The sequence below is a fragment of the Bactrocera oleae genome, chromosome 5 (genome assembly GCF_042242935.1).
Source record: "Bactrocera oleae isolate idBacOlea1 chromosome 5, idBacOlea1, whole genome shotgun sequence".
NCBI classification, from domain to species: domain Eukaryota; kingdom Metazoa; phylum Arthropoda; class Insecta; order Diptera; family Tephritidae; genus Bactrocera; species Bactrocera oleae.
This window is the reverse complement of record NC_091539.1, coordinates 57,885,825-58,451,948: the sequence shown is the minus strand read 5'-3', so window position 1 is coordinate 58,451,948 and position 566,124 is coordinate 57,885,825. Positions and strand designations below refer to the sequence as shown.

General features: G+C 34.3%; 15 protein-coding genes and 2 long non-coding RNA genes across 33 annotated transcripts; 8 read left to right on the top strand and 9 right to left on the bottom strand.

Annotated features, from left to right (window-relative positions):
• Positions 1-1,997: 1,997 nt before the first annotated feature.
• Positions 1,998-22,976, top strand: shf (WNT inhibitory factor 1). Of its 6 annotated transcripts, none has more exons than XM_014246403.3 (8): positions 1,998-2,145; positions 16,367-16,646; positions 16,783-17,025; positions 18,461-18,640; positions 20,459-20,659; positions 22,128-22,223; positions 22,288-22,491; positions 22,564-22,976. In XM_014246403.3, exons 2-8 carry the CDS (start codon positions 16,373-16,375, stop codon positions 22,593-22,595), a joined length of 1,230 nt encoding a protein of 409 aa, XP_014101878.2. In that variant the 5' UTR covers positions 1,998-2,145; positions 16,367-16,372; the 3' UTR covers positions 22,596-22,976. The 6 variants fall into 6 exon arrangements, with proteins under 6 accessions (XP_014101878.2, XP_014101884.2, XP_014101871.2 ...); XM_014246409.3 differs by having other exon boundaries at positions 16,765-17,025; positions 18,461-18,604; XM_014246396.3 differs by having other exon boundaries at positions 16,765-17,025.
• Coq7 (ubiquinone biosynthesis protein COQ7, mitochondrial) lies at positions 20,673-24,149 on the bottom strand. Its single transcript, XM_014246426.3, has 4 exons — positions 24,023-24,149; positions 21,213-21,603; positions 21,018-21,136; positions 20,673-20,941 (listed from the first exon to the last, which is right to left on the bottom strand). Exons 2-4 carry the CDS (start codon positions 21,592-21,594, stop codon positions 20,783-20,785), a joined length of 660 nt encoding a protein of 219 aa, XP_014101901.1. The 5' UTR covers positions 21,595-21,603; positions 24,023-24,149; the 3' UTR covers positions 20,673-20,782.
• Positions 22,970-24,145, bottom strand: LOC106626624 (RNA-binding motif protein, X-linked 2). Of its 2 annotated transcripts, none has more exons than XM_070110456.1 (2): positions 24,023-24,145; positions 22,970-23,672 (listed from the first exon to the last, which is right to left on the bottom strand). In XM_070110456.1, the coding sequence occupies exon 2, from the start codon at positions 23,636-23,638 to the stop codon at positions 23,201-23,203; it is 438 nt and encodes a 145-aa protein (XP_069966557.1). In that variant the 5' UTR covers positions 23,639-23,672; positions 24,023-24,145; the 3' UTR covers positions 22,970-23,200. The 2 variants fall into 2 exon arrangements, with proteins under 2 accessions (XP_069966557.1, XP_036232006.1); XM_036376113.2 differs by lacking the exon at positions 24,023-24,145 and adding an exon at positions 23,878-23,953.
• Positions 24,150-24,394: 245 nt separating the features above from the next.
• Positions 24,395-25,120, top strand: LOC106626499 (UPF0184 protein CG14818). The gene is made up of 2 exons (XM_014246314.3): positions 24,395-24,683; positions 24,739-25,120. Exons 1-2 carry the CDS (start codon positions 24,569-24,571, stop codon positions 24,972-24,974), a joined length of 351 nt encoding a protein of 116 aa, XP_014101789.1. The 5' UTR covers positions 24,395-24,568; the 3' UTR covers positions 24,975-25,120.
• On the bottom strand, positions 25,036-26,618 carry LOC106626471 (WD repeat-containing protein 18). Its single transcript, XM_014246290.3, has 2 exons — positions 25,739-26,618; positions 25,036-25,682 (listed from the first exon to the last, which is right to left on the bottom strand). The coding sequence occupies exons 1-2, from the start codon at positions 26,489-26,491 to the stop codon at positions 25,122-25,124; spliced, it is 1,314 nt and encodes a 437-aa protein (XP_014101765.2). The 5' UTR covers positions 26,492-26,618; the 3' UTR covers positions 25,036-25,121.
• A 64-nt stretch (positions 26,619-26,682) lies between these two features.
• On the bottom strand, positions 26,683-28,881 carry Rtca (RNA 3'-terminal phosphate cyclase). The gene is made up of 2 exons (XM_014246298.3): positions 27,681-28,881; positions 26,683-27,621 (listed from the first exon to the last, which is right to left on the bottom strand). Exons 1-2 carry the CDS (start codon positions 28,754-28,756, stop codon positions 27,603-27,605), a joined length of 1,095 nt encoding a protein of 364 aa, XP_014101773.3. The 5' UTR covers positions 28,757-28,881; the 3' UTR covers positions 26,683-27,602.
• Positions 26,710-27,679, top strand: LOC106626491 (tRNA (guanine-N(7)-)-methyltransferase). Its single transcript, XM_014246304.3, has 3 exons — positions 26,710-26,852; positions 26,938-27,445; positions 27,512-27,679. The coding sequence occupies exons 1-3, from the start codon at positions 26,758-26,760 to the stop codon at positions 27,614-27,616; spliced, it is 708 nt and encodes a 235-aa protein (XP_014101779.2). The 5' UTR covers positions 26,710-26,757; the 3' UTR covers positions 27,617-27,679.
• Positions 28,882-29,000: 119 nt separating the features above from the next.
• Positions 29,001-31,098, bottom strand: LOC106625499 (cyclin-L1). The gene is made up of 4 exons (XM_014245325.3): positions 30,454-31,098; positions 29,995-30,385; positions 29,479-29,924; positions 29,001-29,411 (listed from the first exon to the last, which is right to left on the bottom strand). The coding sequence occupies exons 1-4, from the start codon at positions 30,984-30,986 to the stop codon at positions 29,177-29,179; spliced, it is 1,605 nt and encodes a 534-aa protein (XP_014100800.1). The 5' UTR covers positions 30,987-31,098; the 3' UTR covers positions 29,001-29,176.
• Positions 31,099-31,402: 304 nt separating this feature from the next.
• LOC106626708 (delta(3,5)-Delta(2,4)-dienoyl-CoA isomerase, mitochondrial) lies at positions 31,403-32,996 on the top strand. 4 transcript variants are annotated; one of them, XM_070110362.1, is made up of 5 exons: positions 31,482-31,555; positions 31,743-31,787; positions 31,881-32,058; positions 32,114-32,738; positions 32,814-32,996. In XM_070110362.1, the coding sequence occupies exons 2-5, from the start codon at positions 31,745-31,747 to the stop codon at positions 32,907-32,909; spliced, it is 942 nt and encodes a 313-aa protein (XP_069966463.1). In that variant the 5' UTR covers positions 31,482-31,555; positions 31,743-31,744; the 3' UTR covers positions 32,910-32,996. The 4 variants fall into 4 exon arrangements, with proteins under 4 accessions (XP_014102003.2, XP_036232010.2, XP_014102001.2 ...); XM_014246528.3 differs by lacking the exon at positions 31,743-31,787 and having other exon boundaries at positions 31,403-31,555; XM_036376117.2 differs by lacking the exon at positions 31,743-31,787 and having other exon boundaries at positions 31,456-31,595.
• On the bottom strand, positions 32,988-34,241 carry LOC106626699 (transcriptional adapter 1). Its single transcript, XM_014246511.3, has 2 exons — positions 33,208-34,241; positions 32,988-33,146 (listed from the first exon to the last, which is right to left on the bottom strand). Exons 1-2 carry the CDS (start codon positions 34,047-34,049, stop codon positions 33,020-33,022), a joined length of 969 nt encoding a protein of 322 aa, XP_014101986.2. The 5' UTR covers positions 34,050-34,241; the 3' UTR covers positions 32,988-33,019.
• A 104-nt stretch (positions 34,242-34,345) lies between these two features.
• On the top strand, positions 34,346-37,219 carry Dnaaf5 (Dynein axonemal assembly factor 5). The gene is made up of 4 exons (XM_014246475.3): positions 34,346-35,269; positions 35,337-36,691; positions 36,749-36,958; positions 37,031-37,219. The coding sequence occupies exons 1-4, from the start codon at positions 34,473-34,475 to the stop codon at positions 37,156-37,158; spliced, it is 2,490 nt and encodes an 829-aa protein (XP_014101950.2). The 5' UTR covers positions 34,346-34,472; the 3' UTR covers positions 37,159-37,219.
• Positions 37,148-37,811, bottom strand: mRpS14 (mitochondrial ribosomal protein S14). Its single transcript, XM_014246493.3, has 2 exons — positions 37,637-37,811; positions 37,148-37,581 (listed from the first exon to the last, which is right to left on the bottom strand). The coding sequence occupies exons 1-2, from the start codon at positions 37,700-37,702 to the stop codon at positions 37,258-37,260; spliced, it is 390 nt and encodes a 129-aa protein (XP_014101968.1). The 5' UTR covers positions 37,703-37,811; the 3' UTR covers positions 37,148-37,257.
• Positions 37,812-38,073: 262 nt separating this feature from the next.
• Naa15-16 (N-alpha-acetyltransferase 15/16) lies at positions 38,074-42,725 on the top strand. Its single transcript, XM_014246242.3, has 7 exons — positions 38,074-38,365; positions 38,807-39,295; positions 39,371-40,158; positions 40,265-40,628; positions 40,694-40,757; positions 40,823-41,475; positions 42,257-42,725. The coding sequence occupies exons 1-7, from the start codon at positions 38,309-38,311 to the stop codon at positions 42,476-42,478; spliced, it is 2,637 nt and encodes an 878-aa protein (XP_014101717.2). The 5' UTR covers positions 38,074-38,308; the 3' UTR covers positions 42,479-42,725.
• An 81,242-nt stretch (positions 42,726-123,967) lies between these two features.
• On the top strand, positions 123,968-244,763 carry LOC118683464 (uncharacterized). The gene is made up of 3 exons (XR_004979284.2): positions 123,968-124,207; positions 169,695-170,081; positions 244,540-244,763. It is a non-coding gene; the product is annotated as an uncharacterized lncRNA (long non-coding RNA).
• On the bottom strand, positions 180,112-411,304 carry kek5 (kekkon 5). Of its 8 annotated transcripts, none has more exons than XR_011396343.1 (9): positions 410,238-411,304; positions 402,151-402,512; positions 373,296-373,421; positions 342,535-342,570; positions 290,265-290,577; positions 261,621-261,723; positions 191,084-193,380; positions 183,324-184,758; positions 180,112-181,542 (listed from the first exon to the last, which is right to left on the bottom strand). XR_011396343.1 is itself a non-coding variant. In XM_070109466.1 (9 exons), exons 8-9 carry the CDS (start codon positions 192,771-192,773, stop codon positions 183,494-183,496), a joined length of 2,955 nt encoding a protein of 984 aa, XP_069965567.1. In that variant the 5' UTR covers positions 192,774-193,380; positions 261,621-261,723; positions 290,265-290,577; positions 322,255-322,320; positions 342,535-342,570; positions 373,296-373,421; positions 402,151-402,512; positions 410,238-411,304; the 3' UTR covers positions 180,112-183,493. The 8 variants fall into 8 exon arrangements, 6 of the variants coding, with proteins under 6 accessions (XP_069965567.1, XP_069965566.1, XP_069965565.1 ...); XR_011396344.1 differs by having other exon boundaries at positions 183,351-184,758; XM_070109466.1 differs by adding an exon at positions 322,255-322,320 and having other exon boundaries at positions 180,112-184,758.
• Positions 411,305-495,757: 84,453 nt separating this feature from the next.
• LOC118683466 (uncharacterized) lies at positions 495,758-564,523 on the top strand. Its single transcript, XR_011396620.1, has 3 exons — positions 495,758-495,892; positions 558,570-558,758; positions 564,449-564,523. It is a non-coding gene; the product is annotated as an uncharacterized lncRNA (long non-coding RNA).
• iav (transient receptor potential cation channel subfamily V iav) lies at positions 514,443-520,195 on the bottom strand. Its single transcript, XM_036376123.2, has 10 exons — positions 519,335-520,195; positions 519,054-519,279; positions 518,574-518,995; positions 518,361-518,512; positions 518,081-518,297; positions 517,245-517,406; positions 516,990-517,178; positions 516,045-516,929; positions 515,041-515,264; positions 514,443-514,931 (listed from the first exon to the last, which is right to left on the bottom strand). Exons 1-10 carry the CDS (start codon positions 520,163-520,165, stop codon positions 514,757-514,759), a joined length of 3,483 nt encoding a protein of 1,160 aa, XP_036232016.2. The 5' UTR covers positions 520,166-520,195; the 3' UTR covers positions 514,443-514,756.
• Positions 564,524-566,124: the final 1,601 nt, after the last annotated feature.

Genomic DNA, 566,124 nt, shown 5'->3' with positions numbered 1-566,124 from the left:
CGCAGTAAAATCATAGATCGCTTGAATACAGTATACGGTGACCCTTCTTCTTCAATAGCGAGGTCAAACATTGGTTTAACGATTACCAACGAGGTTGCACGTCGGTTTCGGATGAGCCATGGTCAAGATCCACAATCTCATATTTGCAGACCCCGATTGAAGGTGCTCGAGATAACTGCCATAGTAAATATCTCAAAAGAAGAAAACCAAGTTTGCCCATTTCGAACAACAAGCACATCCATGAGACCGATCTAAAGGCTCTTCAGTTGTCGAAACAGTGGCCTTCACCCGACGATTCTGCTTTGAAGAAGTCGGTCCTACCGGCTGGAAAGTTTATGGGCTAACGTTTTCTGTTATTCAAGAGGTGTTATCTACCTATGGGAGCACAAAATGGTCACATTGCTCCAATATGCTGAATTGCTGGATGTATTCGATGTCGAAGTGTGGGAAAAATAGCCCCATGACGGCTAAGACATTGTATTAAAAAAGTCACTTTAAGACATGTATTTTTTAGACGATTTAAAGAGATTTGAACATCGTTGAGTTAAGTGAATCGAGCTAAAAGAAGAAATAAATAACCATTTTTAAAAAAAATTCGTTTTTCCTCTCTAAGCTTGAAGGACCGCCCTAGTACCTATTCCAATGAGCATAACCGTTGATTTTAGTTCACTGAACTGAGTTTAAGTCGTTATATAGATCAGAAAATAAGTCCGGGCCAGGTTTCTAGTTAAGTCTAGTTAAATGTTGCACATTCTTTCTGCTGAACGAGAACATAGCACTGAATTCCCATTCATAACTCTTTCGTAATCTTAATCCCTCCGTTACTGCTACAAAGTTACGAGTTCAATGAACATTTGGTCTAATAATTCATAATTGTGATTCACGTCACAAATATAGTTTCTTTACGAAATGAAAAAAAAACCGCAGTATTGTGTGACTTGAGCAAAATCACTTGTTTTTTTGATGTTTTTGTGAGTGATAACATCTTTTAAATGTCCACCGCGTTCATCGTCTTCGGTGCTCATTTCACTAAAGCTGGCTCTAAAGACGTATTCACATACAACTTTCTTCGCTTTACGTAACAGCTCATACTAAAACAATGAAGCGAAGAAAACAAAGGGTATACCGATATGAACGCTTTGCTTTCAGTGTTTATCTCTAATAAAACTGGCGACTGTTGCTTGACAAATCGTAAAAAGATGAGAGTTGCTCAAATATTTGCTTGGCTTCGCGTTGAAAACTTTTTATGTGAACGTACTGATACAAAAGCTAACTTTTCGGTCAAATTAAATGTCTGACGCAAAGCGAAGCAAAAGCTGTATGTGAATTGGCCATTCGAATAATTATTACTCCTCCAGTTTTTTTTTTATAATAAATTTTTATAATAGGGGGAAGCATCAAAAGCCGAAGTGCGGAACTTTAATCCGCTAAACCTAACCTACTCCCAACCCAAATCTCTCCCACGGAACCACTGGACCAAGTATTACTTCATGGGAGCGAAGAAGATTCTCCTCCATTTATGTTTTGGTATAAGCAGCATTTTATAGTCACAAAATAGTATTTCTTTGTCAAACGAAGTTTTTTTTAAACATTTTTTTTAAATACCAATTTTTTCGTCTCTCATTCTATAACTCTCGTACCAATTGGCATATTCTCCTGATGTGAAGTTTATACACAAGATGGAACGTTATGAACTTTATGTTTTCGATAATAACAGTTATTCATAAAGATATACACTTTTGGCTTGGAGGGTATACATAGAAACCACAACAATTGTGGTATCATCTTCGAACCAACAACAACATCTACCACTTTCGCTCCCACCGCTTCAAACCAACACAAAGCCTACATCGCAATATTGCCGCTTGAACATCATCGATCGTCTGAGATCATCGAAGCAAACTTCCTCCAAACAAATCGAGTTGGATAAAGGAAACAGCGCAACAAGCAACGGCGCAACGACACAACGAACAACCACCAACAGCACCAGTCAGACAGTCGCCGAGTTCGTACACGCGCAACACAGTCAGTATTAACTTGAATGCGATACGGTGTGAACGTGAACGTGACTTGATCGCATCGACGTATCGACCGATAAGCGGCTAAGAAAAGCAAAACAAATTTTCTATACGAAACTTGAAGCGGGTAAATTGAACTTGGTGTTTAGTTGAAATTCTACTTGGAAAGCCAAATGGCAACAACCAAAGGCTCTGCTTAAGGAGCATCATTAGCAAGTAAGGTGTAGCATTGTTGTGTCGCACTGCTGCGACGAGTGGCAGGAGTGTGGCGGTGTCAAGAAGTGGTAGAGTGCGTTGCTGGGTCGACCGATGGCCTGATGTGGCTTTATAACTCTTTTTCTTCGCTTTATTTGTTTTGTTGTTGTGTTGTATGAAGTGTGTGTAAAGTGTCTTCGCTGCCATGGTGTTGGCCATTATTAGCAATTTACTTGCCAATCTGAGAAGGTCTTAAAAATATATGCACATACAATATATATAGATATGTATGTATTGTTATATGCATAAATGCCCGTATGTGCGTATATGTATGCATTTATATGTGGATGTGTGAGCAAACATTGTTGACTTTACCTGTGCGCAGTGTTTGCTGAAATATTTATTTGCTAAAATAATTGAAATGTTATTGGCTAAAATAAAAAAACAAATAGCAGCAACAAATATAATGAATTAACTTGACTAAGCATGGACAATGTTTACAACTTTGTGGCAAATGAGGGGTCATTATATCTATTTATTTATCCAGCATACTGAAGTTGTGAATTCCAACTCGATTTTTTTGTTGTTGTATATTTTGACAGGAAACACAGCAGTTAGTAACTACTAAACCACTAACATCATAAATGCCTTTACTGTAGATATTTATATATGTATGTATGTACATGCAAACATACAAACATACGGTTAAGTGTCATAAAAAACTCGTAAAAATTTGCTGCTACGTTGTTGACAATCACTGTATAAAAAACAAATGTGCAAAAAATTATAAATTCAGTAAAAATTTGCGGCAACAAACCGGCTGAAAAGAGCCACATGCATACCGCTTACATACATATGAACATACAATATGTATGTATGTACGTACACATCTGTTATCTGAGTCAATAAAAAGTTAGGTCGCAACGTGCGTCTGGGCCCATACATATTTGCGTATGTTTATCAATTAACGATGTATATTGATTTTGAATTTGGACTATATCTACGTTTAATAGTTCATTCAAAATACACAAACATACACGCATATGCACATATTTATATACACATCCGGTCAATCAAGTGCGTGTTCCTATGACAAGTTTAAATGGTAATTATACCCTGAACAGGTGTAAAAAGTTTGGCACGAATTTCGTGACGCGCAGAAGGAAACATCAGAGACTCTATAAAATATATATATACGTATATATTATATATTTATGTATATATAAATGATCACCAAGATGAGCTGATTTTGCCGTATTCGTCTGTCTGTATATACGCGAACTAGTCAGTGAGTTTTTGAGATGTCGATCTGAAATTCAAATCAAATATCCTTTTCTGCTGCTCAAGTGTCAGAACCGTCGATATCAGATAATTATAGCATATAGCTGTCTAACAAACAGACCGATTGGCGCAGATCATTATACAAAGCATCGCTATAAACTCCGAAGAAATTATTCAGATCGGACCAGTATAGCATATAGTTGCCATTCAAACTCACCAATCAAAATCAAGTTAAAGATTTTCTTATACGCTTTTATGCTTTTAAAAATGCACATGTAAAAGGTATTATAGCCTCGGGGTAGCCAAAGTCAACTTTTTTTCTTGGATTTTTTTTTATGACTTCATATCGACTTTTTTCTGGGTATTGGACCAAACCAATTTTTTTTCGAAAGATTTAGTAATAAATAAGAAAGAAATTTCGCCGTTTACGAAGTTAGCTTCCAAATCCAAATCTTATATTAATCATAGTATTTAACCTGCAATAAGTAAAAATATGGGCATCATCCACATTTTCTTTTATTTTAATGGTGTAAACCGTTTTTCGTTTCAAGTTTATTTGACAAATGCTATAAGGGGTCAAGATCGGTTCCTCCTTTTTGGGGGCTAATTTCGAAAAATTAAAATAAATATTGTTCTTACTAATAACTCAATTTCTCGAAAAAACCGAGATTTGTACGGCGTAATCAATCAGTTGTTGCAAATAAACATACATAAATGACCCTAAAAGTCAAAATAAATTCCAGGAAATATGAGTAAAAGATTCGCGAAACAATAAAAATTATTTGGAAATATGAGATAAGTTTCTGAAAATTTGCATTTCATAATAGAACTATACTGGATAATTAACATAACAAAAAAAATTTTATTAATAAATTAATTTGGGATTTTATTTTGCATTTTTAATGCAATATTTTTGAGTTAATAAATTGGCAGCCCTGCTGTGAAGTAAGCAATTTCCATTGCTAACTTAAAATTTCTTAAAACAAAAATTTGTGCAGTAGAACTATGTACAAGTCGTTGAATGAGGCCTAGAACATGATATGGAAATTAGTGTGACATTATTCTTAATGCAAGCTTTTCACAGCAAATCTATTAAGCTATCTGATGTACTGGCAGATATTAACGGGACTAAATTAAACGGAAGGATGGAAATCATTATGAGCTATACACTCGAAAGAGACGAGATGGACGAGAGTTGCACTAGCTCTATTGATGCTTACGTAATATTTTTCATAAAATCAAATAAGTTGATAGCATAATATGGAAATTGAGCATGATCCGTTCCAATTTCAAACTGCAATAATAGCACGTCTTGAGGATAATACGTGCCAAACTAAATTTAAGTGTATTCAGCATTCACCCAAGTTAGGGTGGGTAGTACGCTTACTCCAATTTCTGTACGGTTTGTTATGAAAGACCTCAGCACTTATCTATACATTTTTCGCTCTTGGTATCTCAGTTTTAGACATTTGGCACAATTTCGTTACATGGGTGTTGTTATTACACAATTTGGCTATTTTTAGAAGAACAGACGAGCGAGGAGACTGACATCATAATTCAATTTGTTTTTTCGTAATTACATGCTGTAAGAAATTTATACTCGTATACATTGATTTATTTGTATTTACATATATACAATTTTGGGAAATAGGTATTCGAATTTTCGACTCATTGAGTGCCCGCAATTGTGTAGTCTTCCATCAAAAAAGAGTATACTAACGAAATATTTTTGATGAAGAAAACAATTTGTTGTAACAAGCAAACAAACACCTTTAAAAAATTCAGCGAAATATAAAAATATTTTATGAAAAACAGCTGCTGCTCGACGGCTAATTGCGACTCCATAAAACAACTGTTTTCTTTTATAAATTCCGTATGAAAATTTTTTCTAAGCTTTTACGAAAGACCCTATTTCTAAGGAGCTATTATTAATATTGATATTATGTACATTACTCATTCATTGCAACGTAAATTTTCGGTACTCAACAGTACAATTAAAAAAAATCACTGCTAAATGCCTTCATAGTTGGAACTTTGATCTTTGTGCAATTTGTCTCTAGATGGACTTTGGGGTATATCCAATTGTAGATTTAAAAAAAAAAAAACTATTTTTTTATTTGCATATATGTATGTACAACGAATATATATATATATTTGGGAATTTTATCCGAAAAAATTTTGAAGTTGATCCGGCTAATAGTTTTGGAGATAGAGCGTATTTGTAAGAATATGCGAAAATGCGTTTTTTTCGAAATGCCGGTAAGCAAAATTTCTCCAAAACAGCTTGACTGTTCAACATGAAATTTTCACACGACCTTCATAGATTTAATTGTCAGGTGCTGATTGAAGCAATAAGATTTTTGACAATAATTTTAATTTTTTATTCCACACTAAAGTGTCAGATGTTTGTCACAAAAAACGACTTTTTTTTGGGAAGCTGCCATTTATCAAAATACAAAATTTTTCCTAGTCCTTCGATTATTAACTACAATATATTCATCTTTAGTAATAATAATCTTTCTAGTTTTTGGATTTAAGCTAATTTTAAGCGGCAAAATCTTTCCCACCGCCAGACACCTTTTGCGGCTGTCCACTTGGAAAATTTGATGAAGTATTATTTGGGACGGTACACAGACACAGTATTTTTCAAAAAGCTTTTTCAAAGCTCGGAATTTATCAGTTATTTGTAGGTACATATCGGCTTCACTTCATACTGGAAGTTTTTAAAGTATTTAGGAATTAAAAATATGAAAATTAATGCGTTTTGTAGAAACCAAGTTTTAAAATGTAAAATCAGGGAACGATATGATTAAGAAATTTCTTAAAGCAAAACAAAGCAAATTTCTGGTGCTCAGCAGTTAAACCTTAAGTTTGCAAATACAAAGACTGCCTTAATCCTTATAAACGATTAGCTTATCTTCTGCCTAGATTTAGATTGATCTTCGGACATGTTTATCAAACTCCTCCTCTTCTCTGGGTTTATCTATACATTTACATTATATAAACAAATAAAAAATTAATACTACGAATTGATGTGTTCATCATAATGTCCATGTAATATTCTCATAGAATTAAGACACATACTCACATGCAGTATACATATATACATTCACATACACACAAGAAGAGGAAGTGACCATTCCCACGCTCAAATAGATGTTTTATTAACTCATTCTTTGGCCCTTGAAATGCTTTTGTCACATTCTGCTCATTTGTATACATCAGCAACAGCATCAGTCGACACCTTCTTCTCCAGCGGTGATGTACTTGTGCGCCTGTACGCCTGTATGTATACATGTAAGTAAGGGTGTGATTTGTTTTTCTTTTGTTTTATAATGTTGCTGTTGTTGTTTTTTGGTGCAGCATGTGAACACTTTCAGGAGCAAAGAAAAAAGTGAAAAAACTGAGACAGCATACACACAAACGTTCGTAGATGGTCAAGCAAATGAACAGTTGAGACGACCGACAAACAGTTGGACATTGAACGACAATACCTGTAATATCTTTAGAACCAGAAAAAAAAAACAAAAACAAAACACTATAAAAATAATAAGGAAAAGACAGAAGCAACACACTTATAAATCTCACAGACTAACTGGCTAAGCTAAACGGCTTTCGCTTATCGCTTGTTCGGCTAGCTGTGCCGGGTGGACATGCGGCTGTTAGCTGTTGGCAACGGTCATTGCGGCTTGTTGGGCGTCTCACTGCCTCCAGTTAACCGGCTTTTTGACGCTGATCGCATTTTCCGTAATTTATTTGTGCCTCATTTCTTTCATATACATATGGATATATTTAAGCCATACATTGGAGTTGTTGGTTATGTCTAAAGGCAGAGTAGTCCTATTATGTATGTATAGTGATGGAAAATGGGTGAAAGCATAACAGTAAATGTTAGCGATTATGTGGTATTTGACATTGATGTCATGTATAAGAACTATTCCTTTAAGAATCATTCAATTTTTTGATGTATTGCTATCGGTCGTTAATTTCTTGAATTATGTGTTCAGGATCCAGAAACGGCACACACCGAAATTCACACAATTTTTCACAAATGGAATGACGGATTGTCAAAAATCAAAATTTTGACTAGTTCTTCGATCATTACCTGCATTCATCTAGAATAATAATTAAATCTTTTAGTTTGTGGATTTGAAATAATTTTAAGCAGAAAAATCATTCCCACCACAAACATCTGTTTTCGTAGGTCCATCAGGAGATCGGTCACGGGATCAAGAGAATTCAAAATTTTTCAAAATGAATAGTCGTTTATTAAAGTACCTGAAATTCTGTTAAGGCATATTTTTTTATCTACATATTTATTAATAAATTGCTTAAACTGCTTCTCATTAAATTTGACAGTACCAGCCGTTTACTGACGTCACATTAGCGAATGCTTACAACATGCTTAACTCTCTGAATAAAATATGGGACTAGTGGTTTAAATATTATACAAAATGTTTGTTCACTTAACTCCCGAGACAATCTCTTTTACTACAGGGTAAATGAATGAGCATTGCTCGTCTGGAAGTTACCGGTTGGCCACTTTTAGCGGCTGCAGGTGTGCAGACATGGTTGGTGCGGAAATTCGAAGGAAGTTACTATATGGTGATAGCAATCTACAGAAGCTACCCACTAAAACACGTAGAAAAACATAAAAAATATATGAGTTGATATACATATGTATATAGTGGTATATATGTATATACATATGTATATAAAAAGCAGAAGCAATAACAAGATAAAAAACAATCAAATGAACAGCAAAGACGGCAAAAGTCAGTGGCGCGTTAATTTTTTAAGTAGTTAAATACGTGCTCACCTCGCCACACTCTTCAACGTTTAAATTAAGGAGTTATGTTGACTCTGCATTCACATGCATACCCACGTGTATATGTTTGTATGCACATAGGTACATATGTATGTATGTCGGTTATATTTATACCTTGTAGTAGCACCAGCAAGAGCGTTAGTGATGTTGTTGCTGTTTATTGCTCTTTTTGCCGGCCTCTTATGTTGATATTGTTGCGCTGTTTTGATAAGCAGTTTTAGCCGGTTTCTTGCCACAAATTACAGTGTTCAAAATTGGAAGCATAAGCGTTAAAAATTTATTTAGCATATTTGATTCCTCAATCTAAAACCACATTGATAAGTTTCACCTGTTTGTTCCTCCCAGAAACATGGGCGATGACGAACCGAGATGAGAAAGCACTTGGAACATTGAAAAGAACTTTTCACCGCAAGCTCTTCGGAGTCGTCCGTTTGGCCGATGTGTGCCGTAGAAGAGTGCATAAAAATCCAAAGAATGCGCTGATTTGCCATTGTCGTGCGCATGGAAGACGCTGCTCCAGCGAAAAGCTCTTCGACTCGAGACCAATGAGTTAACAATGGCAGCAAGGGTGACTACGCATCCAATGGAAGGACCGAGTCCAACTAGCGAGACCCCGCAAAGTATACCGTCTGTTTTCAGCCCACACCGACCAACGGTTGTAGTTGCAAAGTAGAAGAAGAAGATATACTTGTATGTAAAATCTGAATCCAAAGTTTGTGCAGCGCACACTTGAGATCCAAGGTCCCTAGTTTTGGATGATATTGTCAGTCTGCTTACAAAATATTTTTCAGTACTTCAGTCGCTTTCCCTTTCAATGAAGACGACTCGCTTCCCTTTCGAACTCTCGAAAATTATACTTGGTTGCGCTTATAGCCGATAGGTAGTATCGATGTTTTACCCTTGTATGAACATTACGGTTAGTTATTCGGTTTTCGATATGAAAACAGCCTTGATAAAAACTTGATAGTGAAAATTTCGTAGTAGGGACTGGTTTTTGCTATAATTTATTATTCTCTCCGCTGTGGAAATCTCCAAATAGGGTTACAAGCTCGCGCACCAAACGCTCTAGGAACTCCTTGCTTGAAGCGGAGTTCGTTTTTATCGAGATCTTATAAACTTTGCTTCATTTAGATTATTCGTCAGAGTCTAATCGGTTATAGCTCTTAAAGTATTATCAGAACTTTGTGGTCTTTAAAGACCCATTGTGATAGACCCCTTGGTAACAGCCGACGAATTGTTGAGGGTAGAGAAAATGCAGAAATTCCCAAAATTAAGATAAAATATGATACTTTTAAAATATATTAATATCGATGTAGGATGTTGACAACTTATACAGCCGAAATAGTTAATTGAAATTATTTGAAATATTTAAATAGATATTTATGATCATCAGTCCACTGTGGATCGGTATCATTTGGTGTTTCCACTTATTGTGTCGTGGCCGTCATTCGCGCCTTCGTAGCAATAATAATAGTGATTGTTGCTGTTGTTGGTGATACGTTCTTATAAATCATGTTCATGCCGTCCTCTCTGTTTACGTTGTTGCTGATGATTTCAAGTATTATTTCTTTTGTTATTTTTTGTTTTTGTTAATGGCTTGTCAAACCGTGCACTTATCGTGTTACCTCTTCTTCAACACTTCGTTCACCTGATGAGATCGATAGTCGATGCGGCACAATTCTTGCTACCATCGCTTGATTGTCATATGCAATTTCATAAACTATATATGCACATATATACCAATATATTTATACCCATTACAACACATGCAACAAATGCACATTGATTGTGGAGTGGGTGATGGTTTTTAAGGTGTCGATATCGATCATATCTCCCCGATGTTCAAATACAGTGGCTAACAGCTTGGTGAAAGAATTTAAAGTCAGACAAGGATGCCAATTTTAGGTTTTGTAGCATTATCAAGTCATATACATTTATTTGATTATGGGTATAAGGTATGCGAACTTATTTCTGTATAACTTAGAGTTCTGCTGTTTAACTCTTTTTGTTACTCAATGGCAAACGAGATAGTAGTGGTTGACTACATTGTAGCGGTTTTCAGGTTAGCTTAGATTTAATACATATTTTATCATCCTCATGATGGGATTTTTTCCAGCAGGAAGATATACGTAGATGCTTCATTTTATTTTGCGAGACATTTTTTTTTTAAAACCTTTTTATTTGGTGGGAATTGTGAAGATAGAATTTAAATTGATTTCCGACAACAAGAGAGATTTATATCTGAAGGTTATTCTGGTTTACGAAGCTTGTCGTAAGCTAGCAACGAAGATAATGAATAGGTCCCCATATGAATCGAAGAATTAATATTTTAACTCAATGTGTTACTTTAATATCAATTGGGTCCCAACAATCCCGATATAAAGTATACCAGAAATCCTTAAAATATACTAACCCTAGTTTGAAAGTAGATCCAGTTAACCCCATGGGCAAAACTTCTAACTGCTTAATTCACTTAAGACATGTTGTGTTTCTAACTAACTCTTCATTTTTGTATAACACTCCCTTCGTAAACTTTTGCCGATAAGATGCGCCAAAGATACTCGATTAGATTCAAGTTCGGACTTATTGCTGGCGACTCCAATAAGGGGAGGTCGATTCCAGAAATGACATTGTAAACAAATATCGCCATTAAACTTTTCTGCAAATGGAAAGCAAATTTATGCAAGAAAATCGGTATACATTTGCAAATCCAAGACAGCTAAAAGCTTCCTGTACCAGTAGAGAGCCACCACCATGGTTCCGCTTATAGCAAGACTTTCGGGATTCCTTGGATCACCACAATCCTTTTGATTTCCAACTGGACTATCCACATTAAACTTTTTTAACGTTTTATATAACTTTTTCAAATTCATTCTTCCAAAGCTTGTACTTCTCATAAAAAGTAAGTCGGGTATTTTTATTTCGAGTTAAAAACTTTGGTATAAGCACCTTGGCAACAAATTTACCGCTTTAAAAATATTGCGCAAATATCAATTTTACGGTGCTATTATCCTCAGTCCCAAAGTGCAGAGTAGTTAATCAATTATATTTCGAAAATACTTGTTCCATTAGGAATTTACAAAAACCTGTATATACTAATCCAGTCAGTGGTATAGTCTCGCCCCTTAGCGAATTCTACATTGGAACACCTTGTGCTCATCAACCGAACCTCTACATATTGATTAGTTGCTCCTAAGTGAAATTAACAAAGCTTGCGTCGATCTTTTCTCCTGAAACATTATCTTCTTTTCCAACACAGCGTGTCACTTTCGTTGCTGATGTTGCATGAGACCGATATTATTAGCGCAGTTGCACAACCTTTCTGCTGCTACTTAGTAGATCCCATAAATGTAGACATACCTACATAACATTGCATTAAACCTTGCTAAATATAAGCACACACACACACATATGTATGTATGTAATATGTTGGACCCTTTCAGTTGTCCAGCGCTACCCAGACGTTCATCCGCCGCTTCATACGTTATAAGTTTCTCACTTACACATACCATACATACGCACATACGAGTATATACCAGATGCGTATGAAAGACTTTTTTGCTGCATTTTTTGTTGTTTTGGTTCGTCAATATGTTGTCGGTGTTTCGGTTCGAACTGCCCGCTGTTCGACGCCTTGGTGTTTATTGAGGTGTTTGTCCATTTAAGCGTTGCCTCAATTTGCTCGTTGAGCCTTTTTGTTGACGTTGTTGCCATTTTCTGTCCCGCTGTTGTAACATTGACTTTTTCTTTCTTCTTTTATTCGATTATACTTGCTGTTGTTGCATTGGCTCTCTTGCCACTTGTATTGTTAAAAGTGCAGATCCACTGGTTGCCGTTGTTGTCGTCGACGGCTTGGTCGTATTCTCAACGTCGTCAATCGTCTGTCCGCATTCGCATTGCACAGCAGTCAAGCGTCGGGCAAATGGAGCAGTGAGCTGGCTCACTTAGTAATAAGGTGTGAGAAAGGCAATAATCGTAAAGAGCTAACAAATTGTTTGCTGGAAGTTAGTGTCCGATGATTGTGTCGTTGCCGTTTACGTTGAGCAGATATTGTGCATCTGTTATATTGTGGTGTGAGCGCTGGTTGCATTTGTGCCGCCTACAGGTGTTGATGTCGGAGTGGTTAAGTGATAATTAATGGAATATTGAATGTGCTGGTTCGGGTAGCTGATTACTTACCGGTCATTATGATTACATGTGTAATAAAAATATGTGTTTTTTTTCAATTTAATCTAACGAGTGTGGAATATAAGCTTTTGAGGGTTTGGATAGAAGACACTTAACGAAGTCAAATTGCGAGGCAGTAAAGAAATACCGTTCTCATATATTATTGATTTCTGATAAATGAATACAAAATTAGTGGTTTCTAATATCGCCGCGTATGTCTGTTACAAGTTACTTTAAATATTGGACTTCGAATTTAATAACTTGAAACTGATATTTTGTGAGGAAGTTTTACGGATCCTTTAATTCAAAGTGTATTCATTTGTTTATTGAATGATGCTCATAATGCAGAACTTGAAATTTACATTGTCAAATGGAATGGAAATACCCAAGGAATTGACCAATATTGAATTCGATCTCAAACAAATTCGAAATGGTTATAGATAAAACCGTTATGACCTGATTGGCGAATACCTATGTACATCAACATTAGCGAACTCAGTTTAAAAGGTCAAAATTCAGCCTTATTTATTATTTAGGCATGTCTAGGATTTTCAAAAACTTTTATTTTTAAATAAAATAGCGGAAACAAATGTTTTCGCCGTCCAACTCCCTGTAGTGTCGAAATATTCCTGTCAATCAGCTTCAGCACCTAAAACTTTAGACGCGTTTTTGTCGAATTGCATTAACTCTTTAACTCTTTAATATCATCTTTAAACTAGATTCCTGCGCCAATACGAGCTAACAGAGCTTAATCCAATTTTCCATAAACTCATTATAGGACTCGGCTGGGATGGCCTTCGGTGCCTTAAACGAATTTTGTTTTTTATTTTGGTTTCGTTTTTTTTTTTGGAGCGTCATTCGCTAAATTGTTGAACAGTTTTGAAGTCATATTAACAAACCCACGTCGCGTGACTAGTAGTAATACATTTGATCAATGTAGAATCCTCAGCTAAGCATCTCAAACTACCCAGCTTACGCTTGATGCTTCTCTTTTGCGTTTTCTACTCGACGTCGTTTTTGCGAAAGATCATTTAGTACGATTCTAGCATTGAGTTGAGTTGATTCATAAGAGATAATGAGATTCTTCAACACGACGATTTGCAAGCACTGATTCTTTAACTTTTCGATGTTATTGTCATTAACAGAGATGGATGTACGACTTGCCTGTGGCAAGTTTTCAATGATTTTGCGACTTTCACTTAATGTCTTGTATCAACCAAATACTTGAGTTATTAATAAAGTAGACTCCACAAAACACTTTGCAATATTTGCAACGATTTCGTAGCCGTGATTTCATTGTAAACACACTATTTCAAGCAAACTCGTTGTTCAATTTTTTGCCCATGGCAAAAATCGTCAGATAAACTTTTCGCGTCGTAAATAAACTGCTGCCAAATACACGAACATAAAAAAGTTTATACTAATATAATTTCATCAATTCGATTTGGGCGCCCAGTTTAAATGGACCGGTGTGGGTCAAATTTGCTTAGATTGCATTCCTTTTCCTGCACTAAAACCAACGGCTATGCAAATCAAACCGCTTCATCAAAAGTGGTCTCAAAATATCCAACACTCATATACGCTTTAATAGGCATTCTCGTGATATCAAATTCCATAGATCCTACGAGTAGCACACTTACAAATTAAGTATGCACTTACTTCCGGCGATAACTTCAGTTTAATTACTTCTTAATTACACTTGGCTATTAAAAAGTAAATTAGTCGCTTGTCAACACCCATGCCCATCAATGACCATTGTGATCTTCACAAGTCTACAAAACAATAATCACGTCCAACCCAACTTCACTACACAAGCATAATTAATTTTAATTGCTTGCCGTTCCCAGACTTGTCTCTGTTGGTTTCTTTCATTCAAAGAGAGCACCAATCGCCTTAAGCAGCGTAGACTTCTTTATTACACTTTGAAGATCGCTGCGAGCAGTTATGCTTGTTGCTTTTTAACTTGCTTGAGTATTAATGGGGTATTTTTGTTGTTATTCTTTGCATACTTGCTTGGCTTATCTCCGATTTTCGAATGAATTGGTCTAGATTTTCGGTTTCTTATTGCTGTATTTGTATTTATAAATTCTCATTCGTTAATTTAGCTTTCACTTTCATAATATTGCAATTTTCCATGACATTTATTCTAATATTCACTTCTTTCTGGGCGAGATAGTTTAAAATAATCAGACTAGTTTTTCAGTCACTGAAAGAAATCTTTGTTCGCGTACTTCAAAGCTCTTAAAACAAGGACGAAAACTGACGAGTTGATGAAGTATTTTCATCTCATTCCGCTTGCCGCAATATCTATACACATCTTGGAGTCATTGCCAATAGATCGATTTTGAACTTTTGTTTTGGTTATATGACTACTCTAGTATATGTGATACCGGCCGTTTCGACATATGTGCAACTTCTTGATGAGAAAAGGACAGGTGCAAAATTTCAAATCGATAGCTTAAAAACTGAGTCACTAGTGTGTATATATACAAACAGACGGACATGACTAAATCAACTCAGCTCATCATGCTGATTTTTTATGTACCTATATATTTTATAGGGTCTGCGACGACCCCTTCTAGGGCACTTCGTGGCAAACTTAAAGGGTATATTCAGGGTATAAAAATATATTTTATGAATAATTTTATCTTTATTTTAATCGGTTAGTTTGAATGGCATCTATATGTTATTGTAGCTTTGCCTAGGACCATAATATTAATATTATATTTCATACAAGAACTTAATTTTTATCGGTCAGTTTCGATGACAGCTATAGTGGTCCGATATGTTCGAACTTGTCTCGGACAATAATCCTTGCTAATTTTCGTGAAAACATCTTGGTGGATCAGTGCAGCACCTTGGGGAGAAAAAAACGTGTGCACAATTTCATATCGAAATCTCAAAAATTGAGTTATTAGTTCGCGTATATACAGACAGGCGACAGACATGGCTTAATCGACTCAGCTCGTCAAGCTATTCATTTTTATATATAATATGTTATATATACAAAACTTTATATGGTCTCCGACGATTCCTTCTGGGTTTTACAAATATCGTGGCAAACTTGATATACTCTGTTCAGGGTATAACATAAGAAGGAAACATAAAAAGGCAAAAGAGTGGGTATTTTAACTTAAGAATATTTGTTATGCGACAGAGATGACAATCTGAGCAGGCGTAAAAATTTTTATGTTGCTATATTTGTGTGATAACATCAAGGCGCACACAACAAATGGGAGATGAAGCTCAGCCAACCTTTCGCAGAGTTAAAGGTCTATATTACTTGTATATACTCGTATATTAGTTGACGTAATTCAATTATGAAGACTATACATAGAATTTCTAAGAAAAATATTTGTTTGTTAAATATATTTTTATTATAGACTTATATTAACTTAGAAGATTAAAATTCCATAATACCATATAGAGCAAAGGTGATCATATTATAGAGCACATACGTACTTATCATAACATACAACGCGCATTAAGCAGCTTGGACGGCGCAAACTTCTAATCCCACTGTCCTTCTGCATTTTATAGCAGGCATTCCGGGCTGCCAGTAACGAATTATTCCGCGAAAAGATTCTAAAAAAGTCATTACAGCCACAAGATAAAGTAGTATTTCGCAAGAAAACTACTTCATATATTTATAACAGCACTTGACAATAACAGTTATTGACTGCAACAGTCGTTTCGCCATTTATAGCAAATAGTTTTTTCTATTGCCACAGCATGCATAATGCTCACAGCAACAATGTAACTCTGCCTACATACAATACATACATACATACATATATACGTTAAGTATTTATACTTAGTCGAGTATATGTGATCCAAAGTTGCATACTCATCATATATAGTATTAATGTCATTGCAGAGAAAAATGTTTTACCATACACAGATGTCAGCAATCAAGTGGTTCTATCTAATATCGCTGATGCTGCTATTTTGCTGGAGCAGTTTGATCGAATGCAAAAGGCAGCAAGCGCACGCCAACGATGCCGATCATGAGCTTAGGAGTTTAGAAGATGAAGGCGGTGGTGGAGGTGCCGGAAATCTGGGGAATGGACACCATCAGGGGCATCGCAAAAAGCATCGTCAGCATGACAATAAGCTGTCATTGTGGATCAATGAACAGCAGTTGAATATGCTAAGTGGTAATGTATTGCTATGGGAGAATCTCCGCCACGCTCACCAATCGTAGTATGGCAGGGACTCTTCCAAAAGTGTATTTGTTTCCATAAAAAAAAACCGATCTGATTTTCAAGATTAAAGCACTTTTCTTTCCACAAGGATTCGGTTCGCATGGTCGCATCTATGCCATTGAAAATGGTCACGTGTTTAATTTACCTGAAATCAATATCTATAAATTCTTGATTATACCCGCCGAAGTGAACTATGTGAATTTCACGTGGAAATCGGGCAGCAGAAAATATTTTTATCACTTCGATCGTTTAATTTCCCTGGATCATAATGTTTTGAAGGATCCCAAGCTTTCGATTGCGAAAAAAGGACGCATACCGGCTGAAGAAAAAGGTAATCAGTTATTGTACAAATATTAAATAAAATCAATTTAATTATTCTTAACCCATAATGTTCGTAATAAGGGTTAATTACTATTTTCGCAGTCGGTAAGACCGACCTTATTAATTGGAATATTAGTTCTCGGTTGGAAAAAAAGTTGTCTCTTTAATTTCCGATAGGTGACCCAAAGTTTTTAAAGATATAGATTGGCACTTACTTTTACTATCACTATCTCTATCACTAAGCAAATATCATTATGCTTTAAAGGGTGTTATCCACTCAAAAGCAAAAAAATTCAATTTTTCATACATATTTTTAAGCGATTTTATTTAATAAATAAATAAAAAGATTGCACATTTGCAATATTCAATGCATTGTACTTTAATAATGGGCGATTCATTTTGAAAATTTTTGGATTCCCTTGATCCTGTAGCCGATCTCTAGAGGCACCTCCAAAAAAAAGTGGTCTTGCGGTGACGAAGATGTTTCTGCTAAAATTATCTTAAATCCAGAAACCAAAAAATGTATTATTACTTTAGATGAATACAGCTAATGATCGAAGAACTAGTGAAAAAATTGATTTTTGACAAAAAGTCGTTTTTGTGAAAAACTTAAACCTTAAAGCGGCTTAAAAAATCGAAATTAGTATCAAAAATCTTATACCTTCGATCTTTATCTGACCAGTATATCTTAGAAGAAGAGTAAATCTGGAAGTTTTAAATCAATCAGTCTAGCCGTTTTGGAAAAATTTTTCTCACCGGTTCTGAAAACAAGGTTTCGAGAAAAACACGTTTAAAGTTGTAGAAGCTAATTACACTAGTTAAAAAATCCTTACAAATAAGCTTATATCTTCGAAACTATTTGCTGGAACAATTTAAAAATTTCGGAGAATATTCTCAAATATATCTACATTCAATATATAAGCACAAAAACGTTTTTTTTTTTTATTTATTTACAAATGAATAAAACCCTTAAAATTTACCAAAAATCTTGACGAATTAATTTATATAAGGTGCACTTTGCCATTTTAACGTATTCAAAAAGGAACTGAAATATAATATAATTAAGGATTAGCGTAGCTCCGATACCATAGAAAAATGTCTCTCTAGTGTTTCATTCACAACTTGGAGGTTTTGAGCATAATATTCCGGTTTTATTTAAAAATTATGTTAAAAGAAGCCTTTAAAAGGTGTTCTGTGGGTATATACGAGTATAAAGCTCAGCTTTTTTTTCAATGCTTGCAACCTCTAGGTTGACACTATTGTAACCGATTCATTGTCTTTTTCTGTCTTCTTTATGGTTTCGCCCATTTTAAAGTAAATTAAACCGTTTACAGTTAGGAGCAAGGTATTTTCGAAAATGCACTGTTGTAGTGGTAAATAAGAATATTTTACATAATAAACTTCACATCACCTTCAATCAATCTATATTTTTTTTTTATTTACAGATTTCAGTATTTTCATGCCGTGCGTTCACAATAATTCAGGGACGGCTATGTTCACAATCGGTTTGTCCATACACAATCGTCGAGAGAAGCTGTTGCCTGGCACGCCGATACGTTTGAATTTCAAAAAGGAATGCGCACACAGAGGTAACGCTTCCATCTCTACACTAACATCTTCGCAAGGTAGTGTATAAAAAGAAATGCTTCCTTTACAAAAATACATACATACAAACTATAAAAAAAAACATTGGCTTCTAATATACATACTTTTTTCGAAATTTATTTTCCCGATAACCGCAGTGGGAGTGTTGAAATTATTAGATTATACTTTTACTTCGAATCAAGTTTTTTTTTCATTTTGGCTTAATTTAATATACCTGATGATTAAGATTACACCATTTTCAATAGGACCTCTACGGTTGACGGCAATTCTATGAACTCGTGCTATTTGAAACAAAAAATTGAAATTAGAGAAAAGCTTAGTTCATAAGGTTCCGAACATTAAATACTCGTGTGAACCATAAGCATTTAAGAAGACAAAAATAGATCGATAAGTCTGCAAAACATAACCTCATCGATATTTACTATGTAATGTCAACTGTATGCTCGAAGAGCCTCATTTTGTAACTTTTTTTATTTATGCATCTATAGATAGCTCAAATAAATCATTCTCGTAATTTCATTTTAAGTTTCCCGAATTCGCTTCAGATTATTAGGCTGTCCGCTGCATCCGATCAAATTTGACCCGCACTGACAAAAAAATATATATATTCCCACGTAATTTTAAGTTTACCGTATAGGCTTCGGGTCATTACGTTTCTGTAAAAGCTTCTGGTATCTTGGTACGAGTCATGCATTGACGCACTTCATACCCAAAACATTAACCAAAAAGCTTGAGTCGAACCATAAGAGATTTTAAAGTTGTCTCTCTCAAATATTTGTGTTTGTTATAAAGTAAATGCCCCAAAACCCTTCTACAACATTTTCAACGATTCCGTAGTTATGATTCCATTCGACTCACAATAATTGATATTATATATGGAGAGCAAACTTTACACGTACAAGAAAAAATGTTGTACCAATATAGGAAAAATTTGTTTATCTATTCGGTTTGCGCGCGCCGTTGATGTGGATCAGTCCGAGTCAAATTTGATCAGATGACAGATCTGCAAAAAATTGTTGCATAACCCCGTTCACTGAGGACTACTAGCCCGAGAGTAATTGTCCCGATTTCCCCCTCCTTTTTCCTTTACTGTCAGATAGTATTGGTATGGTAGGTGCATTGCATCTATTAGAGAGCGCCCACCGTTTAAAACATTTATAAACAAACGTTAACAAAAAATTTAATCAACTGTTCCGGGAGTAAAAATTTATAAATAGAAATGTGCACAAATGTAAATCTATGTTGTTGTTGTTGTGTTAGCGTTAGAGTTCTGTCGAGTTTAAAGTCCTTGGCCGTATAAAAATGCAGGCCCGTTCCGGTTACGTAGACCCGACCATCGCGGGTACGAGTTGTTGTTGTAGCGGCAGAATTCTGCCGAGTAAAATGTAAATCACTCAAACTATATTGTTTTGTATTATATTGCTAAATGTCGAAAAGTAGTAACTCACATTCCCACTGCGGTTGAAACACAAACACATCATTGGCTGGCGTTTTTATTGCATTACCCCAACTATTTAACGCTACGCTTATTAATTACTAAATACATATAAACTAATGCCTAAAGCTATCACACATACTATACATATAAACATATGTACATATATGTAAATATACATTAAGAACTGCTTGTCGAGATTTGTAGAGTGCCTGAGATGTCTAAATGCGGCGCTAAACTGCTTTTGTTTATGCAATTTTTTATATATCCGATATTATTGTTGTTGCTTATTTGCCAATGCTTTTAGTAAGCCTACATTTACATATATAAGTACAAACGTACATTTAAGTTGTAGTTTATATTGATATTTTGTGTTTTTACGTTTGAATTGAATAATTTTAAGGTCCGGACCCGGAGTGTAATTTGAAATGTGGTGATAATGGTTTTTGTAATCATAATAAAATTTGCCAATGCAAAGCAGGCTATACGGGTCAATATTGTCAAACGGCCTTTTGTTTTACACAATGTTTAAATGGCGGTAATTGCACAGCACCATCGGTCTGCACCTGTCCCGACGGCTATCAGGGTACATACTGCGAAGGAGGTAAGTCAGTGTATTTGTGCATAATAATTATTTTATTTAAAAAACAACTTTTATACAATACAAATATTTACATACATAAATACATATATGTAAAGAACAAATACTACATTTTTTTTTACATTTTTAAATACGTTTCGAAATAGCAATAGCTGTCTTACAGCCGATTTTGATAACTTCCGTAATTGCTTTATAAAAGGGTGCCTGTTCAGCGCCACAATTAATACCCGTATCATGATGTTCTTGTTCCTCATCACGGAACTTTGTTATTGTATCCAAGAGTTCCTGAAAGTATAGTAAACGTAAGAAAATAGAATACATACACATGAATTTTTTTTTTTGTTTTAATGCGTTCAATCACCTTATCCGGTTTGGGGGATTCCATAATTTGTCGCAATTGTTCATTGTAATGCTCCACGATAACTGTCTCCACAGCAACGGTGCAAGCCATGGCAGCTTTTTCACCCAGCAATGCAGTGCCTAAGGCAATGAAACTCTTAAAATGATTTGTAATCAAAAATAGCAGCAAATTCGCTAATTTCTATGCAGCGCTTACCCGCTCCCAACATAAAGCCGGCTACATTCCAAATCGGCACCATAATGGTGGGTCGCACTCTGTGCTCTTGTATGAGTGTTTCGAATTTTCTGCGATGCTCCTTCTCCTGTTCCCACATGTGCGCAATAGTCTTGCCCATCGGACCTTTACCTAAAACCGCCATTTGACCGGCATAAATACGATCGGCACCCAATTCACCAGCATGATCAACACGTATGATCTCATCTGTCAATTTAGTGGGCCGCTTACGTAGCGTCGTGGTGGATTCTGGATTTTCTTTACTTCCATGCTCAGTTGCGACATTTTGCTGAGACTGTTGCAGTATCGGTCGGCACCGTATGAGGCGCCAACTGTTGTTTGATATGTTCGAGAGGCGCAGCATGCTTGAATACTGAGTGAATGAGAAAGGGAAAAAGAAAGAAAAACAAAAAAAAATAATAATAAATACCACTCAAAAATTTTAAATTATAATAAAATCTTTTTGATTTATGAAATGTCACAAATGAAACCGTTATCTGCTTTAATAACGCGCCTAAAAGATACTATGTAAAGTGAAAGCAACATAAAAGTGGAGTTCAAACTTCTATAAGCGAATTTTGTAATATTTTTACGTTTAAACGTTTTGAAAATCAGTTTTTTGAGTTAGCAATTACCCGATATATAAATCCGGATCTGTTCCAGTTAAATCGACCCGACTATCTAGCTGTTCAGGAATAATAAATTTACCAAAATCTTCAAATTGTGCATATTAAGAATTTAGAGTTTAATTATATACAATTTTTTTTCATTTTACGGAGGTGGCACCAACCTAGATTTTTTTATACCAATCAAATACTTATTACCTATTAAGTTTATATTAATCAAAATATGTAATTCAGCCGCATTTATTTTTAATAAATTATTAATATTTTTCAGGCATCTGCTCTGAAAAATGCTTGAATGGTGGCAAATGCATACAGAAGGATAAATGCCAATGTTCAAAAGGTTACTATGGACTGCACTGCGAATTTTGTAAGTGCACACATATATCTATAACTTTTAATTTTATTTGTATGTTATTCTAAATTTTGTTTAGCTAAATGTGTAATTCCTTGTAAAAATGGCGGTCGTTGCATAGGCACCAATATTTGTCGTTGTCCAAGCGGATTGCTGGGCAACCATTGCGAGATCGAGCGCATACAACGCTCAACCTGTAGGCGTCCTTGCAAGCACGGTGTCTGTACGGCGAATAAAACATGTAAATGTGATCGCGGCTTTTATGGTCGACATTGTAATGCAAGTATGTGGCGTAATTTTCAATGTTAATTTCGATTACAACAAATCATACTGATTCTATTATTTCTCTTTACAGGAATTAAAAAACATCGTAAAATCAATAGATAGGATAGATTATATTTTATATTTTGGACAGATCTCTCTGCTTTAAACTTTACTACTTCGGTTTTAATGGAAATAATAGATTTGTAAAAAGTTTGCTGTTTATTTTTAATATGACTATCGCTAATCGACCTACATATATACATACATACATACATAAATATAAACTTTTATCTTCAAATGTTTTGTGTAAAAAGTATAATTAAAACTACTATATTATTCGTCTGCCCAGTAATGGCACGTTAGAATCATTTATTTCTAGAAACGTTGTGATAAACCATTTTTGTTTAATGTAACAAAATTTTACTTCAAGGAAGTCTGAAAATGTCTAATTTATAATTGGAAGTAAGCATTTTTATAAAAATAAAATAAAATATGAATTTAAAATGTAGACTTTTAATTAAATTTTTATTTTGATATTGTTTTTTGCCATCTAGCAAAAGCAATAATACGAGGTAAGTAATTTTGCGTAGTGACCAATGTTTATATTTAGACATATTTGAGTGCGACAACACGCTACCTACATTATTATATATTTACTATGTTTTATTTAACTGTTATATTCGGTAAATATATTATCTTTAAAAAGATGTGCTGCGGCGTGTAAATCTTTATGTTCGTTCCTGTTTCTGCACCATTGGTTTTGGTGCACAGCCCTCTATATACAATCTAAGTGTCTCCTCGTCCATTTTTTCATTCTCTTTTGGTGGTTTATAATCGGCGACGTGATCCACGCGTATTGTACGCCCAAGTAGTTTAATACCATTTAAATTATCAACTGCCAAGATAGTAGAACGTTGGTCTTCGTAACAAATAAAACAAAAACCTTTTGACTTTCCACTACTTTTATCCCTTATCAAGTTAATATTCACAATTTCGCCATACTGTGAAAATACACAGATTATATCGCCTTCCGTTAGTGTGTATGGTAAACCACCAACAAAGATCCATGCTGAATCCTTATACATATCATGCCATGATTTCTTGCCACCTTTTAAGTCAGTTGCACTGAGTTTAAGAACATTCTTCACATTTGTCATAGTATTCATGTTGATAGTTATAATAGCAAATGTAGGTATATTCCTGCAGAAAGTTTTTGTAGAAATTCTTAGTTTAAAGCAGATATTATATTTTGGTTTTGATAATTTATTAGACGAAGGTTTACACTGTCGTTGGCACATAAAAGTTGTATAAGTATGTATATATTAAATATATACTTTTTTTACTTTTCTTACTAAGTGCTAATGCTAAACATAATCTAAGGAATCCTTATTGGAATCCAACTCACCGAGTTAAGTAGATTCAACTATCTTATGCGGAGTATAAGATCGCTTTATTGCACTACGTAAGTACATATCAAATAAGCAAATAAGCTAATATTTGAGAGATTTATAAAAAAAAAAGTAAGTAGTGCGTATACTGTCCTTACGTACCTGATATTTGTCTTAATTTCTTTCTTTAAATAAAATGCCGACAAAATAAAATTATGTATGAAATTCACAAAACAGCTGGTTGTAAATAAACACACAAAGTTGTACAAATGCCCTCAAAGCGATGCCACATACCAGGAATAAGTAAACATTCACGAGAAGAAATATTTTTTACTATAAATTGTGTTTTGTTTAAATAAATAAATATTTTAATACATAATAATTTTACTTTCCAACTCTATTTACATTCCATATGAAAACTTTAGTTATTGAATTTTACTATTTAGGTTCCAAATCGCATACGTAATGAAATTCTTATTCTATTTATAAACGATAAGAAAAATAAATGTAATATTTTTATTTATCAAAAAAATATAATGAACTCCAAATTAAAACTTTTAAAATAATATTACTCCGGAATTAATTATTAAGCCTTTGTTTGAATGTACCTACCGAACTGACATATTCATTAGTGAAAAGAGAGAAGAAAAAAAACGTCAACAAAGCTAACTGGTGCAAAACAAAGTAGATTAATCATATTGAAAAGGAATGGAGAAGTCAGCTGACCAAAGCAGCAACAAAGTATACAAAATGACTCCTAAAAACATCGACGATCCCGTGGACGCCAATTCCGCTTCAAAAGCAGACGAATCTGATCTGAGAGGTATGGACGGAAATTTTTGAAATGAAATGTTAAAAAACGCTTATTAATTATACAGAGGTTGAGGATGTAAACGAGAGCCTGGATGAACTAACTCGTGCTCTTGATTTTTTTGAGCAGCGCACTGATGATATTATTGCTCAGCTAAGAGTTCTGCTAGACTCTAATCGTGAAATACGTCAACAAATAGCACAGGACAAGGAAAAAGAAACAATTGCGGCTTTGGCAGCAACAAATATCAGTAGCAAAACAGAAAACAACGATGCTGATGAAAATACCAATGTTGGAGATTAAGATGCGCTAAATGGGCACATCGCAACGGAAGGTGTACACAAAAGTATTAGAGGCCGTGAAATTGTCGTTTACATTTGCTTGCTTTTGTTTAATTTATCTTAAATTTATTCGTTTTGACAACAATTATAAGAGTAGTACAAACTAAAGTTATTTTTTTGCTTCCAATAATTGTTTCGCGGAGACTTCAAATAATTGTTTATTAACAAGTTTTAAATGTTGTACTTCGGCCCTTAATCGCTCAATCTCTTTTGCCGCTTCCTCATCTGTCGCCGTAGCAGTAGGGGTGTTATTGGTTGATGCTTTGGAGGTGGACGGCTCATCTTGATCGAAAGGATATTCTGATGTATTCCAATATTCATAATTGGTATCAGCATTTGCTTCAGTGATTAAAACTTCTATGCGTTCTTGTTCATCAGCCTCAGGTGGGTCTAGCATGCGTCGCAGATTGCCACTGAATTTTTTGGGTGGTTTATTTTCTGGTTTAAATATATCTGGGTTGGAAAGTCGTAGTTTTACATTTGTTACAGGTCCTTTATGCTGCATACGCTTTATCAGCTGTCTACTGGTAACGTCCCAAATACATACTTGTTCGTCTTGACCACCAGATACCAGGGTTCGGCCATCAAATGATAAAGCCAAACAAGTAACTGCGGTGCCTTCTTTATGTCCTTTAAAAATATTAGAGTGCTCTTTTTCTACATGTAATTCCTATCGAAAAATCAATTGTTAAATAATGAAGTATTTAATATAACATTTTGTATTACCTTGTTTCCGGCCGCAGCATCAGTATTAAATTGGTAAATATTACCGTCGCCTGTGCCAACGTATACAGCGGTTTCTAAAGTATTTGTAATAACGCTGTGTAATGATTCAGCAAATACGACATTCAAAAGCAAAGCCCCAATTAGCAAATCATAAATTTTGCAGGTGCGATCCAATGACACGGTTATCATATGCGCACGAATACCACCAAATCCTATATGTACATCTGTTACTGGCAGACCGTGATCGGTGAAGGTGTACACTGGTGTTTGATTGTCGTCGTCCCGTGCACACACAGTTGTCAAATTCCATAACATTACACTACCATCTTGACCAGCTGAAGCAAAATGTGAATCTTCATCGAAACGAATGCAGTTAATGGGCTGGAAATGCTTTGAAATTGTGTTTAGCATTTTACCAGATGGTAAATGCCAAATATAAATGTTCTCTTGTATCGCAGCAACAAGATAAAGCATATCGGGTGAAAGCGCCATCGAATTAGCGCGACCAGGTAGCACAAAGCGAACAGAAGTAACTTGTTGTTGTGAGTTAATTGGCCAAACATGGAGAAGAGGTTTAGTACTATTAGCTGCTAGGATGTAATGGAAATCAAGTACGGATATAGCGCGTGGTTGTATCACACCACCTGCTTTGTACACCATCAAGTTAGTCCCCGTTTTGTAGTCCCATGCTGTAATAGACGCTTGTGATTCGTTCGAGTCACTGGTGAAAAGTACTTCCACAAGTTCAGCCATTTAAAATGCACTACAACTACATAAACTTTTGTTTATGTTATTTCTAAATTTTAAGATTTGTTTTAACTTTAATAGTTAAACAGAGAAACGCACTCCTTTGCCACTTTACTCCACACGTGTTTTTGTTTACATTGCCACACGAAATGTCAAAAAGTGACATAAAGTACGGTCTCCGTTGAAACGTGCGTATCTTTTTGTTTATGAAGTGCTTCTTGCACACGGCTATTTGGTTTATGATTTGGAAATAGTCTTGAAACAAACGAAACATGGTTCAGGAAACAGGCAGTATATCACTGCCACAAAAGCGATATTACCGGCAAAGGGCGCACTCAAATCCAATTGCTGATCATTGTTTCGACTAGTAAGTACGCTACACCTACATACATACATATGTATATTTCATTCAAAAAATATTATATTTAATCAACTTTATTATATTATCACAGCCCCGCACATCCGGATAATGTTGATTGGCAAGAGTTGTATCCAAATATAACATCTGACCAAAGTGTCGAATTCGCAGATATTGGCTGCGGGTATGGCGGCTTTCTTGTTACTCTTGGTGAAATATTTCCCGACCGATTTGCAATCGGTCTAGAAATTCGTGTAAAGGTTTCCGATTATGTTATGGATCGCATAAAAGCGCTTCGCACTTTGCATCCAGGAAAATATAACAACATAGCTTGCTTACGTACAAATGCCATGAAGTATCTACCAAATTATTTCCGCAAGTCACAATTAGACAAAATGTTTTTCCTTTATCCTGATCCACATTTCAAGCGCGCTAAGCATAAGTGGCGTATAATAAATCAAGCACTCCTCTCGGAATACGCATATGTATTACGAAAAGGTGGACTTGTTTATACAATGACTGATGTTGAAGATCTTCACAACTGGATTGTGCTTCATATGGAGCAACATCCTCTCTACGAGAGATTACCAAGTGATGAGGAGGTAAGATTAATTTTTTTTCTTCTTTTTCTGTATATGGAACAATAGAGTTGTATTTATTATTTTTAGAAAGCCGATCCAATTACACCAAAACTATATCAGAGTAGCGAAGAGGGTGCAAAGGTTGTGCGTAACAAGGGCGACCATTTCTTGGCAATATTCAGACGAATTTAGAATAGCTAAATTTAAGTAAAGTCTCGTTTTTATAATTTAAAACCAATAAATACATTAGATTTACATTTGTTTGTTTTCATATCCAATGCCTTGGCAAGATAATATGATACGACTATTTGATTCGATTTCTTCAACGTCAAACTTAGCGCCAGTCATTAGATTGGCGACATGCATGGCCGTACGAGTGTGTTGGGTGAGAGGTGTTGTAAGTATTCTTGATATCCCATGAGCAAGAGCCATATATATAATTATCTGGTCCTGCACATGACTGTCTACACAAATTTCACTCTTCAAATATTTCGCTAATTCATCAGCTGCACTTTTTCCCAAAGCATAACCATCAACTTGCCGTTCGCCCAACGCAGATGATCCGATGATACATCCTTCTGTAGTAACCGCTTTCAAAATTACACCAGAACCATTATCACGAGCCATTTCTAAACTTTCTTGGTATGCTTCCAATTGTGGCGTATTTCGACATATTTGTTGCAACTCTCGTTCTGCAGCCTGTTTCATATCTTCCGCTATACGCAATGGTAACCTGCCTGCTACGAAACACCAACCACATACTTCACTCACAACACCGAATTTAACTAAATTCACTGCTTTCAAACTGCGTACAGCCGGAACTAGTACTTTACAATGCCCTCCTCCACGAGGATAATAGCCGCGCTTGAATAAATCAAAATCAAACGATATTCCAAACCATTCCAAATTTGGACGTAAAACTTCTGTCATACTATCCACTTGTGGGGCCATACCCACATTTGTTCCTCCTATTACATCCAATTCTGACTTGCTGGCTCCAAATATCAATACAGGCAGTGCCGCCTGCAACACTAATGCAACGCTCGCAGCTGTTCGTGTATCCACAGTATATCGCCCAGAGGTAATGTCGCCTGGATAAAACTCTACCTCAGTCGATTTAATATGATTGCCCTTAACGCGTGCTCCCGTTATATTTTGCAAAAGATTCAAACCAAATAAATGCTGATTGGAAAGCCCTGGATTAGGACGATTGGCACGTATGTTTGTAACTCTGATAGGCCGGCGAAGAATGCAACTCAAACTAAGTGCATTGCGCAGTATCTGCCCACCACCTTCCAAGTAACTACCATCAATTACAAGAGCTTCTGACATAACTTCGCTGTCTTGATTACTTTAAGTTTAAGCTATGTGTTTTCTTACAAAATATGTTTCAATGGAATACTAACTAGGACGTTTGATGTTTACAAATCTGTTGATATTTTATTCTTTGACAATTGACCATTAGAGTTGCCATGAGAATTAAATTCCGGCGTTTTGTTTTTTACGAAACATACACCCTTTAAGGGAGCAAATAAAGCTTGGATAGTTTCGAAGACCCAGTAAATATACAAGTTGCTTCGCTTTTCAAAAATGAGGTGTTTATTATTGATATCTTGTTACATATAATATTAAGTTCGCCACTATTATTGATTATAATAAAGAGTAAGTGAACAAAAGCGAATTAAACACAATGCATATGCATATATAGGATCGTAGTCACAAATCTACATAGGTACATAGGTGAGAACATTTTTACCTCTTACGATCGCGGGAGCGTTCATGATCGCTTGACCGATGCTTCTGACCACCGCGATGTGATGATCCTCGATTCGAATATCCGTGATGATGTTTACTGGAATAACCATGATGATGCTTGCTGGACTCCTTATACTCCTGATACTTGTCCCGTTCACGATATTTATCACTGCTGCTCATACGCTCCTTATTGGAATAATAATCATTACGATCATGTTCTCTGGATGATTTCCTGAAAGCATGCAACAAAGCGTAGAATAATAAACGCAAGTAATATCATTTTTTTTTTTAAATGTTACCTTTTGCGATGTTTTACGTGTGGTGAGCTCGATAGGGATCGTGAATAATGTCTGGACTTCTTCTTATTCTTATTTGATGGTGGGGAGCGTGAGCGACTACGAGAACGATGCGATTTCTTGTTTCGGCTTTTATAGTCGCCAATACCATTGGAAGCGGAACGTGAGCGACTACGTGAACGTGATGTGAATTTGGGTGAACGCGAACCTCGAGAACGAGATCGGGAACGCGAACGAGAGCGTGAATCCTTATCTGGTGATTTATTTTCTGTTGGCAATGGCAAGGGTATTGCCCGTTGTATGAACCCACCCCAAGCATTATGTGAGCCGTTATTGCGATCTACTGTGGTAACTGCCGGCGGAGTATTTTGCTCCTTGTTTTTATTACGAGATTCCATATACCGTTTTTTTAATTCCTCCACGGCAGCGTCTAGCTTTTCGACATTTGGCTGTAAATATTAGGAATAGGAACTCTATAAATGACTCTATACTGTTTTTTTTTTATTTATTATTTCTCACCTTAGCTCGCATATATAACTCCATTATACGGTAACAAATATCAACTATATGATCTTCGCTTACTCGAAATATTCCAAACCATGGTGGATTATTTGGCAAGGGGATTACGAGTTTTCGTGCACTCAAGTATATGCAAGCACAAGCAATAGTTTCTGGTTGATAACGCATAAATACATCTGTGCGCAGTGAATCGTTCATGAAATTCCACGACATTTGCATAAGTTTCTCATGTTTTTCATACTTCATGACTTGCAAATACATGACAATAAGTTTATGCGGATGTTTGACGTGCACACAAAAACCCAATTCTTTTAGAACTCGTCGTTCCGCTTTTATAACTTGTGTTTTTAGATTTGTATATGTTTGGTCTAAAATCATTGGCGCTATGTCCCTGGGAACAAAAACATATATATTTACATAAAATATATTATGAAATCTTAGGCATGTAAATGTACTTACTTTTGAGCGCGCACTTGTTTAATATGATGGAAAACATTTATAACGTCTCGTATACGGCGTGGGGCTTCTTCAATTTTAGACGCCAAGCAAACGCAACTCATTGCAACAGTTTCCATGTTGTATCGCACAAAACTTTTCGAATAAAAAAAGCGTTGAAAAATAACCTGTCCTGTTGCCATTGCGACTTGAGGCAATTTAAGTAATATTCCTGCCGTTTGTATTAACTCGCAACCCAGTATACGTAAATCTTTCTCCGTCTCTGGATCTAAGCCATCGACATGCGATGGAGTCGCATTGAGCTTTGATTCCGGGATAAGACTGTTTTCCAACGTTAGTACAATTTTATTAAAGAGTCGTGGGTATGCTGGTTTTGCAGTCAATTCGGATTCAGCACCACTTGCGCTTGGGCCTGCAGCAGTGGCAGATCCACCAGATACAGAGGCTGTTGTGTTAGCCACATTGGATGTGCTTGCAGAGCTTGTCATCTTGACTATGCTTGCTTTAGTTTGATGATACACTTCGACAACTACCATTTGAATTTGTTTTTAACATTTGTGCCAAAATAATAAAATATAACTAATTAAAGAAAATGCAAACTGGAGCACAATCACACCACAAAGTTTTACTGCTAAAACATTATGACATTTCTTAGAGGGTGATACATAAATTTCAAAACATAAAAATGTTTTAATTACTAGCTTAAATTTTTATTGTAAATGTTTATTAAAAATTATGTTAAAAAATGTTTACAAATAGCTTCTTGTTTTGAAGTAATTAACAATTTTCCTTTTGGTATTAATTGAAAATGGTTTTTAATTTTTACACTTACAGCAGAGAACGTATATTTTATGTTATAACTTTTCGTGTATCATATATGATGTATGCTATACGCAGAGAATGTAGATTCGTATATTTTACATTCTCTGGCTATACGTTCTCTGCTTACAGGTGCGAACTCATGTGTAGTAAATTGGCAACGCGCTCATAAGCGCTGGTATCAGAGAATGCAGATTATTTTACATTCTCTGCTGGAATTTCCACAATAAATCTTTGCTGTTAACAATTCCTCTATTCTTTCTTCGATCGCGGCGACAAAAGAATGGTAATTTTGCCAAAATTTATTTAAACGGATTCCCAAAAAGGTTAATAGGCACAATCGGCTGATACATTATCGAAGTTTTACTGTACACCAAGTGATAGATTTCTCTCAATACCACACAATAACATTTCATTTTGATTTAGTTCTTTGTTAAATTAATAAAACGTCGCTTATTTAAATTTTACTAAAGGTATGGCATTAAGAGCATTTGGAAATAAATATTTTTCGCCTTTCGGTAGGTATATCCAGATAAGAAGTTCAAAGTCCATACCATAAAACTTTTTTTGTATTGTTTATATTCACAAATATTTGTATGTATATGTTATAGCTTTACGGACTGCTGTTATCACAAAAGTGGAGCGCAACATGAGTAGTACCATTTTGCATAAACATGATGGAGATTTGAAATATCATACACTAAATATCAATACACCAAAACAATTTGTTTACCATGTCGAGCTTAATCGACCAAAACAATTAAATGCTTTCAACAAGGACCTGTTTGTGTAAGTACATAAGTATACATAGTGGTGCTTGTACTTAATTTATTTATGTTCTTAGTGAAATTAAAAAGTGTTTTGAGAGCCTTAGCACCAATCCTGACTGCCGCGTGATTGTTTTATCAGGCTTAGGAAAACACTTTAGTGCAGGACTTGATTTAGTCGATGGTATGAAGTTGAGTCAAGAATTAGGTGCGGTTGATGATGTAGCACGAAAAGCAGCTTTGCTAGAGAACACAATTAAACTCTATCAAGATTCGATATCTTCTTTGGAAATATGCCCCAAGCCTGTTATAACAGCTGTACATTCGGGTTGCATCGGCGCAGGTGTTGACCTTATAACTGCTGCAGATATACGCTATTGTAGTGAAGATGCATTTTTCTGCATTAAAGAAGTTGACATTGGTATGGCCGCAGATGTAGGTGTATTACAACGATTACCAAAAGTCGTGGGGAATGAGTCATTGGCACGGGAACTTGCCTATACTGCGAGACGTTTTGGTGCTGCCGAAGCTCATAGCTTCGGTCTGGTTAGCAAAGTTTATCCATCCAAGGAAGCTTGTGTCGAGGGTGCATTGGAATTGGCTGCAATCATCGCTGAGAAAAGCCCAGTGGCAGTGCAGGCCACAAAAGCAAATATAATTTACTCAAAACCTAGACCAAATCAGGATGGTTTAGATCATATAGTAAGCAAGACACAATTTTCATATACACACTTATGCTATGATAATTGACTTTCGAAAATTTTAATCCTCTTTCAGCGACAAACGAATAAGTTAAACTTGCAATCCGAAGATTTCGCCACTGCAGCTGTAGCAGCATTAACCAAGGAACAACCAACATTTTCAAAATTGTAAAAGCAAAAGTGATTCATTTTTTAAGCATAAAGTTTTTTAAACTAAAATTTAAAATAAATGAATGAAAAAAAATGTATATACTATAAATTATATGTATTTTATTTATAAAATTAGTGTAACATTTGCGTCAGTCGCTCCATATTAATAGAATATACTGAGTGTGATGCAATAACATTGTGATCGTTGAAAGCTCGTTGCGCATCCTTCAATGTTATGATTTCACGCCTTTGTGGCTCACTAAAATTAATTTACAAATAGTTGTTAAATTGTTGCAATGATATTTCACATATGTACTTACATTTCTTCACAAGCGGATAAGAAAACTCCGTCTTCATTTGAACGACGCATAAAATTCGGTGAAGTAATTTCTTTATCAAGTTCTAATGGTCCATCATCAATTTTTTGTCTCGTAACTGTATTCCGCAGAGAAGGGTCTTTTAATGGTGCACCAACATCATAGTAAAACGAACCATCGCAAGTTACTTTATAATGTTTACGATTCATTACAATCGCCGATATAAGATTTTTTAAGAGCACCTGCACTGCCATTGCCACATACTCAGCCACATTGTCTTCGACATTAGTTAATCCCACTTCCCAAGCACCAATAAGAAAACGGCCCAACACAAAACCCGCATCGGGCAGAAACAGCTCTTGTACACAATAACGTTGTGTGGGCAATATTTGTACATTAGCATCGGTTCCCGCCGTGGGCTTAATGCATTCTAAATTGTCTTCAACTATGAAGTCAAGAAAATCATATGGTTCGAAAGTAACACGATCACTGACCGCTCTTGAACTTCTTTTGCGTTTACGACTACGACTGCTGCTACTACCACCACTAGCGGTGCCAGTTGTACTGCCTGCAGGACCGCTATTGTTGTGTGATACGAAAAGTGACGGTGACTGTTCTGGTGTTTGAAATGCGTCGATTTTGTTTAGTATAGTAATCAGAAATTGATTGTGTAAGTGCATTTTATCGGGCGTAAGAAATTTTCTTGATTCACTATCAAATTCTTCTTTGGACCATTTATAACGAAACCACAACTTCATGTTTGCCAAATATTTATGGGCATTTTCACCCAAAGCGCCAAATAACGCCGTTTTCGCCGCAACGACTTTATCGCTTAAATCACTCATTGCACTTCTTTAATTTTGTTAGGTGTTTAATAATGCAATTTGTTTATTGTTTATAAACATGTATGATGTCGCCTATTTGTCACTATTATTATTGTAAACCTGTTTATTATTAATCAGTTTTCGTCGTTATACGATTGCAGGCAGTTGTTGATAAAGGATTTGTTTCAAATTGATCAGCTGATTAAATCAGAGCTGCCAGATTACGCTGTGTCAATTCGGGCATGCACAATTTATTCAATTGAGAATGACTATTTAAACCGATGGCAGTATTTTAATGTGAATATTTTGCAAAAACAAAAACAAAGCAAAACAAACTTGAGAAGGCGGTAACATGTCACCTAGCAACATATTTTTGCTTAAAAATCTAGTAATTTCTGATTATTTATTTTCAATAAATATTTGACAAATTTTGAATAGCACAAGATGTCTTTAAACATGGAGAAAATGTGTAGCAACCTGCAGTCGGATGAACGCCGAACCAAGCTTTCAGCTTTGAATCTCATACAAGATCATTGTGAAAATGAATCTTATGCACAATTGCATTGTATATTCGATGAGATCTACTTACATTTGCTAAAATGTTATTCCGATCGTTTCGAGAGTGTGCGCGAAAAGGCAGTGCTAACGGTAACCGAATTTGTAAATAAATTGCCCCCAAATGACTTCCATTTAATGAATATCATATCAACCTTGGTGGAGCGTATGGGACAACAGGAGACCTTAGAGTCAAGTGAGGAAATACGTTTGCTCTACATACAACAATTGTTAACTCTCATACAAAAGTATACGGGTACGGGAAATAAGCGGTCACTCCAGGAGTGCTATACTGAAATCGTTTCCGTTTTGGCGAAAGCCTTGCGGGATGCTTACCCTGCGGTACAGAGAGAGTCAAGTGCATGTGTGGTAGCGTTAATGAACGCTGCGGACACATTGGCAATACAACCATTTATTGAAAAATTGACAAAACCACTTTATGGCATGTTAAATCATAAACATTCGTTAGCCCGTATATCAGCTGTGGAGGCCATTGGTCGTTTGGCGTTGCATGTAGATCCGAAAAATGACACTTTATCTCACTTGATAATGGAAGTGTCACCGTTGTTGATGGATGGAATGCCACTCGTTCGTCGCGAATGTGGTCAACTGGGCATATTGTTAGCTTTGGAATTAAGAGATCGTTATTCTTTTTTCGACCGCATTATACCTTTTATATTATGTTGGTAAGCAATTTGTCCTTTCATAAAGTTATTTACTGAATAATAATATAATTAATAATTGCATTAACAGTTTAAAAGATGATTCACCGGAAGTGGTAGATTTAATACGTCCGCAATGGATTAAATGTGGCAAGCAGTATTACGATGAAAATGAGGAGGAATTAAGCAAACAAGAAATTGGCGATTTGCCTGTAAAAAACTATCCACCCGGCGTTGAACGCCCTACAATTGGTTGTCGAGCAATAGTGCAACGTTCACTACGCCTACTAAATTTAATCACGCGCGAATCGAACGATTGGAAAGTTAATGTGCGCCTTCATTCTCTTAAGTTGCTCTATCAGTTCGTACTACATGCGGAGGCAGCAATGACTGCAAAATTCTTCGAAATTTATGGCGATGTTGCACGCGCCTGTCGTGATCCTGACACTATTGTGTCTACTGAAGCTATGAAAGTTGCCGATTTAATGGGCCGACTATTCTCTTATGACGATTGGATCGAACATGGATTCGATGGGTTGGCAAAAAATGCCAAAGAGGGATATTTGAAATGTTTTTACCAAATGTTTACTGCTAGCTTAGACAGCAAGATCGAAGATATAATTCGTGTTTCTGAAATGTTAATTAATATAGAGTTTTCACAGACGCTCAAACCAGAAGTCCAATTGTATGTACTGAAATTGATTGAAACTATATTGTCAAAATCAGAGGTAGTCGGAGAGCAGCTCGAATATGATAAACTCGTTTTAAACTCGTATGTAGCGACTATTAAAGTTATGGCACTATCATTTGACTCTGAGCAAACGAATGCTGTAGAACTGCAAGATTTAGGTCAACATATACTGACTAAACTGGCAGAACGCCAAAAAATCACTGTTGACGTTCTACATGAAAACTATTTTGTCAGCGCCTTAAATTATGTAGAAAATCTAGATGCGTCGCTAGATGATTTGACCGAGCCCATTATACTGTTAAATGGTTTGATCAATATAGCTAAATTACGCGCAACATATCTGCAACAATTGCAAGATAAAATAATCTTAGTCTGGAAGAATTGTGATGATTCTGCTAAAGTGAAGATTTTCACTAGCATATCTGTTGTTATGCTACACTGGACTGAAACTATTAATCGACAACTGTGTGAAAGTACAGAACTCTTGCAGACTTTTGTACTATCAGTAATAGAACCACATTTGCTTTGGCATGCCGGGGCAAATGCAGAAGCAATGCGCTCCCTGGCCATGGCTACATTATGCGCTATGTCGCAAGGTGCTGTTGAAGAAGCTCGTTTAGTGTTGCCAGGATGCGTTGGAAAATACATTCCGAGTTTACTAGAAGATCGTTCGGTCGCAACTCGTCACTACTCAGTAAAGTGTCTGTTCAATTTTGGAGAAGTAGATGTGGAACAATTGAAACCAATTGCTTACGGTATGTATTTTAAATTACTTTTTGTAATACAACAAGTTTAATTTATAATTTTTACAGCTACCTTGCAGCGGTTAGATGATCCATCTGCTGGTATACGTGAATTAGCTGCGATGGTCATACCAAAATTAAGTCCTAAATTTAACAAAAGTAAGGACGAGAAAGATGGTTTTGAACACGAAATTTGGGAAACATTCATTAAAAAAGCGTTAGATATGATGTTTTTGCACTACGAAGGACCTGAAGTTCGCTTGCAAAAGTCAATAATAGGTAATTATTGAATATAATAGATATGAAATACATATATACCAGGAAACTAAGACATATTTACTTGTTTAATAGCGTCTATCAACTTGCTTGCGGAAAAATATCCTGAAATATGCAAAGACAGGTATAAGCGTACTGTGGCCATGTCATGTAACAGCTTAAGCCTGCAGGAATTGAAATCAGAACTACCAATTCTAGTATAATTCATTTTAAATAATTGTATTATTTTTTAAATACATATATATATTAAATTTATTTACAAAATATTACTTCATGATAATTGAAAGAAAATCTGCAACAATTTACCACATGGCGCGCTGTACGCCCGACAATTTGTTATAATCAGCCAGGTGTCGCCATACGATACGACTTAGACGATATCTGTGTACAATACCTCGAGAACGTGAAGTAAGTGCGCAACGTTCACGTACACGCACCAAAGACGAATCTCTAGGGAAGGCAGCAATCTCGACGTCAGCTACTTCACGTAATTCTATAGGTAGGATGTCATTTTTGCGTAGAGCATTTACTCGTAGTCGCTCTTTGGCATTTTCAGCCACACATTTACGCCTCTTAACATCGCGTATCATACGCCAATCGGCATATTTGGTGCGCACTTGCTGGAGCTGTTGAAAAGTACTTTCAATTAGTTTATAATGTCAAAATAAACTTTTTACTTACACCACAGCCAGCAATTTGTACACTTTGGCATACAAAAGTGCCAATTTTGTTGGTCAATTGATTCATGCTTCCTTGCAATTATCTCTGGAGTTTATTATTCAATTGGTATGAACAGCTGATGCGAGTTCGCAGATAGATCTGTTCGATATATCTGTGCAGTTACATTTCAGTGGCCGTATAAATTGTGTTTAGATGCCATATTTAGAAAATATGAAAATTCGCTTTTTTGTTTCTATACAGAGTAAAAAAAGCAAAATGAGACTGATTTTGTTATCAACGATTGACAGAATTCAAATTACAGATGAAGCACATTTTCGAAATCAAAGAGCATAAAAGAAAAATTGTTTCAAATAATTAACTTAAATATTGAAGTCTGGCATAAAAAGAACTATAAGTCAATTGCTCGTTTTGACAATTCTACCTTCATATCTAATTGAACTATTTGTGCGTGTGTGTGTCCAATACTGCTCTGTTTGCCTTCTTCTTCTTTTCTGTCGAGCACGGATCGACATCTCAATTTTGCTCGTGGTCAAGCTTCCACGGAACTTTTGTGAAAATTTTCACCGTCCGTGGCGAAAATTTCTGTGAAGGATTGGTGTATTCCGTTTGTATTAACGTAGATAGTGCAAATAGTGTGAAGCTTGTAAGTTTGTTAAAAGTAAAGTGTGCAAGATGCCTTCCAGCGATCCACTGCCGCCCAAAGAGAGTGCGCTCTTCAGGAAGCTGCTGGTAGGTGCAGAAATATATGGAAGTTTCATAGATGTACTATATTTCAAATGCTCATAAATAGCATACAAATAAAAGTTTATCATTAAATGGAATTTTCCGTCTAAAGCGGCATCAAAACTATTTCCATTGACATACATGTTTCTACGAGTCATCCTTGAACCGCGGGTTTTGAAAAAAGTTGTAGTACGTTTTCCTAATATGATTTGGTACTGTATTAACTGTAACGATTTTATTTAATGAATAGGATAAATAAAATTTATAGGAATAAGTTAGGAATATTTGCGTGCAAAATATTGTCAAAACATAACCTCAAATGCGGTTAGCGGGTGAATAATGGGGTGCAGAGCTATTATAATGCGAATTTTTCAAATTTTCTCTTAATAATTGACTAAAAATTTGATATAATACATAATTATTCTATTCAATGATTTTTATTTTTAGAAATGTTACGAAATGAAGCAGTACAAAAATGGTTTGAAACTGGCAAAGCAGATTCTATCAAACCCCAAATATGCAGAACATGGTGAAACGTTGGCGATGAAAGGTTTAACACTTAATGGTCTGGGACGCCGGGAAGAGGCGTACAAATATGTACGCCTAGGACTGCGCAGAGATCTACGTTCCCACGTTTGCTGGCATGTATACGGTTTACTGCAGCGCAGTGATAAAAAGTATGATGAGGCAATTAAATGTTATCGTAATGCATTGAAATGGGAAAAGGATAATCTGCAAATTCTTAAGGATCTGTCCTTGCTACAGATACAAATGCGTGATCTAGAAGGTTATAAGGAAACCCGCCATCATCTATTTACACTGAGACCTTCGCAACATGCTAGTTGGATTGGTTTTGCTATGAGTTATCACTTAATTGGAGATCTGGAAATGGCCAATAGTATTTTGGAAACCTTCAGCCAATCACAGGCATCTATAGTATGTAGATTAATGAATTGATCTTAAATATTACCCCCATTAATTTATTTTGTTATATATATATTTTACTGGTAGGAAACACATGACTATCGCCATTCGGAACTTTTATTGTATCAAAACCAAATCCTCGTAGAAGCCGGTAATCTTCAGCGCGCCCTCGAACATTTAAAACAATACGAGAGCCAAATTGTTGATAAGCTGGCGGTGCAAGAGTCAATTGGCGATCTGTATATTAAACTCGGACAACCCGAATTAGCAGTACCTATTTTTGAGGAGTTGATTCATCGAAATCCCGAGAACACACTATACTATTCGCAATACTTTGCAGCTCGTCAATTCACGGAACCCGCAGATAAGTTAACTGCTTTCAAAAAATTTGAGGAAATTTACCCGCGAGCTATGTGTCCTAAACGTTTGCCATTGGATGTGGCAAGTGGCGATGCATTTAGGTCGGCACTTGATTCTTATCTACGTCGTGGTTTGCGTAAAGGCGTACCGCCATTATTCGTAAATGTTCGTGTATTACATCGTGTGCCAGAAAAGGCATCAATTATCGAACAACTAGCCTTACAATATTATGAAAATTTGACACGTTCGGGGCACTTCTCGAGAGAAGATGCCGATGCAAATCTACCTGTGGAGCCGGCGTCAGCGCTGGTATGGACTGCTTTGTTTTTGGCACAACATTATGACTACAAACGCGACACAGAACATGCCCTAGAATACGTAAACGCGGCTATTGATCATACACCCACGCTCATTGAGTTATTCATGACCAAGGGACGTATCTACAAGCACGCTGGAGATCCCGTGGAAGCCTATATGTGGATGGATGAAGCGCAGAGTATGGACACCGCTGATCGGTGAGTTTGAGTTGATTCAAGTAATTTCAGCTAAAATTAATTTATTTATATGGATTTTATATTTTTATTTCGTTGTAATACAATATTTTTTATTTAATTGCCACAGCTATATCAACTCAAAATGCGCCAAATATATGCTGCGCGCCAATATGGTCAAGGAGGCTGAAGAGATTTGTTCGAAATTCACACGTGAGGGTGTTACTGCCATGGAGAACCTAAATGAAATGCAATGCATGTGGTTCCAAACGGAATGTGCACTGGCTTACCAGCGCATGGGTCGTTGGGGTGATGCACTGAAGAAGTGTCATGAAGTGGACCGTCACTTTTCGGAGATTATAGAAGATCAGTTCGACTTCCATACATACTGTATGCGCAAGATGACGTTACGTGCGTATATCGGACTATTGCGACTAGAAGATGTGTTACGTCGTCATCCCTTCTATTTCAAAGCGGCAAGATGTGCCATAGAGGTGAGTAAAAATGTGAAAAGGACATACTTTGTTCAAATGTATTCATTTCCGAAATTTATTTTTAGGTGTACATACGCTTATACGATAAACCACTTAAATCGGAAGAAACCATTGAAGAAATTGATTCTGGTATGAATTATGTTTACTAAGTATTTAGAATATTTAAGTTAACTTAATTTTATATATACTTGCAGAAAATCTTCCGCCATCGGAACTGAAAAAGTTGCGCAGCAAGCAGCGCAAAGCCAAGAAGAAAGCCGAACTTGAAAACGCACAAGCGGCACAAGCGCAAGTCAAGCGCGAGCAACATCAGAAATCCAAGCAGCAAGCAAACCAAGAAGCCGATCCAGAAGCGCCGCAATTGGATGAGCTTATACCAGAGAAGCTAGAGCGACCGGATGATCCACTCGAAAAGGCTATTGAATTTCTGAAACCGTTACAACAATTGGCCAAAGATCGTATTGAAACGCATTTATTGGCATTCGAGATATACTGCCGCAAAAACAAGCTTCTCTTAATGTTGCAATCCATTAGACGTGCTATGGCAATCGATGCGACGCACTCATCGGTACACGCTTGCATAGCTAGGCTAGCGCAGGCATTGCCCAAGCTGACAGCTAACACCGAGTTGAATGCGAGCATTAAAATTGTTATCGACAAGGCCACCAAAGAACTGATAGGTACAAAGAGTGTACAACAACTTAACGAAGAGTTTGTGGTGCAAAAAGATGCTTCCATGATGCATCTCTACGAAGGCGCACGCATCATGTATGAACTGGAGCCAAGTAAACGGGATACCGCCATCAACTTGATTACCTCATACGACTTAAATAAAGTTAAACTTGAAGTGAGTAGTGTAATAGTGATGTCAATTTGCCAAATATTTGAATAATTATACCCTGAACAGGGTATATAAGTTTGCCACGATGTTTGTAAAGTCGGAGAGTATAAAGCTTATATATACAAATGATCAGCGTGACGAGCTGAGTCGATTTAACCGTGTCCGTCTGTCTGTCTGTCCATATATACAATATATACAGCGTATTAGTCCCTCAGTTATCGATCTGAAATTTTGTACACGCCCTTTTTTCACCAAGAAGCTGTTCAAACTGAACAATCGGAATCAAGTGCTTGCATGGGAATTTTTTTTATTTGACGAGCTATCTTCATATAATTTGGAATGGATCATTGTCCAAGGCAACGGTACAATCTCCGAAGAAACTGTTCAGATCGGATTACTATAGCTTCTGGCTGCCATACAAACTGACCTATCAAAATCAAGATAAATATCTCTTTATACCCTTTTATACTAGAAGAAATGCACCTGTGAAGGGTTTTATAGCTTCGGTGTAGCAGAAGTTAACCTATTTTCTTCGTTATTTTCTTGTTATTTTGTTGTCTTTTTTTCTTGTGGTTTTTTTTTCTTGTTTCTGTTTTCTTTTTTTTGTTTTTTTTTTGTTTTATTTTTTGTGCTTTTTTTTTTGTTTTATTTTTTTTTTGCTTTTTTTTTTGTTTTATTTTTTTTTGCTTTTTTTTTTGTTTTATTTTTTTTGCTTTTTTTTTTTTTTGTTGCTTTTTTTCTTGTGTGTTTTATTAATATACCCTTTTATTTTATTCTTCTTGTAAAGGAAGCCTCAAAAATCTACGAAGCGCTGCATGACGGTGTTTTCGGCGATTGCGATGCGGAATTGAGTCTATACCGTGCTAAATGTCAGCAACGTTTCAAATATGCACGTCTTTTTAAGGACATTGTGGACGCACCAAACGCCGTTACCAATGAGGATAACCATGTGGATGAGAAGACAAAACCGAATGCTATATCTGCTGATGTGAAGACTGCGGATTTGTAATACATAACTGCAATATGCATATGATATGCAAAACAATTTTAAAAAATATTTACAATAACAAAAGGAGCAAGAGCGAAACAATATCCAGCAGCCGTAACACCAATTAAATCAATAGATAATATTCTAGTTACCAACATTAATAAATTCACACGCATACACACATCAATTAAACGCTGAAATTTAAAAGTTTAATCTGAATAAATGTCTTGACTAACAATCTACAAAGTGAAGTAGGGAAAAATGAAAATGCTCGAAAATTGATTATTGCAAAAAACATCCGAGGAAACATTATATCAGCGCTTAACTCATGCGCAAATTAGCAATTACAATAAATACAATTATAAAACAGATTTCACTTATATGCATACATAAATACATACAAGCATGCATAGTTTACTATATGGTACGGTTGTAGTAAAATAACAGTAACTATGCATATATAACTCGAAACATGATGAAGTGGCTCAAGTGTATGTGAGTACGCCACGGGTGCGCAATACAAAACAGTAAAATAATTACAAATTCATAAAATGTCTGCGAATTGTCGAACGCTATCTATTATTTCTCAAACCAAATGCATATTATATTTCTATTAACAATTTTCACATTTTAATTTTTCTACGCTGAAGTTTGAGGCTGACAAAGCGCCAAACTGTGTTACGAAGTTATTAATATTGTTTTATTTCCGCACTAAACTGAACTAATTGTTATCGCCTCTAAGCATTATTTTACAATGGCACGTAAACTTTTGTTTTTATCTTTTTTTATAGTTGGAGAAGCTACAAAATTGAAAAGCATAAAATTAAAAGCAACTTTGAAACGCACTAGCGCTTCTAGTTCAATGAATGAAGGAGCTGCCAGTTAGCTTTTACATTACGCTATTAAAGAAAAATTTGTTAAAAACGCAGTGAAAATGCATTATGATCAGTATTTGTGTGCAAATCAGACAAAAAAATAAAATAAAAAAAATTAATAAAAAGCAAGTTACAAAAAATAAAGCAAAGGGTTGAAAAGACACTAGAGCAGTTAAATCATTGGTCGAGCGCAACAATAAAACTAAAAACAACAACAGAAATATTATTTTTTCCAAACATATTATGCATAGCTCATTCCTATTTTTATGAATATACATACGTTCATATATACGTGCTACGTACGTATTAATGGCTAGGAGTGATTTCTACAGGCGAGCTAATAAAAAATCCTAACAAAAAGTTGTTGCGCTGCACATTTATTACGCAAAATAAATTAACTAATAAATACCGAATATATTAACAAATTTAGTATTTACTAAAATAAAAGCATCGCATTAGAAATCTTTGTTTTAAACTAATTTATAACTACTCAGCGTACATAACCTGCGGGCGCATCGACTATTTTCAGTGTTTCCTTTTTTTATAAAATGCAAAAAACAATTAATTTTTACTTATTTACAGTAGCTCGTGAATAAATAAAATAGTATGGTAGACACAATGAAATATAAATTAAAAACACAACTAACGCCGTGTTTGATTAAAACGCAATTTTGTCTAAATAAAAATCAGGTGAGTTACAGCGAGTAAAGAATTTAGTAAGTTCATTTCGGACGAATTATTTTAAATAAATGAAGAAGTGACATTTGTTTCCGTTTCTCATTTGCTAGCTGTTAAATGCAACGAGTAGCTTAATTGCAGCAAGTAATGGGTGGAATTTAAAAAATTAATGCAATTTAAATCAAGTGCAAATCATTAATTTTAAATAAAATTTTGCTAGTATATTAGTAAAATTTTAGATAATAATTGCCTTAACTAATTTAGTAATCACCTTTTTTTTATTCAAAAATCCATTCGAATAACATTTTGCTAATATATTAATATTTTCCATGCTGACAGTAACCCTACTTCCGTTTCCTAACTGTTCTTTAACATCAACGAGTGAGCCAAACAGCTGAAGTCAGCAACTGCAATTCGTTCTTTATCGCAAGTGAATTTCTTTGATGTGATGTGTTAATGTTAGAATTAAATGAAATAAGTGATAATTTTTGTGATGTGATGTGAAATAATTAAGCTTTTTTCTTCAATTATATATAGTAGTTTGTTTAAAATATTTATTAGTTTTACTTAAGCAGCAAGGCATATGAGTGTCGAAAACATGCGCAATCATTGTGTGACTTCTCTGAAGTTTGTTTTGGTAAACCTTTTCATGGCTACAAGTTCTTGTAATCATGTGCAAAATATGCGTTTAAAGAGAGATACATATGTATATGTTAAGTTTGAAGTGTGCATGCTCGATCGCATTTACACAGGTGATTTGCTCCTCATTCTAATGTGTATGTATGCGTCTATCCATTTGCAAATTGTTGGTAAGTTTTATTTTCCAAAATTATTAACTATTTGAACTAATAAATAGTTTCAACTCTATTTAAGCTAGAATCTCAAAGTATATATTTCGTATATGGTAAAAATTTTAGCTAGATAATAATTTTTTTTTGTTATGAAAAGTATATATCGAGTGCTTATCTATCGATATTTCAAAAAATTATATCTGAATTGGCTAAATTTTGTGGGGTGTAGTTTTTAAATTTAAATATGTTTTTTGAACAACGCTGAATAAAAGTGTTTCCGAAAATATATAAAGATGTGCGAATGATATGAAATTAAGAAAAAATTATAATGAAGCATTTTTTAAAACTATATATTGCATTTAAGTGGTTGCAAGATTGCAGTTATACTTTTTTTTTTACAACTTAAGTTTTAATAAAACTTTAATAACAATAAAAAAATGAAATAACAGAAAATAAAAAATAAATTCTAAATCATTTGAACTTTTTGCTGTTATTGTCACAAAATTGTTCGCTGGCTGGATAAAAAGTTTTTCCAAGTGCCTTTTTAATTGTCTGTGTATAGTTCTGTTCATAATAATAGTGAATTATGTCAATTAAGAATGAGTAAGAATAATATACTTTCTAAGTGTAATACAATTTTAATTCAAAATATTTATGGATTCGTAGTATCCGTATAGTAATTTTATATCCAAATATATTTATAACTTTTTTATGTTCTTTTGAAACGATTTCAAAAGTAAGTCAAAATGTATTTTCATAAAAATAGCAATGAAACAACAAAATGCTTTCAATTTATAAAATTTATTTATAAATTTATTTACAATTTATTTAAAAACAAAAAATTTCGGTTGTTAGCGAAAATAAAAAATTAAACAATCTAACATTTAATGCAACTTTGTTTGAACGTAATTTTTTTGTCAGCTGTTATATATTTTCAGAATTTTTTCTATAAAATCATACCGGATCAAAGCGGACTGACAAAAAAACATTTTCACTTATTTTTATACAAATCTTTATTATTTCCTTCAAAATAGACTCCTAAGTTAATGCATGCCAACGCTTTGATCAATTTTTAATACACTTGTTATAAGCTGCGACTGTGACCTCCTTCAGTGACCTTAGCGAATTTTGGTCTTTTTCCGGTTTCGGCAAATTTTTGGAGCGCCGTTCGTTTGGTTTTTGGATAATTTCGACGTCATACATACATAAACCCACCATTTCGTCACCAGTAATGATGCGTTTGATAAATGTAGGATCCTTAGCTACGTTGCTAAGCCTCTCTTCTGCGACCTCTACCCGACATCTGTCTCACAAACTTGCTATTGCCATAAAGTAGACTCCCTTAAACACTTACGCAACATTTTCATGACACCGTAACCGTGATTCCATTGGAAACACAAAATTTCAAGCAAACTTTTTGTTCAATATTTTCCATTGTACCCACTACTTGACATATGATCAAGCTTCCAACCAGTTATAATGAACAAAAAAATGTTGTATCAACCTAGGAAAAAAAAATATTATTACCAGTCCGAGTCAAATTTGATCACATGATCGTCTTATAAGGGCGAGTGTGGTGCAGTGTAATAATTAAATTGAAAATAACAATGCGAATGAGTAATATTATTTAAACTAAACTAAGCTTATGCAAAAAAAACAAAAAAAAAACCATCACTATTTTGTGTTCAAACGAAAATTTTGGAAATGCATTTAATACCAACAAATAACGTACATAACCGCACAAGAAATAATATTACGCATATCTGTACATTAATCATATTGAAAAATCAACTGTTTGCAAGTGCAGCAAATTGTTCAGTTCAACCGCATTTACCAAGGCAACAACACAGTCCACTCAATACGATAATTTATTGCTGCCACACAATCGGTTGTAGGCTTACGGTCTTTAAATCGCCCATACGCATCCATTTCCACTTCCTAGATACGTACATATGGCATTTACTTCTACTTATATAATATATATATACATATATATGTGTATATGAGTATATCTATAAGTGTGGCGTTCATCGGGTTACTGTTGTAACGTAGCGTGTAATTATTGTAATTATGCATTAATGGCTTAATTGACAATAAAATCTCATTTAATTTAATTATCCTTCTCATTGTACATACAAACATCACAGCTGCATTTAATCTCAGCCAAAGTTGATTAAAAACATATTCACGCTACAAATACATCCCTACCTATCATACTACAATTCATTCTTTACACTCGATTTCATTTTGGGCGAGAAGGTGCAAGGGATCTCTTTTGTTAGCGTTTCAGCTAATTTATGAGTGAACTGTTTCAGTGTAATTCGATCCTTCTGCTATATTCTATTAAAATGAATAAGCTGTATTTGCGTTCGATCGACGATCAACGAAATAATTTCTTAACAAACCAGAAAACATTCTCAACATTAATTAGATTATTAATCAGAAGTAGATTTCATCGTCTCTGTTTCTTTTCTATAATTTTCTAGGATTTTTTTCTAGAATAAAAAATTTATAGAAACTTAGAGAAAATTTTATAAAATTAAATTCTTTATATATTTATGTATATACTATACCATACAATTTTTTAAGAATTTCTTTGAAAAAACTGCAGATATTACCGAGCCCATATAGCAGCTCACAATCAGACTCAGCATTTTGCTTAATTCTGGAAGCCGCAATTTTCATCTAAAATGAAACGAGGTTGGAATTTACTTGTATTATATGTATGTCTCTTTTCCACATGAACTTAAATGCTATAAAAAAATAGACAGCTGAATTTTTTACAGCATTCAAAACATAAACACCTATTTTTAGTCTTATTTTTCGCTTTTTCTTTAATTTCTAATATTTCGGTTTAAGGTTCATATAGTGCGTAGTGTTATGAAGAAAGTAACGGCCAAATTTCAAAATGATTGGTTGAAAACTTTTAAAACCATCGTTTAAGTGAGTTCAAAAATAGTCATTTTGAAAAAATCTCACGTTCAAATATGTATCGATTAATAAAAAGTTTGAATAAAATATTGCATTTTTTATATGAAAAAAAAAAATTGAAAATAGAGCGTTTTTCGCTCAGCGAAACGCATGTAACCGCTTAAGTTAAATTTTTGTAGAATTTCTTCACTAAGTACGACCAAAGAATTATAGTTTTGGGTGCCTAGATTTCAAACGGTTTTAGCCGAATAACTTCAATTCATGTCTCAACCTTTAATGACAACGTCGATTAAATATTCCTCAACTGTATAATTCATTATGCCAACAATTATCGAATCACCGCGTAGACCAAATCATTAATTATTAATTTCTTTACTTTCCTTTGATTAATTGTGTGCTCATGTCATGGAGAAATTTGTGTCAATGGACACACACGCACCGTGCATAATTGAATGTGACAGCAAACGGTTAATAATTCCGTTCCAAGCGCATACCCCTGCACGCCTGCCTATCAAACGTGCCTTTCACATTCATACATATATACTTATATATATATACATCCATATACATTGCATATTAATTTGTTGCGCTACAAAATACCTGCATAATGCTTGCCACTGTTTGTATTAAATACATATTCATTATGTTGTTATGCAGTTAAGCCGCATTTGCCTCACCACTTCGCTGTCGATCGCTTCACAAATAGGAAACGGTTTGAAGTTGGATACTTGGAGGATTTGCAGCACAACCGCTCAATTAACTCAAACACACAAAGGGGAAAACGGAAATCATAAATTGAAGCAAATTCGCTTCCTGTTGTTTCGCTAAGATGCTTTGTGTTTACATTCAAATATACTTGTATGTTTTTCAGTACGCACAAATGTACTTACTCGTAAATGAGCATCGTAATGAATTTGTAACAGAAAACTAGATTTCACATGCAATTAAACATTAATGTTGAAAGAGACATGATACTAAATTGATAAAGACACATTATCATAATGTAATATATATTATTGGATATTGTAGATTTTATATGTATATTGGAAAACTATTGCTTATTAAAATTAAATTGAATTTTGCTGTCTTTAAGGGTGGAAAAAGAATTCGAAAACCGAACTTTTTTATTTCATAAATTTTTAGTAAAACTAAATAAAAATATGTTCCTATGAAACTTCTAACGCATTCTATTATTATAAGCCAGCAAAGTGTGTAGCTCTTCTTCAGTTTTCGAAAGTGAGATATATTTTCAAAACGATTTGTTTTTGAATTTGCGTAAACATTAGTTTGAAAAGTTTTTAACCAATTCTCTAGAAGTTTAACAGTAACATTATTCATAGCATTGTGCTGAATATAAACCAAAAAACGGAAGATCGGAAAGTAAAATTTTTTTTGCAAAAACAGTTGAAAAAATTGTGAAAAATCATACTTTTTGGTTTTGACGTAAAAAAATCGCTTTTAAAATTTTTTGATAGCATTTAGGTTCATATAGATGTGAGACATATAAGAAAAGTATATGCAACCTCGTTAGATTTTAGTTGAATATATGCAAAATGTTGAGTCCCATTGTGACCTTCAATATGGGCTCGCTTATAGCTTCGGTGTTTTTCAAAGAAATTCCACAAACCCAAATATCTGTATAAAATATTGTCAAAGTTTAAATTAATTATAATAATTTTTCCCCTATAAATCTTTATTCTCCTCATATTTAATAGTCAAATACAGATTTGACGACCAATACAAATGATGTATCCTGTATAGGAAAGCCACAAGAGGCAACATTTTTGAATATCGAGCAAGGTTCCACCTCATTTAGCTTGTGATTCGATAGATGAACAGAAGAAAAGAAAATTTAAATTATGCCACCTACAGTATATCGGTCATTACGACGTCATTTCCGGCAGTACCTCGGAGAAAAGGTGCTTCCGCGTTGACAGCAAAATTTTTGACAGGAGCGTCAAAAGTAAAAAAGAAAAAAATACGTGATTGAACGAAGACCATTAACTAGGTATTGGGATGAAAAAAAAAACAAATAAAGTGAAAATTGTATTTTCGGCAGACATTTTTACAAAAACATGCAAATTTTGGTGAAAATTTCTCGACGTTTTTTGTTTTTTAAATAGTTGTAATTAAACAAAACAAATTTGTTTGTAAATTATATCTCAAAGATTTGTGTTGAAAAACATTAAGATCGGTTGAGTAGTTCGTAAGAGATCTTAACAACCGACTCTGAAAATTACACAGTATCGAGAAAAACGCGTTTAAAGTTTTAAGTGACTATACTTGTATAAATATGTGGCTGATCTCGAGCGCGCAACTTTTCAAAGCTGTATCTCCAAAACTATTACTGATATCAACTTGAGAATTTAAGACAATATTCTAGAAATGTTATAGAATTAAAGAAGACAATAAAATTGTTTTTTTTTGAAGGCGTGAAACCCATATAACCACTTAATAGGATTTTAATTACAAAGAAGACTTTTGAGTTTATTTTGGCATATTTCCCAATTAATTATTTACAGCAACCCGAATGTAGAACTTTCAGGTCTGTTATTATAAAAATGATAAAAATCGAAAGTAGACGTCCAATAAAATCTCCAAGTACTTACCTATGTCTCCTTATATTTGGTGGTAAATTTAACACTGTGGATCATATATCCCAATATATTGGATAGTAAAAAACATAGAATGGAGTTTACCTTTTCCATAATTAATTTTAAACTTTTCCTACCACCAAAAAGTTGTTTTTGTAAAACAGGTAGTATTAAAACTATATTCCGAATTTTAAGTCTTTCGTGTGTTTTTATGTTGTGCTAATTAATTCTCTTTTATTGAATAAAAATAGTATACAAATTGGTTATGATTATTTGAGAAATAATAATTTTTTTTTTCAAAAATTTTGTCTCCTGAAATCCATATTACAGTTCTCTGCTTGTTATAGCATATATATATAGAGGAGCAGAAGTAAAAATTAGCTACCGGCATTACGCATTTTGTTTAACTTTCCGAGCTGAATTAGTTCTGAAAGCTTTTCGACAAATTCTTAACTAACTGTCGCTCCTACATACACACACGTAGCATATATCCGAGTAGTAGTTGCTGCAACCTTTGCCTGTTACTTGCAAGAATAATATGATAACTCCGTGTGATAAATCTATTTTATAATTTTACCACCTATATTCTGTATTTGTAAATTACCATGATTTCTTCATAAGACACTTTTTGGTATGTAAGTATCAATCAATATATTGTTTTTTATATTATATTTTCCTTTTTCAATACTTTTATTATTCATGTAGCCAACTAGGCCAGCAAAATTGATTCAATGTCACGTGACAAATTATGAATGAATACATTTTTTACACATTCTTGCATCTTTTTCACCTTAAGTGCTCCATACAATATTCTATAATGCACAATATATTGATAGGTGTATGTACTCGTATGTAGAAACTCGAAAATACACTCTTCTACATCTGCAAACTATTTTTTCGTGCAACTTATTTATTGTAATAATATTGTGATGTGCCCAAAGTGCTAACAGTGTGACACGAGTCATTCAGCGCCACATTTTATATACGGTACCTAGTAATCTTCATTGGTTTCCAATACTTTCAAGCAAAACAAAATGTTACTCATACGCCATAACGTCACAATTTATTTTATATGAAAATTTTACACAAACAAAAAGAGTTAATAAATAAAGACATTATATCATATCAGCACTCACTTATAGTCGATATTTTATTTATTTTCAACGCATGCAAATTTTGCTCGATGTTTTGATGTTTTTTTTCGTGTACTCTTTATTTTGTTGTTCTATAACTTGTGCAAACTTATGCATATGCTTAGGTTACAAGTGAGAGTAATGTTGAGGTATAAATCACTCTGGTGGAAATGCTAGATAAAAATGTGTGTGTGGATCATTGTTGCTTCGCACTTGTTTTCGTAGTATTTACGCATGCAGAAAACGTTGATATTATAAGAAGCTGGTTCACACATTGTAACCATTGATTAATGCTTCCACGTGCCTCTTATAACTTGCCTCATATGCTGGGCTGTTAGATATTATTGTGTATCTGCTTCAAAGCGTAAGCTGTAAAGCGTTTGCAAGTGTTGCAAGAGTGTTCTTGCACTTGCATACAATGTACTCAATGTACTTGATGTTTTCTGTTTTATTTTAATTTTTCGCCTCAGAATTTCGTTTTCTTATATACTAGTGTCGCTTTGAGTAGAAAACATGTAGTGATGCTTCAATATGTTCCTTGTCATCGGTGTTAAGCTTATTTATCAGACTATCAATTGTAGTGGTAATACCATGAAGCTCAACAGAATGCGTGTCTATGCATGCTTGCTTGTTAAGCTATACAAATGTGGAGTGAATTCCACTGAACTGTATGACAAATATTTTTAATATATTTTTATATTATTTTTCGTAGTTCTTATACATGCGGAAGAGCTATTTAGTTATAAATATTTGAAGTATGAGGTTAAGTAATAGGACAGGTGTATTGTATTGGGTTTAGTATTAAAAGAAAATCTTCTTAGCTGCTTCTGGTAGTATATGGAAGCATACAAGACTACTAATCAGCTGTTTATTTGAGTACTGCCATTATTAACAACAGCTTATTTAGTCGTGAAATATAGCGCTTTATTCTTGAACATAGTCTCTTTTAGCTCGACAGATTTAACCCAATAATGCTCCAAGTTCTTTAAGGCATCTGGGGGAGATCTACAATCGGAGATCTACAAAGTTGGCCTCCGTGTAGTGATACTTTCACCAATTTTCGGCTTAGTTTTTTAGTATTGTAGAGTCCTGTCACCGCTTTGGTAGCCTTTCAGGTATTAGATGGAGACTTTGAGAATCTCAAAAAAAAAACATAGAAACGTTTAAACTGTTTTAGCCTTCTCCGCAACACGTTCGCCAGATGAAGTCCATTTTATTTGACTGTTCCTTGGTGCCTGGGGTATAACAGTGAAGCTTTGATTCCATCTTTTGGTCATTATTGTTTCCACTGTGCGATTTCAATACAATAAAATAATAAACGAATTAACATTTTTTAAATTTTTTTTAATTCTAAGGGCACAGCCGCTTCTACATGCGCTCAAACTACGAGTCTGATCTGACGAAAATTTTGACAGTTATTGTCTACGAGAATATATTGTACGAGTATTAAATTTCTCTTGCGTTAGTGGCGCCAATGAGCAGTGAGGCAAAGTACTTATCGACCCATTCTCGTACTGGTTTTTATCAAAAAAATATTTGGAAGAAGTAATTTTTTCATAATATTGTTTTTTTTTAACTTGAATTCTATTCGATCTTTTTGTCCACCTATTCTACAAATATTACTCGTTACGAGTATACTACTACTTTCAAGCCTGTAAGATGTCAATAAGGTTGATTTTTCATTATCATTCTTAAATGTACCAACTAACATGAATTTAAGTAACGCACACAGAGAATACTATAACATTACTAGATATCGGTTTATTTACCTCTTACTTGCATTCATCATTATTTACTGCTTGTACTATATATAATATATATTCTACTTTTATTTGTTGAAAATCCCGTATTTATCACGCAATGAACAACGCTTTGTGGTGAACTCTATAACTTCAACATGCCCAATCATATTTTCTTGTCTTTATTCCACTTCATTTAGGTTTGTTTATGTTCATAAATACTAACAAGAGTCTACATATATTATTGAATGCATATACACACATACATACCAGCCATATATTTATGTAAGTACTTGGCAACGTATCGCATCCTTTGGTGCTGTAACAATAACACACATTATGATTGCTAAAAGAAATCAATTTTTGCTCCAATATTTTAAGCAGTCAATATAAATGCGCATGATTTTGCATTTTTGTGCTGCCGTTGGAAGAATAAGGTTGAAGACTTACATATGTACAAACATGCTGTGGGTATAAATATACCGTTAAACACATATAAACTCATAACTACAATAACGACAAGTTGCTGCTTGCTACTGGTCACTGACATCCGGTGCGCCCGCACGACAATCGCTGGCAATCACCAAGCGTTGATAGTTATTTTATAGTGTTGGCGGTTCGCTTAAGGAATTCTGTACAACGCGCACGGAAATACACAGTAAAAAATTATAACGCTACATTGAGAGAATATGGTTTTGAATGTTTATTGGATGACGATCAATCCATGATCACTGGGTTTATTGTCATTAGTTTTAGCGTTTTTAGTTAAAATTCTCTTTCAAAAGTTAACTGTAAAGGCTTTTGATTAATTATAGCATAAATCTATAGTTCCAGTTTAACCTTTTGCGTTTTCGGTTAACGAGCATATACTTTTGATAAATGTTTTTCCCTGAGACGTGTAATGAGCTGTAAAATGTAAAAGTTCCTGGAAAAGACTAGAGTATCGTGTATAATATGCGTGCAAGATAGGCCGAAAAGGTTGTGTCGCTTTAAGAACATTTTTGGCAAAACTAGATTTTATTATGCAATATATTATATATAGGTGTCATTGAGGGCGATACACCGATTATTGCGATCTTTCAACTTCTCGATACCATACCATTTCTGCTTAACAACTAATGGAAATTTTCCATTGTTTTTCGACACGATGAATTGTCTTAGTAAAATATCGTTTACTTATTTTTTCAAATGTGAGTATTTTTCCACGATTTTTGTCAACTCGGATAACTCCAAATGGAACCCTGAAGTGAAACGACGCAAATATTCGTGTTTAGCATGATTAAACAGCTACAAAATTGCTAAGAATTCTCACTTCATTATTGCTTTTGGTCGATTGTGAGCACTCTCTCTCTCTCTCGGCTCTATTTGCATAAAAATTTCGCATACTCAAATAATATTTGATATATATGAATATCTTTGGAGTGTTAGTTTTTTTTAACAACGTCAATGCTCGTTCAAAGTCATTTTGTTATTTTTTTTTATATTTTTTCAAGATCTGTGGAATCTTTGCCTTAATCAACATTTCGGGGAAGGTTAACGGCTGTCCAAGTCTGCCTTTGGCAACCCTTATTCCTCGATAACGCCTGAGAAGGCCGTTGTTGCTATACTACATGTGATCCAATTTGCGTGCGCAATTTACCATGAATGGATCAGTCCGGGTCAAATTTGATCAGCTGGTATATGTATACGAAAAATCATAATTCTGAATTTTCTCGAAGTGTAAATGAAAATCCAACGTAAAGTGCTCATAAAGTTTGACATAAAAATTTTTTCATTTCCTTGTACATTTGCTAACGCTTCGTATTTTTATAACTTTATTATTGCTATTGCCGCAGCATTTCAATGATGATGGCGATTCGTGTTGCTTCCTGCTTGCAAATTTCGTAGTTTTCGTTTTGGCGAAAAATTTTAAAAAAATATTTCATAACTTTTACAAAAAGAATGAAAATCTTGACGTCCTAAGTCGTAGCTTATTTCTTTTTTATAGACAGCTTTTCTTTATATATGCGCTTAGATGAGCAGTAAGTTGGTATTTTTATGTTTTTAAAGAAGCGTTTTTACAGTTATAGAAGCTTTTTGTGAAGAATTATATCTAATATTTTATGGATTTTAAGAAAAAAAATTTTGTTTGCAAAAAACATAACTTTTTCACTGATATACAAAAACTGTTGAAGAAGCTCTGGCGAAAAAAAAAATACATTCACACGCGCCAGTTTTGCAATCAAAATTGTGAGGAAGCAATATGTAAATTGCATAAAATTTGCTGCACTTTTTAAAAGTGGCGAGAACGGTAAAAAGTGTGGAAAAGTCACTTTTTTGGCATAAGACCAAACTGCCATGAATGTCAAGAAAAAGCGGAAAAATTAAAAACAAACAGAAGAGAAACTGGTCAAGTTCCAGTATAATCGAAATAAACTAAGAAGAAAACGCGTAACGAAAGCGAAACTTTATAACGCGACTATGTGACAGCATTCGTGACTCCCATACAGACACCATGCCTGGGTTGAGCGTGTCTCTCAAATGCCGTTGGCAGGCGAGCAAGCTACGCGGCCGTATTCACCGAATTCACATTTTCCACTTGAACCGATGCGTTGCCGGCAAAGTGGCCAAATAACCGGTGCCAAGAATATATAAAGAATATAAACAGCGAAAAATTCAACTTGAAAGCAAACAACAAAAGCAGCAGAAATAACAAAAGCAGACGAAACAAAAAAAAAAAAAAAAAAAAAGAGACAGCAACAGCAGCAACAAAAAACCAACACAACAATATACAATCAGTAACAATCGTGTACAACAAGTAACAATGGAGAAAAATGTAGTTGAACAACTACAACGAAATGCCACAAAATAAAAGCACTCGTAAATAGGAATCAAAGCAAGTCTAAATCACACAGACTGTTTCTGACAAAAGCAGATAAACGCCGACAAAACCGCCACAAAAAGTATAAGCACTAAAGAGCATAAAGAAAATGCAAGCGAAGAGCTTAGCATTTTGGCAAAGTGTTTCAGAATTTGAAAATTAAATTTTGTACAAGATATTAGTTGCAAATCTGCTTTGCGGTATTTTAAAGCGCATTAAGCTTCCACACGCCAAGTTGGACGCGCGGCTCTTAAAGTGTATAGAACACAAGTATATGAAGCAATAGAAAAAAAAATCCCGTGATTCCGTTGTAATATATTCTTCTAACTTAATACGGTTATTTCTAAAAATAAATAAAGAGCATAAGATAAAAGAGAACAACATGAAATAACACTTTTCTTATGAATTGAAGTAATAATTTTTTGCAAATGCTAAAGGAAATGGCAACAATAAGCTTTTGCGGTCGTAAAAGAATTAGTAAACAAATTTACTGCGCGTTATTGACTCGATTGCCCGTCGAGATCAAAACCAAGTGCGCTCGTTTGAAGAAGAAAAAAAAAACAGCGCTTTTAGACAGGGGTATTGAAGAAAATACGCTATAATACCGCTCGCCGTGTTTGCCCATTTCGACTTCCAGCGACTATTTTCTTTTTCCCTGACTCAAATAACATAGTTGTTCGCTGGAAAAATATTTGACTCGGATGAAGAGTTCAAGGTGGAAACAAACCTGTAGTTCTCGAGGTTTCTCACTATCATCTAGAATCTAGAGTCCATATGGAGGTTATGTCATTCTCTCATTTTTATTTCACGGGCTTTTCAGCCAATAGCAAATAGCCAGTAGCTTCGAATAATTGGCGTTGATAGCTCGTTGATATTATAGAGGCTAATACTAAGAAGCATATTTTTTGAAGATCTCTATAAATTAATATTCCAGGCGAAAGGGCGTTCAAAAGAGATTTGGTTGAGATCATGACTTTTTACTTTCCTAGGGATCGTAAGTTAAAATTTTGATTGCGGAAACTCAAAAATTATGTTTAAACGTTTCTTAATTTCAATACCTTAACTTCAACGTTTTTCTAAAATCACTTTGCGGTTCGTAGACTTCGAATACCTTGTTAAAATGAAGTCTTTTTTTAACTAAACCCTTTTTACATACTGAACAGGGTATATAAAGTTTGCCACAAAGTTTGTAGCACCCCAAAGGCAACGTCGGAGACCATTTAAAATATATATATAATATATGGTAAATGATCAGCGTGACGAGCTGAGTCGATTTAGCCAAGTCTGTCTGTTTGTCTGTTTATATGCGAACTAGTCCCTCAGTTTTTGAGATATATATCTAAAATTCTCAAGAAGTTGTTCATTTATCGTAACCGCTTACATCGGGCTACTATAACATAAAGCTGCCATACAAACTGAACGATATATCTCAAATTCTTGTATGGAAAACTTTTATATTTGATGCAACGGTATAATCTCCGAATGAATTATTCAGATCGGATCACTATAACATATAGCGGCCATACAAACTGATCAATCAAAATCAAGTTAATGCGTGAACACCTTTTTATTTGTGCAGAGTGTTATAGCTTGCAACCGAAATTAACGCCTTTATTGTCTAAATACTTGTATACTCTTGAATAGCTTGATTCTAATTTTATCCAGCTTATTTATTTAGATACCAAAACAAATTATGCAAATTAGGGGAAGCAATATCGAGCTTCGTGAATAGCCTTAAAGGTATATTTTAGTAAAATATTGGTTGGTATATAATCAGTGTAACTCTCGAAAAGAGAGACATTTCAAATAAGTTCTTCACTATTAACACTATGATTTTAATGATAATTAATATGTGCCTGCTATAAACCAAGCAGCTACTTATTTTCGAATAAAGTAATTGTTTTAAAAGTATTTGAGCGCCGATTCTATCATGTAGAATATTTATTTGTTTGAACTTCGAAACTTCGATTTAGCGCCACCTATCTGTTACAATATTTATTCCATGAGATATTAATGGTGGTTAACTTTTGTTTATGAAAACTTTAATTTAGCTCATTTAATAAAAAATATATATCGTTCTGATTTTTCATGTCTCTATGTTTTATTAGTTTTTGATATGTATACATTAGATACTTCGAAGAAATCGTAATCTAAAAAGGATTAACCTTTGATTTTTCTGCATATTTTACTTTTAGATGATTTCCTATTAGCATGCAATGCCCCGAAAAATACCCTACATTAGCCTTATATTATTAAAACCAAAAAGAAAAAAGAAACATGTACAGATAATTCAGTTGTCGTTTTTAATTTGAAAACTGTCAAAACCATTTGTACAACCACAAACAGGGCAATTACAGTTTAACTGAAAATTCATGCTCATAAATGTGTAATATCATGTCCTAGGGCACTCATACGCCCTGGTGACCGTTGAACTACTTATCAAAGCAAAACGGCAAAACGAGAAAAATATTCACAGAAAATTAAACACAACATTAAAGAAACACACGACACGACGAAGCGTCAAAACGAAGCAGAGACAAAATAAAGTTTCTTTCACACACTCCCATTTTGGTCAATAGCTGATAAAACTACCAAAAAAATGGGTTAAACGTTGCTGACAGCTGCTGCTAATTGCCCGACAAATCGCTTACTTCATTTCAACTTTTTCTCCCATTTTCCTTTAGCCTCATCTTCCTTATGTCTTTTGTGTTTATTTGCTTAGCCTGTCTTAATGCTATGAAGCTTTGCTGCGTCTTTTGTTTTGAGGCTCAGTGTAAGTGTGTCAGTGTGTAAGTAGTTTTCTACGGCAGCAATTGCCTCTTTTGTTCAGCACCCAGTGTTTCTTATTATTTGTTTCGTTATTGTTTTGAAACTTTTACATTTTGCTTTAGTCGGCATACATATGTATGTATGTATGTATAGTGGATTTGCTTCCGTTTGCTTCATGCTAATATTAAAAAGGCTATTTGGAGTCATTAAATAGCATTCTGAGAAACCTCATAAAACTGGGATAAACAATCTTCCGCTTATTGCTATTTGTCTGAGCAAAATTATTGCAGGAAGAATGTAGGTATTTATACTGAACTGTGACGTCACGAGTCAGCATTTAGCTTGAGGGATAAATGTCAATATGAATACTAAGCGTTTTATAGGCGTTGAACAGTGTGGAGATCAGTAGTTATGTGAAAGTATATCGATAAGCTTAGACAAGTAGAAAGACAAGGAAATCATTAGAAATACAGCTACATTTCATCTGTAACTGTAAATTTCATAGACAACTATGCGTATTTGGTAGATATTCAGTTCTGAGACAAAATGGTGTAAGACTAGATAATCCATTTAGACGTTATATCGACTTGCAAATCAGAAAAACGCGTTTTTTGTGAATATTTTGAAGATAAATAAATAAAAAAGTGTATATTTACAGAATCCAAACTTAATAATCGAATTTTAAAAGCTTTTGTATTACCTTGATCTGATAGTCGATCTGCAGGAGGACCTCCAAAAAAGGTGTCTGGAACTCAAATCTAAAAACCAAAAAATTTAATTTTATTGTTGATAAATACAGGAAATGATCCCAGAACTAGTCAAAATTTGTTGTTTTGATTAAATGGCGCGTTCCCGAAAAATAGTAGTTTTTTTGTGAAAAAAACTTACACTTTAAAGTGTCATGAAAAATGAAATTATTATCAAATATCTAATTTTTTCGATCTTACTTGACACATATGTCTAAGAAGGTAGGGTGAAAATTTAATGCCGATCGTGACAGCCGTTTCGGAGAACTTTTTCTTACCGACTCTGAAAATAACGTTTGGAGAAAAACGCGATTAGAATTTCGGAAGCCGATTACTGAGTTAAAAAATACCTTAAAATCATATCTCCGAAATATTTGCCGATTGATTCGATATATTGAAAATACACAAAAAAAAACCGACTTTTGGAAATTCAGAAGTAGATATAACCACTTAAAAGGTCAGTGTAGACTCCTTGAAAAAGTCCTCATTTTGACAATTTGTGTTGAGAGTAAGAAAATCGAATATTGGTTTTTTGGCTATATATATGAAATATAAATGTTTTTTTTTTATGTTTTAACACAAAACCTGTGCCAATCTTCAGAAACGACTCTTCTAAGAGGCTTTAACGGTCGGCGGTCATTCAAGGTGCAAAGACTGTAAAGCTACGGCAAAAATCTCAAGCAGATACATATAAGAGTTTCCGAGTATCAACGGCATAACATCTCTAGAATATTGGCCTAAATTCTCAAGTGGAAACCAGTAATAGTTCTGGAGATACGGCTTTGAAAAGTTGCGCGCTCGAGGTCAGCCACATATTTATACAAGTATAGTCACTTAAAACTTTAAACGCGTTTTTCTGGAAAGTCGGTTGTCAAGATTTCTCACAAATTACTCAATCGAGCTTAATGGAATTTAACACAGGTCTTTGAGATATAATTTACCAAAAAATTTTCTGTTAAATTACAACTATTTAAAAAACAAAAAACGTCGAAAAATTTTCAACAAAATTTGCATGTTTTTGTAAAAATGTCTGCCAAAAATACAATTTTCACTTTATTTGTTTTTTCTCATTCCAATACCTAGTTAATGGTCTTAGTTCAAACACGTATTTTTTTCTTTTTGCTTTTGATGATTCTGTCAGAAATTCTGCTGTTAACGCAGAAGCTCGTTTATTCCGAGGAACTGCCGGAAATTACCAAGTTTTTTCTTTGAAAATTTCAAAAATCTTTATCAAATATGTATTTTCGGTATAATAAAAAGTAAATATTTCGTTTTTTTATATGAAAAATTTTTTTTTGAAAATAGGGCGTTTTTTGCTCGACGAAACCCATGTAACCCCTTAAACAAAAAAAAAATATTTTTTGAAAATACCAGATTCGAATTACTCTATTAGAAAATAATCCTCCACATGGTATGCGATACCTTTTCTAATTACGACTTCAACCATTTTACTTTAATAAAAAGTTGAAATAACCATTTTCCATTAGTAAAATGTTTTAAAGAGTAAAAATTCATATGAAAATGAACTTTACATACATACATAAAGGAGCAGGAATAAACGCTTTATGCTTGTGACATTACTTGGTGTGCGCCAACGGCGGCTGAGAATGCATCAGCAACTAAGTGGCACTTCATTGCACTGTCTGCATGACAAGTGGCAAACGCCGAGCATTAAGTGTAATAATCTGCTTACATTATTACGCATAAATATTAATGCGCTTGTAATATGTACATACATTTGTATGTATGATATGAGAGCCAAAAGCGATACATGCATATCCTCTTACAAGTATATATAATACTCATATATGTATGGGTTCGCTTATGTAACGAAGCTAACGCCGTGGGTTACGTATTTTTATTGCGAATTTTTATTGCATACTCTCCAGCTTCACGCAGTTTCCTGCCTTTCGTTGTAAAATTAGCAATTATGTGGTAGTTATGGTTGCCATTTTAGCTGACTTTTCAAACTGCTGGAATAGTTGCAAGGTTTTATTTATGCTACGATACAAAGTATATAAAAAGTGACGTATAATCCTTTCTACTTGATTTTCACAGAGCAGTTTAGGCTTGCCATGTATTCATTAATTTTTTAATTAATTTATTTCATTCATTGTTACAAAATAGTATTGTGATCAAAAAGTAAGGTTAGAATATGTTTGTAAAATGTAAATTCTGAATTTAATCTCCCAAATCAATTTCATCCCCATCAAAGTAATCTACGTCCGATAAAACGTACTTTTGCCAACGCTTTTTCTAGTCCTCGAAACAGTTTGAATATTATTTTTTTATTCTTCTGTTCGATTTTTATCTCCTCAATCGTGTCAAAACGCTACCTCCCATTGGCCTTTTGAGTTTGCTGATAGCGAAAAGTCGCACGGAACCAAATCAGGCAAATATGGTGGTTGTGAAAAAATATGAGTCGTGTTTTGCGCAAAAACGTTGTGAAGAACCAATGTAGTATAAAATAGTGCATTTGAGTGATTTTGGCACCAATCGAGATTTGAGAAAAAAAAAACATTCTTCAAAATGGTTTGGGCTGAGCCTAATGGTATTCCAGCACTATCAGCGAGGTCTAACTGTCAATCGACGATTTTGAAGCACCAAATCTTCCAAAAACCAAATCTTTTTTGGACATGGTCCTCGTCGGTAGAGGTTGATGATCGTCCAGAGCGCATTTCGCCTTTAACCAACCTAGAAAAAATTGGTATCTGCCTTCCTGTTACCCCCTAGTTTTAAATGACAATTTCACCTTACTTGTTGATGACAATAGTATATGTTAACTACTGTGTTTTGATTTGCGATCTGTATTCCAAAATAAATGAACTTTTTTTGATGCCCATGTACATCGTCGGTAATGCGAGTGTGGTTTATTAAACTTGGTATCTATGTTTCTTAAACTAGATGTTGCAATTAATGAACATTCTTAAAGCATTTCATATTTTATAACAAGATAAAATTCTGTGTTACTTGAGTAAGCTGGCTCAATTATTTTAATAAGGAATTGAAGTGACTAAAAGTTATATCCAAAGAGATGTGTTTCGCACCTTTTTGATCCGTCGGCACTTTCTTCAATTTTTTCAAGATTGGAACCAAAGAGATAGTTATCGACATTATCTTGGATTTGTCCGAACAGTTTGTTTCACGCGAAAGTTATATAAATATGTATGTTTGTAGGAGTCAGCCAGTAGTACATGAGCTAAATCCAGAATGTGCGCATTTCATCTATTTCAATAGTTCGTCTTAAACACATTTTCTTTTAGCGCAAGAAAAACCTGGCCATTTTAGAACCAGCATTGCAGACCCATTTAGTAACAAACATTTTTTATACTCCAAAACTGGTTCCAAAGTTTTCTGATAATGTAGCGTCCTTATTATTTTCGATGCCTAAGCTACTTAGTTTCTGGGCAGCCTGCTTGGACTTGGAAAAAAGTAGTATTATCGATGATTCAGCCACATGTGTTAAAAATATGATATCTATTAATCCCTAGATCCTTTTTATATGATTTATTTATGAGTTTTTGAAAAAACCATTCGATCGAAGAGTTTGAATTGAAGCCTTAATTTAGTCTGTATCCTAATATTTAATCAGTTTTTAGTATTAATTGATTGTTTTTCTAACTATTACTCGACCATGGTTCGGAAAAAACTTTCTTATATATGAATAAGAACAATGATTTAATTTCTGAGCTCCACTTTAGTAAACCAATCTATTACTCTTGTTATTTCTAATTAAATTAAAAAAAAAATTAATTTTTTAACCGATTTTTACCGAAGCAATAATGTTTTTAGAAAAACGTCTTAACGTGGTGGCTTATATTTATTTTTTGAGAGAACACAATTTCGTTTGTGGTGATTCGCATCCAAGATTTACCAAGCGATAGTTGCAAGCATGTTTTATATGTACAATATATCTGATTTTCTTATTAACTTATTTAGTTTGAAAAAATTGTCTATAAATTAATATACTCATCTACATAACCTCAAATTCTTATTGTCTAAATAGTGTCCTAAAAATTGTCTATATATAGTATTTAATTTTTTTTCGAAATTTTTTTTTTAATCATCCTAATATATACCCATCTATATAACCTCCAATTCCTATAAATACCGTTATTTTCGATTATTTTTTCTCTTAAGCAACTGCATTTTACTTCATTTTCTATAATACAGCACTGGCGCTCATGAGTATTCACAATTTATGCAAATTTACAATTTGCACTGAAAAATTACAGATGTGGCAACGTTGCATGCTACAATGATTCGTTGTCGCTGTCGCTGTCGCACTGCAAAGTGTTGTCACAATAAACCGCAGGCCGTCATTGACGTTCATAATGTTGTTAATATGACCGGCAATAAGCATAAAGCCAGTCAAACAGTCAGTCAGCCACTCTGCAGCTCGTGAGTGGCAAGACTATGGCGTACGGTATGCGTACACTGCGGTTTTCATCCCAGTTGGGTAGGTGTTAATGTTAGTGGTGTCCATTGGTTTTGTGGTTTGTTTGCTCAGGTGTTTACAGCAAAGGCGAATACGCGAAAGGGTTGTCACGTTGCGTGCAACCAGTTATTGCCGCATTCAGACAAAACAAGCCACCAGCTGAGTGCCTACATATTTGTACGCTTAATGTAAGTTTAATGAGCCTCCAAGGGCTTTAAGCATCCGGCCATCCTGTTGCACCGATGCTGGACTATGCCACAGCCCAGGCGGCTTGGTCGTTTAAAGCTCTGGTGAGTTGCGGAGTGCAAATATTTGATCGTATGTATATGCTGCCTTTTACCTTCTTGTGTACTTGCACTAATGTGTGTGTGTGTATATGTTGTACATTTGAATTTTACGTCTTCGATATTCATATACCCTAAACAGGGTACATTAAGTTTGTATCATGTGGAAGGAAACGTCGGAAACCCTATAAACTTTATAAATGATCAGCGTGACGAGCTGAGTCGATTCGGCCATGTCCGTCTGTCCGACTGTATTTCCGCCTGCTTATACGCGAATACATTCCTTAGTTTTTGAGATATGAATCTGAAATTTTGCACACTTCGTTTTCTCCTCAAGCATCTGCTTATATATCGGAATCCCCGATATGGGTCCACTATAGCATATAGCTGCCATACAAACTGAACGAACAGAATCATGTTCTTGCATGGAAAACTTTTGTATTTGAGAAGATATCTTCACGAAATTTGACATGGACTATTTTCCAAGGTAACGGTGCTATCTGCGAGTCAAAGAGAGGGATCAGATCACTATAGCATATAGCTACCACACAAAGTCACCGTTTAAATTCAAGATAAATATTTTTTAGATCCTTTTATGCTATAAGAAATGCACCTGTAAAAGGTATTCCGGCTTCGGTGCAACCGAAGTTAACGTTTTTTTTTGTTGTTGGACATTACGTTGTTGTTTGATTTTTGACGTTCACCATATTTATCTTTGCCTCGGAAATGCTCTGCCTCACTACTTCACGCATACATACTCACATGTATGTAATGTGCGTGTGTACACGTGGGATTTTGTCATTCTAATGTGAAGCGTGCAACTGCGCAACGTAGGCAATGCGTGCTACAGCGCCACTGATTACAACTGCTGCATTGTTGCAATGAAATGCTCAAAATTTTTGCTGCTACTTTCAGTGCGTTGACTATGCCAGCAAATAGCTTGTGTAATTACTGTTTTTCTTGTTTGTCATTATTGTTGTTGCCTGTTTGGTTGGTTGTTGTTGCAACTGCCTTGATAGCTCTCGGTGGTGAAGTGAATTTGCAAATTGCATGCTTAACGTGGCATCAAATGTGATTTTGCCGTTAGTCGTCGTTGCCACAGTAGTCGAAAGTAGCATGCACGTACACACACACACACATACTCCCATACACATGCAGGCACAATGTTGCCGCGCTAAAATGTGAAATGTAAAATGCAGTCTGCAATTAATTGCGAAAAGAGCGACGTGCTTGCCGGAAAAGTATCGCTTGGTTTCGCGACTCGCATTTTCACCTACAACAAAAGCAACAACACAAATTATTACAACACAACCATACATATCATACACATCTATACATTCACACAAAACCAGCAATATAATAAGTGCACTTTTTGTTGCATGTTTATTGCCTTCTTGTTGCATGAAACAACATGCGTCAGTGCTAACGATGTCAACAGCGAAAATGGCGAAAGTTTTAATTCGAATTTAAATGTACTTTTTAATGTTGCTATAATGTAATAATTGCTTTTTAAATGTATTCGTAAATGTTGCAAACGCTAATTGTTGCTAGAACAGATTTAACGCGCAATAGACACGAGCGGATGGCTCCTCCTCAAAGCGGTAATGTCTTCAAAGTGTGTCTCAACGTTGCGAGGCATTTACAGCATTGAATCTCTTGTGGCACTTTAAGAATATATGTTAAGTATTTTTTGTTTTGTAAAGAGCGTGAGGCGATTTCACGTAATGAGTTGAAAATGAGAGTAAGTTGAATGAAATCGAAACTTAAAAGTCAAATTACAAATGATTGCACACTTAATAAATGTTGTAAGTGAAGTATGATTGAGAGTAGTCGCCTGTAAGACGTTTAAAAGTGTAGCTGCTTTTCGAAAGAAATTAGCAATCTGCACTAATATATTGTTGAATTTGTAAAGTAGGTTTTGTAGAATAAATTTTTTTGACTTGTGACTATAGAAATCTTATAATTTCTTTTCTATGATACCTTTGTACTTTCTCTATTGCTTGTTTCTTGAAGTACCTATAGTTTTATTTAAGTCAAAATAAAATAGAAGTGATTTTTTTGTCGCTCTTGTCACTGTCAATTGTCAATCAGGGTTGCAAATAATGCATTAAAAAATAATTTAATTACAATTTTTTTACTTTGTAATCCCAAATACCGGATTAAAAAATAAAAATAAAATTTTTAATTCCACATACCGTATTAAAAAAAATTTTGCATACCGGATTATAAAATAAAAAAAAAACAATATTGGGATTAAAGAATGAAAATATTATTTTTAAACCCAACGATCGCGATTAAAAAATAAATTGTTCATTTTTAATCCCAAATTTTTGAATTAAAAAATTTGCTATCAATATATTATATTGGAGCATATCAATCAAAAGATTATGAAATGAAAATACTACAAGTAAGTTGAAATATGGATTGTAATCGGCTATGAGAATGACTACACGATAGTAAATTTCTCTTACAATAGTGGCGTTATCGAGTGATCAAGTTAAGTCATTACTAGACTGTCCCCCTAATTTTCATAGTCTCTTAACAAAACCTTCAAAAAGTTTTAATTATAAGCGCTTGGAAAAGTTTATATATTAAGATTTTTATATAGGAATTTGAACTGACTTATTTTGTTTTTTCGACTCTCTGCGGAATCATTCCAATGGATAACACTTGCACCAATTACTCAAATTCGTGTAGCGTTAGTTGTTTTGCATAAAGCAGACTTCGAGATTCTTCAGCATATATTTTATTATTATTGACCTTAATTGATCCTCTAGGTAACCACTGTATTTTTTATATTTATATTATATTGAGTATACTTTATTTTGAAGTTTGCTAGATTATTTACAACCTGTCTTTTCTAAATATGAAAAATATTATTTTCCCCCAAATTAATAAAAGCATTTAAATTTGCAAATTTAATTGTGCAATAAAAATAAAGTATACACTTTTGTCACTCACATGTCCACCTATCATCATCCACATCATCTGTCAACTATTCATATAATATTATATTCACGCGACCTGCTTCTGTTTTATGTGCGCCAATGTACCTAGAAGTCCACGTGGGTGTGTGTGTGTGTGCCCATGTATGAAAGCCCTTTTGGTTTGCGCACCATTGCGAACAGAGGCACTGATTTCTACGCTCCATATATTTAGCACTCTCTCCCCGGTGACTATCACCGTCCGCGCACCCTGTGGATATGTAATTTGCAAACATTTTAATTAAATCGCTTTTCGTAAATTTTCAGTTCAATATGTTGCCATTGGACAATTGTTGTGATTGCGACTCGTTGTTACCCAATATTTAAATGAATATGTATGTATATATTTGTTATTTGAATACGTGGACCATCACTTTCGGTACATAAATTGTAAGGCAATAAATGCAATTCTCACTGCATAAATTCAGCTGAAAACTCATAAAAAATATCCCAGTAGTCTGAAATTATTGGCTCGTTTAGTAGTTATTCAACGCGTTTTATGCTAGTGAACACTAGTCGAGATAGTCGCTTTCCAAGTTGGAATCCACTTAAAGCACTGAGAAATGTTTGTTCCATTTTGCTCTTCGTGTTCTTTCTAAAGATCCAACTCTATATTGCATCCCGTGGAGATGATCTCCGACGGCGTGATTGACAAAATATGTAATCTCGCAGGATTACACATTTCTATTAAGGGGTTAGAACAGATCGGGCTACGCTGCTACTCAAAGAATATTGTGTCGAATCCATGTGAACTTTTAACTGTAGCAATTTACTGCGAATTTAGTTCCGAAATATATTTGTCAAGTTAAAAAACTACGGACTCTACTAGTCTTTTTTAGATTAAAATCGCGTTTTTATACTTTTTCAACATGTTGCTACAAGGTATAACAGTTTTTGGACACCTAACGGTTGTTTGTAACACCTAAAACTAATCGAGATAGATATGGGGTTATGTATATATTAATGATCAGAATGACGAGACGAGTTAAATTCCGAGTGACTGTTTGTCTGTCCGTCTGTGCAAGCGATAGCTTGAGTAAAAAATTAGACATCTTAATGAAACTTGCTACACGTGTTCGTTGGCAAAAAAGTGAGGACGAGTTAGTAGATTATCGCAATCGGACTACAACCACTCCTACTTCCCATATAACACAAATTTAAATTCCAACCGATTTTCTTTCTTTACAGTATACGAATCTAGCAACAATTAATATATCGGGATAAAACTTTGCACGATTTTCCTGAATTACGACGCCCATCGAGGCTCTCATGAAAAATATCATTCCGAAGAGTGACCCAGTAACTGCCATTTTCCTTCAAATTGTCAATATAATATTTTTTTACACTGAAATACATATTTAACAAAACCTGAAAGAAACAAATTAGATATTGATAAGTTTTTCCTTACTCCCATAATATATTATTGTCAAAGTTAGACCCATTTTTGGAGCTCCAGACTTGTCCAACTCTTAAAAACAGTTAATTAATGAGTTTCTGAAAACCTAAAATTTAACTGAAAGAGAAGATAAGAAATAATGATAAGACGAAGTAGTGGCTAAAACAGAAGCTGCGATAAAGAAGAGTATTTTGCGGTTTTGTTGTAACTAGTTATGGGGTAGTTGAAATGTAGTCACTAGTCTTTTATATATTTTCCCAATTCCGTTCAGTTCTCTTAAATACTATTGCTACTGTACACCTACATATATATTTTTGTGTGTAGCAAAATGCCCATACGAGTATAGTATTCATATGTCTGTATATTTACATACATGTATGTATTATCATTGTGTGATATCGACACTTGCTGCAAAAAATGACACCCTGCAATGTGGCAATCGGCGATATGATATCATAAACACACGTGGGAATCGTGCGGCGGAGTCTGGGAATATGCATTCATTGTTTCCTTGGTGCAGTTGAACTGAGAAGGGATGTGCGTATTTGTTTGCAAGTGCAAATTTGGCACGTTGTCGAACAAAAATGCACACAGACAAACATATACATACATATTAAGATGGGACTAAAGGTGAGGGGTACATTTGGTGTTGAAAATGGTAAACAAAATTTTTTAATAATAATTAAATTAATTGGATAAATGGCTGAAGAAAAAATGTTTCAAAAATGGTCTTTATCGGCTTACAACTACTGTAATAACAATTTTTTTTTATATAATTAATATATTTTAAAATATAATTTTTTTTAATATAATTTTATTATGAAATATTCCACATGCTTTTAATTCATACAAATTGTGAGAATACCTAATATTCGTCTGTGTCACTAATTTATTTATTTGATGGATTTGCAATCATCTTATGATGATTTTAAAATTTCAAAGATTTGACCCACCCTAATGTGAATACCATAAGTGGAATCAATAACTGCGAAAAAAACTTTTGTAAAACCAATAATTTTTTCATATATTTTATTCCCTTCATATGGTAAATTGTTCATACATAATATAGTAAATATATATTTTTTATATTTACCGTTATAATTTGAATACTCGAACCCACGGCTTCGATTCGTGTAAGAACACCAATAAGTTTTTATTCAAAAGTTTATATTTGCGAATATCAGCTACAAATATATTATATGCAAATTTATTACCGAAATAGTCGCTGTGGATTACCAGGTGCACACCGGCACAAATTGCACAAGTTTCAGCATTTTTTCACCCTCAAAACTTCATTTCTTTTATAAGAACTAAATGTAAGCAAACACGTTTTTTGTTTATGAGGAAAAAAAAAATTCTGTGTCAATGTGCCGTAAATAGTGGAAATCGGTCATTGGATCGGCGATTCAGTTGGTTTTTTGGCTATTAAATTATCTCCTACTGGTTTTTATGGTATACGAGTACATAGAGCTATGTCAATAAAGAAATTGATGCCGTTTTTTAAGAATTGTGTGAAATTGTTATATTAATATTATTAATGGCACTGAGCAACACTTAAGTTGAGTAAATGCATTTCACACTTATCATTCATGAAATTAGTAGATCAAAAGCAAACTGAGGATGAAGAAGAATTTTCGTTATCTATGGAATAGGTATGGCGAAATTTGTTGTTTATTGTACTTTTTATATCCTGAACAGGGTGTATTACGTTTACCATGAAGTTTCTAACACCCAGAAAAAACCGTCGGAGACCCTTTAAAGTATTTAAGTAAATATTATTGAACATATAGTCGAGCTGAGTCGATTTAGCCATGTTCGTCTCTCTCTAGCATATAGCTGCCATTCAAACTGACGGATTAAAACCAAGATAAATACCTTATTATGACTTTTGATGCTATGTTATAAAATGCACCATGTATATTTATTATAGCTTCGGTGTGGTATTATGACTGATTTTAACTTTCTCGGTCAAATTTGGATTGTTTGAAGAGGCGATGCTAAATTGACATTCGATCTTACACGCTGTGCCGTGTTTGTGTTTCTTTACAACAACATTTCAATGTTTTGGGAAATATGGCATAGTTGATAGCGTTCTTTGGAATATTAGCTCTGGTGTTAGCTAACTCGTCCGGAAACTTCTTAACTCTTGTATCAGCTACATGACAATATGGTTGGCAACACTGTATGAGTTCTAACCGGACTCTATCAAATAGTCATGCATGCAGTTAAGGTTAAATTTCTAATGGACAACCATTGCCGAAGGCGTGGTGGAAAAGAGCTGATTTTTTACCACAACTATGCAGCTTTCGCTAGACTGAGGCTAAATCTTCAAACTTGAGTTATTTAAATTAATCGAATGAAGGTCATGCTCATATCAATTTAGAAAATGTCTGTAGTAGTGATAGTTTTTTTGTGACAAAGTAGTTCTTTGAATGACAAGTAAAATTGACAACATTACCCTTTTTGAGATGGTTTTGCATTTACAGAACGTTAGAGAATCCATTACCCTGCGGTATTAAAGGATGTTAATCTTTTTATATCCTCACACGAAGTTTGTAACACCAATGATGTCGGAGACCCTAGAAAGTATATATAATATATAAAGAACCACAGTGAGTTGCGTTGATTTAGCCATGCCCGCCTGTCTGTCCCTCTGTCGGTCTGTATATACGCGAATTAGTTCCTCACGTTTTGAGATATCAATCTGAAATTTTGCACACGTCCATTTTTCTTCAAGAAGTTGCACATTTATCAGAGCCGCTGTTATCGGATCACTATAGCATATAGCTGCCATACAAACTGACCGATCAAAAGCAAGTTCTTGTAAGAAATCGTTTGTATTTGTGAAGGGTATTAAATACTTCGGTGCAACTGAAGTTAACATTTTTTCTGGTTTTCTACTGAGCTTCCTCTCTATCTCACTTTAACTCCAAGCTCCACTGTCATTGCTAACATCCCTAAGCAAAATTATTAATGAATGCCAAAGAGCTTAAAAAAGAGAACGATCCCTCTCAACTAGGTGTGGCAAGTTTGTTACCAGGCGACAGTACTCCACTTTGCAGTGCAGTATAAAAAAGAAACTGCGTTGACGCTGCTGCCATAAACGGAGGGCCTTGTTACCTTGCGGCAATTACATCTTATCAAAATGGTGCAACAGCAAACGGCATCAAGAACAAAGCATACAGTCGACGGGGCTTGAGTCTCTGATACATAGACTTCTTCCATAATATTATATATATACATGTGTATACGTACCGTTATGCGTGTGTATGGCATGTTGTACATTTGTTGTTATTGTTGTGATTGTTTTTGAAAAATGAATGCCTTCCGTCTTCCGTTATATGCTACGCCGACGCAGGCGGCAGCTGAGGCGGGCGTGTAATAATACTCTCGTATTTGTCGAATGCTTAAGCCGGTGGCTTGGGTTAGCTTGCTGACTGGTTCACTGGCTGGCTGTTTCGTATTGCCATCACTGCTACTTGTCGTCGCTGCAAGTGATCTTGTTACACTCTGCTACACGATATCACTTCATTCGTCTCGTGTCGCCTGTTTAGTTAGTTCTTTGACTTTGTAACAGTCACAACAACAACAATACGTAGACGCCGTCAGTCGAGCATATCAGGCGTGATGGTGTTAGTGCTGACGAGCAGTTGCTGCGGCTCCTGCTGGCTTTTGAACTGATACTGTCATATATTTCTGGTATGTATGGGGAGTAGTGTGCTTTTTGGGGCCAGCGACCGGTAGTGCCTAAGAGTGCGTTCTAATTATGTGAAAATATTGTAGTGGCTGTTACAGTTACTCCAACTAGAATTATGCTTCACAAAATTTTCTTGTTGTTGCTGTTGGAGATGTTCGAGTTGTTTTGTAGTTGTTGTTTTGCTATAACGGTTCATATTAGTGTGCTTGCGGCATTGTTTACAAAACATGTTTGGCAAAGAGTATGACTACACACACATACTGCTACATATATACACAAAAAAACACAGATACACGCTTACAAACACACACACATCCACATATATATGAGATTGCTGTTTGCTTTGAAAGAGTTAAAGAAAGCAGTTATTGTTGTTTGGTACACTTCCTTCTTGTATCTTTATTGTTGTTATTGTTTTTATTTTCTTTTTTGTTTGCTCTCTTTCGGATTTCATGTGCATTGCTGTTGTTTTTCTTCCTATTTCCCATTATCAGCACGAGCAATGTAGCACTAGCGGCAAGATTTCACATCCTATGAAGCTTAATATACACTGCTATCTACATAAATGTATGTATGTATGCGTGTGTTGCAGTTGCCGCCAGGATATCAAAGACAAAGCGATTTGGTCATAAAACTATTGTCCGATTAGAAGCCGTATTTGCAATGAAAGTACGAAAATGGCAAGCAAAAGGAAGATAAGTACAGAGCGTTGCTTGGTCCTTCGGCTACATTTTGCTAATGTATCATATATTTACCGTTAGTGGCACTTATTTGTGAGTGAAATGACAAATTGATGAAGATTGCAATTTTTGCTTGATAAAACAAATATTTAGCAAATAAAGAAAATAAAGCTGTGCACTTACAAAGCAATTAATAAGGAAAATATGCAAAAAACAAAATTGCTTTGCTTTCAAAGCAACTATTGTTTATTATTTGTATGTATGTATATATGTATGTGTTTGTCCGTTTGAATGATATATAAAAATATGTATGCTTTATTTTATATCAACGGATAGTAGCTATAGGACTTAAGGTGGAGAATATTATAATAATTATCAAAAAATAATAAGAATCAATGCGGCTGTCTAGCATTTTTTCAACATTTCCCTTGTGATTTCATATGCTTCAGACTAAATTGCGATTGGCTCTTTTAGCAGACAAAATAATTGGAAAAACCCAAAAGTCGTCACCAAAATATAATATCTATGTCTTGGTTTTATTATATAAAATCAACTCGAAAAAGTTTTGTCTAGTTTATAAGGAAGGACAATCTGTAGTATCGCCATGTAATCTCTTTGTGCATTGCTCTCTTTTTCACAATTTTGAAGTTAAAGTATTTTCTAATCTGATCAGAATTCTTGGTCCAGCTTGGTTTGATGACTAACTGTTAATGCGAAAAGACGGAATGCGTCGTTTATAGCCAAAAAAAAACTCAAATTGCTTAAAAAGACGGACTTTCATAGCATTTAGGGTTAAGTGCCTGGAATCTGTCATCGAATAGAGTATTGTGAACTCTAAGCCAAGGGTTAAAGGCGATGAAAACTCCACCTTTTGAATGAAAAGTCTCTGGCTTATGCAGCTGTCTCAATCAATTTATATACTGTATCCTAGTCTGATCGAATATGCCTCAATGAAACTACTGTAACCATCCAGCAATTTTCAGTTCAATTTGGAAATGGTTCAATGCGAACGATCAGGTCAAAATACTAAGTCTTGGCACTGCTTCAGGGTATATGAGGGGTCCTCTAAATTCCTTGCTCTTAGCAAGATTCATTGCACCGTAATGGTAAACGTTTTGACTAAAGGATCCACCTGTTATCATCTATACTTTTATTCTAACTGTTCAGCGTTAACAAGATTGAGGTTATATTATGTAGACACACTTTCGGCAAACCTGGCGAAGTTACTGATATTAGCCGCCTTAACAAATTTGAAGTAGGCTCAAAGCGGTTCGTGGATCTATCAAGGTCAAGGTCATATCAGTAAGTTTAGTTAATCTTAAAGGACCAGCGCTCACAGCTGTCCATGTAGGATGCTACATTACAATTGGTGCGAGGATCAGTTCTACGACCTAACCTATCGTAGCCTGTTATTCTTATTTTTTCTGTAATTATACGTACTTAATTGTAAAAAATGCAATACATGTATTCTTTGTCAATTCACCCAGAATGAAGAATATAGGTATTAACATAAGCGAATAAACTTTAAGGAAAATTATAAAGAACTTAACATATAAATTTGTATAAAAAAACATGCACACCTAACTATAAATGTTGAAAATTGCATCATCTGCTGTGCCAACAGCGCACTAAAATAGTTATACGCCATTTGCTAGCACACCACGGCGTATGATTATTATCGCTAAATGCCAGCCAGCGCACAGTAACTTTTGAAATCATTCTTGTCAGTTACAACGATTACAAAACATACAAATGCATCAGGCAATTAAATGTATAAAGTAAATATGTGCATAAACGCTGAAATAAACCAAAATAACGGCAGAATAATAGCTTTTGCTCTTCCTATTCGAGTCCCTGGAAGCCGGTGCTTATGGAGCACACTTAGTCGGCTTGAGTTGCCACAAACAAATAAATAAACATTTATATGTATTATGTATGCTATATTGTGGCGCAATAAAATGAAATACATTTGTGTAATTGCGTTGCTTAAAATAATCGCGTCATTGAGAAAAGCGCACCGAAGCAATGAATGAGCAAAACTACTGCCAAACTGTCTTTATTATTCCCATTTTATTCTTGGGAACCCCGCAGGAGTTCATTTCGCTGTAAACGCCGCAGTAAACAATATTTATATGTGCTTGTTTTGGTGGCTATGTGTTTGCATTTATATGGAATCTGCTTTGAAATGAGCGAATAGTTCTAGCTTTAATGTATGTGTGGGTGAGTGTTTGTGGTTGTGCTAGAAAAGCGCACAAAACGCTAAAAGCAATAATAGAAACAATAATAAGTAATAGCTGGAAATATCTGCAACAAACAAGTGTAGTGGCTTTGTCATAAACAAAAGTAGCAGAGTCTCAATAGTCGTCGGAGTGACAGGAATTGTTGAAGAAAGCCACCATGGCATGTAGCGTATGCCGTTATCAGAAGTCAGTGTATTAGTTGATTGTTATTAACAGTTGAGCTGCGGCGAAGTTAGCAACAGTAATGATTGTCGTTGGTACTAGATAAATTAATTTTACTACCCACTGGCGTTTTCGTAGAGTTTTTATTATTACTTGACTTACAGTGGTGCTTATACTACCATATAGGTATACCACATATGTATGTATATATTTATGTATGACATATATATAATACATGGCTTTCAGTTTAAGACTCTCGAGTATATAATTAAACTAATGCTATTTATAAGTTTTATTGTGTGTGTTTTGTTTTATTGGTTTTGCACTTAATTTAGTTGCGTTGAGAAACTTCATACCACGTTTGCGATTAATTTATAAGTAGCTAAGCATATAAATAAACAATCAAAACACTTTAACTTCGGCTGTACCGAAGCTGTAATACCCTTCTCAAATACAAAAGAATCCTTACAGTAACTTTGATCGGCCAGTTTGTATGGCAGCTATATACTATAGTGACTCGATCTGAAAAATTTTTTCGGTTATTGCACCGTTGCTTTGGACGATAACTCACGCCAAATTTGATGAAGATATCTCGTCGAAAGAAAAAGTTTCCATACAATTACTTTATTCCGATCGGTCAGCTTGTATGGCAGCTATATGCTATAGTGGTCCGATATCGGACGTTCCGACAAATGAGCAGCTTCTTGGTGAGAAAACTTCTGATGTAAAATTTCATATCGATATCCCAAAAACTGATGGGCTAGCTCGTATATATAAATACAAACGGACGGGGAGACGGACATTTTTTGTTTGTATACATTTGTAGACATATTTTAAGGTCTCTGACGTTTCCTTTTGGGTGTTACAAACGTCGTAGCAAACTTAATATACCCTATTCAGGGTATAAAAAAGACTAATTGTTTATACTTAGCTATAATTGAAATTAGCACTTGGCAATCGTAAGGCAGAGAGATAGCGAAGAGTTCCAGGAACTAATTCGACTTGTACCATCGATACTAGAGTTAGACGGTGGATCCACTTTGTCTGCCCACTTTTATTATTGCTACTGAACTATCTCTACATCTTTTCACTCCTCCACTTATGCAAAGAAAATCAATTAGTTTAGGACCTTTTACTCATAAGTTAATTAGGATAATTGTCCCGTGGTGAATTGAAAACACGCTTTGCTCTTTTATCTCTCTAAGTTCTAGCACTTTATCAAGCCTCCGAGATGAGTGACTGTTTTCGGCGTATCCCAACATCGAGAAGAAAAAAAAATTAATTTTTATTCTCAAATTTTTTAATTAAAAACTTTGCAGCGATTTTTAAATGATAATTTTAAGACATAGAACTTCTAAAGAGAGAGCTGCTGAATCAGTTCAAATTTGTTTAACTTGTTTTTCAGTATAATTTGGAGAATTTTCAGCTAGCATCTAAATCTATGTTTATAAACCAGCTACGACTTAAATCCATAAAAAAACCTTTCATAATAGACAAACGTCATATCTGTAAAATGAACTTAAAAGAGATTATGGATTGGTAACACCAACCATAAAGGAGTGATTAGTTTAAAATACACATGAGCTGGAAAATCTTTGGCCTGGGAACAGCCGAGAATGCAATTCTTTTGAACTGCTCTTGACTATTCAGCTCCTTTAAGGGTTATTTAAAGCAATGGAGCAACACCTCAGGTCTTGACACACTAGTAAACACAGGACATACCACAAAAGTTCCAAAAAGCGTCTACTCTTAGGTAACTAGGGGAGACTAAGAAAAAATTAGATATTTTATAAAATCCACAGAGTTGCTGAACAGGACTTACTTGGTTACAAACTGGGTGCTCAATAAGCCTTATAAAGGCTTAATTGCGGTTCAACAGTAAAAGAACGGGTTTTGAAGGATTATTAAACTTTTTTTTTTAATCTCCATTTAGAGTAATGCATTTGTGAGGTTAACCAACATATCTAGACTAGAGGCCGCGAAAACAGATGTTTTTCCCATACTATTTTTTCCATAAATATCCTCAAAAATTATATTATCCTAAAAAAAATATATTTGAGTCTGGAAAAGATGAAATGGTTTTCCTGAGCTAAGTTCAGCAAACAAGTACATATTTGGGCCTTGGATATAATGGAGCAAATTTGCCATAATTCAAGCCATTGATTTGTTGCAACAGTGTGCTCTTTCCCAAAAGCAAAAATATTTCATCAAAATATCTAAAAAGGTAGCATTTACTTTTCGAACTGAATTTATTTATCGACGGTGAGTATTAAGTAAATAAAAACCATCAAATAAATTAACACCTCTAATGCAATAAAACACTCAAATGAAAGCGAACTGCCTAAGTGCGGTCAATAAAATCCAATTGCCGGCTAAGTTTTAGTTTGATTAAAACAGTTACGAGAGTATTTAAAATAAATTGGTCAAACTAAATGAGTGTAGCTACATTGCCACACGTAGCAAATGCGCGCGCACACATACACATGTGGAAAAGTAAGTTTATTTACGCACGAGACCGCATGAAATGTTTGTCAATAAAAAAATAATTGGAAATCGTTAAAAATGATAAATGAATGCAGGTGTGTGTGTGTGTGTGTTAGGTGAACTTTAGTGGCATGGGTGTGAATAAAAATGAGGGTCAGAGATTGAATGTGTATCTGTGTGAGTGTTTGTTTTAGTATTTGCCATTATGATTGTGACTCTTCATTGCTCGTTAGGCAACTTGTTGGCTATAAATCATTTTAAGTGGCCAAAACCTCAACTATCAGCCTTGTATTGTTCATTGAAGCCCTCAAGCGGTTGACACACTTACACGCATACATGCACACAGTCCAACACACGCAGGGACACATCAGCAAATAATCAAATAAATATTTATTAGGAGGCGTTTTTGTGGGCCGACACAGGGGCTGTTGCAACTGTCACTGTGCGCTAAAGAGCGGAAGAGGCGGCATTGAAGTCCTGCGAAGAATTCGCAGTACAATGCCTCAACCGCAAAAGTTTCACGCCATCGTTAGGACTTTTGCCGCGTTTGCACTGCATACACGAGCAAACATTGAGTGCTTTGGTTGCAAGTTGATAATTTTTCTTTGCTTTGCCAGTTAGCAACGCAGCTGTCATGTTTTACCATTTGCCATTTTTACACACATACAAACATATATATATTATATATTTATCATACATGTGTGCAAGGTGTTACGTGTGGTAAGCATATGTGGCATATCCACCGCCTTCCATGACATTGCGAAATGTGCACAAAATATGCACATATTTCCCATTCCTTTGCCACAAGCATAAATTTAGAATTCCGCTGGCAAACCGCAAGTGTCGCAAAAGGCAGCGTAAACCGTTAAAACTATTATTAATATAAATGTCACGCCACTAACGGTTAGTTTTAAATCATCAGCGCAAATGTCATGCCACATTTGTGACTGACACTCTTCGATTTTTTGTCGCCGTAGTTCTTAGATCTATTGATTGGTTAGGCGGTTAGTACCATAGTGGGAGGTCTTAAGCTAGTAGTTAAAATGTTAAGATGGTGGTGGGGTGGTGGGGTTTATTGTTTCGTTTTTTATATTATTGTTCTATGAGGCGGATATACGAGATCTTTCAATTATTACAAATATTTATTTCATTTCCTTGCAAAATGTTAGACAAATATTATTTAAACTAAAAAATGCGCTGTTTCTCGATTTTTGTATATAAAAATAGAATAACTTTGGTCACAAAAAATAAACAACAGCCTTTTATGTTTAAGACGATGAATTTGGTACAAATATCTGTCTTGTCCGCGTCAATTTTCCAAAATTAGCTGACGCCCACTTCGCTTTCAAAAAAAACACACACACAAAGTGAGGCGGAGTAAAAACTGTAAATATGGTTACCTAGTCAGTGTCTCCTTTGGCATCAGCCATCAGATGCAAAGGAAATTTTTATTGCCGGAGGATATAAATCTTGTAGGCCATCAAAAGCTTTTTTACTCGTTTCCAGGCAGTAAGTGGGCCAACATGCACGAAGTTTTGTTTTGTTTGAAAAAAAACTAAAAATTGTCTGAACGGTGGGCTCTTTCTCCAATTAACTTTCTATTCACAAAATATGACAATTTCACTTTTTAATAGTGGGTACATGGAGTTTGCTTTTAAATTAAAGTGATTTTATTCAAGCAGGGTTTAGTGAAAGGAAATAAATTATTTTTGTATTCAACTCAAAGTTTTATTTACCATAGTTAGAATGATCTAATTTAGATCAATTGTCTATCGTTATGTTCGATAATCTGTTGCCGTTTTGAAGGTACATATATTCATAATGCCACTTTCGTAGGAACCCGCGTCCCTATTGTCAAACAATTTTGCCGGTCGATTTTCACAACCTAGCGTTGTGCTGACTGTATCTGGGTGGTTATTACCCTTAGATGGTCCAATTGTTGATAGTACAGGTACGAAGTAAGGGTTTGGTCGCCCTAAGCTGCCTATCCCACTAAACACAAAAAACCTTCCTGCTGGTCCATCCTGGTTTGGCCACCGTTTGCGTCGATTCACCGCGATTCGACCGATTTGTTTGACGTTGTCGTGAACGCCCACCTTGTGTCACAAGTAACCACTTGCTTTAGAAATGGATTAATATTTTCCGATTCAGTAATGATTTGTAGGTGGAAATACAACCCAAGAGGTCTTCTTTTCAGTTAACTCGTGGGGCATCCATATATCGAGCTTCGGATCGGTCGATTTGGACAATTTCTATTATCTATATTTTCGACAATTGGCCTTCCAGAAGGTGGGACATATTTGACATCACAATTACCGGAACGGTAATAAAACTAAAATCGCCCATGATTGGACCATAAAGACTTTTCACACCTTCAACCGCCTGTGTTGCGTTTTTTGCCTTTATCGAAGAAAACCCTCAAAATATAGCGTATTTTCTCTTTGCTGGTGTCCACCGGTGACGCGTGCTCAAACAATTTTTAGTCAAGTTAACACAAAACTTTCTGAGAGCAAAGTTATTGGGATGAATTCGCGACAACATTATAGTATATAACCGTAAGTATATACAATAAATCGCATGGCGAATCAAAGAAAGCTATTAAGTAGTAAGTTTATAATGAGTAAAAGTCAAAATTTGTAGATGATATTGTTGGTGTGTTTTCAAGATACATACATTATTTAAAAATGTAAAATTCTGAAAAACTGTTGCATATTTCCCCACATACCTCAATTCGTTTCGAATACTGATTACCCGAATGCTAAGAATGAGTTTTGAATAATGGAATGAAACGGATTGACTTCCGAATGATTGAGGTTGACAACCAAATTTCTTTCTTCCGATCGTGTTACAAAAATTTTAGCAATGCACTTCAATCTCCACGACGCTATAAGGACGTAAGAAACTATTTGAATACTCTGTACCGAGTAGCTTTTAGATCCAAAGCCACCAAAGATTTAATGAAATCTTACACAACATTGTACTAGCTTACACATATAAATTAATTTAAAAAAAATTTCTTTTATAAATATTTATTACTTCTGTCAACGAAATATTTCATTCCCGTTATATTCATACATATTTACGACTAAATTACCCTCGTCAATGAAAAATATGAATATGAAAATATATTTGCAAACAAATTTCACGGCAATCAACGGTCGCATAAACAAAATTTACTCACATGTACGAAATACCACAACAATTTTTCTGCGGCGGCAAGGAACCTTCAACTTTTTACAACTACCCAACACATACACATACAACACATACAAGTATGTGTATAGACTTTTCGACGGTAATAATAACGACTTTGGATGGAATGGAAAATGATAGAGGCGAGCGGTGGTAAAAAATTATTGCCACTATGTCAAGGCAGCATGTCGCCGTCAGTAAAGCCGAAAACAGCACGGTGCCACGTTGAATACAGAGAAAGGCTGGCGGATAGACTGCCTGTCGACCAAGCAACCAGCCAAATGACTAAGAAAGACGAAGTCCTTTGCGGCATAAATGACGACTGAGCGAGTGACTGACTGACTTTTTTACGCTAACTGCCCGATTGTTTCGCCTTGCCTTGCTTCGCCTCATGGCTCGGGGTGCCACCGGCACAGCAGTTAGCTGCCAGCGTCACCTTTCGCATTGAAAAATGTAATTGGCACCACGATGACATGTTGTGCTTGGAGAAATGAGTTACGATTTGGTGACACGTCCAACAGCGTTGCACCAATACAGATGCAAATATACACCTCACATACATACTTATGCATACGCTTGTGTGTGTGCGAGCACTTGTGCAGATTGGCAAGGGCACTTTCGCTTTGAGTTAAACACGGCGGCAAAAATGAAGCAGTGTGCCGGCGTGTCGGAACTGGAGCGGCGCTGTTACGTTAAATGTAATAACCGTTACATACAAGCATACAAAGCCGCTTGCACCGGCGGGCGGTCGCATTGTGTTGTTGTGGTAGCGCGAAATTTCTTAACCATGACGCGTCGTAAAATTTAGTTTTGCGTCAATTTACTCGTCTACTTTTATTTTGGCAAATATTTATAGAGGTGTGTGTGTGTGTGGATATGTGAATATGTTATTTCATGCGGCTACGGCCGCATTGCCGCAACATTGGCGACAAATAAAATTTATGAAATTTTTCAGTCACAGCGAATTTCTTGAAACCCTTGGCTGGCAGCCAGACTGTATGCGGTGAAGCGACGCGGCGTAGTTCCGGGTCAAAACGGACGTAAAGGCATGTAGAAAAGAAAGACAGAGAGAAAGAAAAAAAAAGCGTACGACATATTAGTGTTGTGGCCTGTCGGTGCCTTAGTGCTTCGTTTCCGAATTCTTTAGAAACACACACACATATATTAACGTACATATGTACGTGTTGGTGTTGACTATTTTAGTGTACGCCAGGTCGTATGAGTGATATTTGCTTGTCGACATATTTGTTTTATGCCCACTTTGTATTTTTTATTTTTATATGGCCTACTGATTTTTATGTGCATTCTTGCTTTGTGTTATAGAATATTTTGCATTTTAATGTTTGACGGGAATGTATGACTTTGAAGGTTGTTGGTATTATATGTGTTTACGGGACAACATTTGTGCGCTAGGGATGCGAGCAAAATTCCGATTCTGCTTTGGAAACGAAGAAGATTTTATTTTAAAAATAAGAAAAAACATAAGCTTTAAGCTACAGCTATAGTTTTCCATACAAGACTTGAGTTTGATCGGTAAATTTGTATGGCAGCTATATCCTATAATGGTTCGATATCAGCGGTTACAACAAATGAGCAGCTCTTTAGAAAAAAAAGGACATGCGAAAAATTCTAAATCGATAACTCAAAAACTGGGTGACTATTACGCATATATACAGACAGACGGACATGGCTAAATCGACTCAGCTCGTCACGCTGATAATTTATATTATATATTATATATATATATACATATATCTATCTGGGATCTCCGTTGACCGTTACATTTGAAAAATGAAATTTGAGAGAGTATTTGAGGATTAATTTTCTAGAGAAGTTTACTAGAAATTTTCTCAGATAAATACTTCTTGTTAACTACCAAAAAGTATGTTAAAAACAACAATACCTAGATGTGTAAAGATTTTATCTAAGCAAAGAAAGCCAAGTTTGTATAGGTGCAGGGTTGCAAATAATGCATTAAAAAATCTTTGAGTTATCATTTGAAATACAATACTTTTTTTTTTAATTTTGTAATCCAAAGTATGGGGTTAAAAAGTAAAAAAAAAATTTAATCCCACAAACTGGATGAAATATTTATTTATAATATTATTGTTAATCCCAACTACCTTTTTGAAAAATAAAAAATATAAAAACACATAATAAGAATAAAAAATAGAAACCTTCTCATATTAAAAAATAAAACTTTCATTTTTAAATTTTTGGCCCCAAACATCGTGGAAACATCTAAAATTAGATTTTTAATCCTAACACTGTGTTAATACACTTATATAATATTAAAAAAATAAAATTTTGTTTTAAAAGCAAAATTTTTCAATCAAAAAATTTGCGACCCTGCTCAGGTTTGATAATATTATATTATGTATTTGACGTATTAACCAACTTTTCTAGATATTTGCGAAAAAAAGAATATTCTTTAAAAATATATTATGAGGTAGGCAACGTTCGTCATGCGGTTAGTATAGCTAAGGTTAGTCTATAAATTATTTTCTAGTTAAGAATTGCATTATTTCTGCTAAAAATAGTGTTTTGCGTAGACAGAAAATTACTACAGCTACATTTCATATATCGAGAAAGAGCAATGTATCTATTATGAATTTGCTGAGCCTTTTTTTATACTTGCTTCAAAGTATAATAGTCTTAATTTGGCATAGACGGCATATTCATGAGGGAAGTATTAGAGTGATCTTACCTTGTCTTCTTTAAAACAACTTCCGGTTAAATACTTAAACTTGTCGTTTGGATATTAATTTGGAAATGATTAGTTCCGCTGTTGATCTATCTAACCCGCCTGAGCAGAAAAGACAGAAAAAGTTAGGCAGAAGTTAGTTACGCTGTAGTTTGCAATGTTATACAAGTAGTTGCTTCTTTGCACATTGTTTAAAGGAATCCATCTTTAAATTTGAAAAAATTTAAGCATAGTGCTAATAATGTTTTTGTTTCTGCAAATCTTTCAGAGAAAGTCCGAGTTCTCCGAAACATCCAAATATTATACTAAAATGCACATTATATATATTTTGTTTTTATAAACTTCACATTTTCTATGATTTCCAAAAATTTTTATTTATGGCGCTAGCTATTACTTTTCCTAATCTAATGTCAATAATTATTAGTGCAGCAACATATTGCGTTGGCATGTAAAAATAATAATTACTTTGAAACTACTTTCCATACACATTTTCGTGATTTAAAAGTTGGGCTAAAGAAAAAATTTTGCGAGAATTTTATCTTGAACTTTATGTAATTACGTTATTATGTTGCATCATATTGGTCTTTGCTATCGTTTAACAATCGCCATGGACATCAAAATGCTTAGGTGAGAACATTTCAGATAAATTATCATATGCTCAAACAAAAATACATTTATATCGTTAATAAAACTTTCGAAATTTTATTTAGTTAGCTGATTTTATATAATCAGCGCCATAGTGAAGAAAAATTTTTGCACACATAATTATATTTTTCATTAATATTCTAATATAATATTTATACATTTGTATCTCTTCTAAACAAAAAGTAAAACTCTAAAATATGGTAGTAATACATACTTAAACATTTTTAATATCTACTTCCTGCATCGATATATATATGTATATAATAGACAAAAGCTTAACAAAATCTGCGGATAACAATATTAATATAAAAATATGGTAAAAAATTGTAGTGGAAAGAATGAATTCTTGATTTTGTTATCATATGAGCATCAAATTATCTGTATAATATATCGATTGCTCGAAACATTCGTCCATCACTAACGCACATTCTGCTCTAAAAGTGGTACGCACATTGAAAGATGAATAGCGCCGAGAATAGAGTGTTATACGAGTATTTATTTATGATACTGGCATAAATTTTGCTTTATATTTTTTTTTCTTCACTTTCAACACTGCAATCATATTTTTCACTTCTAAAAATTTGCCTTGGTTCCTTGTTGCGTTCATTTCTTCTTTTTATACAGCAACTAATTTATTTGCAGTTTTTTTGCTTGTCCGCATTTTGATGTAGAATTCTTAAATGCCACTGACATGTGGTCTGTTTTCACATTTCTTTTGCTGTCACTCGATTTGTCTTCGCATCTCCATTCATTCTTGGGATGTTTGTTTATATAGTTATTGTTTTTTTTTTGTTTGTGTTATTCACTGTTACTTCCCGTAAATGTTGTGTTCCATGTCATGCGCCAATTCAGTGTAGTGTTCTGCTGCAAATTCAAGTGCGTTATACCCTGACATATGGACTTGACAAATTTACCTCTATTATATTCAAACTTTTTTAACCACATCTAGTAGTTTTAAGGGGGTATTCTAGTCTAGAGACATGGGTTTTAGGTAATTTTTAAAGTGTCGTAAAAAAAGGCTATCAATGTTTTAAATAGCGATTTTTTTATTAGTTATTTATTAGAGTACAGAAAAAAATTTAAAAAAAGTAAAATATTTAAAAAACTCCCATCTGATGAAGTGGGTGGTCCCAAAAAATTGGCACATGAGCATACCCATGATTTCAACCCTCCTAGTCATCTGAAATTAAAAAAAAAAAAGTTTATCAGTCTGGAATGATGTCGCAATTTTATGAACCAGCAATAAGTAAAAAAAAAAATTGTTTGAAAAAATGGCGACTGTTTAAAAAAAAGCGATTTTTTTGCCATTTTTTTATTTTCCCGTATTTTTATAAATAGTGAAGATTAAAATTTGGGGATGAGGCTCGAGAGAGGTCTATGAGAGAGTCTCTAAAAATTTCAAGTAAATCGGTGGCCTATTGAAAAGGCCTGGTCTGAGAAAAATGCACTTATAGTTTTGCGTAAAGCCTTTTGTTCGATTAGACCCAGCCGAACTAGTATGCAGGCCGGATCAGTTAAGTAAATGTCTATATCTCCGAAAATGATTTAAATTTTCAAAAATCCTCTCGTAGACATATTCTTAAATAGTTAAACATTCTTGACTAAAATACCTCCTTAAACTTTTGACTCTGTCACATTGAAATACTTGTACTAATAAGGGGCACAAGATAGAAATATCAATATCTCAACTTTTATCAAATATATATGAATATTTCAAAACAGCTTGTCACAAAGAACCTATAGATTATGCTGAAAGAGGAGTCGGTGATCGCATAAACTTAAAAAAAAAAAAAAAAAAAAAAAAAGTTCAATTTTCATTTTGATCGGTCAGCTTATATGACAGCTAAAGAGAGAGGCTAGAGTAGTACTATCTGAACAATTTTTCCGGAGATTGTACAGTTGCTTTGCGCATAATCTTTGCCAGATTTCGTGAAAATATGTTGTCAAACAAAAAAGTTCTTCATACAATGACTAGATTTGATTATTCAGTTTATATGACAGCTATATGCTATAGTAGTCCGATATCGGTAGTCTCGACAAATGAACAGTTTCTTGAAAAGTCAGATGGGTCTATTGGAACCCTTGTTACTAACTTCCCTATTCTAAACGACTTTAGTAAATTTTTTGTATGCAACTTTATTTTGCTTAAGTTCAAAATGTCACGCATTTATGCTTCTTCTTTTTCATACACTTGTAAATACTAATATGCATACTTTCGCAAGTGAAAGGGAACACATTTTATGGCTAACAAGTACAAGTAGAAGTGCTAGAAAGAGCTCAAAAAGTAATTTGAATAAAATTAATTGCCAATTTGCTGCTAACTGTAAACACAAACTGCATTCTAAGTAAAAATGCAAATGCAAAAAAATGCAACAACAACCGTATTTTACTTGCACACACATACACGCACATGCATTTATGGGTCCATACACACACACACACATAGACATAAGTAAAACAGCGATAGCACAATTCTTTTCGTTTAACCTAATTTAGTGGGTATGCCTCGTACTGCTGTTGTTGCTTTTGACGCACCATTCCACCGCTGGTTCTCGGCGACAGTGGATAAGAGCCTGCGACAGCCAACAAATGCTTGAAGTTCGTGCCGAAAATCGTTTTGTGGCAGCTCATTAAAATGCAGAATGCAATTATTTGTGATTCGGATGGGACGGCACGGCGGAACTAAAAGTTGGACTAGCGTGCGCTTATATGTGTGGATTTGTGCCAGAGTGTGTGTGATTGAGTGCTTGTAGATATTAAAGCAAAAGAGGACATTTCTCGAAATCAACTGTTGCGTGACTGGCTTAAAAAATGCCGCTCCAGCAACTTGACCAATAACTTACTTGCTTACATACAAGAGAGCGGGAGAGTATGTAGCAGAGATTACATAAGTAAATTCTTAAAGAAACGCCTGTAAATTGTACAAGATTTAATCGGTCTTTGTTTTTTTGGAAGTTTACTTACGTGCGTGCGAGTTATCAAGAGCTACATGAAGTAAGTGCTATATAGTACATACTCGCTTACATATATAATAATTAATATTAAGTTGGTTTAATAGAGATTTAAAAGTGATTTATTTCATAGTTAAAATTTTTATGTGTAATTTCTTCTAAATTTCTAAAATTTAAAATCTCAGTCAGCAATTCTTACTATGTATTTTTTTTGGTCTTGGCATTGTATTTTTATACCCAGACCAGGCTATATTGAGTTTTCCAAGAAGTCAGAGCCCCTATAAGTTTAAATTAGGTTAGGCCGTAGTGTTGATCCAAAATCGATTGATCTCACTTGGACAGATATTTTTCCTTTGGGTTACCCAAAAAATCTTTAAAGTGCATCTTCTTATACAACAACAAACCTTTTTGAGCTTTGACCACAAATTTACTAAAGCGGTTAATATTATTCACAGCCACCTCGCTAGGTTCTGCAAAGGTGTTTGTACCGCTTTTAGCGATTAAAAAATCTGATGAAAATGGGGTAAGGATGACCCCCCTCCCACCTCTAGTAAGCTCATCGGCTTTGCAGTTTTCGGCGACTTACAAGTTTAAAATGGAAAACTTTGAAGCTGTTTCTAATGAGGTCATGCACTCCTCTACTAGTTTTCAGCGCAAAGTCATAGATCTCTAAGTCTGTATGTATGTGTGGATGTATGTGTGTGTGTGTGGATGTATGTAAACCTCTTATAACTTTTAAACGGCTCAACCGATTTGAATAAACTAAACAGCATTCCAAAGGGTTTCTTTGCACTTGAATTTCGTGTAAGTTTGGACCCAATCGGAAAGATTTCGAGAAATCGCAAAAATAAAAATTTTGAAAAATCGAATTTCTTCTAGCTAAACTAATCAGTTCTAAACCTTGAAAAAGCACATCGTTTGCCGCAAACCGGAACGTTAACGTATGAAATTAGCGGGAGTTGCAGGGATGGCCCTTGAGGCCCACCGTTTTCCACATTTTTTTTTCTTGAAAATATTTTTTTTTTAACAAAGAAAAATATTTTCGGTATTAATAATGAAAATTCTAAAAAAACGGATTTTTGGCACACCCTAATACACAATGATCGATCAAAACCAAGGTAAAGATCTGTAAAACGTGTAAATTTTTACAACCGAAGTTAACCTTTTTTCCAAATTTGTTTGTTGTATTGAGTTAAATTTTTGTGGCATTTGTTGTTGCTTTTGGTTTTCTTTTTGTCGTTGTTGTACATGTTGTTTAACATAGTTGCATTTGATTTTCTTTTTTGTTGCATTTGTTGTTTGTTTCAATTGTATATATTTTTGGTTTTGGCATATTTTTGTTGTTGTTGTATTTGATTTTGTAGCAATTGTTTATTTTTTTGTTTCAATTGGTTTTGTTCTGGCATCTGGCTTGGTGTTGCATTTTTGTTGGTTTTGTTTTTGCAGGCGTAGTACAACAATCATAACGAATACAACATCAAATCATCAACCGAACTATCAACTAAGTTCCAATTCCAACTATCAGATTTCGGTCATTCCTCTTCATATCTAATATCACTAGCGTCATGCGGCCTCACTTCGATTTCTGCACTTTATCCATGAATTTAGTTACGGCTATTACTTCCAGGAATTGTTTTCTTAGCTCAAAATACGGCGAAAATGTAGGTTGCTACTCTACTTTTATTTTTACTACCACACTTTTCACACATCTTCCTTTAGACTTCTTTCCGCGGCAATTTATTTCCATCCATTGTGTAATTTGCCGGCCGTTGACACATTTTAATTAACAAGGAAATTAGTATAAATCCAAGCACGAACCATAAAAATTAAAATTTTACGTTAATGCCCCGTTATTTCGCGTTGACGAGCTTTCACATTCATCGTGACATTTACTCACTAAATCAGCTTACCGAGTGCTGTAACTGGCGTTGGCTGTATTTACATAATGGCTACGACATGAAAAGGATTCATAACTCGTTTTTGCTATTGTTTTAATGGCAACAACATTCGCTGTCAACCAGCTGTGACCATGGTGGAAGTGTGATTGCAGCAGGCATATCACTCATTGGGTAGGTCATTGTTAGCATTATGTTATATACATGGAGAAGCGTGCTATGTATGGGTGTATGCACCCGAGTAAATAGTTGATGTTGGAAATGTTGTATTTTGGCTGAAAGTGAGAGTAGAAAGTGAATGCACAATATGTGTAATGAACTAATAAATCGAGAAATGCAAACATTCAGTAATGCAATGAAACATTTTTTTTTTTGGAAAATATAGCATAATAAGAAAGGTTTCGTTGATTTAATGAATTTCTCTATTTATTAGTTTATTATATATTCTCATTTTCAGCCGAAAGGTTAAAATTTGAAGATTAAAAAAATCTTAAGTTTAGGGTTTTTTTGTTTAATAATATAAAAAAATTAGTTATTTTTCAATGCAAAAAATTATAAATTAGAAAGTAAACGAAATTGTATACAAGGGATTAAATTCGGTCGCTAACATTATTATATACTTAGCATGTGATCAAATTTGATCCAGACTCGTTGTTCAGTTTATTTTTTCGATGGTAAAAATCGCAAAAAAATTTTTCTTTCGCGTTGAAAACACAGTGCCGAACACAGATGAAAATAAAATATGGAAAAAATACCAATCCGTGTCAATTTTGATCAAGGGGTAAGCAATTTGTAAGAATTAAAGATGTGTGCAAATTTGGGAGATCTTTTGAAACTTTTATATGAAAAGCGTTGCCAATGAGTTTAGTATTTGAAATTTTGAACCTATAAACATATAGATCACAAATTTTCGGCATAGTCTTATATTAAACGCCAACTGGGGAATAAAAAATATTATTGGCTTTTTAGCAACTAGGAGGAGCTACAGGCCTATTTCATATAATTTTGGCACTACCGCACCCAAAAAATGTTCTAACTTAATTTTTTTTAAATATGTTGTCTAGTTGTTGATATTTCACTATAAAGTCGACCGGAAGGTCAGAAATGCTTATATTGTTTATAGAGAGGCTTGAGAGAAGTCTGGATGGACCTTATGCAGTTATGGCTTCCTATTTCATTATGCCTTAAGAGTTTTATTAATATACCACACATATTTATCATTATTTCCAGTTTGGAAGGCATAAAAGGTCCATACCGAACCGATTGTTGCCGCATATGATTCAGAGTTGTATATAAAGTGCAAAAGATATGCTATTTTTGTTGTTCTACCCTCATTAATGCTCGAAATATATACTTCGAAGTAAAGAAATCTAATAGGATTCATAAGGTTGTTCTATAAAAAGATGATGGAACTCTATTTTAAACTCTGCAAACAGGACATATTGAAAATGTGATAAACCAACTTGTTTTTGGTTTATTATCATGCAAGATGATAATAAATTTAATAAAAAGTGGGCAGGACTAACAGTCCAATTTTTGCATCGATATCTGTAGACAAATTTGACTTTATGCAGTAATATGCAGTAAAGTATACTTTAGGACACACTTAATAATAAACACAAAAACTGCATGAAAAGTAAGAGTGAGTTTCCACGCATCTTACTAATTTATAATGTTATTAACTGGAAATGAAATAAACAAAAATAACTGTTATTTTAATGACATAATAATGACGCATAAAATAATATTAAAACCCTTCCGGCGTGGCCTGTTTTGCACAGCCAATTATCAAAAACCAGAAAAAAGGGGAAAAAAGAAAACATAATAAAAAGACACGCACAACCTTATTACACGGGATTTCCTCCCGCACGGTATAAGGGGGAACGGTTGCTAATGACGCGAGGCAGCGCGATTTATGAGTTTTATTGCAACAAAAGCATTTGTAAGCAAATAAACAACAGCGTTACGCTTTCTATTTAATACCAACAACCATAAACGTAAAAGTTTACTCCTCCATTTGTTTGCTGCAATTGGCGATCGACTGCTTTGTGGAATATAGTAAAAGAAAATGTTGAGAAGGAACGATGAAAGAAAAAGGGTGAAATCTAATGCCTCTTTAACGGAACGAAATTAGTAGCAAACACGCCAATGTCAAACAACCCGTAGGATAGACCGACTTTCTTTAAGAACTTCTTACTTGAAGAAAATATACAAATGTTTGATAGTCAAAACGTAAGCTGTATATATGTATTATGTTTTAGGCCGCAAAAATTAACTAACTGGCGAATTTCATATAATATGCCGGCTATTATAAATTATATATAAGTCATGTTTTTTTTCCACCCTTTCATTGAATTTTATATACATCAGATTAATTTGGAATCGTGCAGTCCTTCAGAGTAACCCAAAAATTCAGTTATCTCCGATGTGATGTATATAAATGTCGGTGTATTGTATTTGCGTAGACGCTCTGAATCACCCTGTGTTTTACAAGTCTCATAATCCCTTTTTCAAACTTAACTATTGTATTAAAATATTATATATGGTATATATCACCTTAATGTAGTACGTAAATATGCTTTTGCTTACCAGGAAAATTTTCAATGCCACCAGGTTATTAGCTGATAATGCCGAACATTTAAGCAGGAAATTGCTAAAGAAGACATTTGATTGTTTTATTTGTATTACTGATATTTATTGCGTTTATTATTATTAATAGTTCGAAAAACTGGAACTCTTTAGATGGTTGTTTTTAAGCCTTTCTCAATTTTTTTTTATGCTATAGATAATGAAAAGCACAAACGTGTAGGGTTATGACGGAAATAACTGTAAATTCATTTATTGAATATTTAATAGTCGTTATAAAAAAAAAAATTACATAATATAAGCACATTGCGGCATCGAATGAAGTCTATAAAAGAGGTTAGATGTTTAGACCGAAATCGATTAAAAGTTCTTTTCCGCATTCAGAATTCAAAGCTAGCCTACCCTAACGACATTAAAGACTGCCAATTTTTCTCCTTAACTTCATGTTTCACATTAGCTTGAAAGTAAAGGACACGATAGAATTGTTTTATCATGATTTCTTTTCTACCAAAGAATACCGCCTGCACTTGTTTTTAAAGCGAAGGCACGAAATGTAACAGCCAGAAGGAAACGTTAACATCATATAAAGTATATATATAATATATACATATATAACTGATTAGCGTGACGATCTAATTTTATTTAGCTATGCCCGCCTGTCTGTATATTCGCGAACGAACGATCGAAATCAAGTTCTTGAATGGATTTTTTTTTTCATTTTACGAGATATCTTCAAATAAATTGTGAAGATCGGATCTCTATTGCATATATAAAACTACATGCTGCTAATATTTGATATTCTAAATTCCTCAAAAAATTTTTCTTTTCATGATCCAGTTTGCCACCACTTTTGCCAAATTTGGTCAAATTGCTCAATGTCCATATTTTATGATAAGAAGTCTAACATTTTGGAGATGCTTGAAACCAATGTCTGAACCAAACAAAATTTTTGTATAAAATTACAAAAATGCAAATTTAAAATCAATTTGAGATTGCATAAAAGCTAGCGCTTTCTAAATTCTACAACAGTTCTATGATATATCTCACTGACAAATATATACATATTATTATTGTATTGTTTGCATATACACCGTATACACATGCAAATGTTAAGCAAACAAATATATTTATTTAGTTGGTTATGCTAAAATATTTGTAATTTGCATACCAATACGACTACATTGGCATAACTTTAAAAACATTTACCTAAATATTGCTATTCAAAATTCCTGGCTGACTTTTGATTGCCAACTTCATCTGCTCTTATACGCTATAAGAAATTTTGTATTTTTGTAAATAACAGTTAACAAAACTTAATGCCATACAGCAGGAATTTGAGACTGTGAGAATGAAATGGAGAAATAAATAGATTGGCAAAAGTGGGTTAACAAATTTATAATTCATAAGCACTTGCAGTGCGCTCATAAATGGGTTACTGAGCGTATGAGTAACCTTAGATGCCGGTATGCATACAAGTAACATTTATGTATATTACCCATATTTGTATATATAGTATATAACAATGTATATATATGCATATAAATGTGTAATTTGGCTATACTTTTACATCAACAAGCAATTTGTGCAACATCTGAGTAAGCTGTTTGCTGCCGTTGTGCAAACAAAGTGAGCATTATGCAAATTGACGTGAAATCAATAACACAGCACATACATATCTTTATATACATATGTATATATAGTATTGCATTCCAAAAGTGCTGAGGCAAACAAATAGCGTGCATATATACATATACAAGAGTGGTTACTGTATTAATGTTGTTGTTGCTGGTTTTGTGCATATTTTATGCTCCTCAGTTATTTGCTATATCTATATACTTCCAAATCACTTAACTTATATCTACATACATACATATGGTTATGTTGTTGTATTAACTGCGCTTTGGCAGCTGATGCTTTAGTTTTGTTGCAATACAATTTCCTGTTTTCATCAGTTAAACGAATGTTTACCTTAGATTTGGCATACTTCATTCGCTACATGTACACAATAACACATACCTACACAAATATTCATATTCAATTTTAGCTGGCTTGGTACATTTTTTACTAATTTTTTTGCAACCCATTTTCAACTGAAAGTGAGCGTTCGTTATGCTTCCGTCGTTATTAGAAGATTATCAATTGAGTTTTCTACTCCTAAAGGTAAATGCAAATGCAGGAAATTGAAGTAATTACATTATGGATGAAATAAAAAAATGAATTTGGCCAAATGAAAATGCGAAAACAGAGAAGTGGGCAAACACTTGAGTGCGAGAGCCTAGGCAAAGTTAGTTTTGTTGAGGGAGTTTCTTAGAAGACGCATAATGCAAATGGAAAAGGTAAAATATTTGCAAGCCTTTTTTCGCGTATGGAAAGAATTGTGAAATCTTCAGCGGCAGAATTTTTTAAGTGTAAAAAGAAAATATGTGCTGCTTAGTAAGATAAACGAAAAGCAAATGTGTGTAGGTGAAAAGCCTTTTAGCAAGAATTCTGCGTTAAGATTCTTTTTAAAACATTTCAAGTGCAGCCCACACACATTTTGAATTTCGAGTGGGTATGAAAAGAAAATTGAATTTAAAGCATATTTGAATAGAATCGTAAGAGTTCGTAGAAATTGATATTCTCATACATTCGGTTTAATTTTACTCAATATTACTTTTTCATGGAGTAAAGTTGGGACAATACATTCAAGCAAAGTATAGGCTAGTATGAGGTAGTGATTAGAAATGCATATTTCCTCCCGTAAGACTTAGGCTTCGTCATAATCTCAGACTAACGTGGGAGTAGTGTCTTACTACCAATGAATAGCTTTATGACATTTTAGGGTCTATATGCTAGTTGGGGATGGGAGAACTTCCGATAAGATATATTTGGTGGCAAATTTCCGCCAATTTTTCCCATCAATGACCTTTAATCTCACTCGTTTTCATTTATAACGAGTTTTGTTGATTGTCTGATTAAATTTTTAAAAAATTCACTGACAGAGTTACTACCCTATTCTATTCGGGTTCATCAATTATAGTTCCACAGTTATAAGCAGTAGTGTCTGTCGGTAACCCCACATGAACCGAACTTATATGCTCAATCAGATTACCTTATAGTATATACCTAGATCATCAGAAGCAAGTTCTTGTATGAAAACTTAACGTTCTTTGTCGACAAATTTTTTCCATGGAGCATTTCTTGGAGTTCTGAGACAGAAATAAAATCGCTCAGAGCAAGATCTAGAGAATACAATGGATGTGGAAGGAAAACGAAGTCATATTTCCATTATGACATGAACTCGCGCAGAGTTACAGAGATTTTGCAACAATACGTCTAACATCTTATTTTGATATTTCGAGAGTGGTAGCTCTCTCAATCAACCTCATCTTACACTGATCCAAAATTATTTCGGCGATTTTATTGATGATGTTGTTATCTAAAGATATTCCTAATACCAATTTTAGTACTTCAAACTTTATTAACATACTCTGACAGATTAAAGTCCAAGATCTTGGATAAAATCTATATTTTTTGATGGTAAAAAATATACTATGAAAATTATATTTTTATTTGGCAAGCATTTCATTCTATTATAAATATGTTAAATGTACCATATATTAGAAGTCCACAATAAAATAAATGATTATTTATTGCATTGTCAATAATTGAAATAAGGATTAAATATATTTTTTTATTTAAAATTTAAGCGATTTTTTTTTTTATTTTTGTTTCAGATCTTTCTAATACTGGAGGTTCAAAGGAAAATATACTTAAAACGAAGGTTAGTAATTTTTATTTTGTACAACACATCTAATAGTATATAAAATTACTTAACAGGAACTATTTCTAATTTATATTACTAATGAATTTAATTATATTCATGATACATGACATATTTTTTTACATATGCTATAAATAAATATAGAAATTCGTATAAGAAATATATAATATTTATTGTATTGTCAATAATTGAAATATGGTTAATATTAACCGTAATATAGCCACAGTTACTAACAATTTCTACTACTCTACTACTACTTTATTTGGCGCACATAAACTTTCATCGTATTTCTCTCCGCTCTCGAATATGTAATTACTGAAGTTCACATTTTCACCGAAATTTCCCAGACAAAATTAATACATTAACGTGCAAATAATTGACATTCGCTTTTATTGCACTGAGTAGCATTTCAGCGCTCTTACCTCCACTTCCCTTCCACTCACTTCAGGTGCCTAAAGTGCACTTTCACTCGCTAGAGGCACTTGACTGCAGCAGCACTCCTGCACTTAGCTGCGCACGTACTGCATCAAGCACATAATTTACACTGAAGTTTATATGCTAATGAAGAAAATACCACGTTTGTTTAACCGTTTTATTTCGCTATGTTGCATGCAACTTACGCCAGATTGGAGATGAGCATGCTCAAAATGCATGCTGAGCAAATTACGAATGAACTACTACGGGTTTAGCGGTTATGCGGTGTGGGGTGCTTATAAGCATGTAACTAACTGCTTGGAATTTAAAGGATTCAGGTGAGAAACAACTGTGTTGTGTAGGTGCTGCGCGTAGTTTGGGATTACATTTAGATAATTCAATCAGTTTACAATTACAAATACTGCCACGAGCTAAATAACATTTATTAATGAATTTTCGCACATTATTAGGGAGTAATGTCAGGAATTGTGAGTTTGATGGTGATGATGATTCAGATTACTTATGTGTTGGATTATTATTTACTTTAGTTATGTCGAAATATTTAGGATTCATAAATTTTGGCGCTTATGTTAAAGCCTTACGGAAAGTGGGTTGAATAAAGAGAAATGCTGTATCTGTTTCATAACCCTCTCTTAGCCGGAGTGAATATATACTAGTAGTAGTTGACTATTTATTCACTGAGCTTCACAGAAGCCGATTATGTGCCAGATATGGCAGCCAATTTTTAGGCTTTACCTGAAACAGACAATATACGAAAAGTAGAATTAAGTAACATTAAGACGACCCCATGGAACCATTATGTGACTCGGATCACTTTTTTAAATACCTGAAAGCAAGAACTTACAGGTTCAGCTTGATAGATCTGAGCAGTATCTTAAACTCTATCAAGATTAAAAAAAATCTCTATGAGCATATACCGATTTATCTGGAATCCATTTTACAATTCTTATATCTAATTTTTTAAAATTGACTGGCAGCACTGAAAAACAGCTGTCTTAATTTTGCATAAAGTATTATGAGGTCTCAAACCAGAAAAAACAGAGCGAGATAAAATTTAAGTTAAATTCGAAGTCCAAAGTTTATTGTCATCAGCGAGCTTTCACTTATATCTATTGAGATTTAAATTTCACATTCGGCATTGTTAACAATACTCTTCTTTTATTATCGATTGGCAATATTAATACGAAAAAAATAGTTTATTAATTTAAGGAAATGTTAATACAATTAAATAGTGAAAGCTTAAAAACTAAATAAGAAGCTTGGCAAGTAACTTTGTATGAGGAAATCTGTACGAAAACCGTTTAAGTGAAATTTTAATGTTAAATATTTCACTATTTAAGAAAACTTTTACCGTTTAAAAAAGCTTTTGTTGTTTAAAAGAGCTTTCAATGTTTTAAAGAGCTTTCACTGTTCAAAAAGACTTTCACTATTAAAGAAAACTTTCTTTGTTTTAAGAAGCTTTCACTGCTTAAAAAGCTTTCATCGGTGAAAATTAAACTTTTTCTAGAAGTCGCTTGAAAACATGTATGCTCAAAATTTACACTTTTCGAATAACTGGTTTTACGAAATTCTTTTGACAATCGACGTCCAACTTTAACCATATTAGCTGATGGGTCCACGGTTTTTACAAGTGGCATCGGTGTTATTGTTGCATTTAAGCCGTTGCCAAAAGCCAGGCAAAAAATAAAAGCAAGAAAAACATGCCATGCACCTACATACATACATTGTTTGACAGTTGATTTGCCTTTGAAAAAATATATATATGTATATGTACTCGTATGTACATACGTATATATACACACATGTTCATAGGGAACGGCATAGCTATGGTTCTTCTTTCAACAGGCATTTAGTGGGAATTTTACTTTTGTTAAAGTTTTTGAAAATGTGAACGTGCTGTCGCCACCAGTCATTGACACACTTTTCGGCGGGTGTGCAAATTGTGAACAAAAAGCGCAATTTTCAAAGTGGAAGGCTGGCTGCCGCATATGCATTCACAGACTTTTTGCAAATGTGTGCATATTTTTGTGTATTTTGTTGCGTAGGAACTGCACATTTCAGCGAAATGTCAGCAGCGCTTGCCGAGGGATTCCGCTTGGCCACAACTAAAGCTTCATCTTACCCATCTGCCACCATTCAAGCCAGTCAAGTTTGTTGCTGCACGCAGATTACAAAAGTTTTCACATTCGTTCATTGAAATATTATCAGTTTGATGTGTGGAATTGTATTATTTTCTCTCTTACTTTGTTGTCGTTTATTGTGCTTTTGTTTATTGAAAACATACTAAGTGACAGTTTACTGTTATTTTGGTTTTAGATATATTGTAGATAAGAGTAAATTATTTTTATTTCGTTCAGAAACTGTAGTATTAAAAGTAATACATGTTTACTTAGTGTGGGTTGAGTATGTGATTACTATACCTAAGATTGTGAATTCCTCAGCTTTGTTTTTAGCTGAATAAATTCTAAAAATATAGATCAAATTATCTTTGAGATCTTGTTAAGCAAAGAAAAACTTCGACTGCATTTCACCATTCGTAGTCGACTACACCTATTTGAGTGAAAACTTCAAGCCACCTACAAAATAACAGAAGAGAACCTTGTTTTATATCTAAAAAATAGTTTAAAGATCAAGTATCCTACAAGCTTATTATATAATACTTTATACATAAACATTATCTACAACCCATTCCTTGATATCTTGTATCAGCTCCACTCCTCTAAGCTCTTCTTACAGTCATTTAAAGTCCTTTCGTGATTTTTATGCTGTTTTCATTCGAATTAATCTCTTTTGGACGTCTACTGCAGCTCTAGTACGTTATGATACTTCTACGATACTCTTTACGGGTCAACATGTAATTATCTCGTTTCAGCTTCAGGAAGAAGTTCCCTGAACGGGCGTTTCAAGATTCGTGTAATTTTTTGTGATATATTTTTTCTGATCTTGACACAACCAATGAGTAATTTTCTGGAAGTGATGTGAACTTTGTGTTTATGTTTCACTAACCATTGCCGCTTTTTATACCCTGATTAGGGTATATTAAGTTTGCCACGATGCTTGTAACAGCCAGAAGAAAACGTCGGAGATTCTATAAAGTATTTAGGTAAATGATCAGCGTGACGAACTGAGTCAATTTAGCCATGCCTGTCTGTTTGTATATGCGGGGAACTAGTCCTTCAGTTTTTGAGATATCGATCGTTTGTTGGCACCGCCGATATCGGATCACCATAACATATAGCTGCCGTACAAACTGAACGAGCGGAATCAAGTCCTTGTATGGAGAAATTTTTTATTTCACTAGATATCTTCACGAAGCAAGGCTTACTGCAATTTCCGAAGAAATTATTCAGATCGGATCAATATAGCATGTATCTCTCCTACAAACTAAACATTCAGAATCAAGTTCGTGCAAGAAATCTATTGTATTTGGGTAATGGTATATAGCTTCGGTGCAACGGTGGATAACGTTTTTTCTGGTTTTTACTGAGATCCTAAAGAACTCAGTAATTTCTTGCACTTTGTGTTCCTATCTTTTCCGATAAATAAACATAGTTAGAGTTATCAACGACAACTGTAGTTTAAAATTTAATCAATTTGGGTTTCAGAACCGTTTTAAATTTGAAAATAGTATTGCCGATGAGATAATGGTATCGCTTTTTGAAAGAAAGCACTTCACTGTTCCAAGGCATTTTTTGGAATATTGCTGAATTATTGAAAAATATTAATTTGTTGTAATGTAGGCTCATATAACCTGTATTTATGAATTTAGTCTTTAGTTCAAAATGAGACAATCTATCAAACCTGAAAGACAGTAGGTTTAAAAAAGGATGTGATGGAAGTCATATTCATGAGGTATAACTCACACATGAACGAAGAAAAGGAATTTTTCTGCGATAATTAAGAACAATGCGTTGTTCTCTACTATGAAGTGACTGCTTATTAGCAAATCTCAGAGAGCAGTAAGCACTGATATGCCTTTCGACTAGCAAGAGCAGTTAATGTTCTAAGGCAGTGAGAGTCAGTTATTTTTCAACTGTTTTCCCTTATTGCCTCTTTTTGGTCTTTCATCAGGTGTAGCTTTTTTAAAAACTTGTTTCCTTAGTCCTTATTAAGGTCGAAAGTCAATATACGACCTTTCCTAAAACTAAGAAATAACAATAGTTCGCTATTAACTACTTTAGTAAAGATAATTTGCGTGTCAGCCAATTCAATAGACGAATAAGTTTGACGTATAGTTAATACAATTTTCCCGTGAATTCCAAGTACGTGTAGAAATAGTTACGCCTTTGTTGCCAAATGTTTTACAACTCGGTATTTATTTGTTTTCTCATTGCTAACAATAAAAGTTTACATTGTGTGCTGCGAAGAAAAGCGATAAAATGTGAAATCTATAACAACAATGACGACAGGCAACAATGTTTACGAGGCACCTCTTTCCTGCGACTTGTTGGGAACATGTTTCCTAAAAGTATGAAATTTATTTCGTTTGTAAATATTTAGTAGGTACTTTAATAGACCATACAAATTATATATTTGCATATGTTTAGGTATAGAGGCGTGTTTCATGAGAGAGCTCCGGAATAATTGCATATAATCGTAAATACTTTTATTAATAGAAGAAGTACCATACCGTTCCAAAAAGTCAAAATATACTCATATACAAGCAATGTTTTAAAGAGATTTTTAAATGCGGTCAGCTTGCAATAAATCAATGCACATATTTTCTTATATAAATGCAAAACCAATATTATTTAATGTGTTTTATGAATAACATTTTTGCTAGAAGGCCTTATATTTTAAAGGCCTTTTCGAGTGGAAAGCAATTAAATTGATAATGTATCTTGGGCTTAGACTAAAAAAGTGCTAAGTTCAAAGTGCCGAAGAAGAGCAAAATAAGTTCCCTTTAAGGTGTTTTTCTATTCTAGAAGCCCGAACTTCGAGTGCTTTTTGGCTATTGATATTCTGGCCATCCATTTTTTATGATTTGTTTATTCATACAATAATTCAAGAAAATATAAAAACACAAAAAAAATATTGTTCATAAAATGCCTGCTCAAAATATTCAAAAATAAATGCATATTTTTCCATGAATTTGTTTTTAATTCTACCGAATTTTTAAAAATATTACACATTAGAAATTTTCAGTTTCGTAGATTCATACGCTAAAGAGATATCTAAAAAATCACGTCACTAAAACGACTGTAACTTTAAAAATAATTTGATTTTCAAAGGATTCTGTAGGAGAGATATTTGTGAATATCTAAACCATCGAAATGTAAAAAAATTTGTAGATATAATTTTTTTTTTTAAATTTCTTGACTTGAATTAAGTCTTAAAACAAGGAATGTGTGTATTTTGCTTTACTTTCTTCTCTGAGCGAGTAACATTTTCTGAACAAAGTAAATAATAAAACTTTTATTGCCACGCCCATAATAAACATCAAGATCGTGTTTTAGTTTTTGTATTTTTGAATTTCTGCCTAACTGAAAGCTTTTATTTTTGAATTGACAAAATTGCAAAGAAATTAATAAAACGTCAAAATCCTTCGATATCAATACAATACCTCAAGTTTACAAAATATTCTAATATTTGATTTTTAGATTCTATTAAAATCCCATCAAATACTGTATTATTCTTACTAGTACTATGGTAGCCGCCTTTAAGACAATCCTTACTGTATAGTCTTCTTTAAAATATTGTTTGATATTGGGTTTTACTTTATTACTGCAGTCCTATTACTATAAACCTCTGTTGTATTGTATTTGTAAAATTGTTTGTAAAATAAAAAGTCACAATGCTGCTTCAAAGTATTTACGACTGTAAAATAATTTTATGGAATGGGTCTGGTATGCATCAGGTTATCTTCGCCATTTAAACTAAAGCTCTGTTCTGTCAATTTTTATAGTAGTGTAGTAGTAGTAAAAAGCAGGCAGTAAAAATTCGACAATAATTCAAGGCAATCAAAGTGATAAAAATAAGCTTTTGCTTTTCGAAACTAATACAGTTGGGCTTACGGGTTAAATATTTACCATATATATACGTACAAACATATCGTTTGATAAAATTTGTCTCAGATTGTTAAAAAGAATATGCTATTTTACTTTGAATACAAATTTTTATTATCGCCACTTTAAAAATACACTTGTTTCAATTCAAAATAAACATTTTGATTTTTATTTCAATTTATCACACACTTGTTATAATGCTCGAGCTTGCCTCTCAGTTGCTTCAAGTAATTTTTTTTTGTATGGCCTCAATTTTGCGATGATCATCCCTGAAGAAGAAGATTGATTTTCGTAAAGAGGTAAGGGTCTCTTTTCATCAAGATCGCCGAAGGTGTTGTTTAAGCACCTCTTTAGCGACTCTTGGCTTGACGTTAAATTTTTTAAAAAGTGGTCAATCGGCAGATGTATCTAGCGAAAATTACTCTTCATATAAATACATGTCAATGTGCATAATAGTATTCATAACCACAACTATAAACTTTAATTTTTAATAGAACTTCAGCAGCAGGAAAAGTTAGCTATGCCATGGCGTATACGCAATAAAACTACTTTCTTTAGATTAAATTAAAAAATACAATCATTTGTGTGTAAGTTTATATGTACTTATTTACTTTTATACGCGCAGATTTTATGATTTCCTGCTATTACCCAGACTATTGTCAACCTTTTAGCACTAAATAAGCCCTAAGGAGCCATTTAATGTTTCAAACTATTTCGTGATTTCAGCATAATTGCGGTGAGTTCACCTACCTATAAACATAGCAAATCTTGCATAAGTGTGTATTTTACTTCATAGCGAACTGCTTTTAATATTTTAAACAAGGAAATGGTTGCAGCGAATTCCCACTCCACACGAAGTTTCGTAAGAAAATGTCCGAAAATATATTTCGTTTAAGTTGTTTTTTTTTGTTTAAGAAATGAAACGAATACTGCTTTCGTTGCTTGAAAGTGCTTTTGTGTGTGTTTAAGTGTGCGCGCGTAAATATGTGTGTGTATATGTATATATCTACGTTTAAAAGTTCATGTGTTTTGTCCATTTTACATTTATTGCTCTTCAGAGTTGGCAATTTTGATTTCCCTGAGGTTTATTTTGTATTTTATTTACTTGTGAGTAGGCTGTTGCTACTGTAGAAAATCGAAGACTGTATATGTGATTTTGAAGTATGAAAAATCAGAAAATTAAAACTTTAAAAAGAAAATGTGCTTTATTGAAGAAAACTTAGTAGTGATCCTGGAAGTTGGCTAAAGAAGGGCATGAAATGATTGCATCTTTTTATTGAAAAAAAGTTCATATTTGCGACAGCTATATCCACCTTGTTTTTATTATTCGAATTTTTGTTTATTCTAAAAATCACTGGTTTTTCAAACTCGATAAGAAGCAAAACAAACCGTTTCAAGAAAATCAGTTTCACCAAAAGTATGGACAACAAGTAGGATTGTCAATCTGCTAATTTTCCACTTACGTAAACTTCTGCTAAAAGCCAGGTGAAGCGTACACATGAAGAGCTGGAAAACTGGTTCATTAGCAGACGGCAAAAATTGATTGCAGAATTAAGCAAAAAGTTTAAATGCAATTGAAGTCGGTAAGTCTAAGAAAAGAGTCTGTGATGCTCATACACATAACCCTACTTCCATAAAATATGGTTCTAAGTGGCAAACTAGTGCACTCACTCCGTTATTTGGCTCATTATGAATTTTGTCGAGAGCATGTTGATATGAAACATTCATATGCATGTATTAGTGCGTTGTTAAAATATGAGAGGAGCAACTTTGAAGTGGTTATGCGTATAAGCATAAAAAAGGGATATGCTTGCAAAGAAAGCATGTCTGGAAAGTGAGGTGAAATAGAAAATCAACTTATTATATTACATGTGAATATGCACATATACAGTGGTGATCTTTTAAATAAAAAAACTAGTTAAGTCGAAGGACAAGCAGAAAGGTGTTAGGTGGTATTTATGGAAGTTTTGTCATAGCAGAACTTCACTTCGAAGGTAATCTTTACCTTTATAGCAAATATAACCTTCAAAAAAACTTTTGGTTTTGTGGATATTAGTAAACTCTATTATTGAATACAGGTTCTGTAAAATGCTAGCTGTGTGTGACACTTCTAATCACTATTTCATGGTGGTCGCTTCAAAGTACAAACAACTTTTAAACAAATTCATTGAGGCATGACTATTCCTATTTAAATTTCCTTTAGTTACACTTTAATATTTTTAGGGTCGAAAAAAAACTTCAAATAGCAAATTACCTATGTGTAACATTTTAAAGACTATACAGTATTTTCTATTTTTTTTGGGGGGGTTTTCACACATTGAAAGAACCACCTTCGTGTTTCATACGCCAACCTTTTTGACCACATAATTATTCATATTTTCACTGAAAAATAAAGAAAACTATATTTTTTCAGGAATTTTGAAAAACTTTTCCATATCCTTATTATGGCGATCAACACTGTAGGACAAATCTTTGTTAAGTTTACAACTATTGCAAGATTGCAGGGGAAAGCGACATTGTAGAGAATAACAAAAGCAAATATGAATCTTAAATTTTATTTCAAAACAATTAATCAACAGTATACCACCGGTACTTGAACATTCATGAGTAATTTCACATTACTGGCGAAATTTGACATTTTCTTCGCAATCACTCAAAGAAAAAGTTTTTTTAGATACTTTATGTTCTCTTAAAGAGTGTTTAATGATATTCAAAGGAGACCTGATCAACTTTTAACATATTCGCCAAAAACGTCAAAAAATTTATTATTAATAATTCATCAGAGAAGATCAGAGTAAATTAGGAGGATTACGTGATTTAGCTTGTTCCAAAGGGGAGAAAGAAATAGCATTATTGATACTGGAAGAAATTATTTTTTTGCACAAGTTGTAACAAAAGATAGATAGCTACTATTTTCCTCGGCCGATAAACTTTCAATTGTAGAAGGTTAGGTAAATAGACGAATTCTCATGGTAATTCAAATCGTTTTATATTCGTATAAAGATTTAATATAAGAAAAATTTCTTCAGATCATACTTAATCGACATGAAAACTTTTAAAACTGAATAAAGTGTAGAGGTAACTTAATTTTAAAATCCTTAATATCTAAGGCGTGAGAACCCTCAAAAAATACCGAACTTTGAAAATTTATTCTGAGAGAAGAATAATGAAATCAAATTCCTCTCATGTGCCAATCTTCAGAATCATCTTTTTTCTAGGAATACAGGTACAGGCAACGGTGAACACTAGAAACTCCTGTTATGTGAACCAAAATAAAAAAGGAATCTTTAAAAAAGTTTGTGTAACCAAAAAAAGCGCACGTAGTTTACAAAATAAATGTTACTGTGAATCTACAACTAAAATTTCAAAAGGCACTTTTAGAAAGCATTTTAGGACTGTTATGTATATTTTAAGCGGAAAAACTAATTTTTTTTTAAGACTTAGACTTGTCTAACTCTCTCTCTCTTAAAATGTCCAACCTCAATATTTGCTTTTAAGCCCAACTGAGCTGATAACAAACTGTTTCGTTGCGTATTTGGCAAGCTTTCTTTCTTACTTGTTTTTTAGGAAGTTGTTTCCATATAAGTAATGTACTTAAAGTACTACGTGTTAGTTTCATATCCGCTCGCCTACAGCAGTCAAAAAATTCAAGTTTGATACTCAATTGCAATTGTGGTTTGTACTATTATTTATTTTATGGTTGTGCAATTATTTTTATTAAAAGTATGAATTTTGTTTTCGAGACTTTTTTACAACAAAAACTCTTTACCAGTTGAAGTTTTGCAGCACTAAACTTTCAGTCCAATTAGATGTTGGTATTTTTTTAAACCCGTGCTCACATCCGCCGGTATACTATACAGATAGATAGATATAAACAGCCGAGGCGTTGGATAGATAGCTTTAGTATCATTGCTGCCCGCCGGCGTGTGTTAGCTGCAATTTTTTTCAATTAGGCCAAAAGTGCAAGAAGTGAATGAAGCAACCGGATTCCGGCGGGATTACTCCTACGTAAGCGCCCCAGCTTCACACTACCGCTCCTGCTTCACACTGTGGTTGAGAAGCTGGCGCTGCGGCTGTGAGTCTATGTGAGCAGACATTATTCCCTAACGCTGCGTTGTTTTCATTTATTTTCGCCGGCGAGTGAGCAAACTGCTTTTTCACTGCAGTGCACTTCTGGTGCAAGGTTACGTATACGAACGGTTGAGCTTCGCTTTTCTACATGCAAGTGCGCGTGAATGGTTGCTTTAAAATATTTTCGCGCATATATTTGATTGGAATCACTTTTCTCAACCCACTCAACTCCAGCAGGAATGCTGGTGTACTTGGGCGCTGTTTTTGTTGCGCCGCCATTTGCTTTCATATTGCTGCCTCCTTCCATCAGTGCCATTTTCCATTTTATGCCGAAACCAACGGTCCATCGCCGACCGTTGCGTGCACCTCGTCCAGCAGCGGCCTTTGCGGTGACTGCAGTGGCCTCTCAGCCGCATGCCGTCGGGTTGCGCGCAACCAGTTTCTTACGCGTTGCATTTTTGTACGTTGGCCTTGCTGTAGAATGCGTCGTCCATTGGCTTTTTGCCGTTCCGGTTCGTTGTATTGGTGGTGGTTATGGCGCGCCTGTGGTCCAGGTGCGGTTACCGGGCGTCGAAAGTATGGTGCTGCTTGCAAATTGTTGCGATTCCAATGGTAGGTGAGCATTAGGAGTCCGTGTGCCAGGACCCGCGTGTAGTCGGAATACGCGCTCATGTCGTTGTCGCGACTGTCGGGCTCACCGAACTTAATGGGGCATGGAATGTGCATTTTTGCAGCGCTGAACGAACTGTCAACGGCAACGAAGCCCGTTTATCCTTGATTTTTGCGCGAACTAATGGCGCGACGTTTTGTGTTTGTTTTTGTTTTTGCTTGAAGGCGAGAAATAGAAATTTTATGTAGAAATTTTGAAGAAGAAAATATTTTGCTTATATATGATTTTGATTCAGAAATGTGAATGATTACTTTGATTGCTTGTTTTTTAGTTGCCTACTTAGTTAAAAAAAGTTGGTATGTTGACAAGAGTGTTTCTTAGTTTTACTGTAAGTTAGGCGGTTGGTATAGGTTAGGTTGAAGCGATAACGAAATGTCACTGTGAATATGGATTAAAAACGATGACAAAGACATTTCTGGTCTAAGAGTACTCTAGAATAAAGAATTTTCTTCTCAGGTGTTGGGTCAAAGGCCGATCAAGCCCACAACTAAGTTGAAAACGAGGAAGGGATTCTCTTTCTGTCACATTTTTTAATATTTAAAGCAGTATTGTAATTTTTTGCAAGTTTGCGGAAGAATGAACTAATTCTTTGACTACAAGTGCAAATGATAGTTCCAACTCTGCGGTTATTTCTCTCACCGAAAATGGTATATGTTGTATGGCTTAGTTAGGACTTCGAATTGTTGTCATGTAGGGCATATGTGTATAAGAATAAATAAAAGAAACTACTAGTTGCTTTAGGCCTATGATGAAGTCTAGTGTATCTGTAGATCTGTAAGTGGTAGTTTTAGGTAGTTTTGACAAAGCTAATCGGGACCCTGCATGTTATTAAGTTCAAAGTTGGAGTCCAAGTAGTTTAGGGATAGGTTAAATGTGTCCACTTGCGATTAATCGTTATTTTGGCCGCTTCTTTCAACCAACTAAACTGTGCCTCGATGAAACTTAATCCATCAATACAACGGTAACAAAGAATTTGGAATGGTCTATACGTAACATTTAATAATAACGTAATGAAGTTTTCGTTAGGGCTAGGCAGTAGATCTGAGTCTCTCTGGTACGATGTTTTATTAGAACGTATAATAAGTGGTTAAAGGGTCTCTGATTTTCATCGAACTTAAAAAACTAAAAAAGTAAGCAAGGACTAAGTTCGAATGTAATCGAACATTTTATACTCTCGCAAGGTAAAGTGTTAAACGGGATTTATGTCTATAACAGACACAGGCAAGTACAATAGATACACTATTATTAGAAAGATATTCTTTCGGAATTTAATTAAGATTTCTTACATATTGAGCGATAGATGCGGTACAAAGACAACCGTAAGTTCGAAAATACATATATTAAAGTAGTTATTAAGATATAGAATTTCACTTCATTTTTCACTGTTCACACTCATTTTCATTTTTTTCACCGTATCTTCTAAAACTTAACAATACCATCTTTGTTGTGAAATTAATTGCTTGTGGCGTATTTATATTTGGAGTTATCGCACTCTTAGCAGTTTTCCAACATAACCGCTATATATGGGGAGTAGGCGTGGTTATAATCTGATTTACCTATTTTCACAGTATATGAAGAAGTGCTAAAATAACTTCCTTTAAGCAAGTTTGGTTAATTTAACCTTAGCGGTTTGGGAGAAACGTACATTAAACCATTTAGGGGTATATGTTATAAACATTTTTTAGCTGGCAGGTGGTCCTCTTTACTGCGTTTCCCTGTAACAAACTACAGTTTCCTGTTTTACAGTTTCCTGTGCTTAGTTATGGCACTTTATACGTTTACGTTTAATGGCGCTTTTGTGGACGTGGCAGTGAGCCGATTACGCCCAGCTGCAATACCAAGCTCTCTTGTGTGTCTATAAATGTCATACCTAAGATAATTTTTCGAACAAAATTGTTATAAATACTTTTTTATATGATTTTGAGTTCTACCAAAAGCCTTTACATCCTCATAGTCCTTAAATTTTTAATCACATTATGGCAGTAATTTAAATAAAAAACAAAAATACTTCAGATCCACTCAAAACAAAAAGGGGGAAAAAATGAATTTAAATACCTGTTATTTTTAGAAAATTATTTCAGCTCAAATTTCTGTGCAGCGCATACTAGAAACTCTAGAAATGCCCACTCGAATTTGAGCAAAACTTAAAATGTAAAAAAAGTCATGTATTTCAACTGTGTGTATACTTATGCATATACTTAATTATTTAGATATTTCTAAACATGCATGTGTGTACATAAGTAAACAAGTTTGAAGCATTACCAATTTCGAGCAACACAGACGCGGAGATCTTAGAACTTTCGGCATTTGCTTTGCCTTGCCTGTAGCATGATTATTGTTGGCGTTGTTGTTGTTGCCGTAAAAATATTTGGTAACTGCAGCCAAATTGAAAATGTTGCATTAACTTTTGCACTCTTGTAACTGGTGAGCCACCGACATAAAAGTGGCGCCACTCACGCGCACACAAAAGTGATAAAAAATATATAGAAATGTGAAGAAAAAACAAGAAAAACAAACAACCAACGTAAGGTTGCGCATTCATTTTATTTTATCAAACATTTGTAGTGGCCGTGCTGCAGTTATATGTACTGTTATGTGTATATACATATACATATGTGTGTACATCGTGGCATATCAGCAAAATTACTGTGTTGCATGCAGCATGCATTGTCCGATAGCAAGTGTGCTGGCAGTGAAAGAGTGTCGGTGGCAAGTGCGTGTTGCACACATACATTCGCACATGTTTGCTTGTTTGCCTGCTAGCGTTTCGTTGGCTGCTTGCAACATGCGCTGGAGTGTGTGTAACACTTGTATATTTATATATGTTTGTGTGTGAAACTTTTATGTGTGTGTACATGTAAATTTTTTTATGTGTGTGTGTTAACTATTTATGTGTATGTGTGTGTGTGTGAAGTGACGTCGACCGCATGCTGATGCCAATCATTTTTCTTCCATCGCAACAAAATACAGTAAATACCCTTTCACATGTAACTTGTTTTTGTTTTCTTCCATGTTAACTCACACTCACACACTTACACATGTGCAAACAAATGCATGGTACAGTTCGTAAAACTGCCTGCCTGCTGGCTTGCTGCCTGGCTGTTGTCCCTCTTGGCTACGCACAGTTGGAGATTTTGCCATATTTTACTTTCGATATATTTTTTCTATATGTAAATGGTGTTTCTCACATTTTTTGTTGTTGTTGTTACTATTCTTTTATTCTTGTGGTGACATGAATCAAAGCGTATATGTTATACACATGTAAAATTAATTTGTAGCAGAATGTCTGCAAAAAGGCATGTATTTATTTACTGCTGCGCCTTTATATACTAACACATATATATTTACTCTCGCATGCACATATAAATACATATATTTAACTCGTTTATTCAAATTTTTTATCTTGCAACTTCCACAGCTTTGCTATTCATGCTCTGCTCTCTCTTTCTTTCTCGCCCTCCTCTCAGTGTGTAAATACTTGCTTACATCTGCATTTGTTGCAAAAGTGCAAAAGTTCTTGAGAACTTGCAATATGATTATTGTTGAAATTTTTATGCTTCTGTGCTTTCGCAAAAGTGCATTCCCAACACACTCGACATTGCTCAAGTGTGGCTAATCCAAGTTTCTTCAGCTTCTATTTACTGCTTTCAAGCAGTAGCGCTATGTGCTGGCAATGCTCAAGTATTGCGAACTTGGTTGCAATTAATTTTTGACAAAATGTCTACTGACTTTAATGAAATAAAATGAAACTTTCATTTCTTGCCTTAACTACTACATACCGTTACTTGTTTTATATAAATATTTTAGAAAGTTTAATGTGGTAAAATGTACGCTTTAATTATTCAATGTTAAGACGAGAATTTAAATAAAGAGTCGGCCAATTGTGCTGGTATGTTCTAAGCTTCACTTTTGTTGTGTGTAGAACTTTTGTTAGGTTAGAATTTCACAATATTTCGTACGTACATGATTGGCTGTAAGGCAAAAATAATTGTATATTCGTATAGTGGTAAAATAGTTACACATATTGACTTAAAAGTGAGCGAGTGCATACGCACTTCCTAAAATTTGAAGAATTTTCGAGTACATTTTTTTAAATTGGCTGCAGTTGTAACTCTAAGACAAATCATCCGATCGCTTTGATGTTTTTCTGCTTATTTTGTATCTGATTCTCTGTACAATTACTCTGACTTAGTTTTACGTTTGAATGAAAAATAAAATTTTTGCGCGCCAAAAATCATCTAATTTTTTGACAAAATTTTGTGCTGGTTTTAGCCTGCCATTTCGTTAATTTTCTTTTTTATACTTTTGCAACATATTGCTAAGTGTAATAGTTTTGTTCACTTAATGGCTGTTTGTATCACCTTAAACTCATCGAGGCATATATAAATGATCAGGATGGCGAGACAAATTGAAATCCAGGTGACTGTCTTTCCGTGCGTCTGCCCGTGCAAGCTGTAACTTGAGTAAAAATTGAGATATCGTAATGAAACTTTGTACAGGTATTCCTTGGCAAAAAATATAGGGTTAAGTCGAATTATAATCCCAGAAACTCCCCCATATAACTGTTATGATGAAAACTGCTAAAAGTGCGATAATTCAATAAATAAAAGCGTTGGAGACACTAAATTTTGCACTCGAGATGATAAAACAAGCTTAATAGGAGCTCGTTTCAAAATTGGGTTATGGGCATGACACTGCCCATATTTAGGTGAAAACCGATATCTCGGCACCTGCTCGACCAATACCAACCAAATTTGGAATATAACATTATTTTCACTTTTCTAAATCACAGTACGTAAATGGGTGATATCGGATAACAACCATGAAACTTCCCATATAAGAAAATTTTAGATTCCATCTGATTCTTTCCCTATCGAGTATACACATCAAATACCAATGAATACATCGAGATAAAACTTTGCACGAGTAGTGCCTTTAAGATATGCCACCTGCTGACTGAATTTTGTCAAAATCGGATCACAATTATTCAAGCCCCCAGATACCGAATATGTGGACCCCAGTTCCTATTACGAGCTTTTTATCGAAAATATGGGTAAGTCTATGAGATTAAAATTCACCGAAAATCTTGTGCTGATAATACTATACCCATCTGTCAAATATGGGTACAATCGAATCTATACTTCCCTTAGCGCCTTTTAGTGTTAACATAAAGTTATGCCAATGCCTGAAAGTAAGTCCTTGGCTTTCAGCCCTGCAATTTGCAAGAGTATAAAATATGCGGTTACACCCGAATTTAGACCCTCCTTACTTTTTTTTTACCAATCGGAAGCAGTTTACGACCTCTTTAGTAACTTGGAGAATAGCAAATAACTAACATATATTTTCATTAATTATTTATAAATATATTTTAAAGATTTTAGTTTTCTATAAAAATATTTCCCAAATATCACTTTTTGAGGCGATCACACTAGGTGTGCCCCTTAAAATAATTGCACGTTAACGGTAATTGGAAAAAAGTAAAAAAAAAAACCCTTGTAGGTTGAAACCTATTGGGAAAGGAAGATAAAATGACAAAAATGAATGGTAAGGAATTTTATGGGAGATCTGCGGTCAGGAAGAGGAAGGGGTGTAATTAAAATTTTAAGCGTTAAAAACGGTTTATCTCGATTCCCGGCAAAATAACAAGTTCTATCGAAATAAGTTATAAGATATAGTTGTAGGTAATGAAAAAATCTACAACTTTTGTATACAATTTTTTTTTTTCACATAATCTCAAAAACCTCGTTTTTAGGGTTTTAATTTTTATCTTGTACAAAAAATGTTTTTCATTCATGAAATTTGGTGTAAACTTATTTTTTTATGTCCCATTTTTTTATTTAAAATATTTATTTTTTCTTCTTATTATGACTTAATTACGAAAAGATATTCCCAACAACGCATAGCTGCGCGCTTAAATGTAGGCAACAAATTCAATAATAATGAATATTTCTATTTTCATATGCTTTGTCGATTTTTTTAGCTCTAATAGTTAAATGTACAAGCAAAAATAATGAAGTAATTTATTTTAATTTTTCTGAATTGAAAATTATACCAGTAATAAGTAAGTATTTACGAAATAATTTATTTTTTTTTAATTTCAGCACGTAACTTCTTTTACTACGCTGTATAATAAACATTTTCTTTTATTTATTTCTTGCGGATTTGCAAACATTTTCCCTCAATAAAGGAGCAATCTGCTATTCTAACACTTAATTTATGCGCCTAACGATTTTATACGCAAATTACGGCCTTCAAATCACACATAGGCGCTCAGCTATACAAACATATACATATGTAATTATATTCATACTATATACATATACACATGAGTGGTGTGTACAATATATGCCAACAGATTAAGTATGAATAATTGTACACCTTTCACTGATTTTATTATTCCACGAATTGCTGCATTCAAATTTGATTATCGCAAGCACTTTTTGCCGTGACGAAGCACATTTGGGCTGCGCCATTTTGTATGAAATGCTTTTTATTTCGTTCTCATTTTGTTTTTCTTTTCATTTCACCGCACGCTTGGTTAATTTGCAAAAATATCAATGTGGTTTTTACAAAATGCTCTGCGCTTTCCATTTACACATATTCATTTATAACTGTATTTTTGTGAAAATGAAATATAAAATAATATCTGGCAGCGCTACTTTGTACCACTCACTTAACGGTGCAGACAAAAGTAGCGTGGCAAACAAATAAAGCAGCGTAGAGCCTATTGTAGGCACCGCAAGTCGAAGCGACAATAAATTTTGCCATTTTTACTCAACAATTTCGCTGCCAAAGGCGAGCGCTTGCATATGGTGCATGGGAGAGAGTGTGTAGGGAATATATTCAAATGTATACAATTTATATTTGCGCTTGTGTGCCAATGCTGGCGGCAAGACCGTGTCTGTGTGTTGATGTTGACTTTGCATGCGCAGCCCTCATAATTTAGTATAACACGACTACCTCTTGCCACAAGGCGATGCATTCTACAATAAATCTAATGCGTTTATTGCTGCTTTCTTTGGCTTTCTTTGACTTGTGCATGGATTTGCTTATGTTCTCCGCTTTCTTTGGGTTTTCTAAATTGTGTTGCGGCGCTGTGCTCGTCGGTTTGTTCTTTCGCAAGTGTATGTGTATATATATATGTATATATATATTCTCTTAACCACAAACAATTTGCATAATATTCAATTCGCTTAAAATGCATTATTTTGGTATTCACAGACACACATGTATATATTTGCTTGTATGCGTGCTTGTACATATATATATAACTTGTTTTTGTAATAACACGCCTACATATAACCGTTAAAGTGTTACCCGGACATTTTCTTTTGGCAGCAACTTAAACACATTTCCGGTTTTTTGGTATTTTATTTTTAGTTAGACACACTCACATACATATAAATTTACTTTAAGGCATAGAAGAAGCAAAAGAAAAACTTTTGACTTTTTCCATTACAGAAATGTTTCCGAAATTTTTTCTATAAGTAATTAGAAGTTGAATTTGTACGCAGCCTTGAAATACATTTTAGGAATATATGAATAAAAACTTAATATTTCTTGGTTCGGCTACGTTTTGGTGTTATCTTAATATATTTAAAATATATAGCCTTATCTAGCTTCATAATTGAAATTGAACTTTAGAAAATATTCTAGAAAAATGTGAAAATCTGTGATCTCTTCTAGACGCTAAATTATTTATATAATTCTTAAAATTTAAATTCTTTAATTAAAATTACAATTGATGCGCAAATACGGGACAATGCATAACTGCGCGCCTAAATGTAGGCAACAAACTAAAAAATAATTGATCTTCTTATTTTCGTATTTTCTGACAGTTAAATTTATAGTTAAATTTATAAGCAAAAATATTTTAGAGAATATATTCGCATATTTGCTATAATTCGATCACTGTGGCCTCAAGTATTAAGGTTCGGCATTCGCAATGTCGACTAACATCAGGTTATTCCTGTTAGAAGTTATAAACCTTCGTTTGTAGCTAGCAATAAAATCGCTCACCCTAATGTCATTGACCTTCTATTCGGAGAATAATTTCAAGACGCAAACAACAAATTTGAGGCTAAGTTTCTAGTATAAATAGTAAGCGCCAATTATATACGAGTATACGTTACTTTTAGGTTATATTGGGGTTAGGCATACATTTTAATACGTTTTGGTACTGAATTTATTTATGAAGTCTGACATTCAGGATCCACAAAAGTCGCAACAACGTCGTCCTCAGCATTTGGCCCTCAGTGGAACTATTTTGTGGTTAATTTTTTAAGCTAACTCAAATAAGTTTTTATACAAAGTGTTTCCGTTGCAGGAATACGTTCAAAATGTTGCTGTGTGGGCAACGCTGAACCCGATAGTCACCTAAATATACAGATTTGACTATTCCTAACTTGCTTTAGTGGAATTATTTGAAAAGTAGAGTGTACTAAAGCAGCCTGTGACTCATTGACGAGCTCAAGTCAAACATTGATTTCGAAATTCACGTTTTACTGGTGAATAGAATATGAAAAACATGTAAAAAAAATTCAATAATTATAAAATTGTTCAAAGTTATTTATTAATGATGACCTCTCCTGTATTTTTTCTTCTTAACTCTTTATATAACATATTATATATGCTCATACTTATTTCCAGTTGCTTGGAATTAAAAAAAAAAACAAGAATAAATAAAAGTATTTATTAACATTATATATTTATTTTAATTCCGGTTTCGGCAACTAAAGCGATTCTCGTGTTTTTTTATGCAAAAACCAAACATTTAATAATAATGTGAAATTTGCTGCGGCTTCTCCATACTTATCCAAGGTATAAGGCCTAGTTTCATGTTGATTATTTTTTTAATTTTTCGCTGAATTGCCATTTACTAAAATTACGTGTTTTGTGTTTTTGCTAAAAATAGGTCGGAAATTTTAAGAGAACTCAAAAACATCATTTATGAATTCTGAAGTCTACCGCTAGGAAGACTTCGAATAGTTAGCTAAACAATATATACGGGAGGGAGCAGTACCAAAAAGCGAACTTAGTGTTTATTCGCTTAAATGTACTAACCTAGTTATTAAGGTCAACTCCTTTAAAAATAAAAGAACAACTTAAAGTTCTAAAACTCTTACTCGTATAATTTAACATTAAGAAATGTGATGTGGTTTTTTATACCGGTAACGACAGATATACTTCGGTTATACGGTTACTTGCGTTCTTTATAGTTTTACTACACCTCACACCTCAGCTGTGTCTAACAATTAGCTCTTAACTAATTGCAGCTTAGCCCCCAAGCACCTGAGCAATACATCAACGACGACACCAGCCAACCACAGGAGCAGACAATCGGTAGAGGAAGTGAAAAAAAACACAGAAGCGCAACCAAGTTTTTATGTACGGGTACATCTGTGTACTCGTACAATCATTCCGCTTGTAATGAAGATGTAAAGCACACGTGAGATTTTGTGGGAAAAGGAGCTCCAAGTATTCATTGCTATGCTAACAGATGGTGGTGACAATAGTGGAATAAAGTTTTTACACGAAATGTGAGCTTTGTGTGGTATTTGTTGGTGTTTTTGCAGATTTATTTGTTGATACCATATCAAGGAATGGAAGCGTTTAGTTTCCCTTTCTCACTTTATAATTCTCTGAAGCGGCGATGTTAGTTAAATAAAATTTATTAACTACTGAAGCAATGTAGAGAAAAGGAAGTGCTGTTTATTTACATTCAGTGAAATAATTTCAATTGCACATAAGAGAAAGATCAACCTTTCTTGTGAAAGCTTTTTGAAAAGTTTAATTTAAAAATTGAAGGGCTAGTCAAAAATCTTCACATAAGCTTTTGAAAGATATTACATTAAAAATTTGTTAATGTGGTTGAAGTCTTAACAAGGAGGGAAAGTTCACTCTCTCCTTTCAATATTCTCTGAATCAGCGATTTTGGTTATATATAATTTATAAATTGCTGAATTTATATAGGGATCAGTAGGGCTATTTTCGTACTTTCAGTTAATAGTTAAACTTTACTCTCCCATAAGTGAAAGCTCAACATTTTTAGTGAAAGCTTTTTGAAAAATTGAACTCAAAACTTGAAAGGCTAGTCAAAAATCTTCACATAAGCTTTTGAAACATATTATATTCAACATTTATTTAGTCATTGGTGCCATGACAAGAAATGAAAGCTTACTCTCCCTATTTTTGAATCGGCGATGTGGGTTCTAATTTATTATTTGCTCAAACAATGTAGAGACCAAGAAGAGTAGTTTCTCAAAATTCGATGAAATAATCAATTTTTAAACGTCCACGAGTGAAAGCTCAACTTTTTAGTGAAAAATTTTCATAAAATTCAACTCGAAATATGTTATAGTCGGCAGAAATCTTCACATAAGCATTTGAAAATATATTTAAAATTAATTTCCTCCCACCCAAAATGTGCTTTTATTTTTACGTGTGGGAGGAATGCCAAAAGACACTGCTGACGGCGACCGAGGTGTCCAAATACCCAGACAGGCATCCAATTGGCCAGACAAGTCAAAGTTTAATGGAATGCAGACCATGTCGCCCTAACTGCACCAACAACTATGTTATAAGTAACAATACTCCGTAATGTATGTAGCAATTTTTTTTAGGAATCAGTAACAGACAACGAGAAAGTCCTGGCTATGAAAGTAGAGACAAGTTTTTGGCGTCGTGCATTGCTGCCAACACATAAATCACAATAAAGATGAAAAAATGTGTCTTGAAATCAGACAGACGTGACTGGCAAACGAGGAATACATGAGGCGAGAGACAGCAGTTATGGCTCAAAGGGTAAACGGAATACAATTAAGATATACGATTATATAGGGTTCTTAAATGTGGTGGCGACGAAATTCGCTGACTGGTAGAGTTCGTTTTGAACGATGTAGAATCTCAAAATGTAGCGGTTTTCTTCTAGTTGAACTTTGTCGCTTGGGGGCTTCCGGAACTGGTGTGAAACAGAATTTTATCGACATCACTCAACTGAGTCTATTATAAAAGGCGGGTTTTGCGAAAGTTTGAAATTTGAATCTATATGTACTAATAATTTCAAAGTTGTACTAATAATTCTAATAAACGCGCCAAGGACTTTGAATTTACAGAACGAACTATTGAAATAGTCTCAAAAAGCTATGATTCTGCACCCGCTACGGACCGATGGCATCAATCTTGATATTTTTCGACATCGATGAGATAGATAACTGAGGTTACGGGGAGCAGAACCATTGAAAAAATTTAAAGTTGCGACTTCAACTTCGAAATAACGGATTGTAGAAGTTTGACGTTAGAATTACCTCTCATTGAACTTTGTATTATGGGGCATCCAGAAGTGATAAGAAACAGAACTCTATCGACATCACTCAGCTGAGCTAATTATAAAACGCGTTCTTTGGAAAAATTAGCAAAACAGAGCCCATATAAAAGTCTTTGTTAATATAATTCTACGTTGATTAGTCCTCATTGGAAAACCCTTTACAATCGACTGAATATTTGAGTGCACCTTGAAAGATACAGCACATTAAAGTAAGTGCTTTGATGCAAGTAAACAACTATTGAATCATATAGCCTTAGGAGTAATGCCAAAATATAGCCAGTTAAGTTCACATACATAAAAACCAATGCACAAGAACCTGATAAAATGCTAAGAAAAACCTAAAAAAAGAAGAATAAGAACAATAAAAAGCATAAACGCGTGCGAGTTAAGACGCTTGGAGCCAACAGCTCAAGGGGTAAGCCCAATAGACCGGAACTTGTAAGGTAAGCTTTCAAGGTTTAGGTTGTCCATGAATGTCAAGCAGCCAGTCGCCATAACAAAGCGCGAGTGTTACGTTCTACGCCGCGGCAAAGTCAGTGGAAATAGCAATGAGCAAAACCAGCGCCGTTTCAAAAAAAGAAAAAACAAAAAAAAAAAAGAGTAGAAGATAAAGTGTGAGAATGTAACTAATGATGCTATAGCGTCTGACTTCATTTTTCATTTTCTTTGCCAGCTTTATACGGTTGCAGTGTTACACTCTTTTGATATTTTTTGCGCTACCCCATTCATTTACCTTGGCTTATCTGCCGGCATTGGAGCTGCATTGCGCCCACTGCTAATTGTAATTGAACTTTAATTCATTGCATTCAGATACCTCTAGCTCTACATACTATACATATATGCACATAAAGCTTTCTAGTTTACTATCGCCGTTTCGCTAACGATTGCACAAAAGAGTGCGACCGCCTGCGCTAGCGAACGCTAGTGTCGGAAGTGCAGCATTAATTTCTCTCCAGCAGCTACAATTAATCAGCAGTAGTTTAATTGATTATCACAATAGAAATCAATATGCTCTTCTCTCTCGTTCTACATTTGTCAGTCTTTATTTTACTTTCCAGTCAAGTTGGCACAGCATTCAAGTCATTAAGTGTAAGTGTTGTAAGACAAAGTAGTTTTAATTAAGAGTTGAGTGTCTTTAATTGTGCTTCCGGCAGCAATTGATAGTTTTTTGTAAATGATTTATTGACGAAATTTCACCTCGATTGCAAATTGAGTGTAAAAGAGCGTTTGTTTTTTATATATCATATGCAAATGCATTTAGTGACTCATAAAAGTGAATATCAACTATTTTTTTGAATGCCTAATAAAACTATGACAAAAGAAAAAGAAACGTCTGAATTAAAATTTTCAATTTTTTAAAATATATTATATAATATAATAATATTTTTAAAGGTGTAAAAAAATGACACAAAAATACAATACCTCAGATCGCATGCGCTGCGAGTACTATTGATTATATAACAAAATAATATACTACGGCTTTGCAGGTCATATAATTATCTACAAAAAATGTCGCGGAAGCGTATATCTAACTGTTATAGTTACATTCCAATAACCAATTCCAATAATAAATTCTTTTATTAAAAAATAATAATTAAAATGCCGCCTCTATAAAAGCTCTTTATTTTTACCTTGATATTAATTCGTTTCAAAATTAATTTCTTCTGATACTTTTATATAACTTTTCGAATTATTCGGTTCGAACATGCTATTCGAAAGATATCACGAATTTAAAAATACATTTATTAGAAAAAAGTCGCGAAGTGACCGGCGACCCGCTGGGCTTTGACCGCTGAGGTTGACTTTAAACCTTATATTATATAATGGTCAATATGTGAAGGTATATTAATGAAACTCAGAGGGAATTTTTGGCTACTCGTAAATACTTGTATTCATATTGAAGGCTAAATTGCGTGGTAGCAAACTGTTATGAATAAGAATACAAAGTATGTCGTCCAAGCATGAGCGTCGTCGTCCCCTCGTCAACCGTTTGGGCGACAAAAGTCTTCGTGTGTGTACCGACACTTTGACGCATTCACTATTCAAGTAGTTAGCTTTTTGTACAATACTTTGAAATATGTGGAGTTACAATGATTGCAATAAAGTTTTAAAACAAATATTTGGCGAAACCAAGCAAATTTCACAGTGTAATTAGCGAAAAAGTTTAACGCTTCAACTTTACGAAACTAAAAATCAACTTACCAATCCTCACAGCTCGTCTCTGCAGTTAGATATGCATGTTGACAACGCTGGTCGCCATGTCTAATCCCACCATTCGACATAGTCTCATTTTTGTTTGTTACACTTGATTTAGTAATCCTTCAAATTTTTTTATCCGTCTAAAAAATACGCATCTTTAAGTTTTATTTTATTTATAGGATTCTCTTTGATTTAACTTCTTTCTAAAAATAATCAATTCATCGTTTGATCTTTCTAAATTGATTGATTTTTCTCCGAGCGCTTCCACACGCGGTCAAAATAAGTCCCATTTGACTATTACACGATAGTAAACTTCTCTTGCGAAAATGCGCCATCGGTCGTCAGCTTAAATCTGATAAAAGGTAAAGTCGGTATCCTTATAATAAATGGAATAAAACTCTTTATACCCTGAATAAGGTGTATTAAGTTTTCCACGAATTTTGTAACACACAGCAGGAAACGTCGGAGACTCTTTAAAATATATATATAACTGACCAGCGGGACGAGCTAAGCCGATTTAGCCATTAGTCGAGTTAGTATCTCAGTTTTTGAGATATCGATCTGAAATTTTGCACACGTTCTTTTCTTTCCAAAGAACTGCTCATTTTTCAGAATCGCCAATATCGGACCACACAACACACAAACATCAAAATTAAGTTTTTGTATGGAAAAGTTCTCTATTTGACAAGATATCCTTCCGAAATTTGGCAGAGATTATTGTCCAAAGCAGCGCTATAATCTCCGAAGAAATTGTTCCGACCGGACCGCTTTAGAATATAAGCTGTCATACAAACTGACTGGTCAAATCAAGTTTTGTGTAGAAAGTTTTTTAATTGTGTAGGGTCTTAGTCAAATCGAAATTTTATTAGATATTACACATATTATATTATACTTATATTTTATACAAAAATTATATTAAATCGGTCCGAAACTTCTCCACTCCTCTACTTATTCGTTATTAATAATTATGTTCTCATAATTATGTTCTCATAAAATTCGAAACTCGCTTCTGTCCGTACATAGTTATTTTGCATAGCATATTTAAATCGTTAGATGAAGTTTTACTTTTTTGAAATTAATAAATTTATTGAAGAATATCATTAATGCTTTCGCGTAAGCTCTTTACTATTAAAATGTTTAATTAAAAAATGTCTAAGGTCTTTAAACCTCACATATTTGAGAACTGTAATCAAATAATTTTCCATGGAATGAAAAAAATATATTAATTTCTGCCATGGTTATGAGTTCGTAAGTTAGCAGCAGTAAAACATAACTCAATTACGCCTGCCTGCATGTTTGTGTTTAATTAATGCAACCCTGCCGACGCTGACGACGATGTTAACAACAACAGCGAGAAAATTTATGCAATACTTATGGACTTGAAGAATTGCTTTTCCAGCTGTAAAAAAAAAGAATATAAAATAAAAATTGAAAACTTAGAAGCGAACAAATACAAATAGCACAGAACCATTACTAAAAATGATTGTTACACACATGCACACACGCGCAAATAAGCACAAAATGCAGAATTCTAACTGTGTTGCGCAGCGCAGCGCCTTCACTACACTCCATCAACATTTAGTACAAATCATGTTGCATTCTAATTTGCATTTTTGCACTTTCGACTGGCAGTGACAACGGCAACAAAAACGGCAAAAATTACAACAACAATAGCAACAAACAATTTCATTGCGTGCAAGCGACAGTAAACGCCCAAAAACTGCCAGCCACTGCTCGGGAGAATGCGAGCAATAAAAACTGAAAGTTAACATTTAAAAAGCAACAACAACAACAATGCGCAATGATATGGCGACAAAAATGGCGCTATAAAAATGGAAAATAATTAAAAAAAGCAACGCACTCGCAGCACTCACCGCCTAACTACCGTTGCATGCAAATTTCCAATTCCCACACACACTTGCGTATACACGCGTATGTACTCTTCGTTGTTATACATATATTGTATGTGTGTCTGTATATGCGGCCGTCGTTGCGTGCCTATCATGACGCCCATTCCATCTCTCTTCCCGCCCAACTCACTCCACTCGTGTGCGTTTTGTTCATATGTTTGCTGTGTATGTATGCATGTGTGTATAGCTGGGAAACTTTATAATAAAAAACTGTTAGTATGACTAAGACAAATATGCAAATGATATAATACTGACTGCTGCTTGCAAAATTATCACCACAAATAATATTTCGCCTTCAACCGCACCACCAGGCATTGACGTAATTGTTTTTAACTCGCTGTAATATTTGAAGGACTTTGAATTTCGCATTCTGCTAGTTTTGAGTTTAGATTTTAATGTTAGATTATCATTTTAATTGGTGATATGATTCGTAATTTTCTCTTTTGCCTTAAAAATAAAATAAAATAAAATTTTAATGTTGATTCTAATGCAGTATGAGTTGGCAAATTGGTAAGGTAACAAGTGAAAATTGAGTAATGTGCAATGTCCTAACATAGGATATTGTGAAGAAATCCAATAAAATTTTGTTGAAGGCTTATAACTGAAAGCTGGTAAAATAATAGACGTTGTAGGTTCCTCAAAATGTAATTGACCAATATAAATGATATAATGTCAAATGGAAGGTCGTGGCAAACCAAATGATTTTAGAGTAAGAAAAAACTTCAACTTCGGCTGCATCGTAGCTATAATACCCTTCACAAGTACGTTTCTTATAGCATAAAAGGTTGTGCCCTTTATCTTGATTTTGATTCGTTACTTTGAACGGCAGATACATACATATGTGCTATAGTGGTCCGATTTAAACAATTTGTTTGGAGATTGTAGCATTGCCTTCGATAATATTCCATGCTGAATTTCGTGAAGTTATCTTGTAAAATAAAAAAGTTTTCCATATTAGAACTTAATTTAAATTGGTAAGTTTGTATAGCAGCTATATCCTATAGTGGTCCGATATTGGCGGTTCAGAAAAATAAGCATATTTGGGAAGAATAGAACGTGTGTAAAATTTTAGATCGATATCTGAAAAACTAAGGGGCTAGTTCGCGTATAGACGGATAGATAGACTTAGATGGCCATATCGATTCAGCTTAACGCTGATCATTTGCGTACTATACTGGGTCTCCGATGTTTCCTTCTGGGTATAAGATATTGAGATTTCGCGGTAAGCTTAATATACTTTGTTTGGGGTATAAAAATATATTCGGCTTCGAATCGGCCTAATAGTATGGCATAGTAGAGCCCGGTGAAGGTCTTGGTCTTCTGCAGGTATTCGATGTAGATTTTGCCTATAGAATTCCAGTAAAAGTTGGTCATTACGTTTCTGGCTGATAAGACAGTCTTTGTCTTGTTGGGACGCGTTCGCCGACGGTCACAAAACAGACGAAAACAGCGATCTTTGAATGATGCTTAAAGAGCTTGAAATACTGCTGTGAATTGTTCTCGTGATCTGTCTATAAGATCGTAGACTTTCGCCATCCATGGCAGTCGTTTTCGGGGTATATCGGCTGCTTTATCAAAAACCGACGATCTTATGTATTTCAATGCTCGACTTTCCTTTTAAAAACTAGAATTGTATCACTGATCGATATTACACTTTTTCCACTTTTCTAAAATAGGTAGAGATGGCGTTGTCCCACGCGGTCGAAACAAAAATTTGGATTCGAATTGGATTTTGACAAGAGCTACCTAACAGAATGTACCTTACGTTAGAACCTGAGACTTTTTGAAAGCATTGTGCCCATTACGTACGAACGGTGTAATGAGACGACATAGTCCAGCTGGGAAAAGTAAAGCTTCTTCTAACTTAGAAAGGCAAAGATAAGAACAGATTGTACCTAGTCGGAGTATTTACTTGAGGTAAGTTTAATGCTGCGAAGAAAGAGCAAGGGACATAACCCTCCTAAAATGTTTTATGTGTAAAGTAAACAAAAAAAAAAATTAAATCTGAGAAGAAGGAGAAGAATAGAAATTGGATGAGAAATTAGAAGTGAGAAAGGTTCACTGCGGAGAAATATATTATAAAAAGAGATGTAAAAGAGTTAGTAAAAGGGAATCGGAAGTAGAACAAGACTGAAAGATGAAATCAAACATAAATACGAAACGTAAGAAGAATTGGCAGAAAGATGAACAAATAAAAAGAGACAATAAAAGGCAGACAAATGAAGAGAGTATAGAAAGCAAATCAGAATGAGTGACAATAAGAGAATGAAAAATGTATTATGAGAAAAGGGAAACAGAACAAAGTAAGCCCAGCAAATTTCTTCTACATTATTTAGATATAAATATATTTTGCTTTAAATTTCTGATTCTATACTTTTATGAAAACATAAATATATCTGCTAAGTGCATACCTTAGCTCTCAGGTATTCTCTCTATGCCAGCATTTCATTTCTGATTCCAAGCTTGCTGGCTAAAAACGAATTGGAGTAATTGAAGAGCGCATGTAACCACAATACCCTTACCAATTTGGCAAACAACATTTGTGAGCATTTTTTATGATTACCACAAACTTTTTCACAATGCTGACTTTCACCATTGTGTGCTCAGATAAAATATATGTGGAGTGTGTGTGCAGAAGTGTACGCAACTAGTTTGGCCAGGGCAATTCGACCATATTTAAAATGAAGTGTGTGGTAAAATAAATTGTCAAGCATTTCATTGCAGCCAAGGTGTATACAACTGCATACCTGCGGGTAAATATGCCAAATTAAATGCAACTATGCTAATTCACGCACACTTACATAACTATACACACACACACACACAGAGAGAGACAGTGTTATGAATGTGTGCGTGAAGATAAATGAATACAATGTGTGTTTGTATAAGAAAAATAGTGGAATGACCATGTGGGCATTTTATTGTTGTTCGCTGTTGGTTATTGCCTCGACTCCTTTGCTGATTGCCGCTGTTATGTTTTAATGCAAATTTCGTTGCAACTCAACCACTCACGTGATTAAGAATGCAAAAGTACATTTTCAGTGAACAGATATGAGTGAGTTGTTTCATACACAACCCTTACAAACACGAACGAATTTTATATGCATATATGCTTCTTGATGTACAAGTCAGTGGCAGTTGGCTTTTGGGCAAGGCGCTTGCAACCATGCAACCTGTTCTCTGTATATACATATATGACATATTCAAGTGGTTTGTTGGAATTTTCGCTTTTGAGAATCATAAATGCAAATTTTGACCGTTATCTTCATACCACATGTACAGATATATATCTGTTTATGTATATTATACTCATACGATCGGCTTTCTGCATACTAAGAGGAGTATCTGTTAAACTGCAATATCCTACAATCACGGTTTGTGGCTTGTGGCATGCTGCTTGCTTATTGTTCAGTTTAAAAACCAGCTGCACATTAAATAATTAATTTGATAAGCCAAACAATATATGAATATGTATATTTAACAAGGTGTTATTTCCTTTAAATATTTTTGAGTGCTTGTACCGTAATTTTAATATAGGTATATTTCTCATATAAGTATTTCTGTGTACTGATTATGAAAAAGTTTCGAAAATATTTCTTATTGCTTTTTAGTATCAAACAGAACCACAAAATTCAAAAAGAAAAATTTTTTTAAAGTTAATTCAATACGAAATTAGAGGTGTCCACTAAGAGGAAATTTTCTAGGCTTTTTTTGTACGATGTAGCTCAAAACATTGTCAAGTATTTGTTTAAAAAGTTTGTACTCTGCAACATAATCTGTAGGATTATGAAAACGGGTGATACAGTTTTCGATCAGTATAAGAATGAGTTAAAAACATGTACCTGATTTATGCAGAATATGCTTGGTTTTATATTAGAGTAAACGAGATATATAAAAAAATATGTAGGTTGTGGGTCTTTTGATTTCTAATTGGGGATAATTAAATGTATAAATTTCTAAAATTCTAATTAGAAGAACTGAGAGTTGCTTAAAGGGACTACAAATTATCCCACCTTGGAATTTTTCTCTTCTCTTTTCCTACTCATACTTTTCTGCCCCTGAAAAAACGCGTTAAACTCACTTGAAGCCGTTGTTGTCATTTGTTCACAAAAAACCTTAATAATCTATCCCGGCTCATAGGAAAAGCCCTTTATATCTGGGCGAAAGATCACGGTCTCACTGTTTGACGAAGAAAACAAAAATAAATTGAACAAGAGAGACAAAAATCTCATAATTCAATCCCCCATCTGTAAGGAGTATAACTATTGGACTCCCGAACACTGTCAAATATCTCGGGGGTTATTATAGATAAGAAAAAATTAAGCTGGGGAGAAGCTTAAGCGCTATGGAATCTACCTCAATAAAGGCGCTATAGGTCGTACGCGATATCCGGCCAATTAATATTAAAGTGAAGCATGATGCAGGGTTTACGGCCAGCGGATTCAAACTTCTGTGCCATTAGAGCCAGACTCAGCATCACTGCGGCATGAAATTATATTCGATCTTGTTACAGAAGTCAGGCTAGATTGGCAATGTGGCTAGGAAAAGCAAATCCATGTAAAAGTAAAAACAACATTTTAGTTCCACAGTAGAGTGTAATGTATAAAAGAGAATGATGAGCAGACTTCTTCTATAGCAATCCAAACACAGAAGGCAGTTTCAAACTAAATGGCTGCCATTCAGTCTCTCAGGCTGAAATTTTTTGAATAACAGAAGGCGTCTAGTGGGCTTCTGCTATAACTAGCAAGTCCATCAACTATCTAGTAAATAGCCAAGTGGCAATAACTGCTATTCACAGCGCTAATACAAGCATTTCACTGCGTAAGGTTATAACGTATGCGCTCCGTTGTGGTGCCATTGGGATATATCATACTACAATATGTGCTGGTATGGTTGCGACAAAATTCAGCAGACCCTTGCAGATTTGCAGATTTTCATTTCTTTGCATAAAATACTTTTAGTTCATTCTAAACCCGAAGGACTCTGATACAAGGAAAAAATTCTTTATTAACTTAAAATGCGCTTGTTTTGTTGGAGAAACATAAAAGTTTCACTGGTAAGATGGATAGATTTTGATAATTTGGAGACTTTATTGCTTTTGGTAAGGACGACAATATGCAAGATATACAGTTGTATAAAAATCAAAACAGCTAATATTTGGGGTTCAAGAGCTTCTCGCAGCCTTATTTTGACATTTCTTTATTTTTTGGAATAATTTAGTTATTTGGTACCACATACTTGCATTGTGACATTGCTTGGTTAATTTAGTTAGAGAATTGACTTCACAATTCCATTTGCCATTTGCCCACTTGACAGTGACCTCTTATAATATTGTCTTATAATAGTATATAATTCATTTTGTCAATGCAACAACATTTTGGTAAATTTTTTATACTTTTTAATAAACACCAAATTATGAAATATATTAAAATACAGAGCATACCTTGAAACTTTTCCTTAGCACTTAAGATAGTTCTTATGAAACAGCAAAGCAACAAAAAACTTCTCTGCACAACTTCACCATAAATTATTGACACCTGCAAACTTTTAAATGACGTTCGTGTATTTTACTTGCCAGAGATTCAACAACCAAAAGTAAAAACAAAAAACTAAGAAAATTGTCACTTCGCCACTGACATATAACCACAAACTTTCGCGCATCCTTTTGCAATTTTCCCAATTTTCAGTGCCACATTTGAACTTTTATCAAACTTTTTACCAACACACAAGTGCTTGCGTACCAAGCTTATATACAATATATATATGTATATAAATGTGTGTGTGTAGACATGTATCAATACACCACATCTACTTGGCTTGATGGCAATGCAAATCAATGTCTACACCTGTGTATTAGTGCTTACAAATTTACTCAATAATCAGTAGGCTCTTGTTGTTGTAAATATATTCCTCGTTGTTGGAGTGTTGCCACTTTCGCATTGGCTTTTGCCTGCCATCGCAAAAGTTGTGACGCTAAGTAGCATGTAAACACTGTCAATATCTCAAACAAGTTAGCAAGTGACGAGCACATGTCAAGCAGCAAATTGATGGCAACTGCATTACACTGAGTACTTTTGTGCATACATAAAAAATAAAATATACTGAAAATATACTGTGGCTAGAATTCAAAGTTTTTGTAGTTATGAGCGGATGTTTTGTTTTAAAAGCCAATATAGAAGTTGGAGGTTATACTTGTAAGCGATTGGTAGTGGTGTTTTGAAGTAGTAGTAGTAGTAAAGGGGTTAAATTGGTGGTAAATTAAAATATATATATTTATAATAATATAAATATTTATGCATGTATATATTTTGTACAGTTTTCGTACCTTGAGCAATGCTCAGCGTTCTTCATTACAATGCATCATTCTTATTATTCTTTTTTATTTAGCTCCTTTACTTTGATTTGTTATCGCCATCCATGTTCCGGACTTGCAGTAGCAATAATACCTGCGTGTGCTCGTAGAAAACTTGATTGCCCAATGTTTTTGTATTTTTATTTAACTCGGGAATAATCACTAAACTTAATGGAATCCCATTGTCTCTGTACCAATCATTATCTTTGTCTTTGTCCTACAGACGTTCTTTTCTTTTCCAAAATTATATACCAAAGCTTTTCTTTGGCCTACCAACATACATATAAAATAATATTATTTATTCAGATATGACATGATAGGTTTTATACTGATATTATGATACCTGATAAGAACCGCAAGCAGTGCGTTTTATTTGCCAACGCGTCAATTCACGTTTAATTGTTATGTATTGTAGAATGGGGCGTATGTGCAACATTAGCACAACATTTGGCTGGTTATTGGACTAGAGCAATTTTTTTCAACAGATTAATAATAATTTCTCCTTTTTTTGTGAAAAAGATAGTAAATTATCTTTATATTGATTTAATCAGCAAGTTTGTATGGCAGCTATATGATATAGTAGTCCGATCTGAACAATTTCTACAGGCAGTGTAGCAATGTCTTCAAAAATGATCTTTGCAAAATTTCGTGACGATACCTTCTCAAATAAAAACGTTTTCACCACAAAGACATGATTATCATCATTCAGTTTGTATGACAGCTATATGTTATAGTAGCTGGATATCGGCGATTCAGAGAAATGAGCAGCTTCTCGGCGAGAAAAGGTCATGTACAGGATTTCAGATCAATAACTACTTTGAGTGCATACAGGTTTTATTAGGGTGTGTTTGTTGTCATTTGATTGCTCTATAAATATGTATAATATTCAATATTCGTTTCTCTCCTTTTTCCATAATCACACTGTATCATAATGAATATGCATGAAATTAATTTCACATCGATCAACTAGTTTGATTTAAAATTTCACCAGAAATGGGGCGATGTTACGCCCCTTGCTTTGAACTGATCAATTTTTTTTTTGTATCATCCCCGAAAAGTCTCTGATGTAATTTTGTGCAGTTTTGAAGATATCCGTTATATGAATTATAGTCGTTAGTATTAATGTATTAAATCGTAAAATCGTGCCTAATGGAGGGTGACACTACGATCCCTTTACAAATGTACATTAGGGTGGGTAAAAAAAAATCGTTTATCTTCTTGTTTCTACACTGAAAAATTGGTTGATAGACAATTTTATGAAAGTGTCTCTTGAAGTATAAGCTCTTAATTGTAACGGTAAGGTCCTTCACCTAACGGTTTTCTATTTTTTTCTTATTATCAGAATTCATATCTCGCTTCCAACTACTCTAAAACATATTTCGTGTTGTGAATTGATTGCTCTACGAAATGGTCTTTTACGGGTTTTTCGTAAACCTAACCATTTAAAAGATATTAATGGTTGAAGTTTGACTATTTTAAGGCAAATTTGTTTCTTCATTTAAGTTTTATAACTCAATTCATACAGACAATTTTTGTAGGCCAGGAAGTTTACTACAAGACCAGGAGCTTTGCAATTTAAAATTATGTATTTTTCATTGAGTTATAAAATTCGAATGAAATAAACAAATTTGTCTTAAAATAGTCAAACTTCAACTTCAAGCAAAAACATTAATTTTTTTTTTGACCCACCCTAATGTACATGTTCCTCCCAAATGTGACCGATTGTATCAAAGTTTTCGTACTGATTAATGAGTTCGAGATTAACAGTATATGTTTTTGCGTTGAATTGGAATGCGAAGGCCTTGGTAAATTTAATTATTCAAAATAATTTTAAATACTCTCCTAATTGTACATACGCGATTAATTCAAGATTTTCATCTTGCTCGCTAGCTCTACAACTCAACAAAAAGTAAACAAAAATTTGCAAAATTGTCGCACGGCTAAAATGAAGGTGTCACTGCTTTTTTGTGCACCTTTGCTGAAGTTCATGCAAAATACACGTTCATGAAGAATTCTGTGGTAAGAGAAGAATGCAGTGCTTTTATTTTGTTTTTTTGTAGTTGCTGTGTTAATGCAGCAACAGCTGTTGTGGTATGTGGCAACGCCACTACACTTTCCAGCAAATGCCGCAACACTTAAGCGCTTTTATCCGTGGCTTTCATTGCCGGTGACATAATTACATTAGAAGATGCGGCGTTGTATATGCGTGTGTATGTTAATGTAACGGTAGACTCATTAAGTGTGCGAAAGAGAAGAACCGCCGAAAATGTATATGAAACGCGTGGAGGTGAAGCAAAGACATTTTTAGTGACGAAAAGATGGAAAATTGTGTGAATAAAAATGAGAAAAATTTGGGATTCATGAAAAACAGCGAAATAAATAAAAATAGAAATAAGGGGGAGGGGGGGGGGTATGAATTGTTCATACATAAATTCGAAATTTAGCATATTAGAGGTATGACTCTTATATGTGTTGTTATACTCTACATACGGTATTTTAAGTTGCCAGAAAAGTTTATGACATCCAGAAGGATACGATATTTATATATGGTCGGTGTGATGGAATGAGTTGATTTAGCCATGTCGGCTGTATATACGCGAAATAGTCCCTCAGTTTTTGAGATACTTATCTGAAATTTTGCATACATCCTTTTATCCCCACGAAGCTTCTAATTTCTCGAAGCCGCCGATATCGGACAACTATAGTATGTAGGTTAAGTTAAACTCGCTGGCTGCCACGCCATACAGAGACCTACTGGTCCTTAGAGTATATAGTTCCCATACTAACTTATGAGTCCTTATATGGAAAACTTTTTCATTTGACGACATATCTTCACCAAATTGGCATAGATTATTATAATATGCAACGGAACAATCTTCGATTGTTTTGATCGGACCACTATAGCATATTGCTCCCTAATGAACTAGCCGATCAAGGTTAAGATAAAAATCTCCATAAAAGCAATTTCTGAGTTATGAATTTTCAAAATTTCAACGCTCGAAGAAAGTACTTTCAAATATTTGTGTATACGAAGAAAAGTATTTTATTATAAAAATAACTAGCCGGCCTAATGTCTACGAGTTTTTTCCAGCTTTTCTATCAGATATACGTCAAATTTATTTGACTTTTTTTTATAAACAAATACATTTTTTTTTCAATTTGGAACTATTTTTATTCAGTTTTTTTTGTTTAATGAAAAATGTACATTTAAGTGGAATGACCCATATCTACATACATAAGTTGGAAAACATGAGCAGAAGCTCAGATAAGCATACCATAAGCGATGCAGCTCAGAAAAAGCGAACTCTACGATACCTTAGCTAAATAGATTTTTGAAAATTTTATAGAAATGGTGCTATAAAAGAGTAACTCAGAACCTAATGAACGCATATTATAGAAGATACCTAACAATCAGCACTTCATTTAATTTCAGTGTACCTTTAACGGATACTCCAATTTGAAAAACCCTCACTACAATAGGTGAGGGCTCTCCTTAAGAACCAGATAATCAGAACTGTCGGATTTGTCTTCACTTAGATAGCGAGACATACTAATAAAATCTTTGAAATTTTATTATAAGCAGATACATAAATATTTCCTTATTTCCGTTAGCAGTACAAGTTGGAAAACGTTAATCTTTTTTGAACTCCTAAGATTCTATATTTATTTCCGTTGATAGAGAAATAAATAAGATTGTCGTCTAAATTTAGATATAAAATATTATATGAACTTTGAAAGTAGTAATCATTTGTTCTTATCGAACAAAAATGTTTAAGAATTATAACCCAAATTTCATATGATTTTCAAACTACAGAGGATTGCGAGATAATTATATCTAGAAGCAACTGTTGTTGTTATTCTGTTGACAAAATACATTTCTCAAATTATTTAGAAGAATGCTATCGAGTTGATAGTTCATTTTCGATACATAGACCCTACTGTGTTGGGAAGAGTGGAAGGACTTCTTCTGATGGTTGTTGTCCATAATAAAGCACACTCAGCTCCTTGGTATATATTATCTAAGCCTTATTTGGTAATTCACTAGACTTAAAAAAGCGTAGTATTATAGCTAAATTTCTTGCATCACCACTTCTCCACTTTTCTTTTATCTTCTAGTTAGATATAACCCAAACAATAAGTCGATTGGTTCCACCTTTATACAGTATGACTCATTTGAACTCAACAGTGATGCCTTTTAACCGTCATACCGCTTCTACTTAATATACATATACACTCATATAGAGTCATTAAATGGCGCTCAGGTGTGCATTTGCTACATCGTGTAAGTGCTGTGCGCACACGCTAAAAACCGCGACATTTCACGCGTGGCAAGCATGAAAATTCACATGCAACTATGTTGCAGGCGTAAAGTTCATGTTTGTTATTTTTACGCAAAAACACTTTGAAGACTAGCGCCAGTGAAAGAGCTAGCTGAAAAATGCAATGAATTTGCCAAAAAAGGAGACAAAAACCAAAGCAAAAATCTAAAAAAAAAGTTCTTAAGTGCAGCACTGTGGTAACATAAACTATTGACATAATAAAGTGACACGCCACATTAAAGTAACTCGACATGCATTAGTGCAGCAGACAAAGAAAAGGCAACACACACACGAACATACATCTATATGTATATTCACTTATATTTTAGTATGGGTGAGCATGTGACATCTCCGTGTAGTTATGCTTTGTGGCATCATGGTGAGTGAGTAAAAGAATACAGCAGCACGCAGTAATAAAATTAAAAGCAATAAAGAATGTTGCGGCAACATGTGGCAGAGAGTGAGAAATAAAATAAAAAAAAAAAATCAAAAAAAAATAATATGAAAAATGAAACGTAAATAAACGCAAAAAGCCAACATGTGGCGCTTTGGCATATGCATGAAATTTTCCATTTTCCCCGTAGTGCCAAAAAGATAAAAAATATATAAAAGGTGTAGGAAGAGAGCGGCGGCGTGCGGAGGAGTAAATTAAAAAAGCATCTTCATCGACGCGCTTGCTTGGAATTTAATTTATCAGAAAAGCGCAGGTAAATCGCGATAGAAACACCTACAATAACAGCAAAAACAACAGCAACTGCAATATAAGTAGCGAACAACGAACGCATACACCCCGCTCGCTTCGCGCTGCCGGCTGCTCCACTTTTCGTTCTTTATTCTCAAAGCTTGCGGCGCAAAATATCATTAAGCATTGAAATGAAATCAGTGTGACAAAAAGCGCAACGGCAGTCAGTCAGAGAAAAACACTACAACGACAAAAACAAAAAAAAAAAATAAATGAACCGACGGAGACGCGACTTGCAAATGTGGGTGTGAAAGAGGGCTTCCAACGCTTTTATAAATATAAAAATTTACAAGCTGCTGTGAATGTGTGTGCGTATTGGTGTTGCCGCGTTCTTGTGCCCGAAGCGTTCGACTGCAGTGGTTGTGACTGGCAGCACCGGTAGCTAACATCATTAACCCATATTCCAAGTTTAGTTGCTGTTGATGTTGCTGTTGCTCAATTCACAGTTACCTGTCGCTGCTGACAAAAGAGTGTAACGCGCATCCAGCATCAGATTGCGCACGAAGTAATAATTTAATGTCAATGGATGTAGCGTGTAATATAACTTTGATATAGCTTTAAAAAGTTATATAATCCGAGGTATGATTGCGGATTTTAAAATGTCTGACTTTTTTTATTATACTCTGACTTCGAGTAACCTTGCTGTTGAGTCCTAAATATCTACCTTAAAAATAGGCTTACACCACCGCCGAGAGACGTGAAAAGCTGCAGCGGGCCCTGGGGTATGCATTTCTGATGACTTTCAGCCGAAATTGATCAAACGTGCGCTCTCTTCTCATTTTCTTTTCACTTGTAATGTTCTCCACTGTAGTGTGCCACTTTTGTAAAATAACACTAATTTACAATAATTTTGCAATTGTTATATTACAGCATGTTTCTTGTTAATTTTTGGTTGCTCAAATCGATTTAGGGGTCAAAACACCACCATTTAATAAAATGACAAAAATAGCTGTACGTGATGGAAAATTTGGAACTCAAATTCGTAATGTCCTTGAGATTTGTTGAGTATGTTATCCGACTAATTCCCTTCTCATCGACCTGCCACATTTATTTTTGTTAGATATGGCAACCACATAATGTATATGGTTGAACTAAAAAAAGCACGTGACTTGGTCTTCATCGAGCGTTACTTGAGCACTTCCATTATGAGTTAAGCGATTCACTCCAATCGTTGTTTTTTCGTCTTCCAAGATGACGCCAAATAATAATACTAAGCAGAATAAAGACTTTATGTATGTAGTCCATCCATTAAAGGCGAGTTCTCCTTATTTACTTTTGGTTCCACTAGTAGATAACAGGTTATACGTCGTTCGTAGAGCTTTTCATAAGTTTCTAAAAGTGGTCGTAGCCCCGACCTCTAATAGGTTAAAGTATACATATCTCCTAAACCTCCAAAGCTATAAAAACCAAATTCGCTTAGGACAAATTCTTTAAAATCCCTACCGACAGTGTGAAAATAGAAGAAATCGGATTATAACCCCGCCTTTTCCCCATATAACGGTTTTGTTAAAAACTACTAAAAACGCGTTAGATTAATAATTAAAAGCGCCAGATACATTAAATTTTACACCCAGAATGGTACAAGAGAGCTTTATAGGAGCCGCGGTCAAAATTGGACAATGAGCGAAGCATCGCCCACATTTAGGTGAAATCACATATCTCCGGTCCTACTATCCCAAATTCAGTACATAATATTTTCCTCATGTTTTTATGTTACATTGTGAAAATGAGCGCAACCGAACTATTGTACAATCCCGCCTACTTCCCATATGGCATATGTTTTAATTCCAAATGATTATTTCTCTATTCAGTACACAGCACCAATCATTATATCCAGATAAAACTTTTCACAAATAGTGCCTTTGAGATATGCAATCTCAAGTCAAAAAATTTTGAAAATCGGACCATAACTGTAAAAGCCCCCACATACTAAATATATGGACCCCAGTGCGTATGGCTGACTTTTTACCGAAAATAGCAGTCATTCTGGGGGATATATTATTGATTAATGTTTCTTTGTTAAGAAAATGTGTCAAAAATGGATTGAATCGGTTCAATACTTCCCTTAGCACCCATATACCTAATATAAAGATTTTCGAGCTTCCAGCTGACTTTATACTACATATATCGGTCAATGTGCTAGTTGAAATTGAGAGTACGTGTTTTCTAATAACAGGGTATCTTTGTGTCTGAAATCAGTAAAATCAGGCGAAAAAAATCTTGCCTTGCTATATAACTGATATTCAGAATTTTGAAATCGTGTTGTATATGTTTCTATTTATAGAATTGAAAATGAGTTTTGAAGTATACCTTAATGCAATAAGCATAGCCTTTTCTCTGTCCCCATAACTTAATTTTTGAAGAAAAAATTAAATAATTTTCGAAAATAAAATTCGTTAAAACCTTAAAAATATATTCTCCTTGGACGATTTTTTCCCTGCAACGATCTACGGGCAAAAAACTTAAAGCCATTGAAGCTCACTGCTCGTCAAATAAAGTATAATGATAAGTTGATATTATATCTTACGTTGCCTTGGATAGGCTATTTTTGGAAATTTTAATTGGAAACGGTAGTGCGAGTGTACATATTGTGTGGCTGTAAATACACGCAATACGGTTTTAACTTTTACAATCCACTTTAAAGTACTTTTCCATTTCAACTGTTGCTCGCAATATTCAGCTTTTGCCACAGCCTTGCAATTAAAGTCGCCAAAGTGACTGGGCAAGCCAAACGCACAGCTGAATTCCCATTCATTCACTTGCTTTTGTTACAGTGATGTACAAACTGTCACACACAAACATACACTTTTATGTAAGGCATACAAATTCTGGGCGCCAGCACGACGTGCAAACTCGTTAAGCTATTTCGCTTTTCATTAAAAACTTAAAGAATTATAATAAAATAAAATCTGAAGAAGAACAAGCAGCGGAATAAAAGAAGTGTGTTAAGCAGAAATTGGTAGCCGCAACAGTTTGAGCAACATTGACAGCAACATGAAATGTGATGAATTGAAATGAAATGGAAAAAAAGAGATAAAGGCGAATAGTTACAAAAGGCAAAAGAAAAGCAAAAGAACCGTAAGACAAGCTTATGAAAACCTGCTGACATATGTCGTTGTAGCTCAAGGCTTTTGTCGTTGCCTCGCCATGGTGTCAATGCGTTAATTGCAGGGAGTCAATGACGAACATTGCCTGCATTATACAACGTGCATACGTAACAGACAGTCAAGACATGATAAAAGCAACTTGCATTTAACGCGCACAGGATTTTTTCTTCGCTACGTGAATTGGGCGGAGTATGTATATATATGTATGTGGTAAATGTTAATGTGTATTGGTGTGATGTTGTAATATTCTGAATGCGTAATTTGAAGCAACTTAAAAGTAAATTTTTAAGGTATAGCAAAAAAAAAAATTAATCACTTAACTTTTCCAAGTTTTAGAATATAACCTACAATCTACAATCAATAATCAATAATCCGTAATCTATAATCTATGATCTATAATCTATAAACTATAATCTATAATCTATAATCTATAATCTATAATCTATAATCTATAATCTATAATATATAATCTAAAATCTATAATCTATAATCTATAATATATAATCTATAATTTATAATTTATAATTTATAATCTATAATCTATAATCTATAATCTATAATCTATAATCTATAATCTATAATCTGTAATCTATAATCTATAGTCTATAATCTATAATCTATAATCTATAATCTATAATCTATAATCTATGATCTATAATCTATAATCTATAATCTATAATCTATAATCTAAAATCTATAATCTATAATCTATAATCTATAGTCTATAATCTATAATCAATAATCTATAATCTGAAATGTATAATCTAAAATCTAAAATCTATAATCTATAATCTGTAATCTATAATCTATATTCTATAGTCTATAATCAATAATCTATAATCTATAATCTATAATCTATAATCTATAATCTATAATCTATAATCTATAATCTATAATCTATAATCTATAATCTATAATCTATAATCTATAATCTATAATCTATAATCTATAATCATCATCATCAACATCAATACCAAACCACATGTATTTTTTTTACAGACGTACGCTACTATTTATCTAAGCCCTGCGTCACTGACAAAAAGGGGTTTTCCATGTTTCAATACATATAGCGTTGCGTGCCTTTTTAATGCCCTCACGCTTTCTGTAGAAACTTTTTCATTTTTACTTTAAAATCTTTTCTTCTGTTTCCAACCTTTCAAATTAATTTTTATTGAATTAAACCTCCATTATTTTCCCTTTAAGCATTAACTAAGCGATCATCTTTAAGAAACATGCCACATACATAAATTACACAGCAAATCCATTATAAAATACCTAAGCATAAATACCTCATAGATTATTGTGCAGATTATTCACCCGCATTTCTTTGCATTGAATGATTTTCAATGTGACTACTTACATATTCTGATAACTTACATTTTCTTTCATGTTATCAGCTTGTTGCATAAGCTCATTAATTTATTTGCATATCCAACTCTCTCCTTATTATATATATAGTATATTCGTAAAAAGGTAAATCACTCGAGCGTAAGGTTTTACTTTATTTTATCTGGTTTTTTGGCTAAGTTCGATTGATATTTTAAGCACCGTTGAGTGTATTGCCATTATAAGAGTTCTGGATTGGCTTACAATTTTTTTTATTTTTTATTGCGGTAAGCGTTAGTGTAGTGAGGCGGATAAATATTTACTCAGGTGAAACGATGACGAAGTTCGATATCATTTTTATATTGAAAACTACTAAGAAGACTTAGAACCTTAAGGAGCGTTTTGTTAAATTAAAAAAATCTTATCTTATAAGAAAGGATTATCTTTTCGGCTATGCCCGGAAATGTTATAGGAAATACAGTGAAAAGTGTGCATGGACAAAAAGGACATACTCTTAAATGCCTAAATGAATTGTAAAGGTGTAATAAAAATATCTCAAAAAAAAAAAAGATGGTTATACTCTTAGAAGTTATTCAATGATTACTTATGACCAGTGACGCATCTTATATTTTAAGCCAATTCTTTTCAATATTACTTGGGTTGAGTGCTATTTAACGGGCATCTCATTGTGAAGAAAGTTTGTTTGCCATTTCATCATCATGTATATGCCTATAACCAGGAAACTAAACAATGGATATCAAAAAGATGTCTATAGCACTTTTGTTTGATAGCGATGGTTATAACAAGGAAGAGCATATTTAATTCAAAATGTTTCGAAACAGAAGCGTCTCACCACCTCAAAGTAGGTTTAATGTAAATATTTCAGAAGCTACTAAGTCTGTGAATGAATTTTCTCTTTTGAACTTCCTGTTGTGTGTGAAAATCACTTATAAAATAATAACCACTCCGACTCCCATGCAAAAGTTAATTTAGAAACTACAAACAGTGCATTAACTAGCTAAATGGTGCATTAACTAAAAAATGGTCACAATTGGGCCATAACTTTTCAAGCACCCAGATTAATCGTAGCACTTCATTTCGAAAATATCGGTCAATTTGATAAATTTTAATATTTTCTTAATATTAGTTTTAAAATTAATAAATTATATCTAGTCCTTTTCTAGTCTCTCTATAACATATGTACCTAACATATGGACTTTTGCTTAACACCTTATTTATCGGCAAAAAAAAGTCCCAATATACCCCATACATTATTATTTCCTCATATATGTCAATGTGTGCTATATTTTAATGAAATTAAATGGATATGTTTTCGTAATTATAATCCGATCTATTGTTGACTATGAATAAAATTAGTCTAGATCTTAGTTTAAACCCTGTAATTGATTATTTCCTCATTGATCCAATATATTATATTTCGTTCCTTTGGTTGAAAATGCTCTTACTTACTCTTAATTTAACTCTTTTATTATAACTCAGTTTATTTATAGCTTCAACAGGGTATATTAGGTTTTTCACTAAGTTGCTCATTTGTCGGAATCGCCGATATCGGACCACTATAACATATATTTGCCGTACAAACTGAACGATCGCATTAAAGTTCTTGTGAGAAATCTTTTGTATTTGTGAAGGTTATTATAGTTTCGGTGCAGCCGAATTTAGCATATTTTCTTATTGTCAATACAAATGGCATATGTAAGGTATGTTTTAACAACCACTTGCTTTTCGCTAAATCACATTGAATCCTTAATATATGAGTATGTATCGTGCATACCACATAGGCCGTGTTCAGTGTCTGTTAATGGTCATTTTCCAAATTTAATTTGCGAAGTGCGAAAATGGGCGAAATCGGGCAGTAACCACGCCTACTTTCCATATAACACAATTTTATTCCTACTATTTTTTTCACTATTTATTTTATATTTATAAAATTGCTTGTAAATAAGTTCTCAAGTATTCTGGAGTAATGTAATAAACTCGTGCAATCAGCCATTTCAATGCCCCCAATGATTTTAGTATAATTTTCACTGACGGGAAGTAAACTATAGTAACAAAACCAAGTGAGTCTATTACCTTCAAAATAAGTTAATATGATACCAAATTTGATTTGATTCCATTTGCTATTTCTTCGAACAATGAAGTTGAACCTTTTCGCTACATATCTTAATATAATATTCAATTTTGTCAACACTTGAAGGTATTTCCCCGGCTTTGATCATTGCAAGATGCAAAAATATGAAATATTCGTTTACACGCGAACTTAGCTCTTGCTTACTTGTCCTATTACGTATTATTTTTTTCCTGATTTGTTAAATCTTGAATATTTTTCATGACATCTATATATCTATAGCGTGAATATTGGTAATACGGTAAAGGTAATTGAGATGTGGAAACTTAAAAGGTATAAAATATATTATTTAACATTTTTCTTACCATTTCTGCTATAAATACCGACTCTCTCAAACAAAATATCATTTTTTCTACTCAAATTAAAAATACTGAATTTGTTGTTTTATGTTACATGCTCAACTTCAGCGCTTTAAAAATTCACTTGATATTTGATAACCTAATGCCACTATGACAGTCAAAAGTTTTTTTTCTTTTAGGTAGCATTTTGCGTTACCTAATTTAAGCCCTCGATAACGCTGTGCATTTTTAGTGCACTAAAAATGTTTTTTACGCAAAAATATTGCTGTAACTACTCGTATATTTAGAATATATGTCTATCATCGATGTTGTTGAAAGTCCTGCCGCTATGATGTGTATAGATTTTACAAAAACTCCTGATATCAAAAGGTTAAAAGGCTCGACCTTGTGCAGCAGCGGCAGCTTTATTGCGCAATTCTGGCCTTTTATTTGTGCCGTTATAAGCTATATAACGTGCAGGTAACTGTGTACTTGTTGGTACACACCAACGAAAAGCTAACCAAAATGGTGCCGTGCTGGTCAAAAGCTAGCGGCCATTCGTTATGGCAAACAAAAACAAGTTTGAGTACATTTTTCTATTTGTTTGTTGAAAAATGTTCGTGAAATTCCAATGTACAATTTTTACTCTAACTCAAACAGATTAAAAGCATATTTTTTGATTACGAAAACTACCGATTGCGGTATCTAACTCGGAAGCTGTGCCACACTTTTTCATTTTTAATTTTTTTCCATTACCAGTACAGTGGCAAAATGTAAAATGTTTTGTCGAAAATGTGTTGAGTGCGCTTTTTGTGCTCCAAGACTGATGAAAATGTATGGTGGATGCGTAAAAATCGAAATAAATGTGTTTTTGTGGCACACATACATACATAAATGAAATTATGAGCTTTTACGCATACCGTTAAATTTTGAAAATACCGCTATATGCAAGTACAAGCATTTAAAAAGCCCTTAACTGCCGTAATATGAAGTCTACACCACGTATACGTAACATTCATTATAATTTGTGCATGGGAGAAATTTGTTGCGTATACGCCATGTATATCCATCGGCACACACGTGCTAACACAGTTTAATGCCAATCAATTTTCGAATGGATATTTATGTTTCTCATGCAAGTAAACGTTTAAGCTTAACGCTTACGAGCTCAGCGCACTCATTACACGGCCTACTTGAGTATGTATAAGTGTGAACATACATTCACTCACACATATACACACACTCATGTACACTCATATGAATGACAGCTCTTACTGCTGTTGCCACTGCAATCGCCGTTGTTTCGTGCAAAAAAAACTGTATGTAATCATATTACATCAGCTTAATGCCTTCATCATTATCGGCATCAGCATGATAATTTTATGTAATTGGCAATATCGGCTGCAAATGTTCCAGCCACGGCGCCCATTCATAAAATTCGAAATTGTAGATGCTATTATATTTGATGATTTCACTGTTGTTTAATACCCGCACAGGCATTTAACTCAGTGCAGGTATGTTTATTGCTGCATTAGGTAAATATTTTGTGCATGTAAGTGTATGTACATATGTGGCATAAGCTGGGTACATTTGGTCTAATGTTGACAACTCTTACTATGATTTCGTTGTAACGTTTTTAGCGTTCTTTGCAGTTTTCGGTAAATTTTTCGAATGAAAGCTGCTTAGTTGTGACATTCATTCGAGCCATTTCCGAATATAGAACTACTCGTAAACTTAAACTTCAACTGACACTAATATAACAAAATTTGTGATTTTTAGTTTCCAAAATGTGAGGTTACTTGTAAGAGAGGGCAGAACTACATATGTATATGTTTTCGTCACTAAAACCTTTTTAAATATCATTTTCTGAAGACAGGAAAATAGCAGAAAATGGTTTTTATTGGTCTTCAGAATATTCAAAATTCTTCATGGCGGTTTAACGCTCCAAACATTTGAAAAAAATATCAATCGAAATATTATCATATATATTATTTTCCATAGAACTTCGGCCATAAAAATTAGAAATACATTGTATGTACTGTAACTCGCATAATATATATTATATTATATGATATCATTGCCATATGTTACATAAACTGCTGATATTGCAATAATTTTAGCCTCATTAAATATTTTTAAAATATTTGTCATTTATTAAAAACATTGTGATTCATTTTACAATCAATTTTATGTTTTCTTTAATCAAGTTTCTTGAATTATTATTTTTTTTAAGGTCGAAAGAAGGTCTTAAAAGCTTATCCGACAGCAATATCTCCAAAAGCTATTTGGCAACCTTCAGACACAACTGAAAGTATTTTAAAATTATTTTATTTTCGCCTAGAAATAATTCCCCCATCACATATTTTTTGTAATTTTAAAAACATGTGGCAACTTTGTTGAACGAAAAGGTCGTTAAAAACTTTCGCCAACCTCATCAGGTTTGTAATCACTACAATATTTTTCATCATGTTACTTTTTTTAACTCAAAAATTTTAAACAGGTGGCAACTTTACCATTTTTTTAATAAATCGTGAACATTCCTAATATATAAGTATATTCTAATGCATTTTTCGTGCAGTGGGATGGCGCGTTAAGTCCTCAAACGTGACGTATTTTCGTGGCGCAGCACAATTTCGTTGCAGTACGCTTCAAGTGTTGAAATCTTCCCTATGAAACTCTAAAATAGTTTTTCTACTAAAAAATCATTTTGTTTATACTATCTCTTGTATGTACCTACGTACATACATATGTATGATTGTATTAGTCTTCTTCCATACAAGGTTATGACTTGTCATCTCAATGTCAAAAGAGCGACGCGCCAATGTCCATTATATGTTAAATCAATAGATACGAGCATTAAATACATGTGTATATGGTAAAAATCATTAAAATCAGTTCAATAAGAGTATTTATGTAATTGCTCAAAACAGAATGTGAAATGTAACAGTTTTGTCTCGTAAAAAGTCTACAAAGTAAGCAAATAAATAATATACTTAGCAAAAAGGGTCTACTAAAAATAAGCACTTGACTGTTACTTACATCTATATTTCTATACATTCTTGTAGTATTTATGTGTGTAAAAAAATTTTGTATGCGTACATTACAATTCGCTGCTGCAAATGGCATGCTGATGACAACAGTAGATAAGTGTGTTATATTATTTCTCTTTTATTATTCGCTCTTTTGAATTAACGATTGTTGACGATGAGAGCGTAATTAATTCAATCGCGTCTTAATTGGTGGCTTATAACTTTTTTTTTTATCAGAGAAGTAAAGAACAATATTTTTAGAATTTCTACTTTAAAAATTCAAGGTTACATTATTTTTCTGAGTTGAAGTACTCTGGCTTTAAATAATAAAAAAATTTCTCAAAAGTGCTATTAAAATGATGTATTTGTCGGCAGTTTTCTTCCTTGGGTTGAATTTTCTTTTATTTGTTCATGGAGAATTTTTCTATCGAAACAAACAAATACAATATATACGAATGAAAACGTATCTATACGATGTATCAATTGCTTGGTGATTGATAAATGCTTTTTAAAAAGGAACTTTAAAACGTGGGATCAGGTGCTGCCTAATGGAAAATGTTTGTTTACTTGGAGGGAGAATGAATTTAAATTTAAATTATTGAAACTTTTCCATCAAAAAACTATGATGGAACCAATCCACGCCACTACTTTTGTTTTAGTTCAGAAATTTTAATATATTTCGCGCGCCTATTCCAAACAGCTTTCAACTAGTTTTAAGGAACTGCATCCACATAGACGTCTTTCAAGTTTCCGAAATTGAGTCTACGGTACACCTTAGTTCTTAATCGACAAACTCTGAACTGTTGCCTATATTTAGTACTATGTATATGTGCATATAAGCTTTTAGATACTACAATACATATGATGGAATTTAATGGTGGCTTTAAGGTGGCTAATCTAGTTGAAAAAATTTTCTAAAGCTATACTATATATATTTATTATACCTTCCATATCTTTTACGTAACTCTTTTCTTAGCCTCATATATATTTTACTGATTTTTCCATCACGCTTAACAATAGACAACATATTTCAGTTAGTATCAGTTAGGTAGTTACCGTGGTGTGGTGGTTATGAAACCGTACTATTACTATAAAAAGCTGGATCGAATGCTATATATTCTGATTTTAATCAAAATATATTTTTCTAACAGGCCGGTAAATCACAGAGCATATTTTTACACAAATACAAAGTGATGGCAAGATAGTAATTTTATATGAAGGTTATATCAAATTTCAAAAATTTATTTTTTCGCATATATATCGAATGTACATAGACTGAGAATATTATCCGGCAAATAGTTTTGGAGATATGAGCGTATTGTAAGAATTTTTTAACTCCGCTCCTCGTTTTTGTTTGAAAAGCTATTTACAGACAAGACAAAAAACGACTTTATGTTTTGGGAAAACATCATTTTCTAAAAAATCAAAATTTTGACTTGTTCCTCGATCGTTGTTATACATTTTTTTATATTGAATATCACATAATATCAGGTAAACAAATTTTTTTCACCGCTAGGTACCTTATTTTGGTGGTTAAAGTATTTTAAATTTAGTGAAAATTTCTTTTATTTATCAATTTAAATAAATTCCTTAAATATTTATTAATAAAATAATTAAATAAAAACTAATTCTACATAAGCGTAAGTTTATTGCCCGTTAATGATATTGAATTAAAGTAAATTAATTAATTTTCATCCCACATACAACCATTAATGTCACACCACGGATATTTTAATGCATATCACACCATTTTCCAAAGTAGTTAAACTTGAATAACAAAAACAAAATAACGTTAGCTTCGGTTGCACCAAAGCTATAATAACCTTCACAAATGCGAAAAATTCCATATAAGAACTTCACTTCGATCGTTCAGTTTATATGGCAGTTATAGGCTATAGTTATCTGATGTGATTCTTCAGAAATTGTAGCATTGTTTAACGCGATAACTCATGCCAAATTTCGTGACGATATCTCGTCAATTAAAAATTTTTCCATATAAGCACTCGATTCCAATCGTTCAGTTTGTATGGCAGATATATGCCATAGTCGTTCGATATTCACGGTTCCGACAAATGAAATCAACTAAAAGAACTCAGCTCGTCATGCTGTTTATTTACATATACATTTTATAAGATCTCCGACTTTTTCTTTTGCTATAAAAAATTCTTGGCTAACTTAATATACACTGTTCAGGGTATAAAAATAAATAAAAGAAAAATGGTTTTTACCGACAATTATGTTAGTTGCTGGTTTTTATTAAAACTGTTTGCGTGAAAACGCAACAAATAAGCAACATTTTTATAATTGTAGGCTTTCATAACAACTTCTGTTTAATTTTCATATGCAACAACAAATTGCACTGAACAAGCAATTATTTATAAATTGAAACAATACGTTTGACAACAATGCGTTAACGGTGCTTTTTTCGTTAAATAAAGTAAAACGTGTGTAGTGAAAATGAATATTAAAGGGGCGGAAAACATAATGAAACATGGAAAATGCATAGCCTGACGTGATTTCCAGTGTACTTGTAGAGTGCATAACTATTATTTTGAGTCGTTTTAAAACCACATTGATATTGAAAGCAATTGAGAGTGAATTTGCTGCAGTGAAATGTTGAACTTTGCCCAGAATTTGTATATGTAAATGTGAAATCATGCTGCGAACCAGCTTTTTCAATTAAAGCAACTCGTTAATATGTAGCTGGTGGCTTTGAAAGTGAAACATGCAACTAAAGTGTTATTGCACAAATTAAAGCATACATTCGGGCGTAATTTTACTTGTGTTTGAAAAATATTCGAACCGAAAGTGAGTTTAATACATACAATCATAATTGCACTTAATTTAATCCTTAAAAGGAAATGTTCACCGACGGCATATGTGGATTTCCATGATAGTTGTTTACGAGGAAATTCGGAAAAGCAGTTAGCCTACGAAACGAAACTGAGAACAAAAAAAAGGTTAACTTCAGCTGCACCGAAGTTTTAATACTCTTCACAAATAATAAAGTTCACATATAAAATTTGAGCTTGATCGGTCAGTTTGTATGGCTGCTATATCCTATAGTGGTCCATATAAGCGGTTCCGACAAATAAGCAACTTATTAGAAAGAAAAGGACGTTTACAAAATTTCAGATCGATATCTCCAAAATTGAGGGACTAGTAGGCGTACGGACAGACAGACGGGCAGACGGACATGGTTAAATCGACTCTGCTCAGCACGCTGATCATTTACATGTACACTTTAAAGGGTCTGCGACATTTCCATTTGGGCGTTACGAACTTCGTGGCAAACTTTATGAACTTGACCCATTGATGCTCCAACATCTTTCATCCGTCTGAAAAAGGCTTTGGCAGCGATCTTCATTCGACTGAAATTTCTGCGTGGAATGTGACCTTTTCAAGTTTGGGAACAAAAAGAAGCCACGCGGAACCAAGTCTAGAGAATATTGTTGTACCTACACACAACGGACTTTTGATATGCTTTTTGTCTCAAATATTTCCCGAACCTTTAATTAATGCTCTGCCAATAAGAGACTGTGGGCTTTTATAATGTTATTCTGCATGGTAGCCATTTAGGATGCACTTGGGAGTAGTGCAAAAAAACCAACATGTGCCCCAAACTCTTACAACAAATTTCTTATAGTTGGCATCGAAGGATAATATTTTATTCTTTGATTTTTTATATAAAAAACCAAAATGGAATTATCGACCGATATTGCTCATTTTCCATTTATCTTAATAAGGCCGGTTGGAAATTCCGGAAAATATAATCGCAGGAATCGGCATAATTACTGGGCTTACTTGACTGCTGTTCTGATTAATTTTGAAATTAAAGAAAAACTCGCCAATATAGAGTGGTTTTCATCATCCATATTCACATATTATATTTGAGCTATAGATAAGCTTTTGAGAGGAAGCGTGAATAAACCTTATGCGAAATATGTTTATCAACTCATTCCAAGGTGTTAGCTCATGGCAAAGATAAATTTATAGTGGCAAACCTTGGGCATATTCATTGATAAGTTGAAAGCGTCTGTAATAGCGAGAGATAATGTAATAAAAGGGCGGTACCATTGTGCGCCAATGACAACTGACATTGGTGGCATCTAATGTGATAGCTCTTGAGATGTTAAAGGAAAAATCTTTGCGAAATAATAAGTAAAATAAGTATATTATACCGAGAACTATAATTCAAGGAATCAAAGTAGCGACTCTCCAACTCTGCAACTAGTCCATATTCTCCCAACAGATGGTGCTAGAAGAAGAGGTGGTCTTCTAAGCATTAAAAAACCCAAGTGGAGATGATTTTTATTTTATATGAGAAAAAAAGAAACTATTGACTGGGTAGACGCGATCAAAACTAAACAAACTGCTTCTCATTCGGCTATGTAAAATCACTAACTTTGGAACAGGTTGCTGATTAGTCAGTATAAAAAGTTCTCCAGATAAGTGGTGCTTATATTCAAATCTGCATATCAAATATTGCATAACTCCTCCAAAAACCAAATCCACACTTTTGTTTTTTTCTATTGGTAAAATGAAACCGTTATTTCAACTATTACGCGAAAACTTTATTTGTTTTGTGCTTTGAAATCGTAAATAGTGTCGGCAGCTTAGACGCTCTCGCCGCATAAACTACAGCATTTCGCAGTTTTGTAAACATGCTTTTGGCAACGTAATCGTTACACCGCCCCGCACCCCGCCCATTTGCTAATCAAGCGGTACACTTTCGGCTGTTGCACATCATTGCATATAATTGTTAATGTTTTTGGCAGTATCGTAGCTAGCTATTGTTGTTGTTGTTGTTTAGCTTTGCTAGTTTCACGCTGCTCAATGCTCGCCACTCGCTTTCTGCTGCGCTGGGTGCTAGCTGCTGGCTGTTGGCCAGTGTGTGATTCTTGCTGCCTTCTGCAATTTTAAAGTGCCCTTTACTTCTTACTGTTATTCTTTTGTTATTTGCTTTTCACAACATTGTTAGTGCTTTATTTGCAGTTGCAACTGCCACTTTTTCTTTTTTTTGTGTATTGTTGTTTGTGTTTTTATTTCTATGTTTTATGTGGCACAACGGCAGTTTTGCTTGCATTTTGATAACATTTGTTGCAGTCATTTTTATTGTGCCAACTCGTGTCAAGGTAGTTTACAATATACGACACACATATGTATGTATGTGTGTGTATGCTGTGTTGTTGCTGTTGTTGTACTGCAGCTGTGCAAGTGTCCATGCGTATGACTACAAGTAGGTACATATGCGCTGGCTTGTTTTCGCATTTTTTCACTCGTTCGCTTTTATTTTTTATGTTTTCCCTTTTGTTGTTTTTTTGTTGTTGCTTGCTGCAATTTTTCGCGCTCACTAAAATTGTGCTTTCATCTATGCAACATGTGCGAACAATCGAATAAAATGAATGCTTGCCATATAGATTCAGACATTCATTCGTACAAGTGAATATTCATAAAAATTCATGTGCATTGTATACAGGGTGATTGTAAAGGTCGGTGAGACTCACAAATACATAAGTCTGTATATACAGGAATTTAACTATTTATAAAATTGTTATGGCCAAACCGAGTTGGGTTCTAAACTATTTTAGGGGGTTATACCCACTTGCAAATCAGAAATAAACGCGGGACTTTGTGATTCCTTTTTTTTAAGAGTCATTTTATTTGTTTAATAAATAATTTATTTTTAAAATATTATTTATAAATATTATTTACTAAATAAATTACTTTAATATTTACTTAAGAAATTAGTGATTCTTTTTCAAAAATTTTGGATTCCCTTGATCCCGTAGCCGATCTCCAGGAGGAGCTCCGAAAAAAGCTCTCTGGTAGTGAGAAAAATTTACCAGCTTAGATAATCTAATTCAAAAAAAAAATTTTTTTTTTGTTGATACTATAGATGAATTCTAGTAATAATTAAAGGTTTAACCTTTCCAGAATAGTAGTTTTTTGTAACAAAATTTGCTGAAAAATTTAAAATAATAACGAATTATTCGTTCAATCGTTACCTGACCAATAAATATAGAATGTTGTGTATAAATTTCAAGTCGATTGGTTCAGCGTTTTCGGAAAAAATTTCGTCACCGACTTTGGAAATAATCTTTCGAGTAAAACGCGTTAAAAATTAAATTTTGGCAGCGGATTACATTAAGTTAAAATGTGTTTACAAATACGCTCATATTTTCCTAAGTTTTTTCCCGGATCAACTTAAAATTTTGGAAAACTATTTGCATATATAAATATGTATGTTCGATATATGCAAATAAAATAATCGAATTTTTTTTAAATCCACAATTTGGTACCTTAGGTAGTTAAGGTAAAATAATCTAATATCAACTTTATTTTCCCGGCAAGACAAGAAAAAAGTTATAGTATTGTTCAGAGCACTTTGTTTTCTAAATATTGTAATATTATATTTATTTTTTCTGAGATTTAAAACGAATATGTGGCCGGCCATTAATGCCGCTTCCCCGGATTGAAAACAATTTTTGCTCAATATTTGGCCATCACGAGATCAGAAAATTTAAACGATTTAACTGAGCTCAGTAAAAAAGGTAAAACTACCCAACCTAAATAATTTTTAACTGAATATGAGGCCGAACGTTGTTATGATGGAAAACTATTGCCTCGTGTCTGGTCGCAAACTCTAGACAGTTTTCAGTAATCGCTCGCTTGAATTTGATGCGTTGTTATCGGCATCATTCCTCATTAATAATTTCACACAGTTTTAGAAGCGGATATGACTTCACACAATGTAGAGCATTCATTTCTTTGGTCTCATATATATTCGTCTTTGCCGTTGATTTGACTGATTTCATATATGATTACCAATATACCTACATATATATGTACTTACTATACTACCAGAGGTAATATTTATAACCTTTTCTTTATCTTATGAAAAAGTATAAATTTGTTTTAATTAATAAAAATATAAATCTTCATTGTTCAGCCAATTTGTATACATTCGTACGCACACCCTGTATCGCAATTACAATTTTCTATGCAGCGGCCATAAAATCGAGCGAAATACGACAAGATAAATGAGTGCTGTCATCAAGGATATGCCTCTACGACTATGTCAATATATGCTGTTGTTGTTGTTGTTCACTTACTCGTTGCCTCCACACTCATACAAATACATAGGATGTAAGCGTGGAACTAACATTGTCTTTTAATGGCGCAAAAATCTTGTCGAGCAATAGGAATAGTGTTAAAAATTGCCAAATTGATTTTTTAGAAGTTCGAAATTGCTTTAGCGCTCACGCCCAATTGAATGTTGGAAACCATTGAAACATGTAAAAGAAAAAAAAGAAAAATAATACATAAAATCACAGATTCTCTTGTACGCAGACATTGAGTGGAAAAAAAGTAATCAACATTTTATGCGCTGCCATTTGGACTGTGATTTTATGCTCCAAAATAGAATTAAATACGAAGTGGTGGTGTGAAATGCTTGTAAGCTTTCGCTGGCGGTCGTAATTTATAGACACCCATCATGCTCTCTCTAATACCAGTATACAATGCGATCAGTGTCAAACATGAGCTTTATTACATTCCTTACGCTCAAGCTACTCGCCGCCGGTGTTGTACGCGTAAATTCACTGGTTTGCGGTTTGCTTCGAAAATATTCTTTAGATACTTTTTTATATTTATTTCAGCCTTTTTTCTTCTTTTACGCTGACAACAAATGTTATGTTTCCCACCATCGCTGTGACCTTCGGCGCTTAACTTCACTTTTTTGTTGGTCTGTATCTAGCTCCAATGTTGAAAAGGTTCTACGCCCAGCAGCGGTTTCCAATGTTTCAGCTACCGCGCGGCTCCAGGCTACATTTCAACGCCTGACCAATATTGGTCAACGGTTGTTGCTACACTTTTTTATTTCCATCCAGCAGTTTTTCTTTATTTTTGTTTTTTTTTTACTTTTGTTCTTGCTGTTTTCATTGCTGTTAGGTAATAAAGCACGCAAACAGACAACTTGTTCAGAAAGTTGCCGCTGGTTGCACTTCCACCGATTGCCTTGGCCAATTTTGTCGTGGATTTTTATTGCTGACGCTCCAGTGGCGCGTTTGCAACGCTGTGTCACACCTGACCACAACTTTTATTGTTCATCTAACTAAATTCCTTTTATCCAAATTTTGTCAATTTTCTTGACGGTTTCTCTTCTTATGTAAGTGCGGTGTAGTGCTGTGGGCAATTTGTTATTTTGTGTTGTTGTTATGCTGGTTTCTTATAGCTTATTTTGCATAAACTTAAGATGTTATTTGCAGATAAAAAGATTTGCAAATATTCTTGTGCAATTGTTTCTTTAAATATTTATACATATTTAATGTGTATGTAAGTAAAATAAAAATTTGACTCAAAGATTTAGTAAAAAAATTTCTAAGGATTTAATTGACGTCGCTATGTTCGATATACATATAATTAAATTCTTTACTTTCCTCTATACTACCCATTTACATATTGGTACCAAATGGCTTGCTAATGAAAAACAATCATATTTAATATAACGAGTATTTCAAATAAAGGTAATTTTTTCAATAGCCCCTTCTTCTTCTCTTCTTTTGAAGATTACGCGTGAGTCGTGTCAAGCTGTTATGTTATTTTTTTTTCAATATTGTTTGGCATTTTATCATGGAAAGACTTACGCCTGAACAATGTTTACAAATTGTTTTACTTTATTTCGAAAATTTACGTAAAGAATGTATCACGCGCGCTTCGTTCAACTTACGGTCAACATAATTGGCCTACTGAACGTACTATTCGCAATCACCCATCTTGAGATCCAGCATTCATTATTCGATAACATTCGACTGAATAGACCACGTCCAGCACGCAGTGAAGAAAATATAGCGGCCGTAGCTGAGAGTGTACAGAAAAACCCTGGAGAGTCGATTCGGCGCCGTTCATAACAGTCTGAAAGATCTTAGATTGAAAGCGTACAAACTACAGCTTGTGCAAAAACAGAAGCCGCTCGATATTCCCAATGGACATCGCTTCACTCTATGGGCTCTTGAAAACTTCCAAGAATATCCGACGTTTTCGAGCCAAATTTTGTTTAATGATGAGGCTCATTTCTGGCTCAATGAACCTGAAGGGAACGGTTTGGTGTGGTTTGAGGGCCAGTGGAATCATCGGTCCATATTTCTTTAAAAATGAGGCCGGTGAGAACGTAACCGTCAGTGTGGACCGTTTGCGCTCCATTATAACCATCTATTTGATGCTTGAAATTGACGCTCGTGATCTCGGCGACATTTGGTTTCCACATGTCTCATAATTTCACGTTTTGGATCGGTCGATTGGCAACCAAGATCGTGTGATATCACACCGTTAGACTTTTTCCCGCTCCAATTCAGGCTTTGGAGCAAAACATCACGCGTGTCATTCGCCAATTAAAAGTCGAAATGCTCGAATGAGTCATTAAAAATTAAACTCAACGGATGGACCAACTGAAACGTAGTCGCGGCCAACATTTGAAAGAAATAATCTTCAAAAAATAAATGCCAAAGAATGTTCTTTCACACGCTCATAAACAATCCCCATTAAATTAGAGTTTTCTGTTTTTTTTTCTTTAAAAAAGTGGGGAACCTCGAAATAGATCACCCTATATAAATGTGGTATAAATATTAGGGTGAGTCAAAAAAAAATTATAATGAAATCGAATTTACGGGTTAAAATGAACCCACAGAGAAAAAACTATACCTGAAAAACAAAATGTTTTGTTTAATTTAAAAAGGTGCCGTGAGTATTAAAAGCTTTTGTTTATAATTAATATAACACGTAAAAAATGGGTCTTCAATAAAAAATACTATAATTTTTAACCCGTTTAGGAAAATTAATTTTCCATCCCGTATTCTTGTAGAGTATAAAATTTCCTAAAAAAATATATCTATAGGGGTTTTTCACTATAATAAAAAAGTTCAATTTATCCATAATTCGATATTAGTTGTTTTTAGCTTGCCTGTAAAAATATATGATGGTATACTGAAAAAGTGGACTAAAAAGTATTTGGCCTAACAATGAGTGAACATTTTTTTTTAATGAAAATTTTTTAGTGCTACAAAAAGCAGCATGAGCCGGAGTGGTTTTGGTGAAAGAGCAAAACAGACCGTTTAAGCGCAATTTTATTTCTTATTTATACAAAATCGTGAATGATGTGCACTGCTTTGAGATGCGAGTGATGTTAACTAACTTACTTAAATCAATTTTTTTATTAACCAAATAACTTTCACGAGCATTCGAGTTATTTTCTGCATTCACTGCCTTTTGTGGTCTCTTTGGGTATGATTCATGTTAGGATGAAAATGAAAAACCAGTACTAGACCATTGATTATGTTGAGGCAAACTTTGCATAACACTTATCTGGAACTCATTTTGTATCAACAGTGTTGTCTAATCAGAAAACAATAAAACGTTGCAACGAAATTCTCTTTCCTTTTTCCATTGTGAACATGAAATAGCTAAGTGAAAGTGTCATTTGGAGACCAATAACTTGAAAATTATTAGATGAAATGTCATTAAACTATGTATGACATTATTCTAGCTAGGGTTTGCATTCTACAAGTATGACAAGGATAGATATATTTTGTTTGTTTAGCAATCTCTCGATCAGACCAAAAACTTTTCAGAATTGCAGTAAAATGCATCGGAAAAGTGAGAAATTATTATAATGAATATGTAGGGACTTAACTCTAATCTAAACTTGAAACCTATGCTTAAGAAATTGTAATAAGATGTCTCATATATTCCATATATGCTGCATGAAGTATACTGAAAGGATGTTGATGGTCAAATTCGTTCAATGAGGGTTAAGTAAGAGTATACACATAGATCGAGGGAAAACCATTTTGGAATAGAGTTGACATTTATATAAGGCGGTATAGTGCGAAACTGCACATTTGCGATTTATGACATTAAGTGCAACAATACAAATTAAAAGAATTTGAAGGCGGAACCTTGCCCGTTTTTCAAACATTTTAGAACAGTTTAATATTCTTGGCGGGGATATGTACCAAATTTAAAATTTTTATTCTATTGTTTATGTAATGCAAGCTTTTTTTTTGGTTATGTGGTATCAGGATCCATATATACTCGTACAAGGTCTAGTAGGGATAAATCCATTATTTGTTCATCATGTCCATCTTTGACGCGTGCTCAAACAATACTGAGTCTAAAGAAGAAAATTAGGATGAAATCTTATCTGCCTAACGCCATAGAGCGCCCACAACGTGTGCTAAAAATGATTAGAGCCATCTATTGGAAAATTATCTTAATGAAACTTGTAACATGTGTTCCGTGGTAAAAAAAGTGAGGAAGAGTTCGTAGATGGGCGAAATCGGACCACTGCCACGTCCGTATTTTATACTCAGGATGATACAAGAGGACTTTATAGGAGCCCAAAATTGGACGATTGGCACCGCTCACATTTAGGTGAGATCACATATCTTCGGACCAACTCCTCTAATTTCAACCAAATTCGGTATATAACATCCTATGTGATCCTACGTCATATTGTGAAAAGCTTGCAATAGGTCTAAAAGCACAACTACTTCCATAAAGAACAATTTTCAACTCCATATTCTTCTTTCACTTTGCAGTACACAAATCAAGCAACAAAAATATTCGGATAATATTTTGCACAAATAACGCTTTGGTGGTATGCCATCTCGAGTTTGTTTTTAATTGTTCAAGCCCCCACATACCGAATATGTGAACCTCAGTGAATATCGTTTAATCTATGAGATATATTATTGAAATTCGGGGAAAACCTTTATTTGATAATAATATATTCCTGTATCAAAAATAGGTTGAATCGGGTCAATACTTCCCTTAGTCCCCATATACCTAATATAAAGATTTTCGAACTTTAGTTGACTTTATACCACATACATGTAATATTTATTGAAAATTTTATATTTTAGTGTTTGTTTATAAACTTAAGACTTAAAATTGTAAATTATTTGTGTAAGTTTATCAGTAGGAAAATTCAACTCTAGGACTGCTCCCCGACGCTTCACTTTTTCATCTCTCTTCTTGATCATTCTTTTCAACTTCTTCTTGCTCGATCACTCTTACCAATTGTCCTGCAGTTGCCTGCAGCGTTGCCACATGTACCATCACTGTTTACATACATACGAGTATATAGTATCGACCAATGTGGGAGTTATTTTAATGAAATTAAGAGAGCGTATTTTAATAATAATAGTGTATCTCTGTGCCTAAAATGAATAAAATCAGGCGAAAACTTGCATATAACGGATATTCAGGATTTTAGAAGACCCGGCTGATTTTGCTCCATATATATTTATTTACAAAATTGCTTGAAAATAAGTCCTCAAGTATGCCTGAGCATTGTAAAAAATCATGCAATCAGCCCTTTTATTTCTCAGCCCCCAATAAACCTTATATAATGATGATTAAATAGGTAAGCGCATACCATGGTGAAGTTTTGATGTGGCACTTACACTCGCGGTTAATGTGACAAATGAAAAGCAGATTTCTTTCTGATCCGAAATAAGTGGTAATTTATTCATTGTTAACGATATTTAATTGATTTATTATATGTTAATTTATTAATTAAATATATTATTATATTTATATTTAAGTAATTTATTTATCGAACGAAATGATGGCAGTTGACGGTTACAGGATTGAAGCGAATTATAGCGCACTTCATCGATTTCGTATTGATGTGACGAACCAAAAAACGAATGTGTTGTTTACGCGGCGCAGTGTCGTCGAAAGTAGATTTTGCGATGATCCCGTCCTTTTTGTTAGGTGTCTTCGTGCATGTTGTTCTCAGAGGCAGAGTGTGGTGGTGAAATTGCTTGAGGGTTCACAGGTGTGGTGTGTTTCATTAGGGTGTGTCAGTTTTTCCCGAGTAGAGTGGTGCACTTGAAGGAGGGAGTTTAAACTCATTTAAACATCCTGGGCCCCCTAGGCGAATATTTTGCCTAGTATAACAAATATGGGCTGTATTATGCATTTCGGCGTGCTATTGATGAAGTAGCGAGGGCGAGAATATTAGCTGTAAGAAGCAATTTTGGTTTTAAAGTTGGCAATACAATAAGTAGTGTTTGTATTTACGATTTTTTCTTTTATCAATTTTTTATGCGGGTTGTTTATGATTTGCCTTTTCTGTATTATCAGCAATTATTTGCAATCTCTTTATTATCGGCTTATGAGGATAGCGACTCCACGCCTGGCTCAGATATGGCCAGAATGGGTGCTCCTTTCAAACCTTTGAAGAGGGATCTTGCGAGAGTGAGATTTAAGATTTTCGCCCACTTTTTAAAGTGAGGTTTACAACTTTTACAAGTGTTTCCCATAAACTACCCGTTTGATGAGCGCTTAGATATTTGGGATAAGTGCGACCTTTGCTTTTTGTAAATCTAGGTGCGTCACTGTTTCACATTGGGAGTATGGTGCTCCCTTAACTTGATTTTTGAATTATTTATAATTATGAAAATTGAGGCAACTATGAGCCACTATAGTAAGATAGGTGTCGATATTTCGACTTTCTAGGACAACTATACTGCGAACGATATTATGTATGGGCGTGGGCGATTGCGGCCAAGAATCGGGAGATTCGAATATCGTTTAGATTATTTGAGAATTGTGATTAGGATTTTCGCTTGTATCATAATTGGCGAAAGCCATCCTGCGGGGTCGAAATTATTATTGCGAATAATGCGGATATTGACTCAGTACGATATGAAAACTAGTCAGATATTGCATTCTAGTGGATCCCCTGTATTTTTATATTGTTGGAAATTATTTTCTTTTGGTATATTTAGTTATATATTTGGATGATTTAGTTGTTTTATAAATATTTGTGTTGTTAACACTAGGGGTGTCAGAAGAAGCTCTGACTTGGTTTCTTGTGCCAATTTTTGGAGTGTTGGAAAGTTGTGGCTTTAGTGGTAGTCGTACGACGTACCGGCCATTATTTGATCGAGTAGTTGTGGCTTTGTGGAAGTCTTCACAATACTGATCTTCTGGGGTTGTAATTGATATGAGGTGGCATTTTTCTAACTCCCAAAATTTTTTCAATTGTGAATTGAGGTATTCGTTTGAGATTTCCTCAAAAACTAGTCCACTTAGGATCCACCCAAAAATAGTGTTTTGTGCCAGAAGTGTATTTGAAATTTTCTCAATACCTTCGAGTATTATCTGTGGTATGAGATCGCTGCCTAATAGAAGGTCTATTTGAGCGGGAGTGTTGCAGTTGGGATCTGCTAGCTTTAGGTGTGAAACCTTTTGCCAATGCTTGCTATTTATGTGATAGCTTGGAAGCATATTTGTAAGTTGCGGTAAGACTATAGCTTCTGCTTGTATGTGCTTATCCGCTTGGGGGGAAATTAAGGTAATGGGGCAGATTTTATTAGAGTTTTGAACTACTCTTCCGCCCATTCCTGTAATTTCAAAGTTGGCTTGTTTTGTTGGCAGTTGTAGCCTATTTTGAGCCCTAGACGCTATGAAAGATCGTTGTGATCCTTGGTCTATTAAGGCCCTAAGTTTAAACAATTCTCCTCAGTGTTCGATGGAGATGACTGCTGTGGGTAGTAATACCCTATTTTGTATTTCGCTGTGTAGCGTTTGAGTTTTTTGTGCCTTTGAGCAACATGGTGTCTTTTGGCAATTTTTGGGATTTCGGTTTTTGGGAGTTGTTGTTACCACTAAACCTGTGGTTCTTTTTGTATAAGCGCTTCTTTGGGGTGATATGGGAAATTTGCTGTAATGAAGCATTGAGTGGTGTCTTTTGTGACAATATAGGCAATTGAATTTGCTTTTGCAATTTTTATATGTATGCGCATGTGACAAGCAATTTGTACATAATTTTTTTGATCTCACGAAATAGTTTCTTTCTATAATTTTTAATTTTTTGAATTTCTCGCAAGATTGTAGTTTATGCCCTCTCGTGCATAGTTCGCATGACGTATGATTATTTTGTTCGGATGTGAACGATTGAGATTTGTAAAAGCTTCTGTTTAATTTATTTTTGCTACTAGCTTGGGGTCTATTGAAGCTTCTTTTTTGGTCGTGTTGTACATTTTTTGTTTTAATTAGCTTTTTGTCTACCCTTTCAGCGATTTCGTACTGGGTAGTAAGAAAGTCTTTCATTTGTTGCCACGTGGGGCATTTCTTTCGTGATGAGAGCGATTGCTCCCATAAAAGTAAAGATTTTTTTGGTAATGCGGCGGTGCATATGTTTACCAGTATAGGGTCCCAGCTGTCTGTGGGAATATTTTGTGTCGATAAAACCGACAAACAGTTTGAAACAGTGGATTGTAGTCTTATAAACTCTTCACTGGTTTCTTTTTGAATTTTTGGCAAGTTTATTAGTGTCGTTACTTGGTTATCGACCAATATTCTTTCATTTTCATATCTTGCTTTTAGAGCTTCCCAAGCCAAATTGAAATTGTCGTCATTTAGTGCGAACTGTTTTACTATTGCGCCTGCTTGACCTTTAGTTTTGTATCGGAGGTGATACAATTTTTGCGCTTTTGATAATTTTGGATGGTTGATGTATACGGCAGTGAACATGTCCCGGAAGGACGGCCATTCTTCATAACCGCCATAAAATATTTCTGTGTCACATGCGGGCACCTCGAGATGGATGCCCGAACTTGCCTCTTGACTTTGAACTTGTGGCAGCTCTACTCGCTGTTGTGGAGTAGGTGCAATTGCTTTTATTAGCTTTAGTTGATCGGAGATCATAGCTTTTGTAGCTTCGTACTGGTCTAAGCAGTTTTCGTATAGTGCGTAAGCCGATGATTTAAAATCGTGTGGTAGATCTGAATTGTCATAATCTACTATGGCGTCATGAGCCGTTTGGAGACGAGTCCAAAAATTGTCAATATTTTGTTTTTTTATTTCCAATAACGATTCAGAAATGTCTTGAATAGGTGAAAATGAAAATCGAGTGCAGTATCGTGTTAATCTGTCACTCTCGGAAATGAATTTGGCAACACAAATATTTTTGCTTTTTATGTGCTTTGTGGTAACCTGTCTTGCGCGTGTAGCTTCTGCAGGTGTAATTTGATTTTTATCGTCAATTACCATTTTTGTTTTGTTATTTATTACTATATGTGTCAAAGTTAATTAAAATTTTCTCAGTGTAAACTGATTTAAATGCAGCAATAAATGATAATTAATACCGAATACTATTTTACGTATATACGATTTTTTTCGGACTAGATAAATATTTACTTGCGAAATAATTTTTTAATTTGTATTTTATTTTAAATATATATTTGTGAGCGTAATATAAATTTTCTTAATTTAGTTATTAAGAATGGCACTTTTAATTTAATAATACTTATTATGTCCTTATGTTGATGTATTTAGGTACACCCTAATACACGGACTTGTTAGTATATATTTATGTGCTCGTGAAATTGAGAGCTCGTTGAAGAGATCAATACACTTTGTACATAAGTATGCACGGTTTGTTTGAGCGTATGTATGTATATTCTCTAATGCAATTGAGAGCTCGTTGAAGAGATCAATGTGCTTTTAGTTTTTTATGTACGCAATCCTGCTTGTTTGTTACAAGGGGTATTGCGGGATGTATGCCAATGTGGACTTTGAAAATATGTTTATTTTTGTTTTTAATAAATTATTTATTATTTTAAAATTTTTAATATCTACAAGCAATTGTAGTAGTGTTAATTTTACCACGTTTATTGTTTTATTTTTTATGTAATTTTACAACTTTTTAAATTGTAAATTTTCAATATGTAATTGACCCAATTTATATAGGGTATATAAGCATATGCATAGATTATATGCCGTATGTATAAATATGTATGTTCAAGGAGAGCGCGAAAGCTAAGTGAATAATGTGCAGGTATGTACCCGTATGCACTTTGTATTTATGTACAATTATGTTTTGGTATGTAAATATGTATATCAAAAATATATATAGGTATAAGATGTAAGCAAATATGCATATGCTTTTGTTTGTTTTCTTCTTTTTGTTTTTTATATTAGAATTTTGATTTATACTTGTGCCTTTGCTTACTTAGCTTATGCAATCCTGCTTATTGTTAATAAGGGGTATTGCGGGAGAAATGTGCAAGTATATACTTGAATTTGTGTTTTGTGTTTGTTAATTTGTGTGTTTGAATACACAAAGGTAAGCTTGTAGTTAGGCAATAAGGTAATATTAATTTTTGTTTTTGTTTTAATATATAAGTATGTTTTGTGAAATATATGTCATACCAGACTGTGTTCGGTTTTTCCCGCAAAAAAAACTCGAAACTAAGACAGTTTGGTAACCGTTTTTTTTTTTTTTTTTTTTTTTTTTTTTTTTTTTTTTTGGCAAACGTATTTGTTATTACAGGTTCTATATATATAAAACTGTAATTTTTACATACATATATGCACGATAAAATAAAATAATAGGAAACGATACGACTCACTTTATGCTCCCTCAAGGGTTTTTTGAGGGGATAATATAAGTATATGTATGTACGTGTGTGTATTCCTTTGTTGTCAATTCCTTTTTCTCCGCTTCCAGTTGAGCTTGGTTTTAGTGATTGTTGTTTTTGTTTATTATCGTTTGTTTTAAATTCGCGCCCGTTTAAGTTGTTTTTATTTATGTTGTTGTATTTAGGTGCTTTAGTATTTCGCGCCCGTTTGTGTGAACTTTTGTTTGTTTAAATCCTTTTGTATTTGTTATTGTCTTTATGTTTTGGGCTACACGCACTTTTTCTTTATATAATATGTATATATACGAGAATGGATATTTTTCCAGCACTGCACTGCGCTTTGGTTATTTATATATATATATATATTTTTTTTTTTTTTGAGTCACTCTTCCTAAGTAGTTGTGTAAATGTTTTTGTATATTATTTTGTTTTCCACTACACTTCACTTCACTGTATCTTTGGTAGGTTTGTGTTTAAACTTTTTGTTTTTTGTCACCAAATTTTGTGTCTTGGACGTAAATTATAGTGCCTTTCGTTTAGGCTCGAAGGACCATGATTAAATAGGTAAGCGCATACCATGGAAAAGTTTTGATGTGGCACTTACACTCGCGGTTAATGTGACAAATGAAAAGCAGATTTCTTTCTGATCCGAAATAAGTAGTAATTTATTCATTGTTAACGATATTTAATTGATTTATTATATGTTAATTTATTAATTAAATATATTATTATATTTATATTTAAGTAATTTATTTATCGAACGAAATGATGGCAGTTGACGGTTACAGGATTGAAGCGAATTATAGCGCACTTCATCGATTTCGTATTGATGTGACGAACCAAAAAACGAATGTGTTGTTTACGCGGCGCAGTGTCGTCGAAAGTAGATTTTGCGATGATCCCGTCCTTTTTGTTAGGTGTCTTCGTGCATGTTGTTCTCAGAGGCAGAGTGTGGTGGTGAAATTGCTTGAGGGTTCACAGTTTAAACTCATTTAAACAAATGATTTTCGACTTTCCACCTAGTTTTAATGAAATTAAGTGGACACGTTTTCTTAGAAGTTATAAAACTATATTAATAGTTTGACGCTCAGTATAAATGAAATTTGTCTTGGTCTAAATCTTTTAACCCTAATATATTGAATTTCGCTCCTTTGGTTGTCGTTTTTCACATCAACCCTCATGTATTAAATTTAGCCTCATCGGTTGAGTTTATATCACATTAATTTTATTTGAGGATGATTTAAGAATAATTTTCGCTGACTCTCGAAATTCCAGCAGTTAACGATTTAAAATGTAAATGTAATATTGCGCAATAAAATATGCCAACTTATGATGAGAATATTTTCGCAGAAAAACCAATTATTTTGATAGCTATTCGCTTTATATATTTATTTTCAAAGTAATTGTAGTGATAAGGAAGTATTTTCCGTTTAATTTTCGTTATGACAACCGATGTTAGTTGTGGTCGAAGTGTGTTTTACCACCGAAGGCTGACAGTGGTGCCGAAAATAGAAGCAATTTCTGTGATACCTCAAGTTTATGACCAGCAAATAAAGTGCAGTGATGGAGACTTTGCTAGGAGAAATTTAGCGGAATGCGTAAGCGTGCACGCGGTAGGCAAATTTTGCGGCAATCATTAATGATTTTAAGTGTCGCACGAGCAAAAATGTCGGAGAGCGACTACGAGCACTTTGAAGTTCCTATTGATAGCCGAAATACGCTGCCGCTAGTGACAAAAGTCGACATATTTAATCCCTCGCGGGTGTTGAATATTGTTGCGTATATTTACCCTCTGGCATCATGAAAATGCCAAACGAAATGAAATGATAACATAAATAAATCGTGAATGTGTCAAGTGGTCACTGAACGCTCTTAGCGTTGGAAAATTAAATCGTTCAAAATTGCATGTGGCATGCCACGAGCCGCAGCTGGCAAAAAGCAGACAGCTTATAAATTGTTACGGTTAATAAGTGGCGGCCGAACCAGCATATTTGACAAGCCGCGCGCTCACTGACTGAGCGAGTGAGTGTGTGCGTGAGTGAGTGAGTTGGTACGGGTTTGTGGGCGTAAGCGAATCAATGGCGGACTAATGACTGACTCACTGATAGACTGATAAACTGACACGACTGTCTGACCGACTCACAGACTCACAGACTGATACCTACAAATATCGCCCGTTCGTCCACTTTGGCTGTGATTCGAGTACAAAATGCTCTGATATATGACCGCGGTTTGGCTGGTCTCACTTTTATCATGCTTATCTTCAAGCCATAACTAAAATTACGATAATGACATCGATGTTTGCTGGTGAACGTAATCAATTTATGAGCCAGCCGCTAACCATTGCCATTGCCAATGCGGTTGCTGCTTCAGTGCCCCATTAAAAATACCGACACAAATTTACAAAATTACCACAGAACTTTATAGACACACACACACACCCTTGTATACACTTAAATATTCTTAATAGTCAAAACAATTTGGCACTCACTTTGAGTAGACGTTTTTAAATGAGAGAGAGTGAGAGTGGGAACTATTTGAAAGTATTTATTATTCATAACATAGTTGTGCGCTTTAAAGAGGCTTGTAAGTGTGTACTTAAGTGGCTATCGCTATTTGTTATGCCAATGCAGATAAGTGTTCAACAAATTTGTGATGTCATTTCCGTGCCTCCAGTAAGTACTCGATAATTTCGAAATTTTTGGCATTTTGAGTATTTTCACTGATTTGTTAGAATATTTCACAGGCGCTTTGCAGACAGTATTTGGGATATCGTTGATAATAAATATTTTTAGTTCAAATATTGACATTTATTTTTATTCGTGAATTTAATAACTGTAGGTCAATAAACATTGTCTTTTTGTATAGCATATTATTTGTAATGAAAAGGGGTCGCAACTATTAGATAAGGAAAAGAATTACAAGTACTATCTTTGAATACCTTGTGTTATTTATGAGGATGGAAAGTTAGAGCTGATGACAATATTATGGAATAGGGAGGAAGCGAATAGCTTGCATTTGAAATATTATTTAGTCTTGCCATAAATTCTGTTACAAAGTTTACAATCCGTATGGCAAGGACACATTTGCAGAAAGGTGACGTTATATATTATTATAATTTGTATGCAGTGTCCTTTTATATATAAAAATCAGTTCAGCTGTTGTTGTTGTAGCGGCAAAAAGCATTCTTGAAATACATTTGAAGAATGCTGCAGAGTTGACAGCCCTTGGCCGGATAAAAATCCGTGTCTTTTCCGATTATGTAGACCCGACTGTCGTGGAAACGGCCGTAAGTTAACATATGGGAACTAATCAGTCCAGTTGCTTTCGCTAATTAGCAATAGTGTGGAAAGCTAAAGAAAATCGTATTGCGTTTAATGCCTTACATAAATAAGGAAAAAGCGCAAGAGAAATTTATGAGCTTCTCAAAAAACTGAACGTTTTTCCCAAACGTCTACAATTGATGAAAGAGAGAGAAGTAGCCATTCTCGTGTGGTTTAAAGTAATTCAGTCATAGATACTGTTCGCGAACGCATTCGCAGAAATCCCTTTAGAAAAATTTGTCAAGAGAAATAAATATGTATCAACCAGATCATTCTCAAGACTTATTCGAGATAATTTCCACATCAAAGCCTACCGTCATCTGCTGACCACGTGTTTAAAGCAAATTAGACTCAACAGATGCAAAAGGCTTCTTAAGTTGCATGCATTTAACGGCCATGAAAGTATCCTATTTACAGAAAAAATATTTTTACTGCTGAAGATGGTTTTAATAGGCAAGCTGACAAAATCTACGCAAAAAATTCGAAAGACACAAAAAGTGTTTCTAGGGATTCAGCATAGTCACCATCCAGCTGTTGTAATGGTTTGATGGGAAATCTTCTGTAAGCATGTTACACCTCTTCACTTCTACGAAAAAGGGATTAAAATTGGGACGAAAGTTTACCATCAATATTCTTGGTTTCATAGCTTTGATCAATTCGTCTACACTTTGTGATCAAAGTCAGAGAATATGGTTTATCGAATACCGCACAGAAATTTTAGAGTCTCAAAAAATCTTTGGTTCGAGCGGCGTCGTCAATATGAGCAGAAATTGTGCGTGCGGCTATTGATAAATGGTTGAATCATTTGAGGGCTTGTGTAAAAGCAAAAAGTGACAATTTCGAACAAAGTTTTGAACATCGCTCACTTAATATAAATAATATGCATTATTAAATAAAATGAACTTTATTAAGAAAAGAGTTTAATTTTTTTAACGATTTGAACTTGTAACAGAACTTAAGAAGACTAAGTAAATACATATATGCGAGTTACAATTAACATTGACCGCTATTCAGATATTTCGACAAATTTCGCACTCCAATTATTAATGATGTAGTAGATATAATAATTTATAAATTTTTTGGAAAATCAATAAGTGAGTGAATGCTTATAGGTATATGGTAGATTACGGTTAAACCGGAATACACTTACTAAAATATAATTTCCAAATTTTCCTCTCGCCAAAGCACTGGTAATAGTTCTGGCTGCAAAGCAATATCAAAGCTACCAACGGCGATGACGCAAGTGGCAGCGCAAAGTTTGTATTTGGAAAAAAACTAGCAAATTTGCTTAGCCTGCGAATTCATAGAAGCGAGCGACTAAAGCAAAGCTATTTTGACGGCAGTAAATTTAGTCTGGCACTGCAGATAGCGATGGTGCGAACGGGCGCTTGCCAGCGCGTTTAGTGAAAACTTTTTCATGTCAGCTTAAGGCGCAAAGGCGTGCGCTGCAGTGTGCGTGAGCGCGCGAGTTGCAATCTAGCGAATGTTGCCACTTCAATGCGACAATAAAAGTTGTTTGCTGCAAGAATTCTGCACACATTTAGCTTTTTCTGCCTTCTTTTCTGTTCTTTTTTTAAATTTTTTTTATTTTATTATTATTTTTTAATTCGTTTTTTTTCTTTTGTACTCGTAGCAAGACATAACAAACTTGCAACTTACCGTGCAACGAAATTAGCTAACCAACTGCAACAGTGGTATTGCAGAAAAAATGTACTTCAAACATATATGAATAGTTCTGCGTGCTGGTGGAAGCCAGAAAACCGAAGGGTCGTGCAAACTTTAATAATCGAGAGCGCAAAAGTATGGCAAACGCTTGATATAAATCGAGTATTTTAATGCATTTTACTTTTAATTTCAGTTTCCACTTTTCTTTTTTGGCTTCCACAACTTTTTTGCGTGCTGAGCCAACGACTGAATTAGCTGCGTCTAGCTAAAGTTGCAGCCAAGCTATTGGAAAAAGAGTTGATTGCCATAAACTTGTGCTCAACAACTAGTCCAAGTATGAAACAAATAGCAATATACCGAGAAAGTGTCATGGTGTAGTAAAAAATAAGGCGGAAAAATTGAAAAAGTATACGTGCAGAGTTGGAACGAGTTTCGCCAGCGCAGAAAAAATGTCACAAATGCAGCGGAGCTTTCACGCGCGCATAACTTTGCTCGCAAACGCTTAGAAGTATTTGCTTAGTAGGCATACACGAGCACGCACATGCATACATACATGAGTACAGAAATGGTAATTTGTGCAATCGCCTATTCGTTTTGAAATTTCCTTGAAAATGTTTTTTAATGTTACTTTCTTTTGAGTTTATCGGTTTACATGGCGTATACGCAACATTAATTTCAATTATCAAGTCGTGTTGTCTAAAACTGCCTTTTACCTGCTAAATCGAGTGCGTTTGGTGGCAAAAATGATGACAATTTGGTGGCAGTAACCAATGCTAACAATTGCTTATACGTATAGTTTTTTTGGCAACAAAATTTCCTTCGATGAGCACATTTAGTGTGATAGCCTAAAAGGCGATTTTTGAGAATTCAAAATAAAAATATACTGCGTCAATTGTAATATTTGAAGGATATATTTATACATATTTTCAGAATGCCCAGTAAAATTTTTGAATAAAAATCATAAATAGTCCGGCTTAACTGCTTAAGTACTAAATATTTAAAAATACCTATAATCAAAATTTCTACAAACAATGGATTTATTTGATTTAAGCTTGCCAATTTTAATTAAATTTCTTTTATTTGATAAATGGACAGCTTTTCTTATGCAAACATAATGCCTACTGAAACCCCCTGATGCTAACTAGAGCTTGCGTTGTTAAACACTTGATTGCTCTTCACTCTTTGGAACCACTCTCTAAAGTAAACCCGACTACTAAATCCCCTCTTTTCAGTTAAATTCTTGCAACACACATTTTCCAGCAGAAATCCACCGCAAAACTTATAAGCCAACACACTAATTACTGTTGCGTTTCTACCTCTTCGACTCAGTCGCTCGCTGGCACGAGTATTTGCATGCAATGCAATGCGTAAATTTCTGCTCGAATTGCTGCAAAGCATGCAAATTCGAAATTAAACGTGCAAAAGCCATTAAAACAATTAAATTGTGGAAAGTGTTAATTACAAAAGTTGTAACATTGGCTCTGGCAGCAACTAAAGAAAATAATAATCGCAAGCAAATAGTTATTTAAAATATATATATGGGTGTATAAATGTATGTATTAATGTATGTATGTGAGGCATAACATTATGAAGCTATACTATATAATATACATTGCCGTGTATATTTATATTTACGTAAGTGTTCATCGTTAATTACTATTCCTGACTAGAAGTGATTGTAAGTGATGGCAAGTAAATGCGGATAGCTCTACAACATACTTACTCGGATTGCATGCATTTTAGAAGGAAATGCAATTAAAATCTGTACTGTAATACTTTTGTAGTTCTTTCCTTTGATTTTAAGTAGTTTTATTATATTATTCTCAGAGGCAATATAGTATAATATTAGGAATAACTACCGCTATGAAAATGTTTTGTATGTAGGAGAGTATATGCTCATAAAATCTTTTGTAAAAGTGGAACAATAAATAATGTTAAGATTTTTAAATATTTATGGCACCGTTTCCATGCCATCTTTTTTACTGGCCAATGAGCTCATTTTGTTCTAAGAAAAAATTTTTAAAATAGCAATTTTGCCAAAACATTTGCTCTACAAGTGGCGAGGAAGCGTTAAAATCCGGTTTTGGTCACGTTTAGATTCGTACATAATATTTTTATATTCTGTCGGCTTGTAATCCGCGTGATTGAGGTTCAGCTTCGCAGCTGCACTTTCTCTTTATTGTGGGTGCCCTCGGTTCGATCTCTGTCGAACGCTGCCTTTTTTAAACGAAGTGCTCCTCTAAGTGATTCGCAAACGCTGGATTTGAAGGACTGCACCAATTACGTGTGGCGAAATGTGAGCGGCCATTTTTCACCTGCTTGTATCGCGATTTGTCAGGAGAGCGCAAACGCTTTTCTTCTTTCTCTTCATTAAAGCTCACCGCGCTTTCATGTTTCGAGTCTTCATCTAATGTGGCTTCCGTGCGCTGTAGAGCTGCCTTGGCAGTAGTACTACAACTACAGCTATCTGTTCTCGTTGCTGTGGAGGTGTGGCCGCTAGCTTGTCATCGACATCGCTGTGGCCGCCGGTGGTAGCAGCCTCGTATCTCACCAACTTTTGGGCTGATGTCCCAGCCTGTTTCATCTCTTCGTTGGAGACTTGTGGGGCTTTCTCTAATATAATTTATGAAATCTCCCGTATATTATATGTTTGTACATATATCTAAAGTTATGATTTTCTGCCTTATTTTCATATAATCGATTAAAAATTTCGTCTAATTTCGAGTGTTGAACTCAGGTGCTACATTTTTCATTTCGATGTCTTGTTGATATTTGAAAACAATTTCACGACTTTGATGTTTAAAAATTGCAGAACAATATAGTATCATGTACGTCTGCACTAAACATAGAACTTTCTTACTTATTTCTTCTACTTACAGTCTCAACAAAATTTTCCTGACCCCCAACCAATCTTTGATTGGCCGACACCTCTGATCCTTCACGTATTCCATAAAAGCACGATTCTCGTGATTATTTATCAATCTATGACCTTCGAAAGCCATTGTCAGTAAACGATACGCTTATCTCAAAACAGTTCGGTTTTTAAATGCTTTGTAGGCTATCATCGACGAAAAGTTGGCGTGTCTGAGGTTTGGAATTCGGGATAAGCACTTTATCGCTTCCGTTCAACAGAATTAAATAGAGAAGAATCATAGCTACCGGCTTCTTTGTAAGTTTACCAAGATGTGCAAGTTTTCCCAGATTTGCAAGTTGACTTGCTTTACTCAGCATGTTGTTGGCAACTGATTATGCTCTTCCTTTATATTTGATTATCCTAGCCGGATAAAAATTGGTTTCCTTGCAGTTTTAAAAATTTGACTGCAGCAGAAAACTCAATCTCGTGGGTTTTGCCTATTACTCGGATATTTTACTCTGAAATCTTTGCAGGAATAAGATAAACTGTAGTTACTTTCAGTCAAAAGGCAAAACGTGAGTCTAATTATTAGAAATGTATATTGGACATGCCAAATCTGATTTTTGAAAATTCAGGGAATTTATTTCGTATTAAAATACTTTAAAATTTGCTCTACTTGCTCATAACTATTAACTTCCTGTCATCGCGCTCATTTTCTCGAATAAATTAACTCAAATAATGTACTTGTTAATTTCATGAAAGCAAAAGTAGAGCAATTTACATAGTTATTAGTTAATATTTTTTATATTTTTATAATTTTTTCAGCACTTGCACATTATCAGCGCCAACAAATTGCATGTTTTGCGATAGTGAAATTTGTGTGCTTTTCCGCATTAAAAAAAACTCGCAGCGATTCAGCTATTCCTTCAGCATGGCGGGTCCTTTGAATTTCTTCGCCACTTTCTTGGCTGTCTGGCTGGCGCAAGTGGGTCAAGCGCTGCATAAATGAGTAAACACATACGTACACACTCGCATGCATACATCGGACGAGCGAAAATAAAAGTCAAACAGCGAGAAAGCACTTGAAGCCGGCGGTGTTACACACATAAAACTACTGCCACATCGTTTACTATCGTGTTTGCGGCACACAAAGGCAAGTCATGCATTAATATAACAGCGGTGAGGGTGTGGTAGTAACAACGCGGAATGTCGGTGAGTACTTTTAGACTTCATATACATTTACTTTCATGTTTTGTGATTCCTTATCTGAACAGAGAAATACATTTAACAAAATGCATTTTCGTGTTTCATGCCACTGTCCCACCTTCCGTTTCACACATGCAACACATAAACATTTGTGTCTGTGTGTTTGTGTATTTTAACGTTGCTGAATTTCCAGTACATAACATTTTGAGTGCTAAACAAACTGCGAAAAGTAGGTGAACGCTGCAAAATAGAGTGTAACGTGCATGTGTGCGTATATATCTATGTGTGTGTGTGCGCGTTACGAGCATTGGTGTAAACGTGCCTGCGTACTTTTGTATAAGTACATACGAATATGCGGAAATGCATAATAAAATATAAACGCCAGTGATAACGAACTTGCGAAACAGATTTCTACCACGCTTTTTGGTAAGAAGTGGAGACCTCGCAGCGCGTTGAGTTGTAGAAATCACTGCTGAACAGCAGAAAATTATTTGAATATGTTTTTCGCACGTCCCTACTTAGTGAATACAGCAAAGCGTTTGCGTATGTGGTTCTTAAACTCGTGTTTACCAGCGTGCCTGCGTTTTGACGTTCTTGCAAAGTTATATTCGAAATTGAAAAAACAAAAAACGGTATAACAAAAATTTGTTTTATGTAAATTTTTGCAGTTTTCGAAAATCTAGTCTCTCATTAATAGCAAATAATTTTATTTAGTGCGCTCTCTAGTATTAGGGCATACTACTACCATGCCATTTGACGAGATATCTTCACGATATTTGTTACTTGTTATTGTCTAAAGCTTTGATGTAATCTTCGAAGAAATTGTTCAGATCGGTTTACTATAGCATATAATATATAAATTTAACGATCGGAATCAAGTTCTTGTAAGGAACCTTTTGTATTCGTGAAGGGTGCAATCGAAGTTAACATATTTTCTTGTTTTTGTTTTTAAATATTTCAAGTATCTTTCATATTTCCGAACATTCTTAAGTAACGAAAATAATTATATCATTAACTTAATGCTATTCTTTCTAACTGATCAGCCTGCAGCTTTTACCATATCTTTGTAGTTCAAGTATTCAAAAAACGATATATGTATTTACATGCAAACATATTTTGTCGTTGTTGTTTTTGAGAACGTTTGTGCCGTTACGTTGTTGACATGCAACCAATAGCAAACGGTGAACTTCAAACAACCAAACAACCCCGCCAGCAATGTGAGCGGGGTAGTGAGTGAATGAAGCAACAGCAAACAGCAAACATTGAAAGCAATTTAAAGCGTAAAATCAAGAAAAAAAGTTGCAATGGCTTGTTCAGCAGTAAGTATAAGCTCTAAAAAGCTGAAGAGATTCATTTAGTGCGCTTGCCGGAAGCGAGTGTAAAGATGCACACGCTCACACGCTCTCGCATATTCGCATACTCGCATGTGCACTCTTGCATGCTTAGTAGTGAAATGCTAAAAAAATTAGAAGAAGTGTCTGACAACGCATACATGCAATGGTTTGTGTGTTAATATGCCGTACAACAACAATAAATTTAAATTAAAAAATTTTTAAAATTTTAGAACATTTAGTTTCTCGCTGCTGTGAGCGTAAATTCGTGTAACTTTTGCCAAAATATTTTTGTCGGTAAATAAAATATTTATTAAATATAATGGAGAGTTTCTACTTTGTAAAATATTTATATGAAAAAATTTATTTTAGAAAAGAGAAATGGTTTTTAGTTGAAATTTTTCATAAAATCAATGTATACTGGTCATATGTTTTTATTTTTTTTTGTATTTCGATTAAAAACCATTATAAAAAAGTGTAGCCGCTCAGTTCAATCAGTTTATTTTTAAACAGCGCAAACACATTTTTAATATTTTTTTGTGTATGTACTGTATTTAGTTCTTCATATTCCATACAATGGCCTACCAGTTTTTTGATCTGATTAAGAATTGGATTTTGATGCATGAATATTTTGGGTAACATTGAACATTTTAAAAACACCATTTCTCTTTTAGATTTTTTATTACCGATAATATCTTTTAGAGAAATTTTTTTTAGGTTTCAACCACGAAGAAGGCCGGGATCTCTGCAGCATGTGGAGGACCTTGTTTTAGCGCAGTAGGAGATCGCGCGAAAAATATTTAATTTTTGTCTTCAAACACTTTGTTGTAGCCGCTCAGTTCAAATAGGTTAATTTTAAACAGCGCAAAATATTACCATCACTTTAAAATTTTTTCTGTATGTACTGTATATAGTTCTTCATATTCCATACAATGGCCTACCAGTTTTTTGATCTGATTAAGAATTGGATTTTGATGCATGAATATTTTGGGTAACATTGAACATTTTAAAAACACCATTTCTCTTTTAGATTTTTTATTACCGATAATATCTTTTAGAGAAAATTTTTTTAGGTTTCAACCACGTAGAAGGCCGGGATCTCTGCAGCATGTGGAGGACCTTGTTTTAGCGCAGTAGGAGATCGCGCGAAAAATATTTAATTTTTGTCTTCAAACACTTTGTTGTCTATCTTTAAAATATGTATAAATATAAACTTAATTTTAAAGGAACGGAGTTTTCTTTTAAATTCCAAGGTCATCTTTTTAGGCTGTCATATTAAGTATGTCCCGATTAGGGTTAAGTTCGCAGCGATAACTATAATTTTAAAACTTGTTTTCGGGGGAGGTATGTGACACAAGCGGGTTACTAAAAAACTCTGTTGTAAGGAACCATGATCCATACGGTTCACGTTCTTCCAGTTTTACTCCTTTAGAAACATGACAGTTATAATGTTGTCTACATTGTGCTATTTCTCTCTGTTTGCCAGCTTATGTATTAAAAAAACATGTGCTCAGCGTCATGCTCGATGGCATCATTGTATACACAAGGGGGCTCTTATGCTTTTCTCATTATTTGATATATATAGATATTTCGTACAATTTCCGTGTCCGGCTAACATCTGTGTAATAAAAAATCTACCTCACCATGTTTCCTGTTGCACCACTCTTTTCGATTTCTGATTAGCTACCTGGTCTCAACGAGTTTGCCATTGTTTCAAGGTATTTTTCTTCATTTACTCTTTTGTAGTGCTGGCATTTGTTACTTGTCTTCAGTGTCCACACTTTCTTTCTTTTAAACGCTAATAAGTCGATGGGCGTGCTTCCGCTTCGCCTGCAACTGTGCGATATGTCGATACTACCCTTAGAGCAGTTGTCCGTTATAATTTTTCTAGTGCTTTACGTCGGTTATTTTTACTCAATGAGTCTGCCCATATTTGAACACTTCTTGATTGTTTCATGGTCGAAGGCGAAACATAGATTTTACGCCCATTATATTATATTTTGTGTTCTGTATCCAAAGTATATTTTTAGATTTTTATTTTGGTTACAAAATCTCGAGGTCTAGGTTAGAAAAATCTTATATCAAGTTTTATGAAAATAATTAATTTTTAGGCCCTTAAAGTATATTCTTTATTTAAACCAAAACTTAATTATACCATGAACAGGGTATATTAAGTTTGCCACGTGCCACGAACACTCTACAAGATATATAAATATTCAGCGGTACGAGCTAAGTCGATTTAGCCATGTCTGTCTGTCTGTTTGTCTATCTATATATACGCGAACTAGTTCCGCAGTCTTTGAGATATTGATATGAAATATTGCGCATATAGCTGTCATACAAACTGAACGATCGGAATCAAGTTTATGTATGGAAAACTTTTTCATTTGAGAAGATATCTTCACGAAATTTGGCATGTGTTATTTTTCTAAATAACAACGTAATTTCTGAAGAAATTTTTCAGAGCAGATCACTATAGCATATACCTGCAATAGGAAAGGTACAATCTCTGCAAAAATTGTTTAGATCGGATCACTATAGCATCTAGCTGCCATACAAACTGACCCATCAAAATCAAGTTCTTGTAAGGAATCTTTTATATATGTGAAGGGTATAATAGTTTTGGTGCAACGTTTTTTCTTATTTCTTATTTAAACTAAATATTGTACTTTCTGATCTAATACATTTAGTGGAAATTATTAAATTTTTTTTGAATTTCTCCTGATCAGAACCCAGACTTTGATTACAGTGAGCAGCCGGACCTAGCCGAGAATGTAGCTAACTCGCTGGCAACAATATCTACAACAGATTGAGATGTCTTTATAGTTATTTTCTCAGATATAAGCTGTTCACATAACGAAGCTTTCTTCTGACCTTTTAACACATCAACAACTTGGTCGGCAGTCTTTTTTATATTTATGTATTTATTTTTAGTCAGCTACTACCATTTTTCCGCCTATTTACGTTTACTCCTATTTTCAATAATAAATGACTTTGTAGAATTTTTAAGATTTTACCCACCAAAAATATATAATATCTTCTTCCAATATATAATACTTACCTGTAACAGATGGTTTCTATATGTATATAAATATATGTTACATATTTATTAAGCATTTATATTTGTTGGCTTTTATTTATTTTGGCATTGTGCGCAGTTGGTTCGTTTACTTCTGCATTAGATTTATTGTTAATACAATTGCTGTTGCTGTTTGTTGTGCTTTCGCTTTGACCAGAATCACTTCCATTTCCGTTTCCGTTTGACAGCAAAATAACGTCAGCGTCAAGCAGTGACTGTAACAAAAAAAGTTGTGGCACTGAATGGCTGCCAAAACTATTTAGTAATTCAAATGCTTCCTTGCTTTCAAGCTTTCTCGCTTCGTTTGTTGAGCAGCCAAAAAAGTCACTTTCCTCCCACGCCACTTTTACTTGCGTTTGTGCACTTACTTCTGACGTTTGAGTTTCAATTTTATTTTTGTTACAATTTTTTCTGTCGCTTTATTTCATTGTTGATTTTCCGCTCTGAGTGCTTTTTTGGCATTGAAAATCATTAAAATATCATTAAAAGTATCTAAACAGCTATTTCCCTTTTTCATTATAGTCATGCACTTTTTATTTTCAAAAAATTAAATTAAACTTTTTATTTTTCACGTATTTTTTTAAATTATATTGTATATTATTGTACTAACTTTTTTCCAATTTTCTTTAGAAGTTTTAAATTCAATTTTTTATATTAAATTTTTCCTATTTTTCTTAATATCATTTTTTTACATAAAGTTTTTCATAATTTATATATTTAATTTTATTTTATTTTTAAATACAATTTTTTTATTTTCCCCCCCAATATTTTGTAATTTCATATTTTATTTTAAATTTTTTCATAATTTTTTTTCCAGTATTTTATTTTAAATTAAAATTTTTATTAGTATTTCCAAATAAATAAGTTTTAAATAAATTTTTTATTTTTTTATCAAATTTTTTTAATTTCATAACTTATTTTTAAATTTTTTTCCGTTTTAAATTTTAAATTTAGTTTTTTCGTAATTTTTATTTCCAAATTTCTTTTGTAATTGTCAATTAATTTTTTTTTTATTTCTTTTTATTTTTTTTATTTCTTTTTATTTCTTATATTTTTAAATTTCATATATTTTATTTTAATTTTTTTATAATTTTTATTTACAGTTTTTCATTTTAATTTTAAAATAAATTTTTTATTTTGTTTGCCAAATAATTAAATTTTAAATTACATTTTTTCTTGTTCTCTCTACTTTTTTAAATTTTATATTTAAGTCTTAATTTTTTTAAATTATTTTTTTCAGATTTTAAATTAAATTTTGTATCTTTATTTTCTTCCTTTATGTAATTTTTTTTTTAATTAATTCATATTTTTCTTTTAAAATTTTAAATAAAATTTTGTATTTTTTAATTTTTTTTTATTTAATATATATTAAAATTTTTGAATAATTTTTATTTAAAACTTTATTTTGTTTTCCTATTTTTTTAATGTTATGTTTTTATATATTTTTTATCTAAATTTTTACATAATTTTTATTTTAAAATTATTTTATAATGTAATTATATAAATGTATATATTTTTATAATGTAACATTATATATGTTTTTTTTTTTTAATTTTTTTTTTAAATTTAAATTTTATTTCGAACTTTTTTCGTATTTTTTTAATAGTAAAATGTTGAATTTATTTTATTTCAATTGTCTTTATAATTTTGTGTTTTTTAATATATATAGTCAATTTTATATTTTATTTTAATTTCTTTCCCCAGTTTTTAATTTTGAATATTAATTTTGTCATAAATTTTATTTCCTTTGATTTTAGTTAAACATTTTAAATTTACCTAACTTTTTACTTAAATGTTTTTCCTATATACATTACTTCCAATAAAATTTATAGATTCTTATGTTTTTCATATTTTTTATTTTAAACTTTTATTTTTAATTTCCAAATTTTCAATTTTCTTTTTAAATTTTAAAATTAGTTTCTAATTTTTATCTGTTTTCCCAATGTTTCTTAACAAATTTTAAATTATAATATTATATTTCCTTTTTTCATTTATTATTTCAATATTAATTTGTTATAATAATTATATCCATTTGTTTTTATATTTCATTTAAAATTTTTAATTTTTATATAAATTTTCTGTTTACAATTTATACACATATACATTTTTACTCCTAATTATTTTTATTCAATAATAATAATTCCATTAAATGCATTCATTCCCACTCACGCACGCCGCTCATTAAAAATACTCACTCGCACTCACAGCAACCACGCGGCGGCGTCACAGAAAAAAGCCACATTTCAAATAGTCACATTTATACCAGGTGGCTGGAGAAATATTTTTGTGGCCGCCAGTGCGCCCTGTTAAGTTACGCCTGCGCATATACTAGATTTGCTGCATTACTCTGCTACATCCGGCAAACCGCCGCTGTAGGAAGCGCCAGTGCACCCTGTACCGTGGTCCCTGCGCATATGCTACGTTTTCTTACCTTTTATCCTTCGTGTTTGCCAAATGAGAAGTCAGTCATGTTTTTTGTTTAATTATTTATAAAAAAAAATTATATTTAATACTCATAATATTAATAATACATTGTATTTGCAATTGTAATTCTATATTTATATCTATATATATAATTTATATTATTTTATTACTATGCAAGTATGTAACTTCTTGTATATATGTATATGTTTATGTGTGTGTGTATGTGTTTGTATAGCTATAAATTTAATACATACAATTTGCAGACACAGATGTATGAGACCGTTAACGGTGCTAATTTACTTCGACCACAATTTGTTTGTTTATTTCGCTTTGTTTTGTTTTCGGTTTATTGATTCATTGATCATTTCCGCTTATTTGCTAGCTACAAATATAAATGTTTCAATTTACATATGTATGTATGCGTGTGTGGATAAAGTTCGCGGGTGTATTTTTTGTTACACTTATCATATTGTTGTTTGTTTGTATGTGTGTGTGTTGTGCGGTTTAATTTAAGGAGAACAAAAAATTACACACAATTTCATTTAATGCGATAAAGTGTATTTTTTGTTTTGAAATTATAAATATGTATATAATTATGTACATATGCATGTATGTGTGTGTATGAAAATAATAACAAATTATAATTGTTATGGTGATAGAATTGTATGCGTGCAGCAATTGTCATGTTACGTAACGGAAAACAACTCATACACTTAATTGATTGTGGTGAAATCAATGCTTAATTTATAGGAATTAATAAAAAGTGATTTCTTACTTTAGTGCGTAGCTAAAAAATACAAATTAAATACGAAGTAGAATAATTTATGCGTTTAAAACGCTTGGCTTACAAATGCTAGAGTCGGTTGCCTTCGTGTAAAAAACTAATGAGCTTACAAAAAATATACATTATACGTCAAATTATTGTAATTATTGAAAAAAAAAATTAATATTTATATATATGTATGTATTTTCCTTAATTGAAATGGCTGAACCAAACGAGTGAGAGCTTTAGTACCAAAACATTACCTTATTTAACCTAAAAAAATGCTATACAAATAAACTTAAAAATTATAAAAATATGATATACCTATACAAACTCGCTTACATTATAGTTACAATAAATTTATACAAAAATTTATTAATAGAAAACTTTATAATTAAATTTTGTCTAATTTTGTGAGCGTCATAAATATGCGAAATTTTTGCGAAATAAAATACTATGCGTTAGCAAATGCTGCCAAAAATTCTTTGAGTACGCAAAATTTGCGTTTTTGTTTTACTAAATGCATACACCATTGACAATATTGGAATAGAACATAAGAACAACAGGCACAATTTGTTTTGATTTTGTATATAAAATTTGTACATTGTTTTCGAAAATGCAACAAATTTTGTAAAAATAATTTAAGTTAATTTTAGTGCGCGCAGATTACATAAAATATTTATTAAATTGTTAGCATAATAAACGTTTAGTCAGCTATTGGCCCTAATAATGCCAAAAAATCGTAAAGAAAGCAGCACCAGACACATGTTGCACAATATGATGTTGATTGGTATTAAGGTTTTAAAGCACATTGCTGCTAAATGTTGCATTTCTCAATTGCTGTAGGCAATAACTTAATTTTAGTTTTGAACATTTTAGCATGAACATGACATAATTTTCAAATGTTTCTGGCATGTTGCGCAACATCGTTGCTAAGTGTTGTTGTAGGCAATAATTTAATTTTAGATTTGCGCTAGCATAAGAACGGCATAATTATAAAATGTTGCTAGCAACATGTTGCATATAAAAATGTTGCAAAACAAAATTTTGCCGATATTTTTGCACAGTGTATGAAAATCGAAAAAATTTCAAACAATCTTTCAGTTATGTTGCTTTCTTGCTGCAAAAATTTAGAAATTTAGAATGTTAAAGGAAAAATATTAGCTTCAAAAATTATAAGGTTGTTCAGAAAAATATGTACTTAAAAAATAAGTTAATTCAAACAACTTTTTAGAAAATTTATCTACAACTTTTTAACAATTTTGACATTTTTTAAAGTTTTGCCAACCACACCTACCATGCTGAGCACTGCCGCCAGGCAAATTTTCTCAATTTATGCAAATTGTTAACTACCTCTTTTGATTTTAACTTTTCGCAAGCAAATTAAATGCATTGTAGCTAATTTATTGGTTTTATAGGTAAGTCATAGTAATTAATTAAAAAAAAGAAGAGAAAAATTCAATGACCCAACCGGAAATTGTACGCTAGAGCCAAAAAATTTAGCGACCTATCAGTTGACCCAGTCAGTTGCTATTAAACTATTTTTTAATTGAGTTAAGTTTTCGCGTTTAAGCCGAAGCAACAATTGCTTTTACGTTTTCGAGTTGAATGCGATGATCGTGGGATCTTTAGGTTAGGTAGAATTTGCATGATTTTAAGCAAATTTTTTTAAGGATTAGCAAAAGAAGTTTACGTAATTGTTCAAAAATTTATACAGCCAATAATTTTGCAAAAGAATTCTCAATAATTCCTTTTCTTTATGAAAAAACTCCCGTTTTCTGGCATTCTATACATTGGCTTTCGAGTCAGAGCCAAAAATTATATGGGATTTTATGAAAAAATATTTTTTTAATATTGTTAGAAATTTTCAAAAAATTTCCAGATTTAAAATTTCAAATGAGATCGCTTTTGTGTCGCAATTTTTCAAATAATTTTTTAAATTTGTATAACAGTATTTTTAATTTAAGAAATTTAATTGTGTATTAAAATTTTTTTAGTTAAGAAATTTAAGTTAAATAGAACAAAAATAAAATATATTTAATTAAAAATTGTGAGTAATTAATTTTTCAGATATTTTTGTAAAGAAAAAAAATTAATTGAATAGGAATAAATATTAAATATAATATATTATATATTCAAAAATTGTGAGTAATTAGTTATACGGTTTTTTTTCAAACAAAAAAAAAAAGTTAAATAGGAAAAACAAATAAAAATTGTGAATAAAAAAAATTATTGGCTAAAAAAAAACATAAACAAAAAAAAAATAATAAAAAAAATTTTATAAAAAATTTTCCGGTTTTTAAAAAAAAAAAATAATAATAATAATAGCACACTACCGTGATTATTTCCAGTTGGGTTGCTACTTGTTTTACCGTTGTTTTTTTATAGTCTGCATTTAAGCTTTTTCTGTATGAATATGTTTTTGTATGTATGTATGTGTGTATGTATGTGTGTGCTTGTTATATACAATTTCAATTAATTTTTTTCCGATTTTTTTATATCTCTATGTTATATGTATGCTTGCTTGTTTTTTGTATACATTTTTAATAAATTACAATTTTAATTCAAATTAGCTGCAGGATTTCGGCATGATTGTGCTATTTGTTTTTGTAGCCGGTAATTGCTGTTCCTTATTTTTACATAATAAAAATTTTACACATATAATTTGCATTATTCAACACCAGCAATACCTGTTGTACAGCTGCATATGCACTTATCAGCTATAAATTGCACCAACACATGCAATCTAAACTATTTACAGTTATTTTCGCGCTTGTTCACTGTGTATATATATGTATGCTTTTCAATTATGATATCCCAAAAAAAAAAAACATTTTTTTTGCACTGTCTATATGTATGAGTTTTTCAATTATGACGGAAAAAAAATTTTTAAAATAATATTAATTCACATTTTTAAAAACTTTCTGTAGTTATGTTATTATTTTTTTTTTATCATGCATATATTTGAAAATGCTTTTCTGTTTATTATACATCGCTTTATTGTTGTAATATTTACGCATGAATAATTACATACAATTAGCGGCATATAATATATAATAGAAATATATATAACATTTATATATATAATGCATAATATGTATGTATATATGTTACATATTGAAATCGGTTAGCATAAAATCATTTTGCTTAAATATTGTACAATTCCTCCAACTACGCAATCGAGAGCTCGCTTTACGGCTCTTTCATTACTCTAATTCATTACAAGTATTTGCTTAATTACTTCAATTACATACATGCCTATGTACTAATACTAAAACATTTTTGCTTAGTATATCACTTACAACTACTATATATATATATATATATATATAGCTATACTATTGTATATCATACTATTCTTCAGTTTTACACATTTCGTCTATAATTTGAAAGTTTCGCTTAAAATATAAAGTTAAACTTTACTAATTTAGTTAGCTCGTTTTCATTACCACTTATTTTTTCTTTTCGTTTTATGTTTTTTGTTTTTTATCCTTTTTACAAATGTATAACTAGCTAAGAATGTACATATCGCTACTGTACTTACAATTAAATAGTAAAAAAATATGTAAAAAAAATTGCAGCTTTTTTTAAGAGTAGAAATTTTGTTGTTTTTTTTTTTGGAGTATGGTAAAATATACGCGAAAGTGGTTAGAAGCGCCTTTCCGTTTGGCAAATATCGGCGTTATAAAGCTTAGCCAAAGTTCAATGCACCAAATTTCAGCTGCAATATCATTTTTCGCCGACAGCATATTCTGCTTACCGTTTTTACAGCTACAAAGCTTTTTCTGCGCTTCCGCTCGTTTTTGCTCTTTATTCCTTCGCTTACTGTGCAAAGTGCGCCCATTTTAAGTGTTTCCTTCATTTCTTTCTCTATTTCATTGTTGCCCAATCAAAAATGTTTGTTGTAGTTAAAATTGGAAATAGCAAAAGAAATAACAACAACGTAAAAAAGGCGAAGCAAAAAAGTTGTACTAATTTGTTCTTTGAAATTGTGCACTACTACTTTTTAAGTATGAAAGTCCTTTTAGTTGCATTTGCTTCATTCTTCTTCTTCCTCTCGAATTTCCATTATTGCATTTTCATGTTTTCTAAAAGTGTTGTTCTCTGTTTTTTCGTTTTTCGTTTTTTGTTCTTTGTTTTGTTATTTGTAATTTGCTGTGTAATTTACTAAACTCTACATCAGTCGTTTGGCACACAAGTCGTCACGCGATTAGCCACACTTCTTTGTGCGAGGTGGTGAATTCGAGTGGTGTGTTGCAGTGAGGGTAGTATTATACAAGTATTTACCGTTAAGGCTGTTTAAATAATGGTGTTGGCGGTATTCACGAAACACAGAGCGGTTTGAGCGACAGCTAAGCTATAGGAGGTGTGTAATGAATTTAAAGCTACTTTGCTGTTGAAAAAGTGAACCGTAGAATTATATTTCTCTCAAAAATATGTAGGCAAATAAGCAGGTGTTGACCAAAAATAGCCAAAGTCTTAAATAAAGTTGTTTTGGAGCTTCAATTTAAATGTTTAAAATTCAATAAGAGCATTCTTTATGGCAAGGAATTTTAATATATATTTTTCACTACATTATTTTGAATATTTCACCACACGCATAGTGGTAGCATAATAATGCAAACACCAAACGGTGAATTTATTATCTGAGATGGAGATCTTGCGAAGTTTAATAGCTCAAGCTTAAGCTGTTACGAATTTTTCACCACATAATTTGGAATATTTTACTAAACGCATGGTGCTAGTAATTTTAATCTAATTTTTTCACCACACTATTTTAAATAATTCACCACAGTGAATGAAACGGTGAATTTATTATCTGGAGATGTTGAGAAGTTTAATAGCTTCAACTCAGACTAACATAAATTTTTCACCACAATATTTTGTGTATTTCAACACACCTTCTATCAGAATACTGCACCTTCCAAACAAAAAGTTATGAGTTTGTTTTGTTAAAGATTACAAGAAATAGCTTAAGCTGAATCTAATATGTGGTTCTCAGCTTGATAATTGTTAACTCAAATATTTTAGTCTAAGCTTATCATAAATATAATCTCCATCTGTTTATGGTCTTCATTTAGGCTTTAGTGAGCATGAATTGTATCAAATCTCTAGTGTGGACTATCAATAAGGTAGTCAGTATACCCATAGATGAACTTTAAAGCTTATGCGCTTTGAGCTTATGCGTTTCCACGGCTATGGGGCCTACTTAACCGGAGGGTATCCAGATTTTTCTTCGGCCAAGAACTATTAACGCCGTAGCGTTTTCCAAAATTATTTGTGGAATATTTTCTGCAGCTACAACAGCAACAATAATATGAGATTTAAATTGGAAGGATATAGTAATTTTTTCCATGCCAACCACACGTTCGCTTTTTTGACAGTTATGCACATAACAAGTCTGCCTTCACATATTCACTCTCAAGCAACTATCACCGTGGCTGCAACACATGGCTAAAAGTGGGATTATGGCATGCCACTAACATATACATCTCAACACACTCCCACCATCCGAATTCAACACCTCATCCGGAGGTGCCAGCGAACCGCGTACCTTTCTTTAGTTGATTTCCAATTATTTTCCAACTAACTATTGCATGCATACCTATCTATACATATACGAGCACGTACGTACGTACTTACTTACATACCTATACACTAAACTTTCGCACATTTACCATACATTTACGTTGCCGCTTCACGCTGTCACTGCATATGGTTTATTATTATGAGCTGCCATTTTTTCTGCAAACTTTTAGGTGGCGTCGTCGCTGTTGGGGTTGCTGTTGCTATTGCTGTCGCCGCCATTGTTGTCGTGCAACTAAACTTCAGTGCCGTCCTCACCCTCGTCGTCGAACAGTTGGCTGGTGCTGCCTTGGCCGCCGCGTGTTGCCGTCACCGACATCTTCTTCTTCGGTTTTGGTGGTGGGCGTGGCGGTATTTTCGTCACTTTCGTTGGCTCACTCGTCGACGCGTTGGTGCTGGTGGAAGTGTTCAATGCGCTGCTGCCGCTGATACTCGGCACAATGGTGAGACCGTTGTGATGTCGCGCGGTGCCATAAAGTGGCTCCGTATCGGAGGTCGTTGTCATATGATGATTATGCATCAGCTCCTGTATGGGTTCGTAGATTTTCGCAGCAGTCACAGCGGCCGCTGATGTGCTCGCGACACTTTTGTTTTGCTTTGTTGGCGTGTGTTGTTGTAGCTGCTGTAGCTGCTGCTGCTGCTGCGCTTGCTGTGTATGCTGTAGCTGCGGCTGTTGCATGGCTGCCGATGCGCTCGATGACGCCACCGATGTAAGGCTCGGCGTTGCCGGTAACGGCCGGTCGCGCATTGTGTAACGCGTCGACGAAGTAGCGCCGCTACTCGCCTCCGAATGTGCTTTGTGCAAGTTTAACGTCGAATTGCCAGCGGCTGTTGTGCGCAGTCCGAGATTGTCGTACACGGGCTCCGCTTGCAGTTCGGCTGTGGTGGCGGTGCCAGTTTCGCTGGGATTTGGCGATGTCGGCGATTGGAATTCGCTTAATTGTGTGGCATTTGTGGTGGATGTGGAGGGCGCCCAGCTGGGTACGCGCGGTTTGCGCGGTATCGTCATGTAGCCTTGCTTCATCACCACCGCTGTGGTGGGTGAGTACATAACGGGCGCTGGCAAGAACGGTGATTGTTGTTGGTGTGCGCCATGCTGTGGCGGCAGGTGGGCGTGTACATGTTGCTGTTGCAGCTGTTGACGATTGTTAGCCGCTGCGATGAGCGCCAAGTTGCGCGATTTTGGATGTTGTAGTGTCATGAAACCGTTCGGTGTGGCGGCGGCAATGGTTGTGGTGCCGTAGATGCCATGCGGTGTCATGTGCGCGTACACAGGACTGGTGAGCGGTGGTGAGCGTATGCCGTAGATGATTTGTTCGGGTATATTGCTGTGTGACGATTGCATGGAGGGTGAGGTGGGCGGTACGCGTGCCGGGAAGGCGAGCAGATCGGGCGGCAGGCTGGTGCCGTAGGTGTCGTCGATGTAAGTGTGGCGTACGCGTGGTGCGGTGGCATCCGATAGAGCGACTGAGTGGGTTTCATCGTCGCGCGGGTGATTGCCTAGAAAAAGCGGGCAGAAAAATGGAGCGTGTGAGTACAAATATAAGTTAAGCGCAATAAATGATACACACTAATAAACTGACTAATTGAAAAATATGTGCAATTGTTTGCGAGATTTTTGTGCGCTTTGTTTGTGAAAATTCTTTTATTGCATGCTACTGTTAGTGCCACCAATAAAAACCAACAATGTTATCAAAAAAAGAAAAAATAAAGTTTTAAAACAATTAGACTGCATTGATTGCAGCGTAAAACTTTTCGGCGCGCCAAACGCGCCCAGCTTTGTTCTCAATTAAAATAAAAAATAATAAAAATTGCACTAGAAAAACTCTATGTACTAGCAAATTCCTAACTGATGTAGAGAATTGAAAAATTTTCAGCATAAACGGTTTATTTGGCGCGCGGCGAAGCCAACCGCTTGCGCAGCAAAAGCAATTAATCTTTTAGTTCCGCGCCACCGCCAACAACGCTGATTTTTCGAAACCGAATTCCCTATTATATATGTAACTACATATGTATGGTATATACGGGTATGTGGTTGCTTGCAGCTACAGCGCGGATATGTCAGTTGTCCAAAATACCAACTGACAGGCCGTATAAAAATGAAGCGTCAATTTGTTACAACATTTTAGCTTTGCTGTAGTCCTATATTGAGCTTTGTATAGACTGTGAATTGAAAAATGTTATTTGAGTTAAGAAATTCCAGTTATGCACTGATTGCGTAAGCAATTGTGCCAATATTCATATAAATGCAACATTTAAAATTTTAATTTTTAAATTAAAAGATTCGGAATTTTTGGTAAGCATATAAAATTGAAAAGCCTAAGTATTATAAAAAAAACTTAGTTGAGTAACACCGAGACCAAGAAGAAGAAAAGACGAATCGTAATTGAGTAAAGGGCTCAAATTCAGGTTAGCCAATAAAAATTCGAAAAATATAATAGTATGCGAATACCTCATTGAAGTGGTGTAACAACTATCTTTAATGCCGTAAAGTTTTATTTTGCATACTTTAGCTCAGTTTTACTATTGTGAATAGCTCAAATGACAAAGCAAAATACTTTTATTCTTTAATTTTAAAAACTTGAGACTTTTATTATAATAGTTTATAGAAAAAAATACGTGGTAACGAAAACTTATTTTGACTTGGAAAAACGAATTTCTCTACCAAGAAAGAATCGCAGCACAATTGCATATTCGTCAGACGGCATGCTAGCGCAGGATTGCACCACGAGTGCTGCCTGTTTGTTTAGCATCTCATATAGTTTGTTCGATTGACTACTTTCCAACGCTTTGTGACTCAAAGACAGCTGATATTTATATGAGATATTCTCGAATCACTTTGAATTGAAGTTTGAAGTTTGAAAAATCTGAAGTACAATTTTTTTTTTAATTATTATACTAATCTGAACGGCACCATACATATATCAAGATGAAAACTGCAGTTAACCAAAGTGTGCTATATTTCTCGTCCATATAACGAGCTCTCGTAAAGTTATAACTTATAACTTATCTATTTTAATGGTATTTCTGAGTACCATATTGAATCATGCATTGCTGAAAGTCTTCAAAAAGACGAATCTCTATCAAATATGCTGTAAGAACTTTTCTTTAATCCTAAAGCTAATTATTATTAATTCTTAAAAAATATTATCAGTTTGAGTTAATACAAGCTAGAAGACCCGATTTTCCATTGCATGACGTATGAATTGTATTTCTTCTGGGGTAGATTCTGGTACTATCAACAGGTGAGAAACGTATAGAAACGATGTCTAACTAAAAACTTTTGTTCTTTACCATCTATCTATATAGGCCCAGGTCGATCAAGGTCAACAAGCAAAATATATTCAGTTGATCCGTAAGGAATGTTAAGATCCTTAATAATATTAAATGAACAACTTTACCTTTGTTATCGTGGTTAACGAAGCATGGCTGAGCCAATGAGTTCTTTCCTTACCATTGATTAACTTTTACGAAATCATAAGAACTTCAAACTCTCTTTAATTGCCATACCTCATTTAAGTATCACCTGAATGCAAAACATTGTTAACCTCTAAACAAATCAAATCATCAGAGGATTTTTAAAATAATGCAAAATCAGAAAACAAAAACGAAATTACGTACGAATTAACACAACTTTCAAAGATGCACTACGAGTTGGTATGCCCAGTAAATCTTGAATTCAAGTCAATTTGTCAGCACCGAGTTTCCATTTTTATGGTTGGTTAGACGGTTAGGTCAAAAATTGGCGAATATATTCGAAATCAACGGAGATCTCAATAATAAGCTTTTTGCCCTTTCCTCCACTATCTGTACTACTCCAAAGTAATTATGAGGACGACCCTGTATTGGTAGTGTACCAAGACTTCAGGTGTTCCTCTATAACCCATTGTTTCAATCCTTTGACGGAGCTGTACGCTCTGGGAACCGCGTTCGATTTTATATTTCCTCAGCTACTTTCTATGAACGAAATTCAAGCTGAAAATTTTGTTTCCAAATATATTATGCGCACAGCTATTTTGCCCAAAAATATACTTGTTCAAATGTATTGTTATATACATATACACATAATACGGTACAAAATTTGATAACTCTAACCTCTATCATGTCATGAATACCTGATAAAATAATTGCTATGCCAACACGAAATTGCTGCAGGTGTCCAGCAAATAGACAAAGGCATAAGTACATTTGGGTATCCGTTATTTTCCCAGTTGCTTTTGTTTTATGGCAGACGGTACAACATGTCGTATGAGCAACAGAATATATAAGGCACTTCAGTAAATGCTTAAAGCATTAGATGAATAACTTTAACTGCGCATAACTTTTCAAGGAATGGTTTTATGTGAAAAATTACAAAGCCCTTTTTTGTAGAACGTTAAATTTTGTATTACAATTTCTTTCTTTTAAAGTTGTAGGTTTACTTGCTTAAAGCAAAATGTCAAAAAATCCCATGTTATATACAGGGCAAAATTAATCTGATTTAGGCACGGTTTAAATTCAAAATGAACAGCTTGTTTATGTTGGATGATTTTTTTTAGGCAAAAACTAAAACTTCAGTGGGTATTTGCAAAAGCAAAAAAATAACTTGGAAAATAACGGGTACCCTTATGTAGATATGTAGCTTATGTAGCTTATATAGCAGATATATATCTTATAGAACAAATTGGCTATAACATCAACTATTTCAACAACTAAAGCCTGTTATCATACATGCATACATACAAAGCAAACATACATACATACATATAAATATATATACCTATATATTCATACGAAATTACCACCCACTTATTATCATCGTATTCTCATCTCGTAGATGCAAAAACGAATAATTTCTAATTAGTTGTATTAGAGCCTTGGTCTGAAACAAATAATAATTACCAAAAACACAATAGACTTCTTGCTATAATAACAGTTAGATAGAATGCAAATATGTTTACCACGCAAATATCTACGTATTTATCTATGCATATTTGTATATATGTATGCATGCATGTAGGTATGTGCATAACTTAATACCATATTTCGCAATATTTTATAATTAGGTGGAGCAACAGCCATAAATGAGTAGTCTTACCGCATACCAAATATCCAAACAAGAATCGCAAAGAAAAGATATTCAAAATATATTCAACAAAGTATTAATATTTCTCTCCATTATGGGCATACACTGTGTTACATGAGATGCCTAGAAGTCAAGTTGCATAACTCTATGTGTGATTGCGTTTGTTGCATGCCACAATGGGCAGTTGAACAGTCATATCAAGAAGTCAAAGGGAGACAACTGATAATTGCATGTTGCAAATTGCAACTGATTGCAAGCAAACACCAGCAAATACACACATACGCATGCATATGCATGTACATTTTGAGTGGCACGGCAAAGGTTAGTAACTAAGTGCTGTTATATTATTAGTATCTCAAGTTTAGTTAGCACACAAACGAGTATATACGATATATTGTATGTATGTGGTAAATAAATATATCTACATATGTGTATATGTACATACATATGGGTCTGTATGTATATATGTAGGTTTGCCATTACAAATATGCCAACTAAAGTTCCATTGAAATTTACAGTTGAAATTTCGCAGGACATTGATTGGACTTAATTTTAATTAGGCGCACAGTTCAATGGTGCAAAGTTACGAACATCTACGTAATTCAGGCGATAATACATGACAGCAATGCTAATAACACAGATAAGCAGTCGATAATGTTGACACACATTGTATGTATTTAGAAAGCAGATACCGGTAATGACAATAGTCTGCTGAAAGCTGCTCAGTAGGTGGTGCTTAAAGGCATAACCTTTATATAATCAATTTTAACGATTTACTATTTAGTGCTTATGATTACGGTCTGTTCGAGCAAAATTTCAGGAAAAATGTTCGGGATGCAATTAAACCTAGATTAATTCTACGGAAATTTTTTTAGTAGTCTTTTTCAGTAGATTTGGGTGCTTATTTTAATTAATTGTTCTGCGAAATGTGAAAGACCCTATAAAATATATATGCATATAAATGATCAGCATGACGAGCTGAATTGATTTAGCCATGTCTGTATGTCGGATCGGACTGCTAAAGCATATAGCTGTAATACAAACTGAACGATCAAAATCACGCCTTTGTATAAAAAACTTTTTTTCTTTTTAATAAGGTATGTTCACGAACCTGTAAAAGGTATGATGACTACAGTGCAGCCGAAGTTAACGTGTTTTCTTGTTAAATTTTCCAAAAAACTTTTATCACAGATTTTTTAACTTTTTCAATTTTAATCAGAATTTAATTTTTTTCTTGCTCCATACGATAGAGCCATGTTGAAAGAAACCCCATGCAAAATTTCAAGTAAATCGACTGCTTAGGACTTAAAATATTTTACCGAACGCACCGAAAGAAGTAGTTTAAAGTTTTATATTAAGTCTAAACCGAACCGAACCGACTTTGAAAATAATTTGATTTGTTGAAAACCATTTTAAGTAGATATTTTTGAATATTCAAACTATGGAAGAATAAAAAAAATTGTTTCTATTTTTCAAAATTCTAAACTAGAATACTCTCATAAGTTAACCTTTTAAGCAAAATGGCAACCCCAGTTCGAATATTGGAGTATTTTCGGTGAACAAATTAAAAAAATATGTTCTTCAATGTACCAATTCTTCAAAAACTCTCGAACAATTATCAAATACAAATTATATAATAAAGAAATAAATTTTCATACTTCATTCATCATTATGTATTATGAGCTTAAATTATTTATGTTTGGTCTCTAGGCATTTTAAACTAGAAATTAAATTTTAACTGATTTTAAATAAAGAGAAAGAAAATTTGTTTTTACTACTTCTCGCTCTCTTAAAAATTATAGGGAAAATTATTAATGGAACTTATGACTCTTTATTCTAAAAATTTATTGTAAATATATATAAAATTTACTGTTAATAAATAAATATATACATATATATATATATATATATATATATATGAAGAATGCGTTCTGAAGTATATATATATATATGAAGATATATATATGTATATATATACGTAATATCACACTAAAATCGTGTGAAAAATTTTGGACTTTCGTAAGACCATGCTTTAATCTATAATTAAGCACAAAAATGGGGCGAATTTTCAAGAGTGAGGCGAATGCAGCACAAAGTAATAGATTGAGTAAAGAGCACTAAATAGAAGCTTTTAAACTTTTTACTAAACCAATAAACAGTTTTTTAAAATATTTCTACCTTCAATTATACATATTTCTTTAATATTTTTTAGATTTGCTCGACATTTCTTGAAACAAAAAGAGAAATAAGTAATTTTTTCTACTTATTTTGGATATACCTAACCTTACAAGAGACATAAGTTTGAACACAAATCTAATGTCTCACTCTATCAGTCGCTCTACACTTTATGACGACATTTATGCAATCAATTTATAAGATTGACTCATCCGAATACTCAGCACTCCACTACACGCCTCATCAGCTTAGTTAGGCAATGCAGAGATAAGTGGCTTTATTAAGCACTGCATGTTGATGATAGAAACGTCAAGCATTTCAGTTAGGGACCTTTAAGATGCGATTACAAGTAGCATGTGTCAACAATCAAAAGCCTGGCAAGTGCTTATTACTGTGAGTGAATACGAGCTATGAAGATGCACGAGACACACACAAAAGTAGGATAACTGTTTGCCAAGCATGTCAACGTGCAATTGACGCATTTAAATTACTTTTGTAGGTATTGTAATTTCATTAGGTGAACTTGTAATTGGCTTGCATATATCCAAAATTATGTATATTTAAGGCACACAAATATTTACTCACCGAATTGTGATTCATCCAGTAGTGTCTTCTTGATTTCATGCCCCTCATCGCTGCCATCGACATTCTCCAGTTCGGTGCGACGCGGCGGTTTCTCAACCGGATTCACCTCGGTGAGCAGACTCTTCTGCATTTCCATTATTACCGAACCCTCCAACATCGAACTATTGGTCTTGTCCATTTTCGTTGATATCAAACCATTCTCACTCATCATGGTCGCATCCTTTTGATAAGAGCGTGCACGTCGACAATACCAACAGGCAATGAGCAGTACGCACATGACTATCAACAGCACGGTAATGACAATCAAACAGATGACAAGTAGGAAATTCGATTGTGTGTCTGTGGTGGAAGCGCCCATGCCGACGCCAATACCTTCGAGCGCGCCAAAGAAGTCACCATCGACGATCAATTGAAATTCAGCCTCTGCTTTGCCACCACGATTCTCCGCTATGCAAGTGTAGACGCCCTTATCGCTGGCGCGCACATTGAATATGCGCAATTCAGAGGTGACCGACTCGAGCGGATCGGAGCTGATGACCGGCTGTTGTTCAAGCGAGTTGAGCACACGAAAACGTTGATCATTCGGATTGATGGCACGTCGATTGTAGATCCAGGTGATATTTGGGCGCGGCGTACCTTCGACACGACACGGCAGTGTTATATTATCCGATTGCACTTCGACAAACGAGCGCACCGAGCCGAGTATGTGTGGCTGACAGGCGAAATTCTCCGATGGTACATCGGTCCAAAGCCTGCCACGCAACGCTGGCGGTTGTGCGCAGTCTGTGGGCGGTGTGTACAGACGATTGGCGAGCGCGAAATCACGTAAGGCTTGCAGTTCGCATGTGCAGTTCCAGGGATTCTGCGCCAATGAGAGATGCGTCAATTTCGGTATGCGTGTGAATGTCTCTTTGCGTAGCACATACAATGCATTAGCTTCCAGGTATATGGCCGACAACATCGGCTGCTGACCGAAGGCATGCACTTCGACTTGCTTCAATCGATTATTTTTGAATTCGACACGCGATAGAAATGGTAAGTCGACAAAGAGATAATTTTCCAGCACCTCGATTTCATTGTGATTCATAACGAGCGTGCGCAACTTCTCAAGGCCACTGAATGTGCCAACGTGCAGCTCGCGTATGAAATTATGCGACATATCCAGCTCGATGAGTATGGGTAGACCTTTGAGCGCATCACGGTTCACCTCTTGTATCGTGCAATTACGCAGGAAGATCTTATGTAGATTCTGTAAATTCGCATCGGCGAACTCTTCACGCCTCAACTCGGGTATCAGATTATTCGAGAAGTCCACAACCTGCATTTCATTGCTCAGATCGTCGGGTATGGTGGTGAGCGAGCGCGCCTTGCAATCGGCTGTCTTCTTACCCGAATTCCAGTTGCAATGGCACATGCTGCAATGTTGCATCCAATCGGGGTTGCCATCCGTGGGCGCTATGCTTACGAGCAGCAACAGCAAGAATAGCGTTTGTGTGAGTAGCACGAGCGACATGGTAGAACGTGCGCTATTATGACGTTGTTGTGGCGCAGAGTTAATGTGTTTTATTGTTGTATTGTTGTTGCTACTGCTGCCTGCGCAACTCGCTGAATGGCGCTGTTGATTACGCATATTGCTGTTGTTGCTACTGCTACAACAACTTGCCACACTCTTATCAATGTGGCTTAACATGTCGTGTGTGTGTGTGTGCGTGTACTGCTGCTTCGTGTTGCACGCGTTTACCTTTGTGGCGCGTGCAACTCTGCCTTTCCGGTTGCTACAGCTTCTCAACTGTCTGCTATTATCGATAATTGCCTGCTGCGCTTACAGTGCTGGTGTCCGCCACAGGCGTATTATTAACTCTATGCTGTTGCGCCGCAATGTGGCAATGCCTGACCGTTAGCTATCCGTTGCCTTTTGGTTTCTGTCAGCTTGCTCTAGCCAATCTCTGATATCAAGCTAAGCTTTCGGCGTTGCAGGGTCGGCGGTTGTTTTGGGCGTGTTGCTGATTGCTTTGTTTGTCGAGTGTGCGTGTATATGTATGTATGTAGTAGTGTTGCTGTGGCAAGTTCGTTTTCTGCACAAGCTTCTGATTAATTAACGTCCTTGCAGTAAATCCTTTACGTTGGCAGTTTGTTTGTGCGTCCGTTATTTGTTGGTTTGCTTTTTGATTATTTTGTCGCCTTTGGGAGTTAACGGTTATTTACCGCTTTGTGTTGGTTCTTATTTTGCTATAATACCAGTGTAATTTAGCAACAGTGTTGTGTCACTTTGTAATTAGCATAACACTGACGGTTGTCTGAAATTGTGGAAAAGAGGAAAATTGTAATTAAAAAATTAAACAAATAGTAGAGAAATAAAAAATATATAAAAATATAGATCATATATATTTTATCGTATGTAATGGACTACTTTTTAGTTAAAATATAATTATATACAAATATAATCAGTATCTGGCTCTTTATATGGTAATCGCCGAACAAAACAAGAAAAAACGTTGGTTGCACCGAAGGTATAATACTCAAATACCAAATACAAAGAACTTGATTCCGATCGTTCAATTTGTAGGTCAGCTATATAATATAGTGATCTCATCTGAACAATTTCTTCAAAGAATAGGCGTTTAATTTCTATTCTCACCAGTTCGATGGGGTATCTGAATGTGTGAGCTTTGCTGTGTCTAAGCTTTAATCTCGCAAACGCGGGACAATATCCAACAATTAGGGAGAGGCTAGCCATACTGAGAGCAAAGAGCTCACTGGATCTCTTACGATCGATCTGGGGCCAAAACGATTTTACGACACCGCATGAACCGATAGTAATTGAGCGCTGGTCAAGTTCCCGCGAGGCCCAGCTATCCAGTAGTAGAGCACACGAGGAGAGGGGAGTACCTACCCGTTACTATTCGACTTATAGTGGGGCTAGGGCACTCATTCTTGCCAGCTCATCAGCTTTACAGTTGGCCTGGCATCTTTATTAGTCTTATCACAAAGTAACTCGAAGCTCTTGATAATGAGTAATAGTATCGCCGCCCTGCTATCAGAGTGGGTAGTCACTTCTCTGAAGACTTCGGAGCAGTAAATATACCGCTACCTTAATGGCAGCAAGCTCGGCATGAACAAAAAAAAAACATATATAGTTTATACGAAAACATATAATTTATACTAATATGATTTTGTATTTGTGTTTGTTTTTTTGACACTATATATCTTGAAGTTATCAGTTATTTGTAGTATATTTAATTACAAACGGAAATATTTATCAACTTTCATCATATTTTTTCTCAGTAGGCCCGTTTTTTTTTTTTTTTTTACAAATCAATCCAACCACCTTTATTTTATTAATATTTTCCCAATAAGTCCTAAAATTTTTATGTAATGGTTTAATATGCTGACGATAACCGGCAGTATTAGCAGCAACTGTATTAACTTTAGGGCTTTTATAGCAATGCATGGTCTAGTTCCAAGTCGGATGCTCGATGGTTCGTTGTTGTGAATAAGCCGAAATATGCATTTAGACAAAAATGCAAAGAAATGCTCAAAAAAACTTAGAGAGCCTAGATATGGCATTCAAACTTAAATTTTGATAAATATGTAAGGAAAATTAGAAACAATTTTAAATGGCTACTGATCTAAACTCATAAAAACAAAAAAATATTTTATTTTATGCTTAGATTCGGATATTTGATGCATTTCTTTTCACCTTTACTTGAGCCAAGTAGAGCTTGATTTCAAAAAATTAAGTATATACCTTAAAGAAATGGTCTAACTGCTTGCTTTTCCTTGCTTAACTGCGTTAATATATTTGACTTATACCAGTTGTGTTGTCGATTCGCTATTCACCAAGTTAGTAAGCAAATCAAAACTAACTTTTAATATAGTTAGATGCATATCGAACACATACAGCGTTCTGATTAATGAGTTCACGTTGCAAAAAAGACATTTTGGAGTTTATAAATTTCTTGTGGTTTTTGGTATTTGCATTTTGAGTACATTTTCTCGCCACTTTCAAACATTTACCACTGCATAGGAATAAATGTAATTTAAACTAGCAAAAACTACAATAGAAACAACATTTTGATTTATTAGCATTTTACACCGTGTTATTTCGAAATCATTCCAAAACTTTCACTGCCCAGCATTGTTCGACTGCCGCAACTGATTGCTGATATTAAGTCAACATTGTTGCAAGACGCAGTCAAGCGGATGGGTTTTGTTTGGTAGTTTTTATGCTGCCTGCAGTTGGTTTTTTTGTGGCTTTTTTTGTACTATTTCATTTTCTTGCTGTCGTGCTAATTACTTGATGCTTCTTTTTACTGCTGCTGCCTCCCACTTTTTGCTTGCCTCGCAGTAGTGAAACTAATTTTTCCATTTATTTTGAGAAATGAGCTAAGAAAAACTTTGACAAATGGCCTGGATTAGTGGCAAATTATTGTGCACTTTGGCTATACATATATACATACATAGTTAGCAGAGCAGCGGCAGCAGTAGTGCGGTAGAGGGCGAAAAATGCCGGACGCAGAGCAAAAAACGAAAATTAAAGGCAATGCGAGCGCTAACAGCTCAATTTCAGTGTAAGAAAGGCAAACATAAAATATATACATATGTACCATATATACCATATATACATACATACATACCGTTATATGCAAAAATGTAAATAAATTCAGCAAAAAATAACAACACGATTTCCACTAACAGCACTACATTTATTTTGCTCTCAACGTATTAGACTGACAAGCAACAGCTGTATTGTTGTCGAACGTGCGCTTGTGTATAAAAATGTTGCGCAACAATGTTGCACGTAGCATGTACTAACAAAAAAATTAAACAAACAGACACAAAACAAGGAACTATATTAATACCGGCAGAGCAGATGGTAAACTAAGAAATACATAAAAGCATACAAAAGCTAGTGTGATGAGCTACTAAGAACAAGCATTCCCCTTGCGACGCTCTTCGCAGCGCACGAAATCATCTCGTAACTGTTGCACATTTTCATTACCGTCATTACGTCTTAAGGCATTTCGCTGACTTAAGGTACTTTAAGTGATTTTCTCTTTGCTGCTTAGTTCTCGTTTAATAGTCAGAGGAAGGCTAGGATTTGCAAGTTTTATACCAGTAAGTTTCACCTTGTGTTTTATGCTATTTTTTATTGCTATTAGTGTCGTGTTAACTTTGTAAACTGTAAATTGCAGTTTTTAACGCGATACTAACTAGATCGCAGTTGTGTGGTATACTTGAAAACAAACAGTAAGCATGACTGACCAGGGCAACATTTCGTTATGCGGGAATGCTCTGAGAATATCTTAGATGGTCGTAATATCAAAAAGTTTAGCTTAAATGCAAGGAATCTGATGTATCGTATTATTATACCTTGAACAGGTAACATTAGTTTGCCACGAGTATTTGGGTATTTTTACTTTAAGTACAGTTAGTTAGTTAGTTATTTAATTAAATGTTCATTAAAATTGGTACCAACTACTGAACCAACTTATGTAATAAAAATTTCTCAATTATCGAAATCTCTTAATAACTACAACGCGTGCTTAGACACAAGTCAAGTCAATTTATTTCATTCTTCCTTTGGCTATCAATTCTCAACGTACTTACAAATATGTTTCAAAATATAGTGAGAATTTTCAAACTGAGCAAATTGCCATATCTCGTAAGAAACACTGGACAATACTAAGAAAATTTCAATCCAATTTTTCTGTAGACATCGATGGCACCTCTACTGAAGCGAATATTTACGGTTCGAAAATATAGAGAAAGTTTCAGTAATATACTTAATAGTTAGACGTACTTTTGATAAAAGCCTAGCGGCAGAATATTTATATCGACCATAAGAAATAATTGAAATATAATATATTATATGTTTTAGATGCCTAAAAAGCTCTGAGGCTCTCTATTATTCCTTAATAGTATTCTACTATCTTCTAATACTATAAAACCGTTGCCGGATACAAATATTTTCCATTCATAAATAACAAAGAGGGCTATAAAGCCTATCAAACATTTATTCTGAGTGATTTTCAGTGAAATAATATTATATATAGTACATATGTACATATATACAATGGATGGTGAGGCTTAATTTTTCGACAAATATTTTAAAGTATTATGTGGACTTGACAGAAAGTAATTATCAATTATAGTAAAGTCTGTACATTCCACATGTTATACTTCTAAACTGGCTAACCCCAAGCATCATCTCAATATATTCCTAGATATTCAATACTTTATTTTGTGAAAAAATTTATTATGAATCCTGAACCGCTACACTTCTGAATATTAAGTATAACCTTGAATAATGACTTTGAGCATAATTTGAATATTATTTGACTATCATAAAAATAGAGCAATTCAAATAAATGTAAGTTACCTGCCCAGAATCCATCTTTTCTGAACTGCAAGTATTTTTTATTATTTTCTCAACTTTTCTTTATTTCGCTAGAAGACTTTTCTTTAATTGCCAAAGTTAAAAAAACTATTTCTAACACAAATTTTTCAGAACTAAGTTTCAGAATGCGATTTAAATTGCTGCCTTAAACCAACACCGCGCATTCTTCTCTCTCACTCAATTGTTAAACTTTTTCATTGTCACTATGGAAATTCATGCGCAAAATCACAGCTGCTTATGTTTCAAAGGTAATGATTAATGCGCCTTTAAGCAGTAAAGTAGTCGCTGAACGCAAGTTGGCGCAGAGTTGTTGCAAAGAATGCTGGCCTTGAATAAATACTTTTCAATGCAAGCGAAAAAAAGTGAGAGAAGAGAGCGAAGACAAGAATCATTTTCATTGCAAATTGCTCTGCGGCTATTCATTAGCGCCACAATGAAAACTGGCAGCAATCCACACGTATATTTGTATGTGTGTATGGATTTGAGTTCAAGACAATTGAAGAGACAGTGGACTGATGACTGCAACAATGCTGATGAGCGAAGAAAGACACAAGATGCAAATAAATGTAAATATGTATGTATGAAATAGTGCAAAAATGAAATGTGATGAATGCGTTAACTGGCTAAGTGAGCGGGGCACGGGGTGAGGGCGCGGCAATTGCTGGAAAATTCGCCTTTACTGTGAGACAACTACAAGGCAACAAAAATTGTAAAGAATTAACTGGAAAATATAAAATACAAGAGAATACAGAATGAGAAATGTGAAACAATAAAATTAGTGGAAATTGTTTGTGGTGATAGCAAGGCAGAGCGGGTGGTAAGGAGTATGCACAGAATTGCAAAATAATTGAAATAAGACACTTTTTTCGCCTCTAATTGTCAACGCACACTATAGTAGTGGCATTGCAGCATAATTGCGGGGGCAACAACGGTGACAGCCGCAGGCAACTCTTGAACGCATTTGAATAACGGTTTTATGAATATCACGCTTTAATGTTTTATAAAGGTTTTTTATATTTTACAATAGTATTTGTAGAAAGCAAATAATAGAGTTGCAGTTTTTATTGTTGTTTAATCGTGGAGTAGAAGAGTGAGATAGAGTAAGAGAGTGCAAGAGAGAGTGATTTAAGCATGAATGTGGAGTTTTGAAACTTCCGGGGTTAAAATAGTCAGTTCCGGCAGCAAGGACTAAAGCAGAAATAAAAAAAAGAAATAGAAGGATTCGCATATATTTTAGCGAAAATAATTGTACGGTAGTGCGCATAGTTCTAAGCTCACAACAATTAAACAAAATATAATAGGTGGTAATAAAAATGATGAGATAAATAAATTGTATTTAAATCTAAAAGGGCCTGCTTTGAGTCACACTTCAAATGCACTTGATGAACTGTCATACCTAGTATGACATTATTTCCCTTTGGCATCACCAACCCGCCTGTCCATGTGCAGTGCCAAGGTTTAGAAGCCAAAGCACACCAGAGCTAAACAATAATAGTCAAGCATAATGACAGCTAGCAAATGTCATTAAAAGCTATTATAACTTGTGAAATAATAAAATGTCTCGCGGGACGGTTGTAGGGCATGGGGAAAGACAGCTTGAAATGAGCAGGAAATGCATTGAAATTCATTAAATGTGGTTAGGGAACATATGAGAGCATAGAACCGCAAAATATGTAGATATGAACGGTATAGTAATTCTGAGAGGTTGGTGCATACATGTTAAAGTGCCTATAAATTAAAAACAAGAAAAAAAATATATATACGTACTATCTTAATAATTTGTAGGATCTTTAACTTTAAATGAAATTATATATATAATTATAAAATTTAAAATAAGGTAGCTATAGGTATATTTTAGTGTAACTTATGTTCTTTAGAAAGCTTTGCTGCGAGTCTTTTAAATTTTTTTAAGTTCATTTTAGGAAAGAGGACTTAAGCCATTAGAGTAAAAGGATAGTTTTGCAAAGAGACTTATGCTTATACTAGCTTAAAAAACTGTCTTTAATTGATTTAGTCTATAACTGTATTCATAAAATATTTTACTGAATATATTCTGTTTTATTGAATAGGCATTGAAAATGTTGAAAAAGGTCACAAATGTTGATCGAAAATAATATTTAACTACTTTGAGGTAAAGGGTTAGTTCAGCGGCAAAGCGTTCATCTGAGACCTTCCCAGCTAAATATTTCTGTAAAAAATTTAAAATATACTTTCATGCTTATGACTCCGAATCAATACCGATCCCTTTTTCTTGCAAACTACATTTAAGCAAAAATTTTGTCATATGAATATACATGCCCTTAAGATCAAACTGGATGGTGGATATATGACAGAAAGAAAATACATATAGTATTATATATACTCGTACTTCGCTCAAATGACTTGGACTTATGACAAAATTTACCTCTATTTGTAAATAGGTCATACTGACCCAAAAGTTATATGTTCTTATGAATTATTTTAAATGCAATAAAAGGAAATTGAATACATTTCTTCAGAACTACAAGAAATAGTACTGAAACAACAAATACAATCTACCAAATCAGATAGATGAAAAAACTGGTTATCAAATTTATTATTGAAAAGTAGAAAATTTTCCATATGTAACAGTTGCTTCGCTAAGTTTCAGAGCTTCTTCGATAAATTCGAAAATAAAATTCTGGTGGTAACCCTAGTAAAAAAGTAATATCTATGAATTGAGTATAAAAATTCTTATTTCTAGGTTGTGGTACAGATTTAACTGACTATATAGGTATGTACATATGTATATTATTGTACTGTGAATTTAAGTTTTGAAGTCAGAGGCACCTAGCAGCAACCTAACACAGCATTTATGAGTACTTGCCACAACAATTAATACAAAAACATTTTTTATGCATATACTTATATTCTTATCTAAGTGTTGCCTACTCTACGAGCATGTATATGGCTTCACTTGCCACCACAATTAAAATACATAAAGCGCTCATATATTTGTAGCAAATTACCATGCTTGCACGCGTAGTTGGAATGGTGACGGGCTTAGATGTTGCAAGCGCTACAAGCTGCAGAAAGGAAAAAATTAAAAAAAAGCAAATTAAAAGCAATAAAAGCGCAGCACAAAAATGCAAATAAATTCAAGTGTGCTTAAAGTTTATTAACGCGTCTGCAAATGAAAGGTAAATAAACAAAAGAATGTAAAACGAAGTAAAAGGGGAATGGACTGACTGCGAAATAATAAAGAGGGAATGGGTGAAGGAAATGAAAATGCGGCAAGAAAAAAGCGATTTATAAAGCATATGCAAGTGTAGGAGAAAAATATGTAATCAATTACACTTACTTTACGGCATTCCGCGAAGAAAAGGGGGATTTACAAACGATTAATTAGTAAAGCGTAAACATTAGGGGAAAATTAGTTGTTTGCGACCTTTTACATCTTTGATAGTGTTTCGGATTAATATTTGTACGCTGAGTAGGCTTTATTAAGTTTGCCATGAAGTTTGTAACACTCAGAAGTAAATGGCGAATTCCTTATAAAGTGTATATGTATATACCTAAACGATCAGCGTACGTTTAGCCATATTCGTCTGTCTGTCTATATTTACGCGAACTAGTCTCTCAGTCTTTGGGATATTGATATGAAATTTTGCAAACATTTTTTTCTCCTAAAGAAACTGCTTATTGTCAGAACGGCCGATAGCGGACCGTTATAGCATATAGCTGCCATAAAAACTGAACAATCAATTTCATGCCTATGTATGGAAAACTTTTTTATTGGAGGAGATATCTTCACGAAATTTAGCATAAATTATTATTGAAGCCAGTACTATAAACTGCGAACAAATTGTTTAAATCGAAGCACTTTAGCAAATAGCTGATATATAAAGTGAACAATCACAATAAAGTTCTACATATGGACAATGTTTTGTTTAATAAAAAATCTTCACGAATTTTGACATGGATTATTGTTCAAGGTAGCGCAACAATATCCGCAAAATTTGTTGAGATCGGACCGCTATATCATACGGCTGCCATACATACTGACCGATCAAAATTGAGCTTATTATTTTATACACTTTTATGCTATGAATAACAGTTGCTATGAATAATGGACCGGTGAGGTGTATTATAGTACGCTATGTAACTGTATTTTCCTGTTTTCTATCCATATCTGTTCTGCTTCCATTGTTGATAGTAATTTTTTATTTTTAATGCTGGAAAAACTCGGATGGTCTTAATTAAGTCAATTAAAAAATTGTCTATATATGCTGGAATATGTCTAGAGAAAAACTGCTGACTTAGTTTTTTAGGAGCTAACTGATAGCCCTAATATAATAAATTATATCGATTCGGTGTGTCTTAATTTCAACCTATAAGACAACCAAATAATTTTTATAAAACGTTTTTTTTATGTGAAGTTTTAATTCTTATGTACCCACTCATGATAATAATAATAAACCCAACGATTACCCTCCTCCCGCCCAACCGACGCGAGGGGCGCAATCCGCATACGTGCGGAATTAGCCGAGTCAGAAAAGGCAAGAGAGTTTTTTAAGTGTTGAGATCTAAAACTGCTCAGCTACAGAAACAAAAATTTCAACAGCTAAGATCTAAAGTTACAATATAATAAATTGTTACATTTTCATTTATTAAGAGAAAACAATAAAGTCTTTTTAATTTTGAAAAGTGAGTCAGATAAGTCAAATGTGCTGGAATGAGAATTAAAATCATGACATATACGGCGGAATGGCTCGTTTAGTTCAAAATTTGATCTACAGGATTTTAGCAGTAAAGGTCTAAACTGCCTCGAAAGGCGAACCGGGATATTAAATTTAATTTCAGACAGGAGAAAAGAACTGCAAACAGTTCCATTCAAAAGTTTCACTAAGAATATTATGCCAAGCATTTCCCTACGACTAGAAAGTGTAGGTAGATTAATAAGTTTTAAACGACTTGTGTATGGAGGTAGACTAAATGATAGAACAATCATTTTACTGCTTACAGTACCTTTACAACAATTTATAGAAATACACAAATCTATGAGTATTTAAGCCACTCGAATAAGGATTAAGCACTTAGGGCTGAAATTTCCTCCAAATATTAAAAAAAAAATAAAAATAAAACGCAGCTTCTTTTAGGAATTGAGCGCATTATGCAATAAAGCACAATGAAATTGCATTAAACAAAACTAGAAAACAAAATAAAAGCTACCAATACAAAAGCTGATAACGGGAAATTCGAGATGAAAATTCGAATTGAATACAATGCAAACTTAAAACACTAGAACAAGGACACCAATTGCTGCATTCAATACGCAGCAGTTATTATTAAATCTCAATGACTTCGATACGCCTGCCATTCGAGTGTGCTTTACCGTATTATCGACAGCTTGAAACCGAATGCCTGCTTGCCTACTTGAGCGCTCGCATTGTGGCGGCGTGAATGTAGTCACCAGTCACCGCTGGCAATGCCAACAAGTAACCACAACGCTGTGGCACAACGACGACGACGACACACAACGCCATGAAACAGTTTGGCACAATGCAAGTTGACAATTGTAAATGCTTATTGCATTATGCAGCGCTCAGTTGGCATCGAATTTTCCAATCAGCAGGCACCAACACCACAAATACGAATATATGTACTAGTAGAGCGGAATGAACCGCAATGGCAAAGGCAACGCCTTCAATAGAGTTGGTTAGAGGTGCCGCCCTCAACGTGGCAGCTGGCATCCACAGCGTAGCACGTTGAGTTAAGTATATGCATTAGGGTGAGCCAATAAAGTTTGCAACGGAAACCGAAAAACCAAATGCGTTTAAACCAAGAGAGAGAGAGATTTAGAAAGAGAGAAATGAGACTGGAAGTAGTAATCCTCTAATTTTACGATATACTTAGCCTCAGAAACCAACAGCAAAAAACAATTTTATTTTTATACCTTGAATATGGTATAATAAGTTTGCGACGAAGTTTGTAACAACCAGAAGGAAACATCACAGATCCGTATGTTTGTATCTACGCGAACAAGTCCCACAGTTTTTGAGATATCGATCTGAAACTTCATACACATCCTTTTCTCCCCAAGAAGCTTCTCATTTAGCAGAAACGCCGATATCGGACCACTATAGCATTTAGTTGTCATACAAACTGACCTATCACAATCGAGTTAAAGAACTTATTTATACAATTTTAGCCATCAAAAATGCAACTGTGAAGGAAGCTTCGGTGCAGCCGAAGTTAAACTCTTTTCTTGTGTTTCTTTAAAATACTCAAAATAGTTTTCAAAACCATTTTTCTGATAAGTGCAGAGTGCCATCTGCCTAAAATTATCATAACCCGAACAGCCGAAAACTAACCATCCTAATTTATATACTTGTATAATATATGCAAATATATATAAGTTTGTGTGGGCACCCAGAGACACCGATTGTGGCACACCGACGCAGCGCTGAACTGCAATTGCAAATTTTCAAATTATGTGGTATCAATTTGTTGCCAACAGCCACAGCCGCCTCCAATGGATATGAACTGCAGTCATTGGCAATTGTCGCTCGTCGGTAAGGTGATACCAAGTGCAAATGCCATTTAATTTAGTTGCATAAAAAGTGGAGCAATTGAATACTTATTACTGTAATGTAATAGAAGAGAAGCAATGGAGAAAAAAAAAATTATAATAATGCAAAATTTATGATATTGATTTCACTTAATTTTCAATAAAAAGCGAGCTTATTTTTTGCGTGCCACATGCACTGTAAAGTATGCGTGAACTACATTTGTGGCGATGCAGCTTAGTCTTTATCATGAATATCAGGTTGCTTTTGATCCAATTTTCAATTAATTTGCAATTATAGTGGCGGAAATTTTAATTATTTACTTAGATCTTTTACAAATTTTGTGAAAAACTTTAATATTTGAAAAAGTATCGGGTGATGTTCGAAAGATTGAATATAGAAATTTTCGCAGCATTTACTGTTTCTGTTTACACCAATATTGATGACACGAAATTGTAGAAATGATAACGACCGCTTTATGTTAGTAATGACATGAGAATAAAGTCATATTACCTATTGTATGGAAATGTTGAATCTGATGGATCAGGAGTGTACTAGTTCGGTTATATTAGTATGACGCAAATTCTGCTTGCTTCAAGCGTAGTTCTTTGTTATGAAAAAGTGTCTAAATTGTTATTGTATAAACGCGGCTAGGAACACTATCTTATATATGTACAGAAGTTATATGAAAAGCGAAAAAATATTTATACTTAGTCATATCATTTAATCCGTTCATATAAACTGCGCGAAAACTGCTTGTATGGCGCGAAAAGTTTGTCTGGCGATTTTTACCATCGAATAAAAAAAATATAAACACGTTTGATGGAAATTTTGAGTTTCCATGGAATCGAGGCCATGGAATAATTGAAATTGTTGCAGAAGTTTTTTGTGAGTCTTCTTTATTACGAGCACAACTATTTGGCATAAAGTATTCATTGAAGGTCATGAAGTCAACGAAAACGTAAAAAACAACCAACGCTGTTAGTGACGATAAGATAGATAGCAGAGGTTCTCAACTTCTCTTATGGATCAATCGACATATTTTGGTTAATGCTGTCGGTATGAAGCGTATTATCAAAAGACCTGCACATATTGCAAAAACAACTTTAAGTAGAGGTGCTTGACAACGTAGCTGAGGACTATACATTCATGAAACGTATCATTGCTGGTGGCAAGACGTGGGTTGATGAATATGTCGTCGAAATTGTTCAAAAATCTAGCGAATTGCACACAAACTATGAGCCAAAACATAAAAAAAGAAAAAAAGAAAAAAAACCTGCAGTCACCGAAGGCTATCATAGCCGCGACCAAAAACCTAATAACAAATGTGTAGAAAAATGGTTTAAGAGGTGGCATGCTTGTACTGGCTCAGTGCTCTATTTTAAAAGCGATAATAAATATTTGTTTTACAAATCAATTGTTCAGATGGTATATTTAATAATCAGGGGTGTTGTGGAATCCAAGACAGATTTGCGTTGTCAGAACTGCAAACCATTTCTGATTTTCAATGGTGTCACTGAATCTGATTGAATCTAATAATAGTTTATTATTATAATTACATTTACTAGAATATATTGAAAAAGAAAACGGATCTTCCAACTCTGAGTCTCAGTTCCCATAACATCAACGAGTTTTTGTTGATCGAAGAGGCACAAGCGATTTACAATTGTAAGCGTAAGGACTGGGAAAGAAGGCTGTTTCCAGATTTGCAAATAATGTATTAAAAAAATAATTGAACTAAAAAAAAAACAAAATTAATCTCAACTACCGGACTGTAAAATAAAAAGGAAACATTTCAATCTTAAGCATATAATTAAGAATTAAAAAAATATTTTGTGATAGAATTATTATTTTTTCGAGTTCATTTAAATCAAAAAGTAATATTTACAATTTTTAATCCCAAACATCTTGGATTAAGAATTAAATTTTTATTCCCAACATCGAGACTGAAAATGGAAAATACAACTCTTAATCCCAACTTCGGGTTTTTGAATTAAAAAAATCGAAGTTCTGGCTATTTCTTTATAATTTTTTGCTTCAAGATTTCCAGCCCGTTTATGTTGCGATATTAGTTCGAGTTTAAGACTTTGTGTTTAAAAAGAGCAATGGTGTTAAGACAATGTTCAGTGTAATCTTGAAATTTTAGTTTTGTATTTACAAAACATGACTCCATAAACACTAAACAAAAAATTGTGTTTAAGGCGAGTTAAATGAAAATGAGTTGAAGGCATAACTCTGTGCTTCTTCGTATTTAATGCTCAAACCTGAATGGGTCATTAAACTCGTTTTTGCGGTACAATCAAAACAAAACGTCGGTAATATCAAATTATATAAAGTATGATTAAGATAAAATATTAGGAACTAAGATAAAAAGTATAATATTATTGAGGCGAGTTGAATATTTTATATAAAGAGAAGGTTTATAAAGTAAGAACCCCAAGCACAAAAGTCTAAGGCGTTATTAAATAAATTAAAATAAATAAATTCTGTTTAAAATTGAAATATATAGTTTATAAGAGTTAATTTTTATAAACATGAAAATCCTTTAACCCAGCAGGCACACTAAAATGTGCAGCTGTAATTATTGAAGGCGAGAAATGTGTTCTGTCCCACAATATCAATAAAAATAATAATATAATTAGGGCAAAGCACTCATTATTACAAGTAAATGACGGTATTTACATTTTTACAATGTAGAATATGAACTACATACATTTATTGCTACACATATGTTACACACATACATTTACAAATATATGTGCATATTTCGACCGTTTTGGAACATGAAAATGGTGCCTGCGATTAATACACCGTCGAGTAATTTCTTTATTACAAGTTTTATTGTTAGCGCACTCTGATAGTCGATAAAGCATAAATTAAATGATAATAATTGATATGTAGTACAAACGATGAAGAAAAGGGAAAGCCAAACATTAGCCTGTGATGTGAGAAGGATATGAAATAATTATATCGTGGGTACAAGCATGACATGAGGAAAATACAATTCTTATTGGAAATAAGTACACATAGTAAATATGCGTAGGTAAAAATGTTTACTAATTATGACTTATTTATTAGTGGTTGCTGAGAACGATTTGGGCCACATTTAACCCACATAAGCATTTGCATATGATTATGTGTGTTAGTGTTTGTGCACCCGCACCTGTCAATTCTTCATTGCATTTGTGTTTATTTCTAACTGTAATTGCGTGTGCATAGATCTCAACGATATATTTAACTAATTAAATATCAATTTGCTCTGGTAAAGTAATATCGATTTTACGTTTAAACGTACCTATATTTGAATTAAGTATATACTTATATACGAGGGTTGCCTTTTATATTTTGGGATTAGAGAACAAAAAAAAAAATGTTAATCTTCGAAATCCAACGTGATCAAATTTTTTTTAGAGTCATATGTTCATGTCTTATTGAATGTGCGCTAGTCCCACTAATGCCTATAGTTGTCTCAATCTCACGATAGGTCACATGACGACCTTGCAATATCAGTTTATTATCAATAGTTTCCGGCACAACGACTGATTTTGGACGACCTACACGAAATTCGTCTTAGAGTTATCTACGACTTCGATTGAATTCACTACACCCTCGATAAACCGCGATATGGAGCTTCATCGTAAAAAATTGAATTAAATACATCGATGCACTGTTGCTGGGTTAATCTACGTCGAAAGTTGTAAAAAATAATCGTGCGACAATGTTCGCGATATAATTATATTTTTTGGCCGAGGTATACATATATATTTTAAGTTACTGTAAAGACCACAAATGACGCTCGTGTGTCAAAACGTTCTGAGTGCGTAGAACATCAAAAATTTCAAACTTTACGATAAAGTTGGGAGCTGCCAGATTGTAACACTAGGGTTGCCAAATCCCGAAATATAAAAGATAACCTAAGTATTTACATAAATGTAAATGTATATATAAGCATATTTGACGGGAAAAAATGTCTAATCGTTTCACTTCATAGGCTCACTCGAATAAGAAATTAAATGCGGTGAATAACAAACAAATCGATTGTTTACAGTAATTAAATGCGAATGTTGAACACAGAAGTGATAAATATGAAGTAATTTATTTGAAAAATAGTTAAAGAAAGGTTGATATTTGAGTAAAAAATATGTAAGCATGGTATAGAACACAGCGTAAATTTCATCACTAAAAACTAATTAGAAGTAACTTTTCACAATTTTTATATACTTTTTATCATCAGGAAAAATATTTAATAATATAAAAAGATTATTCTTGGTTTTTTGATGTAACAAGAAGTGTAGTCAAAGTGTCCAATAAGACAGCGTAGAGCATGTTGTTGGAAGAATTGGTCTAAAGATAAGTATATGGTGAAGTTAAGCTCAAAGAGTTTAGGAAACTAAAAAAAAAAAACACGTTAACTTCAGTTGTACCGTAGCTTAATAAATAAATAATTAAAAAAATAAATAGAAAATTCTAGAAGCAAGAACGTGTGTTTGACCGGTTAGTTTGAATACATGGATGCTCAATATATTGGCAAATTGTAGCGTTAGCTTAGGCAATAATAAATGCCAAATTTCGTGAAGATATCTTATCAAATACAAAAGAATCTATACAAGAACTTTCTTTTGATCGATCAGGTTGTATGGCAACTATATGCTATAGGGGTCCGATATGGACGGTTTTCACAAATTAGCTCGAGAATATACGGAGAGACGGCCATTTATATAAAGCGTCTATCGTGCTTATCTGCGTAGACAAGCGTATAATCTTGAAGGCCACGCCGCGAAAAGTTTCTTTAAATAAATTGGTCGTCCACATCAACAGCTCAGGCACGAAAAGTCGATCATTAATTATGACTCTATAGCATTTCCGATTGACTATAACATTATGGTCTGCTTCATTGAAGAAATAGGGGGCAATGATTCGCTCTGTTCATAGGGTACAACAAACAGTGACTTTTTGAGCATGTAACGGCGTCTCAACAATAGCTTTTGGATTATCACCACTCCAAATGCATCAGTTTCGTTTATCAACGTACCGATTGAACCAAAAGTAAGCTTCTTCGCTGAAGAAAATTTTCTTGTGAAAATCGGGACCGGTGGCCATATCGTTAAGAGCCCATTCACCGAACTTGCGACGTGCTTGATGGTCGTTCCGATTCAATTCTTGCACGAGTTAGATTTTGTAAGCCGGAGAACCAAGATCTTTTCGCAAAATATTTCATAAAGTCGACGGGCACATCTCCAATTGTTACCCGCGATTTCGGATGGACTCATTCGAGCGCTCTTCGATACTCTGCTCCAAGCCATGCAAATAAATTATTATAATAGGTGCGCTTCATCGGGCAACGAACAATCAATATATACATATATACATATATATACAATATATACAAACATCCATACAGTACAAAATCGCTGCCAAAAAGTAATACCATAGAGTCTACTCCAACTGCTTGCGGCTGCGACCTCATCGTGCAACCGACAGGTAAACATTTAATAGAAAAGTAAATAAAAGCAAACACAACAACTAAAATAATGGAATAATATAACAACAGTGACAACAAAGAGCAACCCACATGTAATCGACTGGTGAATGTTCACCAAATAATGGACAACGAATGCGTGGCAAAGCCGCCACAATCATTTATGTGGTACATTTGTGCAACAGTTGCGACAAACGAGGCACAAACCAGACGATTGCAATGAAAAATATAACATTCTTTTTGTAACACTGTTTTTTACTTACAGAAATTTGTTTAACGCATTTGCAAGTTCAATGCGCTGGCAGACAAGCGACTGCAGCCACGTGTGTGATTCGAAAAATTAAAAAAAGAATAAAAGCAACCAAAAACAGATACGAAAATTTGAAATGATCATGCAGCATGTTGCGACTGCCGACGACCACTAGAATTCTAATTGGAATGCAATTCGATTTGAATGCCGCTGCCAATTATCGATTGTTTGGCCAAACAAGCGGATTTGCGAACAAATGATAATACGCATACATGAGCACGATGAAACAATATGTGTGTGTTAGTTAGTGTGTGGCTGGCATAAGCGCTATGCAATTCTACACTACTAAGATGTGTACATATGTTAAAAGGTATATACATATGTTTATACTACTAGTATGATATATGTATATAATTCCCTCGATATGAGACTCATGTCGCGCCGCTGCCACATGATAATAATGCTGGCCTGCAAATAACAGTTATAGTCACTGGTGACTGCCTGCTGTTTGGCTGGGCGTGCGAATTGGTCGCCATTCTAAACAAATGCTGCTGCTGCGAATGCAATCGATTGAAAAACACTACCAAATACAGTTATTCGCACACACACTCACACACACACACATTTGCAATTGGAGCCACAAATGTGCAATATTGGGAAAACTGCCAAGTGACGGCATGTACCGTTATTTCGCTGCCATTTACGTATTTGTGTGTGAAAAGGCTAAGCGTTTGCCATTGTTTGGCTTCCGTTTTTTTACTGCCAAAACTGTTTTTTGTTTATAATTTTCAACTCTTTTGCTGCAAATCGCAAATTTGTGTGTGCGCAAAACATGTAAACGGCACTAATCCACAGCGAGCGCTGCTTGTTGTGGCGGCAATAAAACTGCCAAATAAGCTGGTGTTTCGGTTTAAAGTTCAACAATTTATCAACAAAGTTCATGTTTACAGTACGAAAGTTCATTTTAATTGTGTTTGGAATTTAAATATTTCGCTGCCATTATTGTATTCTTGATTTGCATGCACTTCAACTTTCAACACAACACCGAACACCAAACACCGAATTAATTAAAGTGCTTTCAAATGCATTTTTGTGGTTTCAGTGAAATTTCAAAATTTTGCTAAACGCAATTTGAATCGTTTTAATAACAATTACTAATTTAAGGACAATTATTTTAATTATGCAAAGTTTATATGAAAATTACCAATTATATAATATTATATTTCGTCTATTTGTGGCTACAGACTGGCTTTACAACATAAATCATGTCAATGTTGAAAGCAGTTATTAAAAAAATAATAATACCTCAAGCTATGAGCTAAAATTTAAGGCATACAAGCCTACTTTAAGGCATCCTGACATTTATTTTATCATTACTTTTATTACTACTCTCCAGACTGAGGTTATAAGAATATTATGAGGCGAAGGCAAAACATTAAGAGTGTCAGATGTACAAATTCAGGAAAAGTATATATTCTTTAATATATATATACATATATATTTTGATATCTGAAGACCTTCCCAACTGAATTGTTGCTTAGAACCACGTAACGCTCTACTTTGCGCCATTCAGTTTTGATTATAGTCTTTGAAATTGAGTGCTTTTATTTAATATTATCGAAGAGAATTTTTAAACTCGAATGCTTTAATAATAACTTGACCCAGTTATTGTACTAAATTAGCTGGTAACTGAAAGTATTTATCGAGCATGGAGAAGGTGGTCAGCATTGAGTGAAACGAACCCCCAATAATATTAAAAAATTTTCTTTTTGTGTGGCTAAAATGCAAATGTAAATAATTTTACGAAAACAAAAAAAAAAAAACATAACATCGGCTACACCGAAGCTATTATATCCTCCACCAGTGCATTTTTATAAAATAAAACGATATAAAAAAACCTTTATCTTGATTTTAACCGGTCAGTTGGTAAGGTTTGATTTGTTGTAATAGTTTGATCCGAACAATACATCTGTGCCAAATTTCGTGAAGATAACTCGTCAAATAAAAAAGTACAAATACAAGCACTTGATTTGGATCAGTCAGATTGTATGCCAGCTATGTAGATGCTATAATGGTCCGATAGCGGTTCGATTCCGACAATTGAGCAGCTTCTCAGGGAGAGAAGAACATGTGCAAAATGCCAAATCCATTTCTCAAAAACTGAATGACTAGTCGCGTATATACAGGCAGATAGACGTACTGAAAGACGGGCATGGCTAAATCTACTTAAATCATCGTGCTGATCATTTATTTGTATATATTTGATAGGGTCTCCGACGTTTCCTTCTAGGTGTTACAAACTTCGTGGCAAACGTAATATGCAGTTTTATGCAAATATTTATAAGTAGGTTATAATACCGATCATAAGTGACTATGGTTTTAGAAGATTTTTCTTTAGCTATTGTATATTCAAAGGACAGTATGGATCAATATAGAACAATATTAAAACACTAATTATGTGAAATTTTAGATGAAATCTTCTGCTTTTAAAATGGATATTCTCTTGACCGTCATTTATAACGAAATTTAAGCTAACTTTATTAGTAAAGCGGAAGAAAGAGTTGGTAAGAAAGGCTAAGCGGAATATGAATTTCATTGGCACTTCGACTTAAACGTCAAAAGCTCATAAACTCTACTGGAGTTTATTGTACTGTACAGCAGTAATACAAGCAATGACTAGATATTGTTATGTAACTCCAGAGAAGAGTTTAGCTAAGCAACAGTGGACAATATACATACATATAATTGAAGAAGTAACGAAACCTTTACTTCAAGAAAAAATGATGCTTAAAAATCCATAATATTTTAAAACAAATTTTTTACTGTAAAGTTTAACCATAACCCGAATATTAAGTCTTATTAAAGATAAACAAAAAAACAAAACATCAGTAATACATAATTAACCAATTCTGTTTACTATAAAGGAAATTGCGACTTCCGATTGCAAGCTTGGCTATGACTTGTGAATTATTAAGTCAAGCCAAAAGTCAGCAACAGTTACTGGAAGAGCGATGGCAAAATTAATATAGCAATATTTTCGCGTTTCTCATTAGTTTTTTTGTTTTTTGCATTAGTCACATCGGAAATGATGTAAAATAAACTTCCTTTCGCTTGTAAGTCATTGCCGATATTGTTAATGTGGTTGCTGCTGTTGTTGCAACAAACCAAAACTAATGATGTCTAGACGCCGGTAAAAGGCCAAACCAACCGAAAATAAATATGTTCACAGCAATATGTAAAGGAAAAGTGCGCTGTCAGCAGCAGCTGGCAATAACAATAACAACAACAATACAAAAAATTAAACAACTGCCATTTTTACATGCACTTAGTGGCGCCCCTTTTGACTGTTGCACACATTTTTCCGCCTTTTTGGCGAAATAATTCTGAGGGGGAATGAATTGGCAAACTCATGCTACAATGTGGTATTGTGGATGAGGCTTTATTGTGGTTTCTGAGAGGGGCGATGATATTACGTGTTAAATGAGACACAGCATTGGTTCCCTATGAATTCACTTAGAAATTTTGTGGGTTAGTTTTTTGATTGAAATTTTGTAAATATCATATACGATAGAAGTGATGATCAGGAAAGTTGTAACATAGTTTTTTGTATAACCAGTTAATTAAGTTCGACATTATATCTAAAAGTGATCAATAAACTCGTGTTTAAGAGGCAATCTGAATAGAGACTATGTCAATATAGGGTTTAATAAATATTCATTAAAAAATACTATTTTCGGAGAAAAATTTTACGGTTTTTTGCTCATGATTTTTTCCGAAATAGTGTTGCATTTTCAAAAACTGGTGTTTAACTGGAGTTAAAGAACAGTAAAGTCCGTGTTAGTAAGTATAAATTACTGCAAAATGGGTTAGACCAGTCTAGGGTTTTTAAATAATCTAAAGTTTTTGGCTTATAGCGCACTTTAGGGTCTTAAACTATTATTAAATTGGTAGAATAGTGAAACAAAGTTTCTCTCTACAAACCGCTGTGGTATCGAAGCGTTCGAGTTAGTCAGCTTCAACAAAAAACTAAAAGTATTTTGGATGAAAAGAATTATTGTCGCCTGTTAAAATCTTATTGGAAAACGCTAATGCCGAATTGGAAAAAGGTTGAGCCTGTAGCCACCATTTTGTGTCAAATGCCAATATAAAAGTTTTTTTATATTTTATTCAAATATATGTTTAATAAAGCCAAAAAGAGACAAATGCGATTTATTTTTTCTTACTTCCAGAATAAATTGTCAAAGTTACAGATTTATTAACAGCTAATCACTTAAACAGAAATAATCTTAGACCTTCTTCTCTATTTTTTTAAATTCATAAAGAAGCTGGATGTAAAAAAAATATACCCAAATCAAAGTTTCCAATTTTATATATTTTCGGGTATAGAACCGAAATTAAAAAAAAAAAAATACTATGGATATATAAGAAAAAACTTACTAAAACAAAAATAAAGTCTTCCTTATATTATTGCACATAAATATATAAGATCTTAAATACAAAAAGTGTGTTTAAAGAGCATTCAAGCTTCATAAGAATGGAAAAAATAATGCGTGAGAGCAAAAGCACATATTCCTATCAATACATCATATCCCAAATACAAAAAGTACCTTTATTCATAAATATGTAATTACATAAGCAAACAAAGAATGTGGAAAATATGCACAAATTGAATGTCTACAACCAACAAGACTAATAACACAAAATCACAAAAAATTACCCAACGCAACAACACACACGCAAGCGCACTCAGGAAAGCCATAGACGGCATAAAGGACTGAAAGGTTAAAAAATATGAAAAATAATGTAACAAATGACATAGTATGTACATATTTGTTTGCTTTTTTCTATGTCTGATTGGAAATAAATGGAAACATTTTTCCAAATTGGCAGAAGCGAAGGAGTGGCAAAGCCACACAGGTCGCGCCGACCGCAAAACCAATAGGGAAAGACAAGACGGCAGCAGCCGAAGTGAAAGTAAACAGAGGACAAGGCACATGCATAAAACATACGACAAATGCTATAATATTGGCAATATGTTTGGGCACACCAACACACGCACACATATACCGACTATGTGTGTGTGTTTGTTTGTTTGCTATTTGTATGCGGTGAACGGCTTGGCCCACGAGACAAATAGATCTTTTGAGAGCAATAAATTACGAGAAAAATCAAGCAAAGGCACACAAACATACACACCTACACATATACATACATATACCCACCTTGGGTCAGCGTATTAGCTGTAGTTGGCACAGAGCGCGGCAAAGTGGCCAGGACTCGTGTGGACACACAGTAAAAAGCATTAAAAAAAAACACAGGCAAGCGTGTAAATAAATTTTGAGGCGCACACAAAAAGTGGAAAAATAAACTTTTTGCCAACAACAGCAATCAAAATAAAAATAACGGAAAACAAAATAGCTAAGGATATGAGAGTAAGCAGGCGGCAATGCGAAAAATTTGGCTTGACATTGATTGCATTTTGGGGGAGCAACCACAGACGATACAGACGCAAACAGCGAAAGCAGGAGTGTCTTAGCTAAAATCAGTGAGCAGAAAGAAAAGTTGAGAGAGAGGGAGGGTGTATGTATAAAAGCGAAGGTGAGAGTTATACAACTCAATTTCACAATTCGCTACTTTATGCAAATTTGTTTGATTTTTTATGGCGCACAAGTTCGATATTGCAGTCGAATCGGATTGTTTCGAAATCAAAAAGCTGCGCAAGTACTCTGCTTTTTATGTTTCAAGAACATAATCAAACAGATGTTGCCTTAGTCAAATAGGGTCACATGCATTCGCTAAATCTATGCATACAAAAACATATACGCATACTAATATCTATTGTAGATATGTACAATAGTACTAGATATAAATATGTATGAATATGAAAAGCGTAACAAATGTTTTTGTATGGAGTTAAAAACAAAAAAACCTTATTGAGTAATATTTATTTAAAGAAGAGAGACTGAAGAGAAATTCCATTTTTTATAGAATTTCTAGTTATATACATATCTATACCTTTAAAGGTTATTGACGCATTTTTGAATCAATGCAGAGTTATATATTTTTATCTCAAATGTAGATTTTGTTTTTTGTTAAAAAAAGAAATATTTTATTTAAGATAAAACACACAGTTTCAGTTATGATGGCTTACTTCCAATATTAAAATTTGAAATTTTTTTTATTTCAAGTAGAAATGTTTAAAAAAGAAGCACTGACAATCAGTATTTGTCAACATATACGTGCCTTTATGCTGCCTTTGATTCGCCAAGCGTTAGAGAGTAGTAAATCGAACAAGCTATAACAGTTGTTTAAACAAACTGGCGGTAACTCTTACCTACCATGTCTGCTTACGCATGCAGAAATTGTGTGGGAACTCATTTATTTAATGGAGAAATTCTTTTTTTCGCAACAAAAAATATTTTAGTAACCTCTTAATTTACAGCCTAACGTATTCTATAAAAAAACTATAATTTATATAATTTCGGTTTTATGTGAAAAAACTATAATTTATATAATTCCAGTTTCAAAAATAAGTAAAAAAAAACTTGGTATTTTTTTTTGGTGAGTAAATTGTCATAAGAGCCATTCACAATAGTAGAACTGCTTTAAAATATGAAAAAATTGATAGCATTGAAGATAGCGATTATATCGATTTAATGCATACTCTATTGTATCGACTCAACTAGAAAACTTTTTTGTTGCTTTCGCATGTAAATTTTTTTGGCAGAGAGCAGCGAGCAAAGAGAGGGAGCAGAGAATTGACGAATCGAAGACACGTATGTAGCATTGCAGTAGAACGTATTTGCTGAATACATACATACATCATCATAATATCAGAGTTGTGAAATTTGCATTAGAAAATTATATAAAAACACTTGCGTTTATTAAGTATAGAAAATTTTACTAATGAAGTTCATCTTTGCAAATATATAAAGTTATTTAAACAAGATCTGTAGTTTGTCTGATCTATAATATTAAAAAAAAGGTTCTTTTGAACTTTTTTGGTAATTACCAGAGGTGCTATTAGTAAGTTTTCATATGAGACTGCTTTTTTTCGATATTCCAGCTTTTCTCGTACAACAAACGTTTTCTGATTCTAAACGTTAAATAAAAAATACAACTTCGACGGTTTTTCGAAATTCGAAAAATTTCGAGAGTTTTAAAAACCTTTTTACATGATTTTGGAAAATATTTATTTTCTCTCAACAGACCGAACCGATTTCGCTTATATTCAGTGGAATTATTATTATATGTATATCAAATGATTCACAGAACGTCATAAATGAACTAATTTTCGAAAATTCAACCATCTTTTTGTTGCTGTAGTGGAAAACGAATCAGTGTTAGATCTCCGAAATAACAGCCCTTAGCCGATAAAATCTGAACTGGCTGTTAATTTGCTTGTGGTCGCTTAAATAACGGTGTTCTATTCGTTAATATCAGGAGGTATAGTAAACAGAATTTCACGATTCTATCAGTGATTTGGGTTGTTGTTTCCACTATTTATAGGAAAACAAAGTTCAAATATGGCGAGCAGTGGAGTGACGAATCGAATATGACAAATATATGTGATTCTTGCACCAGCAAATATTCAGGCCCTGGATGGATACTGCAAAGACATGACAATAATGCTAGGTATCGTTGAAAGTTCCTTATTTTTCACTACAAAAAGTGGTGATCTGTTGGCGGCAAACATGACGACCGGATTTGGGTGTTTGAAACTCTTCTGTCTGTCAAAAATAGAAGTAGATGTTGTTTTTTCCATTGTTGATGGAGTTAAGACCGAGTTTAGGAACTAGAGAGTATGGGTAGGGGAGAAAATGGCCACATAAATACATTGTATGTTAATTATGGCGGATTTAAAATTTGTTGTGTAAAAAATATTTCTGTAACGGAAATAAATTATTTACAAATTTTTAGCTCTTCTGACTTTCTAATTGAGTTTCGCTTGAGTGTAGTTAAAATGTTGTAAAAAAAATCCTTCCTATCTACGAACACTTTGTAAATTACCATGGTTATATTTATAGACGTGTTTATATAATATTTCGCCATGCTTTCCACAGACGCAGCGTGTGCTAAATTTCTACATAAATTTCCGATAAACTAACGCACAGACAGACTTGCAACTTCACTGGCGTCTAACGGCTAGATTGCGCGGCGTTGCAGCATATTTTCTGAAGCCTCCTCTACATACATACATACATATTTTATTTTATACTTATTTCCAGAAAGATTTCAACAAGCAAACGCCATAAAATCTTTAGAAAAAGTATAAATTTCGCAAACTCCATAACAAAGCGGCAGATAAAAAGCGACCAAATAGGAAAGAAACGCTAACCGAAAAATTGCGCACAGGAAATTGCGTTTGCAAAAGAAGCGACAACAAAAATAAAGCAAAAAACTAAAAGAGAAAAAATAAAAATGAAGCTGAGGAGGAAAAATTATCGCAAAACATTGTCTGTCGAAGATGTTGAGATACAAAAGTTGGTGGATAATAAAACGATGCATAGCAACAACAACAGGCCACAACAAACAGCATAAACAACAAGAATTACAGCAAATAGTAAATTAGTTTTATGTTTAAAGTGGCGGCACTTAAAAACAAGACGGCGCAGAAAGCAACCCTGCAATGCTAAGAAGCAAGCATATGAGCTCTTGTTGGTTCGTGCGTATGTGTGTGTGCGCATATGTTGCGCCTAGCATGTTACAGGAAATCTAAGCGACGCAGTCAATGGGCTAAAACTTAACAGCAACGAACTGCAACAACACTTTTTATTGCAACATAAATTGGGCCAAAAGTTGGACTTTTTTGCTGCTGGCGATATGCTGTTCTTATTATTGTTGCGTGTGTTGTTTGAGTGCAGGCATTAACTGTACTGCACTGCAGCGGCAACGGCAGCAGCAGGAAATGCACGCCAAAAAGCACTTGAGCAACTTCAAAAGCTGAAACCGACGCCAACAAACAAGTTGGTGGCCCACCAAGGAAAGCAGAAGCAGCAAAAGAAAAGGAAGATGAAGCTGAAGCATAACTAAACCCACTTAGAAACAGGAAGGCTACATAGCATAGAGGCGATTTAAAAGAGGGAGTGGCGGCGCATTTGGTAAGCAACGCCAACGGGTGAGGCAAGAAGCTAGCCAATAAAGCAGCGGCGCAAGTACTTTGAACTTTTTACAACTACTTCCACGCTTCGGAAGAATAGTATGTATGTAGCTGATGGTGATGCTCTTGTTCATGCTGATCGCTACATGGCAACACCATTTAAGACTTTGGCCTGTGTGTGGCTTGCACTCAATTCTGCTTTACGGCATTGTTGTTGTTAGTATTTTTGTATGTTTTATACCCTGAACGGGGTATATTAAGTTTGCCACGAAGTTTCTTACACGCAGCAGGAATGCTTCCGTTGTAGACTTTATAAAATGTATATACATATGTATAAACGATTAGCGTGACGAACTGAGTTGATATGCCAATATCGGTCTCTCCGTATGCCTGTATATACGCGAATTATGTCCTCAATTTTTGAGATATCGCTGTGAAATTTTGCTCACGTTCATATAGCTGCTCTACAAACTGATTGACAAAAATCCAATTCTTGTATGGAAACTTTTTTATTTTATAAGTTATCGTCACGAAATCCGGTATGAATTGTTGAAAAAGGTAATGATATAATATCCGAAGAAATGGTTCAGATCGTACTTCTATAGCATATAGCTGCCATACAAACTAACCGATTCAAACCAAGTTCTTGCATGGGAAACTATTTGTGAAGGGTATTCTAGCTTCAAGGTAACCGAAGTTAACATTGTTTTTTTTTTGTGATTTTTTGTTGTTAGTTTCATGCTAACAAAGTCAATTTTCCGCGGCATGACCTGTCTGGAAGGTGGCGGCACAAAGCGCTTGCAGTGTGGCAAAACTCGTGAGGCAGAAGCTAATCAAATGAGGAGAGGTGAAAAGTACAACGAAGTTGGAAATGTGAATGAGAAGAAACAGACACCCGGTTGACTTGCAACAATTGTAAGAAAAACAATAAAGTAGGCGCAACAAAAAACTTACAGCTTCCATTTAAATATACACAATGAAGCAGCGTTGCAATACAACAAACAAAAAACGCAACAATAATAAAAACTAAATTGTAGCTAAAGCGAAGAACTCATCTGCATAATGGGCGCTTTGATGGCAGCCAATTAGACTCAATAAAATCAATAAAGTCTATGATACTGGTGCTGGTGTGGCGCGTTCACCACTTTGTTGCACGCGTGACGCAATGACTCAATAGAAAGTAACGCATAAGTAAGGCAAACGAAAGAAAGAAAAAAAATCCAAAGCAAATCATAAAACAGTTCACTCAACCCATTCGATTAAGTGGCTGTGCTATAACTGCACTCGCGCACGAACTGCTCAACCGCGTCGAACAATCGTACAGTCGGCCAGTCGTCCAGATTGTCTGTCATTGGCTCATCTAACCATCTGGCTATTAGCATTTAGCATTTTGTTCTCTCCACCTCAGCTGCGTTGAAAGTTGGCAATCAGCTGTGAGCTGTGAAACAACCGAAATCACTCAACGCATCAACGGCATGTGGCATGTGTGGCGTGTGTGGCAGGTACAAAATACTTAATGTCGACAGAAATATACACCAATACATACATACATACGCACATGTTAGCAAGCACTCTTTTGCGCACTGACAGCTTTGAATTGCCTTCTGACAGCATTTTCTGTCTGTGTATTGTACCATATATGTCCGTTATATGTAGATGTGTGTGTGTGTGTTTATATGTAAGTGTGTGTGTGTGGGTGCGTGTGTGGCCGCAATCAACAATCGAGCATCGAAGTGCAGCAGTCAGCGCCAATGATGCATTAAATGCCACTAGTGGAGCGAGTAAATGTGTAATGCATAGAAGACCATTGCCTCATGCTCATGTTCATGCCCAGGTAAATACATATATGCGTGTTTAAGCTCACATATGCAATGCGCTTGCTGATAAAAAGCTATGGCTTGGCATTGTTTATTGCATACGATGTTTCTCCACATCGCCTGTTGGTGGGTTATTAGCTGTTGTTGTTGCTTTTTTGTTGCATACATATACCTATACATGTACACACCTGCAATTCATGTATGCATTGTTTGTAAATTTCCTAGAAATTTTTGCTTTGTTCTGCAATTTTTGGGGTCCGCTCTGGCATCCATTTGATGGAGGTTTTGGAATTTCATAAAAAATCGAAACTGTAAAAAGCTACCAAAAATATAAATTTGAGTTCATCAGGATCTGAATTGATCAGTTTTTAATTGACAAAGTATTCATCTAGAGCCTTAGAAGCCAATTTTCTTAATAACTTTCCATTATGTCATAACTGTACTACTTTGGGAACACAGGAATTATGTCTCAATAGGTAATATGAGAATATCAGATTTCAAAAATTCAAGAGAAATTTTTAAGGAATCTTTACAAATATTGAGTATAATAGGTTTTGGCATTCAAAATCATACAGAATTTGCTTATAGCAAGCTCAATAAATATTTTATATAGATGTAACAAGTATATTCCTTTCCGACTCACATGCTCACCAATGCTTCTAAGACAAGACTTTGTGAGCGAAGTTTTTTGAGTAATGTTCCATAAATATGAGCTCTTTCATTAAAACTAGAGGATCACAAATATTACTCTCCTTATGAGCTATCTCCGCTGTTTTTTTTTTTTCAATTTCCATACATGATTTACGATTTGTATAAATAAAATTGTTTTGTAACCAGTAAATACGATGTTTCTCTCTCATGCGTCTTCTTCAATATAATGTTGGGAAAATTGATGCGCTAATCGCTAATCTGAACCGCATTGGCACTGCCTACTCTAAAAGTACAAAGCTACTGAGGTACGCAGATTAACAGCAGAGCCGCTAGCACAGCCTTTTCCAGCCTAGAAAACGAAGCGATAGATGTTGGTCTTATAGTTAGCGATAGCCAGACAAAGCTACTGGAGGCCACACACAAAGTTTCTTCGCGTCTTGGAATCTATGTAACTGTTGACAGCTAAAGTTAACGCAAGACTTAAAAAAATGACTCTATTTACTTTATTTCATTATTCCTGTAATAATTGTATATTTAGAATAAAATAATATTTTTAGAAATAAGAAAGACGAAAGATAAAAAACACTCATTAGCTTTCCATGCCCTTATTCTCAATAACAGCGCATTCCAGCGAATCATTATAAATAAAATTCCAAGCGCAAAATTCAACGTAATTAAGTACATGTAAAAATTAGATTGCTTTCAAATGGAAATAAAAACCTTATACTCATTTGAAAAAGAAAAAAATATATGAAAAGAAAACAAAACAAAGTGTAAAGAACAAAAGTTATTTAAATTGCTGACTCACGCAAAATTGAGCGGCAAATCATGAATGAACGATGACAAAAAATGAACGCCAGTAAAAAAAAAAAAACCTAATGGCTGTTAACTGCTAAAACAATAATGGCAATCGACTGTGAAGCGCATTCGTCCACCCTAAGCGATGACGGATGTGTGGTGGCAAGCCAGGGTTCCATTTTTTTTACTTCCTTTTGCATTTCAATTGTTTGTGTTTCACGTTTGCATAGAAAAATCGTCAATGGAAAGGCGAAAACTGCTGCTGGGACACACAGCGCGCCTGGGGAAGTGGAGGCAAGCATTTGCGCTCACACACATACAAAAAAAAGAAAAAGAAGGACTTCTATGCATGCGACAAGTGTGTGCGCGTGTGTTACTGTGCTGGAGTTATGCTTGGCGCCATAAATTATGCAATGCAATACCGAATAGCTGTCATCAACAATAACACAGGATGCAAATCTGCTCGGCGGAGAACAATGCGAATAGCGTATATTGTGCACGAAGTGCGGCAGAGCGGAGGACTTCCGTGCAGCGGTGGCAAATAATGTTTAAACAAATGAAATGCGCGCACACACACACATGTACATATTTCGGTTGAAAGGAATAGTTAAAAATTTTGCAACTGGATTAGATATGGTAAATTTAGCGCGCGGAGATTTGAGTTGAAAGTGACTACTTTTTTCGTTTATTTTTCATTTATAAATGCATGTCGCTTTGTCGAATTTATAAAATAATTTAAAATTGGTAAATTAAAGCTAAGTTGGTATGCAAAAAATGTTTTAAATATAAACTCCTAAAATTGGAAAAGTTCACTGATAAAATGTTTGGTATTTTTTGCTAAATGAGAAAATATTAAAATTGTAGTATGACGGAGTTATATACATATATATATATATATTTATATTATAAATTGCACAAAACGCCATGCATAACTCCGTCATGCTTTAATCTTTGTATTGTGGAATTGAATAGTGGCACCAAAACTTTTATCTAGAGCATGTATGTATGCATATCTATATACAAGAAGCTTTCATGGAATTATCCTGGCGAATCGAATATTTTTTAGTGATTTTATTGTGCTGGCGAGAATTTTACGATATTTTAAATCTCTGAGCACTATTTAAGGCAAACCATAAACACTTTTAAAACTTTTGATTCTCCTTGAACTCGATCGAATTTGGGCTTTAGAGGAACTTTAGCTGTAGAGGTCTCATGATACTAATTAATTATTTTATGCATCCGTCGTAAAAGAAAAGTCTTTTTTATATTTTAACCTCATACTCAACATTCGAGACATCAACATAGGCTGCCTTTATCTTCTGGCTGAAGCTATACTCGTTTTAAGAATGAATAAATAAATAAAAGAACAAATGAAAGCATCGAATTAACTCAATCAGATCTTTTATGGCAAATTTTGTTATAAAAAAATTTACGTTCGATCGATCAGGTCTGATTTCACTCCAACTGACAAAACAAGAACAATTTTAAGTATTTTAATGCTAATCGTTACCAACTTCAATAAAGTCTCCAGAGCCAGTACAAGCCTGTCAAAGCTTAATCAAGTTTTCCATAGACTTGTTATAAGCTTACGCTGGGATGAACGGCAGTGCCTTCAGCGAGTTTTTGTTTATTCGGTTTCAGTCTCTTTGTGAAGCGTCATTCGCTACGGATGTAGGGTCCTCATATACGTTGTCAAGTATTTTTTTGTGAAATCTACTTGAAGTCGTTTTTATAAAAGTTGAAGGTTTTTTTTTAGAAGACTAGCATTGACAAGCTTCATGCAGTAACCACAAACTAATATGTGTTCAGCCGATCCATAAGAGATGTTGAGATCCTCTGCTATCTCTCTGATGCCAACACGACGATTTCCAAGTACTGTTTCTTTAATTTTTTCGATGTTATTGTCATTAATAGAGATAGATGCACGACTCGTATAAGGCAATTTTTCATGATTGTATAACAACCTGCACCGAATGCTTTTTCCCACTCAAATACTTGTTTTCGTGATAAAGTAGACCCTTCAAAACACTTCTGCAGTATTTTAAGGCGAATGACCGCCAAATTTTTGGATGAATTTAATATTTTACTAATCTCTCGACGAAAATGGGCTAGCAATATTACAAGTATTATATATTAGAGAAATATGATGGAAAAATTTGGCACTTGTTTTGATAATTCGAAAAAATGAAAGTTATTTCCAAAAACTGTAAAGTCTTGAGCTATGCATTTTTGATTGTACTCGCTACTATGCAATGTCGAGTGATTTTATGGTATCAGATGGTATGAAACTTATTTGCAGAGGTTTGCCATACGCGATCTTGTGCTGATTACAAATATGATAATTTCTAATAGAAAAATAAATTTTATATTGATCTAAGCAAGGCTTCGGAATACAGGAAATATTTTGTAAATGTTACGGAAATGAAAATAAGATATGATGAAGGCATAGATTTCGGAGCTTGGCACAGAAGGCATCACATAGGTGAATGGTGGTAGCCTTTCAAAATAATATTTATATTTATGTATATATTTATGATATATTTTTATATATTTATTATATATTTAATATATATTTATATATTTTTTTTTAGATTTATCTTATGGCACAATTTCTCTATACAAACACTTTTATAGTATAATGCACGTTGTGTACTTCTACTCAAAAAATAATACCACAATAAAAAGTGAGCGCACTAAAATTCTACAGAACTACAGTTAAAAATTCTTAAAAGTTGTTATTGAAAGGACCTGCTCTCCGTCGATCACCACGCTCGGTTGCTGTGCGAAATGATAACGGTAATAATCCACCAATTGCAATCGCATGGCGATGGCAATAAAATATGGTATCGCATTACTCTGGCATAAGTGCAACATGGGAAATTGCATGCAACATTACACTTCAACTTTGTATACATCAGCAGCTGTTGATGGGATGCTTATGCAACTGAAGCATATGCTAGTCATGCCATAAGCCACGACATGCATTTGTGAACGTGTGAATGTGTGTGTGTGGATTTATGTACATGAAATGGAGAGCATTAAATGGTATGAATGAACATTTCAGCAAATGCGAAATATAACTGTATGTAAGTGTAGGTGCAATTCATAGACGATTGCGCAATTGTACACCTACACACACATACACACATACGTACATATGTTGGGCGCTGCGTAAATCATGCATAAAATCCCAAAAGTACGCATGTTTCGCGTGCAACAGCATCGAAGAGGCGAAATGCTTCTTAATAACTGCATCGAGATATGGGTGCTAAGGGCAGCTGTACGCTCTCGCTCGCTTTGTATGCACATGTGTAAGCTGTCATTTATTACGGTCGTGTGCGCATGTGTATTGGTAATCACACTTTTACTACAATACAATACTCAGATGCAGTAAAATGAATTGAAATTGCAATGCAACATTTTCTGCACACACACACACACACACACATGCTTACGTGTATTCACGCGGCAAAGAATTCATCGTACAAGCGAGGGTAATATTGCACACATACAAATGCATAAGAACTTCAGCACATATGCGTTTCAAAGTGTGTTCCATGTGTGATTGCTGCCCATTGTATAGAACCATTGAATAGTTGGCAATATTCCGAGAGCAATTGCATAGCGAGCGCTTGAGCGCACACACACACACACGCACACATTCAATGCCCTAAGGCCATAATAATAGTGTGACATTCGACAACCCTCGGACCAATTGCGCTTATGCTCGTTTTTATCGCCATCAGTAGGGGCGCCGAGCACTCTGTTGCGTTGCGTTGCATGTCAGAAAAATTTTTTACATGTGTTACATATACATACCGACATACGCTTTTGAAGCATATTTACTGCGATTTTTTGCTAGCTTTTGCTTCGCATTTTATGCGTTTTTTCAGTTCTACTATGTCCTTGTGGCACATGTTCGTTTAGTTGCATCTTTACATAACTGTTAGCTGACTTTGCGCTGAGCTGACGTTCATTGCTTGCACGTTTTTACACCTGGTGACGAGCGTGTTGTACAAAGCATGTCCAAATGTTTCGCAATTACTCACATATGTATGTATGTAGGCATGTGTGTAAATTAGCAAGTATGTATGCACGGTTACGCCTTGAATTTTTCTATAGAGTTGAAATTTTTGCTTCTATTTCATACCTAGTAGTATACGTATGTATGTGTATATACATACATACATACATCTATGCAAATTTCTAATCTATAGGTTTATCTAAGGACTTATTGAAAGACTTACGCGATATTTTAGTTTATCATTGTGTTAAAATTTTAGTTCAATGGCGAAAGAAGTGTTAAGCCGTTTAAGCTAATTTGAAAAATATTCAATATTGAGTTGAATTGTAAAAATAATCTGTATAATTTACATTTATAAATTATTTGACATAATCAAGAATTTAGGAAATTATACCAAAATTCCGAAGAATAGTAGCCTCAGCTTTAAGCATGCGCTGCGGTTTTTAGTTTCGACAAATTAACAAAAACAATAAAAAAAAACTTTAACTTCGGCTGCACCGAAGCCTTGTTAAATAAAAAAGTTTCCCATACAAGAGCTTTAGTTGCATCGGTCAGCTTGTATGGCAGCTATACGCTATAGTGGTTGGATCGGAGCAATTTCTTCAATGATTGTACCGTTGTCAGAGGCAACAACTCATACCAAATTTCGTGAAGATATCTCGTCAAATGGAAAAGTTTTCCATAAAAGGACTTGATACCGATCGTTCAGTTTGTATGGTAGCTATATGTTATAGGAGTCCGATATCAGCGGTTCCGACAAATGAGCAGTTTCTTGGAAAGGAAAGGACGTGTGCAAAACTTAAATTCTATATCTCAAAAACTGAGGGACTAGCGTATATACAGACAGACGAACAGAAAGTGTAATATCCGAGATATAAAAATATTATTTTAAAAAAATAATTCCCAGAACGGTTTGCCACAAACTTGCTTTCTAAAAATTTAAAATTTTCAAAATATTTAAAAAATTTATATTTTTTTGCAATTAAAAATTATTTCGTTTTAATTAATTGAGGTTATTTCTCTATTTTTTTTGAGCTTTCAATATAAAATTTAATTAATTTATTTGTTTTAAAAAAATTTAAAAAAGTTTTTTTTTGAAAATTGAAAATTTTGATATACAAATATATATTATGTAGGTATGTATGTGAATTTGTTATACAAAAATATATATTAGCTTTTAAATATATTAAATTTTTGAAATAATTTTAAATTTTAATTTCAGAAAACTTATTTTTCAAAAATATGTACTTTAAATATTTAATGAACTCAATATATTTCGAACTTAAAAAATTCTTAAATTTATCTTTAAGATACACTTTATAAACCCTTAAAGTCAATTTTGCTAAAATTGTAGTATTATATTTCAACACCACTACAAGTATTACTTACCTACATATCATCTAATAGCTAGTCCAAACAGCATGAGACTTACCTGAAAAAAAAACAAGAAGGAAAATTAAAATATAAGAAATACTTGGAATTACTACGAAACAATTCATTGGAAAACTGTTATTGACAGAAATAAATTATAATAACTATAAAACAATTTTTCATTACATACAATAAATATATAAAAACGGTCCACAAGAATAACCTTCATATTGATAAAAATGCACATACACACTTGTATATAAAAGTATTCACGCAGACTACTCAATATAATAGTACCCATTCAGTTTGTTGACCCACTTATAGGTAAGATCTTCACACACTTCACTTCAACACAGAAAAAAAACTATTTTCGCAGCAAACAGCTAATGAACTCACGGCGCGACTCTCACCTTTGCGCTCTGAAAACGAACTTCAACACGGAGATCGCACATGAATGCCTGCAACAAGGTAGCGCACACTTTGTTGGTGAGCCTGAGAGAGTCCTATATGCTATACTGGAGAGAGAGTAGAGTGATGCTATTGCAGTGTAAAAGAGAGACTGACTGGAAATGTTCTATACTGACGCTGACAGTCTGCCATATGGGGTTTTCCCAAGCAAATACAGTGACACACGAATATGATCTGTAATAGCGAATGCCAGAATTTCGTAGTAATGATTTTTAATTTTTTGAGGAAACACAATTTGGGGACTTCTTCATAAAATAAATTATTTAAAAAATACAGATTATTTATATACCACATATTTATTTTATAGTGTCACACAAACTGACCGATCAAAATTAAGATTAAGATATTTGTATACCCCTTTAGGTTATTATTCACCAGTGAAGGCTGTTATAGTTTTCGTTCGGCAAGCTGAAATCACTTTTTATTGTTAAAATATATTTTATTCGAAACTTAAAAGCAATAACTTTTATTAAAAAAAAAATGTTAAGCATAAGCCATGAATGCTGAATATCCTTGAACTTCTAAAGCATTACTTCCGAAACACTCCTTCATCTTGTTAAGCTCCCTCAAAGCTCTCTCTAAGTAACTGTAAATGAGTTTAAAAAGAGGATGAAAATAGGAAACTTTAACTCAACTAACAAGTGACCGAATTCGAAGTTGAAGCTGTGTCACTTACACGACAGCTGCACGCACACATACCAACACCATCACACACTTATACAAGCATAGATAACCATAACCATGTGGATCAGAGTCAGAGCGCCATCACCTGAGTTTAGCCGATGTTGTTGAGCTAATTTTTGTTTCTAAATATTTGTATATGCATTTTCAGTTATATAATTTGTAACAGTATCAACAAACGCTAACAATGTAAAAACGGAACTATGCAACGGTACCGAAGAAACGTCGCCTGTCTGTAAGATCTAATAGGGGCAAATTTGGAGGGTAAGAGGCGGCTGGGCATAGCAAAGGTATTAAATGGAGGAACTTGTTAAGTCTCTGACATGTAATCCGTCAACAAGCTAACGAACTAAGTTTACGAAATGTAACAAGCAACAACAACAAAAGGAGCGGTGGAAGCCAATAGTATACAAGGATATCACGTTATGGCGACAAAGGTGGATTTAGTCAAACAAGCAGTGAAGAAGCAAGGCAGCAAAAGAAGTAGCAAAAAAAACCAAATCTATTAACCGAAGTTCTAATACCCTTCACAGGTGCAATTTTTTATAGCCTGATAGGGTATAAAAAGAACTTCATCTTAATATCTTTCGCTCAGTTTGTATGGTAGCTATATGCTACAGTTGTCTAATCTTAGCAATTTGTTCGGAGAGTGTAACGTTGTCTTAGGCTATAATCTGAGCAAAATTTCGTGAACATATCTCGGCAACTGAAAAAGTTTTCCATACAAGAACTTGGTTTTGATCGGTTAGTTTATATGGCAGCTATATGTTATAGTGCTTCGACATGAGCGGTTCCGACATATGAGCAGCTCCTTGGAGAAAAATGGAAGTGTGCAAAATTTTAGAGCGATATCTCATAAACTGAGGGAGTAGTACCCGTATTTACACACTGACAATCGACTCAGCTCGTCATGCTGATCATTTATATTATATATACACTTTATGGGGTCTCCGAAATTTGTGGGTGTTATATATGCGCTGAACAGGGTATATAAATGCTGGTAAGTTTATGTGTATATATGTGTGTGTATATATATGTGTCTAAAGTTGCGGCTGATTTAAGACGAAGTAAACTTCGTTGCGCAGCTTCATTTGCATATAAATGCTTGGGTGCCACAAACTATTTACAGCAACTGAGTGGACCAGAGGGGCGCGCAGACAGCAGTAAGCTGTTTCACACACACACATATATATGTTTAGGTATACACACATACATATGTATATACACATTTTAGTAAACTCGCTTGTGTTGCAGTCGCACCTTTATGGCGGAGTTTGTCGCTGACAGATGAGCTGCACTACAAATGTTGATGATGTTGTTATAACTAAAAGTTGTTGTTATTCTTGTTGTTATTGTCATGGTCGTTGAATTATTTTCGTCACCACTGCGCAGCTGTTGTTGCTGCACAACTTGTGGCAAGCGTCTTAGCGGCAATGGCAATTCCCAGCAACAAGTAGCGGATTTGGCATAGCGCTTGGCTACAAGCATAAATAATACATACATATGTACATACACTGAGGTGAGTGCGCAGCTTGTATGCGTCTAAGCATGCGAGGGTGTGTGTGTGTGTTGTTGTAATGGAGTTGCTGACAAATATCGCATTATCTCATGCGTCGCCGCTGCCGCTGAAGATGCGGTTGCTTGAGTTTTTCCTTGAATTTTGGCTCTCAGCCAAATTGTGTGGGTGCTCCAGTTCTACACACATACACACATATACGTATATGTAAATATTTATAGCCTTGTTGCTGTTGCTGACAGTCATGACACTCTGGTGGCACTGGCAATGACAGTGGCACTGAGAATGCGTTCCGCGGCAAATGGGTACACACACACATAAACACATCTAAATATGCACTTGCATACAATTGCTTACTTAAGTAATAAGCATCCACACATCTATAAACGTGTTCGTTTGTATGCATGTGCATATAGCGGTAAATTGTATATGCAAATGTTAATCAGGTGTGGAGTGCAATTGAAATGCGGAAAGTAAATAGGAATTGCAGATGACCTCGAGGGTAGGACCCCACATTTGAGCATGTGTGAGGGCGTTACGTTTCAAGGGGTTCACACACACACACACGACCGACAGTTAATAATACTGTTATAATATGCTTTTACACATACAAAGAAGCGCATTATGCATTGCATAAATATTTTAGCAAACTGCTTTTAAATTCTAGTATTGTTAATATAATCAGGTAAGTGCTGCTTTTGAGACAGCACAAGATTAGTTGAAAGTTAACAGAATCTTTAACTAATTAAAATGGAGAATTTACTATTTAATATAATGGCGTATGTAGGTATAAAGAGAAAAATGCAACAAAAATTTTGTAATTTAAGGGGGTAAATAAAAAAAAAAAATAATAATATATATAAAAAATAATGTTTTTTTATGTATCTAAAATTTACATACTATAATGTGAAAAAATAATTTTTCGAGTTTGCTGCAATGATTACTCAGCGGCAAATGATCCGTTTACTATTAAAATTTTTTATGCATACTGTATAAGTTCTATTACAAGTTCAGCCAGTTATTTAAATGAAATTATAATAATTTTTTTTTATAAAATTAATTTTTTTTAATAATGCATACACTAAATGTGCGATGTATTGTACAAAATTGTATTCATAATGATCAACTTTTGCTTTAACAGAAGCCCCCAAACGATTTTGTCATTGATCAATAGCAGCACGTTCAGTTTCAGTTGATATTGACGACGCTGCTCGAACCAAAAATCTGACCACAAACTGTAGTCTAATGAATTTAAATCTCGACTACTAGACGGCCATTCATCTGCAGATATAAAAATTTCTTTTAAGCCACTGATGGCTGGTTTTTTACCTTGTGTGCTGTGCCGATGCAGAATCTTGCTGGAAAATGCAATGTTCTCCATCGAAGATATTACTTAAGTGCTTTACAATGCCTTCAAAAGCATCCTGAATCCTGCTGGTATACTTTTTCCCCAGGTTCAACCCCCTTTCTACGAAAGTGAAGAGGTGTAACGCCTTACATATAGTGGACTCCCCATCAAACCATTACATCAGCTGAATGGTGACTATGTTGAGTCCCTGGTAAAATACTTTTTGTGTATTTCGAAATTTTTGCGTAGGTTTGGTCGTTTTGCCTATTAAAATTATCTTCAACAGTGAAAAATTTTGCGCCTGTATACTTTCATTGCCATTGACCGCGTGCCACCGAAGAAGACGCTTGCATTTCTTGAGTTTAATTTGTTTCAAGTGTGTTGTCAGGTAATGATCAGTTGATCGACGGTAGACCTTAGAAGTGTCATCTCGAATAAGTCTTGGTATTGATCTGGTGGACATATCCATTACCCTTGACTTAATTTTCTGTTATCTAAAGGGACTTCTGCGAATGCGTTCGTGAACACTTTCTATGGCTGATTTGCTTCGAACCACACGGCGACTTCTCGTTCTTACTTTTTTCGACTATACGTCATTGTACGGATACCGCTATCGCTGCAGCAGTGATGACTTTATCCTAGCACCTTCAGAGATCGCGTTTAACTCGAATAATATATAATTTTATTCTGCAAAAGTTTTACAGCGTATTCCTAAAGTGTAAAAAATACCTTTGAAACTGTAAAAGAAACGATGTAGTAGTTTTATTTTTTTTAATTCTAAAAAATTGCCTGTTTTAGGCTCTCACATGAGGCGTACTCCTTAGGGTATAATAAAAATTGATTTTTATTCCAAAAAATCGCCTGTTTTAGACTGTCGCACTAATGGATATAAAGATCGATTTTTATCAAATCTCTCAATTTTTTTTACAAATATTTTAGAAAATAATATTGTATTATAGCAATTAACCTTACCAATTAAATGACTAGTAAAATAATTTAAATGTTTTCTTTTTGACCATTGCTTCAATAATTAAGCTTCTTATAATATTTTGATCCTCTTCTTCGCATTTTCAAACATTATTATATAAACATATTACATTTATATTGAAAATTTGTATATGTATACATATAGATTAGGGTTGAGCTAAAAAAAAAATGCTTTTTTTGCTTAGCCTAAGGGTAAAATCTGTAGATTATAAAAAAAAAGAAAATTTTTGAACAAAAAAAAATTTTTTTTTAACATCTAATCTACAAATTTTACCCTCAGGCTAAGCAAAAAATAATAATTTTTTTCTTTCGCTCCACCTTAATATACATATCGTATATATATTAATATATTATATATTTAATATATTATAATAATGTAATTGAATATACATATATAAATATGTATGTAAACGTACTTATACAGAAATAATATTGAAAAATGTGCAACTAAGTATATTCATACAAATATATCTATGTATGTATGTTACTATGTATTCAAATGACAAAAAGTCTTAAAAACGTATTTGGCACGAGTTTTCTTTCTATACCGAAATAAAGTGGACTACATTTTTTCAAATATAATCTTAAATAGTTGCCGATTTATTTAAATACGTTTGCATACATACAAATATATCCCTTAGCACACCTTTCAACGCATCTTAGGCAACTATTATATTTGTATTTGTAGTTGTGTATGCCTTTACCCAAAATTGGATACAAATACTTTTAGTTAGTTTCTTAGTTTTGCTACCGAAAAAGCCAGTGTGCTTACTCACTTTCGCATATACACACACATACAATTGTGTATCCCCGGGGGTGCAATAGCGCATGTAAATGTGTGATTTATGATGGCACACTTAAGGATAATTTGCCTACTAATGCGTATTTTATTCGTGTTATGTTGGCACTGTTCGACACCAGCAACACACTGCTTCTTTTTATACTCTTGCAACATACTGCTACAGAGTATGATAGTTTTGTTCACCTAACAGTTGTTTGTATCATCCAAAACTAATTGAGATAGGTATAGAGTTATACCTATATATGGGTTATATATGAATTATTCCTGTGCACTAAAAATTTTTTAAAAGTGGGCGTTACTTCGCCAGTTTTCCAATATACAGCAGCTTGAGGTATTTCGTTTACGCCCAAAAATTTTCAAAATCGGGCCACAACCTTTGAAGTATTCAGACGCCAAAAACGTGGAACCCAGTGCGTATAGCTGACTTTTTACCGAAAATATCGGTCAATCTGTGAAATTTAAAAGACTTTGTTTCCATTTTTTTTCTTAAATATTGATTGAGTAATTTTATTCGGACCCTTTGTACATTATTGAGCATATTTTCGACAATGTAAAGTAATTTTTTCAGGCAGGAATATTGAAGCATAAGCCGGTAGCAGAGCTGCCCGCAGAACGTCTTGAGAAAAAAACAATTTGCGGTATTTACCAACTTTTCGAAATTAAAAACCCATACCCCCCTTTAACCCTTTTATTACCAACACCTGAAGGTATTTAGCCGGCTTTGAGCCTTGCAAGTTGCAAAAGTATGGAATATTCGGTTACACCCGAACTTAGCCCTCCTTACTTGTTTGTTGTTGTTTTTGTTGGTGACCATTTGGAGTCCAAATTTCGTTTGTCTGGCTGCCTAAAAACAGCTTATTTTTCTACACAAGTACCGCACGCACACACAGATAAAGACATACATAGCATGTGCACGAATCCTGATGACAGGAGTAAATGTTGCATGAAATGCGGAGAAACTGGACACTATGCGAAGGACTGTCGTAAAGAGCCACTCTGTGTCTTGTGTAAAAGCAAAGGAAGAGCGAGTGCAAACCATCAAATTGGGAGCCGGAGATGTCCCATTTTCTTAGAAGCCTGCCAAAAGAAAAGGAAATGAAAATATTACAGATCAACCTAAACCACTGCGAAGCCGCACAAGAACTGTTGACGCAAACCGTGTACGAAAGGAACGTCGATGTTGTAATGATATGTGAGCAATACAAAAACCTGAGCTCTGATACGTGGGTTTCTGATAGCACCAAAAAAGCAGCAATCTGGACCTGCGGTGATAAAATGATGCAGGACAAACCACTGACACAAAAATCCTTCTACACGAGAGTAAAAATCGGCGGAATACACTTTTACAGTTGTTACTTGCCACCAAGCCTTCCACAGTCGGTCTTCGAAAAGGTTCTCGATGAGTTGGTTGGGGATGCCCACGCAACCAAACCAAACATAATAGCAGGAGACTTCAATGCATGGGCCTTAGAATGGGGAAGCAGAAGCACAAACCAGCGAGGACATGCGTTACTGAAAGCCTTCGGGCTACTTGATATTGTCCTGTTAAACACAGGCTTTAGGAACACATTCGAAAAAAATGGTCGTGGTTCCATTATCGACATAACGTTTGCAAGTAAATCTCTGGCACGAACGGCAGAGTGGCAGGTGTGTGACACGTACACGCACAGTGACCATTTCGCAATTATAATAGATGTAAGCAACTGCTCCTTAAGACAAAGAAGAGGTGCGCGTGAAAAAAAGGTACAAGCTAAAGGGTGGAAGGAAAACACAATCGATGAGGATTTATTCAAACTCGTATTGAGTGAAGACATACCCGAATCAGAAGACACCAACCAACAGGCTAAGTTGCTTGTTCAACATATTTGGAGAGCCTGTGACGCCGCCATGATTCGAAGGAAACAACACCCCAAACGAAAGCCAGCATACTGGTGGAATAATGATATCCAACAATTGCGAGCTGATTGTAATAAAGCGAGGCGACAGTACCAGAGAAGTACAGGCACGGCAGGTCAAGATGGTTTACGTGAAAACTTCAAGGCCAAACGCAAGCAACTGAAAAAAGCTATTAAAAATAGCAAAGCTGTGTGTTTCAAAGAGCTTTGTAACAAACTCGATGAAAATCCCTGGGGCGGTGCGTACAAGCTGGTCATGTCTAAAGTTCGAGGTCCTAAAGGAAAAGCGCCAACCTGCCCAGCCCTTCTGAAAAGTGTTGTGGAAACACTCTTTCCAACACAGCCCACGCGAGAAGAAGAGCGGTTTCTCCCCGAGGAATCAGAACGCATAGCTATACCAGTAGTTACCGATATGGAGGTTATAAATGCTGCTACACGTTTCGGCAATGCTAAAGCACCGGGGCTGGATGGCATCCCAAATCGTGCTCTGAAGATTGCACTAAAGCAAAACCTAAAATGCTTCACACAGCTATATACGAAGTGCTTAACGGATGGTATTTTCCCAAAAATATGGAAAAAACAACGTTTGGTCTTATTACAGAAGCCAAACAAAACAGTTGGGGATCCTAGTGCATATCGACCACTGTGCATGATAGACACAATAGGGAAAATTCTGGAGCGGTTGATCTGTGAACGTCTTGAAGCACACCTGGAAGAAGTTGAAGATGGCTTATCTAGCAACCAATACGGGTTTCGCAGGAAGCGCTCAACTATCGACGCAATCAAGAAGCTGACCGGAATAGCAGATAAAGCAATTGAAGGTACTAGGTGGATGCATGGCACAAAAGAATACTGCGCAATCATCACTTTCGACGTGAAAAATGCGTTTAATTCAGCATACTGGCCACACATAATACGAGCCTTAGAGAACCTCAATATTCCGGTATATTTATTGCGGATTATAAGATGTTACTTGTCCGACAGGCTTATACGACACTGAGGAGGGGGTGAAAAGTTATGCAGTAACTGGTGGAGTTCCGCAAGGCTCTGTTTTGGGCCCAATGTTATGGAATATTTTATACGATGGAATATTGCGTCTCCCTCTACCAAAAGAAGCGAAAATAATTGGATATGCGGATGACATTGCTGTGGCAATAGTAGCAAAAGAGCTGCACCAAATCCAAAGCGTTTGTGTAGCTACGTCTCAGAAAATTAAAAACTGGCTCGACGCGTCAAAACTTCAGCTAGCGGGGCAGAAGACAGAAGCAGTCCTGATCTCGAGCAGAAAAAAACTAGAGACCATTACTCTGAACATTGACGGGCATGAAATTAGAACCCAGCCATCTCTAAAGTACCTGGGTGTCATAATCGATGCGAGACTCAACTACAAGATGCATATTGAAAAAACCTGCGAAAAAGCTGCCCGAGTGATTTCGGCACTAGCGCGAATTATGGCTAACATAGGTGGACCAAATCAAGCGAGAAGGTTACTTTTAGCAAAAGCCAGCCAATCAGTTATGTTGTATGCGGCACCTGTATGGGCACAAGCACTGACCCATAAAATATATGCCAAAATGGTGATTTCAATGTTCAGACTAAGCGCCATCAGAGTAGCCAGTGCATTCCGCACAGTATCGCAAGAAGCTGTTAGCATTATATCCGGTATAATGCCACCAGATATAATGGCACTTGAGCTCAAACGAATATACGATACCAGCAAAATACTCGGCAGGTCATTGACAATAGAGGAACAAAAAGAAGAAAGACAAAAGAGTTTAAACGAGTGGCAAAACCGCTGGGACGAAACAACCAAAGGGCGGTGGACACACCGGCTTATCAAAAATGTTAAAACCTGGGTGGAAAGAAAGCACGGACAAACGGACTTTTATATGACGCAATTATTAACTGGCCATGGCTGCTTTAGAGAGTACCTGTACAAGTATGGCCATGATAAGGGAGTGACGTGTTCCTTTTGTGGTAATAGTAATGAGAATGCTCTACACATTTTCTTCTATTGCCCGCGATATAATGTGGAAAGGACATTGCTAGAACAACAGATAGCAGAACCCGTATCACCGGATAACTTAGTACCACATATGCTGCGGTCTGAGCAGGTGTGGCTCGCCGTAAAAGACCTGGCCGCAAAAGTTCTAATAGAGCTGAGACGAGCAGAACGGCTGCGAAAGAGAGAAATAAGAGCAATAGATAGAGTATAAGTACACTGAGATGGAAGAGCCCATAGGCTAAGCTAACCTTGCGAAGAAATACTTTACGGTAGTCCCGCAAGGTACATACAAAGCTGACGAAGTTAAGGGTTTAGCACGTAGGCGTACCGCTGCGCGAGTTCGGCATATTAAAAAAAAATATGGACCGGGCGTGGTCCCGAAAGAGGTGCACTTAGCGCACGGTATGAATCGTGCATGCTGTCACTTGTGGCAGTATCTTTCAGAAGATTCCCCCTTCGGATACAAAAAAAAAAAAAAAAAAAAAAAAAAAAAAACATACATAGCATGCTTATTGTTGTATTTAAGCTGTGTAATGTTGCTGTAAAATAGGCACAAATGATTTATGCGTTTCAGAGCATTTGTGTATATTTTGGTTGGTCTTTTTGTAACATTGGAAGCACAAAATGCCCGAAGCCATTCCAGACGGTGAAACAAGCACACACACACCTCTGTTTAGACTCGCCGGAAAGCTTGCGCACTCGCTGTTAAAACACACACAAATGCATATACAAGTATGTATACATATTTCAATAGCAAATTCCATTGGGAATAATTTTCGGCGCATTTTGTTGTTCGTTTCAAACGATCAGACAAAGAAATTTATGTGGCTGTACCTTACATAGATTAGTACATACGTAAACAAATAATATGTACATATGTATGTATATATGTTTGAAATCGTGTAGTGATGCTTGTCTTTGTAAAAGCGTAATTTGTTATTATGTTATTTTTTTGCGGCGTGCATGTTGCCAGATGTTTGTTTTATTTTTGTTATTGCTCATAATTCAAAGCTTTTTTGTGCGCGTGGTATCTTCGCCCCCAGTGTGGAAAAAAATTAATAATAAACGAACTAACAAATAAAATATGTGTCTTTCTCTGATTGTGCGCGTCGACAGAGCACGTAAATAAATTGCTTGTAATTTTGTCATATTAATTTTTTTCGACTTTTATTTGCTTTCATTAGCACCTCGGCAGATAAAGAGACACGAAGAAATGCAATAAAAATTAATACAATTGCTTTCACCGTGCAAGAGACACAATTTAAATGTCATAAATTTTATGGAGCCATGGTTGTAGAGAGGTGTTACTTTTTAGGTACTAAAAATAAAATATCTTTAACTTTGTAAAATTTCAATGAGCTTGTATACAAACTCAGTTTGTGCTATAATATTAAAATATTCTCTTTACTAAAAATAAATTTTTCAAACGACCTTCATATGCAAACATTTTTCGATTTTGAGTCAAAATTTCTAAGCTTGAGTACATGGATTGTAAGTAATTAAAATTACAATTAAAAAATTGACTAGAAAAATAACTTTAATCAATATAAAACTTTTGATAAAATTTGGATAAATATTGCCTGTACTAAAAACACTAAAATTGAGATTTTTAGTGAAAATTTTATACTAAAAAACAATAAATATAAATTACATTTCAATCTAACGATTTGGTCTCCGAAAATTTTCGGTGTACTAAAAATCGAAAAATTTTTTTGTGCTAAAATGATATTGCTTTGCACATTATATGGTACTAATAATATGTTTGCTACTTGTAACTACCATATCTAAAGTATTTTATTACAGATATATATATATGCATAAGATAGCTATTGGGGTTTAAAATGTACCAAACTCGAAGTTCTAAAAACGCAAAAAACAAAAAAAAAAATGTGGAAAACGGTTGGCCTCAAGGGCCATCCCTGCAACTTCCCGCTAATTTCATACGCTAACGTTCAAATTTCGCTTTTTTCACTGCTTTTGAGCTCTTCGAAATTTTTCGTTTTCGATATCTAGCAAGTAAATCAACCGATTTCGACCCGGTTTGCGGCAAACGATGTGTTTCTTCAAGGTTTAGAACTGATTAGTTTTTGGTGTCGATCGGTCAAGTCGTTTGGAATTTTTATTTTTGAGATTTCTCGAAATCTACTGGTCCGATTGGGTCCAAACTTACACGAAATTCAAGTGCAATGAAACCCTTTGGAATGACGTTTAGTTTATTCAAATCGGTTGTGCAGTTTAATAGTTATAAGCGGGTCACATACATCCACACACACACACATACATCCACACATACATACAGACATACGGACATCATCGTAGAAATGTTCGGGGAAGCTTCCTCGACCCTCAGAACGTCGAGATCTGTTGAGAACTCGATTTTTGCAAAATGGGGTGAAACCAATATCTTCCCGATTTTTAGAAAATTTTCCATTTTCTTAGCGGGAAGTTAAAAAAACGTTTACTGTGATGGCACCGACTCTATTATAGAGTCCTTCACAAATATGAAAAAGTTTCTATTTAAGAACTTGATTTTGAGCGATCAGATTTTATGGAAGTTATAAGCTATAGTGTAACGATCTGAATAATTTGTTCGGAGATTAAAACGTTACCTCTGACAATAAGCCATACCTTGCCAAATTTCGTGAAGATTTCTCGTCAAATACCTACTTAAATTTTACTTGTTTTCAGCAAAAATTATTTTATTTATTAAAGTCAACCGGAAGTCCGAAAATCTTTCCATAAGTGATATGGCGGCTAAGTTAATTATTGATGCGATTCAAATCATTTTGACACACAGACATACTATTATCAGAAAAGGAATCTCTCAGAATTTCTCTAATATATCTCACAGATTTGCCGGTATTTTCTATAAAAAGTTCGTAACAGAAGCTGGGTTCCCAATATTGGGTATGTGGGGGCTTGAATATTTGTAGAACGACTTTGACAATTTTTGGTCATGAAGAAGTCTGGAGGTCTTAAGGGCACTATTTGTGCAAAGTTTTATCCGGAATGATTCGTTCTTTATTTGTATACTGAAAATTGAAAGCTTAAGATGGAATTTAAAACTGTGTTATATGGAAAGTGGGCGTGGTTTTTGTTTGATTTCGCTGGTTTTCATACTGTAACGTAGGATAATATTACCAGTCATTTGGTTATTATAGCTTTAGTGGTTTAGGATAGACGTACTTACATTAAACCTCATCATCATAAATCAACCTGATCTTTTATGTATACCTATATGTACATATAACTTCATATCCACATACGTCGATTAGTTTTAAGTTATACAAACAAGCGTTAGGTGAACGAAACTATTATACTCTGTAGTAACTAATATAATAATAAAACAGAGAAAAATGTTAAATTATGGTAAATAAGGACCCGATATGTAGTATTGTATTTAGTTTATAAAAAGTAAACACCTCAAAGAAGTACTCAAAAAAAAAAAAAACATTTATTACTCTATACTACATAAAAACTACTAAAAAGGTCTAATTTGTGCGACTGTCAGGAAGAAGTAAGCGAACATTTTATTTTGGTCTAAACAATAGTTCAATAAAAAATTCCACAATATTTTGTTTTAAAACCACAATGTTTTGTTTTTATAAGAGCAAAATATACGTGAGCAGAGCAACTCGATTATGGATTTCGGTGACACCAAATATTTAAATGAAAATTAATTGTGTACTCAAGTTTTCACATTTGCATACATATATTGTTAGTTCTAAAAAAAAGTACTAAAAAGCAAAAACTTTATACGAGACTTTTTTCACTTAGAAATCAAACTTGAATCACCATTAATTTTCTACCACCTCCGCTCAAGCTTGTTTCTTGCCAGACTTTGATTGATTAAGTTTTGTAGTTGTAAGTTTTTTAAGTGTCATTTGTGTAGGCAAAATGTGTAAATTGGTTTTACTGAATATGTGTGTGTTTATATAAATACTTATATATAGAAATGGAGAAAATAAAAATGTATTTGAATACTTGTAGAGTAAATAATGGATTTTATTGCCTACGCTTAATTAAATGACACATAGATGTATGTATATATGTATGGGCTCAAATCAGAAAAGCTTTAGCGAAAAGATTAATATGTAAGAATTCCAAACAAAAAAACAAACAAAAAATTATATATAAGATGTACGAAACCCAGGGTTGCAAATACTGCTTTAAAAATATATTTGACTTAAAATTTAATAATTTTTTGTCTTTAAGCCGAAAGTCGGGACTACAAATCATTTTAAATTCGAACGACCGTACTTATTTTAAATTATTAAGTTTTACATTTTTAATACTAAAATTGGAATGTTTTGTTTAAAAAATTCGCAACTCTGATCAGACCAAAGTAACAGTAGTACATATATGCGTATGTGTTGATGTAATTGCTTTACAGCTATTATATACATATGTATTTCGTATAGGAATATGTGAATATTAAACTCCAGTTTAATAAATATTTTCTCAAAAGTAAACTCGAGTTTATTGTTAATTGTTTTATTTTAAACACTACTCTGAAATACTGAGTTTAGTATTAAAGAAAGGTTATTGTGTTTTATAAACTCAAAAGCTTAAACTCGAGTTTCATGTGTAATATTAAATTTTAAACACTACACTTAAACACCAAATTTGTGATAAGTGAAAATTGATACATTTGCAAAAACTTAAAAGATTAAACTCGAGTTTAATACATATTTTAATAACTCTAAACTCGAGTTTAATGTTGTATACTATATTTTATGTATAACACTTTAACACTGATTTTACCAAATAAGACAATTAACACAGTTTTCAAAAATCAGAAGCTTAAACTCGAGTTTAATAATTATATTTTTACTATAATTTCGACTTAAATGTAGCATATTATATTTTAAACATTACTCTTAAACCGCGAGCTTACCAGAAAGGAAACAAAAAATTTTCTCGAGTTTACCACAAGAAGAGAATTTAGTTTTGTTCCAACAGTAATTTTCAAATGTTTCGCACAAAAATTACACTTGCGTTTTTTGCACACCCGTAAATAATTGTATATCTTATCTTTAGGTGATACTATCGGATGTTTGTTCTAAAAATAATTTCTTAATTAAATATGTATTCAAGTAATTATATTATGCATTTAAAGACAACATACATAGAGAACTCTATTCGTACATATGAGATGTACTACATTTCAACGCACAGATAATAAGTGTAAATAAGATGCCATATCAGCGAAAAAATCTTGGCTTTATCATTGTGTTTGTTTTGTGCATCTATGTCAATACCAAAAAAAAAAACAATAAATAATAATAATTAATTTTTGTAAGTGACAATACAATCTTTTTGTATTGGTTATATAAAAATATATTTTTTTTTTGATCATGAACGTAGAGATGGTTCATGAGGCAGGTAAGAAGCAAAAAAAATCTAAGGAAAAAAGTCGCTCATTCATATATTTAAATACATATGTACCATATAGAGTAAATATGTGAAAATGTGATTAACTGAAATCACAAATGGTGTTATTATAACCTTCAGTTAGCTACAACTACAACACATTTCGCACATTCTCCATTGATATATTTTTCAGCGTTACAATCTATCTGCATATAAATATAATATTTTATATACATCCATATTTATAAAGGAGTATACCGCTATGTATGATATAATATTTATATAAATATTTTTTGTTGCAAATTTATTTTCGTTTTTGCCTGAAGGCACGTGCTCGCCACATTTCAGCTGTCATTTGCAACCGAGCGGCGCTGATCTGATGATGTCTGGCAGACATATACGCACACATGCAAGCAAATTGAATTGGCCTGTATACGTACCAAAAAAAAAAAACACACACACATAAAACGTAGCAAAAAGGAATTGAAATTACAATTGCATATGCAACAAATTCTCTAGCACATAGAGTAGGGCCCGTGGACGTCGTCGTAGACCAAACGTCACTTGATTGATTTATACCAAAATAGAATGGTAAATGGTTTTAAATTTGTGCGAACGTGATGGTGAATAAGTGGAAATAATTTTGCGCTTAGAAAAATTGAATATAATACAATATTTGTAGGGAGATTATAAATACCATATGCATATGTGTATTTGTATACCATATTCATATATTGTATATCATATACATTTATGCGTAAATATTCAGTGCATATTTTTGCACTTTTGCTTTAGGGATTTTTCAAAAATACTAAAGGACTTACACATTTATGAATGGATTTAAATTATAGGCAACTAATCTTGAATAAAATTATATGGTTGCCACACTTTTATTTTATATTTTTATACTCTCGCAACCTGTTGCTACAGAGTATAATATTTTTGTTCACCTAACGGTTGTTTGTATCATCTAAAATTAATCGAGTTAGATATAGTGTTATATATAATATGTATATATAAATGATCAGGATGAAGAGACGAGTTGAAATCCGGGTGACTGTCTGTCCGTCCGTCCGTCCGTGCAAGCTCTAACTTGAGTAAAAATTGAGATATCTTTATGAAACTTGGTAGACATGTTTCTTGGTACCGTGAGACGGTTGGTATTGCAGATGGGCGTAATCGGACCACTGCCACGCCCACAAAACGCCATTAATCAAAAACAAATCAATTGCCATAACTAAGCTCCGCAATAAGATACAAGACCGTTATTTGGTGCAGAGGATCACATTAGGGAGAGGCATCTGCAGTTAAAATTTTTTTTAAAAAGTGGGCGTGGTCCCGCCTTCTAATAGGTTTAGCAAAATTCACTGGAAGCAAATTTTTTTAGCACCTCTACCTTCAGTGTGAAGATGGGTTAAAAAATACTAAAAGCGCGATAAACCAAGCACTAAACACGCCAGAGACATTAAATTTTATCTCAAGGATGATATGAGATGATTTTATAGGAACTGCGTTCTAAACTAGTCAGCGGGCGTGGCACCGCCCACTTTTAGGTGAAAACCCATATCTTGGGATCTGCTTAACCGATTTCAACCAAATTCGGTACATAACATACTTTTCATATTTCTATGTTATAGTGCGAAAATGGGCGAGCACGCCTATTTCCTATATAAATGAATAAAAAATTGTCTAAATGGAACGAAAACTGTTCAAGCCCCTAGGTACTGAATATATGGACCCCATTGCCTATAGTTGACTTTTTACCGGAAATATCGGCCAATGTGTAAGATATATAATTGAAATTCATATAATAAAATAAATAAATAAAACTCTCGATAAAAGTATGTCTTTGTGTCAAAAATGGGTTGAATCATTCCGTACTTCCTTTAATATAAAATTTTTTTCAGATGTACATAAATATCTTTAACACCTTTAAAATCGCTTTTTTTTAATTCTTTATTCAGCTGGCTATTGTCAATTGCATTTGTAAGCACCGGACAATTGTTCTGCGGATTTGTCGCGGATTTTCGCGGCTTATCAGACGTTTCAAGTGCTTTCGAATAAAATGGAAGTGAAGAGAAAACACACAAAGGGACAAAGGCAGACACTAACAGAACTTAAAGCTTGTTAAGAGTGAATTTACCGGTCGTAAGTATCAGCGAGCGCAAAGAACAAGGGGGAGCTACAATAACATAATAATAACAAGTGCTTAAAATTTGTTAAAATTACTAGTGAAGTAGTAAAAAAAGGGATATTAAAAAAAAACTCTTTGATATGTATGAAGAAGAAGAATTGTGAAATATTATCGAATACAAGAATATAAAATTTCCATATAAAAGTAACGCGTCTCAACAAGTAATAGTTATTTGAAACTACTTCTCAGGTTTAGTGCCAGAGCCATTACCATAATAGGACATTTGTTATCGTGATAAAATCATTTGAGAAATGGTGTTTTTGCAAGCTTATAACAAATATTACTATGCGGACAGAAAAACGATAATGCGATAAACAAGTCTTACAACCAACGCATGCAATATATTTGTCATCCAGCGATTATTTACTCTTTTCCATACTCAAAAAATGGATGACTAGAAAAAAACTTATTTCACAAAGAATGGATCAAAAAGGCAACAACCGGCTCATGCGAAGACCTAGAGACTTCTCGTTTTCGGTATAGAAATGTTGAAGAACCATTACAGCAAATACAAGTACATTACTCTAGATAGAGATTATGTCAAAGAAGAATGCCATAATTATATTTACATAAGTTTAGTAGATCATATTATTTGAAATTCATTGAAATTAAACACAAACAAAAATTAGAGGGATATGGAAAGAATATATAAGTTGTATTCACACGAATGTGTTTTTGCATCAAAGGAATTGAATTCAGTCTCCATAGGTAATATTGCCTCTGATAAGTGTATCGTGATAGCTACTATCGCCTGCGTTTACCGCTCTTAGATATTTCTTCATCCAGCGACTTTTCATCTCTCCCATAGTGAAATAGTGGCACTTTAAAAAAACATCAGATGAAGTAAAAACGGGAACAAATAGTTATTATGAATACCTTGAAGCTTCATTTTACGTTGTCCGAATGATTTCTTATAATTTTTGGCTTCAAATTCATATTAAAGGTTTTCCGAAGCAGGACATTTCCGCTATATACAGACGAACTAAATTGACTCAGCTCGTTACGCTGATCACTTATATATATATGTAAGTATATACCATAATATAGGTTATCCGACGTTCATGACTTCGTGACCCCATTCAGGTTATAAAAATTAGAGCAGTATAGCGTTCAAGTAATTTATTTTAAGTAATTGCTTGTAAGTTAAAAAACTTGTTGATTTATCCATTTAGCCTTGTATTTTACGTAATAAATGAGAATAAGGGCAATCAAATTTGTATATGCAGTTTGTAAATATTACATTTCTTAAAACTTTTAATACTAATGAAAGCTTAAGCTACATAAGAAATTAAATACAAAATATTTCAATAACAAAAATGTATATTAAACTGATTGTTATTGATACACAACAAATCCACTTTCAATTAAGTGAATGTGAAATATTAAAATTTCAACAGAATACTAATAAAATCACGTGCACAAATATACATACATACAATTTTATAGAATGAGCAAACAATTAATCTAACACATATTCTACATATGTATTTGAGTAGATACGAAAGAATAATATTAACTGCAGCAATTTGTATTATATTAAAGTGTTTTGATTTTGTGTAAAACAAATAAATAAATAAATGAAATTAAATCATCCAAAAGCATTTGAAAATGAATTAATAATTTTCAGAAAGAAATTTTATTTTGACATTTTCTTTCTCTTAATGGAAATATATGTCTTTTGCTGGCATTTAAAATGAATTACGCCAAAAAATTGCCAATAAATAATAATAGATGCTGGCAAGCAGCTTACCACACTTGCAGTAAGTATTTCATTACAGCTCACAATACTTGAAGTAATACTCTATTTAACCACAAATCCAAAAGCTTACCACAGAGTAAAATAATTCGCAGAAGGACAACAGGAATTGGAAGTAAGGAACAGATTAGTGACGTGAAGTGAACCAAAGGGAGGTAGTATGGTAGTGTTGCACGCTTGCTGGATTCTTGGCCACTACCGACCACAACTGTCTGCGGTGAAGTGGTTTAGTTGCTCAATAAAATTCAATTCCTGCCATTCAAAAGCTTAGAGAAAAAGCGGAAAGGGAGTAAAGGAAGCTACACAGTTAGTAATGGCCAATGCGGCCAATGCTCAGACAACCCAATAACGTTTGAAGTGCTGTTTGCAACTAGAATTTCGACATGACTGCCACTTACATACATACATACATACATACCTGCCGAACGCCCAGTAATCGGACATGAAGGAGAATAAGCCAAATCTCAATTGCAAAAGGAAATTACGTAATTCAAGTGACTGCAAGCAGATTTCCAAATGCCAGCATAATTCTACGCATAGCCTTTATAACAGTAAAAAGGCAGTTATATGCAAGCTCATGTGAATTAGAAGATTTTGGAAGAGTTAAAACTAAAATTTTGGAATCCCAAGAAATACACCCACACACAAATACATACTTATATGTAAGCTTTATAATTTTCAGAATTTGCACTCAGGCATACAAAAAAGACAATGCAAAACGCACAAGCATAATAAAATCTGTAGATGTGTGGCTGTTGTTGCTTTAGCAAAATCATTAAAAACAACCAATACCAGCAATTATTTTCCTTCTGCCACTCAGATTTGCATGCAGTTCTCTGCCAACCGCCTGTGTCGATTTGAGTATACACACACACATACATACATATGTACATACATATATGATGATGCTGATCGCAGGCGCACATTATTGTTGTTGTTTTTTCTTGTATTTGATTGCGAAATGCCACAAATAAATTCACAATAAATGCAAAATTTTACTTTTGCAGCAAGAGAGCTGCAGCTGGTTGCAACTGTTTCCTTGCTGTCATTGATTGCTATGGTTGAGTTGCTGTGTCGTTGTTGCTGCTGGCATTGTGTATGTGCATTGCTATTGTGCGCAACAAGAGGTTGCCGCAAAACTTTTATTACTTGAAATTGACGAGTCTAAAAATTGGTATGGAAATGGAAAAATACTTGAGCAAATGTAAGAGCACTCTCACTCCCACATATAAACATATACATATATACATACATGCTCTTACATATATATATTTATATATGGTATAAAAAAGGTTTTACGACTGCTTGTTTATGTAGATATGTGTTTTGCTATTGTATGCGGTTCTCTTTTCTGTGGTTCGTGAATTTTTGGAGAGCGTTCCTATAGGAATACTGCACTGAAAACGGAATATACGTGATTAGACCACTCGGAAGGCTAGCTTTGATTTCTCTTTTTATATTCTGGAGTGTTAAGCAGTGCTAACTAGGCTAACTTTTCCCAAAAGATCTTTCAAACTGATTGTGATGTCATCGACACCTTGGCTGACTGCATCATTAATTTCTTAAAGAAATCTCTGATAGTTTCCTACTAGTTTTCCCTCCGGACTCAAAACAGTTCGGAGTTCTTTTTATAGGCATCAACGAACTAGACGCTCGAATAAACCGAATGAGAGCGAGAGAGAGGGTTGTCCAGAATTCGCAAGAGTCGCATCGTGACATATGTATTATGTCTGAGAATTGAACTATACAAATTCTGATGTCAAAATAAGTTACATTCACTGGCCGTCCGATCCTTTGGATTGAATTTCATCTGAATTCTTTTTGTAAGCTTATTTGGAAATTGGTAAATCAATGGATCTTAAGGCAAACATTCTTTTCGTAATTATTGCTTTACACAAGGGAGGCTTAAAGAGGTAAGATATCGCACTAAAAAGAACACTCAAAAAAAAAAAATTAATGGCCTCTTAAACTTCTGCATTTATAAAAAAAAAATGTAAGATTTAACGAATTTTAAAAATTTCGCAGCTTTTTAAATTTTTGTCTTTGAATTATTTTACCCTAGGGGTCTAGGTTCATTACGCATCTCTTAAAGTTTCACTGAACAAAAGTCCACCCTACTTTCTCGCGGTGGCTGTCGCCTGTTATCATTGAAGAGGCTCTGGCATCGAAACGTATAAAACGCGGAAATTGCAGCTGCACTATCGATTTATATTATTTTGGATTAATCACCCACTACGATGAAGTTCAACTCATTCAAGTATCTACAAGAAGTAACAAAAGAAGGAACCACTTGATTGTACATAGGTGAAAATTTATTGAATTTTTCCTATAGGCTCATTTCATCCATAACCTGTTCCTTTGATATTGCACTTGAGAATCAATTTCAGCAACTCCTTTTCATGCCACAGAGAGTACTGTGGCTGGACCAATACGCAGGAGTTACATGCCAAAATATTTAGTACACCATACCACACCACCGAGCGACAGAGAGTGTAGGAGCGCAGGATGGAGGAAGTAATGGAGCGATGTTGGCAACTGTGTTGCAAGTTGTGAACAATCATATTGCACTAAGAAATGAAATGAAATTCGATTGCCTCGAATGTTGGCACGTAAATCGCATAAAAGCAGGAAGTTGTTGCATTCAAAGCAACAAAATGTGGCACATAGCATAAATAATAACGTAACTGCGCTAACTGAGTATATGCATATAAACACATACACATGTATACAAACATATGAATTTATATATATATGCATGTAGCCGCCGGAAATGGCAATAGTAAAATGAAAAGTTCTTTATGATTCATAAATATTTGCCAAAAAATCATGTATATATTTCACCCATTGAGGCCCCCTTGGAGGTTTTGCGGAAATTGAGTATGAGAGCAATTAACTTGATTATTAGTAGACAACGAGAGTGAAAGTAGTGTTCGATAAATTGAGCAATAATTATTGTTTATATCTTAAGGGATCAAATCATTCATTGAATATTTGAAAATATTACAAAGCAGTGCAGTTTTTTCCTAGCTGCGTTAATTTATAAGCAATGTTCAGTGCTTTTGGAGGGATTAAGATTTGAAAGTAATCCCGGAGAGAAAAAAAATCCTCGATTTTCAAGCAAGGCAATAAAAAAAAATGAAGAATAATGGGCAATAGGGAGCGCAATAAAAAGTGAGCTAGCGAGATAACACAATAATTTCTATATTTTAGGCAATGAAGTTTAAGAAAAAAAACTTTGAAGATAAAACAAAGACACCTTTTACTAGTTGCACGACTAGTAAAGGGAGAAAGAGTATACTGGTTGGGTGATTAGGTCATTTTTAATAGTTTGATGTCATTTTCTAAGCAAAAATTTTTATATACCAAAACTAAGCTTTTATTGTAAAATTAAAAAATTTTAAAGAATTAAAAAAAAATTGCTTTAATTAAAAAAATTAAAAATCAATATTTTGATAGAATGAAATAAAAATGTTAAGGGCACACCTAAAGTGAAATTTAGAAAAAACTGATTTTTTTTCATTTTTCTTTAGGTTATACCTTTCAAAAATAACATACTAAAATTTCAAATCAATATCTCAAATAGTTTTTGAGTTATAGCTATTTAAAGTGTAGCCGCCCAGTTCAATCAGCTCCATCAGTTTAACTTTAAACGCGTATTTCCAGAATAGCATTTTTCAAATTTACTGAAGTGATAAATCAAAGACAAATGATCCGATCATCATGACATTTTTTTTGTATATAATTCTACCTATCGGTTTTTTGATCTGATCAGGTTCAGGCAAGTTCAATTTTTAACTTGACAGGCTAAAAACGAGCATAATTTAGGGTAAAATTCAATTTTTTTAAACGCCGCCATTTTGTCAATTTTTGCTTTTTTTCTGATCGGGTTAGATTTGTACGTAGATAATTAAGTTAACGAAAATTTTTTATTTCTAGGTTTCATCCACGGAGAAGGCCGGAATCATTGCAGCAGTGGATAATCTTTTTTAGGAACTTTTCGTAGGACTCGTTTAACTAAAAAAAATTTTTTTTTCCAAAAATTTCACTGTGTATTATATTTGAAACATGTATAAATATACCCTCAAAATTTCAAAACATTCGATGAAGTAGTTTTTTTAATTCCTAAAATCAACGTTTTTATAGGCTCAATTGATCCTAGAAAAAACTCTCATATAACCAATTGTCTAGTGGTCCTTTGGTAATTCAGTTTTTTTTTTGGGATATGAAGAAAAATTAGAAAGCTGTAACAATAATAGTAATAACAAAAATACCGAAAATTTTAATTTTATGAAAATGTACCGCATTTTAGCTATGACAGAACTAGCTATTTTCCACCTTATTCATACACATACAAATAAAAACTTAAAAGTGGTTTAGTAATAATTCTGAAATCATGTAAATATCTAATTATTCTGTTTAGGGATTGTTTGTAACTGGTTCAGGACCAGTTAAAGTTATATGTAGCTTTTAATTGGCAATAGAATTCCTAAGATTTTTAATATAAAATCAGTATTTTCTAATTAAAAAAAAAAAAAAATTATTAAAAAAAATAATTCTTAAAAACGATCGTTGTCATTATGGAAATAGTACACCTCACAGTGTTTCTTAAGGCCCATTCACATGCAACTTTCCTTGCTTTGTGTGACAGTTCATACTGAAACAACGAAGCGAAAAAAAGGGTATACCACAATGAACGCTTTGCTTTCAGTATTTGTCTCTAATAAAACTGGCGACTGTTGTACAAGTATGTGTAGAAAAAGCTCTATGTGAATTGGCCATTACAGCTCTGTCAGCTGTTTGACCGAACTTCTGCCGCTTGTGGTCTGCTGTCAACGGAGCCAACGTTACTTAATGTTACCTCTAAAATTAAATAAATTTTATGAAACTTTTGACGACACTCAGCACTCTAAAACGACTATCCAATAAAGATAGCAGGCACAAAAAAAAAATTAACTAAGTGATGAATAAAAAATTTTAAAAAATTGATTGCCAATTATTATAAAACACACAATGCACGTTTTTTCTTTTACTTGATTGAATAAAATGCCTCTTTAAAAAAATACTCAAAAAAGCGTTTTTGCCCTGTAAGCTCATTAGTATTGTTGGAATATTAGGCTCCTAATCATTAAAAATTCTCCAATAAAAGAGAAACGGAACCAAATACAAGTAGTCAAAATCAAATACTTTCAAATTAGTTGGAAATTAGAATAAGCTCCATGTAAAGAGGCATCATTTTGAACTATATCGAATTAGAAAGAACTGTTTTATTTTATATTACTATGTTTTGTATTAGTCATTATATGCCTAAAATTGTACCCTTGTGCACGTACCGCCATAAGCAACCAAAAAAAGTAGGCAGAAAGAGTTCAAAGTCAATACGCCGCTCTCAATAATTTAATGAATATTACAGTCACGTACTTGACTAAGTATGGGTACCGCATGCTTAACACACACACATGCACAAACAAAGCTATTGATTGACATTAAAAGAACATCGGAAATGAATGGTATCAGTAATAGATTATTTGGTAAATTACCAAAAGTAAGAACAAAAAATTTTTGTGTACGACTCGTAATCTCAACTCTCCCCTACAGCAATTTTCTATACTTTAAATTGACTGCTAATGGGTTTTCGTATTTTTCGTGCGAAATTATTTGGAATAATTCGTAAATTGTCACTCAAAGCAATCAAAGTGTCTTCACACATATGTACACACACAATCACACCTACAGGCATTACCCATATGAATTATGTAATTGAAAGCAAATTGGTGCTGACACAATTTTTAATGTGCTTTCAATGGCAATTGAAACTTATTTGTCTTAAAAATGGCAGGCAGGTAGTTAAATGATTGAATGGCACGTAATGAAAAGTTATATTCCATATACTTGTATGGTGCATACATTAACTATATACTCGTATATGTGTGTGCGCTTGCATATCGCTCAATCCATCACAAGCAACCATTTGAAGACGAATTTGCAAAGCACTACGTTTAGAAAATTTGAATAGAGTTTTGGTCTTATGAAGGAATTTGATTGAAAGCCGTAAGTAAATTAGTTTGCCTTTTCACTTTTTCGAAAGTGCTAAGTGCTCGCACAAATCTGGCCGAAAGAGATATGGCGCTTTGTCTTTTCTTTAGCTTCAGAATACCAATGAGAGCTTCGGCATTGAAATTGGAAATTTGAAAAGAAAGCATTTTACAAAGAAGAATGTGCGTTGGCAATTTAATTGGTAGAAACTTTACCAATAGAGCAGAATTAAATTATTTGACGCTTTACTAAGTCGGCTTAATATTATCAATGGGAACAAAAGCTTGCCAATAGTGATAAATTTAAGCAAAAATATACTTTACTAAATCGGCTGAAAATTACTAATAAAATTACAAGTTTGTTCGTAATGTTAATGTTTTAAGCAAAAATTCTTTTGTCAAAGAGGAAAAAGTTATTTCCTGTGCTTTTGTGTCAGTTTTTGATTTTTTTGTCAAAAAACTTAAATAAATAGCTGGTATCGGATAATGAGTGATATTAATGATAATTAATATGTATAATGTACAAGAAGACAATTTAGGAAAAAATGTCTGAAACCAACAGAACAGGCACCGGAAAAATTTTAATTATAATTCGCAAACCAAAATGGACTTTTTTGGGATAAAATTCAGCAGTATTAAGGCTTTCAGGTTGTTGTAGCGTCTGCAAGAAGTTTCAAGGTGCTAAATGGGTCTGACAGCATTAAAAAATATAAATTTATCTGGTATTATTAATATTTAAAGCATCTCTATAATATGGTTCTATGTTTTCAAGTTGATCCGCGTAACGGATATATAGCGTTGAGTTTGGCACGCCAGCTTTATTGTTACTAAAAACTTTAAGCACGTTATTCTCTGTATTCTATTTCCAAAGACGGTAGTCATGATTTCTTCAAGACTACTTTAAGGATATTGATGATATATTACACAAATCTTCTACATACATTTCAGGAGGACTTAGACGAAGGATTTTGATTTTGGTTACAACTATTAAAAATATACTTAATTTATATTTTTTTGTAAAAAGTTTCGGTAAAAATCAAAATTTCTTTTTTTTCCTTCGCTTAAGTTCTAATTCATGGTTTTAATTAAAATACGTATTTTTTTCAGTTCGGCTGATCTGACAAAACCGTAAGGAGTTTTGTTGTTCATATTGTCCTTTTATTCCAGAGTTCGACGAAATTGACCTCACAATTTCAGAGTGTTGTTTTTATGGATAATACTTTGTCCAATGTGTATCTTCTAGAAAGCAAAAAGTTTGAGTTTTATTTTTTATGTGAAAAATGAATTATGGAAAATAAGCCGATTACCGAATTTTACTAAAGAACATTGAAGTTCAAAAATTGCGATTAACTCTTAAACGAACTACCAAGTGTGACTTTGTAGACAAGATAGTGGCTCGTAAAAGCAAAAAAAAAAAATTCTGATTTTATATCTCTTTCATATTGTGAAGACTTTGTAATTTTAAATATATCTAGCTCTATGAATTAAAAAAAAAAATAGTATTAATATAAAAATAATAATAATAATATAAAACATGAAAATATTAAGAAGAAGAATTGATATTGATTTTGGTCAAATACATCTCTCAGCCACATAAACTTATATCAATTATAGCGGCAGCTATTCGTTCACTAATTAGCAAAGGATTAATTTGATACAAAGCAACCTTTTGAAGTACCAAATATATGTATGTACATCATGCCATAAGGAACTAAATTAGTGAACATAACTGTATATATACATAAGTAAGTATTTAAATTGAGCTGAATGTGATGTTTTGTATGATGATTTGTATTAAGATCTGTAACATATATGTATAAAGTGCTATTATACACTCCGACGGTGATTATTGGGTATCTTTTAAAGATTCTACACAACCCTATGACATATCTTTTCAGATGGGTAAAGTATTAACTGACATTGTGAGAAATCGAATGGGTCAATAATGGTCGGAATTGACAATATCAAAATTGCGGTTAATTGATTGTTCAAGTATCAGGATCATAAACACTATTCACATTTTCAGCCGCCTGGAGGAGGCTTTCGCCTTAATCGAAGAAAAACTGTAAAAAATTACGTATTTTCTCTTTACTGGTGACCAGCTTTGACGTGTGCTCAAACAATACTGAGTCAAGCAATCACAAAACAATCTAAAAATTATTTTTAGCACAATATCTTATCTTGCTAACGCCATAGAGCATAACCTGATCGCACATATATAATAACGCAGGATACAGATTGCTAAAATAATGGATTTATATTTACTAGACCTTATACCTACAAAAAAAGTTTAATATGGCATAGAATATTCTGATATATGATTTTGCTTTAGATTAATATATGTAAAAGTCAAAGCTATTTAAACTAACTGCTTCTCTCTGTAGTTTCTACTACACTAAGTAAGTTTAATTAATCTTACAAAATTTGTTTGAGGCATTAAGGCACTACAAAGCACTTCAAATTGCTCACCAGCTCCTCAGTTTAATAGAGTACAGTATGACTCCTTTGAGCCTTCGCATTAAAAAAGCCTAATGAATATTCGCGCAACTAACAACGACGCATTATGCAAGTTCAGTTATACAAAAACTTTTTACATAACTATAAAAACAACAACAACTCCATGTCTTTAGCAAACATTTCACTTTCGCGTGCGGAAACCCAAAAGTTCATTTAACTCCGGCGGCAGTTACATTGTTGTTGCCATTCGCTGGCGACCGAGTAAACTGCCAAGTAAAAGAGCTTGCAAGCAAAGTGAAAAACAAACTAATTTCCCGCATTTAAAAAGGCAATAAAAGCGAACACGCGAGCAAAAGCGGCGCAACGTGCACCAAAACTTTTATGCCTGACCTAGTACGCGCGTAGTCGGCGCGTGGTAAATAGGCGATGAGGAATAATGCGAGTACACTAAAGAAACAACAAAAAGTAAAACCAAAATTACAACAAAAACTATAATAAAAACAACAGCAACAACAAGCAAAGTCAAACAACGCCTCACCAAGCCGGCCGCACCCCACTCATAATGAGCTGCGCCAGCGCAAAAACTCAAACAAACACACATACATGAAGCGCGCTCGTAAAAGCGCAATATTTACAAGGAAGTGTTGTAGCATAATAATTTAGCATAGAAAGACACTGAAAGTGCAGTTGCTTGATGGCTGAAGTTTGCATATTTCTTAAGAGTTGAAGAGCTGTAAAAAGTGATATAGTGTGGGGCATGACTGCACGCCCACCCAACTAGACGATCGCCGACTACATAAAAATTGGATATACATGTTGCTTTCATAGTTTAGTTGTTATGCAGAGGGCGCAGAGTGCCACGCTTTATTTACTATACACCTATGTATGTGTGTATATGAGTATGCTGATATGTGTGAAAGCAAGAAAAATTGCAGCATTTTGCATGGCATTAAAAGTAATGCGTTGTTCTTAGCGCTGTTAAGTCAAAAATGCTTGACTACACCCACAGTTATACAAACATACACACTTCTTTATAAAGATGTGTGTGTGTGTGCGTGCATGGCATAGATATGCAACTAAGAAAGAATGCGCGGTGTAAAGATGTGCCACGCTCGCTGCGGAAAATTGCACTTATTATTATTGTTGTTGTTGTTGTTGACTCCAAGCGTGCACTGCTTGCGTGTTCATTGTAAGCGTGTAAACTGGAGCGCGCTTACACGCCTGAGCGAAGCTGAAAGTGCAAGAAGAAAGCGTGTTCATAAACAACAGTCACCAACAGGCGCTGCGCATCAACCGCTGCCCTCCTTCTCCTTTCCAAAGCTCTTTTCTCCTTGTGAACTCTTCATTTTTGCTGTAACTCTCTTCTGACATGCTTGCGCTGTTTCCTTTCTGCGCTTGAGTTACGTGAAAAATGAAAATCAGAACAGGCGGAAATGACTGAAATGCGTGTAAGCGTCGAAGTAAGGGAGTCGGTGGCTTCGGCTTATTCTACTACATAATTAATTAGTACTATAAATATCTTTTAATCTAGATTCAGGTCTTTTGATACGAGTCTAGTAGTATTGACACTCTTCATACCCAAAACATTAACCAAATGTATTGAGTCGATCCATAAGAGATCTTGAGATTTTCTGCTATCTCTCTGATATTAACACAACGGTTTTCGAGCACTGTCTCTTTAACTTTTTCGGTGTTATTGTTATTAATTACGGTGGATGAACGAATCTTTAAACAGTTTAAGTGGATCAGGGGTCAAATTTGTTTAATCGATATCAGCAAAAAGAAACATAATTCTAAAACACCCTATATCCAATGTGGCCAATTTTTGTTTGGTCTTTCCAGAATCCCATTGATCTTTAAAGACTTGGAAATATTCTGGTGTTACTTTTGGATGATACTATTGTAATTCTTTGAGATTACCATTCCAACTTTATATTAAAGTGAGAAAACTAGAAAGCGAGAGAGACATATTTATTTATCTCTCCTTAGAGTAGAATATAGAACAGAGTGAATGTTAGTCGGTGTAATCTTTTTTAAGGAACATACAGGATGATTCTTAACCAGAAATCTCAAAAGACTACCATCGAGTAGCAGTACACTTGGCTATCATTTAAAATATCGATAAAGAACTCAAGTATTTTTTGTAGTGAAACTGTTCCAGTCATTGGTTGGCAGCAAGAAAAGGGATGAAAATATAGACCAAATAACAGATTGTGGTGATGTACTCGACACTGCTTGACTAAAGGATGTAGCTAGCATTTTCTCTTCGGCTGCATCCTCGGTTATCGAAATAAAAGAAATTGTCTAGTAGAACCGAAGTGATAGATTTACTGGAGAGTTTTCAATAATTGAAGAAACATATTTTAGGTGTTTACGAAACTTGAGAGCATTTATGCCCAATCTCCAACACGGCATTGAGATTAAGTAGAGTATAATAAAAGTACATAAACATATTCAACAAATTCAAACAACAAATTTACGGAACTTTGTGTATGAAAACCTATGCGAGAGGTACAGAGTCTCTATTGCATTGAAGCTAGTTTTTTTTTTAGAATTTAAAATTGTATAAGAAAACATTTGTAGACATAGTTAGGAAGATAGTTATGTATTATCTAATTTTCATGAGTCTTAAAATATATTTTCTGAAAAATAACTCACTCAAAGCTATATTAGAAATTTTTTGGATATTTATTACTCTGTCAACTTTATTTATAACTTTAACGCTTAATTTGACAGCAGAAACTTGCAGCAAACAATAGTCTAACGGAAGATTTAGCAGCTTAATTCTGCAAATTACATACAAAGAACATAAAATATGAACAAGAACAAGCAGAAGAAAAAGAAAAAAATAATAATAATAAGCAAGAAGAAAATTAATAAACAAAAGGTAACAGTAACGCAGCGATTGCTGCGCGCTTTATTGGTATGTTGCATGTTGCAAGAGCGCTGCAACAACCGAGAAGTATCTACCACGCATAAATTTAAACATTTGCAATTAAAGTTGAAGGCGCGGAGAGAAAGTGTTGCCAGTAGCAGTTTAAATTGGCGCTTGAGATGAAAGGCAAAGGAGAGTTTGAATTAATATGCAACAACATCTATTATATATATTGTATGCTTCATCAAGCACACGAAGCTAGGACGATTAAAACTTTGCATTGTAATTCCTTATTAATTGCATAATGGAAATAAATTTCGCAAAAGCTTGCGAAACAAATGAGTAAATGATGCAGATTAGAGATTTGAGATTACTTTGTTGTTCAGATTGTTTTCTAATACTTAAAACTATCATTAAACATAACTGTATATCCATATATGTATACTATAAACATACATACGAGTACATTTGAACAAATGCATAAATGATTCTTTAGAAATCATGCGTCTTTTGTTAACGAGTTCATAATTGCAAATTTAGAAAATCGCCAAGTAGAATTGGTAAATAATTGGGCAAATAAGATTCAAGTTTTCATTGTTTGGAAATTTGATATATTTTCAAATGCAGAGAATTAAAAATTTATTTATTGGGTCATAAGAAGAAAAAGCAATATGCGTCCATATATGAAAGAAAAGCTGCCCGAATGGTTTAGAAAACATATAAGCGTACTTTTTTTAAATACACAAAATCCTACTAAGTATTTGGTAAAGTAGAGCAACATTAGTTTGAAAAATTATTTTTTGAAGAGTTGCCAGCAAGTATGAAATATTATTTTTAATAAAAATAATGCAAACTTTGACGCGAGCAGAAAATATTAAAAAATCGTTCGTATTAGATCTGGTACAATTTTTAATAGTGTTGCCACCTAATTTGAGTGAATAAATAGCAACTTGAATTATGCGATTTTTAGGATAAACTTTAAAACCCTTATAGTAATATTTTAACTACAGGCGCAATTATTTTATTTGAGCGAATAAAATTTGCAATAGAGTTGCCAATTATTTTTTATATTCTTACTCAAAAAATACTTAAAATATTGTACTGAAGCCATGTATACTAATTATTTTTTTTGAAAAAACAATTAAACAAATATCTCTGACAGAGTTGCCATATGTTTTGAATTAAAAAAGTATTAAATGGAAAAAACATATTGAGTAGCGCTGCCATATTTTTCACATTAAACAATTTCCAACAAAATAAAATAATTTCTTCTTATATACAATAGTAGTTCTTTCATACAAAAGTAGCAGAACCAGATAACTGTTAAATAGGGATGCCTCCTAATAAAATTAATCTGTGAAATAACATTCAGAGGACGTTAAACAGTTGTAAACATAGAAAAGTTAAAAAATAAATAAACGTCACAAATTTGAAAAATAAAAACTTGAAAATATTAATGATTTATTTTACTATTTAAGTAGTCTTTTATTATCCCGTTATATTATAGGGTGCTGAAACTTGGACAATGCCGAGACGATATGAGAAAGCACTTGGAGCATACAAGAGCATTGTTGTGCGCAAGGTCTTTGTAGCCGTCTGCGTGAGCGATGAGAGTCGAAGAAGATGGAACCATGAACTGTATGAGGTGAAGTGAATAAAAATCCAACTAATGCGCTGTTAGGCCATATCACGCGCATGAAAGATGACGTTCCAGCGAAAATCTCCCTCGACTCGACAGCCTTGGGTGTACAACGGAAGCAATGACGACCACGAATCTAATGGAAAAACCAAGTGCATAGGGACATGACTGCACTTGGGTTGTACAACTGGCGTTACCTCGCATAGGATAGAGACAACGGACGAAGTTTTGTGTTCTCGGCCCAGACCGAACCACGGTTGCGGTGCCAAAGAAGAAGAAGGAAAACAGTAAGTAGCTACTTTCAAGACGGTTTACTAGGAACCGTCAGTACCGATTATTAAGATATTTTTAGCATAACTGACGAATTGAAAAATATACTTAAATATTTAATTTAATTAAATAAAGTCATTGTAAGCAACTAAAATCTCATCAAAAAGTTAAATTAGTGAAACCCACACAAGAAAATCAGTTTTTTAAACTTTCTTGTACACATAGACACAGATTCAATTCTTCCGAAGGCCATGTTGCCACTATATGCAAAAAATTAATTTTAACGTCGGAAATTATTAAAACTTTAAGCGAGAAATTAAACTTGCATGAACTGTCTGTCTGCTGCCTAAAAGCGATAATTTTTTTCTCTCTGCCTTTACGCTGGAGCGGATGTGGGAGCATACGAAAAACAAACTTGTATGCGAAATGAGCAGAGGAAATAGGAAGGTGCTGTTGACTGCCAAGCGGTTGGAAAACTAAATTCGTGCGGTGAGCTGCAGCGGAGTCGAAGAGCTTTTGGTAATTCAATGGCTTGTGCCTGATAGGGTTATTGTGGCCATTCGGCTTTAGTCGCGCCACTTGTCTACAACGCAGTTGCACAGCCTAATCGGACATGACAGGCCTAAAGTTGGTAGTTTGAGTCAATGAGTATGTACGGAGGTCTTTGTAGAACTTTGTAGAACCCAAGCGCTCAGCGGCAAGCCTGAAGGAACCAGCCGAACATGCAACAACAAAACTTTTTAGCCAATGATTTATGAGTGTGTGCATATGCAAGTGTGTTTGTGCGTCTGATCTAAAAGATTGCCGCCGTAAGATAGGCTAACCCAAACATGTAGACCAGCAAAAGTTCTCAACACAAAGGTGCGCATGTTGCTGTGTGTTGTTGTTGGTATTAGTCGCTTTAGTTTGGCATTGCCTAGCTGCAGCCGAACTGTCAAACTGTCAGCTGCTTGTGCTTGTTTCGGTTCGAAGAGAGTTAATGAAAAATTAAAACGACCCCACCAACTAGCCAGCTTAGCAGGCAACTATACCAACAACCAGCGTAAACTAATGGAAATCAAATCGAGAAATGAAATTGCTTTAATTTGCGAAAATTACTCGAGTATGACGGAAATATCGATATAATAGGCAAATAAAAATTCCGCAGAGAAATCAGCATTATGGATGGCTGGAGCTTGCTAGCAGCAAGGCGTTGTTGTTTCTGTTGTTGTAGTCAATTAATTATTGCATTGACATACATTAATGCGTCGGCTGGCAATAATACCGAAATCCCTTGTGGTTGCTGAGGGTAGAGCGTACTGACATCTACACCTATTTATATTATATATATATATATATATATATATGTGTGTGTAAAGATTTTTTTGCTGTTGCTTTTACTGTGCAGCTTCCGTGGTGGTAGCTTGGTGTATTCGTGGCAAAAAACAGCTGTTTTACATACATATTTATATATAAGCAGCGTGTACTTCAAATGGCCCGTTGCTGCTGTGGGCCATTAATCAATTGATTGAGGTCAAAACGAGTGCTACTTTACCACACTACTGCGCACACAAACAAACATATACAAATACAATATATACATATGTATGCTCTTTAACACTTGAGTCTGCCTTCTCTCCCTACATGTATGTTAGTAAGCGCGCTTTTACGCCAGATTAAGCACTTGCCCGCGCATACTCAAGTAAAAACTTACACACACAGAAGCGTACATACATACATACATACATCACACATACACTGCTTCGCAACGAGGGCTTTTATTTGCGTAATCAAACATCAATTAAAAATGCTCTCTTCACTGATCCACTTAATATTTACTCACTTGTAATTGTTGTATAGCTATTTTGCTGGTGTTTCTTTTGTTGTTGCTTTAGTATTTATTGTATTTTTGTTGCCTTGTTTCGCTTGCTTTGACTTTTGTAAATCTGCAAGTATAATAATAATGTGTTCAAATTAGTGAAACGCAATAAATGTAGCAATTAAATTAGATATTCATAAATGGAAGCGCAAAATTGAAACGGAATAATTTCAAAAATTTAATTGATGAATCAGTAATTTTGTGGAAATTATTAAGCGTAATAAATTTCAATATAGGTATGTTGCAAGTATATTTAAAGAGTATAAGTTGTTGTTCAGGAATTTGTATCTTAATAGGATTTATTTTAGAATTTATGAGAAATTCAAATGAAATTTAAAATTGACTGCAAAATAATAGCGATGTAATGATTTTCATTTACGAGCAATAAAATATGTTCAGTTAGTATATTGAAAAAAAAAAAAATATTTTAAATTCAATAGAAATTTAAAAAACGTAAAATTGTTTGTTGATAAAAAGAAAAAAAAACATATGCTGATCTTAAAATCGAAAAATGTGAGTAAAAATATTCAGTTGCAAGACATGTGATATTGAGTTGAAAAAATTAAGGTTTTCAAAATACTTTTTTAGCATATATAATATTTAGGAACCTAAAAAGCTTTGACTTAAATAACAAAAAATATATTTTACTAAAAAAATATAAATATATAAAAAACATAATAATATAAAAATAAAATTATTTTTATTTATTTTAAAAATTTATTTCCAGCTCGTATTGAAAAATAAAAAATAAAATTTCAGATTAATATCTCAAAAGCTCAGGGGTTAGTTCGCGATTTTAAATATCAACAGACGGATAGACTGACGGACATGGTTGATTCAGCTCATCGCACTGATCATTTATATATACACGTTTTATGGTCTCCGACGTTTCCTTCTGGGTGTTGCAAGCTGCATAGCACATTTATTATACCCTGTTTAGGGTACACATATTTTTTTTTTTTATGTTTAAAAATGTTTAAAAGTAATTTTAAAAATAAAATAGCCAAAAATATAGATCAAATAAATTATAGGTATATGATATATTTTATAACCATTAACTATATATACATAATAACCTTATATACCTTTTCTTAATAGAAAGAAGAAGAAGACAAAATATTACTCTAAATTATTTTATTCATTATATCAGCTTGCACTAATTTCTGAATATTTTCCGTAACATAAACAATAAAACTAATTTCCTCCTAAGCATCTTAGTTTTCCCACTGAGTATTCGCAAAAAACCATATAAAGCCTCACTCTCTCATTTGCAAATTTTATTCGCATACCAAAGTAATATTCCCCTTTCTCTTTCTCTTATATGCAAACCCAGCATCACAATATTTATCACCAAAACAAACCCATTTCTCCATACGGGAAGTGAATTCTCTCGAAAAGTAAAGTAACAAGAAAATAGCCAAAAAAGAGACAGCACAATTCGCTACACACCCACAAATCGCATTCGGCAAATCATCAAATTTCCGGCTGTGAGGCCATTACCAACGCCATCTGCCACATGACCTGTCAGTCATGTCCTTTCGCCTTTCATTTCCGTTCGACAACAAATGAAGCAGCAAATCACTCTGTGCTAGATTCGAGAGCGCGCTCAACAGAGACTTAACTTTTTTAATGGATGCAGCTAGAACTGGCTACTAAATCAGGGAATACTGAATAAGTGCTGGGTTACTGTACAAGGTGGCGATGGAAGACAGAGGGGCACGTGTTGTTACTGTCAATGTAGGTGCAAGGCTTTTCGAGTAGAACGCACATGGCTTCATTGGAATTGTGAGTGTTCACACAGCGGAAATAAACTTTTTTAATTTTTTGTTGACTTTCTCGGAATTTAACATTTTTATCTGGGTCAATTTATATGTCAAGGCAAAACGATTTTTTTGAAATAATTTCCACTTAATTCTCATTTTATTATTTAGCGCAGTAGGTCATCTCACGTAGTTTTAAAGTAAAGAGCCAGCGGAATTTTATCTCCCACCAGCAATTGTTGTAAGCGTGTGTGTGGTTGTTTCAACACTTAAGGCTGTTGAATTAACAGAAGATAGCTGCGCTTCTTCCAGCTGTGCTTGTTGCCGCCCGCTATGCTGTGAGCATTTTGTTGAGTGTCTTCTTCCCTGCGCTGATAAAGATTTGTTGTGATCTTTTATTAAAAATAATTTATAAAGAAATAAAAAAAAATTAAATTATATAAGAGATAAAAAAGGGATACGGCAGGGTTTATGAGTATTAGTTCAAAAATTGGGCTATATGCGATTATGGAGACTTTAGGGAACATCTGTAAGATCTTGTCGGGCCTGGGAGAGTCGGTAAGGAAGAGTGAGAGCAGAGGAAAGATCGTGAGTAGCAGTGACAACAAGCGAAGTAAGTGTCAGTAAAAGCCGAAGAGAGCATGTGAGAAAGATTGAGAAATGGTGAGAGACGGTAGAAGTCAGTGAGAGCCAACGAAAGTCAGGTTTGAGGGTCAGTAACAACCGTTTAAAGGCAAGGAGAAAACTCAGGAGAGCCCGTAAGATTTAGTGAGAGCCAATGAAATTCACTGATAACCATTTTTTATGTTTACCAGATGTAAAAAAATTTGGAATTTAAAAAAATCAAAATATAACCAGATCTGATATTTTATAAAAATATATTTAAAGCGACCCCAAAATTTCCTACTAAGCCGCTGCTATTATCCTTCCGCTTTGTGAGTATGTCTTCGCATGACTTTCTTTGTGAACTGTTTAAATATTTTACGCTTCAAGTGACAGAAACAGCCCCAAAGTCTGCGACGCCTGCTTGTACTGCTGCCTGGAATTTCAATTAGCGCCATGATGCTTTAACTTCTGCTGCACTGAGGCAGGTCAACAATGCCACCTACGCGCACAGCACCGGGGCACTGGCTACATTAGGGCTTCGTAACATGGCCAATTCGGTTGCAGATGCAGTGGCGCGCGTGTTTGCCGCAGCAGTGTGACATAAATACAAACAAAAGAATACAGCCTCGAGTTGGGCTTCTCGTTTAAACGAGCAAGTAAGTAAGTAAGTAAGTGAGTGTGTGCCTTTGTGCGCTCCCCTGCTATTTACACTCAATGCTGCTGATGCTTGCCACCGGCGGAATCAGATAAAGCTGGCAAAATGCTAGGTAAGCAACGTTTATACCTCGCCGTCACCTCGTTCGGCTTGGATATCACTCATTTGTGCGCCTCTACCAGTTTCCTGCTATCTACCATCTGTGTTACGTTGCAAGCAAGCGCATTTGGTTTCACATGTTGGTTGCGCATGCTACTTGCAACACGTTTGTCGGTTTGCCAGTTGAGGCTTCTGTAGGTTTATTGTCTCATGACTAACGTGTTCTTGTCCCACAGGAGCATATCATTGCTGACCCCAACGTCCTCACTAGTTAGACACCGTCACGTTCGCCATTCAAGCCGGTCTCTGTTGCTTTAATATCCTGTGCGTCAGCGCTGTCGTGTCACTTCGGTGTTTGCTTGATCTTACACATACATACATGCATAAATGTGTGCTCCGGCATTCAATGAGTCTATTTGGCACAGGTACTGACTTTCATCGTCACCGCAAGTGAGCTCAGCTCAGCTTTGCTCAGCGTCGAAGTCAACCAAGCCCTGCTGATGCTGTCCAGCCGTGCAAATACTCACGCATACCGCAAGCTACCAACGCTGTTATGTTTATTTAACGAAAATTTATGTCTATTTATACTCGTGTCGGAGCGCTGTGTCGACTGTCTATTTATTTCAGTATTCATGTAGCCACACAACGACCTAACGGTCTATTTACCTTAGCCCTCAAACACTCGCACACACTCCTTACTTTTGGATGCGTAAGAACTCTTCCCGGTTAGGCGGGCATGTTGCTGTCACTCAAACGTGTGATTACGATTGTCTGTATGCGTTTTTGCTGTCATTTCGTGAGCCCCCTTACGGCGCGCGTGCAATCACTTTCAATGGCAACCGCAAAACAGTTCGCTTATGCAAATTAGTTGGTGCGCACTGTAATACACAATGGGAACGAACTTGCGCTTGGTTGCGTGGATTTGAGGTGCGGTCGGTGGAGGTCGGTAGGAGTTGCTCGGTTAGAGATTATCTGCTGTTTTACTGCATTTTCAAATGTAAATAGTTAGTATTTTTTTGCGCTACTGTTGCTAGTTTACGAGCGTGTTTCGAGTCATACAAAATTTAAGTGCAGCTAAGACTGTGAAGCTGGCGTGAGCATTTTTAGCGGTTAAAATTTTTAACGAATTGTATTTAAGTCGTAGATTAAAAAACGCGATAAGTAGCATGGAAGCTTTCAACGGATTGTAGGAGAGTGTTTGCAAGCGTAAAACATCGCTATGATATTAAGTGCTTTAATTTTGAAATATCATTTCATAAATAATAAAAATATAAATATATTTAAACACAAAAACATGTTAACTGCGGTTGTACCAAAGCTAGAAAGCCTTTCACAAATAAAAAAGTTTGCCAAACAAGAACTTAATTTTGATCGATCACTTTGTATGGCAGCTATATGCTATAGTAATACTATCTAAAAAAAATTCGGATATTTTAGCGTTGTCCTGGAAAATAATCCAGGCAAAATTTCATAAAGATATCTCGTCAACTAAAAAAGATTTCCATACGTTCAGTTTGTATGCCAACTATATGTTATAGCGGTTCCGACAAATGAACAGCTTCTTGGCGAGAAAAGAACGTGTGCGAAATTTCAGAGCGATATCTCAAAAACTAAGGGACTGGTTCGCGTATATACAGATAAGACGGACAGACAGCACAGACATGCCAAAATCAACTCAGCTTGTCACGCTGATCATTTATATATATATATACTTTAAAGGGTCTCCGACGTTTCCTTTTGGATCTAACAAACTTCGTGTACAACCTAATATACCCGGTTCAGGACATACAACTTTTGTTTTTGTGCATAGCTTTTCGAAAATTTCGTTTTATAATGCGCTGTAGAGCTTAATAACCAGGTTATGAGAGAAACATTTTTCCTATCCTAAAATTAATTTTTCATATAATATACAAATGTAAGATATTGGTATATGCATTTTTTTACAATTTTTAAAATTTTTTAAGAAACGTTACAGGCAATCAATGGTATAAGATTTATTGCATAAACTGATTTTACAGTTTTTCTTCGATAAAGGCGAAAACACAAGTCAGGAGGTTGAAAGTTTGAATGATGTTTACGTTCCTGATATTGTGACAGCCATTTATGTATGTGACAATTTCTCTTTCGTCGATTCCATTCCGAATATTTTGAGTTCAAAGAAACAACACGGTCTGGAAGAACAGTGAAAATTTTATTTTTCGATCGTTTCGAATTTTCTTCCAAGCCTCTCGTCCTAATTCGATCATCTACATATAGGACTGCTAAATTGACTATGAATTATTTGTGTTAAGTTACAAAATGGTTAAAAAGATATGATTCTTATACTTGTGTTTAAGTATTTTTGATTTCACATTGATGCCATAATTTTGCGTGAATTTCTCATTTCATGATTTTGATTGAATGAAATTTGATATACCATTTAGTTAGAGGGCAAGTGCTCTATTCTCAAAAAAAATATAGTCATTAAGCTCTAAATAAAGAATATCTATACATATACCTGTGAGAACCACTTGACTATTGTAATGACTGAGCTATAAAATTACATCATTAATTAATTCGTAGCAGCAATAGTACTGTGTGAAAATTGCATATACATACATAGTTATGCAATTCACTATTATGACGACTTATAAAATTTAATGACTACTTTGACGAGTATTTTACGCTGTGAAACTCATGAAAAACAATCGCATTAATATTTAAAAGCAGCGACAACGATCTCAATAATTGTGCATAACGAAGCGTAAAAAGTTTTGCCACAACTTCGCTGGTTGTTCGTCAAAATCATACTCTGTCAGCCATAAAATTGTGAATATGCAACGCTATATGCTATATGCTATGCACATATATACAAATATATACATATATATATATTATATTATACACCCACATAAACATAAATAAAATAATTTTAACGCATCTGCTCGCGAACGTTAATTTACGCTGCGAGAAAAAATGTTGCAACCGAAAAACAATAGATTTATATTTTATAACAAAAAAAAAAAGCAAAAAAAAAAACAAGCATGAACGCGTAAATTGCAAGTAGCAACTTGCCGTTGCCGCATTGCCACACTTATGAAATCGCACTCTGACCGACACTCGGAAAATCGCATGAAAAATGTTGCAAGCGCAAAATAGCATGCAACAAGCGGCCGGGTGGGGGGTGGTAGCTACGAACGAATTAAGCTAATGTCAATGGTAGTTGTTGGTCTAATGCGATTTTTATATATATATATGCATGCGTGCGTGAGTAAAGGTTTATGTGTGTGTATGTGTGCGTTCCGCATTGTTATTCATACAGTTGCCAAAGTGGGTAACTGGGGCGTTATGGGCCATGGTTATTTGCTAAATTGGCTAAATTGTGGGTTGGCTGTTGAATGCCTCGCTTGTTGTTATTGTTGTCTGTTCGGTTGGTTGGCAAGTTGTTGGTTGGCGTTGGCCGCAACAATATATGGGTCACGTTCATTTTCACTCAGAAATTAATTTTGCAACCATGATTGCTGCCGTGGTTGCAAATATTACGCGCACTCACATATATATATGTATATATAATGAAAGGAATTTGTGCAATAAATTGCATATATAGAATACTTTAATAATATGAAACATGTTAAGAATAATGACACTCAATTTGCAGTTGCGGTGTGGGAAGGCAATTTTATAATTTTAAAGAATTTATTGCATATTATGAGTATAATAATATTGGTAAAACATTATTTATAAGTAGATTATTTATTTATTATATATTTTATAGAAAAAATATTTATAAAGATAAATCTAACTAAGAGTGCCTGTTTAGTTTTCAATTGGATATTATAAGTTAAACATTTTATTTTAATTATTGTTTTTCTAGTCTTTATATGAAGAATGAATGAATGAAGTGAATTAAAAAAAAAGAAGCATTTCTTGGTTTTTTAACTATCGGAATTTCAAAAAATCGGTTTTTATTTTTACTCAAAATAAGGTCTTTGATAATAATTTAATTTTGTTAAGGCACTTTGAAATGTAATTGTTTTTACAAAAAGTGACTTTTTTTGGGAAGCCGCCATATTGTCAAAAATCAAAATTTTGACTAGTCTTCCGACAATTAACTGTATTTATCTATGGGAATAAGATTTTTTTTAGTTTGTGGATTGGATTGGACTTTGGAGATAATTTTATACAGAAAAAGCTTTCACACCTTTTTCGGAGGTCCTTCTGAAGGTTGGCTGCGAGATCAACGCAATCGAAATTTTTTAAAAATGTATTACTGGTTATTATAGCTCATTAAATTTTTTGAATAATCATAATTTTTAATTAATTATTATTAAATAGAAAGCCTCGTCAAAAAAGAATTACAAGCAAACGTATTTATTTGACTTGCAAGTAGATATAAACCCGTTTAGAGGGTGGTCATAAAAATGTTCTTTAGGTTCTTAAAAAAATTATACAAATGTTGTAATGTTAAAAAACGTTTTGTCCAATCCAAAGCACAAACAATTTTAAATGGATTTTCTAGAAACTGCATTTTTCAAATCGGTCGACCATTGTAGTCGCAGACTACACCGCATCCACTTGAAATTTCAACTATAGCTTTACAGTAACATTATATTCATTCATGCGGCTACATGCAAGCAACTCTATTCATATTAAATATAATTATAGTATCTTTCATAAATGAAGAATAATTCATGTTATATATTTGTTATATTTTTATATAAAATTTCCATATTTAAAAAAATTGTTGCCTACAATTAGGCGTCAACACATATTAGCGAAGTCACACACCAAATGCGATTTCTGTTATTTTTACACTCAGCTGAAGTAGAAGTTCGAAAAGTTTTGTAAAAGATGTCAAATTTTCGTTTCTTAAATTCTAAATTTTCCATAACTCGTATATCCACTTATCAAAGGGTTATTCAACACTGCTGGCAACCACCCTTCTCGTCATTCAATTTACTGCACTTTCGTTGTAATTCATTTATTTTTCGCAAGCAGTGCGCCCTTTTGATATGCTTGCCATGACGCAATGAGGCTGTCACATGTAATGAGGCATAAAATGCAACCAATGCCAAGTTGCCGCCGCATTAATTTTCGCATGCCACAAAATATCGCACAGTCGAGCACGCCAAAGTACTTAGCATTCAAGTTTCGAAGTTGCAACATTGCAACTGAAATTTCAAGAAATATAATGCGTTTTTTTTGTGCGCATTAATAAGCAACAAATTAAAAACAAAAACAAATAAAAGCCACACAAAAAATAGCAAAACTGAGTATGTGCGGCAACCCACTTCAGCAGCAGCTGCAATAATTGTAATTGCAGCAACTCTTTGCGCATTTTTTTGTTCGCGAACTAAATGTGTTTACGTAAGTAGCGCGAAGCGTGATTTTGTGCAACATGAAATGTTTTTCGCATATACCTGTGTGTATGTGTGTTGGTGTATTAACACACGCGCTTGCAACACGACCCTTTCGCGCAGTCGTAAAATAATTTGCTAATTAAAGTGCGAAACCACTTGGGTCACTGACTCGATAACTGCATAACTGCGCTACTTGACGACGCCGTTTTGACTGATTGACTTACGCCAGACGCAGTGAGGGTTGTGCGCGTGATTGTGCAAAGGTTGCAAATTTGTTTTAACGTTTGCGAGACTGAAGTGTGGCATAAAAGTGGGTTTGTAATGCGAGTAAGTTTAGGTAAATCTGTAAATATAGATAAATTTGAAATTTCGAAAGTGCTGAAATTGTATTTAGGGGATTAGAACTAGACTGGTCGGTGAGTTCAGAACTTCCCCTTATATTTAGCATAATATATTGCACCGAAAATAGAATACCCTCATGAGTGCATATTTTATAGTATAAGATTATCTTTATTCTGACTTTGATAGGTCGGTTTATACGGCAACTTAGGTTACAGTAGCAGCTAAAAGCTAGAGTCGCCCGATATCGGCGGTTCGAACAGATGTGCAATTTCTAGAGGAAAGAAGGACGCGTTCAAAGTTTCAAATCGATATTTCAAAAAGTGTTTTATATCCATAAGGCACTAGAGGGAGATAGCATGTGTGGGTGATAACATTTCTTTTGAAGCCCTTCGAAAACTTACGGCATGGACTGAAAAGTCTTTGGTTCTACAATGAAGAAACACTTTTTGACTGAAAATTGCCTTAATTCTTTAAGATAATCTAGAATGATGTACTATTTTACAACGGTATAACAAAATTTCTGCCCTGTGAACCCTCGAGACTCTCAAAAGTACTTTTGTCTTCATCTTGACATTCTCATTTTAGTGAGATCTTTTTCCAGTGAGCAACTTTTTGTGGCTGGAAGAAAGGAAGTAGTCGCTGTTAGCTAAGTCCAGCAAATACAGAGGATAGAAATTCGTAATCCGTGGAATTTATCGGTTGTTTCACAAGCTGAGAGAAGCTGACATAATCTCTCAGTCAGACCAAAAACTTTTAAGTCCATGTAGGGTAGGGCAGCAAGAGTATTGGTTTCTGTTCCGTTCCACAAAGCTGGATGTACATATGTATATAAAATGAGAAACCCTACTTTTTCTCGGATGCTACTAATCGTGACGACGTGATATTTATCAACTAAATTTAGGTCGTGTAAAACCTATCAAAAGTAGAAGCTGTATCACTCATGGGATCTAATAGACCTCTACTCAATTAATTTCGTTATAGACCCAAACGTACAGCAAGATTGTAGTTCAGACTTTTGGTTGCTGTTATTCGACCGAAGTTGGCCTCACACAACCCTCAAGACTTGTCAAAAACTATGGGCTATATTTAAACTATACCTGCTAATCTTTTATAAAGGGATCTGGTGCAAAAATTCGGTTGCTGAGTACAATTTTTTTTGGAGCAACTTAGAATCGAGGATGCTAAAGGGATAGGAACACAATAGAGCTTTTATATTATAATTCCAAAGGATGTACATTTATTAGTTTTTAGTTTATAGTTTTGAAATGAGGGTCGAGAATTTCTAGAGATTAGTTACAACCATCTGGAACTACTATTAAACAATTTTCACTGTCAATCTAACCTCTTTGGTTAACATAACATACCTGCTAATGATGCTCCATCTCAATAATGATTCTCAAGCTCGATAGCGATTTTTGCTGTATCTATAGAGTAATAAAGACTGGGGATAGTTTCACGCTACGGAAGTTTCTTTATCACGCGGACATATCACTACATCTAACTGATCCTGAAAGTGGGAGGAGTCTGAATCTCAACTACAGTCATTTCATTTAACTTTCGAAATACCCAAAGTAGACACAAACTTTTAATAACTTTATGTAAAATCATTCTCAAAATGAATCGTGTAATTATAGTGATTAATTAAAGCTCGTCTAAAAGCCTCACCGAAAAAAATGTTACTTCTACGCTTTACATTAATATACTTTTTGACACTTAAGAATGTAACGAAAGCGCAAAAAACTCAACTTTCCTCACACCTCAAAGAACCATAAGTACAAAACTTAACATTTAACCCGCACCCACACAGAAGGGCGTGCAATTTTGACTGCGCTGTCATAGCATCAAAAACAAACGAGTTTGTCTAGTCTGTTGTGACAACAGCAACCACGGCGCTGGGCGGATGCCAAGCATGCCAAGAAGCAGCAGACACTTTAACGTCACTTTTTCCCACAAACATTTTCTAATAAAAATGAAAATGCCAACGAGCGCCAACAATTTTGTGGCAAGTGTCTGTCTGGCGTAAAAAAAATGACAGCGTCGTAACCAAAGAGCAGAAGAAGGCAGACAGACGACGCAGCATGGAAGCGGTGAGCGTCTGCTGTTGAAAACAAGCGCAAAGTTGGGGGAGTGTCTGTGTGAACTGTGAGGATAGGAAACGGAAGCGCGGTTATCTACTGTTAGTGTCCAAGTAGATATGAAAATATAGATAAATTAAAATGCGCGAAAACCAGCAGCGCAGCGAAGAGAGTAGAGCGGGGGGAGATATAAAGAATGAAGCTCAAGCATTAAAATTGAAAATAAATATTGCTGCAACAATAATGACAGGCCGCTGCTGAAATTATATTTTATTACACATTCAACACAACAACCAATGAACTCGAACGCGTGAAGATTGTCATCTGTAGCGCTGCGGGCGATTTGACGCTCGCAAAGTGGCGGATGCAAGGCAGAGGCAAAAGAAAAAACATGCTTTTAACTCCAAAACACAGCAGCCACAAAGCGTTGGTGTGTATGTGAGTAATCCTCAACAGTGGAAGCCTCACATCAGCCGTCACACCAGCCTAGCTTGCAACTTGTGGCGCGCACACGACCCGCCCACTTTTATTTTTTATATCACACACAAAAAGGTCATTAACTTGCTGGGCTACGTCTTTGCGACAATAGTGCGTTGTCGTCATGGTTATGCCGCCGCACCGTTATACAGCACAAACGTCATCACCAAAGCGACCACAGTGGCGCGCGAATGCGTTTCTTCGCCCCTTCAAAGGGAAATGTATTCCGAATTTGATGCGCCGCCCGAGCATGCAGCCTTATTGGCCGCAAGGCAGTGCATCGGATTCACGCTCGCTTGTGATTGTTAAAGCAAATACCTATGTTCCCGCCACAATGAGTGTGTGGCATGCCCTGCCGGCATTGTTCACTTTGCTCAATTATTACCTTACATGGCGCCGCGACAGCCAGCATCTTGCGTTTCCGCTCGCTTTTCACAGTGGGGCTTTTGTGGTCTGGGTGTTTGACTCATGCGTCCGCTTGCCATCCTGTGGCGGGCATGAAAATCTGAGCGGTTTTATGGCATGTTGTCTGTTGCTAGCGACTGGTTATAAAGTTGCTGTGAATACAATAAATGTTATTTTAGTACTTCCTATGGTCGGGGTATGCATGTGGGTGTTGCAGCAATGAAGGAATGGATTAAAAGCCTGATAAATTCATTCCACATCCTATGTCGTATATAAAGCTAAAGTGACTAGTCGTGAACTAGTTGGTTTTATTAACTAGTTTTATTAGAAACTAGTTGGGGATTAGATGTTTATAAACTGCTCAAAATTTTTTTTAGTTTTGTTTCTGTGTGACATATATGGTGACGTCAAGGAGTATCAGGAGCGGTTACTACTGAGTTTGCATGGCATATATTATATTTGACAAAAATGATATCAAAGCTTATTCATACCGATAACGTTTGGGTCAGTAAAAACCTTCTCAAACAAAGGATCCATTTATCGACATTTTTTGTATAAATATAGAATGTACATATATTTGAGAATATTCTCCGAATATTTGAAGATGATCTGGCAAATAGTTTTGTAGATATGAGTGTTTTATGTAGTTTAGTGTAATCGGTTTCCAAAACCAAAAACGTGTTTTTCTCGAAACGTTGTTTTCAGAGACGGTGAGGAAAACTTCTCCGAAATGACTGGAACGCACGAGTTTCTTAGATATATTTGATAGATACTGATCGAAAGACTAAGGTTTTTGACAATAATATCGATTTTTTAACCCACTCTGAAGTGCAAACTTTTTCACAAGAAAAAACACATTTTTCACCATTTTCTCAAAAATCACAATTTTACTAGTACCTCGATCACTATCTGTTCTTATCTATGGTAACAAAACATTTTCTTGATTTTTAGATTTGATATAAATTTCAGCGAACAACTTCCCCTCCACGGTAGATACCTTTTGGTGGGTCAAGAGGATTCAAAATTTTTTAAAATTAATCAAACGTTTATTAAAATGAACATTTTTTAACACATAGAATAAAAGGCTATTTCGAAAAAAAGTTTAAGGAAAAGGCTTTTCCTAACTTGCAAGTGGACATAACTCCTTAACTGAATTAGTTTACTAGTAACAAATCGAAACTAATAACATTTACATTTATCCACTGGGTTCTTGTGTGCTCTCACACTGCTCCATACACTTTTACATACTCCCCTTTAAATATATACATATCACGGGTATTAACGGCGGATATTCCCGTGACTGGCAACTTTGAACCTGAAAATAGCAAAATTGCAGGGCAGCAAAAAATCGCGTAATACCATATAATGAAATGTTGAAAGATGAACTGTGGCAAGTTTAGTGGCAACTCAACAAAGTTCGAGCACAGCATGACTGCGCTGAGCAGCTGCAGTCTGGACCGCTACCAACAAATACAAATAACATCACATACTAACTGCGAGCACATGGTTTAGGTTTATGATATCGAAAATAGTAAAACAAAACTTTTACGTTCTCAGTAAGGCAGACAGCCAATGTAAAGGCAAATAAGCGAGTTTCGCAAACAAAAAAGATGAAAAGTAAAAAAATTGAAGGAACACAAATTAAAACGAATAATTTCGCTGAAAATGCAACAGACACTGCAACGGCGGCATTTTGACGTTGCCCATAAATCGTCAGGTTGACTTTTTGGTTAGCACCATATTCCTGCCTCCTTCCACTTCCCTGCCTTGTGCTCTCTCTGCATTATACGAAATTGCCTGCTGCCTGCTGCTTAAGCATTTGCCATCGCTGTCGTTGTCGTCGTCTTTGCTGTCATCGTCTGCAATGACAATCATATTTCCCTTTCCCGCTACTTCACTCTCTCAACCTTTGCATTGCTTTGTGGCTAATATTTTGTGGCCACAAAGTCATCCGGAATGTGTAATGTTCTACAGAAAATGTTTGCAATAAGGCAAAAGTCAAGTTAGCTACATTGCAACCGACTAATTTCAGCGACAATGCATTCCTGCTAACAGCGCTACCAAAAAAGGGCACACCGCCGTTGCTTTAGCCGGTCTCTACGCGGAGTGCAAATGTAGAGCTAAATTGCATGTGCCTGACGAAAATGTTGCGAATGTGTCGGAAATAATGCTGGCAAAGGCCGACAGCAAGTATTGTATGACAACTTAACAGACACAGTAGGAAATGTGATGCTGATGCTTGTAAAGAGATCAAGCAAGACGTGTAAGTTGCTACTGCTAACTCAATAATTTGTATGAAATAATAAGAGATCCAACTTTCACCTAACTTTGTTTCAGTTTTATAAATACAGCTGACATAAGAACTGAGAGTATTGGAAATATCTCAAAAATGCGCTCTTCACACACTCTGAAAAAAATTTTTTTAGAATGAGCGAAAAAATGTAAGATAAAACTATTGATAAGTTGTTGTAAAATCAATGATGATTTTAGAACATCGAAGAGAAGACGAAAAAAATATATTTTTAATAAAAAATCTGAGCAAAATATTTTAGTTATGATATAAAAGTGAAATTATGAAGGAAACTCTCAAAGCTGAAATTGCTCCAAAATGGCTAAGAAATAGGAGCTCTGTGTGTTTTTTGAGCGTAACTGTCATTAGCTAATGTGACGTCACCACAGGTGCCTTTAGAGCCAAAGATAGGTGAGAGCAGACACCGTTAATATCGGCTCACAGCTACTGCTGCACATTTAATTCTCTCATTTCTATAACATTTTCCAAACTTTCTTACTAGGACAGTCCACATCAACGCTCTTTTAAGCCTTAACGGGCACATGTGCCAGCTCTATATATTGACTTAAGCAAGTACTTTCTTGTGTGCCTGCGTTGTCATACGCATTCCACGAAATGCATAATGTTTACTGTTTATTTTTCACAAGTTTTATTTATTTTCTCTTCAGGTTGTCACTGCAATACAATTGGCATTGCATTCTTACAAGAATGTTGATTTTTTATTTCATTTCAGTTTTGTGTACATATGAAAATTTAATGAGCTGTTTGAAATTTCACATTTTTTATGTGTATGTATATATTTTGGAGTTCTTGAGAAATGTTGAAATTCCTTTAAGCGTCTGAGAACTGTACGCTTGCTTAGTGAAAAGAGGAAGAGCAGTAAAAAATGTTCACAGATTTTTTTGAAGAATGTAGAATGTATTTGACCAATGTATGAATTTTAGCTGTCTTTTAAGATGACATGAGTTGCTTAATCATTTTAACTCCAGCATCAGCTAGCGATTCGAAGTTTTCTAATTTAGAAAATTTTGATATTAAATAATAATAATTTCAAGAATTAAAATTTTTAAATCAGCTAGAACTATATGCAAAGACAATCTCTAAATTTTTTTTATTCTTGTTTCAGAATTTTGACTCCTAAACCTTAGCAATTTTGTGGGAATTCTGCTTCTTTTCCAACAAAAAAAAAATAGTTACTTTCGTTCATGCTTTAAGCTGCTGAAGAATATATGGATTTAGTACTTAATAAGTGGAGCACATCAAGCCTTCGCGGTCGAAAAAAACTGCTCTTAGTCCTAAAAAGAGTTCATCCATTTGCAATAGCTTTATTTTCAGTTCTTATTTTCATATAGCTTTACACCAAAGAAAATATTTCGGTAACTGAGTGGGGTAGAGAGAGGTCAAAACGAAGTGCTTTCAGTGGTAGGATTGAAAGAACAGTTTTTCTTAAACAATTAATTTTGTTCACTTAAGGAGACTTAGATGAGAGATAGATAGAAGGAGAAAATGATAGAAATACAGCGGGCGAAAGAAATATATAGTTATAGAGACAGCGAGAGAGAGAAATAAAGATATTTACGAAGGGAAAAGGAGTTATAGAGGGAGGGAGAAGTATCGCATCTAGTATATTCTAGTCGAATTTTTATGGTATAAGAAAGTATAGAGAACGATATGGATAGATAGAAAAAAATAAATATCTCAAATATAAGTATAGAGACAGAGAGAGCGAGTGAATTCAATGGAGATTAGGGAATCTAGTATATTCTAGTAGTATTTTTAAAGTAAAATACTCATCTTGACTTTTATTGTACACTTTCGCTTAATTGCCAAAATATGACACAAAATCACTGTACCTAGAAACTAAAACATCCTTCAATTTAATTAAAATCATATCACACTCGACATTTGTGCTCCGAATTCAAACGTGCGTGATGACGGGCCGTTGAATAATTCACCTTTAATTTATGCTGCCTCAAATTAAAGACGAAACTCGAAAAAACAAAATACAAATTTCCAAAAAAAAAAGAAATGCGAGTACGTGCAAGTAAAAAAGGAAGTTAATATAAATAAATAAAACTGGCTGAAGTTAATATGAAGTCATGTCTGTATGTATGCGTGTATACATACTTTTAACTGCACAAATCAAGTTCGTGCGCCAGATCCATCCAGCACGTCACCGAAAATCCAACGAAAAGCCACTGCTTGCCACTAAAGCAACGAATAAATTGTTAATAAGCACAACTTGCTACTGCCAGTGCTTGGTGGCAAGCAGAAGCGACAAGCTGCCAGTAACAAGCCGGCCAGGACTTAGTTGCTTAGTGGGTAGTGTTTTGAAAAGCACAAACAAAAAGCACTGCTTGACAGTTGGCCAACGGCAGGTAAACAATGGCACAATGAATATAAATATATATATGTAGATGTATATATACATATATATACCATAAATGTATGTGCAAGTGTGTACTCGTATGTGTGTAGCCTTTTATTAAGTTGTATGCTGTGTAGTCCTGTGGGCCAATTGTTAAGAACAAACGTGATTTATTGCCGGTTCAAGGGCATGTGAACGTGTGTTATGCTTATAAAATTTTATTTTATTGTGAACTACTGTAATTTGGTCGCTGTTTTTTTTTTTCTTTATTTGTTGTATTGTGTTTTCATTTTAACTGCACTGCTTTAATTCTTAATGTTTTCATGGAATTACTTAATTCACAATTTGGTTGTTTAAGCGAGCGCTGGCTTGCTTGGTAAAACTTATATATATTTATACATACATACTATATGTATATGTATGTAAATATGTAGGTGTGTAAGTAATATGTAACCACCTATTTAGGCAACATAAGCAAATTAGCATTTTTAACCATTTTACAAGGCAGTAGATTAAAGTCGTTAAACCGACCGAGTGCCCGCACATTTTATATGCACATGGAGGCACATGAACACATATGTACATATGTATATCTGTCTAAAAGTACATACATGTAGTGCCGCCTTTTTGCCTTCAAGCGAACGTGCGACATGCATAATTTACACGTCACATTGTGTAAGACGAGAAGCGCAAGAAAAGCAAGCAAGGGTAAGTAGCAGAAATGAAAAATAAAAGAAAATTATAGCGCTGTATTGCCGGATATGCCGGTGCATAAATTTGACATCCAAATAAAAAGCGCAGTTCGTTTTTATTTAACAAAATAAATTGAGATTTTGAAAAACATTTCCGTTTCGGATTTAGTTGAGATTTTTGAGAGATGATCGCATGCTTTCGATTGTTACTGACTTCAGTTTTTAGAAAAATTGTGTTTATAATTTTAAATCAAGTTTTCATTCACATTGATGTAGTTTGAGAAGTTAAGAGGTCTTCTAAGTATATTCCTCGAAAGAAAAGACATATATACAAAACTGTATATTAGCAATCAATCTTCATGGAAGAAAGAGAAAAATTTAAATTGAAGCTGATCTTCATATTAGAATGATTCAACTTCGCATATCTCTCGAAATGATGCTAACAGTCTTTGATTCGCCACTTCACTACTCTCACGATTTTTTTTTTTCAAAAGCATGTACATATGAAAGCAATAACAACGTTGTCCAATTGGCTCCTCAAAAAGAGAGAGTACATACCTCTTTATGGTGGTCTAGCCATTTGCTCTTCTATCTCTGATTGATTATGTTAGTGAACAGCTTTTATACAAGTTGTTTATGCGATTCACCCCTCTCCTAGATTTAGCGAATTGCAAATAAGTACTAAAATTTTCAACACTGGAGCTTTTGAAAGTGGAGGGGGAGGGTTTTACTCTTAACATTTTGAAATAATCTCTATTATTGTAAAGTGTTGAACAAAATAGTCTCACTAGGTAGTACATTGGCATATAAATTATAATTTTTCACAAGCAATAATATTTGGATTTCAGACCACAAAATAAATATGACCTTGTTGGTGGAATATTTTGATTCATTATTAGCAAATATTTGACAAAAATTATATTTAAGAATAAATGAAATAAGAAGAACGCTTACTTCGGTTTCACCGGACCTAAAATAACGTACAAATAAAAAAGTCTCTATACCAGAACTTGATTTCGATCGGTCAATTTGTATGGCAGCTATATGTTACGTTGGTTCGATCTAAATAATAATTTGTTGGAAGATTGTGCCGTTGACTTATACAATAAACCGCGCAAAGTTTCGTGAAGATATTTTGTTAAACAAAAAGTACGAGAGATCGATTTTGATCGTTCTTTTTCTATGGCAGCTGTATGCTATAGTGCTCCCATATCGGCGCTGCCGACTAATGATCAGCTTCTGAAGGCAAAAAAAACGTGTGTAAAATTTCAGATCGATATCTCGCAAACAGAGGGACTAATTGGCGTGTGGCGTTGGGTCTCCGGCGTTTTCTTCAGGGCGTTACAAACTTCTTCGAAAATTTAATATATCCTGGTTATATTGTAGCGCAATTGCTAACTATGACGACAAAAGCTCACGCATACAAACATCGGCACACATACATACTTGTATGACTTTACAAAATATATTTTGTAAAAGAAAAACAATCAATAAAGAACTTATTACGACAATCGTTGACCGCTTAGTATCGACACCCAAATAATGAAACGGTGTAATTATCCATATAAATAAATAAGTAAGTAATTTCATACAATAAATACAATGTGTGCGATTTTGAAGAAAAAATGTACGTATACGCCATGGCGCACATGAAGCATTTGGCCACAAAGGCAAAATCATACCGAAATAATGGCATTAGATTGGTAAATGGCCTGCAAGTAGGCGTGTCGCACAAGGACATGTGTCAGACATTAATATTTAAATTAAACAATTTGTATGTGTGTATGTCTGTATGAGAGTTCACGCGTTGGTATCGAGGTATCGAATGACTAACCACATGCAGGCATGTAGTATGCATGAGCAGCCGCATTCGAAACGCTAAAGGCGACTAATTGCACACAACTTATAATTACTATGCTCGAGTTGAGTGAATGAAATGAAATTAACAACACCGTAGCAAGCGTATTGAAGCGTGTATAATTACATGCCGGAAGAAGTTGATGATTAAGTGTTAACCCTTTGCATTGTAATTGCATATGTGCCGACACACATACATATTTGGGTGATTATGCAGGTTTCATTAGAAAGGCGATCTAAGTTCTGTGTGTGTTTGTTTTTAAGCTCATATGGAATTCCATAAAAATTACACGCTCATTAGCGCTAAGTAAAAGGCATAGAATGGGAAATTAGTGCATGAAAAATATATTAATATTTTTAGTTGAGAAAAGTTAATAAGTAAATAATTATATTATTTCCCAATAAAATCGAAAAGGCTTTTGCCGGTAAAAGAATACACGGGATTGTACTTGAGCTTTAATTATGTTATTATTGTTACAAATATATTTGTCAATGGAAAAAAAATGAATTTGTCATTAAGCATTTTACTCAGAATTATAAAAAAAATCAATTTTTTTTTTAAGTTTAAACACTTGCTTTGGTTTAGAAATATAATTTTTATTTATGACTCGTTTTAGCTAAGCTATCTTTTAAGTTGGTTCAAACTGAATACAGTGTGCTAAATTTTACAAAAAGCCGTTCAGTAGTTTAGCAGTTTACCCCGGACGAAACGTGACATGTTATAAATATATGTATATGGATTTTAACTGAATTATCTACGAAATGGAAGAAAACACCCATAAAAATATATTCATTTACTGTTTTCAAAAAAGTGCATCCGAAGACATTATCTTTATTCTAAACAAATTTAATGTTCCTCTGTGCATAGCCTCACCATTTTATTCTTAAGATTTTTCAATAAAGTCTATTCATTAGCAATTTATAAAATAAGAGTGATTTGCGTCAATGAAAAACATTGTGGAAAAAATTATAGAGTTGACAGTTAGCAGATACTACCGCTCACGAAAAAACGAATAAAAAGATATTGAAAATTTAGGAACAAAACTTTTCCAAGGAAACAACCGATTTAAAATTTATTTGCAGAACTACAATACATTCAAATGAATCACTGACGTAACCTGAGTTATAGGTAAGGGTTGTGTCTCATAAAAGAAGAAGAAGAGTAAGATAATATGAAAAATGGATTTCGGAGATGGACATGGCTAAATTGACTCAGCTCGTCATGCTGATCATTTATATATATACATATATATACTTAATAGGTTTTCCGACGTTTCTTTCTGTGTGTTAAAAACTTCGTGGCAAACTTAATATACCTTGTTCATAGTATTATAATCACGGTAGAAAGAGTCCATACATTTTTAAAACGATTTGACTCCTTTGCAGTCTGAAAGGCATAAAAGTATTCAATAAGTATCTTCAAAGGTTTCGAGCATGGCCATGGAACAAAAGTTAACAGTTCATTCCATATCAAAATAACAAAAGTAGCATTAGTCACATATTCTCATGAACATATGTTATACCCGAATTTATCTCGAGATTTTTGAATTTTCACAACAATGTTTTTGAATTTTTACGTATTTGAAGCCACTAATTCTTTTAATACAGGTAAATAATTTTATCATGTTCACCCTGTGTGAAAACACAAAAATCCAATCAATGTCGCATAGTTAACAGAGAGTACTAACATAAATTTTTCAGGTGGACATCGTGGACAGTGAAATTATATGTAGATTTTACGAGCTTTTCTCAACGATGCGTAGGTCATAGTTCGCAGTGAAAGTAGCTGTTTAAGAATTTCGGTTAAATGTTTGGAGTTACGGATATGTGCGCGTTCGTTGCACTGCCGGAGAAGCTGATTTTTATTATTTGCAGAAGACTACAATTGTTTTAGAAACCAATTAAGAAATTAATATGATAATAAAAGTATGGCATTATTAATAAGGCTACTCGGCTACAAAAGCGGTATAGGTTGTGAGAATTATACAGTCGAGTAATATTTGCTACATATAATATTCTTTACATTTTTTCGCACAATTTATAATGCTCACAAAGCTGGAAAATATTTTAATGACGATTTTAATTAAAAAAAAAAATAATGAATACATTCATTTATTCACAAAATTAAAGCGAAAGCTACACTGGGTGACATTGCGAGTAGAAAGAGACATTTTTATACAATTTTCACTACAACTTTTTGCTCTTTCTAGGCACATTAGCGTTCACTGTTGTAATTATGCTCCGAAAGTGCAACGAAAATCAGTGAGCGCGCTTTCTGCCGCTGGCTTACATTAGTAACAAACGGTAAATGAGTCTAAAGTACGGTGACAGCACGAGAGAAAGTAAGTTAAAATATGTTGCAGAACTTCGTGAATATTGAAATTTACAATTTGCGCGCTGCGGCATAACGGGAAAAAGCGTGCTGCGATAATGAAATTTATGAGTGATCAGGTAGGTAGACTGCGGTAAGGGCGTGCAGGGAATTAGCGTAAATTTTATCCAAGCAAACAATGAATACAACAAATACCAGGTAAGCAACAACAACAACAGCAAGCAAAATGCAACGGAAGTGGCGGCGAGAGTTTTGCTTTTAACGCAAAGTGCTGTCGCTCGCTGTTAAGCGTGAGAAGGTCGCACGAGAATGGAGAGGTGGGGGAACGAAAGCATGCATTCGCATATGAAAATGTATAAGTAAATGTGCGCTAAAAAATTGGGTGGCAACTCGGTGTGCGAGTCGTATGGCAATATGTGCAAACATTTATGTTGAATATTCAGTGAAAAATACTTTCGTTTTATTTGCGCTGTGGCATACAATTTAGAATACTTTTTTCATGACTCACTTCAGTACTACCATATATATATACATATATATATACGCACATAAGTGGCGCTGCAGCCTTACTTGCATCCCTTACATGCGATACGATTTGAATATCTAATGTTGCACTTGCAACATGCATATGCATACATGCAACGCTGCTGCGGGCGGCGCTAAGCGTCTGAAAAAGTTCAAGGTGCACCAAAGGAAGGTCGTGCTTTTCAAAGTGGGGGAATAAATAAACTTTTTATGCACAAACACATGAGACACGACTGCAAAAGTGGTGCGCTGCTGCTGAAATGTAAACTCTAGTTTGTGCTTGTTAGTCAGCGGAGTGCGGGGTTGTATGTGTGTGGGTTGTTATTTGCTAGGCATTGACTGAAGTGCACACGTGCCGTAGGCAACGGAAACCACTGAAAGATTAAAGTAATCAGCGTTGTTTATGTTGTAGCTTTTTGCATCTTAATTTCGAGTGTGCTTTTAGCATGATTTTTGCTTTTATATTTCATAAATAAAATTCTGCTTGCTCGCTGGTGCTGGATATATCCTTTTTCCAAGCCTATATGGTGCAACCAAAATGAAATATTGACTAAGCTACCTAAATAAATGGCTATGTGATTGGAAAAAATTTAATTATCGTTTAAATTGACAAAACATAGCCATAGGCACAGTGGAGCAAATATAGTAAAATTAAAATATTTAAAATATTTTTAAAATTAATTTAAAATATTAAGATGGACAAAGCGATAATCTATAAAGTTAGTACAAAATTTTATTTCAATTCAATTTTTTTCAAAAACAGAGTTGCCAACTAATTAGAATTTCATTTTGATTTCGAATTTCGAAGTCAAAATTAAACAACAGTTTTAAGAGTATAAAGTAAAGTTAGCTTAATTAAAAAGATTCAGAAAAATTATATAACAATAAAGTAGTAAATATACTCAAAAATCAGGTATAATTCGAGGGGAAGTTGAGAACGCCTAAACCTGCAACTAAATTTGTCTGTTTTTGCCAACTATAGCAACTTTGTAAACACATATGTGGTAACTCAAATAATGAACACTGAATCGAAAACCTATTGCTCGAACAGGGTTGCCATATAGAAAGAGGTGTTACAAGACACATTGCTATGATAAATAAATGTCGAAATATATATTTCTGTACAAAAATTAACAAATCAGAATTTTTGTAAGCCAGTCTTTGATACATAGTATTTTTACAGTTAAACTTATGTATGAATTATTACAAATTCAAAAGTTTTTGAGAACAAAATATATTAAAAGTATGCAAAGCAAAACAAAAACACGTTAGCTTTAGTTGCAAGGAAGCTATGATACGCTTTACAAATACTTTTGTTCGGTAAGTTTGTATAGCAGCTTTATGCTTTAGTGATCCGATCTCAACAATTTCTATGGAGATTGTACCATTGTTTTAACAATAATTCATGCAAAATTTCTTCAATATTTCTCAACGAAAAGTTCTTAAAATATATTTTAATATTATTTAATTTTTTTGGCATACCTATCCACCATGCAAAAGCTTTTAACAGAAGTTTTTATATTGGCGCCAGTAGAGCTAATCAAAATTATTGTGTAAAAAATATTTACAAAGTGTAAAGTCTGCAAAGCACTCTTCCCATTATTTATAGCATACTTGTATTGCCTTATAACAATTTACATGCCACTTTGTGCTAACTCAACAATGAAAAATGAAAAACAAAAAGCGAAATCACTTTGAGTAGGCCAGGCAAATGCGCGATGGAAGCATGAAATTGAAAACAAATTTTGGCAAAAGAAATGCTGGCTGAAATATACAGGGAATTTAAAAATTATTACACATTTCATATTAGCCCTTTTTCTGAGAGATTGCTGTATGTGTGTGGATGGGTGTGCCGCCTTAGTCATGCAAATGCAATTTAAACATGACCGCCATATAGGAGACTACGCTGAGAGCACAGCTTCCGGCTTAACAGACTTTCCACTTACAATCGTACGTATGTGTATATGCAACAACATAAAAAGTTTTATAACTTTAATGAAAAAGCCAGCAGTAGGAGTCACGCGCAACGAAAGAGAGTGAAACAAGCAAAGTTCAAAGTGGGTTAGTCATAAATTTCAGCCACAATTTCACTTTCTGTACATACACACACATACGGGCACTCACATGTACGTACAAGCACACACACACACACACGTACACTCGCGCTCGAGCGTGCGTCTTTAAAGTCACATAAATTTTCAGCATTTTATCTTGTCGCTACTCTTTTGACTGTCTCTCTCGTTTGGGTCCCTTCATTTTTGCTTGCCTGCTCATATTTCTTTAGCTTTCAGCCTTTGTTAGTTGGGTCCTTAAGGCTCTTAAATAATAATAAGATTTGGCCAAATATTAAGCAAAATGAATGTGGCCTCTTGTGAGCGCATATGTAGAACGGTATTTTTTTTTATATCCGAGGTATATATATGTACATATAGTACTTGTATGCGCATTTCATATAATATCTTTAATATATACATATATATATAATATGTTCCACAAGTGTAATTTAAAATTAGTGCCGCCTGGTTTGACCTTTTCCCCACTCAAACTCACGTAACTTGCTGTCATAATTTTTCATTTTGTTCGTTTATGTATATATACATATATGATATATATACGTATACAGTTATTTGTAATAATATGCACATTTATGTGACATGTGAAAGTGGTGAATAACACAAAAAAGCTCACCTTCATTTTTTTGTATTTGTTATTTGGTGACTAATAAAATACTGTTCCTAGATTAAGAGATATTGCTTTCTTATGAGGCCAAGGTGATTCCAACTTTTGATGTTTTCGGAATTTCAAACCTTATTAGTTATAAATTATTTCAACTTAAGCAAAACTAATGGCTGATAGTAAATAAACTTTTTTTTTTAATATTTCTTTCCCAAGAAAGACTTTGATCGGACAGTTTTTATGGCGGCTATACGCTATAGTATTCCGATATCAGCAATTTCTACGAAGATCTTGTCAAATAAAACAGTTTTACATACAAGAACTTGAATTTGACTGATCAGTTAATATGGCGACTATATGCTAGAGTCGTCCGATGTTTGCGGTTCCATTAAATAAGCAGCTTCTTCTAGAGCAAAATACGTGCGCGAAATCAGACCGATATCTCAAAAACTGAGGGACTGCTTCGGTTATGTACAAACAGGCGGTTATAGCTAAATTCATTCAGCTTGTCACGCCAAACATTTAAGCGTGCACCTCATAAAGTCTCCGAGGTTTCCTTCTGGGTAACCCAATTTTAGAGTAACCCTGTTTAGAGTATAAAAGGTTATCGAAAAACCTATTATCTTTAATAAGAAAAGTTTTTATACCAATGAATTTTTTGAACTTTTCCCAACCCTCTCGTGAAGGCTACTGGAATGCTTGTCTATAGTCACACAAAAAAAATTTCGTGATTGGTTAGCATATATCAACTCAAAAGGAAGTATCAAATTACCATTCTATATTTTATATTCTTATATAAAAACTTCATCTCACATACATACATCTGTCAGTATCCTTTCGCCGCTTTTCTCTTTTCTTCCCTATGGTCTCTGCTCTCTTGTCGAATCAATTTTTTTAAAAGTCACAACACGAGTTCAACGCTTTTTTATTGGTATAATTATAATATATGTTAGGTGTTTTTACTTATGAGAGTTGGTTGTACGATTCGCCTCTGATTTAGAAAACGATTAAGAATAAACACAATTTAAGCCTGTAACCTTTTTATATAGCAATTGTGAAGATCTCTGACAATTTAGGTACGAGAATAGCCTTAGAATGTCTTAGACATCTAAGTGAATTAGTAGTAGGCACCTCCGTACAACCAGAAAAGTAAACAATTGACAACGAAGAAGAAAAATGTAAATTTAGAAGAAGTAGTCTGCATTTTGAATAAATAATAGTCACGAATCGAATTCTACAGCATACGTATATGTATCAGCAAAAGTACACTTTTCATGTAGTAAACTATATACAAACTTCTAGTTTGGCTATATATTACATATACGAGTATATAAGAACATATAACTATGTAAATGTATAACTTTTTTTACGGAATTAAAGAAATCGTTGCCTACTTGAATACATTTCAGTTCATAACAGTTACAATGCTCTTACGAATATTTGATTTAGAAAGCATTTAAAGTCACTTCGAATATTTTTTGTTTTGCAAAAAATGGGCGAGTAACCATACAACAAATATGCCAGCAATAACAGGTCATTATAATGATGTCTTCTACAGACCAGACGTTCTGGGTATTTAAAAATAAATTGTTATCGAACAACCTAATATCAAAATAAAACAACATCACAAATCACGCCTCAAGGAGGAAGAGAATATGAAGAAGAATTACGAGAGACTACCATTTTTAAGGTAGTGAGATATATTTCAATCACTTCTGATTGATGCTATTTAGTACTTTCATATACGGACATGCATATTAGTTTCCAAATATGTAGGTCAAGCAACAGTTTCTAAACGACATGAAAGTACGTATATACATAAATAAGAAATCGAATTTGAAGCATTGCCGTTTTTAAAATGCTCACTTTATCATCATCACTGTCATATGAGTGATGAGTACATTGAATGGCCGTCAATAACATCTCTATTGGGGATTAATTCACAGCATTGATTGAACTGAAATTATTTAAGTGCATTTGAGGTTTTTCGGATTTCAATTTTGCTGCTAGAGCTGTCACGAAGGATATACAGATACTTGTATGAATGTAGGTAAAGGTCGAAATAAAAATAAAAACTTTTTTATTTTTTCGTTGAATATAAAGAGAGCTGTATTTATTATCACTAGAATCGACTCACTAATGTTTAATTTTTAACACTCTTGGATAATCGATTGATACTGATCATCTTTCTAAGTATTTTAAGATGAATGAGATTCAGTATAGCAGCGATATTACAAGTCAGTTGATTTATCTGTGGTGGCTTAATGTGGTTTCGTTTAGTCTTTGACAGCAGTAATTGAAATAAATACACATTCAGCTGAACGTAAATGTTTGAAAACATAATTAGAATTCGAGATTAACTTGAGACCATATTGAATATTACGGTAATTAAGTGGCGCACCTGGTGTGACATTTTGTAAAAATCAAAAATTTTATCCTGACATATATCGCTTGTCTATCTATAACTTTAACTATATCGTGCTAAAATTTTAGTAGAATATTTCAAATTTTTTTTTGAGTTGCAGCCTTGTAACCAACCGCTCAATTTTCTTGGACCTGATAAAAACCGAATTTTGGCAGGTCAAAAACGACCAAATTTTTTAGTAAAATTAATTTTTTTAACGCTGCCAATAGTCAATTTTTGATTAATCGTTGGTCATTGTATGGATACTATCTTTACGTCGATAACGGTTATAAACAGAATATAGTAAGTTTGCCACGAAGCTTGTTATACCCCAAAGGAAACATCGGAGACACTATAAAATATATATATGTGTTGATTTAGCCATTTCCGTCTGTCCGTCTATATATGCGCGAACTATTTTCTCATCTTTTTGAGATATTGATATGATGATATGGGACCAATGTGGCATATAGCTACAAAAATTGGTCAAATCCCATTACTTGTATGGAAAACTTTTGTATTTGATGAGATATTTTTCTGAAATTTGACATGGATTATTGCCTATGACAGCAGTACAATCTCCGAATTAAGTAAATAGCTGCCATACAATCTGATCCATCAAAACCCCTTAAATGGAAACTTTTTTATTTGACGTGAAATCTTCACGAAATCCGGCAAAGGATTATTGTCTAAAACAACGGTACGATCTCCAAAGAAATTATTCAGATCAGAATATTATAGTATACAGCTGGCTTGCAAACTGACCGAGCAAAATTAAGATAATTTTTTATACATTTTAATGCTATAAGAAATGCACTTTTGAAGTGTGTATTATAATTTGAAGCTTATAGTATGCTTGTCTTAAATATTTCAAGTCGAAAAGCTGGAGAAAAGATGCCACAAATGCATACTTATTTACATAAACGCTTACATGAGTCTTCAAATTTATTTATGCGCGGATTTCAATAATAAATTAACAACAACAATTAAAATGCAACGAAAAATTGTTGCAGGCGTAATTGCGAATTTTTAACGGTTTACCGGAACACTTCCTGTCGGTATGTACTTGTATAAATTCACGTGTGTAAAATTATTGTACCTGCTGGCTGCAGTAAATATGTGAATATGTACATATGTATATGAAATGCCAGCAAATGATTTCGGGTTGATTTGGTTGTTGCAGAGCAGCTGTCGCCAGCAGCAAACGCTCTTCATGAATTTCATATTTCGCATTTGTTGATTTAATGCACTCATCGAGCTTACGCAAACAAATTCACATGATGACATAGTGCGACCACTACCCCCCATCTCCCTCTTTCCGCTTGATCCGTTGGTAAATAAACAAATTTTTGTTGCAATACTGTGAGCCAACTGATGTAGAGAGGCAGAGATGGAGGGCAGTGATTCACAGCGACAGTCGAAGTATGATGCTGGTGCATGTGTGTGTGTGTGTATGTATGTGTGTAAGTGAGTGAAAAAATCAAACCGAAATTGCAAAAGAGAAATCGCACAGTTTTTTCTTGTCAAAAATGTGAAAAGAAGCAATTTATTCCACACGCACACATGCGCGCACACTCAAACCGAAACAGAAAAGTAAACAGTTTGCATATGTTTAAGCGTTATTGTTGTTACTATATGTGTTGTTGCTGTTACCATATGTTGTTGTTGTATATACATATATCTGTCAACTCAAATTGCGTACTTACCTCAAAATGTGATTTCCTGCTTTTATACTTTGCTGTGTGCTGTTATTGCTGGCTGCTGGTGGTTGTTGTTGTTGCCGTGACAGTTGTTTCGCTGTTGACATTGGCTTTTACATATTTGCGGATAATGTTGCACATTTGTGTGCATTTATTGCGCCATTCATGTATATGTATGCGTATTTGTGTGTGTATATGTGTCGCTTGGAGCAACAGCTGCTTTGATCCGCCAGCGCAAAACTACTCCCGTTACAATCGAATACCGCTTGTGAGATCAAATAGCATACATCTGTGAGTATTAAGGAAATACTAAAAATATCTGCAATAAAAGAGAAGAAGAAGAAATGTGTTTAAGGTTAACGTAATATCAAAGACTAATGCAATTGGCAACGTTGTGACATTTATTGGCAATAAGAAATAGATAAAATATGATGATGTTGGTGGCCGGAAATGGCAAAAAATTGTAGGCAAATCAAGAGTAACAGGATTATTTTGGAATCTAATATGAAAATTACATAAAACTAGACTAAATCAGTTTAATATGATTTAAATAAATTTTGTACTACATATTATTTCAGTGGTTAGGTCAGCATTGAGCTATAAAAAAGCCTAATTATATTTTGAATCACAAGGTATACTTTAAGTCTAAAAATTTCGATTTTTTTCTTAATTTTAGACTGATCTAACTTCTTAATTGAAATAGCTACAAAACTTCTACATAAATATGTTCCCACTTGGACAGTTGAGTACGCCAGTCCGTTATGTCCATAACCTTAAACTATGCTTGAGGGCGAGCTCTTGCAGACAACTTCACCTCCAAAGACCTCATTTAGTATACGACCGTTTCTCAAAAAAATTAAAGCGTTCAGAAGCCATCTTAGAAAACCTGCGCCAACTATGAGACTATCAAGTGTCACCGAGGAATAAAAATAATATTCTATACTGTAGAACGATCTCTTCTCAAACCAAAGATTAAAATGTAAATGTTATTCAAACCATTATGAACTTAAAATCAGATAATGAGACAAAATGGACATTAATTTAGAGAAATTCAAAAATAATATCTCCATGGAACAATTTGTACATAAATCGGTCTTTTTGTACTTTTTCAAAAGGCCGCACAGAAACATACATTGAAGGTCTTAAGAGGTTTAAAATGTTCCAAAAAATTATGGTTTATAAACTTTCAAAATCAGTCTTATTAAGAAAACCCATGATGCTATAATATATCTAGTTTCTCTGGAACAAAAACGGGGATTCCAAAATAAAGAAATAAAAAAATGCAACGGAGTTAGAAATTATCAACTCCACTTATAAAAAAAATTTTAAAACACTGAAACAGCAGCAACACTAGCAACAATAATGGAAAAGCGCTAGGTGGATATTAGCAACCATTAGATTACCTTAGAATCTAATCTAATCTTCCTAGTGAGTATTAGAAGTGTGAGAAATTTGGAACAACAATCAGTAACATGAATTTATATATCAATTTTATAATACAGACACTACTCAGACATAGCTTCTGCGAAATGCTTACACCTAGAAGTGATGTAGTTTTTAGAGTCCTTACTATATGAGTTGATGTAGGAAGTACCTTTACGTTGGAAAGTAAGAAGGGGGTTCACTCTTTTTGACAGTTTCAATTTGGAAGGCATTATTTTGAGGCATACAAAGGACGGATTTCTTATCTACATATAAGGTAAATAAAAGAGGACTGTAATACACCACTTTGAAACCTGTTTGAACTTCGCTACAAATTCGTGGCAAATTATTCAATATGATCCGACATTGAAGCATTCGGTAACCAAAATATTAATTTAATATCAAATCAATACGTGTTTGTGTGTAGATTTTGAAACCTCGAATACTTTGTTATTATCATACAATTATCATACAATCATCATTTCGGTCACTACAAATTTCTTATGTAAATCATTGTTTTCCTTTTACCATGAAAATAGTTCCGCCTTCTAACATGACTTAGGCAATTTTCACCTCAGCCTACATATCTACATAATATAATACTTATGCTCGTATTATATACCAGCGAGTAATAACAAAGCCTTTCTACACATTTTTGCTCAAATTCCAATCTACATTGCCTCTAAGCGTTTTTGAGGTTAGCATTTTAACTGCGTATTAACGTAAAGGTGAAGTGTAGCAATATATATAGATATGTACATTAAATTGTTAATTTGTTTCTGCTTTACAGCGAACACATACATTCATACAAACAAAAACAAAGGCATGTTTGCTCGAATGTTATTAAAAATGCTTTATTCGCCTTGAAGTATTTACATTCTTGCATATAATTTCTTCTTCTGCAACAACAATTACAAAACAAAGGAGCTTCTTCGGATCGGAGTTTGGCGTATGGCCACAAAACCTTTTGAAATATGTCGATTGTGTTAAGTGGGTGTGAACGACCGTAGCCCTCGGCACGGCATTCAATTATTTAGCGTACAAGAGAAAAGTGCCACAAAAGCAATAATAATACAACACACAACAATCAAAAATGGATATGAAATGCAAAATTTATGTATGTATGTATATACAGCTTGACCATAACAAATGAGGTCATAATGGTCGGCCGCTGTAATTAAAGACGGCTGCGAAGTTTGTAGGCGCCAGTTAGAGAAAATCACTTAATGGAGGCAAAATCGTAAAGGGAAAGAACGTGCTTCATAATAGCAAGTAAACTACAGATTTTAAAATAAGAAACTGTAATATAAAATAAAACTTATTAAAAAATTAGATTTTTGTGTACTTAAACATCTACTCCGATTTTTTGGTCAATTGAATTTTTGATTAAAGGCTGCCAAGAAATAAAACACAAAATTATGTTGAATGCGCCAAATTGTAGACAATAATTTTTTGCTTACGTAATGTCGCTTACTTTCAGATAGTGATATATAAAAATAGAAATTCTCAAGCGGCTGGAGGTTCCACTGATAAATGTATTATTTTTTCTAAAAATATATAGAACAATGATAGCTATAAAGCAAGAGCTTATAATGAGAACTCGGCACCATTTTATTTAAAACTACATTACTCATAAATCTTAATTAAGAATTTCTCGATTTATACTCATTATAAGCTTCTGCTTTATTGTAATCACTGTTCTATTTTAAATACATTTGAGTTATGGTGTGACATAAAAAAAGGCGATAAAATTATTGCAAATGCCCCTAATTGTAGGCAATAACTTCTCATATATCTTTTGATACGCGAAATTTGTTTACTTTTAGGATAGTGATATATAGAATAGACGATAAATTTATTGTAATGAGCCTAATATTAGTTAATTATTACTCATACCATATATCATTTGATATCCGAACGTTGTCTATTTTGAGGATAATAGCGTATAACATATAGAAACATAAATTTTCAAAAGGCTGGAGCATAACCTAATAAATATATTAAATTTCTCTAAAGAGAATGTAAAAGAATTAAGTCAATGAAATACATGAAAAGGAGCATATGATTTGAGATTTCAAAATGATTTAGTCGCAAGTATAATATTTTGGAGTTCTTGAGTTTACTTGCCATATTTTATTTCTTATTCCATATAAAAACATTTGGTAAGATACACGTAGGTTGCTTTTAGGGAAGTGACGAACAGAAAGATATATTCGCAAAAACCTGGAGAATTAACTGATAAATATATAAATTTTTCTGAGGATATTTTAAAAGAATGGGGTCTAAGGAAATAAAACTAATGCGTTAAAAGATGCATATGATTTGAGATTTTGAAATAATTGAGTTTCGAATATGATCCAAATTTTTCAGATCTATTCATTATAAACTCTTGCTATAATATATTTTCTTTATTACTATATTTGAAAAGTTTTGATTAGTGACTGCCATAATAACAGAAGATAAAATTTTCATAAATGCGCCTAATAGTAGGCAATACTTTATGTCATAATATAATAAGAATTTAAATAATAATAATTTAATAAAACTGAAACATTTAAATATATGCTGTTTTAAATATCATTAGAATAAACGATAAAATTATCGTTAATTCGCCTAAATGTAGGCAACATTTTTACCTGTAACTTCTAATACGCGTCAGTTTCCTTCTTCTAGGATAGTGATATGTGAAAAAAAAAACCTCTAAGGTCACCAAATACAAATATTAAATAAACGTAAACTGTGAAAGACGATATTAGAAATCAAGAAGTCATAAGTAAAAACAAAATGCAATACATACAAAATTTTATGAAATTTAAAAATAATTGAGTTTCAAATTAACTAATTTTCTAATCATAAGTTTGACAAAGACGTCAGAACTTTTTTGAAAGTTCCATATAAGTAAAATATTTCAACGCGCATCCAAAAAAATTGCTTACATTTCTTTATTTACATATGTATTTTACTATTTTCATCATCAGTGTTCTTCCAGTCTTTTCACTACAGTTGCGTAGTTAGTGAGGCTTTCTCGTCAATTTTACTTCATTTCACAATTTCACTTGGCAAATTATTTCAATTTAAACTTAATCAAAGTAGCCATTCAAAAACCATCTAGTAGCAATGGAAAAAAAGCTAAACAACAACAACAATGCAAACTTCAGTTCAGCAACAAAATTAACTTCAATTCAAGGCAATTGAGGACAGTCGTTGGAATTTTAAAATAATTTCCAAGCGCTGTAATATGGGAGTGTGACACCCAGGCACAGCAGAGACCCCACAATTGTCTAAAAAAAATAGCTGTAACAACAACAATAAGTAAAAAACGAGAGATTAAGCAGTTCAATTTGCATTTTAAACTGACAATATGACAATAAGCAAGTGCCGTAAACAAATGTTGTCCAGAACGCCAAACGGTTCGGGGCAGCAGGGTTGCCGATCTACAACAAAAGTTAAATTGCAAATCAACTTTAGAATGTGGAGTACAATGCGCGTAACGCTCCACAAGAATAGTGAATAGCGCGTGCCTAGTACGAGAGCGAATACGAGTGCGAATACGTGTAGTACCGTTAACTGTTGGCGCTCAAGTAGACGCGGTGCGCCTTGAACGCCAACGCAATATAAAGCGGGCAAGTAGCAAAGTTGCAACTGAAAAAGCTGTATTTATGTATGTTGGTGTGTGCGCTTAAGTAGCAGAGAAAATTGACATTGAGTAATTAGTGCCAATTGACTCTTGGAAAATTGCTAGCGCGTTCGACATTAAAGGCAATTTATCGCAGCGCTACGCATTTATTGTATTTTACTTACACTCCACTACTCTTATATATATATATATATATATTGGATACATTTTAAAATCTATTACTATAGCACATGATTGCACTTAAGATGTGCTTTTTATTCAATGCCTGCTTGAGTTCTTAGTCTGAGTGGATATTCGTAAAGGTCGTGAGCTTTTCATGTCAAGTAATTTTGATTAATTTGTTTTGAGAACGAGTTATTGCTTATTGTGCTTGTGACAATTTGCATTATTTAATCTAAATAGCTATTTTATTTTTCAGTGCTTAAAGAATAACCCATGCCCAAGTTCTTGAAGATATCCATACAAGCACTTGATCTGCTAGTTTGTATGGCAGCTATATGCTATAGTGATCCGTTCTAAAAAATTTCTTCGGAGATTGCATCAAAGCCTTAAACAATAATTTATGGAAATTTTCCTGAAGATATCTCGTCTAATGAAAAATTCTTCCATATAAGCACTTGATTTCGATCGTTCAGTTTGTATGGCATGCTATAGTCATACGATCTAAACAATTTCTCCGGAGATGTCACCGCTGCTTTAGGTGATAAACTGTTCCAAATTTCATGAATATATCCCATCAAATAAAAAAATTTTCCATACAAGGCAAATGTCATATATGCTATAGTGGTCCGATATCCGACGAATGAGAAGATTTTTGGAAAGAAAAGTAGAGTATTTAATATAAAGTCAAAAAAGTAATAAACTTTCATATAAATATTATATGTTTATGTGCATATGTACATACTTTATAGAGTCTCCGACATTTTCTTCTGGATATTAAAACCTTCGTGACAAACTTTATATAGCCTGTTTAGGGTATAATAATATATACATACAACTTAAAAAAATGCCTGTTGAAGACTAAAGCATAAACCTTAAAGAGAAATGTGCTTCAACTGAAATAAACCAACAAATTGAACCTAAAAATGATCTCCTTGTCCCGCTTGGCTTTAATATCGACATTAAAGAGCATTAATGTCTCAATTCCGGTCTTCCCAACGCTACTTTGTATGCAAAACTCAGTGATTATTGACAATCAAGTGACTAATTTAGAGTTTTGCCTTTGCTGACGCTTCATTAGAAACGACAGAATAACAAAAACATAAAAAAAGAATCAAAATACCAAAAAAAATGTAATTTACTATGCGCTAAATCGCCTTTGCATTTTTATAGCCCATAAATGAATTAAAACAAGATTGCCAGAATACGGCTCATAAATCGCGCGATTGCAGCGCTATCGATTAGGCGCTGGTCACATATGACTGGTGTCACAGTGGCATAGTTAATGAAGCGTGAGTTATATAAAGGCACAGTAGGAAAATTTGAGTGATTTTTTGAAATTATAAAACTTTCAATTTCCTTATTTATAAGAAGAAATGTGCATAAAAGTAAGTGTCAAAGTAAAATTTTTTATTTTTTATTTTTTATACAAAAATCAAAGTTTTTAATTTTTTATGTTATATAAAATATAAATTAACTGAGTAATTTTAGTTCTAATTTTTTTTTTTAATTATCGATTTTCGATAAGTTGCCATATTTTAAAGTGAATAATTTTGTTTAGTCAGTACATTATAAAATCTTGTATTTAACCTTTTGTTTTCTCTGTAAAATTAAAAAAAAAATTTAAGTTTAGTAATGTTTTCTCAGACTTTTTATTGCCTAAAAGTAAAAAGTATCTGTGAAGTAATTTTCTGTATCAAAATTTAGACCTTTTTTTGTGTTCAGACCAAGAAAGTGTTTTAATTTTGAGGGTTAATAATTCGCAGGAAAATATTTTTAAAAAATTCTTCTACTTTTTTATATAATTTTTTTTTATAAACATTTTTTTAAAAAACCATTTTTTTATAAAACTTGTCTTTTATAAATTTTTTATTTTATTTTTACTTTTTTTTGATAAAAAAATTGACTTCTTACAAAGTTTTTTCTTACAGGGCATGCTAAGCAACATTAGCTCGTATTAAAACACATTTATACATAGGCACACATACATATATACGCTACTTTATGTTAAGTAGAGGGCAACCAGCATCGTTTTTGGAGCGTGGGTACCGTTTTGCGGACTTGTACCTTTTTCGGCCGGCCTGTGAGTCAGCTGATAAGCCGCTTATCGTCATTTAACGCCAAGCTAGACGAAATTAGACCGAGACTTTATTTATATTCTATTTTACTTTATTTTATTTTATTTCGTTTCAACACGTTTTTCTTGTTGTTGTTGTGGCAAACTTTTTGAATTTGAGGCATGCAAATGCGGTCAATATAAATGCGGTGCGTTGTTGTAAAACTTAAAATTTATGATTTCCTTAAACAGTATTTACATTAGGCGTAGAAAAAAAAATTATCAGAGATTTCATTGTAAGCCGATTAGAGGTAAAAGAGAATAAAGGAAAATAAAATAAATATAATTGTCGAAGTCGCTGAATGCTGCGGGGCAGCTGCGAGACACTCCAGATTGTACACAACAAATCGAATTTATAATATTATTTGTACCTCACTTGTGTGTTGTTGTTTTTATTGTTGCGCTGTTTATTGGCCATTTGTTGGTTGAATGATTCAAAATGAAAATATCAATAATAAATGCGCACGAAAACAATAGAAAGTGATAGGTTGAGCAACGAAAAGTAAACATAACAATAACAACAAAAACAAATATAACAACAACAACAAAATATAACAACAGCAAGTATAAATTAGTGGATGTAGTATGAAAAAATAAAGCAAAAAACAAAAAGGTAAACATATTGTGAAAAATCAATTGCATGTAATGCTGCGCCGCTGCTCCCCCATCCTCTCTGCCTGCTTTGCTTTTACATTCGTTTATTGTTTAATCAAAATTAGATGCGCTGTTGCAGTTAATAAAGCGATTTGTTTGCTAGCGCTTCTCACGCCACTTCTCACTGTCACTTTGTGAACTGAACAACAACAACAAACACAACCAATATAACCAGCATAAGAAAATGTGTTGTCGAGATTTTTTCCTTACCGTTTATTCATTTATTACACTTCATTGCATTTATTTGTTTTCGAAAATTTTCTCCACACTTTTACGCTCGTGTGCAGCGAAACTTCATTAAAACGGCAAACGCAAACAAACAAAAAAAAAGCTTTAAAATGTGTAAAAATATGGAAAAAAAAAGAAACAAAGCTCGCAACAATATCAATAACAACAACAACAGGCAATATCTGCTCTATGGCAAACTAATGGCTCCATGCTTCTTTCCCTTGTCTTGATTTTAATGTATGTAACACTGTAGTGTTGTCGCCTGCTCATCTCCGATTTCATTTGCCACCCGCCAGTCTGTCACCTGAACTTCTATCTATTCACTCTGTGATTTTATAACGCCCATAAGTAAATATCTTTAGGTATGTACATACATATGTACAAGCGTGCTTGACGTAGAAGAGAAAATCTTCAAGAAATTAAAGTACAACTTGTGGTTCTAATAAAAATAATAAACAGAAATATATATATATATTTATATACAATACAAACTATATACATACAAATATATGCACATACTTATACACGAAGTCATAAATGTGGCAGCTGGATAGACTGTTTGAGGGCTGGCACTCGTAATGAGATACATTGCATTCTGCATAGTAAAAAATGAAAAACAAAACAGCTGCACCGAAGCTTTAATATATCTAACTTTAACTTTAACTTGATTTTGTTTCAATTAATATTTTTCCGATCTGAAAAATTTGTACCGAAATTGATTTTGAACGCACAGTTTGTATGAAAGCTATAAGCTATAATGGTCCGATATCGGCGATTCCGGTGATCGGTGAGAAAAGAGCGTTTGCAAAATTTAAGAACGATATTTCAAAAATTAAGGGCCCTCTTCGGGCAGAGTTTAAGTTATAAATTATAGTAAAAAAAAACTTGATAAGTGAAATCAAGCCAATAGTATGTTCTTAACTAATAAAAAAATGTGGAAAACGGTTGGCCTCAAGGGCCATCCCTGCAACTTTCCTCTAATTTCATACGCTAACGTTCAAATTTCGCTTTTTTCACTGCTTTTGAGCTCTTCGAAATTTTTCGTTTTCGATATCTCGCAAGTAAATCAACCGATTTCGACCCGGTTTGCGGCAAACGATGTGTTTCTTCAAGGTTTAGAACTGATTAGTTTTTGGTGTCGATCGGTCAAGTCGTTTGGAAAAAATTCGATTTTTCAAAATTTTTATTTTTGAGATTTCTCGAAATCTACTGGTCCGATTGGGTCCAAACTTACACGAAATTCAAGTGCAATGAAACCCTTTGGAATGCCGTTTAGTTTATTCAAATCGGTTGAGCAGTTTAATAGTTATAAGAGGATCACATACATCCACACACACACACATACATCCACACATACGGACATCATCGTAGAAATGTTCGGGGAAGCTTCCTCGACCCTCAGAACGTCGAAATCTGTTGAGAACTCGATTTTTGCAAAATGGGGTGAAACCAATATCTTCCCGATTTTTAGAAAATTTTCCATTTTCTTAGCGGGAAGTTAAAAATTACTACACTTACTCCAATCTTTCCGAAAGAAACTGAACCTTGTTTTTTTTCTTAAGTTCCTCTATTCTGGTGCTTTACAACGACGAAAATTCGGAATTTAGTATTTCAAAGAGCTACGAGTTCGGTTCAACACATTATAAAGAAGTTAGAACACAACTTAAATCGCTCTTTCAATAACTCTAGGCAACAACTTAGTCACTTGCTCGAGTTTATGACGAGTTAAAAAAGCACTGATATTGAATTTCATATTTTTTGTGTTTTTTAGTGTAAACATTTCCAAAATGGATGGTGTTTAATGCGAGTTTATGACAAACTACGTGATAGTGAGTAATAATTAGGCAATAACCAGAAGTTTGTGCTACATCATGAATGTCTTAAAAGTTGGTATAATAAATATAAATAAAGCATTACGCGAGGATTTCAAGTTGGGTGATGTCAGACTGCTATTGATGTAATAAGTCAAGTTTAGTTGGACACGTTTATATTTGTTCACTCTTCGTCTGCTTTCTCGCGAAAATAATTTTTTATTTACATTTATGAAGATATATTTTATAATTATTTTATGGTGAACGGGTTTAACTTTATATCCAAACAAAAACAGCAAATGGCTCGTTTGCATAGACTTTCAACTACTTTCAGGAGAACCATATACATAGGTTAGTATAGGTTAGGTTAGATGGCTAATCATCCAAGATGTCGGTGGTGTTACACTTGGACTGACAGCTCTTTGCGAAGAAAGATAAGAAAGCCTGTAATTGGATATTAACTATCGAAAAAATGCCTTGAACCTATCACAAATGTTTTTAGATACTTTATTTCTATTTACGATATTTAACCTGGATGTCTGAAAATGTGAGATCAGAGGTATTTCAGCCTTGATCTGGCAAAGGCACATGCGATGCAGTTGAGTGTAGCGATGATTATATCTCATCTACTTCCAAGCAGTTGATGCAACTGGACCCTGGTAAAATTTTTAAACTTATCGCCTGAATCCCGCTCAGGCAGTATCGCAAGGGTGAGTTAATGTCTTGAAATTGACAGATTGGATAAAAAATTTATTTTTGTCAGATTTTTGAAAGGAACGACTAAATGCTGATATCAATATAGCCAGAGCTAAACTCTAAAATTTACTTCAAATTAACTTGAAGCCTCGTAAGCTTTAACAAAAAAGTAATAAACAAAAAAAAAAGAATTATAAAAAAATATATATAAAATAAATAATAAAAAAAAAATCGATAGAACTCGATATATTTTTAATAAATTTTTAGAAAATATTCTAAATAAAAAATAATAAATTCAGCTTAACCAGGGAACATGAAAGGAAACGTCAAATAGCAGGGTCTAGTCCAAAAACATTTTAAAAGTAATTACAATCCGAAAAAAATTTTCTAAAAATTTTATATTAATATTAATAAAAATAGTTTTGCACACCACTGTGCCGCTCTCGCGAATAATGAGATATCAAAGCTTGTCATCAAAACAAATGAAACGTTCGTTGTTGGTGGCAATCAAGTGGGGGCGCTATGAGACAGGCAGACAAACAGACTGGCAACAGGCGCTAGACGCAACTACACAATGCCACACACACATGCGCTTCTATAAGTTTGTATGTGTACATAATTATGCAAAATAATGTGTGTATGTACATATGTATATGAGCGAGAAATTTGAAACGTATACTAGTTGACATAGCGCATATTTAAAAAATAGTGTGCGACGACAGGCAAGCGAGCCAGAAGACAAGCAAGAGCTTTGTAATTTTATGCGGGACACACACCACACATGCCACACGCATATAAACAAACAAATAAACGTATAAATATATGTACATATGTATAGTTTCATATAATAGAAAAGCACACATATGTAATTGTATGTGTATATGTGTTTAAGTATCTGTTATAGAATCTAAGCATGACTAACAGCCGACAAACTGGAGCCAGTCAGCAGCATCGTTAACTTTGCGACAACTGTCGCGACGCATCTTGCTTGTGCCCTCCTCCCCGCACAAGCATATGTGTATGCCGCTAAGGCTCACCTTACTCTCAGATAATCTTCATCAGTATCAATGTGAACCACGCCCCTAACCTCTGGTCTGGCGGAAGGTGCAGCGTGCTTCCATAAACATATTATTATTTATCACATGTCTGTCGCTCTATTCGTATCCAGTGATTGCATTACTGGCACACGGTGTTCACACACACACACACACACACACACACATACGCACTCAGCTGTTTTTATTGCTTTGGCTCATCTGCTCCAGCTGTTTTGATCAATGTGACTTTGGCACGCGTTCGCTTTCATTTATTATATTCATATTTGTGCAATAAATTAATGTGTTTTTATGCGCTCTAGTCTTTGAGTTATCGGCTTGTGCCTTTTCAATGTTCTGTTTTTAGCTTTTATTGTTTTTCGCTACAACGGTTTTTTTTCGCATTCAGTGGAATTTCAGTGTGTTTGCGATAATTTAGTTAAATCGCACTTCGGCACAAATGTGACTCACTAATCTTATAAATAATACACTTTTTTGTATTTTACCGTTGTCATATATAGGGTGCTACCTTGGGTGTAGTGCTTTTCATTAATACGCCTTTTTGAGCATACCTGACTGCTTTAAAATACAGTATTCGGAAATATGAATGGCTATGTTGAAAGCAAATGGTACATTTAAGGTTAGCAACCCCTCTAGGTCCTTCAGCAGTCCTATGTCTCCCGAAGCGTAAACATTTTGTCGAGATTTGGCAGCCGTGACATCACTGGTTTTCTAATTTTCGGAGAATTCTGCTTGAAATACCATCACTCTTCACGCTTATAATAAAAAATATTGAGGGCTTTGTTGCGGAGTGTAACTAATCGTTTTAAGGATCGAAAATTTTCTGCGTGATCATCTATATTTTCTTTGGTTGCGATTTTAAGACCCTGGCAGCACTGGCCCTCTAATTATTTAAAATTTCTTTGTAAAACGTCATCTAGTAGCTGCTATAGAGCCGATAATATGTAAACAACTTTTTGAGACCGGAAAGTGAAGACAAGGGTTTTTATCATCCATGGATTCAACAAGATTCTACAGTGTACGTTTTTTGGGAACGCACACCTAGTTTGAAATTAAAAAAAAAGAACCGTGTGTTTTCATATTTCGATAGTTTAACCCTTTAAAAATAACATACTAAAATTTTAAATGGATATTTCAATTATGTCCCATAGTTTCCATGAGTTTATCTTAAAACGCGTTTTTCTCGAAACAGCATTTTTTGAATTTGTTGCGGTGATTACACGCAGACAAATAATCCGATGTTTCTGTATATAATTACCAACTAGTTTTTAGATCTGATTAACAATCGAATTTTGGCAGACCAAAAAATATCAAAATTTTGGGTAAAATCCAACTTTTTTTTAAAAGAAGGCCGCCATTTTCCAATTTTAGCTTTTTAAGACAGTAACTCATGTACGGACATTTTTTTTCAGAAGAGAGTTTTTTTGAGTTTTATCCGGCAGAAGTAGGTCGTTGTCGGAGATTTCGAGTAATTTGTTAGAAAAATATGTATACAATTTTTTTCTTCAAAAAATTTACTGTGGGTTCTTAGAATTTGTATAAATATAAACTTAAAATATTGAAAAAAAAAAATTTATATTGCCAAAACTTGTTTATTCAGGCTTTCACACTAGGTATGCCCTTAAGATATAACCAAAAACAAGTATCAAAAGTGCAATGACCGGATGCTTTACTTCGAACACAACCAGTATTTATAGCTACTAGATGCTTTATGCTAAAAAAAAAATAAATATTTTTTTATATAAAAAAAAAATAACACACATATGGACTAACCTGTACGCACATTTCCATACTGTTAACTTTCTATAATTTCTAAATATCGATTTAATTTAGTGCGCCGGTTAGAATTTTTTATTATTTAACAATGATACCAATTTATCAATTATTTACGCTCTTGTAGGGTAATTTTTACAAAATAATTTTAGACGCATTATTTTTGTGGCCAAATTAAATTTTTTAGCTTGCAGCCAGCATATCATTTTTTAATTTTTGGCAAATTTTTTCATGCGACTATTCGTTATATTTCCCGCTTAGTCAATATCCCTAAACAAAACACTCAACTTCACACATTTAAAGCACAACAAATGAACTGCCCGGCTAATGCCGCCAATTTAGGCAATTCCGCATGCATTTATTTTCAGTTATTTAAAATTTTTTTGGTGTCAATTTAATTGCGCAAATATTTATTTATTTATTAAACGTCGCTGCCAGGTTGTAGGTTATTGATTGGTTTCGTGTCTTTCAAATCTGTTTGAGCACTGTCTGGCTGAGTGGCTGATAAGCTCACCTATAAGCACTGGCACACACAACCACACTTGCATACATACATACATACATACATAGATACATATATATACATGTGTGCAATGTATTTACAGAAATTAAATATGTGAACTTTAAACACAGCCAACTATGTAAATATTGTAACTTTGAATTTTGATTGCTTAATCAGCTCACTGAACTGTGTAAGCAAGTGTTAGATTAATTAGAAATTATAATTTATGTTAATTGTAAAGTGATGGATTATTATCAGCATATGTAAGACAAAATTTATTAAAGCGTTGAATATGCAAGCAGCAATTTTAAATGCTTTAAAAGGCTTTTACAGATGTTAAAAGTAGTGGATTTATAGGTATTTTCTAGAGAGAAAGCGGTTGAACAAAATTTCAAAGTAAATAAATATGGTTAACGTGTATGTTCGGTATACTATGGTAAATTACACTGGAAAGTTGTATTTTTAAAAATCGTGGAAATTCTATTACAATACTGTTCCAGAGCACTTAACCTTAATCAACGATTAGGTTAACGAATATCTTATAAATATATTAAATATTAGAAATAAATAAACAAAGGCTAAGTATTCGCAGTTTTTTTACTGGTTGAATATTTTTTCATATTCGGGGGTCCATGTTTGAGGTTCCTCTCCTAAACGTCAACTAACATAAAAATTGTTTTCAGAGTTCTCAAAAATGAGATTTTATAGGAAAGAGCCTAACACTCTTATTAGTTGTATTGGGCTTCATGACTTTGTATTTGTTTTCAAATATTTCCAATCTAAATCGGCTAATTACTCATTTCCAGTATCTCCTACTGGAGCCTAGGTGCTCAAATTCGGAAAATATAGTGTCTAGTAAAAAAGATCCATTATTTTTCTAATAGACGGCTTTATTAATCTGTATTTCGGGTTATATGCATGTGTCCGATAATGCTACTCTTAATGGAGTTATAAACATAAGATTTCGTACTACAAATCACTCTCAGACAGTTTTGTGATTATTTGACTCATTATAATTTGAGCACGAGTCAAAGATGGACACCAGCAAAGAGACACAACGTCATATTTTACAGCTTTTTTTTGAAAATTACGGAAACGTAGCCAGATGGTTGAACATGTGAGTGATATTTATAGTCCTGATACTGTAACAATCAATCAAGAGCAATTTCGGTTTCATCGATTCCTTACCGGTAATTTTGAGGTTAAAAAGAAGCACCACCCGTTTCGGAAGTTCAATTGATGAAAATAGCGATAAAATAATGGAAATCGTCGAGTCCGACCGTCATGCAAGCACTGTTTCGATAGCCCAGGAGATACCCAATGCACCAAGTAACAGTTAAAGAGGGCTTTCGTATCCAATCTGAAGCTTTTGCATCCAGTTCAGAAGCTCGATGTATGGATGCCACACAAGTTAACGCAAAATTCTTATGGACAGAATTTCCATCCGTAAATCGCTGCTGGATCGCAATAAAATCAATCAATTTCTAAATCGTATCGTTGATGGTAATGAAAAGTGGGCCACTTACGACAACGTCAAGCAGAAAAGTCGCAGTTGAATCGGCGTGAGCCTGCGCAAACGACGTCCAACACTTCATTGACGGCAGGAAGATTTTGTTATATATTTAGTCGGATTGGTAGGATATCATCTACTATGAGCTGCTCGACTACGATAAAACTCTAAATTCAGACCTTTTTTGTGAAGAATTTGATTTCTCGAAACAAACAATCGCCCAGAAGTGGTCAGTTTGGACAATGGAAGAAAGATTGTGTTCCTATGAGCGTGGCATTAAGAAATTACTTTCAAAATGGCAACAAGTTATCGAACAAAACTGTGCATATTTGTCCCAAATCGAATGATTCTAATTATGCTAGATAAAATCTTTAGTTGGATGTAGAAATAATCTATAAAATGCTTGGAACTCTATAATCATAAGATAATCTTACAAAAGTAGCACATTTATTCTAAGCTTAATTACATTGTTTCTACAATAGATTTTTTATATAAGGTATGTACCAGGTGTCTTCGTAAAATGCTGATGTTAAAACCACAGTATTCGTAAATATTAAGGCAAAACTGCTGCATTTGAGAAAAGTACCGGTTTAGGTGCTTCAGCAGACCTATGCCGCTCGGAAAGTTGTAATTTTTTAGAGAGTTTGAAGTCGAGACATCATCATCTTCTAATTTTTAGAAAATTCTACTTGGAATCACTCTTGCTCACTTATATTGCCAAATATTGCTGTTTTGTTGCCGTCTGGAACTTTCGGCTTCGTGAATAAGAAATCCTCTGTTGGTTGGAATTTTAAAACCCTTCTCAATTCTTGTGCCTGTTTGCTAATAATAGCTTCTACAAACCAACAAAAAACACTGAGCTTTGACGTTCTGAATTTTGCTACCGAAATTATATCAAAATTGTCTGCCTTGAAAAACGAAATTAATTAGATATAATTATTTTAATCTTTAATTAGTCTTAATAGTTTTTTAAATAACCGAGAACTGTAATTGCTGCAGACATTTCTGCTAATTACCTAAAAAATAATCACGTCAAAGATATACAAGATTTAAAAATCGTTTCTCAGTAAATTGTAGTTCGACAAACTGGCGTCTTCATATAATTACGAAGATTTGTAAATTGCCACTTCAAAGAGGAGGAAGATCAGGGAAAAAGGAAAACAAAGAAGTGCGTACATTAAGCGACACAAATAATGCGGCTGTTTTCGTTGACCATTTAGCAATTCTGGCAACTATTAAATTTAATTTTAATGACCCAACCAGCCCAACAAGAAGCCGCCGAAACTGAGACAAATGAAAACGGAGGCAGCGGCTGACAGACTTGACATGCCAATGACGGGCTACCGTGATAACAACGGCTAACGACTTTCAGCCAAGAAAATCACATTAAGCCAAAATCACAGGCAGGCGAGACAGCGGGCGAGCGGGTGGCAAGCTTAGTTGAGAGCAAAAATGGTTTGTAGGCAGCATTTAACGAAAATGTACGAAAGCTACAAGCGAATTAAAAAGAAAAAAACTTAAGTATAATTTTCATGGCTACTTTGTTGTTATATGTCAATGTCGTCTGCTTCCGTCAGGTCTGACAAATGCGAGATGAAGTTGAGCTGCGGCTAAGCGAGGCTCATTCTCATGTGCTTTCTTCTTTTACTTTTAATTTGTGCTTAAACTTCATGCCTACAATTTTGACTCACGGTAATGAGTAAAGCAAATTAGTGTGTAATTATGAAGAAAAAAGAAAATTGTGAAAAACAAAAAGAAAACTAGAACAAATGGCGTAAGAAGGAAGGCAATAAAAATTTAGCAAAATTCTTAAGTGCCACACGGCTTGTCCTTCATTTGAAATTTTTTTTGTGAAATCACAGTGTTCCTTACCGGTAGATCACGTATGCACGCGTGCGTGATACCACTTCTTCATGCTGCAACAATGCTTCGCAATTAATTTTGCTACATTTTCGAAGCGGAGCGCTGGCTATTCATTTAGCTTGCTTCAATTTATGTGTACTCACTTAGGTATAAGAAAAAGTTCGCTAGTAGTGACAGCAGGAAAAACAGAGGGTACAAACCAAAGTAACCAAAACCTAAATATGTAGCTTCTACCACCAAAGCAATCAAAGAAGAGATACAGCTCAAAAAGAGGAAGAAATCTCAAAATCAATTGAGTAAAAGCCGCTATGAGAGGGCAGTCTTTGTACTCAGCAAGATAACCAAGGATTTGACTGTTGGAATCTCAGTTGACATAGAGGAAATCAAGCGCCAAATACAGGCTGTGGAGGAAAAGGGATCGCTCGCACAACAAAACGTTAGAAATTTTGGCCAAAAAACTTAAGAAGCAGGGAGGAGACGAGCTAAACAGCACAATAACAGCTAAACAGTTTTGTGATGTGGCCAGAGACTGACTGCAAGTGTCTATAATACACGGAAACTCTCACCTCACCTAACTCAACTAAAACCATTCAGGAGAGATTGGTTAATGATGACGTCAGACTGCCGTGTCTAGTGTTAACTACGTTCTCGATAATCCAACGAGTTTCCATCCGGAGTTTAACTCTTCGGAAACCAGTAGAAGCCACAGAGCTATTAAGTAAGCCATTAAGTGCGCGTATCACTCCTCTTAGGATTTCCTGACAGGTTGCTTAAATACGCGATGCCTTTGAAGGAATCAAACTGAGACTCATATACGTCCAAATATTACAAAGAGACCTCATGCTTGCATTTCCATGCCCGCAGCATATAGTTTCTGAATCCAAACTCGAGTTTATAGATGAAAATATACTTACTATATATATATTCTTACAAAAATAGCTTTGCATGATATTAGTTGTTCGATCGGAGGATGGTGTGCTATACAATTGAATAGTGTTTTATAAACACAAAACCTTAAACTCCAGTTTAATTCGAGTTGGGACATACATAAATACACATACTATGCAAGCTTTTAAAATTAGTTTTAAAGGATATTGTTAGGGTGATCTAATGGTTGTATGTTATGAAACTGTATTGTTTCATATAAACAATAATACTTAAACTCGAGTTTATTTCGTGTTTAGATGAATATACTATACAAACCATCAAAATAAGCTTTCTTTGTTATCATTGGCTTGGTTTAATAGTGGTGTGCTGAATACATTTGTATAAACACAAAATCTTAAAATCGAGTTTATTTCGAGCTTGGGCATGAATATATATTACTATAAAAACTAGTATCGGAGAATATTGTTAAGGTGACTTTTGGTCAAATATAGATTTAAATAGCTAACGGTAATATAAACTAGACTGATTTGGTATTCTGTCCTACTTCTTTTGTCACAACTCACTTAACTCTACTTTAGATCATATTATCCATAAAACTTCAGTGGATTTATTTTATTTGGATTATCAATTTTTATATATACTCGTATAGACACATATTATTAACTCAAATCCACCAAACACGTAACATTGTAGCCACATGCACACCCACGTATACATAGCCGTATATATGAGATGAATTAATACAACGATTATCACTGCAGTTGCATGGCAGTTGGCGTGTTGTGCGTCATTTGTTACATACTACGTGACAATTGTTTGACGTGCTGAAAATTATGCAGACACGGTGCAATGAGCACATATGTATCTACATATATATGACTGTATGCGTACACTTGTTGCCACAAATTCACGTTACATTAACGCATTGCACGCACTCGTCGGCGAATTACAGCGAGCAATAATAATTACAACCAAAATATATGTATGCACTCATGTTAAATATTAATGTATATGTAGATAAATTATATATTACATAAGTAAAGATATATTAAAGAGGTTGCGGATAACAAAGGTGGGACGGTGAAATTAATAATAACAGCTATGGCATGACGAAATGACATTTGAATGGCGAGCAAAGTGAAAAAATAGTATGTAAATGCACGCACACGTACACACACATACACACTTACAAATACTTGTATTTGCTGTTTTAGGCTACGTTCGTTTCGCGGCAAAACCTCGAAAGCGCTTTTAGCTTGTCTGGCCTGCAATTAAAACTTCATAGACAAAGTCCATTTGAGCGCTACTACACACACACACACACAAGTAAGAGTATGTATGTGTGTGTGTGGGTTGCTGGCCCACCCACTGTTCGAGCGGCAACTCCTACTTTGCCTTTTGTCGCAACAACTTGCTTTTCCACCAAGCGCTCCCATGCTTCACCGCGCGTCACACACTTGCGCACCCTCACATCACTCCTCGACGCTTCACCCACCACCGACCATCGATTGGTACTCCTTTTGCTTGCTACACCAACTAGTTGTATAACGATTTTACATATCAAAGTGTTAGGAATTAGATAAAATATTCATAAATTTTATGCTGTAATATTATGCCGCCCACCTCTCTGCTTCGCCGCTGCTAACTGTCGCATACTTGGTAAGCGCGCAGTGCACTTCGTGTTCGTTGTTAACTGCTTTTAGCAGCGTTGCTATTGTTGTATGCAATGTTTAATCAGAAAAACACTTTGCATACGCTGCACGTTTCGGTGCGGTGGCGCTGCGGCGCGGCGTGCATTTACAGCTGGCGGCGCTGCTTGACGCGCATTTGCATTTCACACTTCGCTTTTATTACTTTTTGTTGTAGAAAATCTATATAGAGTATGCGTATAGTCTCGAGCAAAGAAAAAAAAGCACGTTTTGCACTCGCAGTGAAGCTTCTTCCCAACTGTTGTGATCGCGAAATGCACAAAATACCTAAGTGTTAATGAAAATCGTTCAAGCATTTGTGTTAAGGGTTTTACGCAAGTCTTCCTGGCGGCGCTTGCATGCTTTTTGAAGAATGAATTTTAGTTTTACTTGGGTTTTAATAGCAAATACTGCTCAGGAGTGCTGTAAAAGGTTTATCATAAAAATTAATTTTCCAGAAGTAATGCATCTACTTCGATTTACAGTTTCAGTATATTCACTCTGGTGCATGACTTCGATAGAATATTTCCAGAAGCGCCTAAATATAGGCAACGTATATCATGTCGTCTTCGGACGCGTTCTAACTAATAGAATTTTCAGTTATAATTTCTGCATTATACAGTTTAATAGAAAGCGAAATTCTAGTAGTTCTTCAATGTAGTAGGTGCTTCACTTCAATGAAATAATTCCATAAGCGCTTAAATGTAGGCAACGCTATTCATTGCATTCATTTAATCAGTATAATAGTATATTTGTAACTGCATTTAAGATGCATATACATTTGAAATTAGGTTTTGTGCCTCAATACTTCGATTTCGGTTTCGATGGATGCTCCATGATCGGATTTTGTGTAACAGTTTACAATTTTTCGGTTCAAGAAACTCAATTGTAACATTTCCAATATACTGTCAGCATGATAGGTGCTTGACTTAAATGAACTATTTAACTAGACGCCTAATTGTAGGTAACATTAATTAATTTTATTCAGAACTTATTGTCTAAAATTCAATAATAAAAGTTTAGATTTGAGATCTATAGAGGAAATTTTGTTGGTTTATTTCTTTATATTGATCTGATTTTAAGTGACAGAATACGGTTTTGAAAATTTATAAAACCAAGTTTTGACATATTCAAAATTAATATCCATTAAAAAAGCGAAAAAAAAATTTGTCTATAAAAATTAGGTCATCAAGAGTAGGAGATAAACTCAGAGAACTTAATGTGTAAATGAAATAAACTTGAAGACCTATTTGCACGAAGAATTTCATAAAATCGACTATACTTGCACATGGGACGGAATATGTTTTGAAAATCAATCATCTCTACAGCATCTATTTAGAATCAAAATACAGGCAATTTAAACATTAAATAGAAAAAATCAACTAGATAGAAAATATTCTTAATATAGTGGATCAAAAATATTGTATTCGGTATAACCAAACATCTTAAATGTCGAATGTGAAAAAATGTCGTTCTCGGCAGCAAGCGATTGTTAGGAATCGTACGAACTCAAGAGAGGACTAAGGTATGCGATGTCAATAGAATGAAACAACACTTTTCTTCTGGTGCGGGTGAATACAGTTTGTGAAAACTCGCAAGCAGCCAAGAACCGATGAGAGTGATAAGAATCAACTGTTCAAAGGTTGGTACAACATGGCCCAAGTTCAGAATAGATATTTACAGAAATCCAGGCCATATTTTAAGACATGTGTGAGATGTGACAATCAAGAAAATGTTTGCACTTACGAGCACTGTATTGCAAAACATTAAAAAAAAATGTTTAATTAAAGTTTGAATTAAGTAGTGCTTACAGAGGGTGTTTCTAATGAATGAAAAAATATATATATGTAAGACAACAGAAGCATATCACACAATTAAAAACTCCAAAGTACATAACGAACTTCATATTTACTTTGAAAATTTATTTCAACTGCAGTCAAACTTACGCTTGGGTGCTATCAATCATAACCCATGGAGCTTTGCGATAACAACGCTTGTATAGTTATTAGTACTACAACGAATGTTTTTTTTTTTTTTAAGCCTCAAAAGAATAAAAAGTACGGAAAACAGAAAACACTTCCATAATTTTACGCCGCCTTAATTACTCACAAGAGGGTGACAAACACACCGACTGGCGGCGAACGCGCAAATGACGGCAAAGAGGAATTAATTACACGTGTTGTACGTGCCTTTTCGCCAGTTGCACGTGTAATAACCGAAACGGTAGCACAACCGGAATGGCAGTAAGTGAAATGCGAGACGCCGGCAAGCGTTGGCAATGCGAACAGTAGTGCAGACGTGCTGCAGGCCAACAACAAAAGCAATAAAATAAGCCACTATTACGCGAATGTCCGTGTGTTCTTCCAGCAGGTAGTCGGGTGTATTCATGTGAGTGCAATTAATTACATGAGTGCAAATGTGCATGTGTATGTGAAGTCTAATAGAATGGGTGGCCAAGCCTTTATAACTTTGCTATTTAGAGGAAAGCAGGTGTTTTTCTATTGCGTGTTGAATTGCCTTAACGTTTTCGTAGTAAACTTCTTTGAAACTATAAGAGAGCTGACGTTCTGGACATGAATTCACAATTGATAGTCTACATTCTATCATGTTGTCATAGCCATACAGCCAAACTCTTTTTGAAAGTAGTAAGAAATTGTTTAAAGAGATTAAATCCATTTTTAAAATTCACTGAAGTCCTGAGTAAATAAATTAAAATGCAATAAATTTTTGGAAGGAATCAAATATGGAGACTTATTTTAATTGATTTTTTTTCTAAGCAGAACTAATTTTGTGAAAATAATATATATATCCTTCATTCGATTTTTGAAAGATATTCATATATTGTTTCGGGTATCGGGTCTTCTTAGGCACTATGGGAACACAAATATGATACTCGCTACATTAGTTTATAACATAACCTGTAAACAGTATGTTAAAAATATCCTACGAAACTCGTTTATCGGAAAAAATCTCCGAAAGTAGGTTGCTGGATAGGTTAATTGAGAGTATATGCTACAGCAATATAAAATATAAAGCCAATATATTTCTATATCACCTCACTACCAGAAGTGGAAACCTCTTTTTCAATAAGTTTCGGAAAATTCGTGTGATTAAACCTAAAAAGAAAAGTTGAAATTTTTTCAGATGATGATGGTTTGATACATAGATGTAAGGGGCCGCCCGCTTCTTCTTAAAACTCTTAACTAGGAAATCCAAAATAAACTACAGAAAATGTACTTCTAACACATAACCTCAAAAGATGTTAGTTCTAAAGTTTTAAACTAAGTCCTTCTACAACAATGAACCGAATAATTTCAGTACTACAAGTACTATCTAGTACAATAATATTCGGACTCTAAAGAGTATATTATAAGGATCTGGTGATACATTTTTTAGAAGTTTTGGTTATTATAAATGACTAACTTTTACAGCTGTTTAAGTGAGACCCATCACTAACTTAAGCGCAAGGATCAATCCTACGACCTGACCTAATTTAAGGAGTATACTCTAGTTTATGGGGTTTCTAAAAGTAATACTAATAAATAATCTGAAAGGCTTTGGTAATCCCTTTACGATTTATCACTCTTTCAAGAGCTTTTTATAAATTCATGAGCAATAGTTTAAAGCACTGCAGAAGTGAAAATTTGTTTTTCAAAAACACGTCAAAGTCAAAAAGAGCCGAATAAATATTACAAGTAAATACGGAAACTTGCTATTCGGGTTCAAATTTAAGTCATTATTATGGAAGTGAAAAGCCAGCAATGACGTGAAATGGGTACAGTGGAGCCGCACTAAGATCTTCAAACTAGAGAATAATAGTTTTTAAATTTATTATTATAAAAAACTAAATAAAAAAAATATATATATATATTATATACCTACGCATATATTATGTAATACAATAAGCGACAATGCATTTCAGAGCGAAACATTGCAATTTTTCTAACATATAACGGCGATTCGACTTCCGCAGCCAACATGACTCCGTCGCAGTCGCTTCCGACGCTTCTGGATCAAAACATTTTCCGTAATTTGTAACGCATACTATGGTTTTTTTTTCAAAGTATTTATCTCTATACAAGTAGGAAATGATTTTTTTTCCACAACATACCTCAACGTCCACCCTATGGCATACATGCATACGGACACACAAGCGCACAAAAAAGTTATTTATTTCTGTAGTGGATTTTCTGCTTCAAATCGCATTGGCTATTGAAAAATATTTCCTTTTACAAGAGTTCTTCGCATGCGCTGCCACAAAGGCGGTGTATTTTATTTAAAAAAAAAAATATATATTTACAGAAATAAATATCTACACATACTCGTACATACAATTGTAGACACCAACAGTGGGTGGGTGGCATTAGTGGTGTTGTACCGGTTGGCTTTGAATTCCTTCCGGCTGTCTTGCGCCTGGCATTTTTCACACTGACATTAAGACACGATAAGACGACAATAACAGCGGCAATCCGGCAACAACAACAACAAAACAATTCTTTCGTCTTAACTTGACTTTCATGTAGGTATGTCCAGCGCTTCGAAGGAGACGGCATGTGCTCGCCTTGTAGAATTGTAGCGAAGCATTCCTGTGGCTGCTTGGCCGGCTTCATCGGTCACGTACGTGAAATGTGTGTTTCCGATTGTCAAGTAAACACGTCGCACTCAAATGATTTGCCCATAACATAGAGCAATACAGCTATGTGAGAGTGTGTGTGTGTGTTTAGTAGGGCCATGAGCAGTGCTAGTAACACGCATACATTTACATTAGAGAATCTTGCGCTGCGCATTTTAAAAACGTAAATATATATTTTATAAATGAGTAAGTGTTGCCATTTTCTATTGCAGGCGAAGTTAGTGAGCTCTTGGAGGGCTGGGAATCGATCGGCTGCCAAGAAGAAACCGCATTGAATTCAAAATTGGAACTTCGCCATGCTGACAATATCGTCTCTGTTGGACCTTCTCTGATTTTTTTGTGCTTGTAGTAGGTGTTTCATGTACAAACACATGTATATTTATATATATATATAGATATATACACACACATCCATAGGTGCACATACAACAAAGCACAGCGGAGTTTGAGCACTTCATTCCATACCTTTGGCTTTTTCGCTTCATTCGTTCCTTTCACGTGCTACTCGTCCGTCCATCCGTCCGTCCACCTAGTCAAACTCCTGCTATCATCATACAACAATCTTATAACATCCACATCACAAACATAGCTGACACGGATGACTTGCATGCATGCCCGTGCGCTGTACGACATTAGCAAATCATTGCTTCAACATAAGGCGTACAAGTTGCATTAAACCAGCAACGAAAACTAACAAAAACGTACAAAAAAAAAAAACCCAAAAACAAGAAAAAATGTTAAGTTTGACTGCAACGAAGCTATAATACCCTTCACAGCTGCATTTCTTATAGCATAACGGCATAAAAATATCTTTTTCTAGACTTTGATCGGCCAGTTTCTATGACAGCTATATGTTATAGTAGTACGATCCAACCAATATATTTCAAGATTTTAGCGTTGGCTTAGACAATAATCTATGCCGAATTTCGTGAAGTTATTTCGTCAAATAAAAAAAAGTTCAATACACGAACTTGATTTTATCGGTAATTTTATATTACAGTTATATGCTATAGTGGTCCGATCTGAAAAACTTGTCTGCAAATTGTGGCGTTTTCTTTGAAAATAATCTGTTCTGAATTTGGGGAAGATATCTTGTTAAATTATCGTAAAAATATTTCCATATAAAGGCTTGATTTTGATCGGTCAGTTTGTTTGACAGCTATATGTTATAGTTAGAGACTAGTTCGCATATGGCGGACGGACAGGCTGATCATTTACCAATGTTTTTTTCTGGGTGTTAAAAACTTCGTGGCTAACTTAATATACCCTGTTCAGGGTATAGAAAAATGTATGCAACAAACGCACGACAAGGCAAAGCTGTGGCTGTCGGTGGCACTTATCGCTAAAACAGAGACGCTTAAAAGCTAACGGCTTGAGAAGCAAAAACACAACAACATAAAACAATAAAAATAAAACGTCACTAACTGCTTACAACAACAACAAAATAATAATATGTTGTACGGGCAAGCAATGTTGCATAGCTCCTCTATCAAGATGAGGTCAAATGCTCAGCCACTTGGCTGGCTAACGCGCTCGGCTATGCGCTTGTGGGTTGAGTCGATGACTGAGTCGTGCGAGTGAGTAGATTTCGTAAGTGCATAAGTGCAAAAAGCAACAGCAACAAAAACAAAACCAAAATAAAAAAAATAAAAAAAATTAAAAACAAAAGAAAATGCTGTTAAATAGCAAAAAAGAAATATTACGATGAAAAGCAACAAGAAAAATCGCAAAGAAGGGAAATCTGCAACGCGACAGACATCAGCGCCAAGCCAAGATTGCACTTTTCTTGCAAAAGTCGTCGATTTTCTTGTTTACTTTGCCAGTTTTTTCGCCTAGTTTATGGTGGAAATTGCAAAGTTGGCAGCCAAACACCGTGCCTGTGCATGTGTGTATGTGTAAGTCGAGCTGTAGCCGCAAAGCTGATGCTGGAAAACTGATAGTTAAAATTAAATGAAACACGCGCATGCTTGGCGGCGCAAACGTGCTGGCGGTATGCTGCGGAAATTTAGCGAAAGAGTTTACTTAAGTGCAGGATGTGAGCGGAGATGCTGATAATTCTCAAGCAGTGTAATTAAAGATTTTAACATAAGACGATAATTTTTTGCATTCTTACAGCAAATTTTTTGGAGAAGAAATTCGCAAAGTCAGCGCGGAAAAAGATTTTGGAACAAAAAGATTGACAAGAGTTATTGCTGAAGTATATATATGCTTTTGGGCAGTTTATGCGAGATAAGGAACCGACTGTGAACTCTTTGACATTTTGATGAGGCTGAGACGTCACAACAATACTGTTCCCTCCGAGTCATCAGATATTTAGCAACAAATTGTGGAGGACGCTGTGGTGAGAGCTCGTACTGTTGATACAATTATTATTAAGGCAAAATTGCAGCGCTTAGAATAGGGACGCGCAGTCAAAGATTTGAACGTAGTGCCGAGTTCAAAGCAGCTTAAACGATGCTACTTTATGATATGCATCTAAGTTAAACTGGAGAGAGAGCTACCTTATACTCTCTTTCCGATAAGATTCACCCAAAGGCTTATCCAGCTTTAACACTTGTAACACTGTCTATTCCGAAAAAAATTCTCTAACTATGCTAAGCATGCTAGAACGTTAGTTAGTGTTTATGCGACCACGAAGAGTCTACTGTTGGTTTAAGTTTGGTTCGTAACATGCCCACTCATTCGCATTGTTTTCTTGTAACTAATAGTATATTTTATTCTAAGTCAGCTGATCTCTTTAACACTTATCTCGTGTCTCCAGCATGAGGTTAGATTAGGTTAGGTTAGGTCGTAGGATTTTAATTTGACCGACTTCCAGATGTTGGTATTTCTGAATTGTTTGGTATAATTTATGAGTTTATCTAACCTTAATCTGAATGAAAGCCTTGGTACTGAGCATTGGTACAAGGTCCGACCATCTAACAATAAGCAAATGGCTGTTATTTGGTGACTAAAAGATATTTAGTAAGAGTTAAAATAGTATGATATCCATGACACAAGCTGAATGTGATAACTATACGAAAAAAATAACTCAATGCCAGAGGGTTCCAACATAGTTTCTCTGCTTCACTGATTGCCACCAAACAACTCTTTCTTAGATCTCTTCGCAATTCAACCGCAAAATCCCTACAGCAGACCAACAATTTCGAAGAAAGTATAAAAATTTTGAAAATTACTACTCGCTACCACTTCACAACCCCAAAGGCACCAAACAAAATTATTCCACTGAGTTGCAGTGGTCACGTTTTCCCAGTGTTCGGAACTTGAATTATTTCTCAGTTTCTTAAGATTTTAGATTCGGTTCGCATTGTTTTTTGCAGACCTCATTGAACTTTCAAATTTTATACGGCATTTGACTGTCACTACACGAATTTAGTAACTGTAAATTTGTGTCGCAACACAATATGCAACGTGTGTGTGTGTGTGTTAGTTTGGGTGGGTGTGGCACCAAATAGCTGACCAACTGATAGCGAATGCCAGTGTGGGATTTAACTAATGGCCATTGTTATTTCGATTAGTTTGTGAGCGAAGCGCCATCGGGCAGTCACGAAGTGAGCAGAGCCAAGCAAAAACGTAAGATATAATAATAATGAATATAAGAAACAAAAACCGAGAAGGCAGGAGGTTGAGTGGTCGAGAAATATAATCAAAAAAAAAAAAACCATTAACAAAGCGCTTTGATTGTTGTAATTGGTAAGAGAAATTTTTTTTTCTTTCAAAAAAAAAGCGAATAAAATTTATTAGAAATCGAAGCGGGCGGTTGTTGTGGCGTGGAGATGAGGGCGCAAGGTGTATGCTAGGAATTGTTGCATGCGCCAACTTGATTGCTGTGGCACGTTTTCGAATTCATTTCCGAACAAATATTTTTATTTTGAAACTTTTCGTTCTGTGTGAGCGGGGAACAAACAAGAGACGAGGAAAGCAGCAATCTCGGCTCTAAACTGTGGGTAAAGCAAAAATTCAGTAGCCCTTTGTCGGAACGTGCGTTTTTGAAGCTGGTGTTATGGCAACAAGCGCAAATATTTTACTAGTGTTCATGCAACAACAACAACAGGAATTACAATAAAGTGTAGGAAGTGATTTCCAAAACTAAACAAACAAAAATTTGTAACAAATTTGCTGCCACTTTTGCTTGCCACACACATTTTCTGGTGCCTGCGCAGCATTGCCATACACCCATACACACACACACACGTGCGCGTACTTTGGTGGTAAGTGAACTCTGCGCGCTGCACGTTCCTTAGCCATTTTGGAAAGTGTCAGCCAGAAGTCAAACTGTTTGGCCAACTATTGGACAAGACAAACCAATGCGCCTGTTTTGTTGTTGCTTTTTTTTCTAATTTTTTGCTTCCCAAGCGCTGTAGGCTGACAGAAGACGCAGAGTTAGGCTGTTAAGTTTTGGACCGGCCAGAAGTTTACAAAGACACTGGTCGAATAGGGGCTACACACTGGTAGTGTTACCATGTAAAGTGTTTGTTGTTGCCGGCGGCCGGCAAGGCAGTAAATTGTGTGCGAAGTAGCAAAAGTTCAAATTTGATTTGCGAGACTTTCAAGTTGTGCGCCAAGTTGCACGATGAGTTGAGTAGCTTGAAGTTTGGACGTGCGTGCCTATTGTATTTATGGCAATAAGTATGTGTAATGGTTTATTTGAATGTGTTTAGCAGGTGACCCTGCAGGAAATTACTAGCCAAAGAGAATATGGAAAACTTCAACAAGGCATTATGTTTTTTGATGCTGGAGAAAATGGGACAGAAAGAGAGTGAGCGATATAGAGAAAAAGTGTGAGGGAGAATAAGTGAGAGAGACAGAGAATAGATAGAAAAAAAAACGAAGAAATAAATAGATGTAAGGAAAAAAAAGAAAGAAATGCAGAAAGAGTAGAAGGAAAACCGAGAAAAAGATAGAAAGACAAACAGAAAGGATGTAAAAGAAAAAGTGCAAGAGAGGAGAGAAAGGTGTAAGTTAGTGAGCGAGAGATAAAAAAAATGATTGAGTGGAAGAGAAAAATCAGTGAGTTAGAGATATAAAGAGAGAGAGAAAGAGAGAGCGAGAGAGTGAGTCACAAAAAAATTTCAAAATTTCAAGAAAATTAGTTGCTCTCAGGCTATTTATAATTAAATCAAGCACTATTTATAGATCAATGCTGACATGTATCAGCGACTGTATATCTTGGTGAAGAAAAGAATGGGGCTGAAAGGCACAAATAATGCATTCTTTGCTCCAGTTTAACGGTCATTTATTACCAAAGTCTATACATAAATATGAATATATGAAACTCACCCCATGTCAAAAGACACAGATTAAGTATTTTCATAATATTTTTTTGTTTACCACTGTTCGATGAAATAATAATTTTTGGTCGAATGTTGTTGCTGTAATAATCGAAAACATCTTTCAAATCATTTGGGGAATACTACCAAGTTGACATTCCTTAGCCTAATATAAATTCAGGGTAAATAAGTTTTTTTTTTTTGGTGGAAACAATGATCTGCGATGCCAATTTTTATCTTGGCTGATTATAAACACATACATTGTGACATAATAGTACGAGTATAAGAATTAGAAATCGTTACATATGTTTAGCGTTTACAAAACTTGACTGAAATTTTTTTATATTTCGATTATATTTAATACATGGACAGTACAGCATTAATATTTATCACGCTAATTTTTAGTATATTATGTAACATATTATACAATAAGTCAACTATAGAAATGTGCAATACATTTATTAAAAGCATATATTTTAGCTCAAAAATTTCTAAAATTTTCTAAACAAAAATATCTTTAAATCAAATTAACACCGTTATATATAAACGATATTTATTTTCGAATTTCCTAGTAGGCATTCATTGTATTGTGTAGGCATAGCGGAGCTTTTCCATGGTATTAGCGTGGCATAAACTAACTAACGAGGCGCGAATTCTAGCAAGTTTGGCTTTATTTTACTCTGTCAGGCAGTCAAAAGTGCAGGACAACTAAAACTAATAATAAGGCAAACAAACAATTTTTGTAACGTGCATGGCACATAACCACACACACACACACCGATACATACACATATAAAGTGACTGTATGAAGTATAAGAACCCTAGAGAAGTCCAAACCATAACCACATGACAGCTTGAAAATTGCTTTATGGCACTACACGTCGCTTGACTCGAGGAGCTGCCCACTTTACTGTCGTCATCGCTGCTGTTACTGTTTTTCTAAACAGTTGTTGCAATAAACTAAACTTTTGCACGTAAGTAACTGTTTGCCGCTGGTAGTTGTTGTTGTTTTTTTTATTTTACTCCTCTGCTTTTGCGATTGTTGTTTGCTTGTTTTCGCCTTTGGCAAATCACAAAGTTTTCGATAATGAAATCGAATTGTGTTTAGCCCCGGTTTGTTTTGGCTCTCAACTCTTTGGGCGTTTTACTATTTTGTATGCATTGAATGTGTGTATATATGTGTGTGTGTGTGTTTTCAAAGGATTTTTCCTTCGTTTTATTGCTGTTTTTTCCACTGCAACACCCCAAGACTGTTTATATAATTTATCGCTGTTTTGCATGCGATTATGTCAAATAAATCAGTGGCAGTCAAGCTTTACGCCCCGTTGTGCACCTTTTTGATATATTATTGCGAAAATTTAATATTTCTTTTATCTGCATAATTTGCTTGGCGGCGTTTGCAAAGTAGCACAGGCGCACGGAGGCGAAAAAAACATTATATTGCACTTAAATTATGAAATTCACAAATTAGAAAATTTAGAAAATTTGCATTTAATATATATTGGGGCAACCTCCAGCGATTTTTGGTATTTATAGAGGTACGATAACATATTTAACACCAACTGTTGAGATGAGATGTCGTAGAACACTTAAAATATGGCCAAACTGAATTTAATTCATGAGATTATAAACCTACACTTTACTTTATAAACTCGAGTTTATGGCACATTTTGTTGTTTAGTGTTAAACACTACTAAAAAATTCTGTGTGCAATTGCAAAAATTTGCAAATAATAATCAACTCACAATTTTACCCTAAACTCGAGTTTATTGGTTACTCTGGCGATTAAGGTTAAGGACTAGTCACAAATTTGGAGTACCATAGCAAAAGTTTGCAAATAATAATCAACTCACAATTTTACCCTAAACCAAACCCGACCAATAAACTCGTATTCTTGGTTTCAGCGTTTAACGCTGCCGACAAACTCGCAGCTTATCGTAAAGTATTTCCTCAACTCGTTTCTTGTTGGTGCTTTTGGCTACAAAACTACCAAATATATATTGTTAAACTAAATTTTGCTCTAAAAGTCACAGTTCTTTCTGTGACTCTATACCAGACTTTTAAAATTTAAATGGAGATATTCATACATACCGAAGTTGGTGGTCGATTGTAGTTATTGTATGAAAAGACTCGATTCAAGTGTTCGTTATTGCTTACCTGAAAGAAAAAGAAAGAAGTTATAAAAATTATTGTGGCTGATTCAATTTTGAACGAGCAATAATCATTATATTATAGTATGAAAATAATAATAGTTTTCATATTTCTATTAGGTTTTTCAATTAATATAAAAACCCTTAAGATAAGCTTAATAACTTTACACTGAACTTTAGCAACAAAAGTCCGCAAAATATTACAAACAAGTCGACCATTTTTACTCCATCAAGGAATACATTTCTTCGAATACATGTAGGTTAGAACGTAAAATCGTATATGCGGGAAATGTTCTACGAATAATGCTCAAAAACTTTGCCTAAGACAATATGGTTCTAAAGCCGGTTTCGAGCCAGCAAATTTTTAGAAGTTTAATTTTTCGAAATCCTAAAAATTTCTTCGTCAGTTTATGACGAACAATATAGGAAAGAAAATTAATCGAAAAAAGAGAGTTAAGTATATACTGATTAATGCCTATTGAGTGGTCTCCAATACGTGCAGCGTGAGCGTTACGGATTTCGTGGCCAACTGAATATACAATGTTTAGGGTATAAATATATGAAATTCAAAATCAAAGAATTGTTTTTGTGCATTTACCGTAAGATATTTGAAAGGCACATTTTCGTTTATTTTATAGTAAGCCTAAAAGTCTTTCGTGTTTAAGCAGTAATAATAACTGTACCTTAAATTAAAGCGACTTTAATTTACTGGCATAACCATCCATAATAATCAATAAATTTCAAAATAAATAATATTTCAGAGCAAATATTTTTTAAAATTAAATTTTAGCAGCACATACGCCTTCATACAAAATGCCATTTGCGCTAACAAACGCCGTCGCTTCCATATCCGGTTGTGAATCAAGCAATTTCTTTTCATGCGAATGTGTAGCGTTGCTGCAAAGCATTTCCTTCGGCTTAAGAAAACCGCTAACCAAACACGTTGCAACAACAGGTTTTATGCTTTCTCGCTTCTCGCTTAATGACCGCAGCAAACTTTGCACTGTAAATATTGCGCCACAAGAATTTCCACAATTCAACGGCGGCGATATCCTTAAAAGTCCGCACAAAGTATCTTTTTTTTTTTGTTTTTTCTTTTATTTGAGATATTTTCTACCTCTTTGTTGTTGTACTGAGTGTATTTTGTTTGGGTCCGTAATGTTCACAGCTTTACACGTTTCCAGCTGGCGGCTTTCGCTGGATCGAGGTGGTGGTGGTCAAAAGGCCATCACGGTGTGCTCGCACACACACTCACATACACATACCAACACATTGGCTTTAGCGGCCAAACGAAAAACAATAAATATGTAGGTAAATTGTATATATGCATGTATGTACAATTATGTGCGCAAAAAAAATTAGGAAAATAAGAGAAGCATGAAATAACACAGCACAGCACAGCAGAGCAGAGCAAAGCTAACGATTAAATATCTTCTGTAGCGCTGGCAGACAACAATCTTTCACAAATGCTGGCCTTTGTGGCACTTTGCCGCTTCTTGTCGGTGGGTCATCGCGTCGGTCAGCTAAAGAGGAGTGGAAGAGGAAGTGAAAAACATAAGGAAAGTGAGCTTAAATATATGCTGGCTAAACACACACACATACATATAACCATATATGCCAGTTAGCTCGCGGGTGCAGGCGTATAAAAAGTCTCTCTACCAAAATCGCCGTTGACGCTGGCGCTGAGTGTTGGCGTCGGTGTGGCCTGTTGAATGCTGGTGCTATTATTTAGCTGTCGTTTGTCAGCGTAAATGCCAAATTTTCTTTAATAGCATTAGGGTTTTAAGAATACCGCTTATTTATTTTGTATTTTTTCTCGCTTTTGTGTTGAGATTGCTGGTTCATGCTGACGCCTGATGGAGATTAGTTTGGGCTAAGCACATTTTTATTTTTTAATTAAAGTAAATAGTATGTGCGCTTTTGCGTGAGGGAACTTTCGTTAATTGAAAGGTTTTTTTTTGTCATTTTGGAACGATTTTTCGGTTCATATGGGGTTGTGTCTTTATGAAAAAATAGCTTTGGTGAACCGCAGCCAATGAGCGGAACTCGAGTTATTAGGAAAAACTTTTTCCGTCTTGACTATGTATCTCACCTTAGTCAACATCTTGAATTTTGAAACTATAGCCCACCATACATAGAAAGTACAAAAATTTTACCTAATTTTTAGTTGTAGTCAAAATAACAAGCTCAGTTAGAGAGAACTTGAGAAATGAACAAACTGTCACAGAATTAATTTCAGGTCTGGAACCCAGTATATATGCAGCTGATTTCAGGCAGCCACTATATCTACTGCATTCCTGCTTTGAAGGACATTCTCATATTTTTTATTCGTCTGTGTAGACGTAGTAAGTCCGCTGTCGAGTCACATGCTTCTGCGCCATCCACTCTTTTTTAGTGTTACTACTTGAAACCTTCTCTCCCAAATAAATCGTGAGGGTATTTTGTCTATTTTATACACGTAACCTTTCTAGTGCAGCCGTGGAGTGGCTCTCAGCGCTCCCATTATGCGTGTCTTAGATTTTTGTACTAGTTAGAAAGAAGAGATTTCTAAACTAAAATGTAGATTCTTAGACTGGTTGCAATATAGTGAGTATACACATTAGATACTATTTTATAACTACAAAGCAGAAAGTAGCCTTTCATAAAAGTGGTTAAACAGCTATCTATTCTATCTGCTATTCTCTGCTCTTTATATTTGAGACTTATTCTCTTGTTAAACAATTTACTTGCTATTCCACCTAAATTGAATTGTACCAGTTTTTTTTTCATTTACACCAATGAACTGAATGGAAGTCAGATTTAATTTTATTTTCAGAATTGGCACAAAGACTTGAAGTATTTTGATTTTGTTTTTCACTATACAAAATATACGATATTTTAAATTGAATAAAATTCCACTGAGGTAAATTTTTCAGAAAATTTTTAGCTCTACAAGAATTTGCAATGTAAAAAAATGTATCGAAAACTTTTCAAAATTTATGGTGTTTTTATTGAAAATAATTTTTTACGTTTTATTTAAATGTCCAACTTTGAATGCTCCCCGACACCTTTCTAAATTAAGATAAAAATCCTGCTTTGCAGCGATATATTTTTCGCCGTATATAGGTGCATTCTAACCCTGCAATTTCATATTAGTTTTGTTTTAGCTCGCCCTAGTATACCAACAAACATACATATCCAGTCTAGGACGACCGCCATTTTTTTCCTCAAAACTTAACTAATCCTCACTACCGACACATATTTTATTACTAAATTCAGCGGCTTTCACAGTGCTAAAACAAACGTTCTTTGCTGCCATCTCAGAGAGACCAGTTTTCTTCACCACCTATGATATCGATTTTTTTTTATTTCATGCAGGGTCTTAAAACGAGTTTTTTTTTACAAATTTCTTATTATAACATTTATATTATCAAATGCAAAAAATTTCAAAATTCCAACAATTCCTAATCTATTTGAGGTTTTCCAAATGAAGCAAAAGTATTGATAACTAATTTCCTTAGAAATCTTAAAAAATTCCTATTAATTTAAGTGTTTTGCTAATTTAATCTTAAATGTTTTTATTTGTTTTATCTTGTACGAAAATAGCATCGATTTTAACTGAATCAAGCACAGTAAATTTTCATAAAAATCGTTTTCACCGTAAGCTATGAAACCGGAAACTATACCATATTTATTTTAAATATTCATAGTGTGGTTTTTAATCGCGTTGCCTACATTTAGGCTAATGTTGATAACGGATAACAGAGAAGGAGAATTAAAAGTTAAAATTTAACTGAATTTCTGGTTCGAAATGCTAAAACAAAATAATAATTTTAATTAGTTGTTAAAATACTGCATTTTTTTATACTATTTCGTCTCATCATCTCATTAAATCCGTAACACAGAGCATACTTTAACGAAATACAAAAGTCAAATGAACTAAAATTAGCAAAAATTATTATGCTCATTAAATCAATTAATTACTATCTGAACTGACACAAAACAAGCACATCTCCAAATCTATAATTTTACGTATGGTGAACATGATGCGCGACTTTACCACATCTGCCACTAATTTCACACGACCGCATTTACATATTACTAAACTAATTAATTTGGCATTACGAATGCGAAGAACCGCAATTGATTTGAACTCTGAAACCTTTGCCCTGCGCACGCTGCAAAAACTCTTCTCTTTCCGCCCACCCCGCGCTACCGTTCACACACGGTTGAAATATGCCGCATTGGCATAAAATTTCGCATAGAGCTGTTGCGGTTCCTTATTGAACATGGGAAAATTGAAGAGAAAATTGGTTAATTTTGTTAATCACTTTAAAATGTCCAATTTGTGTATTTTATAATGAATTTATGATAATTATGCTTGTTTTTGTATTACGCTGTGTGGCATGCAACTACTTACATTAATTTATTGTTGTTTGTGTATAGTTTTTGAAAAACAAACAAACAAGGCTTTATGTGGGAAAGCAGACATTGTGAATAAATGATATGTAGACTAGTGTCTATATATGTATGATATAAGTAGATATATGCAAATATAAAAAAGTGCAAATAGATTTTTTGTTGTTGTTTATGAGTTAATATTCTGCGTTTTGCAAATATTTTCATTTTTGTAGTCTATTATGTAAATTGCTGCCACGAATAAACTGTAAAGTTTCTGAACTATTTCATTTTGACCATCAAACAATGAGAGTTCTTAAACAAATTTGCATATGTGTATTCACACAAACATACATACATATCAAATTTCATATATTAATACATTGTTTACTTGTTTGTACGCACTTGTTGTTGTGACAATAACAAGTACAATAACTACTATCATTATATCAAATTAAGTGGAGTTTGGAAAATTGATTGTTTAAAAAGTCTTTTCATGACAAAATGAGCCACCGAATAGCCACCACTCTTATCCACAAACACACATAAATACATATATACATACACATATGCATATATACATATACACTTATGTACGTTATATACATGTAAATAGTATTTGTTTGCCTATAATGTGGGTGGACTCATTATAAAATATTTGCATGATGATGGGAATGGAATGCGTTGGAAATAATCGTGTTGATGTCTTTTGTAATGTATAGAACCAACTAACCGTACATTAATGACCGCTGCTGCGTGTTTTAGGCGTTGGGAAGAATGACAGCACTTGATTTTCACAACAGTAAGTGACGATTGTAGAAAAAGAGGGAGAACAGATTACTGCTTTAAGTGTTTTCGAATATAAATAAAGCTTCAAAAGAAAGCTATCAAAAACTATCAAAAATAGTTTATAACAACAATTGCTAAGTAATTTATATTCGAAAGTTGAAATATTTTTAAAAATAAAAAGTAAAATAATTTTTAAAAGAACATATTTTAATATGAAAAACACACACATATACATCAGAAGCTAGACATTTCTACAAAATTCACACACTTTTTTTTCTAGTTTTCTATGGTTAAAAGTTTTCTAAAATCAGCTTAAACTGATTTTAGTCAAAAATTATAAACTCTACAAAAGGTCTCCAATTCTTTTTTAATGTAACTATTTATTAACAATGCTTACATACGAGTACGTACCTAAAAATACATATGGTACACTAGTAAATATAATTATTTTCAAAACTTAAATGCTCTACAAAACCTTTAAACTCTACATAAAGTCTTCAATTCTATAATTCAACTAATTATTTTATATTCTACTATATATCAAGAATTTATTTATTTTAAAAATTTATCACACATATGTACATAAATATAATAGTTTTAAAAATTTAAAGCAATACAAAATATTTGCAATTTGGTTTTATTTATGTATAGCTGTAGTGTTAATTCAAACAAGTTTTTTCATAATCACAAAATGATAATATATTCCTACTTAATACTAGATATCCGCTTGAATTTCAGGGTAATACGCTCATAACTTCGACAGGCTATTAAAATCGACTTGACTTTTTCCTGAAAAAAACCTGGATTTTATTTTTGAGATTATAAATATTGAAAGTTTGCTTTGGCGAGCTAGCCATTATCTATATATTCAAAAATTAGCTTCTAGTGAAGTCATACTGAAACGCTTTCTACAACTTTGAGTACTATTTACCTAGCTTGCTGACTTTTTTCAGAGTATCTACAGTATTATTTGGAAGAACAATTATTTAAATGCCGTTAATGGCATTAAGGAAAAAGTTGCTGTCAATTTTGGATTCTTTAGAACTTTTTACTTACCCTACAAATATAAATTTTTGTGTTTACATATGTATTAGTCATCATGTAATTTCTAATGTTCACTTGTGATATATAATGATATAATACTTGTGTTTTTTTCTGGTAACAGTTTTTAAAAATGTAGTTTTTAAAAAGAAACTAATTTTAAAAAATATATTATCTCAGGCTAATTGAAGTCCAAAGCTTTATTCTTATATTTTTAATCTCCTATTTCTGGTGAATGAGTAATTTTTGTGTTTACATTGACAGATTTATGACCAAAACAAACGGACATAATGAACTCGTAAGCGAGACACTAATAAACTACTGGTTTAATTTCAAAAACCATACAACAAAAATAAATGAAAAGCACTCAAACTCATATGCTGAAATCGGTATTTATATATATATGGCAGTATATAAAATCTGACGTACAGTGCACTTCCGCCATAAAAATCTGAGATATATTGTCTACTTCACATGAACTGCAATTTGCCGGCAGATGAGCAAGTCAAGCAAGAAAAAAAACAATAAACATAATTTGAGCGACAACTAGTAGCCGAAACCAACAGAGATTAATGTTCATGTTCAAAGTTGAATAACATTTCTGCTATGTATGTCTCAAAGGAAGTAGTGGATTTTCGCATTAATTCGGTTAAAGTGTTTTATGTCTGTCTACTCGCTGGATGAAGGCAACAGGTGAGCAGTGCTGAGATGAGAGTGGCATGTGAAGTGTTGGGTATTTAAGGTTTTGTATACTTAGCTGTAGAATATATAATGAGATTAGAGGGGAAATTGACAAAAGGCTACAAGAGAAGGCACAAATGTGGAGAGAAAGATGGATTTGTATGAGGAGTAAGTTTGGAGTTTTAAGCAGCAATTAACAATGCTTAGCATGTTTATGTATTTATTAAATAATTTAGTTTCATATAAAAAATCGGGAAAAGCTTCAAAATATTAAGTCTACAAAAATTTCTCCAAAATTTAGCTGTCGTTTTTTAGCGTAACTTAATAAATGACATGAAAATTGATATTCTTCTAAATTACGAACAAGAAAGAATTACTACAAGAAAGTCTCCAATATGTAAAAATATATATTTTTTTAATCCTACGTTAATATTGATTATATATTTATATGGATAAATATATATTTTATTACTTGCAGGTCTACAAAAATCAATGCTGTAGATCAGAGGGACATTCGTATCGCAAGTTCTAGGGCTGCAGAAGTCGCACTTTCCCAAAAATTCCAGGTATCTGCTAACCCTTTTATAAATATGTCCTAAACATACACGAATTGGCATTATTTATATAGTCCCTTCTGTATATTCAATTTTTTTAATAAGCAATTTGTTTTTACTTGATGCATGCTTAGCTGCTGGATTGCCCGCTTGAGTGCCAACTAATGAATACATTAGGAGGTGATAATTAAACACGTTTGTAGGCTTTCATATAATTTTTAGAATAATGGAAAAACTTGAATGAAATATGGAGGTTTGAAAAAACAACAGCAAAAGTCAAACAAAAATAGAAGCATGTGGTTCATCATTTTTTTTTTTTTTTTCATTAACACCCAACTCTGACAGCAAATAAACTGCGACACTGACATTGCACCACTTAATACCTCAGTGTTGTATAGCATGTTTGATATACTACGCTAGAAGACACTTCCGTGTCAAAAAATGTGAAGTAACAAAAAATAAATAATAACAAATGACAGGCAAAGAATGCGAGTGATCCATTCTCATCAATTTCCACACACTTAAAAATTTCTCTACACAAAATTTGTGGAGGCAACTTTGTTTTAATGAAGATGCTGTGCAACAATTTTAACGAAGTGAAGCGCGATGCATGAAACAATATGTATGTACATATGTAGATACATATTATACTTCAATCAATCGAAGATTCTCCCGTACAACAAGAATAATACATTAATCATATTCTGTGTGCTGCCGTCATTTATTTGTGTTTCTCGCTGTTTGTCATTATAAGTGCTTGGGATTTTACGAAAAGAAGAGTATTTTTCTTTCATTATGTATACATGTACATACACAAATATAAATGTTTCAACTCCCTGCTTTCTCGTTTTCTCCTAATTAAGTTCATAAATGTGTTTTTTTTTTTTTAGTTTTTGAATGTCTCAAACAGGCAACAGGGAGCATACATATATATTATTTCGAAATAGAAAACATTAGGGTCATGGGATTCTCCTTCAAATGTGGCATGAATATGTATTTAAAAAACATTTGTGAAAAAATTCTTATGCATAAGAGGACCATATGTGCTCCATCAATTATTCATTTGTCAAATGAAAAGTGAAGTAATTGAAAGGTTTCCCGCCGTTCCCCACACAGCTCTTCCCACCACCTGCTCCTTTGACATAATCAATAAGTGATTCATTTGTTTTAATCAAAATAAAATTTTTAAGCCATAGTAACATACTCAAAAAAATTATATTAATCAAAATAAAATAAAACTCATTACAAAGCATTTCTTGAGTAAAAATAAAATTCAAAAATTTAATTACTGCCACTCTATCCTTATTAAAGTCACTTCCAACTAATCGTAATACATTCAACGCCTTAATTCCAGTTAATATTAGTATTATTTCTCTCTGACAAGTGACATACGTACGTGTATACATACTTAAGCATTTGTTTACACTTTTACTCAACTCTGGGTTGTTAGTCAGTCTCATTCAAACCGCCTTGCATAATTAATTTGTATTTTTGCCGACTTGTTTAATTTATTAAACTTGCAGAAAGCACTTTTATCCATGTTCCGGAGCAATAAATATAACAAAGTATATTTGTGTTATATAAAGACACAAAGTGCACAGCAGCGAGTATTGAGAAAGTATGAGGGTAGCTAAGAAATTGAATAAGAAACATGAACGCGTAAATGTGAAATTGACTTTTTTCGATTGCAATTGAATAAATTAAATTTTATTTACTTAATTTGAAGTGAAAGCTACTTTTCCAAAAAGTCTCCAAAAATTTTCAAAGTCTACATAATTTTTTAAAATCTCGAGAAAGTTTAAAAGTATCAAAATACATATTCCCTAAATGCGTCATAGGAACTTAAAATCAAATTTTTCAAAATCTACAAAAAGTATGAAAGTCTCCGAAAATTTAATTTTTTTATTTCTATTTTAATAGGTCACAGCAAAAGAAAATATTGGTTTTGTGAAAACGTTTATCGAGCCATGAAAATAATATTATTTAATTTTTCGAATCGGTCACCAGGTTTTTGAAGACGACAGTGGTGGCCTTATAATTAGAAACGACATGCTAAAAAAAATCAAATAGCTGTATACTTTTAGGTACTGACTTGTACTGTAAATTATAAATACCGTTATTCATAATGTAGGCGATGAACGATGTTGCTAAACAAACACGTGCTATTTGCTGATTAGTTATTTAAAAAAAAAATTAAATGTGCTGGCCTCGTTATAAAAAACGCGGAGTTTTTTCCTTATTTTCTCTGAATTTTATTGGATTAAGCGATAAAGTGAATATACTTCGAAAAACGATAGTTAGCTGGCAATAAATAAATACGTTTAAATCTTTGGAATGGGCAAAAACAAAAGTACTGTACTTCATAAATGAGGGTGTTAATTATGAGGTGCTATCAACAGAGAAAATTGTCGATCATATTTGTAGCTACTCATTTGTATACAAAAACAAAGAAGTCTGAAACTGCTACCATATAACAAACAAAGCAAAAACAACTCCTTCATGACTTCGTGTGGAATAAATCAATTATGCATATTCAAGGGATGATGGACCAACATCAATATAAAAGCATTCTGGAAAATGAAATAGAACTAAGGCTAGTGAAGAGTTGGCTTTCCTATAAAAATATTGATGTTTTGGACTGGCCTCCGCAAAGTCCTGATCTCAACCCAACTGAGTAGTTATGGGCAATTATGAAATGAGATCTTAAGAACAAAAAAACCGCGAAATAATGAAGAGTTGTATCAAATGGTAGCAACATTTAAGTTTACCGGCAAGACTGGATATTATTAAAAACAAAGGTAATCCAACAAAATATTAAACATTTAATACATTTTGTTCAATTTATTATAGATATTTTTAAATTGTTACTATTGCTTCTAATCATATGACCAAACTGAATTTGTTGTCTCTTTGTGTATAGCTCATTTTCTTAAAAATGGAATTAATATTGATATGTTTTTTTTTTTGTGTAAAACTCAACTAAAATGGGTTTCAATTTAATCCCAATTCATAGTTTCAATGTAGCAATATACATTTTTAAAATAAATTAGGAAAATTATATGCAAAGTGGTGTCAAATTATAAGACCACCACATATATATATACATACACGTATATAAATTGTATATATTGTAGATTACTTACAGGTTATTTTCCGGATATATGTCTATACAATATTTATATATATGCCTATACAATATTTATATATTGTATATACTGTATGCGTATTTTATCAAACAAAAGCTTTGTTTATGGTCAAATAAATAGCGGATGATTAATTACAATGTTTAAAAAACCACTGGTCTCTACTCAAATTTTCTAAGTTTTTTAGGCAATTTTGGTGTTTTATTTAAGAACAACGTTTATTAATAAAACAATGCTAATAACTCAGGGATTACAGTATAGGTACAGTTTTTCGAAAATGTTTTAAAGTCTCCAGTTAAAGGAAATTATAAATGCATTAAACATGTAATATTTTCAAAAATTATCAATACTTAAACGCAATACATAGGTTTTTGGAAAAGTCTCCAAAATTTTCGAAGTCTACAAAACTTTAAAATGACTTCATGAACGGAGTAGAAAAAATTGTCGTTAAAGTGTATAGCGGACTGAGAGCTGCATATGTATAAGTCTGTTTGTATATGCTATTAATAAATTGAAGTCATGGTTTTGTTTACCTATGAACATATTTCTTTATGAATAAAACAGACGAAAGTTATTTTCAAAGCGAAGAGCTTTCTATCTATATACATACATAACTACAAACCTGTATACGAATGTGTGTGTAATTGTGTAGAGATTTAATTAAAAATCCAATGATTTATATATTTTGTTAGCATAATTTTAATTTGTTTTTATCCATATCCATATGTCTACTTCATCATTCATTTTTCACACACAGATTTATGTTTATGTATGTGTAAATATGTTTTATTTGAACAACCAAACTCGCGTGAGTTGTCAATGTGTGTTTGTATTTATGTGCGAGCGTTTCGTGAGTTATTGTCGGTTGAGAAGTAATTCGTGCTTATTCAACAAAAATCTACATATGTTTGCATAGTCATTTGAAATTTATGTGTATAAACCAGTTGATCTCACAACTACCTCTTTGCTCAAAATGTAATATGTATTTATTTTATTTATACTTTTTCTAAAAGGCAATTGAAATATTATTATTATTATTCTGTGTGCACATATTTTTAATATGAAGAGTGGCTTTTTAAAAGTGCTTCACTACCACGTTGTACGTTGGTTAACACTTAAATTGTTGAAGAATGCCCTTGAGGTGACTTAACGTAAATAATAATAATAATATTCATGGAAATAATATGACGAAATAATTTAAGGTTTGGTTGATTAAAGCTGATATTTTTGTTATTGTTGTGGATTGTTTATATATTTTTAAATCATATACAATTATTTTTGTTAATATAGTAAGTAAATGAAAAGTAATTTAAAGACATAAGCTTGTTTAACTTTTTAGTATTTGTTTATTGTAAGCTAATTTTAAAACACCACATTTAAAAAAAAAGTCTCCACATATTTTTAAAAATCTCCAAAAAGATTGAAAGTCTCCAATACTTGAAAACGCACATAGTTTCAGCAGAAAATATTTCAGCGCAATTTACCTTACTAAAAGGCTATAAAAACTTGAATTTACATATGTATGTGTAAAAATATATTTGTAGATTCAAAACGGATACAAACATCTCTTCATACTTAAAAATTGTGGCATACCGCTTGACTGGAGTGCAGGAAGACTAGAGAGCAGGGTAAATATTGTCTATATATTGTCAACTTGGCCTATTTCATTTAAACACATGCACAAGAATGCATGTAAAAATAGAAAAAAAATAGCATGTCATTTATGTACATACATATGTTATAATATATTTGTACGCAATTTGTATATTTGTATTTGTTGTAGCGGGTCAAGGGTTATGCTAAGAGTTTTCCAATTCACTCGCTGTGTTTACAATGTGTGGTTATTGGCTATACATTGGTTTTTTTTTGTTTTTTGTTTGCTTGTATGCTGCCTCAGTTATTATTGTTGCTTTTGTATTCGATACTATGCTTTTTTGTTGCCATTGTCTCGGTGGGACCTTTGTTTGCGTTCATATTCTAAAAATTCTCTTCGATGCTGTCAACATTTCGCAATGACAAGCAAATTCGTGAGATGACAGCAACTATGTGTGAGCCCCAATGCGACCAGGCACAACAAAAACACATTATTGTTGTTGTAAGCTAATACAAAGTTAACAATAAAATGAACAAAATAACAATAGTGTTAAAAAGTATATATCGTGGCACAAACGGAAAAGGCAAGACAGTTCACCTCCCAGCTGGCCATAACATAGTGGAGAGAAAAGCCGAAGGCAATCACCAAAAATTTTAGGGTTGCGTGCGTGAGGTCAATTCATCAGAAACGAGCGTGCATAATCATGTACTCGTGCATATGTATGTTTGGATATACAACTTTAATAATTGGAGAAACCAAAGTTTTGAGCTGAAGGTTTTTTTTTGTACCCACTGCTTTTGTATAATTATAGGTTAATAATTAAATTAAAGAAATTAATAATTTTCATAATTTAATAATAACTATAATTGCCTTCGAAAGATCGCTTTCAGAAATATGTAAACTTTTAGTTGTACATAATTGGTCTCACTGACCCTTTTTGCTTTTAAATTCACTGACAATTTCTTTGCGAAAATTTCCTATAGGTCCACATTTAAAATATAGGCGATTGTACCTTAATATGGTGGGACAAATGTAAAAGCTTCGAGTGAGGACTTTTAATTTTTAACTATAAAAATCTTCTTGAATACCTGGGGGAATTGCATATGAGCCTTAACATTCTGTTTTTTAGTAAAATATAATTGATGAACCAAAGAAGTTGGAAAGACGTGTTAAAGCATACGACAAATGGATCAAAGCTTGCAAATATAACACGAAGCAAATTGAGAAGATCTGAATGTCCAAAAAGAAGAAGGGAGATGATTTAATACCTAATTTAATCGGAGATAAGGATGAAGAAAGTCTTTTCCGATGTATCCGAGAACAGATTTTAGTAGTTGAAGCACAAAAGTTTCCTGAAAAGTCGCTCTACGGGTCTTGTCCAGAAAGTAGTTAATAGTTTTATTTCTCTCATCTTTCTAAGTTTCTGGATATGACACTGTAAACTTGTAAGACTTTTGATCAAAATACTTCCATAAATCCCAGATAGGTATGGAAAATCGGGACTGAGGCTGGAAATAGACCAGTACGGAGGATCTTTTCATCCATCTTTGAGACTCAACTCAGCCCCTCGGCACCGAAAATGACTATATATTCTCTGAACTTAGACTTGAATTGAATGACGGCTTAGTTATCATTTTGCCAAAAAAAAATGATGTATTATTAATCGCAAGGCTATCAGATTGTCAATTGTGTTATCCTGTTTTTAACTTTATTGAATTTCGTAAATTGATATTTAAGAAAATATTTCTGAAGCGCTGAGAAAAATGTTTTTCCACAATAATTTATTAGCTGGGTTTATGAAGAAAATCAAAATATTTGTAAACCCATTCATGATTAAAACATAAAATTTAAAAAAAAATATACTGCTTCTGAAGAAGTTTGTAGACAAGATGAAGAATTCTTCTTTATAATGGACCACAATCTTAATGTCTAAAATGTAAAAATATTGCTTAAATGTTGGGTACAATCGAGAAGACGCAAGAAGAAGTGAAGTAAGAAATCTCTCTCGAAATTTATCAGTTGAGTAACTTTCTACACAAGCAGATATTTTTCAGTAAATATGTTACTGAAGTCACTTGATAATGAAAATATTTATCTCCATACCCACATACATACAGACAATGCCTGACGAGGGGAATATTTTCGATATGCATTTTTTACACAAGAGTAGCTATCTATGCCATGTCATGCCTTTGCCTTGACTTGTGATCTCATAACCCATAATTTTGTTCCAGGCGATATCTTTTCAATACAACCGAATATACTACAAGCTGTTGTAAGTATGTCAACATAAAGTTATTGCTGTTATCGGTAACGTTATAGCGGTTGCATGCATATCAAGCCAAGCTAATTTTCACACAACACGCCCGAGAAAGGACGCTGGGTCGCTATTAACCTTTTGTCGGTACTTTTTTCAACACTTGCCAACTAACTGCAAAACAAATACAGAGCTGACTCATCAAATATGTATGTAAGTATGTATTTATGTTGTTGCTGTGGCACACACCCAACTACTTCCTTTTATTTGCACACAACTTCGCAGCGATTAGACACTCTCGTCGTTGTGCTGTACGCATTGTCGTTGGCTAATAAAGTGGGCGCGTCCATAAAGGCGATGAAAAAATGACACCACATAAAAGGATACGCCAGCAAGTAAGAATATCCCTTTTTAACGATACTGAGTGCTTGTAGGAGCTGTGAGGGGCGAAAGGTTCTGTAAATATTGTGAAGGACAAAATGTCGTAATGTTGGCGCAAATACTTTGAGTCAACTTTGGGTAGGTCACTTCGCGCTACGTGCATTGACAGCGACCGGCTTGAGTTAAAGGGCTGCAAGCAATTTAAGGACTGCTCGATAAAATGATACAAGCGGCACGTTGACAGCAAGACAGATATTGTTTTTTCTTATTTTAACATTTTTTTTATTTCTTTTGAAGGCAACAGTATGTGGACATCTTGACAGCTTTTGTAAAGCATAAATGTCAGAATGTTTGGTCATTAATATGCAGTTGCTTAGAGAAGTTGCTGTGACTTGGAAACACTTTTTCTGACTGAAGTTGATATGACGCGAAATATTTGGGAAATTTTTCTAATTTGGTAGTACACTGATAATTGAAAAAAGGGTGTAAAGTGTAATTAAATTATTTATTTGCCATAAATTAGGCTGGCTATTAAAATTTAACGAAACATGAAATTTACTGAATTATGGACGTAAGTGTGATGGAATTTTTAATTTAAAAATAATATTATTTATTAAATTAAATCTATTGAGAACTAAGTATTATAAGGGTTGCAAATACTGCAAGAAAATAATAATTGAATTAACATTTGAAATAAAATATTTTTTTTATTTTGTAATTCTAAATATCGAATTAAAAATTAAAAAAAAATGTTTTATCCCACATAGCGGATAAAAAATTGAAGTTTAACCTGAAAAGCTAGAATTTTGAATTAAAAAATTCGCATTCCTGAATTACATATATTTATGTAAAAAATTTGGACTTAAACTTACATATTAATTTTTTAATCTTACTACTAAAAATCAGATATTCATGCTTCCATCCCGATGTTGGGATAAAAATTAAATTTTCATTTTTTAATCCAAGATGTTTGGGATTTTTAGTCTCAACTATCGGAATAAAAAATAAAAATTTCAATCTCAAGCATATAATTATGTATTAAAAAAAGAATTTGCTTTGGAATCAACATTTTTTCGCGTTTTTGTACTTCATTAAATCGCAAACAACTTGGATTAAAAAATTTAAGTTTAATTTTTAGTTCCAAAATTTATACATAAGTATATGTATATACTTGGGTACATGTAATTATATGTTGGAATTAATAATCAGAAATTATTTCAACATAACAATACTTAGGTGATTACTTACATAATTAATGTCTTTAATTGGCTTACTAATTAAATTGTGTTGCTTGTGAGTTACTGTATAACACTAAACTTTATGACTGATGGCTTAAGTTCGCACTAATGCATATTGAATGTCAGTAATCTGATATATGAAGAGGAGTGAAAAACAAAGATTGTGAAAAAACTTCAATAAATTTGATTATAAATTGATGATTAAATAATTATTTCTGTCAGCTCGTTCAATTAAATTAAATATTAAACATAGAACCTAATAAACTATTTGATCAAAAGTTGACATGAGTGGTGTAATAAATTGAATGTGGCCGGAACCTAGAAGGGAAATTTATCACTTTAAGACTACTTTTGAGATAAAGCCATATCATAGTTTTGAGATAAAGCCATATCATAGACACGCAACCCTAACCTGTAAGTATTGTTGAGCTTAAGGCGCACTTCTAGTGTAACAGCCAAAAACAGCAGATTTACAAAAACGAAAAGTACTGTACCCAGTTTACGTTATATCTTCACTAAAAGAAGGTCCTCCCTTGCTGTAGTAAATTCGCGGATGAAACCTAAACAAAAAATTCTCTACTTGGTTGCTGAGGTGAGATTCGAAGACTTCTAACATAAGTTTTCTAATGATGAAAATATCTTTTTTAAACTATTTCTAATTTTATAGAAATTAAGAAAGATTTGTATGTAAGTTCTTTCAAAACAAAAAAAAAAACAACTTACTTCCCATTCGATTATGAGATTCTCGTTAATAAAATAGATTCCAAAACAATGAGAGGTTTTACTCTAGAACTATTTTGGGTTTAGTAAAACAAAAAATTCATTTCATCGTTGTATCCTCAATATTTTTTTTAAACATGTAAAGAAAAAATTATTTAAGCAAATAAACTGATATCAATTAATATGATTTTTTAAGCAAACACAGCATTTTTAAATGTTCTAAGCCGATTAAGGTGGATAAAAATTTTTTTTTTTGTAATTGAAAACAATTTAAATTATTTCGTTTATTTTATTAAAAAAATATATTTATTTCTAATTGAAAATAATTTAAATTATTTCAGCGCTTTGGATATTAAAACAAAAACAAATACAGAAAATAAATAAAAATTCCACATAGTTGGCATAGTTAGCTTGTCAATTTATTTTTATTACAGAAATGGAGTCGGAAGGAAATTTGATCTAAAATAGCTTCACATATAACGTCAGTGCAAAATTTGCACGAGCACTTAATGCCATGCTTGAAATAAAATTCTGTGAATTTAAAATTCGATAGCAAATAAATGTAGCAAAAAAAGCAGAAACAACAGTAAGCCCTTTTTGCTTTTATGTCTTCATGCCACAAATAGCAATTTTCGCTCGCCAATTTATTGCATGAAAACTGCTTCACGCTTGACTGCGCTGTCACAAGCCAATAAACAAACTTATTTATGAATAAAGTCAATATAAAACAGTTATAAAAGAGTGTACTGAAATATTTACACAAACAAAGAGGCATGTTGCACATACTTATAGACACATACATACTCGGACAAACATATATTAAAGAAATTCAGTAAGCCAGCAGTGCATGCAAAAATTTGTAAAAAAAAAAACAAAAACTATTGTGTAATTCCAATAAAATTGTACTTGCAATGCTATGTGGCATACAACACATAACTTTGATACATATTTCGTTAGAAGCAATTGTAAGGCAAAAATAGAAAAATAGAGTAGACAAAACAAAAACTCGTTAGTCCATTTCGGGCAACAATTGGCAGACGTCTGGTACAAGGTTTCCATTACAGAAACTTTTCACGTCAAAGTGCGGCGCCACAAATCTAAAAAGTAAATACGTGTACTTACTTAATATGCATAGTAATTATTGAATGCAAAATACCGAGAAAAGACCAAACAAACTTTTGACTAAATTCGTTGTGGCGCGTTTGATATTCATGCCGCATGAAGCGGAATTGGGGCAAAACACGATATTATATGTACTATATGAACTGAATTATTTGGATTTACGCAAGAGCATTAATTCGAGCATGTAAATGTGGGGTTACCAGTAAATACATATACGTTTGTAAGCGCTCTTATTTAGCAGTCACACACATGCATTCACATATTTGATTGCAGGTAAGTTGTGCCACCGTTTGTGGCAGACTGTTTCGACACTTCATGAGTAATGGGTATTTAATTTTTAAGTTCATTTTAAAATGTTTTAATAACAACAAACGGTGCAGACACAATGGCAGCAGCCATGGAGACAGGCCATAACCTATAATTGGAAGCATAAATCACGGCGAACGATGTCAATTATGGGATTACTACATGGCACGCCCAAAGGTGAAGTGGTGATATGTAAACAAATTATAAATAAATATTAAGATGGAAGGTATAATTGAGGATGTGCAGGAAAAGTCGCAATGGTGACTATTCTCGTGAATATAAACTGGAAATTCAGTTGCTGTTAAGGAGTTAAAGGCCTGTAGGAACTAAATTAAAGAAGGTCGTGACAAACTCTGTCGTAATCTACGTTTTATATGCCTCATATATCATTATATATTCAAAATCATTCTAATTGGTGTCTGACCCAGCTAAATTTTTTAAACTTGGCTCCTAAATGTAGGCAACGTTTTTATTTCATTAATGCACTGCAAATATATATAACACTTGGAGGAAAGTTCATCAATAAATTTTAAAATCAGCATGATATTACTCTAAAGTATGCTCAAAATTTGCCTCTTCTTAAAGGGCTACATGGGTTTCACGGCTTAAAAAATCAACAATTTTGCTGTCTTATTTTATTCTATAACATCTCTTGGATACTGCCCTAAATGCTCCAGTTAATCATTGTAATAGTTTTGTAGATGTACATATGTAATCTTGAAAAGGTGCGCCCTCGTGGTCATCTCTATAATCACTGAAAGTCGAAACAGCGTTGATAAAGTCGGTTGTTAAGATTTCACGCGAACTACTTAACGAAGTCTTAATCAAATTTTACACAGATTTTTGAGATATAATTTACAAGGTCTTGAATAATGGTTTTTGTTTTAATTACAATCATTTGAAAAAAATTAAAGAGGTTCCGACGACGTCAACTAAAAACCTATTAAGCTTGACTTCGGGCGAGGTCACTTAAAACCCTGCTTGACTGATCATTTTTAATTTATACCTAACGCTACCTTAACTGCAAATAATAATGGGTAGCATTAGGGTAGAAAACCAAAGTAAAAGACAAAAGGGGAGTCATATAATTAAGAGAATTTTTATTGCTCCATAAACTTTTAAGGCACCTTTTTTTCTTTGGCAGCTAACAGTCAGTGCAATATTTTATAGGTGAATGCTCTTTCTTGGTTTATTTTTTTTTTTTTCAACAACAACTTCGATATTGCGGCAAAGAGTAAGTCACACGAAAAATTCGATGCGCCACTCATAATTTGTTTATGAGTATCGTAAAAAATTAAAGAAGAAAGCGCATAAATAAAAACGGAAAATGGGAGGGCAGTTTTTTCTCAGAAACAAAAAAAATTAAGGAATTATTATGGTAATACGATGCCATGCGTTGAGCGCAAGTGGAGGAGAAGTGAGCAGCATGAGACTTTATAGTGTGTTTGTGTTTGCGTTTGTATGAACTTAACCGTCCTACAGTGTTCAATAACAGCCGAGAGCAGGTTCAGGCGCACTGACGCCTATCAGACGGTATATGAGTAGTATCGAAGTGTGTGTGTGTATGCCAGTGTGTAATAAGACACCAAGGAAACGGCCAAGCATTAAAATTATGATTCTTTTACTTGAACAATCTTTAAATATGCATTTTGGGTGATTATATGAGTAAGTATGTAAGTAATATGCATCAAAGAAATGGAGAGAGCAAGAACAATGAATTCATATGCCAGAGGACAAGAGGAGATATAGCAAAAGCGAGTCCAACGGTGACAAAGAGATTTTCGTTAATTAACGGTGTACTTTACAAAAAGGTTGCAGTAACGAGAAAAAGGAAGATGTTTACTAGGGTTTCGTAATATTAAAGATGGGCAATATTTAACTAGATTTAGGGATTTCACCTTGTAGAACTGTTATACGTTATGTTATTTTCCGATGTTGAACAACTTTAGTTTTTAATTTTTTGGATTTTTTTCCACTAAATGAAAATTGCGTAGCCAGCTAATTTTTAAAATACATACCTCAGCAATATTGTTATTGTTGTAAAAATTCTGGATCTGTAATAAAAAAAATGCATTATTAGGGAATATTTATTTAAAATTAAAAGTTAGGTTAAGTATACTAAATTCTAATATAAAAGCCTATATTTTGTCTAAAAATTTGGAAAATTCCGATTTCGACTTAGAGAACGATAAAAATACGTACAACTATGTTATGAAGATATTTTAATACATTTTAACTGAAAATTGTTGCTCAAAACATGAGCCTCAAATTATTTTGTAATTTTGAGAAGTTTTCTTTTTTTATTGTTCCTGAGGAAAAACTAAATTTCATAATTTTTTGTTCGAGAAATAGAATTTTGACAAGTGACAACTGACAATTGACAATTCCACTTTGCTTCCGTTAACGGCTTTTCTCAGCAACAGCTAGTAGATTTCGAAAATATATATTCTTTTTAATGGTATGTATAAAGCTCCCTTAAAAAAAACCTCTTGGCCTTGCTCTAAGCCTCGAGAATTGCTATCTTTACGTACAAAGTTGCCACACAACAATAAAAGATCGAAATATGTGGCAAACGCAAGGAGTTAAAATAATAAAAACTCTGATTAGTTCAAATCCAAATATTCAAAGAATTTTACATTTCGACATATTACGGAATAGAGTTGCCACATTTCCGTAATTGTAAAATCAGCAAAATATTTAAAAATGTATTTATACTAAACGGAAAGAAATTAAAGAACATGCCGGAAGTCTTCAATGTAAAATTGTTTTAGAATAGAGTTGCCAACATCTCATAAAAATAACCAAAATGTTACAAAACGTTTGCACGTTACAGTGAAGTTAAATACATACTAAATATGCTAGAAGTATTGAATATTTTTGAAATAGAGTTGCCACCTATTGTTAACAGTAAATCTTAGCATATTTATTCGAAAATTTTATCAAACACAGTGGTTGTAGTTTGGTTTCGAGTATTTCAGAATTTAACAATTTTATAAAGCCATTTTCTACTGGTATCATTTTCTAGTCAATCAAATTGGTCGCTAATGAAGACAAGATATTGACACAATATTTAAATTTGAAAATGTAAGAGTATAGTAAACTGTCCGAAAAAAAGCGAGAGAATTATACAGCTCAGTAGGTATTTTTTTTTTAGATCTGCCTCAGGACTAAAGCAGTCTTGTTGACAGAGAAATGCAATTTCAAATTACGTCAAGAATATATTAAAATGACACAGAAAAGCTAGTTAATTTAACTTTTAAAAATAAAAGCAAAAATACAACTGAGAGCAAGAGTGCGACATATTAAATTCTCTTTAAGAACACAAGCACATAATAACTAATTAAACTAACGATTTCCCCTCAAAAAAGGAACAATGTTAATGTCATAAGATATAAGCATGAATGTGAGCGCAATAAACGTAATTTCCTATGCTCACACCCATTGGCCACTTGTAAGCCATCACTCAAGGCAGAGTTGCCCGCCCAAACAGGAAAAAAAAATGTTACGCAAAAACAAGTACAACAGACAAAGTTTCAGCATTACAATAATTAACTGAATATAAACAATGAGAACTTTATGGCGCTGACATTACAGTGAAATGCGTTTGGGAAATGACACGAGCTCTTTTCAAGGGCTACAAAATGGGGCAAGGACTATTGTGTTGCAAGCCAAAACCCAAACAAACATGCACACATACTTTTGTCATCTTTTATTTTTATGACTTTGACTTACATGAGGCAGGAAAATGTGAGCACAAAGAAAGACTGTAATATGGCTTGAGGATATAGCAAGTACAAAAATAATGCGTTGGAAAATTACAAACACTGCCACAGAAATGTTTTTATGCTGAGGTCTCAAATTTATTTAATTTTTTTTTTTTTTTCATTTTAAATACATATTTGTATGTATATATTTATGCATATAAAATGCTACGTCTCCAGTTACTTTCACTATTTTATTAATTTTTTTTATTTTCACTACTTTTGTCCGCTAAGTGAGCGTTGAAAATTGAAATTACGCCCATATTTGAGTTTTGTATATATATATATATATGTATGTTGGCAGCATTTGGGGCTGCACGCGTCAGCTAACAGTCGCCAATTGTCTGTGACTAGAAGAGCGAAAATTTTATTGTGCGCAACGTGAATGGTGAATGGTGAGCGCAGTGCGGTGTGCGGCATGCGGCACCACATCAAACGAGTGACCAAATTGTGGTTAAGGACGAACACAGGTTTCAAGATAGCTGTGTGTTTAGCAAATACGTGACATATTCAAATTAGCGGAGCAGAAAATCGTGTGTACATAAATATATAATTTGGTGTATGGAAATAAGTACATATGTACAGTCGTATGTGGACAAATGTTTTTTTACATTTTGAGTTTATTAGCGGTACTATTTTCCAGTTGAGAAAGCAAAGATTTAATGTAGAACCCAAAAGAATACATACTTACATAAAATTGTTTAACAAAAAAAAAAAAAAATTGCAACAACGCTAAAGTTTAGCATTTCATTTGTGTGTCATAAACACGGAGTTTACCATATAAAGCCACTTTTTCGGTGTTGAGAGAGATGAGACTATTTTTGCTACAAAACTAGGCCGAACAATTAAAGGAAGTGTAAAGGCTTTACAGGATTTTACAGGAGCCTTCTCATGTTGAACCTTGAACAAACATTTTTTGTGTCTTGGAAAGTTTGAGGGTAGATTGTGCCTTTCGTTTATTAAAAACTTCTTGACTCAATCAAAGTTAAGCTGCACTTTAAGAATTTTCAACATAATTTCATAATTAAGTTCGTCCTCTTTAACGTGTTAATTTCTCGCATATTTCTTCAGCTGTCAAAGAAATCTTATAATCGCCTGTTAAATTTGTAAATAGCATACACGCAACGGCTTTTAGCAGTAATTTTTCGTTGAGATGTATGCGCCACAATCTCACTTGAAGACTGCAATACATTTCTAACAGCATTTCGATCAAAATAAGTGCCATACTCAATCAACTAATGGCAATATGCCCAAAACATTACACAACTCATAATGCGCATATCTACATGCTTGACTTTATGATTGTGAAATATATAGAGATTTATGTGTTAGTTGAAGGAGAATTCAAGGGTTGAGGTACCCAGCGATAAAGGCAATGAGTTATGAGCTGTTTTACTACTAGTTATGTACCAAAAGCGCAACTAGTCAGCATGATGGCTGTCTTTCTTCCTCAAATACAGATTTATATTGCACGTGTATTTAAGGTTCACGCAAAGGCAATTGATGTTTCTTATATGGTACATATGTACGTTAAAGTCTTCCAGTTATTGATTTTCAAAATAAAAGTTTAATATATACAAGAATTTGTTTGTTCAGTTAACGAAAAATTTTATACACAATTTAAGTAGCCGAAAAAAGTAGATTCCCTACAAATTTAGTATGTATTTATGCGCTGAATATGTGACATACGAAAGGCTTGCTTCCATCTGAACAGTTGTCAGATTGTGTGAAAAAATACTCGTTCATTACTCGTACATACATTAGATATGCATACATACGAGTACAAAAAACAAAATTTTTCGGCAACTCAAATCAAACTCCTTCCACTAAGTTCAAAGCTTGTTATGAAGGAAAGCACATTAGCATTTATATGATATTTGCGGGCATAAAAGTTGGTATTTTTACACACATATATACATAAATATAGGTATAACATATATGTACATATGTATGCACATGCATATATACAAATAGGTTATTTAGTCCTCGCTTCAATCAGTGAATTTGTCAAGGGATTCGCTATGCTGCTCAAGCCACGTAACTTTAGTGTTTTTGTAGGCACATTGATATGTATTAGGGTAGGCCAAAAAAAGTTTTAATAATTTTCTTATTTTGTTTGAATGTTTAATGAAAATGAACAAATTATTGTATAGTGAAAATGAAAACTTATTCTTGTAGGGAATTGAACAATCTTAAAAAACAGGTCAAGCATGATTTTTTGCTAAGTCGACTTGTTCAAAAAATATTCAAGGTAAAAGCCCATTATAAATTGTAAAATATAATTTTTAATCAAATTTAAAAGATTTTTAGTAAAATATCATTTTTAAATTCTTTTAAAAGATTTTTAGTAAAATATAATTTTTAAATTCTTTTAAATAATTTTACAAAATAATAACGCAAAATCAAAAAATATATATTTTTTATTTATTATTTACGTTGTTTTAGTGCGATAAATTCATGAAATAAAAATGTTGTATCATCACGCACGTTTGAAAAGAAAATAACATTTTGGCACACCCTAACATGTATATGTTTGGTGGCTGTCTGGATTTTTTCGCCATGCTCTTAACATTCTACTCAGCTTTTGTTACCGAAATCATTCAACATCTAGATCTGCAAATGGCGTGTTAAGTGCCTTGATTGTGTCGCCGCTGAAGGCTTAAAAGATGACACGGCGGAAGCTGTAATATTTCAAAATTCATAGAATGCAAGTAATATACTTGGTGGTACGTGTATGTGTGAAGACAACATAATTCTAAAACGAACATGACAATAAGAAATGTGAAAAATGCTTTAAGAAATTTTCAACTTCAATTTAAAACTATGTATATATGTATACGATATGTACTATGTATGTGAAAGTTTAATAGATATGTGTAAGTATGCAGCAAATTTTCACAAATTTTATGATAACTTAATTTTTCAAGCGTGTGCATCTAACACATACGAGTGTATTAGTAAAAACAAGCAAATTTAATATTTATTGGATTAGTTGAGTGATTTTGATATTTGTAAGCTGTGAAAAAGTGTGTCGCAATCTGTTCACACACGCATAAAGGGATGTGGTAGCATATATGTAAACGCACATATGTATACACATACATACATACATGCGTATAGGTAAATTTGTGCGAATACTTTCAACCTTTGACCCGCATTTCAAAAATCAGCGCAACATTCGAGCGTTCAGTCGTCACGTGTTTAACACACATAAATACGCATTCGTGCATATATTGGTGCCGCTTAATTGACAAATTGTCGGTAGGCTTTGTCAACAGTTAACCGCCTCAGCAAATGCACAGCTGCCGCAGGGATTAATGCTTTTTTAATTGAAGATTTGGTGAGTTGATTGGCTGCAGCGCCGCTTGGGTGAATACCGGCGCACACAAACACACACAAACTCATATACAAGCCTGCAAACACCACCACATACATGTATGTATGCTCGCTAATGCATTCATGCGACACGGCTGCTCAACGGTGGCAACTTTTGGTGACGCAACACGCGTCTGCCGCGCCGCAATTTGCATAAAATTTCAATAAATAAAACACAACAAATAAACTCGTGTTTTGACTTTTGTTAGGTTTAGTTCGCTATCATACACATATATGCATATACAAACACACACACACATACATAGAAATCATTGCACGTGTGCATTTGCCATGCCGTTGTTTGTTGTTTTGCGTTTTAGTGTGGTTTTGTTGCTTTGTTAATCCCGCAATAAATTTTGGTTTATTTTCATTTTAATGAACTACGACTGCTTTTATTGCCTGTTGTATTTATTGGATATAAATTATTAACACTTGAAACTGTCAAATGTTGTGTGTGATTAATAGAAATGTGTCATTTATCAAATTTTCATTTAATTCCGGTTGTAAATTAATGATTTACATATGCGCCAAATTAACATAAAATTTTAATTTTTAATGCTCAATTTTGTTTATTTCGGCAGTGAAATGGTGGTGTTAGTGGCGTAGCAGCGGTTAATCTGATCTAATAAAAGCTTAGTTAGTGTGTTAGTTGCTCATTAGTAATATTAGTTGAAAACCTAATCGGCTTAAGCTGGATGCATTTCGGCTTCAATTACATTGAGAAGTTATAGTAAAAAGGAAAAAGTAATAAAGTATATTTAAACGTACGTCGGTTGTCACAATAAATTCAGAGAATTGCGAAAATGATGGGTTTTCGTTTCTATTTTTCGAAGGCTCACTTAAAATTTCTTCAAATAAAATATTGATGAAAATTCTAAGTCATTATATGCTTCGATATTTCCGCTAAAATAATAGTTATATCCTAATTATGATATATCTAGTTGCCCACAAAGATTGTAATACTCAGAAGGAAACTCCAGAGACTTTATATAAAAAAAATATATATATATATATATAAATAATCAGCATGACGAGCTGAGTCGATTGAACCATTTCCGTCCGTCTGCATATACGCGAACTACTCCCTTAGTTTTTGAGATATCGAACTGAAATTTCGCACGTGTTCTTTTCTCTACAAAAAGCTGCTCATTTGTCGCAATCGTCGATATCGGACTACCATAGCATAAAGCTGTCATAGGAACTGATCGGTAAAAATGAAGTTCTTGTATGAAAAGCATATTAATTTGGCAATATATGTATCTTCTCGAAATTCGGTTAGATTATTGTTCAAGGCAACAGAACAAATTTCAAACAAATTTTCTGGATCGGACCACTATAGCATATAGCTGCCATTCCAACTGACCGCTTAAAATTAAGAGAAGGATATTTTTATACCATTTTATGCTATAAGAAAAGCAACTGTGACGGGTATTCTAGCTTTAGTGCAATCGAAGTCAACGGTCTTTTTTGTTTTCATGCACTTTGAGGTTATGTTTGTGGGTAAAATATGCTTTGAAACAAAATACGACGCACATTTTTCACTGTTTTTAAGTTATGATGGTTGGAAAAGTATCTTGAAAATGGATCTAACATCTGTGGGTAAAATTTGAGCATCATAACCTCATCAGAAAGCATTTTTTTGGAAATTTCAAAGCAATTTTGAGGTGAGGTTTATAGCAGATGTGCTTCTAAGCAGTCTCTTCACGTTCTTTTTTGAATTTCAACTACAGTAACGTTACAAATATATCGGCAACACTGCGGGGATCTATCTAAAGAAGCTTTGGTGTTTTTGAGGTTAGCTTTGTATGGATGAAATATTTAAAACCATTTTTTGTTTTGATACATCCAAAGTAGATTACATCACTCTATGATACCTGCAAAAAATCTGCTATAAAAATTATCTTTTTGCGGATCTAAAGCAGAAGAGATACTCGATACCAATTTAAAAAATATTTTTCAGAGGTAAAGTGTTATTTGACTTTTCACCGTAGAAACGAACAGGACAGCATAAGTAAGCTTTTTATGGAAATTTCAAAACAGTTTTGAGGTTAGGTATATAAGAAAGGTATGCTTCTAAGCGGATCGTTCACTTTTATGGAATTTCATTTATGTTGACATTATATATATACAGACAAAACTTCGGTTCTATCTACAGAACTTTTTATGTTTTTAATGTTAGATATGTATGAACGAGGAAAACAAGGTTCTAAGGGTCACAAGAACAATATCAAGACTATATGACCGAGCTATATCTTTCCTAACTAATGATCAAAACTTTCCGAGAGAACACAATAACTCAACACAATTACTTCATATGAAGCTTGCCGAATTTTCAAAAATTAGTAGAAAATAAAGAATAATAATTAAAGAGTATTTATTTATGGATGCAAAATATTTTTCCAACAACAAAGAAGTTTCACAAAGTTTAAGATATAACTTATTTTATGCCACTGTTTCAATTTATTACGCTGAAAATCACCATATTCTTCTTTAAATCGCATGTTAGAGAGTTGCCACCATTTAGACAAAGTAAGTAAACAAAATATTGTTAAATTACAACAGTGTTGCACTATCAACTAATATTTTTATTTCAAATATAACTACTTTATACCGTTATATAATACATTGTTTATATTTATCTACCTAAAATTCACAAGCACAATTTACACCTTTCCGAAGAGGTATGTAATCATTTTTTATCAACAAATAGATCAAACAACGTAAACAGCTATTAATTAGTGATATATGTGGTAAATTTTTGTTTACATGCTACCCTGATAGCACTATACTACTAATTAAATGCAGTTTTCACTCAAATATTTGTCACTCAACTCGTGTATTCTTGTTTGAGTTATAATTAATAGCAATGTAAGTATGTGTGATAATAAATAAAGAGATATGTGCATGTGAATGTTGGATTGTGACATTTCTGCTGACCTTGCAGCGTATTTAGTTAGACAACTGTCAGGTCGATCGTTGGACAACTGGGCAGTGGGCGTTAATAGCAGTCAGACGAATAACTAGACCAAACTGGCAACTGACAACAACAGCTCAACCCTCAAACGGTGGGAAGAGGTGACGAAATGGTCAGAGAGACGTGCAGACTGACAGTTAGATCGCAAGTAGCGGCTTAACTTATATAGTCGCGGGTGATTCGCAACGGACCAATAAAATAATTGACAATAAAATATGGAATGCACGCGACCGTCAACATATTTCGCATACCAGATACAAGTATAGGTGTATACACATAGATACGTATGTATGTGTGTATGAAGTGTAAGTTCATTTAAAAACAGTTTCTTTAAAGCTTTCGGAAGTTAAAGAGTGGAAAGTATTAAAAATTTACAGTAACGAGGCGTGGAATTTCAAAAGTAATACACACGTACTTGTAAAAACGAGCAAACATACACATAATGTTCGCATAGACGTAACTTGAATAGAAAATTATACAGGTTACATATGCATAATAGGGTGGTTCTTAGAAACGAAAGTTAACTTTTTAATCAGATCTTATAGAATTTTTAACAGAAAGGGGGGAAAATATATATAAAAAAGAAAAATTAAAATAAATATAATACACCGTTTACTTTTGATGAGAAATGTTAAGGCGTGTCTATCAAGAGATGAAGATTAGATAAACCGCCAAAAAACACTGACAAAATTTATAAAACACATTTGGACTAGAGTAGCGTCGATTTTGAGCATAAAAATTACGCGGCTATGTACAAAGCGCATAATTTGAAAGGTCTTGACATAACCTACAAAACGACGCTATGCATGATTAGTTTGGATATTGCGTTCAACAGTTATAGACGTGTAAACATGGAGTTCACTAACGCCGAAATTCGCGCTATTTTAAAGTTTTCCTTCGTTAAAGGCAAATCCGGTAGAGAAACGTTCCGTGAGATTAATGGTGTTTTGGGGGATGGTACTCTATCACTTCGAACCGCGGAGGAATGGTTTCGACGATTCAGAGCTGGTGAAAACGACACCATGGATAAGCCAGCCGGCGGAAGACCTGTGACGACAAATACCGATCAAATCATGGAATACATCGAGTTAGACCGGCATATGGCATCTCGTGACATCGCCCAGGAGATGGGAGTTAGTCACCAAACCATTTTGAACCATCTGCAGAAGGCCGGATACAAAAAAAAGTTTGATGTTTGGGTGCCGCATAATTTGACGCAAAAAAAACCTTCTGGACCGAATCAACGCCTGCGATATGCTGCTGAAACGGAACGAACTCGTCCCATTCTTGAAGCGGATGGTGACTGGCGACGAAAAATGGATCACATACGACAGTATCAAGCGAAAACGGTCGTGTTCGAAGGCCGGTGAATCGTTCCAAACAGTGGCCAAGCCGGGATTTACGGCCAGAAAGGTTTTGCTGTGTGTTTGGTGGGACTGGAAGGTAATCATCCACTGTGTGCTGCTCCCATATGGCCAGACGCTTAATTCTACCATCTACTGCGAACAACTGGACTGCTTGAAGCAGGCGATCGACCAGAAGCGTCCAGAATTGGCCAACAGGAAGGGTGTAGTGTTCTACCAGGACAACGCCAGACCACACACTTCGTTGATGACTCGTCAGAAGCTACGGGAGCTCGGACGGGAGGTTTTATCGCATCCACCATATAGCTGGACGTAGCGCCAAGTGATTACCACCTGTTCCTGTCCATGGCGAATGCCCTTGGTGGTGTGAAGTTGAACTCAAAAGAGGCTTGTGAAAAGTGGCTGTCCGAATTCTTCGCAAATAAGGAGGGGGGCTTCTACGAGAAGGGTATTACGAAGTTGCCGTCTAGATGGAAACAGATCATCGAACAAAACGGCGCATATTTTAACTAAATCCGATCACTCTAACACTTTTTATAAAGCATTGAATGAAGAGCAAAAAAGCGGAAGGGAGATACCTTCCAACCTTATATTTTTATATTCAGCCGCAGTTGGAAAAATCCAATGTACAAATAATTTTCTAAAACTTTAGCATTACCCTAACAATTATTTATATATAAAGCTAAGCGCCTACAAGTTTACTTTGTCGGTTGTCTATTAGCTGCTCATAAATAAATGAATACCTCAAACGCATGCTTACCATTTGTCAAGCTTATTTTCGCAGGCACATTCTCATATTTCCATATACCAACTTAGACACAAACACACACACATATAATATACAGAAAACTAAAGACGCCCGTCTGCTTTGGTTATTAGCTGTATGTGGCTTCTTTCTTCGCTGTGCGCACTTTAGGTTTCATATTTTTAATTCTCATTCTCAGTTTCATTTAGATTTTCCTGCGCAAGTAACAGTTACAACACACATGCATACGTACACATATCGTATTTCGCCAGCGTCGAACGCAGCGTGAAGGCCAAAGTCACACAAGAGCCATAGCAATGCCGTTAAGACGACAAGCAAATATCTAAACACGTAAAAATTTAACACGCACATATGCGCAAGTGTGTGCGAATGGACTTGCCACACGTGCAACATATTGTGGCACCGTTATTAGGTGAGTTTATGAATATGCGGCTCGTGTCGGCGGCAGACTGTTGAAAATTATTATAGCTACGCACGTAAGGCGTGTACCACTGGCAAATTGTTTCTAAATAAATATATTTATCGTATATATTATATATATACAGTCACTAGCGATTGTTGTTAGTCGATTGATGTTTGCTGCCTGCTGTTTGGCGCTGGCGCCGCGATTATGTGACTTCGTCGCCCACAACACCGTTTTTAATGGTACATATACTTTAATAATTTTGTATGTCAGTATGTAAATATGTGTGTAAGTATAAAAAACCTCTTTACACCCACTTATTCTAAAGTTTATAACACCCAGAGGGAAACGTCGGAAACCCTGTAAAATATATATTTAAATGATCAGCGTAACTACTCTCTCAGTAAACTAGCTCCGCAGTTTTGGAGATGTCGAGCTGAAATCTTGCACACGTCTTTTTCACCACAAGAAAATGTTCACTTGTCGGCAACGCACATATCGAACCACTATAGTTTATAGCTGCCTTACAAACTGACCGATAAAAATCAAGTGCTTGTATCGACAAATTTTTTCATTATTCGAATTATCTTCATGAAATTTGAAATAGATTATTATTCGTGACTTCGCTTAAGTCTCCGAAGAAATTATTCAGATCGTACAATTATAGTGTATAGCTGTCATACAAAAGACCGATCCAACTCAAGTTTTTGTTTGGAAATAGATTATTGTTGGAATATCTCCAAACAAATTGTGCAGATCAGACTACTATAGCATATAGCTGCTTTACAAACTGACCGATAAAAATCAACTTTTTTATATGTAAAGGGTATTATAGCTTCGGTGCAGCTGAAGTTAACCGTTCTTTGTATACGCACATACATAGCCACGCATACTTCATAAATACCAACTTGCCGCACGCAATTTTTCGCGCCACACCATTGCAATTCAATCGATTTCCCTCCTTTTTTTTTGTTTGTGCACACACACACAATTATAGACACATGTATTTGTCATCGCGTTCATATTAATGCAAAAAAAAAATGGATTTGTTGTAGCAGTAATTATTGTATTTTCTACTTCTATTTATGCAAGTAGTTGCAATTTGTTTGTTGATATTTTTGGCATTCGCTGATATTTCCGAGTTTTTTCTCTTTTATTTTTTCCTCCTATTTGGCCAGGACAAGTCACGTTATTTATTTTCGCATTTTTTCATTCTTTATTTACTGTTGTTGGCATGCGTCGTGCAACCAAATGCGTCTAATTGCCGGAGGTGCGCATAAATTACAGCTAAGTTATTGCACTATGCCACTTTAGTATTTATACTTAGTTGGCGAATTCCGTTGGCCAAATGCGCTTAATAGCTGGCGCCAAAAAGGTACTTAACCGATAACATGGCATTTACACAAACTTGTTTATATACAGATTGGTTGGTGAGTTGATTGTTTTTAGATTTTTTATGCCAAATGTGGGGAAAATAATATTGGTATTGGTATTCGACATAATTGGCGTTGATTTTATGAGTGGATTAGGCAAAAACTAATAAGATAAATATTTAATTAATTAAAAAAATAAATACGTCGATTTTTTCTAATTCGTATGGCAACTTTTGTCAGTATTAATTTCAATTTAATTACAAAATTCGATATTAAATTTATTGCAACGTATTTAAGTCTTGAAACGTTTACCTGTACATTTGAAATTTCAATACACATGGCAGCCCTACCAAGCCAAAAATTATATTACAAATGTGATTAAAAAAATTTTCATACAATTTAATACTAACAGTACATTTGTATTTTACATATATATGGCAACCCTAACAAACAAAAAATAATAAGTTTTATTATAAAAAGAACAACAATTATAGAAGTACATGTGGTACTACGGAAGAAATAAAAAACTCTCTGATTCTATAGATTATATTATTATTATAAGCCGAACACAGCCACTGTTCATATTCAAAAACAATAATATAATAAGAAAAATATAACATATGGCAACTCTATTAAGTATAATACAAATTTATGGCAGACAAATTTTAATACACTTAATAAAAACATTTAAAAAAATTACTAATATTTAAAATTATTTAAGTTTTTTATTTTTAAGTGGCAACTCTGCTCAAAACATATTTTATTTAACTGCAAAAAAAACTTTTTAAATACGACGCTCTATATGACACAACTGTAAATATTTGAAAAGTTTTTTAAAAATGTATGACAAAGATACATGGCAACCTTACTAAAATAAAAATTTTTATAAATTTTTTTTTTTCAAGTTTTTTAAAGTGTGGTACTTTCGAATTACTCATAAATTTATAAATATTAATTAAAAAGTAAGATCTATGGCAGAAATTTTTAGTTACACATTTTTTTTCAGTCTAATGGCAACTCTATGTTACCTGTATTATTGGAACTTATTAGTAAACGAGCAAAAATATATATAGCTTCCTAAAACAACCAAATCATTTATGTATACTATTTATATATGTTTTCGTTTACAAATCTGGCAACTCTAAGAGGTTTTTTGTTGTTTTATTTAAACTGTCTTGACTAATATTTTACGTTGTTTGTATTTAACTTTTTTCTATTTAATAAAAAAAATGGGTAATCTTTAAAATTATTGAATTTTTTCTTTTATATGGCAACCCTGTCGACAAAAATTTTATTTTTAATCACAAAAACCTTTTATAATATAAACATGCATTTCATATACAAATATATATTTTAAATGATTTTAGATATTTATGTTACACATGGCAACCTTATTAAAAATAAAGGTGAAAATAAAATAATTGAATTTCTTTTACATTTATTTTTGTTAAATTTATTCAAAGTTTTTGTTTATTTACATTAAAACCTTACTAAAACCAAGAAATAAATACAATTATGGATTTCTTTTCAATTTTTAAATAAATTTGTTTTTGTTAAAATTATGCAAACTTTTTGGCCCAAAATTTTAAACAATTTGATTATAAATTAAATTTTTTTTTTATATTTCACTAGAAATCTTCTAAAAAATAAATTGTTTTTATGTGCTATCATATAGAAAAAAAAATTAAATAATCATACACATATCTTAAAAATGACTAATTTAACCAGAAAAATACTAATATACTTTAGTCTTTAAGTTCCAAATGGCGTTAGAATTTATTCTATTTGTATAACCACTCTTTTATTAGTCCCAAACACCATACACACTCTTGCCACTTACAGATAATTGAGCGCTCTCTCCACTCACCCTACATTAATTTCAATCAATTCTTTACTCCTTCTACCATTCCTTTCAAGCATCTAACACTCTAACCCTTAACTGAAGTTGCTTTCAGAAAATCGATGGGGTTGATGATAAGCATTATTAACACAATTTGTCAAAGGAAAACCACACAAAAGCAGTGAAAGTGAAATTTCTTGTTATTGTTAACAGTATACGTATATATAATATGTAAGTTTGCGCAACAACGTAATGCAAGTGTACAGAATAAAATGCCATGTGTATTTTAGCATGATTTAAGTGATTTCCCATTAATTTGACGCACACTTCCGTAAACGGGTTATTATTTTGGTACATTATATATAGAAAAGTATATGAAGTAATAATTTATTTACTACATAAGTAAGCAAAATCACCTGGGCACGTGGCCCGAACCGTCTGCTGTCATTGATTGACGTGAATTTCTCAGATGTACTACTTTGATAAACAAAACATAAAGGCATTGTTTTTGTACTCATCAGCACCTGATGATGACGTAGACTGGCGCAACGTAGATTGCCGCACGTGTCGGCATTTCGATTATGTTAAAAGTTAAAACTTATCTATCATTTTCACCAAACGGTACTTGCAGCTAAATACAGTGTTTCAGCAGATATGGGGCGCTTGTGACAGAGCAAGGCGAAACTACATATATTTTGTTGGAAAAAGGTTGCCACATAGTGCCCCGCATTCCAGAAGGCAGCTATATAACTAAAGCATTTTTTTGTTGTTGTTCTTTTACTTTATCTCTCGTTGAAAACGTCCAAGTATTTGCTTGGCGCGAATCTTATTAATTCAATAAATACTTTGCTATAGTCGTCGGCCAGGTTACGTATACGCCGTGTTGGTACACATTCTAACTAACGCGGAGTTGGTAGTAAAGTAACTAGCGACACTGGCACTAGCTACTCGTATTCTTATACTAAAACACGAGCACAAAATTTTAGCTCTCTACACAAACACACACACATACACACATACAAATAATTCCAGGCTCTTCTTCGGACAAAGTAGCTAAAGCATAAAATCCTAAGCGCATACAGTCTAAATATTATTGCAGTAATGTAATGCTGCAACGCAAGAATCTAATGCGACAAAAATAAATAGAGTAAAATGTTTTATTGTATGACGCCCAAGTGAAAATTGTTTGCTTTAAGTGTAATAAACAAAAAGCGCGCAAGTAGTGGTAACTATAAAGGAGTGTGTGTGTGTGCGTGCTTGAGGGCGCGTGGCAAGTGTGAGCAGTGAGAATTCTTACTTACATGTTTTCTCACTTTACTGCACAAAAGCAAATGTTGACTTAACAACTCAGGCATTCTCATGCATACATATATACACACCGACGCACTTACACTTGCAGTCATAAGAGTACACACGCATACATGAACTCGCTATATTCGCACATAAATAATGGAGATGAATGGCTGCGTAAATGTTTGTGGTCTTTTGGTAGTAACTGTATGCACTATATGCCGATGTATATGTGTGAGCATGTGTGCAGAAAGCGCCGTTGCGACGCTGCAAATTATGTACGTGTCTGCAACACCTGTGCAAAAGCGAAAAGTAAAGTTAACATACTGGCTTACTGATTTCCACTTTTGGTAGCATAAAGTAATAAAAAGTTTTATTATGTGTGCTATTTAGCGGTTGAAACTCATTTGCTATGGTTTTTGTCGTATCCTTTTTGTAGCAGAAGAAAGTTTTGTTTGAAATGCCTTAAGAAGTATGCGTTACGAAGCCGAAAAGGCAGTGTTAAAATAATGAAGTTTTAGCTGAGCTGTTAGGCGCATTTAGAATAGGTAACCAGGTATAACGATCGTTTGGAAGAACTAAACTGAACTAAGTTGGAACACTTCGAAAGAACTTAGCTTTAAGATCGATTATATGCACAAATGTTTCAGTGTTGGAGGTAAGTAACAGTATTTAATCAACTTAAATATGAGTTCTTCAAGTGTTAAAAGCTCATATTAGAATATTCTACTGAGTATCTTACAAAATGATATCGAATACACGGAGAATGGAATCTTATATCACTTAGAGCTGCACCCAACTCGGATTAATCAGCAACAAATTGAATTGAATGCCACTACTATTAGAAAAAATATTAGTTTTACGGCCAACTCAAGAGAACAGCTGGGTTTAATACTCGTAATCCTATTAACATTGTTCCGCTCGCTGCATTTTTGCAAGTTACACGTAAAACAAAGTTAGTGAATAAGTCGAATTCGATGCAAGATAATATGCGCATCCCTCAACAAAGTTATACCACCGTTTCTTCAATGTTACCAAAGATTCTTTTGGCGATTTTATACAAGTTTTTCTATGGTGAATAGATCACATGGCAAATAACGGTCAATATTATATAAAAATTTAATTATGTAAATGAACCAAATATACGCAAAATTTCGACTGTAATCTCACTGTGAAGGCAGTGTGTTTGAACAGCTGGTATAATGGGTTCGATTCGCCACTCGCTTATGCTTGGTGAATGGAACATAGCTAATATGAAGAAGTATTTGGTACAAATTTAATTAGTTGAAAATTGATTTAGAAGACAACCTTTATGCGTAAATACTAGAATAACTTTAAACATTAACATTAAAATATTTTTGAAAAAGAGAAGTTATTTATGTACTGTACTTCTGGTGTACAATGATCAGCCGTGTTTAATATATTGCTCCGCCGAGAACATACATACTACTTATATTATCACGTTGTATGGAGTTTTTTGCTTAAAATCTTTTTATAAAAATATCAGCTGAAATTCTTTAACCTTGTGCAATACATATCAATGTTGTTATTATTAACAAACTTTAAGTTGAGTAATAAAAGCAACACACCTTTTGAAAAAACCAGAAAAGATAGACAGATGTACCCATATATATATATATATACGTATTACATATATACATACATACATATATGTAAATGTACAATATATAAAAAATTGGATATCATATCCAGGAATTAATAACAACAACTCGACCCAAAGCCGTCACGACTGATTATTACTACAATTACAAATCAGTGAAAAGTTTGTTTATCCACTTATGCGTTATGTAATTTTTATATTTACAATATAAGGTAATCAATTTTGGTTTCGTTTGTTACCAAAAGTGCCACGCTGCCAACAAGAAAATTGTTGTTTTGATTAATTATGCATTTATGTATATATAAGTATTAATGTATGTAAATGTATGCAGTGTATTGAGGGTCAATAAAAATAATGATGGGAATTAATATAAAAGTAAATAAAACCAGATAATATTCATAAGCGTACAACCAAAAAGCTTACGTGGGAGCGTTTGCTATAGAGATAACCAAGTTTCCAACTGTGCTATAAATAATAAATGCAAAATATGCACGAATGTTACGAAAACATACAAATTTTAATGTTTATTGCAACAAGGTAAACAAACTACTGTTGTGTATTAATGTGTGGGTGGTACTCAAGGGATTGGAGATGTATATAATACAATTAGTAAGCGTTCAAAGTTTTCGTAATAATTTTCGAAAATTTTATATTTTTTATTGTGAACAGCCATTGCCAGCATTGAATCAACAGTGTTACATATGAAATAAAAAAACTTTAATTGTGGGGACTTTTTTTCATTTTGAAAGTGTAGTAATTTCAGAATCAAAGTTGAGATTATTTATCATATTTTATTTTTTTAACAAAACGCTACTAAAAATCCATTACTGCGGCTTATTTTTTGTATTTAATTGTGCCTCGTCTTTCTTAGTGCTGAACTCCATAAAACTTGTCCTTTACCTGCTTAAGTAGAGATAACAATATCTTTACATCTTAGTCTTGTGTGAAATTAGAGATCAGGTGGTAATTAGAGCTCAGTTAAAACCAAAGCGACTTCAGCAAAATTTTTCAGAGGTTAATTTAAAATTTTAGACATATTATTTGTATCAAATTGAGATATATAATTTCTCAAGCGTAGAAGAAATTATTTTCTTAAACTTTTTTTGGTGAACTCTCTTGATTAAATCGGTATAAAAATGAGCTCCAAATGCGAGATCTTTATTCAACCATATTTCTGCTAAAAAAAAGGCAGTATGTATCTGTCTTTTCTAAAAATAACCCACACACTTGAGGTTATATTTTAACAATATTAACATGTTTAATTTAACTCTTAAGTTTCGAAACTTTTTACCAATTTTTTATTGATGATTAATATATTCTAGCCGCACATTTAAATTTTTTCGCCATTATAGCGCGTGGTAAAATTAACAAAAAATTATAAATAAATAAAAAAAAAAATTTTCCAAAATATTAATTAAACAAAATTAAATTAAAAACAAAAAATTACAAATATTTCAAAAATATTAATTTGTTTTCTATAAAATATATATTTTTTTTACCATAAAACCAATCTCGAATTTTTCTTTTAAATAAATGTTTTCCGATATATGTATACGCTTTTCTCCGTAAAGAATATTTTTACAAAATATTTTATAATAATAACTTTTTTTTTTTAAATTTTAGTAGAAAGCAAACATTTTATTAAAGAATATTTTTGAAGTATAAAATAGTTTTTGCGTTTACTATAAAATATTTTTAAAGCACTAACTTTTTCAGAAATTTATAATAAAAAAAAATTGTATTGGAATAAATTTTTTTGGTATAAAATACTTTTTCCGTTTGCTTTAAAATATTTTATTTTTTTGCTATAAAATATTTTTATTTTTTTGCTATAAAATATTTTTTTTCTAGTACTTTTTATATAAAATTTTTTTTATGATTGGCTTTTTTTCAGAAATTTTTTACTACAAAATATTTTTTGTTATAAATGTTTTTATATTTAACTTGTTTCTAAGAATGGTGTTTTGTTCTATAAATTATTATTTTTCTTTATATTGTTATTTTTTGGAAATTTTTGGTGCACTTACACTCGAAAATCATATCTACAAGTTTTTTTTAGTCAAATATATAAAAAACCGCTTGTCAATATATCTACGGTACGTTGTTATATTAAGGCATGGTTTGGAAAGTTTTACCGAAATATCTTTTTTTTTTCCTCTTTGTTTTATTGTAAGCGTGCATTGTTTTCATAAAAGTGGGAGAAATCAGTAGCGCTTAATAATGCAATGAAAATTTTGTGCTTAATATTTTTTTTTATATTTTTCAATAAAGCAATTACAGTAACATAACGGTGAACAGCTTTTTCCACCACCAATTGTTTCCGGTAATAAATATATATTTGTACATATGTAAGTAAGCATATTTATAAGTATCACTACCTGCAACCCCTTAATTGTGTTTTTATCTCGCTGCTCATCTCAAGTTAATGAGCCTATGATTACTTAAATGGTTACAAATGTCATTAGTGCAGCGCTATACGTATATGTACGTACATATGTATGAATGTGTGTAAAAGTTCCGCTTAGAAAACCATAAAAATATTATATAAATATTTTAATAATAAAAAATATATAAAAAAAACCAAAAAGTGAAAAAAAAACATACAAAAAATTATGAAAAAATTAATTTAAAAAAAAAGTAAAATTTAAAAGACAATAAAAATTTAAAAAAAAAAAACAATACAAAAGATTATAAAAACCCATCTGAAATCAGCGTCAACCACATTTTCACTATTGAGTTTATTATGCATTTGTATACATGTGTGTGTGTGTGTGTACACAATCAAACTTTCCGCAGCTTTTGTTACACAACTTCCAAATTAGTTCTGGTGCACAAAGCGCTTCGGCTTATCTCCACGGTAGGCATCATAAACATGAGCTAAGCACAAAACAACCGAAAAAATACCTTCATTTAGTTTTTCAATTGAGCTGCACATGAGCATAGTGCGGCTGTTGAATAGCTTTTACACAACAAATACAAATGCAACAACAAAAAGAACGCGGAAGAGTGAAAAAGCAAAGCCATGCCGCTGTGCAACAGCGGAATTGCAGGCAGCGCTGAGAAGGCTATGCCAGAGCAAAACTATTAAAAATGCTCTTCCAGTGTCTGGCGGCCACTCAAGTGCGGCGTGCAAATGGAAATATAAAGTAATAACAACAAAAAAAATTGTAATCAACAAAAATGAAAACAAATGAAAGCCATTCGTTCGTTAAAGCTGTAATTAACCCAATTTAAGTTTGGGGAATAAACAATGAGCGCAACAAAAACAACGTATACAAAGGCACACATAATGCAAAAGGGAAGCGCTAATGGCAACGAAAAGCTAAACAACGGTGAGAAGTAGCGAAATAAAATATTGAAAAGCAAATAATGGAGAAATAACGAACGAATAACTGAGAAATGCACTTGGCAACAACAACAAAAACTACAACGAGCAAACAAACAGGCAAAGTGCGCTGGCCCGTTAGTCGAAACGAAAATAGAAACATTTTAACAAAACACAAAGTGGAAAAATACACACACACGCATACATAGACAATATAAAATAACGTCAGCGACTAAGCTAAGCAGTCACCATAGCGAAAACAACAACAAACAACAGTGCTAAACAAAAACTTATTAAAATAAACAACTGCAGCGCGCGTTGCAGGTCAAATAAATGGACAACAACAAGCGCAGTGGCGGCCAGCGAAAAAAAATTGACGCTGAATTACAACAAAAACAAAAGTGTTAACTTCGGCTGCGCCAAAGCTACAATACCCTTCACAGGTGCATTTCTTTTAGTAGAAAAGTCAGTTTAAATGATCCTTCGATCTTGATTTTGACCGTTCACTTTGTATGGCAGCCATATGCTTTAGCGGTGCGATCTGAACAATTTATTCAGAAATTATACCGCTTTTTAAGACAATAATCCATACCAAGTTTCGTGAAGATATCTTGTCTAATTAAGAAAATTTCCATACAAGAATTTGATTTTGTTCGATCAGTTTGTATGGCAGCTATACGCTATAATGATCCGGTATCGCCAGTTTCGACAAATAATTATTTTCTTGAGCAGAAAGATCTGTGTGCAAACTTTCAAAACAATATCTCAAAAACTGAGGGATTATTTCGCCTATATACAGACAGGCAGACGGAGCTGGCTTAAACGATTCAGCTCGTCACGCTAATAATTTATAGAGTATATACCATATATTATCTCCAACTTTTCTTGATAAGTGTTACAAACAGCCAGCCGACTGAAACTCGGTGGCTCAGCCTCAAATCCGTGAGTTGCACACCGCTAACCGCTGTTGTGGAATGAGCGCTGGCATATTGTGACAACGCATTTTAAACTTTTACCGTTCTCTTTTATTTTTATTATTATTGCTGCTTTTTCTCAACTCTTATGGTGTTGCCAAAAGGTAGCGTTACTAAATTGCTGTGTCTGCTCGTTAGTTGTTGCTTTTTATTCGCTTTTATTAAGGTTATGGCCTTTGTTACCACCTTTGACCTCAACTTGCAACATTGTTGCTGATAATTGTTTTTGCTGGTGTCTTCTCCGTTATGCTGCTGCTGCTTCTTACACTTGAGTCATGCACTTAGTTAGGCAAATAAATATGCAGTGAGGCAGTGCATGAGTGCCACTTAATTTCTTTTGGTTGTCAATGTGGTGTGGAAGAGGCGAAAAGTGGCGGAATGAATGTGAAGAAAATAGAAGAAAAATACTTGAAATGCAAGCATAGCGCGAAATTTTTTGAGTATGAGTTGGCAAAAAAGAAGTGTAAGTATTACGGTGAGACACTCGAAAAGATGGTTCTTTCTTTTCTCGCTCGTCGAGTAAAATACGAGCAGAAAAATAGAAGTTGATCAAAAACGATTTAAAATTTTATTTACTTTTAACGCTAGGGATTTTCCTTTTACACTTGAGCAGCCTTTCGCTTGTAACTGGATAGATGATCTGTTAATTTCTGGTTTCGTCTAAGTTTAAGAATGAAAAACTTTGACTTTTCGAACGATATACGATTTATATTTGAGCAAAAGCAATGTCGCTTATTCGTGATTTTTAGACCAAATAGAAAACCGTCATCATGACTCAAATACCGTATTCAACACATTTGGCTTGCTGCGACTGTTTCCTATTTCCAAAACTGAAGAAACCAATAAAAGGAAAGCGTTTTGCCACAGTTGATAAGATCAAGTCAGAAGCGAAGAAAGAGCTGATGGCCTTACCGAAAAGCGCATTTCAGAAGTGCTTCGAGGATTGGAAAAAGCATTGGCACAAGTGTATTATATCCGAAGGGGACTACTTTGATGGACACAAAATAGATATTGATGAATAAATAAGTACTTTTCAAAAAATAATTTAAATTCACCTTCCCTTCGAACACAACTCGTATATAGCATTAGCGATTGGTTTCTTTCGAAAAACAGATTACTTAATTTTTTTTATGATTTCCACTATTTTATGAAGGTGTGATGCTAAAACGGGGTTTTTTCAAAATTATTAAAACTGTTTTTTTTTTAATAATTGAGAAATTTTATATTAAAGTGCTATAATTTTATTTCACTAAAATTTCTAACAAACCTAAAAAAATTCTTTCAAAAGATTGAGTCAAAAGTAGTTTCTCTTTTTTTGAAGTTATCCTCCGGGATCGAAATAACTGTCTTTGAAGTTCAAAATTTGGGTTTTTGAAAAACATTATTATTAATTATATAATTATAGCAAGTAGACACCAAAAAACTAAAAATAAAACTTTTATTCTAATTTCAACAATCACTTCTATGGGTCATAACAGTTTTCAATCAAATCTACATACAACAATTAATATTGTTTTCAATAACCTCAGTTTCGAACAATGCAATATTACGATTTTTCAGGCTAACTTTGAAATGCGGATAAATTACTTTTTTTTATGTTTATGACTTAATGATCAAGGTTTATGGTTAAATACATATTTGCGCAATCCCATGGAAAATCACAACGATGCCATTAGAAAGGATGTGCTCAGTTATCAACACTGGCATATATCATAGATTAATCACACTGATACAAATATTTTAAATATTTTTTTGAATAATTCTAACACAGATAATCATGTTGACAACATTGAGCATTGACTACGTTATTAATAGCGATAACCAATACGAATGCGAACTCATTAGCATTTATGCAGTTATTTATATTTTGGATTTTCTAACATTCCGCGTGCAAATAGTGAAGAAAAATTTATAACTTTGCAAATTTGCGTTTTTAATTAATATATTTATGATTAATATTTTTTTTTAGAGAAATTAAATTCTTTTCGGACATTGTATGTAAATAGGATATGTCTTTCAGAGACATTCCATTTTTTAGGAAAGATATCAAATGAACTGTCAAAATTTACATATTTGTTTGACATTTATGTTGAGTATGCTACGGCGAAATATCATGCAACGATTTACTTGGAAACAATGTTAAAATTTTTTTCGCCAAAACTTGCTGTCTGTGCTCTGACACACGCCAGTTATGAGGTACGTATGTAAATAAGCAAAACTATCGAATAAACCTGTATAAAATAAATGTTCAAAGCTTCCATGCGTTCTGAAAGAGGATGCCAGTGGTATTATTGGTCCATACTTCTTTGAATTGAAGCAGCAATCAATTTCGAATATTTTGTGAGAATTTTGCAACTTATTAGGCCAAAACTGTCTGATAACGCGATGAAAAATTTAATCCACGGAAATGAAATGCATTTCAGACTCTAAGATACATGACAATCTATGAATTTTCGGCGTTACAAATTCTACAACTTTAAAAGAACACCCTTTATATGCAAGAATTTCTTCAAAAGTCCGCTTACTACCCTATGACAAGCTTATACAAACGTGCTGCCATATTAATTCTCTTAATTTTCTATCCGATATCTGCCACACACTTCCAATACTTATCAAAAAACCACACCCTGTCTCTATATTTCAACTAAATCCCATCAAAAACTATCTCACCCTCTACTACTTTACCCCAAACTATGCTACCATGCTTTGCAATTAAATCTTGTGCCCAAAAAATTAATGAAATAGCGATAGTTGCATATACCATATTATAAAAAATTTCAGTTTTTTAAATTCGCTGAACCAAAAATTACAAAAAAAAAAGTATGGATAAAAACCACACAGTACGCTCTCAGCAATTTTCCAGTTCAACGGCTTCCCGGCAAAGCACCCCAACTAATTTTTTCCCCATTCGGTTGGTTTCGCAATGTATTGCAACATGCCACATGCCACATGTGGTACTCGTAACATGTCAGCTTAAAATGGCAACAACAAAACACGATACTGATTGTCCAGCAAAAGCATAAAAATAACAGCGTATGACAATCATTGCCCCGTGGCTCTGCTGTTCTACACACATACACACGGATGTATGTGCAAGCATGTAAAAATGTTGCAAGCAAGCATGATGAAAAGCGGCAGCAGGCGAAAATCTGTGTGTTTTATAAGTTTTGCGCAAACAGCAAAATGAACGAGAGAAAACAACCAAATTACTCAGCTGATGAGAGTTTTGATGTAGCATATACCACGAAAAACCAACAGCAGCACAAACACACACATGCTTACATGAATGCCTGAATGCTGCAATGCATGTATGCATAACTGAGTGCTTGCTTAGCTAATATAGATGATAGCTGAGCTGTTGTTGTTGTTGTTGCTTTTTGCTTGGCTGCGCTGGCTATTCCCACCTTTGCTGTGTCGCCTATCTTCAGCGACAACTTCCACGTGATTCATCAACTCAAGCAGTGATGCATGCAACACAACACGATTGCTTACAAACTTTTACTGGCAACAACAACAAGCGCTGCAGCAACAACATAGTAACACACAATTCGCCTGGTGACTTTGGTGACTATTAGCTTTTTAGTGTTTGCAACACACACAAATACATGCAAAACAAAAAATAAACAAACCATAATTTGGGCAGCACCGAAGCTATTATACCCTTCACAGGTGCATTTCTTATAACATAATAGGGTATAAAAATATATTTTTCTTAATTTCTAACGATCAGTTTGTATGGCAGCTATATGTTGTAGTAGTCCGATCTCAATAATTTCTTCGGTGATTGTACCGTTAGTTTAGGCAATAATCCATATCAAACTTCGTGCAGATATATTGTCTAATACAAACGTTTTCTACACAAGGATTTGATTTTGAGCGATCAGTTTGTATGACAGCTATATGCTATAGTGGTTTCACAACAGTGGTTTCGACAAATCCACAGTTTCTTGTTGAGAAAATGATGTGTGCAAAATTTCAGAACGATGCTTTAAAAACTGAGGAACTAGTTCGCGTATATACAGACTTTAAGCGGTCTCCGACATTTCCCTCTGGCTAACCTGTTAGTTGTTGATGCACTAGCAACCTCCTTTGGTATGTGTGTTTTTTACACACTCTTATCGGAATAACGGTGAGTTTGTAAATTTACGCTCATGCCAACGCTTATGACAGCTACAGCAACCACAACAACAACATTCAGCTGACAGGGCGCCGTGTTGCAGGAACTCCCACAACAACATTGTACAAGCGCATTTTTATTACCCACCTTACTTGTACCCACAAGTGGTAGTTGTTGTTGGCGTGCTTGTGTCGCCAAAGTGCAATATTTTCGTACTTCAGCTGTTGGAAGCATTTATGTCAGCCGCGTTGCCACCTGAGCTGCCGCCCAAAGCTATTGGTTTTTTTTTTTTTTGTGCGCACTCTTCTGTTGATTCGCTTGCTTGTCAACTTTGATGGCGCTACAGCGCGTCCCGTAGCATGAGTGCGTGTGTGTTTGTCAGCGAGAGTGAATTAATGTTGCAAACAAACGCAATATAATTTTACTTGTAAGTTGGTGCAACATACTGGTGAAGTTGTAGGAAGCACAGAATTTGTATGCAAAGCAATTTGCAATTAAAAAATGCTGTTTAATAAAACAAAAAAATCTGGCATTACTGGCAAACACTTAGAGCTGAATGTTAATTAAATTTTTTTTAGCCGCACCTACGCTTATTAAGCAGTTTTTAGGTGTACGAAAATTAGCTAATTTGGAAACATAGAAAATTATTAGGGATGTTCTAAATTTTATATGTTTAATTTTTTAAAAAATTCAAAAAAAAAATTTAAATTAATTAACCAAATAAAATACGTGTCAAACTACATATATGGTAATACTATATGGTAAAAAATATTAAAAATAATTTGGCAAAAAATATCTGAATACCAAAACTTTGAATGAACACTATAATGCAATTAGGTAACTAGTTCTTTTTTACGGAAAAAAAATAGTTTCCCTTTTATCGACAATGCAATATATATGAACGAACATACATACAAACATATTGCTTATCCAGCTGAAAATTGAGAACAACCCTAATAAAAAAAATTTTCTCATTAAGCATATTTTAAATGTTTTTAGTTTATGTTAGGTTCGACTTAGATAGAAATTATTATCTTTAAAGAATATGCCGAAAATAATTAGAGTACCGCTATAATGATAAATATCAGAGAAAAGATAAAGTATGAGCGAGCAAATTGGATTAGAGCCTAATAACGGTAACTGCTTTAATAAAACATATACCATACATAAACAAGAGCAGCAAAGAATGAGAAAGAGAGGGAGACGAAACATTTAAATAAAGCAGAAATTTGGAATTATAAATCTGCAGTTTCTTTGAACTGCTCAAGTGTGGCTGTACCCACAGAAGCCGAACGGTTGATCCAGAACTGAAACGCTGTACCTAACGGTGCTGTGCTTAGATCAAGAAGTACCCGCAAGCCCAGCTCAACTATTTTTGCCGAAGCAGGCTAACGGTACCTGTTTTATTAAAACATGTAAAAAAAGAGCGACAAAGAATTAGAGAGAGAGAGGGAAACGTCAAAGTTAAATTAACCAGAAATTGGGAATGATAAATCTACCAAACTAGTCGAACTGCATAAATGCGAATGTACCCCAATAAAAGTCGATGAGATATTTCTGAACTGAAAAGCTATAAAAAAAGGCTTACATGGTTAATTCCAGAAGTAAGAGCAGTCTCTTTTAAACTGTCGTTACAAGGTAAGATTTTTATCTACTTTTCTTTATAAAAAGATAAATAGTTCAAAAAAATATTTTAATGATCGTTGTTTTATGTATTATCTTTCCTAAAAGTTTTACAGCATCAAATTTTTTTTCTTTCAATATAGCATGACTTTCGAAATTATGCCAAAGGCAGTGTGTAGTTTAATTGAACGAGAGATGACATCTTGGAAGATCTTATGAGATGACGCATCGTAAGGCAACATAAAATCTGTGTCACTGCAATCAGCTGTCGACCGTACTTAATGCTGTATCAAATGATCGAAAGGTGTAGTAAAATTGCTGGTTATTGATCTGATTGAAATACCTAAAGGCCCACAACCGTATTTGATGTAGCTGTGGCGCTGTAGGATTCGCTTGGCAAACTTTAGAAAAGCTTGAAAGCAACCGCACATACAATTGCCAACAAGTTATTGGCCTTCTAGCGGACATTTCATGTACTTTTCCTGATATAAGACCGAGTCTTTTTAGGTTACGTAACAGAAAATAGAAGTAAATGTCGAAAAAACGGAAAAAATTAAGTTTTCCGAAGGCAGTAATGTTGCGCCCAAGAGAAAAAAATAACTCCAAGATAAGACACAATAAATCAGCAGTTGTCGCTGCAAAACAATACCAATCGCGCAAATTAACAATAAAAAGCTAACATGCATCCGCCGCAAAGTACCGAGAACAAAGCTAGCTTGAGTTCGTTGCAAACCATGACAGCAGAAAATTTTAATGCCGAAAGCATATTTTTACTCTTTTTGGGCTAAATACACATCTCCAACCACTCCCGCGCATAAATCTGTTGGGCTCAGCAGGTGTCAGGATGCGTGTCAAGCGGCCATGAAATAAGCACAGAGCGACAGCTGCAGGTGGTAAACCTGCTGCCGGCACTGATTACAACGACAATTATTAAGCTGTATGCGCAGTGTCGCTCGCTTTTGCTGTTGCTGTTGTTGGCGACTGGATAATGACGGTGTTGGCATCAGTAAAATGTGTGCAAAACATGCACAGCTGCCAAGTAGCATGTGTATGTGTATGTGTGTGTATGGCGAGCGCACGGAAAGGATATCAAGGCAAATGTACGCGCATGTCTTCTCATGTGTGTGAGTGTGTATCTGTGCGCATTGTGCGTGATTTTTTCGCCACGTTTGCGAAAATTAATGAGAAAATGCGAGCAAATAACAAAAGTCATGCGGTGGCGGCGCTTCCTGCTCTCCTCGCGCACAAACCTGAGCAGATGTAAACACACAAGCACACACATAAAAAAGACGATGCACACATACATATGAAATGTGCAAATAAGCCAACAATATTGTGCTTATAAATAATATATAGATCTACATATAAATGTATAATGTGTTCCGCTGTGCGCTTGCTGGCCTTCATTTGTGAATTCTTGGTACGCAGCTGCCGCGGCGGCCGCAACAATTGCCAGCTCGTTCAAAAAGTGGCAATAACATAAATGGGTGCGCGCTGAAAAAAGGCGAAAACTGCACAATAAATGCATAAAAAATTAAAAGTGAAAACGGAGATAAAAAAACAAACCGACGCCACGTTGACAATGGCAGGACGCGGCAAGGCGCAAGCGCACGCAAAATGAAATGATTGTGCGCTGCGGCTGCAAAACAAAATACAATAAAATAAAAAAAAATATATATATATAAATAAAATGAAAGAGTAAAGAAAAAAGAAAAGAATATAGCGCGTAAGTAAAACGCAGAAAATGAAGTGTGGCAGCAAATAAAATGGCAACAAGCGCAATTATTGTAATGTGGCGAGTGCGAATTGCTCGCAAATGCGCGGCGGCTTATTTAAATGCGTGCATGCGAGCCCAGCTGTATGTACATATAATATATTGTACACCCACACATTGATGAGAATTACGTGCATATTTAAATAAATTGTAATGACTACCGTTGCTGCTACATGCGCCAGTAACAACGCCGCTTTTTCCATTGATATCCACAATGCGATGTTTTTTTTTTTGTTTTTTAAAGGGATTGTTCGTCGTTTATGAGTCTGTTTATGAGTTGTGTGGTCAAACCGAAAGCGCTTTATACACTTGTAATACAACATTTTTTTTTACTTAAGCTCAATAAATGAGCGTACAGTTACAATAAAAAATGTGAAATATAGCAAAGCATTTTTTTTTTAATTTTTTACTGTTAACCTTGAGTTTGAAAACAAAAAGTATTATCTGCTGAATATAAAGCTACGCAGTCGTAAATTCATGCAGATGTGTGTACAGTTTACTGCTTAGCTTTTAATCTGTCGTACATGCCGACAGGATATTTGCATTCGCTTTTAAAAATGTTTCAAAAATATTATATGGCATTGCAAAGGAGCGGCACGAGGACGAATAATTGTTAGTATTGAACATAAATTTGAAAAAAAATATACATACATATATATTTTCTTTATGCGGAAACACTGTTATTGAATTTGACTCAAATAAAATTGTATATGAGAATTTGCTTTGTTTTTTTTTAGCAGTCAATAAAAGTCCTTTCTCGCAAAATGTAGAAAAGGTGTGTATAATTATTCAATCACTAGCAAATTAGTTTAAAGCAGCGACAGTAGTTTGCTTTACAAACTAAACATATAAGAAGTCATGCGTCACACATTTGAACAAAGCCCAAATCATGATACAAGGTTCGTAGCAATAACTAACTGGAGCAACAGCTTTCATACTTCTGAAATTGCTTATTTAAGATTCCACTTATAACTTTATCCCTTAATTGACAGAGTGCAGCTTGATTTTTTCAACAAATCAAACATGATTTTGATGAGTTCAAAAATTTTGGACCAAATATAAATTTTTTTGTAATCACGTTATTGAGAATTTTTTAAGGTTGCAAATTTTTTGATTCTAAAATTTTGGACTAAAATTTTTTTTTTTATTAATTCGATGTGCAGGATTAAAATTATTTGATTTTAGTTTTAAATATCGGGGTTGGGATTTCAAAATAAAAAGAAAACTTTAATTTAAAAGTTAATTCAATTATATACCGAAAAAACCAAAATTCGCCTAAGACACCCAAGTTCATATGATGAACTTTTTTGTATTAAGCACCAAATGTAAAAGCAAACTTTAAGATCTAAAAATATAAAACTTCAATGCTTTTCAATGAATCAGAATTTGAGCATGAAAACAAAAACCCAAAAAAAAAATATTTTTTCTTTGTTTACCGCTGTTAATTGTAATGTTACCACTTTAGTATCAAAGTAAAATTTCATTCTAAACAGAACAGGTACCCATAAAATCGAATATTTCTTGAACTTTATATTCCAAAAAATTTTCATTGAACTCATTTGAAATTTTTCAACAGAAAAGCGGAATTTTAGACTAGTGCAAAAGCCTTTGAAAATTATAAAAAAAAGAATTAAATTCATAGTAGGTTGACAGCCATCGGAAACTAAAGATAAAATGTGAAAAAAAAAATTTACCAATCTGAGCTCGGGAAAAGGAAATAAAATGGCGCCGTTGAATTTTTAGGGGTTAAAAACGATTAACTCGATTTTCAGCAAAACTTCCGAGTTCCATAGAAAAAAGTTATATGGTAATATTGTAGGTAATGAATAGGTCTATAAAACTTGTATACAAACTTTTTACACATAACCTCAAAATTTATGTGAAAAATTCAAATAACTAATTTTTATATATTTATCTTGTACAAAATATTTTTTGTTACACGAAATTTGGAGTAAACTTATATTCTTTTATGTCGCTCAAACACTGTATTTTTATTAATTTAAAATATTTATTTTTTTTACTTATATTGACCTTACATCGAAAAAGCATCTAATTTTCTATCAAAAATTCTCAAGTCAAAATATCAAATTTTTTGAAAAATTTGGTAAGCTTTCTGTTTTTTGAGATATCTACTTTCTGATGGTATACTCGTATATTCCGAACTTTTATAAAACTATAAAATTACTTTCTCAATCTTACCAAATACTGCTATTGTAGTGTCCAGATCAGTTATAATGCAATCAAATAGAAATATATAATACAATTTACTGCTTGTTATAAACTCTTTCAGGATGCAGAGATCAGTTTGTTCTTGGATAATTTGCTCTGAAAATAAACAAAAAAAATGTTTAAATATTTAAAAAAAAACATTTTTTTTTAATATTTGGGAATATCACAAAAGGGACTGAATATGTTATCAGTTTAGAATGGCATTACGATGAAAGATGTACTCAACAAATTTTGTTAATACACATTGTCTTCTTATTCTAAACAAAGTAGTATTCTTGTTTACAGTCATAAAGTTGAAAATTCGCCGAATTTCAAGGGCAGCTGCATTAGTAGGGTATAATATATTTACATACAATATGTTTGTATACTACATACATATATACGTAAAATTCGCTAACAGCGAAGACTTTTAAGAATGAGGGCTATAGGTATAAACAAAACTAAAGACGCTTAAATGGCATACGCAGAGTCCCAGAGTTGCTGTACCTCTTAGGTAACTCCCGAACTCGAAGCAGTGCGAGCAGATGTTTAAGATATTTATTTATGTAGATATATGTACGAAGGGGGTATCAACAGCACATAAGCAGCTACACACATGTGAGTATACTTATATTTATCAGTTTCCCACTCAAGTCCTCCAAAGGCCAAAAAATTACCCAAATTATATGAAGGAGGGTGTATACCAAGTAATTACAGTTCTTACTACGGACGCTCGATATTTCTGGTAATTTTCATGTTTTTAAACTTCACATGTGTTTGTTTATGCTTTTTGTGGTTGTTGTTGTCATTTGCTATCTTCTCTCCTGCTGCTTTGAGCAGCTGTCGTTTGACACTCGAATTTCATGGCGCGGAACTCAAGTGGAAAAGTTGCGACCGACGTCAGCGAACAAGCGACAAACTCAAAATTATAAGCAAACAAGCAGAAAAGCAACAACACTAAACCGGAGAACTCTACGAAGTTGTCTGTCGAAAAGTGTCCTGTTGCAACAAATTTCATACACTAATTGTTATATTGGTGTACATAGCGAGTGTTACAGTTGTTGTTGTTGTTGTTGCCATGCCACGCTTGTTGATCGCCTTTGTGGTGTTTTCTTTGATTCTCGATCGTTGTTTGTCGGCGGTTAGCAGTCGATTGCTGGTGGTTGTTTATTTGTTTATTTTTGGTGAAGAGCCAGTGACATTGGCGGGGGTGTGAAGGCACACACTTACACATACACACAACATATATACCGATATGTATACTTACAAGTGTATATTTGATGGTGGAAACGTGTGAAAGTATACATATGGACGCAAGAGCATTGTGTTTACTGCATCAAAGTCAAACACACATACACACTCACACTATCATACACACTTACACTTAGAGATATATGTTCATACGTGTGTTTGTATTTATTTTACTGTTATGTTTATTTTCATTGTTATAGCCATGCAATTATGCACACACAATAATGAGTACAACTACGAAGCATAAAACAATAATCCAGTCCAACAACAACAACAGAAGCAAATTTAAAAGATTCTCAGCAAAAACGTTTACTTTACTGTATCACGCATGCGGTCGCATAAATTATTCAGCTTGTGAGCAGGATATGCACGCGACCAAAAGAACACGCGTGCAACTTATACGCTGATAAATTCAAGGTCTCAGTGAGAGTGAGCAGACGTAGAAACTTTTCTTTGTGAATTTTCTCGCATGAAAGTGACGAGAGACCAGCTTTGGGCCACATGTGACTCAGGATTATCTCATGCGGCAGAAGTTTTATTATACATACATACATAGTAGAAACAAATCGATATTAGGACCATACAGGATTCTAGTGAATCTCAGTTCAGGCTTATTTGTACTTAACGAGAGAAAAAGGCTGCAGCGAAACTAAAATATTGTTCATAGTTGCATTCCTTTTAGCCAAAAAGGGTATGGAAAGATTTTTTATCTTGATTTTGATCATTCAGTTTGTATGACAGCTATATGATAGAGTGGGCCGATATCGTTGGTTCCGACTTCTTTCGTATAAAGTACGTGCTCAAAAGTGCAAAGCAATATCATTAAAGCTGTGCGATTAGCTAGCATATATACAGACGGACAGACAGCAGGACATTGCTAAATCGACTCAGCCCGTCAAGCTGATAATTTATTTATATGTATATGTAAATACTTTATAGGACCACCGATGTCAGCCTTCTGATTGTTAAAAACATTGTGGCAAGCTTAATTTACCCCTCTGTTCAGGAATATATGAAAAAATCACAGTTAAAGAGGTCCTTAATTCCATTAAGACCAGAGCCTGTTTGTAAACCCTCAAATGACATTTTTCTTTCAGAAGTCGTCAAACACTCTGCATTTTCTGTATAATAAGATGACTCCAAGTCTCAGCAACGATTTCTAAAACAATCTTAAGGATCCCTGCGATAATTCCACAATCAAGCCCTTTTAAACATTACCAAGAAATAAAAAAAGTTATACATTTTCTGTTCGTTTGCCCGAAAAAAATGATCCAAAATTTCAGCCTCCACAGTTTCGCCTATTAAAATGCCATCCTATTCTCTTTAAATGCTAACGAATATTATATCCTGAACAGGGTATATTAAGTTTGCCAGGACCCTATAAAATATATATCTTTCGAGCTGAGTCCATTTAGCCATGTCCATCTGTCCGTATATGCGATAACTAGTCCCTTAGTTTATAAGATATCGATTTGAAATTATACGCATGAATTTTTATCACCGAAAAGCTGCTCATTTGTTGAAACCACCGATATCGGGTCACTATAGCATTTAAGAAGAGCTTGTAAGCAAACCATTTTTATTCGACGCGATATCTTAAAGAAATTTGGCATGGATAATTGTCTAAGCAATGGGGCAATTTTTTAGGAAATGCCATAAAGACTGACCGATCAAAATGTAGTTATTGTAAGGAAAATTTTGTATTTGTGATGGTATTATAGCTTCGATGCAGCCGAAATTAACGTTTTTTCTTATTTTTATAACATTAATTGTATTTACTGATTGTATTTACTGAATTTTCTCTATCTATTTAACCTTTCAAAAAGTATTGCATAACTTGTATATGAATCCATCCTATGTCAAGGGAAGTAAACAGATAAATATGTGAGGGTCGCGAAAAACTTACCGAGTTTGAAATGAAAAGCTTTACAACTGAAGGAAGAAAAGCTTAAGTTAGAATGAACATCATATGTGAAGAAACGTTATTGTGTTGTAAATTCGCCTAGCGTTCCACAAGTTCAACTTAACTCCAAAAAGTATATTTACCCGCTGCTAATGACACCATTTGCACGGTTTAGTGTCGCCTAAGCGCATGTGAATTAACAAAAAGTCGGCATATGTACTTATATATTAATGACTATAATACATATGGTATGTATATATGTATAGATAGATACGTGTGCCCCCACATAGGTGTGCTCGCTGGGAGTTTAATGGCGTACATTTAGCGTTACGGGCTTAAGTCACAGCTGTTTGTGGCGCTAAGTGCCAAAACGTTACTCGTCTTTGTTCGGTTAACCAGCGGTGCTCGAAAGCATTTATTTAAAGGAATGGCTTTACAAATGCCAACCTAGACATTTTGGAAATGTGAAAATAATTTACTTTTGGCTAAGTGTCGCGGTATGTTTGTCTGACTCTCATAAATGTTGTTTCTCTTTGGGTAGTGCACAATAATATATAAATGCTTGTATGTAAACGATAGGCCCCTAAAATAGAACAAACGAAGTTAGGGTTAGTCTCCGTAGAGATAAATTGTATGCGAAAGCTTTTAAAGGCATTTATGTATAATCCATAATTAAACACAAGTGTTTAAGATAAATTCTTTGGAGGGTATTCTAGAAGTCAATAATAACACACCGCTTCCATGTTAGACATATTAAACTAATGGATTAAGTGCTGAACTATGCTTTTAGCAAATACAGAGGTTTTTTTTTATTCAATTGTTTAAGTGGCGAGTGAAAAGGGATCATATTGTTTTTTAGGAGTTTTTGTTATTAATCAGATTATGGAGGCCAGACTAGTCAAAAGAATAATAGAAACAGGATTTCGGCATTGTGATATCTCTATAATTCTTGAACTAGTCCGATATTGGCATATGTTTTATAAATATATTATATTATTTCATTAACCGGTTGAGAAGTTAAAATTCTCGCTGTTAGTCGAACGAAATGAAATCATAAATTCTAGAGACTTTTCTGTAACAGAATTTAATTTTTGCTGGGAACGCCTCTAATACAATTTTCAGAAGTACATATCTATGTAATTTAGAAAATTTCAAATAATTTACGTACCTACGTGTGGGTAAAATTTAGTAATTTTAAATATTCAACGAAAATAGTGATGAGATTATGATTTACAAGAGAGCATGTATGTAGGTACTCATTAAGCTGGTATAACCTCCTGCTACTCTATTCAAATATGCTAGTCTTTATCGTCGCATATATTGATTTATTTGTTCGATTCGGCACACTTTGAAGTCTGCTAAATCAAAGATTTTTAATTTTAATGAGGACTGCTTTCGGTTGCTGCTGTGAATAAAAATTGCTTTACCTTTCCAAATTCCAAATTTCCGAACCGGCAGTACAGATCGACTTGAATTGAATTCTCCTAGCCCTCTTAGATACATAAATATGTAAGTATGTATGTCAGGTAAACATCGAAAAAATAATATTTTTGATAATAGTTTCAATTTTTAAGCCATTTAAAAGGTTTACCCTTTTGCAAAAAAATTGAATTACTTGTGGAGAACTCAAAAATTAAAATTTTGACTAGTCCCTATAACGTTCCCTGATACCAAATATACAATTTCAAGAAAAACGCGTTTAAAGTATCAGTTCAGACCGAACCAGTTTGGATGCCATTTCAGCAAAATACCTACAAATATCTCCGAAAATAATTTGAATTTTGAAAAATTAATCCTGTAGATATATTTTTGAATAGTTAAACTTTGAAAATATAAAATAAAATCGTAAATGAACATTTTCAAAACAAATCATTAATTAGTCATTAAATTCTGTAAATGTAAAATATCTTCAAATAACACATTATTTCTGCCTTGCAAGTGGATACAACCCCTTAATGCTTCAAATCTAAATTTTTATTTTTAGTTTGGCAATAAAAATGTTATGCGATACAATAGCAGCAGCACAGTAAATTACATGGCCTAAAGGGGTGTGCCGCGTGAAATTGAAATGTTAACATATACTCGCCGCCGCCGCCAGTGGCAACAAATAAACCCATATGCTACAAAACAATTACTTGCATTAACCCCTAAACTCCCTAATATTGATTCACGTAATTTTTTATCACTCACTTCATTTCAGCCCAAAGTACACGCAGCACAAAGGAGTTAATCATTTGTTTACCACACACAACAACAACAATAAAAGTGTACAAAAAATTGAAATAAAAACAACCCACTCAATCCAATATATTTCGAAACTTAAATAAGAAATTTATCTTCGGCGACCACGCCCTGCGCTCCAACGAGCTGTGCTAATGTGCGAGAGCGTCGCAAAAGCGCGTCATGAAAAAATAGACATTATAGCCACATACAGACATACACACACATATACATATGAACTCATTTACATTAGGGTGGAGCGAAAAAAAAATTTTTTGAGGGTAAAATTTGTAGATTACAAAAAAAGAAAATTTTTGGACAAAACAAAAACATCTTCACTCAGTTTTAAAGTAAATTTTCGAGTTGCAATTTTTATTTCGTAAAAAATGTTTGATTAGTGTTCTAGAAGCTGTAGAGAGTCCTCTTTCTGGCCAATTAAAAGTTATCAACTTAAAAAAAAATTTGTGGTCATTATAGGAGTTTTAAAAATAGTCTTAAACGACATCATGCTTTCCTTAAGCGTTAAAATAAAATTTAAGTCAAAAACCGTCACACTCGGTAATTTTTATATAAATGTAAAGAGTTTAAACCAAAAATAATTTTTTCTTGTCCAAAAAAAATTTTAACTCGAAATTTATTTTAAAACTGAGTTTTTAAATCTACAGATTTTACCCTCAGGCTAAGCAAAAAAAAAATTAATTTTTTCTTCGCTCCCCTCTAATGTACATGGTCTCGACATCCACACGACCCTTTATGGCTGCTGCGATTTGCTTTCTTTAGATTGCTTGGCTTTAAACTGGAAAGGAAACTATAAATTTTGCCAAGTACTGGCTTCATGCAACATGCATAAACTTGTATATAAGTATGTGCGTCTGTGAGACCTAGTGAGTTAGTGTGTGTGTATTTATTCATAATATGCACGATCTTGCGTTAGATTTATTGCGCTCATAAAAATTGCAACGTGGAAAAGCACACAAATCCTTACAAAACACAGAGCACACACACACGCAAACACATATTCGCCTAGGCTGACGCGAATCCAAACAATGAACTGTATAGATTGGATATAAGAAGAATACGATATTTGTAGTCAAAACTCAAGTAACTGCGGTGCGAGTGGTGGTGGCACGGGGTTCTTAAACACAATAGCAGGAGATGTGTAGCTGATAAGGTAGAAGAGTCTTTAACTTGTTGGTTTTGTGTAGTGATGGCAGTAACGGTACATGCTCTAACCACACACTTTGACTGAAAATGCCATTCAAAAGTAAACGCGGACTACTTCGAGCAATATCTAACGTAATGTGTAACAATTTGGTTTTATTGTTGATTTTATGTGTCTGTATTTGTTTGTGTGTGTATGTGTGTGGGATGCTATTTTCTACCACATTTACCGTTCGCTAAACCAACGTGCCGAAAAGTTGATGTGAGCGGAGTTTCGATAGAAAATCAAAGTAAATAAAATGTATTGGAGTAGAAATGCCGTTACCGGGAAATAATTTTCCAACAGAGGTACTTACTTACAAACGAACATATATTTCGATTGTGGATATACTACAGACATTTGTACATACCAAGGTACGTCTAAAACTCCTTCTTTGTTCATTTATAAAAAGTTATATTTGCGAAAGACCATTAATGATCCGTTTTAGGTCACATAAGCACCATTTTGTATGGCTCTCGTCTCCATTAGCAAAAAACTGCGACAGTCGATTTTCACAACCTTCTTTTGAGTCGAATTTTTCACCAGCAAAATCATTCCTTATAGACAAGAACGGGTAGTACCCCCTTGGTACCAGATCCGAACTGAGCCAACGTGACCAAAACTGAGCGTGATTGCTACTACAGTTTCAGCATCATAAATACTGTATATGCCTAGCATATTCGCCTTCTGTCGAAGAAAAACTGCAAAATATGACGTAACATCTCTTTGGCGGTGTCTGTATTTGACGCGCGCTTACACAAAACTGAGTCCAAAATTATCTGAAAAGCTTTTTAGAACGAGTCTTATCTTTCCAGCTTTAGACAACGGGAGATTCAAGCTACAAAGCCTATATTTTTTAACACTCACTTTATTTGCCACACAGCCCTAAGTATACGCAGCACAAAGGAGAAAATCACTTGTTTACCAGAAAAAGCAACAGTTGGAAAATTATCTTACTAGATCTTATATTTAGTGTTCAAAGAAAGAACATAGAAATCAATAATATATAAGCTTGTTCTTTTACTTGTAATTCCTACTCAGTCAAATCCATGGAGTCCGCTAGATGGCGCCTTATATTAGTCTTGCATTCCTTTATCTCTATGTTCTCAGCTTTCTGCCGTATCTGTTCATCTTAGCTAAATCAGCTGAGGAGTTGATTCCACATAGTATACTTCGATTACTTGATATACTAAAATTTTTTAGTAGACCATTTAGACCAAAGATGGTAAGAAGAAATTTAAATATAAGCAATGATCTTGAAGGCCTAGAATCGAAACCAATTTTTACAAGCATGCTTAACTTCAAAAAACGTTATATACACGAGTTCCTATGAATCTATGAATTTCAACAAAAATTCTTATAATTTATACGGCAGACACAAGACAAATTTGATGTCATGAAGTATACAAGGATAAGACAAAAAATGCGCAGAAAAACTTGAAATTTGTTAAGCTAGTTAAGAAAAATATTGCAGACATTTTTTGAGAATAAGCAGACTTCCATGTTTTATGGAACACAATTTTATAAACTCGGTTTTTAAATCTTTTCTTTATTTGGTCTGTTTCCTAAGCAAATACCAACACCGGGCTCTCAGCCAGTCGGTGCATTGTCGAGAAGCATGTCGAGTAACCTGATTGCTCATGAGTCATGACAAGGTTATGGCCGACGAAAAACAACATGGTATTGAATAAGGCCGCGAATCAGGTTTTATTGAACACATTCCGGGTATAAAATGATTGGTCGGGGTTATGATAGAAAAATAGCAGAAAAAGGGGGTATTTTAACAATTTATTAATGTTGAGACACTACTCAAAGTAAGAGCCAGTGCGAACTTATAGCTGCTATATGACAACTGCATACCATTTTCTGACCATATGGCGATTTATTCTAGCATTTTCAGCTTTATAGTGGAATCTAATTAAGGATTCTTAACAATTACGGTACAGTTAAGTATACATATATTTTGTAGAATGAAATATTTCTATGGTATCAATACTTGGTGGGTGGAAATTCAATACTTATGAGGAAAATTATTTCCTCCTCTGTCAGACTGCACCACAGAAAAGGTCTTGACCATTCTGGAAAGTACATGATATGCGTACGAAACTCACAATTTGATGAAAGAAAGTCTTGTTTTTGTAACCATATACACATTGCCTGAATTATGATTTCCTACTTCGCATTTATTTCCTTGCAACCACCCCAAATTGGAAGCGCATCTATCACAATGCATAATGCGAGGCGAGTTAATTTCATGTTTCAATAGCCCATCATTTGTGAGGGTGGAAATTTCCATACAAAATTATGCAGTTGGCATGGGAAATGAAACGAAATGTAATGAAATCGAAGTGGGTAACAGAATAAATGTGAGAGGTGGGGCAGTAACAAGTGCATGCGGCAGTGGGCCACCACCAACCACCACACGCAACATAACGGGGCTGAAAGCACACAGCACAAGCAAAAGTTTTTGTTAGTAAGGGATACTTGTTCACTCGTTGCTCTTGTGCTCATTGTTGTGTCATGCCATTTTGGCCTTTCGCCAAACGCATGAGAACGCTTCAGCTCCAGCAATTTGTTGTCAGTGCAGGCATTGCAAGTGCGCGTTGCTGCTGCTGCTGCTGACAGTCAAAGTGGTGACAGGCAATGCTATCAACTGTGTTAGGGGTGAGTGGACGTCGTGTTGGTGATGGTGGGGGTGGTGCTGTGTGGTTGATGGTTGAGTTGAGGTGCTCTTAATATGCATTTGTTGTGTTTGATGGTCGTCGCGACGGCGCGCTGACGGCTTATCTGCCACATATGCCGCATTTATTACAACAATTATTGCTGGGTTGCTTTTTGCATTACCTCTATGTATTTGTTGTTGTTATTTTTCTGCGTACAGGCACTTCAACTGTTTTCAGCTGTGATGTGTTGGCTTTCCAAACTGATGCTTTTCAGCTGCTAGCCGCCGCGTAAATTCCGTCAAACCAGCGCTCTGTGATGCCCGCGCGCGCTCCCTTCCTCTCTCCCGCCTCCTTTTCAACTTCAGACATTTTAATGGTTTCATGCTGCACAGCATGTTGTTTATTAATCTCAAAATCGTTAACTCTATAGACACAGAAACCTTTTATGAAAAATGGCATATCGAAAGAAATAATGAAAAGCAGAAAATCCAATTCAAGTGCGCAGATTTCATTATTTGTTGTGCTTCACTCTTTTTCTGATGAATGGAAACGACTCATACGCATTTGCGCGTGCCAACGCAGAAATTCATTTCGACACAAAAAAAAAAAAGCAAAAGCAGAGCGCTAATAATGGAAATTGAAATCTTATAAAGAAATCTCCAGATAAAAATTGAAATGGCGCGTCGCAGAATTTATAACGCAAACAACAGCAACAACAAACGAGCATTCAAACAGCACCTCCAGTGCAGGCCCGCTGGCTGTGTGCGGTCTTTATGCATGTATGTATGTATACATATGTGTGTATATGGCTTTATTCTCCATTTAAAAGCTGCACATCCGAACGCCATCAAAATACACTTCATTCGAGTGCGAAGCTACAGAAAAATACAAAATGCGCTAAATTCGCATTTATTCAAATAAACATTTGAAAAAGTCAAACGAAATGACAAGCGACACAGCGCCTTGGGTGCATGTTCGCTTTCGGCAAGTTGGCGCGCACGCTTAGTGGCGCTGCGGTGGTAGCGCTCGAATGGAGTGTCTTGACAAATTCACTCATACATACGTACACATATTTTTTGACTTTGCGCTACGTCAATTTGCACGCTGTCAAAGCTCTTGAGTCTAGACTTGTGTCATTTTTGCTTTCATAATTGTGGGTATAATTTTTTGTGTGAGTTTAAAGCTATTTGTTTGCACTCTAGCAAAGTGTCAACTTAAGCCTTTATCCGTGCAGGCATTCAGGATTTTTTTTGTTTAGTTTTTTTAAGTACCATTATTTAGCAATCTCCTGCAGGAACGGAACAAATTTAAATTATTTTCGAGAGCTGAGTGGCGCAGATCGAATTTCTCACGCCAATAATATGATAAGATGCGGCAAGGAGTATATCTCTGCTTTAATCATCTGTACAAATTTTTGTAACTAGCTCAAATGTAACTACTTCGACAACTACTTCTTAATTATATAGTCTATATTTGAAACAACAATGGAATTGGATTGTATAGACTTAAGCAGTTATAATTACTTGTGAATTTCAAGAAATCGGCTTTTACATCATTACATTACATGTGCATGTATATCGAAGGTACATATATTTGAGAATTTTCTCCGAAAATTTGAATTGTTTATCCGATAAATATTTTCGGAGATATAAGCGTTAGAGCGGAGAAAATAAACTTTTTTCAAAGATTTAATTATTTTTTCTACAGAAAATGTGAGAACGAAAAAAAAACGGCAAAAGTCTTTAACAATTCAGTACGTTTTTCTAGCAACGGATTTCTTCAAACAGAAATAAAGAAGCTACTTCTGATGCATTTTTTGACAAAATAATTTCAAACCTTTCACTTTGTAATCAACTGGTTTTAAAGCAACTAGTTCGTAACTAGACTTGTGAGGTTATATCAACTTACGAATTTCGAATAATCGATTTTTATTATCATATATATCGAATCTGCAAATATTTGAGAATATTCTCCAAAAATTTAAAGTCGATCCAACAAATAGTTTCGGAGATATGAGTGTATTTGTAAGGATTGTTTAATGTTTTTCTCGAATTGCTTGTTGTCAGACTGAGTAAATTTATTCAAAACGGCTAAGCCGATTGGATGGAAATTTTCGCTCGACTTTCTTAGATATATGTATTTTCCATCTATCGACTGAAAGAATAAGCTTTTGGATAGTAACTTCGATTTTTAAGTCACTCTGAAGAGTAAGTTAAAAAAAGAGATTTTTTCTTTGCGAAACCGCCATTTTGTCAATAATCAAAATTTTGACTAGTTAGTCCTTCGATATTTACGTGTATTCATCTATTGTCATAATTGATTTTTGTCGTTATTGGATCTGGAATAATTTTTGAGCAGAAAATTCTTCCTCACCGCCGGACAATTTTTTTTTGGACGTCCTCCAGGAGATTGGCTACTGGATCAAGAGAATTCAAAATGAATCGCCTATTATTAAAGTACAATAAATTCTGTAAATGTATGCTATTTTCATTTATTTGTATTATTTTAATTTACAAAAAAGCGCATTTCTTCTGACATGCGAGTGATAAAACCCCTTAAAAGTTAATTATATTAAAGTCATGAAAACGAAAAGTATCACTTTATTATTGAAACTGCTTAGAGTTTAGAGCTTAGTTAAAACTCGTCCAAAACTAACCTGTTGTATCGTAGTCCAATAATAACTGGTCTTAAACTAGGTCAAGTTTAACTAGTTTTTATACAAAATTAAAACTGAACCAAATTAAAAATAAATTAGTAGAAGAACTTTTACTATAAATTGCATATTTCTAAGAGCGATCAGTTAAAATATAGTGTGATTAATTCAGCTAAATACATTAGATATTTTTTTAACTTAGTGAAGCTGATATTTAATTTTTATGATAAAAATATTTGATTGAGCTTTACGCTAATTTGAAAATGTTTTTCGTTAATTTTATTGTGTTTTCTTTGGATAAAAAATATTGACTTAAAGCTTCACAAGTGTCAATGACTTCACTTTATAATTCTTAATAACTCTCATTTACCTTTAAGTCAAATATTAGTTCAACAATCTGCTAGAATCCTATAAAACCATTCTACAGGCATAATATAACTCATCAACTTTTTCAATACGCCACAGCACACTTAATAAAATTTAAACATTCAGCGTTGTTTAATTAGTTATTTTATTGATTGCATTGCCATTCATTTTCCAGCCTTTTCAGAGTCTTTTATTTGCACTTTTTGTGCTTTTGAGCGTTACCATATTATTTACTACATTTTTTACCATATTTTGTTTTTTTCGCCATAAAATATTGTTTTTGCATAAAGCGCTCCCTTGGCTTCGAAAAACGATTTATGTTTATTTAATAGCAATTTAATTAAATCTCTTTAAATTGTATTGGCTTTGTTTTTTGACTACAAGCTGCTATATTGGAAATATGATTACTTTGTTAAAATCGCGGTTAATGTATTGTAAATTTAACAAACAAAAGTTCGCTTTATTTACAGGAAGTAATTAGTGCGGCGTCAAAGTTTTTTTTTTTACCATAAATGTAGATTTTAATTCAAATATACGGCTGAAAGCCAATTAAACTTAACTCTCCATACCAACCTTGATTTCAGTACGTATCGGCACGTAGCTCTAGATTTAGACTAATTTTAAAAATTGTTGAAAGTAACTTATGTACAAAAAATAACTAGTATGTCATTAGTTGAAGGGTAATTAGCTTTGAACTAGTCTTATAATAATTAGTACTTAATTAGACACAAATTTTCAAATGATCATGCATGTGAACAGTTTGTATCATTTGAATAACTTTAAGAGCATTTTGGGACTTTTTGGCGGCTAGTGAAAATTTTGTATTTTGCGCTTTTTATATACTTATATACTGTTTATGAAATTTCAACAAAAATTTTGAAGATAATGAAATTAAATTTTGAAACATTTTTTTTTTCTAATAAAAAATACAACAAACAAACGGAGGATCTACTCGTTCGCCATGAAGGATACAATCCACATTATGTGAGGAATTCACGGAGTCATGAAAGGCAAGAGAGTTTATTAAGCGTCTGAAGCAAACACCGATATTACGTATCTATACTATCTCGAGTATAGTTGCCGTTTGGTACCTTGGCGTATAATACAAGTGACTGTCGCAGGCAACTTAGTCGGCAGTCGTCATATTGTCTATATTATCGATTTCATCTCTACTCTATATACCATATATGGTAGTATGCAAATATGTCAAAATCAGCAAACTGATCTTGAACAGCTTTTGGAGCCCGAATACTTTGATTAACTTTAACATTACCTTTTTATTTTTTACACACGATACCGAATAATTTCCAAAAATGTATGTTAAAATAATAATAATTTAGCAAAATTAATCTCTAAAGAGATGCTTGCAGTTTACTCTCTATAAATTTTCCAAAAAATCTAAACTCAAGGTCAAGTATGCAGAAAACCGATCTTGAACAGTTTGCCTACACTAATTTGCTATTTGGGAGCTTGAATAATTTGAGTACAATCTTTGAAAAAATTATAATATATTACAAATTATATCATATTTAAGAACGCTTCTAACTCAATAATTTACAAAAAAATTAGCTTCCAAAAAATCTTTAACCTTAACTCTCTATGAGATTATTTATTTATAGTCTAAACTCAGGGTTGGTATAAGCGTTTTAAGGTGTACAGACTGACAGTAGCCATCCACAAAGCAAAATACTAGTATCTAACTCAAATATACCGGTAACTATAATCCAGCAGCATTCCGCAATGCAGGTGTAAAACTGCTAAAAAAATTGGGAATGTTCAACACAAATTATTTAATATACGAAACTCTAAAGTTTTGACATCTTCATATATATTATATTAAGTAGCACAGGAAATTATAAAAACAATTTAAAAAATATATAATTTTCTCAGACTATAATTCTTTATTACGTAAGAAGGCGATCTTCGTGAATTCCAAAAAACGTCTAAGTTTATGATATTTTTCAATATGAAACATAGAAAGTATCGAAGTTTTTTGATGATTCTAGTTAACTCTATGCCTTCTTAGCTTACACTATAATAGTCAAAGAAATCAATCGAATTATGCTCAAGATAGCACAAAGATAAGCTAAGAACACAACACAGCGCCATGCAAGTCGGTTTCTTTCAACTGCCTACAGCTTTATGTTCTCTAAGAGCTTTTTGTGCGCAAGCTGGAAATTTAATTTATGAAGAGTAAAAAAAAATGGAATTAAAAAAATTAACAATAGCTTTGCCTGAAACCAGCATACTGGGCAATCTCTAATGCGATTACATCAATTAAAATATTATGAAATTGGTTTCGGTTACCTTTCAATGGCGGTTAATGATGTTCATCTAAGTTTATTCTATTATGGAGGTACCCTTACAACGAAACAACAAAAGAAACACGCTTCAAGAAAATTGTATGAAGTAAAGTAATTAAAGTTCATTGTTCGGCACTCAAAAGGTATTTTTCGGCTTTGAGTCCAACGTGTGTGTTTTGGACAGCAATTATAGGAAAATTTGCGAGCAAATGTTTGGGAAAAAAATGGGCTGCCTCAAAACGATCTACGAAATAAAATGTACAGCGTAAATAAACTAGCAACAACAACAACAATAATGTCAAAAAAAGCAACGGCCGAGAAGCGAATCGGGCGAACACCACAACTGAAGAGCCAACACGAAATGGCCGAATTGAGTGAACTTAAGCGCGGAAACGGCCAAACAAAGATTGTCACAGGCAGATAAACACACACACACACATATCAACATACGCTTTAATGGCGACACAATAGCGCAGCTGTTAGTAAAATTTTGTTTGGCACTGACGTTGTTGTTATTGGTATGAGCTGCATTTCGGACAGGAAAGAGCCGCAGATAAGTGAAATTCTGCGCCGTCGTGCACATTTCAAGGCAACAACAAGAACAACAATTATGCGCATATGTGATGATATCTATGCATGCATGCAAGCATGTGTGTGTGTGTTTGTCTGTGTCTCCGCTACTATTGCACAATTTCGTAGCAGAGAGCGGAAGGTAAAAACAGTCAGGAAGACAGTTTGTGAAAGTAAGAGTATGTGTGTGCGTGTGACCACACTTCCCGACCAGGTAGCTGCTGGCACGACTGGCCTTTAACAGCGATGCTCTCCGCCGATAATGGCTTGCTGTGAATTTGGAACAATTGTATCGCTGCCGTCGCCAATGCATCACAATGCAGCGCACCTAATGTATTTACACGCGTTTTGTTGTTGTATATTTGTGTATGAATTATGTATGCGTGCATGTGTGTGTCTGTGCGCTCAAATTTGGGCAGCCAAAACATTTATTTTCATGAAAGCTAGTAAATTATGCCATTCCGAAATTTCGACTATGGTAATAATTCAAATTCAGGTCATAGACCTGCAACCATACCTATTGCCACACACACATACATACTTAAACAAGTATATGGTATACATAGCTACACATAAGCATGGCTTTAGAATGTCAGGCGGGTACACAAAAATGCATTTGATTATGAAACAGCGCGTTTGAACGAGAATGTTAGTATTTTTGCATATGTTAGTAGTTGCACTATTGGAAAAAATAATAGAAATAACATGCACTCCTGTACTTAAAACCAAATTGTTAATTATGTATGAAATCTATAAACATAAAACCGATAGCACATAGAGCGCTGATAACGATACTTTATTGTGTTTTCCTTTTTTAGTTTATTTCGCTTTTTATATTTACATATATATTATATATTGCAAACTTATGAGCGAACACATGTCTAAGCCGGAAAAAAATAATAGAAACAAGCTACAATTTCACGAATATTAAATATACAGTAAAAAGAAGTCGAAACAGGAATTACGTACTTTAGTCCAATGAAACTAATATTAATTTGTTCGGTTCTTAAGGAGAAATACAGGTAAGACGGCAAAAAAATAATACCTTCGATCCTAAACACACCATAAAAATTGTCAAACAAGACTGCCAAACTGTCATGCTATTGGAATGCTTTTCCGCTTGACGAGTTCGTCCGATATTCTGGATAAAAGAAAAAATGTGTGCTCCAGTCTACGTTAATATACTGCAGTGGGTGATGCTACCATATGCCGAAGAAGAAATGACCCTAAAATGGGAGTTCATGCAGCATTAAGGACTCCAAACATTCCTCAAAATTTGTTAAGAAAAGGTTCCAAAAAATGAATGTAATGAAGTGGCTTGCCTAATCCCTGAACTAAATCCGATAGAAAACTTGTGTAGGATATTAAAAAAAAATAATTGGAGGTTTTAAACCAAGCAATAACTAAGTACTTTGGTTAAAAGTTAAAATACGAGTGGTGTGCCAATGCTGCTCCAACTTGCGCCAATCTGGTTAATTCGATCCCACGTCGGTGCTCTCCAGTTTAAAAAAAGGCTGTACCATTAAATATTAATTTAATATGTATTTTAATAAGAATATTTAAAAAAGTTCAGTGTTGTTTTAAGCGTTTTGTATCTAATAACTTTTTCAAGCAGAAAAATTTAATTTATTTTCTTTTTGTTCACAGAAATTTAAAAAAAAAATTCAAAATCCCTTTTTGCTTTCTAGTAAAGTATACTTATATCTTGTGCAAAAAAAAAAAACTAAAATTAAATAACTATTACTTTAGCACTTTACGAAATATTTGAAGACAAGGAATGCTACCAGCTTGTTTCTATTATTTTTTTCAACACTGTATGTATGCATTTATGTCAAATAGACTCTGCTGCTTCCGTGAAAAATGTCATATTTTCCATATAATCAAAATTTATTAAATAATATGCATTGTGCTGCAGTTTCGTTGAGCTGGAGTGCTTTTTGGTCAAAATCGAATGTTCGGCATACACCAGGGATACGCTGCTCACACATACATACATATGTATGTAAGTATGTACATCCATGAAAAAATATGCACGAAATTTTAATATTCAAAGCTGATGCATTGTAGAAGCCGGAAAATGAAGCAGATTTAGGGCGTTTTATCAGAATTTAATTTGGGTTTATTAGTTGCAAGAGTTTTGGGATGCAGAAATAAATCAATTCGATTTTGCTTTTAGAATTTTGGTATGTAAGTATGTATTACCTTCTTATAACGTATGTGTGTATTTATATTTCTATTATTGTTTGCTAAAATATTATCAACTATGATTAAGTTGATAAATTTTTAACTCAAAAGCCTATTCATTTTGAGATTTTACTGTAGGAAGGAGTTATGCAACTATTTAGTAGTATTGTAAACAAAGTATTTCTGTTAGTATTTCAGTAATATAATACCAATTATTTGTACTAATAATTAATAGAGTTACCAGTACGTAACATATATATATATATATATATATATAATAAATAAATCATTAAACTCAATTACACCTGAGCGTAAAACATTGCTATAGCCATATTATAGTTTTATTCAGCTAAGAATTGTGAAAAAACCTACAAGAGAGCATTAAAACAATTAGGAAATCTCTTGTATGACAAAACAGCTTTGATGACATACTTTGCGTATTTGTAATATGCTCAATAGTGCTTCAATAGTCACTTGGTTTACCAAGCAACACACAGCGAGACCAAAGTGTTATCAATTACACTGTATGTTACAACACTCGACGATCTGACTTTGTGGCCGCTTGTAATATCTATCATACATACATATGTATAAAACTGACAGAAAAATACATAATATACCCCAATGTTATAAGAAAAAAAGGTGTACATATTCTTGCATTTTGGAACTAAAATACTATTATTAAAAATAATGCTTAAAATATGCTAAATTTCGAATTTTGAAGGCAAGTATTTCTATTTTGGCGGCTAACTTCGGAAAACGCAACAAACACCTTTTTACTTATGACCTCTAAGAATCTCTTGAAAAATTTGATCAAATATTCAAAACAAAGTGTTATTTATATTATTATAAATTCTATTAGCTGTAATAGAATGATTATTTTCGAATATATGTATGAAATTAGTTTTTTGTATTCAAAATATCTTAAAATTTATCAAAATTTTTGAAAGCTTTATTTTATTCGATTTCATGGAAATAATTAAGGGATACTAACTAAGAATTCGGATTGCTGCCATATTAGAACAAATATATACAGAACAGTAAAAAATTTATAAAATATTTGTATAAGCAAATTTAAGTTAAATTTAGTGAAGAGTTAAATTATTTAAATATATTTTTAATTTATTACTAAAACGAGCCATCTGGCAACTATAGAATCAACATAGAATCAACCGCAGAGAACTTACTAAACTACATGTCTCACTGGAGCACAACACATTTTTTGAAATTTTTTTTTGACATTTCAGTGACAGACAGCAGGTGGCAACTCTTGGAAATGTTTTTTTGTTGTGTGATTGGAAAAAAAGTGTCAGTTTTTTCAGTTTGGTAGTTTTATGCTTACTCATATGCCGTGTACAAAAATCAGACAACAAAAATTATTGTAATTAGCAACAACAAAAACTAAAAGCTTAAATTGCTTAAAATAAAAGTGAAAGTTGATGATATTAACTAAATGCTTTTTTTATTGGCATAATATCGCATATAAAACATGGGTTGCACATTACAAATTAATAATCTAATAATCTTACAAATATTATTACATTAAAGTAATTTTGTAAGCCAATTTTCCAAAGCTCAGCGCTTATTGAATGCATTATTGGTTTTTACATTCCTTTAGCAACATAATTATGAAAACAAATTGTAAGTTTATGCATATGTGTACATTAAGGTGGTTAAAAAAACTAATTTTTGTGTTCGATTTGTACTCGGAAAAATTTATTGAAAGACAGCTTTAAGAAAAGATCGCCAAGTATGAGCACTTAATTGTAGCTCCTCCGACTAATGTTTTTCTTATTATCAGAGAGAAAAATTCATATCTCGCTTTCAACTACTTAAAGAAATATCTCGTTTTTGTAGGAAATTGAATGCGCTACAAAAAGGTCTCTTACGGTTTTTTCGTAAACCTAACTGTTCAAAATATTTTAACGGTTGAAGTTTGACTATCTTACGGCAAACTTGTTTTTTCTTTTGAATTTTATAACTCAGTGAAAAAGAATCATTTTAGAATGCAAAGCTCTTAGTTTTATAAGAAATTTTCTACTAATAAGTAAAAATTAGAAAACTGTTAGTCAAAGGAACTTCCCGTTACAATTAAGAGCTCATACTTGGAGAACCTTTCTTAGAGGTGTTTACCAAACAATTTTTTCGAGTACAAAGAGCAAAAACAGACATTCGGTTTTTTGACCCACCCTAGTGTACATATATATGTTTGTACATATATAGCTAATATCAACATTGTAGCGCTTTGTCGACTCTAAGTAAGCATAAAAGTATACTTTTTTTTATCAATTTTGCCGCTCAATTACGGTTGCTGGCGACCGTTACACAAATGCCTGCAATTTGTTATTAACGAGTGTGCTGAATTACAACAAGAAAATATAAATTACAACAACAATAAGAAATGGCAGTTATGAAAAATCAAAAGAAAACTTATGTACATATACCTATTTATAATAAATAAACAAACAATAACAACAGCAAAGTTCATCGCACAACAAAAAAGGGCGTAAAGCAAAATTGAAAATCAATAAATTAACTTGGCAGGCCAGGGCGATTGGAAATAAATAAATTTATGAGCATTATGACACTTGATAATGCAACATGCGCTGAAGTACTTATGTATGCATGTATGCATAAGTATGTGTGCGTAAAATTTCGGTAAGCTGATATGCCCTAACAAATGCACACGATTCAAAATAACTGTAGGAAAAAATGTACATATGTATGTATGTATGTACTTATGTGTGAGTGTGCGCATAATGGCAGCAGTAATTGACTGAAATTATCAATTACAAGGCGCACAAGTGAGGCATTAACAATTTGCTGCTGTAGCGCATTTTTTATTGCTCATTTTTGGACAGTCTTTGCTGCTACAATTGCCGTTGCAGCATATTTTTCAATATTTTCTTCAATTTTATACCCTGCACAACGTATATCAAATTTGTCACGATCTTTTCAATACCCAGATGGAAACGTCGGTGGCAATATAAAGTATATGCCAACATACTTAAATGAATAACGTGATAACCAGAGACGATTAAGCCACGTCCTTTATGTGGGAACCGCCGATATTGGACAACTATAACATATATGTAGCTGCCATACAAACTGATCGATCCACATCTGGTCTTTGTATTGAAAACTTTCTTAGTTGACAAGATATCTGTACGAAATTAAGCGTGGATTATTTTCTAGAGCAACGATATAAGCTCCGAACAAATAGTTAAGATCGGACTACTATAACATATGGCTGCCATACAAACTGATCGGTCCAAATCAAGTTCTTGTATGGAAAACTTGTTTATTTGACAAAATGCAGCTGTGGAGGGTATTGTAGTATCGGTGCAATCGAAGTTAGGATTTTTTCTTGTTTTCAATATGTTTAAAAGTTTTATTTCACTTTTTCCTGGCTCTGTTGCAAGACATTTATCGTATATTGACACTGGGGACAAATTCCAATGTTCACACTGTTTGTCCATCATTACAGTTATTTATAAGTGCACATATATCTATTCACATGTCATGTCATATTTATTTATACATGTAAATATAAAAATGCATATATGTATCTGTGTGTGTGTGATGTGGTTGCACAGCCGACAGATACGCATTGATCGTAAGGCAGCATTCTTGCGGCAGATAAGAGCTAAAGCTATAGGCGCATAGACATTAAGCGATACAAAAATATGCGCTATACAGATATACATACATACTTACAGTTATATACAATATATGAGAATATAATATACATATATATAAGTATATATATAAATATGTGTAAGAAAATACGTAAAAAGAACAGCAGCCACGCACTGTCTCCTCCCCACCGCTGCATATATCTTATTAATGTTGTCTTGAGTCTCCCCTCACAAGCGTAAGTGGGAACTGCATTACCACTGAAAAAAAAACAACAACAACAAGTGCCAAGTGACATGCAGTCAATATTTTCTTTGGAATTCACTAAGTGTCATTTTGCTGCCTGTCATCGTTAAATTGATTTTGTCCGTCCCACATCACCCCAGCACACCGCCATATGCGTACAGTAAGAAGATAGTCTTACCGCAAGCGCTTAGTGACTGCTACTACCAAGCGCCGCGCACACATGCCATTAAAATTTGTTGTTGTGATAAACCTTAAGTACATTTTGGGGTGTAACTCCAACTAGATACCAAGTGTAGACTGCTCATATCAAGCGGTTATATAAAAGAGCACTCGATAAAAAATGTGTATCGAAACAATGCGCGCCAAACATACATACATATGTAAGTGTTTTGGTTTTTCTTCAATTCTCAAGCGTGTTTTCGATTTCTTGATTTTCCCATCGCAAAGGTGAAATGTTATTTTATTATTATTTTTTAAAGTTTTTATTCGTTCGTGCCATTTAAGCGCGCATTCTTCTCACTTGGGTCACAAAAACTCTCATTTTATACATTTTTTATTTGATTAGATTTTCATTGTGTGAAATTTTTTCAAGCTACATCTTCGCATTTTCGTTTTTTTCATATTTTTTATTTTAGTATTATTTTTTCGTTTCCTGGCAGCTTTCAAACTTACGCCATTTTCTAACACCTTCTCAAGTATTTTTGCAATTTTTGCTACTGTCACGTCTTTGTGCTCACCTTTGCAACAGTTTCTCTTTACCTCACGCTTTCTTCGACAATTCGCATTAACTTTTTCTATAAGCTTCTTTAATGTGTTTGACGCTTCTCAGTGTGTTCTTTCTCAATTTTTTAATGTGTTAAAATGTAAGAAATTTTTTTAACTATAATGAAAATAAAAGTTATATTTTCTGCTTTAATTAACGGGGAACTAGACATTTTAGTTAAAGTTTTGAGTTTCGACGTGAGAAAAGTGGAATATAAAGAAAAAATAATAATAAAATAAATTAATAAAGTAATGAATAATATAACTGAAGGTGCCGTTTTTATATATGTATATGTATATATGTATATATTTCTTTTGGAAAAATATGTATTATTACAATATCAATAAAATTAAAAAAAAACTTTAATAATTCCAAACAATAATAAGTATTTTGTGGAATACAAAAAACAAAACTAAAAAAATTAATTTCAACATAAATTATGCGAGAGATTAACTGGCAACACCAACCTAGAGCTTAAAATACAAAGGATGAGAAAAGAATTTTATACCTGCATTGCAAGGAAATATGTAATGAGAAAATAACAGGTATAGTGTATATAGTTTGCTTAATTTTAAAATTATGGCCGCTAGATGTCGTTAGCTTCAAAATAATACAAAATTTTCAAGCTCTGAATATTACCACATGCAACCGCCAGGTGGCGCTTGTACCAAGATATTAGAAAATTTCAAACTCGGAAAGATTTAGTACTACCTTACTGTATTCAGTATTTAAGTAACTCAAACAACTAACCCTGAAGAACAATAAATTTCAACTTTTTTTATAAATTTCTTATTCCGAAAATTTAGAATAACTAAAATTTTATTTTATCTTTGGTTCATCAATCGTTTCGATCTTTTTCATCCAAAATATTTTTATATTTATAGCACTGTTACAGAAAGAGTATATAGCGGTTGTTAAACGGATTTTTCAGAATATATTGTAGTTTATTTAACTTAAGAACTATGTATCGTAGAAGTTTGCAGGACCTTTTCATAGGCATCCTTGAATAATATCTATTTATAAAGGTCTTCAACCAGAGGCAAGGAAAAGAGTTAAGTGGTTAGGGGTAGTTAGAATTTTCAAAAAATCAATTTTTCTTTTTTTGCATTTTCGTTAATAATATTTTCGACAAATAATAAAGAGCGCTCGGGTACTCTAGTGTGAAACTTTAAATTTCGATTTTTTAAGATCAATTAACTGTTGATTTTTTCTAAATATCTAGAAAAAAAATTTCTTGAGGCCGCGATTTTGTTAATTTTTGAAAAAAAGGGATTATCTATTTATAAATTTTTTTTTTATCCGATTGGTTTTAGATAAATACAGTAACTGTTTTTTCGATGTCAATTCAGGCTAACTGCAATACCATATACAGTGGTTCACAGCCTACTTCGACGAACACCTATCAAAAACTTTCTTAGCCTATAAAAGCTGAGCAAAACAGGTTTTCAAAAAAATTCAAACGTGCTACACATATTTAGTGTTTAAAATTATTATTTATTTATTTACAGTATTTTTTAAATATTTTATTATTGGACAATAACGAAAAATATATAAAAATAGCTAAGTAACATTTTATTAATATTTGATATGTCCGCCTTTGTACTCAATAACCATTTTAAGCTTTTTTGGCATTTAATCGACTCATTTTTGGGTGCATGCTGCGTCAATTTTCAACCACTCCTAAACTCTTTAAGATCAGATTGTATTGGTTGGATTTTTGATAGATGCTGGTCGCAATAAGCTGCGAGCCACTGTATAATGAAGTTGTATGCGCTTAAGCATAGTCAATTAAGACATTCAAATGAAATGGGCTATATAATCTATCTGGAAAATTTCAAGTTAAAGTCTTCAATAAAAAATTAGATCACATTCATATAAATATTTTAGAAAAAAGTTATTATTATATTTTAAAATTAAATTTTCGATTGTTTTATATAAATAAATGTAATATATGTTTATGTATATTTCGTACATTATACGTAACCAGACATAAGTAGTATGAAGGCACAAGTAATAAATCATTGGCGAAACGTTTTTGAAACAGAGAGTACTAAAAGTTTTAAGTCAACTTCGATAAGCTAATGGATTATTTGTGCGAAGCCTTTTCATAGCAGAAATACGTACTAGGAGGATTGACATTATTTACTACATATTTGCAGAGTGATCATACGTAGCTCTAGTCACGGCTCCCATTCGAAAGTGTATTTTCTGTTTTAAATTTCTTTTGTAAAATAAATTTTTTCAATTCACAACACTGTGTATTTTTTCTCAATGAAACAATAACCCAAATAATCACATACCGTCAGACGACGGGCACCCGCATAGATTTGTACAGACATCAGCTTTCAGCCGAAATTCCGCGCTGAAAACGCAAAATGTAGCGCCCACACATCGCTTTATTAGTATATATGTATATATGTTCTTATGTATAAATTATATACATAGATAGGTTTCTATATTGTATGTATTTCTAAGTAGCTCGCAGCAATCAATTTTTAGTTTTTTTTTCGAACCACCATCACAAATAGTATTTTCGCTGATAACACGAAATAAAATCAATAGCGGCAAGTGAGAAAAAGTGCAGCACAAACAAGAAAAGCAAAGAGCAATGCGAGCAGAAAAAAAATAAAGAATAAAAAGAGAATTAAATTGGTTGAAAAAGACGTCCTCGCATGCGGGCGGTAAACGAATCGGGCCAAAGATTGATAACGCCAGCACAAGTTTCAAACAAAAATAAAAAAACAGAAAAAAGAATTGAACTGAGAAGCGTGTTTGTTTGCACGCTATGTGCTGGTTGTTTGCACTAATATATGTATGTAGGTATGTATATAAGTATAAGTTTGTATGCATGTATTCTACACCTTCATTGCTGTTTCGTGTGTTCAACTTGCGATTCAATGTACTTAGAGATACCTACAAAAATACATATCTACAAAAGTCTATCGCTTAGATACTCATGCTGACGGGCGTGATAAGACGCTATACGGGCAAAGGCACCGGCTTGCTTTGCTGTTGTTGTTGGCTTCTTATTCAGCATTCACGAGCCTCGCGGCAAAAAAAGGTGCGGAGGATATTTAATGTAAAGTTGATAACCGATAATAAAAGAAAATACGCCAGAACGAATGAACCAACAAATGAGCAAATCATGACGGCAAAACGCTCTGGCTGCCAAGCCATGCCATTCCGTGCCGTTACTCAAGTACAAGTTAAATAAAAAGTGAATGTGCGAGCAAATATTAAATTATTATATGTACACCTGCAACATTGTTGTTGCTGACTTAGTTAGACTTGGTATTTGTGTGCTCAAAAAGGGGATTGCACGCCTTACCTTGGCGGTTAACTTCGCGCAGTAATGGCTTTGGCAACCATAAAATATTAAAAGGAAATATTTCGATTGCAGTTTATTTTTATTGAGAAATTCTATGCTCGATTACGGTATACTCGTACATAATATATATTTATATGTGGTACATATGTACATTTGTTTTTATGAAGATATCACGTACATATATTTATGTGGGAATCATATTTTATATGCCCACACATATACGCACACAAAGAAATTCATTGACATAAATCAAAATAATTTTCTTTATAAAAGCAACACCTTAAGTAAAGATACCATATAACAATAATTTCATCCCTTTTACATTAGGGTGATTAAAAAAAATTACATTTTTTTCTCTGGATAGACACATAGAGTAAAAAAATTTTCAAAAACGATAACATATAGAAGGAAATAGAATTTCGATTCATAACTTTGCGATGGAAATTCTATTAACATACAAAATATGCAAAAACACTTGATCACTTTGATTTGGTCGAATGGAAAATAATAGTAGGAGCCTAAACAAAAATATAAAACCACCTTCTTATAATTAATTCTAATTTAAAAGTGGAAAACAAAAATCTTGTAAACGCATATACATACATATGTATGTACTCGTAGATCTAATTAAGGGATCTACCAATATGGCAAAACATTTTTCAGACCAATTTTAATCAAATCAAACATAAGCTTTCATCGATTTGCTTAACTTTGAAGCACGTCGAAATGAAAAAAAGTGGTATAACTTACAAAAACTGGCATAAAAAATAGATAAAGAGTAGAAAGCAAGTATATCCAAAACCCTTGAATAACTTTGAAATAAAAAACTAGTATATATAAGATATAATTGCGAGAGGTTATATTCACAAAAAAATTAAGTGCGACGAAACGAACAACAACTGATATTATTCACACAAACTGGTATAACTCACATTAAATAGTATATTCAAATAGAAATTGAAATGCAATGAGTTACATCCTCTAGATAGAATGAAAAGAGGCTATGGCCAAAAAATTGTTGAAGAGCGGCGAAACGAGCAGAAACTAGTATAACTCATATAAACTGGTGTAACTTGCATAGACTGATATAATTAAATATATATTGAATTCGGTTATACAACTTGAATGAGTTATCCATAAACGCGCTCGTGAATTTTTTTTAACCAGAGAATATTTTTGTGGGTAGTGAACAGGCGAACGTGTAAAATTTTCTTGAATTGTAATTATAAGATTATAGCACCGTTGCTACATGCCAGTATAACTGTTACAAAAAATATTCAAAATCTATTCAAAAATTATGCGAGTACAACTGTCATCAAATATAAGAATAGCTTAAGTCAATAAAAATATTAGATACTGTTGTGGAAGGCCCACTTTAACGTATCACAATATCGTAAGTGTCTAGGAAAAATGCTGTATTTCCAAATAGACACAATCCACAAGAACTGAATATTTAGATTTATAGTTTTTTTTTGTACAAACATATAAATATACCAAAATTAAGTAAATTGGACTAGACTAATATAAAAAGTTTGTTTGAAAATTGTATTTGAAATTAAGCTAGACTTATATTATTCAGAAAACATATACATATTCACAGCAAAAATCTTTAAAAAAATGGCTTACCCTAATAAAAGCTTGTCTATAAGAAGCCAACATAATTTGCTCTTCAAGACTGAAGGTTGTAATCGGTTAATTTGCTATTTTAATTGGCAAAGTTACTCCTTCTTCCAGGTATGAAACATATACATGAACCCATAAATATGGACATACATACATACATACATATAATGAATGTATACATACGTATGTATATAATAATGCACTCATATTCAGAAATAAGCTTTTTTTCAAAGAATTGTGTTCATTTCCACATTTTACGACCACTGCATTCATACACCTACGGGAAACGCCGTGGGACACATTATTTATTATACTGCACTTTATAATTATTTTTTTTTTTTTGGCGTATAGATAATCACCCTTTTTCATTTGCTGTGTCAATAATAAATATTTAACATTTGCAGTGATAAAAATCGTGTTAAGTAAATATTAATGGCCGATGGACGGATGTGAAATGTGATTTTTGTTGATAGTCGGTTTCAATTGATAACTGGTTAACTGGATATGAAAAGCTTAACTTTTTTCAAATACTAAAATTCATTGCGTGGTTTTGACATTACGGGTGCGCAGTGATGACTATTTAGTAGAAAAGAAAAAAATTTAATAATTTCAATCATTTTGAAGCTTCGAATCTAACTTGAGTGGAAAAAGTTCGTAAATAATTTGTTGTGAAGGGTGATAAATCTGTCCAAATGTTATTTATCAGTTACATATACATGTACATTCATGTTTTTTTGTGCTGATATGAAATCAAATATATAGCTACAAATATAAATACATACCTATAAACGGCTGCATGATATGTATAATGACTTGGGAGTAGTTACGGAAGTAGTTTCACTTTGATACTCCATGGAGTGATACGATGATATGAAGAGTTGTCGTTATTAATTTGATATATATTGAAAAAGTTCAGAAAAGTTAAGGAAAACACTAAAAGAGGATAGCATTTAAGTGGAGTTTGTGTGCCTCGGCGATTAATTTTAATAACTAACCTAATTGAATGGCTGATGGAGTGGGTGCCATGATCTATTGTGCGGAGGTAGATCTCAGGCGACCCTTTAAGCTACCGGAATACTGCAGTGTTCCAGGCAGAAGATTTTCCAGTCACGAGAGCTGCTGAGATAGCTAATTTCGCAGGAAACGACATAAATAATATCAATATACATATGTATACGTCGATAGCCAAGCATTGCGTTAGAGAATGTCCTTAGAAGCAGGGGGGGTAGTAGATAAGGCGAAAAGCGGCTGCATATAGACTGGGTTTCAGGCCTCAAGTGCGTTCCAGGCAATGAAATAGCTTGGTCTCGAAAAGACTGGAGGATGGTTGTTGACCTAGTCACAGATCACAACTTATTGACATCACATGCTAGCCATATAGGCGCTATTAACGATGACAAATGTAGAAAGTGCAGGGAAGTAGACGCTGGAACACCTCCTCTGCTTATATCCGGCCTAATCTAGAACTCGGCTTAGATATCTACGAGCTTCGCAGTTTCAGGGGCTGGATGAAGTATCAGAATAAGATACCAAGTCATGTACGATGTAGACTACAGTTCGTATTAATAATGAACCTCTATCTGGCATTACAAAGGCCCTGTAATTGAAATTGGGTGGATTCAACTGTATTTAATGGTATATTCACACGCAATGAAATTTTGATATAGCTTTAGAATTAAGCCCGATGCTTCGTGCATGCTAAATTAGAAATTAAATAAGATTCTCGCAGAAAAAAAATTTTAATAATCAGTAGTTTTGTAAAAAAAACAAGTTGTTAGGTTATACAAAAATAAGTTTTACCAAAAAAAAGTATATACACAAATAAAAAACTTAACTTTTTTCGCTTCTTAAATAAGATTAATATTTGTATAATTTTTATAAATTAAATTTCAATAAAGAGTTTCATAAAAACTAACAAAAATCACTTCTAACTCACCACAAGCAAATAACCTGTTGTCTGGCTGTACATTCACATGTATATATGTATGTTTGTGTGTGTATATATTCTGCAAGCCACAATTTAACGAATTTATTTTCCAACGAATTTTAAACTTTGCTTAAATCCACAAAAATGCAATCGATGGCAAGTAAGTGTTGGTTTAACCTTAAGCACAAAAGCACCAGTATACACCATATATATGTGTATGTGGGTATTTATATATTCACACCGCTTAAATAACACGTTTTTGTAAGCACTTTACGGAGAATTCTTTGTTTTTGCCTTCTGTTGCAATAAAGACGAATTGCGCGCTCAGCAAGACAATTGTAGAGATTTCGCATTAAACGTGTTAAAAATTGCTGGAAAAAAGTTGGGAATGGAAAAAAATTAATTAACACCTGGTGGAGTGGTGGTATTTTTAATTTTATTTGTTGCTTAAGGTTATAACGTAAGGTATTTAGATAAGTTTATACATACTTGTATATATGGAGAGTAATATTATATTATTCAAAGTCAGAGAGTAAGAGAAATCATTCAAGATTTGCAGAAAAAAAAAACATTACCTGCGGTTGCATCGAAGCAAGAATACTCATCACAAATAAAGAGGCTTCCAACCAAGAACTTAATTTTGATTGTTCAGTTTTTATGGCAGCTATATGCTATAGTAGTCCGATATTCATGGTTTCGACAAATGAGCAGCTTCTTGAAGAGAAAAGGACGTGTGCAAAATTTCAAATCGATATCTTAAAAACTGAGAGGCTAATTCGCGTACAGACGGCCATGGCTAAATCAACTACGCTCGTCTCGTTAATCATTTATATGTACATACTTATGTATATACTTTTTATTAGGCCAGCGACGTTTCCCTCTGGGTGTTACGAACTTCATAGCAAGCATAATATACGCTGTTCAGGGTATAAAAATTAAAATGAGAATTCAAAAACAGAAACCAAAAAGGAATTGCATTCAACAGATGAGTCCACGACTGCAGCAACAGCTTTGAAAAGCAAGACAAATTTGGTCATACAATTCTTCAATGTGTCACAGGCCACGGATTGGAGTGATTGACCAGCCGAAAAAGGAAACGGCATAACGCTAACGAGGAATGCACAGAAGAGCCAAGCAAAGCAAAAACATAGCGAGACAGAACAACAAAGAAGCATGGGTACATGATATAAACATACGTGCGTGTGTGTGTGTGAAGACAATCTAACTGGATGATGGTAAACAATTTCGAGATTGCAGGAGTAGACGTCGAAGAAACAACGATCGTTAAAGAGGCAAGAAGAAATAGTGACGGCAAAGAAGCTGCAGCAATATTATGGGTACAGCAACCACCAAAGTATCCAACACTAACAACAAGAACAACACCAAAAACACCAACCACTAACATTGAAACGGCAGTAGTAGAAGAAGAAGCAGCAGGAGTTTATGGGCACAAAGGCACAAGACACAAGAAGAAGATGCAATCAAATGGTGGTGTTTATGTGTATGTAGAAGTGTATGTGTGTGTGTGTGTGTATGTTTACAACCGAAAGAAGTAGTTGAAGAAACAGCAGAGTGGTTGAAATAAAATGCACAAAGCAAGAAATACATTAAGAACACTACAAAAAAAGTAGTAGTAAAAATTAAAGAGAATCCTAAAAAGGTGAACGAGAAAAAACAACAGCAGCAACAACAAAGTGCTGTGTTTGGGTGAAAACGCGCGGGTGCAGGCAACTGCGGCGCATAAATAATGACAGCAGATGAGTGTGGTTTTTGTTGTTATTATTGTTGTTGTTGGTTTTGTACACATACATTTAAAATGCATGAAGTTAGGCCAGCGGACAAAGCGAGTAGCGAGTGCCAGTCAGCCTGCCACGCAGCAAGAGGTAAAGCAGCAGCAACAACAATCGCAAATCCGCAAAACCAAGCAGGCAAAGCAACTACTTACATTCAATGACAACACTTGGAAAGGCTACATATGAAGAATGACAGCAGCAGAGCGTCGCTAAGAGAAGAAAAGGAAGAAGCAGAAAAGCACCATCATCAACAACAACAACACAAAAGCATGGTAGCGGCAAGCGCGAAGGTAGTTGAAAGCAGAGACAGACAAGAACTGAAGTTGTTTGCTACTGCTTTTTAGAATAACAATAAAAAATACTACAATAAAATATAAAAGAAAAAAATAACAAACACATAAAATAAATAAATAAAAAAAATTAAGAAAAACAGAAAACAAAAAAAAATAATTAAAATACAAAAATGGAGTAAAAATTTTAAAATAAAAAATAGAAGAAGAACATAAAAGGCGAAAAAGAAATGAAATGCAGCAGAAGAAATACAACATAAATCAACAAAGCGAGTATGAGATAAAAGCAATAAATAGCAGAAAAATCACTGACAATGACAACAACAAGATAAAAAGTTAACTACGGCTGCACCGAAGCAACCATACCCTTCACAGGTGCGTTTATTATGGCATAAAAGGGCATGAAAAGATGTTTATTTTGATTTTGATTGAATATTTTGTATCGCAGCTATATGTTATAGTAGTCCGATCTGAAAAAAATATGCTGAGATTGTAGTGATTTTTTACGAAATTTGGCAAATAAAATAGTTTTCCATACAAAAATTTGAGTTTGATTGGTCAGTTTGTATGGCAGCTATTTGCTATAGTGGATCGACCTGAACAATATGTTTCGAGATGGTAGCGTTGCTTTATACCATAATTTATGCAAATTTCGTATTTATATCTTGTCAAATGAAAACGTTTTCCATAAAAGGACTTGAGTTTGATCGACCAATTTATATGGCGGCGATATCTAATAATGATCTGATCTGAATAATAAGTTCGGTCTCGTTACCTTGAGCAATAATCTGTGTCAAATTTCATTAAGTTATCTTGTCGAAAAAGTTTTTTATACAAGGGTTGGATTTGGAGAGGTAGATTTATTTAGCAGCTATATCCTACAATGGTCCGAGATCGACGGTTCCGACAAATGAGCTGATTTTTGGGGAGGAAAGCATGTGCGCAAAATTTCCGAGCGATATCTCAAAAACTGAGGGGCTAGTTCGCGTATATACAGTTGGACGGACGGACAGAAGGACATGGCTAAATAGACTCAGATCGATGCGCTGATCATTTATACATATATATATGTATATATCTTAGGGTCGTCTCTGATGTTTCCTTCTGTGTGTTAAAATTTTAATATATCCTGTGCAGGGTATAAAAATATTAGAAATTACAAGTACACCCTCATATACATACATAAAGGCATAAATAAAAGTACTGATGAAAACAAACACATAGAGGAGACACAAAAACAAATAAAAGAACACAACAACAACAACAGTAGCAAAATCATAATAAGCAGGAAAGCAGCGTCCATGCTTCTATAATCATATATATGTATGTATGTACAAATGTGTGTGTGCACAATGTTTTCAAAAACAAGTTTTGGCGGCGGCGCTTTGTTGTTTATTTTATTTTATGGATATTTTAACTCGTTGCTTGCGTTTTTATTGCAGTGCCGCTTTGCTTTTGTTTTGCACAGCACCAACGTTTTTGGCAGCATTTTGACGTCATTGTTGTTGTTGTACTTGTTTGCAAGCTGGAAAGTCTTTTTTTTTTTTTTTGCGTAGCCGCCCGTTTGAGATTTCGTAGATTTGGCGATTTTTTGTGTTTTGTTTTTCTTCTGTTTTTGTCTTTGGCTTTATTTTTGTTTTGGTTGCCCCAATGAGGCGTCGCTTAAATCTTTTGCGAATTGGATTGTGTGTGCTGGCTGCTGATGACGCTTCAAAACTGGTTTGCGCGTATTTGCCAATAACTCACCCAACAAGCAGGCGTGCGAGTGATTGAACGAAGGGGGAGCGCGGAAGGCGCACGGAATAAGACTGTAACGGATAATCGGTTAAGTGGCGTGTGGTAGTGAGCAAAGGTAAGCGCGTGGGCTGGAATCCAGGCACATTTTCCTATGCGTATTTCGTGGGAAGTGTGGTTTACTTTTTAAATGTTGAAGTAATTTCTCATTTTTTTGCATTTACAGCAGTTCGGTAATGAATTTTTATAGTGGATTCGTCAGAAAGTTTGTCATTATGAGTCATGACTTCATGAATTGAAGCTTTGATTTTAGAATTTTTTATGAGCAGAACTCTTAAATTTGTATGTGATTTGTAATTTCTTTAATGTAAATTATTTATTTTTAGTTAGAATTATTTCATTCGATATATGTATATGTATGTATACTAGGGTGGAGCGAAAAAAAAAATTTTGTTGCTTAGCCTGAAGGTAAAATCTATAGATTATAAAAAAACAAAATTTTTGGACAAAAAAATTTTTTTTAACATCTAGAGGCGGCGCACTCAGTTTTAATGCAAATTTCGAATTATGGTTTTACTTTTCAAGTATCGAAAATATCGATAAAACTGTATATTATTGAAATTTAGAGAGAATCTTTTCCTGATAAATGTGTGAACTTGTGGCACAATTGGGTTAAATAGCGTCAATACTTACTTTAGCCCCCCTTACACTTAATATAAAGATTTTCGAACTTCTGCTTGACTTTAAACTGTATATACCGGTCAACAAGTGAGAAAGCTTTAAGAAATTCAGAGAGCGTCTCTCTGTAATAATATTGTGTTCTTGTACTTAAAATAGATAAAAATCGGGTCAATACTACGCCTAGCCCCTATATATGGTACCTAATATGAGAATTTCAGTTGAATTTATGTACATATATTTTATTATTTATATAAATATTTTATATATTTTTTTTTTATATTTTATCTTATATTTGTTTACCCATATTATTTCAATTTTAACCATTTAATTCGTTCATTTTTTTATTTACAATAACTTTTATTCACTTTGGTGACAAAGTTTTATGAATGGCAGTAATTCATAAAGCACAAAAAAATTTTATTTACATACAATTAACGGTAAAAATATTCTGCATGTAATATTTGATCAATTTTTTATACCATAACCTTTTTTCAACTGTTTCTAGGCATTTGAATATTTTCTTTGCTTCGCCTTAATCAAGCGCATAATTCCGCCAGTCACAAGTGTATATTAATAGTAGCAACAAAAACATCTGGTATAAATAGAAATACAAGTAATTGCTGCTGCTGTTGTATTTCTTGCCAAGCAAAGCATAACGGAGTGGGCAAACAAAAACTAGAATAATGCAATAATAAATTAAAATAAATAAATACTCGAAGTAGTGCACTCAACTAAAGCAGTTGAGAAAACAAAGCGCGCGCTAGCGAAGTCAAGTGGTGGCGTGCAAAGGGGGGAGCAGTGCAAATATTTCAGATTGAGTGAACGTTGGAAATTATTATTTCGACGATGGACTGGATATGCTGGACACAGCAGCCCACCAAGTACATTAGGAAAAACACGTTATATGCAATGGAAAAAAAATAGGAATATATAATTGGCATTTTGCAATGACGTAAATGTTCAAGTACACTCTCTCATATATGTATATATACATATGTACATACATATATAGACAAACGATAGACATTTTTTTTTTTCCATATAAATATATGAATATATCTACCATATATACATATGTATTTATATAAATGCACTTTTGTATGAAAATCCACGCTGGCTTGCGCTGCAGCCTTTACTTCGCTACAAAGCTGCAACAAAGCGCTTGCAACTGCCCCAAATGAAGCTGCTCGATGTTGCACGCTATGTTGTCTGTGTCTTTTGCTGGTTATTACTTTGGTTTTCTGGCTGACTAACTGACATTTGACTGGTTGACTGCATGCGCCTCCGACTGGTTGTGGTCGCAGACATTTCAATATTTGTTCAGACACACACACACACATACATACATGCGGTTGTGTAAAAAATTATGTGTGTGTATTTGTAAACCGGTTGATCCAGTCGGTTCAACGCTGGTCACGACACGAATGTGGTGGCATATGGGATGAGGTGCTGGGGATGCCGCAGCGTACGGGTTTGCCATGCTGCTTTAGTCACTGCATCCATATGCACTTAAAAGGCAATCGTTTCGAATGGCTCAGACAATTCTATTTTAATTATTATTTAAATTGTAGACAATAAACGTTTACCTCAACCATTAAAATATTCATTTATTTTAATAGATGCAGGTGAGAATTTAGTTTTTCTGTGGAAGGTTAAGATGAGCTGATTTGTTCATATAAGTATATATCGTATATATACACAACTATGTTTGTATGTAGCTTGGTGCATTTTAAAAAAATGTATTTTGTTGCTTTTTTTTCTCAAGAAAGGTCATATTCCTAGCAATTTGACCTTTTGTTTATTATTACTTTTTGGTAGCTATAAAATATGTGGTAATATATACTTTCGTCTAAATTTGAGGTTGTAGCTTTTGCTGTTGTTTTATTGTGATTTTTTGTTAGCAAAATTTTCTCAGGATAATAATATAACTAATAAAATTTTCAAAAGTGTCTTCAATGTAGCTATTTTAAGGGCTAAAGCCAGCTTAAGATTATGCAAATTAAAAAATGCATTCGATTTATGGTTTTTATAAATCGGTTAAATGAAGTAATAACCTCAATCTCAACTTGTTTTATTAAAATTCCGTTTATTGTAGCACTTGTTGCTTTCAAAAATGCCTCCAAAAATTTAACGGTAAATCAACACTATGCCAACTAAAGTACTGAAACATTACATACTCGTATGTATGTATTTCTTAAAAATAAATATCAAAGCAATAGTTTTGACAACAAGATGTAAGAAATACTGATTTGAAGCCTAAAGGATTGATATTTCTTTAAAGGATATTATTACTGTTAAGCAGAATTCATAGAAAACTAGTTTGACAATGATCAGCGTGACGAACCAAGACGATTAAGTCCGTATATCTGTATATGTATGTATATGGTATATCCGAAACCATTTTTGAGATATCGACCTGCAGTTTTGCACACACCCTTTTTTCTCCAAGGAGCTTCGCGTTTGGCGGAAACGCCGATACCCGGCCACTATAGCATATAACTACCATACAAACTGAACGATCAAAATCAAGTTCTTGAATGAAAAACTAATTTTTTTGGCAAAATATCTTCATGAAGTTTGGCGTGAATTATTTTCAAAGATAACGCTAAAATCTCCGAATAAATTGTTTGGATTGAATAACTATATGTTATAGCAGTCATACCAACTGAACGATCAAATTGAAGTCCTTATGTGGAAACCTCTTTTACTTGACAAGATTTCTTCTTAAAATTGGGCACATATTATTGCCCAAACCAGAGTTACAAATTGTTGAGATCGGAGTACTATAACATATAGTTTCCATACAAACTGATCGAACCAAATCAAGTTCTTTTATGTAAAACTCTTTTATTTGACGAGATATCCTCACGTAATTTGATATTGTTTATTTCTTCAGATAGTGCTACAATATCCGAACAAATTGTTCAGATCGGACTACTATAGCATATAGCTGCCATACAAACTGACCGATCAAATTGAAGATACGATGTTTTCATACCCTTTTATGCTATCAAAAAAAAAACCTGCCAAGCATAGCTTGTTCCAGTCAGGTGTTATATTTTTTTTTTTTTTTTTGAATTTAAGTTTTATTTATTTTTATCTTTTAGGTTAGGCTATTTAATTGATTTAAGTATACCTTTATGTATTTATTTTTTAAAATTAAATTTACAGTTAATTATTTTGTTGCTCTTTTATATTTTTGAAAAAAAATTTTAAATACAATTTTTTGTATATTCGTGCTTCTCAATGAAGATGTACTTAATACTAAGTGGCTCTCGAGTGGGAATTCGAAAACGGAAAGGCTATACCTACATATATACTAGTTACAATATGCTGCAATAGTAAAATGTAATTATACCAAATAAGCTTCATTATAAAATTTCGATCTCAGTTTGCTGACGTTATTTATATTGACTTAGATATACATATATTTATTATTATTTTGTTTTTTGAATTATTTGTCATTAAATAATTATGCCTTCAATGTCAAATATACACGCTACTTCACTGCTTGTTTAATTAAATGAATAAAGCTATATACTAAATGTTTGTACATACATACATATGTATGCATATTTATACAAAAACATTTATTTACCTTTTTTGTTTGAATATTAGTTGGCACGTTTTCATTAGCACTAACACAAGCTGGCTTTTGCTAATAGTATTCCACTTGTTTATTCAGTTAATTATTATAACTTTTTTTTCAATTATTTCTTTGCACTTTGTTTAAATATTTTTTTCACTTTGTTTCAATTACACTTTCCGCTCACATTAATTTCACTTGATTTATAGCAATTTTTAATGTATTCTTTACACACACTTCGCATACGTATTTGCTACGCTTTTGTTTTTGTTATATTCTTTTTTTTTGTTTTACAATTTTTTTCACCTCAATTGTTGAGTACTCCAATTAAATTAATTTGTAACAATTGCAAAGCGCATCACTGTACTCATTCGCGTTGCTTGAATAACAACACTTGTGCATATGTGTATGTATGTATGTATGTATTTACTCCAATTGCATTTGCACTGCTCCTCCACATTTCTACATTTTCGACATTTGCTTTGCTTGTCTTCTTCTTACTCTTCGCTTTTGCTACCCAAACACATTAGTTTCGTGTTACTTTCTTTCACTTCACTTCACTCACTGCCTTTGCTTATTCTTTTGCCTCGGCATCGTCACTTTTTTTGTCGTTAAATATGTAGGTACTTCACTTTAATTTCGTTTGTTGCTTTTCATTACATCGTTTTAGCTTTGTATTATTCACCTTTCACAGCGTTAAATTCTTTTTTTTCTGGCCTCCACGTAAATGTAAACAAAAATGCAGGCAATTGTAAATTTTTTCCGCTTTACTTGTTTAATTCTTCATGCGCTTTAGATTTAGCGCCAATTATTTTTTTGGGATACCTTCTCGCATAAGTAAGCCAAATTTACTTCGCTGCACTTTTAGTATTTCTACCAAATAACTTCGTAAATCGAAAAAATTCGTATGCACTTCACTTCGATAATGTGTTGTTGTTATTATTGTTGGTAGCGAGCACCAATAAATAAAAATTCGCACATCGAACGCGCACTAACCGACTCTTCACAACAGCTTCGACCGGCTTTTAAGAAACAACTGAAGTGTCAGGCAGCTGGCACGGCCGCAGCAGAAACAACAGCGGTGAAGCCGAATCAACGGCGTACGAATGACGAAGGTAGCAGCGGTGTATACGATGCGGTCGCTGTTGCAGCAGCAGCGCCAGTCTAGTTTTCAGCCAGCTGCTAGGGCACATGGTGAGTTGTAGTTGTTGTTTTATTTTAGTAGAGTGCTAGTAAGTGGCGACGACGAAGTTGTTTGCAGCTGGCAATGCCAATCGGTGCATTTAGCAGTGAGCAAATGTGCTCTCTTTCTCGTGCAATTCAGCTGCTGGATTGCGTGTCTCTCTTTTGTGTGTGTGTTTTGCAGCAGCGAAGTTGTTGTGTGCGGCGAAGAGTGGCCGAAATGTTGTCTCTGAACAGCTGTTCTGGCTACTCAGTGCATGGGGGAGTTTGCCTAAAAGTATGCCACAGTTATGAGGCGAATTTGATGTATGACTCGTGGGCTGCTTAGCGAAGAGTGTTGCCTACGTTAGTAAAGGGGAAATATATTTTTTGGGTGAAAAATGCAGCGTATTTTTGTAGTGTTTGATGGCTTTTGAGTTTGAAAAAGTATTATTTTCACGTACATAAATAAAATGATATTGAACTGAATTGCAGAAATGCAAAGCAGAAAAATAAATATTAAAAATTAAAGTACACAGCCCGTTTTTGCATCGAAACTGAGAAAATTATAGATGAATGGTATCACTTAAGAATAAACGTTTTAAATTTTGTGGGTGATGTGCTGGGAGGCTTAATTTTAGTCTTCATGTTAATACTATGGTTTTGAAAGCTTAAGGTGCTCCTAGTTTTGTTAAATGAAGGTTATAAAAATTTAAAGAACTGTTTGATATCAAAACTATTTTTTGTGTCTTGAACAGTGCATCTACGCAAGAAGCTGCTTATTTGTCAGATCCGCTGACAGCGTACCACTATCGGACCACCGAAGTCTAAGTTCTTGTATGGAAAACTTTTTTATATGACAATATATTTATCTTCCCAACCTTTGGCATGAATTATTATACAAAAAATTTAAGAAGTTTAAATCTGAGCAGTTTTATAATTTCACGCTTTAAAACCCACTTGGCTTTCACGACTCGGCTAATTCCGCAACTATGAGCGTTGTGTGCGGGAGGAGGTTAATCGTTGGTTTATTATTGAAAAGGCTGAAATTTCACTTCAATTTATTTTCGCTTCCTCATGTCATCGCTTAAGTGATTTATAATGACATTATTCGCGTTCATTAGTCAAATTTTATTTTAAACACTGATTCTGAATTCATTAAAAGGAATTTTGGTTTAATTTGCAAAGTCAAACCTTTATTTGAGTTAGGTCTGTTTCACTATATTTATGACAAATGCAATTTTTTTTATTGTGACAACTGTCAGCAAAATACAATCCTGCATCCTAGAGTAATATATGTTCGTAAAATGTTGATAATCAAACGGAAATAACAATTCACTTCAAATGCTTACCGAAAGTTCGTTAGATAGTATTATATATTTATCGGTAAATTTTTATTGCAGCTGTCTGCTATGGTGGTCCAACACTTTGATCAGAGATTTTAGCGTTACCTTAGAAAATGATCTGTGCCAAATTTTATAAAGACATTTTGCCAAATAATAAGACTTTCCATACAAGAACTTGATGATGATCAGTCAGTTTAAAAGACAGCAATATTTCATAGTGATCCGATACCGGCGGTTCCGATTACAGCACGATGTCTCAAAAATTTAGGGACTACTTCGCGTATATACAGACGGGCGCACACACAGACACGGCTAAATCGTCTCCGATGTTTCCTTCGAGAAATGGTAAGGAATGGGAGAAAAATTTCTTGCTCAAATCGTAAGAATGTAAGGAATACGAAATATTTTGAGATGCCTGTGAACATTATTGGAAATTTTGTTTCTAAAAGTAGTATTTTTTTTTAATACCGGCGGAGTGGCAACAGAAATCTTTATTTTTGAGACGGAAAGGCATCTATCGATTTGGTCTATTTTCAGAACTGAATCACAGTATTCTAAGCGCTAAGTCCTCATAATAACTACAATATATTAAGAAATCTCATATTTTGATGAATAGAAAACAGAGATAACAAACCTCATATTCGGAAAATTTTACAAAAAATAATCGCTGTTTACCGATAAACCGAGGCTATTGCTGTCAAAGATGCTGAAGGTTTTGGTACTTAATACGTCATAACGCCAAATCCTTACTCCCAAACCTTGGATCACAATGCATTATAGTATGTTATTCGATATTCTTTAATCAAACGCACAACAACAGCTTAATAAAATCCACAGATAAATAAATTTCTTCAATTAATTAACAAAATTCCAATATTTGTTAGCACCACTGCAACACACATACATACAAGTACATACAAATGGTGAGCATTTTCACACAAGCAATTAGCGGAACTGAATGCCTAGAATGAAAATTGTCTCTCAATTGCGAGCAATAAAATATTAACTGAGAATATCTTCATTGCGTTAGCGTCAATTAGATGCCAATAAGATTTGAAAAATGTGCAATGCGCCACTAATTAGTTTTCGAACAATAAAATACGCACTAACGAAGGGTGGCGTAGTATGGGCGGTATGGTAAGACGAATGGCAGAGCGGAGCAGTGATGTGGAGAGAAGGAAATACAAGGCAATTTATTACAGCTCATTGATAGCCAGCAAGCGGCCATGTGGGAGAGTACAAAGGGGTGAATACTTATACAGGGGGTTAGAATAAGGTAGTGTCGATGTTAATTATAAGGTTTTGGGGGTTATTATGAAAATTTTCATTTGATTTTTTTTTTTAACTTTTTAACAAATTTACGACATAGCTTTAGATACTACAATGTGACTTATATATTCCCTTTTAGAAAGATCCGTTTTCTACCGCGCTTGAAAACTCTTCAAGAAAAAGTGCACGAACATATTGATGGATTGAATTATATCTTAAGGAGACATTCGGACTTATAATTTTTCGATTCCGAACTTATTTTGCGGAATTCCAAATCCAATTCTGGAAATGTTCAAACTGCTGCCGACGGCGTCATAGAATATGAGTACTGACCATATTTATATATGTATGTATATTTATAGCACCTGAATTGTATTGACGTGATTCCACAACCTATTGACTTAGGCGGTGCTCCAAAAATATCTTTTCACTAAAGATTTGCAAAGGTCGTTCAGACACGAAAAAGCCATTAATCATGACTCTCTGGTGTTCCCTATTGTCCGTAACTTTAGGGCCAGCTTCATTAAGAAATATGGAACAATGATTACCTCTGCCCGTAGAGCACACCAAACAGTAACTTTTTGATACAGTAACAGCATCTCAACAATGGCTTGTTTATCCCATCACTCCATCGCAAGTTACCAGAGTCATCTATAGGAGCCAAAAGAGTAGAGAGAGTCAAAAGCTTATCACTATAGCAGCAGCGGTGGCTAACCTAACTCAGAGAACGGTGGACCTACAGACTTATACCGGACATCCACCCGTGGATAGACAGACGATATGGGGATCCTGGGTTTCCATCTTATCCAAATACTAAGTGGACATGACTGCTTAAGATACTAACTACCTGTACAGATTCCTTCATGATTTTAGTCTGAACTGTCCAATGTGTACAGAGTGCATAGAAGACCCTGAGCATGTTTTTTTTTATCGCCCTCGCTTTTCGAGTACAAGGGAAAAACTTAAAACTTTACTCGGCGGTAGTTTTATGATGGAAAACTTGACGACACTTAGGTGTCAGTGCAGTTAGAATTAGGAAAGCTATCAGCAAAGCGGCGGCCTCAATCATGACAAAACTAAGACATATGGAACAGATTAGGCGTCCGTCAGTCCGTACCATAGAGGAGACTTAAATGTCTTATCACTCCCGCGTAGTAATACTTAATCAAGTTAACGTACCCATTCAACCGATTGAGAGCTTCACGCTGAACACAATTTTCTTGTAAATTTGTATTTTTTTTTTGGTAATAAATTTGCACGATTTGCAAACGTTGTTCCGTAGTAAATCTGTTTATTATGAAATGACAAAATAAATGGAGTGTAAATCAAGTAAACGCTGTCACACAGATCATCTCCGAAAAAAAAATAGTCTCATTGAAAACCACACGTCTAAAAAACACCGTTATACACAGAGATTCTCTTGCCTCTTCGTCAAACCTTTCTCGAAAAGAGTTTCAGTCCGACATCTCGGCTGCTGTAATATTTCGCTAAGATAGATAAAAAAAATTCTAACGGGACGAGATTGGGGGTCTCTTAATATTTTTTTTTTTTGTGATACTGATTATGAAAATATATACATAGTGCATGCTGTGTTGCTCTTATGTAATTTCCTCCGTTAGTTTGAACTCGATGTTTAAGAGTGTGGAAGATAATAAACCTCCTTGAGGCCTTCGTCTCTAAGATAACGGTGGTTTGAGTTTTGAAGAACTTATGTAAGCCATTAATATTTATGAACGGCGAAAAGTCACGCTTTTCAAGCGTTGACTTACTGCTTAGCGCTGCCAATGTATTGTAGACCAATCCCTTTTGAGAACCCTGTATATTCATAAATAAATAAACGTATGCAACTGCAGGGCGCTTGGTTGTAGTATTGATAATAATCAAACCAATATATTTTCAGCACCTACGACATGCACGAGACCGCCATATAAAGTTGCATGCACTCACACACACACACATACATACATTTGTATGCGTATGCCGCAGTCAATATGGGGTTGCATTAGAGTTATGGCTTCGCCAAGCAACAATATGTAAGCAATATTTGGTAATGCGCGCACATGTGAGGAATTTGTTTTTATTTTTATTAAATTTACACGCTGGCCGCCGTTTGCAACAAAAGCAAATTTGTATGCCACAGCGGAAGCCCGATGCAAGGGCAGAGAGAGGAGAGAAAAGGTAGAAAAAGTGAGCACACAGCTTCTTGGCGGGCAATAAGTGTCCGTGTTGAGAGCAGAGTCAGGCGGCGGCGCAGATTGAGTTGCGGCACGTGCAACAAAGCGCACGCGGTTGCACGCCCGCTTGTCCATTCAATTCATATGCCAACGAAGCGATGGACGTTTCGCGCTTACGCATATTAGTATTGGTGTACGTGAGTCTATGGGCGTGTGTGTGTGCGCACGCTGCATATGGCAAGCAATATATTGGATTACACCGCTATTGAAGTGGGCTTAACGCAGCAGTAAAACCAACAGGAGTTGCTGACTCCGCAACGGTGCTGATGCTGCTGTTGCAGATACTTGTCGATTGCTGCCTTCCCCACACCACAAAGCTGATGCGGGCGAACGCGTAAAGCAAATTTACCTAGTGACAGCAATAGCATAGCGCGCGCGGCAAACCTTGTACGTATGTATGTGTGTTTGTGTGCAGCGGTGGTTGTGTTGCATGCCACACGTTCGATTTTTCATTTTCGGCTATACGTTTGTACACCAAACATTAATGGCGTATTGTGGTTGCCGGAGCACATAAAAATATGCACACACCATTACATAGAAAGACATAGTTGCACGTACAGTTGGAGCACATGCTCCCTCACAGTTACCTCAAATTACTTGACTTACGCCGGCGTTGCGCCACGTCAGTAGCCGCGTTGCATGTTAATAACAGCGTATTTTCGGTGCTTTAATTGTGTAGAAGTGTGTGTGTGTTCCACAAATTGGTGAAAGTCAAACATTAAACGCCCTTGCCATTTTTCCAGCACACACACTTCCCTAATCCTCCGCTGTTGCATGTGGCATGTAATATATGTTCTTTTACTTTCATTCCATGATATAATATTTCACTACCACACACACACACACATTTACGCTTGCTTGGCGCTTACTCGTTCATGCAACGTGCCGCATCAGTTGCAGCACAGCACGGCGGCAATCGAATGTTACAACAAAATGCCATTATCTATTATTGGTTATCAGTTTGTCTTTTCACAGAACAATATGTCTGTATTAAGTGCGCATGTATGCGTGTTGTAGTCTCTGTGTGTGTATGTATGTGTGTACAAATCTCTTAGGCTAAGTGAGACATGCGGCGTTGAAATTTTCACGTATCTCTGTAATAAGCTCGTAGGATCTCATAGACATATACTCATACAGTGTGCGGCGTATGCTTAACCAGAATCAAAGAAGCTAGAAAAACTATTTTACACTGAGTGCCAAATGAGTTGAGTTCTTTAAAAATTTGGTATGAAGCTCGAAAAAATAAGAAAATATCAATATGTAAAAATAAAAACCTTTCCTCCTTGAGTTTTGTTATCATAAACTCTTCTCTTATATATATTTTGACGATTAGGTTGAGATACTCTTATGCAGTATTAATCTTTTGTGATTTTACTCTCATTCGTATACTCAGCACAAAAAGTTTGATATTTAGCTTGACATTGTTTCTAATGTTTTTCTAGTCACCTGATATGACAAATGGTATACAACTTCATAATTATGACTATCAACCGTGTCATGTGAACTAACCCTCAAGCCTAATCGAAAATTTACTGGCGAGATTGACGATAGTAAAGGTTCCCCAATTATACCGGAGGCAGAAATGCTGCCGGATTTACAATTTTTGGTCAGATATATTATTCCAGAGCCCTATCGGTGTCATGAATCCGACAGTTGTGAGAATGGTTAATTCGCCTTCGTTTGATAGACCCAAGACTCAATCCGTTTCTGAATTTAATTTTGAGCATAAACTTAAAAGTTCCGTCGGCAAATTAAGATCAATTATTAGTTAACAGATCTCTATGCTGATTTAGCTCTTGATTTTGCTTGATTAAATCTAACAAATCCGTAAAATTTTTATCAATTTTAAATTTTTTTGTTTCCAAAGAAATATTATAAGATGCATTCAGTTCAGTTAGCTTGTCCGTCCCACATGTTTTCATCCAACTTAAAGTAACAGCAGGTCCCTGACCTTCGAATAGAGTTCGATTTAATCTCTAATGAATGACTATGAGTGTAGCCAGTCACCAAAAGGATTTACCCGTAACCAAAGGTCTAGACCACAGTCATGTATTCTCAATTTTTATTTTTAGTGTAGAAATTTTCCCCGCTATAACCTTTTGTGAGCATACATTTTAGTACATTTTTATGGTGCTTTTTGATTGTAGAAAAATATATTTACACTTGCTCATTATGGTGTTAAAACTACCGAGATCGACACTGGTTTCGTTATGGCGGCAGCGTTTTAAATCGGACCTAAGCACTAATAATTCTTTAACGATTCATTGTTTTTTAAAAGTCCAAAGGATAGATAGATAGTGATTGAGGTATGCACCGCGACCTATGGTCTATTGTGCCCTCCCCTAAGTCACAGCGACTCATCTAGCCCTAGCGTATTGATGAAAGTCCAAAGGAACGTGGGAGAAATTTTAGAGATTTTCAAAAATTATAATGGTGAGGATCCAACTTAGTTTTTCCACAATAAAAAATTTAATCAAATGATAGGCTGATTTTCATTAGATTATACGATAGAAAGCACGAATATGTCGAAGCGTAGAGTAAAAACAAAGACTTAATTGAAAGTTGATAAATATAGAATTATTTTAACTTCGAACAAAATATAAACAAAGAGATATATGTATATAAATAAACTGACCAATACAATGGGAAAGTGCCATAGAGAAAAAACAGGGAAACAAGAAAAAAAAGTAAGAAAATATTGCACTACAGAATAAAAGAGGTTAAGAAAATTTCGCGCATTGTATATTTTAATACAATAAGTATATACATATAATATATGTTTAGATACCACACATGCGAGTTATTTAAGTTTGTATTCTGTCCATTGTTTTTCGCTCCATTTTTAGAAGTTAGATAATTCGGCTGAGAGCACGTAAGCGACAAATAGAATCAATATTCTAGTCGCCCTATACAATGTCACCATTTTCTAATCAGGTTTCAATCGGTTGATGCATTCTTTGTTCTTAAAACAATACTTCACGTTTCACATGAAATGGCTAAGCGTTAAAAGCCATTAGGCTGGTCAATAGTCGTAAAATAGCCACGTGCCACATCATATCAATATCAAAATATCTTCTGTATAAATTTGTTGTGGCGAATTTAAAGAGATGTTGTTGTTAACTAAAGCTAGTTTTATATAATATTAAAAAAAATATTTGTTCACAGAAAACTTGTGTAAGGTTTTGATAATGCGGCATATATGCAATATCCAAAGCGCGTTATAAAAATTTTGGTATTTGCCAAAGTAGGTAATTCTCTTAATTTGATCTTAGATAAATGTCTTCGGGTTTTTAGTTAGATACACATTTCTTTTTTGTTGTATCCGAGGGAGGAGGGAGTAGTTCAGTCAGTCTTTTTAATATTTGTATTGAAAAGAGCTGTTTTGTAAACTTATTTGTGGAGCTCGGGTAAACTTAATTGGTTCAAAAAAGATGTCCATATGGAAGTCTAGAACATGTTGCTTGTTTCACCGATATAATATAGATTTGTGAAGTAGTTATGGTTTTGAGACGAATGAAGGCTGGTTTTAATTGGTTTCTACAAATTTTTTGGATAGATGTGATCCTTTTTTTTGATCAACTTGAGACTCTTCTGTTCGTTGTTAATAATATTAGACAGCATCCAGCAGTGGTAAGGTTGAGAGGAGTTTAGGAATTCTAAAGGTTTCTGTGAATCAAATTTGGATGACATGGTTTACTACAGAGCAACTTTAGGTTTTGAATGTTGAAAGCATAGTACGATACACGTGTTTTCGTCGATTAACTTCGAGAACTTCGTTACGTCTGCGAAGCCCGTTGTTTATTGCTGATGTGAGGAAAGAACTGTCGAATACTAAACGGTAATAGGAACTTTAAAAACATTCTACTCTCGCTCCATATCCAATAATTTTGAACAAGGAAACTGTTGACTTGTGTCATGAGGTATCTTAGGTGTTCGTGGAGTATAAAGTGGTTTTATCATAAGGAGATAAGAGAGATTCCTGCTGGAAATGAACTGGAAGCTGGAAACGAACTTGACTCTGTTCTGAACTTGGTTAAGATTGCTCTTACAATAATTGTGGGAGTCTGAACTTGACGTTTCCCAGATTGGTAAAGTTATATATTCCGAGAAGTATGTTCTCTACTTAACTATATAAGAACTATATAAGTACATGTCTACATATATACACTTTGCAAGAAAAAAATATATAAATCTATGGAAAACTAATTAACAACGAGTAGAGTGAAGTTTTGTGTTTACTTTGGAATCGTTGAAAATGTTGCAGAGGTATTTTAGAGGGTCTACTTTATCACGAACACAAATATTATAGTGTCTTAACCATCTTCCTCTATGATATATATGATAAGATCGAAAAAGTTAAAGAACAGTACTTGACAATCGTCGTGTTGGCATCAGTGAACTAGCAGAGGATCTCAACGTCTGTTATCGGTCGAATCAACACATTTTGGTTAATGTTTTGGGTTTTAAGCGTCAATGCTAGACCAAAAGACCTGAATATTTTGCAAAAACTAAGTCGAGTAGAGGTCACAAAAGCGATGCTTGACAACGTAGCTAAGAACTCAATATTCATAAAAGATATCATTACTGTTCACGAAACGTGGATTTATGAATATGACGTCGAATATGTCCAATCTAGCGAATGGCATTCCAAAATTGAGACGAAACCGAAAAAACCAAAATTTGATGCAGACACTGAAGGCCATCTGATCCGAGGCTTCGAACAAGTGTATTAAAAATTGGATGAAGCATTGGTATACTTGTACTGGCTCAAAACTATCCCATTTTGAAGGCGATAATAAGTATTTGTATTGAACAAAAATGTATTTTTTTTATTTTCAGTCCGGATCAAATTTGATACTTGACTTTCTCAAGTCTAATCCTTCTTCTGAATCAAAAGATTGTATTATGGGCGAGACCGACCGTTTAAGTAGACTTCGGACACTTTAAGTGGTTCGTTAGCTATATTTACGTCATATGCCTTAGTATTTGTGTCTCGGTGCATATGTATACATAGTTTTACATGTGTTTTTTTTTTTTTTTTTTTTTATGGATACGCCAAAGGTGGGTGTAAATCTTCGAAAGATATTGATGGCCCATACCATCAATTATGCCCGATTCACTGTACAATATAAAGTGTACAGCGCATACGTGCTAAATCACCCCCTTGCTCTCAGACCTGTACTTCCCTGCGGAACTACCGTTAGGCTTTCCTTCGCAGGGCAGGTATTATACACAGTAATGCTTCTTTATTTCTATTTCCTTATGGGGTCGTCTTAGTTTTGTAATGCATCTCGGGACTGCACCCTCGGTCTTTCAGCTACTTCGTCTTCGCGGGCCTTTTGCATGATATACGATATTATACCGCTTACTGTATCCCAGCCATTTTGGGAGGATAGCATATGACGCACCACATCAGTGGAACATATTGGTAGGGATTTCCCTAATTTATCGGATAGTATTCGTCTTTCATTTTGGAAACGGACACATTTTACCACGAGGTGATCTGCCGTTTCAGTGTAGTTTTCGCAGTATGTACAGTATGGTGTTTCAACGTGCTTGAATTTATATAGATATGCTCTGAAGCAGCCGTGGCCAGATAAAAACTGTGTGAGGTAATAGTTCACCTCGCCGTGTTCGCGCATAGTCCACTCTTGGATATTGGGTATCAAGGAGTGGGTCCACCTTCCCTTACTTGACGTATTCCACCTTTTCTGCCATTGAGTGAGGCACTTCTCTTCGATTTTTCCAAGTTCTTGAGCATACTGGTTGGATGTTTTAACGTGTCGAATATCACGCACTAATGAGCAACGCAAAGCTGCAATGTCTATGGGTAGTCTACCTGATATAACACTTATTGCATCATCTGATACCGTTCTAAACGCACAGCACGTTCTTAGTGATGCTAGTCTGTGTGTTGAGACCAATCCTCTCATATAGGAACTATATTTGGTTGCTGGTAGCCAAATTGGTGCCGCATACAGAATTATTGAGTTACTGACACATGTCAGTAGCTTTCTCACCTGCTGTCTGGGGCCCCGCGTATTGGGCATTATCCTAGCGATTGCCGATACAGACCGCGCCGCTTTGTTATGGGTGGCGATTAGGTGCTGTTTGAATGAGAGTCTGTGGTCCAGGATCACTCCCAAATATTTGAGGTAAGGGCTCGATTTTATGGTATGCCCATCAATGCTGATCTCAATGGTTTCAACTTTCTTTCGACTACTCATTAGCACCACCTCAGTTTTGTGTGTTGCTAGTTCTAAACCGGCGTTCTCCAGCCAGTTTTTAATATGGCTTATGGCTTCACTACAGTTATTCTTCGCCTCATTTAGAGTTTTCGCTACGACTACGACCGCAATATCGTCCGCGTATCCTACTATTTTTACTGTGTTCGGCACCGCTACTCTTAGAACTCCGTCATACATTATGTTCCACAAGACAGGACCAAGAACTGACCCCTGTGGGACACCGCCAGTAACTTTGTATGCTTCGGGACCGTGTTCGGTATCGTAAACCAGAACTCTATTTTCGAAATAGCTCGTAACCATTCGACAAAGGTAATCCGGTACCTTTAGCTCTTTCAGGGCCCTTATAATTAGCGTCCATTTGGCCGAGTTGAAGGCGTTCTTTATGTCGAGGGTAATGACAACGCAGTATTGCTTATCACCCCACCGCCATCTACTCCCTTCCAGTGCTTTTTTTGCTAGTTTTGTCACAGTGTCTATGGCATCCACGGTGCTTCGTCCTTTCCGGAAGCCAAACTGCATTGGGTTCAATCCACAGTCTCCTTCGGTGTATTTTTCAAGCCGTTTACGTATTATGGTTTCCAGAACCTTTCCTGCCGTATTGAGCATGCAGAGAGGGCGATATGATGAGGGTTCTCCCGGAGGTTTGTCACCCTTTGGGAGAAGAACTAGCCGTTGCCGCTTCCAGTCTTGGGGAAAAATCCCTTCCCTCAAACAACTTGTATACGCTTGACGAAACAGTTCGGGTTTTCTTTTTGAGACGTACTTGATAACGAAATTGGGTATTCCGTCCAGGCCAGGTGCTTTTCCTACCTTTATTCTTGTCACAGCATGTTTCAATTCCTCATGGGACACTTCCGGGATTTCATCCGTGTTTATACGAAAAACTGGCACTCGCATGGGTTCACATCTTGGAAACAGGGCACTAACTATCTCGCGCAGGATGATGGGCGATATAGGGGGTCTTCTTGATCTTCCCAGTTTCCTCATCACTATCTGGTAAGCTTTTCCCCAGGGGTCATTTTCTACTTGTGACAGGAGCAGATTGAAAGCGTTTTTCTTATTCTTCACTATTGCTTTATGTAGTTCTTTCCGCTTTTTTCGGAAGTTGATAAGGAGTTCTCCAAAGTCATGTCTTCCTCTCGCCCGTTGTTGCCTACGTCTAAACCTGAAGCATTCAGTTCTCAGATTAGCGATTTCTTCGGACCACCAGTACGAGGGTGCTTTGTTTACCCTGTTTTTCTTTCGTGGCATTGCGGCATTGCAGACCATTGTAAGGGATTTCGTTATGTTCTGCGTTTGGCTCTGCGCATCACCTCGTGTGTCTTCATTGATTTGGCCAGTGGCATATTCAAGCATTTCCAGATCGCAAGCTTTTATCTTCCAACGTTTTGTCATATTTTTGGGCATCGTACTACTGGGGCTTTGCCTATGTCGCGGATTTATATCGAACGTTATGGCTTGGTGGTCACTATGAGTATATACTTCGGAGACTTGCCATGATATCTGTGAAACTATGGATGAACTTACAAAGGTAAGGTCAATGTAAGACGACGCCCTGCCTTTAATAAAAGTTGGTTTGCGTCCATTGTTAAGAAGTACTAAGTCGAGATTTGCGAATGATGATAGTAGGGCTGTACCCCTCGCATTTGTAAAGCTACTTCCCCATTCGACCGCCCACGCATTAAAATCGCCGGCTACCACTAGCGGTACCTTACCCCTCGCGTGCGTTGTGAGCTTGAAGAGCATGTCCTGAAATTGCGTAAGTGATAGGCTGGGAGCAGCGTAGCAGCTATAAAAATGTATGCCTTTTATCCTTGCATATACAAAGCCATTATCTTGACTTTTGGGTGCTTCTTCAAACGGTATATTGCTAAAAACCCATATCGCGGATTTTGAGCTTTTATCTTCGGTCCAATTACTGTCACTACCTGGGGTTTTGTACTGTTCGCTGAGTAGTAGTACGTCTGTGTTGAGATCTGATGCAGTTTTTGTCAGTAGTGCTTGAGCTGCTGAGCAGTGATTCAGGTTTAGTTGGAGGCACCTAATCATTTGCCTGAGGTTTTCCAACAGCCTTTTTGTATGCTGGGCAGGTGCAACAACCAGTCGGGTGCTTATTTCCACCTTGTGGGCATAGCACACACAAAGGGTCTTTAATACAACCTTTTGCGGTGTGACCTTTCTCTCCGCATCGGAAACACGAGCCTGTAAGATCTCTAGTGCTTTTACAATTGCGTAGTGTATGTCCAAACTCGAGACATTTGAAGCAGCGGACTGGTCTGGCGACTTCTCGGATTCTACAATTGACCCAGCCTATCCTTATTTTGTTTGCGCTAAGGAGTTTATTCGAGACTGTTACAGGAAGACTAATAAGTGCTACTTGTGTTTCGTCTTTGAGGCGAGTTTTACATGTGTATGAGTATGTGTGTGTGTGTGTGTGTGTGTATAGGTTCAATAGTTAACTTTATTTACAGCATGGCAAAAGTAAAACTCATAAAACAGCAGATTTTCTGTGCCACAACAACTGCAACAATTACTTTGGTCGGTTAGTTGGTGGCGTTAAGAATGAAAGAAACAGAAATTACAAAACCGGAAGCGGAACAAAACGCTGAAGGGAGGCGAAAAAAGCAACAAAAACAAACATCGTGTAAAACAAAGCAGAAGATGAAAAAAGCAAGCGTGGGAATGCACTGGCAGCAGAGCAGTGGTTAACAATAAAGCTAAAGAAAAAATACAGAAAAAAAAACGAAAACAACAACAAAACTAACAAAAAGAAACAGCAACAATTTTAAAGAACCGCCAACAATAACAACAACTGCTGAAAACCCCAACAATAAACGTTATTGCATTGAACAGCAACGAGTAGCGGCAAGCACAGCAGCATACAGCTACAACAACCACACCAACAACAATAATACATATATGCATGCAAAAAACAATAACAATGGCCAGCAGCGCACTTTTAGTGACGGCAACTAAAATGCAAACAACTGCAATAATATGCACATACACACACACGTACACATGTAAAAATACATATACACATACAGACACCCACACATACAACTTTACCTTCCAACAGTACAGCGAATTGTTACATTCAATCGAACAACAATAAAAATAACAGCCATCAACGAAGCTTAACGGTATACACAATGACAATGCATGCTGGAGTAGTACGCTTTGTTGTTGTAAAAACACATACATACAAATATACACGTGTGCACTTATATATTAACTTCCCAGCGCGCTTGCATTACCGCTATGCAACCGCCGCTGTAGTTGCTGTTTTTGTTGTTGCTGTTGTCTGTACGGCCAATTGAGTGCAATCGCCATGTTGCCCACAAACGCCACAGCAACAATACTAATTGCAACTAATTGAAATATTCAGGCCAATGGACCATCAAAATGCGAATGCGAATGTGAAATCAAACAAACCAACAACAACACCAAACAACCAACCAACTGGCCGTTCAACCAACGCAGCAACCGCACCGAATCAACCGGAGACAAAAACAACAACAGGAGTGTAACAACAAAAATAAGTTAGCAGTTGTGGGCGCAATGCAACAAAGCATCCATCGAAGTAACGCTCGCTCCCTAGCTCCCGCCTCCACTAAACCACATAATTATTCAGCGGTGGCGCTGTGTTGGTGGGTGTTCGGTTTGTTGGTCACTTAATGACAACAAATCAATGAAATTTAATATAGTCCAACAATATACAGTTTGGTGAAATCGTCAAAAATTCATTGCTCACTTTGGTGGCAACGGCAGCATTTGTGTGACACAAACCGCAATAATAAATAATCAATTGAATGAAAGACAAAATAAAACCCAAAAACCAACAATAACAAGGACAACAAGTGAGCAAAATGACACAAACATAATATTATATATTTTTTTGCAAATAAATTGCAGCCGATGAATGATGAATCTTGCTGACGATGAATGTGGGACAGTGTGTCGCGATTAGGTGTTTTTGTAATAAAAACAGGCTAAAAAGTTATTTTCGTATGCACCGAAGCTGTAATATCTTTCAGAAAACATTCCATACCAAAACTTGATTTTGATTGTTTAGTTTGTATGACAACTATAAGCTATAGTGCTGCGATATAGATGGTTCCGACAACTTAGCAGCTTCTTGGTGCGAAAAGGACGTCTGCAAAATTCGAAAATATCGATATCTCAAAAATTGAGGGACGGACCGACATGGCTAAATCAACTCAGCTCGTCACGCTAATCATTTATATATATATAATATATATATGTATATACACTTTAAAGGGTCTCCGACGCTGGGTGTTACAAACTTCGTGGGCAAACTTAATATATCCTGTTCAGGATTTAAAAATAATCGGAATATAGCAAGATTTTTGATACTAACTTCAGTGGTCAATTAATGAACCACTCGTTTGGAAATTATTATGGTTTAAAATGTTGCTGGGTTTTATTGCTAGTAGGTATGCTTTTATTTTCATCTCTCAAAATGAGTAGCCGAAATCGAAATCGAAAAAGATTGGATTGTTTTTCCTATAAAAACAGCTGAATTTTTCTTCAAAAAAGTTGCCCCTAAAAATATGCAACACTAAATATTGGTACGATCATTTTGACCTATTGTAGTTTCAAAGCAGTGTTGCCAGAATATTTTTCCAGGGAATTGTTGACGCTGAAACCAGAAAAATAGCACTAGCACTATTAACAAGCTAAGCTAAGGAATTTAAATAATTAACAAGTAAGGAAGGGCTAAGTTCGGATGTAACCGAACATTCTATACTCTCGCAAAGTTAAATATTAAAATAGCACTAGCACTATTAACAAGCTAAGCTAAGGAATTTAAATAATTAACAAGGAAGGAAGGGCTAAGTTCGGATGTAACCGAACATTCTATACTCTCGCAAAGTTAAATGGTATACTTGTTTGAGATTTCTTTGTGGATTGGCTGATATTTTCGGTAGAAGGTTAACTATAGACACTGGGGTTCACATATTTAGACAATTTTTGGTCACAAGGTGGCATACATGAAACGTATTATTCACGCAAAGTTTTACCCCGATATAATCATTGTTGCTTGATATGCATAGTGGAAAGTGAAAGAATTAGATGGAATTGAAAATGGTGTTATATGGGAAATATGCGTGGTTGTAGTCCGATTTAGCCCATTTTCGCAATATAACATAGAAATTTGAAAGAACGTTATTCACTGAATTTGGTTGAAATCGGTTAAGCAGATCCCAAGATATGGGTTTTCACCTAAAAGTGGGCTGTGCCACGCCCACTGTCTAATTTTGAACGCGGTTCCTATAAACTCATCTCATACCTTGATTTATCGCGCTTTTAGTAGTTTTTAACAGTACCGTTATATGGGGAGTGGGCGGAGTTGCCACCCGATTTCAACTATTTTCCTGTAGGTAGAGGTTCTAAAAACATTTGCTTCCAGTGAATTTTGTTATTATAGCATTAGCGGTTCAGGAGATATGCACATTAAACCTATTAGAGGCGGGACCACGCCCACTTTAAAAAAAAAAATTTTAACTGCAGATGCGCTCCCTAATGTGATCCTGTGTACCAAATAACAGTCTTGTGTCTTATTGCGGAGCTTAGTTATGGCAATTTATTTGTTTTTGATTAATGGCGTTTTGTGGGCGTGGCAGTGGTCCGATTACGCCCAACTGCAATACCAACCGTCTCACGGTACCAAGAAACATGTCTACCAAGTTTCATAGAGATATCTCAATTTTTACTCAAGTTACAGCTTGCACGGACGGACAGACGGACGGACGGACAGACAGTCACCCGGATTTCAACTCGTCTCTTCATCCTGATCATTTATATATATATAACTCTATATCTAACTCGATTAGTTTTAGGTGATACAAACAACCGTTAGGTGAACAAAACTATTATACTCTGTAGCAACAGGTTGCGAGAGTATAAAAAGAGGAGGAAAGGAGAGTAACAATCTTGAAATTATTTTAAATAAAGAATTATTTATAGTCACAAAGCATTTTAAAAGTGTAAATGATAACAAATAATATAATAATATAAAAAATAACGTTTAACTATTAAACTAATAACATAAATTGCTTTGTAAATTTATAATTTTTTTAATTAGTGACTGAAAACGTTTTCTTCTTCCGAAAGATAGACTAAACAATTTTTGGCCCACGAAAGGGAAAGTAAAATCACTAAAGTTATTGGCAAAATTTCTACTTTGCGTCCCCGAAATGCTTTTAACTGAGAGCTATATCAACCTTGAATAGAAAACGAATTGGCTAAAATTTATCATTTTGCAATGGTTTGCGTTTAACGAGTTAAAAACTGTCACCTGTCAAATTTTAACACTGTCAAATTTGTAACAAAAAATCGCCACAAATAGATTTACGAAGCGCTATGTTTGTATACTTAAACGTACGTCATAGCGTTGACTCATAAAAATATTTTCCGAGAGATGACTTCGATTGGTCCTGAAAGTCGATTTGTGCTGCCTTTAAAGGATGACATAAAATACATACATATATGTGGATATAAAAAAAATGTTGGACAAAAGCTTTAAAGCTATGGTTATTAAAGAGAGCTTGGGTATATTAACTTCGAACAGTTCGAATGATTATTAATTCGGATCTGAAATTAGTTGAAGAAATCTGTTTTCATCAAATGTCAAATAACGATTAAAGTATTCGCTTTCATCATACTGCTCAGAAACATCAATTTGTGTTTGTTTATCCCCGATTGGGTGCTTGCTTAGCACGATCGCCCCAAAAAATATGCAACACCAGAAAAGTGGTATGATCGTTTTTCCTTCTATCAGTGTGATCGCAAATAATCGATTGAGGCCTCGCCAAATGAAAATCCTCTCTGTATTCCAAAAATGCTTTTGATCATTGTATAAATATTTAATGCTTTTGACGGGCATCTAAGTCAGGTCTGTGATCTCGATTACTTGAATTGTATTTTTGAAGTGATCCTTCGAAATTAGACTTTCAAGTGCTAACACAACTTTCATTTAGAGTATTAATATTAAAATATTATGCAGAAATGGATAAAATGCGGTTGGCACCAACATTCGGTTGTTAAGTTTCTGTAAACATTAAAACCAATTTATTGTCATTTTGTGCCACGGTGTACTTAATGTAACGGTAGATAATAAAATTTGATACTAAAATTTGCCATACTCGTATTATATTTTTTACAAATGTATTTTGAACATGGATTCTACAATAATATTGTTCGTAAAGTTATTGCGAAAAACACATTGTAAAAAATGCATCACACCTACGTAATATAACTATGTTACATCAATAACAACGCTGCGGAGAGAAGCGCTTCCTGCTAATCGTTCTAATTATAGAACAATTCGCAGTATTTCTAAGCCAGAGTCATAATTTTTTCTATGTACTTGTATAAGCAACTGATGACTGTATTTTATCAGAAAACAAGAAATAAAATGTATACTAAAGTCAGCAATAGCAGTATAAGTCTGAACTAGTCTAAAAGTAGGTAGTTGATGAAAGGAAATGAAGGTGTCGATTAGTCATGCCTCTTTAATAATTGCTCGTTACGCATATTTTTAAATCTGTATAACTTAAGAACAATATTAATATATTATATTAGTATTATTTTAATAAAATAATAAATTTAAAAAGACGGCAACACTTCCAAAAATTGTAAACTGTAATTTTTCTCTCAAGATTCATTTCCGTATTGAAATAGTATTTCTTTTTTCATGTACATTATTATACTTAAATTTTTTTTTTTGAAAAGGCGGAAACCCTTAATTTTTGAAACGGTAGTAAATTACTGACAACAACGAAATTCTTGAAAGAAAATTTCAGTTACGCTAGCAGTCGACAGAGCAAATGGATAAATTTTCGTTAGCCAAATTGAATATTTTTGAAAAAAATTCAAATGTTGCCACCTATTTGACAGTTCCAACTAAAGTAATCGTTAAGACAATGATATACTAAGGACTGTCGAGCTTAAGAAAGCTTGTGGTGCAAGATGTATTTCTAAGAGGGATGCCACCTTGGAAAAAAAATTGTATCTTCAAAATTGGTACGAAAAAGGTATCATTCATGGGTAGTGAACTAAAAATTACAAATAGTTGTGAAGTAAAATAATTTTGTATAATACTTCTGTTAAGCTACTTCTTTATTGCAAGAACAGAGACTATTTACTGTATCCATAATATCAGTATTGGAGTCGGCACTCTACTGCTGGGTTCTTTAAGCGACGCTAACTAGGTTGTTTTAACTAATTCTTGTATTAGACAATTGCTGTAAATAGAAATGTTCGATACAGAAACAAGTGTATATTTTATTGTTGTTGTGCATGTGGCGATGTAGATTTGCGCTACAAATTATTACAAAAATTATTAGCGCATCACACATACACATATATGTACTAGCGCTGATACAAATTTGTATGGCTGAGTAAGCCACCGCAGGCTTTCCGAGTTAATTTCCGGTGCACAATTGAATATCACGATTCATATCAATGTACGTATATACTTGTATAGTAGGTATATTTTTCAGCTGAAATGCACGGTATTAATTTTTATTGAATATGCAAATGCACAAATTGCATAGATCGGCTTTCAGTGTGGATTTATATTCGCAGCGCAAATGTATTTCGGATTTAAATATTGTATATAATGAGCATGGCAATATGTCGATGTCAAATCAACCATATCAGCAGTTTGACATCCGTCGTGGTGGGATAAAAATATGTTTACACTCGGGCATACTCTTCTTTATGTTGCACACTCTGGCAAAATATTGCAGAGAGTATAATAGCTTTGTTAATTTAACGGGTTTTGTAATACCTAAAACTAATTGAGTAATACCGAAAACTAATTGAAGCAATAATTTTCCTCACAGGTGAATCTTTATAGCATAAAAGGATATAAAAAGATCTTTATCTCGAATATGATCGGTCAGTTTGACTGACAGCTATATGCTAGAGTGATCCGAAATCGGTGGTTCCGACAAATTAGCAGCTTCTTGGGAAGAAAAGGATGTGTGCCAAATTTCAGATCGATATCTCAAAAACTACGAGGTTTCCATCTGGGGGTTACAAACTTCGTGGCAAACTTAATATACCCTATATCAATTACTTACAAATTTTAAGCGTATATAAGCGTAAAAAATAAAAAATTTTGTATTTTTGAATTAACACGCGATCTCGAACGGCTCTAAAAAGGAACCTCCTTTGCTGCATAGATTGCAACTTTGTCATAATGGCGGCATTTATACCCAATTTTTTTAATTTTGTGCCGTTTTTGGCCTTCCAAAATTCGATTTCGACCCAGCGGTTGACTTTGTACACTATATATCGGCCTGAGTGCGTGATATTTCAACAAAATTAACCGATTTCGCTTAATACCAAAAATTAGTAATATCGTTCCTTTGAGTAATTGATCGGTCCATACCTTACCCCATCACATCTATACCAAGTTCTACCACCAATCAACTAAGTTTACTTTATAGTTTAAACTTTGAATTTCAAGCAAGATATCTTATTGAAACTACCAAGCGTATTGATTACTCGGCTGCGTATAAAGTTAGTCCTTCCTTACTTCTTTGATTTTAGTTTAAAAGGAAAATTAATGTTTATTGTTGTCTGGATTTGCTTATTATGTTTAGGTTGACTAAATACTTTATTATTATGATATACATACGAATATGAGCAGATATTCAATTAATTAAAGACTGTTATTAATTAACTAATGAATTGGATCGAATAAAACGTGTTTTCATGAATTGAATTAATATTCAAACCTAATACAATAACAACATTATTTTCAGCAAATTTGCATTGACAGCATAAGCCAACATTGAAGCATTAATAGTTCATAATTAGCTAATTTATTTGGAGATTAATGACAAAATATCAAAGGCTTAATTTGAGGTGAAAGTACGATTATAAAAGACTTTTAAAATGAACAGCACAATTTCACAAAACCATTGATATTTATTTTTCTTGGGTCTAGCAATTATACTGTAATCTCTTGTATAAGAAATCTAAGGTAGGCCAGGGGTTTCGTGGTTTCGACACCTATTTATAATATAGGTATTTTAACACTTTTAACAATAAAATAAGTGGCTACAAGTCGTCATCTTATACAAAAATTAGCACAAAAACTCGTTCCGCTTTATGATGAAGTGTCGCCGATTACATCTTTTAAGGGGTTACATGCCTCTACTTGAAAACGAAAATTGTCTTTAGCTTTAAACATAAAAAAACGTACGCCTGTGTGCTGTCCAGAAATTCGTGTGAAACCATATAAAAATTTGTAAAAAAGTTTGTTTGAAAGGCCCATTGGGGCATTGTATTGAAAAAATAACGGAAATCGTTGAGCTCGACCGTCATTAAATACTGTTTCGATTACCCAGGAGCTAAAAATATTACAGAAAAGAGCTTATGAAACATTTTATTGAGGCTGGTTACAGAAAAAAGCTCGATGTATAAGTCCTGGACCGATCTACAAATCACTAATCAATGGCAACAAAATCGATCAATTTCTGAAATGGTTGGTTACTGGTGATGAATAGTGGGTTACTTATGCTGATATTAAACGAAAGCGGTTGTGGTCCAATCGTCGTAAGTCAGCGCAAACGTTGGCGAATTCAAGATTGATGGTCAGGAAGGCTTTGCTATGCGTTTGGTGGGATTAGCTGAGAATCTCATAGGTCGGACCAGTAACCCAACAATTGGACCGTCTGAAGAAAGCAAACGCCCAACAGCGGCGAACTTTGGAGGAATTATGTTCTATCAGGTCAACGACTGGCCACACAAATTAATAGTGAGTTCCCACAAGCTGAACAAACTTGCTTGGGGGTTCTTATGCATCTACTTTATAATGCAGACCCTGCACCAAGTGATTACTACCTATTCTATATAGTCTATAGGGAAAGCGCATATTTGCATTTTATTTAAATTAGATCATTCTAACTGTCCTAAATAAAAACATCAATTCAATGCAAAAATAGTGGATTTATTTTTACTAGAACTTATATTGTGAACTAGAGAAGAGTAAATGTAGAAGTTCGAAAAGTCTTAAGCTTTTAATTTTACGATTAAGATTTTACTGAACGTAACCGCTAGAGCGCCTTGCCGCAAAAACTCTGGGTTTTACTTTTTATCATACCTCACAACTTTATTTCCAACAGAAATATAGTCTATCGATTTTTCTGGTGAAAACAGAGTTCCCAATAATATTGTTTGTCTAACTTACGTCGGTTTTCGAACAGTCATTAGAAGTTACCTTTAAATACCAATGTTGTGATATACAAGTATTTATATGATCTAATAGGTTAGGTTAGGTTAGATGGTTGACCCCTCAGCATTGCGGGACGATCACACTTATGATGCCAAACGAATGCTTTTGTGGTTGGATATCAGATATCGGCAAAAACGCCCTGAACCTATCATAAATCTGCTTAGGTGTTTCATTTCTATTTCCACTATTTCACCTGGATGTCTAAAAGCATGAGATCCGAGATGTGTTTACTTTGATGTGACAAAAGGTTAACATACAAGGAGGAAGTGTTGAGATGATTCTATCTCATCTTCTTCCAAACAGCTGATGCAGCTGGTATGAGGTAAATTATTCAATCTTACTGCATGGACCTCGATCGAATAGTGTTCAGTCAGAGCTCCTACAACCATTGAAAAGTGGACTTTGCTGAGAGCAAAGATTTCCCTGAACGTCTTACGATTTGCCCTGAGCCAGAATGAGCTTGCGACTGAACAGTTGTTGGTAGTCGACCAGCGTTTGCCGATTTGGTCCCAACAGTTTCGTAATGAACCACAAGAAGCCAGCCAACTGAGCTCTTATACCATTCCCTTCCGCAGTTATTGAGACTATAGTAACTACTATAGTCCAGCAAGCTTATTAGTCTTATAGTTTGTGGCACGCAACACAGTCAAATCAGAAATGAGTATCTTATAATACGATCAGATCTGCTAAGTAGTCTTCAAATACTTTATGCGCAGTAAACGAAAATATATGTATATTTATAAAAGTTTGCATTTTATAACAAAAGCTTAAAATATTAAAGTTATTAAGATATAAAAGCAAAGTAGTAAATGATAAGTAAGTTAAAATTAATAAAATTTTTAAATTGAAGCAGTTCAAAGCTTTAACGTTAACCAGCGAAATCTCTTATCAGATTACAATTTCTTTTTATAGTCTTAGCAATTTAGTCTGGCTAAAAGACGATGAAAATTAAATAATTACTAATTGACGATATTGTTTGTGGCAAGGTCGGCTCTGCTTATGCTCTCTCTCGCTCTCTAAATATAATATATATATAACTACTTGTATTACTCTACCGCAGCATCTGTATTTTGCAAGTTATGCCTTTTTAGCTTATTCGCCAAGGTATTTTGCTTAAGCCACTTTACAAATATGACGATGCTAATAATTAGCTGTGCTTATCGTTGCTTTAACAAGTGGCATATTTCTGCTGCCGTTATCTAAGCACCCATAAGACTTTTGTAGCTTGGCTGTCTGTGACAGTTACGGTTAAAGCATGCCTGTAATTATAATCTTCATTAAAGCGCGGTAAGCAAAAAATTGTCGCTCATCAACGCCGACACTGGGAATCGTTGGGAAGATGTCACATCGCTTAGCAGTCATTAGCTGTGGCATGCGATAGAGAAGTGTAAGGTGCAAAGATTTTTCACTTAGTCAACTGGCCGAACTGGTGAGATGAATAAATTCCCTTTTGAATTAAATGTTGGTTAAAGCTTTTGATTTCTTCCTTCAAACAGGTGTGTCATGTTGCCAGCTGATTTTAATCGCACGCTATTGAATCAGCACTTTTTGTTTGTGTCTTTGTAGGCAAATTAGTTTTGGTGAATGCTGTTCTCTGCATAACTGATAGTAATTAGCTGAAAGTAAAAAGTTTAACTAGCTAATTTCAAAACATTTGACGTGAATTCATTCGTTAATTATATGCGGGGGAGGAGAGATAGTGATGAGAGTGCTGCCATAAACTGAATATTCCACTAGGGAGAGCACGGAGAGCACTATTACTAATTTGTGTTAATCTGCGCCAGCCAACAGTTGACAACATTTAAGGGGCTTATTAATTTCAAATGATGGAAATATTTCGTAGACTATCAAGGGACTAAATAAATATTAAATTCCATACTTCCCTACAAAAACTTGATTTCGAGACAATAATTGATCTCAAAATTAGTGAAGATATCTTGAAAAATTAAAAAGTTTTCCATATAAGAACTTGACATTGATGGTTCGGTTTGGTTCGGGTAAATGGAATCAGCTTATCACGTTGATCATTTGTATAAATACTTTACAGGATCTCTGAAGTTTGCTTCTGTGTTCAGGGTATAAAAAAGTCAGAGATATTTTTTTCGGTTTTGGTTATATTGTTTACTATTTGAAAATTATACCATCCTAATCCGAATATCTGTATACCAGATCCGGCTTTAAGATATATGTATAATGAGTGGATCACGCGTTACCTAGGCTGGAGTGATATACCTATCCGCCTTTAGGGTTGTACTCCAACCAGGCATTCTTCCCTCTTACAACTCGTTGATCGGTTTATATAGAATTTCCCTGATTTTATACCACCAACTTAATCGTACTTTTCTACAACATTAAGTCTTATAGCGGTACTAAGCATAACCATCTAGTTTAGTTGCGTTGGGAACCTTGTGTCAGTACTACAAGTAGTACTGATAATCAGTAAGTGTGATACTTACTAATTAGCTATTATTCAGTTCACTGTAGTTCTGCTTGTGCTAATACAGGAAAGCCTAGTTAGCTGGGGCACTATATAATATGTCTAAGTTTTAATTAGACCGACTTAATTGACAAACGATACTAAGTGGTATTTATTTAGTCATCTATAGCGAAAAGGCTGCTTCATCTATCTTTCAGCTTCTCTTAAGGAAGTACTAGAAATAATTTTTGGAGGAATTGTGACAATTATTTATATGTACTCTCAGGGATTGTCATCTTTGAGTTTTCCAGCATTTTTATAGTTAAAGCCACGAAATACTTTAACTATAAAAGGCTGCTGCAAACTTTTCTAAAAATTGCAATAATATTAAGAGGCATTTTTAAGAAGGCTATATTAAAAACTATATAAAGAAGTGCTTTGAAATCTTGAAACTCTATCATTACTTAAATTGTCTGCATTTTATACTCAAAGACGACCGAAAAGGCATAATCTTAAGATTAATACAGTTGATGACGTCACTTCGCCGAGATAGTGAATTTCTCACCTCAAGTGAAGGAAATATCACCGACAAAGTGGTCTCTACCACTAACACCCGTTACCACTTAGTAACGCATATTATGCGGGTAATTATCATGAAGATTGAATTACCACATTATTCTGCGTCAAGTGCCAGTCAAACATGTGCGCTCGCTCTTCTTTTATTTGCACAAAAAATAATATTATTATGGCAACCATGGTGAACTCTTGTTAAACATTGACGTTCTAAAAGACAACTATTACGCTTTAATTGAGAGACGTATAACAAAATTTTATGCGATACCAGTTGACAGCTTGTTAGGGACCATCAAAGTGAAATATACATAAGAGCAACTGAAGATGTGAAAACAAGTAGAGAAATAAATGCGGAATGGCGTGCTCAGAGATGAGGGCTGCTGGAGACATAATGCATGCTGAAAACTGCAAAGAAAACCGAATATAAAATTGGAAAAATCGTAATAAAACGCAGGCGAAAAAGTTTTCAATGCAAAAATAAAAAACAACAAAAATGGGATTTCAACACATTGTGACAAAGGAATAGTAAGCGTGTACATTTTCGAAACTTACTGGTAATGAGCAGCTACATCAGCAAATGGAAGGCAACAATGTGGCAAAAACAGCGAATGTCAAGTGATTTAAAAATGTCAACCGTTACCCTGTAGGAAAAATGGTTTTTTAAAGTGTTACAAATCTTATATAAACTTGATGCCAATCGCTCCTTTCTTGAATACGAAAACGACGCTATCTTTCGGAATAGCAAATATTCGAGGCTAATATGGATGAATCATCAAACTCAATCTCCAACCAGTAGTTCTCAGAAATGAAAGAATAGTATTATTACGCTTACGGATGTATGTTACAAGAGTTTTATCTGTTCCTAGTATATCAAAGAAGGGGGTCCATTGTGAAGCCACCGGTACTAAATTCCCCTCACTCTATAATTTCAACTCTAAACCACTCTGTGCTTTTGATGAAGTTCATCAATTGAAAAGGTGCAAAAAGTGTATGTGCAACTTCCGAGAAGTCACCAAGAAAGCCGCGACCGATAGTTGCGATTCTTTTTATACAAAGCCTGCTCTAGATATTTTATAGTCTCTTCTTCTTTTACCTCTTGGCAGCTTCTATAGTATTCTTTGCATATTATTCCTAATCTGCTGGCATGTATACCAATAAGACAGTGACAGGCTAACAGGCACTTCTCCAAGAGTTCGTAAGTCATTCCTTTTATATTTCAATAGTTTGCGTATGCGGCCCATATTCCCTTCATGCTACGTTTGTCTACATGTTGAACAAGTTCCTCTTTATAGGGGTCTAATTGTAGGTTGACTGTTCTGGCTAGTTCATCTGCTTCACAATAGCCTGCACGTATTTTTATCCCCGAGAATCGCCGATATCGGACGACTATAGTATATAGCTGCCTTAAAAACTGAACGATCGGTATCACATATGAATATATGAAGACACATCTTAATAACTTATGAAGCTAGACCTATCTCGGCTGTTTCGTATAAATCTTTCCAAAAAGAGAATTATGAGGACAATGACAAAATGTCAGCGCTTTTAGTACAAATAGTCTTAAAGTAGCTGTCACCAATGCGAAATTTTTCCTACGTGGCACATACTAAAATGCGTTACAAATGTATCTTCATCCCCTCTTATATGAGCATACTTACGTTGGCTCTTATCATAATTTGTATATCTTTATCTTTATATCTTAGTGCTGACAACTGTTTCGCAACGTTTATCTTATTGCTTCATTCAGAAATTTTGAGTTGTCATCTTGACCCTTTGACATTTGGCTGATGCATCCATTAAGCTTTTCATTCCCTCCCTTCCTACATTGCCGTTTCTTTCTAGCAGGTTGCACTGCTGTTATGTATGTACTAAAATTTTAATAAGCCACAAAGTTATTGCGAAAATTGTCAATTGCCAACAAATGGCCAGGAAAGATGAATAATAAGTATTAAAGAGGGGAGCGAGGCATGAATGCGCCAAGTCAGAAATTAACGTGTAATTGGCGGCCAAGTTTTCGGGTCATGACACTTACCAGCACCAGTTGCTGTCAGTGCCTTCAGGTCCAGAGGCCATTTAAAGCGTCATTATTTGCTTGGCGGACGAACAGGCGTGTTAGTGACGGCGCTTATTATGCCTGTGGGGGCGCATGAGGCTACTGGCCCGGTATATAAATGTATAAGCGTGAATGCGGTCGACTTGACCTAGTATGTAAATTGACAATGTCTGTTGGATGCCTTCTATTATTAAATTTGTTTGCGTTTTGACTAAAATGAGCTGAAATTGCAAATTGTTTGCGAAAGTGATGAACTTTTCAGTTTCTCTAAGAGGAATTGAGTTAATGAAATTTAGCTACAAATTCAGAGTCTTGAAAATTGCTGACACAATCGCAGGAATGATTAAAAGATAATTTTTTTTATATATGTATGAAAATTCACGTTCTGTAAAGAATGTGTTACGCTCAACTTATGGTCAACATAATCGGCCTACTGAGCATACTATTCGCAACACCGTCACCCATCTTGAGACCCAGCTTCGATTCAAGCCTTGGAGCAAAACATCATGCGTATCATTCGCCAGTTATCAGTCGAAATGTTCGAACGAGTCATCGAAAATTGGACTCAACGAAGGGGCCATCTTAGACGTAGCCGCGAACAACATTTGAAAGTGATAATAAAAATTCAAAAAGTAAATGCCAAAGAATGTTCTTTCGAATGATAATAAACAGTCTCCAATAAATTTGAAGTTTGCGGGTTTTTTTCTTTAAAAAACAAGGGAAACTCAAAATGGATCACCCTATTCACAGACTTTAATAAACACATATTCTGAGGTTAGAAGATTCGTGTCCGTAGATTAATTTTCTTTGCAAGCTTTCATATCTCAGCAGAAGTAGATTTTAAGTAAATTTAATTTGCTATTTTTAATATATTATGTATAGAGAAAGAATTTTCGGAACCAGTAATTACTCAGTCTCACTTCATAACAACAGTGAACGTTATATTAAATACGCTGTAATGCATATTACAGCTCAGTCCTTACCATTTTATTTTTTTCCTAGCCCAGCTTGTATTTGCTGCACGTTAAAAATCGACCACTTTCTTCTCTAACCACTAAAATATCAATTCAACGCTAGAAATGTTTTTGCAAGCAAAGACGAAAGCTATTACACTAGAAAATTTCCTTGCTGCATTTGTTGGGGTTGCGGAAGCTCGCTTCCTGCTATGCAAACTTCTTTAAGTATATAACGTGAATGCAACCCTGCCAAGCAGAGCTAAAGCAGTTAAAGCATATTCTTTGTAGGGTGTGGGGATATCAGTCAATCGAAATGGTTGCATTAATGCGGCAAAACTGAAATACGCCAGCAAAGCAGCTTAGAAATAGAAATAGTGTTGCGGTGACTGTTGGGAGTAATTTACTTAATGCAAAATAGTCGCATACAAAAGGATTAGCAATTCTAATTGAATGGAATTAGCAAAGATAAAGTAAAATAATAATTATGCGGCTTTAGGATTGATGTTAATGTTGCTGTGGTTATTTTGTCTCTTTGTTATTATGAATGTGAAATTTCTGAAGGGTACACAAGGAGTGAGGAGCAAAAATATTTTTGTAAATGTGTGTAATACGAGTATATCTATATGTAATTTCGCGAGACCTTTCATGGGAAATATGTCTAAGATCGGGAGGAGCTGAACAAAATATAGAGTTCATATGACTCTCATACAATCAGTGAGCTCTAGTGTGAAGCAGGGAGTGTCCGAGAGAAAGTCATGCAGATCAGGGAGCAAGAATGAGACCCAGAGTGAGCCAAGTCAAGTGAGTGAGAGCTAATGATGGTCTGAGAGATACGGTGGGAACACAAAATCATTGAAGGCCCATGAGAGCTGGTAAGGAAATCAGTTAGAGGTTGGGAGAGCGATAACTGATGTCCAGAGAGAGAGAGAGTGCCGGGCGTTGGGTGCCAATGAGAGAGACGTATAGAGTGTGAGTGCCCAAATAGTCACCGACATTCTTCCCTTCTTTACTTACCGCCCGTATCAAACCAAAGTTATGCCCGTAGTTGTAACGCAGAAATCAGTTGTTGATAATAATGAGTTGTTCTCTTATGTTTCCATTTCACCAATGTTGCCATTGTTCTATTTGTATACACAAATTTTCACACATTTAGTTTTTTAGTTATTATTTTTCTTACTGTAAAAACTTAAAACTAAAATCCAACTATTAAAAATAGTTTACTTATTTATTTATAATAGTATGCGACTGTGATTTGGAGCTATTTTAAGAATATTTTAAATATATTCAAGTTTATTTTTACTAATACTAGAAAATATCGAGGCTGGCAATCCTGCGTTGCAAGAGATTGCTCTCTCACTCTCAGCTCACTCGTTTCTACGGAAAAAATCAAATTTTCGCGGATATCCTATCGTACGGTCTGTTGAAGCGGTGGTGACTGTTCGTTTACATTGCGCTCTCATAAGATAGGTCGTATTAGCTGTTTCGGTCTACGGTTTTGCGTCGGTGACTGTTTGTGCCATTTGTGGGGTGCTACTTGGATTCTAACTCGCTCTTAGTTAAGGGCAAAATCATCTCATCCCTCATTCATTGCTTTCGAATAAAAGCAAGCAACTCATTATTATCATTCTTTGTGTAGATAAAAATAAATTAATTGTTGAGGGAGATAATCCTGCAAAGCAAGTTAAATACATTTGTCTGTGTGAACAAAAACTCCTCGTATAAGAAGACTTTCGAGACTTGCTTACTAGGATAATAATATTGAAGCTTGAGTATTAAGTTTCTGAAGCTAATATCGAATTTCAATATCGAAAAAAATATATTTTTTTAAAATTAAAAACCTGTTAATACTTCTTTTAAAGGTTAAAGCAATGCTAAAAAAAAATGTAAATTTTCATGTTTTGTAAATATGTAGACTTTGTGCGCGCATATAGAAAAGTTGGCATAAAATATGAGATTAACTCAAACCACTTACCCAAAGAGTTATTGTCAGCGTTTTTGAATCCAAATTTGTCACGTCGATTCAGTATGAAATTAGTCAAACTGTGGCATGTCACGCAGCAACGCAACAGCGATTCGTCAGTGTCAGCGATAGCAAGAGATAGGCATAAATACACATGTATGTAAGTTTGTTCATATGCGCAACGCATGTAGAAGCCACATGTGCTCGACTCATATGTACTTACGTGTCTAGATTTCATGTGCGTCATGTGATATGTCGATAGCCCTTCCGGGAAGCGGAAATCCAACACGTACGCCACACATATATTTCTATAAAAGGAGGATAAAAGAAAAATATTATGTAAATGCTGGCAATATGTTGGTATATCACAAATGTCAACCATTTCCTGCTGTTATCCCATTTATTCGCGCGCTATGGTAACCACAACGCGCTTGATATAAATCACGCTTAAGAATGCTAAACGCAGCGTTTAGTTATTACTGTGAAAATGGCCTTAAAAATTAAGAATATTAGATATTCCATAAAAGCATTTATTCGGTAATTTTTCTTTCAAACTTAAAAGCCAACAGAATTTGGTTTAGTCACGCTATGCAAATTAGACAACAATGCTTTGACCACATAACACACTAATATGCTACGCTATTTTAGCACTATTCTCTATTCTATATATATTACATTTGAGCGAAATTTTGAAAATTTTCGCTGTTGTTGTTTTTATGATGTATTGTTCGGCGTTTGTTTTTATTGCGTATACGCCCTGCCGTACACAGCGGGAATGCTTTTAGTATTTAGCATAAATGAGGCTGAATATTTATTTTTTAAGCGTAAAAGGTTGAAGGAATATAAGCAACTAAAATCAGAGTGAATAAATAGCACTTAAGGGAAATAAATGAACTTTTGAAGCATAAACAATAATTATATAATATATATGAATTTCCATTTTATAACCAAAAGCTTACGAATTTATTAACTACCACGCAACAATTTAAAAATTAATGCATTTTTCTATAGTAAAGCTTATGCTTTGTGCATTAAAAAGCGAAAAAAATCGACTTCCTGCTTCTTTTCATCGCGCATAGCTAAAATTTCCGCCAAATTATTGCGCGGTATATCTTCAGCAAAAAGTGAAAAGGTAAACCGAAAAATGACTGCTATAAACATAAATAGAGATAATGCAGGAAGTTACTTATGAATGCTTTGGCAGGTGAAAAAGGACGGCAATAAGCGAAAGGATGCAGCCAATTATTATGAAGCTAACAAAAAAGAAGGCAACAAAAACGCTGAAAAGTCAAAGTAAACAAAAATTTGTTGCGGCATTTAAATGTTTATATAAGTAAGTAGCTGATTTGAAAATATTTGATCTTTATTTAGTCATTTTATTCATGGTTAAAGACGAAATCTTAACATAAAGTTTTGGTATTTCAAAAACTAATAGAACAGCTTTCTCGGTAATCCATTCTGATAGTCCACTCGCTGGAAAAGACATAATTTGCTTTCGGAAGGCTTTTTACTAACACATTTGACAGGATTTAAGATCTAGGGCAGTGTTAGAAGTAGGAAATAAGAGTTGATAATTAACCAAGTAATTGTTTAATAAGTACGATTCCTATGAAAGATTTGTAAAACATGAGCAAAGATTGGTATTAAGAATTAGGTGCAGAAAGAAACTTTGCTTTAAAAATTGTAGTACAACCTTCCGATGCTATATCGAGCGCCAGATATCCGGTTCATAAATATCCGTGTTTTTTCTACTTGCATCTAAATTTGGTAATTGGAGATTAAGTATATTATTCCAGTAATTTTTTTTTCGAGGCTGCTTTTCCAAATCTTTCTATTTCAAAAGGCTCTCTGTAATAGTTTTTTGAAGGCTCTTAAATTAAAATTCATGTCCGACTTAATTGCATTTGAATATGCCTTGAGAAAAGTTGAAATGGCTTATAACAACTTTTCAGGGCCATATTTGAATGGCTCAACCAATAGTCCGTCGGCAGCTGAAGCTTCACCTGTGTTTTCAGATAAACTGGTGGCATTAAATTTTTTCAGAATTATAGAGCTTAAAATCATTCTGTTCTCTTAGAGATTCGAAGTCTTCACATTCATTACGCCGGTGGTTCCATCAGTTTGTATAAGTTCTGTCTCGAAAGTTATGTATTTTCTAGTAGTAATTTGCAAACGCATTTTCGTCATTGATGCAGGAATTGGTCCTAATATCAAAAAATTCTTTATGTTGTGATGCCTTGTGGTAAAAATTTCGAATACAGGTAGTTTCTTCAGCTCTTTTATGCTCTTTCACAAGCTCCTCAAATCATGCGACTATCAACAATGAAACGAAGGAACGCAGCACAGCAGTATTTACTTTGTCCTACGAAGTAACCTTTTGAACTAATTTTAGATGGCAGTTTTCAGATACTCGAATATTGCGCATAGAATGTATATAGTTATATGTATAGCTTCGTATACAGGGTATTTTTAGATGTGTCGTTTTCAATGAGGCAATATTTTTTCCTAGTTAGTCTTTCTAACAGCTGTTACTTGATTTATATTCAGTTTGTTTTGTCATCTCATAATAAATAAATTTTCACCGGTACAACGTTTGCAAATCGTGCAAATTTATGACCAAAAGAATGGTTCGGAAAAAAAACTTAATAGAGAAAATTTTTGCATTTCAAGTGATGATAATTTACAAGCCATCATTGAGTAGGCGTTACATCCTCAAAAGTCCTTGTTTGTGAAGGGAATCAATCAATCCACATTCTTTCAACAAATGAGGATGGCCATAATGTTACAGTCAATGGGAAACGCTATAGTGCCATGATTAATGATTTTTTCGTGCCTAAATTTGAGGATGTGGACGACCTTTGATGTGAACAAGGCGGCGCTGCATACTTTACAACCAACCAAAAAATTAATTAATTGTAAGAAACTTTTGGTGAGAGCATTATCACGCGTCGTTAACCTGTAGCGTGGCCTGGAGTTATGTGAAGTCGCTCAACTTGCTGCAAAACGTGGTCCGCTGAAATTTATTTGAGCCAGCTGGGGTGCTCACTTGTCTGAAATCATTTCAAAAACATAATGACAAACCCTTATATTTAATATACTTATATAAATACTTGGCCATAACTTTAAATTATATGCGTTTTATTTCTTCTTGAAAACCACTTGTCTAAAAGAACACCCTTTACAACCACTACGATTTATTTAACCACCGGCCTAGCTCCTTTGAGAGTTTTGCCAGTTTTGATTGTTTAAGTATATCAAAATAGCTATATCAAGGCAATGTTAAAGAACTTTGGCAGTACTCAAATGATTGTACATTACTCGTAAGTATTATAAGGAAACCTTAGATTATGCCAACGTTTTTTTTTTTTTTTGTTTTAATAATTTGCAAGTAAAATTAGTTTGCGAAGACACTAACAAATATATAAGTCACTATTTACTGTAATTAATTTCTTAGTGCAACTTCAGCATCAATTCCTGGTAGTTGATATTGCTCAACTGTTGCTGCTTATGCTCTTATTGCTCTCTCAACTTTACTATAACTTTTTATTAGAAGCATAAGCGCTTAATATTGGCATGGTACTTGTTCCGCACAGCTGCGCGTGCACACAGGACGTAAAACTTAATGTTTCTAGACTGCTTTTGATGAGCATAAAATTAATGTAAATATTAAGATGGGCATTGTTGCTGCCGCACTTGCTTTATTTGCCAATAATTTACAAGCTTAAAATTAAATGCCATACCTACACATAGCAAGCCAAGAGAAAGCGCAGAGAAAGCCAAGTATGTGCCATTTTGTATACCTCAACTGGCAAGGCAATAAATTGTAGATAATCATTTTATTTGGCTCATGTTGATGGCAGTTTTATTTCAAATGCACGCCAAATAAACTTATACATACATACATACATATATACAAATTGTGCTCATTTCGTTTCGTAAGCGTTATTCTAAAGACATTTTGAAAAGCGCGTTGGCATTTGTATTTGTGTTTGTGTTGTTGGTGTGCGCTCGTAGGTTGTTTTGGGAAGGCACTCGCTTGACTGACAGTTTGCGCTGACTTTGCTTGTTCTCAGTTACCATGTGACATAAATCAGCTGCATATGCAAATTTTATGTGTCTCCTTAGTTCATTATTGTATTTATACTTAAGTAATTGTGTCAGTGTGTGTGTGAGTGTGCGTGCATTCTACACTTAAATGTCAGTAATTTGCCATTTAATGGGTGTGTCTCAATTAAGTTTTATTGCCGAACATATCGTCATTTAATGCATAGATATTTATGTAAATATGTGTCTGTGTGTGTGCGTGTATATGAAGAAGGTTTATTAAAAGGCGCCTAGTGTAGACAAAGTTAAAGTTTAGTGTTTAATAAAAGAAGCCATGAATTTGTATCGCTGTAAAATTTGTATTTGTGTAATAAAGTTAACGCTGGAGTTTGCAGGCAAATATTTGGGCTCTGCGCTCAAAATGCCATAAATAATTGCTAAATGTATTTGTACAACAAACACCTAAATGTTTACGAAGCGTAAAAATCCATTGCGATATTTCATCGTCTACTGTCACCTGCTTTGGTGGCTAAATTTTAGTAAAGTGTAAGGGTTTTACAATGCGTGCGGGTTTAAAGAATTGTTTGATAAAATTTATTATAATTCATTTTTAATTTTATTATTTTCTACGTTACAGTTAAGTTATGTTATGCTGTGTTATGTTAAGTTATACTATGATGTGTGCGGTTATAATTTTTTGTTAGAATTTATGAAATTTTTTAAACTTTTTAATTTTATATATTATATTTAGTATGTTATGTTATGCTGTGTTATGTTATGCTATGTTATGTTATACTATGCTATGTTAGATTACAATTTTTTATTACAATTGTTACTGTTGATTTGAAAATTTACAATTGACATGCTATATTCAGTATATTCTTTTATGCTATGTTTGTTGTGTTATGTTATGCTATTTGATGCTAATGTATCTTTTTTTGCTATTATGTTAGTCTGGCAATATTTATTTATTTAAACTGTTATGTTTAAATATACCATATTTCTGCTATGCAGTCTTACTTCACAGTATACCATCTGATCAAATTTGACCCGGACTGCCAAAAAAAATAAATTTGCACCTACTTTAATACAAGTCTTTACTCGTATTATCGCCTTTTAATGGCTTCAAATCCTGTGATGACCCTTAGTATCTTCTGCGTCATTAAATTTTTTCGGTATCGGCTTATGTTTAGAGCGCTATTCGCTAGATTATTGTATAGTTTCGTCGTCATATTCATAAACCCAAGTCCCGTCCCAGTAAATATGCATAAGAAATGTTTAAATCCTCTGCTATCTGTCTGATGCCAACATGACGCTTTTCAGGCATACCTAGTATGACAGCCTAAAAAAACATCGATTTTTGGAAATTTAATTAAAAAAAAACACTATATAGATGGTTATGAAATTTTCTGGGTATATTTAAACATGTTTCAAAAATATATACAGTGAAAATTTCGAAAAAACATAATTTTTAGTTTTTTGAATTATACCAGATTTCCGACGGCGCCGAAAAAAAGGTACTGAAGTGAACTTCATATTTCGTTTATAGTATATAATATTTTTATGGTATACTCTTGCAACAAATTGCTACAGAGTATAATATTGTAGCTTTGTTTACCTAACGAATGTTTGTATCACCTCAAACTAATCGAGATAGATATAGGGTTATATATTATATATATAAATATATAAATAATCAGGATGATGAGCCGAGTTGACATCCGGGTGACCGGTGACTATCCGTTTGTTCGTCCGTCCTTCTGTTCGTGCAAGCTGTAACTTGAGTAAGAATAATATAACTTAGTGATGATGCCATAAAAAGTTTGGTATTGGATATGGGTTTGATGGAACCACTCATAAAATACTATAACTAAGCACTTAATTAAGTTATAAATCTGTAATTAGGTGCAGGGAATTTCATTGGGGAGGGGCATCTACGGCGTGGGCATGGCCGCGGCTCCTAAAAAGTTTGAAGTATATATCTCCCAAACCATTCGAGCTATATGATCAACTTTACACAGAATAAGATGCCAATACTTCCCTTAGCCCTCATATAGCTTATCGAAATATTGAATTTTTGAGCTTCCAGTTTACTTCATACCGCATATATCAGCCAATATGTGAGCTATCCTAATACAATTAGATGGATGTATTTTTCTTAAAATGGTGCATGTTTGTGCCTGGAGTGAGTAAAATCGGGTGACAACTTGCCCTAGCCTCCATATAAACTAATCACAGAATTTTCAAACGTTCGGTTAATTTTACTCCATGTATGTTGCTGATGGTATGTGAGTTACTTTAATGAAACTCTGGGAGCATTTTATTCTGTTAATAGTATGTTGTATTGTCAAAAATAGTCAAACTTGATTCAATACTACCCCTATCTCTTATACAATTAATATAAGATTTTGGAACTTCCGGTTAGCCTTTTACCATATATCGTATATCAGTCGATATGTAAGATATCTTAGCAAAGTTAACTGAACGTATAATATTGGATATACTATAGTTTATATATATCAAGTATATGACTTATAATATAACTCAATAAAATACAAATTTGATTGTAATCCATTTACGATTTCATCGAATAATGCATGTTGAATTGTTTCGCAACAATTTTTAATTTAAAAGTTTTCCGAACACCTGAAGGTATTTTCCCTGCTTTCATCCTTGCATGTTGCAGGCGTATAAAATGTTCAGTTACACCCGAACTTAGCCCTTTCTTACTTGTTCTAATCAGATATATATATTATTTTTCAAATAACAATCACACTGCATCACCCTGTTTCGCTATCATTATGCCCGTCTGAATGTCTAGAAGGCGTTAATGGTGTGATGCAATTACTTTGCTCTATACATAGTAATGTCAAAACTTTTAAGAGAAATAATTAAATTGTTCCGCTTGGTTGGGCTGCAGTCGACCAAACGACCAGTCGCGATTGTGCAATCGTCCGTCTAAACGAATGCGGGTAGTTTCAAATTTGAAGTGCATGTACAAAACGATACACAAAGTATGTATTTATATGTACCTTGAGGTTGCCTTTAATTACTGTAATGACTGCTTGTGGGCCAAATATCGTCGAACAAGACGGACTGCGGACTGCAGCAAAGGTAATGACATTTGGCTCGTTGGCCAAACGCAGATAAACATAACATGCGACCGAACCAATTATTTGTAGTTTTGGTTTTGTTATGTTTTAACCTTTTTTATATATTGTAGTTTGAAAATGTTAAGCGAGAGAGTCGGTTGTTGTAAGGGCAACTTTTGAGTAGTAAGGGAGATTGGGAGTAGGAGGTAAAAGAAGGAACATTTATGCGACATTATCTCACAGATATTTGAAGAAGTCTTTGCTTGCAATATAAAATAATCAAATATTAACGCATAAACAATTTGGGAAAAGAAATAAAAACTTTTGGGCTGTCTGATACCTGTCTGCTAAAAGTTCGGACAAATCAATATCTTAACCTTATGCAATCGTTGATATTAGATATATATTACTATGTGATTATATTGCCATAGGAAGAAACGGTTTATTTTGTTATTTACCATGATGTTTAATTCTTTTTAAATATACGACCACAGTTTTTGTTCGATCTATCCTAGAAACATTAGTCTTAGCTTGGGCGGACCGCGTCCGGCAAGCAGAACCTATAGAAACTTCAGGAACACAAATTGGGATATGTAGTACACAAAGCTTCGATCAGCTTTTCTAACAGCACCCTATGTGGACTGCATCCTATCCACAGGCTCGGATGGTTATGCCGAGCCTTTTAGCTCTGCTTGTAGGATAACTCTTGAAAGCGCCTGTCCTCTGAAAACTCAGAAAGGCAAGGAGACACCGCTTTGGTGGACATCGGAGCGACGTGAGTTCAGATCTTCGAGTAGAAGATCTTACTCCACTGCGGTATCCAAGAAATGCTGATGGTGGATGGACCGTGAGGAGAGAGTATTAGTTAAAGCTACTCCTGGATACTCCCTTTCTGTTGAACCACTTCGCTGAAGAAGTGACTCTTAGGAAGCTTAGGGAGGGCTGTACAGCCTTCTTGGTTCTGGGCGAACGTCACCATATCTAGGCGTTGAATTCATTCATGGCTGTTAAGTCCTCGGGCGCTGTTTGCATCTTACCGGCATAACTGCAGTGGATGGTCAAGGTGTCATGCAGTTGGCTGGCTTCCATATACCTGAATTGTGTTAGATTAGGCCATAAGGCTTGGAGCTTTCACATCGTTGCTAAGCATTTTAGGCTCAGTAAACTATCCTCGTTATTATTGAAAACGTCGGAGAGATTTATAGACTTGTACATTAGGAGTAGAATACCGAGGGATTGTTAAGGGTTCAGCATGCCTACAGCAAAGGCAGATCGGTTGATACAGCTCTGCACGCTGTAGCGTCATGACTAGGTACCTATCTCGACATCGAGGAGGCTTAAATGGCAATGCTTTCTCCTCGTATAAGAGTAAGAAATTTTTTTTTTCTTTTTTTAATGTTCATATACATACCATATACACTTCCAATCAAATAAATTTTTGACCCATTCACCAATTTTATATAACATCTGGTTTTCTCATACGTAGGAATCAAATTAGCGTAGAGGTCAAATATAAGAAAACGTGAGTATTTGTGTGATTATAAGAAAATCATCTTATAAATGGGCATATATTACGTAAATATTTGTAATAATACGCCATGGTTTCCATGTACACTATATGCTACTCACGTCCATCGTACACAAATTCGACCACATTACTTAGCCATCAAATAATGCTTTTCGCTTTTGTATTTCTATTTAGTGTTTCTTTTTACTGTATATGGCTCTTAATATTGTGGGAGTACTAATATGAATGCAATTGGGGTAAGTCATATTTTTTTCTACGGAAATTTGTTTTCTTCGGAAATACTTCGTGAATTAGACAATATTTGTAGACCGCAGTAGAAGAATAAAAAGCTCACTAGTGTCTAGAATATTGATGGAACTAACTTAGTAAAACTACAAAAAATTTATTATGCCAAAAAAATTATTCATAAGCCTTTTTGACAAATCGGTGAATGCTTATTAATTGTCTTAGCTTCCAAATAAAAATTCTGAATTTTTTTATGAAAATTTATATATTTTTTCGGAATCTAATTCTGGACTTCATCAACAGTAATACTATAAGGAAAGTGATCAAACAAAACTTGGAGCAGAGCAGCTTTATAAGGTAAAAAAAGATCACAGTAATGAAATAGGCTGAAAATAAATAATTTCCTAAAAATGTATTAAAAACACATAAAGCTTAAATATCGGTGCAACAATCATGAACATTTTAAATATTTGACCTAGTCAAAGCGAAAAATGGCCTAGATATCACCACATTTAGGCGTAAAGTAGGTATATTTACGTACTTATATATGTAAACCACATAGATACATATGGGTTTATAGGTAACTGTAGAAAAATGTTGCCGTTTATGCTCTCTACTTTTCTTTTTGCAATTTCACACGCTCACTTAATAGGAAACTGATGCATAGCATAAGACAGCGACAGTGATAGCCAATATTGCCCAATATGTGCATATGGGAGTGTGTATTTGTGTACGAGTATGTATTGGTTAGTAAGACTATCGACTATGGACCATGACATTAAAATTTTTGTCACGTTTACTTTTACTTTCACACGAAAAAGTAACGTTATTTCAATGCAGCTTATGGAGCCTGATAAACAGTCAATCTAGCCACATGCACACACACTCACATCTTAATAAACACACAGCTACAACCAAGTGTGTACACACGCATGGAAACATGCATGGAACTGAAAGATGTCTATTGGACAGGCAATTTGATCAAACTATTAGGACACATACTCGTAAAACTGGCGCTTTCGTAATGGCTGTAACGAAGGCGTGAGCCATAGTCATCGAAATAACGGTTAAATAATAGTAGAGGCGTTCATTGAAAGAGTGTGTCAAGAGATGAACATGAATGTAACGGTTAACCCACACACATGCAAACTATCTCTGCAACAATAGCTGTTCGTATGTGCTGCGTATGAGAATTCGTAGCCTTATACATATAGGTATGTGTGTATATTTGTATATAAGTGTATGTGTGTGAGAATGTAGATGTATTTGTTTTTCCTGTGAGTTATCGCCCATCTTACGGTAAGACCGAGACATGATAAGAAATTGCCGTCGGATGCGTCGTGCTGGTAGGTAATAAACAACAATGACACATTGAACACATTGACTGACGGACAGTGAAAGAGAACCGTTGTTGTTGATCAAGCAATTAATGGACGCACAGAGCAATGAAAGTCTAAAAATCAATATGCTGAAGATAGCAGGATTTTTTTAGTTTTTAAGTAAATATTTTGTATATCAAGAAGACGAGTATTTTTATCTTTAACAAAAAGCGAAGATTCTTCCATAGATTTTCCAAGTACCACACTTATGTTTAGAAGTACAATGGATAGACCCTTCGATTACATGATTAACATTACTATTTGAAGACCAGGTAATGGTAGATCTCAGTGTCATGTCATCCATTAACCAACCTATTTATCTGTTCTCTATATTTGGGCACCACTTTATTCCTAAGCAAGTGACATTTGAAAGCAACAATCTAGCTATTGTGTTGATTTTCATACCAGAGAGTACCACATTTCTTCAAGAAAATTTAATTTTGTGTTTACATATTTTAAACTTCAAATGGCAAGCGGTGTTAAAATATGTTAGTAAAAAGTTTTACCGCAAGTTTATTTGACGAGTTGGTAGAGCTTATTTGATTCATTTTGAAAAATATTTAGCTTAAGGGGGTATTCTAGTCTAGAGACATGAATTTTAGGTAATTTTTAAAGTGTCGTAAAAAAAAGCAGTCAATATTTTTACCATCTATTTTTTTATCAGTTATTTATTAATGTTACAAGAGTACAGAAAATAATTTAAAAAAAAATTTAAAAGTTAATAAACTGAAAGCTGTTGAAGTTGTGGGTCTTAAAAAGTTGGCACATGAGCATATCCATGATTTCAACCCGCCTAGTCATCTAAAATTAAAAAAAAAAGTTTATCAGTCTGGAATGATGTCGCAATTGTATGAACTAGCAATAAGTAAAAAAAAAAAAAATTTTGACAAAATGGCGACTGTTTAAAAAAAAAAACCAATTTATTTTACAATTTTTTTAATTTTCTCGTATTTTTTAACAAAAATAAGAAAAATTTAAATTTGAGGATGAGACTAGTTCATACTCGAGAGCGGTCTATATAGAATATTCTCTAAAAATTTCAAAAAAATCGGTCGAGTAAAACTCTGAAAATCGTTTTCAAAAAGTTTAGCGTAAAGTCTTTTGTTGTATTAGACCCAGTCGAACCAGTTTATATCTCCTAAAATAATTTAAATTTTCCAAAAGCCTTTTGTAGACATATTCCTAAATAGTTAAACTTTGAAACTTTTGTTTTCAATTCTACACTAGAATATCCCCTTAAGTAGGTAAGTCCTTCCAGTAAAGTATAGTTATATAGTTTAAAATTAAAGTACAACAGTTTATATAACTTTGATCTAATGAAGATTGACTTGTTGAGCCATATTATTTAAATCCGATGTCTATCCTACTGATTTCATTCACCTTTTTAGCTCACTGAATAAAGCTCATAATGCAAATTTTGTTTTAGAATGTTGTTAAAATATAAATAAGAGTTACCTAGACTTCATGACATTGGGAAGGTCTTAAAATTTTATGATACCTGGAGTTATAGCAAAAATTTGTCCATATGACCGCTTCGACTGCTCCTTATTAAGACTATGCTCTCGATCTTAATTTTTAGTAACCTCAAAAAAATAAGTCTAACGAAATCGAACCATATGCACAAGGTGACTAATTTAGAAGCCTAGTTCTTGATATGATCCAATCCTTAAAAGTTCTTCCATAGTTATTCCACCATCCTGGGCAAACCCCTAACCATTTGATTAAATTTTACCCGGACTGCTCCATTTACACAGTGCGAGCAAACCGAATGGATAATTTTTTTTCCTAAGTTGGCACAACCTTTCTTATGTTCGTGTGAATTGCGGTTTCCATATGTCAATGCTGGAACCACTTACCGTTTGATCAAATTTGACCAGGACTGGTGAATGCAACTAAAGGTCCGAGCATTTTTTATTTTTTCTAGATCCATGATCTATTCCAAGCATCTTATACTACCAGCAACCTCGTATACAAACTATTTGCTCCATAGATACAACCACCATATGATTATTTGCCGCAAATGTCAGTGATAACCGTGAATTTTCACGCTTTGTTGCACCAAAAATAAATTGTTAAAAAAATAGCTGAAGCTGAAAGTGTAAAACTAAAGCAACGCTGTCGGTTAAAGCAAAACAACTTGTTACATCAACACACTCAAGTACGCTTAAATACATGTGGATATGCATGTTTGTGCGTGTGAGTGTAATGTGCCTCCATGTTAAAGTCATAACGCGCTTTAACGAGCAGCAAATGCTCGCCATAACGATTAGAGGCGGTGAGCAGAGTAAAAACAAATGTATTTAGGTGCATGTGTGTATGTATATGTACGAGTATGTGCATCTGTATATGCCTGTGCTAAAACGGCAATAATTGCAGTGGCGAGGGCAATAGCAATCGTCCGCAAATTCCCTCACAAATTTAATTGTGTGCGACGAAGCCGCACAGTGAGTCCAATCGGGATATTGAGATGCGTCACAGCATATTTGTTTAATAAAAGCAGCTGTCAATGTATGCTAGCTATAAATGCGTGTATATGTGTGTGTATGTATTTGTGGGTGTTTCTATGTAAGTGCGTGCCGTAGAGTTTGCTTGTGTTTAAGAAGTTCATGATGCGAAACGCTGAGCAGTGAATGAAACTAAAGCCATGGGTTAAATACAAAAACATTTGTATATATTGATGTGTATGTGTGTGCGTGTGTGTGCAGCAACTACAGCGAGGATTTTGTGAAAACTGTTATTGAAGCCGCATGGCCAAAACACTGACAATGTTGCTAGCCAACTGGTTGAGCAAACAAACGGCAATCAATTCAAATACATATACATATACATATATACACATATATACACTTACTACATACTTACTGCACTCAGCTAAGTCCGTAGCTGTTAATATAGACTTGCAGCTATTAGCTGATAAGCGCGCAATAACCAAATTTCAGTGTTGAATGCCGGCAATTGTAGCGGTTTTCATAAAATTCCAGCGACATGTTGCTATTTCGGAAGCAATCAAGAATTTGAGCAGATTCGGGTGATCCTTAAGAAATTCAGTAAACGATTTTCTCTAACTTGCAATTCAAATGGTAATACGGAGTTTAGGAGTATTTGTTGGGAAACGATTAATGCTTATAAGAATAAGGTTAACCGGTAATGGGGTAAGGAAATAAAAAACCAAAAGACAAAAAAAAATTTTTCTTTGGCTGCACCCGAGCTATAATACCCTTCACAGTTGCATTTCTTATAGCATAAAAGGGTATAAAATAATCTCTATCTTGATTTTGATAAGTCAGTTTTTATGGCAGCTATATGCTATAGTCGTCCGATCTGGAGAATATATTTGAAGATTCTAGCAAAGCCTTGGAAAATAATTTGTATTAAATTTCGTAAAGACGAACAGACGCACCTGGCAAAATCGACTAAGCTCATCACGCTGATTTTATATCTATACACATAGCGCAAAAAGCTCAATAGATCTTTCGCGATCAATCTTGTGCCATAGGATCTTGATCATGAACTGATGGTAGCCCAATGTTGGCCAAGCTCCCGCGAAGCACAGCTATCTGATAGAAGAATACACGAGGGGAGTGAGGGGAGCCGCTATAAAGTCAAAGCGTGTGAGAATTTCCCAATGTTCAGAAATGTGTTCCAGAAATTCTCTGGATCTGATAGCAACTTTCGCGGCCATACATACACCTTCCGTCGGTACCTATGGACACTATATGCACAAGGGCATTAAGTGCCATGGTTGCAGTAGACCTTAGTGCACCGCACATGCTAAGAAGCGTTGCTCGTTGAACGCTCTCGAGTTTCCTTGCAAGTGTGGTCTTTTCCAGGGCTCTCCGCCACACAAAGACTCTATAGAACATAATGAGCTTGACTATAGTGTCTTAGAACAAAAGGACATCTTTTGGTTAGAGACCACACCTTTTGCCAATGACTCTTCTGCAGCAGTATAAGGCAATCAATATCTTCTTCGAACCCGATTGGAACCAAAATTTATATACACATAATATATTATATGTATTATATATATTATATCGAACAATTTTAATATCAATATAGAATTTGACTTAAAAATTCTGTTGGAAACATTTTTCTAACCACATGTATGATAAGTACCATCCTAATGTATATTTTTATTTAAGCCGTTATATGGTCACATACAGTGAAGCGCTAGTTATACAAATTAAGCGCTGCCAGCAGCGATTTTCGTGCGACCACAAATGCCTATCAGTGTGAAAATTTCACACTTGCCCAAGTGTTCACATGCGAATTGAAGGCCGAAAACACTATCAGTTCCATATTTAGCTGATTTTATCACAGAGTTGCGGCAATGGGCACCCATGTCATCAATCCCAATAATTTGCATCTCCTATTAGCCCACTCCCATGTGGATGAGTACATGCATATTGAACTCTCAATTGGAAAATTGCGAAAAATATTTATTGCTTTGAATGCGAAAATTTTGAAGCAAAAAAATATATGTGTAATTTTGCCAAATAAAAATATTTTTTTAGTTACTAAAATTTTGCCTTTTCCATCGCTTGAGTGAGTTTGTTTGAGATATCAGTCACACTTGTCTTAAGAAATTAAGTGCCCGATTTTGAAAGCACTGTACATTTCAAAAACAAATATTTCTTGCGAATTCGAACTATTAAGTATTTTTATGTATATACAATACTATTTTCACTCTTTATTTAATCGCTGCTGTATTTTTCACAGGATTGCATTTAAGTCTAGTTCTGGAAGAGTAGTCATCCGATTGCTTCCTCATCTAAATATTTAAATAAGCACCCAGCACACACGCCGTAGTTTACTAGGCTGAGTTTGGCTCACAACAACATCACTTACAACAAACACAGCATTTTTTAAGTGCAATGCAAAAAAATGCAAGCAAACGACTTCCACTGGCGCCGTCTGGCTCACTCGAAACTATCGGGGTAAAAGTCATTGCCTTCTTGTGAGTTTACAAGAAATAGAGTTGTGAGCCTGAGTTCTTCTTGTTTTTCCGAGAACTAAGTTGTTGTAATTTTCATTGATATTTTTGTCGTGTGGCTCTGGAACTAAATTTTCGGGACAACCTCTTATTAGTATAGCACAGACCCCTCAGACGAAGGCCACAGACCTTTCTTACTTGTTTGAGTAAAATATATTATATAAGAATAAATGCTTAAGTATATAGAAAATAATATTATATTACCCTCCATTCGTCCGATAAATCTTCACCTTCGAAAACCACTGAACACCCATTGTTGTTGCAAGAGTAAGTTTTAAATTTTTTGAGGACAAAAAAGTAAAAATCTGTTTGCAGTTGTATTATCCTCACGGCCACACATTCACAAATTGCGTACAGTTAGTGAAAGCCAAGGTCCAAAGGTATGTTGAGCCTTTAAAGCTTATACATTCCTCTGACTTAGCTAAAAATATATAATAATACACATAGAGTGATTGTGGATTTATGTCAAATATTTTATTTAAATTATATATCTACACACATAATGCGCCCAAATATTTGCTTAGCTTTTGATCTAATAAATGTAGGTCAACATGTCGATTTCATAAATTCAAATTATGCAAATCCGTTCATCCCTTTCCAACAACAATGTCACACAGTTCAACATCATCGCTGACACGTGTGCACTTTGATGTAGGTGTCGATTAAAAAATGTCTATGACGTCATAATTCTGGAAAGAATTTTCAAAATATTTGCAGCGAATAAATTTTATAATTGTATTCTCTAGAGTGGGTGCACAAGTTCATGATTGTTACTTGATACGCCATTGTTTGGTGTAAAACTTATAGGATTTAGGTGCAATTTTCAAGGGTATTGTAAAATTTGCAGGTTATGGTGAGTATCAAACTTAAAAAAACTTTAAAACTTTAAGGATTTATAAATGAATATATCAGTCGTTTTTCAGCATCAATTGGCAGCGTGGAACTCCCCGGAGGTCCGTGTGACAAGAGCAAGTTGAAGTGAACTTGAAGTGATCCTGCTCCCCGTGGTACCAGAATTAAGTCTCCAGTCAGACTTAATAGTCGAAACTACTACCAATTGAACTTCCATACTGCTCTGAACTACCGGTTGGACCCCATACGTACATTACACGCACACACCATTCACACTGATGAATGATTCTCCGGTAAACACCTTAGCCGTCTCAACAATTCACGCGCAAATATACTAAACGACCGTAACTGTGCGGCATACCGACTAGTGGATCACACCGCTTACATATAATCGTTCGTCAGTCCAGTTAATCCCCTTATTATCGAGATGTCCAATGACTGACTCAGACAGCATCTTAAATCTGGGCTGCCCTCTACAAACGTAACAAGATATACAAATTTAATGGTTGAAAGGTATCGACGAACCGAAAAGAGCACCTTGATAAATGCCTTCTGCCTTTTTCCTTGAATTTAAAACATTTCCCATACATCTATGTGGTCTATGTGGGTTACTAGTGCAAATGCTTTGAGGAGTTACGTTATTTAATACAATTACCATATTCCCATTCTTCCAATTATTCTTTCCATATTTTACTTTCCTCACTTCAATTACCGTTGTCGTTTGTTTTATCGCAATTTATTTGAAATGTGAAGCTTGGGTTTGCGTGCAATTAATGATTGAAACCAGAGTCTGTCCTTATTTCTAATTTATGGCGTACCGCAAATCAATGTCAATCGAAACTCGTAAATGCATAGCTATGAAATCGATTGTGCTTTTCACTGTAATAAATCAGACTGAGAATAGAAAAAGGAAAAAGCGGAAAAAGAGGACCGCATGTGCACCTGTGTAAAACTGGCATAATAAAAATTTTGAAATTAAAAATATATTGCGCAAGAATTGAAAAAAAAAAGTTATGAAGTTGGAAATGAGTGAAATATGGTGTTCAATAACTTTTAAATTGCTTTTCTAAAGAATCATATAGTGAATAAGAATCGTCGAGAAATCGTATTTATAAACTTCTTAGAAGAAACATTAAATTAATTCAAGAAATACTAATTATACTTTTCTGTTTTAAGGGCTTACCATATATCCAGTTAGAAGCCTCAAAAAATGCGTCTTTTGTGAATTTTTTTCGAAGAGGCGTTTTTTTTTTTAATATATACGAAAAAATAATGAATGTATATTTATCAAAATTAATGTGCTTTAATAGTCAGTGGTTCATTTTGAAAACTTCCTTCGATCCTATAGCCCATCTCCAGAATGGCTTACGCAAAAAAATATGTCTGGTGGTGAAAAAGATTGTTTTGCTTGAAAATTATCTCAAATCCGAAAACTAAGAATTTTTTATTACTACAGATGAAAACAGCTAATAATATTGAAGTCAAAATTTTAATTTTTGACAAAATGGCTGCTTGCCAAAAAAATATGATGAAAAAATGAAATTAACAGGGTGACTAAAAAAATCGAAATTATTATCTGACATTTGTATTCTTTCGAATTTCGACAAATATTTTTAAGGAGGTCGCGTAAAAATGTCCGCGGACCTAGCGTGATTGAGAGAGTTTTGTTAGCAAAACATTATTATTTCAATGAAGAATACGGTGGTTTTGCAAATATACAATTTAAAACTGTTTTGTACTAGTTTGAAACTACTACATTTCCGCCCAAAATCTAGCAATTGATAACTTGAATAAGATCATCAAGTAAGAAATGTCAATTGCATCTAGGGAAAATATAAAATCGGCAAGTTTACTATGAGCTTATGTTTACTATATTGTACGTAAATATATGTGCATGTTTCGCTGTATGCAAGTACTTTCTATTCATATCTTTAGCTTTATGTGCCATACGTAAAAGTGACAACAAGCTGTCAAAGTCTAGATAAATGAAAATAATATGAAAAATACTTGCGGCTTATTCGCATATCCCAACATACACTTATATAATATGTGAGCGCATGTTGTCCCAGAAGGACATTTGCCAATATTACAAGGCAAACTGCTACGAGAAAGCTTTTTGCATATTGTTGTTTCTTAAGCTCTAACTGACTGTAGTACATGCACACACATACTGTATTGTATTTCGACAGCTGTGAGTTTGCTAGCAAATCAGTATGAATTATCAAAGCAAACAAAACGGGCAGGGAAGGACTAAGTTCGGGTGCAGTCAAATCAAAGGCAGTAAAATACTTCCAGGTGTCAGAACAAAACAGAATCGATTATAAGCAACTAGAAGGCCGGAAATCATTACATTGGATATATGTGGGTTAAGGGAATATATGTATATGGACACGCCTTAATTATTTCTAAGGTTATATGCTCAGTTAATGTGAATAAAATATCTCCCACATATTGAGTGTTATTTTTGGTAGAAAGTTAACTGGAAGGATAACTATTTATTTTGGATATAGTGCGGCTAGTGGAAGTTCTAGACTAGTTTCATTCAGCTTTATTAGTAAACAAAAATATGCTTCGCAAATATTTTCACTAAATTTTATTTAGATAACTCACATAGTGACTGGTATACATTAGGGTGGAGCGAAACATTTTTTTTGGCTTAGCCTGGCGGTAAAATTTGTATATTATAAAAAAATAAAATTTTGGACAAAAAAAAAATTTTTTTTAAACACCTAGTGGCGGCGTACTCAGTTTTAAAGTAAATTTCGAGCTAAAATGATTTTTGGACAAAAAAAAATGATTTTTGGTTTAAACTCTTCACATTTATATAAAATATAATATACCGAGTTTGACGGGTTTTGACTCGAAATTTATTTTAACGCTTAAAGAAAGCATGTCATTTAAGACTTTTTTTTAAAACTCCAATAAGACCACAAAAAATTTTTTTAGGTTGATAAATTTTAATTGCCCAGAAAGAGGACTCTCCACAGCTTTAAGAACAATTATCAAAAATTTTTTACGAAATAAAAATTTTAGCTCGAAAATTTACTTTAAAACTTCCGCCTCTAGGTTTTAAAAAAAATTATTTTTTGGCCAAAAATTTGCTTTTTTTAAATCTACAGATTTTACCTAAGGCTAAGCCAAAAAAAAATTTCGCTCCACCCTAGTATACATATTCGGCATAAAGCCTGTAATAACGAAAATCGTTATATTGGATAAATGGAGGATATAATGGTTATCTGAATAACGAAAATTGTTTTATTAAGTTCATAAGGGCTAGGAAAAGTATAGAACCATTTTTTCAAAAAATGATAGTGGCCAATACGATATCCAAAATTAAATGATATTTTCAGTATAAACTCAGCCAAACTCACTGTGTTTCTCATATGCGGTATATGGTACTTGAAGAGGGTTGGCTTGCTTGTTCACGCATGATCCCTAACTTGATTTCCATTATATACTAATCTTGAATATTTTTTGTATTAAAAACAACCATTAGTTGAACAAAACCGTTATACTCTGTGTAACTGGTTATGGGTGTATAAAAATATATTTTTATTATGCATAAATAAAATAAAGCTTGCAAAACTATATATTTACGCAAAATAACAGCTAAGACTATTTTTAGTAATTCAAAAATATTTGTGAAGTGTCTGGCTTTTTAACACACACACATATATATATATATATGACATTTGCGATTTATATTTAAGATTAGAGCTGCCAACTAAACAAAACATTTAAGTCCTTAGACAATCTAAAGTGAAATTCTTAGATAAAAAGCAATAAAACATAATAAGTTTATGCCATAGAACTAATTTAATTAAAAGTCAGTCTTTTAGATGTCACTTTTGTGGATAAATAAAAAATTTGTGAATTTATAACGCAGACTTCCATATTTATTTGTATAAAGATATGTGTTTGAGTGGAAATATTGAAGTATATTATATGTAGGTGTAGTATATCATATTTGTAGATATTTAGTAGATACACGGTGTTTTAATGAAACAAAAATTTTATATTGCAATTAATGTATATATAATTTCAAAATGTTCTTCCAATTAAGCAGAAACACTGAAAGAAATATAGGCATCCTTATTTTCCCTCTTCTTCTTACTTTCTCTCTCAATAATTTCCCAGAAACTCTGCCAGTACTATTTAGCTGAGACATCTACTCGATCTAAAACCATGCAGAAAAGTTATAAAGGGACATTTTTTAGACATGTGGTTTACAGGAAGTTTATTTTTAAAATAAAGATAAGTATTTGCCATTATATTTTAAAAATAATTTCGGCAAAGTGACTGCTGCGGCTGGGTCAAATAAATTCTAGCGAACCACTTTGTGCAGCAATTGGAGCCGTATGTCAGCAATAACGCGACTATTAAACACTTCTAAGGCGTCAATCGTCTCGAACTTGTTTGTGTGGACAAGCGACATCACATAACCTTAAAAAAAATAGGCCATCGGTGTTAAACCGCACGATCTTGGAGGCCATCCGACAGGCCCATGACGCGATATAATGCGCTCACCAAAAGAGTCCTTCAATAAATTGATTGTTTCGTTGGCTGTCTGGTATGTAACGCCTTCTTGTTAGAACGAAAGGTCAGCCACATCAACATACTATCATTCAGACACGAAAAAGTAATTAATCATGGCGCTGTAGCCACTCCCCATTCACTGTAACATTATGAACGGCTTCGTTTTTGAAGAAATATGGCCCAATGATTCCTTCTGCCCATAGAACACACCAAACAGTGAGTTTATGTGGATATAACGACATGTGGATTATCAGCACCTTAACTGAGACAACTTTGTTTAGTAACGTATCCATTCAACCAAAGTGGGCTTCATCGCTAAACAAACTTTTCTTGTGTAAATCGGGATCTGTGGTCATCTTATTTTTGGCGCATTAGTTGACAATCGTTTGTTTAGCATAATATTAATCGGAATCAAACCCCTGATCAGTGCATACCGTCTGATAGCCCCTTATAACGAATATACTACTATGGGCCTGGTCTGTCTGTTTGAGTAGTAGTGAGTGCCTCGAATATCTAGAATATTGATCTCATATGCCATATTTACAATAAACTTCGCATACATCACGGTAGACTTTTGAAATTTGCGAAACTACACCATTATCTTCTAAACTAGGACTCAACGCTTGCCTACTTGTATTGTTGGTGTCAGATAGTGGATCTTGACTGTTACCTTTATATTCTGCGTGGTATGGTCCTTTAATAGAGCTTTTATTATCGTGTTTATCTTTATATCAAGCTCGTTTGCTTTTGTTTGATAAATTATTGTCGAGTTGTGGTAATATGACGTTACCTCCTCCGCTTCCTCCTTTGTATGTAAGATCCATGAATCGTTAATGCTAACATATTTTGGTGCATTTCGAATGAGGCCACAAGCCCTTATGGTACATTTTGCTTTAGGGTTTTAATCCTTCTGAGGCACTTGCATCATTCTCGTATCGGTTATTTCATTATTAATTGCGGTTATTAAGTTAGTATTTATAATTATACGAGTACATTATGAATCGAAGCACCAGCAAAATCGAGGCTGATCTCACATAGACATATTGTCTCTTTCTCGGTAGTAGACATTCACTTGGAACATTCTCATGAGTCTTCATTGAGACTTATACATATTTAAATTGATAAATTCTCGCATGTCTCGCATGAGGAATTTTACCAGATTGATAGAGCTTTTAGCCTTATTGGACTACAATGGTAAATCAGTGCATACTTTGACAAGTACTTAAATTATATAGTAACTTTACGCACATATATTTTCGCACTATGCCACTAAAAACATCTCTCTTGATTTATTACATTCTCTTATTTTATGTCATATTTCATACACATAAGTCATCAGTCATAGCTCAAAGTCACAAGCTCTGCACAACAACAACTCACAAATTTCGCTTGTAAGTATTATAGCACGAAGAAAGCAAAACTACCTGCGCCAACACACTCGTCAATAATTTATGAGTATTATACATATACACACTTTGGATCTCAGTCCCCATTCTCAGTGCCTCATATAATATTATTAAGCATTTATGCCGCAGTCGTGAGAGCATTGACTTTCGTTGATATTGGTTTGTCTAGTCGTAACTTAAGCTTCTCGCCTTAGCACTGATTGTGCGCCATTCGGGCGGTGGGAGTTTTCTTTGTTGTAGCTTTGTTTGCGTTTTTCTGTTTAATGATCCTTAAATAATTTCGCTTTATACGCTTTGGAGCGAGTGGCGGTGCTTAGCTAGTGACATGCTTGCTTATTGGTTGTTAACAGTAAACATTTGCTCGTTGTGGCAGTGCAATGTTTGCAACTTGCTTTTCTACTATGTACCATATTGTTGTTTTATATAAATATTTTCTTTATTTATTGAGCATTAACAATAAAAAGTATGCGATTTTAATGAGGTGAAAGCAATTGAGATTTGATGTATTTAGTTAAAAAATAACTATGTGCGGCTTATAAAATTGTCAGACGTTCAGCTTCTAGGAAATAATTCCAATATAATCAGCAGTTATTTTTTATGTTTTAATCCGAGAAGCGTTTATCTTATTATTAAGCCATGTCGATGTAGCCAAAAGTAGTCAGCATTATCGGTTGTGGGTATTTAGATCACGTAGTTGCTTTGTCTCGCTAGAAAGCTGTCTGAAGTGATGGATCGGACATTGATGTTGCGTAAGTGTGTGTTTAAAATTATATCGCGGTTCAACCGCCACTAGACAGTGAATGATATAACTAATGTTTTTGCGCTTGGTGTGGTGTCGAAGAATATGAGGTTGATTCAGCGCTTTGCTCATTTCGTTAGACTAGATTCCCGCTCTAGGAGGTTTGTTATCGAAATAGCCAACGGTTTCGTTTTCTATGGATCTTGGATCCATACCGTAAACTCGAAATGCTTTACCGAACACCTAGAGGGCAAGGAGTCGTATGGAGATGTCAGGTCAGTCAGTGGGACAAGCTCTAAAAACTAATGCTTTATTAACACGGATATGAAGGCGGTGGAATTAATTTCGAAGAGCGTAACGAATCACAATTTTCAGCATCCATAAAAGGTGTCTGTCTGCCGTCTATCTGTCTATGTATAGGCGAACAAGTCCCTCAGTTTATGGGGTATCTACCTGAAACTTTGCATACGTCATTATCTCCCCATGTAGCTGCTTACGTGATTGAAATTCAGTGAGTAAATAACTCAAACAAAAAAAACGCCGAATCTTTCCAATGTATCCTTGAAGTGTTGGCATAAATATAAACGTAATTTTAGCTGTAAAATATTTTAATCATTCTCTGCACCTTCTCGTGTAAAAGTTAAGTAAAAGAGATTTAATTTCTGCCGATTACCATTTTAATTTTCTTCTTTTGTACTTCGTTTTTTCATTCGATATTTATTTAAGCAGCTATCTGCTCTATATACATACAACATATACATATTTATATAGTATATGTATGTAAATATATAAATTTCCATTTATTTCTGATCGGCTTGAGTCATTCATTGTTCCACGCTTGCTTTTTATCTGTCAGCTTTTGCGTAATGAAAATCTTCGCAATTACGAAATTCGAGTATGCGGAAATTACGCGCAGATTTGTGGCTTTTCTTTACAACTACTGGCTTTTCTCTTGCTCTTCTTTGTAAGTGGCGTTACGCAGGAGCAGAATGAAGAGTGAATGTGTGCAGCAAATGAAGAAGCTTGATATTATAAGTAAATACACTTTTGCACTTATTCAATTCATGAAAAACTGCAGCCATCGCGGTTACGAAAACATAATTCAATGCGAAATGAAAGTATAAGTAGCAGTAGGTAAATAATGGAGCTGATACGATACATGGATATGAAAATCAACCAACAATATCAGAGTCGACCTGTCGGAAAAAAAAATGTCATTCAGTCCACGCATTGAAGTGGCATGTGGTCGATTTATTTTAGTGAGGACTACTTCTCTCCGGAGTTGTTGTACACATATATTCGTACGTCATTGTTATTTAAGCTTTTTCGTTGTCATTTCTTTGTGGTTGTAATTAAAAAGTAAGATTAATTTCTCTCGCTCTTTAAAAATATTATAATATAGATGTTTAAAGACGCTTAAATTTAAAGGCTGGCTTCTAAGTGGATGACTTTACGAATATACATTATAAAATATAGTATTCAGAGTTTTGAAACCCTAAAAATTTTATTTAACCAAAACAAAATACTAAGATATCCTCAAAGCCGATAATGGAAATACAGAAAAATCTAACGGTTTTTTACACTTTTACTGACGTATCAAACCTACAGATCGCTGGTACACCCCTCGAAGGAGTCGAAGAGTTTTGCTATTTAGGCAGTGTTATCACAAAAAATTTGCCAGTCAGCAGCTGATAATTGTAATCGGATATCCAAATGTTGCGCTGCATCGTTGGATAACATTTGGAGATTATTAACAAGTCTAACCTCTTAACCGCCACCTAAATGGATATGAATCGACCATACCTATCGAAAACCAGACGATGATATTACCAGAACAGAGTTAGACTGGAATCCTCAAGGAAGTCAAAGACGTGGCAGACCAGCTTACACATGGAGGCGGGAAGTCGGAGCAGAAGCGCATATAAGCGGTCATTCTTGGAGAGAAATTTAATTTCTGGTTTTAAAAAAATCTGATTATAATTTGTCTTTGTGGCCTTATGTTCCATTTAGCTGCTTTGGGAAACTATATCAATATAAAAGTAACTATTTGGTAAAACGTAAACAGTAATCGGTTCTATAAAACTGGTCATTTTCATATTCACTAAGTAATACACAAATGGTTAAGCTTTAATGTTGAAGGAAGTATCTTGAAAGTCATATAAATTTTATTTCAAATAAGACTTCACTTGCCCAATTATGTGGTAAAAGACAAAGTAGAATCATTTCAACACTTCTCTTCGCGCAAATCAAAGCAGAAACGCCTTAGATCTCACGTCCAGGTGAAATAGCGGGTACAAAAATAAAAGACTTTATCAGATTATGACTATAGAATTTCTTTCGAGTTCTCAAAGCAGCAGTCCAAGTGTGATCTCAGAGATTTGTCATAAAACATGATTTAACCTGATTTATTCCGAACAGTTGATTGTAGATAGATAATTTGTAGTTAATCATATAGAATATTATAGATATATTGATTGAGGTTAGTTTCAAATACAACCTTCATAAGGACAAGCAACATCGAATATATCGCAATAAAAATGGTAGACTATACACATGACAAGAAATAATATTCTTCCAAGAATGGTAAAATATGTCACAATTTTATCCCTCTTCCTTTTCTGGAATATATATGTGTCTATACTTGGTCATCTTCTTGTTATTTATAATATAATATGGCTCGGGCAATAAGTGAAAAGTCTGAAGTTTGCTTATTAAGTGGATGATTTCACTCGTGTAGTTTTTTGCTTAAAATTTCTTAAAAGTAATCAAAATTTCGATCTACTATGTTTTGATTGAAAATTCTCATTATTTTAACTAAATGTTTAGACAAAAAGGAATATAGCAAAATTTCGAAAATAACAGCCCCTTAATTCTATAAAAAACTGTACAAAAAAGTATATAAATTAAAATTTTAAGCTCACCTTTAGCAATATAAACGACAAAACTTAATACACTTTCACTGCAACAAGAATCACTTACACGTCAACAACAACAACAACAGCAACAGCAACCTATTTGTAGACAAAAAGTGACATGACAAAAGCAGTAACTGTCTTTCACCTACTTTAACATGCACTTCTATGCCAGCGAGTCACCTAAATTCTGGCGTTCAACAAAATCGCAACAAAAATGGAACAGTGCGTATGAGTAACATCCAAGCGCACGACAGATGAATGCCAAGCGCTGCATATAGCAGTAGAATGCAACATTTGACACAGACATTTGAATGCAATTTGTAAGTTTATTTCTTACACACTTTTACACCCATTCATCAAGCGAAACATTTTGTTTGCCTTCACATGAATGAGGCTGTGTGTGTGTATGATGCTGAACATATGTAGGTCCGAGGTAACACAACAACTTATTGTTGTGCAAATAACTACCAAAGCAATTTAGCCTATCCTCATATGAAGATGTAAAAGTGTGTGTGCAGACTATGAGCGGTTGTGGAGAATACCGTTGACATATTGACATGCGAAATTTAGGCCGCCAATGTTGATGATGTGCAGTGACGCGCAGCTGTTGGCATCACTTTGGTTGCGGCTTCATGTCAAGCGTTGAACTACGAGTATGTATAGTTGCATACTTGTATATTTATATATATATATAGTAAGTGAGATAGTTGTATTGTTGCATCGATGCTTCATCATTCAATCCATTTGTGGTGTGGCATTTGTGGTCGACAAATGCCTGTTTTGCTGTTTTCAATGTGAAGAATGATTTGGAGCAATTTTAAGTGTTAGTGTTGAGTTGAAAAAAAATTAGATGGATGTAATCAGTAAACTGAAGACCAATATTTGAGCACACGATTAGCAACTTGAATGTTATAGCAATACGTCCAGAGATAGGTACCCTGATAGATTGGAAAATGTCAAATTAATTGATGCGTTCATCACATGAGCACAATTCTACAACTTTGGATTTGCTTAAATATTTCTCTTACATTCGAATTTTTCATTGAAATTGTGTCTCCCTTTTCACAGCGGAGTATATTAATTAACGATAAATAATTAAGTACGTGTCAATTATCAGTTCTCTTGGGTAACCAAATTCAAGCCGATCCAAATTTAATATATCCAAGAAATTTTCTTATCCTAATCCTATCTGTAAATCCTCGCATGCTAACAATTTTAATAATAATATTATATTAATAGAAACTGCCCTTATCGGACAACTATATCATATAGCTACCATACAAACTGAACCATCAAAATGAGGTCCTTGGAAGGAAATTATTTTTATTGATATATCTTCACAAATTTGGTTTGCATTATTGTTAAAAAGACGATATATTATCTGAACAAATTTTCAGATCGAACCACCATAGCACATAGCTGCCATATAATTTAATCGGTCATGTCCTTGTAAGGAAAACTTTTTTATTTGACGATTGAACCTTACAAAATTTAGCATAAAATATAACAATTTTAACATAATGTATAATATAATAAATTAAGATATTTCAGTAATGATCGAAAATTCGGTATAGACCGATTTTATCAATTTTTGGAATATGCTAACCGTAGTTCAGTGGTAGTTTATGCGCGAGGTCGCGTTTATATGATGAAAGAAATATGGTCATGATATTTAAAAATGGAATTCAAATTGTATTAGGTGGACATCACAAGTAGAATTTTTTCATATTGATATCGAGTTAAGAGATAAGACGTGTGGTTAAATAAACTGAACGAGTTTAAATTTAACTAGAGCTTTTCTTTACCAAGGCTAAGCGTGCGAGCTCGTAAGCTCTTACCTATTTATTCAATTTCTAAAATACATGGGTTTGGTTAAGAAAAACTTGAACTTGCAAGACCAACACGCATTCACGAAAAGAGAAGTGGAGCTTTGCCGTTTGGCTTCAATGCAGAGTCCATAAAAGCTGAATTATATGTGAGTACAACCTCAAGAAGTAAGATGTACTTTTATTGCTCTTCTGCGATCTCACTGCTCAACATCTCCTTACGGAGTGTGTCGGTTGCACATTGCTTTCAGCATCCACTGACTTGAAAGAACTTAAAGAAATAAATAAAGCACAATCTCTAGAGCTTTGCAAGATTATTTAGCGAAACATTTAGCGGTCTCGTAAAGTTCTTCCCAAAGTGAGACATTTAATGAGTACGAAATTTGGTGTAACTTTAGTGATCTGCAGGTAAATTTTACAAATTGTAAGAACTATTGACTGATTTACGAGAACGGAAACCATATTGATTATGAGTCTAAAATATTGGGATTGAATATTTTTACTATTTACATACCGAATAGGGTAAGGTATATACGAAGTTTGCAGCATATATAAATGCTAGCATTTCATTTATATATATAAAATTTAAAATCTATAAATTACAATATTATCTATAACGATAGTCGGTCGAAGGTTATTTCAAGTTCTTTTTATTGGTTTCTTTTTGTTTTTGTAATTTTTTTTTCTACCCATGCCAATGAAAATGTAATGTTGACTGTGACGACATTGTTGCACACAAAATATTTTCACTTTTTTCATTTTCCATAAACTCGCATGTTGGCCACCGCATAGCGTGCCTATTGTTGATACGGCAGCACTGCACTTGTTTACCCACTACACCCACACCGCTGTTTGTTCGCTAACAAGCTCGACAGTAAGTTGTCATAAAATGTCCTAATTTTCTAGTTCTTTGACTGTCACATTGGTGTGAGTATGTTTGTATGTGTGCATGTTTAAATCGTTGCCACAACATAGTTGCCACCGAATTGTATATGTATGTATCACAATTCATAAGCTTTTTGTTGAATGCCACAAATGTGTATGTAAGTGTAAGTATTTGTGTGTATATGTGTGTGTGTATTTATGTTAGCATCCGTAATTTCATTTGTCGCTTTCCATTGTTTTGTTTATTTCGTGTTTGCGATTATTTCATGTTGTTTGTTTCTTTTGTGGCAAGGTCATTGCGGTTTTTTAACTTTCTATGCATGTGTGTGTGTGAGAGTCTTGTGTATTTTAGTTGAACATTTAATTTTAAAGTATCTTCATAGTACAGACATACTTGTATATGTGTGGCTGCTTACTTTTCTATGTGCGTGTATATTAGTTTACTGTTGTTGCATGCACCTTGACATAATTTTGCTTTGTCAATGCTTTCTCGTTTTTGGCCCGAAAGTTTTAACAGTAAAAAGCAAGAAGTGCTTTGTACTATATTTTCTTGTAAGCTTTAACATTTTGGTTTTGAATAGTACCGTTGGCTTTTGGTTAATTTTGGAAAATTTACTTTTCGCTGAAAGTAAGCAAAGAACTCTTACAATTTGTTTTTAACAAAACTGATGATTTTTTTTAGTGTTAGTTAAGGATATTAGGAAAATAATTGAAACAGAATCGAGTTACATAACAAAATTTGACACGTAGTTTTCCAAGCGCTTCTTTGTTAACTCGTGAGTTTGCCGAAATTTCTATGTAAATTTTAAGTACACGAAATTAGGAAAGGTTAAATTGGAGATCTGTGAATTAAAAGAAAAGTTTCCGTTATGTCTAGGAAAGCTAGACCACTTAAATTTCATTAAAATTTGTGTAACATTGTGTGATATACAAAAGTAGACGATATAAAATCAAGCCGAAGGTCGAAAATTGTAATGTATATTGGGGCTCGATTCATTCATTCATATTTAGAATTAAGCTAAAAGTATGCTTTTTTTTTAATAAGATTTGTGAAATATCGTAATCGAAATAATGAATAAAATATATTTGTTTTCAAATAAATTTATAGTAAAATAATAATAACAATTTAATAATAACACTGTGCAACACTCGGCTGGGTATTTATCTTATAAAATCAATGATTTTTCCACAGCTTGAGTCCTAAGTGAAGATGTGATATCTCCATTTTTCGAAGTTAAACTCAGAAATCGAATTCTACTCACATTTGTCATCTTGGCCTGGACTGATGGACCTCACGTGTGCTTAACAGGCGTTGGTTGACGACCAGCCTCTGGGCGACTTCTGGCCTCGATTAGAACGTAGGAGATTTACTGAACTCCATCTTGCCGCAATCGTAGAAGTTTTTACTGAACATTTTCAAATAGGCATTCATGCTATAAGCTAAAAATTCAGTCCGACCCAAATTGTAAAAGGGGCATGTAAGAAGGTCAGGTGAAAACATCCTGGCATTTTCTCTCCATTGTCCAGCTTTTGCAAGATTGAGGTTAAAACATTTTGACAGCCATAACCTTGGCGAAACTGACTTTAGTCGTCTCAAGAAATTTCTGATCGACTCAAAGCGCGTTGTCGAATTGTGAGAGTTAATGATCAATTTTATAGGAGTACCACAATGAGCCAGCGTTATAAGCTGCCCAAGTAAGATCCCTACTAAGATCGACTATTTAAACTAACCTAAGATTGAGTTGAATTTTTAATCACTATAAGATCAGTAAAACATTTGAGATACAAATTAACTCAGCAAGTGACTAATTTTAAGCTTTTCACACAAAGGTCGACCATACCTAGTCTAGATCGCTGTTGAGACCTGGTTTCAAGAGTTTTAGTCAAACATAGTGCTAGAATTGAGAAAAACACGGAATTATGCTTGAATCATGGAGAGACAAGCTGAGGTACCCAATAGAACGGTATGAAAAATAAAAAAAGATACCTCTATCCTTTACTAATAGAGGTTAGTGCAACGAAAAGCCTTTAGTGCGGTTAATTTAAACTTTATTCGAATATTACAAATATTTTGGAGTATCTTTATTATCTTTATCTGCTATATACATCAGATAATCGTTTAAAAGAATTACAGAATTTTTAATGTTTCAATTTTATCTTGCTTCGAATCTATAAAATCAGCGTGAATATTAAACATTATTTGAGGTTTACCGAGTTGGTGTATTCTTTTCTGTTGCTCTCTTCAGTAAGAACTATAGTGGTATGTATTACTTAAAATAATGGGTCTTGAAGTCTATAACAGCCACCGTTGATATGAGCAGCTTTGTCATGAATACTATTGGACTGCAGTATCTCTATAGTTTTAGGTCTTCTTTTATTCACAATTCGAAAACATGAGCGTTACGAGGGCATGATGTTACTTTCATTGAAAATACGCATATAAAATATGTCAGCAGCGCTTAAACAGCTGTTATTTGACAGAAGCAGCATTGCATTTGGGAAGAAAAACTGAGTCAAATCAACCGCGAGCAACTGAGTCACATAAGCCTAGCACTGGTATCATACGTGGTGAGTACGCGTCACAGACATGTGAGCGGAAAAGTGATGAATATTCACTAAAATTTACAACACTTGAAATGCTCATGGCATTGACATCACAGCAGCTTCACACCACATTCAAACAAGTCAAAGAGTGTGTTTGTATGGGTGCATCCTAAAATGTCGCCATCAACGCCTTATGCGCCCATCAATCAGTAATTCAACAGCACCAACTGCGTACGCTCGCGTTCGATGACATTACAAAATGATGTTATGACAACATTATCAGCGCTGCAAGCACCCATACAAATAAACAAAATAAGTGGCGAAATAAAAAACTACCATGAAAATAAGGAAAAACATGAAAAGGCGAAATGCTCTTGAATGCAAATGCAACTGCGGTGACCTCAAACAGCGCTCGGTGGTTGGAATGCCTTGTCGACACGCACACACACACTCATACATGCGACGCTTGTGTATATAGGTATTGGTGGTTGAAATGTGCGCATGTGTCGATGTTTCCTGTCAGCAAATGCATATCAAATAGACATTTGTGAAATCGGAATTATTTAAATAACATCAAAGACATTTGCTGAAAATGTTGTCACGACATTTGTTCGTATGTTTGTATGTATGTGTGATGTCTGCTAATGTGTGTGTAAATGCAGCAAGTGAAATCATTTGTAAAATATTTAAAACATGTGTGAGCAGAATTTTATTGCGGTGTAAATTGACATGCTTTTTATCGCATGAAATTTTTATTATCTCTAAAAATTCATAAAATGGGGAAATTTTTATTTGAAAAATACTTTTAAATTTTTGGCTTTTCCAAATTGCTTCAAAAACATATCTTTATACAAATGTACATAACAAATTCTGACCACTAATATTTCCAGGAGATGGCGCTGGTGTTAAAATATCTCTTAAACCCTATACAATATGTCGTATAATAAAATGTAGTATGAACGTTTATTAATAATTTATGACACTCTGCGATAGAACTACGTGCTAAAGCCCGCCCGATTTCCGTTATGTCAAACTCAATGACACTAAATTGACACTAGTAATAATTAAAATGACAAGCAGGTAGCTATCAATTGAGATGACAAATAAAAGAGTTTTTAGATAAGAACTTCATTTGGTCGATCGGTTTGTATGACAGTCATGCAGTAAGCAGTCATACTATGTTTCAAGGTTTCAAGATAGCCAACTACCAACATTCGAAGTTTATTCGTCAATGCCAATGCCTAAATCTTTTCACGAACATCCCTCCTTAACCCCTCCAGCTTCTTTAATGCTTGGAAGACTTACATATATAAGGTACTACACGTAACGAGATATTTCTGTTTGTCAACTTCCCTACGAAATCTGTCGGGTTCACTTCTTTATCAAATCTAGAAAAAGCTTGATCTGAGTGGTTGAGTTGTGCTACTCGAACCGTTAATTTTTTTGGATTTCCAGAAATCCCAAGAACAATCTGAAACCTATTGTGGCATGACACATCCAGAACATTTTTACCTAAAGTCGACACAATCTTAAACCTTCTGAGTTTTAGATTTTCTCATAAATATTTCAAATATATCGCAGTTACTCTGTTGGTTGCACTTTAATTGAATAACGTTTACGGTGTGCAAAATAACACTCCAATTATCATATATAATTATATAGCAAATATCGCTAAACAATAGGGTTAGGCAAAGATGAGTGAATCTGTTGGATGGCTGTTGAGGGCGCAGTTTTTTATATCTAGCAAGCTGGTTTAAATCATGTTAGGATATAGTTTTGATACATGCAGGGGTGATTGAATTCTTATTCCTTTACTGAATGTTTTTTCTTGAGGACTAAATTTTTCGGTTCTTACCTCCGGCTTTGGCATCGTCAAGCACGATTAAAATTTTTCTGAGATTGATATCGCAACTTAATTTTGGGTGACGACGATGAGCAACCGCGTGCTGTCAATTTACTGAGTACCTCACTAAACTTCTCACTAACGTAAACAACAATTAGACAAGCTTTATAAGCTACTTGTATATCATAACAATAAATTACTTTACTAAACCACCAAATTACTCGCACCCTCAAAGAGTGTTATCCGATTTAAATTACTTTCGACCACAGTGCACTTATATACATACATATGGAACTTTTTTTTATTTAAGAAAATGGTAAGTTTGTATGCTTGTCTACTTAATATACTTTGTAACAATTGCTCTCGCATTGGATCCGAAAATGCTTAAACTCATTGTGGGTTCTCAGCATGGGTTTGTTGATCCAAAGAAAATTGTTTACATTAAAAACTTTTCATTAAGTGAATGCGTACACAGAATTTATTGGGGTTAAGTTGGTCGGAGCAAGTTGGTCAAGTCGCTGGCAAGGTTTATCGGCAAAATGTTGTAATACTTTGGAAAATAATGGGTGTAGCAAAAGGGCTAAAGCATAATAAAGGGGAAAAGTATAAAATAATTTTATCTAGAAATACTACTATTCTTTGAGCTTATACTCTATTCACAGAGATGAGAGCGGAGAGCTTTTTTGGAGCTTACACACATAGTACAAAGCTAATACTTGAAGCTTTATTCTTCCAAAATTTTCCCAGTCAAAGTAATGATATATGAAATAATGCGAGAGACTGTTCTTAATCTCAGCAAACATTTTAGATATCCGATAAGTACTCGTATACAAGTGCAAATATAATTCAAAACAACAGCTTTTTTAAGCTTAAGTACCTGCTAAAGCACCCATTACAGTTATTCACTCGTATTACAAAAGATTTTTATATAGGTTTATATGTGAGTGCATATACCGTAACTCGACTCAGCTCGGTTTACTTTGCAGATCGATAAAATGCTTCATTGAACTGTGTAACGCAACCAATGTGAAGGTATTGAAAGTGTTGGAATGCGCCACTAAAGCAACAATGCACGCCAGTGAAAGAGTTTATGAGACAAAAGCGAGCGAAGGCGCTTGCACTCGTTTTGTTTGCTTTGTAATATCCGTGAGTTCACCCGTCTTTCGTGCAGAACAAGTAAGACAAGTGAGTTCTGACCAATGTACTTTGCTGTTTATCTTTCAGGCACTTGTGGATTTTAGTGCTGTTGACTATATACTGAGCGTCAAATTGTTATGTAAGGTGATAAACTCAATTGGTTGGTATTTGTTTAAAGTTTTCTTGGGTTGAATTGAGGCATTGACCCTGGAATTTATATAATTTTTTAGTATCCTTTAAGTTACTTGTTTTAAGTAGAGTTTTGGAAATAAAATTAAGCGCTTGGCCTTAGGTAAAATCTGTCTCGAGTTTGTTCTGAACTTTACTGTACATTTTTAGGTATACTATTTTTGCTCGCGGTCTTTGAGCACTGATTAAAACATAATTACAAGCTTTAGCGAAGCTTTCAGTTTCACGCCTGATCCTAAAACGATGTTATTATTTTCTTAAAGAGTCAGATCATCGGCCATTCATTCTGAAACCGCTCTTTTAATACAAGCTTGTTGTGTTTGTTATATTACAGTAGTTTTGGACACGACTCTTAAAAACTTCAAATACTCCATCTTCGCACATTACTTACACATAAAACATAAAATGGATAAGAAAGGAATTATTTATAAGGACTAGTTCGTTGAAATATAAAATAGTCTTTATAATCAACATCCACTGAATTGGTTGGCACTGGTTGCATATCTGAGAGAGTCCGTTTGATTTGTATCTGATATATATAAGATCCTTCGCATTCCTCCTTTATTTTTGGAAGGCCGAAGCACGCATGACAGTTTTTGTTTGAGAGACTTTCAATAGCTAACCTATCAAGGGGTTAGTGCTACGCGCATTTCTCTGTGAGTCTATATAAACTACTTCTTGTCTAACTACGAAGATTTTCTAATTCATCCACTTACAATTTTTAGTGTAGTTCATTACCGATTATTCTGGAAAGAAAGTTTATCGTCTTTACTTTGAGCTGATGTAACGACTTAGCCAAGGGTTAAATTTCAGTTAGTGGCAGTTGAATAAGAACGTTCTGTAGCGCAGCAAAATACCAATAAATTGATCGATTTTTTCTTTAAGTTGGACTATATCTACAAGCTTCCTCTTTTCAACTACTAATATTAAGGCTCTCTCTTACGAATATCGAAATCGAGAGCACATTAATTGTTTCTCCTGAAGAAGATGAAGAAGCAATCTTTTTTGATTTGTAATTTAACATTTTTTGAAGAAAAGTAAACAGTTTAAGCTGAAAATGTGTTATAATAAATTAAAATGCGTCTTTTTTTTCGGAAGTCCATAATGGACTTATTTGCTTCACTTATATTCTTTTATGTTATTTTGCATGAAAAATCACCGAGTTCCTTCAACTTTGGCTGACACTTATCCATCTTCAGCGCCGGCTTTGTTGCATTGTTTGTCGCTTTCCTTCACTTTACTTCGCTTTAACGTTGACTGTGAGAGAGAGAGGGGATGAGAGGACCGATATTCAGATGCGTAGCGAAACAGATAGGCGTAATTTTGGACAAACAGCTCATAAGCAACGCCAGCCGAATATATACCGAGTATGTACAAAAATTTGTATATAACGTATGTTGGCTAAGTGAATAAAACTAACAGAGAGGAGCAGAGCAGCAGCAAATATGCTGGAACTTAGCTGCAAACAAGCAACACTTTCCGTCAGTTTGTCATCTGTGTTTCCTCTTTATGACGCAGCTTCGTACAAATATGTGTACACTCCTTCGCATATGCGCGTCGCCTTAAGCTCTTATCTGACTTATGGAAATTTGTATCAGCAACATATTGTCGTTTGCCGGAAAAAGGCCGCCTTCCGCCACTTCATATTTTCCTGTTGCTTGCACGTCGGCACTCGCGATTATGTTGAGCTATATGCGTGTGTATATATCTTACGGCCTTTACCATACTTAGTCAACTCAATTCGTAGCAGTTTGTTTGATTTACCTTAACTCAACTTCGCTCAGCACAGTTTCACTTGGCTTGGCGCAGTTCAATTCGATTTCATTGCATTGCGCGCGGTCCAACCCAGTTTATTCCAACCGATTCGTTTGAGTTGCTCATTTCGTTGTTTGCTTGTTGCTGATAGGCATCTAAGCTGCCAGCTGTTTACCCAAATATTGTTGTTGTAGTTGTTATAACTGTCTCTTTGCTTTTCACTTTCGGTTCGCAATCGCATACTTATCATACATATCTACATATATAGTGCACTTTCATTTATAGGCGCATGTCACATTCTTGCGCTCCACTTTGAATCCTGATCGCTTTGACATTTTCTCATTTACTCGCACTCCGATTCGTATGCGTTAAGTGCGTCGAATTCTGCTTTGTTAGTAACTGCCGCTGATTGCAGTGACAGGAAGTTGAATGAAAGGATCAAACTGTTAGGTACAAATAATAATAAGGCTGTGCGGACAGTTCCTTAACTGGACTGGACTTTAAGAAACTAAATTTACTATACTTTTTATAGCTTTGTTTGGTGATTTTATGAGACTTTCCGATATAAAAAGATATTAAGAAAGTAATCTTCCAATCCATCTTATAGCGTAGTCTAAGCTATCTCGAGGACTGACTGTCCAGGAAATGACTCTCTCTTCGAAATGCTGAAGTCAACCTCGCTGTTCTGTAAACATGGTCTACATGGATTAACGAAGGTTTCATTACTTTGCGGGGATTGGCTCTAAAACAGTTTTCATTGGCTTATGCTACACCTACCCCCCCAATGGATCTGTGATATCTACAGTAGAGTAGTTCTTTTGAAGACTTTATTGCCTTGAGAAGGAGAAGGATCAAAGCCAGTCATTCGAAATAGGGAGAGATATTAGCTAGGAGAAGAGACAAGTTCGTAGTTTAGGGTTGCGTGGGCATTGCAAAAATCGTTCTTTATTTGGATAGCATGCGGTGATTTACCTGTTATAGTTTCGAGGTCAAATTATAAATTTTCAAATCTGGTTAGATTTTCACTTCCATCTAGAATTTCCCACTTTTGCTTCCTCGAGACTTAGTATCCAACTACGGAAATTTGTATCTAATTTCACAAAGGACTGTCATAAACAGTCCAAGTGTGATCTCCTCTTTTGGATGCAGCCATAGAACCTACCCTAACTTAAGCTAAGCATTCCAGCTTCGGTATATTATGAGGTTTTAATATATGTCTCATAGTAAAATGTCTCGTCCGCAAAAAAAACCCGGTAAAACCCTGAGTCATTAGAAGATATAAAAGTATGGGCGACTTATTCACAAGCCATTATAGTAGAGTGGGTTCAAGTCCTGAGCGTGCCGTCCCAAACCCTACAACTTTAATGAGTTTTAATTAGTCCCAAAAAATAATAAATATGGCGAGGTTTGAACAAATATTCGAAACTTATTTGTTAAAAAGGTAGATATTCAAAATTCTAAAATTTAACCTTTCATTCAGACTATAACTTTCTCTTACTCTACTAAGACGAAATTTGGAATATCTCGCCGCATCACTAGTTACTATTTGATCCCTCATACAAAAAATTTCTGAAATAACTGTTATCGAAAATTTCATTTACTCATTTACTCATTTCTTGACGGGATGGCAGCTACTCGTATATATGTATGTAATGCAATCAGACATAACCATAGGCTCGCTCTGTTCCGTCTCTTGAAATGAAATCACATTATCCGATTATGTTGCTGACTTTGCCGCATTGAATATGTTTGCTTTTTATTAAAGCCATTATGACATACACACACTCTTTCACTCGCTTCGACATTTACATACTCAGAAGCAACTTTTGCGTTATCTTTCATTCTGCTAACAACCGACTTAGACTTGTCGTAGAGCATATTGGAACTAATGTGAAAAATATGCACGCACGCACTGCATAAATATTTATTTTATCAGCCGATATTGCCAGCTTAGATTATTTTTTGGAAATCATTGCATCGTTGTATCCTTTAATCATTTCCATACGACTTGTATTTGCTGTACTTCTTTCTTGGTTTTGTATATTTTTTCTTCATAAATATGCCGCTTTACTGTAACGAGCTTTCTAGGTATTCGATTCTCTATTACTGAGTAAATTTCTTTGCCATTGGCGTTAATGCATATTAGGTTTCTGTTGATATGGAAATGATTAGATTGGTTTTATGGCCCGTATGGTTCACTGATTCGCTTTAAAAATGCACTTGTGACCAGGAAATTAAGGACATTTATATACGTATTAAGCAGAATGGGCTGGGTTTCAGCGCAGAGTCTAACATTAATCGGTTAAGTTCTAATTTAAAGTGGGGTTACTTTAAGTTCTTAGAGAACTTAAAATAATTTCAATCTATGCAAGAAATACGGAATTGACTCGAAGAACCATATTCGGCTAGGCAAGTAATCCAGAACCTCACATGGTTCGAAGAGGATTCAGAAGAAAAAAAGAAATGTCAAAAAATGGAGAACAGCTTTTAAATTGAGTATTGATTCCTCAAAGGTTTAAAATGTGTGTTTTTCCCTATAAGGAAATATAGAAGGCTTTCATCGCAAATTGAAAGTTTTATGCATCGATGAAGATCACACCAAAAATACAGCATAGACCTCAGTTTAGAAAAGGTGGAAACCGCAATTGCAATTATTAGTAAGAATCTCTGACGGTCCAGATAATAGATATTTCGATTGGCTGGCGAACTCAGTGCCAAGGTGAAAATTCTGGCAGGCTGCTCTCTGTAAAGAGCAGTAATCGTCCTGATTGGTTATAAATTTACAACTTGACGAAGTATAGCAACTGAGAAATATAACTAATTCGGAGAGTAAACTACTTAGTTACCCAAGTTCCCCAGCGACAATCTTCAGAATCATTATCTTCACAATTGTGGTTGCTTTTTTTATCTCTTAGAATAAAACTGTCAGGAGAGAGGTAGAAAAGAGAGAGAGCGAGGTAGTAAGATGAGAAGGAGTAATAATCTGTAAGCAGGTCAACTACGTAGGACAATTCTGACAAATCCATGACCAAGATTTTGACCAAATTGAGAGGACCAATAAAAATATTAATAGACTCAGCTAGCACAGAAGGTTTGTTTTGTTTAGAACTTAGCCTTAGAACTTCCTGTATCCTCCATTGTGGGTTGTTTATTATTTATCTCTAAGAATTAAAATGTCAGAAGAGAGGTAGATAGGTAGAGCAAGAGAGAGAGAGAGAGACAGAGGGAGGTAGTATGCTGAGAAGGAACAAAAATTTTTGAGAAGGTCAAATACGTAGAATAATAATAAAGTGGACAAAAAAAGATATTAATAGAGCACGCAAGGTTTGTTTTGTTTAGTTCAGCCTTAGAAGTTTCTGTACCCTCCACTTGTCGATATGAGTCCATACTTGCTATTCAGTAGCTACTTTTACTACCTTATTGTATCGTTATTTTTAAGGCCATCGGTGCTTTAAAGAGATTCCATCTATAATAAGATAATAGCCCAAGAAAAATATATTTATGTCAAAAGAATATTTTAGAATTCACTGACAATTCACAATAATTCCAAAAACTGTACTTCAGGCATACGTTTCAGGTGAGAGCAAACCTAGTATCTACTGAAACACTCTAAATATTTGAAATTTGACAAAAACTTCATAGTGAGTAAGTTTTAAACTCATCATCTTTCAACTACCTGAAAACCTAGAGACCGGCTTTTGTTCGAATGCGAAAGTTTCAAACTGAATTAGTTAGACATTAGTGATCCTTAGAATAATAAGACGTTTATAAAATAATAATTTATTACTACCAAGGTGACCTTCAACTCAATCTCAAGGGAATTTTGAAATTATAATTCTTTTACACAGTCAACCAGTTGCCGCACAAGCTTTTTATATGCTCATACAATGAATGATATAGAATTGTGTCAATAAATATGCAGAAAATTAAGGTCAGTGAGCCAGTTGCAGCGACAACAAGCCATGAATACCAACGGTTGTTTACCACAAACATTTATTTGACTGTTTTTTTTTTCTACGTATATCAATTTCCATTTCCATTTTTCCATTGCGTCGCTTTCGCGGTTTCAGAAGCTTTCATTTTATTCGCAGCAGCGTGATACATCAAATTCTCAAAAGCTGACGCAGCCACAACGAACTCCCGATAGACGTCTAAGAGATTAGAGCAAGGTAGGTGAATTCGTTTTGCTTACCAATACACTCTACTATTCGTTTCCTTAAGTGCATACGAGCATACACACATTTAGACTCGCATTTACTTTGCTCTCCATTCAATATCTCGTCAATTCGTTGACTTGTCGTGGAGAATTGACAAACGAAATGAAAAGCGATCACGTGCTGCTTCCGCCTTATTCGGCTTTCATTCCGACTGAGTGATAAGATTTTACCTATTACTTTTTCTCAGCTGCTCTCTTACTATTTAACGGTGTTTTTGTTTCACGTGACTACAGTCTGTTTGCGTAGCGTGAATTTGGTGTGTTCCGGACATGTCCCATTCGTCTGAAGTGAAATGTTTTTATCCTCTAAGCTTAGTGACATGGAAAGACACTTTGCGCTGACGTTGCTTTTGAAAAGATTTGCTCAGCGTTAGTGTTTAGTTGTACGTATGTATAGGTTTATTTATGTATGTTTGGTTACATTTTCCATCCCGAATTCTTTTCAGCATAAGCGTGAGAGAAACCTGGTTCGTCTTTATTATCTTATTTGTTGACACAAAGCAAAGAGATAAGGTGAAATTTAAATCAGACGAAGCAATCCTTTTAATACTGTTTCGTATACATAGTACATATGAACACATATCATAATAATAGGAATGGTGAAGTATTTGGGTAAATATTCGTTTTTTCTATACTCCAAACAAGGTGGACGGTCGGTTGGCAATATATTTTGTGTTAATTACAGTTTATACGGTGACAAAGTCAAATATCTTTTCAAAACCTTGGGAAGTGACTTTACAATGTGCTTGGAAGTGTCTCGTGCGCGAACAACTTTTGTTAGATTGGTCTCATCCCATCGACTGCTGTTTACTTTCGGGCTCATACGCGTAAATCAACGATTTATCACCTGTTACGATGTCGTGGACATGTTTCAAAGCACCACTATCGTATTTTTTCAACATTTTTCTAGACCAATCGACACGAACCTTATTTTCGGCGATTGAAAAATTGTGTGGGACAAATTTCCAACGTGAACAAATTTATTTTTACAATCAAATGTTCATGCAATATGGATTGTATGCTGGTCCCATCAATGTCTATAGTTGTCTAGATTTCACCATAGATCACTTGACAATTTTGCAATATCCGTTACAACTAATTTGGACGACCTTTACGCAACCCGTCTTGAAGCGATATATGACCTCGATTGAATTCACCATACCATTGATTAACACTGGCCATTGATGACGCTTCATCGCTAAGATCGATACATTGTTGTTGAGTCAATCCACGTCGAAAGTTTTAAAAAATAATGGCGCTAAAATAGCGATTTAATTCTATTTTTTGGACGAGACGAATATTTTGAGTTACTGTAAACAATATAATTATTGCTTTTATCTCAAAACGTTCCGAGTATGTATATGGTATTAAAAATGTCAAACTTTACGTTAAAGTTGTGAGTTGCCAGATTGCAACACTAGGGTTGCCAAATCTCGAAAAGGATCTAGCGCAAACCTTGCAGGCGTTGGTCAACAACCACATATGTGCGGTGACTGGAGCAGAGATTGAACGGAACTGGTCTACTGTATTACTTGCTCTTAGCAAGGTTCTTCTCTTTGCAACTTTAGAAGGATACATCTAAACACTTTCTTCATAACTGTCCAGCTTTCACTAAACTGAGGTTAAAACATCTCATCTGGATCTTGTTGTTCGATAATTAAAAGCTACTGGCATCACAAAGAACTGGCATACTTTGCTATCCAAGTGGGATTCTGCGAGATTCTTATTAAAAGGATCAGCTGATAACGAACCTGAACCCTTTTTCAAACTAGTGGATGAGCATGATTCATAAGTTTTATGAGCGGATTTTAGAAATTTCGTATATATAACCAAATTTTTTCTTAGCAAAATATTTAAAATAATAATTGGCTCAATAGATTTATATAGCATTACCACTTTTCTTAAGCTAAGCCTATTTGATTGGTCCTTCTTCATTAGTACCTATATCGGTTACCTTATCAAATTGCAAAGTTCGTTTGTTAAAGAGTATGATATACACATGTATTATTCTGTTATTTTATGTATATATCGGTTTCAATTTAATGACTCTCAATTACGTAAATTACGCACAACAATTTCCGCAACGTATTTCCTTCAACAAAACAAAATAAATTAATAATCGATTGCTTTGTTAATATTGACCCCAAAGAAACGTGTGCGAGTTGAGTGTGCAACAGTGGACGCTTAGATGTACCATAATAAATTGAAACATATACACATATGTGAACATGTGTGTGTGTTGTGGACGGTGCAATCTCTGTGTATATATATATAGGTATATATATTTATGAAGCACACACATATATTTTCATATTATATATAAGGAGATACATGCATGAGCATATTTTCCAGGTCACTTAAAGTGAATTTTCAAACGAATTTTGAGCAAGTATACCATACTTATACATATGTGTGTATGTCAGTAAATAAATTTTGTAAATCTAATGCAAATAAGTATGAGTAATTTACTGCCATATTAACTCCTACATACATATTATATTTGCACGAACATAAATGAGCTGGGATGTCTGTGTTTAAAGACGAGCGAATTTTCATGAATGAATTTGCTTTGCCTGTCTCTCATGATAATATTTAATATACCCATATGTACAAGTATATTTGTAAATTTATCTTGTTGGCAGTTTTAAAATACAAACATATATAGATATGATTAATTCTTCACTGGGACTACAAAGCTTGGTGTGAGTAATTGTTAGCAAACGCATGCATTGACTATGAAAATGACTACATATATTCATACATACAACATATATACTATATATAAGATATATATATGTAGTTATACATGTATATAACTTGAGTATGTTATATGAAAACTTCCTCAACAAAATACCAGAGATTTTCAAATCGCTTAAAGAGAGTCTTCAAATACATACATCCATATATTTATACAAAGTTGTGCGTAAGGTTGTACAGTATGTGGCAAGAAAACGCAATTAGTTTGCTATTAACACTTTTTGTTGATTTTTAATTTGGGGCAAACAAATTAGAGGTAGAGAAAATGCAATTAAATTGAAGTGAATGAAGTGCACATGATGAGGAATGTCAAGCAACAATGTCAATAACTTTGGGTGCTAAAACACACAAGGTTGCAGGGAACATACATATGTAAATATATTGGTATATCTGTGTACATACTCGCCCGCAGGTTGTTCCAATCATTTTTTTAGAAGTAACGAAAAAATAATTAGTAAATAGTTTTAGATAAGAATATCAAGCTGACCTTGAGATAGTAATGCAGAGTGCATAAATAATTAAAATGTACGGAAATTCCATTGAAGCTAATAATTTTAAGGAAAGTGTGTACAGCTTTCATATTACATAACCTATTAAAATGCATAAAATTTGGTTCAAAGACCGAAAAAACACTTATGAAATTTTACTCCAAAGACACGAAATAAAATCAGTTTTGCATAGAATTGTCACTGACGTTGAAAAATGGATTTATTTTAAAAATACTAAACGGAGAAAATCATGGGTTAATTCGGGATAACCATCAACATCGACAGCAAAAACAGATCGATTCGGTAAGAAGGCAATGCTCTGTGTTTGGCGGGATCAGAAGGATGTGGTATATCGTGAGCTTATAAAATCTGATGAAACTGATTATACTAATCGCTACAGACAGCAAATGATCAATTTGAAGCATGCATTGATCGAAAAACGACAGAAAACAACCCAAAGTAATTTTGTTATACGACAATGCACCTGCACACAAAGTAAAATCGGTTCAATATACAAACAAAGTGCTTGGCTGAAAGCTGCTATCCCACCCGCCGTATTCACCAGACTTGGTACCTTCCGATTAACATTTGTTTTCATCGATGGGACACGCATTGGCTGAGCAGCAATTCGATTCCTACGCAGAAGTCGAAAATTGGGTGTCCGATTGGTTTGCTTCAAAAGACGAACATTTCTATTGGCATGGTATCCAAAGTATTGTCCCTATGAAGCAATAACATTTTCTCATCTCTCTGGAAATTCGTAAATTTGATCCTAAAAGGACTGCGTCGGCTTGGTGGCTTAGAATTGTTTGTCATAAGAATAGAAAATTATTGTCTCGTCTCTAGTCCCGAATTCTAGGCGTTTTTCGACAACCGCCCGCTTTAATTTAACTAGTTTGTGTTGGTAGCGTTCCCCATTACTCGGTTTCACTGGCTTTTAGCATACAGCATACTTTTCTGAACGCGCTATATACTGAGCATAATCTTCTCGTCATGGATATTCAGCCTTGCAGGTTTTACATATGATTTTTTACATTTTAGATTGTTGTAATGGATCCAATTTTCAACGCCAATCACAGTCCGATGCAAAGACGAATTATTTTAGTAGCGTTGAAGCAGTGTTTGTGACATGCAAATTGTCTTTTAATGTATCCTCTCTTCAATTCATATAGCAACCAATTTCCTTGCTTTTGTAAATATCCGATAGTTTTTAAGCTTTTTGAAATAGCGCCTTGGGTGATGTCTCAAGATTCTGCGGGCTATTCTTGTGTTCGGAAAAAAAGCGAGTAATGCATCGAGTTCTTCATCTTCAAACTTTTTTAGTCCCCTAGCATGTTCTTCATCTTCCAAGCCAAATCACCACTTTTAAATCGTGCAAACCACTTTTATCACTTTCGCTTAGCTAGAATATGTTTACCATAAACTTCCACCAATATACGATGACTTTCGGTTAAGTTTTTCTTCATATTAAATTAATGAAGAAGAACGCCTCGAAATACAATTATTTCACAGTGAATTATGGATTTGTGTCTATGTTGAGATATTTCTTATAGTCATTCCATATACAATAAAGCAATGCTCCAGCGATTGAGACATTAAGACTTAGAGAACTCAAATCATTATCAATCTTATAGGTTGTATGCAAAAGCTTTAAAACAATCTGAGTGGCCAGGCGTTGTATTATACAGAAATATTAGAAAAACAGATATAATGATTTAATGAATATTGAAAAAGAGAGTGAGAAGAACTAGTGACACTAAAAAAAACAGTTAGAAATGTCAAATACACTCCACATAAACTGTAGAGGATGCTCTTCTTCAGATGAATGAGCTTAAAGAGCTGTACATTGCACAAGAAAGCTTTTATAATCAAAAAACGTATCGACAGTTTATAGGTCGATACAATACATATACGCAAAAGCTTGCTGAGAAGAAACGTAACTTAATGAAAATGAACCGGAAGGGTAATTTCACAATTGAGGCACTAAAATTTGATGGAACTTTCACAAATTTTGTTTAATATACCATTCCTAAAGCAGTTAAGAGTCTCCCAAAAAATTAAGAATACATTGCGAGATTGCGGTTGTTGCCAGACAATGCCAACACTCGAGGTCACTTAACGTCTAACTAATTACAGCCGACTGAAATTTTTAAAAAATGGTTATTATAATCACTACCTCTAGTCAATACCCTTAAACCAAGCAAAAAAAAAATATTGAATATCAAATAAAATAGATGTAGGCCACTTAGAGTCTCAACAACAAAATACTAGCCACTTCTTGCATATAGTGGTTCAAGTGAGTCTAAGCGCGACTCTGAACATATTATTTGAACAGCAATAATTTACATTAAAGCTCATTAACTCACTAAAGTAGGGCAGTAGCTAAGCATATTATTATGGCGAACACGCCCACAGACGGGTCCGCAACATTACATTACAGAGTAGCCGCTCCAACAATTAAGCATGCTTAGACACCACATTTACGTCAACAACCTCAATGGCGAGCAAGCGCACGAGCACGCCGACCGACAGGTCTGGCTGGCACTTAGTAACTAATTAACCGCGTACACTTGTAGCTGTCAAGGATATTATTGCCACTGCCAACGAACGGTGCAAGTTGAGATGCAAAAGTAAAAACAAAGTACTAGCTAAATAGGGTAGAGAAGTGATGGACTTCTAGCATGAAGAGCGCTCATATTGCCTGGGCTTCAACTGGTGCTGCTGAGAAGACGGACATTGCTCACCAGTTGCTGTTTGCTTTCAATGTTGCTGCTGCTGCTGCTGCTATGCTCTGTCGCCGTAGTTGCTACTAATTGGATTCTTCATTAAAAAACGCAAAGAGTATAAAAACGATATTTTCTACCCTATGCAGCGTAGCAATAAAGCGGAAATCTAGCATAACGATAAGGTCAAAGGGCGAAAGCTTTCAGCAGCGAGTGCGTAGAGAGGATGGGAGATGTCCTTGCGCTCGCACATACATAGCGACGCAAAGCTAAAAGATTTCATTGTTGCTGTAAAAAGTGTCAAAGACGCTGGCGTTTATTGCTCCGTTGGTGTTGAAGAATTTCAAATTTCATTATAACTTTTCGAAGGAAGCCTTGCAATCATTTATGACTTGTTTGTTGATGCCATTCTCTGCAATTGCTGTTGCTCCACCATTTATTGTTTCAACTTCGCTGCTTTTACTCATTATTTTCATTGGTAACTTTTACTCTGTCCTTTAGTGTGCTAAATGCTAGTCAAATATTTGGTTGAAGCGCACGCGCGGCAATCCGTTTGTCATTGGCAATAATAAAATTACGTACAATAATCGCTGTGTGGCACGAAAGTGAATTTACTGTCACCATAAAATTGAGATTGTCGCAATAAAATTGAATTTCTCGCTGCTTATGGCACACATGGGACGGTGGCGGTTGGTTATTACCACAACTCTACACAGTACACATAGATATATACTCCGCACAGTGGAGACTAAAAATAAATATTAGCTTAGGTGACACCGAGCCAATGACAAATTGTTTGAGTGAAATGTGGCAACAATAAATAAGCCTAAATGTTGATAAACACGCAATTCAAATAGCGATTACCATGAAAAATCTGTCAATTTATGGCAACAGCTCTATAATAGTGCTTAGACTAAGCACACAAGACTGTGTTTTTGTTCTATACATTTAAGAAGCACGGAAATGAAGGAAGTGAAAATGTATGTATGTATGTATATTAAAGCGAATTGCTACTTTTTCTTTTAATATAAATTTCCGCTTAGTTTATTTTTCGTCGCATTTTTACATGAACGTAGCTGAAAGTACCAAGTTGAGATTTGCCGTCTTCCATTTTCCTTTGCTCTGCTCGTTATGTTCGAGCACTGCTGTAACTTTTTCAAACTATACGTGCAACAATTTATGGCAGCTCATTAATATTTATACTTGTAAGAAAATTTCATAAGAAAGCAATAACAAAATTAACTAGTTGAAGTCAATGCAAGAGAGTGTGTGAATGCCTCATTAATCAGTTATAACCTGTTCCAGTTATATTTCTACCAGCTTATACCAGATCTTTATCATTTATATCAGTTGTTGTTCGAATCACCACTCTGCTATGATTGACAATCCCAATAGAACAACTGTAATTTAAATCAATTAAGCTTTTATTGAATTTCAGAAGTATTAACTTATTCTTCATTAAAATCTTTTTCCTAATAATATTATTTATTTTTCTTTAAAAATCTCTCGAAGTGATTCCAAAAACGACTTTTTTGTTCTTTAGAGATTTATTACTTGTAAAAAAAGCAAGAAAAATGTTAACTTCGGCTGAAGCGAAGCTTTAATGTCTTTCACAAATCCGAAAAATTCCTAACAAGAACTGAATTTTGATCGATTAGTCATCAGCTCATCATATGCTGATCATTTATGTATATGTTTCCTTCTAGGTATTACAAACTTCATGACCAACTTAATATACCCAGTTCATTTATAAAAATTGGTTTCCCTATGGAGTATTTGTACAGTTCACGATTCGCTTACATAGATCGAATGCATAAAAATGAGGTGAAACTCTGAATTTCTTTAATACCCGAATGGGAAGAAGTTAAACTCATAAATGCGTAAACACAAATAGAAAACATAATTTGAAAATTTGTAGGTCTTTAAGACATTTCAACACAAAGAAAATTGCAACCTTCCTCACCAATCATCAAATTGTTTGCATTTGGATGCCATGAACTAGCCATGGTAACTGCAGGATTTTCTCCAAGCTCTTGCTTATCTATCATCTTATACGATATGCTGACGGCTAATGTGGGTAAAGCCATTGTCGAACTCGCCCTCTCACGCGTAAAAATACCAAGTGTTACTACATGAGATCTTTCATTGTCAGAGGAATTTCATTCTGTTGAACCTATTTGAGTAATATTCTATCGACAACCGTAGATAGCAAGAGACTACGGCCGATAGCCTTGCCGCTCCAATACGAGTTGCTATTTACCCTCGCAGCCGCTATTTATAATGCCTTTCTATTCTTTGCAAGTCCTGTTACGTCCATTTTATGAAACCGTTATGGGAAGTGTTCTGTAATTAGAAGAGATACTAAATATGTACATATAATGCTGCCTGGAAATGTGTGAAGTAAAACTCACAGTGATTTTTGATAAAACTTTAACCCTCTTGAGTACAAGATTTAACTTTTTACCTGATCAAACCAACGTTGGTGGAATCGTCAACCATACTGTAAATCAATTTTAGAAATATCCAATTCTAAACCTATAAATTTTCTTTATAAATAAGATGCACTTTTGAGAGTAAGTTCAAAAGAATAAACAAATCTTTGTTTATGAGAAAACACTATAAATTAACCATGTAGAACTTTATCCAATAAAACTTTCTCAGTGATACGAGTTTTGCCATTATTTTTCACTTATTTAATAACAACATTGCTGAAGTTCCCCAAAAATAATTTAGTATTTTTAAGTCTAAATAATCCAATCGATGAGATACTTTTGCTCCCTGAAAATTTTCAAAGTAGGTTTTAGAACTCGCAAAATCATTCAGATGGTTTTTGAAAACATTTGAGTTATTCCAACTAACAATATTTTTTTAACGCTTAACAACAACTCAACAATGTCGTTTCGACATTTCAATCATTCATGTTAGTCGAAATTCTGAACTTTGAATTATAAAGCGATTTCTCTTATATTAAATAATTTCTTATTGTTATTAAGTACATATTATTCCAATCAAAATGTTCAACGAACTACGTAGTATGAAAGGTGTTGAGAAAAAAATTGCACGAAAATTCTAACAACCGCAGTCAGAAATTGCGTGCTCGTTAATAAAAGCCTTCACGGAGAAAAAGGTGGGCGTTTAATGACAGCTCAGGAGACACATAAAATCGGCTCATAAACAGGTCAATCACACTTGATGAAATAGAATGGAGTGGCTAAGTCTAGATAACAGTATTAATTTACGCACCCATGCGGATCTATTTGCAATCAAAGCGGTTGTGGTAATCGAGCAAAAACGTGTGAAATATTCGCGTTGCCACGTGTGACATTGTGGCGCACACAAAAATTGCCAATTTCAAGCGAATTTCATACAGACAGGTTAATGTACCTTTAATACATTAATTTATGTAGGTAGATATGTTATTGTAGATATACTAACACATACCATAGATAAGCAGTTAGAAGGCAATAAGTTCGTCAATATATTGAATATGATATATATTTGGGTTAATGTTACTGCTATTATGTCTACACATCGCAATTTCGAAATGACAGTTATATGGATAGCGGACCTGCAAAATTTATTACCTATCACACTTCCTTCCGGCGGTCCGCGGTCGCATGCGGTATCATTGCTCTGTTTATGTTGATTCAATGCGATGGTCTTATTAATATATGGAATGGTTGAAGTTTCTTTTTTTTTTTTAAGGTTTTACCACATTTTATTGCATGATTATTTTGGAAATTTCAGATTTTATTCCGATACATTTTAAATATGAGCATGAATGCTAATTTGCTGGCATTTTTGGACACTTTCATTTAAATAAACTGAATATTTAAATATGTACAGAAAAACGATTAATGTATAGATAGTTCATATAAGCTGCCATTTGTGAAGATCGATATGACCTACAAACTGGGTTCCATTGGGTTTATTCACTGTTAGATTAGGTAAGGCTCAAAGTGTCTTGTCGACAAGTAAGGTAAGTAAATTGCCGGCGCCAAAAATATTATATGTTAATTGACAAACAGCACATGGTTTTTGTGACGGCTTAGTTGCAAAGTGGTGTATACGAAAGATGCTGTCCACTCATTTATGCATACATTAAAGCTGCCCAAAAACATCCGCTATCTCCTCTTGAATAAATTGTCAACTTAGTGAATTTTCGGAGATCACTGGAGCTCCTTAAGAGTTTCTTGTAAGCTTAAATCTCATATATTGATCCTAAGATTGCAGGGTGCGCTAATAACGGTAGGCGACTTCTCCAATAAATGTCTAATCTACTAGGATTACTCGCTAAGTTTTTACTGTTTTCGTACCCTTAGAAAGAGAAGCTTTTATTTGATATCTAAGAAATGATATATTGTCGCAAGAACTTCAAAACAAGAAGCTACTGAATTTTTACCTAATACAGTAAGATGTTGAAAAATAAATAATCCGCTTTATTAGCCAAATAAAGCATTAATCCGAAATTCGTTTAACCATCACCTTATTCAAGCTGCTTACTATCAGGAAGTCATAAAGTTGAAATAATTATTCAGATTTTCAACATTCATTAAGATAATTTCATGCGGCTCGAAAAAAGTGTGTGAGCGAAGCGAAAAGAAAACAAAATATGCCAACAACACAGAAAGGTTGCATATACTTGTCATTAATCAAACAAAGGGTTAGGCATTAGCCACTACCGTTAAAGCTACTTTTCAACTGAGCGCACAAAATTAGGCACTGCACACAAATACACATACATGTTTATGTAGAGATTGCTAAAAACGACAAGCCACTAGATTCGACCCCAAATTTGTTAAAACAGTAGACACCAACAATCAGCCACCACCACAAAACCAGCACAGCAATCATGTGCAGAAGATTTCAGTTATTCAAAGACGAAACATGCATTTGGTGTAACCGCAATGGTGATGCGACGACAAACAAACGTAATGATGACGCAACGGAGTAGCGTTATGCCAACGGCAGTTGTAATCGCACCAGCGACAAGGACTTTGGCGCTAGTGTCAGTGCGTCAAGGATATATGTACATAGTTGTGTGTGTGCGTGTGTGTGCAGCCTTCCGTAATTGTTTCATCCGCCAGCTTTTGTAATGTCACTACTCTCTTCTTTTTCAGTTCTTCAAATTTTCCGACAATTACAGCGACCTTTTTCTTAATTTCGCAACTTTTTTTTTTGTTTTACATGACATTTCTTTTATCCCTCTTTCATGGTTAACCAGTTGGTGTTCTTTCATTTTCTGGCAAGCCACTAATTTCTCACAAATGTTCTGCGGTCATGTTTACTTAGAATGTCACTTGCTCTGCGATTTGTGTATGCAAAATATAAATCAGAAAGCTTTTCTGACCAAACACATTCATAAAAGAGAGTGGCAGTCGACATAGAGTGATTCATTAAAAGTGTCAAGGGAAGGTAAATATATTTTAGGTCGGAAAATATTTGTTTTCATAAACAGTTGTAAGAACTTATTTATGTTACTATATTATCTATTATAAAGTCTCTACAATATATCTCCAAGGACTGTTGTGATCCTGAGCCTTACTCTCTTTGACTGCTTAAGATCAGCGAAAGTCCTTGAAAATCAGTGACTATCAATAATTGGCCAATTAGGAAGGGTTGGTATCCAACAATAGCCGAGGAGAGTCAAGTAAAGTTCATAAAAGCAGTTGAACGAAAGTGAGAGACGGAGAAAGAGATGAAAGTATCGGAAAGAGCCAATGAGCCTGTGGAGCAGTAACAATCAAATAAAAGTAGCGAGATCCAGTAAGACAGTAAAGAAAAGTAATATTGTAGGTATCATGACCTTTAAAATCCCACCTTCAGAAAATTGGAAAAATGGTTTCGACGGAATGCAGACCAACGCGAAGGATGATGAGATCTGGATTTCAGCCGACTGCGGCAGTATATCTTCCACGGCTCCTAATACTCCAACTTAAGAGACATTAAGCAGCTAGGGTGAAAAATATATGTTTTTTTTTCTGGATAAGGCTTAATTTGGTTAATACTCGGAAGCACAATGGGCTTAATGATGACCTAAGTGCGGCCGTCTGTGGACGGACGCTTCTGCGCCTCTCTTTTCAACCAACCAACCAAGTAAGAGTCCGTGAGAGGCATTGATAGTCGATTAGATATAATGGGAATTAATCAGAGATAACAAGAGCCAGTGACAGTCAGTGGAACCTGGTGAGAGTCGCATTGAAACTGAAACATGCCAGTGAGAGTAAACGTATCGCTAAGGACCAGTGAGAGTTGTTAGAGACCCTTAGAATAAGTGACTGCCACTTAAGTCGTTAAGAAACATATCCATTGAAGAGTCGCCCATTGCCTTTGAGGTAAGGCTGGGTAGTGTGCCGCTGTTTACTGATGAGAGGCAGTGAGAGCCATTGAGAATGAGTGAAAGCTAGCAAACACCAGTCTGTGAGAACTGCTGAGAAAAAGTCAAAGCCGGTGTGAGACAGTCACAATCATTCAGAGCTAACAAGCGCCAGTGTGAGTCGGTGTAAACTAGCTAGACACAGAGAGAGTCGTTGATAGGAATTGGGCGCCGTTATTAACCGGTAAAGATAAGTCAGTGGTAAGGAAAATATGTGGGAGTCGCTGAGAGATTATGAGCCAATGAAATCGCCTGAAGGATGGTAAGAGCTGATGAAAGTGAGATTCATTGCGAACCAATGAGGGCTGCTGAGGATCAATGAGGGCCGTTAGGAAGTTACTTAATAGTTAGATAGTTACTTGAAGTTGGTTACAAAGTTAGACAGACGGACATCCGGATTTCAACTCGTCTCGTCATCATGATCACTTATATATGCATAACCCTATAACTAGCTCGATTAACAACAAAACTATTATACTCTGTAGCAACATGTTGCAAGAGTATAAAAATGGTGTACCCATTTATATATAGTTGTATTCGACTATTTCAAATATATTCAAGTTTAGTTTATTTTTTAATTACTACAAAATATCGAGACTCCGTTGTAAGAGGACAATCAGCTTTTTCTTCGAATAATTCATTTCCGCTTTTCAATTATTTTTACAATACCATATATAATATTTGGTATATATATATATTTTGAACTCTCTTTGATTTGAAATAATTTCCAATTGGTTTCTTTACTCAGCTTCACTTTACTTTTTCAATATTTCCAACACTTTACAACGCTACTTGATGACATTCTTCCATTATTACATACACTTACAAACCATTACATATTTATTATACTAGCGATCAAACCAAACCGAACCGAAGAACGAATTATGGAGCTTTATTTAGTTGGTGACCTGAAAAAAAGAGCAATGCATTTTATGTGGCATTTTAAAATGTATAGAACTTAATACTAAAATTTAGTTTAAATTACTTTATTCGAGGATAAAAGAAAAGGGTATAGACCTATGTCGACAGTATTGGAAGCTACTCTCTCTCTATAAGTCTTTTTTCAAAGGCAACACAATTTGCACACAATCACAATTACGCTAAGCAAAACAACATCGCTTTTTCTCTCGATGTCTCGCTTTATAACCTTAAAATATAATATATCGGTATCTCTAGCCTTTTGATTTGAATAATCGCCGACATTGAGCGAGGTGTATATGTAAACGTGTATATGCTGGAAAGTGAACGTTTTACCATAAAGCGTTTTCCAGTTCATCTATTAACGTTGCAATTTGTGATGCCGGTATAGATGCGACTTCAACGTACACGCGTTCTTATAGACAGGATACCAAAGCAAGTCAGTCGTAATTGAGTCAGAACCATATAACCAGTTTGTCTTCAATATTTACTATATAGTTTGCACTCGTGCTTACCCAGCAACTGGAACTCATTTGCATTGTAACTTCTTTGGCAATAATGTGGCAACTTTTCGCATTTACAAACATAACAAACAAAACAAAAAAATAAAAAATAAAATAGAAACACGACTCTGCACTTGTTTCTTCGCAAGTTTTATTGAAAGTAAAATTTGGTTTTGTTGTCACTGTTTGTGTTGTTGCCAATAAACTTTTTACCCTTCAATTCTTTCTTCGAATAGCAACGAAAATAATTGTCAATACAAATCAAAGCGTGTGAGGTTTTAACAAAGTTACGAGTACACAAGAAGGGGTAAGTGTTGAAGCAAAAAGAGATATATACGAGTATGCAGTTCAATATATACAAATATCCTACGTGCTCCTAAGAGATACAAATACCAGAGCAAGAATAAAATTACACATGCAATCAGAGCAGTTTGAGAGTTCAATACAATAGTATATAGTCGCTTACAACACTTTGTGCCACCGAAAAATCAAAATAGAATTCGAGTGCCAGAATCTTTCATTGCTTCTTGACACTATTGTTACGTAATCCTTTTAGAGCGTTTCTCATCTCTTTGCTGCGTCGAGAAATGTCACCAAGTGGCTCTCAAGACAAGCATTCAAAGCTGCAGTACAGTGACAAATTGCTTTGACCCAACAACCCTGGCCGCAATCGATTGACAATGATTGTCAGAAGGCAAATGACTTTCTTGCTTTCTGTTGCTGACAAATGTATACTGATATTGGTATCCTCATATGCATATGTGGGTGTAAAGGTGTTATAAAGAAATGCAAATACACAGTATGTGGTAAATGCGATCAATATGAAGAGTATACAGGGTGCTTTTGTGTGTTATTAACCCATTTTTTTGTTACCTGAGATCTGAGCCAGGCAAAGCAGGCATTCGTTAGCAGCTTGCTAAATTCCGGACAAACTGAAAAACGAAGACATCTATAATAAGTTTTTATTGGCGAAAACATCAAATAACAAAACAAAGCAGTTTTGAATGACTGATGATGATAATTCAGGAAGAAAGGTGACACTTTATAGATATCAAAGGACCGTTTTAGAAATATCGTCTAAAATCAAGACAATGAATCCTTTCAAAAATCAAACGAATGCACATTTGCACGATTTGCAGCCACCATATTCCCCGGATGTGGCACTATACTTAGACCTTAATAGCAGCTCATCTGAAAAAAAAGAGAGTAAAGCTAATAAAGACTAAATATCGTTTAAAATATAAAAAAAAAGAGGACAAACTATATCTTCGGCTGCACCGAAGCTATAATACCCTTCATAACACAGGTGAATTTCTTATAACACCAAAGAGTACAAAATATATTTATCTTGATTTTGATCGTTCCATTTGTATAGTAGCTATATGCTACAGTAGTCCAATATCGGCGATTTCGACAAATGAGCAGCTCTTGAGGAGAAAAATAGTTTTATAAAACTTCAGATCGACATCTTAAAAACTGAGGGACTTCAAAGCTAAGTCAACACAGCTCGTTAGGCATTTGTATACATATACTTCTTAGAGTTTCCGACGTTACTTTCTTGGTGGTAGGGTATATCCCTGTTCAGGGTACTATTGTAAACCTTATTCTCTTTCTCTCTCACCCTCTTGCGCGCTTTATCTCGCTTTCCCTTAGTTATCGTCCTAACTTATGAGTATGAGTTATTCTCTTCCTATCGCTCTCATTACCTATATCTCCCTCTTGCACGCTTTCTCTCGCTCTCCCTTTTAATGCTCCCGTCCTAAATTTAGGCAACGATAATACTAATTTTAGTTGTTGAGAAACTCTCTTCTGGGTATAAGTATGAGTCCTATTCTCTTTCCATTACTCTCTTTTTCTTGCGTACTTTCTCTCACCCTCCCATTCCAGAATGTTCCCATCCTAAATGTAGGCAAAGATAATACTAATTTTAATTATTATCAAACTTATATCATTTGCGTATAAAGCAAAGTTTTTAAATGTCTGAAAACATGCAATTTTATACCTTTATATTTTTCCAAGGTCCAATAATAAAACTCATATTGTCAAACCAAATATATTTAAATATTTGCTAAAATAATAATTTTTAGAGGTGTTTTAAAATGAGTGAACTTGAATTACGAACCTTTCATCAGTCTCCAGTATAAACAAAATGAGACGTATTGACTATTTGCAAGATCTCTGGTTGCAATTTGAAGTAATTTATGTTTTTCAACAAAAAAAGTTTGGAGCATATCCTACCATAAAACGTATAATAGCCTTAGGGAAAGCTTTTGGATACTTAACGTAACCATTCCGCAGAAATCTTAGAACACATTCGGTTTTTTTTCACTGTCGCATAAACCTCGAAAAGGATTATTGAGTTATCCTTAAATTCGTAGAAATTCATGCAAAGCTTTTTTGGTATCAATCTTTATCGGTTCTTACTATATGATTCTTACTCGATATCATCCATTTAAGTCTATAACCTATCAAACTATTTTTTCTCTAATAGAAGGCAATTATAGTTTTTAGTAAATATCACGAAAACCTTAAGAATTCTATAATATTATAGTGAAGATTTCCTACCCATTTCACAGAAGTACGATCCACATCTTCGCTATCATTTTACATATAGCTCAGATGAAATGCTTATACCTATATAAAGTTTTTATTTCCCTTCTTTGTATTTCTTTATCTGATATTGACACCAATTATTTATTGTAAATTTAACATCTCCGTATAGTAAACCATATCACCGTGCCACAACTATCGTTGATCCGTTTATTTGAATACATAGCTCGAGGAAAGTTTGTTAGTTAAGCTATTAACGGAAATGTGGCTTATATAATATTGGCCAGCTCTGCTAATGACAGTACATGCAACACAACTTTTGCGCTTCACTTTGAACTTTTCCCGTTTTAAACGATTTGCCGTTAAGTTGTCGACTAAGTATTGACTTGCATTTGATGTGGCGAAGTTTGATAAGCAAATACTTATGTTGGAGAGCTGATTGGGAATTGGAAAGTTTCAGTATGTAAGCAAGATGACAGACGTTTCGTTTGATGTTGTTTAAGGAAGTTCATTAAGTGTATATATTATTTTTTAATACTTGAAGGATGAGAAAGTGCTTTCAAGTATTAGGTGATTCTATGTCGATAGATTGAGATGCATGGATGTTTTTGAAAGTGCTATTAATATTTTGGACGTCAAAAGCTTATTATGCTTACGTCAGGTGGTTTGGAACTTTTTTATATAAGCAAAGGGAAATTCCATTTATTGAGGCAGTCTACACTGATTATGTAAAGTTATTAGTATATCCCGTCACATCCGATTGAAGGCTGTACGTTCGCATTGATATTAATTAATAATTAATTTTTCCCCTTTTCTGAAGGTGGAAACTTAAGGATAGATGACCCCTACAATATTACTAAGTTCCCTCTTGCCAAGAAGTAGGAGCTTTGCGGTCTGTCTGTCCAGCATCAACACTACCCCAAAGTAGCTTTGTGTTATACCTTGCGTGGCTTGTGTTCCAAGATCTGAGAAGTCTCTCTAGGGTCCAAGGCATCAAACAACGCTTCAAGAAGCTGCATAGTCTGGGGCAGCTGAGGGAAATTGTATTTCCAGCTGTCTCTGAACGAGCTAGCTCGTTTGAATTTTTATTTGCTTCTAACGTTTACCAACTACTTTGTGTCCGAAATTATCAAAAAGCTTAACCGTAAAATATAATTTGTGAAAGGTCTTTTCATAATTTGCACATCTCTTTCGCTCAGTTGCGGTTAACAATAATAATCTTGAAGAACGTGAAACATGCAAATTTTCACGTTTTTCCAGCTTTTGTAACCAAAAAGAAGATGCTGCACAAAAACACCACAAGAAAGCTTGCAATCTTTAGCAAATTTCTTAATAAACAAATTCGGCCATAAATTACCGACACACGTCGCAGCAGGAGAAACTCTTTTGTCTCGGCGCGGCTTAAGTTTAGATTTTCATATCAAATGTGGTCTGCTTTCCTAATTGCCTGGCCGAGTTCCGAATTCACAGCGTTCGCGGCTTATTCGAAGTTTGTTAGCACCAAGATGTGCGTCTGTGTGGGTGTCCATTGGTATGTGCGTGTGTTTGTTATTTACCTTTTGTGCAGTGATCAGATTTAATTTTATTAGCACGCGCTCGCAAGCCTCAGCTAATAATCATTTTTCAGACAAAAAAAAAAAGAAAGAATTTATTACACAGTTCCGAAGGCCATGAAAAATGGTCGAACATCTTTTTGTAGTGAATTTTATCATAAATCAATTATAAGCAGACTTTTTCAGCGGCACTCGCGAAGTGCATGGCGGGTGCCACGTGGACAGCGAGCAAAGTTTTTATTTGCAGTTTGTTCTCCCTTTCTTTTGTTGCGCTATTTAATAGAATTATTATATCGCTGGCGCTCACCTTTATAAAGGTTACTTCCTTTTAATGGAAATTAGATCAGCGAAATTTGTGCCAGATATTAAGTTGTTTTATTGCATCTGCCTGCGCACATAAAAACTTATTTCCCTTCTTTGCCTTTTGAGCTGCTATTGAGTTGAATTGTGTTGAGTTAATTGCTTTCAAATTGGAAATCAGGAATTGATTTATGATACGAATTAATTTAGGCCTTGGCAAAAGCACAGTTAATTTTTTTAAGGCCATGAAGGATCAAATGGCCAACAATTTCAATTTAAATGGATAGTTTTTTTTAGTGCAGTGTCTATAAGGATATAGGCAATTTGCCCGGAAATTAATAATTATTGCAAATATATGGCAAAAAAGAAGAAAAAACGTTAACTTCGGTTTCACCGCAGCTATTATGCCCTTCACACGTGCATTTTTTATAGCACAGAAAGGTATAAAAATATATTTATGCTGATTTTGATAAGTCAATTCGGATTGTAGCTATAAGCTATAAGGCTCCGATCTGAATAATATGTTCGGAAATGATAGCAAAGCGTTGGTTATTTTTTGAAGATACCTTCGCAAATGAAAAAGTTTTCTATGCAAGCACTTGATTCCAATCGTTCAGTTTGTATGGAAACTTATATAATAGACATCCGATCCGAATAATATCTTTGAATATTATAGTGATGCCTTGAATAATACTCTCTGCCAAATTTCGTGAAGATACCTGTCCAACTGAAAAAGTTTTCATATGGTCTGGTTAAAAGACAACAATATTTTTCCCATAAATGGTTCTAGTAATCTGTGTTCCGCGTTTTGTAAGTGCGATCAGCTTGCGCTGTATTTACGCATACTTTAAAGTAAAATAATTTTTCATACATTTTTGTGATTGCTGGACTCAATATTGTTTGAGCACGTATCAAAAATGGAAACAAGCAAAAACATAAAAATACTACACCATATATACAGTTTTTCTTCGGTAAAGGCGAAAGTGGAATCCAGGCGGCTGAAAATGTAAATAATGTTTTGCTTCTGATACTTTAACAGCAAACCAAGCGCCAAAGGTTCACCACGCTCTGTTCCGTTTGTTTTATTTTCATAGTTTTATTTGGAAGCGTCCTATTCTCTCGATTTATATATTGCTAAGTAAAATAATCATATGGAATATAAAATTGTGATATAAGAGAAGTAAACGTGGTAGCTGGCCGATTTTACCTACTTCCACAGTGTGATACAAGGAAACAAATATAATAATATTAAGTAGTTGCTGAGATATGGGATTTCACTGATAGGTCGATATGCCACAACCAATGTCTGATTTTTGCTTCGCTTTACTTGTCACTCTTAAGTGTCATCTTAGTTGTCAAATTTTATGCTTCTAACCTATTAACTTAACGAGTTATCTCATCCTTTTTTGATCATAACCGTTATATGGGGAGTGGTTATCTTCCGATTTCAATCATTTTGTGTCAAAATACTGTCTTGTTAGCAAGTTTGGTCGATATAGAAATATTTACATTAAACTTGTTAGAGGAAGGAGCCATGCCCACTTTTCAAAAGTTTTAAGCACAGATTCCCCTCAATAATACGATCCCTTATTCCAAGATTCAGTGTAGTATCATAATTTCTAGCTTAGTTATAGCAGTTTATATGTTTTCGAGTAACGGGGTTTTGTGGTCGTGGCATTGATTTGCTTCCGCCTATCTGCGAATATATATACCAAGTTTCATCACGATATCTCAGTTTATACTCAAGTTATCGATCGTTCAGACGGACAGACAATCAGCTGAAACTCATCTCGACTCATCAGTCTGATCATTTGTCTATATGGTATATGTATCTCGATTTGTTTCAGGTTAGTTTTTTTCTGCAGAAACATGATGCGAGAATATAATTATGGAAATCGTTGAGCCCGGCCGTCATGTATGTCTAACCATTGGTTAATTAAAGCTGGATGCGAAAATAAGCTCGATGTATGGATGCTTCTCGGGGTAACGCAAAAAAACTACATGTATCAAATTTTCTTATGTGAATCGCTGCTGAATCGCAAAAACTCGATCGACTTCGGAAGCGGATGGTTGCTGGAATTAGTGGGTCACTTACGACAGAGTCAAGCGAAAACAATACTGCTCGAATCGCGCTGAGCTAGCCCAAACGGTGTTCCAGGATTGACGGTCAGGGAAGTGATGCTGCGTAATTGGTGGGATTGGTAGGGATCATCTACTACATGTAAGCTACTCCTCCATGGCCAAACTAACAATTCGGGGCTGTACTGTAAACAATTGGATCGTCATAAAGCAATCACCCGGACTGGTCAGCTTTGGTCAATAGGAACTCCGGAAACTTGCTTGGGTGATGTCAAGTGATTTCTATCTAATGTTGTCTAGGGCGAATTATTTTTCTGGTGAAAAATTCGGCTCAAGATAAGCTTGCGAAAATCTCTTATAATGTCTAACATCTAATATATTATATATTGTATCGTATATCTACATAAATATTTATGTAAATATATATAATATAAATATAATACCTATATATAAATATTTTACCTTAAAATAATTGCATGTGCCAACATTTTCTGTAATTACTGAATTTAAAATTTTGCATATATTTATTCACGCAAACTTACAGTAACCGCGTTGTCATTATAAATTTTGCTATGACGCACAACTTTGCAACTTGATGCAAATTCAATCAGCTCTGTCGCAGAAAAAGTGATGAAAAGTAAAAATTACGTCACATTTTATTATCATTTTTTTTTTTACTTTTCGCCGCAAAAATTTTTCACTCGAATTTTCCGTTTGTTTGCATGGTGCTTGGCCTTGAATTTGTCGTAAGTCTTAAAACTTTATTTGCGGCTTGCCAAGCAAATGTTTACAAGAGGCCACATTTGCGTCAGTTGGTAATTGAAATTGTAAAAGTTTTGAATATAATAAAATCACGGATGACGAAAATTGAAGAAAATTTTAAATTATAACGAATCTTCAGTGCAATAAAGTGAAGTTTATGAGTAGTTTTTGTATCGAAAACGCTGCACGAAAGCTTTCAAAGGATTATTATTTTTATTACTACTCTTAGCTTTGTATGAAGTTAAAGTCATAAGTTGTGGGATTTCGGAGTCTTGGGCTGCGGAACTATGCTTGTACACCTAAAAAAATAAAAGCTTTCAAGGTCATATAAGTGTTAACGCTACAATCTGCTCATTTCCGCTAGACAAATCAGTTGTTAGATATCGGTTTAATGCATACCGAAGAAAAGAAGAAAAATGCTAGGTTCGACTGCGCCGAAACAATAACACCCTTCACAGTTGCATTTTTTATACCATAAAGTGGTATAAAAATAGCTTAACCTTTATTTAGAACGTTCAGTTTGTAAGGCAGCTATATGCTAGAGTGGTCCTATTTGAACAATTTATTTGATATAGGATATCTTGTCAAATTAAATAATTTTTCATATAATACTTAATTTTGATTGATCTGCTTGTATGACAGCTATATAATATGATAGTCCAAACGAAACAAAAATATCCATAGCTTGTAATATTGGTTCGGGAAATAATCCATGCCTAACTTTATGAAGATATATTGTCAAGTAAAAAAGTTTTCCATATAAAGGCTTGATTTGGATCGATCACTTTATATGGCAGTTATATCTCATAATGGTCTAATATCGCAAACGAGCCGTTTCTTGTAGATACAATAGCTTGTGCAAAATTTCATACTGATATCATAAAAACTGAGGGACTAACTACAAGTAGTTCGCATATATACAGACAAACGGAGCCAGCAATTTGGTAGTACGTAAGGGGTTTATATATATATATACACAATTCCGGTGTGTCAGTGAAATTTCTACACATTTCACTCGCATTTTTATGTATGTATGTATGTTTGCATGTAAGTATGCATATACACATATACAAACTCGTATACAGCTGCATGTCAAGCGAAATATTGCAAGCGTGTTTTGCACACGCTTCACTATGTCAGTAATGCAAAGGTAGCTGCCATCTACGCTAAGTAATTTATTTAAATAACAACAACATCTACAACAGGCACAGCGACCGTTTGTTTACTTCGTCGGTACGTCAAGCGCTAGCTCGCTGCTGTCTACAAGCGTTTACTCTCTTAATATTCATTTGATTTAATCAAAATGCCAACTTGTATTGTTTCAATGTCGAGAATTTCTTTAAAATGTCTCAATAATATGCACACACACACTCGCAGTCACAATAACCACACCGCGATGGACGCGTACATGACTTGGAGCTGAGGTGTAGTTAGAACCTTACTTGGTAGTTGAAGAGCGTAGTGCTCAGTGCGTTTATTACAATTTATTGCCAACAATTTGCAATGTTTTTATTGTTGCTTGTATTCCCAAGTAAGCAATACGAGTCTGGAGCAGCACAAACGACAAATAAGGCGACTATTTATGTATGGGAAATGTAAAATATTTTAATTAAATTCAAATGCGACTTTATTAAGACTGACTGAAATTTGCCAGCGTTAGTTCTTGTGTCTAAGCAGATATTTAATTTTAATTTAATGTCTCTGATGATAAAATCTGCCGTATAGTGAGTATGAGAATAAATGATGTAATGTGCATATGCTTATTTAAATATCAATACACAATTTTAAAAGTCCTTTCTTGAAAGCGCTATGGGCATCTTGAAACAAAATATCATAAATTTTTTTTTAATTTCGAGCTTTTATTTCACATAAAACACAGAAAAATTATTAAATTAGATTACTAATTTCTAAATAAGAATTTATAACATCCTGACTGTATCCTTTGAAAGCACAACCTGTGGGCCTACTCATTTGTAGAATTACACAAGATTTCCAAAGATATTGTCGGTATAGTGAGAAAAATTAAAAATTAGAAGTCTGTAATTCAAGAAATATTTAAAAATTTACAAATTTAGTATGGTATTTTTAAAAATATAGACCATCGAAATGGGCAAAGAATAAAATATTTATACAACAATTATAAAATTTTCACACTAACTGTGTTACGTCAAGGTTAGTCAAGAGCCCTTATAAAAGCCTTAAGGGGTTACATGGGTTTCGTAGAGCCAAAAACGCCCTATTTCAATAATATTTTGTCATATAAAAAATTAAATATATTATATAAAATTTTTATTATTCCGAAGATACATATTTGATAAAGATTTTGTGAAGTTTTCTATGGGAAATATTCAAAACTCTGTCATTTCCGGCAGTCCCTCGGAAAAAAGGTGCTTTCGGATAGCAGAACTTCTGACAGGATCACCAAAATTAGAAAGAAAAAAAGATGTGTTTGAACTAAGACCATTAACTAGGTATTGGACGCAAAAAAAAAAAAACAAATGAGATGAAAATTGTATTTTTTGGCAAAAGTTTAAACAAAAAACGCAAATTTTGGTGATAATTTCTCGACTTTTTTAGTTTAGAATCCTCGAACGCTAAACTTTTCAAAGCTAGGATTGGGTTTAACTGAGAATTTAGGACAATATTCTATAAATGTTATAGAATTAAATAAGACAATAAAAAATTGTTTGTTTTTTGAAGCTGTGAAACCCATGTAACCGCTTAACTATCACAATTTGTTTTGGGAGTAAGGAAAATGGGATCAAATTTTTTTTTCCATCTTCAAAAGAGCCTTTGCTGGCAATGGTCAGAAAATCGTGCTGTCTAAAAGCTAATATTTCTAATTGCGAAAAAATTAACAAAATTTTATAATAAGAATTTATTATACCCCCACCGTGTTCTACGACGATAATTCTGTGGTCACCAAAACTTAAGCCTAAAGTCTATTACATTCAGCACTCATCACAATGACAATTATAAAATTTAAATTCCAACTTCATCAATTTCAAGAAAATATGAACCAAAATTGCCTTCACTCGGAATTTTTACTGATTTTCATCATTGCATCATTACTGCTGACGAGACGTGGATTTATGAATATGACGTCGAAAGTGTCGAAACTGTCGCAACAGTCTATCGAATGACGCTCCAAAAATTAGCCGAATTTGAAAAATCAAAACGGCTGAAGATACTGAAGGCTATCCCATAATAAAAATTTCTAATAATCCTTGATAATTTGTTTTTTTTTTGTCAGTCCGGTGAAATTTGAACATATGGTAGAGGAAACCTTCTACATCTCTTCCGTTAGAGCTACCCCTTTAACTTAAATTTAAGGATTTCGTCAAACTACAAGTAATACAAATCAAAGCATTAAAAGTCGTATAAATCTCTACATATATATTATGCATTTAAACCATATTCTTCTTGATTGAATTAACTAATTTACTGGTCAGAGAACTGACATCACATCAATTGACTGCCAAATTAATTACTTCATTTACGCTTGAGCGACTAAAAGGTGAAGCTTCTGTATACCTATTTGTGTAAATAAATTAACTGTGAAGAGTATAGAGCATCTATGTTTAGTTCAATGAGCAATTATTTACACTGCTTCCTACAATATTAAAACATTCGTGGCAACCAAAGGTATACTAGTATGCATTACACCAAAACATATATTTCCTCTGGCGATTAGCTACATTGTTCAATTTATACCATATATGTGTATAAGTATTTTTAACACTTACTATGGGTCTTTGTCCTTTTGCTTTCTGGCACAATATGTCACGATTCATAATCCAAACATTTCACTTCACTTCACTTCACTTTGTTTTAATTAATGACCAAAGGAAGCACATTAGCACATAATATTTAAATGTATGAAAGCATACAGTCGCTCAAAATTTGTCGTAGTATATTATCCAAAGCATTGCTACAATTTCCGAACATATTTTTAAGGTAGGATAAACGTGAAGTAATCAGTTTTTGAGGTATCGGTTTGAATTGTTCATACGTCTTTTTCTCCCAAGAATCTGCTCTCTTTGTGGAAACCGCTAATATCGGATCACTATAGAATATAGTTGCCATACAAACTGACCGATCATTATCAAGTTCTTGTATGAAAACTTTTTTGAAAAGATTTCTTCAGAAAATTCGGCCCGGATTATTGTCCAAGAAAAGGCTACAATCTACAATTAATTTAGATATTCGTTTCCAAACTATAAGTCAATTAGTTGTCTAAAATTGTATTCAATTTCTTATATTATATATGTAGCAACTCTTTCGTTTACGTAATTAGGTCGTTAGGTCTATATTCAAATATTGTTTCGCTGGTTCCAGTATGTATAGGTACGTGAAAGAGTATGTAAGAGGTGAAAGAGTATGTGAAATATAAGTCTCAGAATGTATTGAAGTTCCAACTTGGTATTATAATGATCTCAATACCTCAAATCTAGATAAAAACATGCGAATCTATAAGTATCGTTATGCATATTCAGTGTTTCCAAAATTAATAGATTGCTGAGCAATTTGATTTTAAGGGTCAGAACACCAATTGATCTTTTTTCTCCGTTAAATAACAGTAATATTTAAACTAATATGGGTCACAATAAATAAAAATTAATGTCAAAAGCGCCGAGCTTAACCAGTAAAACGCCTCGATACTAACCAGTGATAACTAAAAAAAAAAGAAGTGGCATAACCTTTGCCAACTTAAAGATCTTTATGTTCTTACATAATTGATGTAGATTAGACAACTCGGTCATTACGGAATTTCCAACAGTTATAGATATTGGTTTACTAAACTAATGGTTTTTGTGCTTCTATGACAGGTCTTTAAAATAAATACACTGATTGTTGTAAAATAGTCTAATAACAACAAAGACAAGAACTAAAACATTAGGCAAGTTGACCAAGGTATTTCAATATTACTGAGATAGAGTGAAGTTTTTTCTCCAAACTGAATTTTTCAAATTTGCTTAAGTGATTACTCGGAAACAAATTATCCGATCATTATTAAATTTTCGGAATGTTCTGTCTATATTTCTTCATACAATAACCTATCCGCCGACATTTTTTAACTTTAAGACATTATCTTCCAGAGAGAATTTTTGTTGTTTCAGATTTCATCTAGGACCTTTTTATTTAAGCGCCGTCGGAGATCGCAAAAAACTCAAAAAACTCAAAAAATTATGCAGTTTTTGCTTAAAACATGTATAAATAAAAATAAAATTATTAAAAGTTAAAATAAAATTTTAAAATAAGTAATACTGAAGTTTTGTCTTTAATTTCCAAAAATCACTTTGTTTTAAGACTGTCACACTAGGTGGCGCCTTAAACATTTTATAATGATCTAAAGCATTTGTTGCTTTCTAAAGAGGAATCCTAGAAATAGGCTAAACTCAAAAAATACACGACTAATCTTATCGAACAGTATATCTGACACATTAAAAAGGGGTTCTGCCAGTTTCGTATTTCTCATGGTCTTTTAGTCGAGCTTAAGCGATTTGAGAATTTATTTACAGCTATAAATATCTCAGATAGTTTCGAATTCTATATAGAGAACACTATCCAAGATTTGGTAGGTCCTTAATAATATTTAATGCTGATAATTTCAAAAATTATAAAAACATAAAAAAGAGTCTGCTTAATTTTATGAGCCACTGTTTGCAACCAATAAGCTCACACGCACACAAGTGCCACCGCATATTATTGCAAAAACAAACAAATAATCATATTACTGCACTATCAAGTGAGCGCGCTGGCAATATACAAAATGTGTTGTGAAATTTATGACACATCAGGGAGCTCAATGTTTATTTTTTGTTGCACTGCTCCTGCGACGTCCTTTGAATGCTTAATTTACCAGCGCTGCATATTCCCTCGAACAAATCCTTAACAAGGATGTAGGTATATATGGGTGTATGTATGTATACGCCCTTGCAAACGTAAACACATTTGTGGTTCTATCCATATACACTTATGAGTGCTGCATCAGCTTCTTGCTGTCATTTAAACAATATACAATTGTTTTTGTTGTAATCTGATTTAAAAATGTTGGTGCACGCATATTTAATGCTCGCCCTCGCTTGCAACTTGATGCGAAACCCTGCACCGTCGTGCTTCCATTATCATATTTGTAATGCTGCTGCTGCTGTTACTGCTGTTACTGCTGTTGTTGCCATTTTGACATGCAACATGCAACATGCATCATGCAATCGAAAGTGCTGCAATGTTTTACAAAAGTTTTGTGTCACTTTTTATTGTTTTTTAGCGTTGTTTCGCCCTCAATGCCGCTCAGCAAAAAGTGGTACAAATCATCGCAAATGCAATTTATCGACGCTTACGATATGCGGACAGACATACCGATATACATTCGTGCATGCACATCGATTGATTGTTCTTCATTTGTCATTATGTAATTTAGTTTGCTGTTTCACTTCTTCTGCCACTTTCGCTTTTGTCTTTCCCTTTGTCGCATTAAATCACATCAAAAGTTTTTCTGGTTTTTGGTTTTACTTTTTTTTTGTTTTGTGTGCTGGCAACTATTCACGAGTCACGTTCTCATGTGACCCAGTTGACTTGGCCACCATAGTGGCGCTTGTGGATTACTGTCAGTTTTGTGTGTGACAAGGTCAGTTTGGCACACTAACACACACACGTGGTGGACAATTGTCATTTATTTTGTATTATTCAGTGGTGAGATTAGCTCAAATCGATAGAGCGCTGTTGTTTTTCGTTTCCATTTGCATGTGGAGACTTCTGGGAATTTTTGAGCTTTTTATAGAATAGGTGAATGAGTATTGCTAACGAAAAATTTCTTTAATCCCACTCGGCCGTTTGTTGAGTGGCGTTTACACAAGGACTTAAAACTTCATAAACCCAAATGTACCTAGTTTAAGCTGAGACCCGGGATCTATGAATGTTTAAGAATCTTCTAATCACATAAATGTTTGACAGTTAATGTTTATTCTAAGCGTTATATTTGTTAGACTGCGCTATATAAGAATCCCAATCACTATTTACTACTTCAAAGTACAGGTTGGTTGAAATTTTTATATTTTCACAAAGAAATAGCAATACTAGCTCCAAATTTTTTTCTCAACTTGGTACATCTATCGCGAGAACACATGCTAAGTTACAAGTCATTCTGACACTTAATTCTTTGCTTACAAGTAATTTGAAGTTGACATGTCAGAGTATTTTTTTAATAAGGAAAAATTTAATATCGAGAGATTAGATTCTTTGTTTTGAAGGGTTTAAAAGCAAAGGAAATTTATGAACAATTGTTAGAAGTATATATGGAGCCCTCACCTTCAAAATGCACCGTTGACTTTTGGGCTGGTGAATTTAGAACTGGTCGTACTAGGCTTGAAGACGATCCACGCGAAGGACGACCAAAAACCGCAACCACACCAGAAATTATTGAGCAAGTTCATAGTATTGTTAGTGAAGATCCAAGTTTGACTAAGCGTGAAATTGCAAATGGGAGAATTATATTATATATGAAAAAGCTATTTAGAAAGTTCGCACACGTTAACAATTTAAGAAAAACTCGATCGAAACCAAATTTCTCAGCATAATTTGGAGCGTTTTAAGCAGAATAAAACCGCTTTTATGCGTCGTTTTTTAAATACGGATGACACTTGAATCTACCACCATGATTCTAAATTGAAACAAGAACGTTTACAGTGGATTGAAGCTGGTTGTTCAGCTCCAAAGCAGGTGAAGTCAAAACGATCAGCAAAGAAGGTTATACCATACGTTTTCGGGATGCAAAACTAATTTTGTTGATTGATTATATGCCGAAAGGTAAAATAATCAACTCGGAATATCATTTCAGCCTTTTGTATTAGCTGGACCTGAAAAAAGCCCTGGTTTGCAGCACAAAAAAATAATTTTTCATCAAGAAAATGCACCTGCTTACAAAAGTGCTTTAACAATGACAAAATTTAACAAATTAAAGTACGAATAGTAGGTCGGTAGTAGTCGCTGGATGCTCAACCGTATTCACCAGATTTGACTTCCAGCGACTACTTACTCTTCAGACAACTGAAACAATTATTTCTTCTCGAAGAAGCTATTACAGCCGTAGACGGGTATTTTTCAGAGCTTCCTGAAAGTCGTTATAGGGATGGCATAAAATTGTTTGAGGATCATTGGAATAAGTGTATTGAAGTTAACCCTTAATAACCTAGAGTTTCAATTTTGATACCAATCTTTTAAACCGGATGTTGAGATTACTATTAGTCTTTTTTATTGGTTGACTGTACTTATTTTACTGTTGTATAATATTCTTTCCAACGAAATTAAAAAAAAAAATCAAATTCCATTATTGTTTCATTTTATCTACATATACACTACAGTACCTTCTAAAAGACTCCGGGCAGGTGCACAAGTACTACCCTCAACTGACGTGCGTTGCGAATGTATTGGTCATGAAAAAATATTTATGGATTCAAGAAATAAGTGTATATTTAATAATTGTAGGAAACTTACCTCCTGGTTCTGTAAAAAGTGTAAAGTGTCGTTATGCGATAATAAAAACAATCAATGTCTCGCATTATTTCATGCCTAGGTATATCTGATTTCTTTATGGTGTTAATGCCTGAAGTATCAAAATTGATACCTGTTTTTTTTCACAATAAATATGTAAATTAAATGTTGTGATTTTTTTAGCTATTTTTTCCTTCATCTAGACCCTCAAGCACACACAAAAAAAAATCACTTTCGTAAATCAGGCCACTAAGGGTTAAAGGAGATTATATTGAATCCAAAAATATATTTCGTACTAAAAACAGAATTTTTTCATTTCGAGCGCAGAAACTTACGAACCAACATGTACTTTCCTCTACTTCATGGTGAATTCTGGTGACGCAAAATCAGAAAATGTTGGAGTTCATTTCTATAAACCAGTCCAGTATGGCTTTTCGGGATTATCGTGCTGGTGTTAGCTATATATAGAGAGCCTATCATATAGGCTAGGATCCAAATCAAAGCGATCATATTTTATATTTTTGAGCGAATTTTAAGATGACAATATCAGTATAAATACATAAACCTGCATAACAGAATCTCCCCATCAGCCCCATCGTCGGTGGTCATATGACTTGTTCGGAATTTAGTACACAACTTACAAGTGGTTGCTTCGCATCCGAGGAGCCTGAATAACACTCATCAATACAATCTTTGGTTTTATCAGTAAATGTTCCCTGATTATCCCGTTATACACCACGAACCAGTTGGTCGACAGCTGTGAAATTTAAACAAATGTCTTTTGAATTTTTTGTCTAGCTACAAATTAGATGAAATCAACTCTACTGACATCCTCTCATTAAAACTGTCAAAGAAATGAAGAAACTGTCCACCTGGCATATTTAATGATTTTTTGGAGATGTGACAGTATCCTTCCGAAAAATTTCGGGGGTAAAAATTTACCAACTATGTGTTAGCGAGATTCTTCTCGTATATGAGTAACGGAAGTCCCAGTTATTCAAACTTTTATAGGGCAGCGTTGAAGCTCCCTTTTGGTTGAATAGGTACGTTAATAAACAAAATTGTCGCATTTTGATAATGATAATTCACAAACGACTTCACGACTGCCATAATGTTACAGTCACTGAAGAATGCTATAGAGCCATAATTATTAATTTGTTCCTACCTGAATTGGACGATGTTGATTTGGACGACAGCTAAATTTTTGGCCATAACACTAAATGATATTATTTGATTCCTTCTTTACTATATTTCTATAATAACTGAAATTAAAAAAAAAAATTTTAAATTTAAAAATGTTATTCCAAAGTAGTAATTTCAAAAATTCGGTAAAAATAAAAATTATTTCGTGAAATTTTCGGTCTTCATTTTTAAGTAAGGACATTGAATCATGATCCACCAAATAATTTAAGTTAAATTTCTTGAGCATCTCCAGCGCAATTTCAAGACACACATTTAGTTGTGATATACATAAAAGTATGTAAATTCGACGTCAAAAAAGAACAAAAACGGGGAAAAACACGTAGGCGCTAGGCGTTGCAAGCTTCACACAGCCCTCTAGTGCTCTTGAAGAGCATATTTTTAAACACCAAAAAAAAATGTGTGACGCAAATAATGTCGCCTGCGATTGCAAATTGTTCTGCTTCAATGCTCGAAAGAAAGCATAGAAGAAAATATGTGTCTTATTTTTAGCAAATTCTGCAGAATTGAAAGCAAATTATTTTCACTTTGCCTTCGACGGTGCGCAAATCAGCTTAGAAATTACGCATACACGCACAAGTTCTGCTCGCATGCGACAATTGCTGACAAATCTGTGAGAGTCTCCACAATTACACCTATTTGCATACGCACTTCTAAGGCAACAGCGCGGACGAGACAGACAAGAAATTTAATTAAGAACTTTTTTGTCTCTTTGTTTGTGTGCAGAAATTTAATTAAAAAGTTTTGGGCGTAGCGATTTTGAGAGCAAGTGCAACTAGAAAATACTACACGTGAGCGGTAAATAAAGGGTGTTTTTCTGGGCATGCAGTTTTCAAGAAGAAATATTACGCATATAATTTATTGTCATGGGCAAGAATTGACAGCTTTCTTATAAAGATAAGTTTCTGTCACTATGTTTTAAAAATTACTTCGGTCAAGTGACAGCCGCGGCTGGCTCGAATTTATTTGACCCAATTTTCGACCAATCTTTTTTCAGCAATTGAGGTTGTGTGTCAGCAATAATGCGCCGAATATTCTTTTACAAAGCAAGCGACTTCAAATAACTCCACCAAAAATTGTCCAGCGGTTTTTAATCACATGACCTTGAAGGCACGCCACAGACCTAAGACGCTCACCAAAAGTGTTCTTCAATAAATTGATTGTTTCGTTGGCTGTATGACATCTAGCGCCGCCTTATTGGAACCAAAGATCGATCACATCAGTGTCCTCAAATTCAGGTCAATAAAAGTCATTAATCATGGATTTATATGTTTTTCATTGACTGTATCTTTATGATCGGCTTAACTTTTGACGAAATATGGACCAATGATTCCTTCTACCCATAGAGCACACCACACAGTTACTTCTGGAGGATGTAACGGCGTCCCAAGAATGACTTGTGGATTATCATTACTGCAAATGCAGCCATATTATTTATTGATGTTATTGATTCAATCAAAATTGAGCTTCAACGCTAAACAAAAATTTCTTGTGAAAATCGGAAACGTTGGCGATCTTGTTTTGGGCCCATTCACCGAACGTGGAATGAGTTTAAAGGTTGACAGATAATCCCATACGGGTCTTCTTCAATACTCGCGATTATGTTGACCGAATCATGGACACAGCGCGCGAAGCGTCACGCTAACCGAACCATTAGTAATTAACTTGCACGATTCGCAAACATTGCTACGGATTAAGTCTGTTCATTATGAAATGGCAAACCAAACAGCTTTCAAAAAGACCAGCTACGAAACAAGTACTGCCTCATTATAAAGCACACATCTAAAAAAAGCACCCGTTATAACATATATTGTAGGTTGGCACAAATGAAAGTGTATATACATATGCATGTATTGTTTTAACAACAAAATCGTATGACATCAACGTCAGCGTTTACAAGAAAATGTGTTTTTTCCCCAGTTTACGCTTAAAATATATATTTTGTTTCAACAAATAAATTTATGCAAGTGCTGTTGTATTACCAAAAATATACACTTTTTTGCCACCACTTCGGCTAAAACTGCAATTTTCACCGTTATACACGAATAATAACACCTATGGCGTTGGCAAATTTTCCAAACCAAAAATTAAACTGTGCAAAAAGCCGTAAATAAACGCCCAAACGGTTTTCAGCAATTTTGTATTTCCAACTACAACTACAAACACGCATATGTATATGTATGTAGATATGCATATATCGTAATTTTAATGCGTGTATGCGTGCGCTTTCGTTTTCACTTTCGCGCTAATATTTTGTTGATGTTTTGCAATTCGCGCGTACTCCATGGCTCTAGCGGATCTGGCGGTGATAAGCGTTCGTTCACCGGTTGCTTACGGCCTGGCGCTGAGGCACCTCGTGGGTGTGTTGATTTGCCGTCGTCCGCGTCATGGGACTGCTCGGGCGAAATTCTGTGCGTATAGAATAAATGACGGGAAATTTAAGTGAATTTTGTTGCCACAGCTAGCAAAATCAAAATGCATAGAAAAACATTGCAAATGTTTCATTATCGCTGCTGACCTATTTTTACGCTTGATGCGTGCGCTTTTTGCGCGTCGTGCTGCATCATCCTGCTGGTATTGTCGCTTACGCAGGTGAAATTGCTTCATTGTCGCATGCACCTCCTCAACGGTTGGGCAGTCTTCGCTGTCGTCACGCTCATTGCCGGTTTCCGTTTCCACCTCGGCTTCCTGTTCGATGGTTAATGTATGCTCCTCGGCCAGTGCGGCTACAAAATTAAATTCCTAAAAGTTATGAGGTTAGAAAGTGCATAATGAGTGGTAAAGATCTTGCATTTAAAAAGAGATTATATGGAGAACAATGTGATTTTGCAATTGAAAAATCGCGAGCACTCAAACGATAGAAGGAAGAATAGGTTATTAATACCTATGATCTATTTTAAGTTGGGTTGATTGAGTATTTTCCAAAGCTAACCCAATGAAATTTATTAAGGGTCTTGAGTGCTCTTGTAGTTGTATTACATTTAGATCTTTGAACTCGGCGCATAAACTGGACACTTTTCTGAATATATTATTTAAATCTTGGATAAGACTTCTAATTTTTGATGATCAGGAGGACACGGTCTTTGTTAAGTACCATAAAATATAGGAAATTTGGATTCCAATTCATTTAGAAAAAAACTCTGGTATTCATATTTCGTACTAACCCTTACCACGGGAAATAAACCTCTCGTCAGAATCAGCTTTAAAGTGAGACTACAAGTTTCAGTATCTTCCGACAATGTCTCGACATAAGAGGAGAACGATGCGCTATTGAATTTTTCTCAAAAACACATAGAAGGAACACTTCGAGCTCGTTAAAGGCTTACAAAGTGTATCCGGTTTCGAATATAAAGACTCAGGGAGATTCCAAGAAAGAAAAAAGTAAGATTTTTACTTGTAGAATCCACTGGTACCTATGCCCATATGTCTCGATAATAGACCTAAGTTATTTGTATCAAATATTCGTTTATAGTGAATCTCCTTTTCGCTCCTTTTTAATGTAAATCTTACATTCTAACTCACCGGTTCTTCTTCGGGCTGTGGTAAATTATGCGACCACACTGATGGTATGAGCTTGAGTGGACTGCCGCCAATCGATTCCTTTTTAATTTGAGCTTTCGACAAGGCGCTCTTTGTCCGACGCGAAAGCGACAATTTACCCAAAATTGGTCTGCCACCACCATCACTCTCCTCTGTCTCGATGTCGGCCAGCATTTTCAGGAACTCCTCTAACTTTTCTGGATCAACAACATCTTTTGGATCCTGGAAGAGTGTAGTTAAGTTTGAGCTGAGCGGCGTAACCAAGTCGTCGGTTGGCGCAGCTACTGCTGCTGCTGCGGCACTAGTGGTTGCTGCTGTTGTTGTTATCGATGTGGTTGCACCAACCGTGCCTGCTGTTTGTATCGTTACAGCGCCTGCGGTAGTTGTAGCGGCTGCTGCTGACAAGAGCAATGCATTGGTGGCTGGAGTCGGTATCGGATGCATACCCATTGTCTGCTCCACCAAATCCAAAGCTTTATTGGCCAACTGTTGTAGACCTACAAAGTATTGTGGATCATGTACTTCAGGTCGCCGATCAGCGAGAAAGATCAAATCTCGTAGGGGATCGGGTGCAGGCTGTTGATTCTGCTGTTGTTGTTGTGTGGTGGTTTTACCATCTGCACGCGTATCAGTGAGAGAAGTGCGTAGTTGCAAACCGGAGCTCGAGGCTGGATCGTTAGCAAAAGACAACATATCCATAGCGTTGGTAAGATCACTTTGTGGATTTAAATTATAGGGATCCTTAAGCTTCTTTTTGGTAATTTTAATCGGACTGGAAATAGAAGCGCGTCCCCACATCAGTCGTCGCATTTGCTCACCTGTCATACCGCGCTTTTTTAGTGCACTCAGTGTTACGCGTCCAACACGCTGCAAGATTACGGTGATTTATACACGTTTTACCGTTTTCAAGATATGCATTGAACTCACTTTCCAATTCGACACAGCGCCTTTGCGTTGCTTGGCTCTGGTCTTCGCTTTACTCTTGATAACCATAACACCGCGTACCTCATAACCGGAATCATCTATAGGCCCAAGTGGTATAGAATAGGCTTCCAGATAATTTTTCGCATCAGCTTGTGGCACAGCACGTTCCAAAGTGACTACTATTTTGGCCCACTAAGCCGTGTCGAAAAGGATTCTGTATAAATTTGAATAATCCACTAGCCATTTTTAAAATTTTACCTGCTTCATCCACTCTTTCTCGGAACGCTCAATCACTTGTGCGTACGTATTGCCCATCATAGCGATCAACATATTCAATAAAAGTATGGGCACAAAAATCATGAAGATCACAAACACTGTCTTCGATAAGTTCGGATACGTTGTGTTATTCAAATCGGGATACTTGAGAATAAATTGAGAAAATAAATGGAAAATATTAAAAAATAACGAGAGATGTAGTTGTTCCTTTCAAAAGTATTCTCCCTCAGGAACTAAGCAGAACTTTATAGTTTTACTAAAGCTCAGATGATGCTCATATGGGACTACGAGCAGGAGCAGAAAAACTAAACATTTAGAAAGTTCATTTCGAGTATAACTCTTTCTTTTCGAATGAAAATTTGGTTCAAAGAAACTCATATTCTTTCATAGAAGTCTTAAGGTCTTAAAATATCAAATGTTTCGGTTCAAATCCATGGTCGTTTCGACGAAATCTGTTCTATGAATCTTTGTCTTTCGGACCGAATTTATATGCTAATTCATCGATTCGGTTTCATTGTTCCTTCAGTCAATCAACAAATTCCCATACCTATGCACCAACTTCAGAACAATGGCTGGATGTTGAGCCATATTCGATCGAACACAATACAGTTTTTGAGAAACTCTTTCGATTTGATACTCTTTTTAGAGGTGTAAAAATTGTGTTCTGTTTTAAGCAAGCAGATTGCTGAAAACTTCGAGCTTCAGAACATATACTCCGTTTACAGGTTTTTAACTAAGGTTTCTAAAAAGGTATTAACGGCTACGTTATACTACAAAAATGTACCACAAAATAATCTATTAACTTCCGACTAACTTACATTATAATCACCAAGTGTTGTCTGAAACAATGCCATCCATGTACTCGGGAAGGTGTTGAACATAGTCGATTGAATCTGCGGATGCCCTTTGTAGAGAAAATAAAAAGCTTGAGAAAAGCCACACAAGACAATGCAGTATATAATGCCGAATGTGAACATATCACCGGTTATCATAGAGTAGATCATGGTTACAAAAGGACCCGTCAGACGAATAGCACTGGGAAAAGACGTATATTTTTTTGATGAAACCAACAAATGATGTGTCATCAAGACCACTCACCCTGCAAAAAACATTAATAAAAACCAGCTGCCCGGTACAGCAAAAATAAGTATGGCTTCCTCGGTGTCTGTATCGCCCATTAAACGAAAAGGTATGCAAGCGAGAATCATCAGATTAGAAACAAGAAATATAGCCTTGGCCGGTGCATGAGTCTGAAGGTATTAGAATAGACAAACTATAATTTCTGTGAAGTGCCAAAGTAGTTGAACTCACTAATTGTTTCAGAAACGCTGGTAGTCCTTGATTTTTTATCTCATCACCCTGCTGAAAGATGACATAACTCAGGACGCCTACAATCGTACAAAACTCCGCGCCATAACGCACAATAGTCTGCACATCGTACTCTTCGTCTTCCGTCTCCTCTGCGAGCTCAAGCGTTTTTGCGTCTTTCGAAGTGATGCCACTTGTAGCTACCTCATCTTCATCGTCGTCAGCCACATGCGCAGGCCGCATATAAACCGAAACGGAGAGACAAAGCAAGTGAACAAGCAGAATGAGCAGACGCTTTAAGAATTGATTCTGAGCAAATGTTTTCCATTTCTCCTCCAGCAAACGTTGTATGATACCGCCATCCAACATATCCAAATGTTCCTCTTTGGTGCCGTTCAAGATGATAAAAAGCGCTGAGTTCCAGTCTGGGAAAAACGAAAATCTTCAAAATAACTGTGAAGATCTGATTTGGCAGTAACTCACTCGTGCGTCCGTCTGGTAGCAATGTATCCAAAGCATTTAGCGGATAACCCGAGCAGGTGATATTGCTGTAACGCCAGAACTCACGTGCCGAAAGCTCCAACATCTCGCGGAAGACCTCTGCGCGGCCCAATTTGCACGAAAGGGTCAGTGGTGTCAGTCCACTGTGATTAGCAATACCATTCTTGGCTGGTGTTTTCGGGTGACGCAGCGCATAACCGAACATATCCTTGACAATATGAAATTATTTATAAAATACCACTCCAACCAATCAACGAACTCACCAACTTATCGCACACAACTACCATATGTAGTATCATATTTCCAAACGAATCTTGCGCATCCGGATCAGCACCGCAATCCAGCAACAAATTATATACGCTCTCATTAGCGCAACAAGCAGCCCAAGCTAGCGGATACTCACCTAAGTAAGCGAGACCTTCGTAGTCCGTCGACTTGGCTGGATTGCGACGCTGCTGATCGCGTGGTAAAAAGAAACTACCGATTGCACGTTGATTTATGTCCGCGCCTGCTTCAATGAGATCGGCCACGAGCTCATTATTGCTATAAGCAATCGCCAAATGTAATGCACTAGCGCCCAAATACTCTTCACCTTCCATCACATCTTGTGCGAGATTTGGAAAGACGCGTATCAGTACACGCGCCAACTTCGTATGTATCTTTGAATCGCATATGATAAGCACATGTAGTAGACTCTCACCGAGTGCACCACGAAACTGCATTTGCCAGCAAGCTTTATGATCCTCCCACTTGCCGAGTGGATCGTGTCGCGAGAGTGACGCCTCAATCGGTATGGTTACCTCTGTGTGATCACGATATTTCCAGCGCAGAAATTCGGCGCGATTGATCACCTGTCCTTTGCCATCATTGTACATGAAGATGCCGAACTGTTCGCGTATTAGCTGCTCCACGGCGACCAGGCCGCCAGTGTTGAGTGCATCAATGAGGTCACCGCCACGCTTGTAGTCTGCAAGCTTGTAGAGCAGACATTTGTTGGCCGTTGGCGAAGATTGTGAAATGACGGCGTCCAGTATGGCGCCTGGTTTCATCTCTTCGGGTTTTTTGCGTAGACATTTTTTCAAAAAGAATTTCATGTTTAATATATTTATTTGTTTTAAACAGTTGCAAACACGTTTTTAACATCGGCTTTACACGAAGTTATGTAAAACTATTTGATCGATAGTCAACAGGAAGCGCGAAATAGCTTAGCAACATTTCAAGCCATGGTTGCCTTGTTGTTCAGAAGTAAATAAACATTTGCCATCTTTTCGGTTTGGATGGCAATCTAATTTTTATTTCTCTATCTTTGATTATCTTCGCGTTCGATTTGATTTCATTCATAAAACAATACGTCGTATATCGCGAATTACAGCGGAGTTGCGATATGCTTTGCTCTAAGGTTAATGTCGCTTCTTTAAAGAATTTTATGCAAATCAGTAGTCGTGTCTCAGATTTGATAGCAGAATAACAAAGCACACATGTAAACTTGGTACAATAATCCTATTGTGGGGTTCTCGAGACTTCACGCGGTGCTTTCGAATCTGTTGGAATGTCTGTATAAGAAGTTTTTCTAAACCGAGAGCGGTAAAACACAAATGGGTAATTGATGTCGACCTTAAGTGAGGATATTGAGGAATCGGTTTTTTTTAAATTACTATTTAAGTTACAGTCACGTTTTCCGTATATAGCAAGAGGAGGTCGACTAAATAATCTGGTACACGAAGCGGCTTTCTATAGGGAAATTCCTCTGGTAACAGAATTACTGACAGCTGAACTTTCTCTCGCAGTATCAAGTAATGTTATTATAAATACACTTTCCGAAATCAGCGGTAAATGTTAACTTGTTTTAAGATACCATATTCTGTGCTACAATTATCGACTCACTATTCACGCGGACGTAGCACCACGTCTGCACTCATAAACTGATGGACCAATAGTGTAAGACTGAAGTTAGAAGATAAACTAGAAGATATTCAGAAGACGTGAACTTCGGATAGTATAGACAATTAAATATCTTAGAACTAAAATTGACCTAAGACCAACCAAATTGTTAATAAGCGTACAACCGGCTAATATCGGTCAAAGTATATGGGGCGCAGAGTTAGAAATACACCCGAACAGGGTATATTAAGTTTGCTACGAAGTTTGTAACACCTAGAAGGAAACGTCGGAGACCCTATCAAGTGAATACATAAGTTATCAGCATGATGAGCTGAGTTGAATTAGCCATGTCCGTCTGTCGGTTCGTCCGTCTGTATATAAGCGAACTAGTCTCCCAGTTTTTGAGATATCGATCTTAAATTTAGTCTATGACCGTTTCTCATCAAAAAGCTGAACATTTGTCGGTATAGCCGATATCGCACCACTATCGCATATAGCTGACATACAAACTGAACGATCGGAATCAAGTGCTTGTATGAAAAACGCTTTCATTTCACGAGATATCTTCATGAAACTTGAAACGAATTAATATATAAAGCAATAATGGAATATTCGAAGAAATTGTTCAGATCGAGTCACTAAAGCATATTGCTGACATACAAGCTGAACGATCGGAATCAAGTTATTCTAAGGAACCTTTTATATTTGTGAAGGGTATTATAGCTTCAGTGCAACCGAAATTAACGTTTTTTCTGGTTTTTAGTAGTAGATAGGTCCGAGTGTTTAAACCAATGGTTAAACTAGTGACTGATAAACTACAGTTCTAGAAGACACCAATCTGTCGAAAAAAATACAAAAAATCAAATTGTTACAGTGATGTAAACTGGTGTTTATCAAGTTGATCAAATGTTTGAGAAATAATGATTACCTCTACTGGGTTAGATAAAAACTGATAAATCAAAGGAGAGTATATACGAGGCTTCTCTTCGATCTACATCATAAAAATCTCTCAACATCAATATTTAGAATAAAGCATCAAGCACAAGAATACAAATTTTATGCCAAATTGTAAACGTAAATATTTACGAAAATTATTTAAATTTTTCAATTATTTATTTAATGTTTTTAAGCCATTTGTGATTTAAATTACCCACTGCTTGTTTTGCCGATATATTTTTACCGATTTTAATTTCCACCAAAATTGCTTTACAGTTATTTATTTGGAAATGAGGAAGGTAAAGCGTTCACAAGGAAAGATACTAGAATTCAATTAAATATTATTTTCGGCGTTGTCATAGCAATGTAAAATTCACAAAGCTTTTCGCTTTATGTGCCTGCATAACACTATAGGTTTATATATGTTGATATGTTAACATGCATGCTCACCAGTGCATAAATAATTGCATCCCACCGGCGTTTAGCGTGAATTGGCAATTTTTTACAATTCTTTTTTTCCGAGTGTAAATAATAAAACACATACCAAAAACATGACTTACACATACATACACATGCGTACGTATACAAATATGTGTGCATTCAAAAGGTAACTGAATATTAGAAATATTTTGGTAGACAACGAAACTATGCCCCGTTATCAACGGCATATTAAATAGTAAATCATATTTTAGAAAAATGAAAAGTAAAATATTTGTGGCGTTAAAAATTATTGGCGCAAATTTAGACATTTTCCATTGAAACGATATTACTTTTATGCAATATAGCAATGTATAAATGGCTACATATAGTATATTGATGTGTTATAGTGATGTATTATAGTGTCGTTCGTTGACTATATATTTGCACAGAAATTTACTTGCATTGGGTTTTAGGAAATACTCACCAATGATCACTGGAATTGAAGTGCTGAAATGAGAAAATTGTTTATTATTATTTGTGGCAAATACATTTTAAATTTTTAAAAAGTACTTATATTTAACAGACTTTGGAGTTCAATTTATAGAGTGTCGGTTGTTATTAAGCAAACAACTATTATATTTACAATTAGATTCAAGATTTTTAATATGAAATACTAAGAATAAAATTTGTTAATCAGAATTCAATAAAATTGGGTATAATGCAACAGCACTACAATAAAACCTTATAAGATTATTGGAACTCCTTACACGTGCCACTTAGTCCACATACATATCGACATATTTTTATTCTCTGTACAAGGTATATTAAGTTTACCATATCCCTCAGATTTTAGTTGTCGATCTGTAATTTTGCACACGTTCTTCTTTTCTCAAGCTGCTGATATACCCTGCTCAGGGTATAATAAACAATACAGAAGCGCAAATATCAACTTTCTGCAACACTTATGAGTTTTAAATCCATTTAATCTGCCCCAAATTTGTCCAACCACTCACCTACTTAAGGTAACTGCTCATATTGGCAATTTTACTTTGCGCATATCAAATATTAATAGATAATTTATTAAATAATAGTGGCACTAAAATCCACCCAATTTATGCAAGCACACTCCACACTGCACTCTTGCTACTTTGGAGTACATTTGAGTTTTACACATAATCATATCTTCTGTGCCTGGCTTCACTATAAAATATGTTGCACATACAGCTCGTAAATGTGGAGTTGCACGTGTGCATCGCGTTTGTTGGGCAGATGCAACCTGAAGTCAGTAGGTTAGTCGGTTAGTTGGCACAATCTCACACTGACTCAAAGTGATTGTGGTTGTTGAGGTGTAGCAGGAGCGATGGGAACAAAGGACGCCATTGTTTTCGCTCCACTTTTTGAGGTAGACACTTTTCTGATATGCCAGAAAATGTGGTAGTCACGTGCGCCTGATATATGGGCACATATACCTACATACTCTGTAATTATGTGTGGTTGTTAGTGCGCGTACTCTTCTTCACTAGAATATTCACTTATTCGCAGTTTGGCAAGCAGCCGCTGCACGTTTTGTGGAAATAATTTGCTTGCCATCCGCTCTATCGCTACTCTCAACTCTATACCGTAGTTTGTGGCTGCTCTAAACATTTTCACCTCGTCTTGCTCACTACAAGTGAAAGCATTGATTGCATGTGTGGTGGAACGAGCGAGCTAACCGACAGGAAGAGAAGGCGTAGAAACGGTTAAGGCTGGGCGCACAGGTGCTTGGCCAGTTGGTGTGTCTGTGAGTGGCTCAAAGCAATTATTGTTGAGTTTATATTGTTGCTTTACTGGTGTGTGCTGCTCTCACCCGCAATGCAGTAGTGTTGTTGTATTAATTTCAATTTCATCCTTCGTTCGTTTATATTTCTTTGCTGTTATTGTAAGGATAATGTTGTTCGCAGCTTGTATAAGTATGTTCTTGCTAGTTTTATTGGTAATTTTAAGTTCCATTTGATTATTTTAGCCTGCAATTTCTGTTGCCTCGGGTGTATCATTAACACGAACACGTATAAAAATACCAAAAATTTAGAACCTTGTAGTTTTCTCAGTGAAAATTACTATTAATGCTAGAATATAAAGTTTTGAGTTAATTTTAGCATTTTAGAAATGTTTAGTCGTATGGTCAAGAATTTTGAAATAAATGAATTCGCAGTGTTATTCGTACTACAGAATATTTTATCAGAGCAGCTTCTGCAATATCGCTTAATCTTAATATGTAATAAAAGTTATACCATACATAAAGTAACATGCTCATCTCAACATCTCCTGCATACTTATTACTATATGCGGTATAATATTAATTGGAGAGTTCCGAGACATTGGAAAATCTGAACATACTTCGTCTATTGTAGTAAGAAAAGTGTCAATATACTAAGTTCTGTGTCAATACTTCTTATATTACTGGATTTATCGATTGTTAAGTTAAGTAAGTAGACCGCAAACCCGAATAGGCTTAATGAATCATATTCATGAGTAGAAAAGAGGACATAAAAATATTGAGATTAATGAAACTCACGGAATATTTTGCCTAGAAAATAATAGTGCACTATACGGTTTTCAAAAAAGAAATCCATTACTTTTCAATTAAGTTGAATGTTTTTTTTAGCATAATTATAATAATCTGTTTTATGTGAACTGTGCTCCGTTTTGTCCGATAACTTGTTGCAATTTTGAAGGTAATTTCATAATGCCACTCACACAGAAGCCTTCATCCCTATTGGCAAAACACTGAGACATTCGATTTTTAATAGCTTACAATTAGATAGCAAAATCTTCCTGACCACCTATTCTGGCTTATCCACTGTTTACGCCGGTTCACCTGGATTCAACCACGACCGTTTTCGCTTAACGCTGTTGTAACCCACTTTTCTTCATCAGTAAGTATACACCTCAGAAACGGATCGATTTTTTTGCGATTCTACGGCAACTGGAAGATGGAAATTCCATCAATGATGTTAAATCGTGTGACACCCATACATCGAGCTTCTCTTGTATGCAGCCTTATTTAAATTGGTTTCAAAGGATTTTTGTCAATGTTTAGCTTCTGGACAATTGAAACAGTGCTTACATGATGGTCGGATTCGACGATTTCTATTATTTTATCGATATTTTCGACAATTGGACTTCTGGCGACTGGCTAAGTTTTGACATCAAAATCACTGGATTGGAATCGACAAAAAAAATCAAAAACGCTTTTGTCAGGTATCAGTATCAGGACTATAAACACTGTTTACATTTTCAGCAGACGGGCTTGCGTTTTCGCTTTTATAAAAGAAAAAATGTTAAATACGACGTATTTTCTCTTTGCTGGTATTCATTTTTGACACGTGCTCAAACAGAAAACTGTCTAAGACGCTTTAATGATACGAAATCGTATCTTTTTAATGCCACATAGCGTAACCCGATCATAGATTACTAAACCATCTATTGAGAAAATAATGTATTTTTTTATTAGACCTTATGCCTTGATATTGTATTTATGATCAGAATGATGAAACGAATTTATTTTGAAAAACTTGCTAGGCATATTCTACAGTGCTCAGAAGAGGATAGTATTGCAAATAGAGGGAATTGGCCACTACGCAAACCCACAAAACACCAACAATTCACAAAAAAAAATTAAATAAAGTCGGGTATCCCAAGATACAATAGCCTTACATACGGATCAGTTCAAAATTTGACAATTACAACTTTAACGAAATTATTGAAAAAGGTTAAAGTAGGATGCAAATGCATCTACAATATTTCCTATGCAACACTACTTGGAACTCCATTAAGATTATTTTCCTTTACGGTAGATATTACAAATACGATACAGAAATCGAGAACGAGTGTCAGCCCTCACATGCCGAATATTACGATAATAGCAAAAGTAACGGTGAACTTAGCAGACTACAGACAACTTACATACTATGAGACATAACGGCTGAAGTACAATACTTCAAGAAACACAACCGCAACTCTATTATTTCGGTCGCGTTGTAATTTTTTTTACTTTCGCTAGTAAATATCGAAGATTTGGATTTTGCCTTGAGATCTAGCTAACGAACCGGGAACATTTTTCGTCCTTTATATATTTCCGCTCATTTGGCTGGGAATGCCTGCTAATTTCAAAAAAGTTGAAAAGTCAAACAAAAAAAAAATCGTCAGAGAAAGTAGCAAAATAACGTTGGAAGTCCATAATAAAAGAATGTAGGAGAAAAGAAGCATAGAAATTCACCTTTATGCAATTCATTAGTATGACTAAATGGAAGGAGCAAAAAACGAAGAGCCTAATAAACGAGGTTGCAGTCGATATGTAGGCATACATAAGGGCATATATCTGCTGCCAGGAGTCATGCGTGCGGCAAATGTAGTACACCGGCAAAAAGAACTTGAAACGATGGCACAAGAAAAGTCCTGAAGAAGTAAAGTGAAACTCGTAGGCAAAAAATGCGAAAAGGTTAACGAATCACTTCTTCTTCTCACCAATTTCACTGTTTTCATGCACTTTCTTTTAGGCTACTTTGCAGCAATCAAATACGCACACAAACAACAAGCACAGAAAGTAAAAGTGAATGGCCAACAAAATCTACCAACTATGCGCTTCTCCACACCACTTCAGCGCTCAAACAATCGTCCACAACGAGGAAGCACATGCTCCAATTCCTCCGCGGGCTTCGGCTTCACTAGCAAATGTTTCCCTTTGCACGTTGGACCTCCATTGTGCGACTGCGAGTAGCGGAGGTCAGTGGCGTTATTTCCCCTGGGGGCTTTATCAACGCCAAAGAAGAGCGAAAGTGCTGAAAAGGCGTAAATGGGACTACTGTTTTTTTTTTGTTTTTATGATTGACTTAAATTCGTACGGCGTAACTTTTTGTTACTTTGTGGTTACATGCACCTTGACCTCAACTACGCAGTATGGTTAATAAGCCGGTGGGATTGAACGGCTGGTGATTTGAGGAAAAGACGGCTGGTTGAGTTGGGAAGACGACTACAGTTTAAATCTTAAATTTTCTTTATTTCCTGCACAGCATTTTTAAATGATATGATGGGGTTTTCTTAATACTGCCGTAATATTGTAAATGTCTTCATATGTATTTAAAGCTCTAACATTAAGCATGAGGCAAGAATACCATATTTAGTTTGGAAAAATATAATTCCCCATAAAATACATAAATTCCCAAAATTTATTTTATGTATAGGACTCAAAAGCTTAGCTGTTAAGATATGTGTAGCTGTTAAGATATGTGTAGCTTTTCAGTTAACATAAGAGCTCTTGAAATCTCTAAAGCTTTCCGTATCTTAAAAACCGCGTTGATTTAAATATATTTTTCAAACTTTTATTTCAAATAAGGAAAAGATCAAAATTCAGAAATTAAATGAATTCTTGTTAAAAAAAAATAAAAAAAAAGAAATTGTTAGAAAAAATGTAAAAAATTTAAAAGTATGTGGAAGGTTAGAGTAGGATATGATAGGATAAAAAATTATGGGGATATGAAAGAATAGGAACAGGAAAATATAGGAGAGAGTAAAATTTGGGGATATGACCGGATAAAATACGAGTAAGAAAAGATTTGTCGAGATGGAATAGGGTGGTAGTGAAATATGATAAGATAGGACAGGATAGGACAAGATAGAATAGGATGGGATAGAGCGGAATAAGATAGAATAGGATAGGAAAGGATGAAATATTGTAGGATAAGATAAGATATGATAAGATGGAATAAGATAGGATTGGATGGGATAGGATAGGATAAGATAGTATAGGATGGGATAGGATAAGATAGGATAGGATTGGATCAGATAGAATGGAATGAAATAGAATAGGATGAAACAGGAAGGATAGAATCGAAGGGTCTAGGATAGGATGGAAAAGGAAGGATAGGATGGGATAGATAGGTTAAACTATGATAAGATAGGATTGGATGGGATAGAATAAGATGTGGATAGGATAAAATACGGTAAATTTTTTTGGGATAGAACTGGAAAAAAGGCGTAAATATGAGATAGGAATCTGTAGATGAGGATTGTAAAAGTTAGGATAAAACAAGCAAGGATAAAATAGGATATGATCAAGTAGAGTAAAACCGGATGGGATAAGATATGATAGTTTAGGATAGTAGAAGATGGAATGGGATAAGTTATGATAGGATAGGATAGCATAGGATAAGACAGGATAGGATAGGATGGTGAAAGTTAGGATAAAGCAAGCAAAAATCGAGTAGGATATGATCAAATAGAGTATAACAGGATTTTACTCTAAGATATGACATGATATCATAGCATATCATGTGAATAAGGGAAAGTAAAATAGAAAAGGATTTGAGGAAATATGACAATCTGTTTAGAAAAAAATTATATTTTCCTCAATATATTAATAAAAAAAACCTCTTTAATATAAATGGAACACTATTGCGGTAAATCGGAAGACTGTCGAACAATATTATCCTCTAGCTCTAGTCTAATTTACTCCTATGGCTCTTGATGAAATAAATCTACTGCCAAACTATATGGAATTTTAGATAAGGCGAAATAAGCTACTGCCAACTACTCTTAGATACTAAGTGCCTCAGAGGCAAATCAAATAAACGACAAAGTGTATTAATGGCGTCTAGTAAATGAATGAAAATGAATTTCACTCAATGATTAATATTTCTTTTCACTCAAGCTCTGTTAATGTACTTATATTGCCCTGCAGCCTGTCCGATAGCATATTTTCACTTGCAAAGCGGAAACAGGTTCCTTATGACCACTTTTGTGCCCAGACACACATACACACACATTTTGGACGAAAAGTTTATTTTCCCAGCTGACAGATTTCCAAGTGACCGCCCGCGAAATTGACGTGACGTGACGCTGACAAATACATTAACCGCGACGACACAAAGAATGGTAAAAAGCAAGCAAGCCAAAACTCAAAAGAAGTAATAAAGACACATTGGGTGACACAGGGAGCACAGGAGAAAGCAAAATATGTGCGTCAACAATTTCCATTTTGGACAAATAATCTCCGACTTCCGTTGCTATACGGATATTTCCCACCGTCACTCTGCACGGCTCGTCGGGGATTATGACTTAATTGGAAGAAAGCTTTCGTAAATACACCAGGCAATATAACCTGCTCGCTCTCATTCGCATAATGACGGCGTGTCGCGGAAGGGCGGTGGTATTTTGCACTGAATACTGTTGTGGCGTTGGCCTTCGGTAATGCGTTAATTCAAATTTTCTCGTTGTAATGGCGCGCCGTGTTAGTTGTACTGCGACAATTTCGTTGTGGTTTGAAGGAATTTCGAGCATATTGTTGTTACTTTTAACTATGAAATTCGCTGTCGCATTAAATAATGAATTTCGCACGTTTGTGGCATATTGTGTCGGTAAGTGGATTTGGTGTTTGGTGAAACTTCAAAGCAAAAATGTTTCGTATGAATTTAAAATATTCACGCTTTCGCTTTCACATTCTAATTAAATGATTAAGATTAACGTTTTAAATTAGAAAATTGAAAAACTTTTAATTTAAGCTGTTAGGCGAAAATTGAGAGCGAACCCAAACCGTGGAGAGGTGTAATGAGCATGTATCACTTTACGATTTAACACTTAGCCATTCGATGGTAAGAAAGCATTTTAGATAAACCTTTTTAATGACATTAAGGATGAAATTGAAGCTTTTCGGGGTTGATTAAAAAACATTTTGTGCTTTTATTGGTTCTAAATAGCGCCTGATCAAACTTGACTTGAACTGGACCATTTAAAATGCTTTACCATGAAAAAAAACTACCAATAAGTTTGCTAAAAATTTTGTGTTTCCAATGGAATCGCGGCTACGGGATCGTTACAAACGTTGCAGAAGTATTTTTGGGAGTCTACTTTATCACGAACATAAATGTTTGAGTGGCAAAATCATTCAGTCCATTCATCTCTATTAAAGACAATAACATCGGAAAAGTTAAAGAAACAGTGCTAGAAACAGTGCTAGAAAGTCATCGTATTGCCACCAGGAATATAGCAGAGAATGTCAGCATCTCTGACGGATCGACGGGTATGAAGTATGTCAATACTAAACAGGTGCAAAAAGACCGGAAATAAAACGTCCAGTAAAAGTCGCAAAAGTGGTCTCAGCCGAGGCTTATAAAAATTGTATGGAAAATTGGATTAGCAAGCTGGTATTGTCTCAAAAGGAGTTTATTTTGAAAGCGATAATAAAGATTTGTCAGTCCGCGTCAAATTTGATCAGATGGTATCTAACGGTTTTCTAGCAAATTTCAAGAATTTGGTAAATGGTGACTGGGATATATTCGAGTATTACAACAAATTTCTAGGAACTCTGTAAGAATGAAGTATTAAATTTTTGCCGTAATTTCAAATTTCTATTGGAATATATATAAGTATAAGTACAGTTCTTCTAAATAATTAACTATGTAGATCTTAAAAGATTCTAGTGACGCAAATCAAGCTTGTTTAACATTAAATTCGTCAAACAAGTCAAGCAGCTGATATTTCTCTGAAATGGACACTGAAAACTATGTAAGTTCAATATTTTCGTTTCAGCTTTTCCCTGAAAGGCTTTCAGGTTATGTTAGGTTCTAAAAACTTTTTAGAAAAGAAAGACTATTATTTTTATTCTGAAAGCTTTTACCCATGCTCTTATATACTCTTATTATAAATATTACGAAATAATATTGAAATTTTTAATATATACATTTTTTTAATTATTTGGCATCCAAGTTTCCTAAGCCCTCTAGATTTCAAGCTAGAGCCATAATATGCCAAATATTAAAGATATTAACCTAATTTTAAGAAAAATTCCATAAATTATCATCACAATAATGGCGAGGGAGCAAAGTGTACAGACCAACTCTTTAATAACACTAAGACATATTGTATTTTCACAAAAAAGAAGCTGAGCTTATGGGTGGAGTTGTTTGCGGACAAACACATAAAAAGTAGCCACTAAGCCCTTGTTTAATTCCAGAATATTGAAAAGCTCTAGAAAAACTCATAAATTTTGCTTAATGCTTGTCCACAACTGCGCGACACAGCAACAACAACTTAGCAAAAACGAAGTCTGAAGGTATTAACAACCATGCGAAATGGTAAATAAAAAATCGCAAAAACCACGACTTCACACCCACCAACACAGGCTACTCTAAAAGCTATGAAAGTATAGCAAATTCGCAACAAAATTCATAAAATAATCTAAAAAGAATGTAAATGATGCGAAATTGGCGACATAAACAAATAAGTCAGATAAAAGCAATGGATTTGTGGTGGCCAAAAAGCATACAATAACAAAATAAGTCTAAACTTTTTTATTGCCAAGAAACTGTAAGGATATGAAGAAAATATATTTTCAGCAACCATGTTTGTATCATCTGCCTCTATATGTACTTATGTATATATTCGGACATATATTATAATATGTTTGTATGTATCTAGGTATAAAAACTTGTAATGCTTGATTGGGCAAAACCTAATTCTTTATTACTTTTCAACATTTTTATGATACTTTTAGTACTTTCACACAATCTTTCTTATTTTGCTCAATGTGTAGGCAAGAGGGCCAGTTATGCAAAATATGCCCAAAGCGGTACTACAGGGCGTATGAGTGACCGTAGGGTTTTATTGAATTACTAAAGCAGAGCAATTGTATGCGTTCAGTTGGGTATGTATACCAAGGAAGCACTTTGTTTCTTCATTTACTTAATTCTAAAGACTCCTGTAATACCTTCTTTCTTCAGCTAACAAATTTATTCAAATTAAAAAATTGTATTGCATTGGTGTTGAAAATGTTTTTTTTTTATTAATAAAATATGTTTTTATTCACTACTGCTTACTACAGGAATAATACGCTTAAATGTTTGCCCGCAGAAGTCCAGAATTAATAAAATATTTAAGGTATTTCATTAACATTGTTTAAAAAAAAGTTTAAAGTTAGGATATCCAAAAAATTGTTTCCAATAATAAGTTTAAAAACTGTTTTTATGGGGTTGCCATCCGACCTTAAAAAACTATTTTTCTAGAAATGTAAAAGAATAATATACCGAAGATTTGTAACACTAATTTCCAAGTCATCGGTTTGAGTATATATTGGAACAGTGATGCCATACTTATAAATTTTCTAAGTAACTTAACGTTAAATAATAATGTAAAGCTGAAAAAAAAAATGTTGTAATAAGGTTATATAATAAAATATATATAAATGTTCAGAATGATGATTCAGCGCAAATCTTTTCAGCACCCCATTCGAAAGTGTAAAAATGGGTGAAATCGGTTATTACCCCGCCCATATAATGGTTATGTCGAAAACTTTTGAAAATGCAATAACTCAATTTTTTTTGAATCCGAGATAGTACAAAAAAGCTCTAAAGGCGTCGGTATCAAAGCTAAAAAAAAAGGTGAAAATCTATATGTCGGGACTTGCTCGAACAAATTCAAGTTTCAGTTTGAAACCGAAAACAGAATACAACCACGCCTGCTGCCCATATAACACAACATTCACACAAATTCCATCTGATTCTTCCACTTTCCAGCGTACAAATCAAGCACCAATGAATATATCGGGATGAAATTTTGCGAACAGAGTGCTTTGAAAGTGTGCCAACTTATGACTTAAAATTGTGAAATTCAAATAACAACTGTTCAAGCTCCCAGATAGCACCGCACCTACTGATATCTTACGACTAAAAATATCGGTAAAAGTCTGAGCCATAATTTTGAGAGAATACTTTTCTGATAATGGTAGGTCTGTATGCCAAAAATAGGTTGAATGGGATTTCCCGATACTTCCCTTAGTTCATTTGTACCTAATATAAAGTTTTCAAACTTCTAGTTGACATTACACCTATAGATTGCTGATGCTATGTGAGGTAGTTTAATAAAAATCAGAGTGTTTTTTTTTCAGTTAATAATGTGTGATAATGCCAAAAATAGATAAAATCGGTTTAATACTACCTCTATCTGATATATACCTAAAATAAGACTTTCAAAGATTTCGGTCAGTATATACAAGTAAGATATCTTAGCAAAATTAACTGAGCCTGTAATACTAGATATACAAGTATGAAAGTTTATTGGTGAAAATATGTTACTCCGACTCACTTATACTGATTTTCACTATACTAACAAACCTTATGCCGAATATGTCGGTCATTCAACACTTGAAGGCTTTGATACTTGCATGTTGCGAGAGTATAAAAACCGGTGACACTCAAACTTAACCCTTGCTTACTTGTTAAGACTGACTTTGGAGTATTTTAAAGAGAATATCACTGCTTTCAAATATATAAAAGCTTTTTCTTCTCAATGGTAAAAATTATGGAATAGTTGCTGTAGAGAAGCAAATTCTTAAAATATGCTGTATGCACATATATGGGTGAAGTATATTTATCAATATTTGCTAGTAATGTTTTTATGTTTACAACACGAAAAAACGAAAGCAGCAATTAGACATATGTAGGCTTTTAATCAAAGTAGCATTAAATTTAACAAGTGTCACATTCTTAGTAAGCAAAAATGTGCAATTTACATAATCATTATAAAGTAACATAGACATCAATTAACCCTTTAAACAATCACAATTTAAATATAATTTGCTTAGAAAACACTAAGTACCGTAATTGAGTTGAACTTCAGCAAGTAAAACCAGAAGAAAAAAAATCAACTAAGCTCTGTTATAACATGTTGCGGGCGTATAAAAAGATGAAAAAATGTCACATATAAACCGCTTTATGGTTACATATGTATAAATTAATGCAAATGAGCATTAAAAAGTTAAGCTCAATTAGTTTCATGCTTAAATATGCAACCGAAAACTTTTTATGTGTCTGTCCAAAATGAAAAAAGCGATTTTAGGTAAACCATATCATTCACACAGAAAACTGTCAAGTATCAACCAAAAGTCACTCAAATGCATTCAAGCAAGCCTTTAAAGTCAGAAGGGTTCACGGAAATTCGCAAAAGTGATTTATTATTTGTGTGAGTTAAAGGTAAGTTCATGCCTGCATCTATAATGAAGGGTAAACACACACGGTAGTTATGTGGTAGTAATTGTGGTTGCTCTTGACGAAAAAAAGGCACATAGAATTAAAATCATACCCTAAGCAGAGCATTTCAATGTGTGTATAGGTATGTATGTATATTTGTATGCCTGCATATGTTCGTATGTATGTATGAAACGTTATTTGGTATTTATAACTTTTATGTGAAACCCTCAGCTAGTTGTAGCGTCTGCTATGGACTTGACAAGCCATTCTGATTGACTTCTAAATAATCAAGTTGAATGAGAAATGGAGCAACTAGCTTCCTAGAAACTTGTTTATAAATAAGTAGATATATATATATAATTCTGTGCTTAGTTCTGTTCTCATTGTGGTGTGTAAGTTCAACTAACTGCTTGTGTGTGTAATGTGACCCAACCAACTCTGATTTATTACATTCTTAACACCATTTTAACCGGGAAATGAATTAGAAACTCTACTCTAGAATAATTTCTTCTGAACACAACTCATTAGATTTTGTTGAAGTAACGTCAAGATCGACCGATATACAATTATGTTATAATATTTTTTAATATAGTCCTCCAAAATATTTATCGATCTGAAAAAATGTATTTCAATTGCTTAGGACAATTTGTTACGGCAAATTTATAGAAATGCAACAAAAAGGTCGCCGTCATGGAGTAACGCTGTAGACATTTGTATTTTCAAAAACCCCTACTGATAATAGAAGGACTCGGTTAGGTAAGGTATGGAACCTCAAAATGGGAATCGCATTTGAAACACCACCCTTCTGTAGCCAGAAAATAGAAATATTATAACTAAATCTTATAAGTCTACAAGCCGCTTTGAGATCAATACAAATAGAATTCATTTTTATTTCCGCCAGCACACCGAAATGTCTGAAAATGTGTGATGCGAAGTGTTGATATCTTGATCTCGCAAGGTCAGGACATCCAAGAACGTAGTCTTAAGATATTTCAACTTCTTCTTTTTCCACACAGCTTCTACAATTGGCGTAGACATTGATAGTGCTATGATGACTAACACTCTTACAAGAAATAATAGTAGCGCAGCGTTGGCCAAGCTTCTGCAAAGCTTTATTCACATATCCGCAATTTTTTCTGGGTGTCTTAAATTATGAAATTCGAGGTATTTTAGCCTTAAGGAGCTACATGGGTTTCATGGCTTAAAAAAAATATATACAAATAAAAGTCGGTTGTCAAGATTTCTCGCGAACTACTCAACCAAGCTTAATGAAATTTTACAGAGATCTTCGAGCTATAATTTACAAAGACTTGAAAAAGGATTTTTATTTTGTTCAATGACAACTATTTAAAAAAAAACGTAGAGAAATGTTCACCAAAATTTGCATTTTTTATTAAAACGTTTGCCAAAAATAAAATTTTTTGTTTATCCTTCACCAAATAGCTAGTTTATGATCTTAATTAAAATACGCATATTTTTCTCTTTACTTCAAATGATCATGTATGAAATTCTCCTGTTAATGAAGAGGCACTTTTTTTCTGAATGAAATCTTGACAGTTGTCTAAAATAATTATGGGTAGCCGATATTGCAGATATTAGCAATTTCATTGGCAACATGAACCAGTTCTAGGTCCAAATATCAATCGTAGCAAATAGAAACAGAAAAGAGATCTCACTTTAATGTGTAGAAGTAGCGTTTCGCTATTACTTGGATCTAGGTACCTAAAAACCTGGGATTTTCTTGACTTGTAGAAGTGATTGTGAAGTGATTAAATTTAAGTATGGAGATTGTTTTGTTTGTTAAAGCTAATCCATTCCTTTATTGAACTAAGAGTGTTTGAAACATGAAGTGAATGTCTCTTAGGAATCTTAAGCTTGTGAACATAATTCCCGACACTGCTGACTGGGTTGCTGAAGATTGGGTTGCTTTTCATAATAAATGTATTTACAAAATAAACGATTTTAACCTTAGGGGTCACCCCTTCCGTACGCCATCACAACTGTGTTAAATAATTCCGTTTCGATTTTTACTCTATGCACCCCCGAGAACATAATTTACGCGCACACACGTGTGTATATTTAGCAGCCAGCAGCCAAAAATTAAATAATACCAGCATTGTCGCTCCAACGAGGGATTATTGTTGTTGCCATTGTGGATATTGTGCTCTGCCTGTCTATTGTCCAACTCATGCTCGGCAGCTGGGCCAACACGCTTATGCCAGCTGCCAGCTGTTTTTGGCTCTTGACTCTCTACTAAGCTGGCGTTGGCTCAAAGCTGATGCTGGCAACACAGATTAATTTACATAAATAAATATGTACCAAAAGCGTATTTACAAGGCCATATTTCACCAATGCAGTATTTTGATATTTATGGATACCAGGGAGCTCTTTATATAATATTAGAAGTGTGTATGTTTGTGTGTGGGTGCGAGAGCAAGGTGTCGAGCAATTGCTCGGGTGCTCGATTCGTCGGTTCATAAACCATTTCTGCCTGTTTATTTGTCTATATGTTAGTTTGAAGGTGATCTCCTACTTGTTATTCCGCCTGATATCATTATAATCGTCCTCTAACTGCTGATGCTAAACCTAGTTGGCTTGCAATAAACCGAAATCTTCTCTTGCACCCCAAAACCGGTAATTGTAATGCGGTTGACACCAGAGAAATGGGCGAATTGCCAAGTGACAATGAGACACACAGCCGCTTCTAATTTGGCAGCGTAGCTAACAGGTTGACTCGACTCACTGCCGCTTCTCCTACATATTGAGCTCTAAGAAATATACTCTCTTTCACTCACACACACACAGAGTCATAGATAAGCGCTTAGAAATAATGACAAGCGGAAAGCAATGCGTATACACTGATGGACGCTTGATGTGGCAGATACGCATCAAATTTACATCACATAACAATAAAGCCGCTCCTTCACACACACACTCACACATACGTCCCCACACAAACGTTACAGCTCATGTGTAGCTTTGTAAATCGGTGATTTTACTCAACCACCCTTGAGTTATGAGGTGCTAATGGCATGGGCAATAACCGCAGGCAACCGCATTATGCCGCAAGTTCGGTAGCAACCCGGATGCAAAATATAATAGGCTTAAGAGCTACGCTTTAAAGCGCACATGTGTAACATTTTACAGCTGATTCGCTTGAGCCTGCTAACTGTTTCTTATTTTAAGAACCTATATACCTATATACATATAAAACTTTCAAGTCCCGGCCGTTGGCTTTCATTGAATTTGACAAATTTTGTTGTAATGAAAGCGCGATATTGAGAAGAAAAATTTTCTTTTTTATCACGAAAATTTCGCCAAGAAAACTTTTAATAGCTGAAATTATTATTAATGCGAACTTTTTATCGTAAATATCTGTCAATCTTTGGGATATATTATAGAAACTCTAAGAGAATCTTTATCTGATATCAATATCCCCGTGTGCCGAAGATGGGTTGAATCCGAGCAATAATTCCCTTAGTACCCAATTTTCGAGCTTCCGGCTGACTTTATACCGCAAATATTGGTCAATATGTGAGTTATCTTATTTTGATTTGATTTGATCCTTGCAAGTTGCAAGAGTATGAAATGTTCGGTTATACCCGAACACAGCCTTTCTTTGCTTGTTAATAGTTGGATTTTAGTTTTGAAAAAAACCATCTATACGAATTAAGCAATGGCAACAATGAACAACTGATTTTTAAGTTGTCACTACGAGCATAACTTTTGAAAAATATCGTTTGATACTAACTGAAACATCAGCTTCAACCAGTAAGTACCAATGAGACCGTGACGATCAATGAGTGACATCTAAAGCTCACGATAACTAGTGAAAGCTAAAGAGAGTCAATAAGAGTCAGTGATGTTCACTTAGCGTCACTTAAAGCCTATTCACATACAACTTTCCTCTCTATGCGTGACAGTTCATACTGAAACAACGAAGCGCAGAAAACAAAAGGAATTGGCTATTAGTTTACTCAGCCATGATTATATGTATTTACTTACAAGTTATAAATATAATTATTGATTATTAATATTTATTCTTGTTAAATTTTTCAATCGTGCAGGAGAATGAAAAATAATTTTGATTGGTGTCAAGAACATGTTAAAGAATCCCAGTTATATGCTTTGACAAAGATGTGGAAAGGATTACGAATTAAACCCCGTTTTTAGTAAAGGTAGTATATTTTTCTAAATGGATTATATCCACTAGTGAATTTTAACCAAAATAATTTTATGTTTGCATACAATATATCGAATGTACATATATCTGAATATATTCGCTGAAAATTTGAATTGTATCCGGCAAATAAGTACGAAGATTTGCGGATACTTGTAAGAATGTAATGGTCTCCACAAACTTTAAACAAAGTCGTTTCCAAAGTCGTGTAGCAAAATTTCTCCAATCTGAATTTCTCCGGCTGAATCAATCGACTTGAAATTTTCATCATCTTAGATATATTTATCAGTTAATGCTGGAAAAAATAAGATTCCTAATCACAATTTAAATTCTTAAAGAATTGTAAATTTTTTTAAACAAATGACTTTTGGGAAGTCGCCATTTTTCAAAAATAAAAATTTGGTTAGTGCTTAAATAATTATTTGTATTCAATTATTATAAAAATATACCATATATTGTACATATATATTTTTTTGGGTTTTGGATTTGAGAAAATTTTTTCCAATAAATCTTCAGCACCGTCAGACAACTTTTCTCCGAAATCCTCGACTTGATACTTCCAGTAAAGGTTTAAGCACTTTTACGAATTTCTAATTTAATATTTAAGACATTATTCAATACAAAAACATAAAGCTTACTACGCAACTTCTCCTCAAGCTGACTTCAATGCGCTTACAGTACGAGCGTGTATACAACTTAAGTACTTATACAAACAAATATAGATTATTTTAATCTCACAAAGGCTCGAAATTAACACACCGTGCACCTGTGTGTCTTACATATGCCGCATACAGCCCCGTGGCAAGACGAGCGCACGAGCTGTAAACAACACTTCCATACAGCCCGGGGACACCGACAACTTGAACTTCGGATTATGCTGAGCAGACAACTGAAATCCGTACAGCTTACAAATGAAACAACAGTCAACAACGTGTGTAATCGCCAGTTGTCAGTGGCAGGCGACGCTTAGAGATCACCAAAACAAGCAACAACAACACTTAGGTGTTGTATTGCTTTAAGCGTTTTTAAGTGTATGTTTTAAGCAGGATAATTTGTTGTTGTTGCTGTTGTTGTTGTTGCTCTTATTGTTGTTGTTGTTGTTATTGCTGCTCCACGCTTAAGTAGGCCCAGCGGCTATGTTGGCTCACTATTTTCGTTGCTTTTGTTGTAATCGTTATTATTTTCTATATATATATATATCCATGTCTGTATGTGTAGTAAGGTGTGTATACATATACACACACATACATATGTGGCGCTTCTGCTCGTTTTTCAATGTGCTTGCTAACAGCCTTGGTTGCCTGGGCTGCCTGATGCCTTCAATGCCTTAGTGCTGTCTCACATGTTGAATAATTTATGCAGCAACATGTGCGTGCTTATGTTGTTGTCGCTCGAAAAATGTTGTTGGCATTGTTGTTACTGAATATTGTTATTATTGTTGCCGTTGCCATTGGCGCAGGCGCTTTGGCGTTTTGCTCCTCGCAAACGTCTTATTGATATTCTGCAGCTTCTTGTTGTTGTTGCAGGTGCTTCTTGCTTACCGTTTGCTGGTGCGCCATGTTTTGTTGTTGCGCATGTCGATGTTGTAATGAGCATGTTGATGCCGCCGTAGCACGTTGTCGCCGCTAACCGCCGCCGTTGCAGCTGGTGCCGCCTTTATTAATGTTGCCGTTGTTCACACACGCTCACACACACACACACGCAGGCGCACATGTAATACAGATGTGTATTACATATTATTATTATTGTTTTCGTTGTTTCTGCCGTGCGGTGATTCGATAATTGCGTCTCAACATTTCCAGTTGGCGTTGCTTTACGTTTTCGCTACTTCGCTAACAAACTTGTGATCCATATATTTTACTCACACACATAAATATATGTACTACATATGTACATACATATACAAACATACATATGTAGCTGCGGCCACGTTATGTTTTCGTTGTTGTTGTTATGTTATTTATGCGTGCGCAAAAAAGCAAGAACAATGGCAATAATGCCTGCCCTATCTGTGTATTGTTTTCACATTAGATTTTGCCTTAGAATTCCACATCGTTGTTGTTGTTTTTATTATGGTTTCGCTGGCAGCAGGTTTCAAGCGATAAGCTTTAAATATTTAAAGATAATATTTGTGGCATTTCAGTGCTTTCACTTGAACGACTTTGACAGATGCGAATGTGCCGTTATGGTAGTCAGTTGACAGGTTGTGACAACTGAAAAGAACACACATACAAATATACGTAGATAAAGAAAACGCTTTGCCGATGATGTGTAAGTAATTCCCTATATACGTCAACTGGCATCTGGAAACAATTGAAATCGGTTCATTACGTTTGAAATATTTCATTGAATATAGCCACGCTATCAGTAGATCGGTGTTTCGCTTTCTTCGTGCGTTTACTGCATAACTGCACTTTGCGGGAGCTCGGATAGCACTGAGCTACAATCGCTTCTTGCACCGTGGAAAGATCCTTTTGGCCCAAAGTCGATAGCCAGAGATCCAGTTAATTATTTTCCCCCAGCAAGGCTAGCCTCTCCCTAGTAAGACGATGCAGAAACATCTCCATACTTCCTACATGCTTGTTCTGCTTTTGCGGGATGAGGGCTTAAATATTTGGGAGCTCACACTTTCAAATATATCACTGGCTTGGTGAGAATAGAAATAAAACGCCTAAAAAGTAAATTTGTACTGGTCACAAGGCGCTTTTTTTGATTCATAAGTTCGCACACAGGAGTTCCATTTTATGGCTTCACACTACATGTAATAGTCCAAGTATAATCCCTATTTTGAGGATCAGCCATTGTAGCCAACCTAAGCTTAGTTCAAATGTATCGGTCAGTGTAGAAGATAACTTAACTAAATTAAAATAAAGTTAGATCTTGGATGTAGCTCACTTTTGCGTTATTAATTGGGGAAACTAAATATACAGATTTTGTGGCTTTTCTTTGACTTACAACATGTAATGTATATACATCCTACATATCCTACATATTGATCATTGTGTTAACTGTCTTATTCAATATATATATATATTCGTGAATATTACTTATTTTATTGCCAAAGATAAATAAATCACTGTTTACTGTGTGGGTAAAGAAAATCATTGATCCATATTTTATCAAAATTTAAGCCGGCCTTAATATTACAGTCAATGGGGAACTCCATAAAGCCATAGTTAATAGATTTTTCGTGCCTGAATCGGAGGATGTTGATGTGCACGACCTCTGATTCCAACAAAGCAGCGCTACAGCCAACGAAACAATTAAATTATTGAAGGAAGCTTTTGATGAGTGCATTTTTTGTGCGACTTATTACCGCTGGACTATTTTTTTGTGGTGTTAGGTAAAGTCGCTTTTCTACACAGATAAGTCCGAGACGATTGACGGCTTGTAAAAGAAAATTCGGTACTTTATTGCAAATAGAGAGGCCACAATTGCTAAAAAAATTGGTCGGAAAAAGGGGCCTCTCGGTTGGAATTTATTCGAACCAGCCACGGTGGTGGCTTGCCCGAAGTCATTTTTAGAACATAATGGCAAACTCTTAGCCTTCTAAATTCTTTGTAATAATTATAGACCATAACATTAAATTATATGCGTTTTATTTCTTTTTAAAAACCACATGTCTACAAAAAACATTCTTTGTATACCCAATATTAAAATTTTCGCCATTCCAGCTGACTTTATACCGTATACCTACACCGATGAATATGAGAGATATTTTAATTAAATAAAATGCCTTAATGAATAGGTAAAACCGGTTTAGACATTGAAGTAAATATACAAAGGTGCAACTTGATCTGGTTGCTAATGATTGGGACCTTTTAGTTTGGATTAGACCTTTAGTGTGGGTTTAGGGACTTCGATAATAACTAATGACAAGAACTAAGAAATTCGTTGGTCGTCATTCGTTCTAGTCATTTTCATAAAGATGAACACGAAAAATGTGATAAGCGAAATCTGATTTAATATACCGCATAAAAGTTAACACCTGATATCCACCAAAATAAGTTACATCGTAGACGAAAGTATAAGTCTTGTATCAACTACTGTGTAGTTTAAAAATTTTTCGAACAGTACCCCTATTTGGTTGAATTTTGTATTAAAGTAGTAAAGTATTTCTTGAGAAAAACTCTTTTTCGATAACACAGAACTTTATGCTTCACTGTATCTCTTTCTCTACCTACTTCTGTTTCGTTCTCTATCTCTTTCTTCGTTATCTTCACATGAATAGTTGGTTAAGTTAGCAGAGGAGCAAGCTTAATTACTGCCGTCCCTTTTGTAAACCTTCTTGTTATCCATCCAATGCCGGGCTAATGATCTAAAGGGACAAATGAAGTAAGTTTTTCAGAGGCTTTTTCACATGACAGATAAACATTTGTTCATGCATTATGGCTTGACATTGTTTGCCAAGGTACAACTGTGACCAGAAAACAATTTGTGCAAGTTGGTTCATAGCCGATTTTGGGTGAGATGTGTGAGGTGAATTCAGTTCATGAAAATGTAAAGTAATATTTACTGCTGCCAAAATCCGCTGAATATTAAAGGTAATTTAACGATTATTACATTTGAGTAATAAAACGGTAAAATACTGCTTTATCTCTTTAATAACAGCTGTAAAAAATTTACAGTAGCAAAAATTGCGTATACGCCCTGTCTATACCATATAAGTATTAAATTTATATAATATTGCAAGTTAAAGAAAAAAATTAAAATTTGAATGCGAATGCCTTGAAACTAATTGTAGCGCTTGAAAAAAAAAGAAAGTATTGCTATATTTTATTTATTTTTAAAATATTTTTAGAGAGTGCGTAATAAATGCTATAGAAAAATTAAATTCATTTTACCTAACAAGCTACGCTTGTTACTTATGAGCCGAAGTTTCAGCCACTACTGAAAATCGCACAAATTATAAGCAAGCTTCAACTAAAAGCCAAAAGCAGCGCCGCAACAGCGCTGGATAACAGTTACATGTTAAATTTTTCACTTCTGGCAATGCCGCCTAACAGCCTTATGCAACTGCTATACACTCACAATTCAGCAAAATATCAAACTCTAAGGGAGAAATTCTGTCTGCATTTAACTCTCTGCCAAAAGTGATAGGCTATGGCACTAGCATGGCAGCGTCACACATTTTTCGCTTCAACTTTTGCGTTAAATAAAAAATTGTCACGACCTTTGACAACATAGCGAGCAGGCACCCAAACTCTAAGGAACCTAAAAAATTACACAAACACAAGCAAGGCAACACCATGCGGTAAATGTATGAATACAGCTTTCACTCCGTCCAAGTGAGGGCGTCTCAGTTTGCAAGCGCCTGCTTTGTTATGAGACTGTGTGCAAATGTGGAACAGAAATGTAATCCTAGACTCTTGTTGTGGTTTAAGGTACGCAAGATTTGAATGTTTTGTTGGTTGAATGATATTTTGCGGATATCGATTGCATTCACTATAAGGATTTTGTGGTGAATGCGGCGAGATTTAAATGTAAATTGTAACATGCAAATATGGTAATGCGATATACAAGTATTTGTGCACAGAAATATATAAATGTGTGTATGTGTTTATGCTCTGACTGTTTAAATTATTTAGTTGAGGTTGATTTTTTACGATAATATAGCGCAATAACGGCTATTATTTCCATTTATATAAATAAGTAAGAACAAATAAAATAAACTTTTTTTAAATATACAAGTGCCTTCTATAGAAGGGGAAGCAGTTTTGGGTTAGAAATATTTAGTAGAAAACTTGTCTATGCTAACCAAGCAATATTCAACTCAAAGTCTGCATTTAAAAAATATTGTATGGCAAATTGTTTTCAATGCGTTGTTGTTGCAAAGTTCGAAAAAAATTTTTAAAAAAATTTTAAACTACTTTAAATTCAGCAGTTTTTGATTAATTCTTTAGCACACATCTAAAATATAGCAGATCCGAAAAAAACTCATTTAAAAGTTTAGCCACCAAGGGAGACTTTTTAATTCAATGACTCTTCATAAATATAATATTTCAAAATTATTGTCAAAAGGAGAAAAGAGTGACTTCCATTTTCTAAAAAATACAAAAACAAACGCATACTTCAGCTGCTCTGATCGGTCAGTTAGTATGGAAACTATAAATGATAGTTGTCTGATCTGAACAATTTCTTCAAAGATTGTAGCGTTGTTTTGAAGAATAATCCACGCCAAACTTCGAGAAGATATCTTTTTAATTTAAAAAGTTTTCCACACAATGACTTGATTTTGAACGCTCAGCTTTCTTGGTAATTATACATTAGTCCGATATCAGCGGTTCCGACAAATAAGCCACTTTTTGAGGGAGAAAAGGACGTGTGCAAAATTTCAGATCGATATCTCTAATATTGAGAGATTAGTTCACTTATATACAGACGGAGCGATGGACAGACGGATTTCAACTATATCTTAATCGACTCAACTCGTCACATTGATCATTTATATATAAGTATATGCTTTATACGGTCTCTGACGTTTCCTATTGGTTATTGCAAGCTTGATGGCAAACCCTTCCGAGAAGCATAAAAAATTAGCTTGAAATACTCTTAAGTGTACTTAAAATATCACTCAAATGTTAGAATAATGAAAACAATATATCAAATGTCGCTAAAATCAAAATTGTCAAAGGTCGGCCTTTTTGAAGGTTCTAGACCTGCCTAACCTCTTAACGCACTTTTCGGATTTCATAAATGTGAAAGCAAATTCTTTTTATAATAATCAGTTCTAACAATTATTTCAACAACTGGGCTGATGATAAACAGTACAACAATTTTCGAAAAACTTCTTGAATAAAGTGGCTTTGATGAATTTTCAATATATGAAATTAGCTCTCAAAGTTAATCAAGCAACATTTTAGCGTTTTTTGTAAATTTTAAAGAGTATTATAAATTTTTCCGAAAATTGGGCATTTTCCGTTTTTGTTAACGTAAATAGCTCACAACTTTAGACACCGAAATCCCTATTGAGAGTAATCGAAAAAAACAGTGAGAAAATTCTAGACCTTATATGATCAGGTGGCTCTATTACGTTTCTCCATGAAGACGATGTGGCTTTGGTAAGAATCAAGCGATGAAATTTAATTGACAAAATTTTCGTACACATAACATCCGATAAAGTTGTATGGTACTCATACTGGTCTGATGTCTGCATCACTCTCTCTGTGTTCGGAATGTATGCCTACTCAATTTAATTCCGATTCTCAATTGCAGGAAACATGTTTTTATTTTCACTTCCATTTCCGGATAAGTATTTAAAAGTCTCGAAAAATTAAAATTATTTATTTTTTGTTATACTTGTTGCTCTCACACATGCTGTAAGATCATCAAGAATTTCCACTCACCTTGCACGACAATTGCGAAGAAACACTTTGTTGCAGCTGGCATTCACTCACAAATGTCCACACAAACATACTTACATACGTACCTATAAGCCTGCAGAAATAGCTAAGGCGAGTGTAGCATTCCTCGAGGTAAACTCAATAAAGCTCGTACATTATTTAGTGCACACATTTCTAAGAAAATCTGTGCTTCACTACCGTCTCAGTTGATTTGTGGGCTGGCATTGTGGGCGTGGTGTGTGCTTGCGTGTGTCACTAATTGTTGCATGCATTCGGTTACATTTGTGGCAGGAAACTAAAATACTAAATTTTAGCAGCTGCACGTCATCTATTACATTTCAATACCAATATCTTGTGGCATGTGGCATGCACATATCTTTCGCATTTTGTCTGCAAAGTTTTTGGCTCAGGAATAATGGAATTAAGAAGCGATTTTGGTCTACCATATACTCGTATGCATACACTAAATGTCGTTATTTGGTTATTCAGCGAATTTTTAGGTGATTGAATTTGTGGGCAAAATAAATTAATATTCAATAAGTGTGTTTAAATGCTTTGCAAGCGGTTAAATAACGAATGTGCTATTTTCTTTATATTATATGTACATTTGCTTTAAGCAATATGTGTTCATAGCTACGAGCATATTTAATATCAGATGCTCATATATATTTCCGACAGCGCATTTGCTAACTCAATAACAATCAATTATTTCCGTCTCTATTCGAAATTGTTTTTAACGCAGATATTTGCCGGCTTCATTACGTCACTCACACGCTCGTGTAAACAATAACACTTAAATTTAATGAATAATTGAATTGTGTTTTGGATTTTATACAAACTTTATTTTTTTAGAGAAAATTTGAGCGAGAAGTCTTTATGAGTGTATGTTTTCTCATTGAAAGGTCTTTTAAAATATTTGCCGTCAAATTTTCGAAAGCATCCTTTAAAGAGGCAACAACTTGTAGCAAAAAAAATAAGTTAGAGCTTAGAGAAGTACGCGCGTTCGATGAACTTTACAAATTGTACAGATTACAGAAAGAACATTTCTCACAGGCAACCCTTTCCAGTGCATATACAAATTATTCTCATATGCATAGAACAATAAAAACCCAAAATCGTTTAGATTTGCCATACATTGAGCCACATTGCACAAATTTTCTCATAAAGTAAAAATTAAATTACTTATTTTAAGTTAATTCATTTCCACTATGAGGAAATGCTTTGACAGTGTTTTTATTAAAAACTTTGAAACAGAAGTCTTTAACTTGATTTTACCATTCAGAACCATTTAAAAAAGACTGGATCAAAGAGGGAGCCCGATGTATGGGTACAACACGAGTTCACGCAAATAAGCAAAATTAGTAGAAATCCATCAGCGGTTGCCACTGAAACGTAATAAAATCAATCCATTTCTGAAGCGCATGATTACTGGTAATGGAAAGTTGGTCACTCACGACAACGTCAAGCGAAAGCTGTCGTGGTCGAATTACGGTGAGCCGGCGCAAACGTTCGTCGAGCCCTGATTGATGGTCAGAACGGTTTTGCTATGTGTTTGGCGTGATTGGCAGGAAAGAACATGTACTATGATGTGTTTCCTTACAGCCAAACTCTTAATTCGGACGTGTATTGTCAAAAATTTGACCGACTGAAGGAAGAAATCGCCCAGGAGCGGCCAGCCTCGGTCAATACTTAGGATAGGAATTGTGTTGCATCAGGCAACGTCATAACAGCCATTTCTATATTAACTCGCCAGAACCTCCGGTAGCTTGGTTTGGAGGCTCTTAAGCATACACCTTATAGTCCGGACTTGACACCAACTGGTTATTACTTGTTTCTGTCTACGGCTAATGATTTTGCTAGTGAAAAATTCACCTCAAAAGAAGCTTTTGAAAATTTACTTTTCCAGGTTTTTACCAACAGGGACAATTGTTTCAATGAGACCTTTTTCTCCAAAACGGCAATAGTCTATATAATTTTTAAAGCGAGTAATACGTATGTATGGGTTAAAAGACTATATCGTTACCTTGGTGAAATCTAAATTTAAGGAAAATTTTTTGTTGATTGATTGTCGTCTGGCAGAAGACAATGTCTTAAATAGCATCAAAATTGAGGGGTTTTCACCTCTTTGAAGTGTTTTAGTAAATGATTTTGATAATTTATGTAATAAAATTTTGGAAATTATGTAATAAAATAAGAATATCAGGTGCTTTAAACCTCACAAGCGAACTTCAGACGGATTCTTTTAAAATTGATTTGCTCTCACCCGCCTGTAGTGTGCGATGAGCTTAAGCGTCAATCATACTTCACTCTCTAGACTACTCTATTTTTCGGCAACCATTCAAACTTAAGCCATAAGGAAAAAAACTGCGCATACACAAAGCTAGACGCACTCACCATAGACACCGTAGACAGACAAACCAAACTATTGTCGCCGCTGAAGTTTCCTGCCATTTGACATTGTTGTGATGATTGCGATTGACAATTGATTTTGATGGCGCAAAGGACATGCACACAAGCAAAGGCGAAGCGAAATGTTGCACAAACAAGTATGCCCTTCACAACATGTGAGTGTGAGTGCATGAGTATGTGTTGCAGTTTGTGCTGACTGTCACTAAATTTATATAAGTACATTATATTTGGCATAACAACTATGTTTGCTTGGTGGAGCTCGGTTGGTGGGGGCTGAGATTTTGTCATTGCATGTTTGTGTACATGTTTGTGTGTGTGTGTATTAACATTAGTTTTATAGACACTCGATAGTGCTTGAGCGCCCTCACCAATCTACTTAGTCGCTCTTGACTGCTCGTTATCTACGCTTGTCTGCCAAAAACTTTCGTCAACTTAATGCCTGTTCGTACATATATAGACATATTTGTGTGTATGTGTGTAGTTTTTGGATAGTTGTTGGCTTGGCATATTGCAATGTATGCTGTCTGCGTGCTTTTTTTGAAAACCCTGGGGCATTAGCGTGTGCAAAGCCGGCGTGTGTCTATATATATATATATATATATACATATGTATATGTTATACATGGCTTTATTGTATATATATTATAGCTTATTTCTTTGTTATTTTCGAAATTTTCTTGCTTTTTCCTTGTTCTCCTTGTTTGCTTATGTCATAATAGATTTGGAATTGCTTTTATCCGTCATCAACCCACCCTTCGACCCCGAAACTATGAGCCCTTAATGCCTTGTGGATTATGACACTTGTAAGACAGTCATTTGGATTATTGCTACTTTCTTCAATTTATTTCAAGATTTTCTTCTTACTTTTCACAAATTTGTTATGACTCGTATCGACCGGGTATTTCGCGTCGCTGCTGAGCACTATAAAGGGACTAGCAACGATTGTTTCGCTCATTTCGATGACTGTTGCATAAATGCATACATATACAGGCTGTAAAAAACCTATATACAGTTATGTGAGTTTTTTTTTGCGCTAAATAAAATCATAGTCTCTTGCTACTTAAGTAACTGTTTTTCTCATTTTTCAAGCACTTTTTCACTCCATTGTAGCCAGCTTTGTCTTTCGAGTGCTACTTTCTGCCGCATTGTTGTTGTTGTAAGAAACGCTATTTTAATATATAAATATATATTCAATATTATATAATATTATATATATACCCTGACTGCTACTCAACTTCACAATCAGCCATCAGCGATTCATAATGCCGCGTTTCGTTTTCACTGCGAGACTCACTGCAACAAATATACAAAAACAAAAACAACAACATACTAGCTTGTGGAAAACTTACAAGTGCCTCGCTTAGTGTCTCAGCGCCTCAATCTTCTCTTCTTCTTTCACTCTTATAAGCGCTTTCTTAGCGCTTTTGCTGATTACCAAAGTCCCTTTTGGTAGACACTTCCTTGGGGATTTCCTCGCGCTTGTTGTTCTTAATACAATACTATTTGAACTACTCATAGTAAAGCTGATTTCCGCTTTTTGTTTTCTGCAAATATATTTTTCTCCTCTTTGGCGCTTCCTCACCGCTAGTTCTACCTTGTCACTTTAGTGTCTCTTCCGTATTTGTTTTTCCCATTGTTGGTAAGTGTTTTGGCAATAAGCACTTAGTTCTTTCAATGTCTCTGGAGTGTTTAGCGAGTGTTCTCTATGCGCAGACAGACAAATACGGTAAATACTTGGTGAGGCACTTGGTGACGGTACATTTATTTGTTTGTGTGTTGTTGTGTGACAGGATTACTTATTGTCTCAAAATATTGCATGGCTCGCAAATCATTTTGCTGCATTGGAATTTTATGAATATTTCTATGTAGTTATCCACCTATTGTGGCATTGTTTTCCGAAATGGAATAAATAGAAAGAGATCCATATCTACTGACAAAATCTCAAATAAATCACAGAATGCTTTCGTCCATGTTTTCGTTAAACAAATGCGTCTAGTATTTAGTAGCAGATACATGATACCTTATTTTTATTTACCACAAATGGGAGACTTTAAAATATACCTTTAAAACCGTTATGTACCCTGATATCGTCTTGTGTTAAAATTGAATAAAAATTAATTAAAAATTAAGTAGCAGTACTTATTCATAGAAGATAATAGCAGGCATTAAGACCTTTAAGACACCATACAAACCAACGTGAAGCCCTTAATGCCCGTACTTCAGAAAATCGAACTTAGAAGACAGACTTAGAGAATAACCTACTTATCATTAGACTATGTTGTTTTGAATTGTATTTTTTAACTTCAGTAATGACCATAGACTTTGCCGATAAAAGCATAGCCGCTAGAGTACAAAGTTTCTGGCTTTTTCGATTCAGAGTAGTTTCTGAGACAACATTATTTGTAAGTGTTTATAAATATTTGGTACGAGGTAGTTAGGATTGCCTTAAGTGATATATTTTTTTTAAATTTAAATGAAGCGCTCAAATACAAGTCGAAAAATCCAATTTATATCATAACTGAATGCATACATATACCTACGTTAGCGTGTCCCTTATTTCACAAGTTGATTTTTTTTTTGGCGCTTCCTGAAGTTTCAATTTTTGCAGTTAAAATTATACAGCACGTATTGCTCAATACAGTACACCATGTCGTATGAGCAACACAGCATTTATAAGGCTACTCTGTATTTTTGATGCATAATTTTAACGGTATACAATTATTGAAGGAATGTTTTTATGAAAAAAATTATTAAGACCTTTTTTGTAGAGCGTTAAATTTTTTGTTAGGATATTCGCTTTTCAAAGTTGTAAATTTATTTGCTTTTGAAATAAAATGCTTAATATAAAAGTTCAAAGAATTTCATGTAAAATACATGGAAAAAATTTTGTTTAGGTTAAAAACCGAAACTTTAGGCACTTTTGAAAAATAAATTAACTTAGCAAATAACGGACACTCTAATGTATATATATATTACGAAAAGTGAAATCCCGTTTTAAGTCAATCACATTTAATTAAAGCGAAACTTCTTAAATATGCAACATTACCTACAACTAGACACAACTTTGCAAAAATATTTTATAAAACTTTTAGCAAATTAATTTACACTAAAAGAACACTATGAAACTATTCAGAGTTAATTATTTATTGAAATTGCTTATTCACACACTAATTGGCTAAAGCAAAACTATGCCTCCACTTGAATACAGAACAATAGAGACAGAGTCGCAGCAGCTGAGAAAGAGAAAGTGCAACTGTAGTTGCTGCTGCAGTACTTAAGCAACAATACGGAATATATGCAAGTGTATAAATATCAGAGTGGGTATATATGTCTACAACAACAAGTGCTTATGTAGTTTTAAAGTAATTCACCAACATTGTCAAACAACAGTCAACGAGCTTGACTAGTCCAGCTGCTGGATGTGTGCGTGTGTCTGTGTTAGAAGAACTTAAACCTGTGGCAGGCAGCATCAAATTAAATTACCCACTGGTGCAAGGCGATGAGTTAAAAGCTTTAGTAAGTGGTTTACTTGAAAATTTAATACAAAGTTACTGCCATCAGCACGAGTGTTAGGCGATCTGCATACTCACATTATATATATACCATAAGTAAATTGTGTGTTTGTCTGTGTGCACTCATTGTGTAGATTTAAAATTGTGCGCCCTTCTCAGCCGCTTGGGCTATTTGTTGCGGTTAAAAGTTTTTGAGTTTGTAAAATTTAATAAAATTAAAATAAGCAGGCGGAAGCAAGAAGCGTGGAGTGAGGCAAAGTCTATTAAACTTCACGCAAATATTGGTGTAGGAAATTATCGTAACTAAAAGAGATAAAACACAGAGAAATATACAGCTTCTCTAACATGAATAGGTTCTTGAAAGAATTCTAAAAACTGCTGTAACTCAAATGCTACCCAATGATTCTCACGCATACACACAAACATATGTATATAAATGTATATTTTTATCAAAATAAAATTCATTGAACTCAACGTACAAAATTATCACGGAAGTTTGGCTACTTCCGTTGTTTGCGCACATGATTAGCTGCATTATCTTAGGCCGTAAACGCAGATCATGCATTGTAAAAGTTTCGCTTTTCGTTTTTCTGAAACTTTGCAACTTCGTCTAGCAAAAAGGTTATTGCCATGTAATGATTTTGTTGCCAGCTATAATTTGATATCTCCCCTAGATGCTACATTACATAGACATATATTTTATAAATTAATCAAAATCAAGTAAGTCGAATCATACCTTGTTATATTAATGCAATATTTTAAATTTATTTTACTTAATGACATTAGTGTATTTTTTGTCGCCTTAAATGTCTTTTCCCATCTAGTGCTGGTTTCTTTCATTATACCGTAAGGCCACCAGATCAAACCAGCAATAAAATAATAAAGGTAACATGTTGCCTACAATTAGGCGCATTTAATATTATTTTGGCAAAGACACATACCATACACTGAAACATTGAACCGACTAGGATTGGTTTGCGAAAAAAGTATTAGTTCTTCCTACTAGAGTGTGACTAGTAAACGAACTTATGTAGTATGGTATAGTTCTTTAATTTAATTTCAACGTTTTTTCCATTTTTCAGAAACCTTTCACAGTATAAAAATTTTGAGAGGTAAAATATTAAACTACATTTCTGATTTTGATGGTTAACAAAAATTTGTTCAAACAAAGTTACCAACTTGACCTAACTTTGTAAGGTATATATTATATTTTTTCGGTCAAAGAAGGGCATCTAGTCCTTTTTATGGGGTGCACACCTTCTGCTTGACAGAATCCTATAAAAAAAGTTAGGTGCAGTCGAATCAGGCGACCTTGGGGGCCAGCGGAAAGTGCAGTTTCTTGATATTAATTTGTTTTCAAATTTTCTTCGGCCACTTCAACAATTTTTTGGCAAAATTCCAGGCGAATAAGAAACCTAGAGGGTTTAGCCAGCTTTTTATTTAAACTTTGTACGGAAACAGGTTTAATTTATCATGAATTATTCCATGTAATGACCGCCTACTAACTCCAAATTACGCTGACAAGTTGAGAGTCGAAACTCTTGGAATAGCTTGAATTGACGATGCAACAGCCGCGAATGTTTCTTGAACACGAACATACGGATCTCGATCTTACGGTCTTCTCGCGATACTTTTGGATTCGGCAAACATGTTTACCAACCTCATAATGATCCATCTATTCCCCTGAATTCCGCTTCACTATCCAAACCCTATTTACGGTATCTCAGTCATTCATTCTTAAAAAATCTAAATAATAATTCGCCAATCAAAAAAACAGACAAAGTCGATTAACCGCACAGAAAAAAGATTCATTACGGTTACCTTCTGTAGCACGTTTCGTGAGCCACCTTGTAGTTTGCTTACACTTTTATGTTTCCAATGGTATTATGCTAATGAAATAGTCGCAAGTTTTGCAGAAGTGTTTTGAGGAGTCTTCCTTATCACGGACACAAAAATGGCAGAGGTCATAAAGACATCGACCGCTTGTGTTAATGAGCATCGTAGATCAGCCACACTTCCTTCGCAGAAATTTTATTGAGGAAGCTAAGTTTTTTTTTGTTACCAGTTGTAAGAAGTTTGTCTCATCGGGAACCACCGGTATCGGACTATTATAGCATATAGCTGCCATATAAACTGATCGATCGGAATCAAGTGCTTGCAAGGAATATTTTGTATTTGTGTAGCGTACAATCGAAGTTAACGTTTTTTCGTATTTAAGCTGACTCAGTTACACTGAGCCACATTGATTTTTTGGGTAGTCATACCCTCCCTTCGTAAAACCACAATCACGCGTACACAACCATTGAATTACCTACCCGGAATCTCAAGAGACAATGAGCGGTGAAATTAAAAAGGAAGCTCGCAGCATGCCAGCCAACGTTTTTTCCGCCTCAACAACAAATCCTATTATTCGCTTGCTGGTGAAAAATTTGTTTGACAGTTGTTGGCTAGTATCGAGAACGCGCGCTAAAAACTTGGCAATCCCGTCGAACATTAATGGTGCGTAGAGACTTTTGCGTTGGCCGCCGGCAAATCTTCAGCATTTTGTGCAACAGCGGGAGTGATAAGTGGTTTTTACTTACGTTGGCGTCTTCTAGATTGCTTGTGAAGATATTCAATTTGTAGATGAGGAAAACATGTACGGATATACATATATCCGAGTACAAGAATATTGCTAGTAATTTTTATATTTTCTTATTGTCTTTGATTTTTTTTAAATTCAATCACTTCAGCTCATTAGCACTGGTATAACTTTCGAATCATCTTTTGCGCAAACGTTAGATAGCGAATAATGGCTCCTTTGTCCTTCTTGCTGAAATTCAATTAAATGCATTAAAGCGTCAATCAAACGTCCAAATTTGGAACAAAGATACTTTAATTTTTTCTTTTTGCTGTCGTAGCACAACACGCGATTGGACTTCTGCGGAACACGTGTATGAATTGTTCGAAAGAATTAGGAACACAAAGAAATTAACGCAAAGTTCTTTTTATTTGATCAGGGGTATATACTACGGGTTGAGTGTGTGTTTAACATTCGGTATATCGTTCTACTGAAACTTCGATACGACAAATCGAACATTATATGAAGCATCATTTTTAGAACTGATCACTACACAAGTCACATATGAGTTAACTGCATATGGTTTCACGTAAATATTTTAAGCTATTGCATAGCTACTATCACAGGCTTTGAGCGCCAGGGCTGAATTAAGTAATTCCGTAACGGAAATAAACCTAACACAATCACAAAGTATGCGCTAAATGTTTGCATACTTTTAGGCGTATTTTCGCATATCTCAACTGGAACAAATCAATTGAAGAAACAAAGCAGGGTGATTCTAAAATAATAATATTTAAGATACAATTTTTTAATGGCAAATAAAAAAGAAGAATTTAATAAAAATTTAATTAATAAAAAATAAATTATTCAATATTTGGTGTCATTAAATTAGTAACATTATTATAATTTTGGTAAATAGCTACCCCACATTTTGGAGCAGTATCTCGTTTGAATAGAACAATACGATTGAGATTTGGTATTTCAATCGTATTATTAATGGTAATAAATTTCCACTTATCTTGGCTGGCAATTTCAACATCAACTTCGCTGATTTAAAATCAGAGCGGTTGACAACTTTTCTTTCGAAAAATATTTCTTTGAAAATGACCCCACAAAAATCCGCAGCAAAATATATGACGACCACTGACGCGGAAGTTTCTTTATATTTAGAGGATATCAGGTCTCAAACTCTTATTTCAGTTACCATAAACCTATATTATTTTAATGATCAAAATGTCTGAATAACCTACATGTTTTGTAAGATAATAAAAATATTTTAAACAATATTAACTTCTCATTTATTGAATAAAAGAAAAAAATGTATTTTTTATCGGTCACCACGCTCAAAAAGTGTAACTTGAATTCATATCAAAGAAAACAAAAAATACTGCATAAAAAAAATAAATAAATAAAAATTTATAAATAAAAGCTATGTAATAGCTTTACCGCGGCAGTCCCCAAGTACCACACATATTTTTTTAAACCTTATGACAAAGGCTATTCTCGGAATTTAAAGAAAAATACTGTATCACTTGTTTTAAAGTTTCTAGGATATACTATATACCATACACATACATTTTGAAGAAAATTTAATATTTTTCGAATTACGTGATCTCCAACGGCACTAAAAAAAATGTCTTCCACTACTAGCCAAAAATATTGTATTTATTTATCACTTTTAAAATTACTATATTTCTTTCCGCAGCATTACTTACAAGTAGATCGTTTTTACTCAATTCTGTTATTTTTTTGTGAATCCTCAACTTATATGACCGGCTAGATATATACTACTTGTTCGTTGAGTTTGAAGCCGGCTTTTATATACGATTATTTCGAGAGAACATCTATTCAAATAATCTCGACTTTGTTTGATATGCTTTCACCTTTGAGCTAAAACTCTCTAATTGGAAAGGAGAAGATCAATTTCTTATTTCCGATCAATTAAATGGAAGCGTTGTGAATATGGAATTACCTTTCTTACAGAACTTCTGCTCATCTAGCCTATTACAACCCACAAACACTCCAAAGACGTGAGGTACTCTTATAATTTTTCCAAATCAACGAATTTTTTTTCAAACCACGTGAATAATTGTGCGGTATTGACACCATTTGAAACCAATAAAATAATAATTAATTGTGATGTGTTTACAATTATGAGCACTCATTCAAAATCGAAGCTTAAATAGTAGAAGAGTTAGAGTGAGTAATTATTTACCTGCGGGTTATTTACTCATACACTTATAGCTCAGGGAATCAACGCATTTGAATATTTAGTATAACAACCCTTATTAAGGAGTTTTTACAGTCCAGCGGCCATTTACATATACTCACATTAAAATAAAGTCACCTATATAAATATGTATATATATTTGTAGAAGCAAATGGTTCTTCCTGCGTGTGCTTGAGGGCACTTAACCTTTTTTCGAAAATCATCTTTTTCCCCTTTAAAGCAACTTTGTCAACGCGTAAATAAAACACATTTCACTGAGTACTTCGTCCATGTGGAAGTGCTTGAAAAATGGTAAGCAAGAAAGGAAAATAAATAAAACAAGGGAATGGTGATATTAGAAGACATTGAAGTCAACACAATGGCAAGCCAGTGAAGTGCTGCGTTGGTTATTAGACTAGAAATGAGAACAGAAACCCTAGAAAATATTTTTCATTGCGTGCAAGGGTGCCTATTTGTTCTAAAACATATGTTTGTCAACGCAAGCACTGTTAGCATCAGAGGCATGCGTATGTACGTCCTTGCTTGTAGCACTATCGTAAATACAAAAGTCATTTAAAACTTGCTGGATTGCATGCTTTCTGAAAATATATTGGCGGTTATATGCAAAGGATCTATATTATTTATGGTTTTTATAAGACAATTAAATAAGTTACTACTGATTCTTAATTTTTCCCAGGAACTAGTGACTCACTATCACTGAAAGGTTTGCCCCTAGCTTTATATCAGTACATTTAGAATTCAGATAATAGTACTCTCCGAAGTCTTAGTCGATTATAAGTGATTTGAAACGACCGAACAAACGAATACCGGTTTTTGAGTAGGAAATCACCGTTTCTCTGTTTGCTACATTTAATGTACCTGTCTGAGTTAAGATTTTTTAAATCAAATCCTAAATAAAAGACTCCAAAGTTCTTGCGGAGAACATTTCTCTCACATGCTCCCAGTGCTTTCTGGAATTTCGATTCGTCATAGTCTATGTTTCTGCGCCATATGTATAATAGAATGGGAACGATAAGAGACTTATAGAGCGTAATTTTTGTTGGTCGAGAGAGGCATCAGCTTTTCAAAAGCCTATCGATCGTAAAGCTTCACCGGTTGACAAGAGTTCTGCGCTTGATCTCCATGCTTTGCTTGTTGGTGATATTTATGCTAGTTTCGAAATAGACAAAGTCCATAACTTTTTCAAATTAATAGGTGCTAACAGTATCATAGTTCATAAGACGCTAAAAAATATTTGTGTGTGGCTTTAAGGTATTTTGTCTTGCCCCCGTGCAACACAACTTTTATTACTACTACTACTTAACTACTGCTATTTTACTATTCTAGAATCGCTAGTGATCCCGATTCTAGAATAGTAAAATATTACCGTTACCATTTGAAAAGTAGTGAATATGTTCCCCAAGGAAGACTAATTAGCTATGAGAATCTTCATATAGAAATGTGAATGTGGTTCGAGTCTCTGATCGTGTACTGGCTGCTGAATAGTAATGAACGTATCATACAGTCAGGCATTTCCTATAGAAAGCTTTAAGTTGATCTAACTCACGATAGATATAAAGGTTTTAGTATAAGTGAAGTGATAACACAGCTTTACAAAAAAATTTTATTGCCTTGAATATTTAAGCGAATTTAGATGGTTTTAAGTTTACATATGAATTTATTCATGAAAATATTGAATGTGCTCTTGTTTTTATGATATATGTATTTCTTATATTTCGACTAATTATTGGTTTAATAGCAATTAAATTTATTTTTTTCGCCCATACCAACATCACGTGATCTCCAATTTCAGGTTTCCTACCGAGAATATGCGAAAAATTATGCGGAAGGTTTCAAAAGTCATTGCCACATACTCTCACAAAACAGGGATGTCCGCAGATAGCCAGATATAAGTACAGTAATCTATCAATTGATATCATCAAGGTTAATGAGATCGTCCCAATATGACAGATTACTGCTGATCCTTAAAAAGAAAATCCGACAAAGCAACATTTATAAATATATCTGTTATTTTGTTTCATATTTTCAGATTTTTGTAATGTAAAATGAAAATAAAGATTTAAAAACAAACGAGAGCAAATCTTTAAAATCATTGATAGGACCAGATAGGATAGATTGTGAGCACAAATATATCCCAAATCGATCTTATAATTAAGGCAATAAAACCACTGTAGACCAGTATACGAATATTTTATTTGGAGAGCTGTGGCATTAGTTGGTGAGTAAAACCTGTATGGCAGAATTGCATACCGAATTGCAAGGCGAGTATATTATCTAAATACAATTGTCAACTAAGCTTTGGGAATACCAGCATTAAAGAACATATATTGAGCTTTTAAAAAGCAAAATAGAGAAATTTTTAAAGCTATGCTGGAATATTTTAAAATTAAGCATAAATTGAATAAGAATATGAGCTCCATAGTATTAAATAAGAAAAAAATGGTTTTCACGAGACGTGATGAACTTTGAGAGAAGAGAAATACCAATAGATTTAAATTGTATATATGTTCTTTGTATGTCTCGTAAATACTATATTTATACAAAGCTGAACTTTTGCTTTTCGGTTCAAATATGATAACTTGTTGGCCATAACTGTATGGCTTTTTACATGACAAATAAAAACAAAAATGATTATGTTATACATAATCTACTTGCTTGCAAGAAATAAGCCCATAATTGTCAACGGATTTAGACATTCGCAATGACTTTAGTTTACCAACACTTTCATTGAGTTTAATGTAGCAATTTGCAGACACTTAGTGACTTTTCTCATATATGTTTTTATGATACATAGTCAGATATATACATATGTATATAAATATGTAGTAGATATGTATTTAAGTTACATATAGTATATAAGAGCGAGATTATAATTGTAGAAAAAATACTATGCCTAAGTATGTCTAAGCCGACAAAGCAACAGCTACAAAAAAACATTTACAATTTTTCATCTTTTCCTTCTCACATACATACTTCCTACATAAATAAAGTAAATATATGTTTATGAGTGTACGCGTATATAATATGTGAAATGTGGCTTAGTGGTCGTTCGGCTGTTGTGGCGCAGTTTTTCTTTGACTGATGTTATGATGGCACTTAAGTATTTAAGTACGTGTGTGTGAATGTCTTCATTGCGTTTGTCTGCGCTGTTCTGTTCTGCTCACAAATCTGCCCATTCACCCATATGCATATAAGGCGTTTTTTTTTTGTTGCTTTGTAGCGCTTTAAGTGGTAATATTCGTAAAAGTGCCGGCTAAGCGCTCTCAAACAGGCACTTAGTAAATACTTTTGTGCGCTCACAATATTTTTTTGTACATTTTCGTATTTATAATAGCAATTAGTTAGATGTGTCTGAGAAGATTTACTTATAATTTAGCGTATACTTTTGTGAACAGAAAAGTTAACGCTATGAGCGCAGAAGGCAATAATGGTTCCAGCCATACAAATACCCACATGACCTAGAGTTTTTGGCGAGCAGTAAAGTTATGAAGTCAATGTAGCTACTATGATAAGCGCTTCCTACTAGGTTTTTGATTTCAGCTAAGAGCAGATCCACCGGCATATAATGTTGGTTCATATCTGTTATAGAATTGTTTCAAAAATAAGGACAAAAAAGTTTCTAAGTATGGCCGATTAATATATAAAATCTCGTTATTTAATTTTCAAGTACTTGTACCTCCTTAGCAGTGGTTGAACAAGGTATTATCGGCCTAAGTCCTTTCTAGCAGTGATCCCATAAAGAATTATCAGCCTAAATGTAGGCCTTAAAATATGTTGTTTCGGTAGGCACTGTTCATACCTGCTGACTCCGAGCTTTTCAGCCATGAGTTTTTAGAAAGTCTAAAGTTATTCTTCCTGATAATGAAAATACGTTTTTTAGTGTTCCAAACAAGTTAGTAAAACATCTACAGTTTTCAGAATGTTTCCAGACGAATATTCACTTCGATAGTAAGACAGCATTTACTGGACTTCAGCTCACTGATAAAATACAATACTAAGTCTAAAAGAATTTGGATATTATACTTTCAGACGTCCAGGCAAACTCGCTGGAACCGAGTGAAGAGCTTTGATAGACTTAAGATGCTTCATCGGTACCTGACGTTTTGCTCAATCATAAGGTGTTAATTCGGAGATCAGACTTAATGACCAACTAAACTAAGCTATGTTAGCATCAGAAGTTTTCACAGAATTTTTAAAGAACGAAAATATTATTCTAAATAAAAATATTTAGATTTTGTTTGCTAAAAATAATGCATCGAGAATTCATATTCCCTTTTCGAATAAAATCGCTGAAGATACATTAGGGCGGAGCGAAATAAAATTTGTTTTTGCTTAGCCTGAAAGTAAAATTTGTAGATTAATAACAAAGAAAAATTTTCGAAAAAAAAAACTTAAACGTTAAAATTTTTTTTAGTTTAAACTCTTCCATTTATATAAAAATTACCGAAATTGACGTTTTTTGACTCAAAATTCATTTTAACGCTTAAGAAAAGCATGTTGTCATTTAAAACTTTTTTTTAAAACTCCAATAATGACCACACAAATTTTTTTTAAGTTAATAACTTTTAATTGGCTAGAAAAAGGACGCTCCACAGCTTCTAGAACACTTATCGAAAATTTTTTACGAAATAAAAATTTTAACTCGAAATTTACTTTAAAAATGATGTTAAAAAAGAAAATTTTTGGAAAATTTTACCCTCAGGCTAAGCAAAAAAAATTTTTTTTTCCCTCCACCCTAATATACATATACTCAGAGTATATATAGTATGAATAGTATAAATAGTGTATATAGTTGGCCTTAAGTCGTTCAAAAGAAGCTCTCATTTTATGTCAAGCCTTAATAGGCTCTTCATTATTTAGTGTGGTTTTTTTATTCGATATAGTTCATAAATTGCGCCTAAAATATGCTGAGCACGACATGCCAAAGTAACAATAAATTTCCAAAATATATGTTTATCTCATTTGGAATTCAAATTAGTTTACTAGCATATTAACTGCTGATAAAACGCAGATATACTATATCAAACAAAATTAATTTAGCATAAATACAAAGATAGCATAAGTTATATTTTGATCACATATTTCATTAAATTGCTTCCAAACATTAAATATTTGATATATGTGGACATATATGTATACAGAAATATAAATACTACATAATAAATTATTATTCCAAGCAGGGCCTGAATCCTTTTATGCCACATAAAATCGTATACAAATAAGTAGATTATCACACTACACAAACACACACAGGCTCAAGCTCGAAAGCTACAAATCGACTTACAAGCTCATATGCATTTTATACCCAAATGAGCCGCCAGATTTGAATGCGAGAAATTGTCTTTGCGCAAATTTTAAAGGATAACGGAATGTAAGCAAATTACAACACATCTTTCACTTACTACTTTCTTGCCACGCAAGACAAACTCACGTTATTCGCACGCAAATATTTGCGCAAGTAGGAAGATCGCCTCATATATGTATGTATATTTATATGTGAATGTGTGTGTGAGTGTATTAAGTTCTGTGTGCGTGCACGTCATAACATTTATCATGTCATGCCGAGATGCTAATATACGGATCCAAGCAGATATGCAAGTATTTGCCAAGTCGCGCAGGCGACGGAGGACGAGATCGAGATTGAGATTGAGACAGCGGCTGAGATTTGTCTACACTGCCAGCTTGTGAACTACGTCGGCATGTATATTTTTTGTGTGTATGTGTGTGTATTTATGCACTTAAGTAGATATTGTATTTGTTGCAAAAGTGGCAATTATTTATATCAACTCTTACAAATGACAATGGCAGACAATGTCAAATGGTTTTGTGTTCCATGAAATTGCTACAAATTGGTCAACATTGGAGTTTATTTGTTGCGATTATGAAATAACACAGTTGAAAATGACAAATACAATTATTTATCTGTGACAATTATTTTCCATACATTAGTACATATATACATATGTACTATGTATATCTAGTACAGTAAGTTGAAATTTCATAGAATGAAGATTGAAAATTCTTGGTCACATATTGCAGCAGGATACTTTTACATTTAAATTAAATTATTGAAAGCTTATTGTAGAAATGAAATTTAAATATTATTTACAAGTAAGGAAGTCAAGTAAGTAAAGGAAGTCGAAAATCGAATGAAATCCAGCATTAAATTACTTATGCATTTAAGGTATTTATACCATAAGAGTGGCATAATTTCCTAGAGCAATAGCTATCAAACTAGCTGTCAAAATGTGTATAGGTGCTTTGGGAAATTTATCGGAAAAAGATTTACATTGAAACTACGTCTCAAAACCCAAATCAATCATCTATACGTTCGTGAGACTAGCAATTTATTTGAACGAGTTTTAGATGATCAAATTATAACAAATGAAGCGAGCGGTACTTAATCACCTAGGTCGTGTGATGGGACAACGTCAGTCCACTTTGGGTACGTCAAGCGGTGGTCACTGCTGATAAAACATCTATATCTCTTAAAAATACACACTTGGTTAAAGATTCAATATTCGGTATAAAAAATTGTGGAGTAGATTATACTTGTATATTTACAGTTACATTGAATGCCGTATTCACTATCCTTAATGTTTAATAATTAGATTCTAAACTTATACTAATGTAATAGTAATGTACTTGTATATTTAAGAAAATAATTTGGTTATATTGAAAAGAAGTAAGGAATACCCAAGAACATTTAATACTCGCGCAATTTGAAAAGATCAAAGGCGCGGAAATACTTCTGGGTGTTGCAAAACTTTATATTAAAGTAGGGAAAGTATTGCCCGGATTTCAACTACTTTAGAAAAAAGGATACACTATTATTAAAAATATATTCTTTCTGATTTTGATTACGATTTTTTTACATATTTACCGACAGATGCATTGTAAAAGGCGGCTAAGCGAAGTATGGTCCCGATTTTACCGTATTTGGCATTGCTGTCATGACTGAAATATTATAAATGATCACTGATGTTTGATTTGTTAAATGTAAAGTGAAAGAATCAGATGGAATTTAAATGCCTGTTATGGCCCATATATAGTAGGCGTGGTGGTCATCCTATCCACTTTCAAATTACATGTAAAAAATTTTGTAACTTCATACGGCAAATTTCGTTGAAAATGGTCAAGATAATGGTGGGGCCCCACGCCCCTTGTACACCCGAAGCTATAAAGCCCTTCCTTACTATCATGGTTGTGAAATTCAATGCTTGTGTCATATTTATACAGTGAATTATCGCACTTTTAGTAGATTTCAGCATAACCGTTATATGGGTAGTGGGCGTGGTGATTATTTGATTTTCCTCCTTTTCACAGTGTATGAAGAAATGCTCAAGAGGCTTCTTTTCAGCAAGTTTTGTTGATTTAACTTCAGCGATATGGAAAATATATACAAAGCTAGGTGGGCAGCCAGACGGACGGACGGACAGACAGCACCTCAGGTTTTAACTCGTCTCGTCAAGCTGTTCCTTTATATAAATATAACCCTGCAGCTATGTCAATTAGTTTTAGGTGATAAAAACAATCGTTAAGTGAATAAAACTATTATACTCTGTAGCAACATGTTGCGATCTAATGAGACAGAGTCGTAAATTTATGTTTGGTTTTGAGTTTGAGCTTTCGATGAGCTTTCGAGACTATTAGACCAATACAGATGAGTTGCTTGTCAAAGAACTTGAGCTAGGTTGACCGTGAGACCAAGAAAACATAACAGCTTGATTCCTCAATAGAGAAGTATAGACCAATGGTACCGTAATCGATAATACCAATGGTGATATCTACAAGTAAATATACACCGTTGGATCAAAGAGTGAATGCGGAACTTAAGCAGGTTTCTTTTGTAGTAATCCACACATAGAAGACAAATTCAAACTAAAACACTATAACTCTGTCTTGCAGGTCGAAATTGTGAAAAGACGCAAAATGGGCTTCGATTCTAACGAGCAAGTCCATTAACTTTCTAGTGGATAGACAAGCGACAATAAAGGCTATCCACGAACTCTCACTGCCTAAGACTATGTAAGAAGGCAATAATTAGACTTTCAGTGGAAAACTCCGTGAACTTCGTCCCTGGAAAGAAGGTAATGAAAACGCAGGCGAGTTGACCCGCTCAGGGGTAGCCGGGAATGCAGTTCCCTTAAGCTTTAGCTTTAGATCATTCAGCTCCTTCAAGAGTTAGTTGAAACAATAAACTCTAGAAAAACACTAGCAATACAATGTATAATACAAAAATACTTTGGGGTAGGGTTGATTGTGAAGAGACAAAAAAGCTTTTACTTTTTGGTAAGAGAGAACTAAGCAATGTTCTTAAAGCAAATTGATTTTCGATTTCTTTTCCACATAATGAAAGCGTAAAACATTTGAAAATTATAAAATATCCGTGCAGTTAGCTTAAGCAAATCAAGGCAAGCTCCACACTAGTGAATTATTATTTCGCAATATATTCTCTCACCACAATGAAATGCAGAAATCTACCTGAATTTATGAACTATACGAAGCGATTTTATACTTTTCTATTACAAAGCTGTCAACCGCCATGAAACAGCTTTAAAAATCTAAGCCAAAGTGCATGAAAGCAATTCCAGATACGGAAAAATATTGCAATCAGCAGCAAAGATAGTGCGGACATAAAAATATCAACTCCAGCTAGAAAAGACAAGCAGATCCGTATAGAGAGCACAGCATATAATATGAAAGGATGCAGCTATTTTTCTGTGTGTATGTGTGTGTCAGTGTTTGTAAACGTACTACAGCCGTACGAGCATAAAATTGTCATTAACAAGTGCAATCAGATGGCGGCGACCAGCGGTAAGACACCGCTGTGGAGCAGGAGGCGAAGGCTAACAATGATAAATAGCGGAAATAATATAAACAGCAAACAGCAGCAAAGGGCCATAACAAATACCAATAGCGGCGCATGCAGCAACAGGTAAACGGAAGCTGCATGCATAAAAGCAAAAGCCGCTGATTCATGGGCGCATAAACATGAACACGCACGCGTACAAGCGCAGATTTACAGCGAAGAAAGCTGAGAATAAGAAATCAAACACAGTAATTTAAAAACAAGATATATAAAAATTGTGTTTGTTTGTGTGTGTGTGAAATGTCGTGCCATCGACAGCAGTGTAACTTGTTGAGCTCCGGCATGGCCATTTAATGGCAGCGTTGACAGCTCTGTCACTAATGTCCCATCGTAATGACGCAGCTAAAAGGCGACATCGATGTGCGCTTACACTGCTTGAGTCAGCACATTAAATTTTACAAATAACGAGCTTAGGCAGCGCATTTCATTGGATTTGCTATGCCAGGCCACTAGCGACGTCAATGGGTGGCTCATATAGTGATTTCTTTATTAAATCACATGACTTCTTTATATTGACTGTGGCAACTCTGTATCACAAGGTAGCTTTTTTTTAAGTAATTCTCGAAGTTATTGAAATTTTTTTCATAAGTGAATATTGCGTAGTTTGTATTAAATTTTGAACTAACTTGAACTAAAAAATAAAAAAAAACAGCGCCTGCCATACTCAAAATTGCTGATGATTACAGTTTTCGAAATTTCGATAGAAGTACAT

Bases quoted from the DNA above. Each gene is read 5' to 3' on its own strand.
- shf (XM_014246396.3), top strand. From the start codon at position 16,373: ATGTTTTACCATACACAGATGTCAGCAATCAAGTGGTTCTATCTAATA. The intron at 17,026-18,460 runs GTAATCAGTTAT...TTTTATTTACAG, and splicing joins CATACCGGCTGAAGAAAAAG to ATTTCAGTATTTTCATGCCG. The intron at 20,660-22,127 runs GTAAGTCAGTGT...AATATTTTTCAG, and splicing joins GGGTACATACTGCGAAGGAG to GCATCTGCTCTGAAAAATGC.
- Coq7 (XM_014246426.3), bottom strand. From the start codon at position 21,594: ATGCTGCGCCTCTCGAACATATCAAACAACAGTTGGCGCCTCATACGG. The intron at 21,137-21,212 runs GTAAGCGCTGCA...TCATTGCCTTAG, and splicing joins CGGCTTTATGTTGGGAGCGG to GCACTGCATTGCTGGGTGAA. The intron at 20,942-21,017 runs GTGATTGAACGC...CTATACTTTCAG, and splicing joins AATCCCCCAAACCGGATAAG to GAACTCTTGGATACAATAAC.
- LOC106626624 (XM_070110456.1), bottom strand. From the start codon at position 23,638: ATGAATACTATGACAAATGTGAAGAATGTTCTTAAACTCAGTGCAACT.
- LOC106626499 (XM_014246314.3), top strand. From the start codon at position 24,569: ATGGAGAAGTCAGCTGACCAAAGCAGCAACAAAGTATACAAAATGACT. The intron at 24,684-24,738 runs GTATGGACGGAA...TTAATTATACAG, and splicing joins AGACGAATCTGATCTGAGAG to AGGTTGAGGATGTAAACGAG.
- LOC106626471 (XM_014246290.3), bottom strand. From the start codon at position 26,491: ATGGCTGAACTTGTGGAAGTACTTTTCACCAGTGACTCGAACGAATCA. The intron at 25,683-25,738 runs GTAATACAAAAT...ATTTTTCGATAG, and splicing joins ATGCTGCGGCCGGAAACAAG to GAATTACATGTAGAAAAAGA.
- LOC106626491 (XM_014246304.3), top strand. From the start codon at position 26,758: ATGGTTCAGGAAACAGGCAGTATATCACTGCCACAAAAGCGATATTAC. The intron at 26,853-26,937 runs GTAAGTACGCTA...ATATTATCACAG, and splicing joins GCTGATCATTGTTTCGACTA to CCCCGCACATCCGGATAATG. The intron at 27,446-27,511 runs GTAAGATTAATT...TATTATTTTTAG, and splicing joins GATTACCAAGTGATGAGGAG to AAAGCCGATCCAATTACACC.
- Rtca (XM_014246298.3), bottom strand. From the start codon at position 28,756: ATGTCAGAAGCTCTTGTAATTGATGGTAGTTACTTGGAAGGTGGTGGG.
- LOC106625499 (XM_014245325.3), bottom strand. From the start codon at position 30,986: ATGGTAGTTGTCGAAGTGTATCATCAAACTAAAGCAAGCATAGTCAAG. The intron at 30,386-30,453 runs GTAAGTACATTT...TTTTGTTCCCAG, and splicing joins AAACAAGTGCGCGCTCAAAA to GGACATAGCGCCAATGATTT. The intron at 29,925-29,994 runs GTGAGAAATAAT...TAATATTTACAG, and splicing joins AGTTATATATGCGAGCTAAG to CCAAATGTCGAAAAGCTAGA.
- LOC106626708 (XM_070110362.1), top strand. From the start codon at position 31,745: ATGGCATTAAGAGCATTTGGAAATAAATATTTTTCGCCTTTCG. The intron at 31,788-31,880 runs GTAGGTATATCC...TATATGTTATAG, and splicing joins TAAATATTTTTCGCCTTTCG to CTTTACGGACTGCTGTTATC. The intron at 32,059-32,113 runs GTAAGTACATAA...TTATGTTCTTAG, and splicing joins TTCAACAAGGACCTGTTTGT to TGAAATTAAAAAGTGTTTTG.
- LOC106626699 (XM_014246511.3), bottom strand. From the start codon at position 34,049: ATGAGTGATTTAAGCGATAAAGTCGTTGCGGCGAAAACGGCGTTATTT. The intron at 33,147-33,207 runs GTAAGTACATAT...AATTAATTTTAG, and splicing joins TTATCCGCTTGTGAAGAAAT to TGAGCCACAAAGGCGTGAAA.
- Dnaaf5 (XM_014246475.3), top strand. From the start codon at position 34,473: ATGTCTTTAAACATGGAGAAAATGTGTAGCAACCTGCAGTCGGATGAA. The intron at 35,270-35,336 runs GTAAGCAATTTG...TTGCATTAACAG, and splicing joins ATACCTTTTATATTATGTTG to TTTAAAAGATGATTCACCGG. The intron at 36,692-36,748 runs GTATGTATTTTA...TAATTTTTACAG, and splicing joins ATTGAAACCAATTGCTTACG to CTACCTTGCAGCGGTTAGAT.
- mRpS14 (XM_014246493.3), bottom strand. From the start codon at position 37,702: ATGAATCAATTGACCAACAAAATTGGCACTTTTGTATGCCAAAGTGTA. The intron at 37,582-37,636 runs GTAAGTAAAAAG...ACTTTTCAACAG, and splicing joins TACAAATTGCTGGCTGTGGT to CTCCAGCAAGTGCGCACCAA.
- Naa15-16 (XM_014246242.3), top strand. From the start codon at position 38,309: ATGCCTTCCAGCGATCCACTGCCGCCCAAAGAGAGTGCGCTCTTCAGG. The intron at 38,366-38,806 runs GTAGGTGCAGAA...TTTTATTTTTAG, and splicing joins CGCTCTTCAGGAAGCTGCTG to AAATGTTACGAAATGAAGCA. The intron at 40,159-40,264 runs GTGAGTTTGAGT...TAATTGCCACAG, and splicing joins AGTATGGACACCGCTGATCG to CTATATCAACTCAAAATGCG.
- kek5 (XM_070109465.1), bottom strand. From the start codon at position 192,773: ATGTTAAGCCACATTGATAAGAGTGTGGCAAGTTGTTGTAGCAGTAGC. The intron at 184,759-191,083 runs GTGAGTAAATAT...CGCTTTTTCTAG, and splicing joins ACTGGATGAATCACAATTCG to GCAATCACCCGCGCGACGAT.
- iav (XM_036376123.2), bottom strand. From the start codon at position 520,165: ATGAAATTCTTTTTGAAAAAATGTCTACGCAAAAAACCCGAAGAGATG. The intron at 518,513-518,573 runs GTGAGTTCAACT...TAATACCTTCAG, and splicing joins CAGCGTTTCTGAAACAATTA to ACTCATGCACCGGCCAAGGC. The intron at 516,930-516,989 runs GTGAGTTCAATG...GTAATCTTGCAG, and splicing joins GCGCTGTGTCGAATTGGAAA to CGTGTTGGACGCGTAACACT.